This window comes from Pagrus pagrus, assembly GCF_965226575.1.
Source record: "Pagrus pagrus genome assembly, chromosome: 19".
Lineage (NCBI taxonomy): Eukaryota > Metazoa > Chordata > Actinopteri > Spariformes > Sparidae > Pagrus > Pagrus pagrus.
In genome coordinates this window covers 10,968,470-11,545,185 of record NC_140203.1, presented here as the reverse complement: position 1 = coordinate 11,545,185, position 576,716 = coordinate 10,968,470, and the positions used below count along the sequence as shown (strand labels likewise).

Genomic DNA, 576,716 nt, shown 5'->3' with positions numbered 1-576,716 from the left:
AATTAGTGAGAGGAAGAAAGTGAAGACAGAGGGAGTGGCAAAGAGGAAGGGAGGAGAAAACATGTCCCTTTGTTTGGCAGTGGAATATATGTTAAACAGCATTGCTAATTGAGTTGAGCTTTGATTTATGGATGCAGAAGGTGGATGTGGCAGGGGTAATGGTGGAGACATTAAACCATTAATATTAAACTAAGTAGGATGAGGCAGGGCTAGACTTTTAATGCTCTTTAATGTAACGTCTTACTTAAAAACAACCAGGGCACAGGAAATTAAATGGAGAAAAGGGAAAGGAGGAAAGCGATGGAAAGAGATAAAGATGAAGGATGGCACCTTGAAATTGAGACTGGGGAGGGGTCGGGGGAAACTATGATGACAGAGTTCAGAGGTACATCTTCTGCTTTTGGAGAATGCAGAGCACAGCTGCTCCCCCGGGATGGGGCTGTCACTGCCATGGTAACTGTGGGACAGAGTTCACATCATTGTCCCTGTCCACCAGTGTCTCTCTCTCTGTGTGTGTGTATGTGTGTGTGTGTGTGCTGTATCTTATCTTCATGAGAAGATTTTGATATTTGTGAGAAAACATCTTTTTGAAAATGTAGGTCATTGTTGTCAATCTTCATTTCTTCAGAGATATTTTGGAAACAGGACTCACCTGGTCTGTTCTAGGTTTCCATTCCATCGCGGTCCACACAGTTATACCAAGTATGAGTCATAAATGTAATTTGGCAGGTGTCACTGGACGGTGTCACTCCTTAACAGATGGTGTTAAAAACATAGGGTATGGATTTTAAAAAATATGCCAGTTGGACTAGGATCATTTAACAGTTGAGTGCATGCACAACATAATTACTTTTCCCCATTCCGTCAATGCTAGGTGCAAGTACACACATAAATACAACTTGTATATTGTGAAATAAAACAGGATGTCGTGTTCTAAATTTCTGGATACAGTTTCTAAACACTTGACTATTCAAAGTGCAGGAAATTAGTTCATTTTTACTTCAAAATGTCCTAGTTTGGAACTTTTCAGGCTGTACAGTATCAGTTTCAAAGTTTGTGTATTTACAAACTATAATTTCCTTTTTGTTAGACTTTTTGGTCATTTCTATCTAACGAGCTTTTAGATTTTGGACCTAAGCCTAACTGAGCGACCCAAATCTAGGAAATGTGAAACTTCACCATCTGCTAGTACCTCTAGTTCATTCTGAACCCACATGGTGTGCATGTGTCTGTTACCTTCTCCAGCTGTTAACGGAGACATTATGAAGACCATGTAGCTGCTTTGTGAGGCTGTAATACTCATAGGAAAGAGAACCAAACAGTTAGAGTGATGAAAGTTGAAGTCCAAATTTTGTTTCCGTAATTAGCAATAATTGTTATAATTGGCCAAAAAGTGATGTTAGAATATAGGCAGCAAAAATGTTACTTGTGAAATTTTATGATAACATGGCAATGCGCAGCAAATATGTGAAAAATATAAGAAAAACAGTATTTTCTGAGCATTTCTGAAATTTTTTTTATTTTACCAGGAAAGAAGTCTTATTGAGATTAATGATCTCTTTTTCAAGAGAGGCCTGGCCAAGAGGCATCAGCACAGTTATACCAATCAGATAAAAAATGTTGAGTCATTTATAAAATGTATGACACTTGATGTCATGGTAGTCTCTAAAGTTTAGAGATGATCAGCATTTTCATGAATGCAAAGTAGACCTCAAAACAATGGAAAGTTATTCAGTTAAAGTTTGAGTAACACTGGCACCAAGACCATGAATGTCTGCATCAAACTGCATGGGAGTCCATTCAACAACTGTTGAGACGTCCACTCTGAACCACAACGTATAACCTGCTGGTGACGCTAGTCAGGAAAGTCAGGGGGCCAACGAAGTCCTCTTGGGACCATGAATGACAATGTGCAAAAATGCGTGTCCAGTTGGTTGGTTCGTCAGCAGGATGAAACACAACTATTGAACGGATCTTTACCAAAACTTGGATGGAGTTTGGTTCTTCGTCTGACCTAAGTCGTGGATTGACTGACCTTGCCATCCATATAGCCTACTTATGTGGCTAAAACCCTTGCGTTTTCTAGTGCTAGTAAGGAGAAAAGAGAGATGGGGTATGTTTCCTGCACACTGCACACAAAGAATCTTATGAATTGAACATGACCAAAAGTGAAATTCACTGAGGCTTGCAAACTCGTGGTGGGAAAATGTCAGTAGCCACTGTGGCTGCCTCATGGCCTTGAACACAATGTGCGTAATCTCTAACATGATGAAGTTTCAGCTCATCGAACACATAGAGTTGCTGGCCAACAATGCATTAAATCAGATCCTCTCAGTGAGGTGAAACCAATCTTTTGCTGTTTGATCCTTCACCAATAAGATGAACAAAATGCGTCCACTTCTAAAATTGGAAATGTATATGTGCACAATTCCAATTATCATTGTTGATAGCTTATTTTAATGGGCTGTGGCTGTTTGTAATTAAGAGTAATGTTGCCTGGAAGGGGTTAGTGTTAAGTGGCTATTCGCTAGTTGGAACAGTAATGCTGGTCATGGTCTATCTACCAAGATGGATGTTTTCCAAGATTTAGTCCTCTCTCCTCTCCTGCTTTATGTCTCTCCCTCTGCCCTCTTCCACTTACTCATCTCATTTCTGTGTCATTACCATTCTCTGACTCCCCTCCTCCCTTCTGCTTGTCTTATCCACTTTGTCTTCTCCATCTATTCACTCTCCAACCCTGCATCCCACTCTCCCTGCCTTTTAGTGCTGGTTTTGTTTCCTCGCTTAATTGAGGCAACGCCAGAGATTGTATTGTGTTGAATCATTGATGACTTTGAACCACGTTTCAGTGCACGTGTTTTGTACCTGCGTGTATACTTGGACGTGTATGTGCACACAAACAATATCTTAAGATCGGACATGAGGCCAGGCTTGAAAGACACAAGGGGTTAACATGATTTTGTGTGTGTCTCCGTGTGTGTGGAGACTGTGAGAAGGAACAAGTGTATCTGACAGGACAGGTGGCTCCATTGTGTCTCAAGCCATATCTTCAGCAGTCAGGGGTTTGTGTGTGTAGGACAGGGATAGAAATATGGGGTGTCAGCGAGGATGAGAGGGGGAAAGAGAATCTGTCTGTGTAGATCTCAGGTCTAAATACATGACGGTTAGAGAAATAAATGTTTACATGCCTTATAAAACAATCAAAAGTCATGATTTTTCTGACAGTGGCTCGCTATTCTAACTTGCACCACCATGAACAAAGAAAGAACAGGAAAAGGAGGGGCAGAAAGGGATAAATACAGAGGCTTTACTTCCACTTTCCTCCATGGTTGCTTTTATGAAAGTGCATTTCATTCTAAAAATACCCCTCATACACCCAGTGCGTTGGTAAGAAGCCTTGATGCCTTAGTTATAACACTACTGTGAACCATTTAGATAGGCTCACTGGGAGGTTAAGAGGGAGTTAGAAGGCAAAATGAGAGGTCTGGATCACCTTGAGGCGTTTGTATATATCTGTGAAAATCTAAACCAGTCAAGTTTATGTTTGTAGCCCCGAGTCTCAGAGGGCTTCACATTGGCCACATTCGGAAATTGGGAAATGAAAACAGCATAATCAAAACAACCAGGAGTATTTCAAGATCTGATAAACCTTGTAATACTCAGAGAAAGATCTCTTACTTGAATAATAAGGCATCCTGAGAAGTAAAATAGAGCAGGGTTAGCATTTAGGATCAGCTTTTCTTGGAAATAGCTACAATTATAACTTTGTTTGATGTTTAAATTCCTCCATCCATCCATCCATTTACTGTTGCTCATGAGAAATATAATCCCTCCAGAGTGTTCTGGGTCTACCCAGGGGGTCTCCTAGCATTTGAACATTCCCAGAAAGACTCCAAAAGAAGGAGTGCAGGATGCATGCTTATCATATACCCAAAGTACCTCAGCTGGCTCTTTTTAATGCAAAGGAGCAGCAGCTCTTCTAACTCCCTTCTGGTGTCTGAACTCCTTATCCTGTAAGGCTGAGCCTAGCCACCCTACGGAAGACACTGATTTTTGATTTATTCTTTCGGTCCCAACCCAAAACTCTTGACCATAGGTGTGGACTGGAATGTAGGTTGGCCTAAATTGAGAGCTGAGCCTGAAGGCAAAGCTCTCTCTTCACCACAGTCTGGTACAACGCCTGCATTTCTGATGATTCCGCACTAATCTGCCTGTCGAGTGTACACTTACTTTTACCTTCACACTTAAACAAGGACATAAGACTGATCTCCCTCACCTGGAGCAGCGAATCACACCCAACATGGAGGGAGCAATCCACCGTTTCTTGGCCTCCTGCTGTCATTTTGACGGCTTGAGTGTCTGCTGAAGTTCCTGGTCTGACGAGCCAACATAACCACATCATCTGCAAAGAGCAGAGGGGCGATGTGAGGTCCCCGAACTGGAAACTCCAACTGCTTGAGTCTTGAGATTCGGTCCATGAAGATCACAAACAATCAGTGACAAGCGACAACTGTGGCAGACCCAATTGATGAAGTACTCTATTGCAAGTCACACCTTTGGCCAGTATATTGAATAATATCATTACGTTATAGCTGTTATGGACCAATTGGATGTTATGTGTAAGAAAGTCTGTCTGCAGCCAAAGTCAGTACCTCTACTCCCCAATAAATGATATAAATATAAGGATAAAAATAAAGTTTCTATCAGAAGAACAGTGAAAAATAGTCATGTAAGAGTGTGTTTATCATGCTTTTAAAGGCCAATACCAACAGCTGTGTCATTGTTGCAACTGAACTGTTGCTGTCAGAAAACAATACAATCTGTGTCATCATTACTTTTGGTTGTGAGGCACAAATGTCTTTTTGTTAACAAATGGGAATCAGGAATCAAATTTGTGTTTGAATTAGGTTTATTTTTCCATCCGGTATTCATCTAGTACTTTGCTTGGCTTAATTTCAGCACCATACTGGAGTGTTTATTACCAGATGGTAAAATAATGTAATTTGATTGGGATTTAATTTGGCTTGATATATGTTCGTGTTCCATCCACACTAGACTTCTGAGGCCTGCCTAAAACTATTGGCCAGCATGGGGAAATGTCAGATTTTACTAGTCCTCTACAATAATATAATAAACACAACAAACACATATAAGCCATGGTGTAATATCTGAGTCTAGAGGAAGAAATCAAAAAAAAGTTTGCAAGGGGTTATTGGGTTGATGGGATGAGGTGAGACAGATTTGCAGATAGCCTCAGTAAGTGATAGTAGGTGTACACAAAGCAAAGAAAGTTGAGGCTTTCCACTGCGCACATCACAAAAATATGTGTTATATTGTTGCAGGAGACACAGTGACCCTAATTTCTGTCCTGTATCCAGACACACCGTATCCAGATTGTGGCTATATTCACACAGATCATATTTTACACCCTTCAATATACAAATAACCACATACATTACTTCTTCTAAACTAAAAAACACAAACAATAAAGACTAATTTCTATTTTTGCACACTCTTATATAGTATTTATATGAGCTATATATTAGGACAATATAGCTAACATTAGTAAGGATTGTTGAGTTGATCTTGAATGAAAGTCCTAAAAGCCCTTTGCAGAGTTGATGAATACGGGTTGAAAGTTTAGAGGCGAGTACAACCAGGTCAAGAGAATCTGGGGAAACTAATTAAAGATGCAAAAGTAAACAGCTTGTGAAATATCATGAGAGCTGTTTGAGAGGAGGCTACATTATCTGCAATTAGAGCAGAGCGTCTTGTGACTGCAGCTTGTCATCATGGGTTAACTTAACCAGCACAATGAGGCCCTTCACAAGACTTTGGGCAATGTTATCTAAGAGTTTTTGCCGTTTGGTGCCCCAGCAGTTTTGCAAGTTCATTTATACTTTGGTAAAAGGGACATTTGTACACATTTGTTTGTTATGATTACATAACTGATGATCAAAAACTAGTGACTCTACGACATTGCTTACACAGCCAAACATCAAACAAGTGCAACAACAGAAGACACAGCAAACCAGATCATATTACTTACTAGTCTAGTCTAGATTGTACCAACCCATCCAAGTTACATACATGCAGATTGGGAACGAAGAGGTACCCTTCCCCTTATTACAAGTCAGTGTACCATTAAAATGATTTTGAGGCTGTTATTTCATGGTGAAGTTACATATCATTACTTTAAAGAAGTCAAATTGATGTTGTTGTAAAGCTTAATTAAAGTCATAAACATGCTTATTTTGGGGGAAAAAACCTCCAGCGTCATTACGTGAAATGGAAAAAGAAAACTTCCGTGCATAAAATCAAAGAAAACAAGATCTTAAGTCGAATTAAACAATACAGTTATGTGGTTTTGAATGATGTTGGCCCACTCAAAATGCATTTGTAATGATCCTCCCACTGAAGGCTTTGTGAGCTGGATGAGGTTACAGCAACGTTCAAAACCGGCAGATTTTGGGAAGGAGGTAATGCGGATAAGATGCCAAAAGCAGGAAAGGCAGTTTACTTTTTGTGTATGTGTACACTAAACACACATATTCAGATAAGTGTGTGAGGGGGGTATTGTGTTTGGCCCTGGGAAGTGGAGGGCTTGTACATGTGTGGACATATACAGTATGCTGAAATGATACAAACATGAAAAGATGGATGCGTGAACAGATGGGCAGCGGGTGGTAACACTTTGTAGCAGTAATCTCGTCAATTTCTGCACGAGGTTTGGCTTGTTATTTTATTTCACAGTGCCTGAGGGCATAGTAATAGTTAGTTTGACTGAATCAGTGGAGCAAGCACGTGTAGTACTGTAACTATAGCAGCACCCGTGAGCAAAGCAGCAGTGTATCACAATATGAACTCACTGGCACTCACAACAGTACAATTTGTTGTTTTATCCTGCGTAGCTGAATACCACCCACAATGGAAACACTGCACGTTCTATTCCTTACACTGTCATCCACTTAGTTTGACAGTATCAGTGACAGTATCAGCCTCGTGAGGTTGCAGACATTCCTCATCCAGGAAGTCTATCTCTGGCCAGGTCATTAAAAACTGTATGCTATGCTCAGTCAGGGTTCAGTATGTGGTCCGCCTCTTGGGCAAGTCACAGCTGGACTATCATCACTTACTCTGACATTGTGACCTTCTCAAAAGACATAAGCGTCATCCTGTCTGATCCTTGCATTACGGCTCAGTCACACCAACATCCAGCCTGACAGAGATATTTCAAGTCCAAATTCAATAACTGCTAATGGAACAGCTGTGATAAGTGGGTTTGCTCATGGCAGCAAAGTAAATCTCAATCATGTCAAGTTAGATTTATGTTTATAGACAGTGCATTAATTGTCCAAACAGATTCAACTAATTACTCTCTGTCTCTGTCTTTCTCTCGTTCCTTTTTCCAGATGCTGGAGCCTAAGGTGGATGCCCCTTCATGTGAGCTGGGCGGAGTAGGAGGGGATCGAGGAGGCGTGTGCCTCCATCTGCCCCCCCGCAACTCAGAAGGTGAGGAAAGCAGCCTGTACCCCTCCAGTCCCTCAGAGCCCCCAACTCTGGGTAGTCCTCACCCCTCAGAGCCTCTCACCCCTTTGGATGACATCTACATGCCCCTTGGAGGTCTGGTGGGATCCGGAGAGCGACATAAGGTGCCTCCAACACCACCTCCTTCCACCGAGGGTGAGGACTGCAAGAGTATTGAGGAGATGGAGATCTGGAGAGAGGAGAAGGATGAAGACAGCAGGAGAGAGGAAGGTTTTGTTGATGATGAGGAGGATGAATATAAGGCCTGCAGAAAGAGTCCAGGAAGTGAGGGGGAAGAGAAAGAAGAAGGGGAAGAGGAGGATGGAGAGCGGAATGAAGAGGAAGTCAACCTCAACCTGGTGGTATCAAACACAGATGAAGACAACGCCTCGGAGCCACCTGACACCAATGCTCCACCTTCCTCCTCCTCATCCTCATTTGTCATCCCCGAGTTGCGTCTCGATCGCTCCTTCAGCGCCGACGCCCTCTCCTCACCCAACACTGATGAAGAAGAGTACGACGAAGATGAAGACGATGAGTCCGAAGAGGAGGAGGATGACGAAGACGACAGTGACGATGCCTACCTGCAGCGTAGCGACAGCAAGCGCCGCAGCATGGTGGAGGGCGCCACCTGTGAGAAGCACGGAGGAGGCAAGCTCAGTGTGCAGAATTCCCTCCGCAGGCGCACCCACAGTGAAGGGAGCCTGCTTCAGGACCCCCGCACGCCATGTTTCACCTCCGACAACGCCATCAACTGCCTGGAGGCGGGGGGAGCGCACCACAAGGGCGGCTGGACACTGCCATCACCTAAAACCCTGAAGAAAGAGCTGACCAAGAACGGAGGCTCCATGCATCAGCTGTGTATGCTGTTCTCTGGGAGGAAGGTAAGAGGCTTCACACTGAAATGATAACCGATACAGAGTCATGCAGGAATAGGGTTAGAAATACAAAGCATGGAAATTATGCAAATTTTTCTTAGAAAACATTGAAGGGCTAAAGATATTATGATAGACACAAATACTGGGATTTGGTCTGTTATAGTACTCAGAATATTTACATTTTTCAACTGACCTCATTTACAGAGTGGAATATATAAACCTGCCCTCTGCCTGTGTGTCCCCTAACTATTGCATCAGTGAGTGATACCCAGGACGAAGTTTCAGTTCACTGGTTTCTGTTAAAAGGGCGACATCAAGTGGGAAAATAGAGCAAGTGCGGGGTTTTATTTAATTTGAACAAAAATTTCTGTCTGAAAAGGTTATCTGCTACAAAATGCCACAATAGACTTATACATATACAACAGCAGGTATATCGTGAGTGTATTGCAACTAGAGAGTCTTGTGTTTGAATATACAGTATATTAAGCTACCTAACTTGAGTTCAAGTTGCAAAACATTGTATAAAAACGAACTTGTCTCAGACCGTTCTTAACCAAGCTCACATTCTCTATTAGCGAGTAAAACATTGGGAATTCTGCTTTAGTCTCATTTGCATTTATATAATCTCTCTGTTGAAGTCATAAAAGCAATTTTCTGATTCTGTGCTTCCACCACACAGCACAGTTTCCTCGTGTAAGAAACGTTATTAAACCTAAAACAAATACATACATGGTTAAGTTATTCAACAAGAGGGGTAGGGAACTTAATCTCAAACCTCTTCAGCAAGGTTGCAGTTTTTAAGCTCCTTTACAGACTCACACTGTAAACCAGACATCCCAGAACATGATACTGAACAAATCAGAGACGCTATTCACCAAATAAATAAAACCAGCTAGTAACACCGATTTACATCTCTTCATAAGAAAGTACAAATAAATTAATGTTAAAACACAGGCAGCACTGTCATTTCGTGTACAAAATGCAGATCAGTAAACTAAAAAATAAATAACAAAAGTTATACAAATAAGATACTTTTTTTATATAGCTCCTTTCTTAGCAAAGTAACAAAGTGCTTAAGAATAGAAACAAAACCACACAAGGCAGATAAAATAACAATAAAATGAAGATCAGCTGAATAGAAATCAAAACAATATAAACTAAGGCATACATCAAACATTTGTAAAGTGTTGCGCAAAGGGGACTGTTTTAGAAAAGGGATTTAAAGGAGGCTAGGGACATAGTGTGTCTGAGTTCAATATGCAGAGAAAACATGCAATATGTAAAATGCTTGATGACTGTGTGCCACCTGGAAGTAAATATCAGTGCATATTCTCATATATGACATCATATGTTTTATAATAAGAGTGCTTCATTTTAAGAAACTCTAGGACACTAATCACTGGGAGTCACAAGAAAAAGAGTATAATGTAATACAAAATGTATTTAATATTTCTATATTTGGATCTTAAATAATAACTTTTCAGCTTCTATTTGAGAAGGATTCGTGCAGCCAGTATGCCATTAATTCAAGTGCAGGTTGTAGTTGCTCTAGTTTTCCACCAGAGGGAAGCATGCATCACAACCTGTTCGCTAAGCAGCCTCACATAAGTGCATCATATCTTTCCTCTCATCACTTTGGTCAAGGTTGCATAATACGACATTATCTGAGAAATCTCAGAGTGACTCTAATATGTTTTCTTGCTCACTATTAAGTAATACGTTTTCTAGCTTCTCAAGAATTATTCCACTTTGGAATGCAGGCAGACAGTGATTCCTCCCTGTATTAATCGCAGTTCGAACAGTGCACCTGCACACCTACACCACATCATCAGTATGCATTTGGCAATGACTCTTTCTCAAAAAGACAAAGGGAGAGAAAATCTAAGAGTGACAGATCATGACAGTGATGACAGAGCTGCTCAGATATCCCATAGACTTAATGATACACAAATGACAAAGGTGATCAAGTGCACACTCTGTCATTGCAGAATATCAGAAGCGCCGCTCCTTTTTATCTGCTTCTCTTTCCACGAGTCTGTCAGCACACTCGGTAGCCTTAAATGGCAGTGTGTGTTGAGCTGTGCAGAGGAGGAATGCAGCAGACAGAGCTGCAGCCTATTTGTCTTGGCAGATTCAAGGGTAATTTTACTACCTATTGGCGTCATGGACACAGCCCCTTTGAGGCTTGTGTTTCCATTATTTAAAATAATCTGTCACCCCCCCTCCTTTAATTCATAAATCATGTGACATCTCAAGGCGCAGAATGAGAGTATGTCTTTATTTCATGGCATCTTCAAAGTTTTCAAAGCTCATTTTCAGTATTCCAGTCTGGAAAATGAAGGTTAAATGACAATTAGCTGTAAATTCATTGATGTCCATTCTTAAAAGATGGTTTTAAGGCTTTTTGAAAATTTGACACAATTCCTTTTTTTTTTTTTATTGTGCTTTTATGGATGTTTTATTGATAATAAAGTAAGCCATAGTTTCCATGCAAAAATACAACAAACTATATGCCAAATTAACATCACATTTGCAAAAAACACAGCAATTTACATGTATGCTTGCATTAAAGGATAAGTTCACTCAAAAATGAAATTTTAGTCACCCCCATGCTGATGGAAAGTCAGGTGAGGTCTCATAGTCCACAAAACATTTCTGGAGTGTTGCAGCATTCTCCTAAACAACTGAAGTGGATGGGGACTTGTTATAAAATGTAAATTAACAACTGAAAAAAACCCCATAAAATTTCTCCATACAGCTCGTTTGGTGTAATCCGTGTCTCTCTAAGCCCTGAGATCGAAAATTGATTTGAAAAGAAGGAATTTAAATCCATTTTTTATCATTTTTACTGTAGTGCCTGAACGTGTTAACGCGCACCCTGTTTGAAGTGCGTGCAAGAGCTCGACCGAGAGTTTAAATATTGTCTTTTTAAATAAAGTCGGAATCTCTGGCCTCCTGGAGACTTGTATTACACTGTATTAGCTGTATGGAGCCGTTTTAATTTTTAATTTTTGTTGCTTTTTTATGTCTCAAAAGAAGTCCCCATCTATTTCAGTTCTTTAGGAGAATGCTGCAACACTGTTTTGCTAAAAAGCTCCAGAAATGTTTTGTGGACAACGAAACCTCAACTGACTTTCTATCAGCATAAGGGTGAGTAGATAACGACTGAACTTTCATTTTAAGGTGAACTTATATATAGCACGGGCATGTTTTCCTTTGTTTTAGAAGTATTTTGGACTCTTGGATTGTGTGCTCAAAGGTTTGACATTGTTTTCACTTCAAATCCATACAACATCTGTTACTATGAAATATGAGACATTTTACGGACACGTGTGTTCACTTAAAGCTTTTCGCTGAAAATGATACAGTACAGTGGGGAATCAAGGCTGATCATAGAGTTTCACAGTACTGTTTGTGTGGTGCATACAGTACACGAGTAAGCGCGTTAAAGAGAGAAGGGAACAAGACACAGTAAGAATCTACTGCTTTTCATTTCACAATGTGAAGCCCCTGCACCACTCTTCCCTGTCTCTCTCTTTCTGTCACCTCTCTCTTCTCCTGCCAAGCGGTGTTTACTTGCCCTTTAACGAGCACCGACTCTGGTCCTGTCTTTCTTTCCGCTCTGCACCTTTTCCTCTCACTTGATGTCTTTAGTGGCCCTGTCATCAACGCGAGGAGAACCAGAGACAGCCAGAGAGCAGGTCAAGAGAAATAATGTCAGTTTGTCTGACTAAGAGATTTTTTCTTGACTACCTCTTAAGAGACGCTGTGTTAGTCCTTCCTGTCCAAACCTGCTGATTCAAATCTGGTTTATGTGTCACTTTCCAAAACAAAGTCCTAAAGTGATTCCTTAACCAAAGAAAAGTTAAGTTAACTAAAAATGAGAGCAAGACACACAGTCAAATGAGAAAATTAGTTTGATGTGTCTGCACTGTCCAATATCTGTTATATCAGTTTTTTACTAACCACAAAAGTACCTTTAGAAAAAACAACATTAAGAGATATGACTTATAGGTTTTGTTATTGCATTGCACATATTGTTTGGGACCTAGAGGGAGGTTAAAAGAGAGTTGGTCCAAGAATTATTCTTGTGGTACACCACATGGATATTTAGCCTAATGGAACAGACAGTCAGCAATTCACATAGGAAACTTTCTATTAGTCAAGTTTGACTAGACCCAGTTAGTTTTAGCTGACACTAGGCTCAGTCCGATTCGGAAGCGCAGGCTACTCATCAAATGGTGACGAAACACAGAGCTCTCAGGTGCACTGACATTCAACAGGATATCATTTGCCACCTTGTTGAAGAGCTGCTTTTAATGGTCTGTGTAAAACCTCATCCAAATAATAGAGAACATCAGTAGTTAAAGAAGAAATGAGCTATAGAGCTGTGGCTTGACTATAAAGGTCAACAAAGAACTATGTGCATAATAGTACCATTAAAATATTTAGTTAGTATCAAGAATGGAAATTTGGAATGAGAGAAGTAACTCCACTGGTCTGTTACAGTCTGTAGCCTCATTGAACTTCAGAGACTGAAAAATCTTCATCACAAGGCGATGACAGACATGCCATAAACACCCATATAAGACGAAACCGCTGTATGTTCTTTCCAATCAGACCGTTAAATTAAAGTCTCATCTCGCTGTCCAAGCCCTCAAATCCGCCCTGTTTTTCCAGACATTGCACTATCCATCATCTCGTTTCAGTTTGTGAATGTGTTGCATCCACTCACATGCTGTTGCAACACACACGTGTGGCTCTGACCCAAGTGCTTTTGGCTTCAGCAGGCCAAACATTTTGTTTATGGGGTCTGCATGTTTGTTTGAAATCTGGATAAATATCAGCTGTCTTTCTAGACGTTGGGGGGGGAAACAATTTGAATGTGTTTACTGATGGCTGTGTGATGGCTTACATTCCTGCGTTGTGTCAAGGATACACATGGGTGCCTAGAGCAGAATTAAAATAGGTTAGCATGCATTTGTACTGGAAAACAGGTGTGCTGACAGGGGGGTGATGCCTGTACATACGCAAACACACACACAAACACAAATAGACATACTCAGGAAGATAGTTAGAGTTGGTACGTTGGAACGAACGCCCACAAGATGAGTAAGAATGGTTGCGAAAACGGGCGGGGGGTACTCTCAACAAGGTACATTTCTGAAGACTGACGTGCACTTCTGAAGAAGGGAGTTTCGGGAAGTTTTGTTGCAGACCAAAACCAAATTGTTCCGACAGAGGATTTGCTTTTACCACTAATTACTTTTACATTAAACTCCTCTATCCCTTCTATGATACAATATAGAAGTAAGACATTAAATATTATCAAATAGGTTGTTTTACCTTGAAATATGGCCTGATGTCCCTCCAGATTTTCACTATACATCATCTTATCAGTTGCTGATCAATTGGGAAATAGTGAAATTATAACACTTTGTCCGATTCCCTATGTTTATACGGACTTGCAACGTAGAAAACAGCAGCAGAACATCATCCCAGCATCCCAACCTTCCCACCCTGAGCGAGATGTCAGGGTAAAATGGTTGCCATGTGAATAAGATCTATGGTTCATAAAGTTCTTATATTTAACAAGATGGAGGAAAAAATCTGTTTTGCTCGAACAGCATTCAAAATTCAACACAAGCAATTTCCATTTAATGTTGGTGCACTCGCGTACACAATCAGCCCATCTGATGTCTGACTGAAACAGACCTGTAGGCTACTGCACAACCAAATTAATGTTCTAATGTAAATTAAATATTGCTGCTTCAGTCTGGTCATAAAAAAGAGTAATGTAGAGGAAAGCTCAATCAGACTTCTGTGAGAACTACAGGAAAACACTGCAAATGATGCTGTATTGTTAAAAATTAAACAGGCTGATCTCATACTTGGCAAACAGTACATGCAGCTTTATCTAATCTAAGTGATCACGTTTGTCCTCTAGGTTAAATCCATAAGATCAGATATCAAATAGAACCCACATTACTACAAACAATATGTTGTCACGTGTCTACTGACATTTAGATTGGACTGACTTGAAGGACTGTTTTAGTGAAGATACCATTTATAATAGTATGCTAAAGACAACAAAATGAGTTTAGAACAACATGTTTGGAGTCTTGTACCTTCAGAGTATAAAGTGTCTTCAATTTCCTGGAACTCCACTAAAATGTCCGCTGCACTGTGATAAGCTGGATAAACAGTTAGAGGAACCTAAACATCCTATTTTGGGCCCACGCAGCAAAATATTTGTAAACTTTGTGTACTGTTAAGTCATCTTCAAGAACCTCAGCTGCATGTCTAGACTCTCAGCGGTCATCCAAGACAAAGCTATTAGTGCTGACCTCTCATCAGTCCCCAGGCCCTAATGTGCATGTGCTTAGTTTAGCTAACCTCAGCTGAAAGGTTATGGTGTGAAAGAGGCACAGCACTTGTTGATATCAAGACTGGGATGTGTACCTCACATGGGTCAGTGCGTGTGACCAGAGCTAATAATAGTATGTTTTTACTGAATTAACTGAACAAGAGGTTCATGGAAATTATTTAAAAATAAAGACGAGAGCCAGTCTCATCCTTTCAAGTGTTGTTTTGTCCAAATATGACACAAAATGGATTCCACAAATTTGCCTTAAGGGCCAAAGTGTGCATCAGAATCAGTAGGTATTCTGTGACAGCACAGTGACACACTGAATGTGATTGTATAGAAGACAAACTGTTTGACTGTACAGTAGGTGGTCTGGAACGGACACGAGGTCTGCCAGGGTTCAAACCTATGTGAGACGCAGGCAGGCTCAATATGTCCAGCGAAATGCTGAATGAGTAACGTGTAAATATTTACTGAGCAGACGGAACAAGCTTTCAGGACAGTCAACAAACTGTCCAGCCAGCTAAGCATCTATTGACAAAAATGTGAATGAACTGAGTGTTTTGGGTTTTTTTTACAGTTTACAATATAATTGCAATATATCCATCGATCTATCTATCCATCCATCTATGCATCTACACATATCCTTAGTAAATCTCTGACATAACCGAGACACATTACACAACCACATGGTCGTCTCACATTTCCTTTCCATGATTCCACCCAACTCTCCTCCATTCTTGTTATTTACAACCCTGGCTCCATGTCGTGACACATTATAAAAAGTAATGGCACTATTAAACCACACAGACACACACAACACACACACACATTGTCCGACTTATTGCCATAAATCGACATTGTGAGATAAATCAAAGAAATTGACCCTTAAACAATTTATTTGCAGTTTGATTAAAGCGGGCATCTAATTCCTCACCAACAATTTCCAGCTGTTTGGCTGAAATGTTAGTGGTCACTGGCAGATCATTATCAGCTGTAGCTAGTTAGATATAGCATTAGCCAATTAGCATATGTTTACACTGTGAATTGGTGGGTAACGCCATCTTGAATTGACTTTTTAATGTTTCCAAATCACTTTTTTTCTAAACCACATAGGCTAATATTATTCTTAAAGACTGAGGCTAAAGCTTTAAGTCAGAATCCTCACCAGTTAATGTTCCATGTAGAAGACGTGGAAATAAAAGTACAGCATTATTCTTTCATTGCCGGATAGATCCTGTTAGCCCTGGTATTATATTAAAATCATAGATTAACACATGACCAAAGATGCTACATTTATAGCTAAAAACAGTGTGCTTTGGACCGTCTTCCTCTGAGGATGGCTCGTTATTCAGTTGTGGAAATGTATTAAATAAATGAATAAATATCTGAGTTTGTGTTAAATTTGTATTTTGTCAAATACTGACGCTTTGGGATTGCACCATCATCAAGCGTCAGTATTTAAAAAGTTGAGGATTCTTACAAATTGGACCTTCAATATAACCTTATCAAAAATAGTAATATTAGTTTGAATTTCTTTTCCAAAACTACATAGTGCACCTTTGATACATTTAGACACTTACTATAGATATTCATACTTGGAAAAAGGCATGCACATGCTAGATTTGTGCTTTGTTTGTTTCACTTTTACAAGAGAAAAAGACTTTGAGGATGAGGACAAACGTTTGACAACGTATCACTATGTCAGGTAATGTGTTTTGTCTGGAGTTGCACATGAAGACAAGACAGACGAACTTCACACCCTGAAAGTTCCTGTCTACAATCCAACAAAATAATGATGATGGTACATTATGTTCTCCTTAGCTTTGGAAAAAAATACTACGCCAGGCTATAAAAATGGGAGAGGCTATAAAAAAGAGACAACCCTTCAAACTCCTCTGATATAAAGTGTCGTTCTTACTCAAGCTCCATGCTCAACGCGTCAACATGTGGTGAATTCCAAAGCTCAACAGGCCTGTCGTGCCTACTTACGCTTGCTATTGGAAAATAATTGTACAGGGAAGGCGTTTAGCAACAGTTGTGTTTTTGTTTTCATCCTGTTTACTAAATATACACATCTTTCTGGGATGGGATGGAGTATTCTGACAAACTGAGACAAGTACATTAGATATTCTGGCTTCATAGATAGCCAACCACAATGACAGGAAGGGGAAAATCTATTGCTAGTTGTGTAACTGTGATAAGACATAATCCTCTTTTGGGAGGAGTTCTCACTTCCACTCAGTCCAGATAGAGACATTTTAATATGACGTTGACTGTCAGATAAAATATCTTCTTCTTAATATTATTATATAAAGCCGAAACACTGCCAAAACAAAGTGTGAAGTCAAATGTGGGAGCATGTGTTAGCAATTAGCTATTATGCAATCTTTTGCTTAATATATAGTCTTGTACTGCCATCCTTGTATTTAAATTTATTTAAAGTAATATGAAGTAAATTGAATTAAACCTTTAATGTTTATCCATAGTGTAATTACAGGGTTGAAAACTTTAACTGCCCATATAGGTTATGAGTCAAACATTTGCAGTGATACACTTGCTATTTTCTCTCTTGAAAGCTATTTGTCTTACTGAACTTAGTATCTTCTTGTGACCTCATGAGAGTTCACAGCTTCCCACGCTAATCCTTCTTCACCAAGACAGCTCCCGCATGGCCAAAAAACAGGGCCTGTATACCAGTTTTCTCTCTCTCACACTCTTAAAACACTCAGTAGCTCCATGTGGACTTTTACCCTTTCACTAATGAGCTACCTGGATAGTTGCTGCTGTGAACTGTGTTTGAAGGAGTGTGGGAACATGCTGTTTCCATCCATTAACTCTGATAGTGCTTTAATACATTGGAATCAGGGATATGAAACTTCCTTTGAAACTGATTCTAAAAAAGATTATTTGCTCCCATTTGAACAGACGAAGTCGAGCAAAATAGAACAAGTCAAACATTGAATGTCAGCACACAGAGGTCTCTGGCTCAGTTACTTTAACCATGTGGTGAGACATTGCTTGTATGCGTGACACTTGCTGACAGTACTGACAAAATTAGCGACAAGGTAACAGCAGGGGTTGTTCCTCACGAATGATCTACATATAGGAGGACAATGTATCATAAATGCCTTACAATACAATCCAGCCAGCCAAAGCCTGGGCATTGTTTAATTTAGGATCAGCTGGTTTGACTGAGCAATGAACATGACTAATACAATAACACACATCACATGCAACGTAGGATAATGGGAAACCAACCTGGAGAAATATACAACAGTTACCATAAGCAAGCTGTTTAGGGCTTTGACGATGTCTTACTTTCATTAGACGTGATGGCCTGATGTCATGGCACTGAGTCACTGGGCCCATGTCAGCTTTCCACCCACCTTAGTGCCCTACAGTGTGCGCAGTTATATCATTAAGCGACAGGACTTTAGAAGCTGTCAGTGGTACAACAAAGCCCCCTCCTGACGTGCAACTAATCCAAGAGAGGATCCAGAAGGCCCCTTGTTTTATAATTGTGTCTCATGTGTGTTTGAATGGAGGTGTTTAAAGCGCTGGTTGCCATAGCAGCATTTTGGCTGAATCGGGAATCAGTTTCGTAAATGTCAATAGATGGTTTCTCGTATCTACATTCACATGCACACACTCCTCTGTTGTTTTATCACAAAGTGTTCAAAGTTAGGGCGTAAAGATGACAAAAAATGATGCACTTTGAGCTCCATACTCCTGACTAGTTTTATTAAATGAGCATGTGGGCATGAAATGAATGATACTTTTAATATATAAATACGATCACAAAGGTCAAGTCAATGTTATTTATATGGCCCAATATCAATCAATATAGCACCTTTCAAACAAATCAAAAAGTGCTTGAAAAAAACATAGGATATACTAAAGGTGCTGTAACTTTTTCAAGGCCTTTAAACAGAGGCGGAGGTCCCAAAGTTAAAGAATACAGAACTGTAACCAAAGTTAGGACAACAGAATAGATAATAAATCATAAATCTATTCTTAGACCCTCAAAAAATGCCCCCAAAACATCTTTCATATGGGCGGAACAGGAGAGATCCCTTTCCCAGAGTAGACTGATATGCAATGAGATTCGAAACAATTGGCAATACTTAGTGGAAATTGTTTTGACCATCATAATGTTCTTGAACAAAAGAGAATTGTCTTATGTTGAGGTTTGATTAGATAACTATCTATTTCCACCATGACCAAAGACTGTCATCCACCTCAAACACGGTTTTAGTATCATTTATGCCAAAACTGTGCAAACACATAGAGATATTTGGAATGCAGAGACTGATGTGACGAATCCTGACCTGAATTCTTGCTCTTAATGAAGCTTTTGCTTTGCTGAGGAGGTCAGACAGATACACGAGTGTCCACTTTGTTATCTTTTCTTTCACAACACTAAATTATGTCACTCAATATCTCCATGTTCTAACTCAGTAATACAAGTGTTAGAATAAAATGTTTATTATATGATATAGCACTAATGTTCTTTGCAATAATTGTAAAAACAGTTCAAATGTTGTCCTCTTTAACAGAGGACCTGCTCTTGATAGTCACTCAAGATGAAAATTTGATGAAAATATCTTTCTGTCCTAGTGCCGGTGTGTTCTGTCCCTGGCATTAAAACGGTACATACAGTGAGATAACAAGAACTTGGTGTACTTTATCTGCATGCCAGCTATTTGATCCACATCAGTACGCAACCCTTGCAAGGTTTGAAGCCTAGACACATGCACAAACAAGACACACACAATCACACACACGCTCCACAGGAGGCAGGAGGCAGGGTGAACGCTGGTGGGATGATGGGAGCACACATGCTGTCCTCGAAGGATCAGAACAGAGTCAAGGAAACAATCAGCGCTGGAGGTACTGGAGGCAAATTCACTCCATGGTGTTAGAATAAGGTGTGCATTATTAAAGATGGCTGTCAAATAGATGTTTTTTTCAGCGTCAGTATTTGACGACTTGGGATTGAGACTCAAAAATCAACTATCTCACCAAGAGGGCGTTTAAATAAAACATTTAATTGACCTTTTTCTGCAGGACACTGAAGTTTGCTGTCATCCACCAGCCATTAGGTGTTTCGGCAATAAAGCCGGAAAAATTACAGTTTAAAAAGATCAAAATATCGCAAAATTTTAATCAGCCACTGGCCACTGCATCTGCATGTGTTGTCATTGCCAAAGTCGACAACATCAGACAGGAAAAACACTTTTTTTTTAATGCTTTTGAGACACTTTATCTTCAAAATCTAATTTCTGGAGTTCTGGTTTTTGATCCAGTGTGAGCAACTGAACTTTGAATCTTTTTGTTTGGGACATTTAATTCACTTAACAACTGATAATAAAACAAGCACACAAGCCCATTTTTTGTCAGGAAACTGAAATTATATATTAGAAAACATAAAAATACACCAGGAGAAGGACTTTTGGGTTTAACTCCACCACAGCAGTTCATAATTTATAAGCACTGATGTGTATAATTCGCTTTCAGCCATCTTTTTATTTATGCATCAGTATACTTTTTAATGGATTCTACGCCCATGGAAATGAATGACGCCATGACAACAAAATGTACCTTTTCAAAAACGCTGAGAACTAATGGCTTTGCATTATATAACAAATTCAATGAGCCTTGTAACTTGGACTCCAGCTTCACTTCGAAGAAAAAGGCACAGGCAACAGATGCTTTAATCTTGTCTGTCACTCCACAGATAGAGGCCAACAGTAAAGTCACATATTCCATGACTGCTATCTGTTGTTTACTTCCACTGGAAGGTGAAGCATGGCCTTTACATGAGTGTGTGTGTGTGTGTGTGTGTGTGTGTGTGTGTGTGTGTGTGTGTGTGTGTACGTCTGTGTGTGTGTGCGTGACCCACACTGTTCCCCGGCTGCCAGGGTTGGAATCTCATTTGCAGCATTCCTCCCTTCCCTCCCGCCTGCAATACATCTCATCCTGACATGCTGCTTTCCTTGAAATCATTTTTGCTCGAGTGGAAACCAGATCTTCATTTTGGCCTTGAATAGAATACCCACAGCTGATAATTGGCACCTAGTAGCACTCGCACATGGCAGCGCCTTACCTCTGAAAGTAGATATTAGAATTATCTTTCTCAAGGTGTTACTGAGTACTGTGCTGTAGATCTACTGGAGTGGAATTTGTAGAGGGATTGGCATCCAGCTCCTTGTTGCGACATCAAGATAGTGTGACAGTGTGATGTGTGACGTCACTCACGTAAATGTTCAAAAGCAGTGCTGACATTAAGCATTTGCAGTGATGCAGTGCTCATTTTGCATTATGAGAATAATGAGCAGTTGACCAGAGGTACAACTAAGGCTCAATCCCATTTCCAGTTTTTACCCCTACACCTCGTATTTCGAGTGCCCCCTTGCCCGTCAGAACAAAGTTACAAGGGGTAGTAGTTGAACGTTCCCCCTATGAAACCCCCTATTTATGTAAACAGGCGCTTGAAATACATCAAAATAATTTGTCATGCACAAGTCAGCAACAACAATGTAGCGTTAGCTAGCTAGCCAGTTAGCTACCGAGACATAATCAAACCAGTAGCAATTATTTTATGCTTGTTATAAAGAAAAGGATATTATACATTGAAACGATCAATAATTCACTCGTAACATTCGGTCGGAAGGGTGCCTCTTAAAAACAGCCATTTGGAGGCCCTAACACTTCACCCTACCCCTCCATCCTGACAAGAATTGGGACATCCAACCCCTAAATGTGAACATGCATAATTGAGGGGAAGGGCTAAGTTGTAGCGTCAACGAGTGTATTGGGATTGGGCCTAAGTAACAAAACGTAATGACCTGTGGATAGAAAATAGTGAACTGCGTCATGTCTGCATAACAGCAAAATACAAAAGAACACACTTTGACGGCAAATTAAATCCAGCTTGACCACTGTAATAGTTCTTTCTTCTAAGACAGAGATGCATTACAGTAATTAGTGTGTGAACAATGGCTGTGCAGCTGTTATAAAGACAACATTCAGATTCTGAAATAATAACTCCCAACCTAATCTCTCAACTGTCTCAACCGTACAAGGGCAGCATACCTTTGTTCTCATCTGTTTACCTATTAGACACTGTAGCAAGAGGGATGGAGGCATGATAAGATGGGTTATCATGCACCTGGAGTTCATAAAGTGGTCTGATATTTAGAAATAACAACTTTCATGTAGAAACTGACCCGAGGAGCATGTCTTACTAATATTTTGTTACTGTTTCTGCCTCAAATCCATCATCTTTTCTAATAGCCTCGTGCGAATGGGAAGCTTCAGAGTCCAGCTGCAGCAGAAAAAATTCAGCTACTAAAAACAAATAATATAATTTATGTAGCCAATGTAGCATAATAACATAATATACATTCATGGTTCGCCTCATTGTGGCTTCAGCCAATTGGTAATCATTGGCCCATCGGTGCTCCTGACGGACAATCTGTGCATAACTGCCAGCTTTGGAAAGAACTGTGAGGCTGCAGCCATTAAAATTCCAAGCAGAAAGGTCACCCGCTGGTCAGAAAATGTCAATAACGATTTTAATAGATCGCACCAGTTCTAGGACCGTGTAACCTGACAGCTTTTCAGAGTCAGCTCCGAGAAGTGACGTCGTAACGAGCATTGTTCATTAACATCCTGTGACATGGGAAGTACTTATGCAGGAAGCAGCCATCTCCTGAGTAGTGCTGAATAACAGGAGGCGCACACACACACACACACACACACACACACACACACACACACACACACACACACACACACAGACACACAAACGTGCAGACAATGCACCATTTGTATCTGCTTTCATTATGTAGTTTAAGTAGGAATGACTCAGTATCCTGTCTGTCTGTCACTGAGTTCAGATATTACTGAGCATTGTGGTTGGGCCATTGTACTTGATGTGTGTGTTTTGTGTGAGTGTGTGTTAGTAGCTGCCATCCAATTACACAAGCTCCCTTTCTCTCTCTCACACACACACACACACACACACAACCATCACACTCCCTCAGCCACGACCGCAAGTTTATTTTAGCCAAAAATTTCCTTCTATTTGTATAGGAAGTTGGACAAATATTTCCTGTGACATAAATTGAAACAATGAAGAAGAAAGCCTAACAAAACATGACATTAAGGCAGTTATGTAATTACACATCAAAGAGAATTATAGAGGCAAAACATGTCAGGAATGTTTTCGCGAGACTTTTATAAAACAGAGGAAGAGCTGTCAAAGAAAAATACTGAATGTTTATTTTTATTAAAACACTTTGTGAACCCTTATCAGAGCCTCATTAAAAATTCAGTAGACATTAGCTCCATATATGGATTACATCCCTTGATGCTCCTTCAAACTCCCCCACTGAGTTCAGCATTTGGTTTTGTGATGTGTCTCCCATGCCTCTATGTTTAAACATCAGTTTGTGCCTTTATTAAATCTTCTTTCTGTAGATCTTATATTCTGTATTTTTGCCTATTATAAAGGCTCCATTGTTCCTTAAATCCCCCCTTTAGAGAGAGAGCGAGAGAGAAAACCCAGTCTCTCTTGCCAGATCTTCAAGGAAGTACAGACACATATCAGAGGCCAGAGATGACTAAGATTATCATCATGAAAGCAAGCTGTGTTCAGTTATTTGCTTGGTTTACTTTTGCAGTGCATTAAAAATTGGCATGTTTTTGCCCAGATTGAAGAACTACAACTAAACTGTTCTGGAACCATGTGTTTTTGGGATCACTTTCCCACAGGGCCTGTATTTATCTTAATCTCACTCCTGGGAAGTAAAACTAAGATTAAAAATACTTCTGCTTCAGAGTACGTCTTGAGCTTTAGCTTTACTTTTGTTTATAGGATAAAGGTTCAGATTTCAGTGTTATTGACAACACTCATCGCTGTGAAATTGAATGAATTTTATTTTTAATTTCTCTTCTTAGTTACAACACATCCTCATACCGACAGAATAGGTCGATTGTCAGCATCTCCCAAACAAGGCTTATATGATTGTTCCCAAAACAACATGGGTGTGCATTGTAACAGCGACACCCGTACCGGACCTTTATCGTACAGTTGCTGTTTGGTTAATTTTAGGCATAAAAAAACTACTTGGTTAGGTTTAGGAAAACATACATACCTCCATAACCTACACTACATTTTGTATGTGACATAACTTCACTCAGTTTGTAGGTTTAAAGAACTCGCTGTTGACTTTGGGTTTCACACTGGAAAAGCCATTATCTAATGTCAATATAAGAAGGCCACTTGTTAGGAGCTTATTAGGACAGCCCTACAGCTCTCGTGAGTCCTAGAGTAGATAAGAATAATTTTCTGTTTCATGAAATTTGTGTTGTCAAAATACTGGAATTTGAAAAATATCTAATTTTGATACCCTGTTCGATACCACGGGGAGATTTGACACAATATATCAAGGTTTCTGAACAACAGCATCCATATTAATTTACTCCTGGAGGAGGTGGGGCTTTGTGGGCACTGAAGCTGTACATGTGTCAACTGTCTGTTTGGGAGGAGAGCAAAAAAACTCAGCCAGTACTGCTGTATCGATGCTGCAAAAAATTAGTATTGAAGCCGTTTCAAATATTCAGAGTTAAATGCAAATACCAAAAATTGACACACATCACTGACAGTTCTGGGCCAGTTAGGACTGAGTCGATCCTCTGAGAAGCGTAACAAACACAGCCCTAATATGGATTCTCTTTCATCTTTTAGTTGTTATATAAAACAGTCTGCTCTGTTGGATGCTGCCGTCTAATAAGCTGCTAACGTGTCTCACACTCTCACGCAAAACTGCGAGTGATAACTGACTGTGACTGTGATTCGCATCTCATCCCGGGCCAAACTAATCTATTGTTGTTTAGCGCGTGTTCATTGTCAGATTATTGAGGATTGAGAAGAAGGTTGACGGTAAACAGAATTCCAAATAGCGTATGACCCACTTTCCTTTGAATTCCAGATTTCATCCAGTGATTTAAGATAGTGCAGTCTGTTTGGTAGGTCACATGGAGACAATCATGGGAACAATTTCCTCTTCTATTTGCACACTTTACAGATTCCACATCCTGATAAACATCAGATTTTGGTTAAGTCTGTCGTGCACTCAATTTCCTTCCTTTTGTAATAGAAAGTGAAAGAAGATACAAGCAGAAAAGCCTTGGCCAACAAATGTTTCTCTCTGCTTTCTCACATTTTTTAATTTCTTTTTTATTTCTCAAAACATAAGGGTTAAATCACATTCATCATCATTAGTCCTAGTTCTTAGGTCTTTTATTTTCTTTGATTAGTGACTGCATGACCAATAGATGCAACCACTCTCATTCAGCCAAAGTTAAAGTATCGATTGAGATTTAGAAGGCTACAACAGTCTAAGAATACTGTAATATTTCAGTAGCTGTATAGTAATTCTGTGGTTACTGTTAAAACCTGTGGTCATTTCAAAGCTTATCAGCATCAAAACTGCCTGAAATCAAAGGCAGGAGTAGGGTCATGATGCCCTAAAATGGGTATGACACACACACACACTGCAACAGAGCCACACAATGTCAGGAAACAAGAGTCTAATGTAGCACCAATCCAAGGCTGTACTAAATGGAGAGGGATATTGTCTGGGTCCCCATGACATTGTTCAGACGCCAGCTTGTCGATTTGTTTTTAAATAAAAGAAGAAATGAAAAGGAAGGAAGCAGCCGGGAGGAGGTCTGATGAAGAAAAGCAGCAGGGGTTGAACTGGTGGGAAGAAGTATAAATACACAAAGACCAAGATTCATTTCTCCACCTCTGGGGTTTTAGGTTGCTGGAGGATTTGGGAGTCTGGGTTGATTGGGTCAAGAATGTTTCAGAGACGTGTTGAGAATATTGTTCCTGCAATGTGTTTGTTAGTGCAGAGCACAATTAAAGAATGTGCAGTTTATTGAGACAAAGACAGACAGATTTGCCGTGTCCTATCAGGGAAAAACAGCCACTTGGTGTTCCAGGCTTTCTTCCCAGACTTTGACTAAACATACATGTTCCCAGGCCATGTGCATGTGTCATTAAATGTTTCCATTAATGTTACTTTAAATACAGAAACGTGTTTGCCCATACGTTTACCTTCACACGTGCATGCATGTAAAGATGCATACTGTAGGGCTATAGGACTGGCTATAAAGACACGTGCAGGACACACATGCAGCAAGGTTAAACCTTTATCTGTGCATCTGCACAGCCATCCTGCAACCGTTAACAGCGTGTCAGCATCTGTATCCCATGCCTCAGGGGGCGATAGTGTCGTGTGGTCTTTGGCAGATTCTGTGTTTTCTTACTGTCTTCAGTGAGGCATGTGTGCAGTCTACATAAGCTTGCGCACGCACACGCACACCAGGGTTATTTTTAGAAAAGACTAAGACTTTTTTATGCCTCACTGGCCATTGCCAGGCAATCTGAGTGTGTGTGTTTGTACGTGTGTGTGTCTAAGTCTCTTTTGTGTGTGGGGGCCCGGGTGGGGTCTTGCTGCCAGAAAGAACAGAGAAAAATTGAAACAGATACCTGAGAATAATGCTGTAAAGCTGTAAGATTTTGTTATTTTAATTCAAAACTACTCAACTGTACATACAGTCCTTACTATAAAATGTAGTGTAAGTCAAAAAACTCTAAGTAATCAGTTAGTCATGTAGAAATAGATCCTTGAAAGTAAGATTAATGTGACACAAAATGATTCTTCTGGCCTTACCGCATGGTACTGCGAGGCTCGACTCTGCTTGACTGGCTCTTTTTGGATTTTCCATTGTCAAAAGTTGTGGATAGTACCTGGTGCTTGGTACCTTTTTTGGTATCACCTCTGGCAAGGTTCCAAACAAGCTGAGCTGATACTACACTTGGTGGTTGGGTGAAAACACTCAAAAACACTGATTGGTCCAAGAGAATGGCCACTACAATAGTCACTTATGCAACACAGACATCCTGCAAACTGACTGCAAATTGTGGCTACAAAGTGCAGACATTCCTGTGTTTGACTGCCAATTAGGATCTCAAAAGAAAAGGATATCCTCCACTGGTCATATGTGTTGGTGTCACATAGAAGATGATGTAATGACAGTTTCAGCCGGTGTGATATGACGATCAGTGAAAGCATCCTACCTACATTGAAGTGGTACTATCTGCAAAAGTGAGTCGATTCGAGTCGAGCAGAGCCGTACAGTGCAGTGGAAACAAAACTTTAGTGTCCTGAAAATATGGTCTTTTTGGCAGGAAGTAATTTGTTGAAGTCCATAATGACCCATCTTACATAGAATCAATGTTCCCTTTAGAGTTTACCCTTTTATAAATCGGAATTAAATGGAAGATGGAAGGCCATTTTGATTCTGGATGAAATCATGGTGCTTTTTTTCAATGTGAATCTCATTCAGCTGGAGCATTGCAGTCTCATGTGAATGTGCATCCAGCCCTTACATGCAGACAGCTCCTTGAACAAATGCTGACCCATCAAGTGGAAAATCCACCTCTGATCTGCAATCACTGCACGCCATGATTTGTTCTCCTGATACCCCTGAATAATTCCATCCTAGGGGACTACTTCAGGACAAATGCCTCTGGCGAGGGCAAAGTGTGCGTCGTTTTCCAGTTGTTTTCGGTGGTTTCTGGGGAAAGCCTGGCTGACAGCTCCACAGAGACTGGGACTCCCCTGTTGTGCTGTTCCCTCTCAGATTACTGATTAGATGTTTAGTCTTTCATGACCTGTGTTTGCAGCTGTTTATAGAAGGGTGATTTAGGATGGATAAATATCAAATATTTTATTGTGGCCTGAGAATATATAAACTCTATAATCTAGGTTTAAGAGGATCAGATGCAGTTTTCTAATTTTAAAGTCTATTAATGATTTAATTCCAACTAATAATCATCGCCAAATATAACCAGAACATCACTAACCTTTAAAAATGTCAAGTATTTTCTACAAAATATTAGCATTTTTGTGCAAATACACACACACAAACTGTACAGTTCTACAGGACTTTGTACCCATCAAACAGCAGCTCTTCAAAATATTTTGTTCCTGCTCTTAGCCCTCACTTATTTTTAGACAGCTCTTACAAAACACACGCTCAATCACCTTTCACAATCAACTGTGAGTTTAGTCAGACAGCGTTGAGTGCATCAGTGTACACTTCCTATAATGGCAATATGAGTCTCAGTTGGAGAGAGGAGTTATGAAAGAGAAGGATGTGTGCAGAGAGTTTTAAAAATCTAATTTTAGATGATCATTTTTAAGAATTGTAATGACAGCCGCGTCCAAAACCTTTAAGCAGAAGGTAGTTTAAAAATTGCTTTGTACTATATGCTGCGGGTAGGATAATGACTGCCAAGCTTTTTAGTAAGGAGTTGGTTTCCATAAGTCAAATGGTATTGATCTGTTCCTTCATCCTCCAGTGACTTGAAAATGGTGTCAGCATTTGAGAAGGCAGCAGGTGAAGCATGGTCATAAACACGGTCAATATTTTATTTAATACAAATAATGAATGATGAAAGAATACACAACCAAGACAGAATTGCAGTAATGTTTTACAATTTATGTCTCATAGAGCAATTTCATCTAATGGCTAAACATATTACCCCTCCTGTTTTTCTGTGTTCTTTGCAGTTGTTGGTCACTTAAAAAAATGCTTAACATGGGTGATGTGTTGACCAGGTTCAGTAAAAATAAAAAAGCTAAAGTTAAGTCGGGCAGCTTGTATATGTAGTGTGGCTCAACGTAGATGGATGCATGGTGAGGGGAAATGTTTGCTCATGGGGCTAAATGTTGTTGTTTAAATAGAGTAATAGTCCCAGGAACACAATGCCAGAGTTAGCTTTAAGCTAATTTGCATCTGTAGTCCCTGGGCAGGACAAAGAGACAATTTTTCTGTAAAGAAAATTAACACTACACTAAAGTAAAAAAAACACTATACAACATCAGTAATACCACCAACAACAATAAGATTTCAAAACATAAACAACGCTACATTAATAACAACCACATCTCATCCTAGATGTCCTCCCATTATCGGATCCCAGTGATATGAACTCTTCTAATGGGGGAGGAGCTACACCATTGATTACTTCTTACACTAAACAAGCATCAGCAAGACACACACTGTTTACAAACTGTAGAAGGTTATACCTAAAATGTCAAGCTATTTCTTTAAAAGGGCACTTAACCTTTTGACCCAACGCTCACACCCGCAGTGGGCCTGCTTGAAGGGTAACTGTAAAACGTTTGTTGTTTCCTCACTGATGGAGAACAACAGCTGTGGTCAGCTTGAAGTCAGGCTGTCACTGTGGATTCCAGCGGTAAAACGTGTTTATGGCAGAAGAAAAGAAAGTAAATATGGATTATGTTACTACTGGCAGAAGCTGAGACCTTTGGGCTTTTGGGGGTTTGTTGAGATATTTGATAGAAATTCAAGCTGCTGTTCTCCCTCAGTGAGAAAACTACAAACTATACAGCCAACTTTAACTTCAGTGTTTTGGGGTAGAGTGTCACTTTAACCTCAAAACAGCACCTTGAAGAAGTGAAGGCCAGCCAGAAATGTCCGCAAGTTGCCAAAAGCGTCCTCGCTCTGAAGGTCGAAAAACTCAAATCGGGTCCCACGAAGATAGAAAACACACACCATGTGTTACCAGCTGTGGCCAGTATCTAGCTCAGATTTAACTGTGGGTTCCTGTAATACAATGGCTCATTATTTAGAGCCTCCCTCACGCACACACACACACACAATGGGGCAGCTTCAAGCCATCAGATTAGTGGAGATTGACCCCTTCCCCACCCTGAGGCAACTTCCCTTTTCCTCTGAGCCAATCAAAGTGGAGGGTTGGCAGAAAGTGTAATGTGAAACCGGGGGTCTTGGCTCAACACTTCAAACCTAGGGCACAGTTGGAGGCCAACAGAAACAACAGTCGTAGTCTTTCACGCTCTCTCACTCTCACAGAGTCTCCTCACTTTGTTATACCTAGACACATATTGTTTACAAACACCATCTACTGCATACATACAATCACATACACTCACATACACAGACACACACCTCTGAGAGCGTTCTTTGCCTTAAGGGATTTACACCGTGGACTGCAGTTATGGATTAATCACTTTGTGGACTGGCTTATTCTCAGTCTAGCCTAACTGGACACACCGAGGACTCACTAGCTGACTAGCCAACTTAGCCAGTTGGTGCTAGTAACAGCTAGCTTCAGTGTCTGCATGAGGCCACAAGGCCCTCTTTCCTTGTGGATGGTGGATGATGCAGTGTGTGCTCTCCTTCATCTCCCCTCAGCTGAGCTCCGGATCCCCCTGTAGCTGCGAGGTCGGACCCGAAGGAACAAAGAAGAAGAAATCCAAGAACCTGTAAGTACTTCAGATGAAACAGCTTGTTACGTTTGCTTTCTGTGGTTATTTTCACCATCACCGTATGCTCTTTTTGAACGTTGTGAACAAGGAATGGCATGGTTTTTTACTCCAGGATAACAAGATAATTCATTATTTGTGTGTGATACGGAGGAGGAATGGCAAGGAGAGACGACCCAACAGAGGTTCTCAATGTGTTTTCAGTGTTTAGTCATCAGCTCTTCCTTTATTTTCATGCTAATTTAATCAAAGTCAAAGGGTTAGATTTCACACCCTGCTTTAACATCCATTATTTTAAACAGATGTCTTTCCTTGTGTCCAAACTAACAGTGACTGACCTGTTTCAGGACATGAGGGGTTATCTGAGACTTATTCTGACAATGTGTTAGTATGGATGTGATTAGATTATTTATGACATATATTTAAAAACGTTCCTCTCTATTTTGGGTAATTTCATTTATGGAAATTAATGCTTTAACGTTACAAACAGTTTTTCCCTTTTTGGCCATTTTCAAATTTTTTGCGATACCTGCACGTTGACAGATGTATTTTAAGATGACAGTGAAAGTTAACACTAATCATTTAACGCTGATCATCACCTACTTAATTAAGTTGTAAATTATGTGTGTGCCGCTCAGGGGGATACCATATGTGTGTCTCACAAACTCAGCGGTGTGAGAAGTAAAGTGTGTGTGTGTGCTTGGGTGTGTTTTGTGCGTGTCAGATGTGTGTGTCGACGCCTCGGTGATTCATCAGCTGTTGATTGAGCTTTATTCACGCTCCCGTTCATCAAGATGAAAGCACATTTCACGCCGCGAGGCAAATAAAACCACTCACACTGGTTGTCCCTCGACCTTATAGCCGGCCATTCTTCTGCACAAGCTGTGTTTTTATGCTGTTTAGTTAACCAGCAGATTAAGTGATTAAGATTCCACAGTCTAGAGTGTGTTGCCTTTCTTGTCAGCTGTTGCAGACAGCTTCAGACTCGCTTTATTGCTTTCATAAAACAGACACATTGCTTTTTAGGGATGAGAAATGTTTTCTTTCTTTCCTTCTAGTGTAGTTTTAAATCTTGAATTTGTCACTGTTTGTAGAAACTGACAAATAATGGCATATTTCCAAAGAAGTGATTGATTTGTGATCAGTGTTGGACTGAATCCTTTTTTAAAAGTGCGCTATGTAGTTTTTGGGAAGAAATTTTAATCTTCATTAATGTAGGTTTTCATGGCTGAATAAACTCAATTAACAAACTGTCCTCAAAGGACAACACAATTTAATTATGTTTGACTTTGTTTATATTTGGAGGACACTTCTAAGGAGCCACTTTCTAGCTTGAAACTGTGTGCTGGTGACCTTCTTCCCCTCTGAGGACGGCTTGTTTATTATATCAACAATAAATATCTTAGATAAATGAATATATATATGAGTTTGTATTAATACTACCTTGTTAATAGTGTAAATATTTCCTTTCTGTGCACCTCTAAACACTGTATTCATTATAGTAACATCAAACATAAATTCAGGGATTCATTACATATCATAGCACTTTAAAGCACTTTAAAGAACAAATATTCATTACTATTAAATGGTAAAGCTATTGTTGATTAAACCTCAGGTAATAGTTCTACCACGGCTAAACAATGAAATGTTTTATAAGCCATTCATTAAGCATTCTTTTATTAGTAAGGAGCAAATTATGTTCATAACACTTTGTGTAATTGTCTAATTGTTAAGAAGTATTGTGTAGTTCATCTATAAACATTATTTTGATGGCCATTATAAAGTTGCCACTGTTTATAAACCTTCACAATTGCTTAATAAATGGTCAAATAACATGCGCAATTTCTCCTACGGGAATCAAAAAAGAAATTACTGATTTTGATTTTGATTTTGAAGTTTAATTAACTATAAATTCACCATTAACTAATAGTTATTATAAAGTGTCACCGTATCATTTGATTCTATGAACCTTGATACACAGAAAAAAAAGTAGAAATGACTCACTGTGTATTGTGTACCTGAGTTTGGTCATGGCCACAAATAGCAACTCAGCTGGACAGCATTGGTTGACATAGGTCATAGATAGCAAACAGTGATTTGCCAACTAACAGTAGGTCAACAAACATGTATCATAATGTTAGCTCATCTCATATTATGCACCACTCTGTCCCTGTGGAGCATTCTTAGAAGATAAAATAAAATAGATAGATCAGGATCCAGGTGTTACAGCAACACAAGGGCAGGGAGAAAAAACAAGTAAACAGAGAATGTTACTTCAAATACGTAATTTGAAGTATAGAAAGTAAAAATGAGAATATAAGAGAACAGAAATAGAACGATAGAAGAGCAGTTAAGTTACAAGATGAGCAGTATTCATACTGTACGCACTACCAGAGTTGTACTGTAAAATAAAAGTGCAATACTGTTCTAAGCAAAGTGACAAAGTGATGTGGTTAGGAGCAGCGAAGTTTTGTATATGCAGCGTCATAAAACAACATTAATTAAAGGTGTCTGAGAATTGGCATCATGTTGAATACATACTCAAAACAAATAGGGGGCACCATTTTACCTGAACAACTAAATGCTGCTAACTGTAACTACCTTTAGCTAGTTAGCTCAGTTAGCCATGCAGCTAGCAGAATGTTCAGAGTACCAGGGAAGTGTTTGTGGTTAGCATGCTAGCTTCAGTAGATAACTAAAATTCTTACATAGTGCACCTCTCAATATCTCGTACATAGTATATATCATATGAGTATTTTTTTTCCTTTTCCACTGCTAGATGTTGATAGGTTGCTTTGTATCTCGCCATCTGTTCATATAGCTGTGACACTGATGAAGGCTGCATGGAAAAAAACGTTTTGTCTTCCTGTCATTTAGAGCAGCCCTTTTCTGTCATCATTAGTCAATATAACGAGGATAACGAGGCTCACGAAGCTGTCCGAGCAGAGTGGAAACATGTTTACGTACTTGTCTTCTGTCTTTACAGCCTTTGTTTCCTTTATACTCTCAAGCGTCATGAGCCTGTTATCACTTATGAAGATTTTTTTCATCATCCAGTATTTGAGACCCATTTTCAGCCAGTTTTCATTATTCCACACTGTAAACCAATACCAGGGGCAATAATCTACTCAATCATATTAAGCCACACCAATAAACACACCCTCAGTACAATATCTTTCCATGTAACTCAGAGGAATACAAATGCAATATGTTGCTGCTATAGATAGAAATCTCTGGCTTTTCCATATAACCTTGCATGACGGAAATTAAATTATTTCTCCCAGATGCCAAAGACTAATAAATAACATATAGAGAGAGCCTTCGGAGCAAGTAGATCAACATCAGTGGCCAACAGTATCAGACTTGATTAAATCATGGTGCCATTAGGCAATTTGAGAAGGTACTCTCATTCTTCGGTGGGATAGTCTCTTGCCTCAATCACCATAATCATCATTAGTCTTGAATGAAGTGAGATCTCAATACAAAACAAAAGTATCCATTGAAACTTTAGTACTTTTTAACATTTTCTTACCTCCTATTCCTGCTTTCTTTTTTGCACATTTTGCTCCCTGTGTCTACTTTTTCTGCATCCTGCACAGCTGTTTGCCTGAAATTGTTCACATGATCTCCTCCTTCTCCCCCCCCTCCATTATCACCTTTTGTTTTTACTCAGTCCAGGTGTTCTGCTTCCCCAAGCAGAGGATCCTTGCACAGCTACATTCCCTTTGTTCCCATCTGGTGGCTTCCAGCAAGTAGCAATAAAGCAGTAAACCTACGGCACATTGACTTCTACACAGTATTGAATGACAGTGATATGTGCAGAAACATGAGCTAGTTGAGGGATTGAACGGTTTATATAAATGATGCATAACCAGAGGCTAAGCTTTGTGTTAACTTGTACATACAGACACCAAAACCTCAAGAAATACAGACAGATGGAGAGGGCAAAACTTAGAGTTCCTGTGAAGTGTTTATTACAAACAACACAGATGAACATCCATGTGCTTGACATATGCGTGACTGTACTTTTCATAATGTATGTAGTATATACTGAAGACGTATTTTCTCAGTTAAATCACCTGTTTTTCTGCCAGCAAGTATGTACGGTTCTTTATGTGTTCTGTGGAAGTTGGCCAAAGTGAATATTGGTTCTGTAGTAGACATGATGTCCTCTGACCATGTCGTAGAATCAATGTTGAGATAAGTAGATCTGTTCGTGTAGGAGTAGCTTCGGCTGTCCAGGTTAGAGATAGATATGCAGAAGTACTAAATCACTGTTTACTGGACTTTCTGGAACTAGAATCTTTCATCACCTGGTTAAGTGTATATAACAAAGACCAAGAAAAAAACAGTTGGACCTCAAGTGTGGACTGGGACCCACGGAAATCATTGTACGTGATCTGGCAACATGTGCTTCATGGAGACCTAAAATAAAGGATAATTATCCAGTGCCCACAGTGCCTACAATGCAACTTCACCACAGATAGTTTGGTCATAGTTTTGGGATGTCTCACAGTCAAGCAGAAATGAGAATTAGGCTACAGAGGTCTGGAAACCTTGCTTCTTTTCCAACTCCACATTGCCAAACTCGTAGTCTTTAGCCCCAACTGCTAAATTGCCTCAAGTTACATCAACCAAGGCCGTTATTTAGACTTTGTGCAGCTCTCTGCAGAGATGCAAAATACTTTACACTACTTTTTTCAAAGAAGGTAAGCATTAGTACTCCCCAAGACCTCTAAACAGACTTTGACATGTAAAATCAGTGGATTTGTCCTTTAATTATACTCCCCACAGCCACTGTGTTTACATTCTTTAATTCACCATGTTATCTGCATGTTTCCTGGGGATGTCATTGGGGAGGTTACTGGGGAAACAATTATGGGTGATACTTATGGTGTCTGCCAAAACTAGCGTAAGTAGCAAAGAGTCATAATAACACTTGCACTGGCGGCAGCGTTAGCTACGTGGACTAAGCAGTAATAATAGTGTTAGTAGAATTAATACGATAAAGTTGCTAAACCAGATGTACAGGATTTAATAATATGTCGTACCAATCGCTCTAAGAAAGATGTTAAGGTGATATAGTGTCGATTTGGTTACAGGATGTGCCAGAACAACAATGACCTAGAACATAGCACTAAAATTACATCCGGGTTACTTATAACATTATTTTGCCTCGTCTCATTACTCAAAAATGAGACTACTGCCTACCAATAGCCGAGTTTGCATTCATTCATTCATAGAGAGCAGTGATCGCTGTGAGCAGGTTTGCATCGTAAAAATGGATTTGCTAGATTTTTAGATTGAAAGGGAGAGGACTACTGAGTCTTTCCTCATTTTCCTCAATGTTGTTGTCATGGTCAGCTGTCTCTACTGGCATTGGAAAGTTCCTGAAGAAAACACAAGCAGCCCATACTGCCCAATCTGACTTCCTACAGTCCGCATAGATATTTCTGTATCTGCCATGGCCCTGATGTGTAATTATATTTTCAAGGAAGTGCACTTCAGTTACGCTGCAGCCCACTGTGGCGTGTCGTTAGGCTCAGTAGCTATACCATAACCTTAACACAAAACCATAAATCAAGCAGTATTACTTCTAGTTAAGTATTGTAAGTCATTGCATCCTGTTATAAAAAATGACTAAAGTCAAACAGATATTGTATTTAAAAGCATAAGAGCCATTTTGAGCTCCTCATTGTGCACATTGGATTGTGTTAGGACACCTTTAGAGAGTTCTCCCACAGCTTGTCATCTTGGGTGGATGAACAGATTATTAGTCATCAGTCACAGACAAATGTCATCTCAACTTACTAACCCATAAAACTAAAAACTTATCCAGGCCCCAGTGGAAGGAATCTGTCCTCTCTAAACACTGCGTGGTGATTGGGTGAGCCCAGGGTCCGCCTTCTCCAGACCCCCAGGACTATATAAAGCTCCAGCAGAGCCTCTCAGGGGTTAGAGGAATGTGATTGTCAAACAAACCCCTGGACCCCGAGCACCGACACGCCTGACACACGCTTACATGCAGTCAAATTTCCACACACACCAAGAAAACCTGCGTACAGGCCGGCACCCATGTTTCACACTATGGTTGATTTCTCTGAGAAGTACCTTGAAAGGTAAGAGCAAGGCAGTGGTTGTGTGCGTGTGTGTGTGTGTATGTGTTCATCTGCACTATGATTTTCATTATCAAGATTTAGAAACATCAGTAGGGAGGGTGAGGAAAGAGTGGATGGGGGCTGTTTTGCCTCCCACGTGAATCATTGCTCTCAAGCTGGCAGGAAGCTATCTGACCTCTACGTGGATCTCATTTGACAGTCGCAGTGAGGGAGAAGAAAACCCCCGTGAGGGTGAAGCGCTCAAACTATTTTGGAGGAAGCTGCTTTAACTTCTAACTTGAGGCTGCCCCTTTTTCTTATTATAAGCAGCCTGGATTTCAGGAATAGGATTGCTCATGTGGTCTTTGTGGCTAGGAAGGTGAGTTTGCTCAGAAATAGAGCTCCTTTTTTTGGACTTGATTGAGGTAGACGGTGAATGAGATGGTGTTATATTTATGGACAGAATTTAGGACAATTCCCTTTTTCGTTCATCTTCGAGGAATATTGCAATGACTTTCTTTTTGTTATGATTAGCCTTTCTCTTTCTTACGGTGTGTGTTTTATGTGTTTTGGATACATCCCATTTCAGGGCTGTTCTGCCTGTGAAGAAAGTACAAGACAGACTCTCATAATTTGTGTCCACATCTTTCTAATATAGTCAAAACAGTGTAATGTTGTGTTCCAGACATACTGACACAACCCTTGACCCATTACTCTCACACAGACACAGATGCACAAACAGACTCACGAGCTTGCACAGCCTTATTTGCGTGTCGTGCCCTGTACTCACTTCACAGGCACACAGCCTTCTATAAATACAATGTGGCAGAGGGAATGAAAACATGTGTGAATGTGGCTCACCTTGGACTGCTGTTTTCACAGTTATTTCAATTCCTCCTCTGTACTCATTGGTCTTACCCAGATCTCACCGGTCAAGCCTTGCAAAGGGTCAATTAAACCTAACCACAGCATACTAGACTAGTTTGAAACTTGGTATATGGTGAGATCATGTATGGTCAATGTGCAAAAATGTGTTTCACTTCATAACCAAATGTTTGATTTGAAAGATAACTTAAAATGAAGCAAATTACAGTCAGTAATAGTAAATGGGAGAGTTTATCTTTCCGTATTCATGGTAATTTTATTGATTTATTGCAAAATCACATAAGTTATCTCAAGGCACTTTTCAAATAGAGTTGGTTTAGATTGTAGACCTATTCTTTAGTTTACAGAGACCAAACATTCAGCCATGAGCAAGCACTCAGTGACAGCGGTGAGGAAAATTTCCCCTTTAATGGGAACAAACCTCCAGCAGAACTAAATGTCTCCACCACTCTGTTTTTTTCAGTGTATTTACCGCATATTTATGCCACGATAAAAAAGCTAACAGCTTGACAAGGCGCCTAGCATCTATTCTGGGCTGAGCGCTGCAAGTTTGGCATTTCCACAGGATCCGTCAATTCTGCACCTATTATTCATTGTCTATGTAAGGGTTAGCTGTGCAATGCATTCTGGTAGCATGGCGTTGCTTTTGGAAAGACGGGGCATCGTGTTGCCTGCTACTCATTTGCATGACGTTGAAAGGGCTGTCCAGTATGACGTGCCGCAGCAGGAAGTTTGCAAAAAACAAAAATGAACAGTTGACGAATTAAAATAAAGACAGATACAGCAACAGCATGGCTTATTTCTGCATGCAATAAAAACAGAAATTCATTTTGGTGAAATAAGAAGTTTCCAAATGAGCCGCCATGTTGAACGGGTTTGAAATCCAGGAATAAACAGCCCACGAGTGACGTTTGTCCAATCAGGTGCTGCAAGTATGTGTTTGCGTTGTTGTCGGAGGGTGCAGCCTCTTTTTGGTCGAGCATCTAATGCTTGGAAGTGTTGCATGCATTGACGTCAAACAACACCCCTGTGGACACGTACCCATAGATGGCTAAAGTTTTCGTATCATATACATATCCGACGATGTTTCTGCACCCCCACAAGAGTAAAAAAACAGTCATAGACTATTGGGTCCCTCCTTTCTTCCTAATGTAATGATGATGTAATAGAAAACTGTTCGCACTGATTAATTCTGAAATAGCACTGGCTATTGGGAAAAGTCCACCAGTGGGCTGGCAGTACCAATGGGGTAACTTCGTCACTCAGCTACTCAGTCATGGACAACCGCATTTGTTGGTTTGAGCCTACCACTGGGGTCCAGCCAAAAAGTGGAATGAAGTGGGGCGGTGGATTTGCTTGTGTGAAACATGGTGATCTGCAGTATGTCTGTATGCAGCTCTCCCCCATGTGCTCCCAGAGCCTTTCCCTGGGAGTGCGGCCTACTTATCAGAACACCAGGAATAGCCAGCGGGGTGCTATTAGTACGTCTAATGTGAGCCAAGCATAGAGGGAATAAAGAGTACGGAAACCTGCGGATAATTGCGGAGCTAAAGACCTCTCGCTCTTTCACTCAAGCACATAAAGCTCTCTCTCTCTCTCTCTCCCTCTCTCTGGCACACACACTCAGGTGTGAGTACACATGATGCCAGTTGTTAATGCCAGCGTGGACATGCTGTTTTTAGTGTGCTCGAGGGGCAGTGGAGCATACATTTCTGGGTGGCAGCATGTTAGATCAAAGATCATCCTAATTTGATAATCCCCTACAGAGCATGTGTCAGTCTTTTAGCAGATTAGGTTAAGTGTAGGGAACATGGGATGTAATAAATCCGAGGGAGTGCGATTGCTAATTGTTTTAGTGCTGGGGAGCCATTAGCAGGCTCGGCTGGAGAGATACAGTAAAGTATCATCTTTAAATACAGAGGTGGTCAAAGTGAGAGAAGTGCCGGCACGTATAGAGCAAAGGTCAATTATAAAAGCAGATTTGTTATTAAGTGACATTAGACATTTTCATGTCAAAAATAGCTGGCCTTGTCGGCAGGATGAGTGCTTCCTCTCTGCGGATGCATGTAAGTCTTAGTTAAGGCTTTAGACTTTCACCTAAGGAGGTTTTACTCTGCATGCTGATAGTGTTTAAGTGATTATTTATTCTTAGGTAGCTGAGTTTGCAAATCTCTGGTGTTATAAAAATCACTAGGTCTGGAGGGCACAGACATGTCTGCATTCCTCTGCATGACACTGTTCGAAAAATGAAGAATGTGTCTGCCCTCACCGAGGGAGCTGTTGACTCCCATTGAGCTGATAATCACACAGGCAGTTGCATTTGTGGCTCTGTCAGTGAATTTCCATGCAGGAAGAAGCTGTGAGAAAAATCTCACAACTCCTGCAGAAAAAAAGTGTTACAGCAGTGAGCGTTTAGTGGTTCAAAGGAGGCGGCTACATGACATGCAATATGTGTCATTTGTTTTCAAGAGTCTGTGCTGTGTTTGAGTTTCTAAAAAAAGTGAAAGATAAATCATGGGATGATGTGAGCTCAAGTTGTTGTGAGTGTTGACACCAACATTTCCCAGTAGAAGAATATCTCACAAGCAATCTGTGCTGTTCAGCTGGGCTGAGAACATTGACATTTGCAATATCCATTGACACCCACATGGTGGCAGGATAGAAACATACATGTGCCTCTTAGTGGCTGTTGTTATGACATCATTGTCACTGTTCACATGCAGCCTCAGCTTGTATAAAACCCAGACTTAAATAATAAAGTGTTCTTTTGTCAGGCCAACAAAATATTTTCCAGCCCTTGTAAAAGAAAAGTTTCTCCTCTCCCTTCACAAGACAGAGGCTCTTTTTTGCTAACACATGCACAGCTCAAGACCTAATTGCCTTGAGCTCAACCTAAAAATAGAGCAATCTAATGAATCCTGCTCTGATGTTATGAGTTTATTTAACAGCAAGAGAGTGTTTTATTTGGGTAAAAATTCCCTTCAGGCTGTGAGCTGGAGCACCCTGTTGTTTCAAAGAAAAAGAGAGGCCTGAATTGTGTTCAGTAGTTCAGCATCTGGTTTGGGCCTGCTTCATTTTCACTTGCGTTATTTCGATCAATGGATGAGTCATCTCTCCAGCAGTCATGCTGCGTGGACCTTTAGGTAATTCTCAGTTTAAAGTGAATTTTCTGGTTCCTCCTAAGAGTCTTTCAATCTCTTTCCATCTTTTATCTATTTTTGTCCTCATATCGATTTCCCCTACCTTACCCGAGAGAAGAAAAATGCTTTCACAAAGCTTTTACCAAATGCCAAACCAATGCATGCCTTTACTTCCTTAACATATCGATAGGTCATTCTCAGCCACTTATTTTGCATTTCTTCTTTCCTGAACGTCACACACTCTTTCCAAAAAGAAAGGCCCCTTGTGGTTCTCTAAAGCAATCTGCAGCGGCTGAACCTCCCAAAACCCAAACACGGGCAAATCAGTACAGCCACAAAGTCACACTCATCCGGATTTTAAAGGAGCTATTCAGCTGCTGCTTCCAACAGCTCATGCACTCATGTTGTATCATGCATATGGGCTTGTTTCTACCTTTCCTTCTAGTGCAGCAGTTGGAAAAACTCACATCAGACGGCTGACTGTGTTCTCTGTCCAGTTCGGCAGCAAATTTATACGTGTGCATAAATTATCCCACTTCCCTTCACACACACATGCACAGGCTGGTGGAGACGGGGAGTTTTCCAACACCTGTGACTGGCATGAAAGCCCCAGTGAAGTGGGCATGAGTTGGCACAGGTGTAAGGGGGGGTGGTTTTCTTTGAAAAGCTTGCATGGCCGTCCTTTCATCCCCAGCCGGGTGTATTCACGTTCAGTATTTGTGGTCTCCCAGCCCACCCTGTGTGTGCATATCTGAATGATAAGTGTCTCTAACTGGAAGCCCTGTTTCTTAATTTGGGGTGTACATGCTCTCCTGGGGGCTTTGGGTTGGCAGTGGGACAGCTTGCAGTGATTAGGGCCGGCAAGCGCACACACTTCCGCGCTGCATTATTAGCAGGCCAGCCAATCCACAGTGGAAATCAAAAGCAGGGACTCAGGAAATGGGTGTTGAGTGAGGTCACATCCCAATGAGGCAGCACGTGCTCCAGGTCGGGAAAAGCCAGGACACGTACCATGGGATTATGGGAATGCGCAGGATTCTGAAGAATCCCACAGGGGCTGAGGGTTGGTGGGAGATTTAAGGTGGCGCATGTGCAGCGCTGTGCGTGAAGGTGAAACACCGGAGGTGGGCGGTCAGGGGGACTTTGGATGCTGCTGATGGAGGGAAGCGGCACAGGGGTGAGGAGGTCACTGTGCCCTGTTGCCTCGGCCCTGGGTCAGCTCCCTCTCAGCAACCCCTGTGGGCACGCTGAGAATGGCGTGATGAAACAGAGGAGTGAGGTTTGAGTCTCTCTCCTCCTTCTCTGTCACATTCGCTCAGTCCCTGCCGAGGAACCTGCCAGGGACGCATCTATAGGAAAGACTGTCAGAGATAATAGATTGACAGGAGAGACGCTGAGGAGAAGCGAAGGAGAGGGAGCTTGATATCCGCCTTTTGGAAAGATTCTGTACTTTCATACCAACATACCTGGCTGAAGACTAAAATGTACATCTATTTTCATATTTTCTGGCTTTTGTGGGTTTCATGTGGATTGGATTTACAGTGCTGAAGAACTTAATTGGTGACCGCCATGCCTTGGATTGTTTTAATTGTGGACTTTTGGACTTGGACTCAACACACTTTCTTCCCATGTCTCTTTTTTTCTTCATCCTTCCTTTCATTTTTCTCCTTCTCCTCTCTCAACTTTCCCCTGCTTTCGCCTCCTTCTGTATCCATAAATCTTTCTTCTCTCTCCCTCATCTATCTTTCTTTCACTCAGGGCCAAAGACATGAAGAACCGGCTGGCTTTCCTGCGGAGGAGGAATGAATCCCCAGGAAGCAACCCAGCCAGCAAGTTAGACAAATCCATGAAGTCAGTCAAGTAAGTGGCCACTTCCTGACGGCATGTTGCATGTGGGTGTGCGTGAGGCCGTTTTCCGGGTCTCGCCACAACTGGTGATGACCTGGCCTTGGAAGACAGACATGTGGGCAGTAGCAAGTGAAGGGAGTGTTTATGGGATGCGTGGCTGCAATAAAAGCAAAGATGGAAACAAGTGAAGTGTCTGGATGCAGGCTTTTAAATTATTTTGACAATATGTTTACAAAATCGAATGAATTCATACCAATATCAGAGATTAATGTGATATTTTAGTTTGATGTCGTTTCCATGATTCTGTTCCTGTTCTGTGGCGATTGCAATAGACTTCATAGGATGCTAAGAAAATGTTAAAGGGTGTAAGATGAGCATTCATTCTATATTTGCTTTTTATATCTTAATATCCGTTTGGCCCCAAACTACCTCGATAAATGTTCCCAGAACACTGTTTGAAGCTAGAGAGGTGGCAGGGTCCGCCAAATATAAACAAAGTAAAACAGTGTGAAAGTGTGTTGTCCTTTGAGGTCAGTTTATCAGTTTAACAGAGTTTGCTTATTTAGTTTGTTTAGGCATAAAAAAATCAGTCAATGGAGATCTTTCTCTTCTCATTAAAATTTCTTCCACAAAACTACATAGTGTACCTTTAAGAAGCTAAGCAGCGTCTTCAACACATAAGTTCAATATTTGTTTGTACTTGTTCTAAAAGACACAACAGGTAGGAGAAATACGTTAATTAGATGGCAAAGTGTCTGCTTACTTAAATCGATTATCAAAAGGCACAGAAAAATGTCCAAATTGACGTTCTTCTGTGTCAAATAAAGCCTCAGATGAGGATAACAGTGAGCGTGAGATAAGCACTGTGAAGAGCCATGCTTTATGGCGGAGCACAGAAAGGATGAGAGGCAGCAGGGGGCAGACAGACACTGGTGGCGGGAGGAGGTCTCTAAACCCGACAGCACATCCCCCATTGGCCGGCTGGAGCCCCTCCCCTCCCGCCTTCCAACTTGCATTCAGTGGGAATATAAAAGCCTTCCCCCCACCAGGGTGAAGCAGATAGACTCTCAGTATTGTAGGCATTCATGAGGCAGAGCCGCATGTGTGGGGGAAGACAAGTAGACACAGACTAGAGTGGAAGGAAGCAAAAGGAGGGAGAGGAATTACCCACTTCCACGTTTCCACTCATCTATCCGGCATCTAGACGAAGAAGTTCTGCGGATGGGTCACACAATGAGAAACCTGGCAGAGATGGGCTTGTTAAAGAATCGCTCTGCTTTTATCTGCAGGCCTACCCCGGAGGAAGCGCTGAAATGGGGGGACTCACTTGACAAACTGCTGGCACACAAATGTAAGTTACTTTTGAATCATTTTACTCTTTATTTTAAATGAAATCTTCTTGGGAATCATCAGTCTTTTGTCTGGATGTTTTTTAAGATATGATTTAGCGCAATGTGTGTGGTGAATAAAGACATACAGTTCTGGCATGAGGTGGTGGAGCGCAGGAAATATGTGTGGACCAACATATGGATTACACAAACACACTGCTGCAGTGCATTGCAGCAAGTTTCCCTAATCCCCCACGGACACGGGTCCATGCGTTAGGCAGAGAGAAAGAGAGAGGCGACCTGCCAGCGTGTTGCTATTTTGGTTCCCCACAATTCATCTTCCACAGCACAAGCTGCACGCTGACACAACGCCAGCGCTACATCTGTTTCTCATTCAGCTTTTGTTCTCCCCTCTTCTAATTTCCTCTCTTTCACCTCTTACTTCACTCCCGCTTTACCAGAGTGAGGTAAGAGATGACCGCCTGCGTTGGCTCTGCTTATCAGCGTGGGTGACTCATGGGAACGGAAAGGTGCAAACGGGAGTCGTGGGTGGACGCCGCTTCCTGCTATTCTTTCTTCTGGATGCCTTCTTCCTCAAATCATTAACCACAGTGAAACTCAAAAAGCCCAAAGTGCCAGATTTAGTCCTTTCAGCCCTCACACCAAAACAGTCATGTCTTTGTTCATTCACAGCGTGTTTATAGGGGAATGCATGAAGCCAGGCTGAATAGTGGGGAAGGATTGGGTCAGCGGGTTGATGTCACTTAAAAGACTTGAATATGCAGTGTTGCGAGCGTTTTTTTTATGTCTCACTTTATGCCAAGCACATGACTCAAAAAGGCCGTCAGAGAGCTATTTCAGGCGCTGAAACTCCAAGGAGCACTTCAACTGTGAGGTTGCCATGGCACTCGAGTCAACTCTCCTCTTGTTTATTCTCCTCCCTCCCCTGCTCTCCCTCAGATGGTCTGGCAGCCTTCAGAGCTTTCCTGCGCACAGAGTTCAGCGAGGAGAATCTGGAATTCTGGCTAGCATGTGAGGAATACAAGAAGATCAAGTCGCAGTCCAAGATGGCCTCAAAAGCCAAGAAAATCTTTGCGGAATACATCGCCATCCAGTCGTGTAAAGAGGTGAGTGGGAGCGTACACATCTCGTATGGATGCTGGGGGAAAATGGCACCAAAGCACGCTTTTTCCCTGCTTGCACTTTGCTGACTTGTTTTCTCTCTTCCTCTGCAGGTTAATCTGGATTCGTACACCAGAGATCACACTAAGGACAACCTGCAGAATGTGACACGCTCCTGCTTTGACCTAGCGCAGCGACGGATATACGGGCTGATGGAGAAGGACTCATACCCACGCTTCCTGCGCTCAGAACTCTACTCGGACTTAATCAACCAAAAAAAGCCCAGCTCCACTCCGACTTCATCATCATCATAAGAGACCAGAAACAGATATGAAGAGAAGAGGAAGATGATGACGAGAGAAGAAAAAAAAAGGGGGGCAGACTTGAAGTAGCGTGGGTGGGCGGGATGTGAGGTTCTCTGTTTGCCTTTTTTTTTGTGTGTGTGTGTCTGTCATCCTGTCCACTATGATTTTTTCTGTTGTTGTTGTTGTTATGGTGTGAGAGGACGCGGCAAAGCTATTGGCACTGCAAAGGAATGTAGTTTACACAGTTAACAGGTGGATGGATGGATGAATGGACCGATGAGTGGATGGATGGATGTTACTAAAAAATGCAGAAGCCCACGAGCGAGGGCTGGAGCAGCAGCTGGACGCTTGTCTGATCACTGTCTCTCTGGTTTTTTTTTTTGGTGTCAGTCTTTTTAAGTTCTTGTCCAGTTGTACTGGAGAAAAGGAGGGGTTGCTCAGAAAATCCCGCAGACATGAAGACAGTCCGGTACTGTTTTGTCACTTTTTTTTTTTTCCTTTTAAAACGTTTAAACTCCCCTCCTTTCCTCCACCTCGTTCTCTGTGAAGCCACTTCAAAGCTGTCGGTACGACACAAAGTCCTTCTTCTTCATGTTTTTTTTTTTTTTTATCAGGCTCTAACTGTATCACGGAGGGAGAAGAAAAAAAACAAGATGATGTCTGAATGAAAGCTAGCACTCTGTCTCAGTTTCGCACGCATCTCTGTCAAACACCTACACCCCCTCTCAGAGCTTCTTTAAACAGCTTTCACCTTATTCAGCTCATCACAAGACTGTGGAAAGATACTGTGAGCGTTCAACAGCGACAAAGATGGAGACAGCAGTGGGCAAAGAATACAAATGTATAAAATAATGGACGCACCGGAGCTGAGATGAAACACAGCGATGTGTCACTCTCACATTAAAAGACGTTAAAAAGTCACATTCAAAGCCAGTAATGGAAAGGAAAAAAAAAAAAAAGACGACTTGCTTCCTGTCTCCAAAGACTGTTTACAACGAGGAGCGAAAACTCAAGAAGAACCAGAAAAAAAATATTCCGCGCAGCCAAACGACATTTCCTTCAACATTGTAGCTCATTCTGGACTAACCGAGGAAGCATTCTCAGGACATTGCTATGACAGTTTCCGGCTTGGTTTATCTTCTGTTTTTCTACACACTCACTGTTTTTTTTATATGCTTTAGGGTTCCAACCTGCACTCCCTAGTTCTTCCGAGCAATACAACAAGAGGTTGCTCATGTCATAGTCAGAGGAAGAAAAAAAAAAAAAGCTTCATGTTGTACAAAAGTTTGCCTATTTATTTAGATTAACTCGCTGGATGCTTCTTCAGACACCCTCACCTCCTTCAAAGCACTCAGCTAAAAGCTCACACTTTCCTCTTTAACCACCAAACAGGTCCAATGCTGTCCTGAACTTTAAGTGCAATATTTCTTTTTTTTTTATTTTTTATTTTATTTTATTATTATGTTCATTTATTTGGATAATTTTGAATTTTTATGGGGGAAAAGACGAACGGCTTGAGCTCTGTATTAACTTTATTTGTTAAGAGAAGAAAAAAAAAAACTTTAGAGCTATAAGGTTGACTTACAACGCAAAACTTTCAAGAAACATAAGTAGTTTAACGAATTTTAAGCAAGTGATTCTAACTGTGTGTTAACCCCCGGCAGCAGGCAGCTGGGGCGCGTTATGGTTGTAAATATAATTCTTTAAGAAAACTATGTGATAACACATTAAAAACAAACAAAAACAAAAAGCCAATAGGTCTCTGCTGGTGAAGAATGTGGGACCCAGCTGTATCTATGTAAATATGAGAGACTCAAAACTATAAGATGACATGTATTGTTAAAAAAATAAAATAAAATAGGTGAGCAAGAGCAGGCACAATCTGCTCTTTTCCCTGGTCATACACTGCTTGTAAGGAGTTTTCTGAAATGCATTTTATCATTTTCACTGTTTACAATTCAAAATGCATCTCCTATGATAGCAAGTGAAAACAGTAGAGTACATTTGGTGTCATTGCTAATGATAAATAAACCAACCAACTGATGAAGTAACATGTGTTGTCTCTTGATTTTTCTTATTTTGTGCTTTTGCCTCTGCATACTGGTCACATGCTAAGACTGATGCACAACCAAGTCGTACATGAGCTCCTGTGGACCGATTAAAAGCAACAGACAGTAGTATGAAGTTGCCCTCAAGGAATAGTTTGAAGAGCTCTGATTTGCAGTTTCACCTATCTGATACCACTCTCCTGTGTGTACATTCAATGTGAAGCTACAGCCACTTAGCTTAACTTAGCATTAAGACTTGCAAAAGCGAGCCTATGTGTCCAACGTTGCCTTCCAGAACTCCTAAAGCTCACTAATTAACACATCATTCAACATATACTGATTGTTTAATTCATACAAGAACTGTAAAACCGTCAAAACACTAAAAGTTGTGATTTTATGGGTACTATAACGTAACGACAACTCCCATAAAACCACAACTTGCCACTTTTACACTTCAGTTTTTATGGATTAGACACAGATATATTGGTTAATTAGTGAGCTTGGCTAATCGCATTAGCTTCATATTTAGTGCAAAGACGTGAGCGTAGAATTGAACTTTATACCTAATTCTCAACAAGATAGCAAAGAAGTGAATTTCTTAAAATGACACATTTTTCCTTTAAATAACAAAAACAAGATCCCATCTTAGGAATTCTGGTTCCGTATAAAGTAACTGTTACTTTCATAGTTTTAGCTATCGTTCCTGTTGGTAATAAAGCTATTATAGTCGCCGAGTACATTTCTGGGATTTCAGAATATAACAAAAGCAGGCAGACAAACATATAGTTCACAGATGACAGGTTCAACTCGACCTGTCGTATAGTTTTCCTGTGCAATGAGGAAGTTATTCCATCTTAGTTGTTCTTAATTTTGGTAAACATGGCTAAATTGATTGTCTGATCCCAGGGTTTCATTTCAACAACCCCACCCCCCAAACATAATATAGAGCATTACACGCTTCATTTCCTGCATTGTGGTGATTCTTTACACACCAAGGAAAACACAAATTCTACCTCCATGCAGGTGAGAATTACAAATCTAACAGAATATAATGCAGTAAGGCTCTCAGGCAAGTTACAATAAAGGTCCATGGCAGCTTTCATGTTTTTACAGGGGTGAACAAATGCACATGATTGAAATATCAAGGGGGACCAGTCCCCTCCACCCCCCGAACTCTGCGCCTTTGATCTGAACGCCTGTGTAACTGGCTGCGTCACACTTCATCCTAGCATTGCTGCTGTGTTCCCGGATCCCACTGAGTATAATGTTATTACCGCAACCAATAAAGATGATGATCAGAACTACAAAAGGAAGGTCCAAGCTGTTTAAATAAAAGGACTGAGAAAATATGTTTATGTCTGTGTGGACTGTCAATCCAAAATTGTTGGGGATGGAGTGGATTGAGAAGTGACGCAGGACATCAAGAATCATCCTGACCCCCAGCTGTTTTGCTGTTCTGGAAAGAAGAGCATGTGAGTGACACAGGTCGAGCGTTGGCCCGGTTGTTGGGGTGGGATGAGAGGAAGCAGTTGAAATACTGTGTGTGTTTGTCTGTGTTTGGGGGGGTTGATCAGTCTGAAGTGGTGTTGGAAACAGTAGTAACAGCTCCTAATCTTCTTAACCAGCTGCCATCTGTTTTGACAGACGCAGCTTCTTTTTCCAAAAGGAATTGTCATCAACCTCTCTATCGCCTCTCTGGGCCTGTTTCCTCTCCGTCTCGCTCCTTGTTGACTGTCTCTTTGTCTTTGGTGTCTTTTTTTTTGGTACGCTCATCTTGTATGCCATACAATGGAGGCCCTGCTCTTGAGCTGGAGTCCTTTGCCAAATCCTTTTGTTCAAGTTTCCTTCCTTTCTGTAATCTGTGTAAACCATATCACAGTGTCTGTCATTGTTTTTTAAATTCAGCTGTCGCGTGAGTCCCACGACACGCCAGCTCGCATTTCCTGCTCCGGTCTCTTGTGTCCTGCTACCAAATATGGCCGCCAATGTTCCCTCGGATGTGACAGCCTAGTATTGTACTTTGTCGCCCGGATATAGAATGAGGAGTGTTATTATCTTTATTAACAGCAGCGTTTCAATGTTGTGCAACACTATAAAGGTACACGTCTTGTCTGCTTGGCTACGGGGAAATAAGCTTCGAATACCTTTTTCTTTATTGCTCCGGCAGTACAGCAGAACTCATAGTACACGTGATGTGAAACTAAAATTAAAAAGCTAAAGCCTGGTATGCATCTTGTTTATCTTGTTATTTCACAGTTCTGGCATAAAATAGGTAACAGATAGAAAAGAAACAGACATTTTGCTTTTTTTCTGGGAGTTAAAGGTGCAATATGAATTGGCCACCTGTTGAACTCCAAACCAATAGGGGGCAGCATATCACCAGAGTAACTGCTAACAGCTGCTAACTGTTTTCCATACGTACATGACTGTAGCCATTAGCTCAGTTAGCTGTGCAGCAAGCTGGAGTACTGGGGGATTCTTGTTTACACTGCTAGCACAGGGGGAGAGGTTTTCAGGCCTGGGGCTAGCTGGTTAGCATGCTAACGTCCCTACATATCGATTGTTATTAATTTTTTTTCACACTGTGTTGATGATTTTAATACATTTAAAAATGTTTTTTTTTAAAAAGCTTTAAAGGTGACAATATATTCCACTTACATATCTATCGAATAAACATCAGGCTAGAGTCGATTAGCGTAACTTAGCATAAAGACCAGGAGCACAGGGACACACTGCATAGCCGATCAATTAATCAAACAAGATAGTGTCAGTTAGTGAGTTTTGGAGGTGCTTTTAAGCAAAATTTAAACTTTGAAGTGAGCGGTTTTCCCTAAGCTAAGCTAAGCTAAGCTAAGCTAAGCTAATCACCCTCTGGCTTTAGCGTCATAATTATTGAACAGATATGAGATCTGTATTGATCTTCTCATCTATTTTTCAGCAAGAAAGCTAAAGAGCATATTTCCCAAAGCAAGCAATTCATTTGAGTGTCAGTTACAGGCCATAAAGCTTTCATACAACTATTTTAATTGCACTAAAGCAGACATCCACACTTAAATATGTTGCTAACACAGTTTCCCTCAAACTGTCTCAGACCACCCTTGATTTTAGAAAGAGGTCAACAACAGCTGCACAGAAATGTTTTCTTTTTTGTCTTTGAGAACAGCACATTTTTTAACATTTACTTTATATATGGATTAATTATTCAACCCTTTTAATAGTAAGTAAGTAAAAAGGATCATTCCTGCATTATCCCTGGATTGGAATTCAATAGGCTATTTATTTTTCACCTCCTGAGTTGTGCCGTGCACATACACAAGAACTTGAAGAGTAGTACAAAGCCCCATTCAAATAAAGACACACAACTATGCAGACTCAGATTCCAGTTTCTTTACGCCTCCATCAGATGACCTCACATAAATAACTCAAACTCAAGCTGTTAAATAGTGTTTTTGATTTCTGTTTTTAGCAGCACGAACTCATAAGACTCAGTCATGCTGAATTCAGGGGGACTTCCCTTCTTGTCTCTCATCTATTTGTGCAGCAGTCAAGGGGCTTAAGCCTCGATTAATCCTTAATTCTCAGATCAGCCTATGCTTTCAACTCTTGGCAGGTCTACAAAAGAAACATCACGTCTGCGTAGCTGCCCTCGCTGACTCAGTGGATCCCTCGATCCTGTCTGTTTGTTTGTTTGTTTGTTGTCTACTCTGCTGACTGTACGCTTGAAAAGAGTCTTTTATTTCCACCCCAGCAGCCCATCGTGTCTCATCCACAAGGTTTAGCACGATGCGTGTGAAAAGCGTATCAGTTTCATTGCAGAGACTTCCATGTAATGTTGCTGCTACGCGCATAACATGTACTGACCTGCTGTATGAGGTAATGTCATCATGAACGTCAAGATATGTTTATTTTCTTGCACCCTTGTAACTGTAGCTACCATCTGTTAACGCACGTGTTTCCCAGAAATCTGTGAAGATAGGTTCTGGGTCGAAGGAGCCAGGGGGCCCTAACGACGCTGAGCTCACCTTTATTGTGGAACATTTCGAATACGTCACACTGCCTGCTTCATGCTTATACAGTTTTCCATCATAAGCATGTGGCCCGGTAACTTTAGAGGATGTCATCATTGCTGGCGGTAGACAGGGACTTTAAAAACAGCAGCAGACAGAGGAAGAGTGAGTGGAAGGAAGCATAATATAATAGTCTAATCCCAGTGATCTAATCAGAAAAGGTTGGCTTTATATATAGATGGCCTTTAGAGAAATAGATAGATTTATAGGAGTGTTTTTTATTTAGTTTTATATGAGAAGATTAATTCAACTCTCATGTTTGTGTGTAAATACGAAACTACCACCGGCAGCCAGTTAGCTTTGCTTTGTACAGTGGAAACAGGGGGAAACATATCCAGGCTAGTTGTTTCTCCATGTTTCTAGGCCGTGTGCTAAGCTAAATTAGCTAGCTAGTTACTTTACTGGACAGATCCAGGCTAGTTGTTTCTCCATGTTTCTAGGCCCTATGCTAAGCTAAATTAGCTAGCTAGTTACCTTACTGGACAGATTGAGGCTAGTCGTTTCTCTATGTTTCTAGCTCTATGCTAAGCTAAGTTAGCTAGCTCATTCTGTTTCCTTACTGGACAGATTCAACACACATGAGAGTGGTATCAATCTTCTCATCTAAATTTTGGCAAGAACGCTACGAAAATGTTGAACCTTTCCTTTAAAGAACCACATCTGTAAGTTTACATGTTACATTAACTACAAAACATGCACGCTTCGCATGTATGCTGACACTTTTCTAAAGCATCCTGTTCTTTCCAAGCAGGTTTTGGTTACACTGTGCGAGACTCGGTAGCCTACATGATAGAAATAGGAAGTGTTTCACCCAGTGAACCTTTTATGGGTAAATGTGGTTTACTACATTTTATCTATGGCTTAATCAAAATTAAGTTTCCATTGTGACATAACTCGGAGGAAGAGATGACATTTCATTACTCATAACTGGCAGTGTAACGTCATTATACAACCAACCTCCCACATTAAACACATCAAATCCAAACCCTTACATCTCATCTTGATAAAAACCTTAACTAATCACTTAAGTAATGCCAAGTTGGACATTTCTGTAACAAGCAACCATAGGCACATAGAAATGAGATGGGAAAAGGTCTGTATACATGTTTATGTGAGAACATACCTCAGGAGAAGCTCCTCCAATTATTCTTGTAACATGACCAAATTCTGCAAGAGAGTCAGGCAGGCCCAGCTGGACTGAGAGGATGCAGCTGTGGACCTCACAATTAGACACACTGGACACACAAAAACAACAGACACACACACACACACACACACACACACACACACACACACACACACACACACACACACACACACCATAGCTAAAATGTAGTTGTTCAAGCAACATGAGAAGCTTATAACTGTCAGAGGAAAGCCCTCATTTCAGAATATCATTCTCATTTCTCTTTATTGAAAATGGTAATGGTTTGTTATTCACATTTTTTATCTCTTTGCTCATTCTGTACAAAAGAGTGTTTGTCAACCCAATCACCAGAATAAATATTGGCAATGTACATTTCTGCAAACTACACATATTGTGAAATTTCACTCTTCTTTGTGGCGCAACTTGACGTTTCTTCAAGTCCAATTTTTTTCTTCAACGTTATGACAACACTATATTTATGTCTGGTGAGGTTTAGTCACAAAAAAACACTTGGTGAGGATTCGGAAAAGATCATTTTTTTTGACTTAACATATCTGTTTTTGTCACCAAAACACGTCTGGAGATGTCCCGAGGTCTTCTTAAAAGTATACAGTGGTTTCACAATTACATATGCAAAAAATGCTGCCGTCACTCATTAAAAAAAATAAGTCCAGTTCTTTCATGCTTACAAATGTTGAAACACAGTCTCAAACGATGGCCACTGGCTTGGGACTCCACCACCATCCCCTCAGCCACCTCATGTGAAAGTCCGTGTCACATCACATTCACATTTCATGTTTTTGACCTGAGGTCAATATGGTATGTATGACAGGTACAGATGTGAAACTATTTCTGTGTAACCTCACAGTGACAACAAGACAGGAAGTCACTGGCAAGAAGTTTACTCATAACACATAACTCCCTATAAAACCAAAAATTGTGCTTTGGGGAGCTTTAAAGGTGCTATTTCAAAAAATATCAAAACATTTCTTAAAAATGATGTAAGCTCTCGTAAACATTATTGTGTTGAAGTGCATTTGAAACTCGTACAAGCTCCAGTGTTTTCACCGTCTTGCTGTGAACTCGACTGTGCTGAAGTGGGAGTGGGAGAAGTCGTGAGCAGCACGATGCAATTTTGTTGTCACGGATCGGAAGATTGCTCACTCCTGCAATCAAACTGTTCCTGTTCCTAACTGCTGGTTCTGTTAAACTCCTCAGCTAATATCACGAAACCATCAATTACATTACATAATAGTTTTTTAAGTTTGTTTTTCTGGGACCACCCTAAGCCAATAAGTTGTCCTTTTGTCTCTTCCAAAGTTGTTTTAAGGTTCCACACAGTCTCTTCTGCTGCTTCTGAGGTTCAAGGACGCAGCTTTCTTCCCAGGAGAGGCGGTGAAAACCCCACTCCAGATGGTTCCCCCCTAATGAAACAGCATTTAATCAACACCATGCAACAGTTTATTTTAAGCTGAGCTGTAAAATTAAAGTAACCCCCTGCAAGGTCAAAGAGAGAGAGGGAGAGAGGAAGTTTTTCCTGGCTACAGTTCAGTTTTTACGCCCACTTTAAACCATCTGATGTGTGACAGATATTTCCACTTTTGCATTTCATTTCGCTGCAGATGGTTCAGACTTTATATGTCACTTCATAGACATGAGAACGGTATCGTTACTGCCTTTTTGCTCTCATGTTTGCATGTCTCGCTATCTGATTACATCCTCTGGAATCAAGATTTTTAGATTACATTGACCCATTGTTTTGACCTTTAAATGTATATTTCCAGATTTTTCTTACACATCTCAGGTCCAGCACCATCACTGCCCTTACTCTTCTAAATAACACGCATGCCCCTATTGTGCATAGGCAAACTAGCTTTTCCATTGCATCCTGCACGTTTTCAGTTTTTTCTCTTAAACTCTCTGTCTCGCTGAGCTGTTTTGACATGAACCCCGCTGGATGCATGTGGGCACTTCCACAACAAAACACTTTAAATGATGAATGTTGTAAGTACAGTAACACTAAGCTTCAATAATGCACTAATAGGATTGTGATCAACTGAAAACCCGCTGACCTCATCAGATTACCCTGCTAGCCAATAAAATCCTATAGGGTAATTTCCTAAACCTGCCTCTTCTTCAGAATAAAAGACGACTCAGTTCATGCAACGGTTTTCTTCTTTCCTCTTGGTGCAAGAACTTACTAACAGGCATTTTTAGCCATTCTAGCATCCTGGCTTTTTGGGGCTGACAAAGTGGCTTCAGACTGACATATCTTAGCAGGTATGGCTTGCCATGACATTTGGTATACAGTATATAATCATGGACTTCAGAGGATGAAGCCGACTGACTTTGCTAACACCAGGACTAGAGCATGGATACCGGCCGGAAATGTAGAAGTGATGTCAGATTCAGGTCGGGTTTGGTGATGTCATTTGACATGGTGCTTTTAAGTTCTTTTAGTAAAACCAGCAATTCCTACTTATTTCCACCCTACGAACAGTTATCAGAGCCCTACTTATTTTTAGACCAACTTATTTTAAAGGGTTTGTTTAAAGCTAGAAAGGTGGCAGGGTCCGCCAAATACAAACAAAGTAAAACAGTATGAAACTGTGTTGTCCTTTAAGGTCGGTTTGTTTATTCAGTCATGAAAACAAAGATAATTTGTTCATTTAGGCGTAAAGAATCAGTCAATGAAGATCTTTCTCTTCCGATTGAAATTTCTTCCTCAAAACTACATATTGCTCCTTTAAGTCTTACTACCCTGGCAGATAATTTGACTTGTTTTTAGTCTGTATCTTTCTCAGATCAAACCTTTATTTCTTATGTTCGGTCATTAAGTTTTGCAGTGTAGCTCTGACTATTCCCTGCAGCTCCACCACGAAGTTGACATTTTAGTTTTTTAGCGCCACCAGCGAAGGTTAAAAATGTGTGGGACAGAACACAGTGTCTTGACAGCTGTTGGATAGATAACAATGCAATTTAGTGCTGACATTAATTTGCTGACCCCCTGATGTTTTTCATCGAGCGCCACCATCGAGCCAAAATCTAAAGTCATCTGATTAACAGCTATGGATTTCTCTACAACGAGCATCGCTAGCGCAGCTGTAGACTCTTCAGTCTTGTTTTTCTTCATCCCCTTCTGGAGTAAGAACTTGGTAGAATAGAAAACACTTGTGTGGTTTTTAAAAATGCACTGATAAAAGCAGTATTTAGTTGCTCACTAAAACCAAATCCAAGCCAGTGCATTTATATTTCCATCCAAGCTAATTCAACAAAACCTGCATCTGTGATTTCAATTTCTTTTGGGAACATTTTTTCCCCCTGTGTGAAGCGTTCCAGGCCCCTCGGTGCTGATGGCAGCAACAGACGTGCGCTCTGTGCCAGCTATGATACTGTTTCCTCCCCCCCCGTGCTCTGCCCTGTCGATTGTGTGCCTCGATTCATGTTAATGGGCCGCTTGACGACGTGGTGATCTGGCATGAATGAGTGTGTGTGATTCAAAGTGGGGATGTGAAACAACGGAAGTGAATCAAGCTAATGATGTCACCCTGGCACGTCTTGACTCATGCTTCTGGTTAATGCGTCTGATCGCAGGTATTATGAAGTAGCCAGTACAGAGGCATGCACAATGATCACAGTAGTCAAAGACAACAATGATTTCAACACCCACACAGAAGTAATAACTCAGTTTTTCATTATTTCCTCTCGCTGACTAGATTTTTATGTGGCTACAGAGCTACTCTGGAGACATGTGATATTCTTCAACTAAATATAAACTGAGCAGAAATGTGTTTAGAGGCACGGTTTCCCCTTTTATATGGAAAAATCTCAGCGGAGATGAAAAACTGGAAATAAAAATGAGAGGCATAATCACAGGCATGATGATCCATGACTGTGAACGGATGACGCTCGCACATCATTTCATGTGACCGTGAACTTTGCTGGAGCCGAGCGGCGTCTCCCTTTTGAAGCGCAGGAGACGCCGAGGATTTTCTCCTCAGTTAGCTGATTTCACGCGCTGGCGAAAAATAGAAACAACAATCCTCGACGTCAACGCCTCGTCACCTGAGTGAGCCAGTGGGAGCGATCATGGGGGCCCACATTCTTTGCATTTAAATGCACGTCATCAATAATGTCAGAAAGCCGTTGGCAAGTCAGGCTCATAAATTATTTCTGGTTAAATATAGACCAATGCTTGTGCTAGGAAACAGATTGAGGTTTGTGTAGTAGATCTGATGTGACAATGATGTCTTGCAGCTCCGTTTATGCACTCACAGGACATGGAAACACAGTTTCATGCATGGAAAACTCAAGAGTGGACAGAAAATAAATGGACATGCATCATGAATCTGTCTTTTCTCTGTTTCTCTTGTCCTGATCACCAGATACACAGCAAATCTGGAGCTCTAGAAGCTATTGCTGTTGTGACTGAAATGAGCTGTATTTCGTAGGCCTAATGATGCCTTATCCTCCGAGCGCACTTTAATGTACTTGAATCACACGTGTCCTATTGTTCCTTCTTCCGTGGACTAAAATAAAAAGGCAGAGAAAAAGAGATTTTTGTGTTGTCATGTCATTATAGGCTACATTATAGAAGGTATAGGTCTATTGTGTTTCATATGACTGAGCCTACAATTAAAGATAATTATTCCTATCTCATAATATATCAGACTTTGATCCTCTGTCCGCCTGCTCATCCCTGTGTCCAAGGCCATTCGTTTATTTAAAAAGATCTCTGCAATTTAATTGTTCTACTGTATATCGAGTAGAGTAATTGGTCATTTATTATTCTTTGCAGACAGTAATATTGTAATGTAATATATTACTCTCAAATGAAGGTAACTTGTCATATTTAATATATTGCATTTTTAAAGTAACTTGCCCAACACATGAGACAAATTATCTTGTTCACGTCAATGCAGCTGTAATGTGAGGAAACATCAACATCAGTCGCCTCTATAGCACCATTTGACCCGGCTTTGTTCGCCAATGTACAATACAGCCAGTGCCGGGACACCTCTTAACCTTGCCAGATAAGGTCAAACTACTCATCTATCCTCTGCTGCCATGTGGCTCCGGATTATCTTAAGGCCACGGCTTGGAACGTACAGAGAGGCTGGGACAGAATGGAGGGAAGCTCGAGGCAGAAGGATTTTTCAACTCCAGTAGTGAAAAGAGTTCAGATGGAAACTTGAACGAAGATTTCGTCCCGTCATTGTGGTTTACAAGAGTCCAGGAACAGCTTGTTTAAAAATAGCTGCCCTTAAATGGAGATCAAAGTGTAGATTCAGGCCTAATATGAAGTTATTAAAGCAACACAAATCAGCTGATCGTCAGCCGACTTCCCCGAGGAGACTAATTCACTTTGGAGAGCAGGGGAAACAAACCATGTACATTTTCAGCCTTTACCCACAATTCCCTCTTAATCTGATTGATTTTATCACTTACTTTTATAAAGCACCATGGATGTGCAAATCTATATTTATCACAACTTGAGTCCTTCTTTCCCAGCTTGGCCAGCCTACTTATGATTAATAATAACACTGCACTCGTCAAGTCAACTGCATATCACCAGAGTAATTGCTAACCGAGGTGATGTTAGCTGGTTAGCAATGTTATCAGCAGATCAAGTCTTTAAAATCAAATATCGGCATCTAAGTTAATTGTAACGCAATTATGCAAATGTGACGCGAACCAGCAACCCATACATTTTTTTATTTTGGCCATGTGTACATTTTGAAAAACATGGTATGTCTGCATCTGGTGGAGGGGATGGTGGTCGAGTTAGAGGCGAGAAGGCTGCCAAGCCAGTGACCACAGTTCAAGACTGTGTTACAACATTTGTAAGTGTGAAACCACTGGATATTTTTTAATGAGACTTTGAGACAATTTCCAGCCGTGTGTTTTTAACAAGACCTCGAGACAAATCCAGCTGTGTTTCTGGGGACAAAAGAGCCAACACATGATCTGTTCCTAACCCTAACCAAGCAGTACTTGTGCATGAACCTAACCAGACCATGAGCACAGCATTATCACTACATAAGAACAGAAAATTGAACCGAAAGACATAAAGTTTCAACGTATCCATGGTTTGCAGAGACATACATCGCCAACAATCATTCAGATGATTGAGCTGTCTTTAAAAGTCTGGTCCCTGCAGAGCCGGAGAATGGCTACAACATGTGTTCATTCTCTGCAGTTATAATAAAACAGTCATTTCCTTGTTTCACAGTGCATTACGAGCACACAAAATTGGTTTAAAAAGATTATGAAAGGAGCTCTCGAGACACCAGGGCATCCAAAACCCCCTCATGTTCTAAAAAGCTATTTTCGTGTCAACAATTCATTATTCAGAGGCAGCACACAGGAGATGGAAAGCATTAGTACTTCAGAAATCAATGTGGCTGCACACACAAACATAAATACACTGCGTTTAATGAGGCATATACACAAAGACACACGCTCACACAACACTTTATGTCCCATACATCGCCTACACGGACTAATCAATACATGGTTTACACATGGATTAGGTGTACTGAGCTGCATCTGCAGGTGTCTGCCACAGCTGAATGATTTATCCATTTTCCATTTCTCTGTCACAGTGGTTTGGTTATGCAACAATCTAACACTAACCAGACAGTCTTTCAGCTTGTCTTGCTTTCCATTTCTCGACTTGTCATTCTGTCCTTTACGTGCTGCAAATACATTAAGGAACACGTCTGTGTGTCCTTTTCTGCTTAAAGATAAAATAGATTGTGTGTGTGTCCACTAACAACCAGAAAACGATGAATCGAAGTAGTAATAAGCTTTGTTCTAAGCTGTTTATTTCGCGTGATTTCGCTGATTACATAATATTCATGGAGGTGTATCCGGTGCATACGAGTCATGCAACTGAGCCTGTTTGCAGTTACAATGATAAAACTGCTGTTTTACTTTAGGAGTCTGAACTGCACCCAAATGGTATTTTTGTTACTCCTTACAGACAAACAAAAATAACAGCTTTAAAAAATATAGCAAAATCATTGGGCCTGGCGGGTGGAAACGAAAACAAAATAATTATTGGTTCTGAGCAGAAACATGATCAAAACACAAGTGAATGTAAGATACATTTGGCAAAGAGCAGAAACCACTAATACAAAAACCTCCTGGGCAGCGTCAATCTGAACTCAGTTGTATAAAGTTTATCTTCCATCACTAAGAATGTGGTGACTGATGGTATTGGATGAGCTAAAGGGGTTTTCAGCGGTTTCTATCTTGGCAGTGAGTCATACATCTGCAAACTGGATCTCCCTGTGGATTTATGTGCCAGCCAAGTCTGAGCAAGTTAATGCGGAAGGCAGAAAAGGAAAGCTGGGCCCCAAGTATGTAAGTACACTGCATTTATGTGGAACTGTAAAAAGTAGAGTTAAGATGTGGTTGTCAATTTATGTTGTTGTGTTGTGTTATATGTCAGAATCAATAGGTCCATGTGTAAAAAAAAAGAAAGAAACTAATCTAATTAACTTTTTGAGTTATACAAATTATCTTGATTTGTTTGTTGTTAAAAAACAAATCAAAACACCCCCTCTCATGTGCTCAAGTTAGCAATAATGAATATGCAACGTTCAAAATAAAGGGACCAAAACCACTTGGTTAGGTTTAGGAAAAGATTATGGTTTTGCTAAATATAATATGTGTGAATTCTGCAATAAAATGTCTAAAAATGACCAGACCTGTCATATATTTTGTTGAGTTGTGTAACTAGGTCATTCCCAATGTTTCCAACAATGCTCAAAAAAGGAGACATCCACGAGTTTATCAAGATAACAGGGCATTTTATTTGGTGGCCTCTTGTTACATCCGGGACAGGTTAAGGGGCAAACTTAATGTGAAGAAACTTTAAAGTACCCATATCAGTGAACACTTGTGCCTCATGTCACATACACGTGACTAGACGAGGAATACCACACATCGACAGTGTGTGTCTATGTGCTCAAACTCAGGTCAACTCTCACTCATTTCAGCAATCACCAGAGACTCCGGTTCTCTCTCTTCGTTACCCCTCTACTCTCTTTAATGTTGTTCGTGTAATAAAAGACATTTCCCCTCCAGTCAAAATGACAGTAACTTTCAGAAACATGCAACAATGGGGGTCACCTCCACAGATCGCTGCTGCAGTCAGGTAAATAAACAGGAATGAAGATAAATCCACTTATTAAACCCAAAAGTTAAAAACTTAACCTAAACTAAACTTAACTAAGCTCTCCTCCCATCTGTAAACAAATATGAAGCAGAATCTGAGCTGACTCCGGGTGTTTACTCCACCAGAATGAATGGCTTTGCACTACTCTGACCCGACATCTAGCTCTTTATACTAAGTTCATCCTTTCATTATTGCTCCTTGCTGGTGCTACATCTTCATAGGTGTACGTTACTCTTGTTAGTCAACAATTGCAAGTCAAAAGTCATTTTACTAATCACCCCATGGATGTTCGACCCATGTTAACTCTCCTTTTAGTTTTTGGTGTCCATCAACTCCTATCTGGCTCTTTAGCTGCTAAAGGCTGTTTGATGCTGCAGTAGGGAGTTCATTAGAGTTTGTTTTGGGGGGAAAACAGTTGCCTGCCTGTTTTATTTATACCTGCTCAAATACTCTTACTCAACAGTTAAAGACATCCATGCATTTCTTAGAAGAATATTTCCTAGAAGTATGTACTGAAAAGCAATTATTGGCTCATACCATGTGTTTAAGCATGGCATGAGGATGGAAAAACGAACAGTAGGAGCTTCGCCACAGCTTATAGCTGCATTAAATAATTCCTGACTGCCAGAGCGCTGACTCCGAAACACATTCACAGCAACTGTCCTTGAAATGGGAAACTTTATTACCATTTTAGATTTTTATGGTGAACATGTTAGCAAGTATTTCCGTGTGGCAACTACATGTCTGTAAGAGCCAAACAAAGGCAAAGGAGGGGTCTAACCTCTGCATGGTAACACCCAGTGGGAGCAGTTGTGGCTTTGTTGAGGCAGGTTACTGTCTGACATGTAGATGACTTGTTTCCTCTCCTCTTCCTGTTTGCCTCATCACTCAGGCTGGGGCGTGGGCTCGGTGGAGGAGTGGCGCTGTCATATAGGATCAGAGGGCTGACACGTCAACAGCTGTTCACTGTTGGCTTTTGGCCACATTCTGTGATTGCAGACCACTAATTCGTTAATGGTGCATTTATAGGCTGCCGGATAAAAATTGATTGTATGCTTGGTGTAAAAATAGACACAGAAAGGAGGGGTTGGGTGTCAAAAGAGGAAGGGCAGAAGTATAACATCAGTATGCAAGGTTGGGATAGAATGGGTCAGGATAGGACACAGTACAACATAGTCCACATATAGTACATTATGGATTAGTATACTCATGAGTAATCTTTAAGTGGAAGTGATTCCCACATGTCCACAAAGTCCCCTTTAAAATGTTGTATGACAGCTACAGATGAATCCGCCAACTGAATCGTGGGTTTGTGTCACAGTTTAAGAAAAAGAGACCCAAACACAAGACTCACAGAGCTAAACAGCTGATATCCAAAGTCCAAAAAATACAAAATCAGGCATAGGAAAGTCCAAGGAAAAAAATAAAACAAAATACAAAACTGAGGAAAAATTAGAAGCCAGAGACACAGAGGACACTCAAGGACCGGGGGAGCAGGCATAGGAACACAGGAGATGCAGGGGACACAGGACGAAAACATAAGGACCAACAAAGAGGCTAATGAACAAATGAAACACAGGTGTGCTCAGAAAAAAGGCGGGAAAACAGACAAAGACAGGAAATGGAAAATAAAACATGGCACATGGGGATATAATCTACAAAATAAAACAAGAAACAGCTAACTAAAAACATAACTGTCATCTAGCAGCACCGCTATTACTGCAGTGGCTAGCAACATGGGTTGTTGGATTAACGATATTAGACGGTGGTCCCCAGTTACTGCTGACGGTATCTTGTATGGATGGCAATCATAGCATTGTCTGGTTTTACTTATGAGACATTGGTGGTGACAATATTAACGTTACCTACGTTAACTACCAATATCTATTGAAAATGAGTGTCTGCGAGTCCGATTCCCTATGCGTATAGGATTTGCAACCTGTCACTCGTGGTATGATATTTTAGCTTACCCTCGACTGCCCTCCCGCTTCCTCTTTGCGCCCGTCCTGTTGCAGGACACTTCCACTAATCTGGTAAACACATTACGATCCACTAACTCTTACCTGGTGTTGCAAGGGTGAACTTACATAAGGACGGATCTTTTCTGTGCCCTGGTTCCAGGATAACAAATGTTATCCAGAGTGTCATTGAATAACACAATCACAAGCAGCCATCTGAGGCCAGTGCGTTCAATTTTGTCATCATTGTTGTCCAACAATCCTGGAATTTATTCTGTAAAAAGTCAGATATTCCAGCTAATGATGGGGTGCAGCTTTTCCGACTTGTTTATTCTTCAGCCCATTTGTGTATCCTTTGTTGATTGCTGCTCCTTCAGGCTGAAATCTACTCTCTGTACTCACTTTGGTTACATCACCACCAGCAAACACATGTGGATGGGTGACACTGGATGTTTTTTTTGGGAAAAAACAGCAGTGCTGTTTTGTTCTCCTAGCAGCTCTGCTTCCTTGAGTTTGTTCTTGTCTTTAATAAACATCTCTCCCATGTTAAAAAGGGACTTTAAAAAGTTTATTTGGTCGGTGGTTGGACAATGGCAGAATAACTGGCTGTGAATCTACAACAGTAGCCACAGAAGCCTGGTAAAAAAACGTAGTGATGACAAATGAGCTTTTTCCACTGTGTGACGACTTTCACTTCCTTTGGATCTATTCTTGTCTCAGACACTGTGGCCCACATGCTTACACTGTAACTGGTGGTTTGAGAAATTGCAGGTACACAAGGTTTCGCAGCCGTGTCAGATCTCACAGTCTTTTCTGTGAATATCTTACATATAGCAGGGCAGAAATTTATTCACTGTTGATCAAGAAAAAATCTTGGATTATATAAAAGCTTTTGCAATCTGGAAGCAAAAATTCCAGAGGTCAAGTGAGGAGAACCATTTTCAGTCTGACAAACAGCTGAGAGCACCTTCATTATGAAGTTTTGCACACTAGTAACATGAAATTCACCTAACGAACAGCATTCCTACTTAAAGTCGCCAAAGTTTAGCGTGTTACTGGCACCATGACTGTATTTAGCATGTTTTTCTCCCCTGGAACAGACGTTTCTTTCAGTGACTTCTGTTTTAACTGCACAGTGAAGCTTTTTTGCAAATGGCACAGTGCTAGCTTGTTTGCCAAAATGCCTCATTATGAGCCTGTGCATATATACACATAAATCAATCTGTCACAGTTTGCCCCTTTTTTTGTGCATGTTCATTATGTCGGTTCTTGTACATGTGTTCTTGCATCCTAGTCGCCAGAATCAAATGTAGGCATTGTAGGTACCTGCAAAACACTGATAAGTAAATTTGTATGTTTCATACACGTTTTGTCAACATGTCATATCACATTCAGAATACATCTTTATGAGTAGACTTTCATGCCAGGAGGAGGGTAGGATGTTGGAGCGTGACAGCTACATGATTTTCAACATTTGTAAGCCAAGACAAGAAATCGTGACTATTTGAATCCTAAAAACAGGTATTCTGTCACGCTGGGAACCCAAATGGAGGAGATAGTAGGAGGCCAGATCAGTTTTTTTCAGAATAAACAGCAGGAACAGGCAAACACGACAGATGACGCTACACAGACGAACAGATGAACTTGTGACTGGACTTAAATACATGCAAACTTCCAACATATCTGTGGTCAGCAGAAAAACATACACTGCCAACATTTATTTAGGTGACTGGTTTTTGGTTTTCAAGGCTATTACCTAAACAATTATCTTACATAATCATCTTTCTCGATACATTAATTTTATTTCACCATTTCTGTGGTCCTGATGTGTTCAGAGAAAGATACATAAATGGCTGTCTCGCCAGAGCAGCTGTAACACACACCCTGTCTCTCTCTCTTTCATTGAAAATGTCAAGGAAAGACCTCATTTCAGATTCACTTAATCATGCTAAACCTAACAGGAACACATGTCCTCCCCCTCGCCCACAGACGTGTTACCTAATACCACAGTGGTTAATGTCAGCTTGTACTGCCAGGTTTTGAATGTGGGACCTAAATTTACCGAGTCTGGGCGGACAGAAATAAACACTTGAGCAAATGTTCATCAGGCTTAAGGTGAGGTGACAAATGAAGTTGTGATGCGCAATGCCTGTTGCATAGATAAGAGGGATTAGTCATTTTTTTCTCCCCTTAACGCAAACAGAGTGATCACTATATTATAGAGCAGAGTTATATCAACAATTTCTGCTTTATACACTATCTGTGTAGTTGACCAGCTCAATGACAGAAATGTATTCTTTCACTGTTAAAGATTCAGTACGATCATGTGTGTGAAAAGTGCAGTGGAAATGGTACGGTACAGGGTGAATACTGGGCTGAGACCCATCCTCCATCCAAGTTTCATGGAAATCCACTTAGTAGTTTTTGCGTAATCCCGCTGACAAACCAACCAACTAACCAACCAACAAACAAACAAACGGATACGGATGACAGCCAAGCCTCCTTGGCGTAGGTAGTGAAAGCTTCACGATGATCTTGTACAGTTTCCATTGTCTAAGTTATAACTACAGTAAAAGTCTGTCGGGCTGCACATGATGGTTATTTTCTTGGAGTCTTGTCTTCATTATGAAATTGCCTAACAACTCCAGAAAGTAACCACACCCGGCCAAAAAATAGTTCTGGCATGTATAATTAGAACATGTAACGACCTGTAAAAACCAGCAGTTGTCCTTTATACATTTCTGTTTTTTGTGTAGACTAAACGAGATATAACATAAACAATATTTTTAACATTTGGCCAACTAGCTGCTTGCTGTCATTGCTTAATCTTCACCGTATGGACATGAGAGTGGTTTCAATCTTCTCATCTAACTCTTGACAAGCGCATAAGCTTATTTCACAAAACGTTGAACTTTCATATGTTAGCACCACCTATTATTTTTGCTTGAAGGATGACTTTAATGAAAACAACTGTTGATAATTTCCTGTCAATCATTGAATCATTAAACCTGCAGTTTGGGTCTTTTACATATAAATTAACACACTGGTGGACAAAACATAGTGGCTTTCTGTGCACTGGTGCCCCACCACATACGTCTGGTGTCCTTTTTATTTTATTTTTTCACCCCTGGCCCTCAAACATCCTCAGTCCGCCACAGAATGAACATATTTTCGCAGTATACCTTTCAAGTTTTTATATCTTGAGTCTGTGGCAACTTTCCCACATTCGCGCACTTATATCAGGGATTAAAATGACACAGGTAATCTTGACCTACGGTTGGAATTTTACTTTTATTTACATGATTTTGAGATAATGCCGCTTGATTCATAGACCCCTAAACTACCTTTTCACGGCATTGGTGGTGTCCAAAACTTGTTTTCTATCCATGAAGTAATCCTGCATGATTACAGCCTCACCGTAGTGGCGTCAATAGGGCATTAATAGCACTGGGAGGACCAAGTGATGCGTAAAAAATGCTGCTAACCTAGTCATCTCATTTCTCCGCTCTGTGACACATAATCAAAGGCTCGCGGCACAGATGTGGACGCACAATCCCACAAGCATTATGTCACTAGAAGGAGGTAGAATAAACTCGTTAAAGTTCCTGAGGGACTTTTGCAACTGTATAAACTGCACTAGTAAAAATATTAACTGTTGCTCGACGACAGAGTTGTTACTGGACTGTAATCCTTCAGGGTCTAATTCTGAGTCAGGTTTTGAAATTAAATTCCTCTTACGATTTTTTTAGTGGAGCAGTGATCAATAAAATTGAGTCAAGAATGAGCTTGGAATGAGGATTCATTGAATAACGTGCTGTACACGCACATAAGGAGAAGTGATTATGCTTATTATTTCTTCCATAGTGATGTAGTTTTATTTCTCTCACTCATACGCTCATTTTTCCCTGGTCAGTGACTCACTCCTGTCATTCCTGTAGCTCCTGACTTTCCATTAGTCTCTTAGCAACCGGGGCTTGATCCCTCAGGACGCAGTCAGGAAACTCCTCATCTCCTTTTTTCTGATGTAAAATTAGAAAACAGGAACCAGGGACTGGCAACATAATCCCTCATTCTACTCCCTACTGGCTTGACAACTGGCTGGAGTGTAACACAAGTCAACAGATTGTAACATAGTGCCGTAATAAAGCTGCTAAACGGTCACATCAATCATTAGATTATTAGAGAGTGGCAAAGTGGCGACAGTATTCGTTTTTAACTCTAATTTAATAATTTTGATTGATTCATGAAAGCGTTTGGAGAGTAAGATCTCATATATCTCAGTATTTCCTATTTTTAGTTTCTTAAAAATGCAGTAGATCGAGAGGGGATTATGGGGAGTTTAAGAAAGGTAAAGTCTGATATCTGAGACAGACTTTAAATAAAAGATCTTTTTCTAATATCCGTTTCCCTTTCCTGAAATACTCAACAAAAAAAACCACATCAGTCAAAGCTTTCGAGTGGGTGCAGGTTCAGTGCCGACAGACTGTGAGACGGGACGGTCCGAATGTTTCCAATTTAATTTCAATTACACAACCTGTTACCCGGAATGTGGCTTCTCAGTTAAAGCCTTCAGGTGTTTTTTTTCTTCCCCTCCATATGCGAATATAGCCAGCAATAATATTTTAACAGGCAATCTTCCTCCTCCTCGTCAGCATGGGAAGGATGATAAAACACAATCCGCAGTACTGTCTGCGACTAAAAATAGCTAATGAAATTACAGCGGTGGAGGCTCTACCAGGAAGGCCACCTCACCCCGTACTCCTTACATACACAAAATCTCTAAATAGCCTTCAATGTAACATTCATGCCTCAATTGGAATATTAAATCATTTCATTTACTTCCCTTGTCCCTCGTGCTCCTCCAGCCTGATCTCACCACGTGGCATATACATAACACGCTAATCTGTTTAGTTACTTGAAGTTATCAAAACACGTTTTTTGCTTTTCACGTGTCATATTCATGAATATCATAGAGAGAAAAAAATGGTGGTGAGATAGTGTAAAAATTGAGAAAGGGGGCTGGGGTGGATGGATAGGTCAGACAAACACACGACTTGGAGAGACACCAAATTTAACGTTGACTGATTTTTAACATCCTACTTAAAGGTACAATATGTAATAAATGGCGTACTGTTGAGTTCATACTCAAAACAAATCAGGGACCGCATATCACCAGATTACAGCTAACTGCTCCTAACTGTAGCTGCCTTTGCCTACTTAGCTCAGTTAGCAATGTTGCTAGCAGTCCATACAGCGACCTCGGATTACCGCCGGGGGTGTGAAAGTGTGGGCCGGAGCTAGCTGGTTAGCGTGCTAACTTCAGTAGATATCTCTGCAACACAATATATGAGATGTCAACATGTAATAACACTTTTTTCTTACTTTTTAAACATTCATCATGTACTGTACGTAATGCACGTAAATGCACGTAAAGTTATTTTTTGACCTAGACCACAATCATTTCCTAAACCTAACCAAGTACTTTTGATGCCTAAAATTGAGATTATCTCACGTTAACCATGTGTTATTGTTCCCATGACGATGAAGGTCACTTGACTATGACAGCAAAGCTCACATGCTGAATGACTCCTGACTGTCCTTTAGTGCAGGTTTACAACTAAATACATTCTCTGTTAAATGACACACAAAAAGCTTAAAATGCGTGACATGACACGCAAAATGTTCTTAAAGTGGCGTGCTATTTACACGACATCACATGAGATCACATTGTCCAACCCAATTGGCAGAATAATTGCTTGCAAAGTACATTTAGTTTTACGTTTCTTTAGGTTCAGTTGTCTACTAGGTTGGAGTTGGGAAAATATCAGACACCGGCCTGGCAGCTTGTAACTCCACCGCCGTCCCCTCCACGTCCTAATTTGAAAGACAGGTGATAAACATGTGATGTGAACGTGATATCGCTTGTGTCAAATCATACTGTAAATCAAATAACTGACGCAATAAATTATTTTTCCTACAAAACGTAGAGTTACTCAGAGGCACTGTTGGAGTCCCAAGCTTTTAGTTCTCATTAGGGGTAGGTACTGAGTCAGGAAAACAGGAAACAGCTAATAAATACCAGGTGAGAAACACTGAGTAACCAGCTGCCACACTGTTTATAAGGTGTTACAACTCTCATCTTATACGTGTGTTTAAATATCAGTGGATCAGTGGATGTTACGACAGAGAATGTCTGACTGTGCCACTTAAACCAACTCCCACTTACAAACAAAGGATGAGTCGATGGGTGGTGCGTAGGAGTAGATGGGTATCATGTAAACAGAGCATTAAATTCATTGAGAGAAATGTCAGAGTTAGAAATGAATGAGTCAACACAGGAAGAGAATGAGGAAGAATGCGGTTAGTTTTTGCCCTGAGTTGAGTGCACACGAAGACACCACGTTGCAGTAATTATTCCAAGCTCATAACTCTATCAGTGCAGTAAGGATGACGCATGATTTACATCGCACTGTGACTAACTGGATTATGCAGCTGTTTAAAGAGGGTTTTGAGAATGAAAGACAAAAATACTGTCGGTGGAGAGGTAAAACATTTCACTGTATACGACCTCCTTGCAACCATACTGTACGTGCTTCAATAGAGTGTGACGAAACACCGTGGCCACCAGTGACGCCACTCCTGACTCCCCCCTCAGAAGAATAATGAGACATAGTGAAGGGTAAACATATAGCAAGTCTTTTTCTTGTCATGGTGGATAAGTCAGCATGTCCACCCCCAGAAAAGGACGGTCATGAGGTAAAAAGATACAATTTTCCCAGAAAAACTCTATTTCTGGTGCTTTTCAGGGATGCAAACTTGACTGTCTCGCCACATGAGGTTGTCTCCAGGCCTGAAGTATGCAGTTAAGACTTCCCACAGCAAAAGGTTGTCTGTTACCTTCAAAAGAAGGTCAAGGTCTGGTTGTAAAGGCCACCGTGATACTGTAGTCTGATCTCACCAGTGATAATTTTAGTATCTGACGAGTTTTAGTCATATTGACTCTCTTTAAGTCGTATATACTGTCTACTTTTAGTCCCAGTGCTGAATGTTTGTTTGGTTTGAAACAAAGCAATGACCAGAATAAATGTTGGCAAAGAATGTTTCGTGCAAAACTACCGATAAGTTAAAACTTTATGTTGCAACTTCACGTTTCTGTTCAACTTATATTTTTTTCTTGTCTCAACACTGTACATATGCTCTGGTTAGGTTTAGGCACAAAAACCATTTGGTTAGGCTTTTTTGTTGCCACAAACGCGGCTGAAGATGGCCCGACTTCTTGTCAAAAATATGTTTTTTGTCGCCACAAAAATGGCTGGAAATAGCCTGACTTCTCGTAAAACATATCATTTTTTTGTCACCAGAAACACGACAGGAAGAAGAAATAACATAGACGCACTTAAACTCCCTGACTTGTGGAAGGAATGTAGGTGCAAAGAGGAGCTTCTGTAAATGCCAAAGCACAAGACCAAGAGAAACAGAGGAGTATTTGGTCAAATCTAAATAAATACTCTCACACTCTCATTCATTCACAAGTAAAACTGTAACTTGAAGCCTGGCAAAAGCATCTAGGTCACCGAGGAGCTCCATTCCTGCTCATGCCTCAGAAAAGAGATAGAAGCTGTCGGAAACTCATCCAGATTAGAGCTCACGTTTGGTTTAGCATAATCCTTTAGCATCATCAGCAAAGCGTTATGATTGGAAATGATGCACAAACAAAAGTGCACATTCACATCTGTGTGTGTGTGTGTGTGTGTGTGTGTGTCTTCGTGCTTGTATACAAAGCTGGATTTGTAGCTCCCGACGTCATAGGATGAGGACTCATCCATTAAGGTTATTTGATGTCTATTTTTAGCTGCTTGTATGAAAACAAAACAAAAAGATGAATGACATCACGATAATACTCACAAATATGCAGACAGAAAACTGTGCGGCTTGTTATGTTGTATTTACATTTTAAAGGGCAAATCTTGGTTCGAGAAATCACCAGAGCGATAATCCCATAGCTGAAAGAATATTCATAACTTGCTACATCAAGTTGTGGATCAGATTTGAAATTTCTGTTAACATTTCTCTCAGTTCCAGTGGAGCGGAAGAGGAGGACAGAAAATGCACCAGTGCTTTTACTTTGTATGAAAACCACTGGCTGAACAACAAGAAAATGAAAGGAAGGGAACAGCTTATTCCTCCTGCTCTCCGTGTCCATCATACCTGTAGGTCAATTATGTAATTTCCCACAATTGGAGCATGTGCTTGAGCGGCTCCATTTCTGCTGCATGTAAAGACAGAAAAAGGACTGACACAGTCCCCAAAGGGGAGTGAGGAAGGACAGAGCAGAAGAGGAGTACATGGATGACAAAAAGCACGAGTGCACTGCAGCACTGCACTGATAACTTCATAAACCTATCTCAGGTTTGAACGTGTGTCCCCGAATTAGTTTTCAAGAGGAATAAATTTAGACGACTGCACCCACACAAACAAACATAAGCTCCAGCCTCGTTTGTCGAAGTCTGTGATGTAATAGTTTCGTCTCTCTTTACCTTCTGTCCTGTTTTTGAATTTTTGTTTTTAAATTTATGCTGAACTCCTACTCAGTTTACTGTGCACTGTGTGCACTGCCTAACAAAGAAGGAGGCAAAACAGTACAATTACACAACCCAGTTGGCATAAAAGTATGTCTCTGCAAATCCACAGATAGGCAAAGGCTGTTTGCCACAAACACAGCTAAAGCCTCATTTATACTCTATGTTTGATATGCATCCTGACATGGACGGAGCCTTCTGTACGTCCGTATGTCAGCATGTTTTCTTAAAGTTGAGTAGTAGTCTTAATGTTACTTCACCCAGGCACAGAGACAAACAGATGGGAACGACGGTCACTGTCTATGGTACATAGCCGATGACATGTACACATTTGGACGTACAGTATCTGTTGTTTGCAGAAACGTTAACACTTTATTGCGAACATTTTATCTTGCCAACTGGGCTGAATTACAATTACAATGAGGTACAATGTACATTTAAAATTAGAGTAATGGAACTCACTTTTTAAATACATAAAACCTTTATCCTGAATGCAAGAGTAACAAACACCAAGGCCATTTCAGGATCAGGTGCACAGTCAGTCTTTGTCCTTGCTATGTATACACTGAGCAGTTTGAGTGCAGGTGGGTATAATAACCAGTACTTTGGCTATTCAGCCCTGGAGCTGCTCTATGTGGGAGCAATCAGGACATGAAAGAGGACCAGTAATCCACCTTAGGCAGTAAATTATAGTATGTGAAGCAGCTGACATGGAAAATGGACTTCAGCTCTGCTTTCACTCATTGTCAGCATCAGAAAGCCTCTGTGTGATGTAATCTCCCCAAATCAGCAGGAGCACTGGCTGCTGCAGAGTGTAACGATGAACATATTCATCACCACAGTCTGCAAACAGCTCAATCCTACTCATGTGAATGACTCATTTAGCATCATTATTAACAAGCAATTTATGAATCAATCCATTCACTGTAGGTGTCTGTATACTGTATACTGTACACTGTACACGCGCAGGTACTGATGAAAGTAGGGCAGCACTATGAATAACAAGTGCTGCAGTGTTTTGTAACAGGCTGCAGAGTCCCATTCTCAATCACTTACTCTTCATTCACAAGAGAGAAAGTAACGACAGAGACTGAGGGAGGGGATAGAGGACCCGGGGGGAGGACAGTGATGAGATTAAAGTGGAAACTTTCGCTTGTCTTTTTGATGTGAGAGACATAGAACAGGACGGAGGACAACATAAAGGTAATGCTCAGAAAGGAGAGCAAGAGGGAGAACACGCTCAAAATAGCAGCGGTTGGGTCATGAGACACATTTTAAAGAGGAATGAAACAAATGCCAAGTACAGAAAAGAGTTCATGTTTTTCCTCCACAGGCCAGAGCTAGAGCTATAAAATGTCCTCCACCTACTTAGAAATTAAGATTAATTAAGCAGAATCTTTGTAGTCTCCATGTGGTTACATTTATCTTCAGTTGCTTGTCATGCAACATTCAGGACAAAGGAGACAAAACCAAGCTGCACAAGAGGTTCCTGAGTGCAGATTACACAGAGGGTGATGAATATGGAAAACGAAAAAAGGCTCTTCACATTAGAACAGTGGCTTCAAAGAGCTGAAAAACACAGCTCTCGGTGGGCACTGAAGGGACAAACATTACCTAACCTGCGATGAGATAAATGGCCAGGAATATAGCAGGGAAAGGGAAGGACAATTGGCAGACATTTTACGTACTTTTGCATTAACTAGACCCACGTGTGCTCAGTTAATTATTTAAAGAAAATCTAAACTCATCTACAAGAGCTACTAATAGAGGGGAGTTTAAAATTCCATCGAAAACTACCGTCTTCAACCTACATTTTCAACTCTTTCTGTAAGTCTATAAAACAGTGGAGCTCAATACGCAACTTATCTGCTTCATCCGGACTGTGTGGACAAGATTTGACCAGATTGTTCAACAATCACCTTTTTCCAACTGGTCCCAACCCCTGAGAAAAGCAGAGAAGCTAATGTGAATTAAACACAAGCTTTTGGTAGAAAATTGTGTGATTATGTGATTGAGAAAATAGGTTGTCAGGGTCTTTAAGATCTTGTATCCTGTGTGACGCAGCCTTGGCAGTAACTCAAGCGTGTTCAAGGTGGCAGTGAAATCTAAAGAAAACATCTACAATGTACAGTCTGAAGATAGGGCATGTCCTTCGCAGATCTACCTTCAACTCTCAGATGCATTTGAATAGTGATGCAGGATACAAGTCAGCCTTCTGCCTTTTCTTAAAAAAAACTCTATCGAGGTGAGGAGAGACAAGCTGCCCCAAGTAGAAGACTTCTGGTAACTCAGGGTCATACTCACAAATGAGGGTAAGACACGTCATGAGAATGACTGCGGGTTATTTGGCTGCACTGATGGGCTTTGTATTGAATGGAGATGATGAAGCAAGAGGCGAACCACTGTGCCAAAAAGCAGCTAATCCTCACCCTCTGTTTGCTCACGGCTGATTGGAGGTTTGTTTAGATCCACCTTGAAGGCCATCTTTGTCAAGCACAGTGTCAAGTTTAAGTTTTTACTCAAATAAAAGGCAGTTATGTAACTGCAACTGTATGCATATGGGTCAAGAGGAACCCCAACATAAATTACTGGACTAATGAATCAGGAAAGCAAGACTTCTCAAGGTATTCGTAAATTACATTTATCCATTAGGAATGTGCTCCTTTGAGACTCCGATATGGAGATGCATGTGTGTGTGTGTTGGCTTGACCTGAGCACTGACATCATATAAATGAACAGTCTATAAATGGAAGCTCATTAGTGGGCTGCTATAATAGAGACAGGGCATCTCAAGGACCCCGGGGGGCTTTAAATTCTGCCAGTGATGCAACAGTAAGAGACGTCTTATTGGCTCTTCCACAAAAGAGTTCATGTCTGAGTTCTTGCCTGGTATCACCTTTAAAAATATTATACTCCGGTGTGCCACAGATTGTGAGGCAAATAAAAAAAAAAAATCATTCTATATTTAGTTTCTGACGAACACAGATTTTGTTAGTCACCAGTGTCCCTTGCCAATATTGATTGATGGCTTTCCCCTGATTTTGTTCCTTCCAGCAGGAGGCTTTACAGTGAGTCATATGTAACATTTGCTGAACAGCAGCCACTGTCGCTCCAACTCATTAAATTTCTCTTGATTTCACTAGTTTCTCCTGTGTCAGTTGTTCTAAGCCAGTAATAACCTTTTGCTCACTTGGGGACATTGCAAAATTGTTAATAACATATTTACACATACAACAGATACCATACAACAGATACCAGACAACGTCAGCGTTCATTTGGAATAATGTTTCTATTGACCTGATGGGTGCAAGTCCAGTTCACTCAGCTTTTAGCTCTGTTTTGCTCCCGACCAAATCCTCAGAAAAATATTTGTATTTATTCGCTTAATGGTCCACTTTGCTCACCTGACTTTGTCTGTTGTTTGGGGCCAGGCAGGTCAGCTAGCTTACAGTAGGTTTATCAGGGCCTTTTCATTGAAAATGCTTGCGACTGATAAAGAGGTTGATGGAAGTGCTGAGAATGAAATATAACAGTAAAGCCAACCAAAACCAAAACAATGAGCTGAAAGAGACATAAAAACCAAACAAACTGACTCAGTCTGCTACACACCAACATCTAACTTGTTTGCTAATACAAGCCATCATAAGTCACCACACTTAAGTATACATTTTAGCTAACTGTAGCCTTCTTTACGCAGTACAGTACTTCGATTTTGTGCTGCTTTATCTTTATGTTTATTTTATTTGAGAAGGGGCAGTGAACATTTACTAATGAGGAATACCTAAAAATGTTGTAGTTTAGTTGCTTATCAAGTCATATGAGCAGCTAACTGCTGCTAACTGTAGCTTAGCTACTTAGCTTTGTTAGCCGTGCTTTGTTAGCCGTGCAGCTAGTGGTTTGGATTGGGAGCTCGGGACCAGGGGACTGTGGACCTGGACGGGCTGGGGCTAGCTGCTTAGCATGCTAACTTCAGTAGATATCTCAGCAACACAATACATAGACATCATAATGTCAAAACTGCTATTAATTCACATTCTATTAATCATTTTATTTTATTGTTTTCAATTAAAATGATTGCATATTGCCTCTTTAAGGACAACTGCTCATAAGCCTTTTCAAACCCACAAAGACATGAAGACCCCTCTTCTAGTAGAATCAACATAACCAAGTACTTTGAGCAAACTTTTCATGGGCTAAAAACATGTTAAGCCACACAAGCGGATCTACATTTAACAGATGAATGCATTCTGCCACAATATACAACTATTTTAGCAGCAACTAACCAGAGAAAGCAGATTTTTGTTTTATTGTGCATCAAGTATGGAGTTTTCCCAATGGTATTTCTACTGGCGTATGTGTTTCATCAGCTGTCCCCACATTTTCCGTCTGTCTGGTCGGATGTCAGACCGCCCGTCTCATGTCAACTGTCACAACCTCTGCTCTGGGTCAGGGCAAAGGTCAGCTTTGAGACGATGTGCGTACCACATGGTGCCAAACTTAGAAACTCTTCCAGACTGCCAAAAACAATCCCTCATTGTGTTCACAGGCCGTTTAATAAGTACTGGTGGTACTTTTTGATTCTGCTGAATTTGTTTTATATTGGAGCGTTCTTGAAACGACATATGTCTGAAAACATATTTCAACAGGAATTTTCACTCATAAACATTTAAACAAAGGGTCATTTATTGTACAGTTGTGTTTTCCTTCAACTTCATGAGGGGCCATCTGTGCTTTTTGTTAAATTTTGTCACCATCTGTAAATTCTGGCAAGTGTACTCCTCCATGTGCAGATGGAAAAACCTTTTTTGTTTTCCTTCATACTTGGGCTGCCTTGTAATCAGATGTCGCTCTCACTTGGCCTGCTTCCTGGGTTTGTTCTCCAGAAAGTTATGACAGATGGCGCATTTAGGTCATTGTCACTGTTTTCAACACACCAAACTCAATTTATTTATCAGTGTGCATTTTTAAATTAGCTGAACTCAGCGACCCTGGAGAATGTGGAGAGGGGAGTAAGCAGAGAAACGGCTGTGGGGAGCGTCATGTTCTGTGCATCAGTGTGCAAGATACTTCAGAAACCGTGGGTTTTATGTCTTCGGTGAACCTATTTCGACTTTAAATCACAAGTGGTGATCAGATGTGCTCGTCTGGAGACGTTCATTTTTCATTTTTATCTTCCACCTGAGAGACAAAAGCACGAATGTTTTCTGGAGAACAGCCAAATCGCCAGAGAATGACTCTGACACAGAAAGCAGAGGAGGAAAAACAGGAATAAAATGACAGATAAAGAATGGAACAGGATGACCTGGCTTCATATTTATAATTTTTAACTCGCACTGAGCTGGAAATAGTGCAGTGAGGGCTGGAACCACTTGTGTGATACTGTCAAGTGAAGCTGATAAACAAAGAGCACTGTTTGCTCAGTGCATAAAGAATTTGATCCTTGGAGCAAATATGAACAATAATGTTTTTGTATTTTTGTAGTTTAAAATAAAGCTTGTCAGAAAAAAATATCTGTGAAAACAAGACTAATGACTGCTACGTGTTAGTTGGTGGTTAAGAGGCTGTTTTGAGTTCACCGGCCTGCTCCGTGAAGAAGATGATTTTGGAGGTTATTTAAAGTGTTACTTCTAATTGGGGGAGACATGAATGGAATGAGCTGTTCACCTTGGCCTTAGTGTGAGCTGCTGTGGGGTTTGTTTGAAAGAGTTTTTTATTTCAATGCCAACACTAAGCAATGGATTCTAAATATAAAGAAGTGGGAATGTGTTTAACAGGAAAAAGTAAGATACAGATTAAAATGTACTAGTAACTAGTATTTACATTTAAAAACTATATTGATTCGGAGCATACTGAAAAAATATGTTGTTGTTTTTAGCGAATGCTAGCAGCGCCGTTGGTCAGTCCACCCTTTGGTGCTGATGCAAGACAGGTGTAGAGGGAAATCAGGTAGGAACACAAGAGCACAAGAACACAGAAGGGGAAAAAAAAGAAAACAGATGAAGCACAAATAAAATGAGAGAGAAATGACAGGACAATAAGTCTTAGGTTATTTCCCTGACTTTTCAACGAGTGCCACCATCAGCTCAAAGTTTCAATCTTCGTCTGATACTTTGGTTTAACATCACATGCCTGCAAAACTGCCGACATTTCCATCAGACTCACTTCTACTTTATTTTTACCGATAATTAGCATATGTTGGCATGCTAAAACGCTAATCTAGGATGGTGAACATGGTAAACTTTATACCTGCTAAACATTAACTTATTGGCATTGTCATTGTGAGCATGTTAGCATGCCACCATTAGCACAGAGAGGCGAAGTCACGCCCCATCCGAAAGACCTCCATGGAGCTTCATTTCAGATAAAATATGTATGATACCTTCTTAATACTTTTCCTGTGCTGCAGTGACAGCCATGTTGGTGTTGGTGACATATACTGAGAGAGCCGATGTATTTTACTTTGCAGTTTTACACCAAACTAGATGGTAATTTACTATCTTTGTGACAAACTGTGACCTTCTTTACTTGCAAAATCATCTTTTAAATTGAGAAACAACATATGAGCAATTCATGGCACAATTCAAATGGGATCAAACAATAATTTAACTCTTGCCATTGACTACTGTAGAATTTTTTTTCCCAAAATAATGTCCCATGGGGCACACAGGAAAAGAGCAGAACTCTGTATTTAGCTGGCTTGGCTGTAGACTCCTCCTGTTTTAATCTGGTCACTGTACTTTAGGATGAGCTGTATCAACTTTAAAATGCTGTTAATCTTTCTCCATTGTTCCTTACAGTCAGTTGAAGGTGATGAGCCACTGCAAAAGACGACAACAAAGGAGAATGTGGGGAACTCTCAACTTTCAAAATACATCTTTATCGTTTCAGTGTGAGACTGACATGACATCATTTTCACGAAGCAAAACCACGTGTGGCTTTCATTTCCAAGGCTGGAAATACCACAACAGTCGTTGTTTATAATAACGACCAAGCTAATTCAAAAGAAAATAAGTCAAAAGTATTTAGTTGCGCACTAATTTTAAGTTTGATGTAGAAATATAAATACATCAAATGCAAACTCTGATGTTTTCAGTTCCTTGATGATGATTTTAGGTTCTGGCCTCGACGCTACAGTGACCATCATAAAAACAACATCCAAGTAGAAAACTATAATTAGTTTTGGAAAGGGCACTGCTGTAATCAGATGCATTTTGTCATTGCGGGCAGCAGAGGTTTGCTGCACAATCACTGTAAGTTTTATTCTTAGCTTCTTCTTTCACTTCTCATGCATATGAAAGCAGAGGAGGTTCAGTCAGTTCATACTACCCTGTCATAACTATAATTACATTACTCACTTCTCTTTCCCTAATCAGGTGCTCACAATGTAAGTGTAGAGGTGGCGTTAAAGCAATTATGGGCTTTTTCATCCATGTGCTCTTGTCACGGTTTTGCAATGATGTGAGGGACAAAACAACCAGAAGCCTTTGATTACCTGCAGACGGAGGATGATCACTGGTCTCGAAATAGACAGAGTGCTACACGTGCGTTGTGAAATGTGTTTTTGTTCGAGCGAAACAGGTTAAAGGTTACACTTCCACGTACATATCATAGAAGAATAACATCTTTCAAACACTGTTGTACTTCTTAATTTGTGTGCTACGTCAGTGAGAAGGGTATAATTGGACAGAGGGTGAAGCCAGCACAATCAGATAAAAAGTCACAAGTGCAACTGAAAGTATACAGCGCACAGGTGAGAGTTTAAAATACTTTTATGGTGTTTATTTTTCATTGTCTCCTGGATTGTATGATCCTGTAGACAGGTTACCTTTAACCAAGACATTCAATTCTACAATCAAGAGTTAGCAAAGTTAAAGTTGACTGTTTTTGGAGTTAATCTCAGATCTCAGATTCTCATTTAGGGAAGAAAAAAAAAAAAAAGTACTAAATAGTACTAAAATAGTCATTAAAGATTTTGTATATTTAGGAAAACCATTCACCAAAGTAAAGTAATGTTGCGTGTGTGACGTTCTGGTTATAGGTTTTGGTGGATGTGTCAAATCACGTATTTTTACAGTCATAAAATTAATTAATTTCACGACAAACTGCGTCATTCTCAGGTTGAAAATGATCATTTAAATTGACAATCTTGCCATTCACTCTCATACATATTTTCTATGAAACAAGGTCCTGTGGTGGACCACCAGAAAGGGGCGTGACTTCGCCTCTCTATATATACTGGAAGCCCTTTCAATCTTTGTGCTATGCTTAGCTAAACATGCTCACAACTGAGTAAACTCAAACAACTTGAAGGCTCTGGAATAGCTAGTAAGTGGACCTCGAATCAATTTTTTTGGGTCGCTCGGTTATTTAATGGTACAAAGCAAAAGATGAAAGTAGTGTGGGATCAAGGGAGTTGTTGTCTTTCAACGTTGGTGATGAATATCTATTATCTACATGACTCAGGCGGAAATGCTCACGGACGAGGAAATGCATTAAAGTTTTGTTATGTGTAGTCACGTTTGTCGACTTCTGTCCTCACTTTCTGATTCTCTCCCACAAGTTACAACGACAGGCAACCAAATGAAACTCACTGTTACCTTCAGGTTAACAGACTTCTCTCTGTTGAATATTGTTGCAAACATTTGGGATATTAAAAAGGTCCCGTTGTTTTTAATTCTGAAATATTACATATCATATCTTTAAGCTACACACATCTGAAAACGACTTCATGTCTGTATACTGGAGTTAAGTGAAATATTGTTTACCCTCTAATCTGACTATTGGCAAACAAGTATGTTTTTCAGAACATCTAGCTGTTTCTTTAAATATGTTAAGCCTTAAGTCCACACTAGCTTGTTTTTAAATCAGACACATAGGAGAAAAACAAAAATATTCTATTTTTGGGTTTGGGGTCAGTGTTGAACAGGTTCCCTGATCCTAAATAACACACTGCACATGGGTACGAGAGGCCTTTGATTAGCCTTTGACAAAAACCGGCAATTACCAGTGGCAACGTAGGAGTCCTACCGGCTGTCACTTGTCTTTGGTCGGACAATAACTGCTGTTTTCTTGTACTAACAACACATATTTGGTAACAGATTAACTTGGACAACAGAGAAAGCATCATTCTGTTTACTGATCGGGGATAGTGTTAACTGTTGTCTAACTCAACACTGTCATCATGCAGTGCTGTACATTAAATGAGGCCATCTGCTGTATTTGTGTTGGGATGTCAACATATCCTCACAACATCATGTCTTCATGATTCGTGTGTAAATTAGAGCACAAACGGTAAACAGTGTTTTCATTCCAGGCCTGTGTATTAAGAAAACCATGTTGATCTTCGAGGTCTTACCGCTTGTTACCATGAACATTTTGAAGAAACTTTTAATCTTTCACTGAAGACGTACATGGACATAAAGGAGCCATTCATGTTTTTTAACATGTAGTCTGCTGTGGAAAAAAGGATTATTGCAACCAAAGACAGGTAATGATTAGACTTATTCAGTATACATGGGATTCAACTGCTGAACCATCACTTACAGGAATAAAAGATGGATTTAAAGAATTAAGGCCCCAATAAAGTCCCAGGGCAATGATTGTGGTTGCACACATTCCACCTGTTGTTCACAGGTTGATTTTGCTCAAAACATTCATAAAACAGTCCTCCAGTCCTGCAGGTGTATCCTTATGCCCTGTTTATCCAATATGGAAATTGTGTCTGAAATTATTGACATGGCCAGATCTTTGCAAGAGAGTCTATGTCCTTAAAATGAGTCTGAACTATGAACTTTTGCCGAACAGCGCCTCCCGTGGCGACTGAAATGTTTACTGTAGCAGTTTGCAAAGATTACCGAACTTAAGCCGTCATACGCTGCTGGCCATACCATACCAGGTAAGGTTTTTGCTGCAAAATGGCTATCTGCATTGAATTAAATATGTGTATTTGATTTTCTCCTCTCAAAAGTCGCATAATCTTGCTTTAAGAGTCACACAAAGCTTTAAGTGAATGTAACTTTAAATATCTGAAGATGAAGAGAACACAACTCACACACACAAACAAAAAAAAGGTAAATTTAAGTTTCCTTTATTGTGAAGTATTTGATTGACTGTTGGAGCGTACAGCTTGTGCCAAAACAGCAGCAGCTTATTGTTTGGTTCTGAATATTTCTGGAATTCTTTCTGGGCGCAAAAGCACCTTTTCTGTCAGTTTTTGTTCTGTTTCTGCCTTTTAATTTTTGTCAGATTTTGGAAGACCTACATTGTGCGAACAGCAGTGTTGGAGAACTGCTTCCTAATTTATGCCGAGCTCTTGAGCATGCAGCAAAGGTCTGGCGGCTCTCGAGCCCAAGTAGGTCACCGAGAAAAAATAGTATCCTTGTTGTCAGCTCCACTCACCTGTTGGTTCTTCTGCCACTTGAAGGAATACTTCTGAAAAAGTAGGCTGAGAGGAGGTCAGGCTAACCTTGAGCTGTGAAAATTGAGTAAGATGGAGTGTGTTTTGTAGTATTAAGGACAATGCGGTTGCAAGTTTTTATCCCAAATTTATGAGCTGTTAGTTGTTTCAGCTGGAGTCAGAAACTCCTTTTCTCAGTATGAGTCAGTGGATTCAATTTGTTCTCAGCTGCTGTTAAAAACTGTCTCGTGTATTCCTTGCTTCCTGAAATAACCCTCAGTCTTGGACTCTTGTCTTTTTTGCATATCAGACCTCAGAGTTGAGTGTCTTTCCTGTCATCACTGTGGAAAAAGTAGAAAAGCTCTTAAAGCAACACGGAGTGATTTAAAACACAGCTATGATATCGCCAGGAACTCTTGGACACAAATAGTGAGTTATTGCACTGGCTTCAGAGTTCAGTGTTGTCAATCACATTCTGTCCTCCAACAAAGCATACACAGGCTATCAGCAGCATCACCTTCTATCATATCAGGAGTATCTCTAGAATTAAATTTCTTTATATGAAAGTAATGCACGTAAAACACTTGCCTTTATGAACATTAGAATAAATAACTGAAATGTCTGCTTCTACCACATTTCAACTTCAGAAGCCATGTAATGGTTCTAATTCAAAATGCAGCTACTTGTTATGGAAGCCCAGAGGGGACTTTATAAAATGATCACGTAAACTTGAAAATTAAAATGTAATTCCACAGTAGCATAGTAATTTTCCACATATGTATGGTAAATGGACTTGCATTTCTATAGCGCTTTTTCCAGTCTGCTGACAGCTGAAAGTGCTTTACACTACTTGTCACATTGACCCATTCACACACTGATGGCAGAGGCTGCCATGCAAGGTGCTCAAGGGGGCTTCCACATGGAGCCGGGGGAGCCGGGGATTCAAACCAGCGACCTTCCGATACTGGACGACCCAGTCTACCTCCTGAGCTACAGCCGCCCCATGTATCCATTCCTTGAGAAAAATCAAAATGAAAATGCAATAATCCAATTTGCATTTTTATTGTTAATCAAGTCCCCTACGGGCCTCCATAACCTGTTCCTTGATCAGGACCAAAATATGCGCTCATATCACTCTGATTCTTTAACAGCTCCACTTTCTAACTGTCCATTACAGAACTGACTGTGATTGAGTTTGACTTCGCTCCTATTCTACAAAGCACTTAATTGTCTGTATCCTTTCCATCAAAACTCTGTGTTCAACACTACGACAGAGCATTCATTGCTTTTGCTCCTTTGGAACAGTCTGTCCACTGATTTTAGTTTTACACCTACACTATTTTCTTTTAAGAATAAGCTCAAGAAAGTTTAGTTGAGCTTCTAATTAATTGTGCGTGTCTGCCATCTGTCTGTATACACACTCGAAGAAAAAATGCTGCCCATAAAACACTGACTTTATGTATTTCAATCCCACATAAAATTTCCATCTAATTAAATGACATAAGTTCTACATAAAGTATATAATTTGATGCAAAGTAATTCTATCATGTTGAGTCAGTATGTGAATAAATGAATTGATAAAATCAATGAATAAATAAAAGTAATGCATTATGTGAATTAGTTTTATGTATAACACCTAAAAAAGTATATTAACTTAATTTAAGTAGCAAGTTATTGAATTTATTCACATTAAATCAACATGATGGAGGTTCATTACGTTGAACTTATTGAATTAGATGGAAATTGCATGTGTGATTGAAATAAATAATGTCAGTGTTTTAGGGAAAGTACATGTTCTTTCTTATTTTCAACTGCTTTATAACACTGTTAATCAATTTGAATTGTACAAGACTGAGGTCTACAAATAAACTTGAACCATCAAAACAAACCTGTATCATCCTGTATTATTCTACCACATATAAAGATTTGAATTCCTGCAGACCTGAGGCATTGAAAACCTCTCAAAGGTAAGTGTCATCCTGTCTCAGTGTCTCAAACACCTCGCTGCATATCTGAGAGGTTAACCGATCAAAGTGATGACGTCAAGAGGGGATTATGCTTCTCCTGAAATACCTGGAATCTCCTAGCTGCAACATGCAGACAGAGGATGAATGCAAATTGCTGCATCTCAGGTATGCTGATGTTTACTTAACATCCCCAGCTAAAAATCACCACAATACTTGGATGAATGATGAACTTTCTTGCATGCAAAACATGCCTGATCCCATGAGGGAACTTTCCTTGAATGTTTCAGGTGCCGAACCCACTTCGCTGTTGAACATCACATTATCTGGGAAGTCAAAAAAATAGACTCCAGGAACAGTTAAGTGACGAATTGGATCAAAAGTCCGAGCAGCAGAGGGAGACAGAGAGCAAAAAGTGAGCAGGTTGTAATGTACAGATGCAGTGTAGTGAGTGGCCGCTGCATAGGTGCACAGGGAGGGACTATTTATTGGTGTGTTGGTGCTCTCTGCTGGACAGAAATGATAAATACATCAAGAGGGAGCAGGGTTCATTCTGTCCAAAAGTCAAAACAAAAGATTGGCACTGAGTGCAGATCATAAACACTTCATTGTATGTGAAATATGCAATAAATCTCATCAGCAATAAATAATTTTCAAGCGCATCTATTTCAAAACAACTCTGTCCAGCTGATGAAAACAATAACGTCCACATGAGAGGAAAGTATGTCGGAAAAATTTACGAGCACTTTGAAAAGTATTAATGGAAGTGTAACTGGAACTATTTGGTCCTCCCTGATTCACTGTTTCATCATTTGACTTTTCTTTAAATAAAAGAAGATGAATGACCTTATTAGTATGTGTCTGTATTGTAAATATTCATGAAACGGGTAATAATTCCTTTGTTGAGCAGTTGTCAAAGCAGAAATCATCATATATTTATACCCAACTTTGTTTCTGTGCCATAATGTGCCTATTGAAGACAAAAGGAAATAAATTATCCAGCTTCATTTGGTATTAAAGGTAAAATAAATCATGCTACACCCATGAGGAACTTAAAATTAATTGTCATAATTGGTACAGTGCCGCCCTGCCTGCAGATGTTTCCTGTGCTGTTTCACAACAATAAATCATTGAATCAGTGGGTGTAACTGGGATTTTGACACTGACAACAATAAATAGTGTCAAAGTGAAAGCTACAAATTGATTTTAGTACAAATAAATGATTTCATAGATATTCATATCTTTCCAGTTCTTCTTGGCGCTTTTCCTTTGTCAGCAATGATCGCCTTTTCATCTGGACACACTGCTATTTCCCCTCATTCTTCTTTGTAAAATTGCACAAGGAAAAGAGCACAAGGACCAGAAGTTGGCAAATTACAAGTCCTGCCACAGAGGACAGAGACGGACTCCGCCACTACAGGACATAAACATTGTTGTATTTCAGTCAATCCTGTGTAGCTGTTGGTTCATGTTAAGAATTGTTGTCCAAAGTTGCTGCAGCAGCAAACTTTCCTCCACGATTTCCCCGGATTTTTGCTGCATTAATTTGACCCCAGCTCTACCCTCGCAAGTCCTCCAGGGCCTGCTGCAGAGAAGCATCAGCACGATGCAGCCTCCACCAGGAATGTTGTGTTTCTGCTGATGTGTGGGGTGTTCAGAATGATGCCCAAAAATATATTTGAAAAAAACAGATGTCAGATTTTCAAAACTTACTTTCGCTGTGCCACCGTGTGAAGCACCCGAACATGCCGCTCATTCAGAGCTCTTTTGGTGGCCTCCCTCAGTGCCCTTCTCGTGAGACTTGCAGTTATGCATTAACTTTAATTGACCTCACTGTTCTCTGAGGGATATTTGACGCCTTGAAACTTTTCTTGTACCCTTCCCCTGATTAGTGCTTTTCGATATCTTTGTCACAGATCTGTTTGGAGCCAAATACTTAATGCCTCTTCAAAAATACAAACTATTTATTGTTATTATATTTGTAATTGACTTAATTATTTTCCCTTTGAGGTTAAACAGTCTTTTTTCTGTCATGAATGCCAAAGCTTTCCAAAAAATACTGCATACTAAACCAACTCAAGACAAAAAAAACACAAAAACATTGTGTAAAACGGACTACAATCACTGTGTTGTAATGTAAAATTGAGAAAATAATGAAACCTTTATAAATTAATCCTTCTGAGAGCCGAGTTGATACAATACTGAATGAATGTAGGCCCATTACATATTTGTAGATGTGCTGCTCTTTTAGCAGCTTATAGATTTAAGTGTCAATTACAGTGGCTATAACTTAATGTGGACTTTACCTTCTTTCTTATAAGTAGGCCTATAGTGACCTTTAATCACTAACTCGCCAGCTAACTAATTACAAATTAATTAATTGATCAGTCAACTGGATACATTAAAGGTTGATTAAATAATTAATTATGTAATTAATTAATCTATTAATTCTTCAGATGACTGAACATCCCTCATGAGAGGTTTTCCATTCAGTCGACTAAATTAATAAGGATTCACTGAAGAACAAAAGGCTTGAAAAAGCACAAAGTGCACTTATGCAGTTAGTATTTACTATATTCTTGTTTCTATCATATATATTGCATCTGAGATGGTGTAACAGCACATAATGTATTATTGTATCATTGTGGTTGTTGTTGTTATTACTGTATGACTACATTATTGTCAAGTCTAATTAATTAAACCCACATTTACAGCCCAAACTTGTACAATAAACACAATAGAAATACTTCACATTTTTTGCTTTCGAGCCACAGCTGCTCATTTGAACTTTCCAGTTTGAAAACTTTATCCTAGAAACAAAAACTAAACTATTTTGAAAGAGAAAAAAAAGATTGCTAATTCTCAGAGTGAGGTTTTGAAATCCAAATTTGTTGGCCGACCAAAACCTTTCCCGGGACGAGTCACCTTAAAAACTGCAAAGTGGAGAGACTGCTGCAGTGAACACGAGTGGACTGAGTGAATGTGCCGTGTGTGATTCACTGCGCGTAGTGAGCAAATCAGACAACAGCAATTTGTCTTTTTTGTGTTTCATTTTCTGTTAAAATGAGCAACAGTGAAAACATTTGGAAAGTGAAACTTAGAGTGTATAATAGTTTAACACAGACAGTTTATATCTGTCAATGAGCATTGATATGAACCTGATCAGAAGCTGTTATCTTAATAATAAACAGCTCCACGTCTGAGCCTGATTTTATCTCCTCACTTCACATGACAATATTTTTTTTCGTCCCCTGCGTAATTTCCAGTCTCCCCCCCCCTCTTCCTCCCCGTGTAACTTTATAGTCGGCCAACCTTTTTTCCCCCTCTCTCTTCTTCCCAGACTTTTTTCCTTTTTCTTTCTTTTTTTTTCATGTAGGCTAATATACAGGCCGGCGCTGCAATTTCGGAATCTGCCCTTGTATATGGCGGACGAAATTTCCACAGGAGGAACCGCAACACAATCCCCCCCGCCTGTGTCAAGGCAGAAAAACGGGGGAGCTTGCACGGACTGGAGTTAAAAAACCTTCGGCAAATTCATGATTCATTACGCCATTACTCTTTCTAAAATGTAACGTAGCGTGTCGCGGAGGGGGAGAGAGAGAGAAAAGAGAGGCGGCTGTGGTGGAAATTTTAACATTTGGAATTTCTCATAACTAATTCACAATTTTTTTTTTGGGAGGAAGCAGTTGTGCAGTCACCTCTGGTCGGGGAGGGAAGATTTCTGGAGCGAGGGGAGCCTGTTTTCGCATGAGCTGCATCGTTTTTGGAGGTATGTCACAACGCTGTTTGGCTTTTTTTTTCTGATTTAGAAATCCTTCAATTTTTTTTTTTTTTTTTTCTCTTTCAGAAATTTCACTTAAGCGGGTGTTAAGTTTCAGTCCTCTCTTTCTGAACAGACGAGACCTGGCGGTGTTTTCCTTGCACTACTGCCTTGCACACTCAAAAAAAAAACCCAGGTGCAGGCTTTTTGAAGCCATCCGAAATAGACCTAATCTGTTGATGTGTTTTTTTTTTTGTGGGGCTGAATTTTTGTAATGAAGTTTTCCGTGTAACTGCTGACTAGTCGTCTGTGCACCTAGTATAAGCCCGCGTATACGCCACCCAAGCCCGGGTTTAAAAACACTGTGTGCCGATGGAGCGAGGGGGGGACCAGGCGATAGTGGCAACATGAAGGACGGCGAGGGGAGGAACAATCTGAAACACAAAAACCTCCTGCAGCCATGTTTTGTGAATTTTCCAGCAAATTTGAGCAGAGCTCCGGAGTTGCTTTCCTCTGAAACTCACGCAACATCGGCGTCACTTTTGCTGGCATTTGACGGCTCGCTGTTCAGCGCAGAGAGCCGAGAAAAGCCACTAAAGTGTCGTCATGTCAAAATACAGTTGGAATTTTATTTTTAGGAAGATGGGGGGGGGATTTTAAAACTGCGTGTCATTGGCGCCACCTGTAGGCAGTCATTTTGACAAATTAAAAAAAAAAATGAGACTAGTAATGAGACTAGTTTTTTTTTAATTGAATGTTAGTTTGTGTGAATGGAGATGCATTTTTCATTAAAAAAAAAAAAAAAGCTTTTATAAGGAGTGGACGCCAATCCGGAAGTGGTTGCCACAAATTAGAAATGAAAAGGATCTGATGCTTTCATTAATGCTAATTAATGCAAAATGACCTTTTTTAGAAAAAAAAAAAAAAAAAACACTGTGCAAGTTAATTAAATAATTCATTGGTTTTTATTCATGATGGGTATTCTGGGCTTGAGTTGAAGCATTTATTAAAAAATTGTTTGCCATTTGAGAAATCTTTTTGATGTGCCTGGGAGATAAAGATAAAAACACCCAAATCCACCCTGGACCTTTTCAGCACAACATACACATCGGCTGTAATGTTCCTGTTTGTCCTTGCTTGTTCTGCCGTGAGTGTGTATTTGTGTGTTTTTTGCTGGGAATGCAGATATAATTTACTGCTCGGTAAACATGGAACAATTTGTGACTTTTATTTCTAGAGATTGGAAATGTGTGAGCGGAAAATAACTATCCAAAGTGAAGTGAACAGCACTGGAAGAAGAAAAGAGACCATGTCAGCATAATTTGAGGGCAGGAAAAACAATCACAACCAGTGCCTCTACTGTTTATATTAATCCTGCAGACGCCAAACAGTTTCCCATCTTGCATGGCTTGCTTTTATTTTAATGTTAGGGAAAACTGCGGAGGCCATTTTGCTGTGGGTAATTTTAATGCTGACCTTCAAATCTGTATAAATTCAAAGAGCTGGTGGAAATAGTATGGTTGGTATGCAAAATCTGGGTGTAAATTCTGACCTTTGCTTTGGAAAATCTAATCAAAATGCAGGAGTTTGAGTTGGTGAAGAGAGGCAACCAGTGTCATGAGTTTAATAGGGTTGGATCACTCTGTGAGTGAAGGGAATGTGTATATTCAGAATACCCGAAGGACCAAGTAATATGTTATAAAGCCCTAAGAAGTAATGCTGCAGTGTTGAAATGAAAAACACCTTAAACCCTGATATGGTTAATGGGCACTGTATTCTGTGAGTGTTCTCGTTTTAAGTTGGGTAAGAGGAATGCTGCTCTGTCTGTGCTTTAATGAACAAAAGCTTTGTTTCACTGAGGATATTTGGAGCAAATAGTTTGGATGGAGAGGTGAAACTTGTCCCCCTCAGGCACTGATAAACACAAGATGGTGAGGGATCATATCGCAGCCTGTGGGTTTCACTGTTTGAAACATAGTTGCTGCCCTGATTGTCATTAAGTTAGTACAGAGGTTTTGTTTTCTATTTGAAGGGTAAGTGATGTTACACAAACAGTTGCTTTCTTTGATGCCATGCCAGTGCTTTTTTTGTAAATGCACAAGTACAGCTTCATGATTTGTGCTTAGATGTGTCTGAGCAAACATACATCCTTTCTTAAACGTAGCGAGCATCTTATTGTTCTGCTATTGGCATGTTGAAAATGTCTGAAAATGGCTTCACTTAAATTAGTCTCCAGGGAATGGCTTTTCAGGGGTTGAGGCTGCTGCATTAAAAAAAAAAATTCTGTGCATTCTGCACATATTTTTCCTGCCTCCTCCTTTTTAAAAATGAACCTTATTGGTTTCATGAATAATGCATAAGGACGTTCAATTGCTGCAGCAATGAAAATTAGGCCTGTTTACGTGCAGTGGTTATGTACACAGAGGCTGCTTTTTTTTGCCTTGACCATTTTCTGAAGGTAGAGCAGAGCCTGAGTAGCTTTTCTGAAAATACAAATTTTCAGCAAAGCAAATCTCATTTCTTTGAGTGAAAGGGGAGGGGTGAAACTCCCGCGGGTTTAATGAATCCATAAATCACAATAGTGCCAGGTTTGCTGCGCCTGCGTCAGTGTGCAGTGTAATTTTGATTTTCATCAAAAATTTAATCTGCCAGCCTACAAGGGTTTAACAGCAGACCGGATGCCGCCCTGAATTTCTAATTTTAGGGGCCTGATCTTTCAGGATTTATTTTTGTATAATTCAAGTCTGCTTTTCAATATCTCTTGTTATTAAATTTTAATTCGTGGCATTAACATATAGATTGAAAAGGTTTTTATGGGGGTTTTGAGTGTATGCTGATGGAATTTTACTAGACGACACAGTTTCTTTTTCCAGAGCATCCCGTGTGTGTGTGTGTGTGTGTGTGTGTGTGTGTGTGTGTGTGTGTGTGTGAGTGTGAGTGTGTGAGGTGAAGGGGAGGGGGGGGATTTATCCATTTCTCTGCATTATTGCTTTTTGAAATCATTGGTCATACACCATCTTGGAAGACATTTATTACAGAGGACAGAGAAATGTGCATTTGATTAAAGAAACAGGGAAAGCAAAGCATTTAGTGTGAAACAGGTTTTGGTCAACCCTTGCTCCTAGTCACTGACTCTGCTCTGGATAATACAAACATGCAGTGAAAGCAGCAGTGATTGAAGTGACCCCCCTCCACCCCCCATTTTAGCTGATTCCTATTTTTAATCCCTCCAGAGTGGAAACATTTTCCTGAGCCTTAAACAAATTTGTATTTTATATTTGGAATCTTCACTCCAGTCTGCTTAACATGCAGAGCACAGAGAGTTTTTTGGCAATGTAAGGTACAATTCAAAGTAAGAAAATCTCCCCTAAGTTCGAAGCACACGATTATTATTTTTTGCTTTAACCAAGCACAGTGATTGATTTACTTCATTATTGTGCAGAGGCAGATACAGTGCTGCCCAAATATAGGCCAATTATTTTAAGTACCTCTACTAAGCTCTGAATTCTGAGCAGAGGTATGTCCTAGAGATGTTTTTCTTGTATGCCTAACCTCCTTATTCTTTAACCCTAGATACATTTATTGTGGTTCTTAAATATGTTTTTGTTAATATGCATCCAGTGACATTTTAAAGCACATCGCAAAGAGAAAACTAGTTTAATGAATTGACATAAATGACAAAGCCACCTACACCTCTTTTCTTAAATGCCAATTAGACTGTACTGTTTATAGATTCTTAATATGCATATTTATTATTTAACTATGTTTCCCGGTCTTGTGGTATTTATCTCCATTGACCTTTTGTTTTAGTTGGTTTAGGTTGTCCTTTATTTGTGAGGAACATCACGCAAACGTACATCTGTTTTAGATTTCCCTTCTGCGTGGTGCTGTAGGTTACAGTATATCAGAAGGCTTAGACTATGAAAGAACAGAAGGCCAGATGGCTAATTTTGCATTTTGACTTTAATTAGAGGAAAACAGGCCACAACAGGCATTTCATGTATTTAGGGTATGCATTCAAAATGTTGCACAGGAAATATTAAATGGATGACTTGAGGGAGCTCTTTTGATTATAGATGATAAAAGTCAGTTCATGTTTGTTTAAGAAGGCAGTAAGATGCATTGCTTTGTTCCCCCCACAGTGGGTGTACGCCGATCAATCAGGATCAATATCAGACCATGTCCATTACAAATTACTCAACTGGCGGTCTTAAAAGTACCTGATCAAAAGGAAAAAAAAAAAACAGTCATAAAATAGGTGGAGCATAGAATACTCAGTCCGACATTGATTTCACTGCTCGGTCCATCATGGCTGCTCGATCTCCTTCTCCTAGCTGTCGGTGGCTAGCTTTCTTTAACCACACACAGACTTGAGCTGGCCTTGTTGACCAGCACAGGAGTGAGTCCATGTGGGACTCCAATCTACCAACTCTCTCCTCCTTAGCTATAGAAAAGCTGGTAGCGCTCAGGGAGCACTGGGGACCTTTTGTCCTAGTAAAAGTAAAAGCAGAATTTAGGTATTGAAAGTAAAAGTACTACAAATGTTCTCTGTGACTGATCTATATGACATTTTTAGATTGTAGATAGTAATGCAATAGAGTGAAAGCAGAATTGTATTGTTCTAGCAGGTTGAGGTGGAGCTAGTTTATCTACTTTAGACTGTTTGGTACTTTCAAGACAGTTTTTTCCCACCTAGGCGTAAAGCCTCTCGCATGGGTCTTAAGGTAAATGTTTTTCGGGCTTTAATCTTTGCTTTTTTTGGCTTCAAATGAGGGCTGGCTCACTTATCCTGCCTCCGTTTGGATCATCGGTTGTTCATGTCATCATCAATTAACACTACGCGTATGCAAGATGCAATATGCACATGCACGGTAGGAGCAGTGTAGCACCTCTACGGGGATGTGACAGGGTCAGGTGTCAGTTAGCACGTCAACATCGGACAACAAGCTTACGTGTACCATCTATTAGTATCCTCTGCTAACACGTGTAGTATATAGGCAAGTATGTGAACAACTGCATTCACCACGCAGCCCGTTGTCTACGCGAGTGTGTGGCTCGACAGCAAGTATGTCTCCGGCCTAACAGTCACTTTTGCATGATTTCTTAGGGCACACATAACGCGAATGCAGGCTAATGTCGATTGTCTACCAGTGCTGACTGTGGGCTGTGCAGGAAGTGAGGCACACGGAGCTCATTTAGCTGGTTTGTAGTCCATTAAAGGCTCAGCCAGTCAAAGTCCACCAAAGTTAAAGTCTCAAAGCCATGATGCGGAATTTGCTTTGCCACCAGATGCAAACATTTTATTTGCCCCTTCGCTTGCATAGAATGGGTTTAAACTGTGCCATGTGACTGTACCCTTAGGTTGGATCGTTCTGTAAAACTTAAGGAATAACAGGAACCAGTCGCTGATTAAACATCCTAAGGAAGTTAAATTGCTGGTTGTTACCGGTCCAATATGACCTTTACTCAACAGCTTTGAAGAACTTAATACAAATGGGTTCAATCCTAAAGCATGTGACATGATCAATGCATCCCCTTTAGTGTTAATAATTTATAGAGACATAATAAATGCATCAACGATAAGAGTCACTATAGTTGTGCTGTCTTTATTTGTTTTGGCTGGAATTTAAGCTGACGGAAGGCCTTTACTCGATCATTCATAAAACAACAATGATGACACATTGCTTTTTGTATGCGTGGGGGATTAGAGTTGTCACGGTGCAAAATTTTCATACCAGTGTAAGTTCTGCCAGAACACTGCCAAATACTGGTGTTGTCGACTTTGAAATTGCTTCCCTTGGGCTACGTTTTGAAAAACGGCTGAGACAGAGAGGTCTGGCTTTACTGTATTTTTCCTGACACGCTGTTAAATTTTCACAGAAACACTCTTTTCACACAGCATTTTCAGCAAGAGGAAGATTATAAAAACATTGCCAGTTACCTTCATATTGCTTTTTTTTTAATATATATGTATAAAAAAAGGCAACCCACATACCATAATTAAGCCTTTTTAGGTCCCCTCTGCAGTAAAAATGGAAAACGGGCCTCACAAAATTTAAATTTCCTGTATACCATGAACAAACTTGCCTGCAGAGAGAAGCTGGCTCGAGGCTGAACCTAAACTACTGCCATATTGGAGCTGTTTATTTTGGCGAAAAAATTACTCCCATAATTTCTCTGCAGTTACATCATTTTTTTCTCCATGAGTCAGAAAATGTTAAAACTGAATCCTTTTCACTCACGGGTGCTTTTTTATTTTTGTTTTCACAGTTGTAATCATATAAGGTAGTGCATGTCTGCCGCAAGGTTCATTGAATTAAGAGTTTTACGGAAAATGACATGACAGTTTGCACGTTTAAAATTGCACTGATGTAATATTGTGGTCTGTATACCAATGGTAATACTGCTCTTTGCACCAAGCCTTGTAATGATCATTTTCGAGAGATATTTTTAGAGACAAACACCATGAAAGCTGAGCTGTTATTATAGGTGTGTTCTGTAATACAAGGCTTCAATGATATTTGTTAAAACGGAGATAACAGAGAGACATAAATGTACTAGAAACAAAAAATGTTCTCGCCTTTACTCCTCAATTGATATGAATATGAAAATTGTTGTTCCCTGAGCAGCAACATTGGAGGTTTCCTCAAGAAAGGCACTTAAATAAGAATGTGAAAAGAATTCAGTTCTACCCAAGACAGTTAAATCCTGAAGCCAGAAAATAGAGAGCTGACCATTTAGTTTATGGTGTCACTGGGATGTAAAATTTGGCACTGCTGCGTAGACAATAAATGGGCCACTGACTTTGCTGACCCAAAATATTTTTGTAGGCGTTCCAATTTCAAGGCGCTTCTCTGATTTCTAGCTTTCTATAAAGAGAATGATGGCTTATCTGAATCACTGACTTAACATTAACTCTTCAAACCGGCAGTTTAAACCTGCTGCTCTGGTATGGACATCCAGAGTGGTAAATATTGAATAAATGCACAAAGACAATATGAATAAATATAATATATATCATGTGTTTGGTTGATGCTTTGGTCGATAAATAGGCTGCATATTTTGGTTTTGTAATTCAAGTTTAACATGTTTTGTTTTACAGTATTTTATTTTAGTTATGATTCTGCTGATTAATGTCTTCAGTAATTGTTTGAACAAAAAAAAAATACACTTACACACTTGTACAATCGAATACATTCCAGTATCATATAAATGCAGCGCTTTTGTTTTCACTCCTGGTTGAAGTAAAGCTCTAGGACTATTCTGTGCACACAAAAACTTATTTCTCTCACATTTTCAGTCGCTGAGCACTTCTCTTTTGCCAGGATAATCCATCCACCTGACAAGTGTGGCATATCAAGATGCTGATTAAGCAGCATGATTATTACACAGGTGTCCCGTGGGCTGGCCACTCTGAAATGTGCTATATTTATTTGTTGTTTTTATCACACAGTGCGACAGATGTCAGTGTGCCATTGGAATGTCTACTAGAGCTGTTGCCAGTTAAATGTTCATTACACCACGCCCCTCCACAACCCAAATTCTCTGAAACAACACTGGAGACAACTTATGGTTGTAAATTGAACATTTTATCAGTTTACAGGCAACAGCTCTGGTGAACAGTCCTGCAGCCACAACAGCAATGATCATGCTGTTTAATCAGCATCTTGATATGCAACACCTGTCCGGTGGATGGATTGTTTTAGCAAAGGAGCAGTGCTCACTAACACTGATTTAACAAATTTGTGAACAGAATTGGAGAGAAGTAAGCTTTTTGTGTGCACAGAAAGAAAATCGTCAATCTTTAACTGTAATTTGTTGCATTTGTGTTTATTTTTAATTATAAGTATGCATGGTATTTGCTGATGTATTGAATTCACACATTTATGACAATGTTAACTAGATCTGATCATTTAGACTTCATAGTAGAGCTGTTGTGTTGCACTGCTATATAATATAATCTGCTTACAAAAATGACTTTGAATGTTTTTATTGTGGAAAAAGAATGAAATAATGTCAAAGTAATTTACATTACTTTTAATTTTACTTCTAGAGTCATCATAATCTGGTCATCATTAAACATGAGTGTTAAGTCCTCCTCAGAAATGGGTTTTCCCAAGTGCTTCCCAAAGGCAACAGTGAACGAAGTCTTTGACACAGAGGAGCTTGGCTTCACACTTGTAATGCAGATGGATGCATTACACATTAAAATTTAAAGATCTGTGGCTTATATTTGTAGTTAGGAGCCTTTGAATAAAGCTGTACGAACTGGGCTTATATATATGTCATTGAGCAGCAGTCTGGTTTATTCTGTAGTAAAGTGCAAAGACATCTTCCCTCTTCAACAACAGTATTTTTTTTTATTCAGTGGTATAAAAATGCACAACAAGGTCCCATAGATAACCTGTGAATATAAACACAGCTGGTCTGCTAATTTCTGCTCACACTTACAGTCCATTGCAGTGTGGGTAAAAGCACACAGGTGCACACGGTTGCTCTACAGCTTCTGTCACTGGTGAAACAAGACACTGGGGGATGGAAATGTATAAAATAAATGCTTAAGAAATACTCAGTCCCGTTGGAACACCCAACTGATTTTAGGTTTTCCTGAAGATTTTGGAGATAATCCTCCTTCCTCATTATTCTATTTACTTTCTTGAGAGCACCAGATCCACTGGCAGCAAAACAGCCCCATAGCATATTACTACGAACACCATGCTTTACAGTAGGTATGGTGTTCTTGGGGTTAAAGGCCTCACCTTTTCACCTCTAAACATATTGCTGCGCTCAATTTTTATTTCATCTGCAGAACTTTCCTCTAGAAGGCTTTTTCTTTTTCCATATGATCAGCAGCAAACTTCAGTGGAGCCTTAATTTGCCATGTCTGGAGCGAGGGCTTCTTTCTTGCATGGCAGCCTCTCAGCCCATGTTGACGTAATACACGCTTGACTGTGGACACTGTGACCTGTCTTCCAGCAGCTTCTAATTCATCGCAGACTTGCTTTTTGTTTGACTCTTGACCATCCCGACCAATTTTCTCTCAGCAGCAGGTGATACTTTGCGTTTTCTTCCTGATCGTGGCAGTGACACAACTAGGCCATGCACTTTATACTAACAAACAGTTGTTTGCACAGTTGATCTTGTGACTTGTAACTGCTTTGAAATGGCTCCAACAGACTTTCCTGACTTGTTCAAATCAATAATGCGCTTTTCCAGATAAATGCTGAGCTCCTTACACTTTCCCATTGTAGTGTTTGTGGCTGAGTCTAGTGGGTGTATCAGGCAAGTCCTATTAAAATGGGCCCAGAAAAGTGACCAGCTGTTATCAATCATAATCACTTAGAAGAAGTTAAAAGATTTGATTAACATAACTTTCTACATTGATGGTCATTTGATTTGTTGTGTATATATTTTGGACCCAGCAGATTTGGTCACATTTTCATAGAAAGTAAATGGAATAATGAATAAGGAAGATTATCTCCAAATTCTTCAGGAAAACCTAAAATAATCAGCCAGATGATTGGGTCTTGGGCACAGTTGGTTGTTCCAAGAAGGCAATGATCCCAAACACGTATCAGAAGTGGTAAAGGAATGGCTAAATCAGGCTAGAATTGAGGTTTTGGAATGGTCTTCCCAAAGTCCTGACTTGAACCCCATCGAGAACATGTGGACTGTGCTGAAGAAACAAGTCAGCGCCAGGAAGCTAACACATTTAGTTGAACTTCACGGATTCTGTCAAGAGGAGTGGTTAAAAATTCAACCAGAGGCCTGCCAGAAGCTTGTGGATGGCTATCAAAAGTGCCTAATGGAGGTGACAGCAGATTTGGTCACATGTTCCACTCATTCCATCACAGAAAAACGAGAGCTGTAGAAATCATTGGAAGTGAACACTACCATGATACACATTGTCTTTACAAGTGTATGTAAACTTTTGACTGGGACTGCATTTGGCCACAGAAGATGAATCATGGCTGTGTTAAGCCCTTTCCTGAAGCACCAACAGGAGGTCAAATGTCCCTTTGCCATAACGAACAAAATTGTAGGTCACACAGAAGTTACAGTTGTTGATTAAATCTATCCTAAAATCTTTAAACGCATGGTTGAGCTTTCATATAAAAGTTGCAAAAGATATTAGGAAATCAAGAAAACACACAACTTGCACAACTTTCAGGCCTGTTAAGTGTTGCAAAAACTGGAAGATTGAGCTAACAGTACTTTTTTTTTTTTTTTTAAGATGAAGTTTAGCAATTTCAATTGAAACCGTAAATATTTTGTCAACATTATCCAGTTCACCGGCCTGTGTGAGGAGGCTTCTTGGTCATGTGTCATATCCAAAGAAAGGTGTATTTCGGCTATGAAAAGGCTTGTTGTTGCTGTATTGGTGTGCTATTATTAGAGGACCAATTTTCCCTCTTTCCATAATATCAGTCATCCTGGCATAACTCTGTTTTGCTTGGTTGCCTTTCGAGCACATTCTCTTGACAAGGCCTTTTATAGCCCTGTGCTGAAGTGGCAAGTTGTGTAATTTGGATATTTCTGAAATTAGAGCACTTGGGTGTCACAAAGCTGTGGAATTTATGTCATCAAAGGTCACTCATGAACAGTTAAGCCAGTCTGTTCTCCATGGTTAACAAGACAATTTTGCCTTCATATTTACACTATCACAGATAGTACCAATGGTGGATCCTGTGCTGTTTGAGCTCACACACTCTCTTACGTATTTAGAAAAAGAGGGCTGGTTGTCTCACAATTTGGATTACTCTAAGTGTAGGCAGTCATGTAGGTGCAAACCAAAGCTGATACTATATGCTGGGCAAGAAGTCAAGCCTCAATCAAGACTGTATATTGTTACAGGAGATAAAGCTTTGTCTTTTTCTGTCTCTCTGCTGTTTATTCCCCTGGTACAGAAGCACAGGCTCAGAGGAGGTGGAGTCATGAGTGCACAAGAGGCACCCAATCCTGGGAAGGAGCAGGCGGACGGTGGGAATGCAGCCACAGATGGCCCCTCACCATCCGTAGCCCCAAAATCAACGAGTCCACCACCTGTCACAATAAAGAAAGAGCCTGGGACCTCGGAGACAAGTAACGGGAAAGTGGGCGATGCCAACCCTGCTGAGATCTGTGTTGTCATTGGAGGAAATGATGGAGGAGCAACCGGTGGCGGATCCCGTAGAGCTCAGTCCGAGGGTATGTTTGCCCTTGGTACTCCTCCTCCAACGAAGAGCACAGACTCATGCATAGGTGTGTGAACATACATATGCATATATATATATATGCGTTCCCTGACTGCTATCTTGTCTGGTGTCTCTTGACCCTGACCTTGCTTCCTGACTGAAAGAAAAAATGTCCTGGTTACTCAGGATAATCCACAGACCTTGCTGTAGGCACTTTTTATTGGGACTACTTTCCACAGAAGAAATGGCCCCTTTTGAAAAGCCTGTTGTTGCTGTTGAATTTTTAAAAATGCAATTTTCCAATCCTGTGAGCACAATTGAAATTCCATTTACCTCCATTTTATGGAGTTTTTAGTATTTGTGCAGCAGCTGAAATCTTAAAGTCAAATAACACCAAGACTATCTGCATGGCTAGAGACCGTACCATCAGGGGCAAATGAGAAAATAGGATTTTTTTTGTAATTTAGGTGAATGATTTGCACAAATACACAAATGTGCTGTATGTGCATTCAGTTTTGAGTTTATTATGGACACGTAATGCTGCAATAGGTCACCCCTGCAATAATCCCAATATTAAAAAAGTTTTAATGTTTCTAATATGTAGTGTGTTCTCATTTATATAAAACAGCAGGGGAAAATATTAGAAAGACCTCCACTGTAATGCAATATAATTCAACAGCACCACTTATTACAGCCTCCAATATAACCACCCTAACAGGTAAAAATAAACCTTATAGCCTAGACATTGGTTTTAGCTAGGTACATCCAATAAACAAGCATTTGATCACAATTATGTAGGAGTGTCAAGTTGGACCTATTCATTTGTAGGTTTTGCACTATATAGCATGCCTATAATGCCTATAATGCCTATAATGCCTTTATATTATCGCTGACACCAATCTTGGCTCCTTGTATGTTATTTGAATCAAATAATCAGATTTGTTGTAATTCTCCCCTATTATGCAGCAAAAGCCAAGAAAAGACCTCAGAATCTTAGTATTCAGAAAGCATTTAATGTGTACATAATGTGGAAAATTATGTTTACTTCAGGCTTAGAACTTGAACTGATTATTGTTAATCTTTTGTTTATGCTCAAAGAAGTAATTGGGAGATAGATATGCACTGTAGTTATGATAGGGATTAGTAAGAATACAAGAGAGAAGTAAGATCTCAACTTTTGTGTCAGTCAAATATGCTGTATGCAGGAAATGTTGATGATACTGTCACTTTGTTTTTATGACACTGTTTTGAATTCTCATGCAGGTTCCTATGTATGTGGCGTATGTGGGAAGAAGTACAAGTATTATAACTGCTTTCAGACACACGTCAGGGCACACAGAGGTAAGACATTTTTGTTCATGTATGTATTTTATCACAATGAAAAAGCTTGCCTTGTTTTTCCTCTCTGGACAGTCTGGTCCTAAAATGATTCACTTCCTCTACATGAGTCATGCACGTCCCGTTTTGCCCAGGAATTGTATTTAATAAATTACTTTTTTTTTTTTTTTTGGCCTCTGAATTGTTTTAGTGTGAGTTGGAAGCCAGGAGCAGATGTGAGCACACATTGATCTCCTTGCAGATTTCTTTAAGGCTGACTTATTTTTCCCCTATAGAATCAGAGAGCATGGTTGGAGACGGTCTACCCCCGACACCTAACAGTGAGTACACTTCTGCACACTCGTCTAGTGAACACACTCAAGTTTATTAGCATGCCAGCACAAGCTGCTTCTTTCATACTTGGCTCATTTAACAGATATTATGTTGTTTTTACTTGATAATTCTAAGATCTTTCATGAAGCTGACTTAAAAACAATCCAATGCAACTTATAACTGAAGATGAACAATATCTTTTTCTCTGTGTTACTTAGCAGGCTCAAAGCCGTATTATTTACCCTCTCCTTTTCTCCCATCAGCCTTGTCTCTTCTCTTCTGTAGCCGCCTTCCCATAGGTGAATATCAAGCACTTGTCAGGCAACATCCAATCTAACCTCAGCATTTCTGGCACAGTTATGTCTTATGTGGACACAATGTTCTTATTATCACAATTATGCTTTGCTGATGCAATTAGTTTAGTTCAAGTTTAACTGAATGATCTCACTGGAACAGATTTAAGACCATGTCCTCACAGCCAAAAGCTACACACTGGACCCTCTTTGTCTGACAACAACAATTCCTGTGTTTTAAAAGAGGTAAAGCAGTAACTACGCTAAACAGAAATAAAAAAATTTGACCCCAGTTTTCACAAGTAAAAAGTGAAAGATGTCAAACTTTTTCTATGCACACAAAAGGCTACTTTCTCTTAAATTTTGATCACATTTTTTTATTTAAATCCATGTTAGTGAGCGCTGCTTCTTTGCCAAGAAAATCTATTCATCTAACAGGTGTTTCATATCAAGATGCTGATTAGACAGGTTTATTATTGCACAGGTGTGCCTTGAAAAATACATTTATTATGCATTCAACTCCGGATTTCACTTTACTAGGGCTAGAGATGAGCATTTTTTTGGAGGGGGTCAATGAAACCAGTCAGTATCTAGCATGACCGCCATTTGCCTCTTACAGTGCAACACATTACCTTCGTAAAGTTGATAAGGTTGTTCCATGTGGCCTGTTGGATGTTGGTCCGCTCCTCTTGAATGGCTGCGTGAAGTTGCTGGATATTGAAAGGATTTGGAACGTCGTACACATCAGTCCAGAGCGTCCTAAACATGCTCAATGGCTGACATCTCTGAGTGCGAAGGCCATGGAATGTTTTCCTTCCATAAATTGTACAGATCCTTGCAACATGTGGCTGTGCATTATCATGCTTGCGACTTGAGGTGATTTTGGAGGTCACTGAAGTGCATGAAGGGTGCGACAATGGGCCTCGTGATCTTGTCACAGTATCTCTGTGCATTCAGATCGCTGTTAATAAAAGGGGTTAGTTGTCTGTAGCTCATGCCTGCTAATACCATAACCCCGCTGCCACCATGGGGCACTCTGTTCACAACTTTCCCTGCAGAGATCACTTCTAAAGTACCAGATGCCATTGAAGGTGAGCATTTGCCCACTCAAGTCGGTTCCGATGACCAACTGCAGTCAGGTCAAGATGACTGACAATAAATTAACTAGCAGATGAGATTCTTTGGCTTTGCAAACCAACTGTTGCATCAGCTGTTTGGTTGACTCAAACAATCTCGCAGGTGAAGAAGCCGGATGTGGAGATCCTGGGCTGATGTGGGTTGCACCTGGTCTGCGGATGTATTGCCAAATTCTTGGAAACAAGATCGGATATGGCTTGTGGTAGTGAAATAAACATTCAATTCACGGGCGACAGCTCTGGTGGACATTCATGCAATCAGCATGCCAACTCCACACTCCCTCAAAACTTGGGACATCTGTGGCATTGTGTTGTGTGATAAAACTGCACATGTTTGAGTGGCCTGTCATCCTGACTAGTCCAAGGAACACCTGTGCAATAATCACGCTTAATCAGCATCTTGATTTGCCACACCTGTCAGGTGGATGGATTATCTTGACAAAGGAGGAGTGCTCAGTGAGACAGATTTTAACAGATTTGTGAACAAAGGCGAGAGAAAGTAGCCTTTTGTGTGCACATAAAAAGTCTTGCATCCTTTTTATTTTGACTCATGAAAAATGGGAGCAAAAACAAAAGTGTTGCGTTTATATTTTTGTACTCATAAAAGTATGCATGAGTGGGGATGTTGCTCTTTAATTGCATTGTATATCCGCTGCCAGGGCCTGCATTTATCAGGCATCTTAAAAATCACTCCCAGGAATCACGGTGAAAGTTTGATTAGGACTAAAAATACTCCTACTCCTCCTTAGTGTAGTACTTGAGTTATTTATAAAGCTTCCTACACACACACACTCAGCAATCATTACATGAATGTGCACATCGCTGAAAGGCAACACTATCAACATGGCAGGGAGAAAAGGAAAAAGCAATCATCTGCAGACAGAACAACAGTCATTTATTTTATAGCTGCACGAGGAGTATAGGCAGAGTGTAACCAAAAGGTCTGTGACAGTGTTAATAAGTAGGCCAGAGAGGCTGATTTGCAAAAAAAAAAGAAAAAGCGCTGATAGATTAAATTCTTAAGAGGATGGAACATCCTGTAAAGCATTTTGGTCGACGCCACATATTTAGACTTTAAACTTGATAATGACTGGCATGCCAATTTATAAGTGTATTTTAAATATAACTTTCTTCATCGAGGCGTCCAAGTGATCCCAAAAGAACGTGGCAGCAAGTAAAGATTAAACAAGCTGAGGCCAGTTATAACCTGTTTTAAATGCAGTTAATTTGATACAGATAGATAAAAAGTCACAGCCTGAGGAAGATGGAAACTGGTCAGTGATCCAAAGAAGTTTGAAGCTCAGGTTTAGGGCAGAAAAGGGAGGATGTGGAAGTACTGTGACCTTGGTTTTTTAGCCTGCTTAACACCAGACTTGTTCTTGGTGCAGAAGACAACACAGGCTTTAGTGTTGTGGAGGAGTTCTTGGAGTTGAAGAGTATTTCAGGAACCCAGCTAGGACAAACTTTCTGCAGCTCTGACTAAGTGGGCGTTCAGACCGAAAAACAGCCCTGCGTTTAAAAAAAAAAATGAAAGCAGGCGTTGGTGGGGGTGTGTTGCTTCAGGTACCAGTGAGATCCAGGAAGTCTGATAGATCATGTATCTATTTAAATCATTAGAAGCCAAAACACTGCAGAGTTTTATAATACTCATACTACGAGACAGAAATGTTTTCACACTGACAAGATTTTAAAGTAATAAACCAGGAATATGCAGTTTCATGTATTTGATTGGCTAGTGCAGCCTTGCCAGAAGACATTTCATTGTGGCAAAAGTTGAGCCAGGTTCAACTTGTTTGCTGTATGAATTTTTTTTTTGCTTGATCCCCTGAGTCAGTTACCCTGATGCATCCACTGAGTGGTCCCATTCAGTTGGTGCAGTAATGTGAGGAGTCTTTAAAAAACCTGGCTCCATATTTATTAAGCATCTCAGAATATCTCTTTGGAATCACGCTGAAAGTTAGATGAAGACTAAAAATACACAAGAGCACAGCATGAGAGGTAGAAATGAGGCCTTCTAAACACACACAGACACGCAAACACACAGTCAAAATTAAAATGAGTAGTAGTAGTAGTAGTAATAGTGGACACTTTTCCTATTGATTGTGAAATCAAATGGAAAATGTTTATTTTATTTCCAGTTCTGTTCAATCGGCAGACAGTGTACAACCTTAACTTGAAATCACGCTGTACTTTGGCATTTATCGGCCAAACATCAGTATCGGCCGATATTCGCCTCGTTGACTGCTATTGGCCCATGAGAAAGCAAGATGACCTTCACCAATAGGAGAAGCTGATGTTTACATGATGTGTCACATCAGTTTCATGCAGGCACATTCATGAACTGCATGATCCCAACCATCAGTTTGTGAGGCAATGTATATACTGAAAAATGATTCTCATTGAGTAGGTAGCTGTATAGCAGGCCTTTTGAAGCAGTAACATTTGAGAAGAAAAATCTTCCATGTGAATGAAGGTTATATTAAAGGTTGTTTCATAAATTTGTACCATAAAATCTGTGCTCTTTAAAAGAGTAATGAAGGTCAGACTGACTTTAAAACAGGACTTTTTTAATAATAGAGATTTCATTGTTTCCACGGCACAAAAGAGGAAAAAAATAACAGCAAAAAAACACAACACATTGATACCTGCATCAGCTATTGGCCAAATTATTACTTAAAAGGGACAGTTCACCCCAAAATCTCAAAAAAATGTCACAATCAGTGCATCCTTAGAAATATGTGATGGCTTTTAGTGCTCACCAAGTGAAAATGAAATGCCGGTTTCCATTTTTATTTGACTGACAGCAGGATTTTCCCCAGTTTTGTTTTCTGAAATACTTAATCCGTCAAAATCAGTGGGCAGGATATAACATCCAATTTCTTGAGCTATTATTGAAACTCTCAAATCAGAGTCTGTTCAAGGTTGTCAGATCTTTTTCTTTTAGAGGCACTTGAAAATAGGGACTTGTCTCGCCTGCCCTCGCAACCTGCAAGGATCATGCAAACATAACCAGTGGTTTATGTTGTTACTGTGTTATTGGTTTACTCCACATGTCCTCACCTATGCTGGGAGCAATGATGTAATGTGAGCCTTAATCACACTGACAAATGCCAGGAACCCACAAATTTGTGGTAAATAGTTTTAATCACGTTAATTGGTGGGGAAATTATAGAATATGCATGGTACTGGAGCCTTGAGGTGTTATAAATGCAATTACAGTTAGGCACCCTAATAATCGCTTTTGTAGCTGTACTTCCTTGTTCCCAATTTAGCATAATCGCATGGACCCTTTCACTGTGAAGTGGAGAAACTGGTTGTTTTAAATGAACTGTACTGGCTTTTCTCTTTTCCCCCGGTATCACATTTCTCGGACAGCCATTTTCTCTGTTTCCAAAATATGGAAAATTCTATTTTGACAAACGTTATCTCACTTTTAAAAGCAGAAGTAGAAATTATGAAGAAATGTTTTCAGAACACAAAATCATTCCAGAGAGGCATATTTTCATGCAGCTGATTGAGTTAACAGAGTCAGAACGGACTGGAGAAAACGTGGAAGTTGTCGCCTTGCTGCTAAATGATAAAACATTTGTCACATGGGTGTGTAAGGTGAGAGGTGATCTGCAGGGGCAGCATCAGTCAGACATATTAATATGGAGAGAAGACTAAACCTGAACCAGCTGGAGAAAGGAGGTTAGAATTTGACTTGGTCTTACGGTTCCTCGGTGCCACGCTATTTATGCAACAGATTGCCTTCAGACAGGGTTTCACTGTAGTGTGCCAAGAGGCACTTCAGGTATTCTTGTCAACAGCCACCTGGCTGCACGATGCTTCCCACTGCAACAAAATCAGAAAGAATGGAACAAGTAATCTGCATTCTTCGTCCTTTGTCTGAGAAGCAATATTATTAAATTTATTAGCAAATTTAAAATCTAGTTTTGTATGTTTGGGTCATAACAAAAATTCAATTCAATGTGACAGTTCACATAATCCGGTTTGACTCATTACAAGTATGTAAAATCTGAGAAAATCCTAGCAGAACAGAAGGACAAATGTCTTTTCTCTCTGAAAAACTCTACTTTTTATTGTACTTTCTAACACTATTTTTAATTCAATCAACTGATTGACTCAGGAATTTGATTAGCATGCATATTTTTATAGCTTTGTTTGTATAGAGATGTTTCTCTTAAAAATAATCAAATCATTATTAACTTTTCTCTTACTTTTCCCTCAGGGATTCATCCGCCTATTTGTCTTGTTTATCTAATCTCATTTAGCCCCCCTCTCTCTGTCTGTCCCAATGCAATCAAATCCTTGGCTGTGTGTGTTTGAATCTTTCTTCATTTATCCATTTTTCTATTGCAGAATGACTTAAAGCAGGACTCCTGAAATAGCCCTCTGAAATACTTACAGTAATTGGAACACCTTTGGGTACAAGGTGCACTGTAAACTATGCACCAAAGCAAAGTTTAAAAAGTCATTATAAGGTTATTATCTGCCCAGTTTGCAGTTTTGGATTCATCCATCCCCAGAATCCTGGTTGTCTGTGCCAGTCCTATCCAGTGTCTGCCTGCCTATGTGTCAGTCACGTAAAAACAATGCTGCTCTCTCTCTCTTATCTGTTTATCTGCAGGCAGCTTCCGTTACTCCTGTGACATCTGTGGCAAGAAGTATAAATACTACAGCTGCTTCCAGGAGCACCGTGACCTGCATGCAGTTGATGGTAACTATGAGTTTTTTGGAATATTTGCATGACAATTCTTTTTTTTCTTTTCTTTAACACTTTCAAAACTTCAACCGGAAAACCACTCACAAGGGAACTTTTCATTTCACTGCCCCCTCACTTCAGAATCCCTTCTTCCTGCAGCAGCAACGAAATCTGAGTAGCACGTTAAAGAGGAGTAGAGCAGGAAGAAAAAAAAAAGTATTTAAAACGGACTAGTTATCATTTCAGTGGGGTTTTATAAAGCAGAGTAAATAAATCAAATGGTAAAATATTTTATAACAGTAAAACAGGTCTAGGCTAGTCCCACCTGACCAGGTTTAAATGGATTATTGCAACATACCCAGACCTATATAAAAGTCATAAATCATAATTTATTTGATCCTGAAGCAGTTTGATGTGATAGTGAGATCATGGAGCCCTGCTGTATAAGCAAAAGCTCAGAAGAAGCAGCCAACCGTCACAAGACAGCTCACACTAAAAGAAGAGTTGATCTTTCAAGTTTGGTCAAGTTGATGATGTTGGAAAGCAGTTGGAAGAGTTTGAAATTGCAAACTCATGAATGTGTATTGAGCTAAGGAACGAAGATTAAAATTGTGTCCAGACACACGGACCAATCATTATTTAGTAAGAAACAAACCAGGCCTTTACAAGCTTTGAACCCAGTGAAAACAGGGTCACATTAGGATTGAAAACCTTGAAATCAACACAGGTACATGGTACAAGTATCTACCTATGCAAATAAAGCTACTGAATGTAATATTAAAGCCGGTGAAAAGTCTTAAAAATGATCTGTTTTCAAAAAATGTAAAGGGATGGAGTAATATGACGTCTTTGTTAATATATATGCAATGAATATTAATGCACCCCCCTACATTTTCTAGGAAATTAAAATAATCTTTCTTGGGAAATGATACAGTCAAAGGTTTTCAGCTCTGAAGCTAAATTTAGCAAGATCTGTGAGACTCAATTTTTTATGCAGGGCCAAATAACTTCTGGGTGTGATATAACTGTAATAACACTACACGGAAGCATAAATTGGTTGCAGGAAAGTAAAAACTAGTGGCAGATATTATTTTTCTGAAAGTGTAAAGATTCTTCATTTGTATAAAAAAATAAATTGTTTGTATCAAGTTGATTACTATAAAACATTCTGTAACAAGTATTCAAATAAATTACTTTGTTAATTATCCTTAGGGCTTCTTGGATGTTCAGTACAAATTTCAACCCAATCCAGTGAAAAATAAGCGATTTCTGAGGCTTACATTACACATACAAGGCATGCCAAAAATGATGAAATTTAGCCCAGAGGCCCAAACTTCAAACATTCATAACTAAAAAAGTATTTGGAGTAGAGCTACAGGATTTTGCAAGGTCCCATGAATTTAATAAAAGTTTTTTACATGAATTTTCCTCGAGAAAATCCATGAAATGAACTGGGAAAAGTTCTGAATTCTGGACGAGTTGGCATGGAATGACCCATATAAAAGTTAACAGTGGGACATTACAACTCTCCGCCTTACAGTAGAAAAACATAGATGTTGTGGTTGCTGAACTTTGTAGTTGAACTATGTGTTATATTTATAAATGGTTTGCTTAAATACAATGATAAAGGGAAGAGCAAAGAGGATGTAGCACATTCAAACTAACATTTTACATAGAAGCAAGATGAGATCAATGTACAATCATGAAGTGAAGTATTTTCCTTTTTGTTCCTCATCTCTCTCAGATCCGTATGAACAGGTAGTGTTACCTGTGGATGGCCTTAAAGAGGAGGAGCCAGTTGAACCCTACCAGAAAATTGGACCAAGTAAGACTGTTTGATGTACTTTTTTCAGTTAGTACCACAGACATACAATGGCAGAACAAGATTATGAAATATACTATAAACCCTGTAGCTTACGCAGCAAATTATACCCTCTAGAAGAAGTAGATTATATTAGGACCATTTGTCACTGTAACCCATTTCGTTTCATATGTTTCCTGTTTTATGACAATGACAGTGATTTAGGGGGAAAATCAGAAACCTGACTCAAGGCATATTGTCTTATGTGGCATAAAAACTCCAAATAGATTTAAGGTGCATCCATCATTCCTTTTGATTGTTCTTTGACAGCTTTAAGTCCACCTGTGTCCAGTTCAGTGCATTGGACACAGTTTGTAATGGCCTAAGTCATGGTGATGATCCATACTAGAAAAGTAACAGTAAGCAATATGAGCTAACTCCACACTGGAAAGGTTTCAGAACATGAGTCCAAAAGTCCTCCTTCGCAGGGGAAAAAGCACTCGCCCACCTCCGCAGAGACCGCGGGTTCAACCGACGGCAGCGGGTGTCCCTTCAAACACAATTGGCAGTGTTCGCAGGTGGGAAGCCTGCACTTGTCACTGCACTAATGACTCCTACTGATTGGGGGGTGGGGAGGGGCAGCGTGAACCTCTATGCACATTGCAGGGACACCCTCTGTGTATTTTACTTTCTCTAATATTGAGGTTTTGCTAAATGTAAACTTGCAGATGGGAATTTTCAGTCGGGAAAAGATCTGATCAGATTCACCAGCTCCTTCCTCTTCTCCACTCTGTTACGACCTCCTGTTTTCTGCTTCTCCCTATTGAAATAAGACTTGATTAACAAAATGATTCTGTCCCCACTTCTTTTTAATTGAACACAACTAATCCAACAAACTGGATCTTAAATGATATGATAAAGGTTTTAGCAGTGACACGGATTTTGATGAAAACAAAGGTTTTAATTGTGTGTTTTCTTGCCTGCAGAAACTGGGAGCTATGTTTGCGAGTTCTGTGGGAAGCAGTACAAGTATTTCAACCCCTACCAGGAACATGTTGCTCTTCACACACCAATGGGTGAGCCTGTTTAGTTTCTCCTTCAAGCCTTTTTGTGTAGGCTTTGATGTAAAGGTTGTGACGTCAGTGTTTCCCAACACATAGACTTTACTTTACTTTTTTAGCATTTTATGTTAAATTTATGCTTCATAACAGCGGCCCACTTGCTGCTATGACAATGGAATTGCAGGTGAACAAAACAGAAAGGTGAGAGAAACAGAAAGGTGAGGCAAGCCAGTGTGCTCGCATTAAGGTGGACAATTAAAGCACCGCTATGTAATGTTGGTTAAAGTTGATTGTTGAGTCTCATTCTCAGGTCGTCAAATACTGACGCCCCCCGCCACAAGTACACAGCCATTCTGTGGGAAACACTGGATGTCGTGCTTACAACAACAGTCATTTCCGGGTAGACGACTGGTGATTGCAGGACATTTGTGAAACTGGAAAACTTGTTTACTTCCATTGTCATTTTCAGCCCTAACTGTAGGGCTGTGGCCCAACAGATAAGTTAGGTCTCCAGCCTAATGTTAGTGAAAGTTTTATAAAAGCATCAAACATACATTTAATTAGAAAGAGATGTTTACACTTTGAAATAATATCATGAAAAATAAAACTGAATGTTAGCCACGTGGAAGAGATTTTCTGCCCGGAAGTAACTGAGAAACAGTTAATTTCTTCTATTTTAGTCATTTGTTTGTTTGTATAAATATTTGTAAAATGTAGGCTCCTATGGATAAAAAGTGACGTCATCTTGAATATTGTTTTTATATTGAGCTACAACTGACTCTGAGAATCTTATCTCTATGTAGCCTCCTTTGATTTGAAGGCATCACGGGTACAGGAATGTGGTAGCATGGATATGACCAAATATGGCCATAGCACAACTGGTAAGATAAAAAGTAAGCAACCTTTTATTACAATTCTACATTTTTTCATTAGTTTTCTTGATTAATAGTATTTCCTGAACAAAGTTTGCATGCCTCATGACCTCGACACACACATACCATAGTTCTGCCTGCCAATTTGAATAAAAACATCAATCCTAGGTATTATTCACCTTGATAGCAGCACAAAGAGCCCCAGAGCAGGTTGTTTTCTCTTTCCCTTTTATTATTTTTATGTATTCATTTAATTTTTACCATTTACCTGGAACCAAATATGATATTTACTCATCATATACATTATATTTTTCATTGGTGATGTAGAACTCGAATGCTTTGTAATTGACTGAGGGTGTTGGAAATGTGTCAGGTTAAAATTGAGCAGACATTGATGTTAGAAAATGAGAAAACAACCCAGTGAACATGATTGGAAACCAAACACCGATTGGCTTTCCTGTTGAATAATGTCTTTTTGAAATAGCAGCCAGTCGGTTTACTATGATATTGGCATGACTGGGTTTGAGGGCAGGGACCGTCACAGTAATATCACAGTCCTGCTGTGAGGGCATAGTAGAAATTCATAAGAGCATACCTCACTCTGGCTAAAGTGTGTTACAGTCAGCCAGTGGAAACAGGATTTAAGAGAACCCGAAGAGATTGAATATAAGGTTCTGGGTCACCTTGCCACTGTATTTGTGGCAACCCTGCTGGAAACTATTAACCTTTAGTGAATGGTTAATTGCACAATTTAAGTGATGATACATTTAACACTTTTTTTCTTGTTATGAATCTTTCTCTAATTGCCTCCAGCACCTAAACACATTAAAGTTTTGATTAAAAACATTAAAATGAAATTTAACACAGACTGTGTAGGTTCTCCAATTTCTTTTCAAATGTTGGTCTCATTAAAGCTGTTGTATTTTTTTTCCCAGGCAGATTCATAAACGCAATAAGTAAAATTAATACAAAAATTAGACTGCTTTTCGCAGACAATTTTAGATCATGTTTCCCAGCTGCATTGCTTCACCAAAATGTTTATCCAGCTGTCATAAATCGTTGATTCTTCTCCCAACTGGTTCTGTATTTTGTGGTACATGACCCCGCCCCCCTCCCCCCCTCCATCTTTCTGCTAAGAAGCGCTCTGCCATAAAGAACTATTTAAAGCATGGCACACACTCGCATCTTAGAAGTGGGTCAAAAAGATGGAATGAAGACGAGGAATTAAACCCATATTTAAATGTAATATGAACATTTGGATCCTTTTATCGGGGCTGTTAGCGTGATTGATTTGCATGCAGCAAACTAAAATTAAGATTATCTTTGACTTTGCTCCATCTTAACTAATGTGTGGGTTCATAGATTATCGACGTTATTTAGTGTGGGCATGTCACTCATTGTCTCTCCCGTGTTTTCACTTACAGACAGTCCATTCAGGCGGAAACTGGAAAGTGCAATTCAGTCTAGTCTGGTTGACACAAACAGCTCGCAAAATTCAAGCGGTGAGCGCCGAGTATCTTATTTTATGTGGATGTGTGTGTATTTGTGTGGAAATGTATCATTTCTGCTTGAACGGTGGAACGTATTTTCAGTTCAGCTGGCCTGAAAATTGAGATGGGGTGGCAGAGGATGTAAAGAGGTTTGTCTGACCTACCTTGCAACAATTGTTACTATATAAAACTCAACTGTAAAAGGTCTAATAATATTATTCTTCCCCATAGTCAGACCATGAAAATACAGACCCTGTTGAATACCTTGTTGGATCAACTTTGGCTGATAGCAGCTGGCAGTGGGGCTGGGCAATGTATTGATATTTTATACTTAATGTGATATGAGACTAGATAGTGTCTTAGATATTAGATATTAATGATATGTGTCTTTTTCTGGTTTTAAAGGCTGCATTACAGTAAAGCAAACTCATTGTGTTAGTACCAAAATTGTGGCAATGTCAATATTGAGGTATTTGGGGGAAAAATATAATATTTGATTTTGTCGCCTGGTCCTAGCATTTATGAAGACGTATATTATGTATTGTAACGAAGCCAAAAGTATCATAACAAAATTTTAAGACCATATCGCCCAGCCCTACATGGCAGTGATCTTAAAATAGACTTGTAATTAAAGTCCCAGAAAACTTACTTTCTTAATCAGCCTCTCACTGTGAGCAATGCTGGCCTACATGAACGCAAAATTGTCTGCAAAAGTTACAAAAGTTTTGGTAGTTTCTCATCACAGACAGTTTTCTGTCAGTGCTGTTTTCTCTGTACTTCTCTCACTGTTTTTAAGTGGTTTGGCCGGTGATGTCACATACATCTGTGCACCGGTAATATATGAATCAGAATCTGATGACGGTGTGTCATTTGTGTGCTTATTTTGCCAGGCCACTGTCAATGAAACCTGACCGAACCACACCCACTAAAAACACAATATACCTAAAGGATGATTGTATTTTTCAGACTTGACCTTTGATACTCATTTAGCAATGAATATTTAATGTGATATTAAAAATTAAGATTTTAAACTACCATGGGTATAACTAAAAGCTGGCTGTATTTATATCAGTGCTTCACTTAACTACTAATAGTTAATGTGTGCTCCTCTCTGTCGATGCTGCAAGTCTGCTGTTATACACTTAACCAGCAAACATGTGACATCAGTTGTCATACCCCACAAGCATTTCATGATAACTGTTACTTGGTACTTGTCACATCTCTCTTGCTTAATTTCTCTAGATAAACTACTACCTGGCAAGCAATTTTCTTTAAAAAAGGAAAAAAAGAAACTCCACAGTGTTGATCAGTCTCAAACTAGCCCTTTTGGCATGCAAGATGAAGGACTTGTCTTTCAAGTTTAGTAGGTTGCACTTCTAGCTTTCCTCAGTAAATGTGGCGTTGCTTTTGTGTGCTTCTTTTTTGATGAAGTGAACTACACAGAAAAAGGAATAGGCTGTACACTTTTTCTCTACGGGTGTGGTTCTGATGTGTGTATACGGTGCATGTGGTGACTTGTTAATAAAAGATTTTTTTTTGTAATGGGCCTTAATCTTTTTAACACCCATCCGACACTTTGGAAGAGAAAGTTGTTTGCCTGTAATACATGCAGCGTATGAAATTGATTGTATAGTCACAGTAATAGTCTGTATCAAAACATAGAAATATACAGTAAATGCTCTTTGATTGGAAATGATGCTTTCCTTTTAAATTAACACTTAAGGCAGTGACTAAATAAAGAAGGGAAAAGACAGAGAGGAAGGCCCACCTTGTTTAGTTTTAACTCCCTCTCTTACCTCTTGTCCACAGGAACTGCGAGCCCTCTGGTGGCCACCTCCTTCTCTACAACCCAGAGTAAGTCCAACCCCACCTTCCTGCTCATAAAGGAAAATATGCACGCTCCCTCCTTCTCATTTCACCTTTTTTTTCTCGTCTGCTTCAGTTTTTGTTAATCTGTCACTGTTTGGTGCAATAATCCATTGTGATTATACAGATTTTCTGCATTTAGCTTCATTATCACTGGGGAATGTCTGATCAGGATTGTTAACATTGGTCTTAACGTACATTTGCATTGTGTTTAGACTTAGTCGTGTCTTGTAATGATCAAATACTAAGCTGTCTCATACTGTTGCAAGGAACAAAGATTGTTGGAAAAGCAGTTACATTTTTAAAAATGTTTTTATTTAAAGATGTAGACGTTTTGTTATTATGTTTCTTTTTATCTGATATGATACAGTAGGAACAGACAGAAATGTGAGGAGAGATAACGAGGTGGAAAGACATGCAACAAAGGCCTCTGGTTGATTCAAATATAGGGACATTGTGATTAAACCCCACAAGGACGCCCCAACACACAACTTTTAAACATTGCTGCAATTATTTGCGAAGTAACGAAGAAAATGCATCACAGTTTTTCAGAAATGCTGCAGCAAATTGAGTCACTTCGTCCACAAAAAGTACTTGGTGGAACTGACTTTAATAGCTGCTGATTTGGTATAGATAAGGGACCATAAAGGCTATAGAGGCTAGTAGATGGACAGATGCACAGTGTATTTATTTTGTACTCTGGCAAAGAGTCAACGCTCTTCTGGGCCTTGTGATTTTTTAGAACCCTACACTTGTGGTGCCTGTGGCATCCAGTTCCAGTTCTACAACAACCTGCTGGAGCACATGCAGTCCCACGCTGGTGAGTCCACGACTACAGATGCATGTTGAGTTCAACAGAGAAACAAATACAGAATGTGAACACACCCTTGGTGGCTGCAGTGCATGTCAAAGTCCGTATGATCCCACGTAATATTTAATTTTTTTACTGAGGTGCAGCCTTTAAATTTATTGCACACAAGTTGAAACGCAAAGAATATATAAGGGTTGTTGGAGATCTGGTTCTGAGGCTGCTGGATACAGTTTTTATGTTTTGTTGCAACAGCAGTAGAGGCATAGTATTATTGTTTTTATCATAATTAATCATTAACCAATTCAATGTCCGAAAGAAAGACCAATTCCAATCTAAATCAACCACAGCTGAAAGTCATAACAAAATGATGTCGTCTTGCCAACAAAAATATAAATTTTACAATAGTACGAAAAGGAGAATGGCAAGCAAAAACCCATGTGAGAAGCTGTAACCACCTAATATATGGTATTTCTACTTGACAAATGACTTCAGTGCAGTTTATCCTCTTATGCATGAATCATGTTGCCTGTCCCTGCATGCAGTTAAAATTAAACATTTATTATTTGGACAGTCTTAAAATACTGTTATCCAGGCTTGACTATGAAAACAAAAACTATTTACATTAGTTGATAATTTATGATAATGTTTTTCTATCTGGCGAATGCTGGGAGACTAACTTCATTTAATGACACACCCTGCAAGATTAGTGGCTGATCTTTTGACTCAGAAAATTTGTTTTGTAAGCTTGCATAGCTGGTTTTAAAGGCACACTCTGTTAATGACAGAATCACTGATGTATTTTTGTCTTTTCTTTTGCTGCCAGTGATTGTTTGTTTTAATTTTGTGTCATAATTTTATACTTTACTTTTCTCTCCGCTGGAAACGCCTAACAGACACTATCCATTGAAACCCTACAATGTTTTCGCTGCTACCTGATGTTCCATCTCTGTTTCTCCTCAGCGGACAACGAGAACCACACCAAAGGGGACTCTCCCAAAACCTCCTCAGCCTCCGGTCCTCAAGAGCAGCTTTGGAGAGGTTCTCAGGCTCAGGCTCAAGCTCAGGCCCAGGTCCAGGCCCAAGCCCAGGCCCAGGCCCAGGCCCAGGCTCTTTCCTCAGTTAAACTACAAATCCAGCCTCAAAATATCTCCCAGAGAAACCACACTCTCAGCCGTAAGTACTGCTATCTGTATTGCCATCAACTTTATTTCACATTTTTACTCAGTATACAGAGCTATTTAAACGTTCATATGCCATTTGAGTCTATGTATACTGCATTAGATAATAGTTCAAATGGAAAAATATTCTACATAGCCGATGATTTTTCCTTAAATTCAAAGTCTGATCTGTAGACATCTCTATGATTCCTTATTTCCATTTTCCTTCTTAGATACTGTGTGTTTTCCACCAATATGTCAAATTAAAAAAACATTAACACTAATTATCTTTATGTTTTGCTCTGCCTTCCTACCCATCCATCTGCTGTCTGTGCTGGCAGAGAGTAATGGACTACCTGAGAAGGAGCGACAGCAGGTGGCTGAGCGCCTCTTACGGGTAATGTGTTCAGATCTGAGCATGCTAAATGTGCTCAACAGCAAGGACTTCCTGAAGTTGGCACAGACCCTAGTGGATACCGGTGCTCGTCACGGAGCCTACTCCACCCGCGATGCTTTTGGCAACATGAGTGCCTTGGCAATGCGCCAGCTGCCCCGCATGTACAACCAAGTCAAAGTCAAAGTCACGTGCGCTCTGGGCTCCAATGCTTCACTTGGCATCGCCGTCACCTGCCACTCCCAGTCAGCAGGCCCAGATGCTTGCTACGTTCTAACAGCCTACCAGGTGGAGGGCTCGAGACTGAAGCGCTACGTGCTTGGTGTGAGGGAGGCGGAGCTGAGGGAAGGGCCTGAGCAGATTCACCACTGGGTGCAGAATGTGCTGTCTGAGTTTGTGATGTCAGACATCCGCACTGTGTATGTCTCAGAGCCCAGAGTTTGGGCAGCAGGATTTTCAGGATCACCTCTCGGTGGTGGCGCCGGCCGGGGCAGGATATGCTTGCGATGCGCAGGGTGTTCACTCGGTGCAGTTGTCCAGGCAGTTCTTGGGAAGCGCAGCCTCCAAGCACGAGGTCTTCATGAGTTGGCTGAGCTTCTCTCAACATGCAGGGAAATCGCCTCCTCCTCAACGCTGGCACTTCGTGAGGACCAGTGTACCAACACGTCCGCAAGCACAACCGAGGAAGGTACACAGGGCAGCGCTGCACAATGCCCCACCCCTCCATGCTGGGATCGTATGGCTGAATCTCTTCTGCAGGTCCATGCCCACTTTGAACAGATTTGTGAGGCCTATGGACGCAGCAAGTCCACAGCTCCAGTCCTCCAGGGTCTCAACAAGCATCTGCTGGGGACGCTGGCTTGTCTGCTGGCACCTCTACGCCTGGCAGCGCTGGAGCTGAGCAGCCAGAGGAGACCAACCTTACAGCAGGTGCTGCCAGTCTACCTACGCTTAGAGAAGTTCTTCACGTCCAAAGCTGGAGAGGCTGGAACCGGCACGGCTAGCAAACTCTGCCACTACTTCCTTGAAGCACTCAAGGAAAACTTCAAGGTACTGAGCTGGTACAGCTTTTATTAAGTTATTTAAATGAACATTTAGCTGTCAGAGTCATAGGATCAATTGAAATAGGATTCAATTGTTTGTTCAAAACAAACAATTGAACATTTGATGCCAATTTTCAATACCTGACAGTTGGTCACAGGTATTGTAGTTCAATACCCAGCCCAGTTAAGAGATATTTGATATGCGATGGATGCATGGTTTTAGGAAGAAGTGACAGTCATTGCAATGTTCTTGTTTGTAGGTTGAACGAGCCCACCAGGTAGCCATGGTCCTGGACCCACAGCTCAAGCTGCGTTCAGTGCCAGCCTACCAGCATGAAGACATAATCTCTCGTGCATGCGAAATGGCCGCCGACTCCAGGGATGGAGGCATGACTGGTGGTGGAGGTTCAGGTGGCGACGACCGGGACACCGACGGCCCACCAACCCCTAAAATAAGCCGCATAGAGGGAGGGGGAAACAACGGCAGCACCTCAAGGGGGACCAACACAGTGTCAGGTAACGACGACAGTCAGAGCCAAGTCAGACAAGAGATTTTTCAGTACTTGGCTGAGCCTCTTCTTCAAGGCACACCTGACCTCTTCCAGTACTGGAGCTCAGCAGTGAGCGATAAGTTTCCCAAGCTCGCTCGCCTGGCACTGTGGCTGCTCGCTGTGCCTGCTGTGGGCATACGCAGCGAGTGTGTGACTGTGTGTGAGCAGAGCCTGGCTATGAAGAGGAAGCAGCAGGTCACCGCTGAGGAGATGAACAAACTCATTTTCCTTCGCGCCAACATGGGCTAGGAGAGAAACCTAATCAACCCTAACCAACCAAACCTTCACCTCCAACCAATGACTTAAGACTATTATTTATATACTGTAGGTTTAGACCAACTGTAAACTTAAATGTGTATGGACATTAAATACTTCTCAAGACAAATATTTACAGGAAACTCACATTGTACAGGTTGCAAACACCCATAAAACAATACGGCTTATTACATATTTTATACAGAGAAAGGACTGTTGTAAAGTACTGTGGACAACATGTAGGGGTGGAACGGTAACTCTCAAAAGATTGTCCTGTTTGGTACGCCACCCTCGGTATGGGCTGCACACTTAAACAGGACGAGTCTCAGTCTTATCACGGCCAGTGATTTGAATTAATCCAGCCTAATGACTAAACTGCTCAAAGGCTACAATGCTGTTATTCTCACTGGACGGCAACATTTTCAGGTAAAGTCAGCTTTCACTGCTTGAAACTACTGTCACAGACCTCTGAAAAGAATCCCACTAGATTATCCAAGATGTCCGAGAGAAAGATTTCATTTCACTTAATTGTTATTATACAGGAACAAATTAGAAGTAACATGAAACAGGTGGCTGTTAAAGCAGTCAGTAGCATGTACAGTATGTCGGAAGTTGATCACTTCCATTGGTGTGTGACAAGAAATTCAAGTGGTGAATCCTCACTGCCATTGCACCTCTGACAATTAAGTGTAGTAGGTTTATGATTTGCTTTCCTGCATAGCTGAAATTTATATTTTGCAGCATAATCAGCCACAGGAGACAGTCAGGTTAACTGAGCGTAAAATCATTGCAGCCAAATCGACGGCTGCTTCAGTGGCCTAAAAAAAAGTGTAGCTGTGGATCATTTGCTTGCACTGAGCTGCATGCATATTTCATTTAAAAGGGTGAAAAACAGCTGATGAAACATTAATGACGATACGATGCTTTCCTCTTTGTTTATGTTAAAATTTGTGGAAAAAAAAGGTCATCCAATGGTTTATCTTTCCAAATGTAACTCAATGGGTCTCGATGCTAGAAATGCAAGTCAAATGGTTAGACTTGCACAGAAGGGCCAGTATCATGAGGTTCATTTGGGGAGAGAAAAAAAAAAATCAAGCTTTTGGTTGAGCTTTGTTAACAAATTTGTTTTTCCTTCCACATACAAAGAGGACAGCCTCATATCTAGTATCCTCGATTTCATTCAGCCTTACTATACCACAGCTGGATTGCACCACCAGGAAATTAAACAACATGCTGGATAAATACATCCTGCGTTATCCTTTAATACCTGATGGTACAACCCAGCTTGTAGGTCAGTAACAACACAATAATGAAATCTAGAGGCCATTTTGTCTGCTAGTTTCCAGTGCTGGTAATTCAGGAAAGTCACATCAGTCAGCTCTGTGAAAGGAGACACCTACAGTCGGCTATAAGTTGCCCTCAGATAAGCAGCAGTAATGTTATTAGCCATCAGTTTGGTAAGCTCATAGGCAAGGATTTAATTCATATTGCATAAATCCTTGTGTGGTTGCCCACTAAGAGTGTGTGTGTATGTGTGTGTATTATTTTTTTTTAGAGCTTATTTAGTAAAGACTCGTTCATAGGAAAGTTATTATTATTTTATTTATTCTTCTTTCCTCATTTATCATTCTAATATAACCATTGTCTTCCTTGTGTAAGCTACAAATTTCCATTTTCAAGGCAATAAGCTTTATCTTAGGGCATAGTTTCCAACTCTCTCTGCTACAAAATGACTGTTCCCATGACGCTTCTACACTTAATTATTGATAATAAATTATTTTCTGTTTGTGAAATCAACGGGATTTTCTCAGGAATGAGTGCACCCGCGCAGGCACCGCCACTTTTCTCCTCACTGTACCGAAACACACACCAAACTGTGACCTCAATGCCGAGGTATGTGCTGAACCGTGACTTTTGTGAAACGTTCCACCCCGAGCACAGTTAGTGCCATTTGCAACAAACGAAAGAAAAAAGAAAAAAAAATGGATCACTGAGGGTTTATTTTTTTCAGGATGAAGCGAATTCTGCCAGTACATTCACTAAAGTCGACACATACATGCATACTAATGAAGTCAAGTTATTTATTTTTTTATGAATTCTACTATACATTTACTCAAGCTGATACCTCCTCAAATGACTTGGATGAATGGAAGTTATACTGTAAATTTGTTTGTTGCCTTTGGTACTAATTAGTCAAGTACTAGTTTGTCATCTCTGTTTTTGGGCCTTAAGTCTCTTTCATGCGACCACCTTAAACCCTACAGAAAGAACCAACATCATGCCTTTCTTTGCTGTTAAATGGCCTTCTTTTCACCATCTTTTTCTAAAGCTTGTAGTTTTTTTCTTTCTTTTCTCTCTCACTCAAATAGACTCAAAGGGACTTATGGCTGATGGTCGGAAACACTGTCCTCTAGTGGACTGTTTAATGTCATGGAAAACTGTGTTATTTGACAAGTAGCTTTATTCCAAAGTTCCCACTTTTTTTAGAAAGGTTGAGTTGAACACATATGCTTTTTGGAATCACCCCTTGTTTTCTATAACAAGTCAGGAATAATTTAACAATAACACACCCAAGCACAAGTTCCACTGTATAAACTTATACTGAATAGACTCAGTAGTAGATTACAAACCACATTAGCAGGGTCATGCCAGAGCAGGTAGATATACTATTACTCATAATGTGGTATGAGACTCTCATTTGTATTTCTTTTATTGTAATATTTGTGATGCAGTTTAAATATATATTGTCTTTTGATCCTAAATGGTGCAGTACAATACACATGAAACAACAGGGAATGTCTCTACCTGCTTGGCCAGAACTATCAGTTTTCATTTTTTGCCAGAGGCTGCATCATCTACTCCGTATTCAAATATCAAACACCAACAGTTATAATTGAAATACCTAATCCCACTATCAACAGTCTAACAAACCATTTCTATCTCTTTATGCCATGTTTTCCAGCTTTAACCCCCAGTACAAGTTAAGGTACGGTCACATTAGACTTCTGCCCGACCCACATTCACTCCGTCTCTGATTAATCTCTACCGAAGCCTGTATGTTTCAGTGTGATTTTCATGGGTCAGAGTTCACCTATTGTTCAACTTTGACCTCACAGATTTGCCTGGATAACCTACAGGAACACTGATTGAACTGTACTTGGAAATGTAGATCTCACTGTTGTAGCCCTGTGGCAATGTAGTTTAAAGGTGCAGTTTGTAAAGATCGGCCCACCTGTCAAATGTTGCTCCAAGCAAACGGGGCAGCATATCACCAGATAACCAGCTGCTGCTCACTACACTCTTTGCTGTTAACTAGCAGTATGGATGTGTCATGATTATGGAATATTCAAATAATCGTTTAATTGGAAAAATTCTAATGGTTCGTTTAGCCCTGGTTGTCCATTGTTTTTCCTTTGTCTTCGGCTGGTAATAACACGGTACTACCAGGTATTGCGTCGTTATAGGCCTTGTAGAATCGTTTTATTATTACCAGGCTCTGGTAAAGCGTGTGTAGCGCTGCCTTTTCCACACGAGGTCAGTATATATGCTACAGTACATACAAACAGTCGATCTTTGAATAATGGAATAATTGCCAAATAGTTCTGTTGACTATTGGATAGCATTTTTGCCTGAAACAACCGTCCCAACTAGTTAGCTCTGTAAGCTGTGCAGCTTGTTGTACGGTTGTATGTTCTGTTAAACAAGAAAAAAATAGGTGTTGAAAGGAAACGTGCTTTCTTCACATTTTGTGAGTCTATTTTGTTTATTAATCAGACTAATTAGACTAAAAAAAGCTAAGAGAGCTTGTGAACAGAGCAAACTTGCCGCATACATCTCCCAGCTGAAACTACATTGGGCTATACTACCAGACTATAACCTTTTGAGGTGGTGATGGGGCTAGCTGGTTAGCATGCTAACTCTAGTAGACATCTCTGCAGCACAATACATACTAAACATAAACATTTCTTCAAAGTCTGTTGCTATTGTAAGTTCATTTTATGAATCTAACTATAATGTTGGCCGTACCTTACACATTGCACCTTTAACACGAGGCTAATGTGACTGTACCTTTTTTAAGGTTGCAAGGACACAGGAAGTAAGAAGACAGTAAACTGCACGTGGGAAATTATAGGGCATCTCAGTGAATGGTCTCAAGTGTCATGGTCTCACTAGGATGAGAATCTTTTTAAGTCTACCTGAACGCAGTCGAGTCAACTTTTATTTTCAAAGCGTTAATTGTCTCCGTCAGTTAAAAGTGAATGGCTCTGCATTGCAAACTGTATAACGTGTTGTAATAGACTCCTTACCTCCAGTAACCTCCAGCTTTGACTTTTTCGTACACGCTTTTCTCTCCTTGAAGAGTAGCTTAACACCAGGCTGAAAAGCACAGCTGCTGCCCTCTCAGACTGCTGGGTGTGGTGCAACAGAGCAGTTGTGCTTCGTTGTACCTGTATCCACACCCAACAGTGATGTCATGGGGTCTTTCAATACACCTGTAAGTCATGCAGCCAGGTGGAAATCCGCAAATTTAACATTTTCAGAGGGTGTTAAGTTATAATGTATTGGGTTCTTTTTTTCATTAACGTTCTTGAAAGGATTTATTTTGTTTGGGTTCGTTTTGTTATCCAACTGTTTTAATAGTTTGTCTGTTTTCCCTCTGTAAGACTTGGGGAGAGTGACTTGACTCAGTGTAAGCAAGACAGACGTTTTTTTTTTTTTGCATTGTGATGATTTGCATTCCTGAAATCAATATGTATACTGCTGTTTCAAACTGATTTATGTCACACATTTATATTTTGGTAACCAGAAAAGAAAAGAAATTGCTGTAAAATATATTTTAAATTTAATTTTCTAAGCACCAATCTAATGTTTTACCTCAGTACTCAGAAGGTAATGTTGTAATTTAAAAAAAATTGGGAAATGAGCTGAGCATACAACAGTTAGCTTTGATCAAGATATAGTCAAATTACTGTACATTGGTTATGTGGTTTTAGAGGCGATCCCCGACTGAAACTGATGAAGGGATTTTTCTTACAGTTTTTAAATAAGTATTTTAACTAGAATACGCTCTGGGACAAAATGCCATTGTTGACGTAATGATGTCAACTTGATTTTACATAGAAATAGCATTCTTTTTGTTGATTTAAATGAGAATTATATCTAAGATATGCATGCTTTTAATAAGAGTACTGATATATAAAGTTAGAGCCAACATGATTCACTTGCATCTGTTGACAAACACTGGCTTACGAGTAGACGTTACCTTAAGACACTCTATCAAGAGTCAGATGAGCAACCTGGACTGAGTCTGAACCTTTCGAGGTGGGAGTAGCGATGCTGATCATGGGTTGGTGTTTATGGGTTGACATCATCCATTTTCAGAGGATGTATTATGTAAATACAAGAGAACTGCTGTTTTTATGCCACAAGGGGGAGCCTTCATTTCAGAGATACAGTAGGGAACACCAATAACATTATACCTCTATTTTCTACAGTAGCATTTCAAAAGGTTTTGATATAATAGAAAACTCAACTTAGATACTGGTATTAGAAAATTGAACTCAGCTGTAAGTTTTATTTTGTTTCAGGATTTTAACTTATTCAGATAATAATTGTAAAATATGGTATAAGAATGCTAACATGGAGCTCTGTTCTGTTTTAACTATGGATTATAGTCTGTATTATCAATTCAGGTTAAGAAACTAGTGTTGCTTTCATCCTATTTTACAGGCATTACTTCCTTTTATACTCTGCTAAAATGCAAAAAAAAAAAAAAACGTGTTTGATTCTATTCTTTTTTATCGCACTTTGGCAGCAGATTCCTGTGTAGCTTCAGATCTGAGTTGTCTTATTAGTAAGCCTAATTTATACTTTTGTAGCAACACTATTTTTATATAATGGCAAAGAAAGGGTTCAGTGTCTTTTTTTTTTTTTTTTTTGGTTTGTTTTTTTTCCTGTGTCATATGTGGCAGCGCTGTTCAATGTTTCTTGAATACATTACCCACTGTAGTATGTGATGTGTGAATAAACTCCAAATCTGTCAAACTGTGGTGTTTGATTGCTGTCTGTGGATGTGTGTGAGGAGGACTGAGAGCGACCGGGGAAGTATTTTAATGCTGTAAAGTACAGTTTTATCCCTGCTGAGTAGTGCTCAAGGGTTAGACTGAAACTCCCTTTGCCCTAATTTCAGATGAAAGATGGAAAAAAGTTTATTTTTAAGTCGAAGGGAGAAAAAAAACATTTAGAAAACCTGCCTCTGAAGTCAGTGATGGAATGTAACTAAGTACATTTGCTCAAGTACTGTACCACTCCACTACAACTATTGTACTTTTTACTCTACTACTTATTTGCTCATTTTAGTTACTAGTTACTTTGCACGCTGCATCAGAGCCAAAGCAGAACATTTTTGAATTAATTTATCTTCAGTCGGACTTAAAAAAAACCCCCAAAAGATTCTGATAATCAGAAAAATGCTGAATATCAGATCTGATAATTGGCCTGATCAATAACACCAAGTCAACACTGAGTATACAGTTTGTACATACATGTTAATGAATGTTGCACTTTCAATACTTAAGTACAGTTATTGCCAGAAAGTTACTTTAAATACTTAAGTACATGTAATACCAGATACTTTAAGACTTTTACTCAGTTGTACCAAAGTAATATTCAAACACCATTTCTTTACTTTTACTCAAACATGACTTTTGGGTATTTTTTACTACACTGTCTGAATTTATGAATCAAGAGAGCCTGGGAAATATTTGACTGTCTTCCTGTAGAAACGAGGCTGGTTGCTTATTTTCAGTATGAATGAGGACTCCCACCCCCAGAGAAATGAGGCAGAGCTTTCCACAGTGGCTGAGAGGGAGAGACGGAGGGCCTCAAACACATGTAGAGGGGGAAAGAGGCCCTATATAAGGGCAGAGCGATTGAAGACTCGCACATGGGCAGCGGCTACACAGAGGCTGCTCAGAGGTGCGTGCAAGGGTTCCCCAGGGGCTACGGATAGGGCAAAAGAGCGAGGGAGTGAGACAGAAAAGAGGGGAAAGAGCGAGCAAGTGTTCATCACAGCCTGCTGTCTGTCTTTCTCCCCTCCTTTCGCACCCGGGTCAGTCGGCCCCCAAGGTGCAGCAGTCTGCAGCCATGCAGAAAACACCCGCACTCTTGTCTCCTCCGCTGCTCCTAAGCACAGGGGCTGCCTACCAAAGCCTAATTTGCAGCACATGCGTCCAAGTTTGCCCCACCACCACCACCACCAACAACAACCCCCTCACACACACACACACACACACACACACACACACACACACACACACACACACACACACACACACACACACACACAATACGACCTCTTCCCTTCCTCCACACCCCACTGCTGAAGGTGACGTTTTTCCACAGGCTATTACTACAGTGACATGCTAAGTTTGTTTTTGCTTACGGCACAGAGTGTTTGCGTGTTGGCCGGCCCCTGGTTTTTTTTTTTTGGTGGGCTAATTTAGAAAAGCAAAATGTGGGGAAAACAAGCCGCCAATTGCTTCCGTTTCAAGGAAAAGTTGCAGATCAGCTCTTTTCTCAAGGAAAGTAAGGAGGAGTGTGTGGGACTGAAGAGTCTGGAAGCAGAAAACATGCAGCTGTTTCTTTGTACTGGAAGACATTGTTCAAGTTTTAAAATTATGATTTTGGGCCTTTGGCTGCATTGGAAGAGTGAGAAATGCAGCAGCAGCTGAATATAAAGGGGGGTTCCCTCTGTGTACTCGTATCTGACCACTAGGTGGCAGTATCTGGCTTTTTATCAGCTACAGTGTGTACACAGTAAGTGCACCACTACAGAATAATAGAAATAATAGCGACACTACAGAAGTGAACGTAGATTGAGGACCAAAAATCAGACATTAGGTAATTTATGATTGCATTATATTGCACTGACGTAGCGTTTAAACACAGACATGCTGTCGAGCTCCAGGTAACCCAGGTAAGACCAAGACAGAAGCCCATACAATGATTTGCTTTTAATGCTCGTGTTTATGAGGTTATTCAATAAATTTACTACAGTTAGACAGTCATCCAACTCCACCTCAAAAATGAAAGAAGGGAGATAAGTTTGAGCTAATTTGGGATGTTTTTTTCAGGCATTTTGGAAAGCACTGCTGAATAGGGACTACAGTATGAGAGAAAGGGGGCATGACATGCAGCAAAGGGGCACGAGTTAGCTTTGAACCCTGGCTCGCTCAGGTGAGGACACAGCCTCTGTACACAGACTGCATGCTTTACCAACTGAGCTACTGGGTCACCTCACACTTGAGCTTTTTGATCTGGAGGATTTGTGTGTTTTTGGACAGAGAGGAATCAAGTGCACCTAATGAAATTCTCTGACTGCAAAAAAACAGACACAGAGTCAAGTTGATTGCCATAAATCAATGAGCTACTATACACCTACGCAGTTCACCTCCCTTCAGGTTCACCATCTGCACCGTTACACGTCAACTGTTTTTTTCTCATGCCGACCCATTCAAAAAGGATTCAGATCCTATAGCTGATTGTTTTTGCTTTTCCCAGTAAGACACATGTCGCCGTCCAGCTACATTTACAGTAACTGAGAAAGTTCTGCAGACTTCCCTCTGCCCTTGGCTGTTACACAACCAAAAGAGAGGCATCCAGGTTTCCTTTTCCAAGCCCAAATTGGGCGGTGCCATGTAGCCTTGCTCCCACCTCTGGCATTGACAAGGTTGGCACCTTCACCCCTGCCCAACCAATGGCCATCACAGCTGTCCCGACTTGTCTGCTCAGTGAGCACTGTAGGGACACGGAAGGACAGGCGGAAGGAAGTGTTCACATCCTCCTCTCCCTGTCCTGTATGGAGGACCCGGTGGCACCGGCACTGTAGTTTCTCCTGCTCAGCAGGTGCTGACTTTTATCAGTAGTGACATGAATGTACAGAACTGCCAAGGCGCATCCTCCCAGTTGCTGTCAGGTGTCGTTCCCGCTAACACTCCACCTAGCCCCTGACCTCACAGGCACCCGGTGTGCCTGTCTGTTCGCCTGCCTCTGCTCCTTCTGCACACCTGCGCATATGTACGCACACACGCACATCATACACTGACTCAGATTAAAATCTGTTCCCACAGTAGGCCTAAAAGATTGACTTTACCTCTCATGCACCTCTCAGAGTACCTGGCTCTGCCCAAAGCCACCTATGATACAACATGATGTAAAGCATACAATGACGCCTTCGCTCACACACATGATGATTGTCCAGGTGTTTTTTGCACACCTCACATGTTCCAGCTCACAGGTGCCGGCAACATCCTCCCTGAAACAAAGAGCACACAGTCTGCGAGGCTCGCGATGAGGAATTTCACTGGCCATTACAGTAGGCAGAGCAGCATTTGAATATTTCATATCTAAGTCAGAGTTATGAGATGACGCAGAAGTGTGAAAATATGATGTTTGACTCTTGGCTTGAGAAAGGCAAGTGTGGTCACTGTGAAAAAGGAGGTCAAGGTTAAATTTGCTCTGTGGATATAAATAGCCCTTCAGTGATGTCCCCCTGATCTCACCGTTATTATTTATTCATCGTCGTCATGATCTGGGGAGCACATCCAGCCCTCACCATGCAATTTCAGACAGCTGAAGACAATGACAAGAGGAGGACACATATCCAAACCTGAATTTTAGACGTTTACATGAAGCCCATTTATTCTGGGGTTCAGTGAAACAGGCCTATTTCTTATGTGCAAAAAACGTAATTGCCCTTTCGTTAAACTGCCACAGTCAGGACTGCTGACGCTGGTCTTTACAAACACCGTTGTTTGCCAGGGCATATCACTGTTTCTGTTACCGACCCGACTCTGCCTTTTGTTAAGTATTTTTTTTCCTCTACATAATTTCTGTATTCGACAATTACTTCGCACCAAGAGAACCGAAGGCTTGACAAGTAACATTGCACATAGCAGTGAAATTGTGTTATTTGGCTGGGAAATTATTACAAAATGTCACAAGTTGAAAGTAATCAACTCCTCTGTCTTGGCTTATTATACAATCTGTTCCTTCTGCTGCTGTTTTTTTTTTAATTTTCTTTTTTGCTCCCCTGGTTTGTCTCTCCTATGTAGCGTCTGCACAGTTTTCAGCTGCTCGATCAGTTCACCATCTGCTGCACCTTTTCAAACTTCTTTCCCTGAAAATGAGTTGTTAGACACGTCCCTCGGGCTGTGTTGACAGCTCACTAGAGTAAAACATTTAACATGTCGAGAGTTAAACGAGAGGATTGATACCACTCTCATGTGTGTCGATTACATATAAGGCCAGGTCCAGCAGTCTTTAGCTTATTTTAGCTTAGCTTAGCTTAGCATACAGACTGGATGTATGGGGAAGAAGCTAGCCTGGCTCCAAATCTAAAAAATAAAAAGATGTCAGTTTTTGTTTTGTTTTTTTAATGTTTGGTCAGAGCTACGCCAGCTATTTCCTCCCACTACAAGTCTTTGCGCTAAACTAAGCTAAGCTAAGCTAAGCTAAGCTACACTTAGCTGTCATTTAAGATCCAGCCTTATATTTGACATACAGATGTGATATCAAACATCTCATCTAACTGTCTTACTTGTTATTTCCGCTGTGTGTCAACTGGCTGGATTTTATGATTCGTGATTGTATGGTTCACTCTCATATGTCTTTAAAATTTGAAGCTAGGACCAGCAGTCTTTTAGCCTAGCTTAGCATACGGATTGGAAGCAGGGGTAAGCAGTTAGCTCCAAAGCTCACAGATTAGCATGTTATATCTCTTTTGTTTTATCTGTACAAAAGCAGAAGTATGTACATGACAATTTGCAGTTTCACGGATAGTTATCTTACAAAACTTTTTCTCGGTTGAGCGCAGCGCAGAGTCCAGGGAAAGTCACCGCCTCCGGCAAAGAAATAGTCACATAGCACCCGCCCATTTAGAGGCAATGGTAGGAAGATTCCCCTGCTTGAAGTCTTTATGCTGAGCTAAGCTAACTTTCTCCTAGATGTAGCTTTGTATTTAGCATACAGGCTTGAAATTGGTATTAAATACCCACATTGTTTCAACTGGCAGTATTTTATGATTCATGATTTGATGTTTCATGTCTTGTTTGTATTTATTTTATTTTAAATCTCGAAACGTGAATGAATCAGGTAAAATAGAGGACTTAAATAGAGCAGATAAAGAGTCTGGTGGTCCATTCACATTTCAATTTAAAGTTAATTTTAATTTTGATACGGTTGGTTGATATGTTTAACGTTTTTATCTTTTCTAATGAATCATAATTGAAGCATTTGTGTTATTTGATCTGGAGCTAATAGAGTAGTGAGGTGAAAGTAGTTTTGTGAGTTCCTCCTTCTGGCAGTGGCAACATCATCGTTAACGTACACTGTCCCGCCTGATTTTAGAGCATTCAAATTGTATTACAAACCTTTTAAATCTGTTTTATCGCTGCATGTCATGACCATGTTGTTAGGATATTGCCCATAGTTTTAAAGGAATTATCTTTTACCACAGACCAGCCCAGGCCGCCTCGCTCTTTATGCTTGGCTGTCCGCCAACTAATGTCATGTGAGGCGTCGCTCCGGAGCTGAGGTAAAGAAAGTACATTTTTAATGATTTAGCATCAGCAGCGCCTTTCTATTCTATATTCCATCATCTCATTTCCATGATTTGTAACTACTTGGTGGCTGGAATGATTCCTTGGGGAAAATAATTCCTTGGCACAGAAGCAGACACTCAATTGAAAATACACACTGGGCAATTTTAATTTGAGAGGATACTGAAAAATGACCCATTTATTAAGCCTGTTTGATAATCAAAGCTAATGGATCATTTCAATTTTCTTAACTCTGCATCTGCTAAAAGGAAATGAGAAGAGACTGCCTGTGTCTGGTAATTTGGATGTATGGAATAAGGTGATTTATAATTAAATGGAAGTGTGCGTTTTGTAATCGTAAAGCTTAATTGTTTGAGTTATTTTGTAGAAAGCAGGGTTTTTTTCCACTGTAGGGATTTGAGATGAACATATATTAACCCCCTTTTTTTAAATTATTGCTACCACTAAAGCACTAAAGAAGACAAAGATGACCAGTGTAAATGTATGTGTGTGTGTTATTGCCATGAGGAACTGATCACCATGCAGCCACACATCTAAATCTCCCACAAGGTGTCTCAGATGTGGAGCAAACACAGAGGGACCCCAGGGGCATTACAGGTGCATCATGATGACGCACACCACTCATCAATGTCCTAGTCCTTGACAATGTCATTCTTAAACTGAGAAAAAAAAAAAAAAAGCAGCTTCTGGGATTTGTTCAGCGAGGCAGGCTGGTTTACATTCTCCCTTTCTCTTACTCCTCCTAATTCTTTCTGGCATTCTTGTCCCTCTCACTCCTTTGTTTTGACGGAAGCCGGCATCTTATTGGTGGAGGCGGAAAGACAAGTTGATTGATCAGGCCGGGGGGTATTGATCAAGCTGATCCTCTGCCGTGACCCTTGACCTTCTGATTGACAGCAGCGCCTATAATGAGGCCTCAGGACAGAGAGCATAGGATAGGGGGTTTTGGGGAAGGGCATCTGTGGGGAAAAAAGAAACCCAAGGGGATGGGTAGCGTACGCACACACACAGCCCGGCTCAATCAACTTGGTGCCATTGTTACATCGCGGTGCCCTCGATAACCCCAATTTGCATAATCGGCTTTTGCATTGTTTGGCCCAGACACATTAAGGTGCGGCATTGCATTGTTGACTGCGAATCAGCACGTGCTCATTGTTTGCTCATCTCAGTGTAGCATTATGCATTGTTTACTTATGCTGCAGCATGTGTTTTCCTGCTTACTGACTAAACGCATTATGTTTCCTTTCCCGGCCCGAGTAAAACATACATTACGTCTTACGCGACACAGTGTGTCTACAACAAGCACAAACCGCGCTGTTTACGCACCCCGCGAGCCTCTTCGAATTATTTACGACACACCCAAACAGAACAAGGTATATGTGTTCCTTACAAAGGCTACTGCACTTCGTTAATGTTGTTTACCAACGCATTCTAGACATTCCTGACATTTTTCTCTTGGTTATAGTCACCTAAAGACTCTTTGAGACATTCACATTTTGGTTTCAAAATGTCTTTCCACGTCTGCTCTCAGGTAAAAACACGCCTCCATCCGCTGTGAGCAATCCGCTCTTACAGGTAAACACAAGCGTGCGCGCTCGTTCACATAGCACAGTTCAGTACAGAGCCGTGACCCTGGCGCCGCTCTATGAGTCCTATTCTTCATAAGCATTCAGCTCATACTGTAGTTTTGCTTTGATTGTTCGCATGAGTGCAAACATGGCGTGCCAGCGAAAACACACAACCTCAAAGACGTTGAGCAACCGAGGCTTGGTTGTATTAATAAAGAGAAAACTTTAATAGGTGTGAAGCTTTGATATGTGCTCACAAAGGATGCTTGAGAGAATGTTGACTTTGTTGAACTTGTGTAGGGCTACTCCAACTCTTGACGGCCGTTGATTTAGTTTGAGTCATTTTTGCCCCTATTGCAACTATTACTTTCTGCTTCCCATATATTGCAGACGGAACAGCAAACCAGCAGGACATCCTGTGCTCTCTCTGATGATTCCCTTCTGTTTGTCACTATATTAGGTCACCGTGCACGATGCGATGACCTCCTGACCTCCATGTTGCAGGTGTTTTGTTTGGATGAATCGTATTGTGCCGTGGCAAGCTCCGCAGAAGTTTCAAACCAGTTAAACTGCAGTGACAGTTGTTATCTGCATATCTTTCATCTGTAATGTTTGAGGTTTTTCTCCCCTTCGTGCTTCACAGCGTTGCCGCTGCTCTGTGGTCACCGCTGTCAAATTTGATTCATCCCCCAAGAGCCTCATGTGCAGCCTTGTGCAGTCAGTGTGCAAGTGCACACAGTAATTTGATGAAGTTTTCAGATCGTTGAAAATGATCTAATAGTTGGACATCAAAAATTAAAGTCTTTTCTTGAATTTTTTACGACCATTCTTACAACCGCTAACTCCAGATTTGACATAATCTGTTAAAGCTATTAGTCTTTGTGCTCAAAAAGAGAGTAAGTTGAAGTAAGTTCAGTATTCACTCTCCTTTAACCAACTCCTGAGGGAAATCAAAGACCTTATGCCTCTTTAACTTGCTAAATGCTCCAATAAGTTCACGAGCTAGTTGCTAACAGTATCTGTCTGTCTTGTGCTGGGTAGGAAGCATGCAGTGGGCTTATCAGAGCTTTTTTGTGGGGCTTAAACCCCCAAAAATAAGTAGAAAGACCAAATGGCAACCTCCAGAAGTGCAGAAAACTGCAGTTCCTTGAATGGCCACCTGAAGGTTGCTCCACAAGCGAGTCGATCCCCATAACAGCCCAGCAGAAATAAACATCTTGAAAGCCTGGTACAAAAAACTGTTTCACTCTCTGTATGTTATTTTCCCTGTTCGTGACAACTGCAGATTCAAAGATAATCACAACTAAGGGAATGGCCATTTTGAGTGACAGCTAACCGCAGGCTAGCTCGGCTTGGCTTCACCTCAGCTAATTCCAGTCACTGAACTCGGACTCTCGGTCGTGTTTGTGGTGTTGGTGCCTCTTTGGTGAATTTTTCATGCAAATATCAGACAAATATTATGGCATACTGCGCGGTCAATTGTACCAACGGACCGTCCAAGAAGTCTGTGGGAGCCAGTCGATGCCAAGATGGAGGCTACGTCCATGTTTTGTACTGTCTATGAGAAAGACCCTATAAACCTCGTGTAGCTGAGGGGGTAAGTTTGTCTCTACAATGCACACAGTCGTTTCATTAGTTGTTAATGTAAAACTTGATCAATCACATGATTTGACTCAGATTGGGATAAGGTTTAAGACACGTTTTACTTACATTGATATAAAAAATGTGGCAGTATCTTCAAGGGGTGCAATTTTTCTAGCAAATCTAAAGGAAACAGTGACTTTCCTTTTTGCACAATTAAGTAAAAATTTCCCCATGGTGTCAGGTTCCCTAATTAGCCTAAATCAAGCCTATGTACATATATTTGACTGTGCAGTAGGTGTTGAAAAGGCATAAGGTGCTTTAATCTGCAGCGCTCCATAAGTCAAAAGGGGTCAGATATACCATAAATAATCATTTTTATGGGTGTATTTTACAATGTGAAAGCCAACACATATAAACTTTGTTTTATGTGCAAGTAAAGGAAGGAGGAGTTTTAGTTCAATGAGTTCAACGTGTGAACGTAATGCTGAAAATTCAGTAGTGACAAACTGGGAATGGCTGCCGCATGAATTTGGTCTTTGCACTCTCTTCCTCAAATCTTTCTTTGCCCTAAAGCAATCCTTTTGGTCACCCTAAATGTTTTTTAATAAGACCGAGCCATTTTTTCTTCCAGTGGGCCATCCGTTCACCTTACCAGACATTTTTCCACTCTTCCTCACCCAGTGGATCAGACTACCTCATGCAAAAACATCCAAAACTCTTCCAAGAAATAATTTCTGTCCTTATTCCTTTCTTGGAAAGCGTGCAATTTCAGCCATCGTTTGGTGAACTGGAGGCCTGCGCCAAATTGTTGTCAGTCCTGGGGGCTTGATGCTTCAACCTGGTTAATACCACTGCAGAAACCACTCTACTTTGTGTTTTTATGGACAAGCGTCACTGCAACTGTATTTCAAGTAGGCCGGCTAATGAGCTTTTTAACCATCTCCATATGGACGTGCTCTAACGTCTAGACGGAGGGGCAGTAGTGGTGGCAAGCGGTGGTGTGCTGACTGTGCCGTACTCTGCTCCCCTGCACACATAATTCTTCCCCACAAGCAGCAGAGTTAAACCGAGGGCAAGCCTTGGTTGCCGTTGGGGACCCATAATGGGTTATTGTTTACCACACAGCTCACAACAGCCGCTAAAATCCAGGATGTGAGGATGATGAGGAACACACTCCTCATGCACATTTACATATATAGACAATGATGTGATGTACAGTGTGGTTCTGTATTTCCTGAGGTGTCTGACTGAAAAATGTAGCTTTAACTTTGGGAGTTAGACTCAGTATTCCTGTTAAACTACTTCATGTACTCGAATTGTACTTTCTAAGGGTGCAATATTTAAGAATTGGGCATTTTTTCATACTCAAAAACAAAATAGGGGGCCCCTATAGAGGGGCTCTATGTAACAATTTGTAGCACTTAACATGCATTAATCACTTTTTTACTGGCGATATGTGAGCGGATTGTAACTTAAGATGAAAAATGAGTCTTTCCCCGTCTCTTGTTTGCCTACAAGCCTGGGGACGGTTTGTCGAAGCTGTCAGAGAGTCTCGACAGTGCAGACATTTGGCATGTAAGGAGGCAACTTTATGTTTCATTAATGTACTGAATAATTTATATAATTTAGCCATTCTTAACCTGGTGCGGCGATAAAATGTGTGGATACATTGACATTCCTTTTATTATTTTGTCATGGCGCCCAAAAACTGACAAATGTGAAAGAGTTGCATTGGAGTAAAGCTTTTAAAAACATGGCCACAGCCAAAGCCTCGGACTCTCTTATGCATGTATTTATTTCATAGTAGTCCGACGAGAGTAACAACAAGACACGGTGACGATCACAGACAAAGCAAGCTGCAACACAATTGAGCTTTCCCAGCTAAGGCTAAGCGAGGACATCGGCAGCTCAGTTTGTCAAATTGATCTACTCATTCACCCACACAGTGTAGTATATGCTGGCAGTAAAGTACATGGCATTGTTTTTTCAACCAACATTTAACTTAAGTACAATGAAGACAAAAAAAAAAAGCTAATGATCTAAAAACCAAATGCAGACAGAGAACTATAGAGAAATTGCGTGTTTCTCTGTCTTCATGGGAATGATTTATATCTGACTGCATGAAATGATACTGTATATGTTGCCTTGGTTAGCCTTGGTGTGCTGTTATATAACTGAATCAGTTGCTGTGTGGTTAAGCATATAGCCAGTCATGCGTATTACTGAAGAAAGTGGTTCCTTTGTGGTACAAGATGCCAAAAGTGAACTAAGGTGATGCTATATCTTGAAGCTACGAATAATCTCAGAGTTTGGTCTCATAAGGGGAAGAAAACCACCTTTTGCTCTGAGGAACAGTTGTAATTTGACAACGAAAATCTGCCTCACAGGTGCAGATAAGTGGACAGATGTAGTCTGACTGGGGTATAGGAAGACAGGATTCTCTGTGGTGAGAAAAGCTCGAGGCAGAGATACAACAGTCACATCCTCTTTCTGTTGCTCCTGTACAGCTGGAAGCTATGACTAATAAATGATGTAGCACTTGGATAAGGGAAGAAGTTTGGGTGGTGGGATAAGGGTGACATGTATAAAAAAAAACAAAGACTAGAATGTAATGTATCTACAGACGGTGATACAAATGCACTTAAGAGAGATGATTCAATCACAGACGTAAAAGTAGGATGCAAGCATGCGCTTGAGTCAACTTCTCCCTGTCCCCTGTGATCTACAAACATCCCTTCTATCTGATTTAAGGTGATTCATTTTGCTACTAAATTGAAGAGTAGACTTCACTAATTCCTCCTGAATAAGATGTAATAACAGACAATTCAGTTTTCATCAACAAAATATGTCATTTTTATCGATTGTACGCATCACAGCAGACAGTAATCTGACTTCTCTCTGCTAGGAATATTTCACGTTTTCTGCCAATACTCTGATTTTGTTTTGATTATCAAACCACAACACATTCTCTATTTTCCAGTGTTCCCATATAGCAGCACGGCCCCGTGTGCAGCTGAACTGGCTGCCCTTCCATGCTAAGCGCATATAAATGACAGCTGTCATACGCATTAGAAAAGATTAAACCCGATTTGCGAACGTATATACATTTTCTGTAATCTTTGCGATATTCTGTTTAAAAGTAACAAACAACACCTCCATCTCATTTAGCGCACGTTGGGAAGTGGTTTCTTTTTTCCTTTTTTTTTTTTTTTTCTTTTTACCAGAAACTGCCTTCATGACAGTTTTCATGGAACCACTAAAAATTCGACCTGGTATGAGTTTGTAGGTAGCACGGGATTATACTCTTAAGGGCTTTAATGGCTATTCTGTAACGGCATTATATTTAGAAAGAGTCCCGTCCACTATTATTAAAATCTATTGTCACTACTGCTTTTATTTTCCTTCCACGTCAAAATTCCCCCATATTTACTGTAAACCTAATCTGCATTATTCTTTAACGTGTCGACATTGTTGACAATTGAGTGTATATCATTTTACTCCACAGATCATCCACACACACGCACACACACACACACACAAAAAATTAAGGCAAAAGCATTTAGGTTTGCACTTTAGAACAGCCACAGTCACAGATTAAGCCGGGTGCATTAATGGATTATAGGACAATGTTTTTTTCCTATTTGACTCGCGCTGCTCCACAGTCACTCGGATGACGTAGTGGGATTATTGTACAATGCTGCAACCACTTTTCTCTAAACAGGAGTGATAGGGAGACATAGCGATGGCAGCATCACCCACGGGAGATAAAGTTTGAGGATGGGCCGCATGCTATTAGAGAAACTTAATATTGTCTCTCTCTTTTTTTTTTTTTACTAAAACATTTTAAGAGCCATCAAATGCCCACATTCTCCTGTTGAATACCAACTTCCTGAGCTCTGAGATCACATAGAGCCATATCAACAAGCTGTTTATTTTTGGACAGCGCAGATGTAATCTCTCTGGGTCAAAAGTGAGTGGCAAGAGAGAGAAAAGCCCAAAAATTGTTTGCATGCATTCAGATAATGAATGGGGATAATCCCGACAGTGTCATCTACTGTTGGAAGTCTATATATTACTCCGTATAAAAGCCACGCGGCTTTTATTTGACATCTAATGGAACGATAGACGTTTGGACATTAGAGGCAATCGTGTGACAGAAAGGTCGGATAACGTGACTCAAATAATTGGTAGTCTCCTGCATTTTCATCTGGGTTACAAAAGAGATTATTGTCATGATTTGTACCGATCACATTGGACGGTGTCAAAGGTCTGCGTTCGTCCAGTGCTGTCTTATTCACTGCTGACCCCTGACTGATCTTGGCGTCATGCCCCTCTGAAAGCGGCGGTTCTACTTTACGGTCTGACTCAGATTTGCAGTGGGATTTGCAGAATTGCACAGGGGCTCCGTGACACGAACCATCACGGGTCATTGGGTTAAGATGGGATGTTGTCTTCCTGGACCATCAAATCCAGGAACAACTGGGAATCAGCCTGTTTAGAAAAAAAAGGAAGAGATATTGTGACGCTCTCCCACCGGCAAATAGTCGAGTCGGGGAGGCACACGGTTTGAACTTTGTGCATGTTGATTGGTCTGTGCCCGGAGGGGTTGGGTGGTGGGTGCAAGGCTATATTAAAACAATTCAGCTCAATCTCCTTGCATAACGGAGGGATGGTGGGTGACCTTTATGTGAACATGTTTCAGAGGGTTTTGTCCCCCCCCCCCTTCAGTCTGCACATAGTGTACCAACCTGAACGGATGCTGACTGCAAGACATTAGGTCATCTTTTCTATCTCCAGCAGCACTCATGTTCCTTTACAGAGAGAGAGAGTGACAGTCTGATCTTAGGTGAAGAATGTAATTACAGGCCTGGAGAAGTCTTCCACCTTCTGTCATGATACTTTGGCACCTTGGGTGGGTTTGCATTTCCATTTTCCTTCAGGTTTGATATCAAGTATCCACTTGTAGTACATTGCTTTACAAGTCCGTGACCTGTTCTGGCTGAAAAAATATGGGTCAACTGAAGAAAAAAAGCATGCATTTTACCACAAAGTGTGCGCTGAACACAAGCAATCTCGTCTGAATCAGGGATCTTTAAGAGAAGGACCTAAACAGAGAGATGGAGGTGTTGCTACACAACCAGATCTGAAAGGAGAATGCGCGTTAACAACCTGTCATGTGAAGGTTCGGACACGCAAAGTTATCCGCCGTCTCCTCCAACAAGATTTAAACGTGTGCCCCATGTGAAACTGTGCTCCCAGCAACTCTCAAGGTCAAACACCTCGCAATCTGTCATTTTCCCCCGGCTCAAGACACAAAAGAAAATATGCGACCCAAAGTCGCAACACCGTATGAAAAAAGAAAGCAAATATTGAATGTTTGTTCTCTCTTCCCTTTATGGTAGGTGGCAAGTTTTTGGCTGTCTAAACACACATTTACAACAAACAACCGTGGGAGAACAGAGAGGAAACACTGACATTCCAGCTGACTGTCTCTATGGAAAGCCATTAAAGGTAGAGTCACTGTCTTCCCCATGTCGAAATGTTCCCTGAGTAACATTGACCAAGGGATCGTTTCCTTTCACTCACCAGCTCGGGCTGACGAAGGCTTCGTCAGCGGTCTCGCAGGCTTATAAACTTGAGTCGGGATTGTGGTTTTGAAACTCACATCCATCTCAGGAGACGGGTCGGTAAACATTAGGATGTGTGAGTCAACCGTAAACTTCTTTTTCTCAAATCCTTCTGACAAAAATCTGTGCGATAACAGTAAATTTGGATAAGCTCAGTTTGTCAATGAAGTGTGAGGCAGAATAAGAGAAAACACAAGTGCACTTACTGCCATTTGGTGATTAAAACCATCAAACTTCGGCTTTGAAACGGAAAGAAGAAAGGACACATGATCCATCAAATTAAGTTAAGTAAAGACGGGACAAGAATTGCTATGCCGTTGTCATTGTTCTCCCATTACCTCTGTGATCTACTGCTTACTTTATTTTGAAATGGGAAACATGACTTTGACGGGACAGTTAGGTCTACCTTGATAGAGCACATCACACTTTACTTCAGATGAAATGGAGAACTTTCTTGAAAGTCTGTGAGTAGAGTTTAATAGTAGTTTATATTACATAAAACACGTTTTATATATATATTTGTTTAGATAACAAAATAAAAGCCTTGCTCTCTAATTAAAGGGCCACTATGTAGTACTTATATTTACAGTATAATTAAGGTCATAATACAAACTCAGAAATATATATATATTCCCATAACTGAATAATCAAGCTGCTCTCTGAGGAAAATAATGTTTGAAGCTAGAAAGGTGGCAGGGTCCGCCAAATATAAACAAAGTAAAACAGTATGAAATGATGTCATCCTTTAAAGTCAGTTTGTTTATTCAGTGTATTCAGTCATGAAAACAAAGAGTTTGTTTATTTATTTTGTTAAGACTTAAAAAAAAAAATCAGTCAATGAAAATCTTTCTCTTCTAATTAAAATTCCTTCCTCAAAATTACATACTGCCCCTTTAAAGGGGGCACTAGCTAGATTTTGGAGAAGAAATTCAAACTCAGAATTTTAATACTTACAACCTTAATGAGGTGATAATACAAACTACATAAGTGAATAAACAAGCTCTTCTCAGATGAAAATTTGTTTGAAGCTAGAAAGGTGGCAGGGTCCGCCACATATAAACAAAGTCAAACAGTATGAAACTGGGTGGTCCTTTAAGGTCAGCTTGTTTGTTCAGTCATGAAAATCAATCACTGAAGATTTCCCTCTTCTGATTGAAGTTTATTCCTCAAAATCATATAGTGCACCTTTAAAGTGGCACGTCCTTCATTTTATATTCCACTTTTTCGAGTCAGGGACCACTAAACTGACACAAATTAGACCAGGGACCCCAAGCAATGTGCTTTTAGATGTTTTATAACAGACAATGCATGAAACCCCTGACCAAAACAGTCATATATTATTAAATTGTGGCACTTTAAGGTGAAGCTAGAAAGGTGGCAGGGTCCGCCACATATAAACAAAGTCAAACAGTATGAAACTGGGTGGTCCTTTAAGGTCAGTCTGTTTGTTCAGTCATGAAAATCAATCTATGAAGATTTTTCTCTTCTGATTGAAATTCCTCAAAATCACATAGTGCACCTTTAAAGTGGCACAACCTTTATTTTGTTGATGAAGGTTCTCAGTCATCCAGGTCATGATAAATCTAGGTGCTGTATCGCAGGCAACCTTTATTTCATATTCCACTTTTTCACGTCAGGGACCACTAAACTGACACAAATTAGACCAGGGACCCCAGTAAATGTGTTTTTATCACAGAAAATGCATGAAACCCCTGACCAACACAGTCATATATTATGTAATTGTGGTACTTTTGTGGTAATAACTCAACTTTTTCTTTTGCTGGGGGGGTGTCTGGGGGGGTGGGGTCCCTGGACCGTCGCTTTGAGGGCCACTAGTTGTGAATTTGAAACATTTACACTGAGGTGCAGTTTTTGTGCCCGAATCTACGACTCAAGGGGAAAAGCAGAGGTCTCTCCGGGTAGATTTCAGCACAGAACAACCAGCATTGTAAACCGACTCTCTCCTGCTCCCAGTCCGCCCGGTTGTGCTCCTGTGTTGAGGACTCTCGGTGGAAGTGTTGGATTGTTTAAATTGTAACCGCTAGAGGGATACATATACGCCTTTCAAACTCCGTAAACACCATCCTATCACTATGTGCCATGGAGAGAATTACCGTCAGTGAGAGTTGCCTACCTGTGTGACTTCCCACTTTGAAAAAAACACACACACACACACATACACATACACACACTCATACACACACACACACACACAGCCCCGGAACATTTGAAACACGAGTTGTTCTTAAAAAGACTTAGAGAAAGAAAACTGGCTCTAAAGCGGACGACGAGCTCCGACTCCTCCAAGTGTATCTGCTCCAGGCAATCAATGAGGACCGCGATGCTTACTTCTGCAGCTCTCTGCCCCTCTTTCTCTCACTCGCCTTACCACCAGATATTATAGTGCATTTCAACTTTTTCTTTTTTCTTTCTTTTTTTTTTTCTTTCTTTTCTTATTTATTTTTATTTATTTTTTTTGCACAGGCACACGCGCAAAAAGGGAAGTTTGGATTCCATTTTTCTTTTTCATTTTTTAATTTTTTTTTCAATTTTTTTTTTTTTTTAAATCTCTCATCACAATTCAACCTCTTGTTTTCCTTGTAATAAATATGAGAGGTCGGTTTGTTGTCACTTTTCTTTGGGATTTAATATGTGCCATTTCTTGTGCTGTTTTACGGGTAGGATAAGGAAACAACAAAAAGGTGTGACAAGAGCTTGGCGGACAACTGTGGATTTCTGCGAGTAACTCCTACCGTCCAAAGGGGATGAGGGGGGCATCGGCCGGACCCCCCTCTTGATTGATTACTTATTAGTCATCCCTTTGGCTAAATGAGACCCATTGAAAAGGCACCGTGGAACACATACATGAATCAAATATTCCTGTGTCCCCTGAATGTCTCCAGAGTAGTTTTGCTTAAGAGAGGGGGTCGTGGCTTAGCATTATAAAGAGGGAAAAACAGCATAGCTTTATGGGTTTATTTAGACAGTTTCTACGCTTTGACATTCTACCGCTGTAAAAAAAGAGAGAAGGGAAAACTCGAGAGGATTCCAAAGAGGAGAACATTGTGGACATACATTTTTTTCTAGTTATCCCGTTGTTTCTTTTATTTTTTTCCTCTTATTTTAAATATTTTTTTGCCATTTCCTCTCCCGAAAAATGAAACTTTGGACATCTCCCTGGGTGTCTTGCCTGGTGATTCTCATCTTGTGTTTTGGATCAGAGTGCGGGACAGTCCGGAGAAAGGGGAGATCCAAGAGGGAGTTGGTGCGCATTAGGGAGGCGAAAGCCACCATCCCAGGGGCTTGTGCCACACGTCTGCCCCGGGGCAAACGGTCTTTGCCCGGCTTGGAGCGACGGGTGCTTCGCCAGCGTCGGCGCTCCTCTCAGGCGGAGGAAAACTCTCCAGACCGGGGGAAAGCCGTCTACTTCACCGGCAGAGGAGATCAGCTGCGGCTGAAGCCCGGCGTGGAGATACCCAGAGGAAATTTCACTCTGGAGATGTGGATCAAACCGGAGGGAGGTCAACGATCACCCACAGTGATTGCAGGTAGGATAGCCTACACATCCATCCAGCTGTCAGCCCTTTTTATAAGTGAAAAAATCCACAGCGAGCTACAGTGAAAAACGAGAACTAAAACATGCACATGTGCAGCATTTTTTTCCCCATCCCCGTAGTGTATCACAGAAAGCAACATGCAGTTTCAGCGAGTTGAAAATGAGTTCATCTATCAGACCAGACAATGATGTAATGCTCAGAAAAGTAAAGGGGATGCGTTGGGGTAGTGCGAGCACAGGGTCACCGAAGATGTTGATCACGTTTATCGCCTCACGGGGAGAAAATCGCTGCCATATAATCTGATTTGACAAATTCACTTCCCTCTCGTTTTTCTGTTGGATGATTTATGCGCGTTTGTGATCGTATAAAACCCTAAGTGAGGCGCACGGGCAAAGCAGATAGAAGCTACTGCATCACTTGACCGCCAGCTGATGTCACTGTGCGTAAAAATGTAATTTCTCTGAACCGACTTGGCTATTTTAAAACTATGATGTAATGGCCAAAACTTTGTGAGCGAGCACGTCACGTCGGGCACAAAGCGGGAGAGATGTGCTGTGCGTGTTGTGCGTATATGTGTGTGTGTGTGCGTGTGCGTGTGTGTATAGACGCTCCATGCACGCAGCTCAAGCCGCAAAGCTTGAGTGTGTGTGTCCCCCCCCGATACACACACAAAAAATCGACACCTTTGGATTGGCTACCGGAGTTACGGGACAGGACTTGAGGGCTCCAGGGTCCCCCCCCCCCACACCCCCTGCCCCCGGAAAATGTCCCGCATGTGTTTGTGCTTTCATGGTGCCCGTGCACGGTCTCTCCAAAAACGCTACTGTGCGGATTCTTGGGTTATTCGGCTGAGTTTCTAATTTAAGGTACAATCAGATAGTGATGATGCGTCTCTTGTTCACTGACTGCGCAGAGGAGGACGCGCAGACACTTGCAGGGTGAACGCTTGTGACACTTGTGCGCACTCCTCTCCGTCCTGCAGCCGTGCGTAAAAGGAGCACCAGAAAGGTGTCAAAAACTGTTCTGCATCATATGTATTGACCAATAGCGCTTTTGTGCATTACAGTACAGGACAGCGTTTCTTTTTTTCCCTTTCTTCCTTTTTTTTTTTTTTTTTCGGTGCTTTTCTTTGCCGATAGGGAGCGTTGCATACACAACTCATTGCCTGCTGTAGTACTCGTGCAGATGGCTGCCTTTGAACCGAACTGAACTGAACTGAACTCAGCCTCCTGTATGCCAGTCTGCACATTTGGGGACTTTGCCGAGCCATATGAGTAAATTTACACGGTCCTTTATTTTCTATCTGTCTGGCTACCCTTCCTCCCTCCACACACACATGCATAAATAAATCACTTATGTCTGTGTGTGTGTGTGTGTGTGTGTGTGTGTGTGTGTGTGTGTTGAGATACAGTACACTTCGAGGTAGTGCTAGCCAGTTGGCAGGGACACGCTCTGCAAAACCAATCCCTTGTAAGAGTCTGAAACTGAAGGAGAGGAGGGGGTGAGAGGGTCTGTCGTGACCTGAGTGACCCTTAGATTTACAGGGGGTGGACACAATAACAGGAACATCTGTATGGTGTAATGCAGCGCAAACAACAACCTACACGTAGGGTTGAATAAACTAGCCTCTTGCACACAATCGTCATAGAAAAATGATTTTGTACAGGTGTTGTTGTTGTGCCCCGTCCCCCTCGCCCCGTACCGCTTCTGCCCCATAGAGATTACTATCCATGTTTAATCTCATGCGTTCATTTTTTAAGATCTACTCCCATCATGCTCACATCAGCGTTGCCAGAGAGGCGACCTAAAGAGGAGCAAATAGGAATCATAGGATGACCAAACAAATTCAATAAAGCCTAATCTTTTAAATCCAATTCAGGCCTCAAAAATCCCAGTGCCTCTGCAAAATACTTGTTTTGATGCCAGCACAGTGTTGTTCGCAGCAGCAGGAGCTGTTTTTCTTTATAAATGCGTTGTTTTGACCACCACCGCTTCTTCCCCTCTTCCTCCCTCTCGTCTGTTCTTTGCTTTCCTTCCCTCCACATTTCAATTTACCGTTTTGTTACATGTTGACTTATGTTGCTGTTTTTCTGTGCAATTGCTGGTGAATCATCAGACAGTGAGCGCGGTCTCTGCTTGAAACAAATGAAATCTGGAAGCCCTGGAGAGGTCCGGTGCTTTTGCATCCTTGACCAGCTCCAGTGACTCAATCTCGTCAATGTTTTTTGAGTTCTGTCTTGCACATACACACACACGCACACACACACACACACACACACACACACACACACACACACACACACACACACACACACACACACTGTTCCTATAACTCAGTGGAATAACTTCATTTGGTAACAATGGATAAGAGAAATGAACAAGAAACTTCAAGTTAAAGACCTTTAAAGTTGCATAATATGCTTTCTCTGGTTTGATTATATGATCAACTCAGTGAAAGTAACCACTTTTTTTTAGAAGAAGTCCTTGGGGAGGTAGCGCAGGACCACCTTTGGGTGAAAAACAAGCGTTCAGGGATCAATAGCTGTTCTCTCCACGGATGACTTGTCAAACCCGTCATCAAACATAAGTGTGGATCGTTTTGTGCCCTTTAAAGGGGCTCTGTGGGACTTTGTGTTATGCTGGAAGCCGGTCCCCAGATAGCACACACGCGTCTTGCAGACGTCAGCCCAATGAGTAGAAGTTACGCGGAAAAGATGTAGTACGGTTAGCGTTTGCTAATTGGGAAGACGTTGGCGAGATGTCAACCAAATGCCGACATCTCGCCAATTAGCAAATGCTCCTCATACTATGTCTTTCCAGCTTCAAGAGGTGACGGTTGGATAGTAAACAACACCAACACTATCCCAGTGCTCCGAGCTCCCGTCCCGGGCAGAGTAAGCTAATAGGACTACTAGCTGCATGGTTAACTGAGCTTACTAGCTAACGTAAGATACAGTTAGCAGCAGTTAGCGGTTACTCTGGCGATATGCTTCCCCCTATTTGTTTTGAGCAGGAAAAAACACAGAAAGAAAGCTTTTTGCATGCTGTCCTATGCCGCTGAGTGTGACAGTTCCATGTGGTCAGGATTGATCCCAGGTTTAAAAGTATTTGAAGCGTTGTAAGAGTTAACACACACACACACACACACACACACACACAGACACACACACACACATCCTTGTACATGTGCCCACCCACCCATCCACACGCACGCACACAACCCCACAATCAGAACATCAAGTTCTATGTCCTAATGTTATGCAAACTCTGTTGTGCCCTATTAGCCCTTGTATCCGGGTCATGTTGGGTTGTCCCGCATCAAAGGAAGAGGAAAATAAATCACACAAGAGGAACGGTGGCTCTCTTCCATGACCTGCTGGGGACAATTATTTGCAGACGTTGGCAGATAATCACTGTGATAACAGATATATTTTGGTGCTGTCCTCTCGTGAGATGATAAGCACAAAAATTTGCTCAAAAAAACAAATTTGGCCTGTTGAGGACAAGTTTAAACTGTATCCTCTTCCTGTTTCATCTTAATCAAATGGAACTGGGATACTTAAAGAAAGATGAATGATCTGGAAATCATGACTTAATTACCTGGCAAGTGGTTGGAGTTTGAAGAGGGGTTGAGTGTAACAGTTATCCCCAGCAATCATCACCTCAACTAGAAACATCTTCACGGTCATCTCATTAGTTTGAATCATTATCATGATGATGATATCATAGAGCCTCACTGTGCCTTCATGGGTGTTATGAATTATGTCAATTTATGTCATCCGACATTGAAAAACATGTTAAAAGGGTTAGTTCACCCAAAAATAAAAATGCAATCATTATCTACTCAGGTGAAGTTTCGTAGTCTATTTCTGCAGCTTCTCAGCAAAACAGCGTCGCAGCGTTCTCCGAAAAGACTGAAGTAGATGGAGACTTGTTTTAAAACAACCAAATAAAAAATATGATGGCTCCATAAATGATATGTATGGTGTAATTCAAGTCTCTGGAAGCTCTGAGATCCCACGTCTATTTGAAAAGACGTTATTTACACCCTCGATGCCAGGTTGAGCTTATGTACGACTTTAGATGGGGTGTGCACTGACGCTTTAAGCTTAGCATCGGAGCAAGATTTCGGCTTTAAAAAGGTTGTAAATAACATCTTTTCAAATCGGCTTGAGATTTTAGGGCTTATGGAGACTTGGATTACGCCGGATGTGACCATACAGCTCATATGGAGCCATTTTATTTATTGTTTTTTTCATTTTTTAAAACAAGTCCCCATCTACTTAAGTTATTTAGGAGAGCGCTAAAATGCTGTTTCGCTGTTTAGCTCCAGAAATGTTTTGTGGACCACGAAACTTCACCTGACTGAATTTTCATTTTGGGTGAACTGTTCCTTTAAGTGCAACTATTGGTAGATCATTTATGACTCAGTTGATATAATTCAGAGTGTAACTTGACAGTCAAGTCAAATGTTTATAGTCCAGTGTTTTCAAGTGCCGTGATGACATTTTTACAATCAATATCCTTGTTATGTTCATTAAGTTTGTTTTTGACATATCAATGGAATTTTCCATTGTCTCCTCGGGGAAATTGCTGCGGCGGTCACTTTGGTATATGACTATGAAAAGTGCCTTTCTTTGACCTTTCAGAGCCAGAACAGCTCAAAAAGTAAACTAAGTCTTCATTGTTCCCTTCCTCCCTGCTTTTTATCAAGTCCTTGTGACATTTTTCTTTGTGTGTGTATGTGTGTATTTTTTTTTTTTTTTACTTTTTTCTTTTTTCCTGAGTGTGTTTTTCTTGGAAGAAGACAAATGGCAAGTGTGCGGGGAAGGTTGCCTTTGAACCTGACAGGAACAGCTCTCTACCGTAGTGTGTGCACATGCAAATCCCTTCGTGCAAGTGTGTGTGTGTGTGTGTGTGTGTGTGTGTCTCTGAGAGGACACAAATGTGCACTTCAGCATTTCAATTTGTCCGTGCGTATGGGAGGGTGTGTGTTTGCCCATGAGCGTGTATATATGCATGTCTGCATAAGTATGTGCATATGTGTGTGTAGGTGTATTGGTGTGAGCCAGAGGAGGCGCAGTGCAGGGTCTGGAAAAGTGTAGTGTGTTAGATTAATTGAGCATGGCAGAATTATGACAGCTGTTTACGCTAGGAGCCCTACGAGCATTTTAGCACACCTTTTAGCCTTGAGTGCACTAGCTGACAGATGGAAGGCTTTTTTCTTCCAGTGTAGTGGAAAGCCTGAAAACGTCATCCACCAAAGGACTGACCTTGACGCTGAACCCAACCCTCACTCTTTGAACATTAGTCCATTGAAATACCAAGTTAATGAATGCATACTGGCGTGTGCATCTAATTAGAAACGGGTCAAAGTTAGCAAGATGTCCGTGCAATCACCATTAGCCAGCCACTTATTGCAGGCTCAGGTAGCCTAATCGATGGGGAACAAAGGCATCTGAGTGGACAAGAACATTGAGGCAAAGATGTGATCACCACTATAATTATCAGCTTATAATTTCAGACCATACTAAAAGCAGCAGAGGCAAATATGAAGGGTATTTACAGGCATGTGATGCACAGATCCTGGACGCAGCTGCAAAGGACACTCCATACTTAAATGGGCTTGGTGTGCAGGTCACAGATTGAGTGTCTCTTTATGGAGAGATTTAATGGTTAGAAGTGCTACCCTGACATCAAATCCCAGGAATGTATTCTTGTGACAAGAGTAAAGTCCTGCTCCAGAATCACCTGTGAACACACAGACTTTGAAATGCAGAGACGGACCTTGTGAGGCACGTCAAGGTGCTTTGGAATCTTTGCACACTTTGACTGGACCGTATGGATATATGCACATAGTCACGAACATGCAGTAACACACACACACACACACACACACACACACACACACACACACACACACACACACACACACACACACACAGACATGAACTTGTGTGCCTGCACACACGTACCTCAACAAGCGCTAAACAAAAAAAACAGTTAACATTCAGAGATCCCCTAAGAAGTGAAAACACATTACCATGCTGAAGCTGACATGCACGGTCCAAGTGAAACAGGAAAAAGGTGTTTTGGTGCCTCTACAAAAACAAGACTTTAGCAGAAACTAGCCTTTTCTGGCTACCCCACTGGCAAGGGACATTTACACGAACAGCTTTAAATGCGCTCAGTGTTCACGAGAAGCCTATACAAAGAGATTTCCATGGGGTCTCCCTTAGCTAAACATGCACTTCCACCCAATTTCCAGGGCAGCACCGACTTAGATATAAAAGAAATATATCATAGTAATACATTTGAGCCCTAATCTTAAATACATTTTCAGGCTCCCTCTGAAAAACACACCTTTTAGTATATATATATAACATAGAGTGTTAAAATACCATGGAAATGCACAGAATGTATTTCCAGTGCATTTGTTCAAATGCACAGAAATCTAATCGGCATGTTGGACAACAAATGCCGAAATAAATAAGCATTAAGGATCGTATGCACGTGACTTCTGAACATCTCAAAAAGTTTTATAATCTAAAAGAGAGTCATCAGTAAAGTGGCAGCTGTTAGGTTCATTTTTCTCCACATTCACACCTGGAAAATAAAGGCTGCCATGTATTAATTGACTCGTTTTCATTCTCTCTACAGGACTATACGACAAATGTTTCTACGCCTCCAGTGACCGAGGCTGGCTGCTTGGCATCCAGGCGGTTAGTGAACACGGGAATCGTGACCCCCGCTTCTTCTTCTCCCTTAAAACTGACCGTGCCCACAAAGTGACCTCCATCCACTCCAACACTCGCTACGTACCCAACCAATGGGTGCATGTGGCGGTCACATATGATGGCGTGTACATGAAGCTCTTTGTGAATGGCGCCCAAGTGGGCGTCAGTCGGGAGCAGTCGGGCGATGTCTTCAGCCATTTGACCAAAAAGTGCAAGGTGCTGATGATTGGGGGGAATGCACTGAATCATAATTACAGGGGGGCAGTGGAGAGGGTGGGTCTATGGAGGCAGGCCCGAGGGCAGAGGCAGATTATCAGGGATATGCAGGGCCACGAGGACCCCCAAGATCTACCTCAGCTGGTCATTCGTGAAACATTCGAGCACCCAGGCCGGAAGTGGCTTACTGTAAAAGATGGTAGCTTTCCTCAGCCTGAGCAGGGAGGAGGTGGACGATTAGGTTTTCTGGGTGGTGGTGGCGTTGGAAATTCGGAGGGATTATTGGACACAACGCTAGAGCCTCCAACTTGCGGTCAAACTGTCTGCGACAATGTTGAAGTCATCAAAAACTACAACCACCTTTGGACCTTCCGTCGTCCCAAGAAAGTACGATATCGTGTCATAAATGTTTGGGACGATGCACGGATGAGGCCGACTGTCTCCGACCACCAGATCAGCCTGCAGCACCAGCAGCTAAATGATGCCTTTAGCCCGTACAACATCACCTGGGAGCTCAGCATTCACAATGTGACCAATTCCTCCCTTCGAAACCGCTTGATTCTAGCTAACTGTGATATCAGCAAAGTCGGTGATGATGCATGCGACCCAGAATGCAACCATCCGCTGACGGGGTTCGACGCAGGTGACTGCATGTCCGGTCATCGGAGCCGTTGCCCTGACCACAAGCAGGGGAATGGTATATGTGACCCTGAATGTAACTGGGAAAACTTCTTCTACGATCTTGGCGACTGCTGTAACCCCAATGTGACGGACGTGACCAAGACATGCTTCAACCGCTCTTCTCCACACAAGTAAGATCACTTTCTCCACATTTTGCATGTTAACATGTTTTCAGCATCGGTAATCCTCTTAAGTAGCTGCTTGATAAACATGAGACTTAAATTAACCAAAAGGCTTTAACCAACCGCAGCATTCCTTGCTTAATTTGTTACATTTTTTGGTTGACATGATTGAATCATTTTGGTAAACCAACCCCACACCATGGCCTCACATGCCCAGAGCAAATCAAACAACAAATCTTTCCATACATGCGTCCCTGAAGAGAGATTTTGATGTCTAGTCCTACTGTTTCCTGACCATTTGGGCTGAGGCTGAGTGTAACTTAACTCCCAGCCTGTGTGGCCTGGGAAACCCTCTGGGAGCAGCTAGTCCAATCTAGCCTTGGCCTGGTTCAATCAGTGTTCCACACTTAAGAAGGGCAAAACAAACGCAACCGGATGACTTTCCTGGTAGTAAACGCGTAGGCCAGACCGCTCATTTTTTTATCAATTTTTCAACAGCTCTCCCCACCTTCTTCTACTCACTTATACCCAGTGGTCCTAATTAAGCTGCCGTGATTGGACAAGGGAGTTGGTTTGGAAAAAGTGACATTCTAAACAGAGTGTAAGGGCAATTAGAGGTCAGAAAAGAGAGTTCACTATGGCTTTTGCTTGTAGCGATGGAAAGTAATTTCAAAGACATACCACTCTCTCTCCAGGAAACCAGTGAAAGACATGTTTCCTGGGGAGGCAGGTATGGGTCCCTTAACGTGGGTGCCTGAAAGAATTTTCCAGGAAAAACAGTGAATAAAGTTCACTTCACTTGCACGGCAATACCAGATTTACAGAGTCTCTACATCTCCTAGGTGTACTGTACATCAAGCAAGAGATTTTGTGGTTTCATACATCTACTTTAGGAGAATACAGAGCCCTTTATAAATCTATGCGATTTTTTGTTTTTGTGGTGTCCTCATTGCGGCTTGTAGATGATGAGTAAAAGCTGGCAGGGAGAATAAATCTCAGGAATCCGCTGTAATAAGGTTTGTGCCAGACCTCCAATAGCAGGATTGTTTGTTTCTTGGTACAGTGAAACTCAACACAGTAGACTGAGACATTTTTGTGGACAGTGCAGGGGGTCTTTATGGTTACACCAGATAAAGAGACAAAAATGAGCGAAATTCCGATGTTTTGCAGTATTTCTTGCCACTGTCAAGCGGGGACGCGCGAGAAGGGAGGAAAACTAGTAGACTTAGTGTGTGGGATTGTTTGGGTCCTCCTGATAGCAGGAATCAAGGAAAGCAGACTGTTTTCAATCACAGTGAAGCTGGAAGCGTTGTCTGTTTGGCACTACTCTGTTGTTTAGAACGACCGCTAAATAGCTAAATAATGACATCTAATTAACAACATCAGAGGGGAAAAGCAGGTGGGTTTGCCGTTACTTCCATCTCTGGATTCCCACCACATCCCTCGCAGCTTAGTCATCATTAGAAGCTCATTCATCAAGTGGCAGGCAAACTACTTCATTTAGACATCAGCCATTGGCAAAACGCTTGCCGTTGCAGCGTTCGAGCCGCTGAAGGATGGTCTTGTGAACGGAGGGTTACCAGCAAGACAGAGAAAGAGGACAAGAGAATTTTCAGTCCAAAGAAATAGATATAATCTCCTCAAGTGGTTGCTTATTTTGCTTTGATTATGGTATGTCTGGGGAGCTGCACTACAAACAGTTCGACATTCCTCCTTAATTATGGAATTCTGGATGAACAATGCACTGCGAAGCGGGGGAACAATGGTTGTGAGGTCCTGCATTTGTTTTTGCAGCGTTTGCGCCTGTTACCACTTACATGTAGCCTAGTGTTTGCAAAAATCTGGCTAGCACAGGACACAGGCAGCTCTGTGGTCCTGCAACAGTCTCTCCTCTGAAAATACCATTGATAATAATCCCCCCCTTCCCCTCCCTCCATCCACATTTGGCTGAGGGAAATATTTTGCATTGTTTTCACAGCCCTCCGTTTTGACACTTCTTCTGGTTTTGATGGTATTCGATTTTATCTGACAGTACGTATTGTAAGGCTGAGCATTCTTATGTCTTGAGTTAGGGACGGCTGTAATTTGTTCAATGTGAATTTACATTGTTTTGTTGCAGAAAGGCAGAAAAACAAATGGCACTCTCAATAAGTTGTTTGAGAAGCTGATGTGTTTGTTTGACTGTCAGTGAGAGATGAATGTATTATCCGGGCAACTGGACAGAAGATCAGTCAGAGTCAGGGGATTTTTGGGAGCCCCCCAAATTAAAATGCTTCCAAAACTAAAGCAAGATGGATGCACAACCTTCACAAAGTGGATATTAGGGCCATTTCGGCCTCAATGTGTTTTTGGGAAATGAAGTCCTGGTCAGGCTAATAGGTCATCTGTTTTCCCTTGGCCTCTGTCTCTCTCTATCCTCCTGAGTCAATACCTCTTGCTGTGGCAGGTTAATGGATGGACCACTCTTTCTCTTTCCTTCACTCCCTCTCCCTGCTGTATTCGAGCTCAGAGCTAATCCCCAGGGCCCTTGACTTGGGTGTTTTACAGTTGGTCGTCTAAACCTTAAGCCCCCGTCCCATAAAACATAATGGAGTGCTTGGGCGTAAATACCAGGACTTTGCACTTCCCCTTTAAAGCCATAGCACACTTATAAAAGCACCTGTTGTCGAGGTTTCACCTGTGCTCATGTGGGGGCTGATTCCTGATTCACTGGGGGGCTATGGGGAAAGTGGAATGAGGAGGGGCTTTACTTGGGCCCCTTGGCGGGTAGGGCATCTGTCGATGTTGGGACAGTATGTTGCCAGATACTGTTGGAGGTCTTTTAAATATATGACACACTGGGGAATTCAGTTGAGAATGCCTTGGCAATGTCATTGTGGTTCAGAAGTCAAGGAAGGCGGTGATGAAGAGATTTACATCCTTTGCCAGGATTGAGACCCAGTATTCAATTAAAAGCTACGACTTCAGATGAAACTGGAGAAATGGGGAACATTTCCACCGGGTTAGGGTCCATGTCACACGTCTCCAAATCCTCCTTTGCAAACTCGAGCAGTGGCGGCAGGATCTCTGGAATCTGAGCGTTGACACAGTTCCTGTGCACGTGTCTTCCTTGGAGGGGAACAAAATAATCAGACGAGTAAGTTGGAAGGTTAAAGAGGAGCGTGCAAGTATAGTAATAAAGACAGAGATGAATGATGGGTTTAGGGGCTGTGGTGTTGACCGACTTGATGACAGGGGAGCTGAGGGCCCCCTCCAATTTCAAAAGTGTTCTTGGCCGTGAGACGGTCATTGCATTGCCAGCTCACCCCAGCTTTCACACTATGCTGCCCCAGACATACGTATACAAGGCAAATTTATGGGCTTATATGAATTATATATGGGTGTAAATGGATGAAGTCATAATCCCCCATTTAATATGTATCAGATACAAAAGCATTAACACGGCAGTTTGAGCTGCACCCCTGGATCTCCCCACAACAGATGCCCTGCAGTGATGTACGAATATAGGCAAGCTTTTTCTGCACTCACCTTACCTTTCTGTCTCTCCTGCCCTCAGTTTTCTCTCTCTCATTCTCTTTCTTTGTAAGTTTTTAAAGTTGTTTTTTTTTTCTTTCTTTTTTCCCAGGATATGTCTGAAAAGTGGTGTGGTTAAATGCATGGAAAATCCTGTCTTTCCCTAGTGGCTCATCTCGGCTGAAAAAAAATGTATGATGAGAGGCAAGAGAGGGGAACAGGGGCTATGGGATGGGGAAATAGTTGAGGGGTGTGTGTGTGTGTGTGTGTGTGTGTGTGTGTGTGTGTGTATGTGTGTGTGAGAGAGAGAGAGAGAGAGAGAACACCAGGGGCGGGGTAAAGGGTTACTGGCAAGGAGGTTAGAGTAAGATAACGTGTTTGAAAGGCCTGAACTGACTACAAACACCCTCACAATAACTACATTTACATGCTAATATTCTTACTTTGATATGGGTTATGTAAACAGCACACCTTGCGAGGCAGTCAGATTTTCCAGAGATCACGTGATTACGTGTTCTCGCAGATCCATCTCGGCAGCTACGGATGCGGTTAGTCGTAGGTACTGCTATAGCATCGGTTATATCAAAACTGGAGAGTGTATTTCATTAAAGGAGCAAAGAACGAAGCTGAAGCGCTCCCTTCCCTTTCATTCAGAAAATACCTGTTAAATGAGGCTTTTGCGACACACAGCCATACACAGCCAACAGTTTGCAAGGCTGGTGTAGAGATGCATGCACAGACGAAAAACCCAATTTCTGGTCAGAAAGAGAAACACATGTACTTTAACATTACGGAGACCAGAATATCAAGAGGGTTTTGGATATGCATGAGTATCGCAACTCCAACTTTTTCAGAAAGATGGTTGAATGACCGAAAGAGGAAGTTTGAGTTGTTTAATCGAACCATGCACGGCTGCAGGTAAACAGGAACATTGGTGGAATAATCATTTCCATTAGCCATTTAAACAGCTTGTGCATATAAATGTAGTCAGCCGTCCCTAACTCAGTCAGATGAAGTCAGTGGGTACCAACTTCCTACAGTCGCTGCTGACCAAAGCCTCTACCAAATCTGTGATCATAGGACTGTATGAAATCAAAAACATGCAGACACACATGCACGTGCAGACACACAAAGGGCATTCTTTCCCCCCAAATTGATTACATTAAAACTGTTTACTTTTGCTTTGAAACATCCCCTGCGCATCAATCCAGCATGTGATGCACATTTTTGGAACAGGGCCAAGGGCGCTAGAGTAACTGAACTCAGACTAGTTAGGTTCTGACCCTACAGTAGAACTGTTGCTCTAACTCGTTGCTGACTCAATCATTTCAGCATCAAACCCCTCTGACCCCCTTCCCCCCTCATGCATGTCCAAAAACTCTGGACAAATATTTTCTAAGGAAATAATGAAATTCCTGAAATTATTAGGAAGAGGGACCTTATATCATCTGTTCTCTCTCTCTCTCTCTTTCTCCTCAGACCTGGCCCCAGTGAGTCCCCCCAGTTGCTCTCACACAGGCTTGCAGAAAGCATTTGCTACACTGAACACTTTATTTAAAACGTCTGTTCTGAGGGAACACTGCATCTTCACTAAGCGTCTTCTTATTCAGCTTGTGATTTGAGGCAGAGAGACTTGTCCAACCAAAGTTGTAGAGATGTTATGAAACATTTCGTGTAGCTGCATATGAAATGTGCATTGGTGGTAACCTTAGCAGGCTTGTCGCAGTGGGAGAATTATCTCAGTGGTGTAAATTCTTCCAGAACACTGCCAAGCACCAGTGTTACTGACTTTTAAATTGCTTCCTTTAGGCTACATTGAACATACGCTATGAGACAGCTCGAGTTCACACTCAACTTTTAATATTTTATGCAGACATTTGCTTTTCCAACATAGAAGCATTAACCAAAAAAAGATGAAGGAGCACACTGCCGCAGCTGGACACATTTTAAGAAAATACTACACGTTTAAAATAGATTCTTTTTCAACTTTTGAGTCTCAAAACCACATAAAATGGTCTAAAATAATATAGTGCCTTATAGCATTTAACATTTCTTTTATGCATTGAATGAAAACTGTTCTATAAGGGGCTGAAACCTCATGATCCCCTCTACATTGAGCTGTGTTATCATGAGGTCATTAATCATAAACTGCGATGCAGGTCAGTCGGTCTTGCTGAGTGCGATTTTTCAGAAAACTTTGCAGGCTATACTCTCAGCGATAACCTCACCCACTTCGCTCGCACGCAAAGGACCTCAAAACAAACCGAGCGCCTGCGTCCAGTGAAACCGTCCACTACCACATAACTTTACAGCAACTCAAACAAAGTGTAAATATCCTTTATTTCTAGTCAGCTGTTGAGTGGGAGAGTAAATATAAATAGCACACTCCAGGATTATGCACTTCACAAAGGTTTGAGCGTTTGAAATTTTTGCTTTTATCCTCGTATTTATTCACTTGAGGGAAGAAAAAAAACTAAAGAAAGGTATGACGTTTGCTCTTGCAAAATTAAATAGCAAAAAATTTACATGTACATATATTTTAAAGGTTTGGTAGATCCAGATCTTTTGTGCTTATGATATATAGAACTGATATGCAGGATAAGTGCAAAGCTACCCAGATAGGATCAGTCACTCGCTATTATTTGCAAAGTACACAGAGTGATGCCTATTTCCAATCTCATTTAAACAATGTCAGAGTTTTTAACGTGCTGCATGATTCATGTTTTCATCCATCTATCACCCCTTTCATTATTTATGTTCAGGGGCCCCATTTCACTTTCACCTAAATCCTTCACAAATCCATTTTTTGGCCAGTGCATGCAAAAGTAGATGGTACGACACAGGGCACCACGCACAAAAGAGTACCAACCGCATAGAGTTAATGTGTTCCAGCGAGAGATTACACAGTGTGTTATTAACATTTAACCACAAATGAGGATCAGTGAAATCTCCCTTTAGCTGGAAACCCTCCCTGCTGTATATGGCCAGGTACACTAAAAACATGCTGTTCCAGGCTTGATGTTATTGCATTTAATCTTAAGATCTAAGAGGTTACAAAATATGAGTACAAAATATAAGTCGGGCAATTGGGTCACGCAAACTAGGTCAAAACATCCGAACAGGATCTAATTTGTGATAGTAAGGGCCTGTTTTGTCATGTTTTGTTTCTGATAAACTCCCGTTTTCGTATCCATTGCGAATCTCTTTCCAAAGCCTGTCAAAGCCAAAGGAAAGGAATAAACTATCACTTCTGCATATGCAACAGATTATTGACTCTTCCAAGAGATGACTGAGCTTGTGGATGCTGTTTGCCAAGACCACCAGCCAAGCTCATAGAGAAAAATGTGTTTGATGTGTTCATAAAATGAATGACAGTTTCACTGCTGGAAAGATATCTCATTGTGTTGAATGATTGCGGTCGTTAGTGCTACCGTTAGTGTTCCCAGGGCCAAGAAAAAACATTATTTCATGGACACGGAGACATCAGAATATCTGAACAATTAATCCAAGTCACAGGCTGACTCGAATGTGTCAGGCTGATCAGGAAAAAATGTGAAAACACATTTTGCAACCTAAACAAAGACAAACAGAACCAGCGTCTCTGCACAGACACGTATTTCACGGCTATGTGAGCACCTCCTCATATACTGTTTAATACATAATTCAGTATATTTAGTGCTAGTGGGAAGATAGATTGAATACATAACATCCCAAGATACATTGGTTAGACAGTGACAGTGACTCCAAAACTTTGCCGTTATTTTTTTAATACATTTTTTAGCAAACTCCAATTCTAAGCTAACGTTAGCTACTCTTTCCTCACTGAGACAAGGCACCCGAGAACGTGCAGAGTCACGTCCTTTGGATTGTTTCGTAGAATCTGACCCGAGTCCTTCACATAGAAATCCACAGTCCAGTGGCATTAAACAACTTAAACAAGTCAGCCCGTTCATGGTAACATTATATTCGAACGTGACTATGAAGAGCGTCCGCTTGATGGCCAACTTCCATTTTTGAACTATTTTTTATTCAATTGGATGTTCAAACAACATTTCACGTCTCAGCGTTTGCTCTGATCGATGTGAGATAGATAGATAGATAAACTTTATTTCGGTGTCACTCCACAACACACATTAAAAATACATATGTGTGTATGACAGCCGAGCAGGAGTCATTCACTCGTTCAGTCGTTGGTTTATTTCACTCAGTCCATTCAAAATAAAAATGCAACTGTGTCATTTAATTGCAGTGCAGCCCTATAAGACCATGACAAAAAAAACAAAACATTAAGCAATGTCACTACATTACAATGTTTATTATGATTACTATACAGTAAAGTGGATTTATTCCCATCAGCACCTGTTCTCAACTTCTCCGGCTTGCCATGACATCTGTTACTGTGTGTCAGAATGAAGAAGGACCACACTGGAGGATGCTGTCGCAAACAGTCAAAATAATAATAAAAAAACAAGTTTTATTGTGCTGGTTATAGTATGATTCACTGTCTGCCGACATAAAACATCCGGCATCATCTTGCACATGAAAACATTGCGGCTTGGCATTTCGTGTCTCCACCAGCAACAGTTCATTGTAAACACACTTTACACCCATAGCTGCATATTTGGGGTATTCTACTGTTTATTTTCTTTCTGCACTTCGTAGACAACATGGACAACATGGTCTGTAATCTCCCTTCCATTACGCAAGTGTAAGTGAGAAAGTGGGACTGCTTTGAAATAGTGGAATAGACAGAAATTGTTTGACTATTGACTTTCAAAAAATATCAAGGTATCCGGTCAAAAATAACATTTTGTCACCGAGTCCTAGCATTTATGAAGTGCATTTGAGGAGATTTCAAAATATCAAGGCATACATATCATGTATCATAATATTAATTTGAGGCTGTATCGCCCAGCACTGGGATTATCAAACTGAAAGCCGGCTTGTAGCGAGGCCAACATTCACTCTGCTTACAGAATGGAAAAGGTACTTCAGGCAGAGCAAGGAGAGAAGTTGTTAAGTCTTTATTTATTTGGGCGTATTGGTTAAAACGCCAACCGGTTCCAACCTCACAGGGTCAATTATCCCTATTCAGCCTTCATTCTGTTGGTGTAAGGGCGATTGCAATTGCCAAAACACTTTAACAAAATATTTAAATTCAACAGGGACCTAATTCTGAGCTGTTTTCCTGAAAGATAACACTACATAAACTCTTTCTGGCCGGGAACACTGTTGTTATTTGTCAGACTTTGCCTTGGTGAAATCTGCATTCTCGAGGAAGAGACTATCCTCATTGCAGAGCAATTAACTTAATGTGATATCCTCTTTCTTCCTTTTATTTTCCAGAGCCTATTTGGACGTGAAAGAGCTGAAAGAGGTTCTGCAGTTGGATGGCTCGACTCACCTGAATGTCTTCTTTGCCAATTCCTCTGATGAAGATCTGGCGGGGGTTGCCACTTGGCCCTGGGACAAAGAGGCCCTCACACATTTGGGTAGAAGACAAATAAACACACATACATGCCTGCACGCATGAACGCTCACATGCACACAGCTCTTCTTTGGCAGCCCGGATTGTTGATTCTGAGTAATTACAGTTCAAGCCTCAAGCAGTTTCTGCCTTCATCATCACAGCTCTAACAGGGAAGAAGGTGATAATGAAGCTGAGGAGGCCCATTAATAATGCATTGCCTGAATCTTACTACAGTTCCACGATTACTTTACGCTACACTCGTAAAAGGCTTTTGTGCTGTGTGCACGCTGCAGTTTACATGATGTATCTCCTTCTGTTTTTTTTTTCTCAGGCGGGATTGTGCTGAACCCCTCCTTCTACGGCACCTTTGGCCACACTGACACAATGGTCCACGAGATCGGTCACAGTCTTGGGCTTTACCACGTGTTTCGAGGTATATCAGAGATCGAGTCCTGCAATGATGCGTGTTTGGAGACCGAGCCGTCGATGGAGACTGGAGATCTGTGTGCGGACACCAACCCCACGCCCAAATACAAAGGCTGCCACGATCCAGAACCGGGCAACGAAACCTGTGGCTGTCGGCAGTTCACACACACGCCATTTAACAACTACATGAGTTATGCAGGTGAGACGGCGCTTACCTGGGCAAAACATTGCAGTCATGCCTCTCACGGAGGAATTTGTTGAGTCCGTGTGCATCCTGAGACAGGTGTGGAATTTAGCAGGGACTCAGCGGGGGGCACGTCCTTTCATGTCACTCATCTTGTGGAAAAGTTAAACATTTTTTGTTGTCCACTTTGTAAGGAAGATGATTTTTGAGTCTCATTCTGTGTCAGTTCAGAACGAGACTCAAAAATCAACTTTATACCAAGTGGAGCTTTAAATGTAACTGGTGCTTTATTTTATTTATGGGATCTTGACCTGTGGAATGATTTGTTACCTCTTTTTCCTGCCACTGATTAATCCAAAGTCCAATCCCCACTCCTCCAACTACCTTTGTTACCTGCAGATGATGCCTGCACAGACTCTTTCACACTGAACCAGGTGGCCAGGATGCACTGCTACCTAGATCTCATCTACCAGACCTGGCAACCTGCCTCCAAACCGCCTCCGGTGCCAATGGCACCCCAAGTGGTCGAGCAGCATCATAATTCCATCACCCTGGAGTGGTTTCCACCGATTTCCGGACACTTTTACGACAGGTGAAATGAGCTACATAGGTTGCCAACAGATGTGGGTGTGTGCGGTGATAAAGTTGATAGAGATTTATGACATTATTGATCATCGTTTGAGTTAATATAACGAGAGTGTAATTAAATGACTAAAACACCTCAATGTGAGCCAAATAATTTGAATCACCATCATCAACATTTTTAAAATCTCATAATTTGTCACATAATTTAACATTACTGTCATTACAGTGTCTTTATACGCCGTGTAAATGATGTGTATTTGGCCTGTATCTAAGTTGGTTGCTGTGCCTGTCTGTTGGTTTCCTAGAGAATTGGGATCAGTGTGTGATAAATGCACTGAGGGGAGAGTTCTACTGCAGTACGCCTCCAATTCCTCTTCCCCACGCCCGTGTGCACCTTCTGGACACTGGTCCCCACGAGAGGCTGAAGGTACAGTGAGATACTTACTAACACATGGCATTGAATGCTGTCATTGTAAGGTGGTTTTGTGTGTCTATTTTTTGTGGCGCAAGTGTAATCTCACTAATGCTTATTATAATAAATGTAAATGTTTCCCTCCTCATCCTTCACTCCACATGGGATCTCAGTCTTTTGTCAGTTTCTTGATTATAATGAGCTGTTTCTACTCAAAGCAAATTTAATGGAGGCCTAAAAGCAAAGCCAGAAACCACCTTTCGTCTGCAGTTTACAGTATGATATCATGATTTCGAGGTCGGCCTACTGTTGATTTTCTGACTTAATACCCTGACATGCAAAGCATTTTGGTGACTGACTCAACCTCAAAACATGCAAATGACTCACTGGATTCATGTCACTTAGGCCGTGGGACAACATGGAAGGACCAAGGAGGTCGCTTCCCAATGGATGGTGCTGTATGGTACCACAGCCCATATTAGGGCTGAGGCCAAAAACCAAGGTTAAAGATCATGTCTTTGCTGTGATTCCCCACTTTTTTAAATTAGGGGTTTTTTAGTGCATTGAATGCTAAAATTAGTAGAATTGTAGAATAAAAAAAGAAGTTTCCTCTCATGTTTTTCTATTTTTGGCCCTCTGGTGAATACATATTACAACAGCTATACTGGGACAGGCATTAGGAATGAGGTAATTAAGTTATAAAAATAGTTTCGTTGTCCCATCTGTGCACCTCTGATTACTCTGTGGTTCTGGCAGTGGCAGCGTCGAGCATACTCTGGATGTTATGCATGTGGCTTTGTGCAGCTATGTGCACATGATGGTGATATTTTAATCAATGTGTTTTGGTATTTTTTAAAGTCCAAGTCAAACGTCCCAGGTGCAGCAGTGTTTCCTACTTGTATTTGTTTGTAGCCTTAATGATGCTAGGCTAGCAACTCTATCCCTGTGTGTGTACAATGGTACAAGTGGCACCAGGTTTTGAAAATGACAGGGACTAAAAAAACACACTGGAGGAATGCCACACAAAGGTGAGAACAATGCTTTGTCAAAAACTAGCTATGTTTAACTTTGATGAGAAAATGCTTCAGTGGTAGGGAATAACATGTAAACCTTTGGTAAACCCTCCTAACTCGTAATGTTAAAGAGCGGGGAAAAAAAATGGCTACCTAAACCCTGCTATGTTAGCTAGGTAGTGGTACAAGTTAGCTAGCTTATCACTAGCTAGCTTATTATTCAGTTAAATGCCCGAAAAATAAGGTGCTCAGAGAATTTTCACGTTTTGTTCTACGACATAAGCTATGACAGGTGATACTCCACATTTGAAATTCAACGAGTTTATGTGGCTTACAAAAGGCAGTTGCTAAAAAGTGACGAAATGAGACTGCGGAGTGATACGGAGACGCAGCTCCGTTTGATTGCAAACTGTTAACTCTAACTTTTTTTAACTTGTAGATTAATCAATCTATAGTCAAGTGTGTATAGTGTAGTGTAGTAAGACGTTAAATGGGGGCGCAATCAAGACATGCGACCGCGATGTAGTTCATTTACAGACGAACGTTAGCTTTTTACCACTGGCATTTAAAAAAAGAAAATATTTATGCTTCGGAAATGATAAAAGTGGTGTTTATCTGTGAAGATTATCTTGCTGAACAAAACATGTAAGTATCGTAAACTTCTATCAGCTTTTTGTCGAGGGAGGCGATGTTAACTTCTGGGCTAGCCTACAAAAATACATCAGCTCTAATGCGCAACTGAATGCAAGCTAGTCAATGGTCCAATATATGAGTGCATGTAGACTACTTCTTTTTGACTTTAAAGACAAAATAGTGGTAAAATCCCCACCCAGTCAAAGCATGTTTTTCACTAGAGGCCACGATAATGAATTGGCAGCTGTAAGATTAGCTAACACTGAACATGTGCAGACCACTTGTGGAGCGGCTGCTTCCGCTGGTTTCACTCGACCTCACCTGACACTTGTGAGTGTGTAATAAGCAGTGGCAGTATATTGTTCTTTAAGTTAAAATGTATTTTAACCAGGGAGTGAGATTTGGCACCACTGAAGTAGGGATCCTGGGACATAACCCACCGCAGAGGTGGTGGTCCAAATAAGCATGTCATTAATCATGGTGGATAATGAATACGTTTGGTTGATCAGCATACCTGCCAACCTCTAGACATCATAACCTAAATCTGGAAACCAAACCTACGACTGGGAATGGCATGTAAGTCTCCCACTGTCACCCCTGCCTGCCTCCAAGGTAGTGCAGAGGGAGAGACACTGCGCTCGTACCATAATTTTATTGAAAGTTTTGTTACTTGGTTTTGAAATTAAAGCAGCAGAGTAATGAGTCACCAATCAGTGTGTAGATAGTGGATGGAAGCAATCATAAACACCAATAATCATAACAAATGCAGAACCATTGAATTTAAAGCATTATTTGTGTCTCTATTTCTGATTGTGTCACTCGTGGTTGTGTGTGTGTGTGTGTGTGTGGATGCTCTATAGATTTTAAAGTCACTGAACCTTGCCTTCACACAGGCTATAGTGTGTGTACCAGAGGCAAGTCTGGGCTTGTCTAACCTGCTGTGTGTGTAAACTGTACTCTATTTTCCCTCTTGGAAGGGGTCCCTGTTTGTGGCAGCTCCCCATTCCCTGTTAACTCTGCTTGGACCGGCTTCTCACTGGATACCACAGCTGCCGTTTCCTGCTGCGATGCTGCATATGTGTCCAGCACTTATTAACTTCCAATAGACATTCTGGCAACCGCCGACAACGTTCACACTGTAAGCCTCAGTGCTCAATTCGGATTTATTGCTGAGATCAGATTTTTTTTTTTTGTTGTTTGGCTGTTCACGTTCAATATTAAATGTGGCCAATATCAGATTCCAGTGTGAACTGTTCACGGTCCTGAACTGACCTGCAAGCGCAAAAGAACAGGAACAAAAATGTCTCACAGCATGCTGTCGCATTGAATTCTGTAAACACGGAGGCTACCGAAGTTAAAAAAAAAACTTTATGTTGGAAGGCAGCAAATTTTTTGAGCAAACGAAGATGATGAGGAGAAAGCGATCCAAATTTTGAATTATGGCTTTTTGTGGAGCAATTGCTGCTACATCTGTATGGAGGTGTTTGTGGTTCCAGAGCTGAAGCCAGGAGTGGTGGGATTGTGATGTGAATGGCTTCATTGAAACAGACTGAATCCAAAATGTCAGGATTTCAAGGGTTACTTTTCAGCATTTTTCTATTCACTAGCACAGAATTGTGACGAATGTCAGTGTAGAGTGACATGATAGTTGCAAGAATTTGGATATGACTGTTCAGACTGAGATGGCATTGCAAAAAATGGTCACACGGTTATGAAAATACAAAAAAACAGATTTTGAGCGAAAACATCCTTATATCTGAAGATAAGCACATTAACATATGCACTTGTGTGACTGCATATTTGTCTACATGTGTTCATCAGCCTTCATTTATACACATGGCACCTGTTATCGAACGACTTGTAGGCCGTGCCCTTGCACTATTTGAAGAGGAGAAAGCGCTGGCGTGGTCAGAGAAAGCCAGGATACCTCTCATAAATCTTTAGTACTCTATGCCCGGGAGAAAAATGGCTGGAGGAAAAAAACCATGAAAAAAAAAAAAAAAAGGCAAAAACACACATGGATATGGATTCACGGAGGGGGTAAGAGAGGTTGGGTGGGGTGGAAACCACCCAAGATAGTTAGGAGAATTGCATGTGGTTAGTGACATTCACAAGGGAGGATCCTGGGTTGATTGAAAACAGCAGTGTGCATGAATGGAAGTGAAAGGTCCAGGATGTGTATGTTTGGCTTCATACAGTACATATGTGGGAATGTGTTTGTGTAGCTCTAAGCAAATTCCTGTTATTTCGTTTGTGCACGTGGGGGTGCACGAACAAATCAATGCTCTTCATATGCATTTGCGAACTACAGGATTTACCAAATGTTTGCTTGTGTGGGAATATGGATTTACTCTACTAGTAAATCTTAACAGCAAGCACATGTGTGTATGTATAGGTCAAAGACATTATTGGAAGTATAGAGGAAATACTTTATAGTGTCAAGCCCGGCTGGTTTGTGTGATGCCACGCAGAGTTCTGTGTCTGCTCCACATTATTCGAGAACAGAGGGCTCAATTCATGCAATGCTGGTGATCTACGGTTCAAACGAGGACAGCTTGGATTGGATTGGAACAAAAAGAAATTCTCATCCTCAATTGCTATATAATGTGAGATGAAGAATTTGGAGTAAAATCTTTCTAGATACACTTCTAGATACAGCCAGACAACCCTGTCACTGCAGCAAATATGCCAAAGCACATTAGTTTTTACAGCGATAATGACATCATTTTACTTGGTAATTCCTGTGTAGTAGTAGTATTTTTACCTAATCTAGAGTTTCATTAATGAGCCAATGCCTTCTCATATCCTGCATAACGGTCATACCCCAGTAAAGAGTCTGTGTGCCAAAGTAAGATACGCTCACTTTCTGTCCCTTGGTCTTGAACAGATAAAACTGGGGCAGAAAAAAGGAAAGAAGGGAATGAGTACGAGTACTGAGAATAGTCCTCCTTGTTATCTTGATGGGATCTCTGTGTTTAACGTATCACTCATTGTACTGTTATCCATTGGTATAACACGAACAAGTGAAGAGAGAGAAAGAGCGTTTTCTTATTACCTGCCAAGGAATGCTGCTGTAGGCAACCACAGAAAATCTTGATCGAAATGAATTCTACTTATCCTTCAACCTATTGTTTGGACGATGGGGAAGAAAATTAGCATTTTATCTCTAGGTTAAGCAGAAATACGCTATTGCGCTGCTCCGATGTTTGACCGGAGAAACACCAGCCAGAATTGGGTCGTATAAGAGCGTGTTGACCAACCAATCGACCTAGCAAGATCACAACTGGCCATGCTTGAGACGTTGGTCTAATGTCTGATGTAGCTGAGACTCATCAGACTCCGGACACCTCACCATCCTCATCCTCCTCGACCTCACAGCTGCATTTGATACCATAAACCACTCCATCCTGCTCTCCCGTCTGGAATCCTCTCTCCACATCACCGGCACAGCACTCTCCTGGTTTCGCTCCTACCTCACAAACCGACAACAGTTCATCAGCATAAACAACTGCACCTCCCCCACTGCTCCCCTGTCACAAGGTGTCCCCCAGGGGTCGGTGCTTGGTCCCCTCCTCTTCATTCTCTACATCCTCCCCCTTGGCCAGATCATCCGTCAACACGACCTTCAGTTTCACTGTTATGCCGATGACATCCAACTGTACATATCCACCAAAGCCATCACCAACACCACCCACTCCACACTCAGCAACTGTCTCACCGAAATTAAATCATGGATGCAAACAAACTATCTTCAACTAAACAGTGACAAATCGGATATAATCATCATTGACCCTGCCTCCCGCACCAAAGCCAGTCACAACTTCTCCCTCACCTTCGATAACTGCACTCTATCACCCTCATCACACACCCGCAACCTAGGAATCATCTTTGACAGTAAACTACGGTTTGACCTCCACATCAACCATATTACCAGGACCGCCTTCTTCCACCTGAAAAACATCGCCCGTCTCCGCCCCTCACTCACCTTCTCTGCTGCAGAAACCCTCATACATGCATTTGTCACATCCAGACTGGACTACTGTAACAGCATCCTCCATGGCTCACCATCTAAACTTCTCAAGAAACTGCAATACATCCAGAACTCAGCCGCACGCCTGCTCACCCATACCCGCTCCAGAGACCACATCACCCCCGTCCTCCGTGACCTACACTGGCTGCCCATCACTCACCGCATACAGTTCAAAATCATCCTCCTCACTCACAAAGCACTTAATAACCTAGCCCCCCCTTACCTCACTGACCTACTTCATAACCACACCCCCTCCCGCGACCTCCGCTCATCCGAAGGAAACATCCTCTCCCCACCTACACGGACCAAGCACCGAACCTGGGGAGACAGAGCCTTCTCCATCGCTGCCCCCTCCCTCTGGAACTCACTCCCCATACCTATCCGTACCTGCACACACCTCCCAACATTTAAAACCATGCTCAAAACGCACCTTTTTAAATTAGCTTTTAATTTATAATCTTGATGTGCTTGTTTTATACTGTTCTCTGTGTTTTTACTGTATCTTACTGTTTTTAACTGTATATTTCATGATTTTTTTTTTAAAAGTGTAAAGTGTCTTTGAGCATCTGTAAAAGCGCTTATAAATAAAATGTATTATTATTATTATTATTATTTAATCTCACAACATTTACACTGCCACCGAACAGTTCCTGTTTTTGTACATTTCTGTATCAGTCAAATCAGTACCCAATAGTAGCACGTGTGTCAACTGCTCCATGTGATAAAAACAAACCCTGGCTGACAACAGCTATGACGGATTAACCTCTGAAGTACCCTGAACGCAACGTGATGTGACATTGGTTCCCAAGCCGTTGAGTGTCTATTGCCTTCATGAAGCGTGTCTGTGAAGTGTCTCTCTGTTTGTGTGTGTGTCAGGGCAAAAGCGTTGGAGGGGGTTGATGTCTGCCTTCTGAGTGAGGAAGTGTGTAGCAGTGTGTGACAGTGAGTCATCGATAGTGAGAGCCAGAGCCAGACACTTCTTAGAAAGCATAAAGCGTGCATGCCCGGACATATCCCTGTCTGTTTATTCATCCGGCTCCCTGCACTTTTTGTGGATCAGTATGATACTCCAGAGCAGAAGGATTTTGACTGGATAGTGGGCAGGCACCAGCGTCTATCATGTTATACTTTGCCAACGAGCCATTCTTTAGCTGAAATTTCTAAGTTGTATCAAACATTGATAATCCTTGCTTTAGAAAAATATATCTGTATATTTTCTTTATGTGCATAACAAAGAAAGAAAGTTGCTGACTGTGGAATTCCCACTTCTGTGATGGTGCCCCATTATCAGATAACTGAATAAACACATAATTGTTGGTTGGAGGTGAATTTAGTACAGTACTGTTGTTGAGTTATTATGGGATGTTAGGCTTAACTTTTCTGCAATGCAATTAAATGTCATTCAGCAGGCACTACCAGTCAAATACATGCAGTGTATGTAAGTAGATGGACCCATTAGTTGCCTCAAGTTTGGCATTATGAGGGTGACCTTGGTAGATCTGGTTGAGAATCCAAGAGCACACAGTGGTAGCTACTTGTCAATCACAAGGTAGCCACGCCTCCAAATGGGGCCATAATTTACAAAATGAACATCATGCGGTATTGAAGAAGGACTTGAAACTACCAAATTGAGACCATAAACTCATTAAGAAACTGTTTACTTGGGTAATAATTCATGTAGGGCCATTTTATCATAGGCTTACATACAATCTGACTTCTTGCAACCTCCGGAGTTACCCTGTGCTGGTCATTTGGTTTAAGGCCCCTCTGCTTCGGCTTCACTTTTCCGACCTGGAAGCTTCAGTCTGTGTTACAGGCACGCAGTTGTGGTAGATTACTTGATGACATGAACACCTTGTTTTATCTGTTTTCCCAGCCGTCATCACAATGAATGATAAGACTTTCACAATATTTTACATAGCTGTGAGATCCTGTCCCTGTCCAATGCATCATAAGCTGCTGTCCAGTCTGATAAGCCATAAAAACCAATGGATCTATTACTCAAGCCAGACTTCCTGGATCATAATTCATCTTTTCTTTGGCGTCTGAAACAACAAGACCCTGGCCAATGTCAAAGGGCTGTTTCTGGTCTGAACACCATTTCCCAAACCATCAGGAACAATGCTGTGTTGTGCCCTCAAACACAACCATTATCATCAGTTCTGAAGTCGTTATTAGAATATAAAACTTTTCTAATAAGGGATTTTGTAATTGATTCATTTTTTTTCCCCAACCACCTCGATTTAGTGTATAATGGAGGCCCATCATCCACCTGGCTTTTACATGTAATCTCTGTACTCTAGGAGGCAATTGTGACCTTACTTTCCATTAAAGATACCAATGCTGATCCCCTAAGTTCCAGTGAGATGCAGCCTTTTCAATTTCAGTCACATTTGTCATGCGTTCATTGGGTAGTGAAGAACTTTAAAGGTCCAATTTGTAAGATATTTGATTGTTGAGTCTCATTAACAGCTCATCATGAGACTCAGCAATCAACTATGTTACAAATTTAACCAATTTGACCTTTAAGAGTACGGGAAAAATGGCTTACATTGTATCTAATGCTAATTACTCTGCGGTGATGCCTTATGTATTCCACTCAGTTTTTCCTAGAATGGATGTTTTCGAAGACAGACTTATGCCCACATGGGATCAGCATATCAACAGAGAATGAATGGCTCATATTCAAAGCTTAGGTTTGGTTGGTTCAGTCACCTTGAGGCCCCCCTCGCCCTGCTATAAGGGAATTATAGGTCAAACACTTCAGAGCTGGGCTGTTTATGTAGCGGTAGGCATGTGATGTGCATTTTCGGGAGGCCTGTATTCTGCGGTGAAGTTTGGAGGACTGAGACATGCATATGAAATTTTGATTCCCTGTTGCAAACAGCTGCTCTGTCTACAATTAAGCAGATAATAATGTTGGATTTCAAACTGTTTTCTGTGCACAGCTTGTACTGCCAATCATAGATACATCTCTGCATCTTTGAAATACAGTTTACATTGCCTTAGGTTACATAGTGGATGACACCCTTATTCTGTCTCCTCTTAAATCTCCAACCACATTAGCAACAGCGCCAGACCAGGAGTAGGGCCCATCATAACAGCTGACATTACAAAATATTTTCAGTGGCTACAGCTCCTTTCCTTGCAAACTCAATGAAAACCTACCCAGAAAGCCAGGACTACATGAGCCGAGCTCCCCCCCTTCTCTTTCTCTCTCCCTCTCGTTCTCTCCGTCTCTCTTTCTCGTTTTCTTTAATTCACCTCCACTCTGGCCACACACACACTTACAGTACAATAATAAATGTGTTGAGATAATGTGGCTTGGAAACCGTATTCAGTCCTCACTTGATTAAACACTGGAATTTTGCACGGTGCCCAGAAATGAGGTTAGCAAATGGCTTCGTTGGTTGCCAGCTTGGAAATGCACAAAAGGAAATCGAGGGAGAACATAGTGTCTGCTGCTTGCTGGCTTCTAAAAGTGCTTGATGAATGTTAGTGTACGTCACTTGGGATAATGCGAGTTAGCTGTGTGTGGACTCCAAATATGGCTGGAGTGTGACTGTTAGAGGTTGTAATGACTGTGCTGAAGTGAGAACCCTGCACAGGCCCCTCTCAGAAGGTACACACCTCAGCTCTGCCTTTCCTCTGCAGATGGACTCACAATGAACTCTCAGTTTCACCTCTACCTTGATGTAGCAAGAAGTGCAGATGCACTAAAATGATCACTGATGCAAATTATCCATCTGTCAGCTCTCATAAAAATGCTATTAGCTTTATGGATAATATTAAATACAAATTTTAAATTATTACCTGCATGATTTACTTTACCAAGGAGCTGTAGCATATAAATTCAAGAATCATTCATTATAACAGCCAGGTTGCTTTTGCGTATTTGTGATTTATATTTACTGTGAATTATTTGAGGTCTATTTATTATTTTATGTGTGTGACACTGTGTCTTTATTTATAATTTATCCCACAGGTCCTCCAGATGTGGAGCAGGCTTGTGAGCCAAGTGTGCGCACTTGGAGCCCCAATGCAGGGATCGAGCAAGGTGTTGTCGGCCTGTCCGAATGCCCTCTCCAGGGCTGCATGCTTCAACTGGAGTTCCCCTACCCGCTGGTCCCGGACTCCTTGACTGTGTGGGTCACCTTCTTCAGCCCTGAGGAAACGGCACTACCAGCTATCCACAACATCTTGCTACTGACTGTCAGTGGGAACAACATTTCATTGGGCCCCAGTAATGTCTTCTGTGACACCCCACTGACTCTGAAGCTGGACATAGAGGAAGAGGTGTACGGGGTACAGTTTTTCACGATGGAGCAACACCTAGAGATTGATGCCACTCTCTTGGCGTCCAAGCCGGACTGCACGCTTTGTAGGCATTGCCAACCACTACGTTACCGCCTGTTGCGCCAGCCACCCTTCACCCATGCACCCCACGGTCTGATGTTGAATGAACCCACCCGCCGATATACAGACAGGTGAGTGACCTGGTAGGTGGAAATTTCTGTATGAGTGCACAAAGTTCTACATCTGTCTCACTCACTGGCTATGTCAGGAAACGACCCAAAACTCAGTTCTCATGTTCTCCCTGACATTCCTGAGTTGAGAAAACTCTAGATAACATATAGAATAAAAGTCTGGTTTTTGTCATGGTTTGAGAAAGACCGACATTTCCCCCTAATAGTTGAAGAAAGCCAGACAAAAGATTTGACATGCTTTGGTTAGAAACAATTGTTTTTAACCCAAAGTATTTTCTTTTATAAGTTGAGAATTGCTGATTCTCTGATTGTTTAGCTTCCTGCTTAAGTATGATGTAATTAGGGGTTTTTGGACAAGCCAGTAAGAAGATGTTTATCGTCTGTGGAAACTATCCACAAAAATATGTTCTTGTAATACCAGATATCCTTTTCAATACCCCCAGGAGCACTAGCAAGCCACCACTGCTTCTGCAGTTTCAAATCTGCAGCCCAACATTTGTTTCCTAAGTCACAGGTCAATCGTTGCCCACATTTGTTTTTTCCCATGTTCCATGAAGCAAAGGCAAACAGATGGCTTGTTAAAGGTATTATCTGCACACTGTGGTGAGAGTTTAGTGCTTTGCTTTCATGGAATGTGCTGACTCAATAAAGATTGTGCTATACATGGCACTGCTGCGTGTTATGCCATCTCACTATCGTGCTGTCAGCGTGGTTCACATGAGAAGGAAAGTGCTTGATAAGAGGCGAAAGGGTGAGTATGCATGTTATGCAAGATGGAGTGATGATACCTTAGTTCCATGTCCGTACACAACTTCCTGGTTGAATAGCAGTGTCTGTGGTATGCTGTCTGCAGTAGGGATGTATTTATTTGGGGGGTTTGGCACACTTCAGTGATTATTGATGTACTGTAGGTAGTTTCGTAGCTGTGGTATATTTCACTAGCTGTGGTTGCATTCCAGTGGTAGTGGTCAGTGGCACTGGCTGAGCATTTTCTGTTGTGAGAGCATATGGGATCTTGTCTCCGTTGGATGGTCAGAGACATTTTACAGCAAGTAAGTATGTGTGTTCCACTCAGCAAGTGTTACAACACACAAAAAAGGTTTTGTTTTTTTTAAAAAAGCATTTTCCATAAAACATACTAGCTGTGTTTCCATCAACACTCATTTTTATTTTTATTTTGAAGAATTTCATTAAAAAAAGTTATTGAAAATCAATGGCATAATTTGAAAAAACAAAACAAAATAGTTTTTTGACTCGCATGTGGTTGTTAATGCCTATTTTGAAAAAAGAGTTAAAGTCCTTAATGCGAGATGAAAACACCTTTTCCTGAAATGTTCTGGAGGTGTGCACTATCAGCATTTTTCCTGAGTATTCCTGTTAGATTCCTATTCCCGGATTAATCTCCAGATTCCGTCGTAAACTGTGTTTTTTTTCTTCTTCTTCTTTGAGGTTTATTGGCAATTGGCAAGCAACTGGTTTCCAGTCTACAACCTCTGCTTCTTCTACTCTGTTTATTAAAGCTTTACATGATGTAGCCTATACCACCATCTTCTTTAACTAAGCTTTGCGTAGCCTTGTTTGGTTGCTCCAAAACAGTTGATGGAAATGCACCATTTCAAAAGGTCCCTTCAAAGTCGCTTGACAAGATAGATGGAAACGCAGCTAATGAGAAGATTAAAAAAGCACTAGAGAAAACATGCTGAAGGGAAAGCTTTCCCCCCCAATGTTTTAAGCTACTCTCAGTTATTGATCAATGCATGAACATGAACTTTCATATGTAACTTATGACGCTGATGCAGGAGAAGCAGCGTATGAGTGTATTATTATGCCGTTGGGTCTGTTTGCATGGCACTACTCAAACCACATACGTGAAGTGCATACTGGTTCCAGTGTGTAGTCAACAGATGTATCCAACAGGAGAACCACAAGTCAAAGATGTTATATTTTTTGATGTGAGTTTGATGGCTAAGATAATGCCCCCTCACACTCACTGTGTCATAACAAACATAGCCTTTGACATGGTGGAGCAAAGAGCAAAGTTCACTCAGATGTTTTGGCATGCCACAAATCCAATGTGAAGTGCTCTGTTTGATCACTTTGGTCCAGCTGCCAAAATGCTTTGTTGACCACACATTAGGCTGTGTCTTCTTGCAACATGTTTCCATGGGGTTGGATAGAGTGATGGAGGTCTTGATGAGGAGGGGGTGATTGACCTCCCACTGTCAGGCCACTGGCCTTCAACTGAGCCGGGGCAAACAGAGCAAGAGGACAACTGACATCTTGGCTTCATCCATGGGTGGTGGTTTGTTTGGAATGACTAGGGGCTGGGAGGTCAGGGTGACAGAGTAAATTATGGTGGGGAGTAAGAAGGGTGAAGCGAAGAGGAGACGCAGGGGTTGAAGGTTGGACCAGTTGGGGGTAAATCATTGCTATGCTCAAGGGGGCCAATAGGTGAAGTAGGAGAACATTAGGGGGTCGAGAAAGTATGAAGAGAGAGCGTAGGAGGATTGGGCTAGTTTGACCCCATCCCTCTGAGGTACCCCAGCCCATGGGCTAATCCTCTTCCTGACGTAGGCTTCAGAGCTGTCATTCAGTCAAAACCTATCACGGAGCTGATGTGAAGAGACCTCCCACCCAAAAGAAGCTTCCAGCAGCATCAGTGCTGCCCCACACCCCCTCTGTAATCTGACTCTACCCTGGTTCAGCTGCCTTATATCCCCCCCATCCATCCCTTAGCTACTCTGCTGACAAGTCTGCTTCTGCTTGAGAACTCCGCCATGTTTCCTCTTAAAAGGAGATTCAAGATCTGCTGATGTTTTTTGTCCTCCACACTTTCTAGATGATTGTGAAATGGGGCTGCACGATTAATCAAAATATTATCAAAATCTCAATATGGCCAAGAGTAATATCCAAATCGTAGGAGGTTCAGTTTTTTGTTAAAAGGTGGAATATGTGACAAAACAGCATTATAATGAAGTACTGTAGTGCTGCAGATATTCCCTGGCCTACAAATCTTGTTCTGCAGACGTCAAGTTAAGATCTGACCTCAGACAGTGATGCAAAAAATATCCTCCCACTGATTGTGAATCTAATCGAACTCACAATACTTCTGAAAATGATCTCAATATATATATTTGATTTTTTTTACCATATCGTGCAGCCCTATTGTGAAAAGTAGCTCTGCACTCAGGTAGTCAACACAGTGAGGACCATCTGTATGTACCAGAAAAGGCACCAGTATACTCTGACACTGCTTTGCCTTTTGGGAGGTATCTTTCGAATATGACAATAAAAAAAAAAAAAGTGTTTCCTGAGACAATTTTGGTTCATTGGAAATTTTAAGATCATTATTTTCAATTTGATATTAGTAGACTAAGTTTTAGTGTTGTGTCAATATTTTAAACCATGAAGGTTTTGGCAACATATTCTATTGACCCATAAAATTTAATTCCCTCTCTCTGCTCATTGATTTTACATCTTTTACCAACAATTTCTTCTTTTCATATCACCCCCCACTCCCCCCATCCGCTCCCTATAGGATGTTGGCCTTGCGTAATCTTCCTAATATGAACCATTCATGAGTTGCAGACAGAGTGAATAGTGTAGTCCTCATAGGGAGTCATGGGATGTCTGGTGCACTCACTAGAATTTCTCTGCCACTCAGTTTTATGTTTGATACTCAGTATCAAACATAAAAGAATGATTTGGGACTTATCTGACAGAATGGATTTCAGAATTGGGTTTGCATGCATGGCTTAGCTGCAATTTATAGATTCTGACATCTAGCGGCTTATCAGCAGTAGTGCAATGTTAACAACATACTTCACCTTTGTAAAATTTGGTATGACAACTCAGAGCTTGTTGTTAGCTAGATGCTCATTAGCTTAGCATCCTAAAGTGCCTGCTGGAAACATCTTAGCTCATTTCTTGTAGAATGAACCACTAGGAAAGTGTTGGAGGGCAAACATTATAGAAGTTCCTTGCTTGAAGTGCTTTACAAAGTTGTATTTGTATATGGTTATCCAGAAAATGATCTAATCCATGACTCAGAACCGCAATACATCTGAACCCTATTGAGCATTGAGCATTGTGATCCGTTGCACCTCTAATATGTTGGCGCATGCACAGGACATGAACCATGGTACAAGTAAAGTTTCGGGGGTAAATTGGATGCAATGAAGCTGTGATTCAGGTAAGTGTTCAGGGGTCAGGGAGGCTTGTTATATAAATGTTACTACTTCAGTTTAGTTTCACTGATGATGTATCAGCATCATGAAAATGTGGCTGTTTATGTGAGCTGACTGTAGCAACACAGACATCTGCTACAAATACATGCATTTGCTTTTAAAATGATCTCCTCTCCCTTTCAAAGTACCTCCTTTAGGTCACACAATGTTGCATTTGTTTGCTCAACAATGCTGTAGGTGTAAACTGAATAGCAGTAAAACCTCAAATGCATGTCAGCTGCTGCGCTAACGAAAGGAGTATTGCTCTGTTTGTTGTTCTTGCAGGCTCAATCTAAGATATTTTCTCTACTTCCTTAAATTTATCTGCTTTTCTCATCTGGGATCTCTCAGCCAAGAACAACAAGCAGCTACAGAACGGAAACACATCCATATGCATGCTCACACATAAGCCTTGCACACACATAAGTGAAGGAGGGAACACACACAGACACACGCCAACGCTCCTCTTGCTCTCAGTGGCAGGCACATACATTAGCACATGCTTCCATGTGTAATCACCTGGTGGTATCATAACACCTTTGAAAGGCATATTACAGTGCCTTGTGCCTGACTTTGAGCGCGAGCCAAGATAAAACCTCTCTTCCTACAGGGGTCTTGAGAAGAATGTCTGGATGCACAAAGAGGCACCAGTGATGAAATCTTATCACGTGACACCTTGTCTGCGACTCAAGTAAAGTCCTTTGTAGTATCAATTGCATGTGAGATCAGTTACATATCATATCTAATCAGCTACAGATGAAAGTGTGGTGTTATGATGTCTGGATGGCCGCCAGAAGTCATGTCTATCACTGGATATTATCCATCACATACTGTACACACACGTATGAAATTATTGCACCACATCAAGTGAGACCTACACATGATGCTGGCCATAACCGCTTTCAAAAAATATGCTGTTTATTAATGTCCCTGTCATTCTTAATGTTCATATATATCCCACTCACTAAGTTCTAAGTGATGGGGCAATCATATATCTGGGTAACATCTGCACCATGTGTTCTGTTTGATCCTTCTGTGCACAACACAGCATAGCAATTAGTCGTGAGGTCAGAAAGAATCAAGCATGCACCTAATTGGGAACAGGGCGAAAACCATGTTTAAACTGTTATCACACTATGATGAGTGGCCCGATTTAACCTATAGAACCAAAGGATTCATTATGACACAAAGGTAACATATGTTTCTGAGCAGCATACTTTACCCCTGAGTTTAGTGCAGGATGTGGAAACATCAATGGTGGGTAGATCCTGGATATATCACTCAATCTGTATATGAAGTAACCTCTACAATCTGTTTCGGGACACTTCTATTGACCTGTGTATGACCTGGTAATATAAAAAGCCTTGCGTTACTCGCGTGGGTTTGACTGCAGGATCATTTGTTTTTAGTAGCGTCACCGGCAGGAGTGTTTGTTCACATAGCCAGAACACTGTACCATACATTAGCCGTAAGCAAGCGAGCACCGGCATGCACTCAGAGTATGTTTAAATTCAGTTGAGCCTCTCAATGAGCTCAGCACTCACCAGACACTCTCTTGTTCTCTCTTTTCCCCCCCACTCCTTGGTACATTCATAACATAAAGTACATTCTCCCTTTAGCTCCAGTCAGCTGCAGTCAACACAGTATATAAAAGCCTGACACTGGAGGTCACGTCTGCAAAAATGCTGTCAGGTAGATAAATGGGAGTGAAGATCAGTCCACTTTTTAAATCCAAAAGTTATATAAAGTAATCTCTGACTTCTCCTGCTGGGAAGGGGCTCCGGATCAGGGCAGAATCACTGTCAATAGTTTTCAACCTGGGTGAATACATGAATTAGGCATTGCCCATCTTTGCATGGACTTGGTCTGTTATCTCGATAATCGCTTCCCTTTTCTGTGGGAACACACCGAAAGAAGGTTTCTCATCTTCCATTGTCAGATCAGAAGACTGTAGAGCCCTCTGACTGAGACCTAAACAATTAGATTAGGGAATTTCTGTCATGTCCTTATGAAGCCATGTGCCCTAGAAAGGTGTAGACCTAGATACCTTAGTTGTAGGCTTGCTGTGCTGCAGAACTTAACCTTTTATCTAGGACCACAGAGAAAGGCCATATTGCCCTTTGTGCGACAGTGCAAAGGAGTCTTCAATCAAGGCCTGCAGGTGCTTTGATAGGGTGATGAAGGTGCCCATGTGGGTAGCAGGTCATGTCACAATGGCATTTGAGTTCTAAGTGTAGTCTGGATAAATATTTTAGGATGGTATGAGTCCAGTACAGTGATTGGGTGTTTTGAATTTAATTAATGAGCTTGAAAGTTAAGGAAAGTGCAAACACTTCTGAAGCTGCTCCATCGAGACCTAAGGATTTAACAGCTTTTTTAGTGAAGTTGTGAGGTCTTGTTCAAAAAGTGTTTGCAGTAGCTGGCTGTTGACACTGGTTTGCAGTTTTTAGCCTAGATAGACTTGCAAAAGAAAATCAACGTTGACTCTGTACACAAATCACAACCTGTGATTCAAAGTGCCATGGTTGTGCGCTGAGTCATCCACCTTGACTTTCTCCCTGAGACTTTTTTGGGGCTGCACACTAACATCACAAAATGTAAACATGCCTACAATGCTGTCTTCTTGCAGGTGTCTTTGGTCTTTAAATCATCAGTGGCTACAATATTAGTAACTAGTCAGCTGGACTTGAGTCGGATCTTGTCTTGCAACTTGTCTCTTTGTTTTTGCTTGTTCTTGCGTGACCATGCCTCTCAGTATGGCCTGATCAAGAAGTGCAATTACTTTTCTGTGCATTGGATTACCTAAGGTATAATAGCCAGAATCTACAAAAAGGAAATTCATGCGCTGCCTCGCTGCAAAGCAATATCTGTTTCTCTCTTCTTTCCATCTATTCTGTGTATTTGCTCTCCTCAAAGATAAAGTCTCCCACAGCTTGACTTTTCCAGGGGCTAAACTAATTCAATTAGAGGGGGCATGTTTGAGTGTAGCCTGGAGTTGCACCAGCATGAGCCAACATTGCAGAACAGGACATAGTGTAATATAAAAGAGAGTCTGTCAGGTCAAACACTCTGTGTTGATAATAATCAAGCCAACATAAATATATCATCCAAGTCAAAAAAAAAGCACACATTTTGCTGTGTGGAAATTCATTTTGTTACTTGATCTTAAGGTCCATCATTTTTTTATATTTGGGACGGGACAGCTAACTTGTCTGCTTTCGTCTGCACGGAATGTGATGAGCAAGCACAAGAGAACTGGAGAAATAAAGAGAAAAACACAAAAGCCAGGGACCATATTCAGAAATGTGCCGAAGAAAAAAATATTTGCTGTTGTAAATCTTAAGTTTTATTTTATTTTTATTTTTATTCAGCATGAATCACTAGAGCAGAGCATGAGACCATGTATTCATACAAGCAAAGACAAACACACACTTGTACACCTCTAATGCAATGCAGTGCAATTTATTTTGTCTCTAATTTGTTTGTACATGTGGATGCTGAATACCTGCCTCTATCATTAAACGTTTCCTTAAGAACATTCTGGTGTTCTTGGACTGCACTCAAATGGTAAATGGACTGCACTTATATAGCACTTTTCCAATGAACAAAGCACTTGGCAATTCGCATCTCATTCACTCATTTACACACTCTCAGAACTTAAGATTCAGTGTCTTGCCCAACGACACTTGACGAAGGGCTCAGGCACTCACTCGCTCAGAACACACCGCAAAGACAACAGAAGCAAAAAGTGATGAAAAGGTAAAAGGTAAAAACAGAAAAATAAGGAGAAGCCGCACTAAATGGGTGCAGCGACATGTTGATTCCCTTCACCAATCAGAGTTATTTCTCTCAATGATGGTCTCCTCCGTGCTCAATCGGCCAAATAGCTGCTGACGAGGGCCAACCAATGCCAACGGTGCGGGACATATTGCTACAACTAAGGCCATAGACGCTTATGTCGACTATCGGCCTGTTGTGTCGGGGCTCTTAGAACTCAGCAAAGGTTATGGCTTCCGTGCGCACACTTAAACACTCTCTTGGTTTGATGCTGACTTTAGGTTTGGCCTTGGGTGAAACCTTTGTGGTACCAGAGCAATGTTTGCTGCTGGTGTTGCACTGCACTCTCACTGGGGACTATATGGCAGCAGTGGGAATAGTGGTTCATGCCTGTGCACTCTTGTTTAAGTTTAAAGCTGTTTGGGCAGTGTGTTACTAGTAGCGACGGTACTGTGTATGTGAGGCAGCATGTATGCGTATGTGCATGCATGTGTGTGTGAGTTGCTTTGTGTAATTGGCACATGCCCTGGTACACATGTAAGCAGTCCAGTATCCCTGCATGCTCGTTGTTGCATTTACAGCATTGCAGAGGGCATTACAAAATTAGGTCTATGATACTTGATGGTCCACATGAAATGATCTATGGCTAATCTATCGGCTCTATTTACCCTCATTTACTTCACTTTTTCTTCATATGATTTTTGCCATTTATTTAACCGACACATCATGATTATACACAAAAAACATGCATTCCTTTGGCTTTCCAATGCGTTACGCTCATTTTCCCTAAAGTGTCGTCATAGTCATGCGTACCAAATATGAAAATGCAGGGATTTTTTGAACTGCATACTCTTTCTTTTTAATAATCTTTAGTTCCATATACTATTTGCATTCAATTAAATTAGATTGTTAAAGATTTGCCAGAAGCTCTTTGTAAATAATTATTTGTTTCTGTAGTGTTTTTGAACAGTTCTCAGAACAGTCCACCAGTCTAAATACATTTTTCAGCATGAGCAAATGTCATATGAGCACATCATGTCCTTAGAAATATTACTGTAATAAAGATAGCCAACTGGATAAAATACATACATAAATGCAGTCCATTCATCACGTGACATTCAAGCAAAATGCAACCACACAATACATGATAATAAATGGAAACTCTGGTGTGTGCAGGACAAGCTTTAGTCAACAGTTACTCCACTTAACGTTGAATTTACAAAATAACACAGAACATTTACAGTTTATCGCATAACTTAATAGAATCATGACATGTCACAAAATCAGAATCGAAAGAAATGTCTTAACCGTGGTTTTCTGTCTTTGCGCACACACTCTCAAACACACATGCGCACACACACTCACGCATTTTAGCGTCAAACTCTGAAAGCCAAAAAAGAAAACCCATAAAGGAGAAACCATGCCCATAAGCTACAAATCAAAACTAGAAGTGAGAAACCAAAACTATAAGCAAAATGGAAAAAAAAGAAGAAAAGAAATGAACGGTAAGAAAACTGTAAAGAAACAGTTGCAAATGAGAGTGCTGATATGAAAATCAGTTATCCTGTTTTATAGTTTATAAAAGTCAAAATAGATGAATAAGTACTTAAATTCAAATTCTTTGCTTGCCTTTACATGTTTTTTGTTTTAACCTTTGTTCTGGTTGCTATATAGAAAGTCTTAACGTGAAACAAAACGTAATGAGAATTCTTAAAACAGCTCCATTTTTTTTCTCAATCGGAGCAACTAAAGCAGATTTTTTGAGTCAGAGTCTGAAGAGAGTCGTCATGTGTGTCATTTATTTTATCCGTGGATTCGGAACCAGTAAACCTGCCAATAGTTTAGGCAGGGCCAGACTCTGACCGAAATTATTAAACTTCTTGGTAACTTGGTAATATAAGTAACATGTAAAGGCAACCAGATCAGAAAGAAAAGGTAGTAAAAGTAACTTAAAACAGGACAACTAATGTCACGACAGCACCCTCACTTGCACTTTTGTTGTTTCTCAGTTACAGTTTTCTTCCCTCAAGTTTTGTTTTGTTGCTTTGCTTATGGCTTTGGTTTCTCATTTATGGCTTTGATTTTTTTTTTTTGGTTTATGGTTTTGGTTTTCTCATTTATGTTTTTTTTTTCCTTTCAGACTTTTATTTCAGACTTCCTTATCATGGTGACTCAAGAAACCATCATGGCGACTTACACCGGCAAAGTGAGTAGTCCCCCAATATTTCTCCTGTCCATTGTGTATTCATCATGATGGTTCCTTAAATCACTATGATAAGGAAAAAAAACAAAGCTGGACCCAAAGCGGGTAAACGCAATCATATCAGCGTGTGATAGGTAGATGTGTGGAAGTGTGTCCTGAGACAGATGTTTTTATTTGTGTTGGCTAGTGGTACTTTAGTTCCTAAAAGATTGCTATCGATCCCCTCTCCACCGGTTTGATCCATGTCTCTTTTCTCAGTGTACGGAATTTTCTTCAAGGCTTCACATTATCCCAACATACTTGACTAATGTCATTTTGCCTCTCTCTGTGCAGGGATGTCTTGCCACATGTTGTGTACACCTACCAGGTCCAAACCATCTCCGGCCGCAGTGAGAGCGAGCCCTCCCCAGCGTTGGTGCATGAACTGGGGGCCCACTACTGCGGGGATGGACGCATCCAGAGGTAAAAGTCACGTTCACATGATAAACGTTTAAGTGTTAATCAGCTCTGCAGTGTGTATGTGGATGTTTTCTGAGTAATGCCTCCTGCTGTTTTAGTTCCAAAGGGGAGGAATGTGATGATATGAACTCTATGAATGGGGATGGCTGCTCGAGTCAGTGCAAGAAAGAGCCCTTCTTCAACTGTATTGGTAAGTCTTATATCGTCAAAGGTATAATCGGAACGTTTCTCACATTTTATTTCTCTGGAGGAAAATACTGGAAATAGAAGAGCGTTTAATCTGCTCTATTGCTATTAGTAGAAGAATGTGGCTATAGTACGTAATGGTAACTGTGTGCCAGAATAAATGTTGGCATTGTACATTTTTGCAAACCACGGATATGTTGAAATTTTACACCTCTATATGTTGCAGTGTTGGTAGTGTCACATGTCGCAAGGCATTGCTGGTGTAGTAAATGTATCCAGGGCCAATACGCTTTGGAAAAGTAGAACAGAACGCTCCTCTAATGAAAGGTTGTTTTAGTGTAACTGAATTCTTGTGAAATGAAATGATGAGAAAGAATTACTATACTAACCACGATTAATAATGTTGAGTGATTAACATCATTGAATGGCCAAAAATTTGATTAAATTTCATCAGAATTTAAGGTCTGTGTTCTCCTGTGCCATGACATCATTGTCTGTTTCAATTTGCTGACTTTGTTTAATCGAATAAAAAATAGAAAGGCTGCAAAGCTGTTGATGAGACCCACGGGCTAACTTTGTGAATGAACAGATTTGACATCTGGGCGTTTTATCCGAGTACTTTCTGCCTTTCTCAAAGGAATAAAAATGGCATTAGATATCATAATCACTTTGACCTCCTGTTAAAAACAATCTGGAAATCATTATTCAAAAGGGTGAGTCATGGTATTTTACATAGTTGAGTGACTGGCATCTCCTATGTAGTTTTTTTTTTCTTTATGAATAGATGGATGGTTTCCTGTCCAGTTCTCCTGCTGTCTGACATTCATTTGCCCCCCTGTTGTTATTGTGTGTGTGTGTGTGTGTGTGTGTGTGTGTGTGTGTGTGTTTGTGCATGTACAGTACATGCATGCATGCACACACATGTGTGAGCCTCTGTGAAGTGGCCACTTAATCCCTGTCAGATTGCTGGATGACTGCGTTGGCTGTGCTGTTTTTCCACCAACTGCAGTGCTCAGGGGTGTGCGCAAGTGTGTGTGTGTGTGTTTGTCCAACACTGTCTGACATAGTTGTAGTTTTGCACTGAAATCTGACACTATAATGATGGGACCTTCTGTCCATCTGTCTGTATGTGTGTGTGAGAGAGTGCCTGCTTGTCAGTCTGTTGGATAGTAAAAGAGAGAGTTGGATGAAGAATTGACACTAAGTATACAACAGGGCCAGGGCTCTACAGTCTGGATGAGCCTTAATAGGCTATTCACACGATTGAGCCTAATTATATCTGGGATTGGCGAAATCCGACAAGTTCTTTTCATATGACCCCACCTGCTGTTACAATCCCAATGGCCTTGACTCAAAAAGGCTCCAAGCCACAGTCAACACAGGTGCTGATTAAGCATAAAAGAAATGCTGTCTCATTTCAGCCATATTCACATTTTCACGCAATCACCCCCCAGGTATAGTTTGTTTTGACAGCCTCTCTGTTCATCTCATTGCTCTGTTTCTTTATCCAACTGTAGGGCTCTTTCTTTTTGCTCTTGAACTCAATCACCTTTCCACTTTTTTCCGTTATCTGTTTATTCTATCCCTGTCCAAATTCAAATACTGTAGCTTCCTTTTCCATCCTTTCTCTCCTCTTCTCTTTGTAGCTCACGCCTCACCTATTACTTCTGCAGCTTTCACAAGCCACTGTTTGAGCTTCCTCCCGTCTCAGCCTCGCTCCTTCTCCTTCTTCCTTGCCTCTGTTCCCGCTGAGTGAGTGGCGGGAGCGTATTCCGTATGCCCCCTCAGTAGCCCCTCGTTTCACCATTGCCAGAGCACAGAACTGACTTGAGTTTTTGGCTGTGCTGGAGAAGGCTGGAATTTCGAGGAGGAGGCCCCGGCCAACTTGGCACAGAATGCCGCCTTTCCCCCTAACTGGAACCCCACCGGCTGACACTGCTTTAGCTGAGAGCTGAGAGCAATGAGGCCCAGGCAACCTCCTTGCTCTGCTCCCCTCTCCTCCAGTCTATAAGCTTCCAGATCCAGACCTTAACTCTGGGTGGGACGTCTGTAAAAATTACGGCTGTATCTTTCTTTACCTCTTGACTTTGTCTGGTTCCCCCGCTATGCCCCCTCCTCTCTCTGTGTAAGTCTCTCTTGCTCTCATTTTATCGCTCCCTGTCTTTCATTATTTCTTTTTCTTTCTTCTTTCTTGATGTTAACATATTCTCTCATCTCTGTTTGTAGCTCCTCAGACACTCAAGAATTTATCCCCCTTTGTCCATGCACCTTTTATCCCTTACCCTTCTTTATCTGGTACGCTCCCTTGTCACCTTCCAAAAGTAGAATAGCACTCAGTAGAGTGCATACCTCTGCCAGGCCCAGACAGTGCACCAGATCCATGCATTGTTCCCTGAGAAGCGAAAATGCCCCAAAACGCCCTTACAATGTAAACAAAAGTGAGAAAAATATTCCTGGATCCGTCCCTTTATCTGGATCTGCACCAAAAGTTAATGGCGTCTATTCTGGGCCGAGACCTATCCTCCATCCAAATTTTGTGTTATTGTGTAGCAGATTTTATGTAATCGTGCTGACAAGCCAACCAACCAACCAACCAACAAATAAACAAACAGAAATAATCGCAAATGAATTGATGATGAAGGTAATCATTAGTAGCAGCCCAATTTGTCCAACTTATACTTTGGCTGTACTGAACCCTCACTTTACTGAAAATGTTACTATTATATAAAACAAACAGAACTTCCAACTTTTTCTCTGTTGTTTCTTCACCTGCAGAGGAGCCAAGCATGTGTTACTACTATGATGGTGACGGAGTGTGTGAGGACTTTGAGCGAGAGACAGGCGTGAGAGACTGTGGCCTCTACACTCCCAATGGTTTCCTTGACCAGTGGGCCTCCACTGTCGAAGTTTCCCATGAGGCGAAGCCCTACTGCTCTGGGGAGGTGGCTGCCGGATACCCTGCTGTCACAAAGGTAAGGCAATACACAGTTTGGCCTGTACAATATACTGTACATGTATACGTTGTGGAATGTGCTCTGTAGTTTCGGTAATACTATGCTTGTAAATGCACGTTAAAATAGAGATGTATAAGCGCAACGGCCACACGTTTGTGTGTGGCCTTCGTGGTCAGTGGAGCAGTTTCACTTGATGAAAATGGATTAGATCCACTGTGGGCATGCTGCACCAGATGTGCCGTTTCGTGTCTGTGTCCCATATATTTCGACCATTACGTTGATCTGCGTAAAGATCTTGGTAATCGATACATTGGATCATAATTGGTAACTTAAAACAGGCATTCTCCTTCATTCCTTAATTGTTTCGGGTATGGTCTCTAATTTAATCACGATTTTGGGCAACAGCTTTCTCAACCACAAATCAATTACATATCGATGATAGTGAAACTTCAATTTTTGCGAGACACAAAACAACTTCTTTAGCTTGTTTGCCAGTTAAGTAATTTCAGAGATTGGGACATTTAATTAGATGTCTCCCAGTGTGGGTGCAGAAGTTTGCTGCTCTCATTAAAGTAATGCTTACTGAAGAGAAAGAAGAAGCCATTGATTCCAACTAAGCCCGATGGAGGCATTGATCTGCAGAAAGGAACTGATTGCCCAAAACATTAGGGTGAGGCATACATTCATGTACACACACGCAAAGCTTCGGACACATAGAAGTGCAAATAGACTTGATCTGATTTAATCCCCGTCCCTAATATAAAAAGTCAAAGCGAAGGCATGTTGTCGAAGTGTACTTTCTCCTTTAAAGTCCTTTTTATTTTACATCCATTATTGTCTGGTTCTTTAACAGCTTTCAGGGTATTTGTTGATCAAATAAAATGTTAAAATGCTTTGAGTGACATCAATATCAGTGTTAAATTGCATGCTTACAACCCTACAAGGGAGAGACAATGTGTTAAAATTGAAAGCGGCACACCTCTACACGGACAGCTCTCTCTCCTCAGAGGCATGTGTGTGATGTTGGAAATGTCTGATGTTGGCTGTAAAGCTTGTTCTCACTGCTGATGATGCATTTTACAAGGCCAGTGAACTAGGCATTCTTGAACAGCTGTGGTCAGGTGCCTTGCTCAAGAACACTTTGGCAAGGGTTTACAAAAAACAGGGTAGGCTAGTAACCGACACCATTTAATGCATTTGATATTTATATGGCACCGCATCTGTCTGAGAGAAAAACAGAGCGCGTTCCAACCAAGAAGATTGCAGATGGTTTATTCTCTGAGAGGAATGAGACACCAGTGGAACGTGTCCATATAGCCATAAAGAAAGGATTTCTGCTGTGAAGGACACATTGTTCATACAAAAAGCACTTTTACTGTGGAGAACACACTGTTCCCCAAGGGTCGTATCTGGTGAGATCACCTCATTACAAGGCCACTGACTGTATACTCTATGTGGACACAGAAGTGCATGTGCACGTGTGGAAAGTATGCAAACGCAGGTTATCAAAACACAGCGGTCTTGTCACTATCTCTCTCTCTGCCTCTGCGTCACTTTCTGTAAGTTCTCACGTACCTGACCCTGGCCCATAAACTTGAGCTTGTTAGTGTTCCTAGTGTTCATGTGCACAAAAAAAAAAAAAAACCTGCTTGCACACTTGTTTGCTTATGGTAGCCCCCTTGGAAAACAAAGATAACATAACAAGGCCTCAAATTACTAATTTCAGATTCTCGTCTATGTAGTCCTTCTAAGCAATATTGCAATAGCATGCATGGGGCGATGGTCGTCCTGGAGGCTTATGCCACAGATCTCATATGCGGAGTGGATCTAAAGATGAAGACCAGGCAGTAGGCTTGCCTTTTGTTCATGGATCCAGTTTAAATGGCCACTTTAGAACACCAATACCAGTGGCTGATCGATAGCAAAACAAAGTTATTAAAGATGTTACCTATTTTAAAGGAGCTTTTGGTGATGCCTTGCAGCTGGTATTTTATTTTTTTGTATTTTTTTTGCCAACAATCAGTCATGATGACAACCTGGAATCAGCCATAGAGTGAAGAGTCATTTTTCAGGCATCTGGATCATATTCACCGTCTAGGATACTTCGTTGTAGTTCTCTCAGTTTGTAGGTGATTGTTTTACATAAGAAAAGTGATGCAAAATGCATTTGATGCAATTAAAAAGTCCAAGCCTCAGAACTGTAAAGGTACTTATGATGCTCTGCAATCTTTGTTGAGATGTTGATGTAATTTTTTTCTGAGCGATGTAGTCTTCCAAATGTGGCTTTGCAGATCCAGACCCACATATTGCTCTTGACAGGGAGTTAGAAAGCTGTTGGTGCAGTTAAATTGTTTGGCAAAATTTAGATGACTGTCATCAGTATACAATTTGCGAGGATTGAGTAATGGTAACAACTGCTGGGGTACAGAGCTTATTTTCTGTATTCAAGGGAGCTGACATTGAATACATTACTTCTGAGAAACTTAATATGAACTCAACTCATGAAGTCACCTTATTTGCGGCTTGAATATGTTACAAACCTCAGATTTGGTGAGAACTTGCAGCACCCTGACATTGAGTTGACTCATGTTTTGATGGAACATAGTTGGATGTTTCTATGTGAAGAGAGAAGTGTGCCTTCTGTGGGTAACTGATCATTGATTACTGGAAATAATTGTAGTTTGCATAGTTTTCCACAGATTTCTTCAACCATTTCAAATACTGACCTTATCAGTGATGCTTGTTGGAAGAACTTGGCACCTGCTTCTTAAAGCAATAGAAAGTAGATAAATCCATGCTTTCCTTTTGTAGATGGTAACAAGATCTATTTTGCACTTAAGCACGCAAAATTGCTGGCAATGTCAACAATTTCCTCACAGTGTCAGTGGATGGTTCATTGTTACAGAATTCCTTGCCACGTCAAGGCAAACTAGGCTGTTGGAAGACGTCAGGCAATGTCGTCATTTGCATGACGCATTCATGAATAAATTGAATCTGCAGGCTTGAAAAGGTTAATTGTACAATGACTATACTTAATCTTTTAAATAATGTCATTCACATACTTGATGACACCAAGGTATAAATGCGGGGCATGTTGCGAAATAGTACCTTTTCTCAAGAAACAAGTGTTGAGAGCGCTGAGTGACCATGCATAAATAAGCCTAAGGGTGACCCTGTCAGAAACTAAGCTGCTGATGGAAATGTTCTTGGGTTACATAGCACGCACATTGCGGTTACAACACACTCATTCTCTCTTTGTCACTCATATTTCTTGTATACTAAACTCACAGTAAGAAAAGTTACAACAACCATGAGTACAGCAGTTTCTTACACTTGACAGGATCAAAAATAGAGATACAGTCATTTCTTGTTGGGATCTTGGCACATTGAGTAACCTTTTGATCTCAGCTAACCACACCCCAGAGACAATGTCATTACCACGGCAAAAGAGCCAAAATGACTGTAAAGTTCCTTTCCGGAGTTATTGTCTGGTTAACCACGAGAATCCATAATCCACAATCCACAAAATGTCTCATCATTGTCCTTCTAGTGGTTTTGTGAAGAGAAAAAGACAGAGATGTATAAAGGGAGAGAGGCCCAGAAATGGGATAGAAGTGCCAAGTGAGTGTACAAATAAACCCAACATAAAGTGTCTTTGCAAGGTGTTGGGTCACCGCAAGCCACCAAGACAGCGTCAATGCTCCTTGACTTCTGCAAATCTCTGGATCCTTACTGGAGGGATGAGTACCATTCTTCCATAAGATGTCTGCAAATTTTAAGTCTGAGAATAAAAACTGAATTATGAAACAGCCACATTCTATGTAATATTTATTGATTAATATATAGTGAATATACAAATGCCAAATGCAGTTGCTTCCATTTTCATACCTGTTGATTTTTGCATTAAATTCAACTCAATGGAAAAGACAACAAAAACAGCACAACCAGTCATTCAGTAAAAAAAACACTGCCCACTTCCCATTTTGGACTGAAAGCCAACAATGGTTTCTTTTAACCATGACCATTAACTATAACCAATACCAAGACATTTATGCTCCTGAACCAGATCAGAAAATGGTTTTAGTTTTGGGTAATCGTTTTCTAAAGCACTTAAAAATGATTCATCCTACTGATAGGAGCATCAGATTAGATAATACTTGCAGGGCTCGTTAATGGCAACCACTTTTCAACATCAAAACTAGGTAGCATGAAACTATACATGTATGAATTGCTTCCTTCTAAACCTTGCTACTTTGCTAACTTTTCCCGCAAAAATTAAGGTCGGATTGCGACGCAAAGGAAGTATGTCTGCCATTGCGCAACCCAAACAGGAAGAGACATAAGACAAAAAGTGTGGAAACAAAAGCTGACGGAGAAGTGAGTGGAGGGCCATTCACTCGATGGAGGGTGCCGGTGTTGTGTCAAAGTCTGTTCCCTTGTTGATATGTGTGTCCCCTTACCACTGGGAACAAAACCGGCATTCACTCTACTAGATCACTAAGTAACAAAACCTGCATAGTTATTAATACAACCAGGTGTTTTACTCTGTCTTTTAGGAGCACTGAAGTCAAATTGGGATTCTTAAAATTGTTTTTTGCTTTGGACTGTAGCCATGTTGCTAATGCTGTCTTTAGCTACTTTCACAAACTTTGCCTCAGTACCATGACGCAAAGCAGAAAGCAAAAACTGCCTGAGTCTGTGTTATTTGTAGTTGTTTTAGTTTTATCAGAAACCAACAGCACATTGTCCTGCCTTGTTGAAGTAATAGCTTACTTCATCCTTTGTGGTTTCATTTAATCATGTTTCCATGTTCATGGCTCACAGCTCTTTGGTAGAGTTGGGCTAAAGATGTGCTCGCCTGATACAAGACAATGCTAGTGTAACAAACTCCCTGTGTTTGTGGGTGTTTTTTGTCCTGAATGAGTGTGTTGGGGGTAGGGAATGGAGAATGGATAGTAAATCATTTCCTTCTGATCTAGTAAACAAGTCCTGCATTTGAATTGTGTATCAGTTCTGTTTGATGTCTACAGAAAGTCTTGATTCTGCGTGTGTGTCTGCATGTGTGTCTTTGTGTCTGAGAGAGAGCGAGAGGCGGGCAGCAGCGATAGGGATCTTTGCGGATGCAAGACAGCAACAACAGCACAAGAAGGCACTTGAGGAGAAAGAGAGATCGTGTATCTGCACGAAATCTGAAGTGCTATGTACTTGTGTGTGTAAGGAGTATAGACAGAAATATACTTCTACTGTAAAAGACAGATACAGAGGGATGCAGAGATACACATCCTTTAAATGCCACAGTGGATAATAATCTGAATATACAGCATTTGAGCTCAACTTTTTTCTGAATCTTCATACACCAAAGCAAAGCCAAGGAGAAGGATGGGTGAACGATCCCACATTAATCCACTGCTGAGGCAGGGTTCAGCAATATAAGAATAAATGTTGCATACAGCCATAAATACATACTGCCCTTTTGCACACAATAGCTCAGTAGCCTGCAGTCTACCTTGACAGAATGTTAATGTGTGCTAGATGTCTGTTAGAATGACACACATTCATTTTTGGGTCATACACTGTGAATCAAAGCACAGACTTGCTTTGGCAAGGTTTTTGTAGTCCCCTATATGCAAATGCAAAAAAATGTGTCACTACACATATAACGTATGTATTACTTACTATTATTTTAATATGTGTACATATACACATTTTACTATGTGTATTTCATATGTTATGTATGTTGTAATAATAAATAAATAAATATATATATGTATATATATATATATATATATATATATATATGTTATAAACCTACTGTATATGTTTATATAAATGAATTACATATTATTAATATGTATGGCTGACTTATGAAAAAAATGTAAGGAATCAGAAATACAGATACAGATGGATGAACAGATTAGTGGTTGTAACTGAAGGTAAAAAAAAAAAAATCTGCAAATTAGTTTGACTGACAGTCTTTCTACATTTAAAAGAAAATACATCATTCAATAAAAATGATTGTGAAAGTAGAAAATGGTCCAAAACCACTGTTATTGGCCATTCCCACATTAGAATGTCCTCAAATGAGCAGTTTGATCCAATCAAAATACCATATGGACACCAGAGAATGTATGAAGTTAATAAAGTTGAAACACATTAATGATCAGAAAAAAAGGCCTAACTGCCAATAAACAATCTAGCCAGGTTTAATAGCTATATTGTTTTGATTTGTTGACCCTTTCGGTTCCCTCTTTCTATGTCAGACCCATCATGAAATGTTGTAGGAGACCAACGGTTAGAATACAGTAAGGTGGCTCCAGCTTACTTAAATGATTCTCCTTACACACAGGTACACAGTCAGACAGAGACTCACACCAGGCAAACACACACACTCACAGCTCCGACTCCATGCAGGATTATAGGGCAGGTCCATAGGGGACGGAAATGTACTACTGCTGTCTTTGTGGAGCAGAACATAATGTTCCCCCACTACCACACCATGGAATATGGTGAGCCAGCTCAACTTGCTCTAGGGGGATTGAATTGGAGAACTGGCCCTAGCAACTAACCTGTGTGAGTGTGTGTGTGTGCCCATGTACGTGTGCAGACTTTCACGTACATGTATGTAGATGAGTTTGGGTTAGCAGTGTGTGTGTGTGCGTTCGAACAGCAAGCCAGGTGATTTCTCCAGAGAGGGCTGCTGCCCAGGCAATCTCTGACGCAACCTCTGGGCACCCCTGGAGAACACTCCCCTTAATTATACATAAGCAACAGAAGGGATAACATTTTAGTCCTCTCACGCTGCAAGAAATTGCCTATATATAAAGTTCACCCATCTTCGGATGTAAAACAAACATATGTGCATGAGGTCTGAATTAAATAACACCTAACACGTTCATCTCCAGGCAAGTAATGCTTCAGATGGAAAGGAGAGGGAGAGGAGAGGCACTGTAGAAATTCTAAGATGATTCTAGCTGGTAAAAACAAGGAAACAACAATTGGCCCAGTTCTGTCCCAGGTCCCAAAAAATCAGACAATGCGTGTTAAGTTAAGGATACATACAAACTGTATATAGGCTACTGCAGAGTGTACATTTTCCTACATGCAAACAACAGGCAAACTTGCACATACAGTCGCCCATGCTGAAACACACAAACACACACGCACGTAACATGCCCACAAAAACAAAAGCTCATACAGTAGCCGAGCCGTTGCTTTCAGCAGCGCAGGAAGGCCAGCTCCTCTGGCACTGTCTCTCTCACCAACATTCCCCCAAAACCACACAGCCCTCTTCAGGCTCAGTGCCAGTGACATAAGCGTGTGGTAACATAAAAAAGAAACCTCTGGGATGGCGTTCCTTTTTCCCTTTTACTTTTCCCGTTTCAATTATTATTGTGGTTTCTGCCATGTGGAAACCTCATTGTGACTGGTGTATTTTTTCATGGCACTGATGACCCCCGTATAACATTTTCAAGCTGTTAATATGCAGGGTTTTTGCCCTGTTTTATTGAGCATAGGGGACCACTGACTGAGGGACATTTATATTCTCTGCAGACGCATCTGTTTTCAACTTGCTGGCATTGTACGCACACCAATCCCTATACATTAGTTTGTGGTCCATGGTCCCTGCCACCCAGTCACTACTCACGTCTGCCCTGATGAAAGTGGGATAGGTAAACTGCGTAATTGCAGCCACTCACTAACTTTTACAACCCCATTCTCAGTAGGCCATGGAAGTGGCCCATCATTAGGCCCGAACCAATGAGACGGTGAGCTTCAGTGGGTATGGGTGGGGCTGGGTGACAGGACATTACCTCACACACCAGGCGCTCACCAGCATTCCAGTAAACCATGGGATGGTGCTTGGAAACTCATACTAGTTTCTCTCTGTTGCTCTTTCTCTCCACAAATGCCTCACAGATGCTCACTCACTGCGTCCCATGCTCAGGGTTCAAATTCGTATATATATGTGCCTTTGACAAAGAGAGCGGGAGGAATGGAAAAGAAGAAGAAGAAATACCTTGTGATGGAAATAAACATGTTTTTAGGAGGTGCTGTGACAGAATAAATATTCTCTTAGGAAATTTTGTTCATTTGCACGTGTCCAAAATTTCCACAAATCCAGAAGAAAAGTCAAACTAGGTCGAAGCCTGACCTCACAGAGTCATAAAGCAGGATATGAAACAAACAATAAACTCAGCAGGTATGCTCTCATATCGACTCCTGGTGCAGCTCTCACACTGAGTCGATGGATGTTGGAGTTGATCATCGCATCACGCGAAATGAATGAACGACTTAGATGTGGTACTGATTATACTTACTGCTAAAGTGACTGAATGGAGGCAAAAACCAAGCACAGGATATGAAGACTTAAGACAATTGGGTTGGAATCATTTAGGGGAATGGGAACTTGTAAATTGGTGTAGACAAGGGGAATTGTGGGAAAGCTGGTTGACAGAGATAAATTCTAACAGCACAACAGAAATGCTCTTACAAGCCAAGCCACTGATAATATCTACCAGCATTTTTTTTTTTTTTGTTGCTTTCTTCCACATAGCACATAGTATGTGAGACATTACGTTATCGTGATGGCGTCCTCATGTCTGTCAAGATGTATACTGTAAATGCCATACGTTCCCATGATCGCCACTTCACATCTCGACAGTACAAAACCAAAGCCTCATTCTTACACAGTTCAGCATTGTATGTTTCTGCAAACCACAGATGTGTTAAATATGTATGTTTTATATGTATCATATCAACATTTCTACAATACGTGTCATTTCATGTTCAGATACAGCATCGTCGCCAGAATGTAATGTTAGCAGTTACAACGCTGCAAACCACAGATACCTCCAATGTTGACATTTGTACCAACTGTGGCATATCGCGTTCACATTTATGCTTATTAGCCACCTTTCACATCAGCTAGGTGGAGGGGATGGTGGTTGCGTTGCTTCAAACCACCAAGCCTGCCAAAAGGGCCAACCGCAGTTCGGGTCACACCAATCAATATTTCGAGACACCTTGGGACGTTTCCAGCTGTTTTTGTGCGACAGAACCGGGTGTTTTTTAAGTAGACCTGCAGAAATAGAAAATGCAACCGAAACAATTGTTTTAACTTATCTGGTGTTTAGCAGAAACACACTTAGCTAACATTTATTCAGGCGATTAGGTTGTCAGCTTCCAAGTATATGAGTTGACTTTCTTATCAAGAGGAGAAGGGGGTGGTGACAGCTAGTTAGCTAGCTGACAAAAACAGGTATCTTGCGAGATTTCCCAGCTGTGTTTGTGTCGACCAAACCAGATATTTTACGTGGTCACAACATAAAATTGAAAATGGAAATGCAAGTTTCAATACTTAAATTGTTAGTAGGAACGTGCAATGCCAGCATTTAATGTACTGTAAAATTGTACTAAGCTCTGGCACAACAATTTCCTTTGGGATTAATAATGTTCTATCTTATCTTGATGATTTTAAGTCTGAGTTCATACATTCATACCATAAGAAATTTGTCAAGACAATGACACAGGAATATTTGCTTGTTAATGTATTATAGCATCAAGTTTCATTATTGACCCTTGTAGGTGTGGCATGGCTCTATAACGAGGGGGCATGCCAATTTGAAAAATTACATCTACTGTTTGTGTTGTAAGTAAAGAAACCTGAGTACAGTGAAGAGTCCTGAGTCGAGTTAAGATCTCCGTCAAGCTCCTCAAGTGTTTGGAGGATACAGGAAGGACCTTTGCGGGGCCTCCTAAATGTCTGAGGGCCTCAATAATCTTCCAAGAACACATGGCCCATGTTTGCGTGTGTGTCTGTTTGGTTTATCGATTTGAATCCAAGATAGGACGTTTTGACAATCCCGAAGCTTCAACATCAGCATACAAGCCAAGGCGGGTGTAGCATATGTGTATGTTTGTATCTGAGTCTGTGTATGTGTTTGTACACGGATATGTGCAGAGGTGATCTCAGTTCACCCTGGCGCCAAATCTCCATCACAAGGGGAAAGGCTGTTGTTGAGGTACATTATGCTTATTAAAGCCATTACTATTGTCATTACTCTGTCTTTACTAACAGCGCCACTCTCTGTTTCCCCCTCTCCAAGTTTATGTTTTTCTTTATGCACTCAATGAACGTTTTTACAGTGCAGACGTATTTTCAGGGTAATGAGGCTGACAGTGGCATTCTCTCTTTCTGCTCACCTTTATCTCCTTTGGTTTCCCCTTGGCTCAAGACACTAAGCTTTCCTTTTATCTGAAGTGGTGATTTACAAACAGCAGTTTGTGTCTACAGACCAGGGATTGGCTGTTGTCTGCCAGTCCGACTATCCAGCTGGTATAAATTAAGACCATGTGTGTAACTGCGTGTTATTGTGTGAGTGTGTGTGTTTTTGGGTTAAGACCTTGAACTCATCTCTTGTGTCGCTGTTACTGTTTCCCAATGAAGGCGAGAAGTTGTTTTGTTCCAAAGAGACATCTTAGCATTCGACTTATTTACCTTAAATTTGGTTGTGGTTATGTTATGAATCAGAGTTAAGGAAATGTGTGTTTAATTTTACAGTAACAGCTTCCACTCTGGGGCAAACCCCTTTAAAACAGGAGCATTGCAAAATTAGCTTTTCCCGTCATTTGTAACAGTTTCAATCATCCATTTTGACCTCACAATCAACAGATTTTCCATATCTTCCCCTTCACCTTTTTTCCAACTGAGAGACTTCTTTTGACTGTCTTTTGTCAACAGTTCATGCTGCGATATTTTAGTTGTAATCAAGCAATCCATTTGAAGGTCTGCTGGCAGGTGGTATATTTTAAAGGCATAACACATTGAAGGCAAACAAAAACAAGTCTTGAGATGCATATGTGCTTGATTTCTATTTTTTGTTTTTGCCTCCCCTGTACGATGTATTTAAACCCAGATCCAGAGTTTAACGTTCACCTCGAGTGTTGTTTATGACTTCTGCGTCACGTCTCTGTTGGGGACATTAATGGAGTTATTCAATGCTTTTAAAATCCTTTGGAAACACACAGATAAGGTATCTATTGTCACGATTATATTGCTCTTCCATTGCAGACATACAAACACATGCAAAATGTTTTATTGTCTTTAGTATCACAGTAAATCTCTGTGTGCAACAGGGCTGGCTCAGAATACCTCATCTTACAATACTACAGTAAATAATGTGTTTGACACCATGACTCTTTTCTCCAAATCTCTTTAAAAGTGATTTAATATTCCTAATATTAGCGGCGGGCTGATTCATCAGGGCTTGCAGTGTGTCTGCGATAGAGGAAATCTGTTTTTTATTTGATCTCATTGGAGATCTCAGCTGATGTATTAGCCATAAAAAGTTTATTTTAAAAATCGTACTGTCTGAGACACATTATAAAAAAGAGGCCAGAAAAAAGGGAATCAGAGGCTTAGAGAGAAGTTGACTTGTGTTTTTCAATAACAGGTACATCCAGGATAAATTCATGTAATGATAATAATTTCTGCACATGTCACCGTTACAGTGCTTACGCTGCTTCTTTGGTTGCTAAATTTGTTGATGTAGCCTTTGTATATTGATAATTGTCGCCATATGCTACAAATTCTGCAAAGTTGCAAATTCTGTGTAAAATTATCAGCTTTTGTTACTTAATCTTTGATAAAGTGAGCGCTGCAATTGTTTCTGGGCTCCCATCACTCTCTCCTCCGTGCATTAATCAATTCACGTGCCTTTTACCATCCTTTGGGACTTACTGTTGAGAATGCAGTTACCTCAGTCCTTAATTAACACCTGATCATAGTACAAATGAGATCCTGTGCAGGAATTTTTTTTCCAGATCTCCAGCAGTCTGAATTTTGTTTTCAAGTAGAGGAGAGCCTGCCACTTCCTAGTTTAAAGGACTGGCTGGATGTGTACCAGGGTTTTAACGCAATTTGCAACACAAAAGCGTTCAGATCAAACTTTCTATGCTAATATTTGTGTATTTTAATACTGGAATTTTTTCACTCTAGGTAGGAAAGGCGTTTATGGAGAAAGATCATTGATTGTTGAGTCTAATTCCCAGGTCGTCGAAAAACTGACGCTTTGGGGTGAGAATCAACTATCTTTCTCCAGAATCACCTTGCCTACCTTTCAAGTCTTTACTGATAGGTTGCAGATTTGTCAACCTTGTCAAAAAAGTATTTTGTTCAATTAATGATAAGTCATTGTACTGTAAGCCCATTGACTTCTTTACTTTAAATTTCAAAAACAGCAACAACAATAGCATGGAAAAAAGCCTTTTTCAAAAGTTTGTTTGCTTGAACATGAAGGAAGGTGAATTAACCCAATTACAAAGTCCAAAACTGTTAAAGGTTAAGCCTTTATTTGTACTCGGGTGTCCTTCAGGTTGCATTTAGAAGAAGGAGCATTGCTAAAGATCTAATTCAAAAAGTTATACTGTAGGTTCAACATTGTAAAAAAGGGTCAGTGTTTGGGAACATGAACCTGAGCCGGCAGATTAATGTTGACAACTTAGATAGCAGTGTGACAGAAATCTGGGTGCCGAGGTAGCCATATTTGTTGATTGCATTTGAAAACACTTCTCAAAACAGACCTCAACTGCTGACACAGGACCTTTTCAAAGAGGCTGTCAAGAGAGAAAAGTGGTTTGCCTTCAGACTGTAACATTGTGCTATAATAAAGCAAAATATAAAGGAGAAGATAATAGGAAGAGAGAGGCAGCTCTGTTTTTCTTTCCTGGATGTCGACCATGTTGTGTGAAACATCCCCCGTCAACAGTTTCTGAGGCATGCTTGACCAAAAAATTCAAAATAGTTTTGTGGTTTATCAACACTTGTGTTTTAGATTGAGCTTCAATAAGGAGAGATTAAAACTGACAAAGTAATCTGCAGAGTTTCGAGAGAGTTTTATAGAAAATAGAATTTGGCAGTGGCAGCATCATGGCGCCGGGTTTAGCCATGTTGACTCACAAGGTCTCGGGTTGTGATCCAAAGCTTGTCGGCCAGGGCTTCTCAAGTTTGCTTGTTCCTTGCGTGGGTTTTCGCCGAGTACTGCAATTTCCTCCTCCATTCCAAGACATGCAGGTTAGGTTAATTGGCAACCCTAATTAGCAAGTGTTAAAGTGAGTGAGAATGATCCGTCTGTCTCTCAGTGTGTCAGCCCTGTGACAGATTGCCAGTGTGCTCAGGGTGTACCCAGTCTCTCACCCAAAGTGTGCTGGGATAATAAGTGGATATTTATGAACGGATTAATTGATAAAAATTTGAATATGTGGAACTAAAAGGTGCCGTTTGAAAGTGTTTGAGTGCTGAATGGGTTCAGAAGCGTCCCACCATCACCACCTTTACCCTCTCTTTTTGTGACTAAATGCCACTGCATTGGGAAGAGGTTGGAGGAAGTGTGATGAGCCTTGGGAGACTTGTGAATTGCATCCTACTGGTGTGATGCTTTACAGAGGAGGGGGTGTATTTGCTTGAGTGCAGGGGCTTTGGCATGCCAAGTAGTTTGTCTGTCTCGAACAGCGGGTCGTTAGAAAAACACACAACAAGATGAGAGGAGGAGGGGTGTGGGAGAAGGTGTAGCTAGTGCCACCTGTGTTCACATGAACAAGTCATCCGTTTGCACATGGAAAGGTTTTTTGTCACCTGTCAGAAAACAAGGGTAACAATGGAAACCAGCCCCACTTCAGTTCGTTCGCAGCGGACTGTCCCTTTAAATCCTATTGGTTAGTTAGGTCATGCAGTCATGGAGAGTGACAGAGTGTTGTGGGTTTTTATGGGTCAAGCCCAGACCAAAATCAGAGTTGGGCTAGGAAGCAATGTTGGACTCTGGGAAGCCCTGCACTTGCCAGAGTGAAATCACCCCTGGTTTCAATTTAGTTACTGTATTTATTTCATTCCCATTTAGAAAATGACTATGTTTTCCGGTAAATACAAAATGGAGATCCACGGAGCTGCACTGAAGCGGGGCCAAAGTCTCATGGCAACTGATCTCAGGTGTTTGTCACCTGCATTTTCCATTTCTGCCTCTTCAGCTCTGAGCAGAAAGGTCACGTCAACAGATCCAGGGGACAGATATATAGACAGATAGCTGGTCTGGCCAGTTTTCCACGGTGGCAGGATCTTACAGTAGCCTCTCTAGCAAAACTCTCATGTTACTGGTGTCTCATTTCACTAGCTCAGGGCAGCGGGCGAAACTCACCGTCCTTGGGTATGTGCCCTCTCTCCCCTTTGTCTGTTATGTTTTGCTCTATAGTCTTGTACTAATGTGTCCACCCATCACTTTCTTCCTGTCATTTTTCCTTCTTTTTAACCATGACTCTTTGCATCATCTCAGCCCTGTTTTCTCCACATACTTCCTGTCTATGTTCCTTGCCGCACGTCATCCTAATGTAGCTAATGAGGCGATAATGTGTGGAACACAAATCCTGAAGGAGGTCCTTTGATCTTTAGTATGTCAGCAAAGCTACAGTAATGAGGTGACTTTGTCAATGTAGAATTTATGATGACTGGATACTGGCAACTGCATTCCTGGTCCTTTAAGAGCTCTGCTCTACCATTAACGCTGCTTCTGATAGGATGACATAGTGGTAAAGTGTAAAGGTCAAGCCAGTAACCAATCACCATGTACGTGTGTACAGGTGGCTTGCCAGAGCAGTCAGTAAAAATGGATGAAAAGTATCAGTTGCTCTTTTAAAAAGCTGTTTGGTTAAAGGGGGTCTGTGGAACTTCTTTGTTGTGCTGGAAGCCTGTCGTTAGTTTATGCTAGCAGACTCTATTTCTTAACTAATATCAGCTACTGCTCTCTGTTAAGCACTCAAGAATGTGCATAAAGTCACATCCTTTTGTCTGTCGCGGAAAGTCCTTAACAAAGTAATCCACAGTCCAGCAACATTAAACAACTGAAACAAATCGTCCACAGGCTTGTGTAGGCAACTGAGAGAGTCTCGCTTTCAAAGTGCAGCATTTCAGTCAAATGCTGCTGATCTTTATTTCCACAATTGAAATATTGACCTTTATTTCATTGTGTCAAAAAAATCTGTATCTGAAAGAATCTGTTTTATTGTGTATCTGTACTTCGTAGCAACTTGTAGACACAACAATAATGGTTTATAAACACATTAGTTACTTTGCCTGTTACCAGACAGACACATTTTAATTATCATTGAGAGATTAGTTGAAAATCCATGCAACAAGTGAGTATGGCTCAGGGGGGAACTCCCACGTATGCTACACCTAATGAGGAAATACGGTACAGCTGTGTGACACAGGTGACTAATTCAGGTCCTGCTTGGAACCATGAAAACTCTCTGAGGGCTTCTAGTGGGCAGGTGTGGCATGACAGGGTTAAAAAAAAAAAACAGACTAGTACAAAGGAGGAGACAGAAGCAGAGGAGAGGGATGTGGGGCGTGCAACACATGACAGGGTGCAGGGTTTGTTGACAAGAAACAAACAGTGCAGCACAGAATGGACGTCAGCTGCACGTCAGCCCAAGTAGCAGACAAACAGAGAGAGAGTTGTGGAAAAACAGGGATCACTGCGTTTAGACAGTAACCCAACCTCCATTCATGTCGTCTTCTTTACATGCAAAGCCTACAAAATGGAAACAAAAACAGGTTTTGGTTAAAAGGATGCATATGAAACTACCCAATTTCCTTCTTTTTCACTTATGTTTCTCTAGACATGTCAGTCCAAGGTGTTTGATCTGTCGGATGGAGTGTCCCAGTATGCGTGGTTCCCCTGCCGTGAGGCCCATGTCACAACCTGGGGATATCCGAGCTACTGGCTCAAGGTAAGACCGATCTAAAAATAATTATTTTTCAGTACCTGTTTAAAAAAAGCCCAGAATAACCTGGCGTTTTATTGCTTTGTAAAGTGGTTTGCATGATTAATGAACCTCTAGTTTTCTGGTCAGGATGATTTATTCTATAGGAAGCTTGATTGTACTTCATAGTTATTGGTATTCATAGGAATGCTATCAATATGGTGGCTGAGAGAGTGAAACACTGCATCTTAAAAACACAAATTAAGAAAAATTACGGGCCAGTTTGTAAACTTATTTGATATGACCATGGTGGTGTTGTTCCTACAACATCACAACTAATGTCGCTCCATGAACAAAAAGTCTGTATTGGGAGCAGGTTGTGGTGGGTGAATGGGTCAAGTACTGGACTTTCACCCAAGAGCCTTGTTTTTGTCCAAAGCGGAACTTGATTTTAGAATGAATGAATTTTTTAGTTTTCTGTTGCAGTTTGGTTAGGATTAGGAAAAGCCCATGGTTTAGGCTAACAGTTAGGGTTAGGGTGAGGGTTAGTAAGGCTAACTTTGAGTCGCAAAGCCATGGCCTTGATCAGTTGCAGTAATCATCCTGGAGCAACATCAATTATGATGTAGGAACAACACTAACATGGCAATATCAGATTGTGTAACAAACAACACATATGGTGCATGAAACATTGAATTAAATGAGGGAATAACACATCCAACTTCAACAGTTCAGAGAGTCGATGCAGTAGTTTCCAGTTATTGAAATATTGTACCTGACTTTATACTTTCATGTTGTTCAGGCCCACTTTTCTCATCCCATGGTGGCGGCAGCAGTGATTATCCACCTTGCTGCTGATGGTACTAACTACGTTGACCAGACTCAGTGCAACATTACTGTTCAGCTGGTGGACACCAAGGAGGGCATCCACAGTCTAGGTGAGTACTGCCTCCTGTACTTTTAAACCCACTTGATTCACGTTCGGTGTCAGGATGCTAAAAATATGACTCACAGGGAAGCTCAGCTTTAAAGTAGCTTTACCTACTGTAACTAACAAGAGCTTTTTAAAGTTGAGAAGGCATCAAACACTCTTCCAACACCAGCATGCTATTTATCCATTTTCCTCTCACCTAATTCACCATCAAGGTGAGATCAACACTTGCCACCCCGACTCTGTTCTCTGCTTCTTTCCCCCTACTTTCCTCACCCCGATTTTTATCCTCTCCATCTCTGATATCTCCTCCACAGGCGAGTGGCGTCTCAGCTGCCGTACCAACCCTCTGGTGATCCCAGTGAGCCACGACCTGTCGGTGGCCTTCTACCACACCAAGGCTATCCTGGTCATGTTTGCCTCCCGCCTCGTGGCCATCTCCGGCGTAGGCCTGCGCTCCTTCCAGTCCTTCGACCCCATCACGATAAGCGGTTGCCAGAGCAATGAGATCTACAACCCAACGGGCCAGAGGTGAGGTTGAGAAATAGGGAAGGGAAATGGAGGATTGGTGAACATGAGGCCTACATATGTTACACACACAACCAAACCAGAGACATGCACATGAAATCCTAAGATTATGTGAATGCACACACACACACACAACTTGCACAATCTTTTGCCTTAAAGTTACAGGAAAATTGAATTGGATTCATCTTTTTCCAAATACACATAATACAGTTAATTATAACCATAATTTGTTCTTACACTTCTCATGGAAGTTGATAAACCAGGATAGAAGGGCCTGATTTAGTAGTTTCTTTAGGCCTTTATTCTGTAACAATATCCAACATGGATAAAGAAAACTCCTCAAAAAAAGGCGCATTAAGAGAAGATGTCGAATGACTTCCAGGTGCCGCTGAGCGCTGGCAAGACCTCCATCACAAAATGTCTTCTCTACTTCAACTACACGTACACACAAACATGCAAGTGATTGATATCATTCACACAAAACAACAAGAGACAAAAGATGCTCAGAAGAGTGTTTGCGTGTGCGTATTTGAGCCAGAGAGAGGGAGAGGCATGCGTTAATTACTGTTGCCAACAAGCTGTTTAATGTTAGACGTCTGCCCAAAGCTATGGCTCAAACAATAAAACGTTCTAGCTAACAAATATAATATCAGTGGAAATTTACAATTAATTTGGACCTGTTGCTGAGCGCCACAAATTTCCAACAACAGAGCAGCCGAAACCCGCCTCCAGCACTAAATCTTGTTTACCACCCCAGTTTGTTTTGTGTTGAGTTCGGATGAAGTGCACACTGCATACAGATAATCTTTTTCCCTCCCAAAGTCCTGCCGAAGTGGACATGATTCTCCTGAAATCAGTTTTGCACTGTTCAGCACTACATTGAAGTTGTCAGCTGCCAGTTAATTAAATAAATGACCTGTCAATCTGGCATCCAAAGTGCTGCCCAGAGCAGAGCGGTATTCCATGTCTTGACATTTCCCTGCGTGTGATGAAACAATTCGTTACCACCCAGAATCTGAACCAGGACATAAAGATGTTCCAGTTGAAGTGATTGTTTTTCCCCCAAAGATCTGTTGTTAACACCAATTTAGCTGCAAATTCACATTTTTTGAGTCTCCACCTCCTTTAATTGTAACTCCTCGACCATATGATGTCACATCACTCCTCGCAAACATAGCTAAAACCAGACCACACATGCACAAGGAGTCACAATTTACCAATTTCCACACCGCCGTCATGCATGAGACAATTCATACTGATGATGCTCCCGCAAACCCTTTCAACAAGAAATGCACCAATAAACACCGCAATACACAAAGAATGGATGGTCGGGGGGTCTGTGCAGAGAGATAGAGCTGTTTGTGGCTTTTGTTGTGTGCCAGTGAGACATCCAAGAGCACCTAAATAGATTAAAACTGCTGTGTGTCTGCATCAGCCAGGAAATTGTTTGTTACCGCACACGCACACAGACGAGTTGCTTTCTCCAAGAGTTCTCGCTGACTTTTCTTTCTTTCATATTCTCTCCACTTCATCAAATTTCCAATGGCTCTTGAAAACTAATGTTTTTTTTAACGATGGCAAGTCCAGTTTTTTATTGAGCACACCAAAATCTGAAATTTGTAGTATTATTATCAGTTATTATTTACCAGTCTCTCCTCTCCTCTCCTCTCCTTATGTCATTGATCTGTTTCTTCTCTTTAATCCACTCCAATTCATCATATACATTCTACCCCCGCTTTCCAAATGTTCTTGTCTCTCCATTTTTACCTCACACCGTCTTCACTTCCTCCATATTACCATTCCCTCTCCCTGCTTTTCCACATCTCCCCTCCATCATATGCTGTCTTCTCATCCGTCACTTTCACGTCATCCTCCTTTCCCTCGAACTGTTTGCCATCTCCTCTCCTCAATTCTCCCCTTTCTGTGCCTCCTGCTCCCGCTTTCACTCTCTCATTCTCCTGGGCTGAGCAGCAGCACATTTCCCGTAATACTTATGCCTCCACGAAACACCACATCCCCTTTTCCCTGAGTTGTTAACAACAGGAGCTATTAACATGACTCAGTTTTATGTTCCATGCTTGTCTGCAAACGCATGCACATGTATGTTTTCCCTTTTCTCGCAGTTTTTTCACACCCTTTTCTCTCTCACTTTAATGCTTTTGCTCAATCTCTGTGCTCGTCACCTCTTTTTTTTATTGTTCTGTTCTCCCTTTCTACCCTTTGTTGGACATACTATTGTGCTGTGCTGTATACTGTACTCATTTGCAGGGGAGGAGGATAGTTTTCCAGGTAGTTAGATTCCAGAGTGACTAGCAGAAAACCACAAAGAGATTTTGTTCCAAGTGAAAATGTGTCCACAGGAGAGGCTTCGAGGCTAGTTTGTCTTGCAACTCTTATGCTTTACAAACAGTCTTCACCTGCTTAGCTTATCTTTTCAACATGAGCATTTTTTATTATTATTAAAAAGCTCTGAATTTGAAAGAAGAAGCAAAGAAAAGTCAAAGATAATGTCTGCAACAGATGTGGAAGACAAAGGGATGAAAAGAGCAAAAAAGAGAGTTTAACAATGTTTCTCCAGACCTGTATTGTTGTACATCCTCTCCCTGTCTCTTTCTCCGTCAGCTTCATAAGGGAACCCTATACCGTCGAATGTGGACTGTTGTAAAAAGGTGCCTTGGGCATCCGAGCATTGCAAGAGCCTTAAATGCCTTCTTCACCAGGCTACCAACACAGAGCTGCAGCCAAACTCTGCCATTGTAGCCTGCACATATAATGTCCTGTCGCTCTCAATTCACATAGTAGACTCTGGCATGTGCACACAGACACCCCTCTCATGCGCATAGCAAATATGGCAATCTTTTCTCCATGTGGTTTATTGATTTGATATGTTAAGCAGTCATTGATGGATGGATGTGGTCGACTCAGTGCATAGCTTTTCTGTTTGTGAGCAAATGTGTGACTGCTCCCACGTTTGAGTGTCTTGCAGTATTATTTTATACACTGAATTTATGTCGGTTGTAACTTTAAATGTGATTTTTAGTTTCTTTCTCTCTATCTCTCTCCCTCTCTCACTCTTTTACCAACGACCCCCACCCCCCTGCTCGCTCGTAGTTGTGTACATTATTCGTGCGAAGCCATTGACTGCCAGGAACCCTTAATCCGCAATGCAGAGCTCAAGTGCAGTAGCCCTGGCCGCCACTTCTTCAATGGAGACCGCTGCACCATCTCCTGCAACTCCGGATACGTCCTGCAAATCCACCAGGATGATGACATCATCAAGAGCCAGGTAAACACACATGTTTAAACACACACACACACACAGACACTCACACAGGCAGAGCTCAGTGCACACGGATGCATGAATGCGCACATGCGAACACTTAACGTGCAAAAGCGTTTTTTACAGCATATGGGGAACATGCGTGCAAACATGGAGAAGCACTGATGCAAACTCAAGCACATAAATGGCCACGAGAGGAGAGCGCGAACACGCTTTTCTCTCTGCTCTCGTCTCCATCTCTGCATTTATTTTGTCACCTGCAAAAACTAGGCTTGGCACGGCAAGCCTCCAGGGAGAATGACATCATGAACATCCAGGTAGATGAGTGCTGCACTGAGGAGTGGAGACGCCCCAGTCTCCTCCTCCTGCTGGCTCGCTGCACATATACAAACACACACACACACACACACAGAAAGGCACGCACGCACACCCGAACAAACACACACACACGCGCACACCACCCATTTTCTGTACAAGCACAGACATAATAGTGTTTAGTCTCTTGCTGAGCATGCTGCACCATCACCTCAAACAGTCACTTTGTATCGCTACTCCACCGGGACGATGACATCATCGCATAGTGTCTGCTCCCTCTCCCTCCCTCGCTCGTTCGCTCCATCCCTGCTCATTTTCGCACACATTCAAGTCTCTGTTAAAGGGCAGAGATTCGCTACCGCTCTCTCTCTCGCAGCAGCAGCAGCAGCAGCAGCAGCAGTAGCACACAGTGAGTGCTTCCACGTAGATACCAGCACACATACAGTAAAGTACAGACAATCTCCTGCACAAACAGGACACAGATGTGAACGGATACAGTATACACACAGATGCATGCATGCCACAAGTAAACAAACAAACAGGGTAGTTGACACCGCATCGTAAACCTTCTGGATTGTGGCCAAGCTGCTGTAAAGGCCATATAAACGCTTTATCCTTCTCCACGGCTCTGTAAAGGAGTCTGCAAGACAATCTATTAATGCTCCCTCAGAGAGATGGGAGTTTCAGAGAACAAGGTAAATTTAGTTTTTATGTGTATTTCAGTCTGGAACTGTAGGTGAGGCAGAGAGAGGAGTTTTACAGAGTAGCAGAGAGGGGAAAATGATGACATTTTTTGCTATTTGGTCAGGATTCTGACCCGAACAACGCTTTCTCTATACCATCCTTCGCATGGCTGTTGCCGGAATCTCTAACTCGTCATAATTGGAGTGTTTCTAGAACCGCAAAGTCGTTCAGCTGTCCCCCAGCCTTCCACTCAATTGCTGTATTCACACATGTGCACACTGTAAACTGTATCTACACACCAAAGTAAGCACACGCGTGTATGTACACATGCACAGAATCACATACACATCCGTACATACTGTATGTACAAACACCGTTAGAATAGTTCTCCATTGAGTCGGCACAGACTTCTAATTGTATTAGATTTTGATTGACAGTGCACTATGTGGCTATTCATCAATGTCAATTCATTTAGTGATGAATTATGCTTTTCAGAGAGGGAGAGGCAGGAAAGCACAGAGAATGCGGGGGACAGGAGAGAAAAGAAAGGAAAGTAGGGCTGAGCCAAATATCTTTTTTTTTTTGTTGGACTTGGAAGGGTTGCCACAAATGATGACTGACAGTTCAAAGGTATTTAGAGGACCTGGTATTTATGAAGAACTTTTTGGCATCCCTTTACTCCACTAAAAGGCATCTGGTCTGTTTTGTTGGTCCGATATCAAATTAGCATTTTGCAGTTCATTTTCATAAATAATGCTCTGCAAAATTGGATACATATCTTGTAAAATCTGGACTTTGTAATCGTACTTGTCAGATGTGTGGCCTCTTGTAAAATCAAATGTGTTCTATGACCTAATCTTTGCAAAATGTCCCGTATAGTGCTAGATAATAACTTTCTTCAACTTTTTGGAATTATAAGTTGTGTATGGATGTTGCTATAACGTCCTCAGATAATTAAAATGATGAAATATGTCATTCGTAACTCATACTTTGGCTCTTCCTGCATACATAAGCATTCAGCAGGATCGACGGAGAGCAATACGCCAGAGTCCTCTCCCTTTGTTCCGAAATCATTTAAGGCTCAGCCATGTAATGTCAGCAAGGGCAAGTAAATCACTGTGCTCAGCTGACATGCCACCACTAAAAAAACTGATGCTGCAAACTAGATGTGCGGATGAATGATGTTTATAATTACGATAACAGAATCCAATCTCCTTTTAACTCACCCTGTCTGCCGTAGCAGGAGTGCCTTCTATTACTTGCTTGTTGATCCATTTCAAGTCCAGTCTTTTATCCTCAAAGACTGAAACAATTCTGCGGGAAATGATTTCACCAGTTGCGCATCCCTCCAGGGGTAGTGGAAGTCTCCTCCTGAAAGTCTTTGGAAGTTTTAACTCAGAAACAGTCGCACACATGGGCACCATTCAGTGTAAAAATAAAGTTGTTTTGTTGTCCAGTCACTGAAAACCATCATTTTCACATCTACTTTTCTTTGTTTTGAGAGAAGAACACAACATTTTGAAGCAGGTTTTGTTGTTGGCAGCAGTATGTTGTTTCTTTGACTGCAACAGCAGCACAGCTGTGGAGTGACTGAACTCTGTGACTGCAGGACAAATTAATGCTCTCATCTCCCCCTCAGTTGGGGTGACAGTTGGAAAGGTAAAGTGAATAGTGAAACATAATAAAATAGAAAACAACTTCTCCTCAGATTTTCCTTATCCCCTCAGTGTACATCTCTCAATCCATGTATTTCCTTTTTTTTCACCCTACACACCTCCATACTAAGGTTGAAAAGTACAGTGTGAAGCACAATCTTGTCTCCTTTCATTAGCCAATTACACTCTTGTTCTGGGAACACCATGTTCTTAGATAATGCTATCTTCTGAAAAAATCTGTTTCCCTCACTTGCTTGATTTGTATATGTGTGCTTCATTGCTGTCTGTTTTCCAGATCTCTCTTTCTCTTTGAAGTGGTTAAGGAACACAGACTGCTGGCACTGAAAAGGCCTGTTTTATTTTAAGTCGACTTTACCTTTAACAGTCTCTTTATGCTTTACCACTGTCAACCATAGATTGTAGCCAAGTCCATCAAATCCTGATTGTCTGCCCACTATATGATATCTATCCACTTTCTTTAAAGACCCTCTTCAGGTCTCAACAAAGTTGCGACAAAAATTTTACACACATTTATATCGTCCATATTTGTTTTTATCGACATATTATTTCCCTCGTATTCATAAGAGTGGGCAGTCAGCCAGTTCAGTCGAACAAAGGCTTTTATGTGCATGTTTTATGGGCACCCGAATATGGATGTCTAAAGATGTTTTCAGTATTCATGCCCAGTGAGCAACTTTGATTGGAATTATTGGGCACCATCTTGAAACACTGAAGCCAGTCTTCATTTGAACGATGATGTGGATGTCTGGATGTTCTCATGCATTGTGCTTCTGTAGGTGCTCCAGTTTTCTCCCACAAACAAAGGATACCCATGTAAGGCATTGTATTAAAAATACTCAGTTGGACCTGATCCAGAGGTGCTGTGCCATAGTGGGTATTAAGGATGGGTCTAATGTAGAGGACAATTATCACCTTGGTAAGTGATACAATATCACTTAGATACATTAAAAGACCCTATTCCACCGAGCCAACCGAGTAACCCCGATGTGTTGGTGGGTGGTTTTCTGCTTTGGTACTGCTTTGGTACTAACTTGTGAAGGCCAAGTTAAACCAACTGGATGTAGCCAAACGATAATGTTAGCTAGGAAATGGCTGAATGCTAACTTTAGCTAATGGATTATCAAATATGTTGGTTTACATTGAAATATGGCCCAGTGTCCCTCAAGATTTTCACCATTGTTGATCAATCTGGATGCAGTTAAATGATAACCATCTGTCAGATTTCCCAGGTTTATACTAATTGCAACGTGGAGCACAGCAGCATTACATTATCCCTACATTTGAGCGTCACACCCTGAGTCAGAAGAAAATAACCACTGTGTGAATACTATCTATAGTCCATCAAATCTGTTCAAACAGTGCCCACACAGTTCTGGTAAAGCAGATAACTTGAGTGTTTGACTGTCAAACTCTTAATAAATAATACCTAAAGATGTTTCCTTATGAATTTAAACATAACTGCTGCTCATTTAGTGAAGGCTTTGCAATGTAATCCTAGTTTTTGTCAGCCTGTTGCTCCTCAAGTTGCAGACTTTGTGCATGCTGAGTTAGAACTTGACACTTGTATGGCTAGTACCAGGTATTTAGCATTGCTCCTGATTGAAGGAATTGAATAAAAATTCCAATATGTGTAGAACAGCCAGATCTAAAGAGGCCATTACCTGTGTTTCCATGTCTGCTGACAGAAAGCCTGTGCGACCCCTCAGTTGCGCTCACAATGGGAAAAGAGCTGCTCTGTTTTTGGACAATTTTCCCACAATATAAACTCATAATTCTTCCACCCATAATAAAGCAGTCACTTAGTGGTTTTTAACAGAAGCTAGTTTGAAATCCATTCAGTTCAGGCTAACATGGTTATCGTTTAGAAGAACTAACCCTCCCAGAATTTTATTTACTTAGAAGCAGAGAGGTTTTTTCTTCACTGGAAGCTGACAAGCTTCTAAGTAAAGCGGATTATTTTCTCCAAAACGGTTTCATAAGGGCTTTTCCATGAGGACTAGACAATGATAAATTACACTTAATTCCACTACTAAGCAATACTGTAATAACAGTGTCTATCAATGTGCAACTGTGTGTTAGGACTATACTTTATTTGCGCTTATGCGTTTGTGTGCCATATGAGACAAGGCAACCCCCTGAGCTGAAGGAAGACAATGTCAGTCCGTCGATTAATTTGTCTGTTAGTCTGTCTGGCTTGCATTAGGCAGAGTAGCCAAAGGTTGTAAAAATCGCTTTTGGAAGAGAAATAGTCAGCTGTAAATTTTTTAAAGGAAGGAAAATTCCCACACATTTGCTTAGACACAATACTCACACACTTGGTTGATTGGATGTAAAAAACAACACACACAAATACATAATTTCGCAATTGTACGCACATACCTGTACTTACAGTCAGTGGATTAACACTAAATAGATCCTTCCACATTTCTTCTACGCACACTTTTCCTCACAACCTCCCATCACTGTTGAGTCATTCAACCCCAGACCCAGTTATTTTTCAGCAGGCATTCACATGTGATGCATATGCTACTTTGCTGGATATCCAAATATGAAAGGAGCTTATTTATTTTGAGAGAATCTGATACTGTTATGCAGTATCATATAATGGGATCAAGATGAAAGATAGAAAATACATGAGAAGAGGGAGAAGGTTATGAAGCAATAGATATGTAATGCTAACTGAGTCCAGCTTGTGTGGCCTTAAAGTTTGGCTGCTCTTTAGAAAGATGTGTGTAATTAGAGTTAGCCCAAACAGGGGTAAAAAAGTTACTTGTGGTCAAACACAGGTTTCCCTTCTTTTTGTTCTGTGGAGGAAGAGTCAAAATGATTGAGCTCTCACAGCTTTGTTGTGAGATTTCTTGGCATGGCTATCAATTTAAGCATTCTTGTTGTGTTACATGGTGCTATTTAATGGAAGAGGATGAAAACGGTTGAGGTTTGGACGAGGTAGCGGCTCCTCATTTTGGTCTCATCTTTGCAAATATCGTACCACAAGCCAAATAATTTACAGGAATCAGAGCTATTTCTAATAGGAAATAGACTTACGATCAGGAAATTCTTCTGCTGGAAAAGGAGAAAAAAGAGATTACCATTTCGAAGCGTAATGTTTTGGAAACATTCTGGTTACCATCGCTGTTCTGGGAACTCATATAGCAGCACATGCCGGGTCCTTCTTGCTGTATTCTCTGCACAATCTTCTCATCACTCTTGATCAGGAATGGTTGGGTGTATAAACATGAGTTCATACATAAACACACATGTGCACACAGGCAATTATTGCATGACATGAGGCAAGTCTCAGTCAGGCCTTGCTAGGTCATGGCTCCTTCAGCAGGAACCTGAATGGCTGCTGTTTCTAATCAAGGACTGCTCTCTATGATATGTCCATAATGGGACTGGAAGGAATGTTAATCTATGATACAAGTTCTTATATCATGCTGTAAGACTTGAGCTTGTCTTTGTTTGTCATAGTAGAGTGGTCTACTGTTGGGTTTGAATCCTGGCCTGAGTCCGTTTCTTGTGGATTTTTCATGTTCTCCCCATGTGTGGATTTCCTCTGGGTTCTCCAGTTTCCTCCCACATTCCAACAACATGTAAGGGTCCACTCGCACAGGATTCCATCTGTAGGCCTGATAATGTGAGGCAGTCTGCCTTAATTGTGAGAAGCTTCCACTGAAAAAGGCACTTTTTCTGTCGACATGCAATGCATATACAACTACTTTCTTACATATTGCACATTTGAAGGCGGTACTATTTCTTCATCTTTTCCTGTTGGCCTGGACACTACGGTGACTCACTATTGCACCTTGAGATACGAAGTGTTACGAGACAGAACGGCCTGTTGCTAGCTGGCTAGCATGCTAACATCAGTGTACATCTCTGCAACACAATACAAACACGTCTTTCCGTACATCCTGGAGATAATTTTGCATTATTTTCTGAATGTTTTAAACTACATCTTTTTTTCATATAGTTGCTTTAATGACATTAGCTAACTTAACACTGCTGTAAGCGTTGTTGTTTTAGCTAACTTCCTGCCTGTTTTGCAGTGAGAAAAATACTCTGGCAATTACCACTATTGTAATTGCCAGACGTAGCAGCAACAGGGGGTCATGCTCTCTGCACAGACAAAAAGTAGATCTCTTTATGGAGATCTCTATGCTGATTGGATAAAGTGGGCAGGGATACCAGAACATTTCTTTCCTCTTTTACTGCATGAGAGGGGGGAGGAAAAACATGGGTTACTGACCAAACCTTCTTTAACTGATTTACTGTAGAGCTATTTTAATTAAGAAATATATCACTGACAGCAGTTTTAACAACAATAAACTTCTCTCATGACAACAACTTGTCTGCAAAGTCAGTGTGCCTTATTTTAGTTTGTGCAAGAGCCACCAATCCACTTTTCTCTTCATTCTGCTGTTTCCCAACAGCAAAATTTATTGCATGGCATTAACTGACCATAATTTCTGCTGGGAGAAAAAGGGAGTTCTCAAAATTTAAACTTTTCAGTGAATACAACTGCTTTCTTAGTGTCATGATACACAGAAACTCAGAAGAAGAATAGTCCACAGTTTCTGGTATTCCACTAGGTGGTCCAGATTCCCTGCCTGTGTGTGTGTGTGCTTCTCAGAAGTTTTCACACTTCAACCAAAGTCAATCTGTTTTGTGTTAAGGCTGATTGTGCAGTTGTCGGATATCAGTTGTCTGAGTGGCATGACTTGACCTTACAAACGCTATCAGCAGTTACTTGAGCTGCTGGGTACCCTGCGAGGCTTACTGACATACAGTAAACCAAGCCTGATCGAGCTTTGTTAGGTTACACTCTGATTAGAGAGTGAGTGCTGAATCGCTGTAGGCATTTTTAGTGAGGTAAACATTTATAGGATGTGTGCGGGACATCAATTTGTCATACCAATGCACAAATAAATGCTTGTGTCAATGCACACTTAAGCATTAAACTGACTTCAGGACAGGCTTGTAATCCGTATATCTGTCTCTATCTGGCACTCACTTGATATCTTTTCTTATTTTCCAGTCTGACTCTTCAGTCACCATAACATGTGCGAATGGGAAGTGGAACAAACAGGTTTCATGTGAGCCTGTGGACTGTGGTCTGCCAGACAAATACCATGTTCATCCGGCCCATTTCAGCTTCCCTGAGGGCACCACCTACGGCAAGAAGAGCACCTTTCAGTGTCGTGAACCTGCCCAGCTCGTAGGTGAGATGCTTAGCGGAGCGTGCTGATGTGCATGCACAGATACATATTTTTCAGGCCTTTATCTCAAGACTCCATGAGATCAGATGAGTACATGTTACTGTTTAAGGTTTTGGCCTGAGGTTAAGTTCATTTCTTTTTCTCTTCTTCAATCAACACAGTTTCTTTTTTTATCTGATCTCATGTCAAATTCAGTGACAAACACTTGTTTTTCTTCTGTCGTCTATCCCTTTCTCCCTCTTCTCCTCCTCAGGTACAAACAACACTCTTACTTGCCTGGAGGACGGTCTGTGGTCTTTCCCGGAGGCTCTTTGTGAGCTTCGCTGCCCAGCCCCTCCTCCTGTACCCAACGCTGTGCTTCAGACCAAGCGCTGCAATGAGACAGGCCTCAAAGTGGGCACTCTGTGCAAGTACAAGTGCAAGCCAGGCTACCATGTCACCAACAAACCTAAAAGGTAAATAATTATCTGGATTTAGTTCCATTTAAATACTCTGAGTACAGTATATAAACCTCACTAAGGTTACACAAAACCCACAAGTCTTAATGTTAATCATCTCTTTCTAGGCGTGCGTTTAAGCGCCAGTGCACGGAGGATGGCAGCTGGCTCGAGGGGGCATGCGAGCCAGTGACTTGTGATCCCCCACCTCCCATCTTCCACGGCTCCTATCACTGTACCGACGGCTTCCGCTTTGACAGCGTCTGCAGACTCAACTGCTCTGATCCTGCCGGTAATACTGCTATCGCCGCCGCAGGAGGCTCTGCCCATACGGTGAGGCTGCTGCACGCTCCATGCAAGCAGGTCTGTCCATCTCTTTCCTCTCTTTCTATTCTTGCTTTACCTATATGTTTGTCTTCTTTTTGTCACGTGTATAAAGAGTAGGCATTCTCTCTTTTTCTCCCCTCTTTGTGTCCTTACTGTTTATACTTTTTAGGTTCAACACGGCATAGAAGTAGTGAATTTTATAATCAAATTAGAAGGTTAGAATTAGTTTGTATATGTTGGATATTTAGCACCCGGACCCTCCAAAATGCAGTATTTGTCTACTTCAGACTGACATATTCTCATCTGATACCATTTAGGTATAATTTACTCTTAATAGATGATGATAAGATGCAGAATTAATGAGTAAAAAAACATATTTTGACAAAAACACTCACTATCCTCACTGTCTTTTATCTGATACATATTACACTGCCCCCACCATCTGAACGCTTCTTTCTCACTGCCTGTCTCTCTCCCTGTCTCCCTTAGCCCTACTCAATTTGACGCCATGCTAATTAGATTGCTATTGATTTCCAGAATAGTCCTGCTGCCACAGACTTTTGAAATGTATACACCTTTTAATCTGTTCTGCCTCTCAGGCGTTGTGGGTTGGATGCCTGATAAAAATTGGATCGTATTTCCCCCTTTGCAACGGGATGCCATCTCAATGTCCTTGGCCTGCGAGTGTTTGTGTGTTGGTGTGTGTGTGTGTATATAATTGTTTGTTAGTCAATATATGTGTTATTTTCAGGGCACGGGGTCCAATGTGATCCGCTGTAGGAAGGATGGGAACTGGACAGGGTCGTTCCGCCTATGCCCACACAGCAAAGGCCAGTGTTCTCTACCTCAAAACCTCCATTTTAGCCTACAGTACTCATGCAAGCGAGGACACGGCATAGGTATGTATATGTACATTTGCTGGTTTATGTTTTACTGCTGATGTCATCTTTAATTTTTTGTATTACTAGCAGCTTAAGTGAGCTATTGTTCTTCATTGTATGCATTGCTCATTCTTTTCCAGTTTGCACTGTCATTTTAATCTGTTCTTAAAGGAGCTCTGTGCAACTTTGGTTGCACATTAAACTAATGTTAGCTACTGTTGCTCTCTGTGGAGTGGAGAGAGGTAGTGAGAAGAGGCACTCGAGAATGTGCATGAAGTCCCATACTTTGGACTGTCCGAGTCCTGAGTCCTTCACAACACACAGTCCAGCAGTATTAAAGGAGACATATTATGCTCATTTACAGGTTCATAATTTTACTTTGGGTTACCACTAGAATAGGTGTGCATGCTCTAATGCTAAAAAAACACATCAGATTTTCTGCCGCACTGTATTCCCCCTCTGTCTGAAACGCTCTGTTTGAGCTCCTGTCTCTTTAAAGCCCCCCCTCCTGAGTACCCAGCCAGCTCTGGTTGGTCAGCTCGCACACACCTGAGCCAGCACAGCTAACAACAACAGGGCAGCTGTGCTAAATTAATACTTGCATGATAAACTAGCCGCTAGGCATAAATTATGCAAATGTGTGACATGGTGACGTAGTGTGATGTCACAAAGTCACAGAATTAAAGGCAGGACTACTGACTTTCTGTGAGATAGAGAAGATTCTGCTGGTGCGGACTTTGAGCTTGTGAACTTTCAAGACCTTTTATAAGCATAAGAACCTATGAAACACTGAAAGATAGGGAAAAAACACAAAAGTATAATAGATGTCCTCTAAACAACTTTAACACATACACACACAGGCTTGTATAGGTATAGGAAGGTCTCATTTTTCATGTCATGTTACAATCTACTCACCTACGGCCAATGAAAAGCAGATTAATACATCTAAATTGCTGCAAATTGTTACAAAGAGCCCATACAATTGTGTGAAACTTTGACTATCGCACAATATCATTATCTCTGAAGAGTGAAGGGGTGAAGGGGTGAGGATATGACATTTTGTCTTTGGTCTCAGTTTGTGCATACCGTACTTTCATTGTTTTCTGTTTCTCTCTCGTTCACACATACACACAGGTGAGGAGTGTGAGCTGACATGCAGAGAGAGTAACAACGACGTGGTGATCCTCCCTAGCAACATGACAGTAGAAAGTGTACTTAAAGAGCACTGGAGGAACCCGCACAAAGTCAAGGTAAGTTCGTCCGTGTGTTTGTGTCCACCTCACAGCTCTGACAGACGCACTTCACAAAGTTCTGCGATCCACATCTCTCCTGTAAGGAATTTCACGCATAGCGTCAACATCCTGGCTCCATCACACATAATGCAAAATGACGACTTGTGCCTTTCTTTTGTGGCCAATGCCGTGCAAATGTTTGTCTTCGAAGCATGGCAACCCTTAAATATTTTTATTCTATTTTTGAGTTGCAAGTGTGAAAATGTGCTGCTGCCCCCTCACATCCCTGTCCTCAATATGATTTTTTGGGGGGGAAATAAGTGTTGTCCTCACACTGAGAAACAAGTAATTGCATCTTTTGCAGCATTCAATTTCCCATGTACTTGTCTTCACCAGAAATAAGCCACAATGTAAAAACAAAACAAAGCAAGAAAAAAAAGCCTCCTGCAGAATTATTGTAAAGCAAGTGGCCTCCGCTTCCACTGTGGCCAAGTTGTAAAGCCTTATCAAAAGGGCTAGTCATCAGTAATCACTGTAATTTTCTGAAATAAACCTATGACTCTGACTGGGTAATGACCTCATTTGATTTAGATATACCTCACAGCTACAGACTGTACTGATTAAGTGCTGTTTGCTTAAACTGGCAGATAGCAAAACACAGAGGTTAGAGGTGATCGTGGGGGAGGTCATTACACACACAACTGTACACCTTGTCCCTGTGGGAGTGCCACTCACACTTGAGTGGCACCCCACCCCCCGTGGTGTCATTTGGGACTTTTATGGCCCTTGTGGGTGGGGTCAAGAGGACGGGATAGGGCTATGGTGTGTGTATGTGAATGTGTATGTGTGTGCACAGTAGGTATAAAGTACTAAACTACACCTACTCTTCCAATTTTACTCCCCCCATTTAACTTGATTAATGCCAATAATGTGCAATTTGTTTAAAGTGTTTTTGTCAGCTTAATGCCCTCTTAGCTGTGCAGTCAGAGAACGATCCTACTGAGAAGCATCAAGTTTTGTAACGGGAGAAGGAGAAAAGAGAAGCGACAGCCAAGTAAAGGAACACATTGTATTTCTCACTGTATTTTTTCCCCCTACAACTCCTTTTGTTTTTGTTTCGGAGTCACACTGAGTCAGCAGCTTTTTGTGGTGGATGTCGAGGGGAGAGGGGTGGCTCGGGCCACGTGGACATGAAATGATCTGTTTTTCATGGATTTGTGTAACTGATATGATTTTTGCTCAGTGGTAATTGAGACCAGTAGCCATACTGTTTAGGGGGCAGTGTATATAGCATAAGAGAAGTCACAAAGGTGAGGGGGTAGAGGTGAGATCTCAGAGGGGGTAGTGTATTAGAATGGAGGATTTAGGTGGTAGTGTGACCTGAAGCATGTGCCATTTCCGTTCCTCTGCCACTACCTGTCCCCCGATAGATTCAAAGATTGATTTTTCCAGAGTGTCTGTGTCGATATTCGTAATGCAAGGACAGTCAGTTTCATCACAAACATACACATATATGGGCCAGCACATACACTACACCTTTCACATTGGACCATATTCACACGGCGCAGCCATCTTCCCCTGACACCATGCTCAGGGTGGGAAGCTCAAATGTTGTATTCCTATGTTCCAGGCTGCAAGTCCAATAAACGTACGTAATCTGACATATTTTATCATTTCAACGCTTCCTGATCGATAGCAACTGAAAAGACAATGAATAGTGACAATCTGGTGCGATATTTGGCCATATTTCAAGGTAAAACAACATATTTGATGACCCTTTAGCTTCTGTTAGAAGACAATATTAATCACTTTTTATGTTGATTTATTTTTGGAAAGGGAAAAATATATAGGATCCCTAAATATCATTATTTTCTATAATCTGAACAGGAAGTCAGTCAGTCCAGGGAATTTTGGCAGCTATGCAAGTCCTGAGAGGCAAGTGAAAAAAAAATTAAGGAACTTTGAAAGATTACCCTGGCAAAGCATTTTAAGTCACAAACACAGGAGAGCAAACACAGATCAGACTTAATAGATAATAGAAAATAGATAACCAGTTTTTTTTTTTCACTTGTCTCTCAGGGCTTCCTTACAGTACCATTTTGCATCTTGACATAATAAGTGTTTGCTTTTGACCCATGGTCCACCATTAAGTTTGAGTTTTGGCCCACCAAGAGAAAAGGTTTCGGCACCGCAGGTCTTTTATGGTCCACCTCGAGAATGCTGGCAATTTAATTCTAGCGGGAGAAAAACAGATGCAACAGGAGAAATAAGGGGCTAAGCAGAACTGACACATGTGGTTGAAATGTATGATAGAAGAAATGCGCAAGGTAGTCACAAAATGGTTTTAAGAAACAAGAACAGGAGTGGACTGCTGTGCTGGAAAAAGAAATCAATCATGACAATGGCTAGCAGTTGTAGTAACAGCAGGAGTGTAGTAAGTAGGAGTGGACACCACAGCATACTTCTCCCCTTGGCTGGGATTCTTTGTACAGTATCTAAAAGAGAATTCATGTCCCCATATACACTTTCTAGTTCTACTTTGCTGAGTTGGAGGGTAATGTTTCCCAACTTAATAAGTGATGTTGATTTATTGCCTTTAAACTAGTTGTATTTCCGTTCTTAGTGTGACCCACTTAGAATTCTCTCCTGCTCTCCTACCTCCACCTCCTCCTCTTCTCTTTCCTGTCCCTCTATCTCTAACGATTCTGTGCCCCCAGCACCCTCCTCCCCCTTTATCAGCAAAATTACCCTGTCGGGCTTGCTGTGGAATTAGTCATTTTCTACATGACATGACCTCGTCTATGGTGGCGCTGAGATAGGGATCTATTTTTATGTGGTATCAGCGCCCCGGGGAGGCTTCAGAGGGTGAGGATCCTATACGAAGTGAGGGGTGAGGCCAGGCCACAATCATGGATTATCATGATTTACGGCCTTGCTGAGAGAGGAGAAAAAAAAGAGTGAGAGAGAGAGAGAAAATGAGAGAGAGGGGAAGAGAAGGAGTTTCTGGATGACATCATCATAGCAGAGCATGGGAAAAGGAGAATAAAAGTACAGAAGTTGCAAAAAGTTTCACCTCTAAGACAAAAAATGTGCTTAATCTTCCACCATACAGGCGCTAACCATCTTGGCAGGCGCTGAACACACATGCGTACACACACCACAGACGTGCCTGCATTCTGCTCTGCAGTAGTACATCGCAGTAGTAGAACAGTTACTCCCGCCAGCTCTCAGTTGTCCTCAGATGCTATGTTGTTCTTTCTCTCCACCTGCAACCCCCCATCTTTCTTGTTTGCATTGATTTGCTGACAGCACTGAAATGAAAAATACCTTAGTTTGCGGCAACAAAAGAAAAGCACGTCAACTTTGTGCGATATTGGGACACTGGGGGTCTGAGCAATGGCCCATCTAAGGTCAGCCAGTCTTTTGCTGTGGATGGCACTTTTGATCATATGCGCTACTATCTTAGTCTGGGGTCACACTCGTGCTGTAAACAAAACCCCTTCTCCACCTGCTGGCTGGAGTAGACTCATATATACAACATTACCTACACCTAACACACAGTCACACAGCACAGGGTACACATGCTCAAACAGAGTCATGTGAACATGTGCAGTCTCATGTACCTCGCATTTGCCCATGCAGGCACAAAAAGCTGCCCACCTCCCCTGAGCACAAATGTTTTCTGTTGCATTTCAATGAAAAGCACAGTGGGGGAACAGGATGGGATTCCACACATTCTGCAAAGATATTTGAGAACCTCTATGTCTCTCTCTCTCTCTCTCTCTCTCAAACTCTCTTGCTCTCAGCTCTTTGCCCTCCTGGGGCCACGACTTATGTTATGAAAAAACACAATTTTTATCAAGTTCTATCCTGTCAAAATCAACTTATTCAGCTTTGTTCTGAGGTGGGAAAAGGTCAGTGTAAATCAAAGAAGGATTCACTATGAAAGCCTCTATTGTAGCACCTGAACCTTTTTGATAACTCCCATGTTTCTTGTGTTAGGTGTGTATGTAGGTGTGTGTGTCTGTGTTTGTGTCTGCTTTGACTTGTCAGGGTTTGCGTCATGTGGAATGAAATGCATCTAAAAAGGACACCGTCTTGGCAATGCTGTTCACATGCTGCACAAACAGGAAGTCAAACCATTGATAGCACCAGCATTTCTTAATTAAGTAAAATTGTGTTTTATCTTTCAGAGTATAGTCTGTACAATGGGACTGAAATGGTATCCACACCCAGAATTGCTCCACTGCATCAAAGGATGTGAGGTAAGGGCTCAACCCAGTACACAATACAACGGTATGCTCCACTTTCATAGTGTTAACATGTTCATACAAGCATGAACACAACACAAATCATACACACGCACACGCTCATCTCATACAAAGAAACAGGCAGCTTTAAGTCACATGAATCTCAGGCTAAGTAACCTTCAACTGTAGCTGTAAAATTTTATTTGTTGTGTTTGGCCAATGAAACGAGACAGACAATTGATTGGCAGATGCTTGAACAGTAAAACAGTCAGGCCAGCCTGCATTGTAGGTAAAAACTGATTCTCCTGTCAGAATATTTGGATTTATACGTCTAAACATATTTCCAGTCAAGGCTGAGATTGGAAGCTATTTTTCCAAAGGCTAGCAGATGTGGGAATGAAGTTAGAAATATAGTAGTATTTTACAGCTTTTAAAGGAGCATTTAGGCATTTGTAAACCAGTTGAAAATGCAGCTGCTCCATGGATATCTGGTATCAGACTAATTACTTTGGACTGTTGCCACTTTACACCAAAATATGCACCAATATGTGGGTTTATTAAACGTGGATGAACCTGCTAAAAATAGGCGATTGACCCCCTTGTCATTGCAAGTGGACGAGGTTGCATTTCTGGGTTTTTTTCTGGTGCTTAAAATTCGACGTCACCATCGTACCAGAAAAAACTGGCATGGAGGCCAGTGACAATCGATGGATACCTTTTTTATCTGTTACTTAAGTCTCTCTCTCAAACTCAATGCTCATCAAATGCTATTTGAGCTTTGCTTGAATGGAGACGGATAGAAAACTATTTATGCGCCAGCCTCCTCATCATCAACCCGTGTCATAGCTTTGCACCGGGTAAGCAGCAAAAATTTGCTTGTCCACCCAGGCGTCGGGTTTCCATCACTGTTGATTGGAGCTGTAGCCAATAATCACCCGTGACTAAGCAGAGTCTTTTGACCCGGGAGTGATTGCTGATTTCTGTCCGAACGAAGACAAAAGCCAGTAGGCGTATCAAGGAGTATCATTAACTTTTTGTAATCTAACATATTTACTCATGTATTACTGCTTCCAGTAATCTTAACATACGCTATCATGTGGTCACAATCTGGACTTGTGGACCTCTAAAAATGGTGCATTCGCACGTGAGAGGATTCCATTTCACTTCATGGAAGGATGATATCATCTACTTGGTTTAGGCCAGTTGGATAACCTTATTGGTAACCTAAGTGCAGAGGGTAGGGCCAGCCCAATAAATCACCTTATTGGAGTGTTTTGTGCAGTGAATAGTTTATGGTGTCCTCAGTTTGATTTACGGGTCAGGCCCACTAAGGGCTTAAAAAGTCACATTGAAAGATGAGGGAAATTTAATGTAATCAGATTCATCAGCAAATTTATCCAGAGACCACTGAGGGGCCCTGAAATGCTCCAGAAGAAACTACCACTACAACAAAATGCTTCTTTGTCAACCAAATTGACGCACTGTCTTTCTGGTACAGCCATTCATGGGAGACAACTACTGTGATGCGGTCAACAATAGAGCCTTCTGTAACTACGATGGAGGAGACTGCTGCCAATCCACTGTCAAGACCAAGAAGGTTAGTGGCATGCTTGTACTTCAGAATAAACCTCACGCTTAAGACAAAGAGATGATGTTGGATTTGGTCCTGGCCACAATGATCAACAGTCGGTATTTGTTCCTCAACTCTGGAGTCACACATAGCTTAGGAATAAATCCCACATCCCACATGTGAACGTTTTTTCTTTTCCCTGTGCTTATCTTTACTTTCACACTGCCATGCAACCAGTGGAGGTTAGATGCTGACTTTATCAAGCTTTGACATTTATATGATCAGTTCTATCAAGACAAGGTAAGTTTAGTGGAAACCAAAATACTGTCAAAGACTGCTGTATTTCACCTCTTGGAACATCTTAAAACAAATTCTTCCTTCCTTTGCCTTGTGTCCAACTTTAGATTACTGGTAGACAGATTACTGATTCCACATCCAAGAGAGTGGGAGTTTTCAGACTTCATCAATAGTCTTTTTTTTCTGTGGTATTCAGTTCCCTAATGTGTAAAACGTCTATATTTGTCTCTGTATGCCTGTCTATGCCTTTTAAATGGAGTAGCAAAGGTTACTATAGGAACCTGGAATATCATTTGCTTGTTCGTCTTTAAATGAATAAAAACTCATCATCAATCATTTTTTTGATCTGTCAACACTCAATCAGTTTGTTGTATTTAAGTATTAAGCTGAGCATGACAAAAAGTTTGGTCATCATCGTGGTAGCAGCTCTCTTAATTCAGGGAGGTACTTTGTCTGGCTCTTTCCAGCCAGCTGCTGGCAAGGGATCTGATTGGAAGTGTATTGTAGCTTCTGTGCTGCAGCATCTGCTTCTCTGGCCTGGCCTGTTTCTGTGAATCTGGCGAGGGACTTTAGTTGTACTCCTGGCATATCCATCTGTATGTCTGGCTGGATTTATATTGCAGTCTATGTGTCTCACTGGCTGTGTTAGTGTGTTTGACTGAAGAGCCTCTTCATTTCCTCTTTTGGGAAAGAGGACATACAAGGGACATCTCACAATCTTCCACAGTACAATCAAAGGTCCCATGATTGCTTCGGATCCACCATCACACAATCGTGCATGGGCATCGTGCACGCCATAAGGATAGAAATTCTTTCCTGGGCAACAGCATTTCTTCAGAAATCCTCTTTTGTTCCTTATTTGACCAGGGCATGGCCTTCGCTATCGGAACATCGTCTTCAAATAGCACTGTTGCATCATTTTTAAATGGTCACGTCCACATTGGTTTCACGCAGAGTACCTTCAAGTGCTCTAGAGAAGAGGTAGTATGACACAATAACAATACCATTAGGTATGCAGAACATGGTAGAGCTAATTTTAATACAGCCATTCAAATCTTGCATAAAGCTGTAATGTCATTGTCAATGTCAGAGCAGACGGTCACACTGAGCCAGACAGCAGCCTGCTACACAAGAACCACAGACTCTGAACAACAATTAGCTTTCCTGCCAAAGTCTCTTTCTTATCTAACAAACACTTCTTGTCCTGCCCCTTAACTTGTTGAACAATCACCAGACACACATTAAACAGAGAAACGTGCTATGCAGCACATTTAACATGCATGTATATGTACCTCAATGTAACTTCTGTCCAGTTCAATGCTGGCATGGTCTTTCAATACCATTTACAACACAATACCTGCCCATGACATGTCAGCTATGGCGCAAGTTTCTTTACTTTGTTTCTCATTCCCTGCGGGGTAACAGGGACACTCTTGTAGCCTGCCAGCTGATGTCAATCAAATACAGACACCAAGGCACACCTCATGTCATCTGAGACAAGACAAGAGCATTTATGATATTTCCCAAAACCTATTTTCACAACGCAATGACTAAATGTGAGTTCGGTTTTAGTATCCCAAAGGATACTAAAAAGCAGATTCTTTCCTCAGGCTGTAAAACTCCACACTCTGCCATAGAAAATAGCTTTTCTTGTGTAGCATAAAGAGACTACAACTTAAGTTTTGTTGTTCATCCCTGTGTTGTAAACAAACCTTGAACCTTGAACTATAATCACAAGGGCTGTGTTTATACTATTTATTCATACAGTACATGATTAAAGAAGTTTAAAGTACTGCTCACAGGCCAACAGTTGCTTTTGAAGTGGCTAGCCGATTTGTTGATTGTCAATTTGTATATAGGCTAGCAGAGAAATACTGCAAATTACGAGCCACAATGTCTAATAGGCAGTTTCAAGTGGAGTTTGCATTATCCCTTACCAATACGTGTTTATAAATATACAAAAATAAGACAATATTACTCCATATGTTGGAAATTTGACTGGTAATTTTCTAGTGCAAGTTATTATTATCGACCTTGCAGCATCAAAAATGTACTAGCTGTCTTGCAAAACTAATTCTGGGCAAATGTTTAAGAGGTCAAACAACTACCCTTCATATATTTGATTGCACTGTGCTACTCAGCTATGAACATGAATAACCCACTAGTAAGTTTTTGTCCTTTATTCAAAACTTCAGTATCATATGTAAGGTATTGGTTCAAGTTCAATAGCAGCAGGGAAGTCGGTGAGCAGCCCGCTGGGAAGTGACCTCACTCTTGAAGTGGTTTCGCTGCTGCTGATTGGCGCTATCTCATCTCCACATCTTCTGGCCCCCATCCAGTGCAGGGGCTCAGCCAGAACTTGCATAACTCACTTTTACTGACAGACCCCAATGGGAGGATAGACTCCATTGAATTACTGCGGCAAGAGGTTGAGCTTGGTGAGAGGAGAACACGCCATGGGTCCTGTAAGAGATGCGATTTGTCATGTCATCAAAGGGGGCCATGGTCAGTTGAACATCTTAAATTTGGGTTTCAAGTGAGAAATCTATAGTTTCCACTTCCCAAAAGTGGTAAGGACTAGTATAAGACTGAAGACCAGTTTCAATGAAAATATATTTTTTCTTCCATGCGGCACATACAGACCCCCTGAATAAACGAGCTGAAAATATAACAAATGCAGACACTTCCATATACTGCCACATACTGACATGGCTTGGTTCCACTTTTCCTCTTAGAGGGAAGGGAAGGGTCATCGCAAAGTTGCTGTGAGTGATCACCTTTGCCCAAAGATGAACAATTTTTCTTATGATGAGAGAGGTCTCTTCCAGGATGACAATGCCCCTATCTATAGTGACCCGAGGGCTAACTGAATAGTTTTGTGAGTTTGAGATGGTGTGAGTCATATGCTATGGCCTTCATAGTCACCAGATCTCAATCAAGTTGAACACTTATGGGAGATTTGAAACTGACATGTTAGATAGCATTCTCCGCCAATATCATCAAAACAACCATTAAGGGAATATCTTTAGGACAAATGGTGTAGGGTTCCAAAGACTTGTAGAATCAATGCCAAGATCCATTGAAGCTGTTCTGGTATGTAATGGCCCAACACCTTACTAAGACACTTCGTGTTGTTTTTTCCTTTATTTCGACACCCTTCTGTGTCTTATGTAAATCACATGTCATGTGTTCTCATTCTCCCAGAAACCAAAAGGTTTACATGGAGAACTTGTTTCCATACAGCCAAGGACATCACTTCATACTTTTTGAATGAGAAACATTCACCAGTGAAAAGTGCACTGCTGACATCAATTTGTGAGCTACGTAGCTACGTGATTAGCTGGTCAGCTGCAGCAAAGCAAACATACCTGCAAATGTCACTTTGTTCTGTTCGGATGCTGGCTTGGTCCTTACTCTTCAGTGCCACTGCTTTCACAAAACTGTCTGCACTCGGCTTGCACACTACAGTGAAAATTTGTTTGATTTGACTCCCACTCCCCTGCTGGGGCTCAGCCTGCTAGCAGCTGTCAATTGAAGTTGGACACACCCCTTCAGTGAATTAGACTTTTTCTTTCTTCTTTTTAATGAAACAACTTGGAAATGTTGACAGTATTAAGGTATAACTACATGTGATTTCAGTTTGATCTGGCGCATGTTTACTGCTGCAGTATTTCTGAGCCAAGGATGCTACATGCCGATGGTCAATAGTAGTGTCTGCAAAACAGGTGTTACCAGTTCACTGAGATAATAACTATGTGCAAATGGCGATCAAATTACCTACTTGGACCAAACTTCACATCAGCTAAGACAAATTGGGTGAAAAGCAGATCTATTCCAACTACTGAATCATTGTTATTTCAGTGGGCCGCTACAGTATGATACAGTAAGTGGATTACCTGGACGGAAAAAACTCCAGGCTGCAGTCTGAATTCTTCTTGAATGCATTTTGACCTGGCATTCTTTTGAGGAAAACAGTCTGGCTGGTGTTTTTCACGAGTAGGTCCCCTGGAAACTATTCGGAAAGATACGAAAAATTCCTCTGAAATAACCAATCATAATTTGATTCATCGGCTGCCAGGAGCAGAAGGCGAGGAAGGTTACTGTGGGTGAGAAACAAAAAGGAAACACTAAGGAATGAAGCTGATATGTGAAATTGATACGGGAACAGAGGAAAGCCAGATGTTTGATATAATCCCTTTTGCTTGTTAGTTGCCCATTGCCTAATTGATGCCGCTAGCTTGCATACACATGTTGTTTGATGGCTCGGCCAGTGTAAACATGCCTTATTTGCATGACAAATTAGCCACAATAGCAGTTTTAAATTAGTGGCAGGACAGCCATTCTGACAACTTCGTCTTGTTGTTTTATGACTTTGATGTTTTTTCATCCACATTTAGACTTCTTCTGTATTTATTATCATAACGGTACTCGTGTATAGTTCGGCATTTGGATTTATTTGTTTATTCCTCTCAGGCAAAGCTTATCCTCATAGTCATCCCTATTTGATCAACACAAGTCAAAACAGAAACAGGGCATTTTGCACCTGATTCTGATTTTCTCCAAACTGAACACATGCGTGGCAGGCGACCAAGGCCGGAGTTACATAAAAACTTTGAAAAAACCAAAACAAAATGACACAATATATGACAAAAAGGAATCTGTAACTCATTTATGACAGGCTCTCTCATCTGAGCTGCTGAATAACACACTTGCTGTGTGACAAAGACAGGCAGTGTTTTTCCTCTGTTGCGGGAAATCAATGTTCTTCTCCAGACCACAAGTGAAGAGTTTGTCCCAACTTGTTTAATTGTTCCTGAACACACACATGTTGTTGTAGATTGCTTTGTCTGTGTCACAGTGGAGGTCATTTGATGTCAATGATGAATTACTCTGCCATTTATTAAATACAAAGACAAATTGTGTTCTTACTTTGTTTTGTATTGATCTACTTCACCAAAGTAAAAATAGATTTATGAAGAATTGCAAATAATACATTCAGTTATTCGCTTGCTTTGGATTCAGAAGGGACCCCTCGAAAATCTAAAGGAGTTTAATATGGGGCAGGTTTGATATGTTGGTTTCAAATACAGTAAATGGCTTGATACAGTGTTCTGGGGATTTGAGCACAAGTAGGAGGTTTCTGTTGTGTATAGGAGGCTAACAACAACCCTGTTGCTTAATTTTCACTCATGTAAGATCTCAAAGGCCTAATTTAAGAGTTTCTTCCTACTTCTGTAAGTGGGGGCACTACTGTACTGCCGGTGTTTAGCCAGTGACCACGCAAAATGGTGATCCCTGCACTGCCCTGTCTTAACAGTTGTATTTGTAAGTTGACAACATTATAACAATGCCAATATAAAGAAAGCAGCAGGCTGTGATGGACGCTGCTCTTCTTTTTTTATTACGTTAGTCGTAAACTACGATTCAGTGGAAGCCAACAAGCTTACATTCCATCTCTGCTTTGAGCTGTGCATGTGGCTCAGCACTACGTCACATGTGTCGTTGCTCTTATTCGTTATGGGTCGATACGATATGTCCAGAGGCAGTTTGTCTCTGTGTTGATAACACAGATCAATAAAATCAAAAATGAACTGAGAGGTCCCAGACTGATTAAACATTTGCAAATTGGTCTGACGATGCGAGGCTCCAATGAGTCAGTGTTGTGTCTCTAAATGATAGAGACAGTTAAGTCTGGAGATATAACTAAATACTGTAAAATACAAATAAATGTGTTTTAACCCCATCTACGTTTTTAGATTTGCATTTTCAGTCAGAAACCCTCACCATATAATGTATTACCATGACTGTGGTGCCATTTATTCTGTTATTTAACCACCCTCGTTGATGAAAATGAAGTGGACAAAATAATAGAAACATCTGGCAGCATAATGCACCACAAACACAATCATCCAAAATGACAAAAACTGAACATTAAAAACTTGAAGATGAGAGGATTTATTACAGGACTGTTGTATTGGACTGTTCGGTGTACCTAAAAAATTGAAAACTGAGTGTGTACCATGTGTCACAATATGTGCACCCCCCCACCCTCTCATTCACACTATCCTTCTCATTCAGTCTTTCTCCTACTCACTCACATGCAGACACTCATTCACATTCTCTCACTCAGTGTGTCTCTCTCGCTCTCTTTCTACCCCACACACATACACATGCCGCGCACACAGACACACCAGCCATCAGTTGTTATGCACGAGAGGTCTGTTGACTCAGTGGGAATCAAGCTCAGTGTTGTTGTCCCCGATGTGTTGTGACACAGCACATTAGAACAATGATATGACCCGTCTCATACAACCACACACACCCACACCTCTTATTTGTTCCTCTGCCAAAACCTTTTACATGCACTGTTTCCCTCTGATTTGATCAGGACAAAATGCATTTTTACAACAGGCTTCAAGCGGGTCATATATCTTTTTCTCCTTGTAGTCCATCCAAAGAGTGCAAAGTTTACAAATAACCCTCATCGCCTGCACGTCTTTAATCTTAAACCAAATGTTCTTACCAGTATTATGTCTTCAATCCACTGATGAAAACATCTGTTTACCCCTCCTTAGCAGTAGATGCGTAAGGGACTTCCTTACAGCATTATGTTTATTATCCTGTGCCCCAAAAGTCATGCCTCTTAAATCTGAAATGATTCACTGGAAATTATAATTTGTGGTGCGTAATATAATTTTTTCCAGATATAACAATCAGTCAGTTTCTTCTCACACAAACATGCTTACATGTTGTTGTAGGAATTATTAGCAATAATTAAAGCTTTCCAGTTTCCTCTTGCACCTCCTCTTCTGTTTCTCCTCCTCAACTCAAAGATTCTTCCTGATAAGAGCTGAATAACCGATGGAGGAGAAAAACCTAGAAAAAGGAGCAGTACTGTGAAAAGCAATGGAACCCGGCTGCTCATTTGCTTTTACTCCACCTTCCCAGCATATGTTTCCCCCGTCTTTTATTTTGGTAGAGATTTGTGTATTAAGGAGTTCTGGATGACTTGCTGTGTATTATTCCACCCCAGGAGCTTTGAAGGTGCAAGGACTGGCTGCACGTAAGGTCACCACAGGATCTCCCCTTAATAGTTGCAAGCTGTTGGCTGGATTTGGAGAGGCAGGGAGGAGAGGAGGCAAGGGTATATAGAGTATGCCTTTCTGAGGGTTGCCTGTGCAAGACCCTTTTTTTTGGTGCCCCCCTCCCCACTTCCCCCTAGTTTGGAAGGAATTCCTTTCTTGGATGCTGGAAGCAGTACGCAGAGGGCACCGATTATATAGTTATACGGCTTGGCCTCTCTAAAACAACGTGCCTGTAGGTTTTTCTGTCTGCGTTGGTGGTGGGGTCTTGGCTAAGTGCTGGGCTCCCTCAGTTCTGTTTACAACTTTCAGTCTGGCACAAGTTTGCTCAATACGTGACTTGCTATGTGTCACGACTGATGTTTGTGTCTAAGCTGATGGTCCGTGATAGTCACCATAGCCACAGCTGACCACTTAACCCCTCTGTTTCAGTTGGTAATTTATGAGACCAAACCCTTTCAAAATAAGATTCTTCTTATTCATCTTCTCTGGTCTTTTGGCCTTTACTTTTTCCTGTCTGATCCACACAAATACATTTTAACAGATAACTTTTAGGGCCAATACAGATAGATGATATTGATCCTTTCCCTAAACTTCTGTTGAGAGCACATCCATAGTCACGCAACCTTTATCATCACTGAAACAACAATAAACAAGTCATGCTTTGCTAAGGTGTAGGGCAACAAAACGTCTTGGTTAGGTTGAGGAAACGAGGACGTTACATCCGTCAACTTGCAGACAGGAGATAAAACAAGTCAGTGTGGATTTTTGGTTTTACAGAGGACATGAACCCCTGGGTGAAAGTGTGGTTTTTAAACCACAAGTCGTTGAGGTACCAGGATGTGTTGTATTTGGATTGGTGTATCACCTGGAAGCAATGCTGCATGTAGTGCTTGCAATTTCATGGGGTATAATAGTGGGGTATAATAAGATTTTTCCCTCATTTTCTGCCTTAACATGTTCTACATCAGCAGCTAAGGTGACTATATATCCCAGTTGCCAAGGCTTTGCCAGGACATAAAGGGCAGGAAGGGTCTAAGGCACACATACGAGCTACTGTACATATAGTAGAGGGAATTCTTATTGATGGTATCAAGAGTTGCCTTTTTACCTTACGCACTCTTTTTTGTCAAGCTACTGCTACTACTACTGTGGAGGGAGGAGCAGGGCTTTTCTACACAGCTGAGTAAAGGGAGTTACACAGAGGGTGGGGGTGGGAGGGCACACACTCCCACAGTTTTTAGGAGTTTGGACTGTTTGCTAATGCCAAGTACTACTTATTTTGTTAAACTCAGTTAACTTTACGCTCTCTCCATTAAAACCCTCTTCACTGTCGTTCTGCCTCACTCATTCAGATATTAATTTATGTTTTGTAGATAGACTTTTTTTTTTGTCATACTTGGCTTAAAGGTCCAAGTGATTAGAACTTTGCACTGTAGGTTCATGAGTTGGTCGACTAGATGGACATCCATACATTAAAGCAAAGTTGCACTGCATCCCCAGGATGGTTGTTAATATATTTTGAAGACAGAAAGAAGTGTTGCTAGTTATAACTCACTCCAATAGCAACTGTTACTTGCTAAGTGCGTTATACATCCCTACACCAGCCAGTTCCCCTTTCCCCTTGCACACCTTCTTCCCTGTAAGCACAGGCTGACAGGCACACAGTGCTCACAAAGAAATGAGAGGAACTCTGTGTTATTTTGACCTGTTCCTGAGATCGAAGGATGGGGCTCTGACAAGGTCTGCGTTCTTCAGAAGGGCTTTCATGTTGCTGTTAGTGGGTGTCCTCCCCCAGCCCTCCTCCAGCCCTGGGATGTGGGGCAGCACGAGGGCCCCCAGGCCCACAAGGCCAGCCAGTCCCATTTCCCAGCCACCCTGCGAGAACCTCAAGTCAGGGCCAGATGTGGCAGCTGGGCCAGCCACCCTTGAGGTCAAGGTCAAAGGAAACCATGTCAAATTTGCCACCCACCATCATTTTCTAGATAGAGAGATAAACAGGAATGGCCTTGAAAGGGGAAGTGAGGTGTAGAACGGGAGTGGTAGGGGTAGGATGTGTGCTGCAAGAGAGAGGAGTAATAAAGCAAGGTAATGTAAGGAAGAGACTCTAAAGGAGACATGGTGAAAGTGTGAAACTGAGATAGTGAGAGAGATAGTGTAATTAAACTGAGAGAGTGTCAGGTGGGAGCGAGGAGCCCTGTGTTCTTGGCTCCAAAATGCCACAGAGGAAACACTGCTCATGCAGTTGACAGCTGTTTCTGAAGTGTGTCCGGCTCTGGGCTTGTAAAGTCGTCACATGCAGACCTTATTTTCTCAGAGGAGTCTGGGCACTGCCCACCTGGCCCTCGCATTAGGAACACCCCCCGACACAAACAACTTTCTTTATACTCCATTTCAAAGGGGAGCCTGCGTCACTGCTCCTCAGTGACTAGCATGCTCCCCCGTGTCATTCCACAGACCTGCTGTCTACAAATCACCGACTCTCGCAAACTGTTACTGGTGTTTCCTGTGTTTTGCATTTACCACCAACTATAACATTTTACTACGGCTTTACACTGATTTGAACTATAATGTGAGACTAATATCTGCATCATCACTTTTCGTAAACTTATGGAAAGTGGTAAGTTGTGAAACGGGCTCATTATTTATTTTTATTTTCTAAAAATCCTGGTGAAAATTCAATGTTGAGTAGATAAATATATCCCCGTTGACTGGTTCTCTTTACTTTTCTACTATTGGAAGATTTTCTGAGCTGACAAACTTGTTGAATTGTGGTCAAAATCTTCTTGTAGTGCAAAACACAACAACCGTCAGGCACGTGGGAAGGTTAATCTAGGTTTAAAGGGATCTGCTCCTTTTAAGAAATTTGTGTAAAAACGAGAAAAGTTAGCCTCAATGGTAAACAACCTGACCTCACAATGAGGTTTCCATTAAAAGCTATCATAACAAGATGAATTTGGATTACATGTTTAGTCAGTTTGGGACTTTGAAGCCGACTCATGAAATCTTCAAAGCCCCGAACTTTGATGCTGATGTTGCGCAATGGACACTATTGTTATGAATGCATATTTTAGTGGATGAGAAATTCTAATTTCTTTCTCATTCTTTGCAAATGCATTCAGTAATTACCTGACTAACCCTCCCAGACAGTATTAGCTCACAGTGCAATTTGTTTGATGGCATTACAGTAGTAGTCTGAGTGATTATACAGCAGCTACTCCATATTCAGATAATAGCGCCATGACTCTCCCCTAGAAACGACTCCTCCCATAGCAGCCAGACAGCTTTCACTAATAGCATTGAACTACTAGCTGCCTTTGGCATCTGTATCTGTGTTGTATCTGTGTTGCTTACGGTGGCCTGTATTGTTGTTACATTTACATTGTGTACAGAGATCCATTGTGCAAAAAGGCAACAGCACTCAGCCCTAACAAGAAAAGGCGACACCGGCCGCAGGCCCCCACAGATTGTTCTGATAAGCCACCAGGACACAAAAGCAGACATGCCCTTGGTCTGCTGCCTGCCTTCCATGACTAGGACCACATGTGTTCCTTGTTTAGCCTGGAGAAGGGGGACACATTTTGTGTTCCCAAACAGCTGAAGCAGGCCCCCCGAGAAGCAAGCAGACAAGGCAGCAGCAGCTGGTGCTGGTGACGCATTGCCAACGTTATCAAGTGACGTCAAACGCCGGGGGCAATGGCCACTGATCTTCCGGTTCTATTTTCACCTTCACTTTGACATCAGACCATCAGAGATACTAGGATATCAATTTATCTGATGTTCGGAGATTAAGATATATTACGGGCCTATGTGAACGCCGGATGCACCAACCATTCCTTCTAGGCTTCAAGTACACTTACAGTCTTCAGAAAACATTTTTTTCATAACTCATAATAGTGTTACATTCCTAACACGACAAAAATTATCACTTCTCATTGGCTTGCAGGTGTCCCTTGTGTTCCTGTAACTGCACTCCTCCCAATGAACTGTTGAAATAACACTGTGAACAGTTTAGCTCTGAGTTTAGGTACACTTTGTACCCATTACAAAATGGTCTAATGAGAAACACACCAATTTCATTTCAAACCTGTTTGATATTTGCAAGAATCTGGTCTACATCAACTATGAGAAGAAGGAAGTGAGTGAGCGAGTATGTGTGTGTGTGTGGGGAGGTTAAATCTGATAAAGAGAGAAATGGGGATGCTAGGTGATATGAATGCTCCTCCACTGGAAATATTATATAGTTACAGATATAGTGACATCATGAGAAAATAAGTGATGTTAAAAAACAATGAATACATTTTAAAATATTTTGACCATATGGCAGTTTGTTCCATTGAGACATCTGATCGAGCAGTTTTTCTTGCTTTGCGTTGCGTAGGTATGTGAAATCGGCAAACTTATTTCTTTCTGTGTTCATTTCCAGCCCTAACTGTGACGATTTATGTAGTAAACTGCAGCGGTCCGACCTATCTGATGTTTCTGTGTGCTTATTTCACTTACTGCTTTCATAGTCCAAGATGTCTCTGTTGGGTAGATGTCAAAGACACTAACTGCTAGATCTGGTTGAACTCGAGCCGTCAGTTTCTTTAGTCTGTGACCCATCAGGTCTTCAAACTAACGTTAGTGTGTCGTTAATGAGATATGAAAGCATCAAACATGCATTTTAGATGAATTGGATGTATACACTTTGAAATAATATAATGAAAAATGGGCAATGAAATTGTATGTAAGCTAATATGTGACACGAGTCCACAGAGGGAGGAAGTCGGGGTGGATTGTTCATTACATTAACATTGTTTTTTTAACCAAGTGGTCATTATTATAACCATGATGACATGAATGAAGTAGTCATTTTAACCCAAATCATGATCCTCCCTTAACCCTAACTAGTTGTTTTTGTGACTAAACGTGGCCAAACCTTAAACACAGCATTGAGTGGAAAACTGTTAATTTTGTAAACTACCATGTTGTATTATTATAGGTGCTGTAAGATCTGGAAATTCTGTCTTTCTTCAGGCAGTGACCAACAATGTTTTTTTTTATCTTTCCCTGGAATTCAGCATGACATGTCGGATGTTTTTTGAAACTAAAAATCTTGACTGGAATTTGTAATCATTGCTTTCGGTCTGAGTCAATGAGCCGTTGGGTTGTAGGGGCTATTTTTAACTATCTCAATGTACCTTTTTCTCTCCCACCCAGGTGATTCCGTTCCCCATGTCCTGTGACATACGGGATGAGTGCTCCTGTCGGGATCCCAACGCTATAGAGAACAGAAAGGACGAACACGTCCATTCCCTGGGGTGACCAACCTGAGCAGGGACCTCTGTTAAACGTCCCAGGACCCTTGCTCCAACACAACACAGCCAGAGTGGCCGAGGCAGTACCCTCCTTCATCCTCCTCTCGGCCTCCAATTTCCTGCACATGCTGCTTAACAGGCATACCTCTTCATCCATACTGCAACCCCGACCAGCTGAAAATGCCTCCGCCTCCACATCACAGAAAGTTCTAGAATAGAGGCTGGGACTCATGAGACTCCACAGAAAACTTCATTTCTCAGCTAAAAGGAAAGTAACCCTGCAATATCATCATTAAAAAAAAACATATATAGCAAGGAGAAAAAAATAAATAACAAGAAACAGACTTTTTTTTTTTTTGAAAGAATAAGAAAACAAACAAATGAAAAAAAAACCTAAACAAAAACATAACCAAGCCTAGGTAGCATGCCTTTCGTTCAGTTTTGTGCTGGCTTTAGTGTCTATTTTAGTGACCTTGCTCTACAATCACATGATTGAACCAAAGGTAAATCAAAATGTGCAAGCGGGGGGATTGTGTCGGTGTCGGCTCTGTGTTTTGCAAATATGAAGGAAACCAAGACAAATGTTAAAAATAATCCTCAGACACTTTGAAGGCATGTTAAACACCTTTTTTCGGAGGGGCTAGAAGTTTGTGCTTATATCATTCCTGGTTTCAAAACGGTCAGACATTCTGTATCTCTACGTCCTTTTCAGTAAAGTGTTTCTCCATAGGCACATCAGAGGCTATAGAGGTTACTCCTAGCTTGGTGGGGAATGAGACAGCCATATTGTTAAGTTTCAAGCCACAGATTCAACACAAAAGCCAAAATAAGATGCACAAACACACACAAAAAATGTCAACTAATCGTTGACTAACCACAGACACAACTTCCTAAGACAATTTTATACTTCGAGCTAAATCCTGAATGCATAATTAAAACATTTTTAGCATGGCTTCTGCTACTGTGTTTGCTGCTACTTGCCATCTTCACGTCATAATATCTAATAGGGTTAGACAGCTTTTGTCTGCCTTGCTGCTTACAGTACCTCTTAAAAGCATTAATTCACGCTTGCATGTTAGTTCATAATACCTTCAGAGAATACATGTTGACAATACCACGTATGAAATGCACTAAGAACTTAAAAAAAACAAACAAAAAAACAGAACCTCACTTGTCTTTCCCCGCCCAAGAAAAATAGTGCATACATTGACCACGACTTAAAGAATGTCATCGATAACACCTCACTTCGGGTTGGGGGTGATTTTAGTTTCAGTTTGAACGCTTGATAAGAACTTTGTTACCTCAAGCAAAAAAAAAAAAAACGTTTAAACTGAAAGTAAAATGATCCCAGCCCTGTTCAGAATGTAGTCAATGCTTGTCGGGAGTCTGTCCGCACAGTTTTGCATAGCACAGTCACATAAGAGTACAGAAATAAAGGGCTGGATATAGGCCACGGCTCTTGGCGAGAATGAGTATAGATGGAAGGCGACCACATCTGACACACACGAACGAAGGCGTACACGTATATCTCTCATTCTCCCCCCTCCGAGTAGTATTAGACTCTAAGCGTTGTGCATGGAAATGACATTTGGATGTATATGTCAACACAGCATTTGCAGTCGCAATATGATCAAAGGTCCCTAAGATTCTCTGCTGGGTCTGGTGTTTAAGTAATTAATTTAAACGTTTGTCTCTGCAATAAAAAGTGCACTTGGTTGTTCTGATCAGCACTTTTCAGTATTGTGAACTTGGGTGTCCGTCCCCACCAATTAACTTCTTTAGATGATATGGCTGCTACAATAGCTTTGTATTTTGTTACTCTTCATTCCAGACAGACACACACACACACACACACACACACACACGCACACACACTAGTTTGTTTCTCCTGCACATTTGATAATGAAGGCTGCTTGGAATATTGGTCCAAATTTTGCTGCTCTTATTTGGCTGCAACCATAGTCATGGTTACAATCAGCATGATTATGCCTTTTTCATTTCATTTGGGCCAATGGCACAGTCCCTCTGACTCATATTTGGCTGCTATAGCATTCCAGATCATTCTCATGAATCGCCACACAAGTGGCAACGTCAGACCAATTTTATGTCATTTTAAAACCAATGTTAGTGAAGAACCAAGACAATACCACGACATGCAGAGAAAGTGAGAAGGTATTATTTTCCACCAAATACAAAGAAAAAAAATCAAAAAATATTCTGTAAATATTACTATATGTTCTTGATGGACAGGAGCGTTGAAAAATGTTTTTAGTTTTTTTTTTGTTTGTTTTTTTAGTTTTCATGTATTTTCATTTTTACAAAATGTCATATTTAATCAGTGTTTGTATTATTGACCTCAGTTACTGCACTTTTTAGTTTCCATGTTAGAAGAAAAAAGTATATCTTTCAAAAATGTTTAGAAGCTGCTATTGTCAGAATGGTGATCTGAAACAAACTGTATGATATTCGGTCGTTTGACTCCCTGTGTTGCTATTAGCTTTCCTGTTATTCCTTTTATTTGTATCTGGCCGTAGATACTCCTCTCCAACCTAAAATGACTTTGCATTCGATGTTACCAACGATGTAGGGAGGTATTGTCACCATGAACCACATGTCCATCCATCCATCATCCGTACAGGCCCTAAAACCCCTAAAATAGGGTACACATCAAAACATTATGTTTCAAAATATCGTCACATATTTAAGGTGTGTGTTAAACATCATCTTAGGTTAAAGATGTACATTTTGGCAGAGAAACCGAGAGATGTTTAAGGGGAAGGAGAGGCTTAAATGAAGGAATTCCCATTTACAAAGGGACTCTTTGTAACTTTTATGAAATATGAAACTTTGTAAGGATGTTGTAAAAGCTACATCATCTTCAAAGATCACATTTAACACTTTATATGAAAAATATATAGCCCTGGTTAAAAAAAAAAAAAGACTTGTATTATGTTGATATTATCAAATTATATGTAATATTAGTACTCCAGATACTGCTGCTTTACATAGAACTGTTACCAGTGGGGAGAGACTGACCTGCAATCACTACACTATGCCAACGACATGCAGTACTGTGGTTCATCATCCGCCATTGAGCTCACTGGAAAGCCATTGAATGGACGAATCTGAATTTCTGTCTTTGGATCCTTCCTTTCATTCTAGTTAACATAGCCTGTCGTTGCTTCCACATACTTTGACTAATTAGATCAGTTTGCTTTGTACAGAAAAGGATTAGGGCAACTGTAAAAAACAATTTTGGGTCTGACTTTTTTTTTTGTATTCTGATTTTCTTCTCAGAATTATGAGTTTAAAGTCCGAAGTCTGAGAAAAAAAGGTCAGAAGTCAATTTGTTTTGTTTTTTTTACAATGGCTCTAATACTCTTCGGTAGTTTTAGTATCCAGACATTGGCTGATGATACATGAAAATTGTTGTGACTGCACATCAACTTGAAAAATTTTGATATTGGAGAAAGTACCCATAAGCCATAGCTTACAAAGATATTCACGGAAGGAAGTATAAGATTACGCATTGGATGAGGACATCACCTCTCTACTGTAGTCATCACAGGATCCCTTGCTGTACCTCATGCCTGTAATGTTTGCTGCTTCTATATTTTTGGTATTTTAGTGACATTTTTGCGTCTCATAACAATGATGTAAATAGTAGAACTATTTATTGAGAGTGTTATACTTTTTTAAGTTATATTTAATGTCCATGTAAGTTATTTTTTACATTGTTCTTATAAACAAAAAAAAAACATTATTGGTTGTGAGTCAAAACTGTCATTTTGTCCCTGTCGTCACGCTCTGTTGTGATCGGTGCAGTCGAGCATTGGTCGGACGTACAGGCCCACAACCACACAAGAACTTGTCTCATTGATCGTTAAGTGTAGATGGACACTGCTTGCATCCAATGAGGATTCACCACATGTTCAAATGTTACTGAGTGCAGTGTATCTTTTCTTTTCCTTTTCAAACCAGAATGTAAAGTTTATTTTTTTTCTTTATTTGCTTATTTTTTTTTAAATGCACACATTAGCCATACGTACAAGGAGTTGTGAAAAGAGAACCAAGTATATAACGGTCAAGTACATGCATCCATAATATAGCAAATAATGTTTTGAGAGGCCAGTGTAAGGCACACAGAATATATGTACACAGCCAGCTGAGGGCTAGTGGCAAAGAGAGGGATCAAAAATGAAGGAAAAGAAGGACTGGGGGTCAGAAGGCAGCTGATGGTGCCCCAGATAGAGTGCTCTTGGATGGTGAGGGGGGAGTAGAAGGTGGGTAGGGAAGAGAGGTAGGGATGGGTGGGCTGCTTTTCCTGGCCTGTCTCGGTATTTGTCCAGGTGTGAAAATGTGTACTCACAGAGGCTGCCCCTGGGCCAGGGGGTGGCCAGCGCTGACTGGCAACAAGCCGAGGCCAATGAGTCAGAGTTTCTCCCGGGGGTGGCAGCCATCCCTCTCTAGGACTCCCCCACCACCCCCTCCCCTCACCCCTCCCACCTCCTCGACACACTGCCTCATCTGTCACTGTCAGGTATGCCTGCGCGGGGCTGCCAGGGTCAATCTGGCCCTGTGAAAATGAGAGAGGATGTTTGCCCAGCTTACAGAGCCTTTTGAAGTTAGGCTAAAGGAACACAGCTCTCCTCACCTGGAGCCTGCGCTTATCACATAATATGATTTGTATAGCAGTCGTTTTTTGACAGGCTTTGATACCTCTCCACATCTTCCACCAACAGTCGCTCCTTTGTTTCTAATTTAACACCTGGTTGTTGTATTGCTTTTCTAAAAATGGCAGAAACTTTGTAGTGTCGAGCTCATTACAAAGCGACGTGGAGCGTAGGAAAGAGTGTCTGAAGCCCTAATATTTTTTGCTCGGATCATTGTGGAGAAAAATACTGATGTGCCATCTTGTTGTAAGACATTTTCTTTTTGTATTGTAACACATGAAGTACCTCTCACAGGCCTCTGGTTATAGAATGGTCCACTTATGTCTGTTTCCTAATCCCTCAACGAATAAAAAAAAAGGTGAATTGTCCTTTTTTTCTAAGTGGGAAGTACAAAAAAAAGTGTATTTACATATTATATGGATATCTAGTGGTATTACTGCGATGTTTCGTACCCGATTGCTCAACAAATATATTTTAAGATGTAAATAATAATATTATATGATGATTGTATTTGCAAACCATGTACTAACTGTTTGGGAGTAGCTCTTGGATTGATTTTTATCATAACTATTATACAAAGAGATGAACCGTGAATATGTTGTGCATTGTGTCAAAGTATCACCTGCAAGACAGAAAAAAAAGGAAAAAAAAAAAAAAAAAAGACCTGTGATGCTTTACCACACCACTCGCTGTCAGCATTTATTTGTTCATAATGGCTTAGTACAAGCACTGTTGTCAGTTGTCTAAACCATGAATTTATCCATTGAGTCATAAATTATTTATTTGTTGTCAAGATGAATAAAATCATAATCATTTCTGGGTCTTAGGAGTCTGTTGAAATCGATCCTCATAATCAAACTTGACTGATCTTGAAGAAGTTCATTTCTGAACTCGACTGGCACCAACAAACCGTTTTTATTTTCTCCCCCTCCCCCCTCACTCCATACTGTATATTGTTGAGTCTTATCCCAACGCCTTTGTGTTTGCTGAGAATTTCACCAACACTGTAAAGGTAGCCATCAGACTCAGTAGTCCCTCCCTCCCTCTGATGGCCTTCTCTCTCTTTTGGTTCTTACACAGTATGCACTTTTTCAGGCACATATACAACAGATTGGACTTTTATGTTTCAGTTGATGTTTCTCTCTGTTTTCACAGTTGCAATTATATATATTTTTGGTGCTCTGGTACATGGCAAAACATGTCTGATGTGTACTATATTTTCATAAGGAAGTCATAAAGATGAGTATCATGTTCATTTTGCTGTCATTTATTGTGTAGAAATAAAACACTGGTTAAAGTGAACAGAAGCTGGACGTGTGTGTCTTTGAAAGTTCTTCTTCTTTTCGTCTTTGCTGAAAACATCACGTTAAAGCGTGTCCAGGGTCGCTTTGGAGCTGCTCTAACTTTTCAAGAAGTCATGAGAGTGAACCTTTTCAAAACAAAAAAAAAGGGCTGAGGTGGTAATAAAAGAGGAAACTCATTCTTAAGGCTTCATTGATACATTGGCATCAAAATGCGAGCGCTGTTCCTGGCACACCGGTGACGTTAATGGCCTAATTTGTGAGAATGAACATCAAGCTACTGATTTTTAAAGTGCAGTTAATGTTGCATGACTGGAAAGAAACTGGATCTGAGCTTAAAGGAATAGTTTGTTGAGGGAGATGGAAAAAGAAAATGCTTCCCAGCAGCTCACATGCAGAGAGGCATAGCCACCTTCAGTTAATGATATAAATTAGAGTAATTCATAGGGGATAGCTGTCTGTTAGCTCAGTGACTGATTTCCACCCTTTCCAGCTCAATGTAAATATTTTTCAGCTGAATCATGTGGTTAATTGGGCTAAACCTGGGAAATAACAGCTTTGCACTGCAATCTACAATTGCAAAAGTTAAAATCTGATTACAGTTAATTTCACCTCATTTCACAATTTTATCATCATGCTAACTAATTCTGTTCCAAATATTGTGATATTGTGCAACTTTGATTTTGTGGTTTGTATCCCAGGGGCTTTTCTCCACTGAGGTCTGTGTCAGTTTCGGGCAGGACACGAGTCATGTGCACCACAGCAGCTTATTAAAAGCACATCAGATTAAGTCTGACCTTTTAACAAGTCACATCATTGACGTCAACACTACAATATCCTCTATGATGCTACATATTGATGGCCTGAGTAGCTATGTTAACAATGTTAAACTATAAACACTTAACAAGTGCAATTTATTGACAATGTATGACTTATACCAGACATGCATATTAGAATTAAAGGGTAACTCCACCAATTTTACACATTAAAGTGTGCTTACAGGTATTGGGGAGTACTATTTATGTGAAAAAAGTAGTATTAAGCCTTTTGTGGCTCCAGAGGAAGCTGCATGTCAGCTGATACATTGCCTCCAGTGCTGTCACTCAGTGGCTGAGTTGCATTGTGTGTGTGTTTTTTTTGCCAGTCCATCAAATAGTTGGATTATTGAACTATTGGATCCATCCAACTAAAATGGCACTGAGTAGAGTGCAACCCCTCTGCCAACAGTCCCCATTTGAACTCACTCATAGATACCAGCCATCGAAATACGCCTGACTTTTTTCATCAAGATCTATGCATTATTTCCTGGGAAGTTAACAAAAAATTTTGAAAAATGGCTCGCAATGTTAAAGAAAGTGAGAAAAAAATTCCTGGATCCATCCCTCTGTCCTCACCAGAAGATAATGGGTCTGTTCTGGACCAAGACTTCATCCAAATTTTGTGGAAATATTGGAAAGTAGGTTTTATGTAATCCTGCTGACAAGCCAACCAACCAACCAAGAAACCAACAGACGAACACAGGAAACATAACCTCCTTGGTGGAGGTAAATAAAAAAAAAAATCTGTCAGACCCATTTTGGTGCTTGATGAAAAATCAAGTGAAACCCAAAATCAGTGGCTTCGTGGAGAGCATTTTGATGGCAATCCCACCAATTGATGTTGATTTTAGTCAAAATGGTGGAACACATCACCAACAGACCAACAAAGCCACCTCTGGAGCCATTAGCATGGCTAGACCTGGACATGGAAAAACAATTAATTTGTAGTTTGAGTTTGTTTGTTTTTTGCTCACACAATCTAACAAGATAAACATACGACAACCATGTAGTCAAAATACAAAAAAGGTATAAAAAGTATAACATGTAAGAAGATTTAGCAACATTCAGTATTTTTTTTACACCAATTATCATCCGCTGACAGTTAACATTGTAGAATAACAGGTATCACACACTTCATTTATTAAAAAGCATTTGTTTTGATGTATTTATCAAAAGTTAACAGTATGTGCAGCATTTTATATTGATTTTGAAGTCATGAACACAATTGGTTCTGGATGTGGGTGTTCCAACATGTGTTAACACTTTCAAGTTGTGGCAACAACATCTCATTCTTCGGTTTCTTCTGATATGACGCAAACACACCACAGGACGAGCAGTCAAGATTAAACAAGGAAGTGTGGGAGTATCGAGTATCAGATGGGCTATTAACTCACACACTGTGACAATTATTCAGACAGTGTGAGTGTCAATGTGTTGAAGAGTCGCTTTTGGGTGCAGACTGAGGTTTTCAGAATTTAAGATGATTTCAATATGTTGAAACACTGTTACATGATTTAACTACCAGGAACCAGACCTCATAATGACATTTTCTTTATTTATACAACAGTTGTGCAACATGATATTGTTCTAAACATGTAAATACAGTTCACGAAAACTTTCGCTTTCATGTAGGGAAATGAAATCAAGTCTACTCATCAACATTTCTAACAAGTAAATGACAGTATGTCAAATTAAAATGTACAAAATATTTACTAACAAAAGGGTTTCATGTGCCTTGGTCTATATAATTAAAACAAAGACATAAAGGGAAATATAATATCACGGCATGTCTTGCAAATTAAAGAGTCAGTGAAATGCAATATCTCAACAATAATTGTTCTTGTATTTGTTGAAGTTGTTCCTTTTCTTCCTACTGTTCTCAGCCTCTGTGAATTGCTGAAAGGCAGCTGAGATATCTTTTTGTGTTGCAAGGCAGCCCTAAGAAGATAAAATGTAAATACAGATTTTAAGATGAATGAACAAAAAAATGCCCCGAATAAAAAGACAAATAATGAAACCACATATATATGTTGAAAGTCCAACGGAGTGACTTGCATCTGTCCAATTTGTGTTTGTACTTGCACTTGTACTTTTTTACAATATAGAATAGAATAGAATAGAATAGTATGTAGAGTATGGGGAGTAGAGTATGGGGACTTGTCACCCCCAGGACACCTTTGCACACAATCTTGCGGGTTGTGGCGGACCACAAGGTGTGGTACTGGCCTCAGATGGATTCTGGCTTCCTTACAAAAACATAAAATTGTGATTATACAAAATAAAAAGACTTTGCAATGAAGGCAATCATTTGCAGAAACTATTCACAATACAGTATTATCACTTAACATTCTTTCACTTACCATTGTGAAATAAGCCTGGTGCAAGTTATGTAAGAAGCTCCCAGCATTCTCAAAGGAGGTGAGATTGCACAGCTTAAATTATACTGTTGAGAAAAGAATCCCACAAAATGTTTCCCTTCAACTGAAGTGATGGTGATTAAATGTTTTGTTTCTTATTTGAAGGACAAACTACCCTGATGAACCCTTTATGTCCTTTAGATAGACGACCATCCATTTGTATCTCATAGTTTATCACATAATAATACAATTATAAGAATTTACATAAATTACTGCTTCTAGTTTGACCACAGGTATATTATAGCTGTCTGCTGTAAGTTTGATTTCAAGGGTTTTACAACAGATTTGCTGCAAACCTAGCAAACGCACCACTTTTCACCTAATTTTGCAGCATGTGAGATGGTATGTTGAACCAACTTGGTGTTAAGTGGAAGGCTGGTATTTGCCATTCACAGAGAAAATTAGTTTAGATTTCATTATCAAGCTAATGGTTATCTGTAGCCTAATGCTAATGTTAGCTAATGTTAGCAAGTACGACCACATTACAATAGGTAATTTAGGTAACCATTTATATTACAAATAATGGTAATAACTGATATTAACATTTGTAATTAACAAATGTTTTGATATATTTTATATTCTGTTTAAGTTTATTGTTTTAAGCTAAGCAAACTTGCCAATACAATGTCGCTGTGAGTTGATCTAGTGTTTCTTCAATTAAAAATTCATAACGTACCTCCTTTTTCTCTCCCCCATCTTGACCATTTCCCTCCAAAAGCGACTCTTAGATGTTTTTTCCCTGTAACCTGTACATTATTTTGATTTCTTTGTCATCTAAACCAAAAAGGTTGCATGGAAGTGTCTTATTAAAAACAAGCCCTTGAAATGGTTGTTTCCCAGTTCTCATTTTGAACAAATGTTGGGAATACTGTCATGAGGCACAAAAAGAAAATATTGATTAAATGTTAGTACAATGTTGATTCACTAGAATGTTTCAACAAATCAACTGTGACTGCTCTAAAAATGCTGATTTAGAGTTGATTTTTCAACCTTTCTGTCAATAACTCAATGGTGAATTAGCAACTTACTCTATAGGGGCAGGAAAATAGCCAATAATATTCAGGACAACTGTAAAGCTTCACAGAAAATCATTCGGAAATACATGCCGCTTGCGTTGTTGAAGTCAGGTTCATTTTTAAACCTAAACTTTTCCACACAACTGTTCCACTGTCGTGATGAAAGAAAAGCCTTTGATTTTATATACATTTTTAATATTTCACATTCTTCAGAAAAAGACAATCAAAGCCACATAATAATACATATGTCTTCTTTTCTTTTTTTTTTTTTTACAATTTAAAATTTACAATATAATAATTTATTATTACAATTCATATAACATGAGATGAAAGTATTAAAAAAAAGGCATTGTTTATCATCATTGAAACAATATCCATGGCTTTAAAGATATGACATTGGACTTATGAGGCTTAAAAAGGACCACGGGGATCCCTAAAATCACTGATTCTTCACATTTCTGTGGACAGTACCACATGTTTACAGCTGGTTCAACACAAACTGTTTGGGCACCAGAAACTGTTCCTCAAAATTATCCTGCCATATTTTCCAAAAACTTCTATTGTGGGGGAAGAACTTATGAAAGATCCTCTCGGCATGTTGAGTTTTAGCTCGGATTTTCGGTCACTGGTTTAACCGTATTGTTGCCATATTGTGAGTTATGTCACATCTAATACTGCGCCTCTTATTCAACTATTTCAGCAGATTGCTTTTTAATTTGCAGAACTTGTCAACCGATGACATCTGATGACAAAAGTCACATTCCACAGGCAAGTTGTAATTTATTAGATTACAAGCATATAAAGTGGTCTTGCCAAAATCATTAAATCTAGCTAGAACATTTGATTTCTTATTTCCACCAGTATCAGCATGTTGTTCTGTTAAGTCACATACCAAAACCCAACAAATTAAGTATTTACTTTGGACTTCAGTGTGGCAAAAGCATTGTATTTAATTTTTTTTTTTGCATAATTTACTGTGTGAGGGTCTGAGTCCTTGTCCTTGAAATTAGCTAATTTTCCAATTGTATTTATTTTGTAGTATTAAAAAGAGGGACGATGATAAAGGACCCCTAGATTTCAGCAGTGGAATCAGTGCTGAATCTAAAGTCTATGAATGAATATGACGTATGAATGCGACCCACTCTTTGCATAATTTCAACAGGCCTATTTGTCAATCCTGTTACCACACTAAGCCTTTGCAATTCCAACTGCATTTATCAAATGTAATACAAGACTAACTACATGGTTTCTCACTTACTGATTTTAATTCATGAAGCAAAGCTTTAATTCTCTAAGCAATGTGAATTAGAAAACAATAAAAATGATTTTCAGATGGCTTTAACACATTTCAATATCTCCTTTCAAATGAAGGTAGTAAAGGCAAATAAGTTATGCGATTAGTTTTTCCTTTTTTTCCTCTCTTTTAAGTGTTCCAGGTAAGCTTCGGAGCACCGAAAAGGAGCTACAATATTACATTCAAAAGTATTTAAGCCAGCCGGTTTTTCTCTTGGCTGAATGATAATTTACATGTTCACTCTGCAGTTTCTTGTTGATATGTGCAATCACTGGCATTTTGCAGTTGAGAAATATGTTCGCTCCAAGTTTTTTTTTTCTTCTTTTCTCCGTCTTCTCTCTTATATTAAAAGTAGGCCACACAAAAATATGTTTTTTTCGGTAGCTTGAACACAACGTCCAGTGAATTCTGAGGTTTTTTAGGCTCTCCTGGTTTTTAAAATGCCACCGGTCGCTCGAGAGACGCTTGCTGCAGAGAGGGTGACCGACCAGGTACATCAATCACTGATGTCATTTTGCAGGACAGGAAAAAAAAGAGAGCAACACTCGTCTCCAAACTCCTGTCTCATCGGAGTTTGGTGTTGCTGTATGTGTTACGCTGTACAGAAATGAGCTTTTCCATGCAGGTGGTGCGACTTTCGTGTAAAGAGCCATATGTTTTACTGGTGGGTCGACCCTCTTCGCTCCGGCAGTAGACGTACGCCATGGTGTCGGTGCGACTCTGGATGTGGGTGCTGCGCAGGAGGGACCGGCAGTAGTGGCTAATTTTCTCCACCCTGTGTAGTATCAGATTGGCTTTTCTAGTGGAGGAGAAGACAAGAATAAACTTCATCAGACAAATTCAGTTAAATTAAACCCATCATCAGTAATAAACACATTCAGAAGCAGGAACAGATTAAAGGATAAATTCACCCAAAACTCATTATCTACTCAACTGAACTAGATGGGGACTCAAAACATGAAATGGTTCCATACAGCTCATCCAGCGTAAGCCTCCAGAGGCCCTTGGATTTCAAATGTATTTTAAAAAAACAGTTATTTACTCAGTTTTTAAGTCAAAATCTTTACTGTAGCTGCTGGGCTAAAAGTGCTAGCCTGCACCCCGCCTGCAGTGGGTCAATGAGTTCAACTGCGCCTCAACGGTCAAAATATTGTCTTTTCAAATCAATTCGGGATCTTCCCCAGCCCCCAGCCACTCTTTACTGCTTTAGGAGAACGATGTAACACTGCTTTGTTGTGAAGTTACAGAAATGTTTTGTCGACTATTAAACTTCAAGGGGGTGAGTAGGTAACTGAGCTTTGGGGGAACTTACCCTTTTAAAGGCTCTACTTCCCACAAAATGAATGAAAATACAAATGAAAGCACAAAGTTGGGGCACACATGGATGCAGTAAAATGATTTTAATTGTTTTGGTGACCATGGACACAATCAATATTGTCCAATCTCTAAAAGGCTTTGAGCAAGATGATTCATTCTGTAATGAATTGAAGATGCACACTTCTGGACCTGTGTGTTACTGAGCACAATGCATTTCAGAACCACTGCGGATTGATGACAGGTTAGTCCTGCTGCTGAATGTTGACAACTCAAAACCGAACAAACCCTTGTACAACCCACAAGCACCCACAAAATATTGTTATAAATGATCTAGTTATCAAGTAGGTTAAAAAAAAACATTTGAGCTTCCCAACCTGAGCGTGATGCCAGAGGAAAACAGCCGCCGCATAAAATATGGTCTTTGAGAGAGAGGCAGAAGGTCACATTTGGCCAATAAAAAAGTGTTTCATTCATGTAAATGGTTACAAATTGTTACATAGAGCCTCTTTATTGATTCAGATATGCACTGGGCGATCAGTCACAGTACTTTATGAAACTTTGGAGAGGTGAGTTCTGGTTTGTGTGTCTGTGTGTTGCACAACAGCACTCAAAGTGTCTGCTGCTGCCAAAAAAAAAGCAACAACAACAGCAAAAAAAATAAAAATAAAAAGCCTGTTCATAATTAAACATGTTTTGGACTGATGGAAAAAAAAAAATTACCAAAGAGGGCACCCTAAAATTCACTGAGGCACCTGATCTTCATAAACACAACCTCAGATGCACCCACTTTGATACAAGGGGGGTATTTTTTGCCACAAAGTCAACAAATAAGAAAAAGAAAAGAAAGAAAAACAGACAAATGTGGCATTGTGACCTCACTTCCACCGCCACCGGCTTCGTGTCTGGACAAAAGCTCAGCTTTAAATGTTACCAGAATTGAAAGAATTGCAACTGTGTCCCTCCTGTCACTCTGATGGGACTGCCAGTGTGGGTCAACACCGCCGTATGAAATTGCATTTTGAACTGTCGGATACTGATTCTGTTGAACACTACACCAGAGGCAGCTGTCTAGAGTGAGTGAAACTAAGAATTTTGTCTCCGGGTCCGGAGTCTGTAGCTGCTGTTTACGACATGAAGGAGCCATATGTCAGGTCACCTTTAATTTAGAAAAGATGCCTCACACACACGCACACCTCTTCTGTACTTGCAAAACAGAAGCACACCTACAGAATACTCCTACAGTATGAGCATTCAAGGTTGTTAAGCTCATATGGGTACTAAAATGAGGAAAACACACGCGGCGAAGGGCAAAATTCCATTTGTTTTGAAAAGCAGTGTCTGCTGAGCATCAACATCTGTCTTTAGTTAAGCAAGGAGTACAGACATCCTTTTCACTTATTTGCTGAAAGAGGGGGGGAAACATTTTCTCATTTCCCTTAAATTCTTACGTCTGAAACAACAGAATACCAAACACATAATCAAGGGAGGCTTGCGAGCATGTTAGCGAGGCACAAATTAAACACATTAAATGTGATTCATAATGACAAACAAGGAAACTACTAAAAAAAAAAGAGAGGACACATTTCAAATATTATTTCTGCGTAACCTTTCATTTTGCAGCTGCTCAGTCAAAGATTTGGCTTGGTGAGATTTAAGCAACTGCACCCTGAGTAATTGATTATGACACAAACACGGCGTCAAGGGAATACAGCCCAGAACTAAAAACAACATCAAATCAAAGAGACTGCTGTGTGGAAATAGAAAAAGTACACTGCAGTACAAGATAATAGTTGTGTTTACAGAAAAGGTTTAAAAAAAAAAAAAAAAAAAGCCATGTATCACAGCATTTCCAGAGAACAATACAATTATGAAAGAAGCCAGTGTTGAGCTGTAACAATGCTGGTGGACGTCTGGGGGCTCCTGGGATTCTCGGCTCCTGGGGGAGTGCTGACTGTGCTTACGTTTCACTTGGCCATTCTGTTACCTTTTAAAAGGCACCACCAATAGAGCCTGCTTGTAAATTACCCCAACGAGGCTCAACCCTGCCAACTTCAGGCAGTAAATAATCCATGCTCGCTCATCCAACCCCCCACCACCACCACATCCCCACCTCCACACGCACACACAGCTGCCCACACACAAACTCACCATCCGACCACCCCAATCCCCCTATATTAAGTCCCAATGGCCAACCCGTGCCTCCCACCCCCCTCTTCACCAATCAGAGACAAGCACAATCTTCCTACAGACCAAAGTTATTCCACCGTTATTATATTATTTATGGCTTTAAAGGAGTGCTTCCAGGCAGTGGGGGTGGACAAACCAAAACATTGGGCCGTAACTTAAGATCTCGTGTTGCTATCATCAGCTCTCGTCCGGCTGCCTCGTCAGACTCTCATACATGAATGTTTCTGTTCTTTTAAAAAAGTATTGTTTGCACTTCCTCCCACGCAGCTTTTTTAGGCCCCTTTGTCCCCATGCTGTCGTAATGTCTCAGTGTCTGTTCACACAGTAAACTATCAATGGGGGTGTCCCCGTTAAGAGGGTCATGGGTGAGGGGATGTCGGGGTGGCATGTTGTGGACGCCGAGTAGCTCTTTTTTTTTTTTTTTTATGAGAGAGAAGAGGAAATGGAGTTGGAAGTCGAGTTAGTGTTAGCTGACTATCAAATTTAGTGTTTGGCTTGGCTGTCAAACACTGTTTTGGCATCACCATGGTAATGCGAGGAGCGACTGTAACCCCAGAGTTTTCACGGTGACCTTGCCCACTTGCTTTCCAGTAGAAGCACTTTGGAAACAGGCGGGAGGGGGGGGGGAAAGGAGTTGTGCAATGGTGCTCCTGCTCAGAGGGGGTGCAGACAATGCCATGAGAAATGACTGCATGGTCTGAATCTGGCAGCACCGGCTCAGGCAGCTTTGGCTTTTTGTTATGTAAGAAACCTCAGGATGACTGTAATTGATCCTCAACAGCGTCATCAAACAAGATGGCACGGACACTTGGGATAAATAGTGGCAGACTGGAAACGGATGAGGACAATTCGAGACAAGAAAACAACCGTCTGAGACAACAATTAGAAATATTCGAGGCATCTTCTAAGCCCGCAATGAGAAAAACTGCTATTGTCTGGGTCCTCTCACCTGGGGCCCAGCTCGTCCTCGCTCCGCCAGACAAAGTCTCCAAACTTCTCGTAGTGGGAATTGTAGTGGTGCTGGACTCTGTAGAGCAACGGAGGAGGGATCTCCATCAGTGTGTTGTAGGCCATCTGCTGCTCCTTGCCACTCGTGTAGCCATTGTACAAGTTGTACACCTTGTCTGCTATCTCTGTAAGACAGGCGGGAGAGAGATACACGGATGGACAGATGGTGAAAATCAAGCTCCAAATACACTGGGTCCTACGCTTCCCACAATGCAACTCAACGCGGTCTGTCGTCAGACCCTCCCTGACTCGCAAAGTCCCCATGATTACTTGATTGAATTCGACATGCGACATTGGTGGAGTGCCCTTTTGCATTTTGCCGCAGCTTGTTCAAATAACCACAATATGTCATCAAGTATGGGCACACTGTGAGACTTATTACGTGTTGTGATCAAACAGAACTGAATGTGAATCCCGGCCAAGATTAGCTGAAACATGATAATAAAAGGGAACTGTTGTGTTCATATTTCTTTATGTAATTGAAAAAAAAAAACGGCATCTGTGAGTTCGATGAGCGCAATGCCAAAAAATGTACATGTACAGGGTTCTGTACAAGTTCAAGCGATATATGAACTCAGTGGGTGCGTAACCATTTAGGTAAAATGTGATTATGTGAATGGATGTAAGAGATGGAAATAAAAGAAGTGGGACAAAGTCAAAGAGGTGCAAGTACCTTCAGCTCGGCTGTCATCCACCATTGGACAAGATGTCCGTACTGAGACAAAGCTCGTCTCGGAGTGGCTGCCGCGGCTATCCAGTGCGTAGAGAGTAAACCTGAAAATGACAACAGAACAGAAGCACGTTCATTATTTGTGAACATCCCAAAACCAGGTAACTTAAAGTGAGGGGTTACTACTAGAATAGGTTTACATGCTATAATGCTCAAAAAACACATCTGTTTTCTCATACTGTCCAGTGCTGCAGATCTGTATTCCCCGTGTCTCAAACTCTGTTAGAGCTCCTGTCTCTTTAAGGTTGCCGTACCAAATATCTGCTCTGATTGGTCAGCTCACACAGGCCTGAGCCAGCACCACATTTTCTTCATCTTCAAGTTAGCTTAATTTCTATCCTGAATATAGGCATAAATTATGCAAATGTGTGACACGGTGACGCAGTGTGATGACAAGAAGTCACGGAATTGAAAGCGGGACTGCTGAAGAGGCATTTTCAGGCACTTCAGGCGCAGTGTTTTCCGTGGGAGAGAAGAGCTCCCGTTGGCGCGAACTGTGGGCTTTTTAACTTTCAAGACCTTTTACATGCACAAGAAACTATAAAACTCACTGAAGGAAAGGAAAAATACAAAGAAGCATAATAGGTCCACTTTAAAACTCCAACTGCACAAATGATTGGCGTAACAAGACTTTGGATATGCTGACACAGCCTTTCTAATGGCTTTGATTTTGTAACCCTCTTCCCAACGAAAAAATACCGATCCAAGAGGAAGCTGAGAGAAAGGGGGCAACAAATATTTTAAATATATTTCATTTTCTGTGCTCTCAGTAGGACTTGAGTGCATATTAACAGTTCATGACTGTATGTTTGCTCAAGAGATCCTCTGTCCTTTGTATCTCACATTGTTACTTTTAATAATTGCCACAGTCTCGGATACGAGACGTAAAGTTTTTGAACCTCTTGAAGAAAGAACGAACATGTAAGAGTCTGTTCACTCTTGATTAAAGCTCTATTTTCGCTCTCATTTCAGAGTACACCATGTGAAATTGCTTTTCTCTGGCTCACTTATTTCACCGACTCGTCTCCTCGTGTGTGTATGTATATTTATCTCAATCCCTGACTGGAATGGCGCAATGCACAAATCTGATTGGCTGAGTGGCTACACGTAGAATGATTTATAATGGATGCAACTGCTCTGTGAATTTCTTGGGCTGCTAGTGACGTAAAGGCTAGAAATGCTGTGCTGGTTCGCGATCAGAATTTGGAAAGTCAGCCTTTTTTTCTTTAGTGCCCCAAACTCTTGGAATGATCTACAACACACACTAAAAAATCAATCACTAACCTTTCGACTAACCTCGGTTAGTCCCATTTTTGTCCTATTTTTAACTTGTTTGTAACTCAACATCATTGGAAATGAGGGAAAGCTCAGTGGTTCATCGAGTTTAAATAAAGGTTTGCATTGAATGTAATTGAAAAATGGCTCCAATTGTCAATAATTTATTGCTTATAGGTTTTGGTACGGATAATATGGACTCCCAGTCCAGACCTTGACTGTGGGTGGCCAATTATAGAAATCAGGGGAGTTCGAGAGAAGTGGAAGGTTAACAAGGGGGTTGGCATCCTCTCTAATCTCCCCTCATATCACCTATACCAGCTAAGGCATCTTGGTTATTTGGCAAATAAAACCTAAATAGTGTATATCTCAATGGGCTCGATAAGATGGAGGTCTTGCTAGTTGAGATTATATCTGATAATATATAACCATACACTGACATCATACGTTTTCAGAAAATGTCTTGTTGACGAGGAGCCAAGGTTTGTGGGATTTTATTATGTCTGAAAATGAGTGCAGCCACTACCACAAAGGCAGAGGAGAGAGGAGTAAAGGGGAGTCTGGCCTGACTCCAAGCACTCCATAAGGACAAAAGTTCCTCTCTCTGAAAATGTCAGGCATCAGAATTTTTTGGGCTCCATGACAGCTTTCCAGACCACTCAGTACCCCGATACGATACGACGGCGAACAGTTCAAGACATTGCAACAGGAGATGAGACACACTGGGAAAATGTAATGCATCTCAAGTAATGTAGGGCCACACGACTGGGAACAGACAACAAATGACCTTTACATGTCCTTTTCAAAATGCCAATCTGCGTATTTCTGAATAAAAAGAGGTACAAGGAGGAACTGGCCATACTGAAACTGAAAAAGGATCAAGGGTGGCACAGATTAAGACACCAATATCCTTTCAGTGGTAGGGAGAGAGGGGACGCGCACAGCTTTTTGCCTCCGCCGTCCTGATGATGAGTGAACTTTTAACTTGTCGCTGCGGCTCTCTATGGAAAAACACCAAGGAAAAAAAAACACAGGTTCCTTTTGCTGCTCTCCTGAATTAGCCTATAGACATCTTATCTGAGCAGCAGACATCAATCAATGTCAATTTGAAAAGGGGTCTTGGAGTAACATTAGCTTTGATGTTTGCTTAGCTAAACCTGCTACATAAATTGTATCACATTGCTTACCATTTTCTCTGTAACACTTTCTATATAAATTGTTCCTTGTCACAGGTGCTACCTAATAGATGATAAGGCCTAGGTATATTTTAGTAAGTGCATCATTAACTGCCAATAAATATATAAAAAGTACATGTTAAACCTAATAAAGCAACAAGAAAGGCGTAGTCGGCTATAGGTTTAACAATGACATAATAGGTTAGTTAAACTTAATAAATGTGTTCATGATCATACAATTATCAGAAACTTGATAGCTTAGCTTACTACAAAGACTGGAAACAGGGGAAGCGGCTTGTCTGTCTCTTTCCCACACTAACAAAACATAACCCCAGCACATTTTACCTGAAATATCAAAGTGTTGTTTTTATCTTGGTTTTTATATGTTTAAACAAGATATAGCTAGCTAGCGCTCCATGTTTCCAGTATTGGTGCTAAGGTGAGCAAGCTAGCTTTTGGCTACAGCTCATATTACTAACAAACTATCTGCTGTGTATTTCCAAAACTGTGTAACTATTCTTTTAAGACAGACAACACAAATAATATCTGAGAAAGCTTACACTATGTTAGCCAAATACAGAAACTAGCTAAAGTGCGCAACCGACAAAAAAACTCAGGGAAAACACTTAACCTTTACTTTGTTACTAGTAATAATTACAATCCCGGTAACAAAATATCACAGGGCCTGCACAACCCTGGTAAATCATAGTGATTTTAATTATTTTGTCTAATTACACCTAAGTTCTATGGCATTTATGCACAATGGTGCTGATCTAGAGTTGTTTTTTCAGTGAAAAAAAAGTCATCCTTTGGTCCACACGCACTGTTTTTCTTACAGCAGGGGAAGTTTTGAAAAAGTGAATCTATTATTGAGAAATGTTTGTAACTAGTTATGAAAAACTGTAAGCTTTCAGCAGTATTTCCACAGAGTTACCACTGTAAAAACAACAGAATGACAAAAAGGAAACCACAAAACACAGCGAGACAAAAATGAACAACTGAGATGGCATTCCACTGCTAAACACTTCTCAAAATACATGACAACGAAAAAAAATTAGGATATTATTGTTTTTACAAAAGTTGCTTTTCTTCCTAAACCCATTTGCCTCATGTCTTCTGAGAGTTGTCCCAATGCTGTCAAGTGATTGTTTTGTTTGTAACATGACCTGTTTGGACATTGCTCACATAGTTTGTCTGCTCTTGTTATTCAGCAGGGTGGATGCGGTATTCCCCAAGAACCTCACCAAAGACGCACGGGCCTCACTGGCTCCTCTGCCCAGCAAAACAATGCCGGCATGTAACAGTCACACTGTTTAAATTATGTGGCCACATAACGTGCAGATGGATACAATAAGGTGGGAGAGGGGGGAGGGGAGCAGGATGACGACGAGGCAGGAGTTTTATCAAGGCAATTTGTTAAAAGTTTTGTTTGGGACCCAGGATGTGAGCATGCCAGCCTTTTATTGCCGTTTTTAGGCTGTTTTAATGGTTGGCATCAATGACAGGTACTGTTTCCCCTTACACAGCCCCTACAGCAATTACAAGATTGTTATGTACTGTAATAAAGCTGTTTCTGCCAGGAGATCGAGCCTCTCAGAGAGTTGGGGATCTGCACTTTATTTGGGTAAAAGCGGGATAAAATGGTCATTTGTGCAATATTACAGAAAGATTTTAACAACATTTTGATCGTAGTCATGCAAACGAGCCTTCGGCAGATGTCCGTCTGCATTTACATGCACAAAATATCCAGCATTTTATTCCATTTAAGAAAATATTGATTCTAAGCCATTTGCATGTCTATGAAAATGAAGTTTCCACCAGTGTGCCCTAACATATTGTTTATTATGTCAAAATATGGAAAAGTGGAATGGTTGGAGCCACGTGCACCACTGGAGGTGGACTTGTCAGACCGTGCAAACACAGCCTCCCCCTTTCATTCCTTCAACAATCTCCTTGAAAAGGTCGGCGTTGTGATATTTGTGCGTATCCAAAAACCTGTTGATATTCAAGTCTTTCATAACGATCAGAGGTGGCAAAAATCCACACATTTACTCAAGTACAACTACAGACTGCTAAAAGTAGAAGTAGTGATTCAACTTAGTCAAGTGAAAGCAAGAAGGTACAGGCTCTGAAATGTACTTAAATGAGGAATGTCTTGCTTCTCAGAATCTGCTCCGGCGTCGTCAGCAGTGTTCAGTTTCATCCATGTCACTGCCTTTGCAACACCTATTCTCCCCATTCCAGTCTCCGTCTCTGTCTGTTTCCATCTTGTTACGACTCTAACGCACAATAAAAATAATCGCCCTCAAATGCATTCGAACTAAAGTAACGAGCCTGTATTTAAAATGTAAGGATGAGGAAGTACAGATATTCGTGTTGAAATGTAGGGGGTAGATAGTAAAATATTGCGTACAGTAACAAAGTATGTGTACTTTAATGATTAAAAGCACATTTATTTCTCCCCCCTGTCCAAAGAAGCTTCTAAAACTCGATTTATACTGGTATATCCTACATGTCTTTTGGAATAACACCTCATTTGTACTATGTAAATGGAAGAACCTGTTTACACGATGCCTGTAAAATTCAGAATATTAGTGGAATATTTGTGTGCATGTAAACATAGCCATTGTTAGGATCTCATTCACGGACACAGATAATAGCGGTAAAGGGGTCTTGATGGACGGACTGTGGTGTCGGAGCTCAGTAAAGGCACTCAGTGATGATAAAGATCGCCTGGGAGAACAAAGGAGCCCGCCGCAGTCTGGCCTGCCACGAGAATGTCAAAACATCAAGTAACAGGATTGGCAAGACGCACACACAACCACCCCGGCCACCCACCCACACACACACGGATACACTTTCCTTTGTCTCTCTATTTCTCTATCTACATTGCTTGCATATAGCTCAGCTCTGTCTATCCCTCTCTCTAATTCCTCGTCTCTCACATCTATTCCAAGGCTGTCTGGCCGCACATGGCTCCTTTGGAAGCGGCTCGGTTTTGTTTGCGTGCCATAGTTTTGAAAGCTCAGCAAACAATGAAGTGGACAAATGGCAGATTAGTGTTTGTGTAAATTAACAATGTTGCCATTAAAGTAACCATTGTCCTCTAATTTAATGAGACAGCGGAGAGATGGCTGAACAAGAGATGACAAGACAGAGTGCTGCGGAGACAGACGGGGCAAGAGGGAAGGAATGAGAGAAAGTGAGAGTGAGGGAGGATCAATTAGGGCAGTATTTTTGGCATGCTGAGAGAAGCCAGGGCAGTAGGGGATGCCTTTTCCATGACGTCAGCGTTTGGACACACATCAGTTGAGCCGGTCCGCAAATCAATCAAGGCCACGTAGGATCGTTTCTCGCTGCCTGAAGAATTTATGGCAGCTTACAGTATCTCATGACTTTGAAATCCACAGATCTGAGTGGCACTGCACTGGTGCAACATCCCTAAATAATACTGCTTTTGCCTTTTGCTTTCATTGTAAATTAGAAAAGCTATCTGTGCTCGGGATGATCTCACTTGCAGATCAGCAAGGCTCACAGTCTAAATGAATGTAATGATGACATCACCCCATTAGAAGTAATTCAGTTTTTAAATCTGTGCACAGGCTATTTATAGAAAATCTAAATGACCATTGTTCCAGCAATACATTTTACAAAATAAAAGGTGATGTCCTCATGTCGGTTGAACCAGTAAAAGGATGTAAAGCCATGACAGCCCTTTTTCAATCACATGAAGCGACTACATAACATACAAATGGGTTCCATCAAGTTTTGGGGGGGGTTTTGGTGTGCAGCACTGGACTCGCTTCCTCGCAACAAACATTTCCACAGCACAGAACAGTTTTACTGTGATAAACAAAGAGCCTGATATTCGTCAAACATGTGCCAAAAGGGATAAAATATACAATGAGGAAGATAAATGAATGATGTAGCATCTCTTTTGCGCACGTCGCACGGCCATTCTGGTTAAATTTGTTGTTAAAAATCAACACCAGACCTGATTGATCCAATCCCTCGTAAACAATTGACCTGAAATCTTCCATCTGAATGAAGAAATACTGTCTAACTCACAGTTAACTGACATGAATTTGTCATCAGGATTTGTTGAGTAACCACCTCCTCTAAGCAACGCTATAAAAAACAAACAAAAAAAAAGGTAGTTGCTGCCTATGTGCACATGATGGATCCATTTGTGAAAACATGTCTTGAATCATTCTTGCAGTTTTTTTGCCGGAACACTGCCGGGGTAAAGACTGATATGTGTTCTGGCTTGTGACTGATGATCACTGGCTAATGTTATACCTTACAAAAGAAGACAGTCAGGATATGAGTCTTCATCGGCAAAAGGCTGCTGGCAAACCAATGACAGGAGGGAAAAAAAATCTAATAAAGCATGAACTCAGAAGGAAAACAGACAATCTAAGTGTCTGGAGACACTGCCTTAAGTAGTCTAGATCAATTAGAAGCAGCTGAGGAACAATCAGGAAGATGCAGGGCAGCTGGGATTGAGACAATTCAGGGAAGATTCAGGGTCTGTCAAGTGAAGCCGATAGCCAAGGCGTGATTGTTGTATTGCATACGGCATAACAAACTGTTATTAAAAACATGAAGGATTCAATCGAATCTGTTACTCACTGTGAAGGCAACAGGGTGGCCCCCGGGTTTAACTTCTTCTAGCTGCTAAATGGTTTGACAACTGTGACGTTGGTGTTGATCTGTGTACTTGTGCAATCTTGTTGTTTCCATTCACTGCTATACTGTTATGTATTTATTATTCATTCACTGCTGTCTGTAAGCCAAATTGCTCCTCAGGGACACTGAAGCTTTACTCAGCATTGTACTCAACAGACAATCAGAGAGTGAAGACACATATTTAATTACCCCACTTATGTGTCATGACGCACAAACTCAACACTATCCTATAAGTTTGCGGTTAGTGAATGGTGCATAAAGTCTGAAAGTCATACAAGTATATCAATATGTAGCCTGACGTTGAATTCTGACCTGACACATGTTGCTTTTTGGTGCTTGATTTACACTTTTTGCCACTAAGGTTTTTGGCACAAAACACAGTTGTATCCTTGATTTTTTTCTAAAAACACAGCTTTTGAAATGAGGTGTGCAACTTTTCATAGAACAAACAGCATTTAAGTTTTGGAGGGAATCGTGAGGGCCAAAGCAGCCTTGGTAATGATCAAGTGTAAAGCCGATACCAGGAGAGGTCTTATCAGGCTCTTGATTAAGACAAGCGCAGCTGGCTGCAAACAGATGTGCCCTCAGACGTAGTTCCGACGTAAATTCTGCTCTTATCAGAGAGAATAACACTGTGGAGAATGCCTAAACAAAGATAACACTGCTACAAAGTTGGAAATTAGGCTCTTGTTGCAGGTTTTTGTTAGTGGAAGCCTGATTTCTAGAGATTAAACGAATGGTCATTCCCACACTATTCTTCATCCACTGTCAGAGGTTGTAGTAAACTCAAAATTGTGAATTTTTTTTATCTATATAGATGGTTATTATGTTGTTGGCACAGCTTTTATAAAATGTCGCTGACTGCTGACCTCTTTCAAGCTCTTTTATTGGAAGTATTTTATCATCTTTATTTCCTTGTGAACAGTCACACTACCTGCTACCTTTTATGTGAAACATCTAGTGACCGCTTACTCTAATGTTAATGTCAAAAAAAAAAAAAAAATCACACGGTGTATATTTTAATTTTGAATAATTTATATCTTTAACATGAAACAGTTTATTGGCATTGCTTCATTAATCCATCCAACACCTTTCCTCTGGAGTAAACACACACACATCCACACAAACTACAACATTATGGCCTTTTTAAGCAATGTAGCTTCATTCTCTGACCTGTATCCCTGCTCTGTTAGTGTTTGAAACAACTAAATAAACTTTCCTTTAGGTCACTTGTCAGCTTAAATGTGGCCACGGTGCTCTGCTGTATAATCATCTCAGGTTATTAAAGCACATTAGAAGGGTAAGGGTTAGTAACCTAGACTGGTAAAGCACATGTATACCTACATAATTTGGATCAGGTTTCCCATAGCTTTAAAACCTGGCTTCTTCTTTAAAAGGGGCATTTGCTGTCTCTGTAGTTCCCAAAACAAACCAAGGCCACCAAACAGTAAGAGGATTATAAACATAAGACACTTAACACAACCTGAGAAGACGGTCCAAAGCTGAAAAAACAGGCGAAAGCTGAAAAGACGGTGTGTTTCATGTGTCCAGTGACAGCCACAACAACATCTGGGTCCTGTCTGGTTCACCCATTATTGCTGCTCTTGCAGCTTTGCTTCAAGATGTGAAGGGAAGGGAAGAGAGCTCATAGGAAATGCACATCACAGCAATACTGGGAAAAAAAGAAATTTGAAGACAAATATACTGTATTTCTAGCCTGAAATGTCCTTCTAAATAGCCTAAAATGGCTTAAGAGATTGTAGTGCAATCCTATAAACCATCCAGTGATCAATCAAAATAACTTTTTAATTGTTTTTGACATTGATTGGTTGTTATGATCATGTTTGAGGTTGTACTTTATGGTGCTGTTGGACGGCACCGTGTTGTAGTGTGCTTTTTGTTCCTCCAGGTCTCAATTTAATTCAGTCCAGTGTGGCACCACTCCACCATGCAGTTAATTAAACAATGTTTGTAGTCCTGTGACCAACTCTAGTGACAGATGAGGTAATCCATCAGATAGACTTGGCTGTTCATTTTCACACATTCACAGTTTGATTTACTGTGGGTGTAAATACATGATGTTTAAGGGTGATGGCTCTAAATGCATTAAATGACCTCAAGCAGGGTCTGTCTGTTCGCTAAATGTGTAATAAATGAGCAGTCAATTTGTTCCTTGAGTTTAACAAATACTGCCTCTTGTCAGATATCCTCGTGCATTCACTAAACCCTTCTTTTTCTCTGACCTAAGAGAACATAAAAGAACGGAAGCATACACCACTCCCACCACGTTGAGACTAAGTACGCTTCCCCAGTTAACTCGACCCAGCTGTTGTTCAGGAGTAGGTAACAAAATTCACCCCCTGAAACAAAATAACATTTGCAGTGGGAATTGCAGACACCCAGGGGAGGATGTGGGATTGCTGATAATTCCTCAGACATCGTTGTTTGGGAAAGATGCAAACATGGCCATGACATAATGTTTAATGAAAGGTCTTTGTATGTTAATGGGAAACAATGAACTCATAAAAATGTGGTCAGAGAAAGGATCAAGTCAACTGGGTTGCAATAAATTGCAAACTGAGGCCAGGAGCAATGTCGTAGAATAGTGTAGGTGAGTCTGGACGGACTTGTGGAGCCTTGGTAAAGGCATGCACTCTTTGGTGGGAACCCCTGCCCTTCTCTGCTAGTTAACAGACACATTCTCTGACCTTCACATGAAACTAATGGGATGTAACAACCAAGACGGCCAAATCATAGATTGAGCCATCAGAATTTCAGGGAAAATCTCAACCACCCCTGCCATCTTGCCACTGCTGAATTTTTTTGCCTACCTTCACCAAAGACAGGAACAATACTTTCTCTGAATCCTTGGTAGCGTCATGTTCAGGAGTTCCACAAAGCCAAGGTCAGCAGTTCTTCTCTGCTCAAACAGACTTGGTTGACACGCCAAACCCCTGCCACACAATTACTTCTGACACCCACAGAAGTTGCAGTATTTCAGGCTTCCTAAAACCTGAGGACTGACTAAGGAGTCAACATGACTAACCAAGTTTGATAGTCTCCTTATTGAGCTTGACAGCTATGAGTAAATATCCACCAACAGGATCTTCCCACCACAATTGCCTTGAGACCACGTCTTTTTTGGGAAAGGGTGTTCTTGTACCAGGTACACTTATACCCAGCAGTGCAATTCCTGGATATGGTTGTTTATTATAGAGAGTTCATGACTAGCTCAAAACTCCAATGAAGAAACACTGCATTGTTCAGATCAGGCAGAGTGTAACTGCCATTCAACCCCCTCTGGGTTTCTCGGTCACCTGGACACATCCAAGGAAACTGAATACTCCTAACTGCTGTTCAGCGATAGGCACAACTGTGTGTCTTCCTTGCCGTAACAAACGATCACAATTGGAGCTTTTCCATTGGCACTTTTGGCCATGCCGAGTCAAACCGTGTTGTGCTGATTTGCTTTTCCATCACTAGTTTTACCAGGCCGAGTTGAGCTATGCCACGGCCGAGATGGACCTTCCCCGGAGTGCGCCCACAACGCCTCCAAGTAGCCAGCCATGGCGCCTTGACTGTAGCCAAACCATGGCAACCTCCTTTCTCCCCCTAAAAGCAAACCTGTCTTGAGATAATCAACTCATGTCTGTGCAGGAAACCTGAGAGAGAGTGTTTTAACTGTGTCCAACTAATTTTGTAGCTTCTATCTGAATCTCTTTGGTTTAAAGTTCTTCAGTGTCCCTGATTGTTCTTTCAGACACCTGCTGTGTTTTACTGGTTCATCGTGTTAATTTTCAGCTGTTGAATGACTAAATAACAGGGAACTTTCATTGTAAAGATTTTATAAGAAATAAAACATGTTTACAACAAATTGTTAGTTGTTATCTTTTTTTCCCCATGCAGCGGGAAGGAAGAGTATTTACAGCCGCTCCTTTGATCGCTACTCGAGACGAATGCGTAATCAGTTAAAGACGCACCTTCAAGCAGGCATCCCTGTTGGGATGAAAATGCAAATCCTTGCCACGCAGGGCTAACGTGCTGTGTCAAACCAAGTTTTTTTTTATATCTCCTTAAATTATACAATATGTAGTTAGCCAGCACTTGCTTTTCTTACCTTCTGCACCAGAAGGGTTAAGATCCAATTATTGTACCGAATGGTCAGCACAATTAAACCCCCAAATGTGCTCCTGTTAGACCAGCAATGCACCAGAGCCCTACCTGGAACATTACGGATCGTGGTCCCCTTGTTCTTTCTTCCGGCTACTGAGGCCACCAAGCATTTATGTAAAAGCTCTCCTGGCTAAAGGTTCAGGCTAGGTTTGTTTCACTATTCCAGGTCTGGATGCGCTAATTTTCAAAGATGTGTACTATACAGACATTGAAAGTACAGACCATCACTTCACTTTGGACCAGCGTGCCTTGGTACACTCTACTTGGAGCTCCATAACACACCTCAAGGGGTCACAAGGAAAACAAACCCCATACTATAATCAGACGACAATTCTCTTCCAGTTTTTAATATATTGTATATCGTTTCATCAACACACAAAAACATGTTTTTCCCGTAAGTTTAATATCCATTTTCTGTGTATTTTTACACCCATTCCGATCTGGAAATAATTAGGGACTTTCCATACTTCACAATCCTGCGCAGAAACCTTGAAACTAGATCTGCACTAACTACAACAAAACACAATTTATGACTCATGTTTATGCATATGATGAAGAAAAAACCAGCCACAATATATCAGTTACTCAAGTGACTTGGAAAACTTGGCAAAAGGCATCGGCCGACTTACTTGTAGAGACTGTCGGGTTCCAGGCACTTGAAGACCACTGAATATAGCACAGAGTGAGGATGGTCTCCAGTCCTCTTCCCAGCGACAACGCAGGATGAACCCAGACCAGAGAACAGATCATCCATCAAGCTCAGAACCTCACCTGGGAGACAGATGAAATTAAAAGGAAAGACGAAAGGAAGCAAGGATGAATTCAAGACAGAAAGAAACAAAAAGAAAAGCTTTCGAAAAAGATCACATTGCAAATGTTTTACCATCTATCATACTTTTATCTTTCAACATTACGTTTCATCCATTGTTCTTATTGAAACAAAAGAATGCCACATGTTTTGGTTCCACTCCATGTTTAAACACAGGAAAAACAATGATACACAACATGAACTTAGTCATGAATTAATTCCTGCGTTTAAGAGAGCAACTCTTTCTTTATCAATGACTCTGGTTTTGCGAGTTTCACCTCTGCCTGGTCTGATGGGAGCCATTTCACCAGCACCAAGCCCAAGGCTAAATTAAATATAACCTTTCACTGGCAGCAAGCCATACACACTACATTATAGAACTGTAGGAAAACAGGATTTCTTTCTTTTATGGGCACATGGTCCTGTTACAATGATATCTCAATGTGCACCCCAGCGACTCACAAAAACACTACTTCACAAGTTGTGAAATATCTTTCATGTCAGCTTTCGGGAAAGGCAAGCGACGCACAGTTGTTCATTTAGACACACACATGCACGACGGCAGTTTCCAGTGCTCATGGGGGTGATGGAAAAAAGAGGGAGCTGTCAAAATAGTTTAAAAGCTCTCAAACGGTTGGATTTCCAACTATTTCTACACAAGGTAAAGGGCAGCTTAGTTTTAGCTTATGATACATGGGCCAACTTATAAACACAGGGAGTGAGTCTGGCTGGTAGGGCACAAGGGGATGGTAAGAAAAGATTGCAGAAGAGAGGAAAAAGAACTGCACGAATGAATGATTTGACCTTTTCGCAGAAAGAGCTCTGTGTATAGGAGGTTTCCCCCAAACACATTCCTGCACTGCTGCAGGATTGAATGTTTTACCTTTTTAAAACATGAATCTAAAACTGGATTAGTCTATTCTGTTGCTAAAATTGGCTTCGGGCTACAGAAGAAGATGTAAATATACATATCAGTATGTCTAAATTTGCAATTTTAATGTTTTTGTCAAAACCATGGATGTTGATGAAGGACTGCGTTTGACCAATACATTTCAAGCTGGAATTCTCATTTGTTACCTTTTACTTTAAACAACTTACATCATCACAAACCTTCATTTTTCAACTTTCTTAAACCTCAAGACCACCTACATACAGTGTTTGTAAATGTTCTGATAATCTTCCTTTTACTCAAAGTGAAAACAGACAGATTATGGTTTGGTTTGTCAACAGGAAATTAAGAGGCCAGACGTTTCACATAAAGACAGCTTTCAGTACAAATGTCAATTATATTTTATAACACATTAACAAAGCCCATATTGTTCCACTATTGATACTATTAAACTTGAACAATAGAACCCGTGCACTGTCTTCCAATTCAGTGCTGTTATTCAAACACTTAACATCAATGCATTCGTTTGCATTATTATTTATGAAGCAGATCTGCACTTGATTTTGTTGCTTTCCAAATGTTTTCTTTGTTCTTTTTGACATTAGCTTTGATCAATTCAAATAAGTCTGTCTTTGAGTGAGGCCATCTGGTTTGTGTTAGCTATCAACAGGAGTGAGAATGAAGATTTACAAGTTTGTAGCTGGCTAATTTTATGATTGTATATACAATGGGTACAGTATTTACAACAATGTCTGACACTACCATCTTGCAAGAGCAAATTTGCTTCAGCAGAAACGTAATGCTGCCTCTGTAACAACACATAATGAGGGAACATTTTTGAATGGACGTATCTGCAAAGATGTAAAATGGTCACTTAACTTATCTGAACATTTAATAAAATATTGTTTTTATGGTTTTGTTTAGGCAACTCAAAGAACATGACTTGGGGTAAGGTTGTGGCGCTGGTTAAATATGAAAATAGGAATTGTAGTGTTATTTTGATTGTTCACAAACACTGTGTTACTTTGATATATGAAAGGTGCTAGGGCAACATGTAATGTATGTGCCAGCCAGTTACCCAACCTGCCAGCACAGATGAGTATCACAAATCTTATTTTACCATTTGATCCTCACAAGCTTGGAGGTGATCCAAACCTCACACATATAACATTCCTCACATATCATACAGCAGCACTGACAATACCATTTCCCAATACACCATGAGCTTGGTGTAATTTTTTACAACATTGAGGGCACAATCATCTGCAAAGAGAAGAACAGTTTTTCTGACCTTGGTCAACTGTTGTGAAACTTTCCTTCTGTCCTGTTTTTGACAAGACTTTCCTCCTTGCTAATTAAAACAGATTTATTGCTAAGATGGTATTGGGTCCAGTTTTTTCCCATTACATTGAATCATCTAGGAGTTGTGCAATCAGGTGTTTGATTTGTCGGGACGCTCAGAATGGCCACGCTGAACTTAAAACTGTTAAGGCGTGATAAAAATTCATGATATCAGCAGCTTACGGCTGGTACTGATTCAGAATTGAGAGCCAACCTTTTGTACCATGTTCACTTCTTTAATGTTTTTAATTGCGCCGTCTAAATAACAAGAGCAGAGGTGCTCAATTCTCTCACTTATCAGAGTTTATTTAGTAGGGCGTTTATGTTAACAGAACAAAATTTGGTGGAACAATAAATTATCCCTAGCAGACCACTTAATCTCTCACAGATATAATTGGTAATGATCTATTTTACTGTTGACCCGAATCGGTCTGCGTCCATTACGCCTTTCAAGTCTGTCCCCCCATTTTTTATTGAGAGCAACCACGAGAGGAATGCCAACTGAACGCCAGATTTCTGCTACTTCACAAAGGCTAAAAGTAGAAAGAGACAGCGCCAAATACAATGTGGATTAAAGTGCAGTAAAAGGAGGGAAGGAACAAGGAAAAAAATCAGGAGAGAAAGAGACAAACAATGTGAGAGGAACGAAAAAAGGCCGGTCAGTGCTCTGATGTTTTATGATTTTGGATGTGGTCGCGGAGAGGAATGATGATGTCAATGGATGTTTTGACAATCAGAATAAATCAAGTAGCTGATGCGTGAATACAGTAGAGCTCAGGAGCAACCACTTGTGAGTTATTTAGGGGTAAGTTGATGTGATTATAACACAGGATTGTGCTCACCAATGGCAGCGCTTTTATTTTCTCTGGCATGAGGCTAGATGTTGATCATTGTTGGGTCAAGTGCTTCTTTTTGTTTCTTTTTTACAGCCACATTGAAAATGTAGCCTGTAGACAATAGATACACATTGAGAGAACAGAGCACATGTTTTCCCTGAAGACTTTTGACAAAAAAGGGGCAGCGTTGGCCTAAAGGTTACAGAAACTAGCTTGCGACCGGAGGTTCAAATCTCTGGACCGGCAGGATAAATTTGGGTGGGTAAAGTAAAAGGCAGTGCTTGCTCCACCCTCATTACCCCCACTGAGGTGCTCTTGAGCAAGGCCTAAATTTCCCATGAATGCATAAATAATTTCTGATTTATCAGAATGAAAGTGTTTTTTATTCGAAGTGTTGATGAAAGTGTTTGTACACTGTTCTTTGACACATTGGGCCCTGAATCGCTACTTCAAACAAACTTGGCGTGACAATATCCATGTGTACTAAAACAATTAGAAATACGTAATGTCTCCCATCTGCATATGGGCAGGGCAGCATGAGCTTAGCTTTGCTTAACGACAGGAGGCAACGTGTCATAATTGGACATTACATGTACAGTGTTAAATATACCACTGACAGCACGAGGAAGTGCTTAAGTATCTTTGATCCATCTGGAAGACTAAACAAAAGACAAATGTCTTCGGTCTGGTCTTTGGTGGCTCTTGAGTGGCTTACTGTATAATTATCAATTTAAGGACTCAGCAGGAGAACACAGTGTGTGTTTTAGTTCTTTTAACAATCATATACTCTTATCCAGCAAAGCCACACACATTCCATGGGTCAAAACCTCTTTAAACAGAGCCATCTGAAAGCTATAAACTGTTATGCAATTACATAAATATAAGACCCGTATGCAGGCTTAGTGGGGGTACACAATGTACCATCATTTGCACACAGTAAAAAGGGCTGATATTAGCCTTTTCTATATGTAAAACAATTGTAAGATATGAAAATTAAATACTGAAACAATCTAAACCTATGAAAGCTGAGAACGGCTATTCTTGCTCTCAAGCTCCAGCAGGTAGTGTCTCTGGCAACTTACAATATATGATGAAAATGTCGAATTTATGTGTGGAAATGTCGCTGTCACCCGACTGTCCTCCTGACTCTTCATCACACTTCCGCACAGTAAACAGCGTCTGTCCTTTAACTTTAACATACAATGTCTTTGTTTCCTTCCACTATTGTGTTGTTGTAGTTACTGTCTTGGCAGCTTATATAGAAAATAAAATCACCAGTCATAATGTGGAAAAGGTCAACCCTCCCTAGTCTTGCGGAATCTCTGTTTAAAAACGGCTTTATTTAAATGCTGTCATCTTGAGATTTCAAATTAATTATTTCGTTATCTACAAAAACAAACTTTATCTTCAGATAATGAGCTTATCAACCCAACAAAGTGGTGTTTGTACTGTACGTCATCGCTCCTTCTTATGATTATAAAGTCGTTCTGTCTTATCTCCTGTAGTTTTTCTCATGACAGCGAGACAAATTAACCTGTTATGAAGAGAAAACTAGATTTGCCATCTCGAGATAAAAAATAAACATGATCTTGAGATAAAACCATTAAAAAAATGTTGTAACATAACACGGTCATCTTGGCTTCCGTATGAACCTACATCATAGAGAAAAGGGCAGTTGTTAAAAGAGAATTTATATAAAATGTCATTATACAACAAAAAGGGAGGCAAATGACAGCATGTGAAATGCAGCGTATATAACATTAATTCCACCAGATAGCAAATAAATAGTTAAATGAATGGCCCTGCCTTCTCTCCCTCCTGATTTAAGAGACATCAAATACAAGGTTAAACCACCTGAAATTGCAAACTGATCCTACATAAGAACACTGACAGACAGTGCTGGCCCTGTGAGAGTGGTGAAAGGCATCTAGAAATAATATTCACTGCATATAACCATTACCAAGCAAAGCAAACATTATTTATGAGCATTCATTTTTGAGTCAAGGGGAAGCAGTCAAACTGAAAGACAGACAGATTTTTTATTTTTTTTTTATGTCTGACAGAACCAAGCACGCAAGCCCGGATTCATTCTCAAGGCTTGAACTACAACTACGTGTTAATCTCTTCAAACTTGGCTTGAAGCTTTAAACATATGGCAGCAGTCTCGCTCTATATCGCTCCTAATCAAGCTGCTGCTTGATTCAAAGGAGAGAAAAGGAAATACCAGCAACACTCATTGTAACAATTTATGAATCAGCAGCACATGTTCTTAAACCCTGACAGAGGCAATATGTAAAAACAGTGATCTTTTCTAATAAATATTGTTTTTCTTGTTTCCCTGCGTTAATAATTCATCACTCATTGTCTCGAAACATATATCTCTGATTTGGTTCACTTTAACATACTCGCTTTTTTAACACCTTACCCCTCCTGCTCACTACAGCCTTCTGTTTTAGAAAGTACAGAAGAAGAAGAAGAGGAGGAGGAGCATATCTGCTTTCATTCAGTATCACAGAAGAGGAGAGGTGAGGAAGATGGGTGGCGTGCGTGTGTGTGTGGAGGGAGTGTAGACTGGGTTGAGGAAATGACACGCCGCGATGAATCGAAAGTGGAGGGTTCACACATGCAAATGATGGTATGACTCAACTGCTAAACTGGAAGTGTTTTTACAAACCACTGGCACACATGTGTGGCTATTGCTGTGGAAGTCTGCTCATTTCTATGGAGGACTTTCAATCATCTACTGCCTCCAAGGTGGTAGCTTTTAAGTGCTTGCATACCAATCTAGAATGAGTTAATAATACTTAAAATTGAACCCATTTAGTGCAAAACAAGATATTTCAACCCACCCAGAAGCAACATTTATGGTTCTACCCTTCTGAGGGGTTCCTCATGGGTAGGCCTGTGGTCCGTCAACATTTCTGTCAATACCAAAGCCAAAACAGCACACAGCTGGCAAAAATTAAGGCCCCCGAAATTCTATTACGGTAAAAGCCATTTTGCGTGTTCTCCAGCTTACATGGCGATTAAAACCTCATGGTAAATGCCAGGTGACCTTTTTAGTAAGCAGGGAGGGGAACAAATAATAGCAAATCATGGGAACATGACGAGACAGGCTGATGGAGAGCGTACTAAGAGAACCGCTCCGATTCAAACACACACACACACACAGAGGCCTCGTAACTATGATGTAGTTGCAAACAAGGCTATGTTTATTTGCACACACCAGTGTCATATACGGCGTCTCAAAGGGCTTTGCTGGCCCGCAACAGCAACAACAGTTCCTGACCCAGAATCACTTAGAATTCTCTAAGAAGATGAGGAAAACCCCTCTCAAAAAAACATTGGTACATAACAAAACACAAAAAAAGTGAGTGGGAGAGGGCAGAAGACGGGGAAGTTCAAGAGAGATCCTTCGTCTGCGGGCAGCACGGGGTGAAAAGTAGCTGTAGGCGGGGAAAGGCCAATAACAAAAAGTGAACATGAACGTTGCAACAGTAGAGAAATGGAAACCCAACAGTGGAATTGTGCATACACAATGAACGTGCATACAGTTTACAAAGCACTGTATGCACACCTACAGTACTTGAGGGCAAGCACAACACACGTTGACCTGATTTGTCCCCCTGTGGCTGGACATGCAGACAGGTGAGTACACAGTGGCATTTCGACTGATGTGGGAAGCCAGACTTACTTTGCTGTTATCCTTCACATATCATTACAATTACACTACTGAATTCAGGCAGTGTAATTGCCTGAGCCATTAGCTGTGTGTGTGTGTGTGTGTGAGTGAGAGAATTAGAGAGAGAGTGTATGTGTAAATCCTCAAGGTCAGTTGGTTCACGCATTAGGAGGGTTTTTTTTCAGCTCAAAGTGGAAATTTGAGGGAAAGCAGCAGAGGAAAAAACACTAGTAAAGCACTGTTCATTCACTTTCTTAGCCACAAGGTCAATTTAGTATAGATGATGTATAAATGTACATGTCCAATGCATGTACATGATTTACTGACATGATTTAAAAGAGGTAACTTGTTTATGTTAGATTAATGATATTTTCCTGTCACAATTGTTATCTTGAGGTAATATCGTAAACCATTTGCCAGAGAATATTGTTACTCATGTCACTTTCATGTTTTCAGGTGGCCATATATACTACAGGGTAGCTTGTGAATTTCACCCAAGGGATCATCTTATCATATCCATAATATTTCATCTTTATTTATTTGTTTATCAAGATTCAAGCAATGACGGATGAGGCCATAGGCAAGATTGTAATGCTAATTATTCATATTTTATTAAATGAATTGCATTTTTAAGGACCTATACATGCTCAAAATCTCATGAAACGTTATGGATCTTGGCGTGGGTGAGGCAAAATGGCTCGCTAGCACCCCCTAGAGAGCAGCCCTCATGACAAGTTTCACCTCGATGGGCGAAATTCAGTATGATGTGTATCATACCTACATCTACACAAAAGCCCTGTGGTGCTATGACCTTAACTAACACAAAGTCAGCCATTTTGAATTGTGTACACATTTTTTGCAATTTACAGGCACTGAACTTTAATGTGCTTCTCCTCAAAGATGTAAAATTGTTTCCCTTCAGGTTTTCAATGAATTGCAGTTATTGCAGTGTGACAAATTTCAATGTTTCTTCAGGACACAGGAAGTTGTTGTAACCCTAAGCCTGGCAACAGGACGTAGGCCTTGTTTGACAATGATCAATTGATTTCTATCACATTTTCATGGTACTGTCCATACTGGAAGACTAAATAAACTCCTTAATGTAGTGTCCAAGACGTATGACAATTCAGGTCCATATTGTCCACTTATTGTCCGGTAACAAGGCTAAAGCTGCTGCATGCCTCAACAGGCACAAGGGTGCAAGGGCCCGATCAACACTGCTTGCAACGTACTTGGTTACTTTCCACTGCTGGCAATCAGTAGCACAAACTGGACATTGAAATGATGTAAAAAGTTCACATTTACATTTACACATATTGGAATAATAGTACAATATGTATTGCTTGGATGTATCAACATCTACTACAATATGTGCTGGTCTCTATTTTTCTCACATGTGAAGTGTTTTTTCTTTTCATCCCTTATTCTCTTTCTCAGATTACACTTCTGTTTGTCCTCAAACAACCCCCTTTCTCCCGTCTGTTTCACTGTGTGTCCCTCTCTCTATGTGGACCTACTAGCAGTCCTTGCAACTGCACAGTGCACTCTTTTTAAACAAACAAAACACAAGCTTTACGTTAACAAACAAATCACAAGCTTTATATTTCCTGTGGGCTGCCAAACCTGCTCGGGGCCTCTCCTGTTAAACTGTCAGCACTCAACGTTCCACTCCCCACACCGAGCCTACACGTCACCTTCCTCCCTTCCTCTCTCTCTCTCTCACACACACAGCAGACATTGCACAGGTATACACAAGCTGTCACAAGGAACCTAATGCCACCTATGGCAGGAAATTCAGGGTACAAAAAAAGGAAAAAGAAACAAGACACACATTTAAGTGTGCTTATGTGTGGGAGGGGGTTGCAAGTGAGTTGCGGTGATTAACTAATGGCACCCAAGGCAGATATTTAGAGGCAGGAACAAAGTAATGTGGGAAATAGATTTCTCCGAGCGGGTTGAGTTGCACATAATTGTCCAAGTTTCTCTAATCAGGTAGAGGGACATCCCTTTGGACAACCCTGCTGAGGCATTGTGCTGGCAGAAAGATACATCATTTATTCATGAAAACAGTTTTTTCATGGTTTGAGAGGGAAGGCTAAAATAGACTAGAAAGAAATTATGTGCATGTTCTTTGATGCAGAATCATACAGTGTATTCTGTATGCCCTTATGCACACATAAACTCAATTTCAAATGTCCTTGTGGCATTATAATGTAAGTGTTGTGTAACAAACTATGACCTGATACTACTGTATCAGGTCATGGAGACCTCCTGTTTTGGTCAAGATGAAGGCTCAAGAGGGCAATGTGTATTCGCTGATACATATTGTTGGTCCCAGCTGCTCCTTTTCACCTGGCAACAAGGAGAGACATCTGCATGCTGCAATCATCTCAGTGGTAATCATATGTAAATAAATGAATAAATATGACAAAACAACAACGATGCAAAAAGAAAAAAGTCAAATCCTTGAGACAAGAATTAAAGGATCGTACTGCTCTTAAAGTCATTCCAAATTGCTGTTAAAACGCCGTTATGCTAAACTTTCTTTCTTAATTTTGCATACCATCTGCTGATCATCATCAACTATAGTACATGTTAAAAACATTTCATTTCAGTTCATGTTTTTCTTTTTACTTCTGCAGTATATTTGACAGGTACAACAGCATGTCATCAGCATAACAACAGATCAAGGCAGCCCTGTACTTGTTCTCTGATTCTGTGAGGCAGAATTAGACTAGCATATACTTGAACAAGATTAAGAATATGTAGCTCTGTTAGTAGCTACATGTAGGCACAGTGGTGCTTTGAGTTAATGCTAAAATGAATATGTTAACGTGCTCACAATGACATGGCTAACATGCTGATGTTTGGCAGGTGTAATGTCTACCATATCCATCATCTTAGGTTAGTGTGTTAGCATGCTAACATTTTCTAAGCAGCACTAAATGTGCCAGTATTTGGTCGTAAACCAGACTGTTACATAAATCAAAGATTTGATGTGATGATGGGGAAAGATGAAAAGTTAAGGTATCACCAAAGCTATTACAAGCAACCTGGATAGAACATGAATGTCTGCACCAAATTTCATGGCAACCATCGTTTGTTCTTCCATACATATTAAAATATCAGTCTCATGGTGGCCACAAAGAAAACATCATGGGAACAACAAAGTCAGGGGGCTGTATTGTCTGGGGATCAGTGTGTCAGTGAGTGTCTGTACAATATATCATGACAATCCATCCAGTAGTTGATGAGTATTAATCAAAGTGGCGAACCAACAGAAGACCCTAACCCTACCTCCCTAACCCTTGCCTAGACATGATGTTTTCCTACAGTTAACCAAGTAGTTTTCTTGCCTAAACCCAATCAAACTGTGACCACACGCAGGTCCGGTACACCTGTTGCTGGTACGGTACATTTCCAGGGTTAATCTTGTTTTGCGTACTTCCCCAAAGTGAATAAACACTGCACCTACACTTGTTAGCTGTTTCTTTTACTAATTTATTCAAAAAATATGTTCACTATAACATTTCCTGAATGTCTTGCCTGATGGGATTAGATGTTGATGAGCAGCAAGTAATACAATGGACAGTTTGGCGGGACTCTTACATCTTGATAACATTTGCAAGAGTAAAGAATATTACATCAGAGCCTTACAGTTATCTTAAATTAATCAACCTTCCTCCAGCCAATTTTAATTGAGTTTTCATGCAGGTCATGTAATAATCAAAGATAAGAAGTGATATTAGTATTTAAAGTAACATATGAGTCTGAATGAATGATTTAATGGCAAAAACTGAATTATTTGATCATCCTTTAGGACAAATTGGACATTTAATTTCACTTTCAACCAGTCAATCACACAGTGCAATGATATTTCTGCAGCTCTATGGACTGATGATATTACAGACATAACATCAACTGAGGTCATAATTGAACAGCAGCCACCACAAATGGCGAATATGCAATTGTATAATGCAAACCAGGCTTAACTTTTTTCCTCATGAAATGTAAATGTACTAAATAATTCTCCACATTCAGCAGCCCCATCTTACTTCTGTTACTAGACGCATGGCCGTTGCCCTGCCTGTTGGTCGGGTTTGTTGCGTTAGACCTTCTTAGGTTCCTAGATCCGCAGGGAACACTGGCTGAGAATGGCATGCTGTTTGACAATAGGCTGGCCCCTGCCCCTTCTGCATAGCAAGAAATTGAGATGTGTGTGGTGGTTCATCACGGACTAATGGCCCGCTGGGTCCATGTCTACCATTTTGATTTGACCCGTGTGTGGTCTGTTTTTATTGCCCCCAGCTCCTTTTACTGTGGCTCTATCTCCCCCTGGTTCTGTACTTAGCACTAAGAATAGACGTGTGGGTGTTGACAGGCTGTTGGCTTGTGTCTTACTGTGATGCTGCACTGTATTGACTGGTTGATGAGCAGTGCCATCCTCCACCTGCTGTACCACTAGACTGGTGGGCTCTGGTGACTTCAGTAGACTTGTGAAGGGTGAGCAATTGTTGCTCATGCCCCCTGACTCTCTTAGTATACTTAGCTAGTACATGCATAAACTAGCAAAGCTTATGTAAAGTAAGTTACCCTCTCCACAGTGCTGTGTCAGCGCTGGAGAAAAGTCTGGTTGCACCAATTCTGATTCTGGTGTCCGGGAAAAAAATGCTCAGGATTGTTTGTATTTCTTTCAACCAATCACAATTGTCTGGGTGGGACTAAACCCAGGATGCAGCAAGGGTGCCCCTGCAAAATTACGTCAGAGTTTGTTTTGCATGTGGGGAGTTGACAGCCGGCATTAAAATGGCTAAATAAAAAGTAAGAACTGCTAGCTTGTTCGTTTTGTTAGCAACAAGATTAGGGTTAGGGGACTCAACTTGTAGATTGCTAGCTCGGAGGTTGTCGCTGTTGGGACATCAAGTCAGTTGTACCAGGCCCTTGGACATTGGTCACAATTACTTTACTCTAACATCTTTAATTCTGGAGAAAAATGTTGTATTTAACAGGTCTCAGTCTTGGAACCCACCAACTGATGTCTGACGGCATCGACCAACGTCTCAGGCCCTATGGTATGGCCAACAGATCTGGATAATGGATATCCTGGCCAAAACTTCCTCATCTGTGTCATGTGTCTGTGACTCAGACAACAACTAATCGAAAGCAAAATTATTAGCTAGCACCAAATTTCTGCATTTATATGCAGATTCATCTAGATTAAACAGATGTAGGAGAGAATATACTGGCTGAGAAAATAAATACAATCAGATGATCATTAGTTAAGGATTTGGGACATCTACAACTCATGTTTATGTTGTATATTGTGGCCAACGTGGACACAAATACTCAGCAGCAAATGTGTCTAGGCAATGATTATAATAGCTTAATAAATCTACGTGGGTCTGCGCGTCCCTTCCTGTTCATTAATGCAGAGAGCCGTTCCATCATGACAAAATATTTACTTCTACCACTTTAAGTGTTTGCAATGCCCTGAATTGTAAAGTGAGACTAATCAATCCCAATAATGCTTAAATGCATTTTAAATCGATATTTAGCGAACACCAAATTCAACAAAGTTCAAGTCCAGACCACCATAAGTTGGGTCATTGCTTCAAAACACACAAACATCTCATTAGTATCATTATGACTGATGGGGACAGAATACCCCTAAACACACAATGATGAATGAAAATTAAGGCACTGAAGGGCGGCATCCTTATCTTGTTGTAACTACAGTTCCATCAAGGATCCATTCATGTGAGTTAGAGGTGCCATGAACACACATACAGTGTACATCTATAAGGGGGAACTGAGTGTAATGGTTATTGAGAGAGATGGATCGACAAAAAATGAAATCAGGAAAGTCTAGACCTATGGCGAAGAGAGAGAAAGAGAGAGAGAGAGAGAGAGAGGAGAGAGAGAGTGTGAGAGAGACAAACAATGTGTGTGCAAAGAGGCAAAATGGGAAAGGAAGCAAAAAGGGAAAGGGAATGCAGAAAGCCCTTGGCCCCCTGCCTGCAATCTGCAATCTGCTGATGGCGAGGCTCGTGACGAGGAGGTGCACAGCGTCCATTTTTAGCGATGAGGTCATCTTTAATTAACAAAACAAAGAGAGTCAGCTGTGTCACTCCAATCTGTTATCTGCACCCATGCTCAAGGACACCGTTTATCTCCATATAATTCAATCTCTTTGAATGAGGGCTTATCGACGCATCAGGGGGCATTCTTGGTCTCAACCAATAATGGAGCTGTTACATAAACTGGGGAGGGGGATACCACTGACCCTGATCGCAGAGGAAAGAAAGGGGGACATGAGGAGAGTGGAGAGGTATGTGACAGAAGAGGAGAGCAAAGCAGAGGAAGATCCACATGTCATGTATCCCAATAAGCTGGCTGCATGAGCTGGGAGGAGGAAACTGGAACTAAAATAAGGGCAAAGATCAAATGGCTAATCTGTTTCTCAGTCCAACAGTGCCAGCATGAGGTGACATCATTGCTGTGTAACCCTCAGTGCTGCTGCTGTCTGCGTCCCTCTTCCACTCCCCTACGAGGTGGTCTCCCTTTCTTCTTTTTTATTTTCTGCCCATTTTCTTCTATTATCTCTCCACAATCTTTCCTCACTTCGTCGTTCCTGATGATTCTTCTAGTTTTGCCACTCTGCCCTGCCCTCAGTTGTTCTTGCCATGCCACGGAATCAGGTGTCTTACGCCGGTGACGCAACACATCGAGAGTCGCAGGTTTTTAATTAGCGTCAAGTGTGTGCATTTGTGTGAGAGTTGTGGGAAGCACAGTGCTACGCTGATGAGCGCATTCACAAAAAAGTGTCACCTCAGCATAAGGACAAGCCACCCAAATTAGCAGCTGACGAGACAATAGAGGGATTGTAAAAATGTGATAATGGAACCCAGAAGCTTTTTGAATTCAGCCAATGAGGGATACTTTTGGTTAAGCCTTTTATTAGGCTAATTTCATAACATTTTTGGCACCTTTGTTTTTTTCTGGGAACTCCCAGTAGATTGACAGGAAACAGAGCTGAATGACGTCTGACGCTATAGGGTAGGTAAGCCACTAATTATTCCCATGCTGCCAAAATACACTCTTGCATCCTTTTGCAAAACAACGTGGAGTATAAGGTGTTCACTCATTTTAAAAAGTAGCTGTTTGTTTTAATGGTAGCGGTTGATGATTTAACTTTAAATGAAACCAGGTGAGTTCCTTATTGCTGACGTAGTTGCAAATGCCAAATCAAAATATCCTTACAGGGTTGTTTATGTGATTTGATTGACGGTAAAAAAAGGACATGCTCTGATGTACATTATCATTCACACAACGCACAGCTGCTTAATACTTGCTGCATCTCATTTTTTGGCAGATATAGGTATCAAAGCTACCTCTATAGAGATTTCCTAGCATTGTCCATTCGAATGCTTTTATCAAATTTCTTAATATCATCTGTGATCCCTGATATCTTCTTACATATCGCAGCTGGTTTGACCTATTGCTGTAGAGGAATGCTGAGCCCCACACTAATACATCAGCACTGCCTTTCTTTCAGGCGTCTCTCTGAACGCTGTCTCTGCCTTGGTGTGCCATCTAGAGGCCTGTGTGAGGCCCAGTGAAGTGGATCACTCATGTTCATCACTGATGCGACTTAAATGAGAGGACGAGGAGAGGCTTGTAAAAGAAACTACATGAGGGTCCGAGGCCCTTTGAGTAGGAATGAGTAGTGTGATAGAACAGATACAGCATTACACAAACAACATAAAGTAAAGGAGAGACTAAGCTACATTAATGGAGACAGCAGACCTCTCTGATAAGTGTACTGGGGTGCGTACAATGCAGTCATTAAATAAACCATGAATCCTTTTACCTGCTTCTCCAAATGTTCCCATTATCACTTTTCTATAGATTCAGCTGTATCTGAATCAGACACAACACTATTAAATAATGTTTACAGATAGCGTTTCAAGAATATGATGCTCTCCCCTATACTGTTGGTCACTTAGTTGACTCATATTTGCAGGCAGACAAACCACAAGCAGGGCTTCATTTGACTGGAAACATGAGAGGTAAGAAGACAATGAGTGCGATGACAAAGAGGTATGTTTTGGTAAGGAATTAAAATGCTATTCATGATCAGGGTTTCCTTTAATTATAGCTATATTTTACACAGTCAGTGCCCTTTCACAGGGTCTACAAGTTTAATCACTCTCTTCTGCGTTGCAGGCCACCAAAATTTACATTTGAATTTCCAAGCCAACCTGGATGAGTTATCTTGTTTGGAGACTGTGTAAGGCCATTAAAACTCACCCCTGCATCTGCTTTTTTTCCAGCGCTTACTTGAATGCGCCCCGTTGAGACGATTAAATGCAATCTGGGATGATCTCATCTTCACCTATGCTTCATCTCAGTGAGTCACTGTCCCTCTTGCCTCACTGGCCTTGTAGGAACAGGTGATCCCTCTCTGTCTGCTCCATCTGTACATCTGGCACTCGCAGTGTTGGGTCTTCTTCTATGCTATGCCGCAGGACCTGATCTTTGTAGTTATGACAGTGTCTGCGGCACTCTCCTCCTCCTCGCTGTTGGTTTTCGTGACGAGGGCAGGGTGGATGTTGTGAATAAGACACCCTCCTCTGACGCCATGGTAGAAGCCCCTGCTTTGCCTGTTCTCACCTCCCTGCGTCTCTTGCGTCAGCTTCGGTAAGCTAACAGCAGGTGTCTGTGTGCCGTGGTGACAGAGTTCTTGGGAACTCCCTACCTTGCGATTGTGTCTCACAAGCAGGACACTCTTCTTTCCATTCAGGCACACTCCAAAATGGTATTTTCTTCTACTCTGTGGAACACTGTGTAGACTGTTTGCATGGCTGCTTCTCGGTCTACTGCACATGGCTGTGCAGGGATCCCGGAGCAATAACTTGCCCGAAGTAGATGATGGCTTCATTGCACTCTCGTTCAGTGGTTTCGTTTTATCTATTCAGGAGAGCGTTTAATGTCACAGTGCCCCCACCTTCAACTTTGCTGCAAGGTTGGGTCGATTGTTCTGGGCTGAGATGATCGCAGCCTCTCTATGAAGTGAGCCTTGGATGTGTGTTGTCTGCCATATTGTTGGGGTGTCCTACTGGGTGATACCATGAGACTTTTTTGCAGTCTGGCCTGACCCTCATTACAAACAAAGCTTGTTGAGGTATTGATGACTGTATGCCAGGTATGGATTGGATGCATTAACAGATAAGTGTGGAACAACGCTCAAGTTATTTTGCTGCCTAAACCTAACCAAGCTGTGACTGTTACATATTCATTTTTGACTACGAATGTCAATCGACTATAGATAATGATGATGGCAAAATTGTGCTTCAACTGCATGCAATTTTATAGTATAAAGTTGTGTTATTTATATGCAGCTTGATGAAACTGCGTTGGTCAACAATATGCTGGAGCCTGTTAATACTGTGTATGCAGTGTAAGTTTTACTATTTGGCAGTACCTTGAAAGAGCAAAAGGGATTTTTTTGTTGGTCTCAGGGTTTCCTGTCAGGTCAAGCTGTCACATGTTACCAACAGGTAACTTTTTAATTTAAAAAGTTTAAGACAGACTAGAAATTGCATTTCCTGCTGGAGTGGATGCTGAAATGCCCATTGCTGGAAATGCAGAAATGACCTCACACTGTCTTACTAAGAGTCAGGATTCAAAACAGGTGAACTTGCAGTCCAGTGCATGGACATGAACCTCTTGGCCACTGAGCCAGACAGCAATGTGTGTATAAAAGTCATAATGTATGAGGCATGTGGGATATTTTTTTTGAGGAATCGAAACATTAACCATGTGATCATGACCCATGCACTTTACCTCCTCTGCCATGGAGCATGTAGTCTGCTTTAAATGCATATATGGGTCCAGACCTGGATGGTGGTGGGGGTACTGAGGGCTGCTGGTGGAGCATCATGTCCATATAAATAACAAGATGTATGTACTACGGGCTCAGCTGTTCTCCTTGCACATCAAAGCAGCAGGTCTATCTTCCAGTCACAGTTGACCTCAGAGGGAAGATTTGTTTGTGACTAGAGAGGAGCCTTCGAGAAAAGATTACTTCTTTTGTAAACAACACTGATAAGTGGGATTATCTAAAGAAATTGAAGACAGGGGCCTTGTTGCTGATGGTTTGTACAGATGTGAAAGGAACAGGGTGATGCTACATGACAACCTGATCCCTCTTAAGCCTATGTAATAAGATGCAGACAAGGTAATGGTAAGCCATGTGAGTGGAAACGGTTGAAAAGAAGATCACTTTTTGATTATCTTACTTTATTTTGCTTCCTGCTTTTACTTTTAGCTGATTTTAGCTCAAATCAAGGTGTATATGGGCATGATGTTGTCCTTTTCTGTGTTTAGTGCCAAGTGCGTGGCTATCTTTGGTCCAGACTTATGCCTGCAAAAAAAAATGACTCTGATGTAATGAATGATGATACATTTGTGTTAAGAGTCAGACGTAAGCCACAGTACACCGAGCGAGAAATTGACAAATTGCAGAGAGGCCTAGGCAGCATTAAAAACAGTCAGTGAGCTGACACGGTTGATCCTTAGACCACCCACCATAATGACGGAGGGTTTATAACTAAAGAAGACACCTCCAAACAGCACACTCAAACTCTGACATGACTTTTCCACTCAGCGATGATGCCCACTGCAAGAAAATGTTATGAGCAGAGGCGTCAGATCATTTCTGTAATTTACATCAAGCGAGAGGGAGTCACATTAGCAACATTTATGGATATTAGCTTAGAAGAAGATACCATTCACTGTCAAGATTCTCAAGGACTCCATGATTGCATCCATTCATGCAGGAAGCTGTTGCGGATGAAAAACCCCAGCCAAAAGGGGTGGCATATGACATCATTTGAATCAGCTTATTAACATGGATAAAACTGTCAGCCAGCTTGTGGAGGAACTCACTGCATTCCCAAACAGATACATCTGCAGTGATAACTGGAGTAATGATGGGGGATTTGGAGGTTTTTAAAAAACATCTTATCCCTACACATTGCCACTCAGGTGATGACATTTGTGAATGGCTTCAACTCTGCTGATCCTGGGGAGTTTTAAAGGTGTACAACAATCGAAGAAACAGAGATACATCACACGTATATACCCATTACCCTAAAATGAAATGGCTAAACTTACTAATTTGGGTGCCACTAGACTAGAGTCTTTTTGGTTCAGTATGTCTGAATAAATTGGGAATTTAAAATATGTTCACACAACTTCAACTGATATCACATTACCAGATGAAGTTTACGTGCGATCCATTTCCAAAAAAGGGGACTTGGATGGCCCTGAAAAACTGGATGAATCAGGTTGCACAGACTGTTTTCCCATTGAGATGAATCATATAATCAAGTCCGTCTTGCAATTAGAATCCAAACCTGTGGAAACCTTCAAGCCAAAAAATCAGTACCTATTTCCTCTCAAATGACTGACCTTAACATATCTATCTCAGGAGGGATACAGTATCTTCTCCTATCCTCGTCTAGACGGCACTGACATAGAAACACGGCTTTGGGAACCCAATGAGAGCTGCATCCAAGTGTCTACATCTCCACACTCACTCTCTGTCTGCCATCTGTATGAGTGTGCACATGGCTGAATGTGTGTGCTCTTGAGTGTGTGACTCATGCTCAGCATGGCTGAGTGTCTGTGTGTGGCTGTCTGTTTATCTTTCCTCTCTCTCAGACACCAGCCCCAAGCAGTGTTTCGACTTGGCAATGGATGTGGATGCAGCCTCGGCTCCTGTGAATGCCGGCGCCGGCTGAATCTCATCCGCTGGACGCAGGTGCTGCCCTTACTACTGACGATGTCGGCGGTGGTCAATCCATACCATGTTCACCTGTGCCTCATCTGTCTCCTGATTTCTATGTCACTGTCCATGCAATTGCCATTTGTACTTTTTTGTCATTGGGCATCTATTTTGATTTGATATTTTCTACTTTCCTTCTCGGCTAGGCTACCATCTGTCAAGTGCTCCATATCCAGCTGCCCAATCCCTTACCTGACGTCAATCTGTGAGGCAGTTCAGATTGGTGCAATTTGATCGCATAAAAACCTGTTGAAAAAGTGAGGAGCACCAACTTTGTGCCTCACTTGCACTTAACATATGTAACTATAACCTCTTGTTTTGCACAACATTCTCTCTTCAACGCTTTAAAATTGAATATGATTGACCTTACTCCGCTCTATATTGGCAAGTACAAACCCCGGCTAAGCTTTGGATCAGGAGTTTTCCCTACGATTGTGTAGATTGTCAAATAGGGTTTACTGTAAATCAACCGAGTAATCCTTTAGTGTACCCACCCTCAGAGGTTGGGAGAAGCTCGCCGGTTCAAATCATCGTGCAGTCTTGGAAAATATGAACAGGGAAAATGAAGGAGAAACACTTGCTTTCCAGAAAACCACCAAGATGCCCTCGAGCAAAGTATTTATCCAAGTATTTATCCCCAAACTGCTCCATTAGGGCTGCTCAGTGGCCAACAGTAGACGACTGGTTGCACGAGCAGCTTCAACAAGCAGAGCAATGCTGAGAAAAAGCATCCAAGATCGAGATGAGTTTGTTACTTTGTGACCAAAAGGTGAGCTAGTGGAAAAGAAAAACTGGATTTCTTATTTATCACTGGTTTTACTATAAAGACTTCCATTTTTCTGGATGCTCCTTAAAAGGCTTGCAGTGTGTGCAGCGAGTACAAATCCAATAATTCCAAAATATGTCAGAGTAAGTGTGAGAAAATGATGCTTCTCAGACACTATGGTTTTTTATTTGCTGAGTCCAGAGAACAGGATCTCATCATTTTAAGAGGCCCCTATTATTTCATAAATCGACCCCTGCAGTGGCTTCCAAGTTTGTATCAGCAATCTTGATCCCCACCCCCTGTTTTGAAGAACAATGAAGGTTTTGTGTAGCTAAAATCTGCAGTATTAGCAGTGCAAGCAGGAGCGACCCCAGATGCGTACCTGCACAGTTCATAATACTTGATGTTTCCACTGATGGAGAGCCTATATTCCTACAGTTTCCTGCCAATTAAAATTACGTACTCCTCTCTGAGAGGGTTCATATGCCGAACACGCACATTATCAATGCACTCAACTAAGTTTGCTTTGTTGTTTACTCACCAAAGTTATCTTTCAAGTTGGTCCAGACACTTAAAGAAAGTTGAAAGTAAACAAAAGAGACATGACTAACAGTTAGAGATAAAGAGTGACGGGCATAAGGGGAAGAGAAAAAGACAAAAGACCAAGACAATGACTTCTAATCTCTATTATAGTGTCTGTTACGACATGATTTATAGTGGTGACTGGCACATAGCAGAGTGAGTCACCCACACCATCTGCCCCTTCCTACCTCACCTCTGCCAGCATGCCTGTGTCTAGCTGTCTGTACCCTCTCTTCATTCGCTTGTGCCCACGCTTCATCAGCACTCCTCCCAGGGGTGATGGATGGCCTGTCCATACTTCCCAATGACTACAGCCAGCTTCTTCCAGACCACCTCATTTCTCCAATATTATTAAATTCCTTCCTATCACCCTTCCTCTGACTCACACCAGCCCCTCGTCACAACCATGACCACTTACTTCCCCAGCCCCACGGCACAATGGTCAGCACCATTTATGGCAATTGATAAATTGCCCTACGTCATCTTCTCTCATCCTCAGTCTAAGCGCCTTCTGTTCTGTTTCCAGACCGAAACTTTAACCTCTTTCCCTGCAATTGTAACTTTCACTACTTCTATCAACTAATCGGACATCTTTATTCTTTTTTCCTTATCAGTGGCATTGAACTGTCCTTTCCACTCTCATTATTTTTTCCGTCTTCATATTTTCATCACCACTTTGAAAGCATACTTTTGCGAGGAGAAAATGCAAACGAGGTTAGACAAGGCTGAAAGAGAACTTAGTTCTGACTCCAGTTTGACCTCCGGCGCGGCTCATCATCGATTTCCCAGCAATACATCACCTTATGTAGGCAATTAGTTTTCCTTTTGTGAAAAATTCAATGATTCACTTAGTTTTGCTGCAATCAAGCTCCAATCTCAGTTGCCCCAATACAAAGTTATTGACCTCTGTAACTTTTCACAACCGACAACCGATTCGAGTTTTAGACCTTGGGAGTGACAGTTTAGAAAAGTGACTCTTTCGTACACCTGAGGGTTAAGACTTGATTTTAGGGTACGGGTAAGAATTAGGTTTAGGTTAAGGTAAGGCCCTCAGGGTAAGGGGCAAGGGAATGCATTGTTTCAATGAGGTTTCCTCACAAGGATAGCTGTACAAATGTGAGCGTGTGTTTGTGTGTGTACAACAATACCGATTGCTGAAACAATAAAGACATACATCAAAGGTGAAATTTGTCAAATACAGATGCTTTGGGGTGGTAGGTAAAGCCAGCCACCAACCGATAGCATCGGTATTTGACAAGTTGGGAATAAGACTCAACAATCAGCTACCATACATATTTAACCATTAAGTAAAGCTACATTTAAAAACTGTAAAGATTTAACCAACACAAGAGATCATACATTATATTGTTCTATAGGCAAAATAACTATACAGTTTCAAAAAGTCAACCAACTCTTGGAGTATAGTTTTTCTACCTGTGTAGACCTCTGCCTCCAAGGGATCCTCCACTCGTTTATGCTGGATGATGTAGTCAGAGACTTTGCAGCCAATCAGAGGCTCCACATCCATCCACTCCAGGGCCACCATTGTGCTTGAGGGTTCCAGGTAAGGGGCTAGGCGCAAACTAATAAATCAAAATAGAAAAGACAAGGTTTAACATATAGAAATACGATAAATATCAACAATAACATCAAAAGGCTACCACAACTGTATGTTGCCCTCATTTGTAATTTTACTATTAAACTTTGTGTGTTTATGTGCCCAATGCCTAAGGATAGGTAGGAATCCCATGTGGCCATTGTTGTGTCTGTCGCACCTCTGCCTACATCTCATTGCACAACAAGACGGCAAACAGCTGCTTTCAACAAAACAACATTCCGATGCCACCTGTTCTCCAGCAGTGTTCCCTGTGCAGTTTTTCCTCTTTAATCCCTCAAAAGAGATAAAAGAACAATATTTCCATTTTGCCTGCCCTCCAGCTGTGTCTGTGAAAATGACTGAAGAGGTAGGTTATCCCTCTTTCACAGAAAGCATGCAACTCGGTTTCATCCTCATGTTCAATAATAATAAGTACTGCAGGTTTTCGTGGGCCTTACACTCCGGCACTGGCCATGCAGGGTTGGAGATTTGGCTGCTGTAGCGGCTCTTCACTGGCCCTTTCGTGCCAGCAGGCATGGGCCCAGGGAAAGCCTGACCAAACCTCTGGTTGTGGCAACACGCCATTCCTCTCCAATTCCACAACCACAATCCACAAACAAACAATAACAAAACCACCGAAAGCATCTTAAACCACTTGTGCAATACTTGTGCAGCATAATCTAAGTCTCAAGTATCATTGCATGTGTCCCAAATACCAGTATTTCTGGTAAAGTATTGCTGAAACAAGAGACATATCTCATCATCAGTTTATGAAGTAACTGTTTTAGAATGTTTGGTCGTATCACATGATGTTTATCGGCAGATGGACCAATTTTTGACTAATTGTAGATGTTAAAATGTCCATTTAGTCAGAGCACTTTTGATTTTTGACCATGGACACAGAGTGGTGGTTGGTTGCTGTGAGATGTTTTTGACATAGTAGCCACAGTCATTATTGGACGATAACCTGACGCACACCATGGAGACCTTTCCCCTGCACATCATTTCAAAAGAACAGCTGTAAAACAAGAAATACATTTTTGTCACAAACACCTTAACATGACAATCAGAATTTGATCAAATCTGTCAAATAAAACTTTAAAATTAACAAAGAGCTGAATTAGTAAATTATTTTCATACCATCCATGTGTGCCATAGGCTAGGAGGGAATCAGCCAGATCATTCAGAAATAGTGATTATGCTGATTATACTGGATGATTATTCAGTCTAATTCCCAACTCGTCAAATACTGACACTTTCGGTTGGTTGGTTGGGTCGGCCAGCAACCCAAAGTGTCAGAATTTGATGAGTTGGGAATGAGACTCAATAATCCATCTTACAAATTGGACCCACAAAGTTATTCATAATAATACACACTTATTATATCAACCTGTCTGTTGGAGTGTGACCAATTGATGGGCCACACCTATCCAAAAGACAATGCCATTGCCATCTAACCTTGCAAGTAAAATTTGTGTTGATGTCAGCTTATTGTTGGGCAATGACATCATCACTATACTATTATATCAACAAGGTGAAATAAGTTCCAATACACTTCATCATTGGGGTTGTTTGAATGCAGACAAAAGAAGAGATTTAAAAGTAATTGGTTTGGCATCAGCAATTCTGAAAAAATTGGAGTGCATTGGCTTGAGATATATGTTAAAATCTTTTACAGCGTTACCACAAATTGTATGGAATTCGTGAAATGTAGAGAACAAGAATAATACAAAGCTATAAATGTAGTTATAATTGAAAATGTGGGCAGAATCTTTGAAAAAAAAACCTCATCACATTAGTCGCAGTTTTATCCTTGTTCAGCTTTTATTGTTATTCTCAAGTAATGCCAATAAATGTTTTTTTTTTTATTAAATGCTGTCATTGTAGCCTTGTTCTCTGAAACCGTGCCCTTTCAACTTCCTGTTTCTTTTTTTAAGTTCTCAGGGCAACAATAGCTGCGGCAGATGACTCACAAAAACCTTAAGAGTATTATTAGGACACCTTGAATGAGAGCATGTTCTTTTCAGAAGGGTGTAAGGGCCGACTGACAGCTATTAGAACTTTGGGGACTGTGCTTGTGTCTACAACTTTTTCCAGTTCCCCCTAGGAGTCAGCAGAGACAGGTAGGTGTGTATGTGTGTGAGTGTCCATGTGCATATGTGAGTGTGCCTGTGGTGCATCAGTGCATGCATCCATGAAATCTCCCTCGTGCATGAATTCCTGGGTGTCATGGTGTCACCTCACACTTACATTGGCTGCCTGAGGGGGCTGCAGTTAGGCAGGCCATCTTTGCTGAAGGCACTCAGGTCGCAGCGACACCAGTTATCAATGACATCGCCCTTTCCAGCACACCAGTATGAGCTCATTGTGGCGCTCTTGAAGGCCTGTAAAGGGTAACAGGTGAGAGAAATGCAATTATCTCTTGGAACATGCGCTCCCTGTCCATCTATGCTTACCCCACCCCCATCTCAGTGTCCTCCATATCCCAGAACACACACAGGCACACATCCTTGCACTTCTGTCCATGTAATGACTCTCCATTGAATATATTATTTTCCTTTTTTTCCCTATCCCCTAAAATTAGCCATCAACACTATCATATCAAACCTTAGCCTTAATAGCCCTTTGACGAAGTGAGGACTGGCCAAAATGTCCTCACTTTGCAAAATGTCCTATCTATGAAGGTCTAGAACTCACAATGGGTCTCACAAAGACAGAAGTGCAGGTACACACCCACCAACCCACACACACACACACACACACACACACACACACACACACACACACACACACACACAGAGTGACCTTTTCATACCCACCGTTCCCAATTACTGGAAGGCAGGAACATCTCACTAACATCGACAAGCTTACACTGTGATATCATAGATGCACTGTGACTTTTATGATGGAGGTGTGAAAGCTGTGACACTCCCCACCTCCTCCATTCTATGCGTATGTTTGTGTGTGTGTGTGCGTGTGGATCTGTCGGTGGTGCTGTCGGTCTGTCTGCGAAAGGGATGGAGGGGGGGAGGATGTTAGGAGATGATGTCATCTCCTAACATCTCCTTGTGCTGCTTCATTAACGGGCGAAAGAAAAATCAAAGGCAGAAGCTCAGTCATCCTCTAAAAGGCAGCAAAATGCCAATATAACCGTCAAAGCAATAAAGTATAATGTCAGGGCTTTCCCTAAAGCCACAGGCATGATAGAGAGTGAGTTCAAGGGAGTTCGCAAGCACTCTGGCTCCCCCTGTCACACTATGGATCAATGGAGCACTCAGTTATTTATGTGCTCTAACTGGTTGGCAGTACTGCCTCATGCAGACAACTTTGGAGATGTACTTGATCATGGTCACAAAAATAGGACACTGGAACCATGCGGAAACATTATCACTGGGTACCAGGCATCCAACAAAAAGCAGAGAGAAGCCACTCCTTTGTTCCAATGCACCATGACATTCACTTATCCGAAGGCAAAGGAACTGATGAGACCACACACATCTTTAAGACGACGGCGCACATGCGGCGTGCACACGTGGGCACATTGCAAACACGCATACAGAAGCGCACTCTCCAATTAAAGATTGATTTCCACAGTTGGTCGTTTCATTTCATTGGAGAAATGCCAAGGAAGATTTCTGCAGTGTGTTGATTAGTGAAAGTGACATTTGAGATGACTTTGGGCATAGTCCTGACCAGAGAGGCGGGCGGCTTGGCCAAAAAAAGAGTCAGGGTATGCACTCAGAAGCTGATGTTAGCATTTCCACAACACTGCATTGTTAGCTGTAAAGGAGGCTCAACAGCCTTTCATGGGAACTGACTTCTTCCAATACCACTTGCTTTCACTCAAGGCACTGAATCTTGAGAGTGAAAGTGACCTAAATGGGCAGCAGAGTAAGAAAGAGTGAAGAAAGAGAACAAGACTGGATAGACCGAAGGAAATAGGACAGTAAAAAAACCAACAAGATGAACAAGGAGGCAAAAAAAGGAGACTCCCAAGGCTGAAAGAATTCCCCACCTTACTGTGGGACAGGATCAGGATCATTCAGTAGTCAAGGCTTTCCCATTATTTATCCTCCAATACAAGACCCTCCAAATGAGCATGCTGAATGAGCAGTTATTATAGGGGGCAGGCAAGCACTGTAATCCATGGCCATATAATAACCCCCTGGAAAACCAAAAAGGGGAAAAAGGTAATTACATTTCTCCCCCCTTGCCCGAACCCATGTGGCTAACTGCTGCCAGAAAACAACAGCAGCAGGGGTCTTGCCACCTCATGTCAATGGGAAGCAGGCCACAGACAAAGGCAACAAGAGAAACCTGGACTCAAGGTCTATGCACGCACACAGACTAGACAAATATGAGAAATGAGAAATGACCTCCGCTGCTAGGGGCAAAAGAGAAAAAGACCACAGGACCGCCATGCGTTTACCACCACCAGATTCCTAGAAAAACCCCATATGGGTCTGTGCGCTTGATTGCATGGCTGCACATGTGAAAAATAGACAAAGCGATTACCGCCGTGTTTATGTTTGAAGAGTAATGCAAGCCAGTCTCCGCTGGGTAAACAGGGAATCTAATTGTGGTTTAGAGAATGAGGTGGGGGGGTGGGGGGGTGGTGGCTTTTGTTCGGGGGGCACAGGAGGTAAAACAGAGATGAGGATTTAGCAAGAAATAGTGATTGTTAGCCAAGGCATGTAAAGTGATAATATGTCAAGTGTGTGGCAGTGAAGACAGCAATATGTCCTGCTGGTGCAAAAGCTCTGGTCAGTAAGGAAAATCCTTTAGCGCGATGAACAGACACATTGAAATTGAGTACTTCTGCATTCAGCGCAGTTACAAGATACCCTATACTGTATTGATTAACCACACATCATGCATTTCCCAGAACACTATAGATCCATATACATTCTGTCTTGGCCACATGGGGTGAGAAACAGACCTTATCCATTGTGCCTCAAATTAGAAAAGCAAGTGTTTTGACAAAGACACTCCTATCTGAGCATTGACTGTAACAGTGTAAGACACATTCTGTATAGTCATGACAGATTTGCTTTCAGGAGCTGGTGATGCCTCCATGGTTACAATAACACATGGTTCTACCGTTTCACAAATATGCCACGATTCATCTCCATTGACCTTATCGATACTGAACAAATTGAGCTGAAATGTAATCACCCCCTGCTTTGGACAAGGGAGACAAGATCAGTGAGCAGCAAAGCCACTGAGCATCAGCAACAACTCCGGCTGCAAATTCCAAGCCTTGACATCATTCAGACACTGCAGACTCACTGGCACCAAAACACTATTTGGACCTTTCACTTTCGTCAAAGCTTGTCGTGACTTCCAAGAAGGCAACGGAGGCCATTGTGACCTCTTTAATGTATTAATCTGTTTGTCTAGTCTAAGCTGACCATATTACTGTCCTTCTTCAGAGGCTAATACACGAAAACACTGGCCAGCTGGCCCACAGTATTGATTTATAAGATGATCACCAGTGGTGGTAAAGAGTCTAAGTCAGCACACACAGGACACCATCAATAGTGACCTAAGTGTGTAGGTCTGTGTGTGTGTGTGTACGCACACACAAATGCACTTATGTATCCTTTCCAATCATTCAGGGCTAATGGTGTTAACAAAGGTACCAATGGGCTGGTTCTAGGAACCTCGTCACAAGTAGTACTTCCAGGAAATTGGACACTGGGGGCAGCTGGAGGCTTGGTTCACCTAGAGGTTGATGGGGGGTTGCCATGTCATTGGAGAACCCTCAAACAGCAGGTATTGGTTTTTAGGTGTTCCAGCTCAGTCTGACAATGTTCTAAGCTAATCTGACCTTTTTAACAAAGTAAATTGACTTATTTGTAAGTCTGTTATCTTGTTATGTGTTGACATTTGTTAACAGTGTGAGCCAAAAGAAAAGCCACAGAGAAAGGGATTAAAAGAAAATATAAACCAAGGACCCCTCACTATACTGTAAAACCCCAATAAGTATATTGTAAAAAAGTCTGGTGCATATTTAACTGGGCATTCAATAACATGTAGAGTTGCCTATAGTACCACGTATAAACAAGTCGGCAGCAGTTGTAGCATGGCTAATGCTATGCATGTTAGCCTCACTCTCTCCAATCTCTCCAGTGGTTTCCTCTTGCTCAATAAGTTTGTGTATTATGTGAATTAAATGTCTTTATTTTGTATGTATTTTTGCAAATAATATTTTTTTCACATTTAAACACATTTAAATTTATGAAAAATAAGAATTTTAAAAATGTTATTTCAATGGAAACTAACAAGAAGACTTAGTCTGCTGGATACAACGCTCTATAAGGCCAATGGATTAATTATCGATGCTGCCTCTGAACCCCTAGCTCTTTCTTTGGGATAGGAAACAGGGATTAACTGTCAGTGTGGTCAGTTTGGATGCTAAACTCTTTTGTCTAGAGCATAACGGACAAGTATGTACTACTGCTGATGTAATTAATGCTTTATGGACCAAAAACTACAACAGCCTTGTGATAAATCCGACCTTTATGAAGATGGAGGATGCAGTTTGTGGTGCTGTACATTGAACGGTGTTACATTGTCAGGTCTTTCTGTTATTTTGTCCCCCTCATCTATATCAATCAGAGTAGGCTAATTAACAGAACAGCTCTCTGTTTAATGCAATGCAGTTCAACAGCACCACAATCAACACGTGAATCAACACCTCTCTTAAACAGTTGAACATTACAACCTCTGTATTGGTAGGATTTCTTGCAGGGCTGTTGTATTAGACTGCATTAGTTTTAGCTAGGTGTACCTAACAAACAGGGAGCAGAGAAACACTGGCCACACAGTGTTTAAATGAATCTTTTTAATGATCCATATGAGCGTGCGCTCTCCTTGGTACTGAAGTGATGATGACCCTGAGATCTGAGATTTTTTTTCTTTTATGTGTGGGTTATGTCACCTACCGGATTGAGCTCTGTGGCAGACTATTGCCTAGAGTTGGCAGCAACATTCAGGGTGAGTTGCTTTTTCAGATGTGCACAGCTTTGTGCAGGAAACTGCCGGAAGTTTTTAACAGGGGAATGTGCAAAAGTTCACAGTATGCAAGAATATTTGAAATGTGCAAGATAGTAATCCAAAAATGTAACTCAGTGAGTCAGACTCCTCCACCTTTTTGTGAAAGTATGTTGCTGCTCCTTGCCTCTTTTCCCCCTCCTGCCCCCACTGAAAATGTTCAAGGCACGCCCCTGCGAAGGTCTGCAGCGGAGAGCATGACAGCGGCCACTCGGCAAGATATAGAGCATTCTGGGCCATTAGACTCACAACCAATTTGTTCGAAAGGTTTGCCATAATTCAGTCACAGCAACACAGGACATAGGACCACTGGCAAGCACCACAGGCGTTAGCTTATTTATTTATCCACTGAGGTATTTTTCTCTGGCACTAAAACAGGGAAGTATCTGTGTGCGTGTGTGTTTGCGTGCACACACCAGGGCCTGTAAGCAAGACCACCTTAGTCGTGTCCAAGCCAATTCCAAGACCGGTTCCAGTCGAATTCAAGTCAAGAACAGGTTTAAAGCAAGCCAAGCCCGAGACCAGAGCAACTTGAGAATACCAAGACAAAGGGGCAGTAAACCTCAAACCTTTGTTTCCAAATTCAAAACATAATCATTGTGTTTCTTAGAGATGAGCGAATGTAATAAAGTATCGACAAATTTTACAACTGGTGAATGCAAAAGTAAGTTTTGGGGCAATCATCTGCACAGGTTTTGTACAGGTGAAATTCCTCTCAATTGCTTGGGAGATAATGAATCAAGAATATCCATTTGTTATTCAGTGTGTCAAAAGGTCAGTTCACCCACCAGAAAGAGATTAAAGCATTCAGATGGTTCAGGTTTTATTTGCTTGAGTTTTAAGATAAGATACCAATAAACAAAAATACAATGGAGGTGAATGTGATTCTTTTGCAATGTTTACACAAATTACTCTTTAGAACTATCCCGATTACTTTGGAGAATCCCCTGTAAGAAGTTTTCATTGGGACATACTCCCACACAAAGCAACAGTTGGTCAGTAAGGACTGGAGATAACCCAGAGGGGCCACTGTTTCTCGAAAGGGATGCTTTTTTGAGTAATTTCAATCATTGCATAGGCTTAGAGGCTAATACTGTATATCAGGGTCAGGGACACTTCAAACCAAACTACCAGCATGGAAATATACCACAACAGGTAAGTGAGACAATATGTCTTCTCTATTTTGGGACACCATCCCGACCCTCACCCTAAAACCAACCCCAACCCTAATCCTTTAACATATATTAGGGAATAACTCAGGTAACTCTCCATTACTGACTGAGAGGATCAGTCTTACATGTATCACTTACCCCACATTCTTAACTAGTCATTGGTGATGTCATAACTGGACACATGAACAAAGAAATACTTTATCCATATTCTCCTCTTTGAAAGAGCCACACAGAGCAAGCTAAGAAGAAGGGAGTTACGCCGGTCAACCATTTAATTCTGTTTCTTTTCAGTGGTGGTAGTGGTCCTTTCAAAGAAGAGGTAATTTCATATTGTAACAAAATCCCCCCCTGGCTTAATAATGAGGAGATTTATGTGAAAGGGACATGACATGTTCTGTCAAACAGTCGGGCAGTCAGGGAGAGGCCAATGAAAGATGTAGCTTGCCGAGAAAGGAAGGAGGAAGGGAGTCAAAGAAATGGGGACAAGTCCGTGTAAACCTGATATGTGCATACAAATATGTATACACATATATGGGTATGACCTCAGTCCACCGATTCGTAAGCGGGACAACTAAGCCTCTTTTTTGATTGCTTCAGGTAACAAAAAGGTAACCTCATCTCTGAGGAAGCTATTGCAACATGGCATCTGTCTTTCCCCATATACCCAGCAAAGTAGAAAGATAGTCTTAAGCAAAAGAGTGTGTGAGAAACATACACGCACAAAGCCAGAGAGAGAGAGAGAGAGAGAGAGAGAGAGAGAGAGAGAGAGAGAGAGAGAGAATGAGCATGTGTGTATGGAGTGGCAGGTTGTTGTGTCGCTCGTCGCTAATGTAATATACGTATGTGCCTCTCAGACTAGCGGCTGCCGTTGCGGCCAAGAGAAGAAGGGGAAAGATAGGGGAAAAAAAGAGGAGCGGAGTGATGGACTCCCCTCCCTCCCAAGAGGTCGATGACATCAATAAGAAGCTAATAATCCTGCCTCAAGCTACCTCAGAAGGGCTTGCCAGAGCGATCCACTGCAGTCTACCCCTTCTCCTCCTCCTCATACATCTCACTCTCTACATCCCCAGAAGACCACGGGTTGGGTAGGGGGAGAGAGAAGGATGGATAGCGAGGTGTTTGGAGGAAAGGGAAAAGAGACATTTTGCTCTTCCTCACGTTTAGCTATCGATGAGGCCCACTAGGGATCGTCTGCTATTGATTGTGCCTTCTTTTCTTTGGGGCTGTGGTGCTTGTTATGGGCGGCACGTACAGGGGGCTTTGTTGTGTGTGTGTGTGTGTGTGTGTGTGTGTGTTTGTGAGTGCATATATATTTATGTGTGTGTGTTTTTGCCTCTGGTATTGTTGTTGCCTGCAGTAATTTCAGAAGGTAAGGTAATTAGATGCTTGATTGGGAGGAGCGCGAGCCAGTCTGCTCCCTATGGCGCGTGCATGCCTGTGTGTTGGGTGTGAGTCACCTGCAAACAGCTCTGCGTTGGTTAACACACACACACACACACACACACACACACACACACACACACACACACACGGAAGACATGTGCCGGATATTAGGTAGCAAGACAATGTCATGATGAAGCCCAAACAGAGCAGAATGTGGTAAACAAAATGTCAAGTGAAGCCAGAGCCCCCCTCCTCAATTACCTTATGGAAAAGAAATCTGATATGATTAACTTCCACTGCACAGAGATCCAAAGACTTTTCATACAGGATGAATCATAAACACAACATGCAGCCATTAAGCTGATATTACATTCAGCTGCGTGTGCTTGTTTAGACACATACACACACATATATCTCACACATATACACATCGACTTTCCCACAAGAGGAGAAAACCATGATGTCATCTTTTTTATGCCCTCTGTATTACAGTGCTCATTTCCAGTGGTCAAAGTTAACCAACTCATGCCACCTAGAGGTGATTTGTTGCAACTGCATCGGTTCAGCTCTTTAGAGGACAATGGATCTGTACAGTATAAAAAGGGTTACGCCATCACCACATGGCACGAGGTTGTATATAAGTAGAATGTAGTGAATAATAAGGAAAAGCCTCCTTTATTTTTCAACAGATTGCAGCTTTTGTCAAAGGGAGGCACAACATACAGTATACGTGCTAATTTGCCTCACATTTACAATACATTTCTGTTGCAGAAATGGCATAATCACATGCTAGCTTCAATGCAAAACTTAAAAAAAATAAGTTCATACAGTTTTAGATTATATAGGTGAATAAATCACAAAATGTTAGAATTTAAAGGCGCAATATGCAAGAATTGAACACCTGTCAAACATTCATACTAACCAGAGTTACTGCTAACTGTAGATGTCGTTAGCTAGTTATCTCAGTTAGCCATGCAGCTAGCGGTCTGGGCTAAGAGCTCAGAGCAACGGGAAAGTGTTGGTGTTGTTTACGCCGCACAGGAACTTTGAACCCGGATGAGCTGAGGCTAGCTGGTTAGCATGCTAACTTTCTTTCTTTGACATAACGTCAACACTGTTGTTTCTTTACATTCTTTTGATTATTTAAGTTAAAAAAAAAAAAGTTAAACAATTTTTAGATTTTCATTCCTTTCATTCATTCAAAAATACTTGGGGTTAGGGTTAGAATAAACTGATGAAAGACCATTCCTGGAAGTGAATGTTTTTTTTATATTTTTTTCTTCCAACTCCAGCGGGTAATTTGATGCCACACATCTCTCGTCTTGATTCTCTTTTATGGCCACTTTCTCAGCCTCTCCTACACACACATGCAAGTGCACACAAGCATGCCCACAGACAGACTTCCTACCCCCCGCACTGCTTTCTCACCTCTTTGGTGACATTGTCTTGGACCAGGCTGTAGAGGGGCACCACGCGGCTGACTTCCAGCAGGACGGGGATGGGGGAAGGCTGCTCTCCGCTCCTGCTGTTACCAGTGCGGCCTCTCCCCGACACTCCTCCCATCACGGCCTGGTGATGGCACAGGTGGCAGCCAGCTGGACAGCTGCCTTTCTCCTCACAGCGGATCTCTACGCCGTTCACCATGTCATCAGTCAACAGCTGGCTTTTCTGCAGTGCCGACAGGTAGCTGATGAAGGGAACCGACTTCAGCTCTCGCCGCCCACCTCCGCCAACCCCCTGGTCTGTTGCCTCTGGAGGGGTAAGCAGGAGTGGAGGGGAAGGTATAGGTAGGAGGGGGAAAAACAAAGTGAACAGTGATAAGTATTTACATGCATTTTAGGAAGAGGGAGGCAAACCACCAACAATCTCTAAACTCTCTCTAATCTTTATTTCCATAAAACAATTTATTAATCTTCCCTTGGAGTAGCATTCACAGTCCCCCAGTTGCGCAGAAAGTCCGCATCTGGATTTACTTTTACTTGCTGCCAAGGAAAAGAAGAAAAAACAACAACTAATCCCTTACTGTCATCAGCTTTCATGGACAAAGGATGAATGGGAGGGCGGAGAAGTGTCACTGGCTTCTTATCCTAAGCGTCAATTACCTCTATTTGATGTTCTCATTTGAGTTGGGGGTTTCTTTCTCATCATTTCCTCTCTGGCTGAGAAAACAACACACCATGCAGAAAGAAGTGGAGGCACAAGCAACACAAGCAGGGGAGGAGTAAAAAACAGGAGAGAATGCTACTTGGGTGTTGAGTGTTTCACTTGGAGGACACATCAGGCCACATGTTACAGTGGAGCACATCTGCCATCTGTGTTGATGAAGCAGATGTGCTTTTTGTGTCTCGCTTTACAAGGACAGGGGATTTAAGTTTTCCCAGTGAGCGGAAAAAGGCTTCTTTCTAGTAATAAAAAGGTGCATTAAGATTGGAATTACCAGCTTATGATGTAGCTTTGAGACATGAGGGACCATCAGTCAGTCCAAATGTATGTCTGGAAATGTACGATTACCCTCATCGAACCCTCGATATTGCAGTTACGTGACCAGAGTAAAGAGCAATAAAGCTTTTTTTGTACGTGAGAATAAACATACAGAATGTGTAAATGTTTAAGTTAGGATCACAAACCCGCACTCACACACACAGAGGCACATGATGGATCGATAAGATCGCGAATGCATACACTATTACATAAGAGTACATGTATACACAGAGACCAAGAGAAAAAAAAAAGTGAAACCCTAAACCTGAGAGAAGTGGGCAAGACAGCTGAGAAAGCCCTTGACGTTAATAAAGGTGGGGAAACTGGGATGAATAAGAGTTAACATTTTAAATGACTTCTGTCCTGGTAAAAAGTTTTAAGGACAGTGACCTCAAACATCCTTCAAACTATTGTCAGTGGCCAAAAAGGCAAGAAACCGTGCGTGAACTCAAATGTGTTTATGTGAGAAAGAGAGAGAAAAGCAAGTCTAAATGTGTCTAGTGTGCAATTTCACTTCTGAGTCCTGTAGTGTCAGCAATGTTAAATAAGTTAACCCAAGACACGAAAAGGGTGTGTTAACTTTCAAAAATTCATTTCTCAAACGCAAACACATGCCAACAGATGTGAGGCATTTAACAGCTCTGAGAAAAACACAGCACAGGAGGGGATGTTTTTCAAGGACCGTTGTCTCACTGATATTGTTTGCACGGAGAGAATCACAAAGTAATAGAGAGCAGAAGGCCTTGGTGTGACTTAAAGCTGCAAAAAGTTTTGTTTTTTCTTAGGTCTCTGAAATCACAAAAGTAAAATGTCCTTATTGTTAATAATAAACATGTTCACATGAAGTCCCAACATCTGTTATTTTTTACGCTTTAGCAAAAATAAAAAGAATATTCAAAGGTGCAATGTCGAGTCTAACCGTTATAACCTGGCGTCGCTGTATTCTGTTGCAGTGTTTAGCATGCTAACCAGCTAGCATCGGCTCATCATCTGGGTTCAAAGTTCCTGTGCTATAGCGGTGTAAACAACACCAGCACTTTGACAGTGCTCTCAGCTCCCCACCGGACCGCCAGCTGCATGGCTAACCGAGCTAACTGACGGAAAGCAGCAGTTAGCGGTGACTATGGTGATATGTTGTCCCCTATTTGTTAGTATGAGTATGAACTCAACAAGTGGCAAGGTCTTATATATTGCACCTCTAACAGTAAAAGTAACTTAGCAGTAACTGAGTGTTTTTTGGTTATCCATAAAAATGATATGTATATGTATATGTATATGTGTATGTATAGGTAATTGGCAAGACCGAACAAGCTGTAGCTATAATTCACTTCCAAAGACAGAAAATATGATGAATGCTGAAATGCTGTAGACAATTTTGTGGGAGGACCACTTGGTTCATGTGTCCAGTGAAGATTCTGGTAAGGGAAAATAACATATTTATCTAACAAATCTAAAATGTATACAAATCAGCTTTAAAAATCATCAAACTTCTAAATCCTCAGTAAAAACACTCTCATGTCCTCAAATGCAGCTCTGACTCCGGTGTGTCTGTTTGTGTGCCAGAGAGAATCAGGTCCGGACATACATCTTTTTCTGTATGTCTTTGTGGCTTTCTCCCTGTTCACGTCTGTGAGACACTGGCAAACAGTTGAAAAGGTGGGTGGTAACTTCATGTGCAACAGTATGTAAACAGGCTCAAGGGGTGGCCCGAGAGCCCAATTACATGCACCTCTTGAGGCAACGCAGACACAGAAAAGAACTGTCGAAAAAGAGCTCTCACAATAAATCTCTGTAGCTCAGGTTGGCTGTGGCCAGTCGGTCTTATTCACTCTCACTGCCTTTAACTCAGTTCACCCCAGAGGACAATTATTTACATCTTTATATGCACACATAAGAATTGTATTAAAGGTTTGGCGCTGTCAAGTATTCATGGGTAAAAAAAAAAACGCAGGAAAGGTAAGGTGATTGTCAGAGCTGGATGACATGAATAGTGTACTTACAGTGGTGGCAAGTAACTAAGCAAATATACTTAAATACTATACTTAAAGATCCGATAGTAAGAAGGTCGTGTCATTTCCAGCGTGTTGAATACTGCCGCTTTGGGGAATGAGACTCAAAAATCTTTTGATGTCTTTTGATCTGAGAAATTCTTCCACCATGAACAAAGTCTTTCTTCCTTTCCATCCACTATTTTTTCTTTCACAACTTCCTTCCTTTTCTCAAAACTTGTTTTGAGACCAGTAGCAAACACATAATTCATCTTCATCATCTGGGATCACTTTGTCTGTTTATTGAGTGTCTGTTTATTTGTGTTTGTGCATTGTACATTTTCACTGACTATTGTCCGACGGCGACACCCTTCACAAGGACAAATTAAACTGGACCACATGTATTTTGGTGCACTTAAAGGAGCGGCCCGTCATTTAATCTTTTTCCATATACAGACATCTCTTTGCTCATGCAACGTTTGCCTGTCATCAAACATAGTGAGGAGATAAATGGAGAGCATTTCCTTGCCATTGATCTTGCACTGCCGTTGTTAATTAAAATGTCTTTGTAGACAGGTTGCAGTATAATTACTCATCAGGGACACATCGCCTCTGGCCAGGGTTATGTTGCCCGGGCAACAACAGCAAAGGTGTCAGATTTCTTCCATAGCAATTTGGTTAGGTATAGGCTAGTTGCTGTTGACATTATTGTTTTTGCTATATTGAAACAGCTACAGTATGAACCACAGACTGATTTGAACAGATTTCTCTTATCTACAGTGTACAGTCTTAAGTTATGCTGACACAGCAGTACAAACACATCAACTGATCCAATTAAACCTTGCTTTATCTATCTTTAATTATTATTATTACAGCATTTACTCTATAATAACAGTGGGAAAAAAGTGGTAACATTTCTGAAATATGCTAAATAACTAAGGATTGTTATATTATATTTTCCACATTTCCATAGAACCTATTTGTTTTAGAAGTGGTTGACCAAAGAAAAGAAGATCCTAGCTCCCAATTCCCATATTTACTTGTATTCACTTTGGGTGCAGAGGTGTTGCATGGGCATCTTCTAGAAGACCTATCCTGACATCTAGTGGTCTCCTTTTGTAATAACTAGCTCACATCTAAAACCTGAAACAAGTCACCACATCTGGATGTTTTCAGAATAAACTGTAGCATGTGGGCAGTACTTTAATTTCCCTCTATGAGACTTATTTTCTCAGTTACACATTGGTTTAAACTTTGAAATTCAAGTTAACTAATCTTATTATTAACTTTAGTTAACCTTAAAACCTTTGGAGTCATTTTGGATAAGTTTCTCATCTGCATTATTATTATTATTATTATTATTATTATTATTATTATTGTTGTTGTTGTTGTTTTTATTGTTGTTGTTATTATAATTTATTTATACACCACTCACAATTAGTTAGGGATATTGGGATATTTAAGTGTTTCGCTTGATTGTTTATTCTGTGACATATCTGAATTTTTATTTTGTGTTTTGTGAATATTTTTGGCCCCCCCCCAAAAATGCAACACATTTCATTTGACTTTCAATGCATATCCATGCGCATGCATACATGCACCAATATCCCAATATCCCTAAACACACACACATATATACATTCATACACAGATACATATATATACATATGTATATACATATATGTATATATATATACATACATATATACATAGATACATATATATGTATATAAACACATACATACATATGTGCGTATAAACATGTTTTACACCTTGTTGCTGATTTAAAGCACTTTGTAACCTGTGTTTAGAAAGGTGCTTTATAAATAACGTTTTTTAATTATTATTATTATTATTATTATTATTGTTATTGTTATTATTGTTATTATTATCTTATGTTTATTCTTAAAAATATGTGCTGACTGAACACTAAAAGGACCACTGTTAAGTTACAGTTATTAAATGAGAAATTACAGTCTTGCTGGGAGAGTATTTAGACTAGGTACAGTGCATGGAAATTGATACAATGCATTTTGCCTGACAGACTCTCTCGCCCACTGTTCTGTGTGAATATGAGCATGCGATGAATAAAAACAAAAGACAGTAAAATACCTTCGGTTTTCTGCTCATGCTGATAATCATAATATCAGTAAAATCCCATGAACTGCATCAGGACCATGAATATCTCATCAGGACACTGGCGTGCCCTTGTACAAGCTGACACAGCAGCCAATCAGAAACAACCGTCAGACTCAAGAGCGTGTGCGTATGGCGTAACAGCCCCGGCGCTGCGTAAGTGACGTCAGACGTCAACACTGCAGTCTGAGTAGCAGCTGCAGTAGCAGAAACACAGCACGCCCATCACAACCTCTGTGCTTCCAAACCAGCTAACACTGAGGAAAAGGTAATGTTTTAAAGCAGGGATGTCAGAAGGGAGACGTTACGATGAGCCGCATATGTTTTTAAATGCACGTTCATCAGAAGCAGCCCAATGAGGATGTGAAATGACATTGTCGCGTTGTGTCAGGGGGCAGCAGCGTTAACGTTTGTTGTTTTGTCGAGAGGCCTCCGACTTTCTCGTTTAAAATGACTGAATTGTGACCATTACTCGTTTGACAGTCTGGTCTGCAAGGTCAATCTGTTGTTAAGCATCAAGAGAGCGCCATGGTGACTTTAGATACAACGTAGTTAGCTTGCTAGCTTGTTTAGCACATTGCTTGTCATCATTGCGTGGGACAAACCAATTAGCTCACTTATAAACAACAACAATTAGTTTATTAGCTAGCTCGTCTGCCATTATCATTAATGCCTTAATGTGGTGTCTTATTTACTTTGCTTTCAAGAGGACGTTGTGCGTTGTAACTAGCTAACGTTCATGTTAGCATTGCATTCTGTCAACTAGTTGCTGTCAGTGATGTTGCCTTGTTAACTGGTCACATGATAACTACTTTGTGTTTGCTCATTTCAGCTAACGTGAAACTGCAGCAAATAGCTACTTTGAAACAGAAGAGAGCTAGCTTGTTGTGCTAGCTATAGCTTGGCATGTATACTTACTTTTTTGCACAGCTGCAAACTGGCCTACTAACATTAGGTGTATGTTTAGGACAGTACATTAGATGAGGGTCAGATATTGAGATGAGCTTGAACATGATGATCACATAGTTATCTCCTCGCCTGAGTTAAATGGCATGGTGATTTGTTCTCAGTAGATTTTCACACAGATTGGTACAATCTTACAAAACGTTATCTCTTTTTTTTTTTCCCTCACTCAAGGAAAGGAACATAATGGCGGCAGCATCTCCCCCCCTGGACCCAGATCTAATGAGGGAGGTCCTTGAATGCCCCATCTGCCTGGAGACCTACAATCAGGATCAAATGAGACCCAAACTCCTGCAGTGTGGTCACACAGTGTGTCGCCAGTGTCTAGAGAAGCTGTTGGCTAATACCATCAATGGTGTGCGCTGTCCCTTCTGTAGCAAGGTCTCACGTATGAGCAGTATCTCCCAGCTGGCTGATAATCTCACTGTGCTCAAGATCCTAGATTGTGCTATATCCTGCAGTGCTGCTGCTGCCGCCCTCATGTGCAAGTCCTGCTGCAACCGCCTACCCCGACAGTACTGCCATGACTGTGCCACAGTCCTCTGTGAGCTCTGCAAAGGGGAAGGCCACCTACATCAAGGTCATTCAGTCCAGCCTATTAGGGTGGCTGCTGAGCAGCGTCGTAAAGAACTGGGAGGCAAGCTGACCGCTCTACGTGATGTTATGGGAGAAATTCAGAAGAAAAAGACAGCTATTGAGAACATCAACAAGTCCTTGAGACTAAAATACCAGACAGTGCAGCAGGACTATGCCACAGCTGAGCTGCGTCTTCAAGAGGAGCTCAAGAGGTCTCGAAGGACATTTACAGCTTCAATGGCAGATGTTGACAAGCTTAATGGGCAGGTCCTGGAGGAGCAGACATATCTCCTTAACATTGCAGAGGTAAAAGTGGTGTCCCGCTGTGATTATCTGACAATGCTGGTGAGACAGAGTGATATAGCTTTGCTCAAGGATGATGGCGGAGGAATTGATGATGAAGAGCTGGATCTGAGGAGCAGCTTGCCCACTATGTTTCAGCTGCAAGAGCCACAGCTGGTCAGAACAGAGCACTCCAAACCTGTCGAAGTGGGCCAGGTGAACACAAATACTTACAGCGTCAATACAGAAGATGAGGAGTTGGAGGTTGCACTCGAGGGTGATTTAGAGAGTGTAGCGGGGGTAGCAGGGGCTATGGGTGGTGCAACAGGTGCTCCAGTGGATCTTTACCGAGATATCGACATGGTCACAGCTGTAGAAGAGGCAGTGTGTGGTTCACCAGCCAGCTTTAAGTCAAAGTCCATGGATGCAGGTGGGGGATCACCTGGAGGAGCTGGAGCGAGCGCAGGGCCCCCAGTCTGCCAGTTTGTGAAGAAGATGGGCAGCAAGGGAAGTCTACCTGGCATGTTCAATTTACCAGTCAGCATCTGTGTGACACAACAAGGTGAGGTCCTGGTGGCTGACCGTGGCAACTACCGCATCCAGATCTTTAACCGCAAAGGCTTCCAGCGTGAAATCCGCCGCAATGCCAGCAGCATCGACAACTTTGTCCTGAGCTTCCTTGGGGCTGATCTGCCTAATCTCATCCCCTTATCTATCGCTGTCACTCCTCAAGGCCTGATTGGGGTCACTGACAACTACGATAACTCAGTTAAAGTCTACACTATGGATGGACACTGTGTGGCCTGCCATAAGAACCAACTGATAAAGCCCTGGGGCATTACTGCCATGCCATCAGGGCAATTTGTGGTGTCAGATGTGGAAGGTGGCAAACTGTGGTGCCTAGCAGTGGACCGCAATGTAGGTGTGGTCAGCTACAACCGACTGTGCTCTGCTGTGCGGCCAAAGTTTGTGACATGCGATGCAGCTGGAACGGTCTACTTCACCCAAGGCCTGGCCCTGAACTTTGAGAAGCGCCACAATGAGCCCCACCTGGAGGGCGGCTTCTCTATCGGCTCAGTGGATACCGACGGCCAGCTAGGCAAGCAGCTCAGCCATTTCTTCTCGGAGACAGAGGACTTCCGTTGTATCACTGGCATGTGTGTCGATGCCAATGGGGATTTGCTGGTAACAGACAGTGGCAGGAAAGAAATACTCCAGTTTCCCAAAGAGGGTGGATTCAAGATTCTCATCCAGGAAGGGTTGACCTGCCCTGTGGGAGTGGCCACCACCCAGAAAGGACAGCTGCTAGTGCTGGATTGTTGGGACCACTGTGTCAAAGTCTACACATACATCCAGAGGAGGCACTCCTCCACCTCTTAAAGGGACAATCCGGTCCACATGAGCATTGAGAGGTTAAGTGGGTACATGTTGGTTGGTGTGTATGGAGGTTTGAAAAAGGTAGAAACACACTGTTATCTGTCACTTTAGTTTGGCTGCCCTCCAAACACTTCTCACTACAGCTTTCATTGGGTTATTAAATGAATGTTCTAGTCTCACTTTGGTTCAGTTTGAAGCCTACTGGATTTTATTTTAATACCTCAAATTAAAAGTCAGCCACTTGAGCAGCCTCCTAGCTGATTATTGTAACAGATCACAACACTAAAATACACACTTTTCACATCAAAGAATACCGGCACAAGTTGTCACATTACAATAAGCAAAAGAAGCCATTGATGTCGAAGCCAATGCAGGCAAAAAGTACAGATGATTTTCCTTCCTCTATTGTTGACGGCTATATCCATCATTCAGCCTGACTGTGAGTGTGACGCATGGCTTTCACTGATTTGGCTCAGCTTTGCGGGAGAAAAACGTGAGGAAGAGGAGCTGAAAATGAACACGTATTTACATATGAAATAAAGCATACCAAGGCTTTTGGCCTGTGAAGCACTTTATTATTGACAAGACACTGTTTCCTAGGGTTAGGTTTTAGTAGCACAGACTAAAATTGATGTTGCTGAATGCAGCCGGCAGCTTTAAAGTTTACGGTGCAGTTAACTTATGGCAAAACAGGAACCAAGTATCAGCATACATTGAATTGCATTCAGTAACGTTCAGGGAACATTAAGTGTAGAATATTGAGTTACCTACAGGAAAGTGAGCAATGGGGAAATGTCATTTAGTATACTGTGGGTTTGCACCTTTTGTGTCAGCTTATAATGGTAAAAAAAAAAAAAGATGACACCCTCATCTGTTAAAATTATTTTTGGTCAAAGCTTCTTTTAGGGTAACCGAGTTGATGCGATCATAATTTGTCATTTTCATCATTTTTCCACTAATGATACTGCCTAGCTAGTCGATGTACATCAGCCACACAACCTGAGCAATCAGTTGTAACATTTTGGTGCAGTGTCAGCTTAAAGAACATCTACTATCTGATCTACAAACTCTATACTCTCCATATGTTCTTTGATTCAACCTTCTTATAGTGGCTTCCCAGTCACAGCCTCACTTGCGTCACTAGGGGGCAGGTTGAGGTAACCGTCTGCAAGATAAAATTCATCTGCTCCAGATCATTTTCAAGCTGTTCCGCTCAGTCATACTTTGCACAATTTTAAGCCGAGTCTCTACATCCCCTTTGTGCTTGGTTTTTAAGGCGTAAAAACTGACTAATGGGGACGAAAAGTTTTGGAATTCCTCAGCCAACAGCAGCCATGACACGGGTTGCAATGGTTGCAACATAATCCATGATGGAAACTTGGACCATCAAAATAAGTCGACTAAAAGTTCTTGTTTTTGCCACTGACAGGCTGAGCTTGTTATTCACAGTGTCTGACAACATTTAAGAAAGGATCCCTACAGATATATAACCTATGGTTAAAGAGTGAAATCCTTTTTGTTTAAACATCTGCTATATTGCTCGAGCCAAAGCCACCAAACTCCATTTCAAAAAACAGTAATTTTATCATCATAAATCACCCTTCTTTAAAAAATTTGACAAAAACAAAATCAAATTCACATAGGTTTACAAAAAACGGAATCCCCCTTGAAGTGCAAGGGTACAGCAGACATCTACACCCTGCTTAATGTGTACAAACTTTATTCAAATCTGACATTTATTCCAGAAAACTTGTTCCATGCCATTGTTTCCTCTCGCCTGGCTTATGGTAACAAGGTCTTTGTGGGGATCAGTTGCAGGAGTGTTCGGAATAGCACCGCTAGGATAATGATGAGTGAAACTTCCAGCATCACACGCCAAACCTGGCTTTGTTGCACTGGGATCTTGGTTTCATGTTGCTGTGTCTCTCCCTCAGGTTTTTTAGTCAACACTAGACAACTTGCAGCCTGAGTTCTCCAGTGTTGGTAAATATGGTAAAGACAACACAGCCATATGCAGTGTTTTTCTAGTTGGTGCTAGTATTAGTCACCGTTAATTCGTCTGTATCTGCATGGATTTATTATTTCATCGAGTAGATTTATTGAATTTTTGAGTCCATATGAAGCATTAGAAAGATGATGCTTTCAGGTCAAACAACAATAAAAGACACCTTTAATCAAAATATTTAGTGGCCTAAATATGGGGAATCAAGTTAATCATTGAAACCCGCCAATCAATATTGTACGTATCGTATTCTATGTCTATAAAGTCGTAAATAGCAAATACGCCTGCTCTGAGGCCATACGTATCTTCCAGTCCAGGTTTGCTCAATAGAGCATATTGCATACTGACTCAGTTTCAGCCTTAAAAATGAATAATTTCACTAAACTGACCTTAACTCTGCACCTGGAGCCCTATTAAACAGCAACATACAAATATACATATCTGAGAATCAAACTGTAAACAATACGTATTTTTTTCTACATAAAGAGATACAGATAAAAAAAAAAAAAGAACTGAATTTACGTATCAAGTGAAGTTCGTCATAGTCATGTTCTTGTGACTTTTTTTGATTTTACGTGATGCATTCATTTTTTTGTCAGGCCATGTTATGCCTCACCACAAAACTCAATAGATTTTTAAACCAAGCTAGTTTCAGCTGCATGTCAACATTGCCATCACAACTGAGTTTTTCTTTCAGTGCTTACACCTCATTAAAGTGGTCACTAGAAGTAGTCGTCGCTAGAGAGAAATCAAATTTCAACAGAAAAATGCATAAAATGCTAGAAAATTCAAGTGTCCTTGTGTCAGTGTGCTGAACTTCAAAGTGTCTCACATCACCTGAATATGTTTTCTTAAGTGTTCTTGGGAAGAATTAATTCACTTGCATACTTCAGTTTACTGATTTACACTGTTTGTAATACTGCAATATGTCCCACGAACCGCACTCCCATGTGTTTGAGGTGTTTTGTCCTTTACAGGCTGTGAATTTTACAATGTGTTGAACACATTTCTGACATCTCCGTGTAGTCAAATTCATGTTTGTATTCTTGATTATCTGAGTGCAATAAACATTTATGAAACAACAGAAATATCAGCTGCAGTTTTTGTTCGTAACATCCAAACATTTTTATAGCCTCGTCATGTCTATGAAGTATTCTGATACTGTCGTATTTTTAAAGCCATTAATATGTAACATGCAAGGTAACTGGCTACTATAGCTGTCAAATTGATGTAGTGGAGTAGAATTAAACCACAAAAATGGAGATAATCAAGTAAAATACAAGTACCTCCAAATTGTACTTGAGCAAATGTGTTCAGGTACTTTGCCCTGCTACTTGACGTGTAATACCAAACTACTTTCTTTCAAGTTTTATGTACGTTATTAGCACAACTTCCCTTTCTATTGCTTGGGTCTATCATGCTAGGATAGGCATAATGTGTCATGGATGGTCAAGAGTCAGATATATGCATGTTTTCATTCCAGTCAGTGGTACATTTCAGTCTAAACGAATGCTCAGCTTTAAAAACAAACAACATTTAGTGCAGCGTTCCGCTGAGACGAAATCTGAAACCTGCCCCTGCAATAAAACAGATCTGTTACATAACAGGGTGTGGGTGTTCAATCCTGGCCCTTTTTGACCTCTAATCTGTTTTTGTCTTTTTTTCCTACAAGGTGAGCAAGTATGTAATAGTATTTATTATGAAACCCAGGTGGCAATCAATAAGCACTTCTCTCCGGATCATGGATAAACAGGATTAAAAACAGCTTTTTAAATGGAACAGTGCTCCAAGATGCTTTTGGGATGCTGTAAAGTCACACTGCTGTTTAATTCAATTCATGCAGCTTATGCTTCCTTTTAACCAGGAGGCGAATTAAGGAAGGATGAAGTCTTTAAACATAACCCAGTTTAGTTTACAGTCTGAAAAAGTATAAGCCCCCCCTTCTCCTATTAAATTATAGTAAATCTTGCCCTACTTCTGTTCAGTGTGTTTGTGAAAGGTTGCTTGCTTTGATTTAGAAACAGTTACGTCGTCCTGATGACATTTGATAGCCGCCCCATCACTCCTACTGTAACCACTATTTCACTCTTCCTCAAAACACAGCCGGCTCTCCTCCACACAGACTTGTTAAAATTCGAAATGATACGTTACATAAATCTCTCTCAGAAAAAATCAATATGTGAGGATGGCACCTCCATTCACTCCTTTAGAATTCGGCATTTATGGCCTTCCTTCCTTCCCGTCTGTCTGTCAGCACGCTCACCTTTCTGATACTGCAGCCAGAGCTGCTGCTGGGCCTTCTTGCTGGGGAAGTAGATGCTGCAGCTGAGCTCGGAGCCGTACAGGGCCTCGGACACGTAGTGGCTGCCGTATTGTTGGAGAAAAGCCAGCAGCTCCTCGCGAGTGCTGTCAGCTGACAGTGTCTTCAGCACCTTAGAAAAGCCTGGCCAGGTCAAGAAGGAGATGGGAATTGGGAGTTTGTATGCGGAAGGGTGGGATGGATGGACTGGATATCCAAATTAGGCTTACGTCTGCTGTTATTAATGTTCAATTAAAGGAACAGTTCAATAAAAAAAATACATTTCCTCATATCTGTAGTGCTTTTTATCCATCAATAAGTTTTGCAGATATCAACCATGGAAATGTGTGCCTTCTCTTGAATATAATGGAATTAGGTTATCATTTTAGCATTGGGTTAGCATTTCCCAGTTACTCAAGATAATCCACAACTGCTACGTTATTATGAAGGAACTATAGTTTTCCTCTACAGCAAGGACAAGAGGCTGGCTAACTTTATAACTCAGCTAATGAGGACGCAGTTGATGTAGATATACAGCTAGTGGGTGCAGTTCAGTAGAAAACTATAGGAACTATTTTCTTTCTACTAAACTTAACCTGCCAACTTTATCACCATGCAGAAGGAAGCGTATATTCACTCACGGACGGGGGGCTGGTGCTCATGACAGCGCTGCACGTAAACATTAATGGCGGGGACGTTAGCTAGCTTAGCTTAGTCAGCGAGCTTAGTTACTTCTGTGTGGTCATATTGTAGTTTGGTTTTCAATTACTATGTAGTTCCATTATATTCAGTAGAGGACACACATTTCTACGTTTGGTATCTCTAAACCTCGGCAACTCTTGAAACAATTCAGATGGATAAATAGTTCTACAAGTTAGCATGTTAGCTAGCTCAGTTAGCTAGCCCGTCATCCTTCTGTGTGGTTATATTGTTGGCGGGGGTAGCGTCGATTATCTTGAGTAACCGGGTCATGATTACTGGAAAGAGACAACGCTGTTGAGATTTTTCAAATGTATTTTCTTGGCAGCTCACAACAAAACAAACCTAGGTGGATAAATAGTACTACAGGTAAAATGAAAACAATGTATAGACATGCACTATGCAGATTGTATAGACTTGTAGAAGACAGTACATTCTACTGTAAGTAGATGTTAAGTGATGTTAAAAAATCAGGACAAATTGTTCAGACACTGACCTGTAGATAATGTGATGGAGCTGAGTTTTACTTTGTAGAGATTGCTGCGCACTCTCCACTGTTGAACCATAGGATAGCCCACTGCCTCACTAAATTGGGCATCCCCTAATTAAGACAGAAATAAAGGGTACAAGGACACAAATTCACAAAGATATAAGAAAGACAACAAGTACAACAATTTAGAAAGAACTTACAAAATACAAATTCACAGGGAGCACCTGAGATTCGAAACGAATGAATATATAAACAAAATCAATCATTTCATTTGAACGGTTTATTGCAGGTCTGTTGTTATCCATTATTGCCTTAACATCATTTATTATCGCAGCCCATATCCCAGATGCTCACGGATCAATGGTAGATATATAGTGCAACTTGAACTCCAATTGGATTGCTGACATTAGAAGTGGAGCAATCTCGCCTTTCTCTGCAATTCAATTACCAAACTTTCACACCAGTTTAGAACTAAAGCCACAAAAGTGAAGAGCAAAGGGGGGAAGAAAAAAAAAAAAAAAAAAAAACAGCTTACGGGAACCTTGATCCTGAGCCTCTGGAAAGCGTTTTCCACCTGAGACATTCATGCACGTTGAAAAAGGCCAATTTAGTTTCTGTGTGTGTGTATGTGTGTGTCCAATTCTGGTGAAAGCAGAACCCAAGTAAAAATCTCTGGGGTCAATGTGGACCGAATGCCAATTTAGCTAATGGAGGGATTAGGGAGCAGAGGTGGAGGTTTCAAGCCAAATGTCTAAGTGACTCTGTGCCCCACAAGATGGGGTGGAACAGTCAAGAAAAGGATAAAAGGATGAAACGGGGAGGTTAAGTGTCAGAGTTTACAAGGTCTACTGCACGTGTATGTGTGTGGGCATGTGTATGCATAATACTTTGTATTTATGAGAGCGTTTGGAGATGGTGTTTGGGTTTCAGCGCCACAATTCATGTCTTTTTAAATGATTTTGCACTCTGGATTTCACAAAACAGAGGACACGTATCAGCAAAAAGAACACACTGACTTTTTGTATAAAGCGTGTTCTCATTTCTCTCTCAGGCCCAAACAAATGTTGAAATGTGCTCAGCCTGAAAAGCCTCAAAACCAAGATATTGCTGGAGATTTTCAAAGACATGTCATTGTTAAATATCAACATGTGTGATGTGTTTTTCTCTTCTTCAGAGAGTTGTATCAGCTCTAGTCAGTTCTGAGTCACAGAAGGATATCAACGCTGTGTCTGAAATATTTGATCAATTATATCTATTGGAAAAAAAACACACACGCACACACTCACCTGTGAGGAGCTGCAGGTTAGGAAGAGGCTCAGACAACACCCCTCGACATTGTTCCTCAACCGGTAAAGGGATGACCATGAGACCATCGGCAAGCTGGGGAAAGTCCTTTATGAAGTTGTTATCCCTGAGAAAGAAAGAAAGAAAGGAAGAAAGAAAGAAAGAAAGAAAGAAAGAAAGAAAGAAAGAAAGAAAGAAAGAAAGAAAGAAATTATTTGATCGATTGGTTTCTAAAAATTCAGTGATAAATACCATTACAATTAACCAGAGCTCAAAAGTGACAACTTCACAGTGTTTGTTTTGTCCAACCAACAATATATACCTCAAAATTAATAAATACATTATAAATAATTAAGATAAATAAAGGAAAAGGAGCAAATTCTCACATTTGTATGACATATATATTTACATACTGTATATATATATATATAAAAAAAGTTGATTTTGATTTACTGTCAGTGTAAGCCATAACAACACACATTTTCACAAATAAAAAACTAGTAACTAAAGCTCTCAAATAAATGTAGTAAAGTAAAAAACCCTACTAAATTGTAATGGAATAGAAATATAAAGTTGCATAAAAAAAGAACAAGTATGTCATATTTGTTCTTTACAAGTTGCAATATCTAAGAATTGACCACCTGTTTAACTCACACTTAAACCATAGTAACAACTCTGCCAATTGTAGCTGCGCTTAGCTAGTTAGCTCAATTAGCCGTGCAGCTAGCGGTCCAGACTGGGACCTTAGAGCACCGGGGAAGTGTTGGTGTTCCTAGCTTGTTGCTACAAGCACAGGAGCTTTGGACTGGAATAGTCCAGGGATAGCTGGTTAGCATGCTAAACACACTTTTCAACACAAGAAGTCATAATGTCGAAAGTGTTATTACCTACACCTTTAAATACAGTTCATTAACATATTTACTGAGCTACACCCCACCATTGTATGCACATGTGTTTTGGTCCATGAAGACATGGCATACTAACATCTATAATAATTGCCATGTATTTACCAGGTAATTATCCAATCATTGTTTTCACCAAAAGTTAACAACCTCTAGTGACTACAAAATACCACGCCTCTACCTTTACCTCTATCTCTACCTCTAAAGGTTGTGTTTAACAGTCAGGGCTGCAGCCGTAGATTCAGAACTCCATGAAAACAACTCGACAAAAACAGATCACAATAAATATCAACAATCCTGACGTGTCCGTCCAGCAGCTGGCCTCCTGAATCATTCAGAGACGCATAGATTTGGAGATTGTTTTTCCCCGTCTGGCAAGTTTTTCTATGATAATGTTTCATACACTTGCATTTCTCTGCCTCACAGAGGTAAGAAAGACGGTGCGTGGTTCATCGGCTGCTTATAATTATTGAGGAAATGGTAAACCTTTGAACACATCGGGGTAGACCGAGTGATTTGTTCATTCACGAGTAACATAATTAAAGGATTCCGCTCGCACGGGCACAAGGCCAAAACCTGTGAGTATGTGTGTGATGGCCTAATAAAGAAACCAGTGTGAGTGTTATGTCCCCCAGTTTGAGAGCTGTAGCCAAAGATGAGACGGACCCCCTGCAATCTCCCTCTTTCTCTCTGCTGGAGATGATAAGTACAAGAAAGGATGGTAATGAGAGAAGAAGTGTGAGTTGTGGGATAGAAGAGTAGAAGAAGAAGAAGACCCCCGTACTGTATAGTGAGAGGTAACAAAGACAACCCATAAATGTGTACAGAGCTGATACATTTGAATAGATTATCGGCTCTCGACATGTTTTCAGTCTTTTTCGTCTGTTCGCACCTCCGTGCAATAACACAGTGGATGAATCGCTTCCAAAAGAAATAGCTGCAGTCCTACAAGCAGCGAGATACTGAACGCTCACATCCGTTTTTTTTCTTCAGCGGAAAGACTGTTTCTGGTTGAACCGAAGCAGCTGCAGTTCATTTCCTGTCAAAAAAGATGAGTTGTCTTGCTGCATTCTGAGAGCATGGCAAGCGGCAGCAATTCCCATAATCCACTTTTATGGGACCAAGTCTCAGAGCACAGACCTTGTGCCATGGAGACTGGAGGGGGGGGGGGGCTTCACTCTTCCTGATATCAATTTTTCACTCTGTTCCTCTCTTTCTGTCTCTCTCTTTGCTTCCCCTAACCACAAAAGCCTGTTAGACGCAATCACAGCCTCCGAGTTACAATGGAGGGGTGGAAGGATTGACTCAAGGGCAGAGGATGAGAGGAGAGAGGGAGAGAAGAGGTGCTGTAAAAAGATTACCGTGGCTTATGCTCACAGAAAACATATCGATTGCTAAATTAAATCAGCCGGCTTCACGCTGAGGCTCGGAGAACCTTTGGAGGCGTGTGTGGACCGAGACGATATGTAGCTTTATGGATTTTCAAAGCCCAGATGTGGACTGTCCTTGACACCGCGCTCACTTTACTCGCAACACCTATTCGCATTCGAGACTTGAAAGACATTTAGGTAGAGGCGGATGATGAATCTCGGAGTTCACTGCAAACTTGTTTAAAAAGCTGAAAGCTGAAAACTGACTCTATTTGGAGGATGAAAAAAAAATTCAAGACTAGTGCCTCAGGCCTTCGCAGTACCTGACCTCCTCCTTCTTCTTCTACCCTTGAGGAAAAAAGCATTTTTTAAGGCATGCGGAGATTGCTGTGTCCCTTATCGCAGAGGTTAAGTGGTGAGGCAGCATATTCAGAACCGTCAAGGTGTCGATCCAGAAGAGTTCTGTTTACATGCTTTTACAGTTCTTTGGACTGTGTATCTGCGTATGTGGCAGGAAGGGAGCTTGAAGCATCTATTTTGCTGACAGCTCATTAGAGGAGCAGACATTTGTCTATACCGCTACAACCCAAACATGCAGATGCGGTTAACAAGATGTACAGGTCTTTCGTGAGAGATAATTTTCATCTTACACAAATGGTAATGGCGTGGTGTAGCTGTAAGCTGGTCATGGCCAATTTATCCCACCTTGGAGCGTCAAAATGGTATTTCCTAAACTGACAAGATTGATTTTGCCACTTGAGCTTAAACTTAATGAGCAACGGACCTGGAAATAGAATTAATGTATGTGCTCGCTCGCTAATGCTGTCTGGAAGTTAAATGCTATAGAGCCGTCATTATTTATCATTATTAGTTGCACCTGTGCTTTTCTGCAACAATAAGCCAAAATGTCTGCTGTGAGTAAAGAACTAAAGAAGATCAGCTACCGGTGTGGATTTGCTAAGCCAGCTGGATTTATCGTACGCCGTATTAAATTAGTTGAGCTGAATTAATTGTCTACGTGAGAAAACATTTGCTGAACTTGCCACTTGTTTTCGCCCATAACGTACAATTTGTTTCCACTAATAGGCAATTTTCAGCAACGATATTTTGTCATGACTGAAATCCATTCAGCTGCTCTGGTTTTGGGGTTCTGGTGTTGTGTATTCCAACTCACCGTCATAACGTCATGGCTTACAGAGCCATTTTTATTGTTGGCCGGCGTGTGCTATTCCTACTAGGACAAGTCAGAATATCTTCACAATCATCACAAATTGCAAGATTTCGGACTGATAGGGTCCATGGCTGTCCATTTAATATGAAGCTTGTTAGCTTAACTTAGTCAAAAGAATGAAAAAAAAGGGGAAACACCTTATATCTTGTTTGGTTGATAGGTACAATAACATTTTTTCTTCTTCTCTCGGTTGCAAGTCAGACAGCAGAGAGCAGGAAGGAGCTGGTAGGCTTATTTTACTAGCTGTTTCCTCCTGTTTTCCAGGCTTTATGCTAAGCAAGGCTGACCACCTGCAGCCTGTAGCTCCACATTTACCCTACAGACCCTAAGAGTGGCATCAATCCTCTCATCTAGGCTGAACTCTCTGCAAAAAAAAGTATGTCAAACTAAACTTACCTTTAAATAATTAATCCCAGTGTCCCTGTCAGCCATGTAAGCCTGCAAAACTGTGAATATTTTTTTTTTTTTGACAGCCCCAACCCTCGTTTTACCATCATAATTTGATCCACTCGGTCCGTAACATTTGGAAAGTCTAGAGGAGCAGCGAGATTAAATCATTTTTATCCCCATTCAAGTGAGCCGGGGGCTAAATCGGATGTTAGCCGGCTAGTCGAGCATTTTTGGCTAAATGCATCCCTAAGCAGCTCTCATCGGAATGCTCAGGGCTCTGCCTCTGAATCCAGATTTTCCCTTATTTCATCCATGTGAAACACTCTACTCCTAACATTGCATGTTAAAATATCTGCCCTGAGAAGAACTCTGTTCAAAATGTCAATCCCCTTTAAACTTGCCTTTTGTAGAGATATAAGGTGCACGTTTGTGGGCTTTTTGAGATCTGTTCTGGCTCTCATAAGCAGCTTAAGACGGTTATGATACATACCATGCTACTAATGAGGACTAACGCAGGTGGCTGAAATTCATAACGAAGTTACTTTATACAGGATTAAGACCTTCTGCTGGTTCAATCTATACTCTCTCCAGGTATCCAGCCCATTACTTCCCCAACAAAACTTGTTTAGGAATCCCTCTTACACACGCAGTCGTGCCACACTTAACAACCTCCCCTACACCAGACCACATGTGATTCTGGACCTCTCTGGCCAACTTGTGTATTTACTCATGTTTCATTCAGTACCCATGTGTGTTCATTAAGGGCAGTGGACACTGGGCTCCCTCCTGGCCAAACAGGCCTCCTATCCTACTTGAGTCTACAAGTGGAAAACTCTTCCTATTTGAATGAGCGTCTCCCAAAACACAAGCTTTACAAATTATTTCTGGCGGGATGAATACAAATATTGAAGACCAGTCCATGCATATATATTAAAGCTCTGTCTTACTTTTCCTCGCTCCCTCTTCTCATTCTCCATGTTTCTTCCTGTCCTCTGTGTGCACTATTTCAATTCAAACACAGATACATCTGATTCTTGATGCATACTGTAGGTCAGGTCTTGCATGCTAATTGTTTTTTTTATTGAGGTTCATTGCCAGGCATCATTGTCAGTATTTCCCTAATAACTGTTCGCTGTATGCTGGCCAAGTAACCCTCTGCATCCCTTATTCCTTCCATCACATATTCACTTCCCCAGCTACACCTGCTCAAATCACAGGCATTCTGGTGTTAGGCACAGATGAGTCAACAAATCAATTTAGGAAAATTGTGCTTCTGTGAGTGTTTGTGTTTCTGTCAGTCTGAGTTTGTAACAGGGATGAAGCCTACAAGTCACTTGTGAGAGAACAGGTGTTCACGCATTTGTTTGAGTAAGTGTATTTATCTGAGTTTGTGACTGTAGCCGATATCGAGAGGCACTTATGGAAACATTGCCTGAGGTAATTGGTTCTTGTGCTGCTTTGTCCGTGTAGAAACACTGTCCTCACATTGCACTGATCAAACAAATTAAACCATACTTGGTACATCTTAACTGCACATTTCAAAGCATCTCAGTTCATTTTCCACAACTTCAAGACTCATCTCAACACCAATACAGTGCTTTTTCAATAGTGGCTATTGGACAATCACATCCACCACTGGGCTCCTTCACATTTATTCCATCACATTTTCCTTCACCCTGTTAAAAAATTCTGACTCATCTGCTGAAAAGGTTAACTTACCTGCCAGGCACTAAAAATATCAATAATAAGCATTTGGCTTTCAGCTTTGGAAAGCTGAAAGCGTAGTTATAAAAGCAGTACATAGACCATTTCAGAGGGCAAACTGCAGAGTATACTGAATATTGGTTCATAGGTTCATCCCACTTGTTATTGAAATTTACATTTTAAAATGGTAAGAAACGAGTTCTCAGACTTTGCAGACTTCATCCACAATACAGTATGTTGACTCCATAGTTAATAATCGTATCAAAAGACCAGAAACTCATTGTAGGCATGCTCTACAGGTTTGAAAAGCACACTCTGCATTTATAAATTCAATTTTAGAAAAACAATTGTGGGACAGCCGACCCATCAGTTCAGAAAAATAAATTGTACATACTGTGCAGCCATAGTTCCCAGAGATGACTGAGCATCCTGGGTTTGAAGAAACTAACTGTTTCAGCAAACTGTAAGCCCTGCGGGATGCTCTTTTTTCACTCATTTAGAAGCTGCCTTTGAGGACTGATGCAAGCACTAACAAAGACTCCCTAAATCCCCTGAGGAAATGAGTATTGAATATACATACAAATCCTTGAGTGCAAAGCTTACAAAGGCTATATTCTGATTATCAGAGTCACTGCTCTGCTGTTCTGCTAATTGAGCATGAGTAACCCTCTTAGGTCAAAGCTGAACAAGGTGAGGCAGCTGCTCAGAAAATAATAGACGTTTACAGAAGACAGCTTGAATGATAATTTGCTGTTCATTTGTCTTGACTTCTAAGCAAGCGAGTTTACAGTAGATCATGGCGCCGAATTTGTGTGTAATGCCTCATGAAATCTGCTGCAAAGCTGTTTTATGATGAGTCCACATAACGCCGTATCTCGGCAATTAAGATTGAAAGTAAGATCTTCTTGCAAATTACAGGAATGATAGCCAGACTCCTAAAAATATGAGAAAAGAGACCAAACTATACAGAACCATGAAGTGCTAAACGAGAGAAAGGTAGACATAAGGTTTAGGTTGAGGGGGCAGTTCCGTGCTATATATCTATATGTATATATATACATACATATATATATATATATATTTTTTTTTTCCTCATTTGATTTTTGATGCCATGCTCCGTTTACACAATGATGTCAAATGATCCAGCACCGATCTGCCTCCTGAAACACGTTAATGACCCATTAAAGAATACCATCGGCGTGCAGAAGTTATGATTCTGTGAGCGTCCGTGAAATCATAGAGTCTGCACTTTCCTGTAATGATGAATAAATAACTAACTGAACAGTAGGGGAAGGAGAAAAAGCTCAGTCACCGTCTTCACCACTAGAGGCTGCTCTTTATCTGTGCCAGAGGAAAGACGACTGGTGTCAGGATCACTCAAGGAACATCAGTATTTCTGTGTGCCTATGTTGCTGCACTTTATGTGGAGGGTTGTCTTGTTTTTGCTCTATCAGACTCAGGAGAAAGGAAAACACATTTTTTGATGTGGGACAGCAGAAAATGGTATAAATCACAGTTTGCTGGATAGTCCAGAGTGTGAAAAGAAAATGTTACACCATCAACTGCTGGAAATGTTGATCCGTCAGCAATTATGCTCAGTGAAAAAACAGGTGCATGTTTGAAAATACACTATACTTATTATATATATACATTATTTACTTTTTTATACTATACATATCAAGAACAACAAATGTCTAGCTGTTGTGCATGTTTGTGTGTCAGACACACAGGATATGAGTCAAGGTTGGGCACAGAGCTGGAGTTCAGAGGTGAGCTGGACGCAGAGGAGCGAGTTCTCCGATATTGTCAGACAGGAAGTGATTGCAGTTGGGTCTCAGGTGGAATGATTACTTTGCTACCAGGGCGCCAGAGGGGAGATGAGTCCAAGTCGAGGCAGGGTCGAAGAGTGAGGACAGGGCAGGGCGGTGAGCAGTTTACCACAGAGAAGGGAGGGACGGTGAGGAAGAAGCCGAGCGTGAGACTGCAGGGTTGAATCATGATCTGGAGATACAGGGGTGCTGTGCCCTCGGTAACCTTGGAGGCTAACAACAGTGTTTGTGAACTGTGTGTGAGCAGCCACTGGGTGCCAGTGCAGCGCAGATGGGGAGGGGGTTATTTTGAAGAGTTTACGGAGGCTGAAGCATTCTGGGTAAGCTGAAAGGGCGTCAGAGTGGATGCACAAAGACCAGGAGGGGAAGAGAAAAATACTTTTGCTGGAAATATGGAGGGAGATAATGTATTTCTGGCTCGACAAAAGAAACATTTTTCTGAGCAATGTCCATCTTCTATGGGCAAAAAAAATCTAAGTGCACTTGACCGGATTTTTTTTCTGACTGGAAGTAGAAGAAAACAACCAAATATAACAGTGGAAATATGCCGACTTGTCGACACAATGACAAAATATGGGAAGAGCAATCTCCAACGCTACATCCTCCAAATGTTAACCCACCACCCACCCGCTGTTCCCCCAAGATTTCTTAAAATATTTTTATTACACAGCTGCAAAGGAAAACACATGTCATGGTCATATGGTCAGTTTCACCGGTGCATCAGTGATCTCCTCCCAATCCTCTCCTTCCACAGACAAAGAGTGCCAGAAAATTACCAACAGAAAATTTGACATCCAGCGTGACACAGCTTGTTTGTAATTTCTATGGCTGCCATGCTGTTTGGATTCATCCCTAACTGGGATAATTACCCAGCATTTGAAAGAGAAGCGTGCAACAAAGGACAGCACAGACAAAGGAAAAAGGGCCTTGTTTCGAACAGTTGTCTCTCTACCACGAAATATACATAATATCCAAAAATGGCCACAGCTCAGTCAAGCTGAAAATAGAGATGAGAATGTTCACTTCAACTTCGAATCCAAGTTATTATTGCTAGGCCAACTGGCAGCGTGGAATACACAAGCTGTGTAGCAACGTCAACATCTCAAAATGTTGCCTCAATTGTATCGCCAGCTGCTGCAGTACAGTACACCTCATATTACTCAATTATTTAAACTTTTGGTTCACCAACAAACATCATTTTCTGTACCTCAAGTGGTATCCACACAGCTTTTTTACATTTATAGCCAAGGTTTTTAGACATCAATCTCTGAGATTTCTGTCTACATTACAACCCAAACACCATCAAGATGAACTAAATTGTATTTGTGTCTTTCCAGGAACAATATTCAGTTTACTCTAGAGGACTTGGTGGACTGGAAAAGTAGTCCCTGGCAAACGCAAGTTGGGTGAACCAATTCTTCAATGGTAAAAGGAAGAGGGACACAATTTCAAATGTAAGTCATTTACATTCATAATGAAATGAATACAGCTGAATCATAGTCATCATCAAGTGATATAATCATGAATTAAAGATTTAATGTTTCCTACCACATTATCAATCAATCCTGGCAACTCTCTGCTGGTTGCTTTCCTAACGTTGCTTTGAAAGTCTTGCCACACTTGCCCTTGAGAGCTATCCACCAATTTGTTGGACTGCACAATCAAAGATTTATGAGAGCTGGGGTGTGTAGCCGATCCAATTGCATGTAATATGCTTAATAGCTGTAATATCTGTTATTTGAATAAACGCTTGGTGCGAGTGGGCCCCGTTGGATGAGTCATAACAAAGATAAAGCACCCGGTGTCACGCAGGGCACAGGCACCCAGATGATGGATTAAATAGTTATTAAAGGACAGCATCCGAAAACAGGCTAATTCCTGGCGTAATAAAACAATCAGGGATGTTTACCTTGAGACTCGTGTTACGATCTCTTATCATAGCTGCGGCCCCACTCGGCTGATGAATGATTCCACTGAGAGGAGGAGATCTGGTGACTTTTCATGGCCAATATTGATTAGGCTTGGGAGGCGATGCTGTCAGTGAAACAGCCTCTGATGGAGAGTACACTGTGGAGTTTGTGTTTGTGTACAAGAGTGAGTGTGTGCATGCATATTTGTGTTTGCATGCGAGCTTCACGGTAGACAATGGACTAATACATAAATAGCAGGACGCTGCCCAGCCAAAATGAAATCAATGGTCATTAACGTGGTGACTGTCAGATGCCAAGTGTAAACCCAGATGAATGTCACCCGTTGGTTTGTGTGCACACCGTGGTAGTGTCCTGTCAATCACAAGCTAGCCACACCCTAAAGCATAACCTGATTTATTGTCCATTTTACTCTAAATGGGACAATAATTTACAAACTCAACATCATGTTGTATTAAAGAAGACTTACAAAACTAGTGACTGAGACGATAAACTCGTTAAGACTGTTTACTACGGTAATAAATTGAGTAAGTAGTGGGGTCATTTTTTTCATAGGCTTACATACAATGGCACTCCTTTTTGAAACCAATTAGAGTAGCCCCCTGCTGACCAGCCGACGGCATGCACTGGTTTGCCAATCAAGGTAAGCAAATAGTTCAGTTTCTTGAGATTCCGTTCATGCAACCATTTCAAGACAAAACCACATCAGGCAGGTACGATCAACAAACAATAAAACAAACTATTCGACAAACAAGCACGTATAATGGCAACTCACTAATGATGAGTCTGGTTGTTTAAGTAAAAAATCCAACGTAAGCTGTCTTCTCTTTTTCCTAAAATGTCCAGTAGATCTATTTAAGTAAATGTTTTGTCCAATAAAGACAATATTCTATGCATAAATGGCTACGAAAAAGCGCCGAACTGTGTTTGCAGATTATTTATTATGCTTTAATCTGTCAAAATCACTATTTGAAAGCAAAATGCCATTAAACTTCAATACAGAGTTACCTTATGATGGCTGCCAACCTCTGGCCTATTGATTGACACTTAATTTGACCAGTGAGGAGCTTATATGCCCGACATGTGGCCTGCAACAGCCAACGAGTGATTTCATAGACAGGAGACCCCCTCCTTGCTTCATATCTTCTCTCCTGAGCCACTTAACATGCCAGTCCCCGAATGACTGACACAGAGATTAATGACAGAAGCACTTACAGAGCCAGACTGTAATCTTTTTAAAAAAGCCCAAAACCATGTCTGTACGCCAAATGGTTCAACAACAGCTTCGAATTTACTTTGGGCTAGACTGGGATGGACTTTCTAAGATAGCTTTAAATATATTTGCAGGAATGTTAGCAGGTTTAAGGCACTCCTGCCTTGGCTTTACATTTCAGACCTGGAAGCTTTGTCCACTATTCAAACAGTCTATGTCAGATACCATAGAATCCAATTTAACCAGTTAAAACTAGGGTTTAAAATATTCCTCTGTGCAGGGATACAGAGACGTGTTGAGTAGGATGAAATGACAAGTGTTACAAGTGCGATTCTTCTTGTACAATATTACATTACTCGTTGTTTTTGTCACTCTCCCTCCCCTTTAGACACTCACACACACGCACAAAAACCACTCAACCTCACTTTTATTCCCCTGGGTCGTGCGTACAATTGAAATACAACATGAGTGTACACGGACCTTTTTTTTTTGTACACTGATATCTCTGTTGGCCTGCCTTAGGAAATTGTGGAAATGAGCTCTGGTGGCCGGGAGCATTACCATAGAGATGAAGCTTGGTAATGCAGAGTGAGGGAGCATGCAGGCCAGCTAGTTGTGGAACTGATTAGAGCCACTGCTTTTCGACTTTTTATTATTCCACTTGCACCTCCTTCCACTTTCTCTAAACCCGCCCCCCCAATTGTGTCTATCCGTCCGAATAAACTTCTGTCTTTCTCTGTCTCACTCTTTTTCTTACTCACTCACACACAGACAGCACAAGCGGTGAAAACTCCTGACATGTTCTCACGTCATCACCATAAAACCGGAGCAGCACTTCACGAGAATATGATAGAGGACAAAGGGGAGGTTATCGTTCCTTACTTGGTGCAACCATTGATCATCCTCTATTCTGACAAACAGGCAGTCGAAGGAGACACTGAATAATTTGTTTTTGTGTATTTTTGATGAAGACAAAAAGAATATGCTGCATCTTCAGATTTCACCGTGCAATAAAACTGGCAAAGAAGAAGCAGCAGCTCTGAAACCCTGGTAGGAGACCTTGACGCACACATGTATTTACTTGCGTGGGTTTACTTAAGCAAGTGTGTGAGTGTGCGCGTCCATCACTTAAGCCGACATCTTTTATCTTCTCAAAGAGGGACAGCTTTCTATCAAGGCCTGGCATATTTTCTGCCATCTTGATACTGAAAAGATACACAAAGGACGTTTGGGAGTCTCGTCAGAAATATTCCCCGCCGCTGTCGTCTTGTTTTTGATCGTCGGTAATGGGCGAAGACAGAGAGGCGGTCTTTGTGTTCTTTTATTTTACAGTGTAATTACAGAGCGGTATGACTGACATGAAGGCGTGATTAAGTGTTATTATGTTATCTTGTATTCTGTCTGCCAAAGTGATATGACTAACTGAAGCAGAGGTGTTTTTTTTGTAGTCCTATCTTGAAAGGCGGGCTCTGGAAATCACATCACAGGAGTGGTAATTAGCTGCTTTATAGTATGGCCTTGCGAGAGGTGAGTGTGGGCGAATGCTCAGCGTGGCAAACTTCTTACACTTGAATAAAACTGAAAATGGCTCGGAGCTGCCATCTATTTACGAATTGATATATATGAATTATTTATGGGCGGTAAATTTACAGCATAAGGCAACAATCTCGGGAAAGCAGGGCAAAAGAGAGATGGGGAGAGAAGAGAGGGATGAGGGAGGGGAAGAGTTAAGACAGATAGGAGTCGAGAAGGGGATACAAAATTACAAGTCCTGCCGCCCCGCAGTTCACAGCTGCAGCAGTAGTTCATTAATCAATACTAAAAACATCAAGCCACTAATTCGGGATTTAGCCCTGCTCCACAAATTACTCCATGCGGGTTTTCCTTCAATGAAAGTGTGAGGCGGCTGAAGCCATTTTGGAGAGCTGGCATTGTTAGCTTCCCCCCCGCGAGGCAACTCCATCACCTTCTGAGGCTGAGGGATGCATATTCTCATTTTTCACCCTCCAGTCAACTATTGATTCGCTGGCTGCCGCACGTGCAAGTGATTTTATCAGTCCAGCACGAGTGCACAGCGGCATCACCGGCTTTGCTAATTAAATATACAGCATCATTGTCCTTGTCTCCCGAAAGCATAATTTATGTGAAACAGAAATGTAGAACTTAAGGTAAAGGTTTCAGAGAGAGGCTTGGAAGGGATTTGCTGAAGAAAACATGCACAAGATAAATTGAATACGGCGTCAAATTTTTCTGGGTAATTGCAAAGTCTCTACGTGAAGAGGTTGTTAAGTCAAAAAAAAACCGAAGAAAAAAAAAACCTTTCATTTTAAAGATGAATTATAGCCCTTTCTTTGAACAAGACGATGTGGAAGTACTTCAGGACCACAGGTGGCAAACGCTGTCACGGAAAAAAAGAGGTTCAGAAAGCACTTTAGAGAACACCTCTGCTCTGTACTGGGAGTAATACAATGGTGATAAAGTTGCACTGTGTTCAGAACTCACTCACTCCAATTGCTTTTCAGGATGAAGGCCAGAAAGGAGCCACAAGGACAATGGGGTGTCTCTGACTTTACAACATTTTACCTTTTTGTTCTGGAACAACAGCATCTGGTTTAACAAATGGCAATGATGTCCCAAGAATTTGCGCAGGAGAGAAGAGTGATGCCTTTCTCAAAATCAGGTGGGTCATCTAGAAATCAATAAAAAAAACTAAAAAAAAACTAAAAACATGACATACAAAATAATCTGTCGATGTGGCTTTATTGAAAGAAGATGGAAAGATTGTGGCTGACCCCAACCACCCCAGACAGGAGACTGAGGTCCATCAAGAGAAAAAAAACCTCACTCCACAATAACAGCTTCTTTCCATCAGATGCCCTCAAGAGACAAGGCCTCCGACCCTCACTAGCACTGACTCTCATTCTGCACTCTGGAGTCTACATGTTACTTTAAAGTCTCCATATCCAACCTGACACATTACACCAACACGAATCTTCAGTGCACATATTCTTATATTATTTGTACCGTGACCATTTGAACCATCCATCCTCTTCATTTTAAACACTTTACAACTCTGTCAGCTTTTATGCAAGTACATTTTACATTTTTTGTTGTCAATTTTCTAGTTTCTTTAAGATTCTTAAAGCAACTGTATGTAGAAATTGGGGTTTTGTGTGATTTGGCGCCCCGCACAGTTTCTGAGTGAAACACCACAGTCGTACTTACAAACTCCAGGTCTGTAGGTGCTAACTACAAACAAAACTCATCGCGTTATAACAATATTTTGCATCTTGAAGTAAACATGTATGTAATGCTGTGATCCTACCCTCTCACTGAAGTTACATAGTGCAGAAACAAGTGATAGGGGGGTGGAGTGGCTGAGACAGAGACACCATTCACCCTATGACAAGACACTGTACCATCAACATGATTTTGAAGCTGTTATTTTCAGGTAAACAAAGTTACATAGTGTGGCCTTAACCTACTCTACCTGTTTACCTTTTATTTTTCTCACTTGTTTGCTGCGGCCATAATGCACCGATATACCAAGGCAAACTTGCTTGGCAACAAACATCATTCTGATTGACAGAAAGCTTTTTTTCAGATGTATGAGATAGAATGAGCTTGCGTGTCAATAAGGGCATCTACCAGTCTTCTTAGCAGGATCCTCGCCTTGTCTTGATATCGTAATATCTACAAATGTTATTTCTTTAAAAGGGCGCTATGTAGTTTCGGAGGAGGAAATCAAATTGAAGAAAAAATATTAAATGAGGTAATGATACAAAATATTTATCTTTTCCATAACTGAATAAACAAGCTGTTCTGAGAGGAAAATAAGGTCCCCAGAACACTGTTTGAAGCTAGAAAGGTGGCAGGGTCTGCCACATATAAACAAAGTAAAAACAGAATTAAACAGTGTCGTCCTTTAAGGTCAGTTTGTTTATCGGTTTATTCAGTTATGAAAACAAATAGAGTTTGCAAAAAAACAGTCAATACAGATCTTTCTCCATCATGGATATAATTCATAGCTCAAATAATTATGAAATTATAGATAGACAGTAAAGAAACAAGGACTTATCTCCATGTGCAGTCTCTTTAAGTGGGATTTTAAGATCATTAGTACCACAGTGCCTGGGTGCTTACAGTAGCTACTACGATCAACAAAGAGAACCGCACTTTTATGGCCACGTGTACTTTGGTTGACTGGTTAAATGCAGTTTTTACACTGAAAATACATACTTCTAATGCCAGCAGACATCATGAGGGAAAATAATATTTGCTGTCAATATATAGTAAACTTTAAGGGTTAACACAGAATGGTACTTGTTTGACTCCTTGGCTTGCATCCATCGACTCTCCTGCATGGTTGAACAGCACCTGTGTGCACAGTTCAGTACACTTCAAAAAGCATCATTCGGTGCCGATCTTCTATCTGTTCCTTTCCTCTTTTGCTTTTCCCTTGCACTTGCTCTTTCCTAGTGTCTTGCTCACCACCCCTTTTCTCCACATTACTCTTTTGATTGAGCTTTTTCTCTTTCTATTTAGTTCCCTATTCATTTTCCGTCTCAACCCTTATCGCTGCCTCCGCCAATCCGCCTCTCTCTCATCCTTCCTCTCTCCCTATCTCTCTCTCTCTTTCTCGCTCTCTCCAGTCAAACAGCAGGTAGTCAGCTCTAAGCCTTTCTGACATTAGCTGATATTAGGCTAGGGTCTATTAGGTCCTGCCTTGGCTTGTGAGTTATTGGGCAGAGTGTGGCTGCCTCAGGAATGATCACGCTTCACGTATGCATGTGCGCTGACTCACACCGGCAAACACGAACCCACACAAAGGTAAACACGAGCCCACTCAAACGTCTGAGCACACACACATGCAAAGCCTCCGCAATCTCCCCAACGTGCTCACCTTATGTCTACTAAGTCGCCAAGATGTAGGAATCACCGAGGCTTTCAGAGCCCCCTTTTACACGTGCATCCTATTTGCTAAATTCTGCAAAGGCGTCAGTTTGTGAACAAGGGCCAAACTTTCCAGGAAGTCAACTGCTGCAGTAAGAAAAGACACATTTTTCTTTGTTACAAGTTTGCTGTTAACATGTGAGCACCGAGTCTGTAAATTAATTAATCAAATATGCGAGAGTTAACTAATTTCCACTTATAATTATTCATTTGGCAGATGCTGCTGTTTAAAACGACGTACTAACAAGGTACAATCCAACCCGCGGTAGATCAAGGAGAAGCCTCAACGCTCAGTTATTGCTCCACCTGACACAAGGCTTGCCGGTGCATGAAGTAACACATGTAAAACAAGCAACGCAAGTGTTGCATTTTCCAAAGAAATTAAGCCAACCAAGCGAGGACGTCTCTTTGTGTTGAAAAGTGGTGGGAACAGAGAAGCTCGGATGGAAAAAACAAAAGAATTAAACGGCCTTCGACATATGAAGTTTAGGGCAATGTCATGGGAAGACTGTGTGTGTCAATGTAGATAGTAACAGTCTGGATATGTGATATTATGTATGTTGATATAACAGTATGCTGAGCACATTTATTATCCAATGAATAATAACTGTTTTCCTGCAACTTTCCACGTTACATCCTGGGTTAGAATTTCATCACGTTTTCCATTAGAAGCAGCAGCAGCCAGTTTTAACAGCAGGTGCTCATGGAGAGCAAAGTGTTCTTATTTGTTTGTTAACATTTCATGGTGCAACACTAGTCATCAGAACATTTTTTAAAAAGTGATGGGAACATGTCTCAAGCTTTCCCAGTGTAAATGAGACTTATGCAGCTGAGGAAGCCACCATCAAAGGAAATCAAGACCCCCGTTGGCAAGTGTTAGGACTCGATGCCTTGATTTCTTTGGATAGTGTGCGTGTTTAAAAAAACGTAGAAGGGATAAAAACATACTCGGTAGAAAAATGAAAATAGAATAATAAAGCGATTTAATATTGCACTCCAATTTAGTTATAAAGTTAGGGACTCGTGTCATGATACTGATATTTGAACTTCAACACGACACCTTGAAAAATATCAGTATTGGATGCCGCTGGGAAACACTGACGCAACATTGAGGGCATACATTTTTTACATTTCCTTTTTTTAATTAAAAGATAAATATAACAAGTCAGAGGAGTGTGAGGAGGCGGGCCTATGTGGACACTGCAGCGATGTGACTCACAGTTGGAGAGAAACTGTTCAAATATTCAACATCGATATTTATAGATACTATAGATACTATATACAATACTATTAGAGACTACCAAACACTTGGAAGCGGAAGCTAATGGGCAAGAGCCAGATGGAAAAAAAATAAAAATAAAGACTTGACAATAATGATTAACAGAGGCTGAGATAACCTGAATTTTAGACCTTGGTTACATACATTGGTATTGGGTGTATGTTACTGTATCTTCACAATGACATCTGATCATGAGGTCATTGTTAATGAATTTACATGTTGGTCTTGAAGGGGATCTGTTGAACTTTGTTTTTATGTTGCTCTCTGTCAGCGGAGCGGAGAGAGGGGCACTGAGACGAGGCACTCGAGAACGATCCAGAATCCACAGTCCAGCAGCAATAAACAAATCATCCACAGGCTTGTATAGGCAACCGAGAGAGACGGGGAAGGTCTCATTTTTCATGTCACAATGTTACAATTCGCTCACATATGGCCAATAAAAAATTAATTAATGCACGTAGATTGCTACAAATTGTTACATAGAGCCCCTTTAATAAGCTTTCTTATGATGTACTTCTGCTCTCTTGGAAGGAATTACCTGTAGCTTTTTCTGCGGTTGGCTGTAGATAATGCTAAGAGGCTATCTAGGATGTGTAGATAGCAAACTGTGTAGATTGGATATTAGACCCGACCACCTCCAGATGCGTTCCCACTGCAATACACTCTGCACGCTTTTACAGCTGCATTAAGAGGCCTTTCTCTCTCCAGATTGCAGGTTTAACTACACTTCCCATACTGCAACTTGATAGCATCTTTTTAATAGATCCTCCCAGCCTAGTAAACAGCCCGTTTTTCAGATGTCACGAACCCACTTTGTAACGCAGGCTTTCTATAAAAAAAAGTATAGACTCCAAGTCTAAGATAAAACCGATGACACTATTAGGGGTTAACTCAGCTGAAGAAAACTCGAGACCCTCCAGACGATTATACTATACAACAGCTTGAGTGGTATTAGTAGAGTGACCTTCATGCATAAAAATGGTGGAGTGACCCTTTAATCTATGCCCACTGCGATGAATTAGCAAGTAGGCATAATGTCCTTGTTGTCAGTGTTGCAGCCTGGAGTAGCAGTAATTTGTTGTGTCAACAAGCCAAACACATTAAGTATCCATACATAATCTATAAAAAAGCCACCACTCTCGTGTGTTTGGCATTTAGTTGATTATGAATTTACATATGCAATATTATTAGCCGAGTATCTGATGTGAAAGTCTTTGCAAAGACATACTGTAGGTCTGCCCCACACACCCACACACACATTCACAGGAAGCAATAAAAAGGTAAACGCTAAATTAAATACCCGGAGCTTTGAAAAAAAAAAAAGAGCAAGCACACGACTTATTTTAGGGAGAGGATTACGAAGAGTTCTCATCAACCTTGAGCAGCTTAACCCTTCACCTCACCAGTCTGGGCTCGCCGTCTCATGGCTACTCATTATGTGGAAAGAAATTGCCTTATAATGTTTGTTGACTCAACTACCTAGTCGAAGCTACCGCGTGTGCACCAAGGAGATAATTACTGAAAATTACAGAGGAACATGGAAATGTGGCTATGTTTATGCCTGCGAGCCTTGTGGGCTGCCAGACTCACAAATTATTCATGTTGTGGTGTCTTCTTCGTTTGCGAGGTGAGCGGCGACGAGGAGTGTGCCTATCAAAAGCGGTTTTGTCTCGTTTTTCTTTCTTACTGTATCTTTTCCTTTTTGTGAAAAGCGTCGCTCGGCACCAGAGTGACAAAGCGGTTGAAACGTCTTTTTTTCTTCTCTTCTTCAACCACGGCTTCTCATTTGTCTCAAGCCAAACTTCTAGTTGCTGCTCGCTGTGGTTCACTCTTGCAGTTTAATTGTTTGGTGAGAAGGGGAATAATAAGGGCAGTGTGGCTGTCGATCAAAAGATGAACACATGATTCATGAAGGACTCTGGAGTGCTGTGTGTGATAAAATATTTATCTGGAGCGACGTTATAAAAACAAACAGTAAGAGGCTTGTTCGTCCTTATGGCATTTCAGTAAATAGTAATGTAATTGTATTAGATAGCAAAAGCAATTATAATTATATGATTTGGGTAGGGTTCTCTTCTGCAGCCGGTCTCAGTATGTCAAATAACCAAGTGGATCCATGAGGACACAATGAGCTCTGATCAAGTGGAGAGTGTAGGAAGAGTACTTTTTTCTGGTCTCAGAAATGAAAAAAAACATTTTTTCTGTGTTATCCTGATTTTTTTTTTTTTTTCATTTTTGTTGCACTACATAAACTATACTAAATACAAAATGAAAATCAAAACTTTTTTTTGTATTTCGCTCATCCCATTTCGATAATGAAAGAGAAAGATTTTTAATAATATAACTATTATTTTTGTATTAAAAAAAAAATCAAAAATCAAAACCACCATTGTTTTTTGCTTTTTAATACTTGTTTCTGAAAAGAAAATCAAATGTCCAAAAGATACACACACTTTTGTCCTCAGGTCCTTTTTGTTCTAAAACTAATAACTGTAATGCACGTCTGCTTCAGGCGGATTTTCCAAGGGGACTATTTCTGATTGGGCTCTGTCACCTTTACTGTGGGCAGGCCAGCAGTTCAAATTTGCCTGACCTTGGAGGAACCAGTCTTTTGTAATTGTTCCTCCACTGTGTGCTACTCAGTGCATCAGCTTGTCAGTGTATACTGTGTGTACATGTGTGGTTACTTGTGTCTCTCAGGTATAATGAGCATTACCGTTGGAATGTTGGCTGTGTGCTTTTTCTGCATTTTCACTTTAAATCCTCATATCAGGGATTATATACTGTATGTGCATACACTGTGTGTGTGTGTGTGTGTGTGTGTGTGTGTGTGTGTGTGTGTGTGTGTGTACGTGCGTGTCTCAGATGGATGTGGTGATTCATGTGACAGGGGCCAAAAATGTACTCTTCAGGACTGATAGATGGCCATCATCACTGCCCCAGCACCCCACATCCTCTTCTCTTCAACCATAGTCATTTGGTTTGTGCAGTCCGTAGTGTGTGTGTGTGTGTGTGTGTGCACGTCCATGAGTGGCAAGATGTTATTACTGTATATACTGAAGCAAAAAAGACTAAATTGAACGTAGACTATAAATACAAGGGACGGGGCCGTGGGAGAAATAAGTGTTTTTCGTCATCTGATTTGAAAATTGGATGGAGAGCATTTAAATATCTGAGGGATATAAAGTGCTTTTTAAAAAAAAAAAAAAAAGCTTGTAATTAGCCTGCATCTGCTGTCCGTTCACTGAAAGAAAATGTTTAAATGGAAACCAGATAACTACATTTACATCATCTGTTGGTTGGATTCTGTTTTCATATCTACACGTAGCAACACCGCAATCACATTATAATGGGATTGTTCTCAGCCGTAACGTTCACATCAACACATGTAGCTTTATAACGTGAATGCGTGCTTGCGTGACATTGTATTATCTGTAATTTCATGACGGCAATTTGCAAGATTCATTCCCCATGTCCACTTGGAGTTTGGCTGAGCAAAGTGAGATCAATTTAAAGCAAAATGTATGCTAAGTAGTCATAAATCACAGGCAATATTATATATTAAAACACTACCTGCCGTGCTGTGACTCAAATCATACAATTCATCTCAATCATTTGATATTTCACTTTGAGCCTCCGATGTAAAGGGAGCAGGTTGGCGTGAGAGGCAGAGAGGGAATCAGTAGAAACAGAGGTGTGCGGGGCTGTGGGATGAAACTCACATCTGCATATCAAAGCTGTCACGAAGGAACGTGGAGAAAATGAGGAGAATACAAACTGTTACATATCGCCATATATATATATATATATATATATATATATATATATATATAGAGAGAGAGAGAGAGAGAGTGCATGTACCGAGTGTGAAGTAGAATCTTATGGGAGCGAGTCAATCAGAAGACAAAGCGATTGTTCTTTTGACAAAAGACACAAGAGGATTTGAGAGGCAGAATGAGCACTTTGGTGAGATGACATGCAGTAATACACATGTTTAATTAGAGGCACGGGGAGTCAAGTCTAATACTCCTGTGTGCTTAGCTTGTCTGACTTAGAATGAAGAAAAGCTCAAGACTTTCAAAATGTTAACCGGAGTAAAGTTGATCAAGCCCATAATAGGAGGAAACACCTCGTTGGCGCATACTATCCAAAATCCCTACAAGGAAACAATAAACAAAGCCGTTTTTTCCGCTAATCTGGTCTTCAGTTCAATCAAGGATTCAGAGAGTAACTTCTTTCTTTCTTTACTTCAACTCTCCGATCGCTGCTCGGCTACATGCAGATAGGTCGGTTTGCATAAATGCTCTTTGCGCTTCGTTGCAGGCACCCTCTGCACCCGGGGACACATGTGTTATTTATCCAAAGAGGCACGTCATTCTGGAAGTGCACTTTGCCTGTCATCTGCGTGTAATCAGTCAAGTGTGCCACTAACTGCGGGGAACGTGATAAGTGCGGCTGAGACTGCATCTCGCAATTAGCATGGAAATTTTTCTAGCTTCCAGGAGCAGGTGCAAATTGAACAGGTGTAATAAAACGACGGTTGAGGTGGGGGAGAGAACGTTTAGCTGGACTGTATTTTGCAGAAAAGTCTCTCAAGGTGTAAGTGTACCACAAAGAGAAAACACATCCTGTAGTTACGTGATCATTAAACCTCAACCTAGCGTGCAGTAAGAGAAGATGTGCCTTTTTGATAAAAGGTTTAAAGAGTGCATTTCACTGCAGTTACCTTGAGATTGTGGATAAAGTCCAGCTTTTGCAAATCTCGCTATGAAGGTTATAAGCACTGTTGCAATTTTTACGTGAAGTCTAGCACACAAATAAATGCTCTCAGACACAGCTGTATTCCAGCCAAAGTAAATCTATTGAAATCTTTGTAGTGCACAATAACAGCATTCTTATGCACTCTTTTGATTGGTGACCTCAGACAAATCCAACAAGTATCTTTTCAGTTGTGATGTAAGTAAAGTGAAGTTGAGTGCAACGTTCTTCTGGGAAACTTTGGGTGCTGGCATTCATGTGGGCAATCTGTGCAAACAGGGTAAGGGTTAGTCAAGCACGATTGGGCCAAGGTAGTGCCACTGCTATGAGGGAATATACTTGATCTGCAACAGTGTTTGGGTGGGTGGTGCTACCATTCAAGTGGCAACCACGCAAATTCCAGGACCCAAGGTTTCCCAAAAGAATCGTTAGTTTCTGAGGATGTGCACAACCAACGCTGCAAATGGCACAGGGTATGCAAGCTAGTCCTTATGTGTACCTGAACGTGTCGTTAAAAGCAAGTTTGTCTTCAACCGAAGAGTGGACGGATCAAAAAGATTCTTTCTTCGTCTGGATCCGATGAAACCTCGCTAAATGCTCCTAGGCTAGACCAAAGTTTGATGACCAACCGAAATGGATATGTAAGGCACTTCTGAGTTTTTCCCCACTGTTTTCACTGGCTGATATACACTTATTTTTTTCGTGACAACTTTTTCATGTTGAAAACAGCTGGAGCACAAACATATCTGTGAATAAACGCTTCAATAAACTAAACAGATTTGGGATCTTTTTCCCCAAGTGGCCTTGCACTCTATGCACTTGTACCCTTTATAAAGATATTCTCAGATCTTTCATTGCTTGTCTAGTGCGTCTCAGGGGCTGCCAAGGTATTTGACTGGTTTAAACCTGTCGTATGTATAACCCCACCGCAGCCCTGCTGGCTTGTGAGCAAATCCCTTTACTGGCCATAGCTTGATGTAACCCAGTGTGTAGAGTCTGGAGGCAAGAGACCCACTGTGCTCTCCACTGCTTCGGGGCGAATGGATCAAGACTGTCTGCTTCCCCTGGTTTTAAAAATCCTCAACCTGTGCCTTTGTTTTATCTGTCAAACTGTGCCATGTCTGGTGCATTAAAGGGTAGTCCCCAAGTGGTTTAGCTTTGGGAACATGGGGGTCTTAGTCCATAAAAAGGCTGTGGATGTGTCAGTCATTCCGACAAAAACTCTTACGATGGATTTTAAACTCCCTTTAGCTCGTAGCTCTTTAGGTGATCGAAGTTGGTAATCCCCCTCTAAATACTACAGCTCTTTATTTAAGTCACAGCTCCGACATGTCTTCCCTAACAATGTGGAGTTCCCATGCAAACCCATGCAAAGACTAGTCAGATATGTTAAACAGCATTCTCAAGTGGTTGAAATCTATCTAATGCATGAAAAAACACATTTATACCAGCGTTCCCTTCTTATGCAAATAACACCTTATTTTTACAGTATGAGGATGATTATCAGCCATCTTTTAACAACAACTTGCAGCAGCCAGATGCCTCCTACGTGGGTAGTTTCGGGCGTCCACATCCCAAAGGCATCATCAAGGACAGACGAAGACACAATTGTGGACTGTTCAATCTCAAATACACTCGTCTGAATGTCATTTAGAACTACTTCATCTGAAAGATGGAGATTGAGAATAAAATAACACTGAGGCAGAAGTGCCTTTTCATACACTTTTCATACACCGCGCTGTGGATTATGAACGTTCAACGCTGACGACTTTGAGAAATATGTGGAATTACAGTCTGTTATTTCTGAGAGAGAGGACTTCACAAAGGCAGCTTTCAAATGGATTCAAAGAGCGATCTTACATCACTCGCATTACATTTTTTGTGGCTCCTTTGATTCGAAAATGCGGACTTCCTCATGACAAAAGCATTGGTGCAGCACTTTCGAAAAAACACATACCAATCCCCTTTGTGGGAGATCTCTATAGTGTATAATTTAATTACATCCGCATTCAAATCAATTCTGAGCTTCCCAAATGATTTTAACGTTCATTAATGCAAATAATTTCAGGGAAAAAATCGTTTACTTGTTCTCTCATGAATGTGCTAAGTATGCTACAGGAATCAGAACAATACACCACCCTCAGAACCTAGGCAGATAATGTGGCTGTGTGTAACCGAGCGGGACTATCGTGACCTATAGGGCAGAACAGATGAAAAGCATTTCATGGTTACTAGATAAGTGGTCGATGAATTGTGTGTGTGTGTGTGTGTGTGTGTGTGTGTGTGTGTGTGTGTGTGATTGAGTAAATAAAAGGCCTGCACAGAGAAAGTGAGATATAGGCTGTTTTTCTGTTTGTACTGTATTTGTGCATAGATAGACCCCCATCATCTCTCTGTGATTACAGGAGCATTTCACCACAAACAGCATGTGACTTATCAGAGTGAGCCAGGTTTTTCGGAGGGCTGACAGTTTAGGGAGAACTGCCATGGGATAAGTCTCAATCCTCACTCAGCCATCAGTCTCTCATCCCTCTCTCTCTCTCTCTCTCCTCCTCACACACACACACACACACACACACACACACACACACACACACACACACACACACACACATCTGTGCAAACACAGATGCAGCAACAAGACGGCAAAAACCCTGACTGCTGGTTCTCAGAGCTGCTCCACTGAGATCTCAAGCCTGTCTATCTCTCCCGCACCCCCCGACTGATAAAAGACGACCGCTGCTCCTGATGATGCGTCTCCAGCGACGCAGAAAAATCTTAACAGTTGAGGTGCAGATCAGGTCTCAAAGCGAGGTTGTTAGTGTAATATACACCAGCAGATGGACATGCTAAAATACAACTTCTTGAAAAAGAGACAAAAATGATCTAACAATAAGAACATATGCTTTTCATTTTTTGATTTCAATCATTTCTGAATGCGTGCAAGTGTAAGTGCAAACGTGTGTGATTGTACACTATTTACCGGAAGGTCATTTGGAATATCTGTCCCAAGTTGACTTGCTGGGTTTTGTTGTTGTATCCATGCAGCATCTCACCAAACAGGGTGTCATTGAAGTGGACATCCTGCCTTGGGCATTTTGGCCCCTCACAGTTGTCTGACTGCAGGAGGCAGGAGCGGCCATCTCCTGCCAGTTTGTACTCCTGCACACACCTGGAGAGGAGAAAATAGCTGTCAATATAATGTATAATATATATCGTCTGTGAAGCTTTTTCACTGCTGGGGTGGATAAAACATTTGTAGAGTTGCTGGCACAAACATTAGGAGAGTAAAAAAAATCTAGATGACTGACACTGTGGAGAGACATACGAACCCAAACAAAATGGGCTTTTACTACCTTAATCAACGTATTACTAATGCATAAACCGACAACATATCTTAGCCCTCCTCTATGCCATTTCTACCATCTGTCTGTCACTGTTAATTTCATGACCAAAAAAGGTTTGTCAACAACCTTTTTTTCATGACTAAGATGAGACAACGACGAGCTAAAATTGATCTTTGATAATAAAAACAATGACAAAATGTTTTATATTCATTGACGAGACAAGGCGGGACTAAAATGTTCATGGTGGGCGATCAGACATTCAAAAAATGAATGACTTTTTCCAACAATTGTGTCTCGTCTGTCCGTCAAACTATGAACAATACAGCCCTGGCATTGATTGACATGTGCAGATTCCCAGAATCCCAGGTGAGGCTGTCCCAAACTGACAGCGAGTTAGTGACAACAACATAATGGCTGTTGGACGGCAAACAGGGCTAGATCTGTGGACACATTTTGCCAAAAAGGAAAACAAAATGCAGTCAGAGACCACCTGCGGCTGCAGGCTAAGTGGGGAGAATACAAACAGGCTGAAGAGACACTTGAAGTCGTACCACTCTGCTACTCACGCCACGGTGAGTTCGCGAACTTAACTCTACAGTAAGTCCTAATGCTAACTAACGTTAAGCATATACACTGTGTATTTGCACTATAGTATTTTTGCATTACAGTATTTTTGGGAGCCTCTGCCATCAGAGGGCCCTGGATGAACTGGCGTCTCATCCAGGGGTGTACCCTGGCCTTCGCCCGGTGAGAGCTGGATTTGGCCCCAGTAGCCCCGCAAACCCCCGAAAGGGGGGATAAAAGCGGCAACACCCCGCGACCCCAATAGGGAAAATAGCGGAAAGAAAATGAGATGAGATGAGATGAGATGAGTATTTTTGGGAGAAAAATTCAATCAGAAGAGAAACATCTAGATTAATTGTTTTCATGACTGAAGAAACTGAATAAACAGACTGTCATCACATTTCAGTTTTACTTTGTTTATATTTGCAGGACCCTTCTGAGAAGCCACCATTGCACGGTCAACCAACGTTATGGAGACCTTATTACCAACTGACGAACTTGTTAATTTAGATATGGAAATACTGTAAATACAAATAAATATTTCTGAGTTTGTATTATTGCCTTGGTAATATTGTAAATGTTACCTTTCTCAGTTGGAATTTCTTTTCCAAAGTTACATGGTGCGCCTTTAAGACAGTGTTACTGGGAAGTTGGCTGTGTGGCAAATTTGGTAGCAAATCACGCTGGCTCAGCCTGGCTCATTGCTAAAAAATGTTTCAGTTTGCTGTCACAAAATGATAAATGAATGGCTTCAAAGATAAAGTTTGCTGTGTCAACGTGTCAGCTAACATCAGTTTGCGAGCTTCAAAGCCTGTGAGTGAAACATGCAAGGCTTTACGATCAACATTACAACTCGTCTGGGACAATTTAACAGTCGGGTTGGCCAAATGAATTCCTAAAGGTGTCTCTAAATGTGCATCATGCGTTACTGCTGTAAGGTTTATTTATATATTTGACCAAGCACCTTGTAATTATGCTCGATCCGTTTTCACTTGTCGAAATGGCAGCGCCGTACATGGCAGTGCAGTTACTATCTAGTCAAAGTGTGACACATCAACGTATTTGGAAGATATTTGCGTGTGATTTCTTCGCTCTAAGGCCAGGTAGGCATATTAAGCAATTGCTTGAGCAGTAAAATGACTAAAATGTGATTAAATCTAATATGCATTTTCGTCTAATGACTAAACATAAAACAACCACTTACAATGTCTCTATGGACACCACCCACCCTGCTAAATAAAAACACCAGAATTTATCCTGGCTTTGTAAAAGTAACAACGCAAGGGTGGTAGTTTAAAATTCTTATCTTTTCGTACAATCTGGCTCTCATTGTTGCAGCTTTGGCCAAAGTGTCTTTTGCACTAGAGAAGCAGTTCACTTGTCATTGTCGAGATTGTGGACACAAGCGCTCTGCTGGAAACAGATACCAGTGGTGCAGAATTCAGCAGACCGTTCAGCCTGTCACAATTATCCTATCTCCTTTATCTATCTGAACAATCCTCCCTTACTGAGAGGGTTGATATCTGCTGCTGTTGGCTGGCATTGAGGTTTGGGCTCATGCGGCTGATCAGGTCTCAGCACCTCAGTGGGAAGGAGGACACTGGCATTGTTGGCAATGCTGTTCTGAAAATTGAGCAGACCTGGTGGAGCAGTGTGGCATGAAGGCGAAATCATTTCCTTTCTGCACACGGACTGTTTACTCCACCACAGAACAAGGCCAGCCATGACAGTCAACAGTATGCTGCTTTAATGTCATCTATTTATTTTCGGCATCCAATTTTTACAGATATTTGCAACCCCAAACAGGAGTAATCAATCAAAGAAAGAATCAATTATCGTTGGTATGCACAAGTCGTCGGATGCTGCAAGTATATTAATATTTTCTTTGCGTCGGTCAGCAATCTCAGATGGATTAACCAACTTTCAGCTTGGCATGCTTAAATTTACTAGATCAGCATCTGCTCACTAGATCAGTATCTCCAACTCTGCCAAGCTCTTAGACTTTTTTACACTGCAGCCTTGAAGTAGAAATACCCACTGTCACGACGACTGCCTCAGTTGTTTTTATTTTATTCTATGTCCCTCACTGCCTCTGTCTCCAGACACTTCTCACTTCCCCAGAGCATTTATTAGGAACACTCCAGACTCGCCAGCCTCTATCCATCCGCCAGATGCCCCTGAGACCCTAGACAGCATAAATTGTGGACCGAGTGTCCGAGTCTGAAAAGTGAAGCCAGTGCAGCAGTGCCTTAAAGATGCAGTCTGGGCGACTCCATTGGTTGCAAAAAAAACAAAAAACAATGGTATGTAAGCGCATGAGGAAATGAGCCAACTTCACACAGTACTGTAAGTAAACAGTGCCATCCCCAATAACCTCTGAATCTCAGTTTCTTCAGTTTGGACCTGCTACCCATGCGAGCCTGTGTATGATCATTTTCTCATTCAAATCACTGAACTGTTGCGGTCCTTTCCCCTGCTGCGTGGTACACACCTGCTTGACACCCGCGAAGACGACAGATGTTAGAAGAAAAAAGAAAGTGTGTTGCAGTGGTGTTAGGAACAAGCAGGCGGTGCAGATGGCACGTATGAAGACGATGCCTGGTCCTTGATTTCTGCTGTGAAACACTGCTGACAGACATGACACAACAAGAGCCTGAAACAATTGATCTATCCTACGTGGTGAATCGGGGCTAAAAGATAGTGTTGGTTTAGCGGTGTGGAGCATGATTGAGAGCAAATCATTTGGTCCATTATGAGAGAAAACAAAAGAAAACTTACGGTTACTCTTTTCAAATGAACTCCTTAGAGATTTTTATGCCATGTACACAATGTAGTTCTAGGAAAGGTGCTCAGAAAGATTCCACAGTCACCATACAGTGCAGCAGCAGCTCAAGGGAACGTGTGGGTTGAGGAAAAGGGCAGCCATAGAGTGAATGTGTAGCATTATAATGTGCTGGAAGGAAAGTCAGCATGGTCCAGGTTTCATGTTTAATCCCTGAAGTCACGGTTTTGGGATTTAGTTTAGTTGCTTCCTGTTTGATTTTGAAGATAATATCCTTGTGTGTCAGGTTTTACCCTCCACTTCTTGTCTTTGTCTTTTTTCTCCGCCCTTTTGCCATTACTTAATCAGTTCCTGTGTATTTGAGCCTGTGTTTTTCCCTCAATCTTTGTTGGTTTGTCTATGTCTCCTGTATCCCTGATACCGTGTTTAAACCTGCTCTGGTTTGTTCTTACTGTTTAGTTTTTCTTGGACTCTCTTTAACCTGGTTTTGTTCCCTGCCCTTTTGTTGCCAGTTTTTGGTCCCCCGCTGTTTGGTTGCCTGCATTTTGATATTTTGGATTAAAGCTTTGTGAATAAAGTTTGCCTTTAGCTTTTTCACTTGCCTGCCTGTGTCTTGCTTTTGGGTCCCTGACTCAGCTTTTAATTAGCTTTATTAAAAAGTTCAAGCTTCTATGCAGACAAATGTGATACCCTGGGTTATTATAGTTTTGTATTTTTCAGTACTTTTCATTTTCGTTTCATTCATATTTGTTTTGAAATCCGTTTAGTTTCGGTGAGTTTCCACAGCGAGCTTATTAGTTTAAGGTCATTTTTTATTTTATTTTAAATGTTTACTCAGTTTAATAGTAGCTGCACTATTTAAACTATATGCAGGTATATGTGAGAGAATTTATATCAGCTTACCCTCAGAGTTGGGCAGAAAATACTGCACAATTGTGACTGGAGGACTAGATGATATTGTAAAACATCTCTGGATAGGATACATTTATTTTAAACAATCGTTTTTGGTAACACTTTATATTAGGGAACACACATCGACCAATATGTAGTTGCTTATTAGCATGCATATTAGTAACATATGGGCTCTCTACTAATCATAATAAAGCACTTATTAATGCCTTATTCCAGATGACCACATTCTACAACTACTAGGCCTCTTAAATAAGAGTTTTCCCTCAATAATCTCCTCATTACTGCTTATTAGGTAAGTAAATTAATTAAAATCTTAATGCGCTCTGCTCATGGGCCTTTTAAGGTGGTAGTTGCACAAGAATAGTCATTCTCCCTTAATATCACTTCATTAATATGGTCTATTCTTATATAACCGTGTCCAAATAACTCTAAACTAAGTCTTTCTAACTCAAAATATGTTCCCCATTTCTAAAGTGAGGTCTTTCTCATAACTTATTCACAAGTAGAACCTGTGTGGGTTAATAAGTGTCAAACTACGAGTGAATTAGTTATGAGCAAGACCTCAATTTAGGATGGAGAAAAATAAGTGCTTTATAATGACCGATCTAGAACCAGTATGCTACTAATATGCATGCTAATAAGCAACGAGTTAATGGTAACTATGGGTACCCTAACAGAGAGGTTACAATGCTTTTTTAATATGTAATCTTGATGTCTTTTCATCCAGATGTGATTCGGTGATTGTGAAGCTGTGCTGGTTATTTCCTATGTGCATATCTCATTTCCTTCATGTGAGTATTTGCCTGAGGAAGAAAGTCTTATTTGAATATCACTCATGAAGCTTATTTCGCGAGGAAGCATTATTTCCTGCCCGCAGACACCCTTCAAATCTTTCACAGAGTTATTCTCACCCGCAAAACATGAGCACGTTGCTGGAACTGGGGTCATCTTCGAGGGGCACGAGCTGCTGGAGACACAGCTGTTCGCAGCCTCCATTGAAGCCATCCGTGCAGTCAATGCCCCTGGAGTAGTCATAGCAACCTGAGCCATCCTTCATTGGCCTCAGCCCCTCAGGACACTGCAAGAAAGGAGAGAGGGAGAGAGAAGGGGAGGTGGTGGGAGAGAGATGAAGAGAGAGGGTGAGGAGGAAGGCATAAATTAGGGAGAGGGAAGCAGAGAGTCAGGCGCAGAGGTCAGCATGTGCATTTTAATCAGGATCAGTCATTTCTGAGGAGACAAAGATAGTAATATGGCAAAGATGAGAGTGGAGCAGTGGGCAGTGGGATTTTGAGAACATTGAGAGAGAGAGAGACTCAAAGAAAGAAGAATAAAAGATGGCAATTATCTTGTTTGATAGGGTTCAGAAAACATGGAGGGCTTTAAGAAATCAAACAGGAGCAAGAATATCAATTTCACTCTCAGAGCCTTGAAATGACATTTGAGAGCACTCGAACTTGGTCAAGAGAGTGGTAAAGGTTGGATTGATTAAAAGTTAGGTCTGTGACCCGGCAGTAAGTCACTGATATCACAAGCTTTTAATAAAGGGAAACATTTAGACTTTCAGTTACAGTCTGTCATCAGCTCAGAACCTCCGCAAAAAAACAAATCATTCACCTGAGCACACACATCCTGCACAGGCGTCTGAGTGGGAACACTAGGTCCAATGACTTCAGATTGGCTAATTTACAGTACAGCGTTTAATTTATGAAGTGTATATTTTTTTAATGAATTATATTTCCTCTAGCATAAGGAATACTAATTAGGCATGAATGCAACAACAGCAGATGGATTTTATGACAAAGTTGGACTCCATTAAAAAATAAATTTTACTTTAATAACTTGTAGAGTTAATAGCCTACTGTTCATGATTTGGGCTGCATTATCCAACTTGGATGTAAACAAAAGACCGTTACACAACTAAACCGAGGAGGTTACACTTGATGATGATGATGATGATGATGATGATGAACTTCTCTGCTGGCTCAGCTTAGCAATAAAGAATGCTGATGGGGAAACATTATCAACATTTATTTTCAAGTTCAATAATTTCTAATTATAAACAATGCTAAGATTTCTATATTCTTTTAGATCGGGTTTAGTGACTTACAGAATTATAAATGGTTGTCAACCACACGCGGTGTTATTGACTTGTCATCTTGCTAGCGTAATGTTAGCTTTCTGGCTAATAGTTAAACCAAAGGACTCTTTTAGCCACTAAATCTGGCGTTCCATCTCCCGGCTACCATTGAATTCATGTCACAGCACAGCTGTTGTTCGAATCACCTGCGGTTGCCAGTTTGTGGCACAACCTCATATTGCTACTGCTAGCTGGCTAACGTTAATGTTGGTAAAGACAGCTAGCTAATGTTAATGTTGCTAACACAAACGAATGTTAAACCTCAAGTTTCCATTTTTTTTGGCAAGTGACCAAGGAATAAGTGGGATAATGCCCTTCAAGGTGTCCATTACCCGGATCTAATGGACGATGTGGAGGCCAGAACCATTGGAGACGGGCATTATACCTTACATATGTATGTTCACATGTTTTAAATACTTTATTGCTGTGTTGTTTCATTGTTTTATTTAGTATCATGTTTACACCCCATGACTTTTTCTACTTTCTTTATGTTATCATATCAGGTACTGACAAAGAATGACATAATTCTGAAAGGAAAGTGTGTACTGGAGGCCTCGAGATGACAGCAACTGAAACATGAACATTAATAAGTAGGAATAAATTAAAACTGTAGATAAACCACGTGTTTATGGCACAGACACACTAACCCTGTAAAAATACGAACAAGGATATTTTATTGGCACTGACTAGAGCATGTTGACGCTTCATCAGACTCATCTAGCTAGTTTAAATGTATATATTATATACACATCATATCTACCATACTAATGATGTGTGTTTACCACCATAAAAATAGAGGCCTGAGTGTCAAAGAATGATATCAAGATGCTATTTCGATGCTGTCTTAGATAAAATAAAGAAGGGATGAGAACTGCGTGTGCCACATACTCATCTGAGTTTAAGAGGTTTTGTCACCACTGTGCCTGTAATGTTAAATATTGTATCCAACTGAGCGAGACATTAGATGGTGGAAAACAGCGGTTATTTACTATTCCCTTGAATGGTAGAGATGGGTGCATATACAGTAATTGATACCATGAACAGTTGATTGTCATTATGGAAAAATGCTCATCTTTGAATATTTAATGGGTTTTGTCTGCTGGGGCTGTAATCCAACAATTAATTAACACACTCAGGCATCAGCCACATGCTGAAAATGTGTCGCCTTTAACAACCAACACATCACTTTTCTCCGAGCTGTAATTTCTTCTTTGTGGGTATTGACGTAACGGTTCTGTTGGTTTAAAATGAGCGCTGTAAGAGAGATTATTTCACAGTTTGTGGAGCAGTGTTCACCACTTCCACTGACAGCTCCTCTTAGTCATATGCGATTCCTTACAGTATGTACGGTGTGGGTGTGTGAGGTCTGATAATGTGTAGTACAAAACGGTCGTATGTAGGTGCTGATGTATTTATGATATGTGTAAAAATAGAAACAGGCCCACTGTTGCTCAAAGTTCAGACGGTTAAACTTTATTATTTTCTCTACAAAATAGATAGGTGACATAAATGTTAGAATATGTGTTTCCCCTGCTGACAGTGGTCAAACACATCCAGACATATTGAGAATAGGTTAGCCTGTGTCTTGCTATTTATGAAAACCTGACTTACTGACATACAGACCAAAGACTTCCCATTTTCAGCCCTATTTACTGGATTGGGTAAGATCAGTAGAACGGGAGTATGTTCTTGCAGGTTCAGTAACATAACTGTAAGTGAACTTCTCTGCCTCCTGGACATAGAGGCGTTGAGCATCTCCCTTTAATCTCCCACAGCCATTTATCACTTTAAAGTATAGATGGTGCACACACCCTAAAGCCAACAGTTAATCTGCTGCTGGCTTCGTATTTGCAGATTGTCAACATCTGCAGTCCATCTCATCATACCCCCGAGCATTTTACTTTGTGACGGGGTCAGTGATTAATAGTACACACATCATATCTCACATGTCATGTACACCATCAAAATAAAGGCTCAGGAGTGGAACCTCCACTCACACTAATGACAATGTTATTTTTACACAGACTGTGCTGGAGGGTAAAAACATGGAAAAATATCTGGGTGAAAATTGTTTTTCTCGCCCTTCAGCACCGTTTTGACTGGACAGTGTTGAAACCCTCCTCTAAAAGTATAACCCAGCTAACTGATCCTGAATGTCAGAACATTGTGTTCTGCAAGGTCCCTGAGATCAGCAGTAAACAAACCAAGATCCTTTGGAACAAACCTTCGGGCACAAAAGCAATTAAAGGCCTCATTTGGTGGTTTTCAATAAAGGTTATGTAATGCAGGATGGGGAAATTAGGGAGAGAAATCATGTCAGGGATAAAACGAGCCAAACTGAGATACAACGAGAGGATTGAGACGGAGCTCAACGATGTTTAGAAGAGCGTGAGACTGTTAACAGAAGCCAGGGCAAGAGAAATAGGGATGGTAGCCTAGATTTTAGTTCCAGTATAAATCCAGCTCTTTGAGCCAATAACTTTAAAGTTACAGCAGCGAAGGAAAAAAAAACCCACAACTTTACAACCTTTTAAATCAACACGTTCTCACTCCCAGTCAAATTCGGCAGCTTGGTCAGTGGCCTTTACCTTCAAACTGCTAGGTGCTTCACACCTACCCTGTTTGGAACATGAATAGCTCCATGGTCATCAACATCTGGTTAGATTTTCAAAATAAAGGTCCTACAATCATTTAGCAACAATACCTAATATATAACCCCCGATTGGACTTTCAAAATAACAGTAACCCTGCTCTCCAGTGGGAAAGTTCTGTGAATGACCCACCCAACCACCCAGCCATCCCCCGACTCAGACTTTCTAGCTCTTTATGCTACTGCACTAAAGGGGCGCTTCAAGAAGTGACGTTAGAGGGTTACCTACAGTGTCAATCTTAGAAACACAGGGCTACTCACCAGGCTGCAGTATTCGATGCACTGGCAGTGAGGACGGCCTGTTTAAATACTGTGAAACAGCTTTTCGGAAAGATAAATTATACAAACTCTGGTGTCAGTGAAATTTCTTTGAGGATGGGTGCTCAAAACTTGTGTCGAGCATGTTGTCTTATGCTTTCTCCATTTATTTTGGGAACGTCTCATCAGCAATAAAATGTGAAACTGGAAAGCACACCACTGCGTCTGAAAACATCCAAAGCTTCGGATGCTCTCATGCAGCCAAGAAAACAAGCTGGAGAGTGAAGAAGAGGTAGATGAGCTCAGGATGCCACCTTAAGCTTAATAAATTATGTGTGTCGACTTTTGGAAGACCCTCACGCTCATCTCAGACTTTAATTTTCACCTCAAGGATGTTTATACACAAACAAATGTCAAAGCAATTAAGGAAATATATGTATGCTGTCTTGGATGTTGTCAAAGGAGGGGTGAAAGGTCAAGGGGCCTATCTGATGTACAGCTGGTTAGTTGATAAATTGATTACTGCCATATATTTTGTTACCATATTAATTTTTCGGGCAAAAATGTCAAACATTTGTTTCATTTAGAACAGCATGATTTTCAATCCACCACCAGCACTGACTCAACTAACAGTAATCAACTTGTTCTTTTCTACTAATTATGAGATTTCTTTCTCATAATTAGCCTTCTCCTAATGGCAGGATCACGATACCATATTAAGATCACTATCTCATGAGATTGAACGAATGCAGTTTTCACACAAAGGATCCAAATGAATCCAGAAATGAGTTTACGTCAGCTCTCTCTGGGACGTAGACGTTTTTCAAGCCCCACAAAACAAATTGAGCGATAGCCTTTTTGATCTCTCTTTTGGAGAAACTGCTGCCAAACACTGAAAAAGGATAAATGTGCAATCAGCGCTGTGCATTGTTCACACGTGCGGTCTGGACAGAGTCCCATATGTTCAACATTCAATGGGAAGCTGTCTAGTATCAGATCCATTTACTGTATCTCATGAATGTAACGCTTACTTCCTCACCAGAATGAGATTGGGGCCATTCATCACGCTGTGGCGGAGCTGTGGGAATAGGTGTCTGTAATTCAGAATTGTCATTCAGCAGTCCACGGTTGAATTAAAGGACTTAAGGTTAGCCATTAGCGCTGCCCACCAGCTACTTGCTCTTTCTGCTCGGACAACTCTCCAGAGACAAAAGAGCCGGGAAGGGGTTGAATTTGCATTTCAGATAAACGCTTTCAGTCAGTTCCTCTGCAGTGACTCTGCGAGTGAGCCATATAGCCTAACACTTCGAGAAACACAGGGCAACTTTATTGACTGCAGTGTTGCTGTTATAATTACAGCTTGGCAGCTGATCACTAATTACAAATACCTTCAGAAACACAAGACAAATGAGTTATAACATATAATTGAATATATTAAATATTTAAAAAGAAGTGAGAAAACGAGCACATTCTCTGTGCCTGCAAATGTGCAAGTCCATTCAAATATAATGAATACCTTGAACTGTTACATTAAATATGATGGATTGGCTGTTTACATGTTATCATTTCTCTCTTTCACACCTGCGTGTCTGCTGTATCTCTAAGTTTAGGCATATGACAGCAGCATAAAACTCCGATGGCTGACTGTGTATTCTCAGGGGCCAATTACAAATGAGAATTTTATGACACCATTAAGTGCCAGAGAGATTGTATTTCACTCCTCTATGTACTTGAGTGATTAAAAATACCACGTAAGCAGGTTTAAAGAAATCAAAGACAAATGAAAAAAAACCTAAGTATGCATGATAACTGCACATACATCCCCCTACACATTATACATGTATACTGCCCCTGCGAATTAAAGCTCACCCGCTCTGAATGACTGCTATTCATTTTCCTAATTGGCCATTAGTGTCCTCACTTTAATCAGGAACTGAGCATAATCTATTGAGAACTCTGCCTCTTAATGATCTTGTCAAAATTAGGATGCCAGATGTTCGCACATCACACATTTCAGAGGGAAAAAAAAGAGATGGTGAGAAAAGTGTCAACAGTCAGTGATCAAGGATTTATACACAGTCCCAGAGAGACCTTTGGAATTAACAGCAGCAAAGAGTAGAGAGACGCGTTTCAGTGGAAAAATATATGGAAAAAACATCTCGTCTCATACAGCGTACCAAAAAAGTATTTGAAACAGCACGGCTCTTAATCACCCTGACAGGTGCGGGGAGGAAAAAAAATCAAATACTCTAAAAGCATATTTGACAGCCTAATCTGGTTTGGAGGTGGCAGAGATGCATGCCCTGCAGCTCCACTGCCGCTCAGATGGGTTGAATTAGGCACAACAGTTTTATTGCTGCAAGAGCAAAAAAACATGCGAGGGTGCAATCCAGTCCCCGGTGAGAAATACCAAGTCTCCACCCAGCTGTTTGTTCCTCATATTCATGCGAATTCATACTTCATCTTCGCAGTCATCTCTTCGCTGTGGGGAACGGTGTCGCCCAAACGCAAAAAATAGACGCTATTTAAGATTGATTCAGTTTGTCAGTTTTGATCGTGATCCTCTTATTTTTTGTGCAGATGGTTCATGCAAACATACAGAATGCTGCATATGGATGGATAGAAACATTGCGCCTTGTTCCATGTCACACCGGCTCCAGTTTCTAACAGGATGATTCCATCTTGAGTGTTCATCTTCTCATCTCGACACAGTGAGAATCAAATCTGCATTTATGTGCTCAGCAAATCCATTCAAGTCCATTTAACGCTACAGTAACGGCCATGTTGTCTCCATTTCTCCTCCACCTTCTATATTGGTGACAATACAATAGATGACTGTAAGTGTGAAGCATAGCTTTGCCCAGAGACTCCACAAGACTCTGCTGCCAGAGGCATTTAAGAGCTGCTGTTATTTTCCTTTTCTCTGATGATGAAGGCCATGAGCGCCGTTTATTTATGTCAGGAAAGAAAACATAGCACATAACACTTTTACTGGACAAATGCTTAGTTTTAGTAGCGTTGTCTGTAACGCCGGAGCAGAGAAGGTGAACCCAAATGCAACACACTCAGAAGGCAGGCAGGTGGAGAAGAATGAAAGGTGAGCTTCAAACACAAAGCTGGAGTTCAGACCAGAATCCAAAACAAGAAGCAGGCAGGGGCAAATCACAGGACTAAAGAAGTGCAAAAATACTAAATCTAAATCAAGTACAAACCCAAGAAGCACTGGGTAGACAGGCAGGAACACGAGGAACACAGGACTGATGTTGGGAAACAGAACACATAAACTGAGAGACAGGGACTTAAACACACAGGGAGTGATAACTAAGTTAACACAGGTGAGGAGGGAACATGGCGGGAAAACAGACAAAGAGAGGAGGGAATTATTGGACCAAAGACACAGGAGGATAATCAGGGACAAGTGAAACTAATCAGGACAATCACAAGGGAGGGAAAACAACACAACACGACACATGAGGATAAAATAAAACAGGAAACAATAACTAAACCAAAAACCCAAACCATGACATTGTCAAAATTAACATATTGAGTCATATATATACAGTTTATATATGTAGAGAGAGAGAGAGGTTATTACAAAAATAGCAACGATATACGACAGTTTACTGTAACAGGTGAGCAATAAATATTTTCTGCTCCTCTTCATATCTCAGTCTTGCCACAAAGAAAAAAAACAGATACCATCTATCCACCTATGTTTATTAAATTACAAGAAGGGAAAGGAAATTGAAAAGCTAATCTTTCGCTGGGTATCTAACCTGTTAGTTGGAAATGATTTAATAATCTTTCTTAATCCGTTCTATGTTTGCTCGGGTTTGGACCGGTGCCATGTTGAATTAACTAAAATGGTTCAAATTCAAAAACTTATCTTGTCAAATAACATTTGAAATATTGAACCCAGTATGACTGCGAGTGTTCTGTTTAACTAGTAGATTCTGATGCATTTATGCACAGCATTTATGGTATAAAACCAAAGCACTGCTGCAGATGTCAGCTTACTGCTTCAGTGATAGTGCATATTAGACTAGATAAAGTGAACGTATAAAAATGATGTGTCTGAGTTTTACTATTATGCTGCACACACTTGCTAATATTTCCCCCTAAAGGCCCTACTGAACTGTATTCCATTGTGCACAGCTCTTAACTTCCACCCCTGGCTTCAGCAGTGTTATTGGGATCTCTGCGGTACACTAAATGACACACTTGATCCGGCATTTAACCAACAGTGCCACACTGTAAGGATGAAAGAATTATTAGAATTTGCTTTAAACCATGCAGCATTGAAATTCAATGGTAATGAGGTAAACTGAGCTGTGCTGCGCAGCAGAGCAAAGGGAGTCATAATGCTCAGTTCTTAGGAACACACCACTGTGGGGACATCCAGTGGATTGTGGGTAGAGGGATTAGGGGATGTGGGTTTGCACAAAACTTTTGTTTGGGTGGAGTTTTCATTTTTTCCTCCCTGCTGACTCTTTATGCAAACCAGAGGCAACCAAGCAGAAATCTGGCTCCACACTGACAACTCATCATTTAATTCCTGACTTTTGGAGTGTGTCACACATTTTAATAAACTCTTGAATTTTGAGAGAGTGTGCAAGCGCCTTAAAATGAGATTGGAGACAACAGTATCTGTCTTCGCTAAACGGTTATAAACTACCGGAGTTTGACGGGCCAAATTTAAACTTTCGGATTGGTGGCCAACGTTAAAACATACATCTCTGCCAATGCTGCGTTCAAGCAACTTTACCAGAGATGTCCCGAAAGGAACATCAACTGATGAACGATATTCCAGTAATATCCCACCATCTGCTCAGCCTCTGAGTACTTCCATTAGGAAGACGGATACTGGAGCAGGATACAACAACATGCCATAAAGACAAACATTACACCATTCCCTAACAGCACAAAAACAACAGTGTGCTACAGTTGTCAAACTTAAGCTTTAAAAAACTGCGAGCTACCAGAAAAACCCATGTTTACAGAGTTTTGAACTTCACCAAGCAGCCCCAGGAGAATTTGCCGAGTGCATCAGTAATACCCCCTTCTCACACAAACACAGTGGATGACACGGCACATTGACCACAGGTTCAACGAGAAATTTGACCATTCATTCCGCACCGCTGGGTGAATGCTAGAGTGTTGCTGTTCAGACAACCCACATCTGCCCGATGCACTTCTCCACACTTCTCTGCTGTCGTGTTGCAACATAGTTAAAAGTGGCCTCTGAATTTCTGTTCTGGCAATTTACATTCAACACGACAGACAGGGACCTTGTGTGACTTCAGAGAGTTTTTCGTGGTCATATGAAGAAGAGAGATTCATGGAAGAAAGATATACTGTACAAACTATGGTAAATTACTTGCAAGTTTTTTTCTGCTTGAGCTTGAGATACAAAAATGGAAAGCAAAGGAGCCTCCTGATAAGATGCATATCGTGTTCCCAGCATTTTGATCTTTATAGTATTTATAGTATCTCTTCTGCTTTATGTAACAGTACGGCTCTACTTGTCTCATTGCCTCTGTCCTCTGACCATGTCTAGGCTTGCCATTAAAATACGTCAGGGCACAGAACTCGAATTTTTAATTTAGTGGTACGGCATGTTTTAAAATGCTAATCACGAATGGAAGAGTAACAACAAAATGAAATCAGTTACTCCACTTTGAGACATTTAACATAATTATCTGACATTCTCAGTGAGACTTCCTGATGAAAGTAACAAGATACCCGACTCCGCAATAACTTTTTATTTAAGTGTTATATGGTATTCTGTCCATAACAGTAAGCATTTAAAAAGTATTAAAAAAGTAGTTACAACATTATTTAGTAATTGTCATTTTGTGTGATTTGCCAATAGAGTTTTCCCTAACTGTATAAAACAGTATCATCTGCATACAAAATGTAAATTACATGTATTGATGGATGTGCAGATTTTATTAATATACAATGTTAAATAATAAGGGGACCTAAGATGAAACCATGAGGAATGCCCTTAGTCACTGGATTAAACTCAGATGTAACATCACCCACTTTTAGGCACTGTTGTCTGCTTGAGAGCTAATTGCTAAACCACCAAGTGTTTGAGTACATGCTCATTTGCGCTGTCACTGGATGAAGATGACAACGCGTTTTATTTCCAACTGTTTCAACCCTCCATTTTGTCGCATTAGAGTCAGACACAAAAACTACCCCATGTGCAGTGCTAGTTCCTAGACCGGTTCAATAATTTTGCCCAGAATGCGAAATAGCAAAAAAAATAAGTCTTGAGCTGGAGCTCTACCCTCTCTCCCTCTCCAGATATTGCATGTCCCTGTTGTCCCCAATATGTAGAGTGGTAACATAAGTTGATAATCATTGACATAATAATCATGTCGTCATGTAATTGACATTTTAGTCCATCATAAGACTACATTTAAAGTTTTCGAACTTTTGGATGAGGGGAAAAAAAAAACACAAGGGAGATGTCACTCATGATCTGCCACACCTACAGTCTTGAGAAATGGTCTAAACAGCTAAATGAGCTGTTTTTTGAAGTAGCTTTATTTATTTTCACACAGTTTTACTGTTTTACAGTTTTATCTAGCGCATTGCGACTGTAATGTATAACATGAGCAACTGGTGTTTGATGAGCCCAGCGGTGAAAAAGGAAGGCGACGGCACAAAAACATTACCTGTCTAAAACTGCTAACCTGCACTTACAACAGCTGTTGTTATAAGCTGAGGTTAGCGAGCGCAAGAATAAACCACCTGTCATCCTCTGTGGCTCAGCAGCAGCAGAAAGGGAACAAAGGCAAAAAAATTGAATAAGCAATGTATCCAAAACTTCAGCACCGACTCTGACTGGAATTTATTTCTTTGCAAAATGCATTTCAACTGTCTTAAGAGCAGAAGACAGCCTTGAGAGACTGACTCTGATAATGGATTTTAAGCCTGCCATGTGGCATGTCGCCGCTCCATGTTAGCACCCACTCTGACAAGGGTGGTTAAAATAACACCAACCCAAAAGAGTCAAAAGAGAAAAATAATACAACTGTCTGTGATCCTCGGAGTTAATCTTTGAAGACTAGGAGGCTTTGTCAGTCTCTTTGTTGTCGTATTAATCAGCTGCACACGGAGGCGTAAGACTGTTCTGGATCATTTTCGCTAATATTTTATAAAACACTCATACTTTCTGAAAATAGGAGTTGAACATGAGTGTGTGCGTTCTCTTACATTTCTTTTCTTATGGTGCTAATTTAGCGGGGTTTTTTGATATGGTTCTTCCTGCCACGATGGTCAGCTGTTGGCTGAAGAAAAGACACTGTATTTGTGTGTTTGCCCCTGGGGGCTTGATGTGGGAAAGAATTTGACATACAATCCAAACCTTATTAGCACAGACTCATTCATATTTTATACATGCTCTCTCCACTGTCTACTACTGTTCACCTTTGGGTTTAATAAGGATACATCTCAGTATAGGTTTAACATGGGAAGCTGCCTGTTCAAGTTTAGTCTCGAGCCTCGTATAGGTTGCAAATTCAAACACGGAAATACATGAAACATGGTTGGAATTGTAAAATTGCTTATTGTTATCAGCTATTCTAATACAACAATGCCCCACGTGAAAGCTTTTTGCTTAAATATATGCAAATATACTGAAAATAAAAAATGTCTAATTAGCCACAATTCTTAAATGATAGCATAAAAAGTGGAAGCACGAACTGAATAAAATTTAATTAAATATCCCAGCATTTATACATCTTAATGTTGTATTTATTAGAAAGTTAAATTCTGTCCCTAATGTTATTCTTTATTTGGAGAATGAATTCCTGCTTTGCAGCCGTTAAATGTCACAAAACAGACAGAAAGAGGCATGAGATGCATAAAATACGAGGATTCAGTGGAGGCCATGTTAAATTGTGCAATGCAGGAGAGAGTGACACAGTGCACCATCGTCGTTATGCATATTTTTTAACAAAATCATCCATATTGCTCGTGCTTGGATGGCACAGCAGAAGAACGAGTGCAGAGACCTAGGGTTGTTATAGGGTGTAGTCATATCATCAGCAACAAAATGATGAAAACATACTGTCAACACGTTTAGGGCAAAATGCAATTAGCACTATATGTAAACTAAAAAACACATCTTAGACATAAAAAACAGCCACGAGCTACTAAATATGTCAAGGGTGGAAATTGTCTTGGTTCTGATGAATGATGGGGAATATGACTCAGGTTTATTAATATGGAGCCATCGTCATGGTAACACAGCAGGAGGTAAATCGCGGGGGATGAGTTGCAGAGGGCAAAATAAACTTTATCTATTTATAAAAACTGAGATTAAAAGGCGTCTTGGTGAAAATGTAACAAGCACTACATAGGGGCCCTATAAAGTCAATCACTGGAGGTGTCAATTGTCACTCGACAACAGTGTCAGAAATGTTATTCATCAGTTGTGAACAGATGGATTTATGATAAGGGTCTACAGAAACGTAAGACCAGATTCACTCAGAGGGTTTTCAGGAATATAGCAAATAGAGATTTCTGTTAAGAGTGGAATAAATCCTTTCTTTGCTTCCAGGCAGATAAGGAGAAAGAAAGAAAACAAGAAAACTGCCGTGTCAGTGTTTGTCTTTGGACGACACAAACAGCGAAAAGACCAGTCGATTTATAGCCCCGTCCGAGCTCTTAATGACTCGCCAAACCGTCCTCCAGCAATTGAGATGCCTCATCAATTTAATTACTTTACAACCCAGGCCCGCCCCATGCTGTCAAAAGCCTGGCACTGGAAGCCTCCAGTAACCCTGTACTTGTAAATATGCCAGGAGAAAACCGCTTTTGCACTGAAGTTTACATCTAAATATGATTCACAGAGGGATGTAAATAAGTGTGTTAAATATATAATTTGTTATACATTTTCTACACATAATAGTGGCATCCAGATGAGTAAAACAAGTGTATTCCAAATGCTATCAGTAGCACAACTAGTCGTTGTCACTGGACTTGTGATATCCCAAGTTGTGAATCTTTTTCTAAAGGCAAGTCCTGTTAATTCTAAGTGCTGTATCAATCAAGGCAATTGGACGTGGTTTAGGACATTACTTATCGCCTACCTACAATGCAGTACTAAGTTCCCTCCCCAGACAGCTTAACAACCATTCACACCTGGGCTCACCTAGGCCTAGCAACCCACATGAAGGCCGATTAAGTCAACAACCCACAAGTGCCCCTAACGACTGAAACACCGAGCTCACACGTGTCTTTAACGACTCTGTAAGTACACTCCCACACAGAGTATAAACGCCTGCAGCTCCTCTCCAGATAGTTGGAACTGAATAAGCCTCTTGGATGAGAGGTGGAACACCTTCAAGAAACTGAAACACATCCAGTTGCCTACGATACGGCACTTAGAATTATCAATTTGCGATAAGGCTATCCATTCACATACAAGCCAATGAAAACCCTGACATACGGACACAAAACACAAAACACTGCTGCAGGCGCAGATTTGGAGAGGTGATCATGACCACTGAACAGAACAGTATTGAATTCGGGAGACATTTAGACTGAAGATTTGGCGGAACAGAAACCGCTTTGATTGAATACCTGCTATTGATAATGCATAAAATATAAACAGTTAAAAAGTAACTAATACTCTGAGTGTATAGTGTTTGAGAAGAATACTGTGTAGTTTTACTTGGATATGCAATATGTAACCATTTTAGTTCAAAACATTCAAATATTAACACACATTATCAACAGAATGTAAAGAAATAATAACTATGTATTGCGTTGAACACATATCTACTGAAGTTAGCATCCTAACCAGCTAGCCCCGAGCCTGAAAACCTCTTTCTCCCAGTGGTCCAAAGCTCTTGTGCGAGCAGAATAGACAACAACCCTCCCCTTGTAGTCTGGCTAGTTGCATGGCTAACTGAGCTAACAAGCTAACAGTAGCTACAGCCATGGATTGATGAAAAGTTAACAGCATGTATTGCACCTTTAGGCATTATTTTAATACCCATAGTTTTACTTGTAATTGAGTAATATTGCGGTAATGTAACTGTACTTGTTCTTGAGTAGAGATTTCTAGCACTCTTTCCACCACTGCAAATAACTGTAAGTCTGTGTACAGTGAATACAGAGGTACTACACAGCACTTCAAACTACAACGGGGTGAGTCATCCCTCTAACTATAGGCACCACAGTATGCAGGGCATACAGTAACATAAAAGTAAAGTCAGTCTGACGTTTACAGCACATAAAATAATATAGATTGCTTGGAAATATCACACAAGCCATGATGGCAAACAGTGGCATTATCTTTGGGAAGAAACATTAAAAAGAGGTGATTATGTAAATGAAGGAACTTAACAACATATATCAGGTTTCACTTCAGTACTCAATCAGTCTTTTAGCTGCAAAGTCCTGCAAGCGCAGCTAATTGATATTTTATTTCTTGTTTATTTCATTAACAGTTTTGAAGCAATAATTGTTTGTCACTCTTGTTGTTTTCCAACGTGCCCGAAACCAAATAGGAAATTTAAGGCTCAAAGTTGTGGTTAAAATACATGGAACATGACAAGCTCAAATGCTAGCATGCCCAGACAGCTTATATCTGTAGCTCTTGTGTGTTTTGCCAGACTAACGGCTTGAATCCAGCATTAAGAGTAGTCTGCTGCCCCTCTGAAAACGGTTGTCAACACCCTCTGAGCTCTGATAGCTAGTTAGCTACAGTTCAGCGACAGTTCAGCTGACAGCCTGGATGAAACGTGTACTGCCTTTTTTTCAGGAGGTCTATCACTGGCAAGCACATCTCTCACACATACACACATTCACACAGCCCCTTACTCCCAACAAAAATGTATTTACTGTAAACTTTATTAATGATGCATCTAAACCAACCGATCATTAAATGGCATGTAAATATTTTACCCAAGACTTTTATTAGGACCGATGAATGTATGGCAGGTGGTTCACACTTACCATGCAGCCGGAGGAGTCTAACTGTCTGTCAGAAACACACTTGAAGTTCTTCTTGCAGCCACCGTTATCTTTGGAGCAGTCACGGACGGGCCCAAAAGATGCCAGTAGGTCCTCAACTGTCTCAAAATAAGTGGACATCATGGCCTCTTCCCTGGTATGGAAGAAAAAAGTGTTACAAAGAAGAAAATACAGAGCCTTTGCATGTGTTTTCACAGTGCAAATAGAGACATTATACCAGTACAAGTAATGAAAAGTAAAAAATAAAGCTTGAGCAGCTGAACAAAATCCCCCGCCACCTGGAAAGCCACCTTGCTGCTTCTACTGCAATTAAGAAGCTATTCAAACGCGCACATTATGTTACAAAATTGCAGTGGTTTGGTGGCTTTTACCCTACCACCTGCAATTAATGACGATGATGTTTTTTGCTTCATAAAAGGGTATAACAGTCAGCTTAGTGCCTAAAATATTCATAAAATGTAAATTCAGCACATGAACGCTCACAATAACAGACCTTTAATTGAATATTTTTGTTTCCTGATATGGTAGGTTTCCTTTGTGATCTTTAGCGTCATTTTGTGACTGACAGTGCAAAGGCAAAAGCGAATAAATCTGATACAACAGTAGTTTAAAATGGCTCTACCTCTAGGGCTTACGTTGTGCTGTAGCGTTATAAATTATTATTTTAAAAGTTCCAGTGGAGTGTCGCGTGCAGAGGTTAATTCTGGTTCATGGTGAGTCATGGGGCTAACTGGCTCATTAGCATTGATTGGACATGTTTGTCACAGTGTGTTGATTGAGTGCTGAGGGAATCGGTATTCTCCATCCATACACTCTCAGGACTGATCCAAGGCTGAGGCCATCCAAGCATGCCCAAGGTGGCAGAAGAGCAAAAAACAAAGAAAAATGCATGAATACACACTCAAAGACAAAACATGCAGTTATTTGTTATTATATTTGACTTGGACGGTACATATAGGCATTGTTACATTTAAATAAGATGTGTGTCTGTATAAAGTGCTTCTTCGGGTCTTCAGTCTTTGGTTAGGATTTTAAGGCGTGAAACGCATACAACAGATGCTTACAAGGTAAAGTGGGGTTAAGCATCTTGCTCAAGGATACTTCGACGTGCAGCTGGGGGATCCAGGGAATCGAAGGAGTCGAACGAGTGACCTTCTGATTACTGGATGACCTGCTCTGCCTCCTGAGCTACGACTGCCTCCCCATGATAATTTTCATTCATGAAACTATGTAATTAGATCTGCATAAAAATAAAACTTTATCCAAATCATATTTTTTGTTAATCTATACAGAAATTACATCTTTTTTCGTGAAGCTCTGTCACAACACTCCCTCGTCCCACCCCACCACAACATCTACCTGACCACAATGCAGTAACTTAATTATATGCATATTTTCTATAGGTTATATTATCTGTGACATGCGATGCTGCTACGATATAAAATGCTGCCGAACAAAGTTTCAGTAGGCTTCATCCTTTGGGGACCATGAATGTCTATCCTAGATTTCATGACAAACTGCTATGGCAATAGCGTGGAGTGAGATATTAGTCTACACCAAAATGGCGGACGGACCAACAAATGACTGTCAAAGACATTGACAGACAACCAGTCCCTATGAACAAACGAGGAATCTATCATTTCAAATCTTCATGCTTTCCTCTGAGAAATGTCAGCTTGACCATTGCTGTATGGCTCAGCTGCTGTGCTCACTTCAGCATGCTCAGTCATGCCCATACACTGAGCTCTGCATGCCCGCTGTCAGAGAGAACGAAGGGGTAAGCAACCCCTGTGTTTTTCTTTCCAAAGAAACAAAAGCACTGTCTCTTGCAATGGGACCACAGGGATTCTAGTGTGTTGTGAGGGTGACTTGACTCTACAAACAGCAACAAGATCTCGAATGATGGCAAGACAGACGCCCTGCTGAGCAAGGAGGATTTTGGAGTACAGTCACTGTCATTGTTTGTGTGTGTCTTTGTTTATGTGTACTAAGGTGCTTACGCGACAATGTCATTTCAAAGAAGAAAGTGAAAATAGCACCACTGAACTAATTATATACATATTTGATGAAAGTGCCAAAGTAACCTCTCTTCAAAGGGGTTATAAACTTTTTTTTATACATTTTCTTCAGTGGGGAATATGGCAAAGGGAATTTGTATTGACTGAGTATTCACTGTTTAAAAAAAAAATATGAAAAGAATTGTTTATTGTGACCTTGTCAATGGCTTCAGGCAAAGATGCAAGGCAAAGCATTAAAATTAATCAAAGAGGCAGGAATGCTCCTTGCACAATATTGACAAAAATCCCTTCGAAATTCAAACTTATTAATATAAGCAGGGTGGATTGTGCAGACACCCTCTACTTACCTTTTAAATTACAAAATAGTATTTTTTTCCCCTTCTTCATAGCTTCTGCCCACATGTGATCAGCATTTGGAATGCTGTGCGACACCTCACGTTGTTTTTTATCAAGGGATGCTTCATTTTAAATATTTGGTTTTCATGGTAGATTTATGGCACATCTGCCCATAATTGGCACGTCTTCCTTGTGTGAGTGGTGAAGTATTACCTTTCACTGACAGCACATTGGAACTGTTCCCTTTGCAAACCTTTCCCTGACACATTGCTGTGCTGGTAGAAAATCACTCACTGTCACTAATTCTGAATATAAAAAAACTGTCCATCGAAAGACCACAGAAAGTAACACATCAGTCCAAAATGTTGATATTCTTCCATTTTAATGAGGGATTCAGATGTTCGTATTTTTTTAGTTTGTTTTTTAGTGTCATCTTGTTAAGTTTATTTGTGGTTTGCAATTAATGGCCAACTCATTAACTATGCCTCCATCTGATTTGAGCATTCATTAAAAGGCGCAATATGTACGATTTAGCCAGCTGTCTACTTCATATTCCAAACAAATAGGGGGCAGCATTTTACCAGAGTCACCACTAACTGCTGCTAGCTGTAGCTCCTGTTTGCTAGTCCGCTCAGTTAGCCATGCAGCTAGCGGTCCGGACTGGGAGCTCGGAGCACAGGGGACGTGTTGGTGTTTACACCACTAGCACAGGAGTTTGGTACAGAGCGTTCTGTTGATCATTTTATTTGTAAATGTTTTTTTTTTTTTTTTTTTACGACAAATCTTACATATTGCACCTTTAAAATGTGGATATGAATGACATCAACTTAACAGAATGGTTTGAGTCCGTTGAGCAGAAGATGGAGCATGAATCAACAATATTTTAATCACCTTAGACAACAAACTCTTTGTTTAAACAACACTATTGGACTAAAACATTTTAAGATAATTAAAATGTCACCTTCTGTTTGCAGTGAAGAAATGTTTTATGGTCCCAGATAGAAACTGTTGATTATGTGATTATGGCAGACCCATTATGCATTAGTAGTATTGATGTCACCCAGTAATTCCCAGTACTCAAGATCGATGCACTAATGCACCCCTGCAAACACACCCTTCTTTTATCTGGCTATATATTACAGTTTATTGTTTTGCCGGCCACATAAGCAGCTGGGATGTAGTTGAGCATTTTGGAAGATGTATGCCTTTCTTGGGGCAAAATAAACAGTATTTGTACACAGGGTGGGAAATTAACCTTTTGATCAGGCAGCTGCAGTCGCTGGAGGATATTTCAAACTCATGTATTAAACTGTATTTATTCAGCTTTGTTTCTGTTAGTATTTCTAGGATAGCCGTGTGATATGTGAACTGAACTCTCTAAATATAGAACATAAAAATTCCCCCAGAACTGCTACAAAGTTCACATTTGTTTGTTCTTCCATATTTACTTAAAATGTTGAGTTAAAATGAGTTTTCCAGGCAAGAGGTGGCAGAGAAGTCTAGTAATGTCAAGATCCTTTTCTGGAGCAACTCTGCCCACCTCTACTCTGTGAATAAGAGGGCTCCCACACAAGCTGACAAACGAGGTCATCCTGGGTCGACCACAAGATCTGGTCTCCAATTACAGACACACCGAAGGGTCTTTCTTAATATGGTAGATTCCTGAACCACCACGAGTTGTCTCAATGTAGAGGAGAAGGAGCCTGAAACCAAGATATTTTTTGATTTATCCTATATTGCAGAGTGAGGCCAGCCACTTTGTGGAAGACCCAATGTAGCCTTACCCTAACCCTAACCCTGCCTACATTCTCAGTCTGATTCTTTTGGTCACGAACCAATGGTTTTGAAGAAAGCCTTAATGGAAAATCAAGATCTTTGCCTCATGACTCCACTCTCTTTTCACAATTGTGCTCTGATACGACGCTTGTGGTAAGCCCCAAGAAATTTGAAGTCTGCTACTTGAGACTACTGATCTGTCCTCGTGGGCGCTTCAGGCACATGGCCAATGACCCTTATACTTGGGGATATCGATGTGTCACTTTGTCACACTCAGCTGCTCTCTCTAATGCACATCAGAGATCACTGACCAGTGGAACCAGCAAAGCAAGCATCATCTGAATACAGAGAGAATTCTGCACCATCACTGAACTGGACGGTCTCAAGGGCTCAGATGAACCTCGATGAATATCAAAAAAACAGCAGAGAGGACAGAGTGCACTCTTGTCAGAGTCTGATGCCACAATGTGCTTGACTTAATGACAGAAAGGGAAACACATCTCCCTATTGTATTTGAACTGAATGGCTCACAACAAAGACTCACTGGATACTATTAATGCACACCCCAAATGAAACTTCGAGGAACACCGGCCTTTTCCCCACCAAACAAGTCATAGAACCAAGAAAAGCAAATTACAGACTACCTGATTATCTGTTTTTCAGCAAACAAGCTACTAAACTGTTCAAGAGCCAAGGACACTGCAGGTCAAAAGGTAGAGATCAGTACGACACCTATTGGGTAAAGGCTAGGGGCGGAAAGGATTAAGTCATCGTGGACTTCGGCAATGAAACATTGCCCTCAGAACACTGAATGTAATAATTTTTTGGGGAAGGTGCCTGATTTGGTGTGTGGAGGTGAGAGGTACCAACAAAATACAGTTGGGCTCACCTCTATGCACAGCTTTGGCTCTTGAACCAAACTCCTTGATAGATGGTGGACTCTCTCCTACTCAGGCATTGTCCATGGTGAGACGTGCCAGGCGGTTGTGGGACTACTGACAAATCACCGGCTGGCTGCTGCACAGCTGGACTTTCTCCCGGTGGATGAGAGGGTCACCATCATGTGGCTGCGTAATGCAGAGAGAAAAACTATTACTGTTGTTTGCGCATTTGCGCTTGTTTTTTTGTTGCTCGGCAACAATGGCTGGTAAGCTGTCACTCACAGCTGCCCAGGTCACAGAAAAATCCCACAGCTACACAAACTCTGCGCCTGAATTTGAGCCATGGGAGCTCAACACAAGGTGACAGAAGCTGAATTGCACGTTTATTTAAAAAAGTGTGCAGATTTATTCTGAGTGTTGATGAAGGATAAATGTATATTAGAAGTGGGACAAGCTTTACGCTTTTTGCACCAAATCCATTCTGCAATTTCTGACTCATGCTTGACTTTGGGACAGCTTGATGAAATAGTTAATATGGATCTAGAGTGTCATGAAGCGATGCGTCACATAAAATGAGGACACTCTTGCTGACTAAGCCCATTATCTACTTGGACCGATTTGTCACTATACTGTCTAAAATCTTGTGAGGACAAGCGCCATAACAATTGTGTTTAATACAGGTCTGCCCGAAAACTGACCCCTGTCCACTACACCCAATACACTCACTGGAGGGCATTCAGGGGAGGATAACAAACAGCTATGGTGCATTCTGGACGCTCCACCGGGAGAAAGCCTCAGTCGCTATGAATACTAAATGTTGCCTGATTGTATAACTGTTGTTACTGCATATGTATTGTTAAAATGCAAATATATAGCATTCCTTACACAATCAACATGTACTATACAGTAGTATAGTAGATGGTTTTAATTAGTAGACGTAATAAAAGGCAATGATGATTCCTTTAACTTGACCTGATTAGATTTTAAGGTAGTGTAAGGAAAGTGTAGCTATCGGTTTATTCATCTCATAGCAAGACATTCCTTACATGTTTATGATGATTGCTTCATTATCCAGGAGGCGCGCTCCTGGTCAGAGGTAGTGGATAATACCTGCAGTTGAAGGACTCTATTGCCCACTTTTCTTCAGAGCTGTCAGGTCGCAATTAAGACTTATATTGATTGTAAAAACTCCTTTTTGTTTCTTTGTTTTTGGACTTCAAGCCTGCTCGCTATGGTTCAGTCACTGCCTCTTGGTTGTGCCCTTGGTGAGCACTGTCACAAAGGGATATTGCAATGTTGTTTTTATTGTACCAAAACCAAAAAAAAAAAAAAAAAAAAACCTAAAAAAACAAAACAAAGGAAAAATTGCTGTCTCTCACATTCTCTCGGGCTCCCTTGTCTTATTTTTCTTCTCTTTATTTGGCAACTCAATTTTTTTGAATTAGACAGACAACACATGGCATTCTGTGCATCAGTTCTTCCTGGCAGGCACTCAAAGCATTGACAAATGACTCCTTAATTCAGAGGAAAACAGAGGGTGGGGAAGGTGAGGCAGACAAAAATAATGGGTTGCCTCAGCTGTGAGGTGCATGCTAACTGGCTCTCCTTCTGGGTAGAGGGAATAGTGAGTTGAAGATGAAAAAACAATCAATTCCAAGATGGCCATTGCAAGACAGTCCAGAAGGAGGAGAACTGGGAAAACAAATGCAGAAGAAACCTCTCAGTAAAACCATTGGCCATTTTCTCAAAATGTTGCAACATATTAAATCATGGCAGAGAGTGCGGAAAGTATTCAGCAATGTTGGCCTGGCACTGTTTCATTAACAGGAAGCTGAAAACGGATCCATATAGGTGTATAAAAGAGTAAAGCACACCATAAATCGGTCTACAAAGATACTTAAACTGCACTTTATTCCATTAGAATTCGTAAATCATTTGTTACCAAATCTTCATCAGACTCCTAATAGTGTTTCTTCCCCAAATCCTTAGCTAATCAAAATCATCTCTTTTGGCACTGGGACTCCGTTGCTTGACCCAGAAGCACATTGGTAGCATCTAAACACTGACTAATGTACTTGTTATTAATCTCCCTCCCTGCCTCTTGCTTTTCCAGATGATGAATGACCAGGCGACGCAGCCCAAAGTTAGAGCGCTGCTCCAGCATGATTACAGAGCCCGTTATTGGTCTGCCCCTGCACTTGATTAATGCTCTTGTTCCAGCTTCCCACAAATATGCTGACTCTCATCAAGCACTTTCGTCATTGAATAGAGCGCATTTTCTTTAAGCTTGCGGTGATCACTGAGGAAAACTCTGGTGAGTGAAAAAAGCAGGTAAACCTTAGTGATAAAATATAGATTGATACATCAACTCGTGTTTAAGAGCAGAGTTGTAAAACATTTTTGATGGAGCTTTGGGGTAAAGGTAAGGGGGTTTAAATACTGATTTTTCGTTTTCCTAGTGTCAACTTCCTGAAGTTGCATTGGGTTATTGGTAATGGCACATTTGGATGGTTCACTTTATCACAGTGAGTGAGGTCATTAATCACCAGTGTGGGGTGTCAGCCGCTGCAGTGTTATTAACAGTCCCTTATTGACAAAAAAAGCTAGCCTTTGAACACAGTTGAGAGTGCTTGAATCCATAGGCGGAAATCATGACCCCACTCCCTTCCAGGGGAAACAGCCTATATTATTGAAAACATATAATTTTTTGATTATATGATAACCGGATTGGAAGTTGTGCTGATTACAACACAAAACAATATGTTTTTAATGATTGTTTTTTAAAGACTGGTTCCCCCCTTCATATGCCTCACATTAGTTTGGTCCACTGCAAATCAATTTGCACCTCAAACACACATTAGCGCTCACGCTAACATGCTGGGACAACCCTGATGTTATTTACCTTCCATTGTCCAGTGTAGTTTTATAGTATGCCTAGTTATCACCGTCTCCTCTTATACAATTAGTATTACAATACTTTTGGTGGAACCTTTGGTGTCCACTTCAGAAACTGCTCTTGACCATTTTTATTCTTTATTGTCACTCCCCCAACAGTGAAGTGAAATATCCACCCTTGCTTGAATTATTGTATATATATATATATATATATATATATATATATATATATATATACACACACACACACACAATAATAGATGAGATGAAATTGGAAAGTTCAACAAAGCTAAATTTCTCCACTCTCCCAATTGTACACAGAAACACACCAGTGCAACATAAACGTAATCTCATGTATATTAATAATGGCTTGGAGGTACTGCATATACAGTGGCTCCTTGTTTCTCACCACTACCAAGATAACAAAAAAACCTCAGCCTGAATTCAAATACTCACACATTTATTGATCAGTTACCCTGATCGAGCACTGAACACAGCATAACAGTACAACATATTCTAAATATTTTATGCTTTGCGGTCGGCACAGGGTCCTGATGTTAAATGAAAACTTTACCAAGAGCTTGGATGTTTACTTTGAACAAAGTGTTCTGTCAAGGCTAGTCTTTACAGGAGGTTAAATTCACAAAACATGAGGTCATTTGTGCGAACACTTGACTTTATGACCTTGAAATAACCACCCAAAGAAAGAGACAAAAATGAAATTGGTTAATGAATGAAGTGTGATTTCAAATGTGGTATGTACAGAATGTAGTGAATGACTCAATTCTCAAATAATCCCTTTCATACAAGCCATAATAAACCAAGCTAGGGCAAAAGCAGAGGCTCTGATCGGTTTCATCCCTTTAATGTTTCCTGTATTTTAATAGGCCTTACTGTATGGCAAGGACCTTCACAGGCATGAATCTTCCTCCACAGTGTCTGGCTATTCAGCTAAAGTAATTTAAGTGTAAATATAATGGAAACAAAGGAAATCTTTGCGCTATCCTGACCACTTTACATAGTTTGTGCTTCTAATAATGGCTGAATTTTAATTAGTCTTTGAAAGGTAAATTGTTCAACAAGCTACTTCTTGGTAACCTTTAAGTCAAGCAGGTTAATGCTGTATGTCAGGAGGGCATTACCAAGAGGGTGCGCAGTCAGATCGAAATCGGGCAGACACTTTACTCTATTTGTCACGTCTTACCCTTCAGTAGGCTCTGCACACTCACACCAGCGGAGCTGGGCGTTGAAAATTGCATGCACTGGTTAAGCCAATCAGGATAGACGCAGCAAATGTTCCTGTATTTCAAATGTTGCATCTTAAACAATGAATTATTTGCTTTCTGAGAATGAAAGAGTAAGCGGAAAAATACATGACTGCCTGTGGTCAAGGTTGGACTTGACTCAGCTTATCTTTTTGTTCCCCAACACGCGTCTCACATCAGTCTTGTAGCACTGCCCTGTGCCAAGCGCCACCTGCACCTCAACCCCTTTCTAAGTTTAGTTTGTATTTAAGCCTGTTCCCTAATTCTTATTTGGTTCGTCTCCTCTGTTTCCCCACAACGGTCCCATGTCTCCTCATATTCCTGGTGTTCCTGGTGCTCCTAGTGTTCCCTGTGATGCCGTGTTCCTCGTGTTCCTGCCTTTGTATTTCTCCTTAGTTTGTGGATTTGCTCCTGCCTGTTTTTGTTAGTTTTGTTGCCTTTAAGATTTTTGGTTTCTGTTTGTCTGCATTTGGGTCCAGTTTTTGTCAAACTTGACAGTAGATATATAAATTCCCAATTTAAATCCGACAGGCGAATGAAACTAAACTGACCAGCAAGACTAGATTCAACTACTGGAAAATCTGAAATGTGTTATGTGTGATTTTGGTGAAATGTTGTAGGCTATTTAAAAAAAAGAACAAATATGGGGCCTTTTTTTCTGACAGTATACCACTTGCTTGAAAATGGAAAAAAACCCAACATATTTTAGCTTCTAAAACAAGCTTATTTAAAAGGCGCACTGAAAAAGACTAATCAACGTGATGCTGGGTCATGTCGATATCGAGAGATAAAACATTTGGAGTTAAAAGCGGAGCTTAGTTAAACCGACACTTACCTTGACACTTACTTATCTTTTTCATGTAGAATACATTTGCCAACAGGCAGAAGTGAAATGAGGATGCATCCTTTTCAATGCCACAGCTGCAGCGCATCCCACCACTTCACCGCATCGACATGTCTATCATGACTGCCTGAATACATCACCGTCTGCATAAACACTTTGGGAAAGTGTATCAGCCAGAGACTCCGCAAGGTCCCACGGGACTATGTTCCACAAAAATGCTTTGGATAATGAGTTGTCTGCATTATTCATGACAATCTGACGGATCCTCCTATGTTACAGGAACTAATCATTAACCAAATGCACAACATTAACTTACTATTCCAAGTGAAGTGGGCTTTTAATCAGTCGTACAATGTGTATTTCCTCCTTCATGCTTGGTCATATTTCCTGGTGTGTTTGGGAGTGATTAATCTTTCAGTGGTTCAATAGTCAGGAAGGAAATATGCCTTTGTTTTCCAACTATTACAATGTTTCATGTTGCCATAAAGTGTCAGATGTAATATCTCACTTGAAGTTAAAAATACTGAATAAAATATTCTAAATGTGAGTCTCTAAATGGAGCTCATACAGTGTGGCAGAAGAAGTGCTTTCTAAAATATAATTCCAGGAAGTGACAACAGCGGCTCACACATCCATGACAGCACGTCCTTCCACTGACGAACAGCTTAACTTGCTTTAACCCAAATTGAGCTCCTCTGCTACGAAGTAAACAAAAGCCAAGTTCCTGCTCTCTGCTGAAAGGCTCAATTTGTACCTGCAGCTGTGATGTTACCCCTGCAAGGTCTATTCATCATGCAAAGACTGCGGCACTTGAGTGAAAGTCAAGACAAAGAGAATGTAAAAAAGAAGTAATTGCTTTGAAATAATTGCTTTACCGCCTGTGTAAGTGGAGAAACTGTAATCTTTCATGATGTCAGACAGAAAATATTCAGGATCCGATCAGATCGACATGTAGCAGATGCAAAGCTGCTGTTCTGAAACATGTCCTCATTTCTTAGCTTCCCTCACTGATAAAGCCTTTTTCAAAATAAGTGACATACCTTGGCTAATTAATGGAGAGGGATGCACAAATCCCATTTACGTTCGCATTAGCAGATGCTAACACAATTGCCTTGGGAGTTCTTTTTGAGCTTGAGGCAATTTTCATAAAGTAAAAAGTTAGAATTTTTGCAGTGGCGGAGAAACGGCAATTTGCAACAACAACTTATATGATACACATTAGACACTGACTACTGTGATTTAGGCTGATTGAATTTCAAATTAGTTTATTTAAGTTTTGGTATCAAAAACACCCAAGAGTGCTGGGAGCAGAGACAATTCTGACAAATATACCGGTTAGGTAAAGTGAGCATGTTCCACATTTGTGTTTTAATACATTTTCAGAGCAGCCTTTGACATGCGGGGACAGTGAGACATCTTGTACAGGGTTACAAAGGGTATTTAGGCACAGTTATCATGTTAATAGCTATGCCATTAACATCTCCTTTGCTGTGAGGTGCTCGGTGCTGAATCTTGCTCTGCTCCAATATACAAGAGGTTCTTGTCAAGGTACCTTGTCATGGGCAATGAAACTACCTCGGCTACAGTATGTTTACCGGGTCTCCAATCAGTAGGGCTCAGCTGCACGTCACAGTCATGCCAACATTTCCCCTTAGCTGTCTTAACCGTGAGCTGTCTGAAAGGGGGCATCTCAGAGTCCTGACCAAGTTTTTGGGCACGCTCACTCGGCTGTTTCTGTGTGCGCGTTCTCAAATAGTCTGTGGTGTGAAGGTAGCAATGTGTCACTGTCAGAGATTACAAAGAACAGGGAAATTGATCAAAGAGAACAGAGACTTCTTGAGTGAATAATACTGGCCGGTGCAAAAGACCAAAGAAATTTTTTGGCTCAACAAATCATCGTATTATTGAGAATCAGACAGCACTTCCTTTGTGTGCTAGAGCGATCATGTATTTTGTGAATCGTTTCAGAGGCATTACAAATGCTCTTTTCGTATCACTCTGAGGAATCTGCAGATACGTGCATTTTATTTTCTTCCTTTCACTGTTATGTCCCGGTGTTAGGGGGACTTAGGAATGCGATTCCTTGTCATTCGGAAAAATATTTGATTATCATTTGCTCGCGGTAATTGGTGACAAATTCATGAAATTTTTGTCCCATTAAAAATGTATGCATTTTAGTGTGCTGACATTTCTCAGAAGGACCCCGACTGTTTCCCCATGTGCTTGTTTGCACTACTGATGTGGCTGGCTGTACCCCAGTGTGTACTGCACAGCCACTACATACAGAGCATCAGTAAAGATTTTTCTCCAATCAGTACTTTATTAAAGATTGCATCACTACATCAGTTTTACAGTCACACGTGTGCATAATGTTCTACCATGATTGCTGATGGTTACTGTTGAAAGATGGAGTCAACAACAACGTGTTTCAGAACATGTTTTTTGTGCAGCGATGGAAGACGATTTGCTTTACAAATGAAATGTCGCTTCCCAGGCTGGTATCAGTTGGATTCCATAGATGGGTGATTGTTTTAATCTTCAGCTGATGCATGACGTGCCTGACGTGTTTTGTGATGTTCAGCAGCACTGATGCATGCCAGTGCCTACTGGCTGGCTGGATGAGGAAAAAACACACGTCTTGTGTTGCCAATATTTTGTTATTGCACTGTGGGATTGCCAAATCCATAACCTTGTTGACACTACTTTCCAGTGAGGATTTGTTTGTTAGATCACTATTTGCATAACCAAAAGTTTTGTAATGCTTTTCCTGCCACTTTAGTCCTCTAAATCTTTGAAAACCTTCTGTGGATTTAATTAGCTGATTCAATGATTAATGGGTATTTGCCTTTTATTTAATTTGAGCCTTGTACTGTTTATTATTTAAAGCAAAGTAAGCAAATTGCTTTTTTATGTTTGTGAGGGCCTTTTGAGTCACTTAAACTCAAACTTTCCATGCATGTACAAACAATACACTAACGCTAACCTGTTTACTGTTAAATAAACCAAATAACGGTTGCCAGCATTATTATACAGATGAAGCAGTACGAAGGCAGCCATGACACAACAAATTATGAAGTAGCACTGTGAAATTTTTTTAATGCCTGTTATGTAGTCATATGGGAATGTCATATGTAATGAATGTCGGTGCAAAAGTCAGAATATAGGATCAATGCTAACGCTGGTGTCACTGAAACAGCTAACAAATGAAGTAAAGACGTAAATTCTTTTGACTTGTACACTCCATGAAACGAGGGATTGTTGCTCAAGCTGCACAGCCGGGTTTTAGAATTCCACAAAAACTGATTCAAGTGTATCTGTCGAGACCGTCCCAAATAAAAAATGCATGTCCGGAAGTGGAGTAAGTGGTGGAGCTCGGAGCTGAGTCAGACTGACCTGACCTCCCCTGGATCTTCGGTAACCAACACATCCGTCTTACAGCTGGCGATGGGGTTGATTGACAGCTCCACCGGTGGCACCACAAAGCTCTTGCTGACTGGCAGCCACAGCCCTTGGCCCAGACTGTAGAATGATCTGTGTTGGCACAATCATAAGACATAAACGTCAATCAAACTGCTTTCACATCATTTAACGTTTTTGTTATTACACACATCAGTATGTACATACAGCAGATGAGCATGGGTTGGTACTGTACTGCAGAAAATAAGCAAAATGAAATGTGTAGGCTTAAAAGCGTCAGCACATGGGCGGTGAGGTCCCGACAGAGAGAGAGCTAAATTCTTTCACTGCTGGTATATTGCATAAATTAATCCAACGATGCTGATATATATAATGGGCACTATGATCGTTCAGGTACAGTTTTCATTCCTTGCATTTAATGAGAAAGTCCAGATAAGGCAATGTGATATTGATTCAGGGAAAGTCTGATGAGAAAGTCTACCTAATGTGTGATATTCAAGATTGAAATCGATATACAAATATGTTCCTGAGTTCACTTTAAAGTGAGCATTGCACGATCCTAAAGGGTTTTTATTAAAGGAGAAGTTCACCCAAAAATGAGAAATTGAATCATTATCTACTTACCCTCAAGTTGATGGAAGGTCAGGTGAAGATTCGTGGTCCTCAAAGCATGTCTGGAGCTTCACAAGAAAACAAGCATTGCGGCAACAACTAAAGTAGGTGGGGACTTGTTTTAAAAATGTGGTCCATAAAGAGTCCATACAGCTCCTTTGGAAAAAAAGTCTTCGGAAGCTTAGAGTTGCCAGTTTGATTTGAAAATAAGTTATTTACACCCTTTTTAAAGCAAAGTCTTCACTAAGCTACGAGTGTTAGCGTGCACCCCCTCTGTAGTGGGTGCTCGAGCTTGACTGTGCATCAAGGGTGTAAATAATGTATTTTCAAATCAATCTGGCATCTTGAAGCTTGCAGAGATTACCATAAACTGTCTTATTTCGGTTGTTTTTTAACGTTTCAAAACAAATCCCCCTCTACTTTAGTTGTTAGGAGAATGATGCAATGCTGTTCTGCTGTGAAGCTCCACTAATATCTCGTGGACTAAGGAACTTCACCTGACTTTCTATCGGCATGAGGTTAGATAAATAATGACTGAACTCATTCTTTAATATCTTGAGCATGCTGCAACAAAAGCAGAACTTCATTCGTTAGGAAAATAAACTCAAAGCCAATACTCTTTCATACTATTAGCTATGAAAACCAGATCTAAACAACACTTGAGGAAAGTTGATTAGCCTTCAAGTAAATGATTGCCGGCTTGTGATGTCAATCCTGCATGGCGACTTATTTAATTGGTATTCACATGTGGTGCATTCATAGCACAGTTGGAAGTAGAATTGGACTTGGGGAAATAATTAGTAGCTGTGGTGGCCTGGCTTTTTTTATTACCGATTCGAAGAAACAATTCCCCTTCACTTCAAATGTAATGTGCTGTGTTGACTGTTGTTCAAGATGGTGAAGAAAATAATTTGGTCTGGCGAGAGACGCTTCTCCCGAGCAAAGATCAAAATTCTCAGGAGGAATCCACGCAGCGGGCCTCGACTTGTCGCTTGGGAATAACAACACCTGGCAAAGCCTCGCAAACGGCACAGAAAGTGGCTGTGCTTTGCATCGTGTGCTTTTAAAGTTTCTGAGCAGGAGGGCCACAAGACGACAAATTCCTAGAAACCTGCTATTCGAGCGTGCGTGGCTTTGATTGTCTAAATCTCGGCTTTAAATTGAATCAAACTCTCTCCTTAGACTCCCACATAAAACACATCAAAAAGCGCATTTTATTCACCTTTGCAACATATCGTTTGTATTTTATTCACTGTTTGATATTGCTGACATCCGACTTGATTACTGAAACGGCGTGTTTTTTGAGCTGTCATACCTCGGCATTAAAAACGCTGCTGCCAGTATTTTAATTAGCGTCAGTGAATCAGAATGCATTGCACTCACTCTGACCTCTCCCCACTATCTGACGACGCAAACGAAATTTGACTTTAACGTGTTTATTATTAGCATTTAAAGCGTTTCGTTTAATCCGTTGCATTTTCATCTGACTATTCTCTATGCAACCCTCATGCCTTCAGATCACAAGTTGCTCATTTTCTCATTTGTCTACAGCGTGAAGACTAAAGCGAGAGGCAGCACTGGTTTCCCACAAAGCTCCCCAACTGTGAAACCAATCCCTGTTACCATTAAGCTCCTCCTTTCACTGCCACGGGACTCACTCTAGTCTTTTCTCCAACCACCCCCCCAACACGCACACACACATAGCGCTGATACAGAAACCCTTCCAAAGGGAACCCAGTGAGTGTTTCCACTTGGTTGCTGCACCTTTGCTCACTTTGTCTGCTATCTGTATGAGTGTGTACATGGCTGAAAGTGTTTGTGCTCTGCAGCCTTGTGCGTGTGTGTGTGTGCTTATGCAGTTGTCATTTCATCTTTCAAACTCAGAACCGACACAGTGCTTCAACCAAGCAGTAGATTCGGTTGCTGCCTCGTGCGTGTGTGTGTGTGTGTGTGCTGGTGGTGGACAGCTGAAAAATGGAATGTGTACTTGTGCAGACAAAAAAAAAAAGAAATTGTGGACCTCATCTCTTAGAGTGGACTCACGCTGAGAAGCTAACTGCAAGGTCAGTGTTAAGAGGAGTGACTGTGACAAAGAACTCTTCGTACCTACATTCTGGATGGGAAGTGAACTCGAAGGCTATCCTTTAACTCACTTAAAACCACAGTATGTAATTTATGCCACTAAAGGCGTCTCAATCAAAATCATGAAAACAAAAGACGTGGTTTGATGACGTTGTGAAGTGGGCGTGGGGCCGTGGAAGTTGGAAATGACTTCAATAAAGTTTCCGAGCTGTCTGGGTTTGGACATTGCTGGAAAAGTTTGGGATAATGCAAGTAACAAAGGTTGAGTTGTTTTTAGACATTTTTTGGGGAGGACATTTTAATCAGGAGAGAAAGACTTGTTTTTATGCCTAAACAAACTAGGTTTGGCAGACCCTGCCACCTTTCTAGCTTCAAACAGTGTTCTGGGGACCTTATTTTCCTCTGAGAACTGCTTGTTTATTCAGTTATGGAGAAAATATATTTTTTTTATTATTGTTAGAGTTTTTATTACCTCATTAATATTGTAAATGTTAAAATTCTGCGTTTGAATTTCTTCTTCTTCTAAATGTAATGGGGTTCTTCTTTGCTACACCCTTCCACCATATTTCATGAAAATCTAGCCAGTAGTTTTTCCATAATCCTGCTGACCAACAGACAAACAAACCAACAAACGAACCAGATGACATGAAAAATAAGAGGGCATCATCAAAGCTTTTCAGCATCACAGCCGGGCCATACCTGACGCGTCCTTTGAGCCTCGCGCGATCTTTGAAAAATGTCAGACACAATGACCCCATCAAGAATGAAGTGTACGAAAAATGGCAGTAAAAGCATTTGGAAGGAGTTCATCCAGGACTGCCCCTTGGGCGATTTCTCCACATAAGAGCCCATGGGTAACACTTCACCTCAGCACGGGCTGTATATGTGTGTGTCCATCCAACTGTGTCAGTGTGTATCTGCCGGCTGCCCATGTGCATGCTCCGTCACAGACGCGCACACACATGCAAAGAACACCACCGTCGTCACATTGTGTGTCCTCATAGGCACAGATGGCCAGCAGAAGTCGTGCACTCGGGAGACGCACCAGAAGTGAAGAACTCACCTGAAGATCCTCTCTGGGGCCTGCTGTCCTGTAACTAGGTCATAGCCTTTCTCCAAGTTAGCGTACGGCCAGGGACTAGAGGAAAGAGAGGAGGGAACATTAGATTACAGAGAGATATGAAAATTCTATTTGAAAATAATGTCATGTACAACTTTCGCCATTACATTCAAATTAAAACGTGCTAATGCATTCTGAGTTAAGATCTTGGATAATGTTTTTAAATGACACATTTAACACACAGAATGTAAATTCTACTGTCAGGGTTTCTCTCAATCCAAACAAAATAATAGACTTAAGCAGTGTGGGATCATGGGAGTCGTTCACTGCTGAACATTCACGCAGATGTGTCCAAGGAGTGAGAAATGTTTTCAGGTTTTATTCACATTATGATCAGTTGCGTTTATTGACTTCCTTCCTCACTCTCCGACTCTCTCCCAGAAGTTATAGTGACAGGCGATGAATGAAACGCACCACTAACTTGAATAAAATTACAGATTTCGCTCGGTTTGAACATAGTTGGAAACATTTGGCATGACATATGTACGCATTTTAACAAATACAAAAGTACAAAAGTCTTTTATACTGTAGCACATTATCACATTCTATCTTTGAATTCTCACAATATACCAAAGAACATTGAAATGCAAGGCCAAAACTAGAACTCGCTCATCCAAAGAGGTGTTTTCACAGGATAAGATTACCCTCTGTCAGCTGCGATTCTGACAAAACTGTGAGAGGATATTTGATCTGTGACTGGACTGAATCCAGCAGATGACAGGTGGAGTTGAATGACAATGTGGGACCTTTAAATTGAATCAATGATTGGGCGAGCCAGCTAATTGTCAAACAAGGTCAGAGTCAGATACAGTGCTCATTTGACTTCCTCTTCTATACCTTTAATGTCATTTTCTACTATCAGTCTTTCATTTTTGTTTTGCTCTCTATTTATCTGTCTCTTTTACACTCTGGCCTTCCCCTGCTGTTCTGTTTCATTTCACACTATAACATCCCTCCTACCTCTTCCTCCTATATGTACTTCTGATTACCTCTTCAAAGTCTACTTCCTTAAGTTAAAAGACCATACAGGTACATTTGCATGTTTTGGCCCATTAACTATAAATGGCTTATATTCTACATTACCGCTGACCATTTTTGAAAGCGCACAGTAAGTTATGAGATTTGATTTTCTACCTTCGTTTCCATTCATTTTAATTCTCTGAGGATCAACAACTCACAGAGACTTGAAACTTACTCCGGATAGCTAATCCATCACACAGAACAATTCACCTTTATTTTATGTAAAGTTAATATCATGCGCTGATGCAGTTGGGAGTAGGCTTCAAATCATCCGTGAGGTCATTTACGTACGAGTGAGTTTTCAAACATAAGTGGATAGCGCAGACGGGACTTACCCTTCATTTCGACCCCAGTCGCTGCGAACGCAGAGGTGTTTATGGACAGGGTCGGGGGAGTAACCCTCATGGCAGCTGCATTCTCCTGCGTCAGAGAGAACAAGAGGGGGCAGAGTGGCAGATATTTATTTATCTTTCCTCAGTAGCTGAATAAATTACCATGTAAGTGACCCTGGCTTGCTCATTCATTAGAGATTTATCAAATAAGCAGCTGCCACGCTTACTTATTTCCCAGCTAATTCCTTCCAACGAACATAACACTTACAATGACACCAGTACCATTAGCTGGGCGATTTTTTTTTTAATATTTTATGAAACATAATAGAAATCATTTTCTAGGACCTGTCGTCTTTAAGCCACAGGGATGAAGTTGCATTTTTCCACTATTGATTTTTCTGCCGGAATATAAGCTCCATTAGTTAAGTAAAGGATCTGTTAGATAACACTCTAAACTTCATGACGGCATGCATCCTGCCCTGCGTATGTTAAACCACACAGCTCCAAGGTCACCGTCAGTGAGCGCTCGAATAGGAGTGACATAAACATTTGCTTATTTGTTGGCCAGAGTCTGACAAAAGGTGACTGAGTTTCAGTTCGCTCCCAGTATCACTGTAAGTCCTTATCATCCTTACAAGGGTATTTCTGCCCTTGACAGTTTTGTGTCTCAGTACAAGATCTCCGCTCAGTTCTCCACACTTGGCCGGACAGCTCCTACTGCAGAATGAGCAGAGATGTTCAGACAGCAGCACGGCAGCTTTGTTTTGGGAGAGGTGGCTGCCAATCATGCACCTCTCTGGCTACTAGTGGTGCCTCACAAGCTACCCATCAAATCACCCGGGGCTAGCTGGTTAGCATGCTAAGTTCAGAAGAGATCTCTGCAACACCATACATAGACATCATAATGTCAAAACTTATATTGATTTCATGTTGATTTATGAATGTTTCCAACTAAAATTCGTACATATTGCCCCCTTAAGTAAAAAACAAACACAAAAAAAACAAACACACACATTGTTGACATACAGGTCAATGGTCAGCAATGTCACAATACATACTTTGACTGATTGACTGGTTATTAACAGAGCCTAATGGGTAGTTTCTTAAAAAATGTAATGTATTTCTTCCTCTGATATGCAGCTTTAAGTGAAACACTTACCCACTGAAGCAACAGAAGCACATTTTAAAAGCATGGTGGATCTTATTCCTATATTTTTAGGAATATAGGTATAGGTGCAGCATGTAACCATACATGGAAAACATATTGCTAAAAAGCAATCACAATAATAAAAATACGAAAATAAAATTAGTATGCACTCAATTTAATGTGATCCTAAAACAAACAGAAATTGTCCAGATAATATTTATCTTTCTTTCTCACTACATGCGTCAACAGTATTGCTCTTTTCATCGAACTATAAATAATGAAAAACAAAATCAACAACAACCTCACCCTTGCTGTATCTGCACACACAATGTTTTTGCTCTCCTGTATCGTATCTCAGATAATACCAAACAAACCAAAGGATATGTATTTAGTTTATTGTATGTGGGCCAATTCTAGCAGTTTCATAAAGACAGAATTGTCTTATAGTGTCCATGGATGGGAAATAAAATATTAACAATACACAGCATGTGCAATGCCTTTTAACGTGGATGGATGGATGTATTTGTGAAATCTAAAGTCAGTGACAGCTTTCACAACTTTTCTATTAGCCGTGTTCCTAAAATAAATGCTGCTGACTGCTTTCTGTTGACCTATATGGAGGCATAACACTGGAAAAATGCGTAATGGCCATCCAGGCAACACCATTCACATTTTATCACCAAGTGTTTAATAATTTATTGGCTGAGTTTAAAGCCTTAAGACTCACTCATGGGGTGATGCACCGCCAGAATTCGGTCTGAGACAAGCAACAAATGTTTTTATTTGCTCGTGGCTATTTCATGTGCCCTCACTAAATGAAGAGCAAGAGCTCTTGAAATGGCTGCACTTTCAAATGTCAATGCAAGTAAACATAGACAAAATTCAAAAAGCCATTCCGAATACAAGATGACTGGAGATTTTAGAGAGTTTAGGATAATAGTAGCACTCATGATGACAGCTTTTTTTTTTATCATTTGATCACATAATGTTCATTTCCTTTCTCTTAATAACAGCACATTTTCTAAAAGCTTGAGACTTAGTCCTCCAAATTCCCTCTTTCATCAGGATGGCATTGTTTGTAAGTACTTTCCAGGTCAACAACTCACTCTTTTCTGATCTTGTACCAGTATGTTAAGATTTAGTCAGACTAGGGAAAGATTGTAGTTTAGGTTAAAATGACTTCTTTCTTAAAAGAGCAGTGGGCGACTCAGGAGAAGGATAATTGACTGTGAAGTCTCATACCCCAGCTGTCAAATGCTACACTTTGGTTTCATCCAAAGTGTAGCATCAAAAATAGGACACAAATTTAGACAAACAGGCAGGTAGTATAACAACAAGTAAGCTGTAATGAGCTTATTGTCCAATCCAAAATGCAAAAGTGCAAACAATAAAAAGCAGACGACAAAAACTGGCAACAAAAGGCTGGCAGAGGAAAACACCAAAGTGAAACAAAAACTAAAGACAAACCAGAAAACTGCGATGAACAAATCAGGAACACCAGAGGCACACAAGGATGGGGGAACAGGCACAGGAGGACAGGAGATACATGGACGAAAACAGGATGACGTGATGACGACAACACGACGAGGCTTGAATAGAAACTAAACTGACGAGCGGATGAGGTGCAGGTAGAGAGACACTGGGAACAGGGCAGTGCTGATAAGAGACAGATCTGGGGGAGCATGTCCAAGTGTCCTTGGGCAAGATACTGAACCCCAAAACTGCTCCACTGCCCACCTTGCATGGCAGCCACCACCATCAGTGTATGTATGAATTACTGTAAGTCGCTTTGGACAAAAGTGTCTGCTAAATGCCCTAAGTGTAAATGATTAGGCTGGGGAGGAGCACAGGAACACAGGAGGGAAACGGAACACTAGGAACACATGTGAGAAGGAAGTAGAAAGTAACAACAAGAGGATATAACTACAAAATACAACAGGAAATCAAAAAAACAAACCATGTTAACTTCTTTCCCACAGAAAGAGAGAAAAGTATAGTTACTAGTGTGTGATTTAACTGAAACCATAGTGTATTTTTTCTTTGAAGACAGTCACCTCTGTTTTCACACTCCTACGCCCTTGAACATGTATCCTGTTCATGTTGCAAACACACATATGCACACATACATATACCCACACCTCCCCAATGCTAATCTTTACAAACACATTTAACCTCATTATATTTCATTCTTCCTGACTGCCCAGGGCAGTAGGCCACTTAACAGAATCCATCTAACACATGTGTAGTCAGGTCACATGTTACCAGTCACATGCTCAAGAGGTAGGGAGAAAATTACAATAAAGCCCTGCTTTTTACATTGTTTTGCTCTTTTGTTTCCCTCTTCAGGCTACCAGAGCCTGGAATTGGCATTTTCATTAGTAGTCTGTTAGCGAGTAGGCTAACAATAGTGCTCCGACTTGAGAGTTTTTTGTCTTACATATGCAATGGAAGAGATTTATATAGCAAAGTCTGATTTGCTGGTGAAAATGCCTGACTGCACCTCTGACTGATTGGAGACGAGAGACGCAGGCTGCATCCACGAGCACCGGTGACAAGATTGTCCCTGCTGCCGACAACTGTTACGCTCAGCTTGTGCCTGGTTCAAGAAGAAACATTTAATAGGACAAGGCCGACATTCTGTTTTTGGATTTCATACGCAGCAAACAAAAAAGGGAAATCAATACCTCAATTACCAGTCGTTCTTTGCTGAATGAACTCCAAAGCAAAACTGAGATCAAGTGGTAGAGCTGAATGTTTCGCTTGCATTCTTTCATGTAATAGATTTCCTCAATGTCACAAACACCTGCTGGTATTTGGACGTATTACTGGATGTTTTTAATTCATAATAATTCCAACAAAAAATAAAGTAATGCTTAGTCTGGGTCCTCATATGATGAAATGACCATACCTCAGCATGTGATGGGTTTTTTTTCATACCTACAGAAAGTAGATGTTAAGAATGTATACTAATATGAATAACATCACGGTTATATTTCCTATCACATGCCCATAATGGAGCCTTACCCAAATTATAACTGTTAAACATAATAACATATCTGAAACAACAGAATTAAAGGTTACTCTTACGTTATTCAGCCTAACTTAAACAACTGGTTTGCAGTAAACATATAGTTATTTTGGATCAGCCTATTCCTCCTGTTGTAGGCCTGCCCCAAGGCGATGTTGCAAAAAGTTATAATATGCACAGAGGCAGAGTCCTCGCTTTTAGGGCCAAAGGTGAAGCATTTTGTTTCAGCAGATCAATCAAATGTTGTTCACTTCTAGATTCTTCAAAATACACATACCACCCCAGATAACAAACTTGTACCAGACACCCTCATCTGGCCCTCATATTGCGTGGAACGATGGCACTTGCTCTTTGGCTGACGTGTCTAAGATCTGGCAAATAGGAGCAGACCACCCAAGTGCCATCATTCCATGTGGTATGTGGGCCAGATGAGGGTATCTGGTATGGGCCAGCAACATTTTTTCTCTCTGGGGCACAGACATTTTTTGGTGAAGGTCATGTCTATAATGCATTACAAACACATTCACAAGAGATTTGAATGCATTTATGAGGCTTTAAAAACTCTTTATAAATGTTTAAAATCCTGCAGCACGACAACAGGAAGAATCTGAGTCCTGGGTCGGACAGCACATTGCAGCTACCTGTTAATTATGTTGTGCTGTGTGACCCAGGACTCTGATTACTATTTTAAAGAATGTTGCATTATGGATGCTAAACTAATAATGTCCACCACCTATAATACTCTCTATAAGGCTTGTTACAAGTTGTCATTAGCATTTTTACAAGCTGTTATAAATGCATTTATAATGTCTTAGGAATCTGCTTAAAAAGCATTAGAGAAAATCAAATCACAGAAAGTTAAATCAGCAAAAATGTTTCTGAGCTTATTTGGATGGACTTTGGCGACGTATTACGGTGAGCAATTGAGCCAGTTAATAATTAAGTGCATCTCTTAAAGGTGCAATATGAAACATTCAAACTGTAACTAAATTATCAACAGAATTTGAAGAAATAACAGTTCGACATCATTATGCATATGTATTGTGTTGCGGAGGTATCTACTGAAGTTAGCATGCTAAACAGCTTACCCCATCCTGGTCCAACGCTCTTGTACCAGCAGTGTAAAAAAACAACACTCCCCTGGTGCACCAAGCTCAAAGTCTGGACCACTTAATGCACGGCTAACAGAGCTAACTAGCTAACAGCAGCTACAGTTTGATTTGCTTCTAGTGGTTTTTTTGAATGAGGTGCTAATGTAACAGCAGGAAACTCGTACTGGCTCATGTGTTGCAGCAGTGTCAAAATAAAAACGAATATTAAAGTATCCCAATACTAATAACCAAATGCACCTTTGCAAAATAGAACCAGCCTCATATTCATAGAGACATAGTGCCTTCATCACCTGAATAAGATATAAGAGAAGCTGGTCTTGCGAGGAGTGTCCACATAATGTGATAAACAACACAAAAATAGGCAGAACAGAGTGATAATACTCCAATTAAGCTCGGATAATTGATTTTGATATAAAGATTGCGTAGATACACAATGCAGTCTAGCTGCGCAGTCAGAAAAGATACATGTATCGTATTGGCCATATGTGTGTGGGGCCCGGAGGCTGCAGACTGAGACATTTACTAAGTCTTTTCCACCTCGTCTCAGATGAGATCCACCAACCCGACAGCACAGAGTTCCTGTAATCTGAGACACACCTTGCAAGTAATCAGTGAAATGCGGCTCTTTCCTTTATGCAAATGTGCTTAAGGGAGGATCAAGCAATTAACAGGAAGAGATATGCCCGGTTGATTACAAATTCCGCTGGATTAAGTAACCGTTACACAACTTGCGAGAATCAGCTTTGTGTGGCAGTTTGTCTGTCTCTAAAGACCCGGTTCAGATATAGTGCAGGCAGGAAGGCTGCGGTTGAGAAGAGAAACTTAAACTGGCTGTAGATATTCTTTAGAAGGCTCAATGACAGCAGCGAAAGGTGAAGGTACTACAGGAAGAGGAGTTGCGCTGAATGAGATCATAAAAAAAGTGCTGCCTTAAAAGATAAAGCCAGCAGTAAAAACAGCACACGGGGAGGGGATGGGGGAGTTACGATTGTGTGGTCATTAAACTTGAACTTCATTGAGCTGCTAATGCACTATGGCAACTGCACTCCTTTTACGTTTACAGTGTACATTTGAGTGAAGTTAACTTGGGATTGTAGGGAGACGTAAGCTATATCACTGCCTTCCATCTGCTATCTTATGAGTTTGGACCGCTTGCTGATGTGGTGGATTGATTTTTCCTTTTTTTTTTTCATAAGTACGATTTTCTTGAATGTGTGCTTCTATCAGTCTATTTTTAGATATCTTGGAATTCAATTTTATGGCTCCAATTGCACTGGTATTGCTGACTTGATGCTGTGATCATGACGATGAGCAAAGGATGCCATATCCTGTTTTAACCCGGCAGGGTTACATTTCTTCCAGGTTCCGTTTTCTACTTTATGTTGTGACGACGCTGTGCTTATGATCCAGTCAACCACACTACAGGTTGTGCTTTGGCTGAAAATACCCTTTTCAGTTTGCCACAAACGCGGATGGAGAGGCCCTGAGGTCTCGTCGGTAAACACCCAGGAATCTCCCAAAAAATATCCAGTGGTTTCTCAATTACAAATGTTGAAACGTAGTCTCCAAACTGTGGCTTGGCAGACTTCTCGCCTGTAACTCCACCACGATCCCCTCAGACTCCCAATGTGACAGGTCATAAACATGTAATGTGAATGTGATATGACACGTACAGATGTAAACCATCAGTGGTTTGCAGAAACTGTCAACATTTCATCCTGGCAACATAGGCTGCCTTTCTCCACTACTCAGGACTAAGCACCGGAACCTGAGGTGAACCATCTCCATAACTGCTACCACATTTTGGACGTCTCTCTCCAAACCGCACCCATCTGTCCATGTTTAAATCACTAATGAAACTAACCTTTTCAGAACTACTTTTTCCCCCTACATTTTCAGTGTGCTGTTTTCCTCGTAATTATGGTAAGTGTCTTTGAGTACCATGAAAATGACGACATGAAATGTATTATTTTCTGCTCTTGCTTGTTAAAGCACCATTATGTAACTTTTTTTTACCTTAAAATAACAGCTTCAAAATCATTTGATGTCTTCAGTGAGAGGGTAGTATCACAGCGTTACATACGTTTTTGTCGTTTTTGTAGTCCTGACCTGGGATTTGTATTTATGACAAATGTGTTGGACTGTGTGGAGAGCACCAAATCGCGCAAATTGCCGGTTTCTACATAATGTTGCTTTAAAAATCTTATCACTAACCTGTGTTCTGTGAGCTATTCTTATCACCTTATGCTGCCTTAATAAATCAGATGTTTGTTTTAGGCAGATTGCAAGAGCAAATTGAATGTTTAAATCAAGGACATCGATCAGAGTCAGGGGATGCTGAGAGAAATTCAGTCTGAATAAGGATGTCACATTAAATGCTGTCTGACTCGTACATGAAGCTAACACAGCAACAACATAAGCATGATCTACTTTCTGTGTTTCATAACATCTGTGTCGTCTAACTGGTTCCTGCAGCTCTCACATCCTAGATTGTGAAGTGTGCAACACTGGTCTGCCATATTCTTTCCAATCAATACATCTCCGGCTTTCAGACTGATAATGAGACTCTAATAAGCCCTGTTTGTGGATGGCTGTGGGTGAGAGTCTATAATTACTGGCTGAATGTTTCACAGAGTTGATTAATTTGTTAAGAGATTAAAAAAAAATTATTCAAGTGAACATTTTCAGTAGTTTTCTTGTCCATGACTCATATTCCAAGGGAAAGGGACCTGTGTCAAAGATTTAAATTGGTATGATAGTGAGATTTCATGTGAAGTCTGTAGGTGTACCCCACATTTTGGATGGATTTGGACGTTAGGCTCATGATCAGAAGCTGGTTTCAGAGATAAAGTGAGATGTTTTTGGAAGAGAAGAGACATTTGAATGTCTGCAACTGAAAAAAACAGTATGTTCTCCAATTATGCAGAATAAAAAAATACACAGCATCTTTTCATTTCCAATAGTCAGATAAGTAATATGGATTTTTAATTGTCTTCTAAGGAGCCAAATAAGTACGAGATTGGAGGGGATGACTTAAGGGGATCTAGTATTTCCCAGCAGACTGCACCTGCTCCTGCTCCTGCCTGCTTGTATTGATGCATCAATTCATGCATTTGGCACTTCACTGCCTCACCAGTGAACACCTCTATATTTCTACTGTGTGTACAAGACTGACAGCACAAATTCATGAGAGAATGAGAGATACATCTGTGAAATTCAAACTTTATAAGCAGACCATCAACAGTATTTGTACAAAGAAATGTGCAGCGCAATTATTTATTTATAACTATCTGATTGAAGTCATCCGAGGCCAAGTGAGGGAAGTGTTTTTTGGAGGGTGGGTGTGAATCAAAAATATTGGAAAACACATCAGGTGGAGCTGGGTTGCTTGCATTCAGACTTCGGGCAATATAGAACCAGTAACAACCTGCCTGACTGCCTACTCAGTGCAGAATTTGAGCGGGGAAGTCGGCCTGTGTGTAATCCTATCGGCAAAATCGGAGTCACCTTCCTGGCTGGGTAACCATTTCCTCCATTTCTTCCTTCACATTATCTCCGCACGAAGATCTCCTGGGCGGCCCAGGGCAGGATCAAGTGCAGCAGACTCAGTAGTGTAACAGTAGTCCTGATCTTCGTGATCTACATCCATTCGGGGATCCTTATTTTGGGTTGAGCCTGGAATTGGTCATCCCGTTGCCAATTAACCCCATACTGTGGGGCAGGCAGGATGAAATGTATTCACTTGAAAAAAACAAAGACAGCACCATCTCTTAGATGTATACAGGAGGGATCACAAAGTCCACTTGTCAAAATATTTTCATTATTAATAATGACATCAGCTTTACAATTACATTTAAAAAAACACCTTTGAGTTTCTCTTTCTTGCAAAGCCTTCAGGCGTGTAAGAGAAAAGATTAAACTTTTCCCTCAATAAAAAAGAGTGATATCTAAGAATTTCAGTTGATAACACGGAGAAAATAACTTAAAAGTATCAACAGAACGTAAATAAATAACAGTTTTGACATTATGACATCCGTGTATTGCTTTGCAGGGATACCTTCAGAAGTTAGCATGCTAACCAGCTAGCCACAGCGCATCCAGTCCAAAGCTCCTGTTTTAGCAGTGTGAACGCCAACACACTCCCAGTAATCTGAGCCCCATGTATGAACTGCGAGCTTCACTGCTAACTGAGCTAACTAGCTACCGTTAGCAGCAGTTGGTGGCTATTCTGGTGATATGCTGCCCCATATTTGTTTTGAGTATAAATTCTTACATATTGCACCCTTAAGCTGATATCATTTGTAATGAAAACAAAAACATTACAATAGAAACAAAAGCAAAAAAGAATATTTTGACTGGTGGTCTGAGACCTTTGGACCCTCCTGTATGTCCGACTGGTGTTAGAAGCTCGATCACGTCCATCAACTGAAAGTGTCCGCTGCAGAATCAAGTTATCTCGTTGGATATCAGTTGTTTAACCACCTCTTCTGCAGTTCTTTGTCCCTGGGAAATGTGTGGAAACTGAGAATGGGGTTGAACCAAGCAGCAGCTGTAGACAGCGGGACAAAGCTTGTACTCCTGGCCTCTCATATTTGAAATAAGACTATTGTCAGATGTTATGAGCTCATGGCTCAGTGTAGCACAAATGATATTTTTATAGCTCGGCATGATTAACGTTATTATACCACCATAGAGCTGTACGCTCAGCTTAAGTTGTCAAGCAGACTGAGATTCTGACTCTGCCGTGTATTTTGCCTCTTCAGTGGAGCCAAAAGTTATGGTTGAGTGATTAGAACATGTTGTCGGCCTAATTTGCAGCTAATCACCTGTGATTGGAAATGGCCATTTGATGACAACAATTATCTGAGTGTCTAACTGCGTTGTCCCCCCTCGTCCCCTTTCCTGTTACATCTCAGCCAGGTTTCTACACAGACACAACACTGGATACTGCAAATGGGGATAGTACTATCCACTATAAACACCGATACTGGATTGACAATACAGTTCGTAACCATCATTCTCAGCCTCTTTTCTTTGCTCTCTCAATAATAATGAGAGAGCAATAATGTTAAACAGTTCAAGTGGCAATTACTTGAAGCAACAAATAATTTCTCTTTAACCACATGTTACAAATAGGTGGTGGAGTGTTTCATTATAATGATTTCTAGTATCTCACTGTGCCCTGATACGTCAAGGTCTATGGTATGAAGACAGAGAAGAGTTATTGTTGTCCTGATGCAAATATATGCTTGTTATAAAAGTACCAAGAAAAAAAGCCATTTTGCTCAAGGTCTTTGTGCAGAAAAGTTTTGTAGATCCAATGTAAATGTTTTCTCGTGGGAGTATGTGTGTGTGGGTCCACATGCAAGTGTGCCTTGAATGGAAGGATAAAGCAAGGCTATATGTTAACACTCCTGCAGTTTCAGTTCCAATTAGGTGAGGCTGGAGGAGCCAGGGACACATAATTTCAAAATGAGAAAAACAAAAGCAGTCAAGGAGGTTCACAGGTCTTTATGAGGTTAGTTATGATGATAGATGAAAGGGTACCGGTGGCAATCTATTCCTCCTTAGTAGGGCGCACAACTGTGTGAGATAGGAAGGGTTGGCTAATAATGTAATAACTCAAGTTGTACTCCAAATCTTAACCATATTCATATTATGTTACATTTACCTGTCATACAGTATAGTCATGATGTTATTACATGTAACATTTTGTATATTTATGGGTGGATGGTTTTCAACCTTTTTACAGTGACATTGTATTACATTCTCAGCATCAAGCTGTTCAAATGATCAGTTGTCAGTAGTCAGCTCGATTCCAAGCAGCTATCAGGCAATGGGAACAGTCGCACCATGCCATACATCCACCAACCTCCATGCAGGGAGTGAAGGTGAAGGCAGAGAGGATTGATTATCCAGGCAGCATGACTGGTAGTCAACACAGTCAACCAGCATGACATTGAGGCAGGGTGGAGGCACAGGATAGAGATGCTGTGAGGAAACTTGCCTGCATGTGATCAAAGAACAACACGTTCTCACTCTCGACTCGTCAATGCTCTACCTACCCCTCTAGTGTCAGTTTTGGACGTGAAGGGCTCCACAGTCAAGTTAACAATAATATGCTATATACCATGTCTGGCTTGACTTTCAAAATAGAGCTTGCTGACAAAGAGTTTACATAATATGACATATTAGGACTGCTATTAATGTTTTTCAGTTGTGGCTTGGTTAGGTTCAGGCACACAAATACTGGGTTAGGTTGAGGCACAAACCTACTTGGTTAGGTTTAGGAAAAGATGATACTTTGGGTTAAAATAACTACATTCAGTCTTGTAACATAAGTGACATACGTGATGTAACTCACATCACTCATATTTCATAAGTGGCGTAAGTTGGGTCATTTATATACCTGAATTTACTTATGTAAAACCACCCCAATTGCCCCCTGACCCCTTGGACTTTTCTCGCTCTTCATACTACTACACTAGAGGGGTGCTTCAAGAAGTGACAATAGAGTGCTACCTACAGCATCGAACCTAGAAGTGTTGGGCTGCTGATCGGGCTGATATATTTTATGTGTTAGGAGAGAGAATGGGCTGCTGAGGAACATAACAAAAAAGTGCGACCGCTGGTGTGTTTTTGTACATGGGTCATGGATTTAATACAGTATATTTCCACATGACACGTATCTTGTGTACAGCAGAAGAACTTGAATTTAGTATCACGTTCAAAAACCTACAGACGACACTACGTCTCCATTTCCTGGGCCAGCTTTTATTTGAATGACACAAACCAACAGGAGGTAGTGTCACAGCACCCTAACACCCAGGCAGATGATGTATGATGATGATGTGTTCAGAGATGGCAATCAATGCAGTCCATGCACAGCATGAACCCACATGACACAAGGGGGGTATTTTCTTTTCAGGCTCCAGTATGTACACAAGCTTCCGAAAGCATATCTGTATTCTGAACATTTTTCCAGTGGCTAAACTGGACATTTCATTTGGAGCCGTGTGGCAATTGGACAAAATTCAAAGTTGTCAAACCAAATCCAGCAGCTAGTTACATTTAAGCAGCACCAGCCCACATGTTTGTATGTCTCTGGCTGGGTTTCTGTGTTTTCCATGTTTAAATAAGGCTTACCCCAGCAGGTGTTTTCCTGTAACCTGTCAGTAGGCAAAATACCCACTTTGAAACTTTTTTGACATTTCTTATTGTTGTGACCAGCATGCTCGAAAGTCTCAGTGCACGCAGAACAGTACGAGTGCACTTTTCTTTCCTATGCGATTCACCCTTTAACATCGAGCAACCAGTGGTTCACTCTATTGTCGGAACTGCAATAACTGCGGCTGGATGAAAGAGTTTGTTTCAGGTGAAACTGCACAGTGGTGTATCTGTGCGTATCATTGCTGAGTGCTATTGTGTGGGTGCTATAGTGTATGGTTTAGTACAGTGATGGAAATAGAAAGCTCTTTTGAAGAAAACCTTTAATTTTGGTGCTGGATTGATGTGGGTGCCCTTAGAAGATACAGCATGCTTCAGGGCAATTACCAATCAAATAATGTTGCTGCTGAAAAGGACAGATGAAAAGAGGAATAAATGGAGACGGGGAAAGACAGAAGTACTAATAAAGTGAGAATGCTGAGTCCTGGAAGGCTAAATGACTCCAACATTAAATTACAACCATTACTGATCTCACAACACATAAACGGGCAGTGTCTGATCCGAGCAAGCATCCAATATGTGTTCGCACACAATTTGAATCCATAAACACATATGTGCCAGCTCCATCTCTGGCATCTTCATGTGTACCGACCAAGTTGAGTGGCTGGTGCTCTAATGCATTATGCATCAGCCCTCAACGTGCCCTTGACTAGGGTGACATAAATTTCACATACATTACAGATGTAATCCATTCTAATGAGCTTAGACGTTATCTAGTTGGGCACGAAATACACAAGGGACTTACGCCACTCAGGGGGAGATAAATATCATCACGCTGCACACTCAGCTTTATTTGTTATACTTTTAATGTCAGCACAAATAGGTGCAAAATTGTTCCAAGTTGATTGTGTACATACTGCAGTGGAGGCTGGTGATTATTTACCTGAACGTTGGGACAGGCACTGAGGGCTTCTGCTTACACACTAACAATGTTGTTTACCGGCTTGTACTCCAACTATAGAAGACATTTACTCGACAACTGAATAATGAAAAACACACACCCTCCAAAAGTTCAGCCTGGCGACTTACTGCACTGTAAGTGTATCTTTTCTCACTGAGCAAAAAGATCCTCTGCAAAAAATAAACAAGTAAATAAATGAAAGTCAACATCCCAAACGTACAGTCATTCCTGTTTTTCCATTAATGCTTAAACACCCACTGATTCTGTGATATTTACAGTGATAACAATATGCAGTGGTGCATATAAAAGGTTTAGCCTGACATGACATCTTGCTATTCACTGTTTCTTTTTGGTGATTTCGCTGCCGTCTGACTGGACCAGCAGAACTGACAATGGCTAATAATTGTCGTATTTAACAAGTTTATTTCTTTAACAAGTAGAAAAGAGTGATGTAAATACTGTTACACTTACTCATACTGTAAGAATTAAAACACAGGGACAGTCTCCCTCATGTGAGCTCACTCATGAATCCCATTGTTTTAGTGGTTTTTCGGCCGGTTCAGAAGGAAGCTAGTGTTGTATTAGTGGGTATTGCATGGCTGGGACAGAGCCCATCAACCCAATACGGAGTTTCCAAGAGCTCTAACAAGACAAATAATTACCTGACAACCTTATTATGTACAATCTGGCACATGCTTACAATTTCATTATCAGTGTAATGCATGCAGTAGAAAGCCCTCTTTTCTGAATTCAAGATGGCTGCCCCCTTGTTGCACTGAGACACACATGACTTGCCAAGCTCGTCATATTGCTATTTCGGAGAAAGTTGTGGCAGGAATTGTACTTTTACCAATACTTTAAAGGGGCTCTATATAACAATTTGTCGCAATTCACTTATTTATTGGCCATATATGAGCAGATTTTAATGTGATATGAAAAATGAGACCTTCAGCGTCTCTCTCGGTGGCCTATAAAAGCCTGTGGCCTTGAATGCTTCTGGACTGTGGATTTCTTTGTGAGTCCAAAGTGATTTGATTTAATGCACATTCTCCTCCCGAGTGCCTCGTGTCAGTGCCACTCTCTGCTCTGCTAACAGAGAGCAACACTAGCTAGGGTTAGTTTAGAAATGGAGTCTGCTAAAGATAAGAAAATAAACGAATGAACAGCTTCCAGCACAACACAGAAGTTACACAGAGACCCTTTAAGATACTTTTAAAAAAATCATCATTGTAGGAGCATATAATTAACAAAAAATGTGCAGTTTATTATATTGTAATTCATTTTGAAAAGCGTGTATCAAGTACGATATCATTTTTTATTTAATTCTCTATTCATCTTTATTTCATACTATTTCAATTGTTTGAATGTCAAACCATTTTTTTTAATGATTTAAACTAATTAAAATGAAAATTGCATCGTTATAAGAAATTAAGAGAGTCAGTAAAAAACACAAGTTCCTTTTTTTGCCTTTTATCTCATACCGTGTAGCATCACATGAAATAATATCAAAAGGCTTTAAAGTAAAAACTAATTAATTTTCTCACTTCAAATATTTATTAATAATCTACTAAGCCGAATGAGTCCAAATTAAGCTTTGAGGCTGATGGTAACAACCACACCAATCCGACTTTCAATACTACATGACTACTACATGAATATTAAAATTCAATACTGACAGCATTTTTATCACTCTTGCATTCCTGCCATTTCATTTGCTCTCATGTGTTGGTGGATGTGTATGAAGGAGTTCCTTCAGGCTCCTTCAATTAGATCAACAGACGTACATGCAAACAGCAGTCGAGCGTGTGACTTTGAGATCTTACTATAATGCCCCCTATGTTATTATTTTATTTTTTTTACTCAACAAATAGACCTCAGTGTGTAGACATGTGGTCTTACCTGTGTCCTGATCACAAATCTGCTCGCAGGGCTCGGTGGCCCTCTGGCCGCAGTAGTCCTGGACCCACTGTGTGGACGAGTTGGTCTGATAGTAGAGGGTTAGCTTGGCTGGGTTTAGCCAATTAGAAACATCCAGGAAGCTGCCCATGCTGACCACAAAACTGCTTCCTGAAAAAGAAAGAAAACAAGACTAAATTACTGTACTTTGCTTGTAAAAACAAAATTATAAAAAAGCTAGAAAAAAACCACGAGTTGATTGTTTCGGATTTTTTAAAGCTCCTTTGCTGGTTTTATTGCAAAATCAATTGGAAAGAAGCTAATTCTTTTGTTTTCACTGTAATTTCAATTCCCCTCCTGACCAGGCTGAATTTAAATGAGAAAATTAAGACCTATAATGTGTGTATTGATGGGATTTCCTTCGTAATTGCAGGAGAGGGGCTGAAAGAGTTCCACGAGTCAATCACTAAATGCTATGCTCATTGACGCCGACTTACCTTTCTTTCTTACTGCTCCCAGACCAATCGTTAAACTCTGATCACTGAACAAGATTATCCCTAATTGATGCCAATGACTTTTACTTCCAAAGGGAGCTGTGAGGAGATTGCGCTTTAGCTCTCTGGTGAACACAAAGATTCTTATACAGCTTTATTGTGTGCATGCTGCCGGCTTGTGGAAGGTGAATTTGAAGCCGCAGTTGCATGAAGTGTACGTCAAAGTGAATTTAAAACCTATTTCAAAAGCCAGGCTAGGACATAAATAGAGCAATTATGAGATTAAAAAGGATTCACGCATTTATTCTGTTTTAAGACGTGAAACCTTGCGATATCGGTCTGCGGGCTGTTTTTTTGTTTTTTTTTCAAACAGAGGATTAATGCAGATAGGAAAGCCTGCAAAGCCAGCAATCAAATCTGAGTCACAGGAAAAGTTACAGGGCCGATGCCCCGCAGTAAAATACACAACTAAGAGGAAAAATACCCCACAAAGAATGTTTTGCAGTTAGACTGTGTTACAGATAAAGCAACAATATCCCAAGCCTCGTCTACTCTTTGTTTTTTTTCTTTCTTAACACTTTAGTTGTTCCAAATTCCTAATAGAATACAGTAGCATTCGCCTCCTCCTACACGCGTGAAGTCACCAGCTGCTTCTTTTTATCCGACAGAAAGCGCTGCAGTGGGACAGCCACAGTATTTTGTAAGAGCCTTAAAAAAACACTTAAGTGTCAGAGTTTTATTTTCTGACTAACCGACAAACGTGACTAGAGACCGTCAATAATAGGCCTCCTGTGCTGCTTCTGAGTAAATATCAAATTGCTTTTAGCCACTATTCTGCTGTATCTATGCATGGACTGAAGGAAAGCCTAAGTGTGTCTCCATGAGATAGTGAGGTCAGGTAGGAATTATCTGTATGATGTATGTAGGTCTGTATAGGCTCATATATGAACAATAAAAGCTCTTGTATCACTCCAGAAATTCAGACTCCACAAAGCAGCTTCCTGCTTGAGGTGGCTAGTATGAAGGAAATCATGTTTTCTTGCAATTACATGTAATAGGCACAAATTGAATCAATAATTGAGATTTGTAAAATCAGCAAACACTGACCAATCCCTGAGCAACAAGAGTTGTTGGTGCAGCTCTTGAAGAGGAATTATCTATCACCCACCAAAAAGGCCATAATACACGCCTAATTCAGCAGATGGGACCCTTAAAAGCATCTCCCAGGCCAGGCAGACCAAAGGTGAGGACAACAAGGGCATTTCCTGTTGCACTGCAGCCCAGTGAACAGAACTGCCAGTAGCTCTCATTTGCTGCGAGAGTGGAGAAATCTAATGGCTTCAGCTCATGCAGGGAGGAGGCAATTGTTAGATTATAGGTTGGCTTCTAAAAGACCTGTGCAGAAACCCCTCCTGAGCAGTAAGAACACCGCTGATTGCTGGCAATTTTGCTGTGCATGTTGTGCGGAAGCCTGGGGAAAAATTATTTTGTTAGATTGAATCCCCTTTCAACTGTTTTGGGAACAGAGGTGAAATAGAAGGCATCTGTGTCATGGCGACAGTGACAATCAAAGCAACCTTGTTGTTATCTTTCTCTCAAACAACTGCCCCCTCAAAAACCTGACATAAGTTGACACACTACTATTATTATGCATTTATTTTTATGTTTTTTTCATTATTTATGCCTCTGCTGTTGCTTCTCTCCTTCTATTCAACATGATTGTGTTTTGTGTTATCTTTGGAAAGTATGCATTTAGCAATTAAGATATAGCCTGGCATTGCCAGACTAATTTGCAAATGCTTATTAGTCTGGTCCCTCTCAATTAATAGAGGGCGGTTCTTGGTCTGATTTCAACAGGGAAAAAAATGGTGGCCTGGTTACAAACAATCACATATTACTTGGCCTCCTCACCAGAAACGCAATATTAAGGTAGACTGTGACTGCAACTTATTATGACCTATGACAACTAGTGGCTGTAGTAATTATTATGGCAGTAAAGGACGAACTCAGGTGAAGCAGTTATATTAAGAGCAAAAAGTCTGCATAGGGAGGAGGTCGGAGATGGATGGCTGGGTCAAACAAGCACAGGACTTTCACCGTGGAGACAACTGTTCATGTCCAGTGGAAAGCAAAAGTCAACGGTGGGTTGTTTTAACAATGTGGTTAGGTTACTTATGTACATTATGTATATTTGAAACTGAAGTTACATAAGTAACGTAATCATTTTCAGCCAAACCATGATGTTTTCCTAAACCTAACTGAGTAGTTTTACTGTCTAAACCTAACCAAGTAGTTTTACTGCCTGAACCTGACCAAATTGTGATCGACCACAAAGATCTCCTATACCTGTTGCTGGTAAGCAATGGTAATTTTGTTTTAGTAAAGGTGGTATATGATGTTTTGGGAGTCATCGGAAATTGACCTATTCAGTTGTTAAGGTATTAGAATGTGTTGTGTATCACAGTACACTACAAGTGTCTGAAAACATTTGAGGTGAGAAATATGACTATACAGTGATATAATCTCGATTCATATTTGATCAACACAGCCTCCTTTGACAGTTTAATCTGAATTTTCTGAGCTATGTGTACAACTGGGTGGACCTGCAGACTGCACACTATTGGATAGGCCTACAACCAATCAGGTTGATAGACTTTTCAGATCTGGACCAGTAACACTGGACCAGTTTCATCATATGAAACCCACCACATATTAGAGAAACTGTTATGATTAGCCCGACATGTATCACAACGGACGAGCCGTTGATGAGCCTGGGAGATTTGTCTGGCTGAGAGACATGATTAGAAACATAAATAAATGACAGATTTTTCCCTATCATGTCTTTATAAAGTATGAATGTGTCTATTTGCTAGATGTTATTACCACCTTTGGACTTTCATTTTATTTATCTATAATTACCTCTGAGTGTCTCATCTGTTGTAAAATAAAAAAAAAATACAAAACTATCCTTCCTAGACTTAATTAAAACAAATAATAATGAATACATAGAAAAAGGTCTATGGTATGCACATTAATCTTATTAATATAAGAGATATCATCAGTTCCACCCAGTTTGTCATGGTGTTGACTAAACAGACCTGCTTTTCTGCACCCTGTCTCCAGTTATTGCTTCTACCTACCCACCTACATATTGCCTTTCGTGTTGTGTTGTTTGTTTACCATCTCCTGTCATGTCTCACCTGTCTAGTCACCTTATTGAGTTTACAGCTCACACTGATACCTGACCTCATCACTTTCCTGCTCCTCTGCCTCCTATCACTCATTATTTCCGCACCATACAGTGAGTTGTGTAAAGAGGTCAGCACACGTCTTGCGTAACCGATCAAATGTGTCGCCTTGTAGCCATGCTGTCACGTTATAGCCCCTCTTCCGTGCCTGCCTGTTCCTGTCCTGACCTAACTTTTATTTATACGTGGCCTGCCAGTTTGGATCTGCCTTGTTTGTTTATCTGTTGGATTTTGTTTGTTTGTTTGCTCTGACTGCCTGCCTGCTGCCGACTGTACGCCTGCCAGACCAATGGCTTAAGCCGCCTTTTATCACATCTGCTCCGCCTCAGGTGTCTGTTTTTCTGAGGCCAATTCCAGAATACACAAGTTTGCAGAGGAACAACAGAACTAAAAGTCAAAAGCAGCTCATAGCTCCTTCAGGGTGAAGCTGTGAAATGTTCACACAACAATATAAAATGTTGTATGACACAAACAAAATACTGATAATTTTCTTATTCTTAGAGCCTTATCTGTAGCCTGGCTACAATGTAAAGTTTGCCCTGAGGGTCGTACTGAAGGAAAGGCCACGGGGTCATCAAAATTAAAATGATTTATTCCCTGTTGGACATGGTTGTCCACGAAAAAGCTTCATCAAAATTCTAACCATTAGTTTTTGACATCTTATGCTAGAAAGTTGAGAACAGAACACAGGGTCAGAGGTCAGTTGTAGAGATATCTTGTCAGGGACTACAGTGTATTAAAGACCAGTGTTGTAAAAGGTACCCAAAAGTCATACTTGAGTAAAAGTTAAGATATCCTGTTAAAAATATTACTTTGGTAAGAGGTGAAAGTCACTCATACTTGAATAAAAGCCTTAAAGGATCTGACATTAAATGTACTTATTAAAAGTAATCATCTGGCAATAAATGTACTTAAGTATGAAAAGTACAAGTTAAAGTAAATCAAATATACATTAACATGTATGTGTGAACTGTATACTTGACATTAACTTGGCATTATCAACCTGGTAATTATCCAATCTGATATTCAACATTTTTCTGAATGTCAGAATCCGTGGAATATCAGGTCCATGGAGTAAAAAGTACTACATTTGCCTCCAAATGTACCTCGAAGTTGTACTTAAGTACAGTACTTGAGTAAATGTACTTACAGAGTGAATGTTACACTCCATTACTGTTAGGGACAAACTAAGAAGCTGAGCGTTTTGGATACTCAATGGGGCTAATGCAAGAACATTTTCACATTCTTACCCTAAACCTCTTGACTTTTTTCTGGGAGGTGTGTCCGAGTTGGATTCACCAAACTGTCTGAACTGCACAAACTTGTCAAAAAAAGCCAAATGTTCACTAGGAGGTGCACATTTGTGAAATTTCACTATTCGATCAGCACTGCCATGTCAGCGTGCATACATGGCATCTTAACAAGTGTAGCAACTGATTTAAGCTGAAAATTTCAAATTAGGGAGTACCCATTATTAATGGCAAAATTTTTTAAAAAGTTTGTGTGGTTTGCTTTGAAACTCCGAAAACCCACCCCACAGAGCAGAGTGCATGTAATGGTCCACTCATATTTATCTTATTAAGTCATTTTCTCATGAACAACATTTGTTATGTTGTTCATGACATGACATACACAAGGTTTGTTTGCTCGGGACCTAGAGAAAATGATCTTGTTATCTCTGGAAAACAACACTTGTTATTCCGTCATAATGATATAAATAACTTGTGAGCTTGAGAAAACAAATACAATTTTTACTTGTTATCAAGGGAAAACAGAAAAACTAATATGTTCGACCCGTGACCGTTGAGCTCAGTAGTGGTAAAAAAAACAATTGAAACAATTGATGCTGCAGTATATTAGTTGTACAGCTGTGCCCTCAGAGCAGTGACTGGTGAGAGGGAACAGTTAGTAGTTGGATAACATCTTCTAAAAGCAAAGTGGTCCATGAGTAATATAAGAGGTGGTCAGGGGGACGTGACAGTTAGGGAGATACATTAGCTGAGAAAATATTCTAACCTACAGTAGGTGATGTCACACTGTAACGTGTTATGGGAGACCTGCATAAAGAACCCGAGGCTGCTGAGTGCAGAGTGAAAGAATTCATCTGTATCATATTTAATCTCCTTATTCATTCGGATTAAGGGATTATAATTCATAAATCAAATCAGTGTTTTTGGCCCTGTGGAGAAAGGTAGATTATCTGTTGGCCTGCATGACTCATACGCACATTTCTTACCCAAGGGGAAAATTCGAAGTGAAGAGAAAAACGGTAAATACCACAGATTTCCTTCAATCACTGGTACGTGCCACAAATCTGTTTGTAGTCCCGATGAGGCTGGATGTCGTTATGACTTGTCTCTCAGAAATATATATCCATTCATGCTGCTGTGTTCAAGGTTTAATGTAATTTGCAAGTCTGGCAAACACTGGTGGGAGTAAAGTAAAGTTACAACAACACCTCACAATACAATTCAACCGAGCACAAAAAACCTCAAAAGACATTAAAAGCTAATGTCTAACAATATTTTACATGATATTCTTTTGTACATGTGGCTCCACAATACACAGTAGAAGCTGAGGTTTTGTGTACTGCTCCATTTCTATTGTGTGTCCATGCGCACACATAATGCGGGTGTGTGGGCGGACTGGAAATGAGGCCCCGGTGGCAAGTGCACCTGATCGACTGATATGTGAATGCAGAGCTTTCAGAGATATGGCAATCATTAGTTAAATTGCCTCAGCTCCTCACTCCCTCTTACTTCACCTAACTCCTTGCAGATTTTCTATATTCACCTTTCTTACCTCCCAGTGAGTTTTATGCTGTGAGTATCTTGCCAATACACGGGTTCAAATTTACAATTATCCCGTTGCCAACGAGGAATTTAAAACAGACTCAGTGGGACGACCCTTGAAGCAGCTGCCTGGGCAGCCGTGCTTACATATTTGATTATCCTGAATTTACATTTATTCTGCAAATATTTTGTGTACTGTCTCCTCGCCAGAAAACAGCATCAACAAAAGATGAATACCAGGTACTCTCCTGATAACACTTTGACTTTGGAGCATATAGCTTGTTTGAATGCCATGCAAACAGCTTGTTACGGTATATGGCGTGAATAAAACAGGAAAAGTGCTGGGAAGGTTACTTTAAAATGTAATATGTTACAGATTACTGTTAAGTAATGTACCTATTTCAATTACTTTATCAAAGTAAAGTAAGTTATTACACTTAATGACCCTTTAAGCCAAATTAGATCTTAAACACACTTAAATATCAATGAAATCAACCAATCAATCCAATGCAGGCAATGCCCATTGATTTGATTGGTAGACGAGAGGCGGTGCAAATTCAAACAAGAGAACCAATCGAAAACTATGTCTCGCCCTTTTATGCTTGAATAACTGAATGATAAACGATTAATGATTTTTTACTGTTTGTTTTAACCTTGAAATGAAGCCGATAACTTCATTTTTTCATGTACATCTTCTCTGTGACTGAAAATACATCCGTCCACTCCAGTGGATGTTATGAATCAATTCTACCCATCGGGCATATATCTATATAGAATCTGAAGACTATTTATTGTTGCTTTTAAATAAAACTATCCAAGTGTAAATTATATCAGAATTTTAAATAAGAAATAAGGCGGAATCTAAACAGACAGAATATACCCTTGGGCATGTAACATTCACTGGAGTGGACGGATGTATTTTCAGCCAAAGGAGAAAAATATTTTTACAATCTGACTAAAAGTATTTCTATCACCTTATTTAGTTGAAACATGTTTTTTTTTTCCCTGTCTGGTTTTCTGAGAATAAAAGGATTTAGCATTTACTCCAAAGGTACTTGGAGTCTCTCCTCTTCCCTCCGTCATTCTGAATTTATAAAACTATATCTCAAAACGACAAAGATATATAAAGATTGCAATAAGATGGAATTGTGGACAATTCTTTGGGGGTCTGCTTATTGGTGGATGGGACAGAGTACTCCTTCCTAGTACTGCTTCCAAATATCTGTCTCCGGTTTCAGACACCATGCATGAAAGGACTAGACGTACAGGCAGCTCCTTTTGTGCCAGCCTTGATGCTGTTGCACTCAAATTTGAAGGAGTGAAAGCAAATGAAGGACTTTCTACCTGGCAAAAAGATGTAACCCCTTTGTATTCACCAACATGTTGATTAGTAACTGTAATTTGATTACCTGTAGATATATCATCTCGGAAACTGTAACTGGTCACACTTAACATTCATTTTGTAATTGAACTACATGTAACTAGTTCATTCTAGCTAGTAACTCCCGAGCACTAGTCACGGCAACTAAAAAAAGTGCCAACCTTAGAGTACTTAGAGTACTTTAGTCGTCCAATCTACTTTATGCAGCCACATGCAATAAAGTCTGCACACTGAAAGCACCCAGTGCGCAAACAAAGAAAAAAGAACAATCATGTTTTGAGCACACTGCTCTTCATCAGCGTGATGGCTCAAAATGTCATTCAGCTGTTGTGGTGGTAATAAATAGACTTTTTCATAGGGAGCTTTCAGTGTGTGGGCTTTATTGTCCTGATTTTTGTTCATCCTTTGGTTCCAGCAAAATGATTTACTTTTTGTTGGATGAATGTGCGTCTTTTGTACTTCATCAGTCGTGGAGAGGGTGCACTGACACTGAAAAGCACCGAAATTGAAAACCACAATTCGCGGTTGAGGGGGGTCGAGATTTTCCTGAAGGCCATTTGTAAATAGAAAAACGGGAAGCGTTCTGGAGCTGTCCCTGGTTCATTAGGTGTTCCTCTTCACAACAAAAAACTATACATTACATAAGTTTTTCCACCACTCGAATACGTGTCCTCTTTTCAGCTGACACAAAACTCGACATTACCCAAGGCTACAGTTGCTGTGGGTGCCACATAAACAACATGTTTCATTCCGACTGAATTGTAGGAGGTTTAAATTGTTTATTTGAAATGGGTTTATGTCAACTGGGCAGAGGTTCTTTAATTTTTTGGGTTTTGCAAATCATGTGGTTTAAATTAAAATAAGAGTGCGGAAACACAACAGTGTAATAAAGACAAACAATATATGATGTGAGTGAGTGAGTATAACTCATAATTCTTTGGACATTCTGTTGAAATATTCTGCCAAGGTTTAATCAATGTGCTGTACTTACCATCCGCGACAAAATGCTCCGGCACATGGAGGGTAACCTTGACAGTGAGAGGGCAGGAATCCTGCGTAGCATAGACAATGGCAATGACACAAGTGCTGATGGTGATCAACGTCAGGGTGACCTTATTTAGAGGGCTGTGTGGGTGGCCTGGAGGTAGAGAAAGAGAGAAAAGTAAAGGTGAACAGCTTGACAGGAGGCCTTTTGTTTTCATCAGGGTCTCAAACAGATAACTACCTGAACAACCTGCGTGAGAGGTGACAGGTTTCCTGGTAACATAAACCACACAGACACACAACACAAACCTTAAACTAAATCATCCACTTTAGCACCATTCTTTGATGAAAGTAGAGCCTCTACGCCTCCCTCGATCCTTGAAAATGCATTAAATTGTACTGCTGATTTATGAATTTAACCCAGGTTCAAGTTCCACCTGAGTAAGTAAATGACTTAGAAGGCCCGAGCTTCTGCGGAACAGTCCAGAATCATTTGCAGGGGTGATATATGATCTTATTCCCACTGACAGGGTTATAGATTGGTTGTTTTGGTTGCCCTTTGGCTCTGTCAGAGCTCCCATTTCCAAGCCAGGTTATAGGGAATGAAATTAGCCGCTTAACCTCTGTCTACTGATATTTATCAAGAGAGAGCGGCAGCATTTTCAAAGGTGGAGTACTGGGATGTGTTAGCTATAGCACTGGTTCTAGATTTGAACTGTTGAACATATTGAACATGTACTCTCGCAAGAACCATGTAGGATTTGTTGCAAATGTTTTTAAATTAATAGGCCTGTTCTTGTTTCCCTGTTCCCAGCAATTAAACTTGAGTTAACTCAGGTGGTAGCAAATTCTTAAAGGGAGGGGGGATACAGTGCTGCAGCACTGTAGCAGCAGTGTTTTTTGAGCATGTAAATCTATTCCAGTGGTAGCCCAAAATAAAATGATGAACCTGAAAATGAGCATAATATGTCTCCTGTAGTAGATCAGATGTTTGATATTTTCATCTAAAGGGCAACTTTCCAACTAAAGTGTTAAAGTGTGACTGTATCAATCACCAGTGCAAATGTTCAGTTCAATGTCAGACTGAACTGATACAACATACCATGACAGAAATGTTTATACAACTCCTGAGAATACAACAATGTATCAGTTAAATGATAAAACTATTATTCCAGCTTCTTAAATGTCAACTGTTTCTGATTTTCTTTCTCCTCTATGACAGTAAACCAAATATCTTTGGGTTGTGGACAAAACATGACATTGCAGGACCTCATCTTGGGCTTTGGGAAACACTGATTGACATTTTTCACCATTTTCTGACATTTTATAGGCCAAACAAGCAATTAATCAAGAAAATAATTGATACTTTAATCAACAAAGACAATAATCTGGATCCCATCAGAAATTTTTGACGTAGTGACACGCTGCTCAAGGTCGAAACTAGGGCGACTTGTCTTGGATCACATGTCCCGATATTGTGAAGGGACAGGAACATCGACTATCTGCAGCAAAAGTGGCAGAGCAGCTAATCCCTTTGGGGTGTGGGTGATGTCACTGGGCTTGTGAAGGGGTCGCTCAATTACTATAAAAGCCTACTGAGTAGACAAAAGCATGTACACTCACGATAGCAAACACTTACTTTATGGCCACAATTCAAACACCTTGTTCAAACATTCATACACACACAGAGAAACACTCGCAACAGACAGACAAATACAGAGAAAAACCCTAAAGCCCCAAATAAAATTCTTCATTTTATTTATGTCCCTCTGGCCGTCTGCTAGAGATAGCACAACCTTTTTACACGGGCTGTAACTTTTACGCAGATCACAGCCATGAGTTTTATGTGTTCCCCAGTCGTGAGCCCATGTGCCTTTCTAGTAAAGTATAAAAGAACGCCGACAGTTTGATCGAGAACCCTTTCATTTTGTGAAACAGTTTTCTGTGATTAATTGTATATTTAAAATGTATAATTCCACAACAGATACAGAGATAATCATCATGCTTGTATGTATACACATTCAGAACTAAATTAATCCTATAAAGACAATTTAAGTCGAGCCACGACTGTGTTCATAAATCTCAGCTTACAATCCTTACCCCCATTCCACAAAAGGTGGCATTATAACTATGAGATAAACTTACATAACCAACATTTGTGTAATACCTACAAGACCATGTACCTTCTATAACAATGTCCAATTGAATGGTCTTGAACAGGGCTGCTCAAAGTGGGGCCCGCAGGCAATACTTGGCCTGGCATAAGTTTTGGATTTTCCCCTCCAGACGTTTTCAGCAAAAGCAAGCAAACGAACAACAACAAAAAAAAATATCCAAAAACTTAACATTCTTTAATTATGTAGGATTGATATTTATTATTTCATAATCTGTGCATGGCTGGCAGAGGGACACTGTTGATTGAGGAGATTTTGGATCTAGTACCGTTTTGCATCTCAATAATACAATTCCATAGGTGTTTGCTTTTGGCCCCAGGCCAACCATTAAATTTCAGTTTTGGCCCTCGATGGGAAAAACTTGAACTTGAATATAATTTAGAATTGAAAATCAATACACCTGCGAGTAGTGTAGGAAGAAGAAGAAGAAGAAGAAGAAATAGAAGAAGAAGAAGAAGATTAATATGTGCATGACTTTTCCTCCTTCACTGACTCGGTGCTATGGGATAATGAACTGTAGGCATGGTAAATAATAGGAATGCATTGATTTCCATTATTTTTCAATCACTATATGGACACCCAAGTGGACACACACAGACTAATTCTGTTTCAATTTCTTCAGGTCACTTACTCACATACATACTTATGCAAAACCCACACACAGTCTTCACTATCACATATCACTATGTGGTAAGGGAAGTTAAAATCATGCTTCCCATCAAAGTAATTTGACTCAGCTTTGCTCATCACTGAGTCTCCATTTACATCAGCTCATATATCTGCTTTGAGTGTCATTGAGCTCTGCCACGGAACAGCACTTTAAAGCCCACCGGGAATGTGCATGACTCCTTCCTACTTCCAGCTTGGCTGACAATTCCAGAAATGTCTAGCCTCATTTCACTCGGCTATAGGTTACCCTACAATCACTCCACCTTGTATTCACCCAGTGCAAGTTTGGAATTCATTTGTTTTCAAAATATTCTGTTGGATTTTATTCCCCTTTTTTCTTTATTACTTTCTCAGCAGTACGCAGTGGATAAGAGGGCTCCCCCCTGCGCAAGGTAATGTCTTTAAAATGTAACACATTTATAACAATATACAAAGAAGCACTCCTGCATTCCCTCTCACCCTTGCTGCGCCTTCGTCCTCTGTGCTCTGTGTAAAACTTCATTTGGCTGTCATCTTCAGGCTCTGACCCTGATTCTCCTTGAGGACCAAACACACCTCCAGTTGCTGGCAATGAGGAGATAAGAGGAAGAAAGTGGAAAGAAATCCAAGAAGAATCAATCAATCAATAGTTCTGGTGCTTAAGGGCACAATTATGCTGCAAAAAAGATGGCAACTGTTAACCAGTAAATTTCTCAGGTAATCAACACTCTCCATTAAACAAAACAGACAGACAAAATGTCTTATTAAATGTGTTCGAACTATATGAACACAACTGTATGAAAGTCATTCAGGTTAGTCACGAACATTATGATAATGGTACTGCAAAAGGACAAAAGGATACAATTTCAACTCAGGTCCATTTGAATCTACATTCTATTCAAAGTCGATTCAATTCAAATGCTAACCATGAAGGGTACTTACTTCATTCTGTAGAAATAAAATCACCTATATGCAGAACATTCTCATTACTTTATATCTGTTGTATAGATTTCGCTAATGGGTTTAAAGGTCTAGTATGTAAGAATTGGCCACCTGTCGAACTGGAATACAATAAGGTGCAGCATATCACCCGAGTAACTACTAACCGCTGCTAACAGTAGCCGCCTTTATCTTGTAAGCTCAGTGGGCAGCTAGCTGTCATAGTAGCTTGACTATGCCCGGACTCTGACTATCACCTTTTGAAGCACAATGTGGCTAAAGGCTAGCTGGTTAGCATGTCATCTTTAATGGACATCCCTGAAACACAATACACAGGTCTAAATAACATTATAACTGTTACTTCCTCACATTCTGTCGACAATTATAAATAATTTTGACTATTTTAAAGTAAGATTCATAAATATTGCACAAGAAATACAGTATCCATTTCACACGACAAATTGATCTCATTTAGGTATCGCTATATATAAAACTAAATCTAGAATTGAAAATATCTGTCCCCTGAAGGGTCTATATCTTAGAATAGGATATTAACCAGTATATTATATGTGTTACTTAACTGAATTGAAACAATTGATTGCAGTATTTTTAATTCTGGGTTATCATCATTATGAATTCTGATTACATCCATTCTCATCTGTCCAAGCTGCTCTATGGTGTTACCCAGGAACGCTTTCTACTTGGGATACATTATACATAAACATATAATTTTTTTCGACAGATATTCTGATGATGCTCTGTTTTATGTTCTATTGGAATGCAGACACAAAAAATAGCCTCAAATGTTAGCCCGTGTATTGGACTTTATTTGAAAACACTATTATTTTTAGCAAATATGATTCTGAGCTTGTTTATTTTTTTGTGTTTGTTTTGTTATGTTTTGCTTTCTTTATTTGACCTTTTCTTTGACAGCAATGCATTAGAATTAGGAACAAACAAAAAAAATGTTTTTTGTTCAAATTATGCTAAAGTTAGGGTGTGGGAATGAGTAGTGACTTTAATATATGAACTGTCTTATTTGTAATGTCCATAATGTTGTTTTGTAGGCCTGAAACAAACAACAACAAAAAAACACGTGGTTTTATTCAAATCCTTTTAAGGAAGTATCAGGAACCACTCCCTCCTTGTCTGATTTGTTTGCCACTATTGGTTATTTGTCCATTGTTACTAGGTCTCCGGAGCTCGATTTGCTAATCAAATTGGGTCAAATCCCCAGAGTGTGTGCATGTGTGCCTGTGTTCCTGTGTGTGCATGTCTGTGTTTAAGTCAGTGTGAGAGCAAGAGCGAGGCTGTGGGAGCTAAGAGGCTTTGTTTGCACTGCCTTGCCACTCTGACATCAAAACCCATAACCGTGCTAAACGCGCAGGGACTGCTACAAAGTGATAATTGCCAAGGATTTGCAAAGTGTTGAGACAGAAATGGATAAATAAGTAATCTAAAATAACATAACACATCTGGATGGCTTTGAATAACATTCTAAAATTGATATGAAATGTCCACCAGAGAGTTTATGTTTAAAAAATGGTTATAACTGTAAAACGCATCACACATTTTCAGCTTTCTTTTAACAAAGTAATTGAGCCTAAGTCACGCCCTAAAGAAATGACTTTATGCTAATAACATCCATCTTATTTCCTCATGGTTGTACATATGTTTTGCTTGTATAATCCCTAGGATCACAGTGATTACACTTCCTAATCTCCCAGAGTGGAAGGGGGATAACGGACAGAAAGAAAATCAATGCGTTTCTCTTGGCTATGAAAGAGCATCTGAGAGGAGATGCTTCACCTGTTGACAGCAAATTAAAAAAAAAAAGCATGGAAAAAGAAACCGTACAATAGGGTTGATGTGTCAAGAAAGTGATCCATACGATGTGTGGGGACAGCTGATAATGGCTCAAACATTTACTCTTCTGTAAGAGGCAAATGGGTAACCCCCACACGGATAATGATAGGTCCTGGCTGCACTGTTAAGTGCTGTCACTTGAAAGGATTTTGGTAACTGTGTCTTTCGTGATTATAAAACTGCAGCGCAATTGAGAAGAAAGGAGTACTAAGGGAAAAATATTGTTTTTGGACTCAAGCCACATATGGTGATGAATTTCTCCTTGCAGTGTTTCTCACAGTACTTGCACATTTTAGAATAAAAGCTGTACATCACGTTATTTATGATTCGAAAAATAATCTCAGATGAGAATATACCATATTAGACATGCATTGGAGCCACTGTACAATCACTCCTTCAACATGAAGGGAGAGGGTAGTTTTAGCCTATTAACTGCATATGGCACATACTGAACATTTGATAGGATGTTACACCACGTTTCACAACAAGAATAACGCTTACATTGACTTTTGTTTGCAATTACTCATGCACATATTTTCATTGTTTACACTTGTCATTTTTGGAGCCTAATTAATTCTCCTTGAAATGTTTTTTCTCTAATATACCTCTTATCCGAGCAGCAGAATTTCCATTCCTCCTTCAGCTTGCTATTCTTTTTTGTTTCCATTCGAGACAGTTTCCAACCATTTCATCACGACTTAAATATGTATATATATAAAATAGATTGCTGTTTAAAATGTTAATTGTCATTGGAGATAACAAGTATGGACACACAAAATTAAGGTGTTTATTTAACAAATGTATATAAGAATAGAAAATATGGCAGGGATAGGGTAAATGATAGATTAATGATATGTGATTAGTGGGGAGTTGCTCTAAAACACACTACACTACACTGTGTGTAGAGGGGTCAGTATATCAGAACTTTAACACTCACCCTTAATACACCCTTTTACAGCCCTTCCTAACAAAAGCATGTAACAATGAACTTTCAAGTCCAATTAGTCACAAATTGTAGACACTGGGGGTGGATGGTAGAGCACACTCACAGCATTAAAGCAATTGATCGACGCTATATAACCTTGAGTGAAAACTAGCTTGAAGGAGAGCTCAGTCATTGAATGTTCGACAATATTCACTCAAAGTTAAATGTGAGCAAAACCAAAGAATATCAAAGACCTTTAAAAGTCAAAAAAATGAAACCAGGCAAGCTGGTACAGAAGGCAAGGATTTTTTGGTTCTTTTCAAGCCAAGCTGTTGCAACTCGTAGGTGGAAAAAAAAAATATTACAAAAGGCAAGACCAATACAAGACCAACTGGTCACAATGCTGTAGACAGGAAAATATGAAGATGCACATCACAATAAATTATCCTAATAAACTGCTGTAATTATGCTTTTGCCATGCATTGGGGGTAATCATTTGGGATATCTCTGAATTTGAATTTAAGTGGTATTCTGAAGTAACCATAAAAAAGGAACAACTGTATATTCCAAGGAAATAGTGTAATTGGGGTACAATACCACACAGTAATTGAGCAATACAATATTGTAGTTTTATAACAAGGTACGAATGCTAATATGCTAAAAGGCTTACAAGCAACATGTATGGATTTACATGAAAACACAGTACTTTCCTGTTATATTACTGTAAATGTACTGTAAATGTGTATATTTACAATAACTACAAATGCTTTTTGGTAAAATATTAATAATAATTGGTATAATAATATAACTTTACATCAAATTACTGCATTTCCAATGTAGAATTGTGTCTGGGTTACTGTAAAATAATTACAATATACTACTGTGAATTTACTGCAATTATTAGCCAGTGATTTATTGTAAAATTACAGTACTACTTTTCACAGGCAATTCGATAAATAACAAAAAAGGTCATTCTTATGTTGTAACAAAGGACTCTGACAGTAAGGTATAGGGATCCTGAGAGAAGCTCCGTCAGCCTGTTCCTTTCCTCTGAACCTTATACCTTCCTTATTAACAGTATTTTATTGCCAACGATACAGCAACATATTTTCTCCACTTGTTCATTGGACACAGCCATAATTTCTGGGCGAATGCAGAGCAATGCAGGTACAATTCCCTCTTTTACTCACTTCATAAACCTTATGTCATAACTCATGAAAATTTGCCTGCACCATAAAGATTTTAGACATGATTAAAAGTTCTATTAAATCTGTGTAAAAAAGTGCGTGCAGAAAGCTGTAGTCATTCTTTCGGTCTGGTGCCCTTAAACAGTTTGAGAGTCGAGTTGGATGCAGAGTGTGAGAGTCTGGCGCTATTTGGAGAGTGAAGCCAAGGCAATGTGGTGTAAAATTGGTTCTGAATTTATGCATCGTGTTAGAACATGCCCGAGAGGTGGCGGACGGAGACAAAGACAGACTGAGGAGGAGAGACAGAAACAGAGAGTCGAGGAAATATATTGAAAAAGCAGCACAATGACAGCTTTGCAGGCTCAAAGTGTTAGTCGAACACGTTGTTGAAAATAGGTGTTACTTTTAACATTCCATGAAGAGCACGCTCCATGTATTCAAACACTGTAACACATTTGTTGTCAATATGTTCTCACAGAGCTGTTTCTGAAAATAAGTGTGAAAAACCTTGATAGTCAAGAGTACCTGGTAGGATGAAAAACCCTACTTCATCAAATGATATATGCATGGAATTCATCAAAGTTCTGTCCACGATTGTAAGCACAATTTCATTTAACTAGTAAAATAAAATTCTAATGACATTTAGTGCTATATATTAATTCTCTGCAGCACGGTCATCACGCACATCATTCAGAAAGTCAAACATATTAAAGTCAGTAAGAGATGGTTGTGTTTTCAGTCCTTGAGTTCATATAGAGGTACATACTTGACAACTTTGAATGCAGCCTGAATTAAATAAACTAACAAGAACCATCAAGGCGTCTTGTGCAGTCTGAACAGTAACAACTTATTTGGACCTCGAACAACTTTGAGAGAGCGGATAAGTGCTCTTTGATTAGATAAATAAATGAATGCCTCGCATTCCAAATGTAATTTAAAGTCTCTTTATGTTCAATACCTCACTTGACAGAGCCCGAAGATGACATAATCTGCTTCTTATATAAGTAAAACCTAAGGTTTCCGTCATAATGTCAGTTGAGGTGAGGCTTAATTGTGTTCAATGACACGGCTCAACAGAGTTGGGGGACACAGATGTGTAGCACTCTTCATAGTTGTAAGTTCTATGACAAAGTGCTTAAAAATGTAAAGTAAAAAAAGCAAGGTTCAAAGATAAAAGGCCTCATAAAGAGAATCTTTAAATACTAGATGGAGAGAAAAAAATCTATAAATGAGAGGGAAATATAACAGGAAGAAAGTTTTAGAAGGTGTGAAGCCAGTCTTTGGGAAGGTACTTTGAAAGCTTTGCAAGATACCAATTACCTACCGTGGCAGAAGTTAAACTTACTGCAAAGCTACCCTGGGGAGAACTAGGTTTGGTTAACTAAAGCTACTGAGAAAAAGTAGTTCAAACTACTCTGTATAAAAATAAATAAATAAATAAAATAAAATAAAAAAATAATAATAATAATAAAAATTAAAATTGTAAATTTGTGTTACGAAAATATCTCAAAATATAATACAGTCACATGCCATCAGGAAATGGCACTCAGTTAAAGGTGCACGATGAAGTTTTGGAAGATAAATCCAAACACAGAAAGGTAATGTTCACAATACTAGTAAGGTAATTATCCAAACAAATACAAATAAACAGGATGTGCTCAGAGGGAAGTATAGTCCTCAGAATACTGTGTGATGTTTCTCTATTCTGATTGAAATAATGATAATAATAATATATAAACCTTAATAGAAAAAAAATACATTAAATACATAAATTAATAAATGTCAGCTTTGGTTTGTATACAAAGTCCATCATTGCACCAACAACTTAGCAAATTCATTGCTAAAATAGCATGCAGCAACTATTCTTAACATTAAACAGCAATAATCAACAGTTATGACTTATTACACCTGAAAATTATACCTTTAAGTGTAGTTATGAAAATTCAAATTCAAAACACAAAAAACTACAGGCAAATATTTTCCACATTTGATCTGACAATCCAGCCTCATTTCATCACTATGCAAATCTGAATATAGTTGGATAGCAAAGTATAATAACTATCATTAATAATGGGCAAACTTATAGCTTGTAAAACCTAAGTTAACAGTTCACTGTTACAGTAATAAACAATAAAATGATTAATAAACAACTGATGATAATAAAACTTGTAAATGGTAAATAAATACTATGTAGGTCATCCATATACATTATGTGGACTGCGATTAGAAAGTTGCAACTGATGTATATAAACATTAACAACTGCTTAATAAATGTTTATAAAGCATTTCATTGTTTAACAGTAGAATAACTAGTAAGTAGAGTTTTATTTACTATAAATCAATCATTTATTAATGTGGGTTTTTAAGTGTTAACTTTGGTTGAAAATATCAGCAAGCTGCTGCAAAATGTAGTGAAACTACTCATACTCTCTAATCCCCAACACTGCGTGAAGCTCCAACTGTGTTAGCATGCCTTAGATTCACAGTTTTAAAGTCTTATTAACCCTGTCACCCTGAGTAACAACAGATGTGTTTCAAAAAGGGCCCCACTTGATCATCTGAGGCTGCACTTAAGTTTATGGGGGAGCGGCATGTCTGAGGTATAACCGGGGCCATTTAAGGCTGTGAAAGTTATCATAAAAAATCCATCATAAACCTGTAGCTTTCCGAGAGAGGCAAGGATGTACTGTGCCTTTTTAGTCTGGCAAACAGGACAAATGACTTACTTTTGGCTATGTTCCTCAACCCTAACCCTAAAAAAGCCCCTTGATGAAATGAGGTCCGGCCAAAGTGTCCTTGCTTTGCAAAAACATCCTCTCCTCTAAAGGTCCTGAGCACATTAAGGTTGCCACCAAAATAGAAGTACACTACGTTAATACACACACACAATAGATGCATGCAGGTCATGTGCCATTAACGCTCTGGAACAGACTTACACACACACACACACGAAAGCACAGCACAAATTAGCCATCCATTAAATTTGCACTTGCAACCTGCGTCAGATTAGCATCTGATTTACCAAGGCATGAGCTAATTACAGAAGCAGAGACTCGGACTGCTTTTTAGCTGCTTTCAAGGAATGATCATATTGGAGTGATGCTGCGAACAAAATTTACTCATTAATGAAGTGAGATATCTAAAAAGATTTCTAGGTGCAATTTCAAAGCCTAGAAATAATATTCATCTGTAAAAGATTTGCACAGTCGGTGCAGTTGTAATCAATACAAGAACTTCTTTGGTAAGGGGAATGAGTTTGAGCGACAAAAAAGGACGTACTAAAAAAGAAACATCCACCAAAATGTGAATGAATTATCAAACGAGAGCAATTGCCACGGTGCATTAGCAGCTCAGTGAACATCAAAATCAATTTCAAGTTTAATAACTACACAGTCATAACTCTGTACCCTATTTGTGAGCACTTGTGTTAGTGCGGCTCCCTTGCACATTTTCTGTGAAGTATTCACCTTTTGTCTGCCATCACTGAGATTTGAACAGAACGCTGGCGAGTTACATTTTCCATAGTCCCATTAAAACATTCCTTTAATAGGCCCTTGAAAATTTGCATATTTTCATTAGTTGCAGACATACCAAGAAATTGCACGAAGCTAGTTAAATCCGTGGGACTGTAGAGTCAACAACACTCACATATGGTATTTGCATGATCCTCCCTCACATACATATGCATAAAGGATAGAGTAACATTTCACTGTTCACACAAAAGGTGTGCTGACAGACACTGTGCGCCCGCGTTATGACAGGTGAATTGTGCTTCCAGGCAAGGGCACAGCTTTGATAAATAACACACATAAGAATACATCTGAAACAAGGTGCAAAAGTCTGTGGAAATCTGGCCCAGAGTCGTTTCTATTTCACAGCCTCTCTTCCTTTTTTCACCGTGTCAGTTCATTTTCTCTTGTCTCGATCTTGCTTTTTTTCTCCCCTCAGCTGTAATACCTTCAAAACCGAGTCCCATAAAAAACATCAACTCCCAGAACACTGAGGCTAAACTGCAGCGTGTCGCCACTACAAATTTCAATTACTGGGCATACCCATCTCACTTTTACAGTGTCTTTCACACTCCTGAAGTCCATTAGATAATTTCAGAGTCCTCTGGGTCTTTTTTCACATTCTCATCCATCAATCTGCTGTCCTTCCGTCTGTGTTTTGCCCTCCATCTCTTCTGTGCATACAACCAACTCACTTATTCCAATCCTCAAAAGGCAATCCAAGTTAAATATAAAAGTGTGATTACTACTCCATTACTGTCAATCAACACTTTGGAATGGTGCAATACTTTTTGTTGAAGCGATACATTATTCATGCAGTCTCCTCCCAGTCACCTGTATTGACATCCTCGGTTTGATAAGGCAAAGGCACCTGCTGCCGTCATTAACATTCTTCCAACAACAGCTTGTTTTTTCTAGGCAAAAATTCATATGCTCTCAGCCTATAAATCTACATCTCACCTCATGGTGTTGTGCTGGATGCAAATGACAAATGCAGACAAAAAGGAAGGCGTATCGGTTAGTCACAGACAGGATTGGATCCAGTTCTTATTGTGCCGTAATGTGGAGAAACAAGCATTTGTCATTTTAATCCGGGATGCGAAAAATAAGAAAATTAAGCGGAAATACAAAATAAACAAAGGAAATGAATACATGAGAGCGAAAATAATTTATTATTTGATTTTTTTCTTTGCTAGTCTTCTGTTTGCAGACAATCATGAATTAAAAGAAAAATCAGGAATTTGATCATGTATATTTCTTGGACATAATTAAAGGGGCAGTATGGAGTTTTGGAGAAGAAATTCAAATATTCAATATTAATGAGGTAATAATACAAACTGAGAAATATTCATTTTTCCCACAACTGAATAAACAAACGGTTCTCAGAGGAAAATACGGTTCACAGAAAACTGCTTGAAGGTAGAGAGGTGGCAGGGTCTGCCAAATATAAACACAATAAAACAGTATGAAATTGTGTTGTCTTTTAAGGTCAGTTTGTTTATTCAGTCCTGAAAACAAAGAGAGTTTGTTTATTTAGTTTGTTTAGGCATAAACAACAATCAGCCACTGAAGATCTTTCTCTACTAATTAAAGTTTCTTCCCCACAGCTACATAGTGCACCTTTAAGTGTGAGATAGTTTTAACGAATGACCACTTGACACTATTTCTGAAATTCATTAAGCTTTGAGCAAGCTCAAATTTTCACCCACTGACCCTCTGCAGGATAAGCGGGAACGGTTAATGGACGGATGGATGATTATTATGTTAATGTGTAAGTTGATTAACAGAGAAATACGCCCGCAGAGAACGTATACATTAAATGTTAGAGGGAGCACATGAATTAAGAATAAGACAAGAACAGAGAGACAGAAACGGAGTAACGAGCTATAAACAAAAGCTCTGCGGGCAGAAAGAGAATGAGATGTCACAATTATACGCTGAAGCAAGAATGATGTGATTTGGTGTTAAAAGGGTTTAAAGGAGGAAGTAAGACAGAGAGTGTTACTGGCGGCTGTTGACTGTTATACAGGGAAAGAACACATTCGCAGGAGAGAGATGGGACTTCTCCTCCAATCCTTCCTGTAATGAGAATGATTAATGATTATGGTGAAGCAGGGAGGTGAGGTGATGAGTTCAAACTGAATAGTAAAAGCTAATCATCTTCTGCATAGGAGGAGCGCACACGGCTGTGGTAGAACTGTGATATACTGTACTGTACACCAGCACAAGAATATCAGCTCGCACCAGCAAACCTAATGGACCTTATCAACCCCAGTGACAATTATTGAGTAAGATTGAGAGAGTGCAAAGATTTCTTTTAAACTCCAATAATATTCACTTTACCATGAATTTCATACTACTCTGTGAGTAATAATACATGTTTCATGATTTACTAAAGTCCCTGATTTCTGCTGTATCTAATCTGAGAGCCTCAGTGTGGGGGGAAGCTTTGAAAACGTTGAAATCATAGCTTTGCAAGCTACCATTTACGTTACACTGGAAGGCTTTGAATACACAAATGCTACACCTGGGAGAAATCCAGGGTTAAGAGCGGTGATGGACTCAGGTTTGGAGGGCAGGGGCGAAAAGGGCACCAGCTGTGTGCAGCGGGGGGCCAACGTGCAGAAAGCCGTGATATATTTTTAGCGAAGAGACATTTTGTCCACTGGCAGGGCACCCTAGAGGGCACTTTAGTATGTTTTGTGTAGCGTGTACTGCAACTACTTCGTACAAAATGATCAAATTGATAATAGCCATGTCACTTCTAACAAAATATAACACAAAAAATGTCACATCCCAAAAAACAAACAAACAAACAAAAAAAAAACAACCTCTTTTTGGCAAAATACCAACGTGTTTACATGTCATAACGCCAAAAATTAAAATACCCCACTAATCATGGCAAAGTGCGAGGAATGTCAGCTCTGGTTTGTATACAAGTCCATCACCCAGACACCTGCCTTCTAGAAACTAGAGTCCAGGTAGCTTCCAGGTAATTTCTAAAATAGCATGCAACACCTTCTCTAAAGATTTGTTAATAAAAAGCAATAATCAAAACTAATGGATAATAGACAAGTGCAGTCGGAATGAAAGAAAAAGTGGGTAGCTCGTCAATGATTCAATTACAGAAGAGAATCAACAGTAAAAATCATTTCTTTCCTTTTATGGCCCAAAATTGTTTGTGGTTTCAGTAGTTAACTACACAAAATATGGGAATGAGGTAATTAACCTGCTTAAATCACAATGCAAATATGAACTTCCACCAACGTGCTGCAAAATGTAGTCATAAAATTATTTTAATTACATGTAGTAACAACACTCGAGAGCCAGATGGTGTGGCTTCCAAGATGGACGGGACAATAATTATTGCATTTGGATAAACTCTGGCTCAACAACTATTAACAAAACCAACACAATTATGGTGAGTGGAAGTAATGAACCTATCATCAAGGTAATCAACAAATACTAGTCAAGCTTGTCCTCACGCATACAAAAAATGTCCAGCTGTTAAAGCCTACTTGTATGCAGTGCCAACCGAATTGGGGTAAATTATTATACAGACAAATACAAGGCCAAACAGACATACGTGCAATAGCTATATACGCAGAAGGTGAATTATGCACCTGAGTAGTTAGTAACTCTGCAGGAGTGCCAGAATCTATGACAGTACAAAGACGGCTGAAATTAATAGTGTATGGATTGTACAATAAATTATATATTGTATAGAGGTTAGCTACAGAACAGAACTCATTGAGCTGAGCTGCCAGGACACACAGTGCTCCTCAATAACACTTCAGCTGGCCAGATGTTTGTCGACACACGATGCCTGAACCTGCATTGCCCGTTTGAAGGGCAGCCCAGTGACTCGTTATGTATAATGTATATACAGTACGTCACGCGTTGCATTTTATAGCGCCTTTATGAATTCTGCTCATTGGACTGACTTCATTTGGACCTGCTGAAGAATATTTCTAAACTTGAAATGAAAAGGCTGCGTGCAGCTTTGCCAGAATAACACACGTGACGTGAGTCAGGAAAGATCTTTGACAGGTGAGGCTGCACATGTCTGTATTTGTGTGAATAAAAGACAACATGGGAGGAAATAAATAAAGAGAATGACTGATTTTGAGTGTGCCAGTGTGTATGTTGACAGGTGGCTCGTGCATTAGAACGCTCTCGCGCTCATAAATAGTGTATATGCATGACTCTGTCTCTCTCTCATTTGCTGCATACATATGTGTGCATGTGACTCTAGCGGCTCTTATGACTTCAATATGACCTCAATAGCTTATGTGACTCCGAGCAGGACGAACTGCCCCGACTTACGGCTTCTGGGCTCACAGCTAAACGTCAGCTCGCGTCTGCATACCGCGCGGGGTGCATGCTTTTGTATGTGCACACTCATGCCCTGTGTGGCTGGGTACATGTGTCTGTGACAATGTGTTTGCGGGTAAATTAAGCTGACAGCAACACCAGTCCCCACATGGCTCAGCAACTGGTAATCACATTAAGGCACAGCTGCATTGAGCAGTCGGGCTTTCTGACAGCAGCAAGCAAAATATTTTCAACTCAAACTCAATGCACACTGACACTTACATTCATACAAAAGTGAGAGTATGCAAATTTGCCATTTATAATGCACAAGACAGCATCAGAGAGGCTGCGAGCGCAAATTTGAAAAGTCGTACTCATTGAGTTGTATTTGCTGAAAAAAAATATATTAAAAATGTATGTGGGCAGATGTGAATAAAATTTAGATCCAGATTATTGAGAACAATTAAGTAAATTCCACTCTTGCAAGTTTGATGTGTGTTAGAGTCTGAGAGATATATTGTGGTGAAAGTTGAAGCAAGCACAAACACATGCGCAGGCTGGAGGGGTCAGGATCAGGAAGGAAAGCCTGAGGTGTTCCGTCTAGCTGTGCTGCACCCAGCGAAGAGGATTCAACACTATAAACCGGGATATAAAAAGAAATAGCAGGAAATCTGAGAGGCAAAACCTGTGGTTTACTTGCTGGTTTCTGTCTCTCCCTGTCTGTCTATTTTTTAAGCACAAACTGCATATTGGTCAGCAGGTGTGTCACGTTGGTCCGGCTCTCCTTGCCTCTGACCGTCTCTCTCTACTCATGTCTCAGTCTCCCACTGCTCATGTCTGCCTATCCAAAATAATCCTAATCAATACGGCTCTACTCTGCCGATGTACTTATTTTTAAGAGCCCTGTGCACGCGCGCACACACACAGAATCTGATTATACATAAACAAGCTAGGGAGGCTGAAAAGTTATTACACAGGGCATCACAATATAAGCCCCGCCGACACATTTTACAACCAAAATTTATGAGTTGCTACCTGCTCTACGGAAGAGAAAGGACTTGAAAAGGTGGGAGGCTTAACAAGGCAGCACTTGGCTCTTGTACTCAAGTGAGCTCAGTGTTTGTGCACTCACCCCTATATATTTTTTATTGTGTCTCTCCTGCTTTGAGAACATACTCGCCAGTTTGGAGCTAATAAGCAAATGGTAAAATGCGCAGGGACCACTCGGGGATTTTAGATATGCGATTGCTGAAAAGGTGTGACAGGCTGTTAAGGGTAATTTCAGATGCAGTGGCCCTTGGCACCCGGCTGTATGTTGTTTTCTCACCTTCTATCAACTGGCCTGTGTAGTGGTGGAGTCGCGGAGGGTGGCAAAGGCTGGCGGCTGTCACCCAAAACAGTGTTGCCTTGCAAAATGGAGTGTGAAAAAAAACACGGAAGGCCCCATTTTCACCAGTTATTTGTTAATCAGCACATTTAGTATCAGCAACATTTGCATCTTTTTTCATTTTAGGTTTATTTAGTTTAACAGCCTTTCAATCATTGTAGAGTGATTCAGTACTGCCCAGCAGGACTTTAAAAAAAAACACATGCACAGGCTGGTGCTCTCAGGCGACACGCCTACTCTGCAACACGACAATGTTGAAAAGGAGAAAACTGGAAGGTCATATTTCCAACTCCTTGAGGTGAAGCTTGATTTTACAGTTTGTACAGGGTATGCATTTTAAGTCCAAAACATCTGTCCTTCAGGCTCCTCAGTTACTTTGCTTCATATTTTAGACAGTTGAAAAGATAGTGGATCTTGCTATAGGGCAGTCTGGTACTGTCCACCTCACAGGGAGTTAAAAGGTCAGGCTAATGTAGCCCCAGCAACGGATAATTCATGCTGTGGCCTGATACAACAAAATCTTCGAAGCAACCCTAAAATTAAAAGCCAACCACTGCAGGGAGGCTGAGACTAGGCTGGCACTGTCAATATCTCCAGCAGTGGAAAAAATCCCTTTGGCGACAGTATGAATATCTTTTGAGTGATATACAGACAAAGGTCTCTATGATTCCAATAATCCACCAAAAAAGAGGAAATAATATGTCAAAGACCTCCAAATAAGTTGAACAGTTCAGTGGCTCCAGTTTTCTAAAGTTATTCTCGATGCAAAAGTGTGAAAGGTCAAACTGGAATTATTGAACATTTATGGTTTCTCAGCAAAAAATTATCTAGAAAGTGTAAAACCCTGGCTAATGTTAGACATTGACCTACAACTCTCACCCCTACTGAGGGAGCTGGCCTGAAAGTCTAAGCTGCAAGTAAAGATATGACTCCATTCAGAATGTGCGTACGAGTGGGTTTTGTAAGGTTCCACATGACAGCCTCATTATCAAGCAGCACATAATATTTGCATATAGATGGCAATAACTTTTGTGGATATAGCCATCAGTCAATTTAACATTGTTTTGAAGTTAAGGTCATTTGTGTTACTACTTTTTATGCATGCAGTGTGTCATTCATTTTCTGGTTGAATTAAAAACAAACTGTATTCTAGTAAGGCATGCGTGCACACATGTAACAATGAAAGCCTCTTACCACTTTTTTCTCTCAATTGCATATAATAAAGAGGAAGCTCTCGACCCAAAATCTCCGGCCACCTGAATATCAACGTTACCGCTGTAGGCAACATCAAAGACAATCCCCAGACTCTTTGACTCCAAGTATCAAAGAGGCTAGTTAGAGCTGAGCAACAGGATCAACAGATCTGACTCAAAGGTGGGCTGTAAAGAACCACTCTGACTTTGCTTTTGGCAAATCTAAACGCTTGAACGGTTGCTGTTTTTGCTCGGAATCAAAAAGGACTCGAACATGACCTGCATCTGATTTATGAGGGGCAGTCACACATACAGTCAAAACAGTAAGGATCACTGTGGTTGTGTTGCAGAAAGACCAGAAGTATGTGCAGAAAACATCCCTTTCACTTAGATACATTGTGCTGACAAAGGCTGGCTGGATTATGATCACAGGCAAGGTTTTTTGAATGAATAAAGCACTGAATTTGAATACTTCACCCAGGTCACAAAGAGGTGGTTGGGGTGGATGATTGGGCATACAAAGTGCAGGACTTTGACTCAAGAGTCTGGGGTTGGCTCATGATCTGTGCTTAGCTTTAGGCAACAAAAGAACTTTGGTTAAGGTTAGCAAGAGATTGTGATCTTTGTTTGAATGTTGACAATCATGTTGTGTTTCATAATCAATCTTCTGTGGACTTTCTCTGTCTGAGACTAAGACCTTTCCCAAACCATAACCAAGTCCTTCCAGTGCCTAAACATAACCACAAAAAGATGAATAATGCAGTAGTCACTATAAATAGATACTGCAGTGCAAATTGTAAATTTCTTTGACAGAAAACAAATATATGTATACCCTCTCTATGAACATTTCACTGCTACATTCAATATCACCTTAAAGCAACGTTATGTAGAAATCGCCATTTTTTGCGATTTAGCGCCCCGCTCAGTTTCGGGTCTGCAACAGCTGAAAACTTGAAGTAAACATGTATGTATCGCTGTGATCCTACACTAGTGAAGTGATAGGGGGGCCGAGTGGCTGAGATAGATACATTGTTCACCCTGTTTCAACTGTACCATCAAAATGACTTTTGTAGCTTTAAGGTAAAAGAGTTGCATAATGTTCTATGAACATAATCTCCTCATTATGTTCACAGAAAAAAAAAATCCAGGTGGCATTACATTTCCTTAGCCTACTAGCAGACAGGGTTGACAGAAAATGACCAAACAGCAGTTGTATGTACATTGAAAATAAAATGAAATCCAACCTTCTCCAGCTCAAGCCCAGCCAGCCTCTACATCATCAAAACAACCTTTTAGCGATGAGGACCAAAGGGCCACTTCACCAGCTGCTTCTGGAGCTCTTCTCAGCCAGACAGGAGTGGCATGGCTGCCTGTGACAGGGGATAACCCCCACCACCCCGCTGCATGCTGTTTTCTCTATGTCCCTTCCACGTGTCAACAGAAGTTACATTCCCAGCCTCTGCCACACGTCTCTGAATAAACTCATAAATATTGTTCCTCAACATTAACCTAGCACAATGACTGCACTCTCCACTGAGCGCCAACCATGTTCCTTGGGAAGACAGCTTAAGTACAACAGACAGCCTCTCCACACAGCCATCAAGACTAGCTAATTCAGTTACGGAAACTGGCGGGCACATTCCCATACTTGTCGCCTGTGCAGCCCATATTTAACTGGAGTGTGCACATGTCCGGAAATCATGCAAGAGGCCGTGGCAGTGATATGATCCTAAGATTCCCAGACTTGAATATGGAGAAATATAGGGCAGGCATCATATTATGTTTCTGAGAAGTAAGACGGTTCACAGAGCAGGATCAATGCTTTGGATTAGAGAAAAGCTATATCCCGATATTGATTTGAAATACTTTTAATTCAGTTTTAATTAATTTTGGGAGTATTGAAGAGGAATTTCAGGCTTGGAAGTATGATTCGTGATGCATATTGATGGCAGGATTAGGATGACTCACAAGACATCTTGTCACTATTTAAATTAGGAGCGGTGTAGATTTTCTATATGTTCACTAGAATGAGATGTCTGTAGTGTAAGATGTCCAATTAATTGTGTTGTGTATCTTACTCAACTAAGCAAATTCAGCCCCAAAGCTAATTTATGACTGCTGAAATACTGCACATTTCCTTATATCTCGTGTTTTCGTTTTAAAAATCAGAATCTAAATCATGGGCAACATGAAGACAGAAAGGGAGATGCCGAATAATATACTAAAAAAGAGGGAGAGAAAGAAATGGATGGAATGAAGAGGTAAAGAATGAACAAGTGGACTAAACAAAAAGGGATGAAGGGTGTAAACGCAGGGAGGAGCTCTAGCAGTATTTATTATCGTTAATCTTTTAACTGTTACTATAGTGCTACCATTACATTAAATATGTGACCTGGGGCACTTCCTCTGGATGAAATTACAAAATGTAGGCCTAAAGAAATGGTACATATTTTGGTTAAAAGGGTGACAATAAATGTTTTAAGAACCAGTAGTATAAATCATAAGCATTTTCTGTGCTGCCCTCGTTAAAGGAGGACATCATTTTGTGGTTTGCTGTCAACTGTGGTGATCAGTGATTTCTTGGAAACTAAAGAAAAATCTGGGAGAAAACTGGTTAAGATTTTTGCAGGGAAATGAGAAAAGTAAAAATGACTCAACAGTAATGAGGCTTTTGCATTATGTAGTAAGTAACATAACAGGCAGTTACTAAATCATCAGCCATGTAAGAAACAGAGGAAATATTGATCAATAGACAGTTGTGTGATCTCGCTTTGTCATTTCGTCTGTGTCTCTCTCAGTCTTTCACACATAAAACATACAAAATCTGAACCACACACTGCTCTGACTTGGCAGTCGATCAGCTGCATGGCCTGTTGTAGTGAAGCCCAAGGGCTCCAGACCCACAGCTGTAATCACTGTGTTTTGTCGGCAGCGAAGATTGAGGACTGCTGAAAGTGCAGTGAGCACGAAATGAATTCAAGCACCGTGGAACACGCACACACACACACACACACGCAGACACACACACACACACACACACACACACACACACACACGCACGCACGCACGCACAGACACACACACACACACACAAACAAGACAGCACAGAACTACTTTCATGTGCTACTTCAAAGCATCAATTAAACAGGAGAAAGGCTGGATAATAACCATAAGGTTATCCTCATCGTAATGAGCCAAAGTATTCGTTGTGACACATCAAAACACTACCACAGCTTCTAGCCAGCACATGGAAATGCATTAACACCACAGCGGGGAATAGCACACGCAGAGGTGCATGCAAATAAGGGAGTAACTTTTTTTTTTTTTTTTTTCGGATAAATCTTAATATTTGACTAAATCACAATGTGTTAGACTTCGCTGGCTACAACAGAACAATGACAGTTACATCTTGCTTTATCAACACAGACCTTCTAAAGGGGCTCTATATGCGCAGGCTTTTTAGAGAATTTTATGAAATGCATATATTTTTTATTCGTGTTTGAGGCTAGAGAAGGGAAGGTCCTTCAATGCCAAGACATTGTTGGTGCATTTTCATATATGAAACCTCCACATACCAAACTAATACATCATTGTCTTAATATGGGACACTGCACACGTTTTTTCATAGTCAAACCTGAGTGGGTTTTTTCCTTTCCTTTTTTTATTTTTTACTTGTTCCAAGCAGTGATTTCTGCGCTGTTGCTTGACAGAAATACACACAAAATAGCCACTTAATCCACACTCTTTGATGTGTACAGAACAATAAGCAAGGACACTGTCCACTCCAGGTCATAATTGAGCAACACTCCGCACCTCGCATCGAGCATAATGTGTGGGAGAGAGCACCGCTACAGCAAACGCCGGGAAAGGAAAGAAAAGCATCTATAGACAATCAACTTACCAATATACAATGCCTTGTAGAATCCGATAGGGGAAATAAGGACACATACACAGGTCAAATTAGAGCACTGAAAGAGGAACCAGATACATTAAAAAGTTTAGGATGAACTGCTACCCCTGATCAAACTTCAGAGAGAAGGGGGACAGCAGTGCACAGCATGCCGACTCCAGATCATTAGAAACAGTGTTCACAGAGCTGGAAAAAAGCATATCCAGGGGGTGGCAGGACTACAAAAGAAAGGGCTTCAGAGGCGTCTCATTCTAATGGATTATTCCACGTGGAACAAAACATGAAAACTAACCATTCTCCAAACTGCACATGGCATGGAAAAACGACTGACTCGCAGGCTTTGACAGCATAATGCATCAATTTCTTTGAGGGAAGATAGGGCTCACTGATTGGCCAGTTCGGCGACATCAGAGTGACTGGCCCCACTCATGCAAATCATTTTGTGAACCTTAAATCAAAAATGTATACTGTCGCACCATGTCTTCATCTTCACGAGGCAGATAAGAATGTGTCCTGATTTCCCAAAGCAAATCTTGGTGGGACGCACTTCAGTCAAGACAGTGGGAGGGTTGCCAAACTTCCATAATTTTAAACTTCTATGTTTACCCCTTTGCATCTAAGGCGGTTCATGTGTCGGTTTGCAGTGTCCACTCTGGAACCAGTTCTTTGCATTTCAAAAGCCAAAAGAATAGCCAGGAAAACTGGTTCCAGAGTGGCACCAACACTTTGCCGGTCTAGAACAAAGAACTGCTTACATCAGTGGCTGGGGTTAAAGTTATTGTGACCAAGGACCAATTTAAACCGCCTATGACCGCCATTTTTAAAAACCAGAGCTAGTGTAACGTGGTTTGACTCTGACTAGGGATACCCTATCAAAACAACATGACCGAGGATAGGTCATGTTTGGATGCCAATGTAGGCATGTAAAGCAATGCTGTATGCTGTATACAGTGACTGAATGATGTGACTCTACAGTGCCTCTAATGCCCGTAGAAAAGCAAACCTGTTCACAACACTTCCTACACGAACCACTCCAAAGGTCCATTGCTAGTAACTGCCAGAATGACATATATCACCATTACCAAAACAACCTGACGGTTGCAGCGTAACAGTGACATGACTTCACTCCATTAGTAAGTAAAAATAACTCACTGTATACATTTGGACTCCCACCGCACATGATCGGTGGCCTCCTGTGTGAAAGTCCTGTGCTTGTTTGACCCGACCATCTGTCCTCTAACCCCCCATGCAGACGCGTCGCTCTACATGGTACTTCACCTGACTTCCATCATTACTGCCGTGATAACAACTATGGCCACCACAGGTCGCCACCTTACAAGGAACATGGGTCACAATAAGCTGCTATCACAGTCGACCTATATGGTTGTTTTTCTGATGAGAAATAGGTAAGTTTACACCTTTTCAACATCAGGCCAGGAGGTGTCCTATGTTGATAACCACCTCCAAAGCTGGTGTGAGTGATGACATTGCAATTTGTATCTAATCTATCGTGGCAACATATGGCTTGACTTCAACTTCGCTTTTTTTTTTTTTTTTTATCATCATGCAAGTAGCTTATCTGCCCAAGACACATGAAGTTACCGAATGTGAATGCGTAACTGATCGGGGATGCAATATGGGATTGCAGGACAGGCTGATTTACAACCTCTTAATTATAACTTAAAATTGCTTTCAAATCGTGCATAATTGTATATCTGATTTGAATGCTTATAGAAATTTTAAATCTGGTGATCTGTCTGTTCATGCTTGGTGAAGTATTCTCAAGTAAGGTCCTGAGTGTTGCTGCTGAGGAGGGAAAATTGGAAAGTGGAGGTAGTGACTGCGGGTAGAAAATCGGTGCATGAGCTAACATTTTCTGAGAGTCCAGGTATAACATTGTGCTTACAAGAAACTAGGGCAATGCATGCTGACAGGGAAGTGAGGAATGTTGCTACGAAGCAAAATTGCAATATGCGGGTTTGTGGACACCAGGAGAAGAGTAGATGAACAGCTGCAGGGTTTAGCTGAGTAGACACAACCGCTACTGTAGTTTTCCAGCTGACTATATTTAGGTGTTTTTTCATTAACGAAAATGTGAATCAGGTTAACTAAGGTACTTTGGCTTGTAAACCACTGGCAGTTATACTTGACAACCAGGTGCTAGTATAATATGTTTCTATACAGCTGCTTTATTTGCTCTTGTTCCTCCTACGCAGATTTGGGAAAAAGCTCAGATCCAGACAGCCCTCAGGCGCACAGATTGGCCATTAGTGGCATGCTCTCTCCCCTATATCTCAGGCTTCAAGGAAAGAAATGTGCATTTCCTGGAAATGATTGTGTGTGCTGCTGGGTGCAGACCTGCCACACATCATGTCCTTACAGCACCAACTGTTCGTCCTTCCAGTCAGATGTCTTGAACAACAACTTGTGAAGACTAGCCAGCTGTCTGCACATCAACAGTGGCTTTTTACCTCCTTGTCCATTATGTTGCACATCAAAGCTCCTCTTTTGTTAAGCATGAATTTCGGAGACACATACTGGATCCTCCCTCCCTTGATGAGGAGCCCAGAGTCAATTTCCCACAGGTATCTTAAATAAGTAATGACTTTAGCACATAGATTTAAAATGGGACTAAAACTGTCTCAGCTTTAAAAAGCTTTTAGAAACCAACCCCCAGGTTTTGTTTGTCATGATTGAGAGGTGTGTGTCTTACCATTTTCTTTTAAGAATCACTGTGTAACCCCCTTCAGGCAGGTTGGAAAGACAAGAAGATTATTTGAAGTTGCTCATTTCTCTACAATGTCATTTAAAAGGCATACATTTATTTCCAGGAAAGGAAACTTTTAATTTGACATTGACCGTTTCCAAGTAAGATGAGTCTCTTAAAAGTGGTTAAAGTGTGTGGTTTTGAAATACATACAAAAAAAGGGAAGACCTCCTGGTCCCCCTCGTGACCACCTGTGCTTCATGTCCTGTCCTGTCATGTCATGTCACTGACATTACTCTCAGCCTAAGCACTTCATGTCACTTCTTGTAAACTGCACGGATGATGTGTTCCCCTCCACCTGTCTGTGCTGCTTGGTTAAATCTGAGTGTCATGGATGCCTGTGTTGTCTTACTCGGCCATGCTGTCCATAATATGGCTCTTGGATCATACTGGCCAAAGTAATGAATTATTTACACTGCCAAAAATATACACCCATCAGCCAGAACAAGGCGAAGTGAATAATAATGAACATTTTGTTACAATGCAATGTACTGCTGGGAACCTTGGGTCCTGGCATTCATTCGGATGCCACTTGACACAAACCACCCACTCAAACACCGTTGCAGACCAAGTACTCCCAATCCAGTCGAGCATCTGGGACGTTCTAGAAGAAGTCTGCTCTACTGAGGCCCCACCTCACAGCCTCCAGAATCTGCCGCAACCACTGTGGTGCCAGACACCTCAGGAAGACCCCAGAGGTCCTGTGTCCATGCCTTGACGGGTCAGAGCCAAGTCTGATCCACCATTGGACCTCCGTGGAGCAGACTAATTTCAGGGATGTCTCAATGTTTAATCGGATCGGGATCTGGGAGTTTGGAAAACAGGTCAACGCCTTGAGCTTTCTGTCACATTCCTCAGGCCATTCCTGAGCAGTTTTTGCATTGTGGCAGGGAGTGTTGTTGTCCTGCTGGTGGAACCACTGCCATCAGTGAGTGCTGATGCCATGAGGGTGGGGTTACTTGGTCTCTAATGATGATTGGGTGGGTAAGTTTAATGCATGTCAGGTGGCATCCTGTTTGTGGTTTTAATGTTGTGTCTGATGTGTGTTTATTTTGTAAGAATTGCAGAATTGCCATGAAACCTTAACCTGATCTAGTTTATAGCCACCATAGACACATATCTAAGATTAAATGAAGGAGAAATATAGCTGTTGCACAGCATACAAAGGTCTGTCAAGAACCAACATGAAAAAGAAAAGCATCTGTCCAACCATAATCCACTTTACTCTTGGCTTTCGCCTGGTGCACCTCTGAAGGAATATGGCAATGCATTCATTTCATTTATGCAGCACTAACCTTCTGGGTCACACCAATTAACTTTCTCCTTTAACTTCACTCCAACTAATAGAGTTTCCTCCTCAGTTTAAGTGTTTGTCCCATTATCATGTTTGTAGTATTGGCCTGCGCTTTTTTCTCACCCCTAATTATTGGCCCATAAAGGAAGCTCTTTTACCACTGACCTCAGAGAGGACACCTCTCAGCAGTGTCCTTCAAAGAGTTTTGAGGGAGCTCGACCTGCACGGATTTAATTTAAGAGGCATGATTTGCTTGGAGAGTTGACACAAGATATGTTTTAATACTACAGAGATAAATCCTCAACAGCAAATAAGACAAGCAGCACAAGCCAAGCTCAAGTGTTCTAGATAGTCGGGAATATAAAGTCTCTTAACAGCCGGCTATGTGACTGGAATGAATAATAAGCCCAACAGAAGTAGGTAGGCAAATATGAAAAATTGTTCAGCGTTGTATTTTGCATCTACTGTAGGTGACAGTGATCAAGGGGGTGCTAAGTTATTCTGTCAAGGGTAGGTGAACTCGTCATGGTTAATGTCTAATTTTCAATGTTAATGTCTCAGTAGTCATAACAGTATGACCAATGGCACAGACTGCATTTATTTTTTACAACATGTCTGATTAAAATGATTGGGGATTTCGCTGGTAATGAGCTGAATTTATTGCAGTGGCAGAGGCTGGTGTCACCCGCGTGTCCCGTCTCAAAATTGCACCGGGCATATTTTTTACACGCGTGTGAAACTGTGCTCCCATTTGATGTTTAATGAAACAGAAAGCCAACAGAGTAAGCTGGCAGCAATTATAATACAGTAAAACACACACACACTAAATTGCAAAGGTTAGAATGGTGTACAGGGGCTCCTTAAACAAAAAGTCTTCTGTCTATTCTAAAGAAAATCAAATAATTATTTTGAAGATGAATTCAATTGATGCTCTTATTATGCATTGCCCCTGGGCAGGCGAAGGAAAGCCTATACAGTAAGTCAGGTGGTCTCTATGCAAATGATAACCTGAATGATGAATATGGGAATATGATGGATATGTTCACAGGCAAATTATGAATCCATGGTATTACTCATGTGCCACAATTTTAAAAAGAAAGGTACATATTCAAAAATTCACATCAAATGAGGTACGGAATGTTAAGTCACAAATACTTGAAGAAAATGAATTGTGAATTGAACTGTGAGTCTTCAAAGCGGTTTAGTAATTCTCCAGCACAGCATGGTTGCTCAGTGGTTAAATGGTCATAGATTTGAAAGTTTGTGTGGAGTTTTCTTAGTTTCTGCTGTGTTTGCATGTGTTTCCTCCCTTATTCCAAAATTAGGCTGGTAAAGAAAAATGAAGCGTTCGAATTGCCTTAAATAGATGTGTGTTATCTATCATACTGAAACGAGTGCATTAAAATAAAATGAATCCAATTCCCACCTGGACAGTTTAATATTCTTTGGATAATATTTGGCAGTAATGCAAAGAATATGTAACTTGGCATGCCAGTGTGCTTTTTTTTTTTATAAAAGGCATCACATAAAGTGATTTTCAGTAGACAAGCTGTCACATCCTAAAAGGCTTCCAAGTGAAATTAATTGTTAATTGCTGCTCGGAAAGGATGAAAAGAAAACGCACATCTAAATTTACACATTCCGTGAAGCAGAGTGGAAACAGCTCGAATGTGGGGCCTCATTCTTATTGTACACTGGCCCATAAATCTATTAAAAGGTATTTTCAAAGACAAATATCCCTGGCTAAAACCATCAAATTAGTACCACAGATGCGCACAAAGTCAGCTGACAGTCCAGTATGCACAGCAAAATTAAAGAGAACATGCAAATATTACAAATCATCTCCTGTGCAAAGTCTGTGACATTCTGCCCACAAAACCTTGAACCCTCTGAATGACTTTTTGTCTTACCTCTGGTGTGGCTGGGGACCCTCCGGCGGCCTGTCGATGAGCTGTGCATCACATGCTGGTAGTGAGACATGTCAGTTGGCGTGTTGGGAACACGGAAACTGTCCTGGAACCTCTGCATCAAATCCTCCACCGACTCCGTGTTTGGGTCAATGGCTGGGAAAAAGAGATCCAAAGTGAAAATGGCAGGCATGTCACAAGGCTTTTAAGGTGAAAATCATTTTGCAAATAGACACACAGTAAAAATTCAAACATTCACAGATGCATAGCGGACAAAAATAGCTTGCTTTATTTTTATCTTTTCTTTTCTTTGAAATATAAGAGATTAGACTATGATATGCATCATGAGCCACTAGGCTGTCCCATTTAGACACTGTAAAAAAGCAGCACAGTGTTATTTCTTCTTTCCATTTTTTTTGCCTGGCCTTTAAATGATTCCATCAATTCAATATTGCTTCATCTCTACAGGGATCCTGCCAACGCTTCCCCCTGATGGCTCAGTCTCACTCTTCCTGATGAATGACTCCAAACAACTGGCTGTGCGAAAAGAAGGCAAAGGAGAGAGAGGGGGCGTTTGCTTGCCTTTTCTTATAATAAAGAATTAGAAAAGCAAAGGACAGGAAATTCCTATGACCTGACGAGATATTTTCTGGCTAATTCATGCCACCAAATAGAGACTACTTATGAGTAGAGAATATTATACCCCTGTATTATCTACGAATACAAAAAGGTTGAAACATGTATAGAACAGGTGATGGAATTCAACTACATGTAAATCTACAGCCCTTTGCTAAGAAACAATGCCTTATTTCATAAAATGTGGAAAGTATTTGTACAATTCCAGTGAGATAGTTAGAACTTAAAGGGTAACTCCAGCAAATCTACACATTAAAGTGTGTTTACAAGTCTTGGGGAATACTACTGCATCACGAAAAAAAAAAAAAAAAAATATATATATATATATTTTAGAGGCTATGTATGGTTCCAGAGTAAGCTGCGTGTTATCTGATAAATTGCCTCCGGTGATGTCACTCAGTGGCAAGATGCGCTGTGGGTAATGTAGGCACCATGTTTTGAAAAGGGAGATGAACATTATTTTACTTATTTGTAGCCCAAATGGGGTTGATGCTACCTATTTCCCTTAGCACCTATGATGATGCACTGAAGGCTATTCGTCAGTGTGATGAGTTATTGCAAAACTGTGACCTTGTTTAAAGTAATCATCTGTACCACAGGGCAAGAAAACAAAGCTGTATGCTCAAACCAGATAGTGGGAATTTTGCTTTTGACAATGCTGGCAATTTTAAACAAAAACGCCTCAATTTTGTCTCATGCGTGTCTCAATGGGGTATCAAATGAAAATAAATTAGGCCTTATTATTTGGTGTAGTTAGATGGACTCAAAACTATTCCATTTAGGCAATGTAGTTATTTAATTTTAGCTGAATTGATAAAAATGAGTTGGACTTATTCAATTCTATTATATTGCATGGACGTACTTATTTTGAATTGGGGCTAAATATATTTATTGGATTGAAATCCTGCCCGCAATTCAACTGAGTTCATCCAATGAATCATTTTTTCTTGAGTGTATAAAAAGGTGATTTCTCTGGTTCTGCTGTACTGTTCATTTATCTGTCCATAGTCCAGTAGTTTTGTAGGGGGGGGTATGGCTAAACCAGTGGACTGCTTTTATAAACCTGGCTCCTACATTACCCATAATGCAACTCAGCCACTGAGTGATATCACTGGAGGCAATGTATCAGATTACTGTTCATACAACATCCTTTAGAGCAATGTTTTTTTACACATATGTAGTGGTACTCCAGAAGACCTGTAAACACATCTCAATGTGTGAAACTGGTGGAGTTACCCTTGAAGGAGAACCGCTTTGTCTATACTATGCTTATTATATCTGCAAATACCCTATAGGCATAGAAAACTGTGGAGCAAAACAAACATCCGCTTGAAAAACTGTGAAAAGTGCTCTGTCCCCAAACTTCCAGCAGTATAGCCATCTCCAAAAAGATGGGGTCATTTATCACCCCAACCACCACTCCCCCCACCTATCATCAACATCTTTTGATCTGTCAGTCTGGCTCTGAGGTGTACTCTTTCCATGAATAATGGTGATGTGTTGCTCCCAGTGGAGGCTCATCATGCATGCCAATGAGCGTGCAAAAGCAGGGGAAGAGGGAGATGAAGAGGACGAGGGTGAAAGTGAAGAGGCAGAAGTATTCACGTTGTTTTTGATATCATAAATGGAAAGCTAACAATAGCAAAGGCGCTGCAGCCTCAGAACAAATATCATCCTTGGAGTGATACATGGTTGTTCTGATTCACTTGTCATTAAATTAAGCTCATGTTTTGTCAAGCAGCGAATTGCTGTCGGTACGTCTATGGTAATGGTCCCACCGCAACCAGATGCAAGAGATGATGCAAAGTGACCATGGCCTCATTTGGGAGACAGATGTTGGCTTGTGCCCTCCGGCTTCCAAGTTAGCAAAGTTTTCATAACAATTTTCAATATTAATAAAAGACCTTAATGTTTCTTGATCCAGGACCCTCAGAGACTCATGCGTTTCCTGTCTTCAAGCCAACAAGCAAACTGCAGAGCCTTGCATTATTAAACACCAAGAATTATGTGTTATAAGCAGACAAGCAATGTAGTGGTGTGTATTCTAATACTAATGTTGCCAGTGTGTGGTCATGTGCTTGCATGTGCATGTTTGATTCTGATTGTACCTGCCTGTTGAGTTCAGTTCATTTCATAGAAATTAGGCACCGTCTGCTTTCCTCCAGAAATTCTGGCTCAATATTAACATTGGAGCTTGACACAGCGTTGGTGGTGCTCTTGTTGCTTGAAAGCGTATACAGCCAAAAGTATAAGTCTGTTTGCTTCCATAGTTACATGCTTATGACCAGCACAAACTGTACTTTTGGTCTGATGTATAAATGATGTGTTTGGAGTGAAAATTGTTGGATCTTAATCGAGATTAAGAGAACCCATTATATACACATACACACCCATTATAACATCTGAAACAGACAGAACTTTTCCCGAAATGTAAACTGCAATTGCTTGTAAACCGTTCAAGCGATCAAAATGACCACTAGGACCTGTGAAGTCCCACCTCTGGTGAACAATTTACACTTCGAATCACTTTTCTGTGTTTAGGTATGGCGAGGCAGCAAAGCCACAAAGAGGCCTGGGTTTGAGCTCATTTCACAACGATTTCCCACTATCTTTTTGGGAACATTTGTCGCATTTTTTGCAAATAACAGTTTGGTTAATCACTGCCAAAAGACATAGTCCCAATCATTTTGCATGTTTTGTGTGGTTTTTTTTTTTGTGCATGTGTGGGAAATGCTGTGGGACTAGTAGTCCACCAAAATATCATATGGAATAACCTCATATGGAATAATAGTGAGGCACACTAAATGATGCTTTCAAACAGGTTAGAATTATTTTTAGATGTGCTACTATTCGGTGTATTTGTGTATTTAAAGCAAAACCAGCTAGCTATCCCCTTAAACTGTTTTTGCTTGTAACATATGTACTGGTCACTTCTCTTAACAGTTACAACAATTGAGTAAAACCCTTGTGTGAAAGGCACTGGCTACAACACGATCTGAAACTTCTGTATGGGTGTTTGTTAAGTAAGTCATCCACTTATACTTAAATGTTAGGAAAACAACAGCACAGCTATGGCATTCACATCTATGTGACCCATTTTTAACCACCAATAAGCAATGAACAAAAAATGTAACACTAAGGCCTTTTGTCCATTGTTTAGTTTTCTACTTGGATACAATATCTGCTGATTGCATTTCTGTATAAGACTCAATGCTGGTCAAAGGATTCATACATGACTGAAGAGACAGAAAGCCAAACAATGTTCGATCAGTAGGCTTCTGTACAGCCAGAGGGCTGCATTTCTACTTTCTGGAGATATTTTCATTAGTCTGTTCAAATTTTGAATCCCTATGTTATCATTCCATACATTGATCCAGGATGCCCTGAAGGCAGACAGAATTCTAAATGGGAGTCAAGCACACTCAAGTAGCTGAACCACATGGTTCAGTGAGCAAACAAGCACTACAATCAAAAATGTACTCAATGTAGTATAATGAAAAACAGCAGTAGTTTCAGATGATAACAGCTGGAAGTGAGTAAGACGGCATGATTACACATCCGTTCATAAGAGATGAGATGAGTAGCGGTCATACGTTCTTTCAATGTGTTATTTATGGATGATTTATGGAAATCTGAACCCTCTCAAGGACCCCTGACCCCCACTTTGAGGACCATTGGTTTGGATAAACATCTTGAACTTCAGTTAGGCTAGTAGCTGACAAATGCATTCAGACAGAACATGACGCCATCTAACAACTAATCCAATGACCCTTTTAATGTTATGTTTCCAGTTTAATTTCCTGTTTCAGTTTGTAAATATGGCTCACGTAAATTAAACTTGGCTCCAAGTACTTTTCTAGCACCACAATTCTGGTGAAATGGTCTTTAATTTGTTTTTATGGAGAACAGAACTTCCAGATATTTGCATTTAATACAATTCATAATATAATATTGCTTAATGAAAATAAGAAAGTAATATATTTTGTGTTAGTGTGCTATGTGTGTGTTTGTCTAATTGACACTCTGGCTTATACCCCATACACTGTAATTGCTGCTAAGTGGCCAGTGTCTACAGCACAGCCTTCGTCCATAATATTCTCAATTACAGATACTACTGCTGCTTGCTGCTTCTAGCCTCTGTTGTTGATAACTGATTTAATTACTACCCAGCAGTCTTCCATGTAGTTCAAACTGCATAGATATCAAAATATTTGACTTCAAGCTAACTAACCGTCTACAGCACTGCTCCCCAAAGCGGGCAGTCGGCTCGCCATGAAGTTTAATTTGGCCCTCCTGATGTGTCTGGAGACAAATATAAAACATTAATTACATTTTTTTTCTAATAATTTCCATGCTGTTTTATTTTTGTGAAGTAAAATGCTCTTTAAAAAGGTAGGATCCCTCATTCTCAATTATTTTTCATGATTTGAGCACGTCTGGCAGAGTGACACTCGCAGGTCAGTCAATTAAGAGAAACGGGCTCCGTTTTGCATCTTAATACTCAAATGCATTACAATACAAAAGCTGCTTGCTCGTGGCCTGAGGTCCACCATTAAGTGTCACTTTTGGCTCACCAAGGGAAAAAAGTTTGGGCATTCTTCTACTATGTTGTAATATGTGCAGATATTTACTAAACACCAATGTCTGGCTATGTCAGTTATTTCCCTTGTATCTTTCTCCCTGCCTTACAAGAGAAGGAATTCCTGTTGGGCAGGAAATCATCTCTGAAAAGAACCATCATGCTGAAGTTATTGTATTCCCCATTAAAAGTACAATAAAGGGTAACACAATGTTTCGACTGAAATAACCCTATTTCCAGGTCGCACACTGGCTTTTGATGCTGAAGCAGCTACTGTAGCTGTTGCTTCCGGCAGTATTGTTGTAAACTGAAGTGTGTGCACACCAACCCTTGGCTGTGAGTGGGATCTGCCTTGTGCTGAAGGAATTCTTTTGAACACATGACACAGAAACTAAAACAGAGTTCACGACATTGTCTGGCACCAACTTGCAAAGGATTTCCCATCCTCGCTCATTACTTCAAACCAACCAAGCCCAAGTTAGTTTTTCACACAACTTAAAGCTGCAAACAAGTGTGTAGGATGGTGTGCAGAAATGCAAAGCTCTCTTCTCTTCTGTGTTTAATACATACTTTTACACACAACACAGGACATGGATTAAAGTATTCCTTACATATTGCACCTTTAAACTATCCTTGTCAACAAATCCAACCCAATTATAATGAACAGATTTGTAAAGGACTGGTAGGCATTACTCTAATACTCTAATTAAGTTTGACAAAAACATTGCATTCAGTTAATGTAAAGAACATCTGGTGAAATGTAAAGAAATGCCTTGGTGGGTTGTCAGTGTCCAGCTGCACAATATAATTATTTTTTGGATCAAAATACTCCATAATTTGACAATTACATCACTGTCTGTCCATTAATTAAGTGTGGAGCTATGCATCAGCTATATAGCAGGTGGATTACTCAATAACTTTTCTTTTGTATTGCACGGTGGTAGAAAAAAAATACCTATTACCTCCTCGTTATGTGCATCAATGCAGTGTGAATGTTCTTGGAAAAATAAATCGCATTTGCGATATCACATAACTCATTTTGTTGAATTTCAGTTACAATGCTTGAAATGATCTTGTAAAACAACACTATTTCTTTGTATGTAAAAATTCTATTGAGAGAATAAAGAGAAAAATGTAATTATCACCTCGCCCTAGCTGGCACCGTTTAAATTATACAGTTTAATATCATCCACACATTTTCTGTTAATACCTACTTGAAGCCAAGAATAACAACAAGGAGTAAGGACACAAGTTTACCCAGGGTGGAACAAAACACTCATGTTGAGTGTTGAATCCAAGAGGCCTTCACGTCGCCTGTAGTGTCAATACACCGGGCTAAAACGGTAACCTTGAAAGGAAAGCGAGTAGTCAAAAAACAGAGTTCCCTCAGGCCATTCAAGGTAGCGCTAGGCTAATTCAGGTATTTGAGGGTTAGCAAACAAACAAGAAGGGATGGAGCGGGTGGCACTTAAGCTTTGACCTGCCTTGAGTGAGAGGAGTGTGTGACAGCATGTTTGAGGTTAACTGCTCGCATACATATTTCATAGCCTCCTGGAACTCTCTTTATCTCTCTTTCTTTGTTCCGTTTCGAGGAAAGAAGAGATTCTAGGCCAAACCCAAGTGCCTAGACTCACAGTCTTCTCGGAACAAATGTAATTTGTCTCTAAATGTTGCCACAACCCTACAATGTTGTTTTTATCCTTGTCCTCCCCACTACCGCACACATCTTAAATCTCAACCATCTTAAAATACTAAAACATCATGATGGAAAGCTGTTTGCGGCACAGAGTGCGCTTAATCAGGTAAAACCGAAGCCTGTATTAAAACAGAGCAATCAGTTGACTGAATTACTGACAAGATGGCCCTCCATGTTATCCATGATCCACCACAAGACCTCACACGTGCGTCTGCATTCGTCATGAATATAATATTTCTTTTGCACTTTTCTTTCTCCTGTAGGTCCCCCACTATTTTTGCTGGTATGCCCCATTTCTCACATCTGTCAGAAGCTGCTATACCAAGATATTTTATTCTGACATTTGTTTTTCCCTAGACCCCAAGTCCACACCGGCTGCTCATTTTGAGTTCAATGTCAGCCAAAGCTCTGGTGCCTTTATATTCCGCTTTTCATCTCCCTTATCTGCAGTTACTCCCTTATCAGTGCTGAGTGTGTGTTAACAGTGTCTCATAAGCAGTGGATGTCAACAGCATGCTGCCTCAGTCAACTTATTCCTGGTGGTCTCACAGTGCCCAATGCGAGATGATAACCATACTCAATTTTCTGTAGCTCGTGCTTGTTTGTGTAGGCTTTCGTTAACAGTGTCTATGTATATGTGTGTGCGTGTGTGTGTGTGTGTGTGTGTGTGTGTCTATGTGAATGTAAATGTTTACCCATTTCTCAACTCCTGTCCTGCTTTTATTCCCCTGTTCCTGGGCATGGAGTATATTGCTTTCACAGCTGTGTGGAAGGCATAGAAATTTAAGTGGACTCCAGATCCCATTATCATGTTTTCATGGACATTACCAGTATGAAAATGGCCATCAAAACCAACAGTTCCACAGCACATAACATTGTCAGAGAACATAATTATATTCTTTCTATACCTTTGCATCCAATTTTAAGGTCAGGGAACATTGAAGTTCTGTAAAAAGATGCTGCTGTCCACTCCAAACATAAAACAACTTATCTTCTTTTCCCTCCTCTGTCGTTTTCTGCATCTCTCACAGTCCAACCTCCCCCGGGACCTCATTGGTGAGCAGGCTCATGCAGAGAATGGGTAAATATGCTAACATTCACTTTCTGATGGACATGTACAATACTCAGTGCTCTTATTAGGGGGCCGCTGAGGTGACAGGAAAAGCCTCACCAGTCAGGCAAAACACAAAAAGGGTTAGCACTAACAAGCTACTCACTGCCAGAGTAGTTAACTACTAAGTTGTGTTGTTTTTACATTGGGAATAGGTTATTATGGATCGACACATGCACCAACAAAAAAGCCAAAGAATTCAGTTGTCTGTCTTTGTATTTACGTTTGTAAGAAACTCAATCGAAACCAAACTTATTGGTAACCTTTAATACTCAAAATTTTAATTGGTATTGCTGTTCATGTATGATGGCCAAAGCAATCATTTCAGGAAAGGACCTGAATAGAAGAACTGCATTATTATTATTTTTTTTGAATAAATAATACCATTACTGAGGTAGATCCAGTTAATAAAACAGAATCTAACAGTATTGGCTCTATATAGCGAGACACCACCAAGTATATGATGTTGTAATTTTTGTTTAAAGGTGCACTATTTGGTTTTGGAAAAGAAACTCCGAAACTCACGTAGGTAATATTTAAATATATATACGGTAATAATACAACTAATCAATATTTATTATTTCCATAACTGGATAAACAAGCCATCCTCAAAGGGGAATAAGGTCCCCGAAAACACTGTTTGAAACTAGAATGGTGGCAGGGTCCGCCAAATAGTATGCAATTGTGTTGTCCTTTCAGGTCAGTTTGTTTATTCAGTTTACTCTTATTTAGTTTGTTTAAGCATGAAAATCAGTCAATGAAGATTTTTCTCTTCTTATTAAAATGTCATCCAAAAACAACATAGTGCACCTTTAAATGGGGGGAATTATTTAATAATAAAAGTAAAAACAAACAAACAAAAACCAGATAATGTGGATGGCACAATATGGCTTAAATTGTCATAGCACAGTTGGGTGTTGGCGATTGATTTACCTAAAGTAATTGCAGTATACAGTATACACACAGTGTTACCATCAAATCAGTTTGATTTGTTAGTCATACTTGCAGACACTACCATTGCTCATACATCTGCTGTTGACAACAAACAATAAAAACAGTAGTAATACATGCAGATGGTTTGATATCACTTATTATAATCATCAGATGAGGTAGGACTAGATCATTGTACACATACATGTTTCCAATAGGAAGATTCACTTCCAAACCACTAATTTGCAGAGACGGAGGTTTCTAAAAATACACTGCACAACAAAGTCTGATTCAATGATGCCTGTATCTGATGCCTGTACCTTTACAGAAAATGATACCCAGCACCAGGAAGGGCAACAGTTGTTCTGTCAGCAAATCGTACACTGAAGGACTAGCTACTCCAAAAAAGCAAAACGAACAAGACTAGGCCGGCTCCCACGAAATCGCTGAGACAGCCTTTGGGAATTACTGTCTGTCAGAAACTGAAACCTTTGACCATGACTCTCTGTCCATAAATAGTGCTTGACCCTTCTTTCTCTTTAGGCTCAAGAAGATATTTCCTCTCTACTGAAAGTCAGTGAGACACATGGCAACACTTTCAGGCACTTGTGCCCTGAAGCAGGTGGTGATACAGCTTGCAATGCAGCTTGGGAGATGGATTAGAGTGCTCTGAATCTACACACATATATGGTAGTTGTCAGCAATGGAATGTAACTAAGTACTCATGTACTCATGAACTGTTCTTAAGTACAACTTTGAGGTACTTGTACTTTACTTTAGTATTTAGATTACGCTACTTTATACTTCCTCTCCACTACATTTGGAGGCAAATGTTGTACTTTTTACCCTGTTACATTTATTTGATAACTTTAGTTACTAGTTACTTTGCAGATGCAGTACATTTTTAAAGTATTGTATTTCTCCAGATAATTGGATAAAAAAACATTCATGTTTTAATAACTGGTAGTCAGTTATGGACTTATTTTTCAAAGCCATCCCGCCTGGCTGCCTGACACCATTCGTATTCACGGAAGCAGATGTAGCCACAAGGGAATGATGGGAACATTTCTGAAGATCTTTGGACCCTACAAACCCCTGCTGTTTCAATTTGGAGCAAATCTGCAGGAGGAAAAGAAAAAGAGAGCCCAAGAAATTAAATTCTGACAGATTTCTCTTTTTTTTTTTAAATTACATTTCCATTTATCACTCCCAAGCTCACATCTTTTCTTCTCCTCAGCACATGCCAACACACACACATACACACATGGTCGAATCCCTGTTCCCTTGTTTTTTCTCCTCCCCTTCACGGCTTGGGGAGCAAATGAGTGCAGAGGAGATCAATGGAGAGGAAATGGGGGCTCACCCCAGCTCTGATTCCCTCGGTGATTTATTAAATTTGCCATTGTTTCAATAGAAGCAGTCCAGCCTAGCTCTCTGGGAAAGCTTTGACAGCGCTGCTTCTGGAAGTGTGACAGGTACATGAGAAGAGAGTAAGAGGTTAGACAGATACAAAGAAAAAGACAAAAGTGTCAGAGAAGACAAGGCATCCAGTGTCGGAGAAGACGGTGGATGCAGATATGAATGGAGAAAGAGGTGAGTGGGAAAGAAAGCCAGCCGGGAGGGATGAAGGGTAGAGGGTGAAGGGTTCGATAGCAGCAGTAGTAATAGGTTTCTCTCCATATAATCAGATTTCGTATAACATAATTATATAATTTTGTATTTTATATAATAACATACAGTAATCAGACCAAATAGGGAGCAGCATATCAGCAGAGTAGCTCCTGCTACCAACTGAAGCTGCCGTTAGCTCAGTTAGCCGTGCAGGTAGCAATCCCGACTGTAAGCTTGAAGCACCGGGAAAGTGTTGGTGTTTACACTGCAAGCACAGGAGTTTTGGACCAGGGTGGGGCTAGCTGCTTAGCATGCTAACATATTAGTGTTAGCATGCTAAGTTTTCAACTATAATTCTTACATATTGCACCTTTAACATCAAACTTATCAGAAAAAAGTAACACTTTTAAGAGTGATAAGAACTAGGCACAGGGGCGATCAAGGTGTTTTGGCTTAACTTTAGAACATTGCGATAATCGACAACATTTATTCTGTCAATATTGCTGAACACGAATCACCCAAATATTTTGCGTACTTAAAATGGTATAGGCGAGTATAATGCCACAATGATTGCTCCCTCTCACATTTGAAAAGAAAAGGCCTTAAAACAAAATCGGGGACAGATCTCTATTCCCAGACCAACTGAGATGCATACCAAAGGGACCGTGTTGAAGGCATTGTCAAAGTTAAAGTCATAGTGCACAATCCATGGCATTGTAGAAGAAATCAATAAACAGTGGCTGAGTTGGAGGCAGCAAAGTTTAAAAAGCTTTGACAGGCTATCAAACAAAACAAAACAAAAAGAGAGACATTGCTAGAGTGACGATTTCTCTCTCTTTACATCGTAGGAAGAAAGGCATGCGTGGCATTGCTTTTTCCTCCTATGGCGCTTGCCAAGACAGTACAAAATGAATACATGTTCTCAACTGACGACACTTTAAGACATCTGGAGGACTGAGAAAAACACCAAGAACAGGCCGATACTCCCCCCTGTCCCACTGTCTTTTCTCTGCAGGATTTTAACATTTACTGTCTCATGCCTTGACATTCCCAGCCACTTCAAACCATGTAATGTCCCGTCTTTAGTCAGACACTTTTGCCTTTGCTTCTACTTTTATATTTTAAGGCCTCTGCTGTTTGCAGAGGAGCAAGAATAAAGTGCTATCTATAGCTCGGCTCTTGCCATGGGCCAGAATAAAATATGTATGTGTCTCCCCATGCTGCGCCAGCTGAACGTCGCAGGCCAAGCTCTGACCTCCAGCTGCTCCCGACAGGATGAAGCTCCTGACTGACAATCACAAATAAGCCCAGGCCATGAGATTTAAGAACAAGATCCAAATAGTAAGAATATTTCAAATACATCTTTAATTAGTGACATAATGGAAGACATGTGGCCTAAATGTGTATGCATGAATTATTCTGTGCCTAAATTTTTAATGAGTAACAATGCCACAGTGACGCACAGCCTATTCTTGGCAGGAAACACCTGTAAACACATCTTGTGAAGACAGATCAGTGGCCTGAGGTAAATGTTCATGGCAACTCTTCAACCAACCCTTTCTTTAATATTTCAACACAACTTTTCCACAATTTAAAAAATGGGAGAAACAGTGGGCGGTGTTATGCACGAGGCATGATTTCTTTTTGTTTTCAATCAGATATCTAAAATCTGTGTGAGTTAAGTGGCTTTATAAACGATCCAGTGCAAACAGTTCTGATCACGACCACGTTTCCTGTCTCAGGGAAGAGATTAACTCAGGAACCTATCAAATGTGAGACTTTTACAAACCTGGGTTCTTAAGCAGGCTGCTTTTAGGGATTGTGAACGTCTTGGCGTGTACATTTGGCGTCCTTTAGCCCAACCTTTTGGCCAACATTTTTTTTAACTCAGACGCCGCCAAAAGTATCAAGACTTGCTCAACAGGCTCCCGGCGATGCCTCCTGGCTGAAGACTCACACCACTTGCTTCGCTTGGGCCAGGACATTACCTGGCTCTCCTGAGCCATGGCACTAAATTTCATGAGCTGCTCACACACGATGAGCACCAAGATTGTTTTCCATATTCTTGGGTGAGTCATGAAAATCATACCTACAGGTGAGTCACCCACATAACACATTTCACAGAGCTCATTCAGCGGGCCTCTGACCTAATTGGCTCAGCGCTATTGGCAAAATTCCAGCTGAGCTCTGGGGAAGCGGTCTGTATGTAAGTAGAAGGTACTTATCCTATTTCGTTTCTGTTTTGGAAGCAAATTTGTTCAGTGATTCATTTGAATTTGCTTTCAGTGCACCAACTCAGACAAATGTAGGATATATTTTTGTGTATACCTGGCTGGAACTCCCAGCGTGACTGCAGCTGTTGCTTAACTATTACCTCTTTCAAAAGGGTAGACTTCCTTTTAACTGGTAGAGTAGCAATTTGGGTGAAAAACACTTCTGCTCCTTGATTGTGACCTCCTCTGCCTGTTTTCTGTCTCTCTCCATGTGCAGCTGCAGGAAGTTCTCAGCCAAAGAAAATCTTAGCCAAGGTGACTTGACTGGACTTTGCAGACAAGTACCGTTGATCCCTCTTCTACAGCACCTTCAATGGCACCTGTCTCCATTCTGTCTGACAGGGATTTCTGAGAGACATTCTTCGATTTCTCTTCACTTCAGAAGTGGCATTTGTCATCACACAATAAACAGTTTTTTTTTTGTTCAATATATAAAAACATATCATATATTATTTGTTCCTGCTAATGCACAAACTTTTAGCTATAATTTAGATCAGAGGTGCATAAACGTGTTTGTGTTTTGACAGCCAAGGGACTGACTCTCGGCCAGGAAAACTGGTTCCAGAGTGGCACCAACACTTTGCTGGGCTAGAAGAAATTACTTATGTCAGGGGCTGAGGGCAGGGTTATTCTTAACAAGGATCAAGTAAACCTGCTTATGACCAACCAGAGCTAGTGTTGCTTGTTCTGACATATCCATGGGAGAATAAACAAAAGATTGTCACTATGGACATCAAATCGAAACAACAGTGGTCCAAGAACAGGTCATGTTTGGATGCCAACGTAGGCATTCAAAGCCAGGAGCAACACTTGTAAAGAGTCGAAAGTAGGCCACCGTAGTTGTTTTAGGCAATGCTGAGAAACTGGAGACGTATACAGTGATTGAATGATGCAACACTACAGTGGCTCTCATGCCCGTGGAAAAACAAACCTGTTCTCAAAAGGTCCACGGGTTGAACCAATGCCGAACCAGCATTAGCACCAGCCCACAACCAGCATTGTTTTGCTTTGGTCGAAAAAGGGGATCTTTTTAGAGCACGGTTATTAAAGCCAAATGAAGGAGTGGTGCTGTCCAGCTAAACATATAAGGCAACAACTCTATTCCATGCAATTTATGGGATAAAATTACTGAGATTGTTCATGCTAATGTGTACATGGCCACTATGCAACCTATTTTTAAAGGCTCCAGGGTATCCCAGTTACACTGCCTATTATCATTTCATAGTGCACCTGGGATCTTCTCAAAAGTACTGTGGATTCTGTTGGAGTCAGTCTATTCCTTTGAATTATTATCACCTTACATGTGCCTCCAACAGACCAAAATGATCTGGAATGTTAGATAAAAATATTGTATTTGTTTGTTGTGGGGCTCTGTTTGAAAGTGACATCTTTTCTTTGACATTTGAAACTTATTTACATGTCTTGTTATCATTAACTTTGGATATGTTAAATTGCTGTCTGACTGGGATATTCTTTTAAGGTTCAAGGTTGATTTAATTGTCGTTTTATAACACAAGGTTGTACAACGAAATGTAAATTATGGTGGGGTGTTGAAGATGATCCAGATTATTAATGACACTTTACGACTCGTCTGAGTTTTAAACGGTTATTACGCAACGAGACACTGATAAATGTCTTCATGGTAAAACTATGTTTAACTTTTGACAGATTCCAAAGACAACAAAAAAATATTCATTATTTCTAGATCTTGCTACAGTGTTGCTGGTAAAATTTCCGGCACATGTAGGAGCGGAAATGAAGCAGAAAAGACATTATGCAAATATAATTACGATGGGGTGCCAATTTATCACACACCGAGATAATTCATCACACCCAGAAACAATTCAGTTAATTTAATACGCTGCAAGCAACAGTATTATTCCTACAATTGAATATTGACCAAGGGCAGGCTGGGGAAAACAGCTGCACTTTGGGGATTCTCACGTGAGTATTCATTTGCACGGTGGCTCGGACAGAGGCCCCTGCATAATTCAAGACGTGCATGTCTTCCAATCTGCAAGATTTAAATTGTTATATTTGAGGTGGCTGTGAATAACTCTAAATACAAACATCAGAGTTTGTTTTTTCATTAATCAGAGAAAGACACTTCTTATTTAGTGGTCCAAGTGATCCATGAAGTTGCGTGCCCACTAGTCTATTTTTATTAAATGTTCGACTGACTCTTCTCCGGTAGCTTTTTTTCTATTTTCTTCCCCAAATGACCTGCATTCAAGTCTTCAAAGACACTGTCTATGTGAGCAGTTTAAATAAGCAGCATAATAACTTTAATGAACTAAAAAGTCTTTGAAATACTGGGAGCACAGGAACAGAGTGGGATATATTGACCATTACCATGTGGGTGAGCAGCCGAAACCACATTTCAAAACAGCCTGATAAAGATGGCTCATGAGTTGGCATGCAATCGACCCACATGTATTGATCCGCCATGGTGTCGGTGCTTACAAACCCATTTCTACTGGCATGTCTTGTTGGGTTTTTTCCACATCCGTCTCTGACAGAGGCTTCACATTGGATCAGATCACTAAGGCCTCATTTCTCAGTGAGTTATACCAGGACTAGTTCTTTTATTTCTCCATTATTTTGTTCTCGTCTTTTCTGCCGTAAATCATCTCTTCGGCTTCTATACTGTGCATCGAGGGGTTTGCTCTTTTTGCGCTCCTTTGAAACGTCCTGACAAACATATTGCACTTGAGATTGCAGAAGCTGTGATTGATGGAACTGACGCTGGCTGTTTTTTTTACACTGTATTGGACAAGAAAGACTGCGATTTTATGATGAGCTGCCTAAAAAGAAATGCCAATTCAGTCCACATTTATTGGATTTATTGCCTTCGAAAAATTATTCCAACATACGGCCTGCATGCTCGATCTTGATCATGCAGTGATGTTTGTGCGCACTTGAACAGATGCTATGCATGTGTATCTTTATGTCATAGTATTCATCTCACTAAATTGCCATAAATGACACAGAGCCTCAATGCTTTCCAAAGATTGGACAAAAGGAAGAATGGGAAGTCTTTGTAATTAACTCGCTTTCTATTTATCACGGCGAACGATGACAAGACTGTTTGAGTATTAATCAAAACATTACCCTGAGCTACTTTGAGTGTGCCAAGCTGGCAGCCATTTCTCATCAATGATGTCACATTAGTGATCTGAAGCTTGACACTGGATTATTACTCTCCAGTCTTGAGTTCAATTAGAGCGCAGTAAACACTTGATAAGCTTGCTAATGACAGTGGTCTGGTGGGTGATGAAACAATCGTTTTATTTTCTTGGATGTCGTTTAATTTCTCTTGAGAGCGAACCTTCCGTAATGAAATACATGAAAAACAGGCGAAGCAGAGACTGTTATCATCGAACATCTAAAGAAGCCTACATTTTTTTTTTTTTGGCCAGGTTTTTCCCACAGATATGACTCCAAAAGTATAGAGAGCTAGTTAACCAGATGACTCATCCCTGCCTCTGAGACAGAGGTCATGGCATAAGAAATCGGTATCACCACCGACTGGCAAAATCATTGCTCTGGTATTGATGTTCTGAATAATAAATTGAGGCAAAGTTATATTATTTGCTCATTTGGTCCCTCTCCTGTGCTTTATTTGGAGAAAAACTGAGGGAAAAAAAGAAACAAACAACATGCAGATTCATTGTAGTTCTTTCATTCAGCAGGGAAATGTATGCTTTTTGTTCAGCTTGTGTGTGGGGACTCGCTACTAGCTGGGGATCTTTGTCAAACTCCATGTCTCTCTTTTGTCTATTTTTAAGCAATATTTAGTTACACATTTAGTCCCTCAAAGTTAAAATACATGTATCTTTCAGCAGATTCTCAGCGGGCTAGCTACATGTGGCGCCCAAGGCTTTATCTGTGTTTACAATGTAAAATAAATACCCGGTAATTGAATTCAGCAGTCTTTACAAACAACATCATTTCAATGAAAGGATAAGAGGCACAACAGGAAGGCCTTGTGGGATGTTAAAATGCCTAACTATTGAAGAAACTAACTTACTGAATCACAGTGATGTAATGATGTCTTTGGTCATTTGTTGGATCAGTTAATTCAGCTCCTTGTTCAGTAAAGAGCTGTTCAGGGAAAACATCAGATACCATTCAAAGCTCTGACCAAACTATAGGGTTAAAATGCACTTGTTGTACTTGACTAACTGGACAACAGAACAATATAAATTAAGACTTTTCAGAAATTACATTAAAAATGTTACCATTGTAAGTGTGTTTCTCAGTCCAAAAGCACCAGGTCGCTTGCACATTTATAACTTGAGTGAAAGTGCAACAGACAGCAGTGACGTTCTGGTCACAGTACAGATAATGTGCAAATGAAAGAACTATAATTTGATTATTTTCTTCCAGTTAGTGCATTCAATCAGACCATAATGTCACTCTGGATTCTGCTGCGATCACTTATTATAATTAAGCAAGAAAGAGCAGGAGAAATAAGCATTAATGTCAGTATTGTCATAGATGAACTCAAGCAGCTTAACGTGTTGTGCTGCCGACCCCAACTGTCAGACAGTTCTGATGAGGGCCATTCTGCATGGGAATTTGATGGATTGCTTGTTATTATTGTGAGGACCAGTTCAATGGCCCCAGTCAAGACACTCTCAGCACTGTATTGGCAGAGCAGTGGTGCGAAGTGCTCACCCAATCAAGTCTGAAGTAGTTGTTCAGCTGTATGGACTGGCATAATGTTTGGCTGTGCTATGAGAAAATAATTTTTCTGATTCTAAATCCACAGTCGAGTTTGGGCTCTGGAGGGAAGGACTAGATAGAAAATAATAGTAAGAAAAATACAACTGGAGACAATCTTGTAATGGGATCACACCAGCCAGGAAGCCCCTCAACATGTTCATGTAATGACCCGTTAACTACTCAGGAGCCATTACTACATTATTACATGAGACCACGTCCATCTTCGAACTCAGCCTTCATTTTCTACCAGCCTGTAGACAGACATATACACTTCTGACAAAGCACTAAAAAAACAAGTACTTCAAAATTGTACTGAAGTACAGTATTTGAGTAAATGTACTTTGCTACATTCCATCACTGACTATTGATACCTACTCTGTAAACTAGTCACATGGTGAATAAATTCTGTATGCTTTTACACTTGACATAATGAACCATGTTGTTGACCATCAAGAACAACAGGATAGCTGCATTTAATGCACATTACATTCTGCTCTTTGCTATGATCGCAGCCAGTGTGATTATGTCTGCAGTTTCCGGGACAACCTTTGATTTATTTATTTTTTTTTTTTTTTCATTTAATTAAACAAATAAATTAAGACTTTTGCATTTCTCACATTTTTTGGAGTTAGCAAAGTTATTGATAAGGTTATAATACAAACTCAGAATTATTTATTTTTTCTGTGACTAAATAAACAAGCTGTGCTCTGAGGAAAACAACATCCCCAGAACACTGTTTGAAGCTAGAAACTAGGAGACGCTAGAGCCTCTGCAGTATACAAACCAAACTATACGCATGGTCAATCTCAACATTATTATTGACATTGTTGTTTTTGTTGATATTAATTTAGACAATAATTTATGGAGCAACTGTGAAGATTTCAGCTTTTAATTTTTGCACATAGTCATCAATCCCCTTTAATTTTTATTAAAGAAAACAACCAACAGAACAAGAGGGCAGTTAACTAGTAAGTGGGTCAACGCTTGATTACTACTCACCATGGAGAAACTTTGTTTGTAGTTGTGGCTGACACTAAAATAGCAGCAAAATGTTCCCATTCTTTGAGTCTATAAGCTAGAAGCAGCGTTCTGTGCTGTTAAAACAGGAGCGCGGTCTCTGGTGAGTATTGCAGTAATCTCAATTTGATAAGATAAAAGCCAGGAAGCATTTCTCAAGGACTGCGAGGATGAAAAGCACCTCATTTTTAAAAATACTTCATGACGGCAGGACAAAACAAAGAGAAAGAATACAGAATTACTCCTTGACTCGATTATGCAAAGTGGTGACAACCTGAACTCTGCATATTCTGTGTTCACTCACCTAAAATGACTTTTACAGGGCATAGGACAAGTACTGGGACAACAATAGTGTGCTGACAGTTGCTGTGGAAGGGGTCATATTCTATTGATCTTCTGGCTTCAGTTTTAGAATTAAGCTCAAAACAGATTGTGGCTTGCAGTTCAAATGTACCTCTTTTAAATGTTCTATAAATATATTTCAAATGTACAAATACTCTGTGCAAGAAGTGGCAATGTCATGGCTGCAGCTGAAGTGCATATGGCTCTTTTCTCAAAGCATTGCGAATGATAAGATACATTATGGATTATATTCAGAGGCTCTACTGAATCACAATTGGTGTTTGTTACTAGGTTACTGTTTGTTTTGTGTAATATCTGAATAATTGCTTATTTGAAGTATAGGGCACAGTACTCCAAGAGGACCCTGAGACCTCTACAAAGAGCTCTTGAGAGTTAATTATACAACTATACCTGCATCTCAGAGCTGCATTTGAACTGTATGACTCCAGGCGCATGATATGTATGATTTGCCTTTCTACCGACACAAGATAGCTACACATGAAGGTTATCGGCGGGAGATGCAGCTCGCTGTCATACATTGTAAACTGAGTCGCGGAGGTGTGTGTGATGATGGCAGTCTGATGGTGATAACTGCTCCCTGAGCCCTCCTCATGGAACAAGATTCAGCATGCCTCTAAGGTTTTTCCGCACCTGATTTACACTTTCCAAGCTGCCTGACACATTCCCAAAGCTGTGGAAATATTGCTGAATAATGAAATTGACAGGCCTCATTTGTTTGGTTGTCTGTGTAACAAAAGCCAATGCCATGCACAACCCTGCGAGGCATAGCCATAATCCCTGGGGATAATACTATTGAGTTCAGTTGAATGGGGTTATCTGTCAGCAAGGACAGACAGATAAAGGATGACTGGTATTTGGAGACTTTTGCCGCGTAGCACAGAACAGGTGGGACAGGAGTTAATCGCCCCTGTGTTCAAATGTCGCCGCTTTATGCAGAGTACAGATGGAGAGGCATGCAGAGGCATCAAATGAAATGGTTTGTGTGCTATCTTTCGGAAAAGGCCAGATTGTTTATGAGACTAGAAGGATGTGTCAGGAACTGTATATGAAAGAATAAAAAAAAAAAACAGAACCGGCCACATGGATTATCCACTTTCATACAGAGTAATGGTGTATTCAGGGATGTGTTTACGGTGACAAAGCTACAGGCTACAAGTCGTTTTCAATGGGAGCCTGCGATATGAAGCTGGTAAGTGAGGCACTTGTCACTCTGTTACGGGCAGGGTGAGCTACAAATCAAAGTTGAGCTAGCCTCAACTTTGATTGGTGATAATGTAGCTAAACACGCTTGGCCGTTTTGCAACTTTTTTCACTTGTGCTGTGAATGTAACTTATGAGTCCTAGTGAAATACTGTGCATTCGGCTTCATATTGCCCACAACAAATAAAATCTGACCTCACAAATAGCTTGCTCTCATTTTAAGGAATAGAGCTGGATGACTTTTATTGAGGATCAGAATCCCTTTCCAGTAAACTCTAAGATATCACACAATATTGCTACTATATGATGGTACAATCACTCTTTGTTTTGCACCATTACCATCACTGTTAGCTAAGATGCTATAAACTCGGTTATTACGTTGTTATACTGCCTCATACATGTTTGTTGTGTTAGATCTTGAATTAAACTTAACTTTATTTTTGTCATTTTAATATCCTTCATGTTTGGCACAGAGTCAATTAACTCAATATGGATCAAAACTATATCCCTTGTTGTTCTTTATTAAGGCTTTGAAATACGGTGTGCGGCATGAAATTCACCATTTCTCCTCCTACTTGCACATTAGGGTAGATTACTAAATCATAACCATAATGTATTCTATGTTACACATGGTGTCACTTTAGATAAATCTTTGTATGTGCTGAACGTTAGTAAAAGTAAATGCAGTGGTCCATTTATTGCTGGTAATTAAGTGGCTGATGTATCTGTTTGTGTCTGCCTGGTTCTTTTTCTCTCTTTGGGCTATTTTTCACCTTTTGTTCTCCCGTAATAATGGCATCATTTGGTGATTAGCCCAATAGACAGGCTACAAGAGTCTTGACCTCTCTGCTCTGTCCCACCATTCTGCCTTTCCCCTTGGGAATGAAGTAGAAATTAACCTCTATGCCTTCACCGCGTTGCATAATGTTCTGTTTCCTTTTTTAAGTAAGTGCTGCTTAGTCCGTAACAGTGATTCAACACTGGGCTGAGGACTTTAAGTGCATATATATCTATATATAAATGTGTGTGTGTAATTGTTTTTTTTTCACATGAAGACATAATTTATCTTTTAAGGTCAGTGTAAATGAGGGAGGTCATTGCATGCACTTGTCAATGTACAGTAATGAAGAAGCTTGCATATTTGACCGAGAAAATCCAGGAAATCCGCAGATAGAACGACAGACACATGAAGGGAACCTTTAAACTTGAACCAGATATATCTATACCTTCAGTTTTTATCATAGTTGAAATGCAAGTTTGAATTTTAGAATTCTTATCAACTACGTTTGACGAGGGACTCAGAAAGCTATGTCAACTTAAAGTCTGGGTAAAACTTTACTGTATAATTACCATCATTAATAAATGATACTTTAATAGTTATCATTTCATAATGAAATGATTTATACACCATTTATTAAGCAATTGTTTATTGTAAAGTTGCAACTGATGTATATAAACATTTACAATTGCTTAATACATGTTTGTAGAGCATTTCATTGTTTGTTAACAGTTAAATAACTATTAACTAATGTTTAATTACCTATCAATTTATTAGTGAGATTATAATCAAGTGTTGCCAACATGAGCATCACAGCCTTTACTTAGAAAATCGACTTTTTAAAATGATTAGTTTTGTCTCCCCCGACTTTAACCACGTTGAAAATGTGTGGGTCTATCCGCTCGGTGCTCTTTGCAGAGCTCTGTGTTTGTGCTTCATTAGCTACTCAATCCATTCTGCTTGCTCGTTGAGAGAATGCCCAAATTCACTGCTACATTGCACCGAGGCAGATTGACACACAGATTGACACAGAGTGCGCGCACACATGCACGAATGCACCGCAAACGTTAACTAGTCATTGAAGTGCGGATGCCAGACAGCTGAGTTAAGGTGGGTCAGACACTGTCACCGCAAAAAAAGCCTGGAACAAAGAGAGTATGCGAGGTGGTTAGAAGTGAAACATGACAGGAAAGAGGAAAAGGAGACTTAAACAGGGGGAGAGAAAGAAAGGGTGAAATGAAGAGGTAAAGATGGAACAAGTTTCACTAAATGAAAAGGGATGAAGGGTATAACAGCAGGGAGGAGCTCTAGCAGTGAGCTATTATTTTTTATTATCATCTTCAAAGCTTTGAACTGTGACTCCAGTGCAACCTTTACAATAGATGATACAACTGGGCAACTTAATTAACAACACAATAATTAAGATATATTTCATGAGATTTTTTGTCGAATACGTTATTTTCTGTTTAAAATGTTAGCAAATATTCATATTCTTTAGCCAAAAAGGTACAGTATATCATGAGCCTGTGCCACAAAGCTATGATAAATTAATGATTGAATCAATTTACATATCTTTAGCTTTTTAATATCTTCAAATATGTGATCTGGGGCACTTCCTCTGGATGAAAGTGAAAAATATAGGCCTATCGATAATTTAATTTAATTTCACCTCAATTTTTCACCCCCTGTTAAAAGGCACTGGAATACATGATTTGACATCTACTCTATTAAAAAAATTTCATATCTTCTCATCTGTATTATTTGATCAAATTTTAAGAAAATTAAAATGTAAGTTCACTGTGTCAAACATGGATCAGCAATGTAATTAAAATAAATTAAATGTTTTCAGTGGTTTGGCCTTTTTTCTGCCTCTTTCAAGTAAGCAATGTACACAGTGAGCTGCAAAGAGCTCGTGCAAATACACTTATGTAGAGCGATACGTACTATGGGAGCGAGAGGGCATTTCCACAAACTTGGCTCGTGCATAATTCAGTATAACATGAATAACCAGGGCACCCTCCAACTCCGTCAGCACCCTTCAATTATTCAAGTCCAACTTTGCAGAGGAGTTCAACAGGATATTATATCAACAAATGCTACATGGCCTGTGATTACAACGTCATTTGGAATAGTTTGAATGAGTTAGTTATGGCCAGATAGCCTTGTAACCCTCACTTGTGAAGTGCGGCCCCCTGACTGTGTTCAACAAGGGTCAACAGGCTGACCCTCTGACAAACCTCAACAACTTATCGACCAGGCTGATGGCCTCTGTCACTTGACCTTTACACTTTACATTAAATTACATGACACTGCATTACATTACTGCTCGACACACGGGGTCGGTTGCCATGTCAACCGCAAAGGGCCGGTGAGTATGGAAATACAGTTTGTACTTGATGCTGTAATATAACTCATGGAATACGATATTCCTCTCTCATAACCAGGAGGATGTGATGACATGAGTCATACAAAACTGCCTATTTTTTGATGAAACGTAAGCAGTACATGCTGTGCTATCGAGAACATGGGTGGGCCGGCCAGAGCCAAAGTGAACTGTCCAGGCTGGTCCATCTGGGGAGCTGGCACTGAGAGCCTCCGCGGATGTACAAATTATGCCTGCAATAGCAGGACAACTACCACTGAGCACAGCAGATTTTCTATGACAACAAGTGCATGCTGCTCGTCGTGGAATGATAGAGACAAAAACCAGCATCATGCTGTTAATCTTGCTGCTATCAGATAATTAATCTAAATTGTATGCATGCAGCGATCATATTTCCATTATACCAAATTGTTTTGAAGGGAAATGAATTTAGACAAGCAAACCTACCTCGTTTTTCAAAATTATGCTTAACCTCGTTATCCTTGCACATCATGTCTGTGTGTCCAATGTTTACTCCGTAGTCCTCCTGGATCTTCCCGTCGCTCAGCTTGTTGTGGAGCTGGTTGGGCGTGGAGTTATGCGAGTGTCCGCCCGGGTCCTCCTCGTCGCAGTCGTAGTCGTCAAGAATGGGGGTCTCGCGGATGGGCATGCCGATGACAGAGCTCCCGTGCTGGTGTGCGTTTCGGGAGCCCCGGTAGCTGTCCCGGCCCTGGGGTCCGAGCAGAACTGAGGGAATGTAGTGGATCTCATGGGTGGCCTCGGTGCTCGCACTCTTCTGGGGGATGCGGCGACGCTTGCACCACCGGTGGCGCGTATACAGGACGAGGGTGAAGAGGAGAATTAGGAGGAGGAGGGCGATGAGGCCGCCCTGGAGACAAAACAAGAGGAAAGAGAGAAGGAGAATGTGAGAGGAGCACACAAGGTCAACGATTTGGATGTTCACAGTTAGCTGGTAATGGTACACAACAAATAAAAAACTACATAATGGAAAAAGAATTCCACCTCAAACAATAGCAATTACAATCACTGCTTCAGTGCCAGTTATATTAGGTTGGGTGCCAATGATAACAATTCGCCAGCTATTGAAGAGATCTGGCAATCAGCACTTCAATATGTGAGTTCTAAAAACAACATGAGGCAGCTAACAGGGTCCGAAAGAGACTACATGAATTGTGCCCAAACAACAGACAGGTACGCTGGCAAAAATATCTGGACAATTTAATGTTAAAAGGGAGAAGTCTTGAAAATAATAACCTCACAGATGCATCCTGATACAGCACGAGTTTTGTCATTGTGCCCCCTCCCCGAATACAAACACCCCATATTCCTTTGTGTCACTCCCCCAGGCTGAATTTTAAACTTTTGACTTTTTGGTGTATATTTTCATAGGTTTTAATCACTCTGTTAATATAAGCATGTGAATGGATCAAGAAGAGTATGAAAGGTTATATTGATAACATTTTAATGTAGAACAAGTAGTCTTTTAAGAATAATACATCGTATTAGACGTGCAGAATAAAAGTATATATTTTCCTTAAACTGTGAATTAATAATTTTAAAATGTTTGTCGATTGTTTTGTTTATCTCTGTGTAAGCGTATAACAAGGTTTGTAAGCCAATAGTATAACAGCGCTGGTATCACGTGGTTTTTAGCATCAGGAGTCTTGGTAGTTGCCAGTTTGAGGAAAAAACGTAAAAATGGCTGATTTCTAATTTATGCGTCCAGCTCCATTTGCTAGCTAGCATTAGCAACATTAACATAAGATAGCTAGCATTAGCATTTTCTGCCTGTTTTCTCATGTTATTTTAAAATATTTTTAATTGCCCCAAGAATACTTAATTTTTGCCCTCAGAAACGTTTCCTTTCATTTTTTTGCTCCGTGTGACCTATGTCCAGCACTTCAAATCTGCCTTTGAGAGTGATAGGAATAAAGTAAATATTATTACTAGTTATTATGTTGGTGTTACATTAGTGAGTTCAAGAAATATGATGCTGCCACATACAAAAGGGACATTCATGGCAAATGGGAACAATTAAACGTGTGCCAAAATAGCTATTAGCAGTTCCCGTTTGCAATGTATCCTTGTATGGGTAAACAATTATCACTGAATAGCTTCAGGACTCACTAAAAACATTAGAACTTGAATTAGTGTCCTTTGTTTCCATGATTTCTGGATGTTTATTCGAAGAAAGATATCCACTGAAGGTCATACTTCATCAAAACACCTGTGTGTTCAGGAAGATTTAACTCAGAGAAAGAGAAAGAGTTCTCACACGCTGTGTTGGTGAGTCACCCAAATTACAAGCATTGACAGTCATTTTCAGAACGCCAGGATGCACCTGTGCCTTTCACCTCACGCAGCATCTTCGCTTACGTCTCTCCCTCCGTCAGCTATCTTGCGGAAACATCTGCCATATAGAGGAATGGCAGTCACAAATTGACACTAATCAACAAGCATATGTCAGACATATACGGTTTCTAGGGGCTTGATGAATACTAATTGATCATTAAGCTTGATTGAAGTGAATGTGACTTAAAGATATTCAATCACTGACAAGTTGTAGTCAGCCCCCGCTGTGTGTTAATGAAAGAAGTACCAACATGCAAGGTCGGGGTTTCGCGAGGCCTTAAAAAAAACAAAAAAACGCTTGCATAAAGTTAAATTTAGGCTGTAAGCCTGAGAGGGTTTTAGCCAGCGATTTAGTTGCTGAAAAGGTGAAGTCGTTTTTTCCATTTGGTGTTCACAGTATTTTGTCTCTCCCCCTTAATTAAGACAAAGGAAGCTGAAGTATTTTTGGACTTATTTAGGGAAAAGACAGAAGAATTAAACACAGGACAACCCTGTAGCAATGATGACATTAGCAAGTAATTAGAAGGTAGGAAGGACACGGACACACGCTACATCTCTCACACACACAAGCACAAATTGCTGCACAGCACATTACAGATTGTTTTAGCTCAAAATCAGCACTTTGTTAGCACATTGTGCACTTTCTGCATTCAGACATTCAGCTGGCACCTGCATACATTCACATACATAAACAGACGTGAACATCATAAACTACAATGGTAAAAATTGCCATCGGGTTCATCAGGCACCTCTCAATAATAATTTGACACCATAAGATTCACAAATGAGGAATTCACTGCGCAGCTAACAGGGATTGTATTTTACTGCGCTCCTTTTACTGTGTCAATTTCCTGTATTTATAATAGCTCCAGGACATATACACAGACATCATGCAGGAATTATTTCCTTTGTAGCGGTGTCGCATCTGGACTCCTATCTTTAGAATGTCACATACACCGATGCCCCAGGGTTGTTAGCCTGTTTTGCCCTCCCATTCTACTCTAAGCATTTACCGCGGTCCTGCAAATTCACCAAGGAGCATCACATTTCTCCACGGTTCATCCAATATCTCACCATCACAGAAACATCAAACACCCTGCCACACATGCTGGGGCTGGATGATGAAGTAAATCCATATGCGCAGACAGAGTGGTGGAGCGGAAGCGGGGAGCATGACTTATTCTTTGATTTTTCACAATGACATTCAATAGGTGAGACGTGCTATTTGCTTCAGCAAGACGTGGCGACCTAAAGGTGATATATTTGTGATGTCAGAAGGAAACCGCAGCGGCAGCACTTTCGCAGGCACATATTTAAAAAATGCAGTGAAATTCACAAAACGACACACATATGCATATATGCATAAACTTCAGGAACAGGGAACACGAGCGCACATGTGCTCACACAAATGCAAACTAAACCACGACAGAATCATAAATAAAAATCCACAAGGCGTCATTCATCACAGCATTTAAAATTCCATCTTCATGAGGAAAAACAAACCCCTTTGAAATTATAACTCATGCACTGCTGGGTGTCCATAAATCACACTACGCTGAGAGGAGAGGCGGCACAGAGAGGACTAGTACCCCGGACAAACTTGTTCATTAATCTCCAATAGGATGGCAGCTTTGTATAAAACGCAGTCCCGCTAACTCCCCTTAGCCTGCACTTCTACATTAATTCCCGCTGAAGAATAGCAAAAACATATGAAGGCTTATGTTTCATTTCAGCAGCAGGGTGATAATGGAGTGACACTGTACTGCTCTGAAGCACCACTGAAAAATGGTGATGTGAAACTGCAGCTAAAGGGTTGAAGTCTCGCTTTGAAATAATCTTCCTTTTAGCAGCTTCACATGAGACAGGAAAAGTTTATGTAGCTTAGTGATGTCATTATTCATATCAACGCTGCTGTAACAAGTGAGTTGCTTGACAGTGGCAAGTAGGCGATTTGAAGTAATCGCACCTTTTAACAGTTACACCGAGACGTATTTGAAATATCGAACGAGAAGGTCGTCTTTACTGTCATTACGGGCATTTTTACAACGATGAGGTAAGGACAGAGGTGCTTCAGTGCAAGTGTTTGTGTAAGCAATTAAACAACAGTTACCAACAAAATAAAAAAATACAATCAAAATACATTCACACTGCGGAGCAATTCTGCCTCCCTCTCGAGAAATAACTACATGGAATCTGACTAATGACTGCAAAAACAATTAGTCAAGTCAGCAAGCCAACTTCAGCTAATGCTGACACTAGCTGAAGACCACGGGATTTCCCAAACTGACTACATACTGTAGCACGCATAAACACAAAACTGCCTGGCTAGCTGAGTCTTGTTGTAACTGAGATATTTGCTGCTAACTTCTCGTGTATTCTGAAGCTAGCAGCGCCGTGTCGTAGAAATGGCGGAGTAGTATTTTTAGTGTTGAGCTTGGTGTGCTGCCATACCGATTTCTTCACGTTCCTAATGTCTTAAATCGGGTTGCTTGGTTGCAACTGCGTGTATAATCGACATTTAAACCTTAATTAGCCTCCCCACATTTCAATTTACAGCGGTTAATTTGACTCTGTCACATCGGTGCCCTGAGGATTCTCTCCGATTTCCTTTCCCGTATCATCTCACAATGTTTTCCCTCACGCTTCCCACCGTTCCTGCTTTTTTGTTCTCTCCCCGTTTCGATTACACTGTGTCTCTCAGTCTCCATTCCCCTTCATGTTTGATCACATCTGTCTTCCACTCTTCAGTACAACAGCCATATAAATTTGCAGTGGCAGATGTAGCCATGAGGGAAAATGGGATTTCTGTTCATCTTCAGTACCTACAAATCCCCGCTGCTTTAGTCCTAAGTGACTTCATGGGGAGGAGAGTGGCTGGAAGCCCCATAATTCCATTCTTTTCTGTAGTATAGGTTTACCTCAGTCTGTGATTATTTTCCTCACTTTGAATTCCTTTTTCCCAATAATGTTCCCTCTTACAATTTGCAGCAGCTTGCATGTTTCTTTCCTCTTGCCTTTTGTTCCTCTCTCTGCACCATTAGCCTCCTCCTGTAAATTTCCCTGTTGTCCCTGCTTTTTACCTTTCATTTCCTACCCTCCAATTTCCCCTTTTTCCCCTCTCCCGTGCATCATCTTGCCTCTTTTCTTTCATCATTCCCTGCCGGGCTCCTCGCTACCTTTTCATCCCTTCTCACTTACTTTCTATCCTCGTTCTTTCACAGATTGAATGTAGAATTTGGCTACAAACACCAGCACTGAATTATTCAACACTTTTGCTAACCTTTTCTCAACCGACATAATACCAGCAAATCTCTTAGATTAAACTATTACCCCATGTTTGGCCACGGCAGTCATCTTCAATCTACAGAAGAGAAAGGACAGCAGCAGGTTTGTACTTCCTGTCAATGCATATAAAAGCAGCCAGTCAATGCCAGAAAGATACTCAGAGAGAATCTAAAAGTGGTGGATGAAGCCATGAAAGTTGGAATCATAAGGGACATTTTTCATTTTCAAAAAAACTAAATAACCCTAACGCTAACCCTAACCCACTGGGTCATGTTCACTATGTTTTACTCTACACTATTCTTGTGTTTATTGTATTTTATAAATCGCTGCATGAGAATAAAACCGTCTGATTCTGTTGTGCGCTTCATGAGAAATAAAATCACTACCATACATTAGAAAATATGAGCCTAATACAAGATTTGGGCAAGATACTGAACCCAAACTGCTCCTGATGTGCTGGTCGGCACCTTGCATGGCAGCCACCGCCATCAATGTATGTATGAATTACTGTAAGTCGCTTCGGACAAAAGCGTTTGCTAAATGCCCTAAATGTAAATTTAAATGTAAGTAATTCTGTTTTCCCTCACATTTGAAACATACTGCACTAAAATTTCCATCACAATGTGAAAAAAATGAACATGGTTTGTTTTGATCATCTTGGACAAAGATGCAATGTAATTAACAAGGAAGTAACATTTGTTTTTCCTGGCTGTTTCAGAAATGTATTTGTTCAAATAAATCATGATAGTTCCAGCAAAATGGAATATGTGCTGACATTTACATGTGTAATTACAGTGTGTGAGGAATACAAAACCGTCGGACTCTTCACTGTTGTTAGGACAGGTAGTGGAGGATCAGAGTAAAATGGAAAAATAAGATTTAATCCAAAATTCTTTCAACGCTTTAACCAAATTCATGCCAACTGAAATCCAAACACACATCAGCCACAGTAGTAGGACAACATTCTGCTAGCTGCACACTGTAGCTAACGGTCAAAAACATTTTCATACGATGGGCAAGGCTAGCTCGCAACCCCACATTTTTGTCAACATTTCCGAGATAAAGAAAGAAAAAGAGAAGAAAGGAGAGAGGATAGGGTTTGAACTTGGAAAATGCACTCTCCTTTTTTAATGTGTCTGAAATGACTGTAACAAAAGTTGGAAGAAATTTAACTTCAAAGGTTCCATGAGGTCAAATCACTTACAACTTTTTTACAAAAAAAATGAAAGAAAGAAAGATAAAAATCATTGAGTTACAGTGCAGCTCTTAGCCCTCAGAGTCACAATACAGAACTACGATTGCCCAACTGTGCAAGTGTACGTGGGCAGTTGAATGTGGCACCATAGATACATGCTTTAAGTCAATGTCATTGCTTTAAGAAGGACAGAGTTAGTTAAAGAAGTACTTCATCACTGAAAAGATGGTCTTTACATAAGACTGGGCTGTTACTGTAGCTAAGACGCTCGTTCATTTGAAAACTTGCACTTTTTCGTATTACAACCGAACAGTACACTACATTTACATCGACAGCAAGAAATTTGCCACGCAGTACCATGCGTATATCTTGATTCATATTTGATGAGCGCTACCTAGTTTCGACAGCTGGACCTGAATTTTGTGTCATCCCTCTCTCAATCCGACTTCTGGGAATACAAAATGTGTGGAAGCACAACCTGGAGTGCGAAAAATGGCAACACAGTGGCAGACTTTTGCCGGTAAATGAGCTGGGAGCTCTGAATACAGGCAACATGGAGGGAAGATGAACAGTGTTCATTCACATACACTCCTCACATTGTAGAACTACAATACAATAGCAACAAATCTGGGCCACATCTGGTTGAAAATCCGCATTGTTTCCCTTTTAGAAAGCTAAAGCAAAAAAAGGAATTGAATTTGATCATTACGCTTGATTCAAGTGGATGTGAATTAAAGACAGTCAATCACTGATTAATTGTAGACAGCCCCTTGTGTGTCTTAGAGAAAGAACCTGCAAGGTTGGGCTTTTGTTAGGCTTTAAAACAAGCTATACACTGCTGGCATAAATTAACTTTTGTTCAATTCCAGCTATCAGTCTGTTTAAGATTTATAATAGAATCAGAGGCTTACACTTGTTTAACTTAGATTATTTGCATAAGCCATTTCCAGTGCAGTTTCCTGATCAGCATTTAACATTGTTTTTTTTATGAAGCACATGTACAGTTCTCATAATAGAGCATGTCTTTCTCCGGTTGGGTTGTCTTGCGAGGTACACGGTCAACATTTACTTTAGCAACTTCTTGTAAACATGCAGCAACATCTTGAGTGTGTTTGCGTAGGTGTTTTGCTGTGATATTCTTTATGCATATTGATGCTGTTGCATCTAATCTCTGCAATGTGACTCTCATTTTGATGGCATTTCTTCTGTTGAGGACAGAAATAGCACTGTCACCATGGATCCCTCAGATGTGTCACCTCTCTTTGGCCCATTCACAGACAAAAGGAGCCCACAGTAGCAGATGTGGAGGCAGATACTTTGCTAGATGTTGTTATCAGAACAAAAGAGAGAGGCATGAAGTCAATAAAAACAGCAATTATTGTAAATATCTATCTTTACCAACAGTCTAACTAGATATATTATCTAGAAAGTAAGTATGGTGCAGAGCAATTGGAAACAAGTCTAAATGAGAAATTGTTTGGGGAGATGGACAATTCGTAAGTTGTCTGTTCTTAAGCGAGACCTGTAGGAGAGGTCAGTTTTTATATCTGTCAACAGAAGTATCCTAGCTAACTTGAATGGCTCGTATGTTTACTATTGCTTGGCAGCATTGTCAGCTGCCCCCGGGATGGTTGGAAAAAATGGTTGTAATCGTCCAGATTTTAAATTCTAAATATTGATATTCATCAGGGTGGCCCCACGAGTCGGCGAGCAGTTCCAGAGGTTAAAGAATTGGATCTGGATCTAATAAACCCCTCACAGTAGTGATTAACATGGTTAAGTTATTGCTTCCGGTTTATTTTGTAAGGTTCGTCCTCATGTGTCACGTCGTGTTATTTCCTGCCCTCTGTCTTGTTTTCCCTCCCCCGTGATTGTCCTGATTATCCTCCTGTGTATTTGGTCCATGACTTTTCCTCTTCTATTTATCTGTTTTCCCGCCCTTTTCCTTGGTCACCTGTGTTCAATTAGTTGTCACTCCTCGTGTATTTAAGTCATTCCCTTCCCCTCTGTTATGTTTTCTGCACTTTAGTCCTGTGTTCCTGCCTGTGTTCCCAGTGCTTCTTTGGTTTTAACTTTATTTCATTTTTTTGTATCATATACTTCTTTAGTTCTTCTGTCCGCCCCTGCCTGCTTCTTTGTTTTTTTTGCTGCCTGCCTGCTCCTTCCTATTTTGGGCTTTGGACTTATCAATGACACCTTACTTTATTAAAGCTTGCCTTTTGTTCCTAACCTGCCTGCCATCATGTCTGCATTTGGGTCCAACACAGGGTTGTGACAATATTGTGCTGAAAAAAATCTGTCCACATTAAGACAGTTCTCAAAACTGCATCTGTTGTAGATTCTCTGTCTTCGTGAACCACATTTTGCCATGACGACACACACCCACACATTTGTGTATTAATTTTACCCAAGAAGGAAGGAATGAAAATGTTTTTTTTTTCCTCTTTGGTCATAAGCTTAAAATATATGGTAGGTTTTCTATTCACTACAAATCATCTGAAATAAGTTATCTAAAAAATAATGTAGTCATCTAAAATTGTGTTTATAGTGATGTTTATATTGTTAACTAAAATATCCTTGACCAGCTTTTCTCTTTCTCCTTTCTTACAGATTTCATGAGAGAAAAGCAGTGTCAGTATGTGCTTGAGAGGCAACTGGTTATAAGGAAGCAAACAGAAGCAAACTGCATACACTTAATAAATGAAAATCAATGGAACCCTCAAACCACATCATACTCTCTAACCGCTAGGAAGTTTGACAATCAATTATATTGATCCACGCTTCAATCTTGGTTCAATAGCTCCTGTGGAGCATCAGGATGACGCAAAACTGGACTTTTATGTGTACTCTGGCACAACTATGAGTCCCTTATGATCCTAATAAGCTTCTTATGCAGCGAAACAACACGACTCTGAGCCAGCACATCCAACACATGCTCTGTGGTTTAGCCACCATCTGTGCACAGTGGAGGCCACGGCTCACTGATCCCTAGTAGCCATCCACCTCCTGCTCTGAACGAAGTGTGAGTGGACTAACAATCTTTCGTGTAATTCTTTAGAGCCACTGTGCAATAGTCGCATGCTGCATTCAGACAGTCAAAGAAAACTAAATGTAGCAGATCATGTGCATTTATTAACATAAAAAAAAAGCCTCAGATGACACGCCTGGAAGCATTGGATACTCTTGCGAGCTATCACAGCCAAATACACACAAGCACAGGTGTGCGCACAGTCATATGAATGTTCTGCCTTTCTACGAAAAACAAGCACACCTTTAATGGCTTGCTGCTGCGTTCATGCCAAAGACCTCAAAGACAGAACATTCTCCACCCCTCCTTGGAAACTTTTTTGTTTTTCTGTCACCATCCTTTATTTGTCAACCTTCCACTCTTTCTTACCTCACCCCCTCTCCCGGAGTTGTATCTCTTCCTCCTATCACTCTCTCCCAGCAGGAAGTTAAAGTGGCATGTGCCCTAGCATCTGCTCTCCATTCTCCCTGTCCAACTAGAAGTCTCAGCGTGAATGACAGGATTTGGCTCTCTGGTTAATGTTTCCGCTAGGCCGATTCACCTTGGAGAAAGAATCCCTGTCCATTACCTGGGCTAATGGAGGAAGAATTACTAGTTTCAGACGAATGACACAGACAGTATAGCCAGGCTGATATAAGCTTTTCCACGATCTGGGTTTTATTATTTCTCTATTTATCAAGTATGTCGCATAGAACGATGCCACACACCACTGCATTTATAACCAAAGTTATTTGCAATCCCCAGCCCCAAATGGGGCATTAAAATACATAAAACTGGACATCAGATACACAAGAGACAATACATAACAAAAACTCAACAATAATACGCAAAGAAAACAAAAATACAGAGTTCAAGACACAAATTCTAATACAATAAAGCGCCATAAAACAAGAAGCACCAGATCATGGCTACACGACTGGTCCTCAAAACCCAGTTCAGTTTGAGTTTAAAATGATCCCAGTGAGGATCCAGTTAGTCAGGAATTCCCAATGTTGATCCCCTGAACAGAAAAAATCATGTTCAAATGAGGATTTATGCAAATGTACTATACAGTTCCTGCTGCTGGATGCTACGTGTTACAGAGAATGGATCAGAGTGATCACTGATCACCTGAGGAGCCTGGTGTGAAGGCATCTACGGCTTAAAAATGACAACAGCGTAACATACTTTATTTTTTCACAACATCGTGATGCATGTGATGTGATCGTATCAGCTCCCTGTCCAAAATTTTAATTACTCAATTATATATCATCACTAGGGGGCTCGAATAGGCTACACAATCATCTAAATGTGAAAAGATCAGAGTGCATGAAACTATATGCAACATGAAATGTTCGGCACTTTCCAGTCTACATGTGTGCGACTGTTTGCCACCTTTTAAAATAGGGTAGAATGGAAGATTTTTGGCACAAATTTGGCCTCATACTGTTTTGAATTTATGTAGAAAACAGGTTTAGCTGTGTGTCTCATTCATTAATCCATTCTGACTAGCTGACTCACTCACTTACTTAGAGAGTCTTAGTGGCAGGTTGGATGTACAACAACAACAACAACCCCAAACACACTAAATCAGACTTATTTGTCACCTCCTCTCCAATGAGTGTGTAGGTGGCAACACTGTTTCCTCTTGTTAGAACAGGCTTTGTTCAGTTCTCAAAAAATTTTATATAAACAAGGACCCAATTTCAAAAGGCCTACGCAAAATATATGGTATATCTCCAGTGACAAGGTAAAGTATTTGATGCCAGTGAAATAATGTATCCTAAAGTAGGCTAACTGAAAATAATTTAAAAAGTCCACAGCCCTGGCTATGCAAATCACTAGAGAAATTACACTGACCAAAAGCCCGTACCTAATCATGAAATCTGATTACACTGTGATTGAAAACTGAAAGAAAATCTCCCACAGCTTAACTGGAAAGCACCAGGTCGACCTTTCCATTTCGTCCCTCTTGCCATGGGAACTAATACATGTTTCAATCATCCACTCTCCATCCCCTTTTCAATCGCTGAGTCCTATACCTCATTACTCCACCTCTCTATCCTTCACTTTTACATGCTATGATGCACTATCCCACACAGGGAACAGATTTGAGGGAAGATAATGCTGTCTTGAGCCCTGGCCTTTTGAATTATAACAGAGAATTAGGACTGATTTGCTTGTGTGCTGCTCACGCCCACCCAATACCTCTCTTCCTGACTTTTCTAGCTTTAGCCCATGCCCTACACCCACCACTTTCTTCTCTTAGCAAGCCTAACAATAAGTCAAGGTCTCCAGCTCGGGGCCTGTACAGAAAGATGAAGTCTGCATCCACACCATAGATTACAGAGATAAATGACCTCTCAGCTATGAAAGGGGAGTTCTTTATACATATGCAACACTTGCAGAGCAAAGTCATTTTTTAAAAAGGAAATGTACTGTAAGTAAAGTTTGTCTTTGCAAAAAATATATTCCTTTCTCCATTTAGCCATGCCAAACAACAAAGAGAGCAGCATGAATACCATGAATGAATTTGTACAATGTAGTATAGTGTATACCCACAATGCAATTGTCTTAATCGTAAAAAGGAAAACACTAGTTTTCAACACGTGTTTGCATCTTACCTTTTTTTGTCTGCATGTGTGAACATTTTGCTAACACCCAACATTGTAACTGTGTCTTGTCTTGCAAGCTCAAAGTTCATGTATTCATCATTTTAACAACACAAGGGTTGCAGAGTCATTTTATGCTACATTAAAGAGACAACAAAAACAAAACAAACTATTTAAGACTTAGTTTAAGAAAAGTTCTCTGTGATGTTGATTCCCTGGAATCTAAAACTGTTCACCCGCTCCACCTCAGCTCCACTGATGTACACAGGGGTGTGTGTTTGTGTGTGTGCATCCTTTTTTTCTAAAATCAACAATCAGCTCCTTGATTTGGCTGACGTTGAGCAGTAGATTGTTCTCTGTGCATCACTCTGCAAAAGATTTCCTTTCCAGTATGAACTCATCTTTGTTTACAATGCACCAGACGATGTTGGTGTCTTCTACATTCATCATAATAAAGTTCTCTTGATGTCTGGAGTGCAGTTGTGGGTGCAAACTGTGAACAGGAGGGGGCCGAGTACACAGCCCTGGGAGGCTCCTGTGTTGAGTACTAATGTAGAGGAGGTGTAACCGCCGAACTGTCTGGGGTCTGTTTGTGAGGAAGTCCAATATCCAATTGCAGTGTGTGGTACTCAAGCCCAGAGTGTGACATTTTCCACTCAGCTTCATGGGAGAGATCCTGTAGAATGCTGAGCTTAAGTCAACAAACGGCATTTGGATGTAGTTGTTCTTATTCTACATGTGGAGACTGAGGGAAGGGCAGTAGATATGACACAGAACATATTCCTCACTAAAAATCATTTGTATTGATTTGTAAAAAAAATTATCCTTCAACATTCAGCCCTCTGTAGTCTAATTTATACTTAGATGTTACAATTACACACTTCGTAAAACAACAGTAACAGTGTGTTCTGACAGAATAACAACAATTAAACGTGTTCTTTTCCATAATAGAGGAAGTGGAGCCTCTGCATTGTGCTTCATGCAGCGATGGGCCAGCACAACTGATAGATAAAATCAGTATTTACAAAAATCTACGGGGGCATTCTGTTAAACATTTTCCATTATACCACCCAATGGGCATTTCAAAGTATAATCATACATAAATTTGCTTTGGCCTTCCCTATGAATAAAATCAGTTATCTTTGTTTTCAGTTCACCCAGTTTGAGTTTGATTGTTTTTCTGGATGCATACAGCTCCAGGTAAATTAGGTGTTCCCATATTTTTTTGTATTTACTGTATTAGATGATGGTCTTTGACTTGTATTTTTTGAACATTACAAGCAAAACAATTAGAGAACAGAGCATACGGAGCCCCTCCATGAGTTTCATTTGATGTAATTACCCTTTGTGAATAGTGGAAAAAAATAACTCAATAAAAGGGCAGCGGAAAAAATAAATAAATGACTGAATATATCAGTTTGCTACCCATGAGGTCATCCCTTGAGGAAAGACAGTTTGCATTTCAAAATCACCCACAAAAAGAAGCCTGCACTGAGATGATGGCCAGCGTTTGTTTTATTCTCTCCCATTGTAATAGAGCCCCGGTATATTTCTCAGTATAATGACATCCCATGATGCTCACTGTTTGCATGGTAACCAAATATAATTGCCTGATGACCATGCACCGCTGCTTGCTCATTACTGTGGCAAATTAGTACTGCTGGAAAAGAAGAGACTGCAATGCCCTCACAGTCTAACGCCACCCCACCCACCCACAGTACATTATGGCTCTTTCATTTGCTTTTAGAGGAGATAAATGATATCTTCACACTGAGGCAGTGCCAACTGTAAGTACACATGCCCGCCTCGGTGACATTTCAGAGGAAGAAATGTGATTAGAAACGTAATGCCAATATTTGCAGTGGTGTCACAAGGGGCCAATACAGGCTTGCTACAGCTGTTGATAACAAGGCAATGAGAGGGTCTGCACAATGAGGCCCTTGGGGTGACTTTGATTGAGAAAGAGGAAGGGCTGAGGAGTGAAAGGGGAAGGGAATGGATTTTTGCTTTTGTAAAGATACAGGCATCAGACTGTGGACAATGGCGCGTACTTGTAAAGAGCAACATGTGGTAAAAAAAACAGTGGACACACAAAGTCATTTAGTTTTCCCATTTTGCTTGGAGGGCCATATTTGAAAAAAAATATAATGTTTTTCAAGGCTTACAAGGATTATTCAGATTGTGTAGTATTTAACAGAATGAATAAACGCAAGACTAAAAATGTGAAATGAATGACTTTGCTCTCTGCTAGAGAATGAAATATCCTCGCTGTGAAAGCTGGCGGGCGCAATAGAGCTATGTGTGATTATAGGTGTTCTTATGTGTTAGCGTGCGCTCATGCCCGTGTACCTCCATCAGAGGCAGCTGGGGCTTCAGCTCTTGTTATATTCCCTGTCGTTGAGCTGGAAGTGAGGCCTTTATTTGTATCTGCAGCTGTCGGCCAAGTGTTACCACAACAGCTTGTGAGAGTAGACCTGTCAGCGAGCGCCAGCAGCTGAAGGCAAAGGTAGTCTTTGTCCATTCGTGTCAGATGCAATCAAAAACTCACTTTCAGTCTCTCTCGTGCTCTACCCCTCAAACCCCCCCTTTCTGGTCTCTCAAATCACAGCAGTTCTTCACAGCTCCACACCACATATTTCATGTTATATACAGTATAGAGTGTTTCGACACTTGCCTTCACCAAGGCATGGGTTTAAAACAGGGGCATTTAGTGAGCACCTCTTTTTTTGTTTGTCTTTCATTCTGGCTTGAAAGGAGGGGGAAAGAAAATACACCTTCCTGCAAAGACAACATCTAATGGATTCAGCTCGCTCTGAAAATGCTAATAGATACCACAGGTCTGAATAACACTTTCAAGCCCAATTCAAATAGCACAGATGTTCCCAATTGGTGCTTGAGTCATTAATGGCTGCTAGCAAAAAACATCTGCTATCATTAGCACTAAGGGGAGGGAAAACAAGCAGTTCAAATATACATTAATGGGAAATTTCCCCAAGACTTTAATCACTGTGCTTCAAGGGGCCATTAAAAGAACAGCGAGTATTGCGATGAATCAATAGTGAGATATAGTGGCAGATGAGGGGATAAAAAAAGCCACTTGTCTGGCAGCTTAAGGTGGCTAGTATGGCGGAGCTTGGTGTCGTTATCTTTCAAGTTCGTAGAGGTTAATGAGATATGCAGTGAGGATGGCCTAATTCCCAACAGTAAACATCTTTTTTCAGAAGCATCTCAACAGAACACACTCGATTGCTGTCTTGAGTATCCCCTTGTTTCATCCTGAAGAACGCTTGCATAGTTTCAACCACATAAGTGCACAAAAATGGCCAAACAATATAGGAAAGTAAAAATGAAACTAAATACCAGAAAATATATGCAAAGTATATGATGATGTTGTTGTTGTTGTTGTTGTTGTTGTTGTTATTTCCCTGGCTCCTTCTCTAGAACTGTTCCAAGAGTTGAGCTGTGAACATACTAGTTTAATAACAAAGAAAAATGCGACAAAAAGAGAGATAATTATCACATTGCCACCCAAAACATCTCCAACTGAGTGTCACAATATAGAAAAAAATGATATCTTATTATGAATACTGAGCTAGACTGATAAGAAGTCAGGTCAGGTCAATTTCAGATCGGTATCTGGCTAATTGTTTGTGTTTAAAGCGGCAATTTGTAAAAATTGTCTACCACTGGAATTCATTCTCCGAACTAAAGGGGGCAGAATATTACTAGAACAACCACTAACTGCTACTTACTGTAGCTGCTGTTAGCCAGTTACCTCACTTAGCTGGGAGCAAGCTAACTGGGCAAGGGCTAGTCGATTAGCATGCTAACATCAGTCAATAACTCTGCAGCACAATACATTGACATCCGTGTCATGACATTAAAACACTTATTTTTTTACATTCCACCGATAATTATAGTACATTTTTGAGTTAACTTTTGAATTTTAAACTTAAAAATCACACAAAGCACCTTTTTTTGAAGGTGCAACCTAATTTCCGTTCAATTACAGGCAGAGAGACAGGTTTGCTGTTTACATATGTATAAAGTTCCTGTAGGCTCCAAATATTAGTGGTTGTTACACCTAATGGTGCTCAAATCTACAGTTTCCATGAATTGTTTCATTTTCCCAGAAAAATGCATCGATTAAGCAGGCTTTCATGAAGATCCACCCGCCCACACAGAGAGAGATTTTAACAAAAAAAACAAAAAGTGTAAGCCATTTCACATATAGTGTGTAGGCATAATTCTGCACCAACATGGATGTACTATTTTATAAATGATCTACATCCCCTCCACACACTTAACACCACCAATCATGCCTGTGTGCCCATTAGCTCTCTGGACTATATGCAGTCATATCAATCGAGCATCTACACACACATAAGCAAGCAGTCAAAAGCGCATGCATGAACACAGTTATTCAATAATCCTCTCCCTTCAGCACCAGACTTTTCTTTTGTTCCCCGAACTCCTGGTCTCCATCGGTAACTGTTACCCAGGCAACAGAGAGGAGGGGAGTGAATGGGCAGAAGAAAAAGGGAAAAGAAAAAAAAAAAAGAAGAAAAAAAAAAACAAAGCTGGGGAGATGCAGCTACTTCTACCTGAGTTCTGTCTCTATTAATAGTATCCTCCCTCTTTGACTTGCAGAGCGACCAGAGGTCTGAAGAGAGCTAATTTGCTTTGGTCATGACACTTGCCCGGCCAAACAAGTGCTCTATTACAACGGTTTGTGTTTTCAAGCATGCACGTGCAGTGTGTGTGGAAGAGGGACAGCCAGATTGCATATGGGGTGAAACATCAGTGTGTCTGCACACGTTTGTGTCAGGGGATGTTCTCCGAATAGATATTTGAAATTGAATTGTTAAGAGAACTATCGTATCACAATACAAGTAAAATATATATATACACATACACACACATACAGGACATTAAATTTAATGCAGTTCATGCATATAGGGCATATGACCTCCTCACATATGCAACTCAAAAACTCCCACATACAGCTGAGCACAGTATGAATGTTTAAGGTGGCTGTGAGCTGTTGTATAGAAGCAGTCCTGTATGTTTTTAACCAGAGAATTCAATCTAAATACAATTCAACTCAAGAGAGTCAAAAGTTCAAATCAACTGAGCACATAAGGCCAATCAGTCTAGACTTTCTGTTTCCAATGTCTGCATGCAAACGATAGTTGGGAAACTTGGATTGCCCATAGGCGTGAATGTGTGTGCAATTTGTGTTTGTCTGTCTTTGGATGTCAGCTCAGTAAAAAATTGGCAACCTGTCCAGTGGTTGGTGTGTAAGGCTCCCGCCCCCTGTGACCATTCACACAACAAGCGGTTCACAAAATGGATGGACTGGATGGAACAACATGACTGTTAAAACTCTTAAAAGGGGTGAGCGAACCAAAATAATCATGCTGGAGGGGAGAGGCCCCCACCCAAGCATGTACACCCACATTTACTGTAAAGTTCAACTGCACGTAACATAGCGCCAGCACATTAATGTGCATTCACACATGATATTAAGCTTAACAACACAACAATAAAAGCCGATATTAGACATTATCGAATATTGAAATATTTGCCACCATGAGGGATATCTATAACCATATCGAATATCAAACAGCTGTATGATTCTTCACCTGATAGGAATTTCTCTGACTGTATTTTAATATATGACAGTGTTATTTCTCACCTGGCTGGCCCTCTAGAGTTCAGAGGGAAGGGGCCCAGCGACAGACTCGCTGCACTTAATATATTATACTATCACACTTACTATATATGTAATTCAAAATTTCCTGATAAATATTATTCTTTATTTAAAAGTGTTGTATGTGTTGCTGCAAAGGGAGAGATAAAGAAGTGAACAGCTTATTCACCTGTCAGTCCTTTATTCATTATACTATTTATACTTCTAATCAGCATAAAATAAAAAATAAATAAAATCAAATAAAAAAATAAATAAAAAAAACATTATTACATATTGTAAGAAAAATTCTACCCCCACCCCAATGATGGTAATATTGTGTACTGCGGTATTTAGGCAGGATAATATGATATAAAACATTGGATATCGCCCAGGCCTACTTTAAGATTCCTTGCGTCGGGCTTCAGACTAATTATTCACATTGGTTGCACGAGTGCAGCACAAGTTTTTAGGGTGCGCCAACATATAATTTAAATGCCCGCTATAATACATTTGAACTTAATTACTTGACACATCATGTAAATGATTGCAAACTGAAAAAATAAACTAACATGTTACATTACTTGTTACAAAAAAAAAAAAATCTCAGTACTATAATGCATTACTTATAACACATACTGTAATACCCAACACTGGTTATGCCTGTAATATCCAACAGCAGAACCCCAGTTGCAGTTTCCGACCTCAGGTTCTGACTACATAATTTCTTTTCTTTAAGGTGGCGCAGGTTGGCATGTGTAGAACTGTTGTGACCATGTCTGAACAGCTCTCCTTGTGGAGAATATGCACCCTGATAAATATGAATGAGTGTCTGTGCAAATTGAGAAACAAACCAGTTTCATGACATGTTGTGCATTTGAAATGTAGATGGCTATGAATCATTGTGCACTGGGTTAACCCTAACCCTAAATGATACGCAAATAGCACCTTAGCAACTTCCATTGAGATATCTTAGACAAAAAACCTGAGTATAAATGTATAAAGATACTGTATATGTATGCAGATAATTCTGTGGAGGTATGTCCAATTTACTTCATATGGTATATAATAATTTACTAAAAAGCCAAAGACAAAAAAAACGGCCCCTTCTCTGCCACATTCATGTCACAACCAAAGCCTGGACCCAAGCCATCATGACAGTGGCACAGTCCTCGAAGCAGCACCACAGCACCTGACCATGTGTTTAGTGCCCTGCTAAAATCTGGGAACAGAGCAGCCATGAATGAGAACATGTGGGAACCGTGCCAGGAAGCTTCCGTGAAGAGCTGCTTGTACCATTCTCTCCCCTATGGATACAAATAAAAGCCAGAGCCAGGCCCGAAGAAAACGCATCAAGAAAACCTTGACCTACTGTAGGATATCGCATATGGTGTCACTTGCTGTAGAAGATTACAGTGAATAGTGGTCTGTAACAAGGCTCATGCCCTCCTTATGGACTAATTAAAGGAAATTAGACTTTTTACACTTGCCCCAAGTGTACTACTGACCTCATATCCGTGCTGGGCGTGATGGGAAAATACCTGCATAGCCAGATTGTAGTGTAGTTCCATAAGAAATGTGATTCATATATGATGAAAAGTGCATATACTCACAGCTTACTCCAGATCACTGATCAGCAGAGTCATCTTCTTTGTAATTTTAAAAAGGTTACTATAATTAGAATTTCCTGAGGAAACAGCATTTACTCCTGGCTGATTTTCAGACATTTGCAAGAGATATCACATAATTTGCAAGATGATGATAAATCCAGCGGACACTGGTTACTCAAGAACAGCAGACATGGAAGTTATAAAGAGACAATTATTGAACACCATGTTCCTTGTTTCCTAATTAAATCAAGAGTATAATCTCCTACAGTATGTCATAGCACTAATGGCTCTGGTTAAGAACAATTAGCAAGGCGGTGAGGCAGGTCGATTATCAACTTGATGGACAAGGGGGGAAGGTGCAGACTAACGTGTTTGTCTGACACAAAAGCAGTCAACATCAGGGTGTGAGTAACAGGGAAATAATGGCTTTTCTCAAATAACTGTATTATTCACTGTTAACACTGCACTGTACTATCTGAGCAGTGTTGATGAGGACTGGATCCCCTATGGGCAGTCTAGCCTATTTTTGTTGGTATTTAGTACAACGGTCATGTATGTGTGTGTTGTTAAAGGCTGGTTTGTTTAAGTGAGACCATCGCATTTGACATCTTTAAGATATCAAGAAATTATTGTGCTCATCTGTAGTCCCTATTGATGGGTACCTTTAACTGTTGTTGATGAGAATTAGATCCCTCGTAGGCAGCCTGGCATGCTCTGTTTTTAATTTAATGTGAATACATTTGTGTTGTTTGCTATTTGCTCTGTTGTCTCCTTTGTGCCGATAAACTACAGAATATACTGTATACATCACTCTGCAGAGAGTACTGTGCCCTGCTGTAGTAGGCCATATTGGATTAATCCCCCTGTATTGGGTAATCAAGAGCAATTTCTGAAGGGTAGGGCAAAAGTGCTGCCAAAAGTACTGTTGTATTAAATGTATGTAGAAGAAATGCTGATGAATACCGTTGAACTGATAATTGAGAAGTAAATAACTTTAGGGTTCAGGTCTTGACGACACACAAGATCCAACCGTGAGGAAATGGACCGAACAAAACGCTAGTTATTAGCACAAGTTCTTCTAAAGCATGTCATTATATCATTTAAAATGATATGTTTCTAATAACGGCAATTGAGCGGGACAGCTTTCTGTTTTTCCGAGGAAGGGGGGGAAGTGGTCCAGAATAAGAAACCAAGAATGGCAATTAAATCACGTATGTGAAGTACAAACCATCTCTCTTGACATTTTGTCTTACCCCAGTGCTCACCTTAACGGGGCCACGCAAGGTAAAACAGTTCCAGTTAAAGGACAAACAGTCTTTCAAAAAGACTCCGATGACTTCCACCAAGAACCGATGCGAACCATGCCCAGAATAGGAACACCAAGGCCCACTCCTGCAACTAGGCACATTTAGAGAGTCCCAGTGGATGAGAGGGTCACTCCAATGAGACTGCATGTTGCAGAAGAGGGGAGAACACCAACTGTTTCTTTTAACCGAGTACCTAATGGCAGGACGAAGCACATCGACTTCCTGGAGAACGGTAAGCCACTTGTCAAGGACCCATCTTAGAAATCTATAGTAGCACTAGAAAACATAAATGGCCACATCAGTGACTCTGATGTCTGGAGGGGTATTATTAGAAGGGATATCTTCTCTATTAAGCATGCATGTGGTGAGTTGTTATTGAACATCTGTGCTCTTCATGGATTGTATATACTAAACACCATGCAAGGACGCCAGAGCAGTGGCATAGATGGAAATAAAAGAACATGGAAACACGTGGCCTGCTGTGGAACTCCTCGGAGCTATCATCAATAGTTATCACAGACATCATCAAATGTTCATCTCTCCCAAGACTTGTATCTTATCTCCAATAGATTGTTGGAACGATCTAATACACGTATTGCAATGCAATATGCGTGCGGTGTAGCTTATAGCTTATACTGGAACACAGTGCAACTGCTAGCTCAAGTGCTAGTGAAAATGACAAGAGACACATTTATTCTAAAAAAGGTCCCAACGAAACTTTAACTTGAGGAATTATTATTCATCACTAGTTGTAGATCACTGAAAGACTGTATTTGCAGCAGAGAATGCTTATGTGTAGAATGGGAAGGCTGACTTTGAGAAGACCTCAATTGTCAGAAGGGGTACGGAGAACACTGGGGAACCCCCTTAAACTAATAAATAAGCCCTCAGGACTGAAGGCAAGAAATTCATCATCAGAGGGAGCTCAAGGCTGCTCCCCCTGGCAGCATTCACTGGGTTAGTCGAAGAGCTTTAAGGGAAAGCTGAAGGCCCAGGATATTGTTAGGTTGTCACGGATTAAAATGTCTCGTCAATGGAGAGTGAACTTTGGAACAGCGCTGTGCACTTGTCTCGGCAGACTGCAGCTGTTAAATAGCCGAAGACGATTCTGACAGCTCCACGTCTGCCAGTCTACAGTGCCATATTGGTTCAATGCCAATATGGCCAATCTTCCAAGCCCAATACTTGAGACGAAATATTTTTACTGACTGGTGAGAGTAACCCAATGTCTAGACCCAAGACTCCTGGTATATTTCTTTCATCAATACTGATGCATGATTGCATGATTTTACAAGAGTAGTGTTGCTCGTAGAGAGCATGTGGTTAAGTGACAAAGAAAAAGAGAGCAAGACAATGGCTGCATTCAAACAATGTTGGTGATCAGAGCACGAGGAAAAGGCTGGCAGTGAAGTAGTAAACAGTTTGCCCATGAATAAACACTGCAGCTCCTCCCTAAGAAGTTCCAAGGTCTTGCTTCCCAGCTGCTGGGCAAAAGTGAAGTGAGAGTCTAACTAACAGCAGCACACTCTGCTCCGCCTAGGTTGCAAAATCTAGATAAATATATTTATCCCGGGCCTTTAATTGGGCACTAACCTTCTGTTGTCATGTGTGTTAGGTAATAAAATACACTTGAAAGCATAAATGAATGTGTCAGGTCACACTTATGCCCATGAGACAGAGCATGAGAAAGAGCTCTGTTCAAGCCTGCACAGAGCTGGTGCGGACAGCTGCATGGATTAAAATGAGATTGTGATACAGTCGCCGGAGCCGATCGCAGGGGTTCTAGACAATACTCCTGTTTCCACTGGCTGTGCCACAGCACATTTTATCAGCATCCAAGAAGCGGCTCTCCGTTCTGCTCTGCGGAGAATACGAGTCTGATTTTGAGGGAAGTGGAGCGCGGCTGCATCTATTGGCACAGACACTGAATCAGCATAGTGCAGCCACTCAATTTTCAAATTAAACACCCAGTGCAGACTAAAGATCTGTGGCACAAAAAAGTCTGAAATATTAACAATAGAGACACTTAAAACTGACAAATAACAAGACGATTTAACTACGCAGCCCACTCAACCACAGTAGAAGCACAATAATCAATGAAAAATGCAGAAAGAAACACAATCCGAGCAAGTCAAAAATATCAGGCAGGCATGACGTTCCACTCGCAGTGGGATATGAAGCCACGTGGAGGACAGGTCAAAACAGCGTTTCACACAGCAGTTAACAGGGAGGTGCCCAGTGGAATCAAGGGGTGGGACTTGGTCTTTGTCTGAGGTGTTGAGCAAGAGACCGTGCCACACGTCTTTTCATTAGCTCGGTGAAGTGTGTTGGACCACGGTGGCAAAAGTGTCCCCTAGGCTCATGAAAACGGACATTGAATGAACAAAACTGAGTTTGAGTGAGGAAAATTCCTTTGAAAGGAATTAATATCAAATTCACTATTTATTTTCAGGACATTAAATACCTTTCAAAGTGGTTCCTTGCAAATTAAGTTCTGAATTATCAAATTAGTCTGGCTGTGCCCTGAAACTATGTTTGACGGTCAGTCTGCCCTAAAACTTCCAAGACTTTTACTTTGCATGTGAAATTGTGGGACACAATGTCTGAAATCATATCTGAAACAGACACGCTCCCTTGATTTGGCACATCTTGGCATCTTTTTGAGACCATTGATGGGATGTCTATCTCTTCAGACTTTTGGCTGTCACACTGGACAAGGGGAAGCTTGCTGTGGAGTAAAGCAGATAAAAAAAATCCACACAGCCCACAGTCAAGGTTTTATGATGTAATATATATATGTTTTTTTTTTAAAAAGACAACCTGTGGTGAGATTGTTCTTTACGGGTGAGAAATCAAGTGACATAACACACTAAGGACTGGCAATCCATGTTTTACTTGAAACCATGCTGAAGCATGACTGATGTGTGCTGGGGGCATCAGATGATAAGTGTCATATGACATGCTGCTGCGCTGCAGTGGCTATGTGTTATAGACTTCAGGCATCACTTTAAGTCTGGGTCAGTGGGTCAACCACAGGTTTTTCTTCACCTGGAATCAAGAGTTATTCTTTAGAGTGATTCAGTTTTTCACTGAAATGGCCTCAGTTATACCACAAGTTATACATTAAAAAATTGTATTTAAATAATCAAACTGGGAGAGTATAAACACTGCAATTCTCATGTAGTCTCTGGTGGCACTAATGTCTTATTACAGAGAGCTTCTAACATTCAACATTATTTGTTTTCTAATTATTCTTTATCACAAGATTTTTTAATAAATAACCCAAGCCTGTTAGAATAATATAATTATATAATAATTAAAAAATGATATATATTTTCAGTTCGCTTTTTTTTTAATACTTTGCTTTTTATTTCAATGTTCTCTTGACATTTTTGTCAACATGTCATAGTGCTCTGAGCAGAAAAAAAGAAAGAAAATCAGACGTTCAAATCAGACGAGGTCAAAGTCCTTCGAAAAGCCAGATTAATTAGTTGACAGTTGTGGGCTGATGTTTGATTGGCTTGTGCAGACAGACAGCAGAAAGCCGAAGGCCACGCTCACCAGGGAATCATTAAAACATTCCACTGTAGTCATGTAGTTTTACAAGAGGACCAAAAATGTATTTTTAAATCATGTTACCATGACTTAGGTATCCTCAATATAATGCAGGAGAACCCGGATTCAAAGGAATTAACATCTTCGCACAGTAAAATGGTAAAGTAAGCCTATTAAAGACACATTAAAAACCCAATAAATGGCAAAAACCCAAAGGAGCACAATAAACATTACACTAATTAGGTGATCACCAGTACAAAGATTCTGATGATGCTGAAGCTGGGAGAATACTATAGATGCTCTGCTTTCAATTAATGCAGTGCACATGCAGAGTATTCTCAAAGAGAAAATTAAATCAAAAAGCACACGATACACAATTTCTTTTTGAGAGTGCTCTCCACTTGACATTCGAATGGCCGTGAACACTTTACAGTGCTGATTACAATTCTAATGGAAAAATAACAATAATGAATCCTTTCAAATTCAAATTACTCAAAAAAAAAAAACAGTCATCTTTTAGAATCCAAATGAGATATAAGCTAAGATCACTGACATTTGCATTCAGCCAACACTTGTCTTTCCACAGTGCCCACTTCAATGTTAGTGATTTATTTTCCATCATAATGTCAGAGTAGAGCATCCTTCCCTCTATTGATGCATACAACTGATACATAATCTCTTACGTAAACCCATCTATTTTGGGTTATGTAACGCTAAAACAATCAATCATTTTACATGAAAAATTGTTAAATGTGAAGGGTTTCACTCGTGGCGGTAGAAGAGTTGTCATCCGACTCAGCAGTTCCCTTCAGCCATTTGAACGTCAGCTTATTTCATCTCACCAATTTTGGTTTCGCGGTCCGCAACTACACTGTTACGACTCAGTCTCACTGCTCTCATCAGCTTTGTTTCCACTTGAGAAACACGGTTGTTTCGCCTTAAAACACCATGGTACACTATCTGCTCAGCCCCAAAAGGTATTAACGAGCCAGTTATTTTTCAGGAGCTGTGGAGACCAAAACAGAGCAAAAAGGAGTCTAAATATCAGAATTATATTCATTAGGTTTCATTATTCCAAATGACTAAATGTTGCTCTGTATCTTCTGAATATGAGAAAGAGCAACTGTTTGCTAACATGATTGCAATAACACCTTTATAAGGCTATAATAGGTCAATTTTGTGTTTATAGCTGGTTGTGCTGTGCCCATGTTGTGTGGAAAAAAGAAAATAGTCTGCAGACAACCGCACTAATTTAATTTCAAAAGCTTTTGTTATTTGTGCAGAGGCTGCAGAGATTGAAGGACAGTTATAGTGGAAAAGCAAGTGAAAATCTGGTCAAAACCTCTATGTGCACAAAACTCATCTGAACTAAAACATTTGAGCTAAAACTGCTGTGGCACTGTTGCTGACATCACCTACAGTTAATAACTGGCATTTGAGAAAGTGTGTCAGAGATTATACTGTCTCAGTAGCGCCAGCATAACGGAATAAACCTCAGCGAGTTCATCGAGTTTGTAAATGGTTATCAACAGAAATAGATCAAATGACTTTTGTGCATCTGAAAATCCTCCACAAGCCAAAGCCATTACACAGTGGTGTAAACTATCCTGCTTTGGGCGGGGTGAGGGGGTGGGAGAGAGCATGCCACAGATATGTTCAAATTCGCACTTATCATACGTATGATTGTACACCATATGTCATATACCTTCACAATACATGTATATGAGCTGACTTTCTGGGCGAGACAACTGTCTCAAGTGAGAGACCACTATTTGAGGCAATGTTTTCACATTTAAACTGTGGAACCAGTGATATGTGATTATGCCCTGCATAATTTAGAGGCTGCTATCACGAGAATGTTTTCAACAACAACAAAAAAAACGGTAAACTATCGTTGCGTTTTGGCCGTTCGTCCAAATGTCAGTGTGTCAATAAATTAGCAATACTGTGAAAACTGTGACGTCACGGCTGCGCATGCGTAATACGTTCACAGTCAAATAGCCATGCGCGAGTAAGAGGACAACAATAACAACAATGGTGGACCGCTGAGCTGTGTTTCGTGTTTATGCCCAGTTACACTGCCAACTACTGGCCTGGCATGCATACTACAGCGTTTATGGTCGTTTTTGCTGAGGCATATGCATGGGGATCATCTTCAAAAGGATTTCATCTGAATGCAGAACTTTTTTTAAAACGCAAAGGAACAAAGTTGCCGTTTTTAGCGAGACCTATGTCATGTTACCGGACCAAAGATGTTTCCCTGCCCCAGCACGCCTGATTCAAATGATCAGCTCATCATGAAGCTCTGCTGAAGCCTGATAACGAACCATTTTATTTGAATCAGGTGGTTTATCAGAAATGCAGATTGCAACACCTATTCTGGCCAGTGGACTGGTATTTTTCTTAAATCAGATACATGCACCGCAACATTGATTACATTTGATCTGATCTGTCTTTGAAAGCGGTAGGAAAAGAATGACAACACACACAAGAATGTTCCTCTCAATATTCTTTAGAACAATTACTTTTATTGTGGTATAAATGCTCAAAAAGCTGGCAAATAAGCATATTAAGCCTGAGACTTGATATTAAAACATTCATGTGATGTAGAATTTAATTTAAGGGGATACAAATTCAGCCGTGATGACGCAGAGGACCTTTATTATTGGCACAGAAGAACAATTAGCTCCTTTAGCAAATCACACTTCTCATAATTTGTAATTCTAGAAGCTTCATGTCCGTCTCTTAAGCTGCTGGCAACCAGCAATTTTAATTAGCACTGATTTTGCATTCACGGCACAATAACACGCGTGTGTAAAATCATCCAAACTGAAAGGTGACTGAAACAATTAAAGCTTGAAGCAATTAAAGAGTAACTCACTTGGACTTTAATGTAATAATTGAAAAATGTCCTCACCCAACAGCAGCACTATGCCTGCCTGTGCCGGTGCATGGTGAAAATTAATTTCCAGTAGCCCCTGATTCCACAGGAGCCACAATCGCCTCAAATGCCTCGATGACCCATCGCACTGATGATCATATATCACCAGTGACTGCTTAATTATAAGGACGCCATTTCAACCGTGTAGGGTGCACTGTATCTTCATGCATATCTATCAGGACAGAGATAAGAATAGTAGTCCCCCTTTCACATTGGGTGAGTTTGGGAATATTAAATCAACCCCGGGCATATGCTCAATTATAAGAAATGAGCCAGACTGAATTAAAAACGAAATGTTTTCTATTCATGTTGGTTTTTCAGTCATTTATTTTGTTGTGGTGGCTGGCTAACTGGTGTATTCAGCATAATGTCCAGATAGTCAGTGAAACATGTTTAATTTCCATTTTCTGTTGTCCTACTGACACTCAGTTCTCAGGCAATAGATGATTATGTTCTGTAACGTGGCATATGAAAGGCTCTGAAATGCCAGCCTTTATTGCATCTCATTTCTGTAAAATACTACCTGTCCTCCCTGTGAACTCAAACATGCCATTTGTTTGAAAAATTCTCAACAGTACCACACACAATATGACTGATTGCAGTTTCCTCTGAACTCCATATTCAAATTCCCTTTGCATTATATCATTCCCAGTACTGATGAGAATGGAATGCAATTATATCTCACCTATAATTCTTTTCTTCCCCCAAAAACTTTTTACATTGCATTGGGCATTGTGCATCATGGATGGTTTCTGGTGTAGAGGTTGCGCTGAGAGGAGAAAATTGCTTTTTCTCTGTGATCTGTCTTAGCTGTGGGATGGGGCTTTGTTTAAGGGCTGCTTCAGTACATCTCAGAGGTCTGATCAAACCACCACTGTGACTCCTTTCTGGAGGCAAACTGCCTGGTGTTAGATGTTAATAATTCCATGAATCACATTATTTCTTTTTTTTCTTTTCTCCGATTCTTTCTACAGAGCTGTAAAAGTTCTTTCTGAAATGGTTTAAATTCTATCAATCATCTTTACCTCCGATAGTAATAGATTTATTACTCTGCGTGAGTGTGTCTGAGAGTATAGGTTTCATATTTCCTAGAACACGGCCTCTAATGTTCCCATTTTTGCAAATGAATGATGAAGAAAAGATAGCAGCACAAGTACTACGTTTTACTTATCGACACAGAGTCTGAGGCTGCGGTTAGACAGTGACAGACGGCAGTGAACTGCAATGAAGTACTTTGCTGATACTGAAATATAGAATACTTCCTTTCCAATGATTTACAATTACAGCTCGGCTCCTGCCAGAACATCCCTCAAAAGGTACAAATCAAAAAGGGCAGAGCAGAGACTAAAAGCGGCTTGGCAAACAGCCAGAGACAACAAAATAAAATCCTTGCAATAGTTTCTAAAGAGCGAGTGTGATCATTTTGTTGACACAATGCAAATCAACCTTTTCAGATGAAAGCCTCAAGGCAGGGAGCAGTACATTCTGTAAGGCTAAATTTCAGCAAAATCTTGCAACAGTATTGCTAGGTTAGATCACGAAGGAGGCATGACTCCATTATAGACCATGGCATAGAGTGAGCCATACAAAGAAAACAAGGGTAATTTGGTCAAAGGGATACAGTGCCAATTACTCTGTAAACCTAGATTCACTTTTTGATTTGTAAAATATGACCAAACTGGAACAAAATTCATATTTCTTTCTATTATAGGTACCCCGGGTAGTTTTGGAAATGAAATTTGAACTCAGAAATGTAATATTTACAATATTAACAAGGAAATAATCGAAACTCAGAAATATGTTTTTTTCCATTACTGAATAAAGGAGCTGTCCTCAGAGTGTAATAAGGTCCAGAACACAGTTTGAAGTTGGAAAAGTGTCAGGGTCCGCCAAATATATACAAAGTAAAAAAGTATGAAATTGTGTTGTCCTTTGAGGTCAGTTTGTTCATTCAGTTTATTCAGTCATGAAAACGAAGACTTTACTTTCTGTTTAAGCGTGAAAAATGAAACTTTTGCCCCAAAGCTAGTGCACCTTTAGAGGTTCCATATTGGGGAAAGTAAGATTTCCATGTCTTTTTGCATTATAAAGCAGGTGTAGGCGCTACACAAATACTATGAAAGTATCAAAATGCTCAATCTACGATGAAAAACACACAGCCCATATCCAGAAACTGTGCCTTCAAACAAGCCACCTGGACTTCTGTATGGTTTTGAGGTGACAACAACACGGTCCCCACCGTAAGCCACACCCGTTGCACGGCTGTCATTGCAAAAACACCAGCAGAACTGATGTGGAAACATGTTATGCAGGTGACTGCTCAGGCCTGTGAGAGCTAAACAATCAGAGCAGGGGGAAGGGACCTTAAAGAGGGTGAATAGAGGTGCTGCAGCAATGGACAGTATGAGAAAAATAATGCCTTCATTAGGATGTATTGTAGTGCACGCTATACAAGCCTGTGCAGACTACTTGAGGCATTAAATGAAACGTGTCCACATTACCATTGCTAAATATAATTATCAACCAAAGTGTAAAATAACATATCAGATGAAGTGTAAAATAACATGCCTTGCTCTTAAGTGTCATAACTCTTCAACACGCCTTACAATCAAACCATTAAACTGCATGTGACATATAGTAAGAGCCTATGTGTACTAATACAATCACCCAAACTCCTATGAGTTTTTTCTTCTTTCAAAGGCAGTTTCTGAAGTATGTTAATGTATTATACAAAAGCTGTTAATTAAAACTCATTTTCTAACTGTCAGAAACCAGATGTGTCACGAAGGTGTCTTGAAAAGGGATAATCAGGGTATAAAGCTTTGAGATGTAAGGTATGTGTGATCACTTGTGAAGAACGGATTGCGGGGAATTCAATCTAAATTTAGGCATTTATAATTGTCACAGTAACATCACAGTGTCAAAAATATTATGCATCACCAGGAGGATGCAGTCATGAATACATCTAACTGCTGTATATTTAGAATAGTAGACCATGTCATGTTTTAATACTAATATAGACATATATTTCATTTAAAGCAATTTGAAAATAATAAAAAAACACTGTCTGTGTTAACTCATTTGAACTTTTACACAAACAACTTCATGGTGAAGGCCTTGATTTAGGCATTTAAAAATAAAATTGCAAGGACAGTGGATGGCCATGGAATGTGTGAAATAAATGCTTCCTTTTGGGGAGTAAACATGTAAAATCTACAGTGCAATCATTGTCAAGACTGATGTGTTGCTTCCAAATGTCAACTTCACTTCTGTTGTTGCCTTGACACCTTGACCCTCATATACATATGTGTGTGTGTATATATACTATATATATATATACACACACACACACACACATATGTATATGAGGGTATATATATACATATATGTATGTATGTATGTATGTATGTATGTATGTATGTATGTATGTGGCTTTGTTATAGCAGGTGTACTGCACAATAACACCGGTTGCCAACCCCCATACAACAGACAAAGAAGAAGCAAAAGCTGCAGGAACAGTTAACAGTTAACTACCTAGTGTGCGGCACAGATCTGTTGTGTGGCTGTATTCATTGATTTACTACTGCTGTTCAAAATCAGATCGAAACAACAGACATTTATGGTAACATGGACTCTCTCTCCACTTCCCTACACTGGTATAAAAAATGTTACTCATTTGACAAAAAAACGACAAAACACACAATAGACAAATTAAGGATGAATTTGACTGACTTTAACTTTCTATATGTGTACCGCAAAAGGATAGTTATCATGAATTTTTTTGCCAACATTAATCATCAATCAATGAAAATCTGATATCGTGGCATCCCTAAAATACACATACACTGTAAGAATAACATTTCTTACATTGAAACAGACATTGTCAAATTTATATACAGTCAAACACACACACACACACACACACACACACACACACACACATATATATATATACATACACACACACAGTATATATATGGTATAAAATTGTCAAATTGTCATTTTTACATTGTGTTAAAAATGATGTGACTGTGTCATGTGACGGAGAGACAGTGAAGGGGAAGGACAGCGAAAAGCAGGGAGAGTTGGCAAAATGATTGCTTGAGTGAGTGAGAAACTGACAGCTCAATGCCAGAAGAATAGAGTGCTCACACTTCAGTCTGGGCCAGAACTGACAGCATCAGACGTTGTGATGTTCACTCAAAGAGCCATGAGACACCTCGGGGCCACGAGGCCAAACCAGCACACCTTCTGTCCCGATCCGACTGCCTCGATATGCTTACCCTCTGCTTTCCCTCCTTCTTTGCATTTTATACACTCATGTCTATTTTCACGAGATAAAATAAAGACAACTCCGTACAAACACGGTCATACAGTTGCTGTGCACCTGCATGAATGTATAGAACTATGGTTAAATCAGCTTTAATCAATATTGTAATCAAACAATAGTAAATGACCAGTTGCATATCAAAGCAATGTGTTCAAAATGATGAAGGTTGAGTTTTAAATGTGATACACAGTTGGCCACATCTTGAGCCTACCATGTTCATGCAGCAACATAAGTGGAGTGGTTCTTTGTTGTAATTTTAAAAGGTAGCTTGTGGGACAGTCCCGTTTTTTTTTTTTGCACTTTACTAGCTGACACACAAAGAGGCTGAGGTGTCTTTCATCAAAGATACTGGTTGAAGATGAGAGTGTTAGGAGCAGAAAGGAGATATCAGTGTCCAATTATAAAGACATAAGAGAATGTAGAGCTGAGGACAGTGAGACGCAAGCAGGAAAGGGAGAAAGAGGACAGCAAAATTGTTATTTATTACAGTAAATATAATAACATCATAGTTAAGTAATCCAATAGCAAACACAACAAAGTGAAAATCGATCTTGTTTGTGAGCCAGAGGTTTGGGTTTATCTCAGCATCGAGTCTAAGCTGAGCTTCATGTCTTTGGAACGACAACAAAAGACACAATTTCAAGAGATGGAAAAAAATGAACAACAATAAAATGGAAACAATAAAACAAGAACACACCGTAGAAATATATTAGAATATAAATATCAAAAAAAAAATAGTAATAAAATAAATTAAATACAATGCAACCAGCATAAAAACTCTGAGAGATAACATAGAGAATGGAGACTGGATTTCTTCCACACGGTTGATCTATAGATCAGATCAATATATCTATATATCTATATATCTATATATATATATATATATATATATATAAATAAAGGTTCAATTGAGTAAAAACCTTAAATTGAAAGCTTAGAAACATGTTTAAGGGCCCATTGTTTAGGTGCAATAGCAGTTAATTAAATTGGACACAGTCAAGTTTTTCACTTAAATGTATCATTAAGAAGTGAATGTTGGTTGCACAATGTGGTGGCTATGGAATAATAACACCATCGGCATTTAGATTGCTTCCCTTTAAACCTCACTTTCACCATGCAATTCTGCTTGCCACCAGTCACGAAATCTCCCAGGAAAATAAAAGCTGACTGGCGATTCCGTGAGGCTGGCAGCCTGTCACCATTTCTATCTGCTTTCACGTTTCCATTATAAACTAAATGAATGAGTAAACTTATGGTTTGTCCTGAAGTGTTGGTAGTTGGGACTCTAAAGAAAACAGAAACTATTCATTTCACTTTGCGACAGTAGCACCACCAACAATACGACTTGGAAATGCTAAGGGGGAATAAATTCAATTATATTTATGTACTAGTGCGTCAGTGTTGAGAAACCAAGTTTGCAGTTTCATTCCTTTTTTTTTTTCCTTTTGCATTTTAGACCAGTTTAAGTGGCAGGCATGAGTGTGAGTGACTGTTTGAAAGTTTTGAATTATGGAAATACTTTTAATCTGAAAGAAATTTGCACAGACTATTTGCAAATTAAAATGAATAGGCCTTTTTCACTGAGGACATTTTGACATGCCGCATTAACAAAAAGCAATCAAGTCATAGGTCTGCTTTGAAAAAAAGGCCTATCTAAAAAAATGTCATTGCCAGTGGAATTCATACAATTCATACCAGGTAATACACTGATAGAAAAGGTTATGATTTTGAACATAACGCTTCTCACAAACCCATCGTTTGCACCTTTTTCAGTGAAAGGAGGGTCATGGGGTCAAGAGTGAAAGTAAACTGGTTGTAAAAGAATGAAAATAGAAAAGGTGCATGAATCATGGAAACAGATATGAACCTAAGTTCAGCTGAAAGTTTAGAACAATTAGTATTGCCTATTGCTTTTGTCTCATCACTTTCAGTGAAAAGTTGATCCGGGATTCTCAGTTAAGATACCTTGACATTGGGGACACAGCCTGTCACAAATATTTCTTGGCAGGCTTAATTGCTTTTTAATGACAGTGTGTCAGATGAATTTGAGAGTAAATTTGGGAATACACTATTTAGAGAAACACATTTTTTAAAGGTGCCATATGAAGAATTGGCGATTTGTTGAATTGATACTCAAACCGGCACAGCAGCATATCACCAGAGAAACAATTCTAGCTTGCTCCTATGAGCTAATTAGCTCAGTTAGCCCTGCAGCCAGGTGGACTGTTGGTGTTAACACTGCTCAGAAGATTTGGACCGGGACGAACTGTGGCTAGCTGGTTAGCATGCTATTTCAGATTTCAAACTTCAATGTCAATTTTGCACCGAAAGAGATATAAACCAAAAACCAAAAATAAAAATGTACAAAACAACGGTGATTTTCATTCATAATTTTTACTTAATCTTTATATGGTTCTACGGCATACCAATGAAAGTGTCTTGCACAACCCTTCAAATAAAGTGTCACAAAAATTGTTTTGAGGATGTGCAAGGAGAAGTTGGGGCTGCAAGCCAGAGCGCAGAGGGGATTCGAAGGAACACGGAGGTGGATAGAACGAGGAGATGGTTCACGGAGATGAGGGGAGAGACAGAAATAGACAAGGTGGTGGGATGTGCTAGGAGAGGTGAGGCAGGAAAAGTCAGTCAGCAACAGAATAGGTGTGAAGCCTGAGACTTGACGACTGAAAAGTTGGAATTCAGGGAGAAAGTTGAGGGGTGAAGTGACGACAACAGAGACTGGGAGAGGAGGACAGAGCTGTAAGAACGCAGCCAGGAGTATTCACAATAAGTTAACAAGAGGAGGTGCAAAATTTGACAACCATGAAGGTGAGATGATGTTACCGAATACATTCTTTTCTTTTTTTAAACGCAAGCAGAGAAAGAGGATAGTCAATTGAAGCCCACACAGAACACAAATATATAGGTAAGTTATCAGATGTAGAGTTTAACCATCAGTTTCAAAGCGATGGCAAATCACTATATACCATAAAAACTGGATTTAGAAAGGACCCAGCTTTCCAACCGATCACTGCCTGACCAGCTTTCTACTCCACCTGCTAACAGTAAGTAATTGCATGCTTTGAAAATATTGACACTCCTCACAGCATCCCATCAGCAAGAACTACTGTTATAAACCAAGAGGCACGTCAATATGTTAGCTGTGCAGCTGGAGCGCTGCCTTCGCCAGACTGGCGTGACATTTGAAGATCATGACCTCCAAACCAGACTTCTTGTCTGAAAAGTCTTTACTCTCTCAGTCACTGCATCAGTACAAGTAGCTCCAAGGCTTCCTGTGAAAAAGCCTTTGATCAGATGGGTGGACAAACACTATGAGAGAACACCACACGGGATAGACAGATTATCTGGCCAGCAAACAGCCTTTTTCTGATTATCGGTATTGGTGATTTTTACCTGCCCACGACACAGATTTGTATTTTTTACTGCAAATGTATATCGCTTCCAAATATTGTTTTTTAGTCTCCCTGATCACTAATAACCACTATCAGTATCAGTTGATCCCTAATGAGTGAGTCCATGCTTATCTAAAGTGTATTTTCACACCAAGGGGTCTTAACATACAGTACGTAACAACAAAATAAGATTAACAAGAGCATCAGACCATTAAACTCTAACAGACTGGTCATCAGGTTTGCCAGCCATAAGTGGTGGAATGCCACTTTAAAGACAGAGGGAAAGGCCCGGTCATACTGCTGTTTTAAATGGCAGAACTCTGTGGTGAAATCCACTCATTTTGATGGAAATGCTCTGGCTATTGGATTTGCTTGAGAGGGTAAAATAGGTACATGGACATTTGTCGCAACCATGTTCAACATAGGGTAACTCTGAAACACAATTTCACGCTGTTGACCAATAGCGAGTCGTCTTCAAAGTGTTGACCTTTGGGAAACGGAAAGCCGGTGTGACCAAAATGGAGGAAGCTATCGAAGCGAACTGCTCTTCAAAAGAGGAATAGTTTGCGGTCGTGAGAGCGAAGTCCAGGGTTCAAATACAAAGCTTTGTTTCTTTCTCCTTGAACTATCTACAACCCCGAGAAAAAAATGCCAGTGGGGAGTAAATGCCACTTTACATTTACAGAACAGTAGAAACATGTGAGTATTCCCTCTGTCACCAAGAATCATGGATTACATTTGCTGTGCCACTTTCTGGTGTGACCTTAACTAATCTCAACAAAAATTCATATGACAATCACCAAAGATCTATAAATGTTCCACAAATGTTCTACACTATCCAGCTGCGACACTACAATGTAGGACACTTCTTGCTTCTTGTGTCAAACTGTTGTTATGACAGTCAATGCAAAGGCCACACGTTATACTGCGAAAGACCACACAGTGGTCGTCATGCTTACCTGCAAAAGAATGTCACAAACACTGTGTTCCTATACGCATTTGCCATGCATTCACATGTGCTTCCTTGTACATACACAACCTTGTTTCTTAGGTTCAGGTGTTCATAACTTACCATTACTGAGATGTGCAGCAGATGCATGTGTTCATGTAGGACATGAGCAGGCTCCCGGGCTGTGGGTTGTGTTGTCTGGGCTAAAAGCTCAGACTCAGTCATGGACACATGGAAATACAGCGTCCCATTTTCCAGCCACTGTTGCTTCCAATGCACCTGAGAAATATCTTCTCCCGTACCCGACATCTCTGAAGAGTACAAAGAGAGAGAAAAAGAGAAACAGTTTGTGAGATCAACATGTAATCCCTGAGAAAATTACATTTAAACTGTGTATGAAGTGCACACTTTTCCACACCTTGTTATGTGAAGATTTTAAGGGGGAAAAAACAGAAGATATATACTAGAGTTCGCATCTGACTGTTGGGTTATGCATTAGTATTTGAGTGCAGTGCTCTCGCAAAAAACAACACTGTGCTGCAACGAGAGGCCCTGAACTCTTGAATAGCTGGACACACATCTTAGGCTGTCATAATGTTATGCATTTGTGCAGCGGGCTCGGTTAAGAATTACTGTCAAGCTATTGCAATGCCTAGCTGCTTTGATGAAATCTTTATGTTGACAACTTTTTCACCCACGGCATTAGTCAGAGATTTGTCGAAATTCGAAATTAATAAGTGACAAGCATCACAAATGTTCCAGCCATCGCAATCAATACAGCACTTCAATTATAGACAAAGTGAGTCACAGATGGGAAAGACTTATTTCTGCTAATGATACATTTATTTACGCTCCTCTCTTCTGTCTGGCAAGAAACACGGACACAAAAAGTCTACAATTGGAAAGACAATGGATTCATGAAACTCGATTAAGTTCACGTGTCCAACGCAGTTGTAGAAATGCTGTCTCGCAATTCAATGGCCTCCTATTATCTGCATAAATCGTCCTACATTTTCTACCAATATAAAACCATTAGCTCCAGGCCAGCACTGGCATTAAGTATCAAACATCAAAGGAAAGCTGCAAACATTTAAAAGCAAAGGAGAGAGCAAAAATGTGCAAAACGAGAAAAAATATATAAAAAAACAAACTCAATTGCAATTTATGGGGCAATGGGGAAAAGGAGATGGAAAAAGAGCAGTGGGATCACCAGTTTATCTCGATATGGATCAAAGCACAAGAATCTAATACTATCAAGTGGGAGTGGTTGCTCAGTAGAGGAGTACTGAGAAGCCTCAGGGAGCCTCAGATTGCGAGGCTTGATACTGTATTTGTCATGTGGCTGGGTGACAAGGCCATAGACATCTGCTGACATCCCCTATCAGCGGCAGGTAGCAAATGACAAATGGCTTTCGGTGCAGCTGGTTATTAACCCACTGACTCTGGGTCAGAGGACATGGACAGCAGGGGAGGGTTATGTGAGCGATGCTCAAAAGTGCCATGGCCCCTCGGATGCAGAGAGGGAGCATGCAGACCAAACAGACAGAACTCATTAGGTAAGCTATATAGGCTTCATATCATATAGGTCTATTAACGAGTAGGTACCATTACTTTAATATGGGCAATGTAGGGATGCACAAAATGTTTTTTATGCTGATTAACTTTTTAAAGCAACATTATGTAGAAATTGGTATTTGTGCAATTTGGCATCCAACATTTTCTAAGGACAACACCACTGTCGTGTGAAGAAATCCCAGGTTTCTCTAACAGTATTAGCAGATGTTATGTTAGAAGAGATAACTAGCTACCCCCAGCTACAGTTAGCAGCAGTTAGCGGTTATTTTAGCAACGAGCAAAGCTATCCGTCAATCAGGAAACTCTCACACAGAGTTGAGGTGGAGCAACCGAAAGACATCAGAGGGAATACCAGAAAACATTTTCTCTGTAAAATATGATCCAGTTTCAGCGACATAGTCGATGGTGTGTGACATAGTGCCATAAAGCGTGAAACGCCTCTCCGGGGAGATCCTACCTGCCAACCCAAGTTACATAGTGCAAGTACAAGCGATCTGGACGCAGAGTGGGACAGAGTGAGACAGACACCATTCACCGTAGTGCAAGTCAGTGTACCATCAACATTACTTTGAAGCTGTTATTTTAAGGTAAAAATAGTTATATAATGGTGCTTTAATTAATCTATTAATTAGGCTGTAAATTCCAAAATAATGAAAAAGTCCATGGGGGCGTCTTCAAATTGTCTGTCCAACAGTCCCAAAGTCAAAGACATTAAATTTACAACTGATATAAAATAGAGGTTCTGTCGGTCTTTCTGTTAGTAGACAAAAATGTCACCACCCTTTGGCAGCCACAGTTTTCGGGGAGTAGGTGCTGATTATATGATTAATCAATACTTTTTTTGATTATCAAATCATTGATTATTTCAGCATTAAGACACAAGTTCACATTTAGTTAAATCTAACAATACACCCTCTGAAAGTAAACTTGAAACACCCTCCCTCCCGCACAGTCATAGTGTTCTACTTTTGCTGACCGCAGCTTATGATAAAATTTTGTGGAGTGTGAAATTCTTAAATGCCATAACTGCTGGCTATTCAACTCTTTATGTTTAATCCGCGGGCTGAAGACACAGTGCTTGACCTTTCACCTTGACGAGAGCTAGAGCTTTGTCTGCTGGGCCAACAGTGAGGTGCCTGCCGCCATCTGTTACTGTTTTAAACACAGCTTATCAGGCTCCTGTCAAATTTTACCTTGGAACTTTGCTCGCATGCTTTGTGTGCATTTCAGACGGCTTTAAATAACTCCGATTATGCACAACACTGACACTTAGTTCTGATCCAAATTAAAAGTGATCTTCATGTGAGGAACTGAGAGGTGGTTGTCGCAATAATAGAAGAAATCACATGCAGGATGGATGGACAGTAATAGAGTTTCTAGGGCTGTTGCCTACCTTTTGTGCAATTGTTATGTAGATGAGGAAGCTCAGTAAGCATGCTATTTAAAGACAAAAGGATTGAGCGTGAGTGTGTGTGTGTGTGTGTGTGTGTGTGTCCTTGTCTTTTGTGCTATGAGGCTTGTCATTGGGCACCTAGCCAGACGTTACTGGGATATAGGTGTATGGCCTCAAGGTCTGCTTGTAATTCATTAGGAGGAACATTATTAATGTGTATATGCGCATGACTGTGAGTGTACGTGTCTACTGTATGTGTGTGACTAAAGCCAGTATGCTCCCAGCAAGGGTGTCAGCACCACAGTGTCAAGGACAACCCAAAGGAACGCCATAGCGAACAGTTCATAGACCCAGGAAAAATGTCTCCATTAAGCGTATTGATCACAGACGAATGGTGACACATTGTGATGCTTGGATCCTTACCGGGTATAACGGCTCATTTGAAGCACTTGTCTTTTTCTTCTGCGTTATCAGCATTGTGAAGCTCAGCGGACATTATGATGTTATGACAAAGACATTAGTGTCATGATGAGTTGCTGTGTGGGTTTTTTTCTGTGCTTGGTGTGTTTTTTCTTTGCCTGTGTGTTTCAGAGGTGCATTTCAGAGGCTGCCCATGGTTTTCCTGGAGGGCTGGAGCTCCTGTATCTAATCAGCAGCTCGAGCTTAAATACCCTGGCCGGCTCTACTCTTGTTGCCTGATTGCTTTTCTACTCAAAACGTGGTAGATGGCTGAATCGCTTGTGTCTTCTGCCTACTTGTGTTTTTGTTTCTTCTAGACCTCTCCAGTGTTGGTTACCTCCGAGCCTCGTCTCCACAAACCACCCAGCTTCCCGCACCCCTGTCACCAGCCTCGACTATGCCTTGGACCTTCAGTGTCTTCCCCCGCCAGCGTCCTCTCTCCTATCACAGCTGACGTCGCGATGAGCTCCACTGCTACCCCAGCTAACCCACAGCCTGTGTCTACCCCCTCAAGTTTTTCCCAGCAAGCCACTACTCTCTCTGCTGTCAGCCTCTCCCCTCCACCTGTGATCCACAGCCTGAGCCAGTGACTGCACTCTACACTACAGCTGCTCAATACATTCCTTTAAACCTGTCCCAGTCTGGTTGTCCACTCTTGGGTCTGCAACAAACATCCATTAATCATAACAATTACGACTGTCACATTATTAAAGTGGGAGACAGGCTTTGCCAAATCATCCATGTTTCTGAATCTATAAGGAACCATGATGCTGGACACATTGTTTGGGCTCACAAATAAAAAAATATGGTGTACGCTTTGTATTACTGCTGAACATTTTCTATGCAGAATAGACATTTTAAATTCATGTTCTACCTAGCAAGCAGCCATTGATGATAGGACAGCTCTTGGCAGTAGCCATTTTCCAAAAAAAACAACAACTTCTCAGTGTTACATTTCATCTGCTGAACATCAGAAGGATGCGCTTTAAGCAAACCGGCATGTCAGGAAACGAATCAACTCCATTGCTACAGAGAAACAGGCTGGACAATCTCTCGCTGATCACAACTATCATTGTTTAGTTATTGTTTCCTGTTTTATTTTATCCTCATGTGTCATGTTGTCTTGTTTTCCCTCCCTTGTGATTGTCCAGATTAGTTTCACCTGTCCCTGATTATCCTCCTGTGTATTTGGTCCATGTGATTTCCTCTTCTCTTTGTATGTTTTCTCGCCATGTTCCCTCCTCACCTGAGTTCTATTAGTTATCAGGCCCTGTGTATTTAAGTCCCTGTCTTCCTCGCTTTCTTTGTCAGTTTGTCTGTTATGTTTTTCCCACCTCAGTCCCTGTGTTCCTTGTGCTTTCTTTAGTTTTTGTTCTTCGATCTTCCCCTTCCTGCTTCTTGTGGGGTTTTTTTATCCCCCGTGCCTTTTTGTTTCTTGCATTTTGGCTTTTTGGATTTTGTGCTCGGACTCCAGCTTTGTTATTGAAGCTCGCCTTTTGTTCTTTTCAACCAACTGCATCCTGTCTTGTATTTGGGTTCACCTTCTCTGCTCCAGCGTGACAAGTGCATGCAACACACTTCATTATCAGCCTGCACAAGTTTCTTTTCATACCTAAAAAGAAATTAACTGAAGCAGACTGCTGTACTAACTGAAGGAATGGACAAAAAATTCATGATAACCTTTTGATGATAGGTGTCTGCTGCCAGACAAGCACAAATGTAAAGTATCCAGAGTGTAATCTACTGTAATGGAGCTTGAAGGCAAAATTGTAAAAGTATAAGTTCAAACAGGGACGATAAACTACATCCTTAGGAATTCCTGCTGAATGTGCGCACATTTCAAATATCTCTCCTAGTTGTGCTTCCTTGGCAAGTTGTGAAAGCTTCTTTATTGAGTGAGTGAATGGTTAAACTTTGCTAACATTCAGCGTGGTAGTGAAGCAGCAAACTCAAAGGAGTGCGCTGCACCATTCCAATTTCATCACTCTTCTCCATTCTCGTTTCCATTTCACTTAGCTTTGTGGTCAGGTCATTTTGAGACAAGACTCAACAAGAGGAACGGGAACAGGTTCACTTTTTGCTGTGCTGTTATCCCGCATTGCTCTGTCTACAGTGACGCAGCTGAAAAGAGGTGCAGTGATTCACACTGAAAAACGGATGATTGAAATCATCGACGTTTCGGGAGCAGCCCCATCATTTTCTATTAGTTAGTGGATGAGTTAAGGATAAAACTGAGGTAGAAAAGTTCTAACAACAAAAGGGAAATTTTGGTTTACTGCCCTGTCACTTTTCATAAACAGTCAGGACAGAGATATTAAAAGGTTGGCCCAACTCCTTGATAAAGCCTTCGTTCTCTACGGGTGCTGAAGATATGAGTGAAATCTATTAAACGCTCAATATCAGCAGAACTTTCATTACAAGCGCTCACTGTGTGTCTTATAACGTTTATCTTTATCCGTTTTCTTTAATCTGCCTGTCCAGTGTTTCTCATACATAGGCTCTACTTGGGTGGCTTCCCAGGTAAATTGAGTCCCGCCCAGGACGATAAAATCCAAATTCCATTTTTTATCCCAATCAACGTTTTAATTTTACAGACCATCTGCCCTCCAGCCCCACCCACCTCGTCACACGAGGATCACACAGCATGCATCAGCTCTGGCATCAGCGATTTACTTTACTGAGAAAGAAGACGGCTGGCCTCATCGTCAAGATCAAGTGCCAGGCCTCGAAGCCAGTTTTTGTAGTGGCCAAGCCGTGTAATTGCATCGTCACGTGATGCACTGGGGACCAAAAAGACTTTTTCCCATAAGCTAACACTGTGAAAGAAGCGTCTGTAAAAGAGTGGATAATTGTCTTTGAGCCTCACAGCGCCCCGCAAAATCACTCGTTTTACTGTCAGAATCAGTCCAATAAAATTTGGAAAGTCTAGGAGAGCCGCCCTGTTAAATTATTTTATCCCATTCAAGTTAGCTGGGCGCTAAGCTAGAAGTTAGCCGGCTCGGTCAACGGAAGTCTTGAGTGCACACGCTCTATGGCACCCCCGCCTGACAGCCACCGCCACAATTATAGTCTGATTCTGTGGGAAACACTGCTGTCCTTTACAATTTCTCATATTTTCTTAATCGTTTGCAAGGTCTGGCTAGAAGTACTAAGTTCAATTTTCAATTCTCAATGTCTTTTTCACATTCTTTATATTCCACCTTGAGCAAGAGTGATTTCCACTTAGCAAAGTCTGTCAGAGCTGGATATTTGATGAGACAAGGTTGCCAACAACAGAGTAGGAACACAAAGGCCCACACAGAGGAGACAACCCTCACCCTTTACTCCTTGCATCCTAAATTCAGAATGGAACTGCACAAAAGATTTTACTCAAAAACAGCTGTGTGCATCAATTCAGGAATTTTTCATTGACATTCAATCAGCTGCAGGGTAAGATCAGAAGGGTAACACAGATCTGTTGGTGGCTTTAACAGATAAATGATGACAAAATGCTGTTTTCAAAATGCAGTGTGCCACCTCTATCAAACCCAAATTACACCTAGTAATTTTAGCAGCTGCATGCTGCACACTAAAATTAAACACAGACTACCCTCATTAGCAACGCATTGTTCACTGAGCTCAGCAAACTGTTGCACTAGTCACCAAACCAATGATCAACACTTGCATTTGCAAATAAAGTGACACTCTTCAGTCCCAAACCAGGTGTTTGTTTGCTTCCTTTTGTGCAGATATCCATCACTGTATTTAATTTCAGCTTGCAGAGCAGATCTGTTCCAATTGCCGTCTTGCTATTGTTTCTTTTCGCAGAAGAAAGCCTTTTTTTAGCACCAAAATAATCAGTTGCTGGTTGTACAGATCAGTAGATTCCTTCCTTAGCGACCTCTGTCACTAGCAGGCCTAGCGCCTGAATTACAGCTACTGTTTAACTTGCTCCCATTGCTCTCCCTTATGCAAGAAGCATATATTGACATGTAGTTAATATAAGTATAATGTTACATATCAAAAATACATTTCATATACAAAAGGAGCCCACATATTTGACAATACATGCCACTATATTGTCATTTTGATTTTACAGATTTTATCTATTACTGAAAATTTATTTTGGATACATTCCTAGATTTATTTTACGAAAATAAATAGTTATAATTTTTACAACATTGGAAAAAAAACTGCAATAATTGGTTGCAATATACTTTATCATGGTCCTGAGCTGTAGTTTTGTGATTTCCTGTCTCTGTCTGTATTCCCGCCCTTTATTCCTGCTCAGCTGTGTCCCATTAGTTAGTCATTCCCTGTGCCTGTGTTTTCCCCTCACTCTTTGTTAATTCACCTGTCGTCATCCCGCATCTCTGCCTTCCTGTGTTTCTTGTGTGTTCCCCTGCTTCTGTCTTCCTGTCATGTTTTACCTGCGTTTTCTGCCTGTGCTATACCGGTCGGTACTTTGTTTCTTGGATTGAACTAAGTTTATTTTTTTGCTTGTGGATTACTCCTGTTTTTGTTTGTTTGTGTATATTATTCGACATATGTGATCTACATATATGGAAAAAAACATTTCCCTTGCATAAGGCTTGCCCTTACACAGGCCCCTGTTTTATCACTGAAGCCTTTCAACTTGCAAAAGGGAGGTTTGTGGCTTGACCAGATTTTTGAGTATGGTTGATAATTGGCTTATTGCTGTTCGTTGAGTCAATTGGGGGAAAATAACCACATCAACTGCACTTCTCAGTAATGACTATTATTATAATTATCGTGCACATATGGCAGGGGTCGAGGGTGGGTTTTCTGGTCACAGAGTGCAGAAAGGAGTTGTTGGAATTGTGCAGAAAAAGACCAAACTGGGTGAAATCACTCGACTTTACCACACATCAAATTCATTGTACACCGCTCATTCGCTCATTTAAAGTAAAATCCACCCAAGCACAGAAGACACATTTTCTGTTCCAGCATTTCAGCATTTGAGTTAGTAGAGATTAGTACTTCCTTACACTGGAAGAGGGAAAAGACTGGTAATGATGTCATCCAGAGACAAATCCTAGAGCTGCTCCACTGATCATGAACAACTGAAAAAAGAATTCCTCTCACTCTGCCCATTGTGATTTTACTGGGATATGGGAACATTTTCTGAATCACAGCTGGAACTCATTTGAATAGAATGTCTCCAAAATTCTGAGCCCACAGAGTCAAAATCTAATCCTGTGTCAATGGACCATCTCCAAAACGTATTACCTGAATACATCTTCAATTCAATCCCCAATGCTCTTATTCCCAGCTAGGGAGATGGTAGTCTGTGTTTGGCGATACTTAGTTTTTGTTCAGAGGGGGATTTTATGATTTTATGAAACTAGATACTTAACATCATAACTTCAAATTACAGCATCATCAGGCTGTGTGTTGATGATGATGGTTAATGTCAAGGTTGTGCTGCCTCAGTCTGAAAGACATCAGTCCCAAATCGTACAAATTCCTGCATTTTAATACACTGTCCAGGAGCTGCCAAACATACTGTATGCATGCATATACATTCTGCCCACCCACACAGCAAGACATGTTCCCAAAAGGTTGACATTCATCAGTTTTAAAGGTGATCATAGCCGTGCAGAGTCAGTGATTGTGCGTGCCTGACAGCTCCATGACAGTTTGTCAGCTCGGCAACAAGCCCGTGTCATCAACATTTACTATGATGAAAGCTGGCACCCTAAAGGCACTTTGCCGCCTGTCATTACATACGTTGCATAATGCCACCGTCTTCGACTGACTGCACGCCACGTCTCATTGCTCAGACTTCCTATAGCGTGGATGACTCGTGACGACACAATAGGCAGATGAATATTCAATAATTCATATGAGAGAATAGGGATGGATTCATTGGTTTCGAGTGTCTCCGCCCAAACCGAAAGCAAGGACAGAAAAGGAGAGGCGAGTATGTAAAAGAGAGAGACAAGCAGACAGAGAAGGAGAGGCAGAAAGGGGAGGAGGATTTATCAGTCTGACACTCATCAAAAGTGTTCAAGAATATTAGCATACCTCCTAGACATTTAAACTCTTCCTCAAAACGTCTCTTGTCAGCTGTGACAATGGCAAATTTAACATGTTTTCACTTTTGAACTTCACACAACCGTCGGATCTCGACAGATCCTGTTTATCAGCAGCAAAACAAACCGGTTGGAGAAAATGCATCCTTCATTAGATGCTAAATGGTCCTGACGTCACACCCTCCCATTTTCAAAAGGCTAATTGTTCCATTGCCATTCATAATGACCTGATATCTATGACCCGATAGCTATGGAATATTTAGACAAATACAGGATGAGCTGAGGCATCCAGGCTTTTCCTTTTCCATTTCAAGACCTGTGCAACTAAATGGCACCCTAATGTCTCATCACTAATTAAATAGCTGGCATTGACATTAAGATCAATTAAAATTAACGCAATTAAAAATACCTCAAGACCTCATTTTCGAAATTATGAGTCTTATCTCTGTGTGTGCATTTCTGCTGATAGGACCCGCTCCACTATCACATAAGGTGGTTGATGTTGTCAGTTGAGACGCACATTATTTGGGCAAAATTGGTGGATTTTCTTGCTGTGCATTCCAAGTAAAACTGAAATGTTATTACCTGAACTCAGAGAACACACATCCAATTTGATCCCATGAGGTTCAAGAAAATATTATACAAAAAGAAATGTTCTGCACTTAAGGCTTCTCTTCAGTTTGGTTAGAAATGCTAGCATTAGCTGATTCTAGGGCATCATTACAATATCAGCAGACATAAAAAAAAAATGCATAGCAGTAAATGCTTAGACCAACTTTCTACCTTTCGAAAAAAAAAATTGTGTGGTTACAATTTGCTGTCTGACTACAGTCCATTGTGAAGCTTAGCCCTACGTTTTTGTGTAGTTTTAGGTATTTTTGATCAACAAGGTAATCAACAAGAGGAAAGGAGCAGCATGATTCTTCTGTGATTATTATAAATTTTCCAAACTGGTACAAAATAACCTAACAAGTGCTGACATCAAGCATATAAAAAGTCTGGCTTTTGTTTTCCACTTTCAGCCGGCACATATAACATGATTGTATCCATTGTCAAGCAAGATTGAAATTGTGATTTTTCTCTACAACATTATTTCAATTCAACAGCTGTCGGCAAACTCGAGGCCTTTCCACATCCAAAACTCAGAACCATGGTTCCTGTTTTTTTTGTTATATTGCATAGACTTGATTGTGATAGTGTTGGTTTCACATGCGAGCACACTAAAGAACTACACATGACATGCCTATGGCCTATCGTCATCGCCAACTTGAGCTGTGTGTCCCTGATCGGTGTGTAGACAGACGTGCATCTGATGTTTGCGTGGTGTCAGTTCAATTCGAGTTCTCTTCATGATATCTTAATAGCCGTCACATCAATGTCAATCAAAAGTATTTGGTCATCCCCCCTGTCCATTTGCTACTGCGGCTCATTTTGTTTTGTTGCACACTTTCCTTTGTCTGGTTCTAATGATTGACTTTAAAAGGTCCCATATTATGAAAAACACGTTTTCTCTGGTCTCTACACACACATATATATATATATATATATATATATATATAGTCCTGCATGGTCTCTGCAGCCCACCCACTGGTAAAACGGGTCTCCTACAGGCTGTTCAGATTCAGCTCCTTTCGTTATGTAACGACGAGTGATTTTCACAGGCCGGGCTCCTCTGCACGGAAACACTCCCCCCTCTCCCCGGAGATATCCGAGAGGGGGGCGTTCATCCCCGAGGTGAAGGTCGGTGTGTCGAGCGGTAAGCTAGCAGTGTTTCACAATGTCGTCGCTCAGAGCTAGACACGCAAATTGCTCTGTTGTTGGTTGTAAAAGTCAACATAAGTGCCTATATTCTGTTCCAGCTACAGAAGAACACTAACGACAACGTGCCGGCTACGGTTCGTGTAAGTCTGTCTGTGCTAACCACTTCACACCGGACTGCTTCAGTAAGAGGGTCAGTACAAAGCTGGCTTTGCCTCGACACTGACCCTCGTAAAAGGATCGGTCCCAACCATACGGGACCCAGCAACTGCACCTGAGCCACAGGTAAGTGTCGCCACGTGTTGACTGTATTTACAGTTGCCTATGAGTATGGTGAAGTCAGCTTGAAATTGGCTAACTAGTTAGCTCCGCTTCGGTCCGCTATGCAACGGCGTTTGAAGCGAGTTTAATGTTAATAATATTACGAGGGAGCTTGGTTGTCACAGTAAAAAGTCTGGAAACATGTGCAGACTGGAGACAGAAACTATGCGAACAGTGTCCAAGAGTTTGGAGACTGTGTTGGAGACAAACACAGCTTTCGCTAGCTGTTTTCAGATGTTACCTGTTGCAGGTCAGTGGGGGATGGGAGCCGGGTGGTTGTGTTGGGGAGTCCTGCTGCAGCCGCAGAGTCTATATTTCTTCAGGAGCCTCTCCTTCTGGGTCCGATTCTGGGTCAAACTGGTATGGTTGAATGACAGCATCTCAGCGAGCCATAGCGATACACCCACCGTAAACATTAGCGCATGCTACCGCTACCGTAAGCGGCATCCTCTCCCTGAGAGACGCGTGTAGCAGGCAAGCCACGCGCTGACAGACGGAGCTCATTAGCATTAAAGGTGCAGGCACAGAAACGGCTGCTCTCAGCAGAGCTCACTTGAGCGACTTTTAGACAGCTGAAATTCAGGACCAGGATGGGTTTGGGGCAACACATTTCGAATACAGTGTTGTTGGACCTCTGAGAGCTGTGTCAAATTGATGAAAAACAGTATAATCCGACCGTGTTTATAAGAACTGAACATCAAATACTGGGAATTCTGTAGAACATTAACAAAATAAGCAAAGAAAAGATAACGCTCTCAGTATTTTTCTCCTCCATTAAGACTTTAGATATTACTGTAGATTACCGTCATTACACTTCCTATCTCAAACAGCCCTGTAGGATCCAATTCTGTTGATTCAACACCTGTTTGGCGAGATGACCTGTTTTTTCCCCTAACTTGTCGAAAGTGCTCCCTACTCTAAAAGTGACTAAGGTGGCCTTAGTCACTTTTACTGGGCACTAAACTACAGCAGTTCATGAATGAGACTAATTTGATTCACAAGATTTAGTTTTTTACCATGTTCTGTGATGAATAAATGTGGCTGCTACAACAGCACCAACTTCATGGACCTGTCATCTAAATCTGCTACTGAATTAGTCACTGACAGACTGTCCTGTACAGTGATTAATGCAGTGTATTCTAAATGTGTATGATTGCTGCTCAGCATACAATATGTGACAAAGCACGCAGTCACTGTAGTTAATATCAGTGGAGCAGGATGAATAGATGTGGGACTGTGAGGACAACTCTGTCCTTTGAGTTCTTAGTTGGGTCCTCTGAAAGATTTCCTGCTAACGAGAGGCCCTGCCAGTGCCACTCAGGCCTTATCACTGATGTCCACACCCACGCTAGCTCCCACCGTGCTCAATCACAGCGGCAGCTGTTGGACTGCGCACTGACCACCTCCTACAGAAAACCAATCATATTTTCAGAGGCACAGCCAGTGAGCCTCCCAGCATGAAGGAGAAGGTGACTTATGACTTCAGAGCACACAACTAAGGCGTGGCAGTAACACTATTAGGCAGTCACAGTGAGTGTTTTAAAGAAAGCAGATATTTCATCCTTTTTCCCCCCACAATAAACATCCCAGAAGTTAAGTCCAAGTCACAGCCATAAACTGAATTTTGCTTCTGCAGAAACAGGGGAAAAAAATAAAAAATCACAACAGTTATCCACAATTATCATCTTCTTACATATTCTCCAACAACAACAACAAATGCAAAGGAAGCAATGAATTACAGGATAGCATTTGTTTTATAGATGGACTAACAGACCTCTGGGAACCTGTCGTGTAAATAGAATAAACAAATAGCCGCATGCCGCTGGTCCCACTGTGGCACAGTGGGATGGATTATCTCTCATTAGCAGTGAACACATTCTGTTGTGGGTGTCATTGTTCATGTGTCAGTGTGTGTATTTGCATGTGCACATGAGCGCATGTACTGTGTGCCTCCATTGTGGCTCAAGGTCAACTGAATTTTAAATCATTTGAATCAATATTTGGAAAAAAATAAACTACACCCTTGCAGATTTAATTGTGCAATTAAGTCAAAATATAATTTCGTATCATTTACCCACTAAAAAAACAGTTAAAGTGTAATTTATGTGAGGATCCATAAATGCTTTGTCCCTTGTGCTCTTCAGGATTAGTGAGGCAGAGTGCCAAAAAAAAAGAAAATCAGGAGCCCTCCCACTCCTAATGTATTTAAAGTGACACATTAACAGGATAAACAGTCCCCTTATCTGCTGAGTGCATAGGCTTCTTCTAAAACACTACAATCCCATTAACAAGACCTATTCTGATTTCACATCTCTCTGACTATAATATAAGGCTTGTCCACCGATGGGGGTTGTCTGCCTGTGCCAAAGTGGGTGGCTCGGGTGCAATCGTACACACATTAAGATTTACTAATCCTTTGTTTTGGCCTTTTCAATTGAGACCTTGGTCAAATAAGAAGGGTAGAATGCATCAACACAGTGGGTTTAAACTACATTAGAGCATTCATGGCAACCTTGGGCCAAGGGAAGTAAAAATACAAGATGCATCTGCAAAGATGTAGATAATGCTACAAACAAACAAGGCCCATGCCCTCAATATGTTATTTAGAATCTTTCTGTTAAAGAGGCCATATTATGTTGTCTGGGCTTTTTGACTTTATTGTGTAATATGATAATATTTTGTGCACTAAAAACATCTGCCAACTTACAAGCCCAACGTCAATGCCAAAGAAAGTTATATTCGCCAAGAAAAAAAAAAATGCTGAACTGCCTGAAATACTTGGTTTGAAGTCCAGCCTTTACTTTCTAACTTATCTATGTCACTAAGTACCACAGCACCACTTCCAGCTAGCAGAGAGTGAAACGTCCTGCTCACCTCTGCCACTGTTATTTGAAGACGAGGATAGTACAAGCAAAGAAGACAGCTTTTGTTTGAAATTTTCAATTTACAATATCTGATATACAGTAGCTGGTAGTCTGCTTTATACGATGTACCATCTTGGTCATCTCAGTTGCTAGATATTTCTGCGATCACCCTGTTTGGGTCCTAGTTCAGGGCCAGCAGAAATGGCCTTCACCAACACTAATGGCCTTGTAACAGCAGACAACAATAGCCTTGCAACAACAGACGATGATGTATTAAGTGTACCCACCTGGAAACAGACTGTTCAAGAATTTATAGTGGGAATTCAAGTGGGACTCTTCTGTGTGGTTGGGGAGGAGGAGAAAATAGCTTGGTCAAGGATTTGATACATAATGGGTCATGCCTGTCAGGGATCGCCACATGGGATGTTTCCGTCCACAGCCAGCTTCCACTTGGTTCAGGCTCCTTTCCCATTCTCTTGCGAGACTTAACCCGTTGGTCATTAACCTCTCCCTGAAATAGCTTCTGGATTAGAAATTAAATCCTCCTTTAGTAATTGCGCATACCATCACTTGTTCTGAGGTAAAGTTTTGACTCAGCTGGCTCTGTTACTTTCACTGTGCTGTATCTTAATTACTTGCCTTTTCAACCTCTCTGTGCCGTTTTGTTGTTTCTATTATACTGCATCCTAATACGTGTAACTACAACCTCCTTTTCCAAGGTCTTGAAGTTGCACCTTTGCTTGTTCTTGTCCTCATAGAGGGTAAGTGGGTGATGCTTCATAAGTGTGTTTGGCAATCTCAACCCCTTACAGTGATACCATTCTTCACTGCTAAGATGAGTGCTTTGTGGACACGGCAGGCGATGAGCAGATCTGGGTCCATGCTGGCATAACCATACCTTAAACTTTCAGCAAAGTCCTTAAATGATGACATGTCTCAGCCAGCCATTCAGGTTTTGGCATGAGCCTTGGAATGCTGCTGTGTCCCCCAGGCTATTCTCTTGCCCCATAATGAATTTTGTCACAGTACTGGCACTGGAAACTTTGCAACGGTAAAGAGAAATCAGTTTGTGACTATTTTCTTCCTAAGAGGAATTGATCTAGCTTGACATGATGAGCTTGACACCTCGCCAGCTGCTTGCAGGATCCATCTTCTGCCTGGCACAGACTTGGTGTTGACATACATGAAAATCTTAATCAGTTTCAGCCAGGAGGCAGATCATGAGATACTACTCTCTGGCTCTGTAGCCTGTACCAGCATGGTCACCACAAAACTGCATATTTTAATGATTTCAATGTCGAGCCTGTGACAAAGCATAGGATAGGGAGACATCATTACGGATCTAATATGCACAATACACAAAAATCAGCACTCCATCATGGGTAAACTTTTTAAAAAGATGGGCCTGCATTGAATGCTTGGCAGCATTTTTGGTTCACTGCTGTGCTTTTTGTGCTGAAGCAACATTTTCTTTTTTCAGAACAAAATCACCAAATGGAGGGAAGATCTTCTGTTCATTCCTGCGAGAGCTGTAAATATCAGCTATTTAGAGACGTCCCTCTGGAAAGTGGGTAGGCATGGGCAAAATCATATTCCAAAATTACAAATTAATGAGGGTAGTTTGAACAAATTATGAAATTTACACAAATTTAAAACAGATGTAAACACAGCTAATGTGTTGACAAAGATTATCATCGAGAATTGATTTTGTTTTGCTTTTAGATCCATATGGAATGTCATCATCACAGTATATGATTCAATGGTACTTTTGGTGACTAGCATTCTGCATTCTGAGAAAAATGTTTACTGAACCTGTGGAGATTACCATTCTGCCCGACACAGCAGTAAAAACCTAATAATTATTTGCAGCTCTCCCATTATTGTGCAGTTTTTTTTTATTGGCATGTTTCAGCAATCTTTGCCACAACTTTCATGATGTGTAGTCATTGCTGGCTACTATGTCTTCCTTGGCTGCTGGCCTCTGCAGCCATCCGTAATCCTGCAGTTGATTGATTCATTTCTTTTCAGATGTCTCCTTGAAATATTTAAAGGCACCGTGAGGCTTGGAATTGTGCATTTCATTCTCAATCACTAAATTTTGTGGCGTCAAACATTTACTCGTTCATGTTAACCTTGGATCTGGAGGCTTTTTGTGACCAGTGTGCTCATCCCTCTTATCCCCTCCTACTCCCCCAGGGGCATGTTTGTTCTCAGTATGTAGCTCAGTGTGGGTTTCCTTTTCTGAGAAAATGTATTTTGCTCCAGCTGCCCTGTCCTTATCTCTCCAGTCATCGATACTTTTCTTTTGTCAACTGAGCAACTACCAGCCATGAACTGTGTAGCTGTATTACTGCATAAAAAGACATAATTCATCCATCATTATACTCTATTAACAAAAAAAAAACCTTCTCATGAACCAATCCCGTTCTCACAGAATTTCTCCCACACATGTGCATGCTCAACTGGAATGGCAATTTTTAATGTCCATATGCAGTAAATATAGTCGATAAAGCAGTTTTATGAACACACTCAAATATTCTCCACTGAGGTTCCAATTTATCTTGACAGAGATGCACTTAACATGATGAAATACTAATGCACTTTTGGTCTTTTAGATGACAGAATATATATAATTATAAATCTGTATTTATCCTTTGCTGACTTGGAAAAAATATACACCGAAATAGTATAATATATGAAAATATATCACCACTCTCCAATCAAAGCAAAAGTGAAAATAACATTGCTATATTTTTTTCATTATTTCATTGACTTCACAGGGTAGTGTTCAGCAAGTAAATGGTATGAGGAAAAAAAAGAAGCAAAACAACTGGCAGCATTCAGGCCTTGGCCCCTGGGGGCTACATGTGGTTCAAGAAGGACTTAACCACTGGATTTGGCTGGGCACACAATATGACCAAGACTGGCGCTGACTGTGGATAGCCACTCCAGGACATTACACTAAACCCTTTTTCAAGTCCTTAAAACAGTAGCAATTCCTTCCAAAAACAGAATATCTGAGCAGGAAACAATTGTCCCGATGATTTGAAATGGGATCTGGCAATCAACTTTGATCAACAGCATTTTACCGGCTACTACAGAGTCATGGCTAAGGGCCAGCAAGTGGAGCCACCTCTCTCTCTTAAAAGTAAGTGGTGCCATTTCATGAGGTCTTGTGTTCGGCACTCATCCCTGACATGGACAGACGTTAAGGAGTGTGTTCTAAGCTGCTAAAACTGTTCATCTGGAGCGCTGACAGCTATTCAAAGCTTAAAATTCCTTCAGTAATTAAAATCAGTGGAAGACACTATATTGGCACGACTGTCTTGGAAAGCCCTGTTTTCTTTTCTTTTTTTCCCCCACTTTCTGTTACTGTCTCAACAGTCCTCATCTTTCTTTCTCTCCTTACACATGAATTTCCCTCTTCATCTATGAATGTGGTTTCATATGGTGCACAGAGACATGCACAACCCTGCGATAAATTAGCCACTATGAATAATGAGCCAATGCCGTTTTTTAAAAGTTAATTAATTTCCTGTGGCCATGGCAGTGTCTCGCCTGATTAATGATGGTAATGCCATTGGCATGCTGAGTTGGGTGCCCTATCGCTGGATATAAATCAGTGGTGCACTGTAAGGCGTCATGCCCCAGCTGTGTCCAACGTGTTCACTTTAACTGGCTTTCTGACCTACGACACAATAAGTGGGTGACTGGATGTACATGGTCATAAGGCAAGTACTCTGTTACTCATGAGACAGGGACACATGGAAACTGACAAATGTGCATGGTGTATTCCTGTGAATCCTGAGATACAAGGCATGGATTGATCGTTGAGACGTTTTATCGGTAAGGCCCAACCTCTTTTCCAAGCTTTACCCATATCCCGTGTTTTCGAGGGGACTTCGTTGAACCCTTGCCCCTCAGAAGAAAGTTACAAGGGGTAGTGTTTGAAATCTCTCTCTGTGAAATGGGACAACCCCTGGAGATCCTCATACATCATCAGTTGACGTTGATGGTGTTTATGTAACAACCAGTCATTTCCAACATAGCGTCTTCTGCTGTTGTGGTGGATCTAACTCCCATCACAATGCTACTTGCCTTTTATCTGATGGCGTTGTGATGCAACTTGTGCCTCCAAAAAACCTCCATTTGATGGGCAATGTAGCCATAACACTTCACCCTACCCCTCTATCCCAACAAGTATTGGCATACCCTACTGCTAGACGTGAACGCGCCCAATGGAGGGCTAAGACTGAGTGGTAGCGGCATGGGATGTATTAGGATTGGGCCTTAGACTACCAGAGCCAGATTAACAGTCTATTAATGCTCATCTTATTCATTTCCTTGCAAACTTAAAAAATACAAATGTTCTGAGCCCCATTACTGCCAAGCAGAGCACCTGGTACAAAGAGCACACAAATCTGGGACTAGACCATACAAATATTAGGTCATGTCCTTTGGGTTTGTGTGGAGCCTTAGGGAAAAGGTCCTGCAGTGTTTCACATAAATTAATTCTGAGTCAGACATTACCTGCCAAGTATCTGAAGTAATAATTCCCATTTTGGGGGATGCTGTATGTGGCGATTCACGACATGTTGCCCACATTATGGATAGTATCACAATACAGCAATTATGCAGTAATCAATACATTGCAAGACAACCCATGTCCATGTGTGCAATCATTTTAAATGCAAGGAGTAAAAATGTTAAAAAGGAAGGCTACAACTATGCCTCGCTAAAATCTGCATGAATTCAATCTGTGAAAATTAAGTTCACAGAATTTTAAACCACAATGAGTTGTTACTCTGGTTAGTCAAGTTGTCAGGAAAATCTGTTTAAAGCACATTCCATGTTTTAATAGAAATCTCGATTTTTGGCACCAGTGTGTGGATAATCATATACTAAGAAGCAATACGATATATTCCGATGTTGCTATCCTGTCTCACTCCTATAATCTACATCAAAGACCAATATTTACTAGCAATGTCGGAAGTAGCTTTGTCTTAAGCCCATGGCACACCAATCAACCATTCTACAACAAACACAGAAAAACACAGATGTGTGTTCAGTGTGCCATGGTTGTCAGTCAACATGTTGAATCTGGCCAAACATCTCCAAACAAATCCAAACAAGGACAGTTTGTCTATGTTTGATGAAGTTTGGACAGGTCGCCATGCTTTCAAATGGACAGTTACCCAGACAGATGGTAGGTGGTATGTATATCCATAGCAACACAGCTCGCAAATGCCCAGTAATAGTGGTAAAGTCATTCATATTGCCTACATGCCAATGTTTTTCACAATTAGACTGTGACCTGATTAGGGCTACACAACTAATCAGTCAACTAATCATATTATTTATTTAATTATTTATTTTACCATATCATGCAGCCCTAGAACCGATTAATTGGCACTCACTTGTTGACAAAACATGGATCTACTGTAACTGACTTTTAAGTCTACGCCCTACCTCAGACAAAAAACTGATCAACAATCAACAATTTGCCTTAAAATCAATTAGTTATCTAGTTTCAGTTGTAAAACCTCCATCAACCTCTAACCTCAACCCAGAATACCATATTGTCCATGCAGAGATATTGTAGGAAAATAATTCTCAATGTGAGCACATTCAAAAATATTGAACATTACCTCTCCGTCCAACTGAATATGTAGATGTTTCAGATGATGGAACTTCATTTTAGGGTGGGAAAAGTGAGACATTGTAAGTCTCTTAAGTGGTGGAGCTGTACAATAAGACATATGTGAAATCACACATTTATACACAGAGATATTGGTATCACAAAGTGTTCTTTTAAACTTGATTAAGAATTCAACAGAGTATAGCCCATCTTCAATGAACTGTGCATGGCCATAGAGGAGAAACAAATACTCTTTACAGATATCCAAGCCAAACGTGGAGGTGGAACACATATTCTATATGTCCGTTACAGATATACTGTTGTCACACAGCAGAGTGTTTACTATGGTGAGTGAATTGAGGACAGAACTTATTCTCTCCTTTTTTACTCAATGCCTTTAAACATTTGTAAAATATCCAGACTTCACTGAAACTCAAACTTTCATGATTTAGAGGGCATCAGCCCAGCCTATAAATGTGTCCCAGTGTTACAGGGAAATGATTGAATTGGAAATGACTGTCATGGTAACTGAATCAGACCAGCTGTGTAGGTGACAACTTTGATTGTCAAACTGTTTAACCTCCAGTTGTGAAAATGGCAAACAAAAAGTGGATTTAAAATCTGCATACACAGAATTGTGTATTTTTCTATTTCAAAAGTCAACAAAAACAAGTATTCACTGGTGAAATATAGTAGAAAATGAAACAAACATAGCTGTGTTGGAGCCATGATAGCGCTAAGCCATGCTCAGTATAAATTTGGGCCTTCTTCTGCTAAGGAGACTGAGATGCTATATCCGACTAGTAATGGCACATTGGAGCCAAATGTAGTCATGTGACATTATGTTTGGTAATGTCTGCGTGTCAGTTGTACAGTCATTCATTGCCTCCAGAGGACGTATCCTCATGACTTTTGCACTCGCACCACCATGAGGTTTTCATTTGTGATTTTGAGTGAAATTTCTGAACAATAACATGAATTAATGAATATTAATTACTAAACCCTTAACCTTCCATCTAGATCCATCAATCTGGTCAAAATATGTCTTCCTCTAATACTTAATTTTATGATTTATGTCAAAATACCTAAATACCTGCTAAAATGAGATGGTAAACATGGCAAACATTACACCCGTTTAACATTTGCATGTTATCATTGCAACAATGATAGCAGGCTGGCCTTACCATTTGGCTAGAAAATTAAAAGTAAGTAAAGCCTCATAGAGCTCATAGCATGGCTCAAGACTCTTGGCCTTGTTGGATAAATTAAAAAAAACAACGATCACCTACAGCAATGGGCAAAAACAAATAAACGGCGGCATTTATCTTTAAGAACGGGTTCCTTCAAATACCAAACAATTATAATTTGTGATACACAATGAAAAATCTAAAACCCTCAAAGCATGACTTAACCAAACTAATTAACAGTGTAATTATATAAATACTTGAACACTGACAGTGGCAATAAATGATATGCTGCTAATATTCTGTAACGCTTCTAAAACAGATTAATCCATAACAAATCATCCAAATGTAGATGGTTTCCAACCATCCCTAATGTCCTCAGCACCCTGTCCACCTCCTCGTGAAATATATAAAAAAAACTCAAAAGACCTTAATCCCACCTAATTCCTTTCTTTTGTTTTCCCCTCCTTTCTAGATAAATAAATAAGTGGCGAATCTCAGTCAACTTGGCATGGTATACTTTATTAGCGTAAGAGGCTTATCGTCAGCATATGAACCCAGTTCCAGTATTACTCTGTACTGTATAAGCTTTCAGCTCTGGATACTGACGACACTGACAATGAAAATCAAAAGTAAAAGAAGATTAGGAAAAGCTGCAGAGGACCATGGAGACTTCTGTGGCATGGTTGATAGAAAGTGACAGACACGTCACGAAAACTTCATGCAACAAGTACAATGAAAGAGGCTCCTCTTGGCAGTCTTTGCTGCTATGGATATTCACACTGAGTTATGTTGTGCGGGAGGAACTGGGAAAATATCTATCACATATTAACTGCAGGCAATGAATCAAGGATTATTCTTGTCCCATGCCAACCCCCTTCATTACAGCTGATAGTAAATAATTGGTACAGTTAGGAAAGATTAATTCATATCTATTCATCAAGCTTCCTTTTGGGGCCAAAGGAAAGTAATGCTTCACAATCTCATGGTCATTTGATGTCAACTCCTCTTTAAATCCAGCCTGTCTTTGCCTCTTGATTGCTTATGCAATCAGCCACTTTTCACTTGTTGTATCGATCTTAATTCATCATGTACCTTAAGCCAGTGAACCTCCTATAAAAGCAATTCATCCAGTTCAGTTGTTTTGTGGTAGTTTAAAAGATATGCATGTGAAATACTTGTACTGCAGAGTAGCTGGGCAATATGGCCTTGATATAATATTGCAATTTTAAGCTGTATGTCAGTACACAGAATATAGCTTGATATATTGAAATCTCTTCAAAAGCACTTAATAAATGCTAGGACTGGACAACAAATATCACAATATGTTTGACCAAATATCTTTATCAATATTGTACTTTCACAAAATATTAACACATAATACTAAATCAAAAATCTGCAACATTATAGTCTCGATCACCATAAAATAAACTGTATGTCATATATATTGCCCAGTCATACTGCAGAGGAAGGCTGCTAATACAACCATATCACAGTGCCATGTTTCAGAGCAGGCTGCCGTATTTGCTTTGATGCAGAAGAAACAAACTGAATTGAATAAAAAAAAACAGTCTAAACGTCCACAGCAATACTAGCACTCTGTGAGGCTCTTCACCTAGCCTACCAGATCAAAAATAGCTTGATGGATGAAAATATATGTACTCTTACAGTACCTTTTAACATTAGAGACACAAATTATATATAATGTGGCCTGGTTGGGAGAAAGAGGAATGACCATAATCAAACTGCTGGGCTTAATGGACTTTCTAGAACATAGCTCCGGTTTTGATGTGTACTCAATCTTTAGCTACACTGAGGCAAGGCTAAATGCTATCATGCAGATAGCATATAAAGTTAGTAAGGTAGTATTTAGAAGGTTAAAGTGATAATCTCCAAGAAATTTCATTTAAATAAATGTCTGTTAAGTGAACATCTATTGCCGTATGAGATTATACAATGGCAAGTGGGTCCATGGACCACTTAAAGTATTGCAATACTTTAATATTTGCAGTATTACAAACTGGTTTTTAGTTTCATATATCAAGTTACTGCTAATGCAAATGGAACATTTCCTACTACTTCAGCTTCACATTAAAAGCATTTAACTGGTGAAACACAAATTGTAGTTATAGGAAATGCATTGCCTTTGTCAGAGAGCTTAACTGCTATTCTTTATCAAAAATGCATCTACAAAATGACACAATGGTCATTTTTGGCATTGTTTGTCAGTGCAACAGTTTTGCAGGGAGTAATTAATAAAAAAAAAAAGCAGCCCTAGTGAGGTGTTAGATGAAAAGCTGCAGGTGAGACTTTCAACATCTCAGCAAGGTATAACCAACTCCCTTCACCGAAGAAGAATATTTATTTATCACAGTGCAACATAGTAACCCATCCCAGAGGAGCAGTGGGTAGCCACTGTATGGCACCCAAGGACCAAGTCCAGATCTAAGCCAGTGACTTGGTCAAAGACACTGACAGGAAAAGTCACCTAATATACATGTTTTGATGGTAGGTGAAACCAGAGCAACACGAGTAACCAACACAAGTAGGAGAACAAACCCCACACAGATATGCCCTGTCCCAGTCCAGGAGGGGGCCCAGGAACCTCTTGCTGTGAAGCAGCAGGGCTAACCACAGAGTCGTCTTGTTGCCCTGCTGTTCGCAGACCCATGCAGTGTGCAGGGTATACTCAGATCATGGTTGTTCACAGAATGATGGAAAAAATGATTGCATGACTTCTTTATTAAAACAGCAACAGTTTGAGTTGCTACCACCGGAATTCTGTTGGCACCAGTAACTACAGGTGTTGCTGCTTTAACGTGAGCATTTTAGCATGCCATTTCTTCCGTTAATTTCAAAGCACAGCTTAAGATGATGGGAATTCAGTCATCAGTTTTGGTAGTGTCCTGTTTAACTTAAAGTGGGAATAATGAGAGGAATAAGACACATTAGGGTTTAGCAACACAGAAAATACTCATTAGGATATTAATAGTTTTGGTCTATGAATAATTAATGTGGAACCAATTTCGATGGCAATCAATTGAGTTGTTACAGTAATTTCATATTTTGCTTTAGAGCGTTGGATTGACCAACTGACCAGCAGTCCCTGGAGCAACATAAGTGAAGTATTTTCTATAAGCAGTGCAGAAACTAGAACTGGTTCTCGGTGGTTCTCACTATTTTATCAGTGCGAAAACATACATTTCCCCCTCAGCTCGCCCACATAACTACACACACCTTTTACAGTAGGTTACCAATTTTTGACAGGTTGTACTCCGACCCATGCACACCACTGGGGGGCTGTCACATGGACAGCACAGGAGGGTGAAATTTTTGACAGCTTGCTCCATTTCCCAGAAAGGAGAAAAATGCGTGTCTTTATGATAATTATGCACCTAAAGCCTTGCTGACGCAGAGAGACAGCCTGCCTGCAGACTGCAATGGATAGACATTCATATTAAATGTGCTGACTTACATTGACAATTTTGCCTCAAGAAATGGGTTGCAGACAGTGGCCTCAGAGTGGAGTGGTATAATGGCAATTCAACATTGATTCGAGATGAATGAGTATTTCGAGCAGGTAGCCTAGGAAATCACTGAGATATCCTCCACAGATTCCCAGAAATGCATGTGTGTAAATGTTCTGTGAGTTGTGCATACAAAGCAAATTGTGCATGTGCTTTAGAGGTGAAGTGCAATTATGGAATGTCTTTATACATCAAGGTGAGAACTTTTGGTGGTGTCACTGCCAAATCACAAGGACACAACTCCATCATTTCACCTGTCCCTCACTCACTTCAAAAAAGCATTTTTCAAAAGGAGAGAGGCTGGATCACCCAGTCAACAGTGCTATATTCTATAATTGACGTTTCAAGGTGTCGGTCTGTTTGTAACATGCCAGAGATCATCTTTTGTCGATCTGTGTGGCTTTCTCAAGAGAAAAGAAAAGAATAAGTGGCAGAGAATAACTTTCCGCCTATAGTGAGTCACTCAGCCACAATAGGAAATCTTATTAAGGTGTCAATTATTTGTCTGGCCTATGTCTCTACCATCCCACTCTGGCCTGCTATTACAGCATGATATCAATTATTTTCTATGGCCAACGGTCTCCTAGAGAGGTCTCCAGCAGGCAACAGGCCCCACCTGCAACTTGAACAAGCCTGGTTCTAGGCTATGAAGTCAGTGCCATACTTAGAATGAAGCATTATGTATTGCATTTTTCAGAAACCTACCAAGTTCTGTGCTGTGCTGCAACATATTGTTTTTTATAGTTTTTTTTTTTTTCTTGTAGCAACATAATCGCACATGTTTTACAATGGATGTACTGTGCCTTTAGAGCGCAGTTAAGTAAATCCAAACAGAGCCAAAAGATGTTAAAGGAGACATTTATAACCCTTCATGTAGTGATCACATCAAAACAGTTGCCCTGGTGTGCTATCCTGCCAAGCACCTCATTGCACAAAATCACATTTGATGGCTTAATATCTTGGGTGAAATCTTTTATATAACAGTATCTATTAGACGTTCAAACAGGTCTGCCGGTGAACAGTATATAATCACTGTTGCTTTCTGTCTTTGAAAATCAATTTTTTTGCTACACCCACGCAAACCTGACGCACCACGTGTATCAGTCAGCCAGCCACACATAGATCACCAGCACCACTCATCTAACCTAGACCACATACTTGCCTCTGTCAGTCTGTGTTAGCTCTCTGAATTCATCCCCATGTGTTCTTTCCTGAGCACCACTAGCACCTCCCACGGAGAAGCCTGCAGAGTCTGAGATGTAATCTCCGCTGCTTTCCCTTCCACACTTGTCCCCCATTGTGCCATGGCCCTGTGTTTTTGAAGCTAAGGTAAACCTGCCTCCGTGCGGTTTGATTGTGATCAGAGGTCTGTAAGTGGATTTCTATCTCACCTGGATTCACTTGACTGGTACATTGATTCGTATCTGAGCCAAAGCAGTTTTAGATGAGGAGATGTAGGCGTATGTGATTGATGGGTGGATGAAACACTGTCCCTGCCCAATGCGAGTGTTTTTGTATGTATTTGTGCGTATCCAATGAAGCATAATGATTCAATGTGACGGCTTGATCCTTCGATTTTGCTTGCATGGTCTGAGACTTATTATCATGTGAAGTGAAATTTGTACTCGCACATTCCTGTTTTAGATACAAGCATAAGTCTTCGATGTCCTCGTACACAAAAACCCACTGGTGTCTTGTCTGCTTACATTCAAACTCTTTCATTCTCTCTTCCATTTCCTGCGACTTTCACATGAGAGGAGCTGTTGTGTCTACAGTCGATGAGTCACATATCTCACACTCTCATATCTACCATTTCAGACCAGAAAAAAAATATTTGAAGTTGAAACAGCAAACACTACGCTGTCTGTTTTCCTGTTCTTGAGGGAATGCAGGAAATGCCTGCTTTGAGCACATTAATCTTTTTTTTACCCTCTCACATTTGAGTTTATACTGTGTTTCATGATATAGAATAGAGCTATTATTAAGACATTTGTCTAAATAACTTTTGCTCGACTTTCTGTCACACAATAGAAGTGCCGTCAGATCATTTTTTATGCAATATCATTACCCACGATGGTCCAATACAGCCAGAAATGTAAAAGACATACTATAAATACACTGGTAAATTCAAATTTTCCAAATTCTAAACTTTTCCAAACTCAAATTTCCAGTTTTTCTGTTAAAATTTTCAGAACATGTTTAACATCTGAGTTCAAATAGCTAAATGTTACAGATGTAAATTATTGCTTAACATTTTATGCTAACCATCATTAAAACATTATACATTTAGTTAATAGGACTTTAGTTATTAGTCATTTCACCACTGACAAAGATGAAATGCTTTATAAACCATTTACTGAGCATTATTGTTAATTGTAAAGTTCATACAAATAAGATATTTATTTTTACTAACAGTGAAATAACTATTAACTACAGTTCAGTGAAATTTAAAATGTATTAATGATTGTTATTATAAAGTGTTGCCAAATATGAGTTTCAATGGTTATATGTATGGGATTGTGAACATCAATATAGCAGCAAATAACTATTTGCTATATAAATATATAATGGAGTAATGGCATCCTGACAAGAGAATAAAGTCACACTTACTATCTGTGTGTTGTGCTCCAAGCTTCTCAGTTGTTTGTTTTGGTCGCTGTGTGTGATTGTTAGTGCACTTAAGTTACGTGCTACAAGCTGCTAAAGGGCCTCAACTTGACTCTCAGTTGTTTTTTCCTCTTCTTGATGCAAAAGTAACTCGTTGGGTGCATAAATTAACAGGCTAGAGCAGGCATGGTAGTTTATTAGCTGTTAACAATATTATGAATTTGTTTTGCAAATAGTGAAATTGCTAGATGTCGCTGAATGTTGTATATTGCACCTTTACTGTCCAACTGTTAACATTTATATTACACTCTGACTATGTATGCTATTATTTTACAAAATAATTGCCAGACTGTAGCTTATTGTAGCAAGGCACTCTACTTCTAACTTTTCGACACGTTGGAGATTTCTAACAATTTAGTACGTTTGTTTTTGCCTGTGTAGCCATGTTATTTCCTGTGTCAATGGAACTAGTGATTGCAGCCATAGTGTAATGGTTTCCTTATGCAGAAAAGAAAGTCTGTTTACTTTTCTGATAACTACATCACTGCATAAGTCCTAAATGTTCAGACAGGATTATCATTTGATGAAACATTTATGATACATTTTCTTTCAAATTAATTTGGTCACAAATTGGTACAGTTCTAAGAGCTGTTTTGCAGGCTGTGACATACAGGCGTAGAGGCAGCTCTGCGTAGGTGTGTGTGAGATGGGTCTCACTCCATACTTCTAGCCTTGTTTTCGACAACATCAAGCTCGGTCTGGCCCGCACAGGGGTAAACATTGTGTTTGCTCAGAAGGCTATGAAAAACACTCTGCCTGAATGATCAATTTATTTGTAGAAATCATACATTTTTTAAATAAAAAACGGGCAGGTCTGGAAACAAAAATATTTTTCATACTCTTTTCTTTCTAATTACTCATCCAGACCTGGAAATTACAAAAAAAAAATCAAATACAATACTTTTCAGTTCTGTATATGAACCCTGTATAGTGGCCAGTCTTCTATTTCTGGCATGGATTCATGGTCAGACCACATCTCTTAAGAGGGCCTATGCTGCTCTGAGACAGTATCACATGACCATAACAGACGGCCTCTGTCAGATGTCATTAGCTATCAACTTTGTTTCCTTTAGACAGCAGACTCTGTTAAGACGCACATACTGCAAGGGAAGACACACAGACACCAGAAGCCACAAGCTCACGGAATAAATGCATGTATAAATACTCACATATGCAGCTTTTTTTCTTGCCAAAAAACAAGCGCCTCGCACAGCAGGATCAATGAGTTTGAATAACTGCAGAGTGAAACCTGGAAACCTCTTTTACATCATTCCACATCCTGATTTGAGGAAGGAAGGGCTTTTACTCAGAAAAGTTATGCAGCTACCTGCTTTGTGTGACGGGCCCCAGGTGTCTGAGACATAAAAACACACACAGGCTTAACCCAGCCAATGACACAGATTCATTTTTCCATCTCTATGATAAATGCCTCCAAGGTACGCCTTTGGAAATAGCTCAAGGTAAGATAAATGTGTGCCTGAAAGTATTTCTTACAGCGATGAAAAATATCTTCGGACATAGTTAACAACTTTTTTAATTGGTTATAGCATTTATACTGTATGAGTAATGCCGATTTAAAAATGCATGCAAAAACACTGTGCTGCTGCATTTTGTCAAGTTCCAAGCAGCCTACTTAAGCGGATGTTGACCACTTGGATTATCCTCCCCTTGGCTCTAGTGATTTTTTGGCTGTGTCCCCTTCTCCTTCTGCTCTGCACTCCATGCTGCTCCAAGATCCCTCCACATTGAAAACTAAATATTTTCATCAGTTGACATCCAAAAGGACTGCATACAAGTTCCTCAACACCACATTGTCTCATGGAGGACTTTTCCCTGAATGGATCTGAACCTTTGACACAGTGCTGGATTCGACACCATCACTTCCTGCATTATCCAGCAAATCTAGTTTGTTGTTAAGACCAAAGAAGATTAAAAATACATTCAGCCAAAAGAGTTCTCTTTAATAGAAGCTGGAGATACACGCACAAGTGCACACAGGGTTAAACTGCTTCCTTGATAACGCAGACTGTAGGTAATGAATGTGCCAAGTCAGGTCCACTAACAGTCTGGAAACCAATTCAGTGCGTAATGTATGCTCCTTCTATCGCATATCCAAAGCCCTACAGTACACTGGGAGCTGCAGATGTCTTCCTGATGCAGGCCTAGAGCTTCTGCATTCTAATAATCACCAAATGCATCAGATAAACAGTGTAGGATATGAAAGTTGTAATGGTTTAAACATGCAATTCCCCAAACAAATCTCTCAAAAGCATGTCCACAATTAACGATTCATAATGTTTCCTGCTGCTAATGTGCCAATTTATTGCAGAATCATCATAGACATTACTAGTCTGCACAGAGTGGGCTGAAAAAAAAAAAAAAAAGATAAAATCTGCATTAGCGTTAATAGATGTTCAGTGTTTTCCAGATGCTCCACATGATGAAGGTCTCCGTCATTAGATAATCTGTCTTTTGAGCAATTGTTTTTACAGTCAAATTAGACTGCCAAAATCACTGCGGATAACGCAAGACCACTCCACGGTACTGACAAGTACTACATCCAATGCATTAACTGTATCATGTATTGGACAGTGTGAGAAGCAGTAAACTAAGTGAACAAAATCAATGTTGACATGAAACAAATGGTAATTGAAGCACACTTACAGAAAAAAACAGAAAATCAGCATAATCAGTATTCAGAATTTCGTACGACTTGAAAAACCTAACCTAACTCCACACCTCCCAGGCATGCTCACTTTGTCTCCCTAAATGCAAAAAAGGTCACAAACATACAGCTAATGCAAAACAATTTTATATACAGTATAGGCGTATGTGTGTGTGAATGAGAGTGAGAGAATGAAAGAGAGAGAGATAAAATAATAAAACCATGACATAGTAAATAGTCCATGGCTTGTAGGCAAAACATTATCTATTGTCCATTTAAGTGGCCGTGATTGCTTTTGTATTTTTGTATCACAGAGAAATTAAATATTGACATTAAAGTTAATGTATCAACTTTTGAAGAAACAAAGAAAGTGTGTTTAGAAAACAAACTTCCGTTTGGTTTAAGAGCGGGTACAGAAAGCTTCACTGAAGTATATGGAAGCCTGCTTTTTTACAGGTAGTCCCCTCTTGGCAAAAAACACATTTGAAATATTATTATGGAAAAAAGGACTTCAAAAGTCAATTTTCCATCTTATATTTGTTTTTTTTGTTTCAAAATGACCAGAAACAGATGTCCACACTTCGTTGGTGTAGAATGAGAGTCCACTGCTGGCAATGTAGGGGTTTATATGTGTGTGTGAGTGAGAGAGCGTAAGAGACAGAAAAAGAGAGATAATATACTAAAACCATGACACAGTAAATAGTCCATGGCCCATTTTCATGATGGGAGGGACAAAGAAACCAAGGTTTTAAATAAACCTGAGAAAAGGCAAATGCATAACCGAAATCCTCTGAGTAGGAACAGCTTAAAGGGTCAGTTGACCTAAATCACAAAAAAAACATATTTACTCATTCAGTGGCATCAAGTCATGCTGATTGTTTTATTTGGAAAAACTTGTGCCGGTACCAAAAACAACTGAGGTGAGGGGGATTTATTTGAGCTGCTCAACAAATTGAAAAAGTACAAAAAAAATAGTAATTTAAAGGATTTTTCACAGAAACCAATGTCAGTGGTTTTCATTTGAACATTTTCTTTGGTAGCCCTCGTGAAAACTTTACTTTTTAAAAAAAATAATGTTGAACAAGGCAAAAGGAAAAAAAGCCTTCACTGTAGTCTGGTAGTGGAATATTTCATAACTGGGAAAATAAAAAGGAAAAAAACTAACACTAAATTGGTTTTAAGCGAGAAACAATGTTTTTTTGTGATTTAGGGCGACCAAGCATTATGCATGGTTATTTCTATATGTGAAAGACCCACAGTCTTTTGAAGCACTCCGTTTCTACATGAGAACCACTGTAAATCTCATAATATTAGCTGCATAGCCTTGTATCATCTGAGAGGCAAGAATGAAAAGTAAAGTTCCATTTCCATTTTATTCTTCTTGGGGTTGTCTGTTCCTCCTGATAATCATATTGCAAGGTGAAACATGAGCTGTTCAGTCAAAAGTGCTGACTTTGAATGATTTCTGTTTCCTTTTTCTCTAGGCAGGGCAAGGCAAGTTTATTTGTACAGTACTTTTTGACAACAAGGCAATTCAAAGTGTTATACATAAGGCACAAAGGGTTTATGAAAGAGCAAAAAATAAATAAATAAATAAAAATAAGCCATAATAGAATAGGACAACCAGTAGAATAAACATACAATGCAAGTTTTGAGCGATGATTTAAAAAGAGCTGAGGGTTGGAGAAGACCTCTAGCAGCAGCGTACTGAATTAGCTGCAGCAGTTTAAACAACTTTTAAGAGATCTTTAAAGACAGTGTTACAGTAGTTAGGCTACTGAAAATAAACACTTTTCTAAATTGTGCTAAGACATAAGTCCTTTAATTCTGGTTATATTCTTAATGTGATAGTAGCATGATGAGGTGAGCATGCACCTTTAATCATTCTTCTTTAAGTACAGGACAGTTATTTCTGCTGTGTATCTCTGTTGAAGTGAAAGAAATGATTTTTCTTTTTAATGATTATTGATGTTGACAGCTTTTACTCAGTGTTTTTGTCATTGTATAAATTTGTATGTCATCATTTGTACTGTTATGGTCAGATATTTCTTGTTTTCCTAGTATGTAGATGTTAAACGTAAGAGGCCCGATAATAGAGCCTTGGGGAACTCCATGTGTTATTTTTGTACGTAGTCCCTCTCCTTCAAATAAGATTCAACCTTGTTTAGAACTGTGCCTGGAGGTCAACTCAGTTTTTTAGTCTGTCAACAAATATGTTGTTATGCAGCGCTGAGATCTAATGATACTTGTGGCATGATAGATATCCTTTAAAACATCGAAACAACAAGGGCCAAGAGGTTGTTAAGATGCTGAAAAACAGCCTTTGCAGCCATTTTCCTTTAAAAGGGGAGGTTTGATATGGGCCTGTAGCTGTTCATTAGTGAATGTCTAGATTATTCTTTTTAAAGAGCAGCTTAAATAACTGCCGTTTTCAGGGCCTGTGGGAAATTGAGAGCGGAGAAGTGCAGTGAAGGAGCTCTCCAGAGCTGAAACTGCATCTACTGGAGAGTGTTAGAAAACTCCCGTGTTTGAATGCTTTGAGACAGTACAGCTTAGCAGAGCTGAAACGAAATGTGTTGGCAGAACTGTCAATGCTGAGAAAATATGGTTCTTGAGTTGCCAGTGCTAAATAGATGTCCTAACATTACTGTAAGAAGCCATGGCTATTTCATTTTGTTTGCATATTTGAGAAGAGGCCAGATTTGTTTTCAACTTGCAATTGCTCCAACAAAGGAAAGTCCTTGAAGGATCTTTTCAGAAAGCTTGAGTTGAATTAACACATTATAGGAAGAAAATGCTCCTCTGGGAGGCATTTATATCTCCAGGGGAGAAAAAGTAAAAGGACCCGTACAGAATCACATTTTTATTTTTTTCTGAGTCTTTGTTGGATGTCATCAATCATCTTTTTGAAGATGTGAATTGTTAAGGAACAAAGTCGAAGGCTCCCAAAGGCCACACAAATATGAAGAAAACTAAGAGTATAATAAATGCTCTGTGTCACAACTTGGACGAGGTCACCACTCCAGACCGCTAAATTATGCAATAGCCCTAGAGCCATGTAGAGTGTGAAAGAAAAGCTGTTACATACACAAAATCTGGCATTACAAATGTAGATGTGGGGGCTTGGCAGTCTCTTTTACTTACTTGGAACCAAAAGCAGTCTCATATGTAGGCAGAACAGAGCCTAACAATACAGACACTTTTCGCCTCTTTTTGCATTCAAAATTTATAAGGGAAAGAATACAGGCATATGAAAGGATTAGGAATACCTGAGCCGGAAGAAATTGCTGATAAATACACAAATTAGCTCAGAGGTAAATTATCACAAAAAAAGCTTTTGTTTTCAGCCATCAACATCATCACTGAAATGGTGTAGCGCTACACTGGCATTAATTTGGAATCTATACAGTGTCATGTATTGCATTGTGTGACTGAGCATAAAGTAGTGTATGTGCCACGGACGCTACCTGTTTTGTTCTGCGGTGGGAATTTGTGCAGTAATTACCTTCCGAATTGACACTCAAATAAAATGGCGTACAATGAATAAAGTACCCACACACACAAAAAAAAAAACAATATAAACACATAATATTGTTTGTGCCTTTTCATTTTTTATGAGTTAAAATGCCCTTTAACTATGAAGGATCCCTAATTCTTATTTATGTTTTCATAACCAAGTTAAGGGGACTTGGGATCCTAATACATTTTACATATTAATAATACAGTAGGTATTTCTGGAAGCACATTTCAGCCAGTTAAAGATTACGTAAAAAAGATGAAAACTAAGCTTGATGAAAACATTTCATAAATGTAAAATATGCCCATAATAACTCATAATTAAGAGATAAAGTCATAATTATTAGATTAAAAAAAGCCAAAATTGAGATAAAATTCATATTTGTAAGATCACATGTCGAAAAGGATGAAATAAGTAGATAAAATCGAAAATTATGAGATTAAAAAATCGATTGGTAAGTATAAAGTCATAATTATGACATAAATATGACTTTTATATACCTTTTGACTTTTTAATGTAAGATAATTTTTTTTCATTAACTGGCAGAATTGTGCCTTCATATGCTTGCTTTTGGCCTGTGGCCCACTATTAAGTTACAGTTTTGTCCCTCTTAGGAAAAAAGTTCGGGCAACCCCTGCTATAGGGAGTGATAACAGAGACAGCCCAAGTAAACAAGCAGGTATAGCTGTGATACAAGTAAGATCAGTACCTCAGCAATCACTGATAAAGGCTGGTTTGATGGAACTTACTCTTGGCTTTGGATGCGCTTTTCCGTCCCACAAAACAACCACAGAGTGGGCAAAACATTCAACTCTAAATCACAGCAATATCATCAAATATATAATAAAAGCTGGCAAAACATTCCCTGAATTCTACTCTAAATGCAGACCCATTTAATGTATGTAAAACGTCCTCTCTTTAATACATTATGTGCTGTTCTGAACTCTGTAATTTATGAGTAAAGTGATTTTTAGAGTTAGTTATTAAAAATAATAAATGAAGGTCTCAGGTACTCCAATCAAAGCTTTTAACCATGAAGAGACACTAAAAATTAGACCCTACCAGACAGCAAGTCACCATTAGGCTATAGTATAGCTTTCCCTGTGGGAATACCTGTTCCCCTTGTATTTGCTTTAACACAGGGGTTAGGGTTAGGGTTAGAGTTAGGGTTCCCTTAAGGGAACCCAACATATGAGTAGAAATAGAAAAAAAGGGACTTATACAGCGCCAAGGTATTAACATTTGCAACATTTGCAACAATCAGCTGTGAGTGGAGCTCATTTAAGTAATATAACAGTAAATACATTCACTGTTGTACAAATATAACCTGCAAACAGTCTCACAAATTTTCTTGAGATGAGTTCAACATCCCACACTGAAGGTAGCACATCCATCAAGGAAATTTGGAACCAAAATCAGCTCTAAATGCCACATGCCTCAGGCTAATGGTGATGTCGTCATGACAACAAAGACTCACTTAAAAGCAGTCAACTGGTGTACTGGGACTGAAAATATGACAACAAGGTCTGTTTTGTCATATGGACATAAACACCATGAGGCAGATAGAGAGTAATTACACACATAGCACGCTTAACAAACAGGGAGCGTAGCCCTTTTGTGTCCATTCAGAAATATGGATCAGAAGTGACAACATCGAGTGTCAGCGAACTAGATCCTGACAGTCGTGTAGTGGCTTGCACATAAATGTCAATTACAGAATGTGAGACATACTGCATTTCAGTTTTAATGTCTGTATTTCAACATTTGAAATGGCAGGCGCGCAACTTCATTTCAGCCCCCTGCTAAATTTTGACCTCATTTTGGTGGATTTTATTTTATTTCACGAATGGAAATACAGAGGAAGTACATACAATATCTAGTCATGGCACTGAATATTAAAATTTCATCCTACAGTATGCCATCTATCTACCTCAAAAACAGGAAGCTGGTACTCCGCTGGATGGGAGATCATTGAGCAGACAGCAGCACATGACTCACCAGCTAATTTGACTGATGTTTTCAAATGAGAGCCAATCAACATGAGTGAGAAATTAGCTTAACAAATCAAAGACATCAACATAAACAGAATTGTGATTTAAACAAGGCCTCGGGAACTTCAGTGCGTATGTATTATCAAGCAGCCAACCCTGAAAAGTCCAAGAAAATGAATAAAAGCCCCTCTGGCATACTCAGTCCTGTCACATAGTAAAAGGGTTTTTTGGACTACAATGTCTTATGACAGCAAATGTAGAACTGTCAGAAGTAAGCAACATTTTAATTTCTGGTTTTACAAGTCGATCCAGTAGCCCATGCTATGCCCGTAAGGTATTTCCAATCCATTTTCACAAGCTTATTTGACTTGAGAGGGTTAATTATTTGCCAGCTAAACAAGCTGCCATGAAATGTCATGATCGTGACATGATTGAGGCACTTTCACCTCCAAGTCTGGAGAATACATGGACATTTACGAGTGGCTTCTAATGGGCGACTCTGCCTCAGTGACAGCTTATTACAGTAGCCTATCCAATACTCATGGGAACACTCCATAAAACCACACAACACATCATTAGAAATCAGCCTGACCTTAGCAGGAATATGGCCTCGCGACTAATCAAGTGGCTTCTGTCACTCATACAGGCTAAGGGCCATAACAGCAATGTAACCATGAACAAGCCATTTTGAAAGGCACAATGGCATACTGAGGGATTAAAACTAGACAGGGGGTGCAGAGGTGTGTGATTAGTAACCTTGAATTATAGTTCAGGATTCAGATAACAGAATTCACTGCAAAAGATTTCATTGTTTCATGATTAAGTGCATAACTCCTTGGATCAAATTTGTTTCATATGTCTCTCAGACTGTCTGAAGAATGCTTCAGTTTCTCACAATAACCCTCTCATCAAATCATCATTACACTTGTGAATGTATGTGGTATCTCATTGTTAGCTCGCTATAACTGAAAATTACTTGAAAATCTTTCCTGTTTATTGTTCAGTCTGGGAGGCATTACTGCAGTGAAAAAAAAATCAATACACTAAAAATGTGTTTGTTTTGATCCCTGTATATTAGATGTTGACTTTCTTAAGCCATGTAACCTTTAACAGTCACCGGATCGATAGGTTGAAAACTAAGAAGCCTGTTCAAATCTACTGACAAATAGCATTAAGTAGTCAAAGGCAGCGACGGTTTTCATGGAGACACCAGAAAAAACAGCACTTGAGTTGCAGTTGCAGCATCGGGAGAGGAAAACATTGGCTCAAACTCGATTAGGTTAAGGAGGAGAGAGCCAGCCTGCAAGCAGCTATCATCCATTAGGAGACTGTAATAATGACATATAAATGCAATTAATATGACTGATGAGTGGTAACATCCTGACAATCATTTGCCTACTTCATCATAATAGTCAGTCTGGAAAATCCCATTAGATCAGTGGATGTAATAGCGAAGGAGCTAAGGAATAAATCCATCATTGGGTTGTCGGAGAGTTTATTAATGTTGCGTCGTCTGGCTTTGACAGTATCCACCGATTCCAAACAAAAGTGTAAATGCAACTACAAAATAAAAAATAAGTGTTTGGGTTAGAGGGAAGAATGTTTTATTAGCAACTGTTTTCAGCTAAACATTAGATCTACATTAGTTGACCAGACATCATTGACCTGATGTTAATTTAAAAGTGGTGAATAATACAAAAGCAAAGTAGGGCTTTAATCTTTTAATTAGTTTCATTATGTATGTTCATATACATTGTTGGCTCAAGCCTTCATCTTTGACATAGATTGTGTATATTTATTACAGCAATTATGACAGTAATCAGGATGTACGCACTTGACTTCAGTCTAATTATACGTACACAAACATCAACTTTTCATGGTGAGACGTGATACTTTCCATACCTGATGTTACAGTTATAGTACAAATTTCATCATCTAATTTTGTTTATTGCGTGAGGGCTCAACAGATTTCTAACCAACACCATGACTTTAAATTAGGGATGGGCGTATGGCCTTTAAATAATAGTGTTATATTTTTAAGCTTGATCGCAATACTCAATATATATCTCAATATTTTAAAATCTCCCCGAAAGTACTTCATAAATGCTAAGACTGGGCTACAACATCAAATATCATGACATTTTTGACCAAATGCCTCAATATCGACATTGCGACAATATTATTTGGATGAGGACTGGTACTTTCACAAAATATTAACAAAATGAGATTAATAAAATTAAGTAATCATCAGCAATGTCTGATAAGTTCAGAAAATTACATCCCTTTACTGTTATGCATATAACACTTATGCCATACACAATATAACAATATACAAAATCTAAGACAATATACTGTCTTTAATTTTGAGAACAATATATATTCTATATATTCTCCAGTCCTACCTTAAAGTCAAACAGTATTATTCAATTTAAAAATGAAGAACAATATATATAATGACAATTGTAAATGTCATAATATGTGTGTTTTTAGTTATTATTATAATAATTAATTTTAGTATTTGTAGGGGACGATATTATGTCCGATATTAGGCAGAAACGTTGCCATACTTTTTGCCATATGATGTATCGTTCCAGAGTTGGCTAAAAGCTCGTAACAAATGTTCAGCTCCCCTAGCACGACACTTGTTTGCATGCAAACTTTGCGAAAAGCACTGAAACAAATAGAGATGTAACACTAAAACATATAGTACTACAATTGAGGTGAGAAAGTTGCCAGTATTTACTGTGAAAGCTAAGCGTGGGATCACACAATGTACAACAACTTCTTGAGAGCGGAGACAGGCAGCCGTGGTGGGTTCCTAGTACAATGAGTTCAGTAGGTTTTTTTGTTTTGTTTCGTTTTTTTTAATGTCCTCTCATCGGGACAGAAGGGTTCAGGTTGCAAATCAGCAAAGAGGCTCTTTGATAATTAAGGTCCCTTGATAAGATTTGTACATTAAGGGACTGAGATTCATTATACTATGCAACAGACTACTACTGTTTCCAAACGTTTGGGTTTTAGGCCAACATTTCACAATTGAGACCAATTTTCTGTTGCCCAGTTGGCAGAATTTACAGAATAATTTTATAATTCACAAGTCAAAGTTTGAGTGTGTGTTGCAAAGTTGCCTGGAAGTTAGAAACAACAAAATCAATCTACATGCGTCGCCTCCTCACTTTTGCGCAGGCACGGCATTCTCCCGCATTCTGACAGCCATAGTTACAAGCCTAACTAAGTGTTGATTGCTGGAGAGTGCCATTTTGAATGGACCCATTAATTCTGTTTGTTGAGCTGTCTCATTACAGAGTTAATAGTGCATTTGTCCTGATTGCGGTCATGTTACGGAACAGTGATCACACTGTTGCACTAATGGGTGGAAGGCACACCGCACACACAGTACATAGGATGGTCTGTCGTGTTTCCTCTTCCCCAAAATGTCTGTATACTTTCATCAAACTATCTGTAACAACAGTATAAAATCAATTTGGAAATGGTTCTAAATCGTGTTTGTTTGTAATCTGATATATTTGTCTAGTGGAGGAGACACAACAAAGTAAAACAGGTATGAATGGTCCAATCCACACCACAAAAATATCCTCTATTTTCAGTTCAGTACGCTTAAAATTGTACATTTACATAGAATCTCCACTACATAGATCATGCATCACATGTACAATGCCAATAACGTATAAATAAATGATAGGCTTTATCCAAGCAGTAATTACATGTTACTGTGTGCTAGAGGATTGAGGCGGGCCACGCCACTGGTAATCATGTGTGCTGCCTCCTGCTCCAAATTACCGTAACAGGTTCTAATCAATGATCATAGACTGGGGCATTAATTACAATAATTACAGATTCAGATTAAGTTAAAAGATCCGTAAAGTGATGTCTTTATGTCTGTCCAGTGAGTTGCACACATTATTTAACGAGTAGCAACAACTCCTAGGTAGACATTTTGTAATGATATGGAATAAACACTGACAAAACATTTATTTATTTATTTATTTATTCATTTTCCATTTTATTAGATATTTTATTATATCAATGGATATCATTTATAGTGCTGTTAGATTGCTGTGAGAATACCCCGTTAATGCAGCTGCCAACTCCCTCGTGTGCAGCAAACCGGGAACAGAATAAGTGTTGTGATTTCTTTTCAATTAATTTGGACTTTTGGACTATACAGTTCTCTGGAGTTATTGGAAATGTTGGGATCAAAGTGAAACGCTCCCAAATCCTCCATTAGCTGTGCTGGTGAGTCAGTGACACAGCACTACTAGCTCAATACATGATCAGTGATCAATCCAAGTTTGCAGATGTACTGTAATATCTAAAGCTGTCCGTGGAAAAAAAACCTTTCTACCAATATCTTAGCAACAACACTACTGAGCTAGCGGGGCAGTTTTGTGATTATATTTGTGGTATTAATGCAGTTTGCGAAATCACACAATCTTTCGAGGGCTTTAGCATTAGCTCAGGCTTGGGAAATCATCTGTGTTGCTAAATTGTTAAACAAGGGTTGGTCTACTTGCTGGAGCATTATATGTTTCATTACATATAGAAGTCCACTGACGTGACTGATTGTTTTCCAGGTATTAGTCAGACCTCGTGTTTTTGCAGTGAAATGGTGAAAACAGTTATTTTTGTTTTGACAGCTAATTGCCCCACAACATTAAAGCATAAAGGTGTGTAATTGCAATATTACACTCAAGGGTGAGCCTTACCATTATTAGTGGCACAACAGTGATGCAGTCCCTAAGCATCACTAAATTACACCCTCTTGTGTAATATTGCTTAATTGTTTCTTGTATCATTTTACGGTGATGCCAAAAAAATACAACACGGGATATAAAGTTCCTAACTAACAGACTAGCTAACTAACTTGGAGGAGTAGTTTTGAGAGGAACTGGAGAATTAACTTTGTAAAAATGACATAACTAAGTTCATACACGTGAAAAAAAAAAAAGAAAGAATCTACCGTTTAACCCCAACTGTCCGTAAAGGTAATCATCAAAGTTGTGACTTCAAAGCTTTTGAGCAGAAATAGATAGAGTAGATAGAGTACACAGCGATGACACAAGTAGTGTCAGTTTATCATCTTTACCCTCTGGCCATGGTTATCAGACGCAAATCAGGCCGTCACACACGGATGCGTTGCTGCCTTTGGGGATCTTGTACACACAGAGATGTGAAAACATTTTCTCAAAAGAGCAGGTAGTCACACAGCTTTGTCCCTCAACACGTTTTCTATAAAAAACAAAAGCAGAAGTTGTTGGCTTCTTAATGTCAACCGAGGGACTGCAATAAATGATTGTTTTCATTCCCGATTAATGTGTAGTTTATCATTTTTTGTCAAATTGTGAAGATTAATACATGCCATTGTGAAAAAAAAAAACACCTAGTATTTACTTCACACACATCTTCCATCCTTTTGACTGCAGCTTCTGTGTTGCCTCCACTACAGATCTCACTGTTTCTCCCAGTGTGCTTGATGTGTGATTATTTATTTAGGAGAGGTGACACTGAAAAGAGACATGTTACATGTGTTTTTCATTCTCCCTCTGAATGTGTAATCCTGTGAAACAGATGGTAGGAGGATATGTCTACATATCTATCTGTGTAAGCCACCAACACCTGTTTTATCACCATTGAGTCTATGCATGGCTGCATTACTTAAATGGTATTAGTGGAATCTAAATCAAATCAGCTTGAATTTTTACAGCTCTGCAAACAGTCCACTTCCCGCACAAAATGACAAAGATGCACAATCCCTTAAACGCAATCCCTTATCCCTTAAACGTACCAAGATTTTATACATAGGCAACCACAAATCCGCAACAAAATAAAGGGCTGCAAATCTAAGCGTGCCCATTGCTCACCTTGACAATGCTCTTAACCAGTCCGAAGACACATAACCTACCAGTGACCTCGGGAGAGCATGCTATGCTGTGTTACACTTCCAAGGGTAATTGCTGTTAGATCAGAGCTAATCCAGAGCCAGACAAAATACCTGAAAAAAGTAGTCGCTGTGTGCTGTGCCTCTGAATGGAGGAGAGGTGGATACAGCCATGACATACCAATGAGCTTCCCCTGGATAAGCATACAATGTGTGAGGCCAAATGCCCATTTTCCCCTAAGGCTTATCATAAGTGCATAGAACATCCCTTTTCAGTTTCATTGATGCTGTACCAAAGAAAAAGATTACATTTTGACTTATTCGAGAAAAAAAAAAAAAAAAAGGAAAAAAAAAAGAAAGTGTGGAGTTTGACAATGATGACATGAAAATAGGGGTGGGTGAAAAATATGACTCACATAAGAATCTCGATTCTTATCTCCTGCGATTCAAAATCAATTCACAAATGTCAAAAATCTGTATTCTAAATGTTAATTCACAACTTGACGTTGACAGAGAGAACAAGGCAATAGTTGTCTTGTAATTCATCTTTCAGATAGGCAGCGGTTGCAATCACTTCTTTTATTTGATGACTAAATAATTAGCCTTGCGAGACGGACCTGAAGTTAAGGCTGCTTTGCACACCGTTACTCAGAGACTAACGTAAGCGAAGCAGAGGAGCAATCAACAAAAACAAATTGGCTGACCACACACACAGTGTAGCAATACACAACTTCAATCAAGACTAAGGTTAAGAAAGTAAGTCTGTCTTCATTCTTTTTCACCTCAAAAACCCAGCGTCTTGGACAGAGATGGCTTTCCCTGGAGCCAACGGTGCAGCAGAGAGGTTCTGCACTGCCTTCACTGCTCGACATAAAACACAGTAGAGCACAACCCCTCACCTTGTTATTCTCATACAGGCATTAGGGTCGGGCTGATAGACAATGCCGTCGTCCATTACTGATGGCTGACAGTCCTCTGCAAAGCCTTGTACCATCGTAATGTTGTGATTTAAAAGGCCCTCCAGAAGAGAGCACAAAATGCTCAGTTACATTGGTGTTTCTTTTCCAAGGGCTGCTGTCAGTGTGTTTCGTTCAGTCGTGCTGTTGTTAATTGCCTTTCCTTAGCTTAACATCCTCAGTATAGCTAGCCGGCTAACTTTGTTGCAAGCTTCTGACGCTGAAGACGGCAAAGTAAAGTACATTTGCTGCAAAATGACTTTTAAACCTGGACAGACCCTCAGCGGGCAGGGATGTGGGGATTTGGATAGGCTGTCGTCCATCATCAGAACCAAATCGTGAGATTGCCAAAGGCGCACATCTCTTTTTTTTTTTTTGGAATACTTTATTTTGAAGTTTTTCAAATATGCAAACATAATACAACTTATTCCCATAGCAAAATAGGACAAACAAACAGGTAAATAAATAATAATAAAATAAAATGGTTAGGAAATAAAATGAATACATGAAAAATAAGTAAAATAATAATAATAGAAAGAAAACAAAACAAACAATCAAACAAAAAACAATTATTACATTGTGACACATATGTCACTAAGACATCTTAAACATTGTACCTGGACATTAATGTTAATTTACAATTGAACCAGTTTAAGGGTTACAGAGAGTCCACAGCTGTTGTTTCTATATAATCAATAAAAGGTTGCCAGATCTTTAAAAAGGTGTCATATCTATTTCTCATGACATATGTGATCTTCTCTAAGGGTAAACAGGTCATCATTTCTGATATCCATTTCGATATAGAGAGGGAGGAATCTGATTTCCAGGTTAATGCAACACATTTTCTAGAAACAGTAAAAGCTATGTCAATGAGTTTCCTGGAGCTCTGACTTAATTTCAAGTTTGTTGCATTACCTAAAAGACAGAGTCCCGGATCTAGTGGAATTGGTGTAGCCGTGATTTTAGTTAGCGTGTCACATATATCATACCAAAATGTAGTTACTTTAGTGCATTGCCATGTGCAATGTATCATGGTACCCTCAGCAATACCACATCTGAAACAGATATTTGAAATTGAGGGATTATACCGGTGTAATTTTTGAGGGGTGAGGTAAAGTTGGTGAAGGAAATTGTAGTTGACCAGTTTGAATCTGGCATTTATAGTGGCAAATAAGCTGTTCTGACAGAGGTCAGACCACAGGTCCTCATGTATTGTAATGCCCAGGTCAGATTCCCACCTCTCTCTTGATCGGTGTATGTTTTGTTTAGGATACTCTTCCATTATTGTTAGATACACCTCTCTAATAAAATGCTTTGGACCTTTGCTATTATGAAATATTTTCTCCACCTTTGTCAGGTCAGGCAATGTCATTTGATCCCCCCAGCTTTTTTTAAGGAATGTTCTCAGCTGTAAATAACAAAAGAAGTGTTTGTTGGACAAGTCATATTTTGTTTTTAGTTGTTCAAAGGACATCAAAGTCCCATTACTGTAGCATTGTTCAAAGTACAATATCCCTCTATCATGCCAGAGTTTGAAAATTTTGTTATCAGAGAACATTGGAATGAGTTTATTTTTCCATAAGGGTGTTTTGGGTGATAGATCAGCCTTCGCCCCAATAATTTTATGAACCTCATACCATGATCTGACCAGGTGGATAGTGAGTGGGTTTTTGGTATTACTAAGAATATTTTTGGGATTCCATTTATAAATAAAATCACTTTTCACCTCTTCATCAAGGTCATACATTTCAATTTGTGTCCAAGAGGGGGCAGAGTCTCTTTCAAACAATGGCAAGAGAAATCTCATTTGTGCTGCCCAATAGTAGAATTTAAAGTTGGGGAGTCTGAGGCCACCCATTTTATAATCCCATGATAATTTCTCGAGACTCACTCTAGGTACTTTATGATTCCAGACAAATTCACTTATGCTTTTATTAAGGGTTTTAAAGATGCTATTGGGGACTGGGATAGGGAGTGACTGAAACAAATACAATATCTTGGGTAGAATACTCATCTTTATACAGCTGACTCTACCATAAAGGGTGAGGGGTAAGTCTGTCCATCTGTTGAGGTCTCTTTCTATTTTTTGGATCAATGCAGGGTAGTTTAGTTTAAACAGGTTTTTTAAGTTGTTATCCACCTGGATACCCAAATATGTAAACCCATTTGGAGCCCATTTAAAAGGGTTTGTTTGGGGTAAATCACTCTGGTCAATTTTAGTTAGAGGGAGTATTTCACTTTTTTCATAGTTTACCTTGTAGCCTGATATCATGCTATAACTGTTTAGAAGAGCTTGAAGCTTGGTGAGAGATTGGGTTGGGTCTGTGAGAAATAAGATTACATCATCAGCAAATAGACTAATTTTGTGAGTTTGTTGACCAACTTGGACACCCTTTATGTCTGGGTCTTGTCTCACTGCTTGTGCCAGTGGCTCTAATGCTAAGACAAAAAGTCCAGCTGAGAGCGGGCAACCCTGTCTGCTGCTTCTTTGTAATGTAATTGGAGTTGAAGTTATACCATTTGTGGCTATCTTTGCTTGTGGCTTGTGATATAGGGTTTTCACCCAATTAATAAAGGACGCGCCAAACCCAAAACTGTCAAGGACCTTTAGGAGATATGGCCATTCAAGGCGGTCAAAGGCCTTTTCGGCGTCTAGTGATAGTGCAATAGTGGGGTCACTTCTGGTGTTAGCTAAATGAATAATGTTGAAGAGTCTACGAAGATTATCGGTTGCAAGTCGTTTGTTTATAAAACCTGTTTGGTTTATATTGATAAGTTTGGGGAGGAATCTACTTAGTCTATTGGTCAAAGCCTTAGAAATAATCTTAAAATCTGCATTTAAAAGGCTAATTGGCCTATAAGATGAGCATTTTTTGGGGTTCTTGTTTTTCTTATGAATAACTGTTATTAAGGCCATTGAGAAGGAATCGGGCAGGGTTTGAGTTTCAGTTGCCAAATTTATCACATCCATAAAAAGGGGGACGAGCAGGTCTTTAAATTCCTTATAAAATTCAGGAGGAAAACCGTCTTCACCAGGCGATTTATTAGAATTTAAGGAGGAGATGGCTTTTTCGATTTCTTTTTGTGTGAGGGGGGAACTTATCTCTTCCTGTTCCTCCTCGGTTAATCTTGGCAGGTCTATGTTTGATAAAAATGAATCAATCATGCTAAGATCATCTGGGGATTCCGATGTATATAATGTGGAATAATAGTTCTTAAAACAGTCATTAATTTCTTTTGGGTTTCCTGTCACATTCCCATTTTCGGTTTCTATGGAATTGATAGCTCTTGAGGCCTCCTCTGCCTTCAACTGCCATGCCAGAACTTTTTGTGCCTTCTCTCCTAATTCATAATATCTCTGTTTGGTTCTAAGGATATTTTTTTCTATTCTGTAGGTGTTCAACAGATTGTATTGGAGCTTTTTGTTTACTAATGATTGATATATGTCTCTGGAGTGTGACATTTGATGTTCCTTCTCTAAATGTGAAATTTCCCTCTCCAGGTCATTAATTTCAGCCATGTGTTTTTTCTTTAAGCCAATGGTGTAAGAAATTATCTGTCCTCTTAAGAAGGCTTTCATCGTGTCCCATATTATAAAGCTATTGGAGGTGGAGGGACAGTTTGTTTCGCAAAAGAACTTAATTTGGTTCCTAATAAACTGACAAAAATCAGGCTTCTTGAGCAGAGTTGGGTTTAGCCGCCATCTATATGGTCCCTGTATTTTCTCTGGTATTGACAACGAAAGCGTCAGTGGAGAGTGGTCTGAGATGATCCTAGGTAGATATTCTGATTCCAGGAGCCTATGGTTTAATTGGTTAGATGTAAGAAAAAAATCTATCCTTGTATGGGAATTATGTGGGCATGAGTAAAAGGAGTAATCCCTAGTTGTGGGATGAAGGTGTCTCCAGGCCTCACAAAGATTTAGGTCCTTCATAAAGGCCAGTGTGGATCTGGCTGATTTGGTCCTCGTCACTACAGTGTTTGAAGACCTATCTAGTACTGGGTCAAGGCAGAAGTTGAAATCTCCTCCTATCAATATGTTTCCAGAACATTCAGACACTTTAAGAAATAATTCTTGAATAAAGGAGTGATCGTCATAATTTGGAGCGTATACATTTAAGAGTGTCCAAGTTTCGGAGTACATGTTGCCTTGAATCAATACGTATCGCCCAGCTGGATCAGAAATATCTTTTTCTATAGAAAAGGGTAGATTCTTGTGTAATAGTATCACAGCTCCTCTTGCTTTTGAATTAAATGAAGATGCATATACTTGCCCTACCCATTCTCTCTTTAATTTTGGATGCTCAGTTTTAGTTAGGTGGCTTTCCTGTATAAATGCTATCTCAGTCTTCAGTTTTTTCAAATAATCCAACACTCTTTTCCTTTTAACTGGTCCATTCAGCCCATTTACATTAAATGATGTGAATTTCACTACCTTAGCCATGTTGTTACTTTATAGTGAAACTTGGTAAATTGCTGTTAGCTTAGGCCTGGATGTGTTCATAAAGTAGATATTTTGGCTGAAGTATTCAAATAGTGTGCCAGGTAATACAATGATAATAGTCAAAGCAAGAAAACAGAAAAAAACAAAAGGTAAGGCCCATCCCACAGAAAACAGAACAATGTTAATTCCCACCCATAACAGCACTGATATTGAACAAAAACAGTGCAAGTCCCTTTCCGTGTAGAGTTGCGTGGTTGATATTACCAAGTGTAGGTCCAGCACTCCCATAGCTACGTCAACAAACACCCAGTTCAGGGATTAACACCATCACTCTTTCTGTAAAGTTGGCTGACGGCCTGTTATAATAACATGGTTTTAATCGAAAATAAGGTAATACTCTTATAACTCACTGCTAATGATTTAAAGTAGAATTAGACCAGATGCAAAAATAGAGTTGAGAACAGTGGGAACAAATGTTAGAACAATGGTCCAATACAAGCAGTATTGTAGTAAAATAAGATGAGTCAGGTTAAATTAAATAACAGCATTTATGTTATTGGCTGTTGTAACCAAGATACTCTCAATGACTATGGTGAAACGAGAGTATAAGCGGGGGTATAGGTTACACTGACCAATTAAGGATGTCCAGTGAAGTTTAAACGTCCCATGAGTCAGTGAACGCATCACCCGCAGTCAACTTTTACTCCGGTGTATCCTCACCTTCAGGATGCAGCTTCTGAATGAATGACATGGCTTCTTTGGGTGTTTTGAAGAATCTTCGTCGGCCGTCATGGAGAATTCTCAGCGTTGCAGGATGGAGAAGTGCAAACTGTATCTTCCTGGCTGCGAGCTCTTTCTTCACCTCCTCGTATTCCTTTCGGCGTCTGGCGACAGCAGGGCTCATGTCAGGAAAAAGCATGACAGGGGTGCCATCATGTTGAATGGTGTTTCTCTGTTTTGAAGCAGCGGCGCGCAGGACCCTCTCTCTGTCTTGATATTTCAGAAATCTGATTATGACGGGTCTCGGTTTCTTATCGGGGGGTGGTCTGGGGAAGAGTGCCCTGTGCGCCCGCTCGATGATGATGGGGTCGGGGAAGCTGTCAGAGCCCAGAGTGGAGGGGAGCCAGTCAGTGAAAAACTTAACTGGGTTCGTGCCTTCACAACCCTCCGGTAGATTAATGACTCGGATGTTGTTACGCCTGCTGTAATTTTCGAGTTGATCAACTTTTTCAAGCAGGTATTCATTCTGCTTACGTAGTTGAAGCACTGTTCTGTCCAGACCCACGAGCGTATCCTCTGCGTCGCTGATGCGGTTTTCTGCCTCTGTAACTCTCGTGACCAGGCCGTTTATTGTTTTATCCAGATTCGTGATGGCATTGTTGACCTCCGTCAGCTTGAAATCAAGTTGGGTAGCGAGTCTTTGGTTTCCTTCCCGTATCTCTCTTAGAATGTGAGCCGAGTTCTCATCTGGGTTTCCTTTTCCGTCGCCATGCTCGTCGTGTTGCATGCTAGCATGCAGGTGGCTAGAGCTAGCATTAGCATCGCTCGTATCCATCATGATTGCCGTACCAGGGAGGTAATTTTGTTTTCCTTTGGATCTGGTGTTCATGAACTTACTTGAAGTCGACTTTAGTTCAGAGTTTTGGTGGAATAAGATAGTTAAAGGATAATTTTAACTGGGTGTTGTCGAGAGCTCTCGGCGGCACGTCCGTCTACCCTCGTTGCATCACGTGACTCCAAAGGCGCACATCTCTACATGAAAACACACTGCACTTTATCAATTTAAAAACCTCACGGGCACCCATCCTTCAATATATACAATGATTGCACAACATGTCTTTTATGGATTTGAAAGCACTGACAACAAAAGAATAATTTCAAGCAGACGTAGTTCCCCTAAAACCTGCACAATGCCGCCATTATCTAACAAACCAACAATGACTCATTATAACTTAATCTACACTACATGAGGTAATAAACAGCGTTTGGTCACATCTTACTAACTACTCAGAGAGGAGAAAATGTCTATGTTTTGTTCGAAATCAATGTGCCGATATTATCCACACTGACAACTGGAGAAAGAAGACTTTAGAACATGTGTCCCTGTGCAGATAAAGCAAACTCCAGCAGGAACTTGGACAGATGTGCATGATGGAGCATTAAAAGAAATTGCGGGAGGGAAACCATCAGTCGAGGGGAGATTAATGACGCACATTTCTTTATCTGGAAGGAAATCTCAGACTGTACAGCTTGGAGGGAATGCAAATAGGTACAAACACACCAGCATAGATAAAAGGTTTAAAATCTTTTGTAGGAACCGTGGGGATGTGACAGTAGCGAGCTGTGCAGCACTGGCACGTTTCCAAGGTGCAGAGCAAATTCTGGTGGGAATCAAATTTTATGGGTCTTAAACATCATTGTGACCAGCTTATATGAACAATGACTCTCCCTTTCCTCTTTGAAACGCACACACACTGCTTGTCATGTCGGCAAAATAAGACCCTTATGTTATTTCAATAATTCCATTAACTAGGTTAGTCAAGACTATTTAGCTACATTGCCACCATGATAATGAACTAATATCCACTTAGTGGTACTAGAAACACAGGCCATAATCTCCTGAGTGTACAGTAAGACTGCTGAAAAATAGAATCTTGTATGAACAATAGAAAAACAGACTTTGCTCTATGTTCAGAGAATTCTAGGATTCGAGGTCGTCAAGAAAATCCAACAAAGTCTACTGTTGGCAGAAAGAAGACAGTAACAGAGTGTGAAAAGTTCAGTATAAAAGCAGAGGTTGGTGAACAACACAGGGTGTGCATCAGGAGGCAAGGACAACAGGGAGAGAGAGCAACTGGAGCCCAAACAAACTGGGCTTTTATCCTGCCTATGATCTGAAAGTCTAACCTGTCAACCAGTAGGAGGACATTTAGGAGGCAGTTTGGTCCGTTTGAAGCCGGAGAGGGGCTGCGAGAGAATTCCAGTGAGCCACGGGCTATCGGTAAACCGTACAATCTACTGACAGTTTGATGCGTTCGTCTTACACCTCACAGGTTTTAATTTGTGCGGTAGTGTTTTGCAGATGGCAGTTTGATGGACCCTCCCATGAACTTGCTTGCTTGACAAAGAATAAATACAATTTGGAAAAACTAAATTTCCTTTTAGCTAAACAGGAAACTTTGTGACATCAAAATCACCCACTCAAAAGAATAACTTCTAATTGGAAAAAAAAATCTGATAATTAAACACTGCTAAAGTAGAAAAGAATGGACAAATGAAGCTACGAATACACTTTACAGCCTATTTTTGACAAAGCACTGTTTTCTATTTCACATTATTTCCTTTTTATCCAGACAGATTACACTGGTCTTTGTTGGCGTTTCTGTTACTGGCAAGAAGTGAATGCCACAGAGGAAAAAAAAAGACTTTGAAAATAAATTGCTTGTGCTGATGACTGACTGATCCTTTGATTTGCACTAAATTAATTATGCATAAAGTGGCACAAAATCGCTAAAAAGCTAGCAGATCCATAAACGGTCTACAAAAAAATGAAGGCTTCAGCAAGGACTCTATAAGATGTACTCAGTACTGCCACTGCTTTGGCATGGAGCAGTCTGCCACCGACTGGCTGAGTATCAGCAGGTACGTATGCAGCATTTCCATTACAGCTCTCCCAAGATAAGTTAGAACTTGCACATAAGTATGAGCACTGCCCGAGCAAAGGAAATTCCACCTGCTCTTGAGCACCCCGGATAGCTCTCACATGAGGATGAACTTCACGGTTTAGAGCAATGCCGCAGCTTCCAAGCAGAATTGTACCACCTCAGGGAGCAAACGATGTCCATTCCATATCCAAAATGACTCTGTCTGGGGCCCAGGCTTGTTTCTTGGCTTCAGCCAGATCAGGCTAAAGATATTTAGCAGAGTAGTTATAGTGCTGGCTTTCTCTTTCCATGTTTACCTGTGTGCAAATATTTTTACTGGAAATTTGGAAAAGCAGACCCCAAGGATTTAATGAAGGAATACTACCTCAACTTATCAGAGTTAATCAAATACCAATCAACTGAATTCAATAAACAAACAAAACAGTCCCCACTAATTGCTCCATGTTAATTTCACTGCTCACTAATTGTGTTCTCTGCCTTTGTGTTGCTACATTTTAGTTTTCAATTTTAGCCCCAAATGCAAATGAACTTTGATTAAATATAAAGCAGTCAGCAAGACACATGAAAATAACAATTTCATGAAAAGGATTGATTCAGGCAGGCATCAGGATCAATCAGCCCGACATTAGTGGTGAAAAACCAGGAGAAAAAACATCACAAACAGAAACTCAGTTTGCCGGACTCACCGTGAACTTGACAAAACCAGTCAAATAAAATCACAGAAGAATAGCAATGGAGTTTATTCAACCTTTTCAAACACTGCTTGCACTTTTATTTGCAGGTTCCTGTTAAATCCAAATGACCGCGTGCTAAGGAGTCACAGATATTCAATCTGCTTAGAAGCCTGATGAAAACCTCAATTTCACCCTTTTCAGAGTTGGACTCAATGCTGACTTTATCCAATTAACCTTTGATGCGAATCTGCCCTCCTATGTCCTGTCTTGCATTCAATCAAATCAGAGCTTTGTTTGAAAGGTTACGTGTGCTCCCCCTGCAGTACACTAAAGTCTTTATTGTCCCTCGATGATGACCTCACCGATCTGTACATAAATTTGAACTTTGTAAAATATTCAACATGCCTGACATATCATGCTCGGGTTTTAGAGATTTTGTGCGAGTTGATGGATTTCGCCCGAACTCCCTGTGCCCCAAATGTCTGGCTCGCATTATAAGAAAGTATTTCACTAAGAGAGCAAATACATTACACAGTTTCTGTCACATGGGGCCTTCTATTATGTGGTGGGGGACACACCAGAGGAGCCCAAGGAGCAAAAAGAGCAGCTAAATGGAATTGCTTTTTTAAATCAGTGTCACATTATGCATTCAGTGCACAGACTAGAAAGCCCCTCTACAGTACACAAGCAGAAAGTTTATGAATCTTTTGGGAATCCACTTGCGAGACGCTCTCTTGTGAGATATACCATCCAGGCTGTTTTTTTTGATGCTCGTCCAGCTTTACACATCAAGATAAGTTGTGTTGGACTTAGGTACAGCCACATAAAACAATGCTCAAAAAGACTTACAATATAAGTTTACAAAGATTACGCGGCAGCTTTATGTGGTGGCAAAAAGCTCGGCAGAAATCCATCAAAGAGGCAGAGTGTCACAATCAAACTCTTCCAGGCGGATCGACTGATGAAGACATTTAGGTCACCTTTAATTTTTTTATGCTAATGTATAAATAAAAGCAGGCCTCTGGTTTCAGTTTACATGAAAAGAGACGTGATAGCCCTGGTGAGAGTCCCTGGGCTTGTCACTGAACCGAAGAAAGCTTTCAAAGCCAAAGCGGAGGCCCTGTTTTAAAATGCTAATGGATGAAATGGCTGTCAGGTTGGTAACAGAAGTTGTATACACTACATATAAATAAGTACTCAACAAGCAGCATGCTCAGCTCCGATTTCTAAATATCAGATTCAACCGTTACATTTCATAGAGCTACAGCAATTACATCTATAAGCAGACAACCCAATTTGTTTGATACATAAGCAAACATAGCCCACATCTCATGTTTATGTATAAAGAAGGGTAAACACTTTATCAGGATCTACCCGTTTCTTTATTCGTGCTGCTACAGTAAATCACCCCAAACGATTGCATCTTAGCAGACTCATTTTAAGCATACAATATATGACAAACAAAAACAAACCTGAACAAAACAAACAGCTATTGCCTCTCCCTCATTTGCCAAACATTATCTTTGATCTTCTTTGCCAATTAATAAAAAGGGGATAAAATGTATGAACAACTGTGCATGCTGTTGCTTTGCATAAATCAGAGAAAAGCAGCGATAAAACTGAGCTTGTGCATTCATTAGGGGTATTTACATAAACTTCTTTGTTCAGTCCGTCAAAGATAACTCCAATGCGGCTCTCAGCAATGGTAATGATCAAACGATTATCTTGAGATCAAAGCTGGCCACCACTGCCGCGAGGCAAAGGCCAGAGACTCGTGTGGTAAAACAAAGAATTACAAAATCAAGTTCCTGCAAAGGAAAGGGCCGACCAGCGCGGGTCACTGACCACGAGTCATTCATCCTTTCAGAGCTATCACTTAAGCCTGTAACCATTAAGATAAATGAGCGTGATTCGTTGCTCTCTGCCTGTCAATTGAGTTCCCATGAGGTGAAGTCAAACAACCTCACAATCTGTTGTTTGTTTTTGGGAAAGCAATTTCTTGCATAGGAAAAAAGTATGTCTCTCTCTCTGTGTACACACACTACAAACAAAGCAGAACTGAGGGTATCTGGACTACAATCAGCTTGGTGCTGCAAGCAAATATCAGTACGCTCTTTATGACAGCAGGGGGGCATTGCACAAAAAACTATGCAGGTGAAGAACTAAAGCCGTATATGTACAAAAGCCAGAATCTATAAATGCGCCTTCCGCATCAAACTTCTAAAGTTGGGCATAGCCATGTTTCTGTTTAAATCTAAGCCATTGAAAACCTGTGCACACACCTGAGTTCAAAAGTGCTTCTCAATCAACTGTTTGGATATTTATAGGGCCCTGTGATCGATACGACCAAAGTCTTTTATCCCAGTATCTGTCATCTCATATCCAGATAACAATACATATCATGATCGATCACATTTACTGTAAATTCAATGGAATGGAGCAGGATGTCCTTTGGGGGGATGGTGTCCATCGCTCAAGCAGAGTTTCAGAGACTTGTTCTAGTGGCTCATTATGGCCCAACACCTTCCTGAGACACATGGTAGCCCCATTCACACTGCCGTTTGCATGCAGGGATCCTGCACCAATTCTCCGCATCCGCCTCTGTGTGAAAGTTTCAGATGCGGCGAGGGGTGTAATTTCCCTCCACCTCTGATGCGCCTTCAGAGGTAGCATCAGAGGCGCATTATTGGTGAACCGAACCAGTGTGAACGGATAAGCCGGTGGCGCAGAGCAGGGGCGTGTAGATCTGATGGTGTTCACTGTCTGATAACTAGACATGTCCATCACTCAACAAAATATAGATAAATGTCCCACAAAGCAATGTTTCACGACCAAACAACAGTAACGTAGTAACTGGTTGTGTCTTTGACAACTTATATGAGGAAAAAAATACCGCAGTTATACATGGAGAAGTGTCTGTCAGCCTGTCGGTCCTACAGACTCTTCATCACATTTCTGCCCAAAAACAGCGTCTGTCCCCGGCAAAAACTTTAACTCACCAACTGTTTGTCGAGATGAAAAAAACCACAGCGACAGTCAGCCCTCCACCAAGACTTCAGTGAACTTTCCCCCCAGAAAACAGCCTCCCTCCCCGCGAGTGAAAGAGTCGGACAGTCTCCTGTTTACTGATGGTGATTATGTAATTATGTAATTCAGATAAAAACTTAACTTTGTCACTTTCCAGGATGTTTGGTGGGTCAGGATCTCAATCACAACACATTATAACAGCATCCATATGATTCTAAACAGTCAGTGTGTACATGTTTAGGTTAACAGGTTAACACCGGGGAAACGCGTTGAAAAAAAACGTTGTCACCATGACGCGCCGGCTTGCTGTGTGAATTATACTCTGTTTCGTCTTTTACACCGGAGCTGCTCGGATCTGTGTGAGCGACCTACGGCGGAGAATTGGCGAACCGGCGCTGCGGCGATAATGCGGCGTCTCTGTGTGAAAAGGGCTGTTGTTTTTTTCTCTTTGATTTTTCACACATCTTGTGTCGCATTGGCATAGCTGTCCAACAACGTCAGAAGTGCCACCCTTAAGCACACCTACTACACAAGGCTGTGGCTTTGTGTTTTACACTGACAGTCATCAATCCTTCACTCATGCAAGTGTAACCCATCATCAGCAGTGCTTTCTCAAATCAAACCTCAAAAGTATCTCATTTTTAAACTTGGACTTAACAACCCAACAAGAACAATGCTGCTTTTTAGATTCTGTCTTTCATGATATATTTAACTTTCCCTTCCACCATAGCACACTGAACTGGAGCTAGTAAACTGTGTGTATACATGGTCTGAGGTATTAAATCGTTAATTCTGAATGCACCTTTTTAAAACAATTCATGTGTGAGAAATGCTTGTTTTTGTTAGCAATAATTAGGGCTGAACAATAAGCAAAAAACAAAACAAAAGAACATGGCAATTATTTTGGCAGATATTGCGAAAGGAGTCACAATTTAGTGGAAATGGTACTTTTGCATTTTCATTTTCAATAAAGAAAATGTGATTTTTGCTGGGTACTGTACCAAACCCTTCCCTTATGTCTGGAGAATACAAATTGTAGGATGGAGGCATCTCTGTAGCACCTCAATCCTTCATTTAAAATGGTATGTTCTAGTGCTGGTGTAGCACTGTAGATATTAACAGATAGCTAGGACTAGACTCTAGGATCGGAAGAGCAGTTTTAAGACTAGTACTCAAGTATAAAAGACCACAGACCATGAGGTAAGTTTGAAGTGCCAGCGTATTTATATAATTTCCAAAAATGGTAGTAGACAATACATAGAGTTGTACTCAAATCCCTTAAACAACAAAATAAAACCCAAATCTCAGGAAAATATAATTTCTCCCCATGTTGTCTCTTTGAGTTTATCTTAACCCTATTTGAGTTAATAGATCATGTTTCAACTGGGATCCTTTAAGTTATTATCTTAATTCTAGTTTTTCGTTTCTTTGAGTTGACTCAGTTCTAGGTACATTAGTCCTTATAGCAACACAACAGTTTGCATTACCAATTTGGCACAAAATAGATGAAAACATAAAATAAAACTTAATACAAGATCAAAACAGAATTTTCAGATCGATATCGATCAATAAACTCAAATTTCCCCAACTCAGTGTGTATAATCAGTCCTTTGATAGGTCCTTTTAAAAGAAAGAAAAGTCCAAATGAACCCACTGCCTGTTACAGCAGTCTACTGAGGGTTTAGTCCTACCAAGATTCAGGTGTTTGAATCAGTGTCCTTATCCCTCCAGTGTAGGTTGGCTCACAGACGGACTCATCTGCTCCATTTCTCCATTGGGTAGCTCGCCATCTTCTTTTCCACGCTGCCGGTGGGCAAACACCAAGTGATCATCTCAACTAGGGGTAAAAACCTGGCCTGTTGTACAGCCGTACAACAGGGCAACATACATAAACATATTTAGCCTTGAATATTTCTTAACAAAAAGGTACACTTGAGCTGAACAAGCACGTAAATAAATCTTAATTGTCAATTCAGTCTGGACCGCATAACAACATGGCGGCGGCCGTCCTCCTCACTTTATTAGAGAGGCTAAACTTGACCATGCGTCTGCATGTAGCTTCCTAACTCGCTCTATACAAATAAAAACCCATAAAATACAAAACATAAAGTAGTTCACACTTATCTTAGCTTAACTATTGGCATTTTCCATTACACATTTAGCTTAAAAACACGAGATAATACGTTAATTAACACAGAAAAAGATCTTTTTTTTTTTAACTCACCAAATCCTCATTGGAAAGAAATAAAACATAGCATCCAGCAATGTACACGGAAGGTGAACACCAAATCCTCCAAAATTAGAAAAACTCGCTTCTTTATACTTATTTTTTTCTGTGTCTCCTCCCTCCTTAGCTTCTCCTCCTTAGGTTGCTTGTGTAGCTATCTGCGCTTTCTCAAATTCAAATTCAAAGGGGCTTTATTGGCATGAAAGTTTGACAACAATGTTGCCAAAGCATCTGTCCGAACACTCGGACATAACATAACAAATAACAACACAAACACAACACCAAGATTGATTTACATTAATTATATATATATACAGTATATACAGTTTGTAATTACTAATTTGCTCATTGTATTTAATAATTATGTAACCTGTCACCTATTCATTGGTTTAAGGCCAGCCAATATATACTATATATCGTTAAGTCATACCGTTGAGTCTTATTTTGGATGTCGTTATATTGCGATATGGCATTAATGTTGTCTTTTCCTGGTTTTAAAGGTAATAGGTAAGTTAGGGTTAGGTAATAGGTAAGGTTTTAAAGGTAAGTAATGCAATTTTCGGAATTTACCAGTCTGTTCTACTTGTTCTAATACATAGATCCTCATTACTGATGAGAATTTATCAAATATCTTATTGGGTTAATGTTTTGTACCAGTAGTCATCCCTACAATATTATAGCAATATCAACGTTAAGGTATTTGGTCAAGAATATTGTGATATTTAATTGCGTCGCCCAATCCTAGCTATTATGAAATGTGTTGGAAGAGATTTCAAAATACTGAGACTTATATCGTGTATTCTGATGAAGCCTAAATTTTGATTGTGTTATTACTTTAAGGCCATATCGCCCAGCCCTTTTATGTCGTGACACATTTTACCTTTATCTACAGCTTCTGCAATTTGGATATCGTGCTTGATTCAAAAAACATTTTCATTTTCTCTGCAGCCACAGCGCTTTTCTGACAGAGTGACCACTCAAAGTGCTTTACAACACTTGCCACTTGCAACCATTAACATCGCCCTCACAAGCTGAAGGCAGAGGTACCATACAAGATGCTGACCTGCTGGATTGGAGGGTTCCAACGTTCCCTACCAAGGCAGCCACAATATATCTAAATACACACACATAGAACAGCCATTAGGAGCTATTTGGGGTTCGGCTCCTGAGATGTAGCCAGAGCTGGGTGGACACTCCACTTTGCCTCCCAATCAGTGGACGACCTGCTCCACCTCTTGTGCCACAGTCCCTGCAAATGAATCCCGGTCGTTTAATTCCATCCATAACTGAAGAAGTAGCTGACAAATCACGGTGAAAGCAGACACAGCTATTGTGTGGGTTTGACAACAAGTCGTAAGACATAAAATGTAATAAAAATAGAACAAGCTTTTGGCCCAGCAGTGATCAAAAACAGAGTGCACAGCTTCTTTTCTGTGGTAGTTCAGCCATTATGCTTTATGTGAACAGAGGAGGTGAGAGTGAAAAACACTGTGGCCGGGGCCATACTGCACATGTATAAAGTGTGGTTAGGAACAAAATTCACACTTCAAATGAGACTGCCTGTAGTAAAGTGTTATCTTAAACACACAACCTGCTATATGGATGATAAACAGACCTAAGAAAGCTCCAGCATGTACCATATTCTAAGGTCATTTAACAGCTTCTGTTTATCAGTTACATGAGCATGTTTGTGGTAATCCTAGCCACAGTCCATTCAAAACGGCACTAAATTACATGCTATGCAAAAAAAATGTGAAGTCTTCACAAAAACTCACACCTCTATTTCAGCTCCACACACTTGTAATAACTCCCATCTCTCCTCTTGACCTTTTTCCCCTTCTTCGCGCTTGTCCTGCAGTGCTGAGCTTCAACCCCTGACAAAAGATTGAGATGTAGTGCAGTGTGTACATGTTCTGTGCCACGGGGAACAGAGCGCTCCAGTGCAGGCAGGCATTCTTTTTTTTTTTTTCACTTTACCACCGTTGCTTTTAATCTCCCATCTCTAAGCAAGCAGGGTTTGCTGTAACTCCTGCTTAGAGAGATACAGCGAGGCAGAGAGGGAGAGAGAGTGGAAAAGGCTGCTTGACATGCCCGAGCTCGATAAGATGCGCGAGAAAAGATGCGGTGGAAAATGAAAAAGTGTAAAGGTTTAGTGCAGGACTGTGGACATGGACGATAAAGGACGGGGGAGACGTTTGAATGTTTTCGACCCGGTGGGTTAAGTGCCTGAAGGTTTTCAAAAAGGTGAACTCCTAATGAGGTGTTTACCGAGTCAGCCATGTTGCTAAACGTATTGATTTCCACCCAGTCCCACAACATCACTTAAAACGAGCAGAGAAAATTATCCTGTGTGACAAAGCGTAACGGCGTAGCAATTCACTCTGGAGAATTTCAAAGTACGATGCTACAAAGTTGCCTTACCGACATATTTTACACATTGCACAGTGAACGTTAAAAATTGGCAATGACAGTCACATTTTTTAAAGTGAAATGATGGTGCAACAGTAGAATTTAATGCGTAGCGCTCGGTCGGAGAAGGAAAAGCCCCGAAGCAAAAAAGTTAAACACTTAAATTGAATGTGGCTTGAATACAAAGCCTTTTTTTATTCCAACGTGCTAGTATGCACCCACACACAAACCATTAAAACACAGCAAGTATATATCATTGAATACATTGCTTTCTCTCACTACTTGCTTTATTCTAAAACACATAAGGAAAGGGCTAAGAAAACAAAACAAGAAGGGGGGAGGGGAAAGAGCCCTGTACATTTCCCCTGCACTGCCCTTTCTGCTCATCCATTCTCCGTGACACTTGAGGTAATAAATCAAAGCTGAGCAGGCAGGTCACAGTGGGAAGGGGACTTGCTGTCCTTTTCCACCCCCCTTCCCTAACCTCTGAAGCTGCTTGCACGAAACGATCGGACATCTGACAGTATTGGAGAAGCAGACGCAAGGCCATGCTCATTATGTGTTTGGGTGGCATTTGGCTAATAAGGAGATCTCTGTGGCGCCGTTCTACAAAAAAAAAAAAAAAAACGCAAGTGAAAGGCGAGGGAAAGTAATGTAACACATGGTTTGCTCCTTTACACGTCAGTCAAGTGTAGCACAGCACTGAACACTGGATGAGGAGCCACTCGTAGTACACGTTAAAGGTGCACTGTGTAGTCCCGGGGAAGAAATTTTAATCAGAAGGGAAAAGCTTCCTTCTCATTTTTTTTTTCCTCACCCCTGGCCCTTATACTCTAACGTAATTTTGCTTTAAAGGGGCCCTAAATGAACAAACTGCCTTCGTTGTCAGGGCTGAATAAACTGAATAAACAAAATGACCTTAAAGGACAACACAATTTCATACTTCCTTTCATATTTTACAAACAGCTTGGTTAGTCATATGACTACACAAGCTGTTTATAAAATTATGAAATTAGGTATATACATATTTATATAGATAGAGATAGTTGTGTATATATATATATATATATATATAGATATATGTATATAGAGATATATGTATGACTAAACAAGCTGTTTATAAGTATTAAATTGTGTTGTCAGGTCATTTTGCTTATCCGGTTTATTCAGTCCTGACAACCAAGACAGTTTGTTCATTTAGTGCCCCATTAAAGCAAAATAACCAAATAATATTAGGGCCAGGGGTGAGGAAAAAAAATTGAGAAGAAGACGTTTTTTTTTTTTTCATTATGCACCTCAATAAAAAAGTCAAAAATGTCAAGGATAAAGTTGATATACAATTTTGTGAATAAAATAAAAATGTCGAGAATAAAGTTGACATTGCAAGATTAAAGTCGACCTTTTGAGACTACATCCAACAGAGCATATGACTAGCCTCAACAAAATGCCTTGTGTAGAAGAAACTTTGTGAAACTGTACTTCAGAATCGTCTGAACTGTCTTTTAGCTCATAGTCGACTTTGAAGAGATTGTAACATTACACACAGAGCTTTACACTCCAGGCAGCTCACATAGCTGTCTTTCGCTCCCTTAACTGGATTTGATGAGCCAGAAGAGTTTACTTTATTGTCGACAATCCAACTTTATTCACGAAACTGTATTTCAGCTTTATTCTCGACATTTCAACTTTTTTCTTGGCATGCAAAATGAAAAAAAGAAACCTTCCTCCTCTCGTTTTTTTTTCTGACCCATGGCCCTAATACAAAACGGTGGGCACACGTGGGAGAAAAGAAGTCTGTTACTCTGTTTCTGAAAAAAATTCTGTTATTTTAAGCACGAGAGGTCAAAATGTCCTTCACTACGTAAAGAAAAAAAAAAGATCAAGCAGGTGCCTCCATTAAAATGAGTCGCCGACAACAACTTTCAAGATTCTCTGAACCGGTGAGAAAATGTTAGATTTAATTTCCTGTTACTCAAAGACTTGAAATATTTTTACTATGAGCTGTTTACATCATTTGCAACAATTTTCCGTTCCTTAGTTCAGATTACATTATTGGAGGCAGCGTTTGCTGTGTTGTTATGATTGTTAGTCTGTTTTGTCACAGGCACTGATGTTAACAGCTTTCTGAAAGCTTCACAACAACAGACAATAGACGGACTGAATGGAATGTTGGAGGCTGGTTGCCTCAGTCCAATACAGTCAGCACACTATACTCCTATATAATGTTTAGTGGGTATGAGAACATAAAATGAAAAAAAAGGGAATAAATAAAAAATGACAATGCCTCAGCCCACACAATGCGTGTGTGTTTGTGTGTGTGTGCATGTGTATTTGGTGAGGATTAAGCTTTTGTGGCATCCTGGAGCGTCAGAATTCATGATTTTAATAGGAGAGAGAAAATGATAAGGTAGCATATTGATGCAACGAATGCAAGTCTGATAATAAAAATTCACTGTCTGTGTAATTCAATTTGCTCATTTGGTTCAGCAAAATCATAGCCCTGTGTAGTGTCATGATGTCGAGGACAGCGACTCACAAGCAGGACTCCGCCACTAATACATCTATCGAGAGAAAAGCTGTTGAGATGGCCGAATAAATTACGGTGTCGAGACAAGGAAGAGACAGGTGACACCAAAATGTCTACGTCTGTCTTTGACGGTGCCACGATCTTGACCCCATTATAATATCATGAGGATTTTCACATCATTGTTAGCTCGCGGTGTGCGGTAGTGTCACAGAGTACCCAGCAAGTGTCACAGAGTACCCAGCAAGTGTTTTGAAAAAATTGTTTTGTTCATTTTGGAATATCACATTCATGCAATTTAATGAAAACATCAGTGAACTATCAGTGTTTCCCCTAAATTCATTCAGGAGCGGCAGACCACCAAGATAATGACATTACCACTGCAGCTGGACAAAATGAGAAAATGAACATTTTAATCGAGATAACAAATCAAAACAAAACAAAAAAATCCCCCACACAAACGAGCAGAAGGCCTGGTGCACAGAACAATCCCTCTAACCATGCTCGAATAATAAAAATATGAACAATATTAGTGCTGCAGTCACTCATTGCTCTTAGTTTTGGTTGTGGTGACATATGTATGGACGTGGAACAAACACAAAAAAGAAGCTAATGCTACCGGTTTAGGGCTGCAACTACAGATTGTTCTGTTATTGATTAATCTTGTGCTTTTGACAGCCTGACTGATATATTGATCAGCTGATATTATAGGCCTATATTCAGATATATCGGTATTGGCGTATATGTTGTCCGATATGTGGCAATGTGATAACTTTTTTTTCTGTTTGAATGCAAACAAGATGCTTTGGGTAATTTAGAATAATTGAAGTCCAAGTGAGGGTTACCGTTTCAGTGCACTGATGTCATATCCTGCCTCTGTTAAGTACATGTCTTTGTCACAAGTGTTTGATAACCACAATAGACGGATCACTGAAAAAACGTGTGTTAATGCGCTGTATGTATTCTATGTGTAAAAGGATTAGGGCTGCGCAATTAATCGAAATATAATCAAAATCCCAATAGAACCAAGTTCAATACTCAAAATCGCAAGAGGCTGCAATTTTGTGATAAAAGTCATCATTATAATGAAGACCTGTAGTCCTGCAGAGATGCCCTGGCCTGCGATTTTTGTTCTGCTGATGTAAGGAAACATATCTGATAGCAGGGTTAGGGTTAGTATAATCCAATATGACTTTTTGACTATTTTGCAGCTCTTATAAGAATATTGGCCAATATATCTACATCAGAGTTTTCGTACTTCCTATTATCGGTAGACATCAACCCCAAAAATCCAGCATCCGTAGGGCCCTGGTGATTATTTTCATGATTAATCGTTTAGTCTGTAAAATATCAGAAAAATGTGAAACATGATGATTATTATTTCCCACAGGCCAGACTGATGCCTTGGCTTCTTTTTTTCTTCCCCCAAACAACTGTCCAAATCCCCAAAACTCTTCATTTGTTATCCTAAGTGACAACGAATGGCAGCAAATCTTTACACTCAAGAAACTGGAACCCGCAAATTTGTATCACTGTTGCTTGAAACACATCTGAAATGATGAATCCATCATCAAAATAGTTAGAAATTAATTTAGTTTGACAGGCTAATCACTGCAGCTTTATACTGGAGTTCTTCCCGACAATGTGAATACCCGTTTGAACGTCATAAGATGCTTCGCTCTGTCGTGAGAAAATCGTGCATCATCCTGGCTACAACTGCTCGCGAGTGGTTATTTCCTTTTCACAATGTGGTCAACGGCGTGGGCGAACACGCTCGCCTTAAAAACTGTTAGAGCCCTTTTCTCCTCCTCCTCCTCCTCCTCCCTCCACAGCATGCAGTCATGCACTGGAAGGGTGAAGCAGCAAATTTGCTAGCTGGCTGACTGGGAGGACAGAGAGGCCTTTCTCGCCAGTCAACGGCTGTCCTTAATGAGAATAGAAAGTGATTTACTAGCTTAATGCTCCAGCCCTCAGCCTGCCTGCCCGCCTTCGCTTCGCACAGCCAGTTTACTCGGCACTCTTCATACGGAGAAGGAAACTGAGACCAGGGAAGAAAAAAAAAAAAGAAGAAGAAGAACAAGAAGATAGCGAGCCACAGTCCGAAAAACTGTAGTAATGAGACATAGATTCTCTCAGTACCCACATCACTGACCTCCACGGAGTCTTGCATCTCTGTTTATGCCATATAACAGGCTTTCTATCGCGCTGAGCCAATACAGTCGCCCTGAACAGATTGGGAACTGGAAAACATACAGCCCTTTTTTGCAATCATGGTCCACCTTGTGTGGCTTTATTGCATTTAACAAACATTACTGTGTGCCACACACACACACACACACACTCTACACATCGACCAGGCACAGGAACAGTTGCTTTGGCTCACACACCAAAGGGACACCAAGTGTAAGAACATCCATCTTTCACATAACTCTGTGACACAAGTGAGAAAATATGGAGAATGCAAGGTAAGCAAGTTCCCTTCATGCATAGTGTGCCGCTCCTCTCAGGAGGCAGATATGTTTCGCGGTTGGCGTAAAGCAGGAGTACTCTCCCACTATTATGTCGCCTATGATTATCCAATCAGTGATGCTATTCCCAGGGCTTTCACAGAGAACTTCAGATGACCTGTTTAAAAAAAAACAACAGTTACACAACAAGGGGGGGGGGCTCTCTCAAAACCTGCCCAGGCCAAACGTCGCCAACGATCGCAAACTCCAACCTCCTTCAGCTAAAACCCACACCAAGTGAAAAATAAAATACCAATTTCATGCGTATTTGCGGGGCCAAATTGCATTCCCTGATTGGGGCACCGTACTTAGGGTGCGCGTGAAATTCCAAGTCATAATCACGTTTAACCACAAAATAGGGAAAGCCAGAGGGAAAGAGAGGCGGGGTAAATGAGGAGAGGAGGAATTAAAGAGTGTCACCTAAAAAACCCAAAGTGCCACTTTGTGGTAGTTTGCATTCCCAAAACAGAAGCAGCATGGATCCTGGATTGTAAACCTGGATTATTAGTTGCACACCTCACAGCATGACAGCCACCATGGAGGTAATGGAAACCAGGACAGGTGCTTTGAACGCTAGGGAGTAGGGGATGATTTGGGAATGGAGCTCAGCCTACCAGTGTTCACGGTCCCCTATGCGCACAGAAAACAACCCCGTGCAGCTGGCTGGTTATCACCGTGGAGGTGGTGGGTGTGGGGGGGGAGCAGAGTACCAAAGCAGTTCTTACCCAGAGTGAAGTAGGGGAGAGCTGTGTTGTCAAGATCATCCATTACGGAGATTCGCCCAGGTAGGTCGGTCCTAACGAATAGCAGGAGTCGGGATTCCCCCCCTCCTCCTGCTCCTCCTCCTCCTCCAGTTCCTCCTCCAGGTCCTCCTCCACCAGCGCCACCTGCTCCAGCAGCGGCACCCCCTCCTCCTCCTCCTCCTCCTCCGACCACGTTCCCCGAGGCTCCGCCGGTGAAGCTGAACTCGTTCTCCCGGAGTACGGGCAGGGTAGAGACGGTAACGGTTTTCACCTCACACGGCGTCTCCGCGTCGCCCTCTTTGTCCCTCTCCTCGTCGGGCGATGTCACCCCTCTGTTCGCCCGGGCCGTCCGGCTTTGCGTCAGCAGGAGCGCGGCGAGAAGGACGCGGAGGTGCAGCAGCGGTATCCTCGCCATCCCGCTCCGTGTGCGTGGTTCCCTCGCTTTGAGTGGGGCTCATAAGCTGTCCGTTCACTTATAGTACAGTCGCTGCAAAGGAGTCGCGTCCGTCCAGGAGGCGGCAGCACAGGTGTAGTGAGAATGACATCTCTCAGCTCCTCGCACGCATCCATCTGCGCTCAGCACTGTGGGAGAACACATCACCGGAGCACGGGCATTTAAAAAAACTCACAGATATGAGGTGGCGTCACTGTGTGGGCTTTTCTTTTCTTATTTGCTTCCAAAAAAGCTTTGATTCAGATCACTGCTTTCCATGAGAGGGAGAGGAAAAGTTCAGATGGTTTACCTTATTTGACTAAAAACATGATTCAGGCAATGTAAACAGACATACAAGGGGACAATAATAAACACATTTATGTATGGAAGTGTGCAAAAGTACAGTTTAAAGGTGCCTCTGCTTGACTTAAGTGTTTACATTTTATGCAGATTTATACTTTACTGTATTTCAGAGTAAATAGTAAATATTGTAGCTTTCACTACAGCTTAAGTTCAGATTACAATTCTTCTCACCAGAACCGTGCACCCCCAAATGTGATTGCTCTGAGTTTGAATTCCTCGCTTAACTGGAGGATTAAGTGTTCCTTTGTGTAACTTAATGGGTTGAGGAAATTCTCTGACAAGGTGATATTACTTAAAAAAAAGAAGAAAGAGTCAGAAACCGATTACCGCTAAATGACCGAGTAAAGTAGACTAATTGATTGAAGTTGTTAAAGCTTTTAAAGGTGCGTGAAGGTGAAATATCTTCATTGATTATTATTTTTGTTTGTCTAAACAAACTTAATAAACAAACTCTCTTTGCTTTCATGACTGAATAAACAAACTGACCTTAAAGGACAACACGACATGCTGTTTCGCTTTGTTTATATTTGGCGGACCCTGCCACCGCTCTAGCTTCAAACACATTATTCACTATGATGACTACCTTTACTTTGAAACTTTCAGTAAATTTAACATTACCTCTTTATATTAAACTTTATAATAACCATCGTTAATAAATGGAACACTTATAGGTAATTCAAGTTTAGTAAATGGTTTATAAAGCAGTCCGTTGTGTGTCAGCAGTGAACTAACTAATAACTTATAATACTTACTTTTACTTTAGAATGCAGGTCTGCATCATTTTTTTTCCCCAAACATGTCTTTGCAAGGTTCAGAATTCATACTTGCAAAACAATATCACCTCAAAGTCCATTTATTAGTTGTTCTGGCACTTTTGAAAATATCATCACCCAACAGATGGCGTTAACCAGATGCCGTGAGAAAGTGAGTGATCAAGTTGAGTTTCAAAGTTCATTTTCGAGCTTATTTTCTTCGAACCAGTTAGAGTCAGTAAGTTCAGTGGACAGCCTGAGGCGCTCTCGATGATTCACCAGTAAAACAAGAACTGCTGTGTAACGCACCAAATTAAATAGTGATTAATAATGAATAGTACAAAAACATCGGCGGTTAGTTAATGAGACCTCAGGTCTTCAACCTAACATGCCCTAAAAGACTCGGCAGCAAGTTCTCAGCAGAGGATTTTCATTCATCCACACCCCTCCTGTGAACTTATTCACTATTAAAATTGATCTTCTCAAATAAAGAAGCTAAAGAAGTCTACTGCTTTAACTGAATGTGCAGATTCACCTGAAAGAACCCAGTGTAAACTGAAGTACAGTCCTTCGCCTTTGAATATTTCAATTTTGAATATGTAACCTCGGGTGAAATTAAAGTGAGCAAACTTGTAATAGCAAAATCACAAGAGTTCTACAAAGAAATATAATACCCACATATACAAACAAGTACAAAATAATTCAAAATATTTTTTTTATTGCATCAGCACACCAGCTGGACTCTGAGGACTTGAAACAAGGAGTCTTTGGTACAGCTTGCCTCAGTCTGTTTCCCAAATACTTGAGGATTGATGGAAGGGTTAGGATTAGACTTTTTTTTAAAAATCACACTTATTATTCTTTTTCAAGCTTTTATCTGTATAGCTTGTGTATATTAACATCAACATCGTCAACAATCATCCTCCTTTTGTGAAACCTAGTTAATGTTGCTTGCAATTTTCCAGATCACCCACACTTTACAGCCAATCTGAATTTTTATTTGCCTCTGTCACACTTCCTGTCATGACTGCCTTTAGCCTCTGAGGCAAAGACTGTCATGGTTTGGGTTTTTTGGTTTGTTGATTTCTTGTTTTATTGTGTAGTTATATCCTCTTGTCTTGTTGCTACTTTCTACTTCCTTCCCTCCTGTGCTCCTCCGCAGTCTGACCCCTTTCCCAGACCTGTCTCACATCAGTCTTGTTAAAATGGCCCTGTTCCCAGCGTCCCCTTGTTAGTTTAGATTGCATTCAAGCCTGTGTTGTCCCCTCGCTCTGTGTTGGTTCGTCTGTTGTTGTCATCATGTCATTTCTGTTTTCATCCATGCGTCTCTTGTGCTCCTGTGCTTGTTCCTGGTGTTCCTGGTGTTCCTGGTTTGTCCATAGTTTTTGTTTCACTTTGGTCAGTTCCTTTGCCGTTTTTCTGCTTTTTATTGTTGGTGGTGTAACATTTAAACTTATACAACCAATCACAGTGATGTCTCACTAACAACAACAGTCACTCACGGGTAGACAACTGGCGGATGATTTGCATTGCAGACATATGCGAAATAAGAAAACTTGTTTATATCAGCTGTCATTTTCAGCCGTAACTGTAGTGTTTAAAGATATATAGTTTAACATGTTGGTCCATCCTATCTGATGTTTCTGCTGTGCTTATTTTAGACTGCGTACTGTGATGCATTCCCAGCATCTAAGATATCTACTCTACAGCGACAGCGGGGTAACTGCTAGTGTCATTTCCGTTAGTCTGTGGCCCAACAAATAAATTAGGTCTCCAAGCTAATGTCAGTGAAAGTGCTGTTATTAATGAGGTATGCAAGCATCAAACATGCATTCTAGATGAATGAGATGTATACACTTAATAACATCATAACAGCAGACAATTTAATTTATGTAAGCTAGTGCATGAAGCAGTGGCTTTCTCCCCGGAAGGTATTGTAAACAAACTTTGTGATTGGTTCCTGTGTCCCAATTCCACGTGGTACCATAGTGCCATGTGATTTTCATAGTTTAATGTTTTTGAAGTTGTTACCCCACATACGACTGCAGCCTCCCCTAACGCTGTACTAACAAGAAAAGGAAACAAGATGTGCACCAAACGTCATCAATCATGCATTGACTCTTGAACACAGTTGTCAAACCTGAATAAGAGCGAGCAAAGTGTCTTAACAAATATTTTATACTTTATTATGAGCTTCCTGAAGCTGTCTCACCGGCACGATCAACTTGTTCTCTCAGCTTCATTGTTACCTTTGTGTTTTGTCTTGTGGAACAAGACTGTCCATCTACACTGTGAAAAATAAAAAATAAAAATCTGCTTCACACTCGCATAGTTAAGTACACTTATTATTTGTCACTTCCCCAGTGTGGACATATTGCTTACTCAGAACTTGTTTAGAATTAATATGGAAAAGGGACACAGCGCCAGCCGTGCTCTCAGTTTTTCTCCGTGGTGCTGAAATATTCAAACACACTCACTGTTTCCTCCACAGTGCTGAAGCGTTCAGTCACAGGGGCTGTCCCAGTCACTACTTTTGGAGTCTTGAGTACTTCGGTGCACATTCACATGCCACTTGGAAAGACTGCGCATCTTTCTTCTTCCTGAAAAGGACTAGCCCTGAATTCACAAGCTCCTCGGACGGTCCCCTTTCTTAAATTAATAAGTCATTCTCCCGACTTGGGCGTGTTCATGGACATCTAAGTCGTAAGGCAGAAACAACATGGAAGCCACAAACAATGTGTTGTATTTTAATGCTCAGAGTGTTAAAACAACACATTGACAGCTGTTTGAAGTTGGACGCATTGTATTACAAGGTGATTTTTTCCGACTTTCAAACTAGTGCATTCCTAAAACCACTAGAAAATGCTTTAAATGAGTTGTAATCAGGGTTAATGCTATGAGAGGTGGTTGATTTAATACATTTACTTTTTAATTAAAATAGAATTTTATGGAAAGTAAATACAAGTAAACTTTTGATATAAAATCATGTTTCATCAATTAAATCTATTTAATTTTAAAATACGGTTTCAATTCATGGAAACTAAATGTTATGTACCTTTTTAATATTAAACTATCACGTAAAAATATTCCCAAAAGTGAAGTAAGCGATGAAATGGCATAAAAAAAATAAAAATAAAAACTCCACTGTGGTGCTCATGCCTTAAGTTTTAGTTTTATATTGAAAGTATGTATTTAATGAACATGTATTTAATCATATAATGCTAAAAAAAAACATAAACTAATCTATGTCACTCTACGTGGACAGGAAGTAACTGTTACAGCTTAATACCATATAACAAATTACACATGAGCAAAAAATTGATAAGCAATCTGTAAATTAATAGAAAGTTTATTACCATCAATAAGCTCCTTTTCCCAAATCATGAGTGCAACCCATTGCTAAGAAACAAGTTATTTAGCAATTGTGCAGTTTTCATGTATGAACGTGCCTACTTTCTCCCAATAAGTGAACACAGCTTCGCCTGAGCCACAGTAAGTAGAAAGGACTATATCAAGGAATGTCTGCCTGAAAAGTTATTGTCATGAGCTTTCTTTGGAGAATACACTTAAAAGATTCTTTCAAGTAGCCAAATCTGGCAACAGACTCATAAGTAGCTCTAGAGTAGTTTCAAGTGTGCACCATTCATTTGGTTGCTTTAATGTTGCGCATGTTCATTTCAGAAATGTGTTTTTGGTCAGTTCGTAGTCAGGCACATTCCCTCTCCAAGCCATGAGCCAGTAATAAGGCCAGGAGCCAATACACTCAACCCCCACTTGATGCACACTTACCCTGATACCGGTGTGAAGCTGTAGTTAGAGCTATTGGAGTATATCCCATAATTCATCATGGTCTCCTGCACCAGTGTTAGTGGTGCCTATTAACTGTTTCTCCAACTGATGCAGACACAAATAAATGAAGGTCTTGGAGTTCTTTATATCAGAGAACTGATTATTTTCACACCAACGCATCATGTCGTGTCTTCGTAATATTAGCGAAAATATCAAATATTGGCAGAGCCATGAAAAATATGACTTTCAGTGATTTTTTTAAAAGACCATGATGAGTAACAAAACTTAATAACGATGAATGATTCTTCATTCTGGATGCATGAACTGCCCACAGACCCCCAAAGCACAATACAAAAATAAAAAATCCATTTATCTGGCCTCAGAATTTTTAATTTTGATATTGATCCCAGTGTTCTCTGTTCTGGGTCGCCAGAAGCAATTACACAGCTATTTTATTCAAGCATAAATTTTGGCAGAACCTCAAATGCGCTTATCGCTTACTTTATTGTATTACTCCTTCAGCTGCCCTAAATATGTTTGTTTGTTTTTTTGTCAATTTCGGTTTATTGTTGGGTTGTTCTTGTGTTACTTGTCGTGTTTGTCTGTATATCTATGAAAATCAAGTGAGATTAAAAGAAAATAAAAGCATCTCGAGCTCATACGACTGAGCCAAAATTTGCCTGAGCGGTGGGGAGAGCTCATTAACTGAGTCCCAGTGCGTCTTTAAAATCCACCACACATTTGCACTGAAAATATGTCACACTAGTCGGCACATAACTTGCAAATACTTTACCGCAGATGTGGGAAATGAAACGGTCTGTGTTTGTCTCTATTCTTTCTTAGTGGTTTTGATTTTTTCAACATTTTTCCAGAATCAGTCCTGATTTAACACTCCATTGATTTTTGGCTATTCTTTGAGAGTTGCTTGGCAAACATTTCATCCTTGATTACATTATTTTCATACTCGATTTAGTCATGTCGAGGCAAATCACTGAACAACAGTTGCAGCATTATTATTGTTCAGGCAATGCATCCCATAATCAGCTCAGTCACCAGAACAAATGTTGGCAAAGTACACCTCTGCAAAACAGATAAGTCAAAACTGTACGTTTCTTTATGTTGCAACTTTACGTTTCTTTGGGTTCACTTTTTAATTTCACTCTTGTGCTTAGTTAAAACCACTTAGGAATAGGAAAACATCATGTTTTGGCTTGAAACACCACAATCATGGCTGGAGATTTCCTGAGGTCTCGTAAAAAACACCCAGTTTTGTCGCCACAAACACAGCTGCAAATTTCCCTAACCCTCCAGACTTCACCTGGGCCCGTCTCCGCCGTGTTCTGGACAATGCTTGTGTTTTCACTGTGTCATTGCACATTTTAGCAGTGTCCCGGGAGCGGCTGTCGGCTCTGCTCCGTGGAAATGACTGACCTAGCTACACAACCATCATAATTCGCCAACTTTTCCTAATGACAATGGAAAGGCAGTTGTCCTCATCTGGTCTGTCGTCTTCCCATCTTTTCCTTCCATCTCTTCCATGCATTTTTATGCGAGAGGCACAGGGAAAAGATGAAACTTGTAAAGTAGGATAAACAAAGAGAGGCGAACGAAGACAAATGAGATGAGCCCCATGAGTATTTGCTTGCAAACTCTCTCTCCGTCGCACTGAAACTTTCAAACCCAGCCTGTTTCTCTGTTGAAACCAAACTCGATTCAAAAGGCACACACATCAAATGTTCTGCTTTCATTTTTAAAAAATTCCATCATTTAGAATATCACATAGCCCCGGCCAAACCGTTTCCCTTTTCCTTGCTTCTTTTTTTAGTGCAACACAAACGACTGTTATCATTTCTTTGTGGCCAGTACAGATGCAGATTACTCTCTCGTATCCTTGTGATTTTCTCCAGCCGCCACACAGAATCAACACTATAAGGTTCCTGTCGGAGAGTGCATCCAAATCCAATGTTCCATTGATTTCCATTTTTAACCTTTAGTAACTTTACTACCTCATATAAAAGACCCATTTAAATAACACACTTTTTGCAGAAATGATGTTTTTAATCATACAGACCCCTTTCCTACTCTTAACTTTTAAGTTTCCAGTTGAAATCACAGTCATTTTTGTCAATAAGTGCTTACAGTCCTTGGTGTTCCATCCTATTTATCTTGGCAGCGACACCAAAGGTATGCATGGCCCTGGAAGTTAATTGGCATCCTTAAATTGCCATTTAGATTCTGTGGCTCCAGTGTTTAATCCATACTTTGAAGAGCTAACATCAAAGTGAACCCATCTAAGTCACTGCTGCATCCACCACCAACTACACTAATTTGCATTTGGGCAACTTTCTCCCTTTTCCCCTCTGTGTTAATTTGACATTTTAGTCAGTCTGTCATAATGATTTCCTGATAGAATAGTTGGCAAGATTAGCCTAAAGGGCAAATCTGACAAGCTTTGCTGTCCTCCTGGTGAAACTGCTGACACGGTGGAGAGATCTGGTGTGGGCCCACGGAGCATATGCCATAGTTTTGCAGACATAACCTCTTTGGCTGATAGATTTCATCGAACACTGTCTGTCTTTAATGGGCAAACAGTAACAAGACATCAGATAGGACTGATTGATGCTGTTGTGCTGGGTGAGGTGGCGGAGAGCTGCAAATGGCAGGTGAAACAAGGGTATGGAAAGGAAAACTGCATTGTTATTAGCTGATGGAGAGCTGTGGTTGGTTATATGAGATTTATTGCTCAGGAAATTGCTTCGACCTGAACGCCGTGGTAGCCTCTGACTCTTTCAAAATTGAATTTGATAGACAACAAGCTAACGTCCGTCGCACCTAGACAGAGATGGTTAAACAGATTTCTGTGGCATAATGAGTAAAGGACCTGACCTATTCCCTCGCTGCTTTACTCAGCAAGACTGGGGGAGCGTTTGATGTGAGCACATGATTGAAAAGTCTGTCTGTTCTTTCCCTTGAGTTCGATGTCATTCGACACTAGACATGGGGGTATTTTTTTTTTTTTAACAAGCCCTCACCCAAGGTCTAAATCCACAGACAAGAGAAGCAAATTTGGATTGAGACAGAAAATGAATACTGCTTCCTGCTCCTTCATCCATCTTTAAAAAAATATATAATTCGGTAAGCTCTAAATCTTTAAGTGGACCTGTGCAAAGGCCAGCTTGAGTAGACTGTGGATATAAAGATCAGTCTGTAAATGTCGATACACGAGTGGGTGTGAGGCTCTAACAGCTCAATGACCTATGCATTTGTTGCAAGCAAATCCAACAGCTACTATAGATAAGATAAGAAGGCTGCAATGAGATAAAGATCCCATGGGTGCTACGGGAATAACACAAATGTTGTGAGTCTGGGATATTTTTATTCTAATGTGGGTGGAATCAAATTTCACATAAATATGAGATGCTAGTATGACTGAACTCGACTTTACTTTTCTCATTTTACAGATACAGGTTTGACAACTGCAATGGCAATGAGATCCCACGGGTGACACGGAAATAACACCAACGTTGTGAGTCGGGGACGCTAATGTGGGAGTGATCAAATTGCATACATAAATATGAAAACCTAGTATGACTGAACACAGCTTCATGTTTCTCATTTGTGACACAGCTAACATGCTACCCCAAACAGTTTTGATGCAGTTTTCTTTTTTCTTCAACCTTGATTCAAATATAAACAAGACTAAAAGCCTACAGCCATGTGAGCTGCTCTGTTGAGCTAAATGCTAATGGGATCCAACACGTTCTTACTTGAAACTCATCAAAATGACAGCTCGGTCAGTGACCTTCAGTTTCATAATATGATGCTGACCCTTCTCATGTCAGTCTTGCACATGAGGGGCAGCGCTGTCATGTTAGCAACAATACTTAGTATGCATCGCTTGGTTAGACTTTCAAATAAAGCTCGCTGACAGTTATTGTGACATGTGACTCTTGGAATGATTTTATCGTTGTCAGATCACAGTTCGGTTAGGTTTAGGCATAGAAACCACTTGGTTAGGTTGAGGAAAAGATCATACTAAAAATATTTACGTTAACGACTTATGTGACGTAAGGCTGCTCTATTTGATGTGTTTGGAGTGAGAATGGGCTGTGTGATCACAAAAACAATGCTAATGTGGTGTTTCTAAGGAGGAGTTGTTTTTTTTTTTAACAAAAAACAATGTTTAACAGTTAGCATGGGAACATTCATTAGCTGTATACACAAAGTGATATCATAAGACTATGATAAGAATAGCATTAGTTTTTTATTAATTTGGGCATAAACCAAAATATTGGTGTTGGTTTCTAATGGAAACATTTTAAATATGGATTGACGATGACGACACTGGATAAAATCTTGAGGGATCAGTGATTTCTGCCCCAAATTTTGGGGGAAGGTGGTACTAGAGGAAAATGTCAGAAAAAGATCACCAAGGCCGTTTGGATTGATCCTGAAAAATGGCCTGGGAGGTCGTCTATGCCAGAGGCTTAGTATGACTCATTGACTCATAGTCTTATTAAACCCAACCAAGTAGTTTTGGTGCCTTAACCTAACCACACTGCTACTGTTTCATGTCAACCAAATGAAGGTAAACTTGTCTCTGGTGGTACTCTGCAATGATCATATATGTGCTTTTGGGAGTCATAGGTGATCGCTGTTTTGGATTCCTCTGTGTAAAAAAGAAAAAAAGACACAAATATGATACTCATGGTGGAATTAAGCATAATGTCAGGGGATCACCATACATGTCATGACAATCCATTTAGTATTTGTTTGAATATTTCAATCTGGACCAAAGTGGTGGACTGACCGACAAACAGGCCGCTATTTCCATCCATGGAGCCATGCCGCTCGGATGGCTAAAAAGGCACTATGTCATCAAATCCTAAAATTCAGCAGGCTAACAGTACTGTATACTGTATGTGTAACTAATTCTTGTAGGTTCTTCTTCATGAGTCGAAAACAGTCCTGCAAGCTGTGCTGTACTGGCACATTTTTTCCTGAGCTATCTTTGTTAATTGATTAGTTTTAAGTTATCTGGAGACTGCCCCAGTTCTGCAGGTGTAAACAAAGAGCTCCTCAATTAGAAAGTGGGTTACACCTGGAGGACAAACACACACCCACAAAACACACCGAGCACACAGCGAACGCCATCCAACAAATTGGTTTAGTGGGCGCTGAGCACACATTCCAGCAAATGTGTACAGCAGGCTCCTGATAAGTCTGTTTGGTTCAAAGTACAGAAACTTCAAATCTGTTCCCCTAATTTGGCGAGTGATGTAACACATGTGGGGGCTGGACCTTGATAAATTTCATGGTTTCGACGCTTCCATCAGCACTGGTACATTTTATGAAATCAAGGAAGATAAGTGTGTTGGGATGTAATTATGAGTCTTTCAGTTTAAACTGTGGATTCCATTCACTGAGCGAAAACCTCAGGAAAAATTAGGTTACTGATTTTTTTTTTTTCTTTTTTTCTCGCAGTATCAGCTGCTTTGTTCACCAAAACGACTGTGTTTTTTGTTCTTGTCCTCCACAGAGGACACGAGAATTTACTATTTGTTTCACAATAACAGGGGAGACAGTGCTCTGTCTGAGGCAGAAAAGGCACAGACACAGAATCGGTAGGGGAGCGATGCATGAGTTGACTTATGAGAAGACGAAGACCCATAAGCCTTTTGGAAGAGAGTTTTGTCACATGAAAAAGGAGAGTTCAAAAAGTGTCAGGTCAGAGAGATTTAGAGAAAACTTTAGAACAATGTTCAAATCTCTTTGGTAAGCTTCATGGCTTAAAAGTTAAATTACAAAGGCACATTGGTATCTCAAAGAATAGTGATTTATTAAAAGGTCAGTGTATGAATGTAATGTTTTCTTGACAGCCATTTTGTCATCAATAAATGAAAAATGAAAATATATATATTTACCCTTTATGTTACGCTTATTTAAAGGTCATTTTGATACCATTTTTGTGCAGACAAATCATTTTGAGCATGTAGAAAGGTTCAGAATAAAAGTATCTCTTTTTCTTAAAAACATTCTGATGATTGAACGAGTAATTTTCATAATTTGTCAGGTCCAAAATGATTGTTTTGTTTATCTCTGTGGAAGAATTCTGACAGTTGGTTCCAGCTTCAAACAAGGTTTGTCAGCCGATAGTAATACTATACAGTGGTATACTATTATGGTATACCATTGTTGGTAGAGTCTTGGTAGTTGGCAGTTTGTGGAAAAGAACTTTAAAAAAATGTCTGCAGTGTGTGCCCAGCATACTGGTTTCCCTTACGTTTGCTAGCTAGTGCTAGCAACGTTAATGTTTGCTTGCTAGCTTTGGCAATTTTAGCTATCGCAAAAAACTGGCAACCACTTGAGGGAGCAGATGATTAGAACAGCGATGTTGTGACGTGAAGGGGGCAAATAGGGGGCACCCTAGCATAGCATATCACCAGAGGAACCACTAACTGCTCCTCACTATACTCATTACTTTAGCTATCTGTTGCTGTATCTACTAGCTGCTGTCAGCTAGTTTGCTCAGTTAGCTGTGCAGCTAGCGGCCCTGAGCTGACTCTAGTCTCTGCAGACCAGGAGCTCTGAGCATCTGGTGCTGGCCTGAGCTCCGACCAGAATGAAGAGTGGGTCATCACAAGTGTGAAAAAGCAGCATCTAGAGCAGTGAATAATGGATTTATTTTGACCAGGCAGGAGTTGGTGATGGAACATTGGAAAAACCAAGATGGTTTTGGCGAGTTTTATTTCGAATCTGTCAAGGTTGAATTAAGTTTGCTTCACGATGAGTTAACAAGCCAATTAAGTTTGTCTTAGGCTGGTAGAAGAGAGAAACTCAAATTCAGAAGGTGTATGGTTGTATTTTCTGTTTAATATGAAAATAGATAGAAAAATATGTTCTTTCTTGACATTTTGTTATTTTATCTTGTAAATTAATTGGACTGAAAAAGCTTAGAGAGCTTGTGAAACGTGACAAACTTGTCTCTCTCATACATCTCTCAGCCAAACCTTCCAACAGCTTTTGTGACCACAGCAAAAGACCAGTCCCAGCCTGTGTCTACCGGTACTTTATGCCCTGCTGCAGTGGGACCGTGGAACTGATTCATGTCTCTGCTACACTGGAGCCATGGACTGTTGTCATTCAGGGCCACACCCCACCTCATTGACAGGCCTGTGGCTCTCTGACAGACTCCAAGTGTTGGGAAATCTACCTCTGGATGACCCCACCCCCTGCTCATATCCTCTTCCATCATCCCCGTTGAGAGTTGCCAGGTCAGCTGTCGCCCCTGCTAACCGTCCACAATTCCTGGCCCACTGACTCACCCATCCGTTAGTCCCGCCGGTGACGGACGGTGTAGGTGGGACAGTCAGGCAAGGTCAGAAGTATGGTCTTACTCTCATTACTCCAGCCTTGCTCCCTGCCATTACTTTTACCGCTCCCTCCTCCACCACCACTCCCTGATCCATCTGTCACCAGCATTAAGAGCAGCGCAATATATTCCTCCTACCCCCAGGCATGTTTTATTACAGCATTTAAGCTGTTGCACTTGGAGTCTACTGCAGAAAGTTGTTCTGAGAGTTTAAAGGGAATTTAATTCTCAACCACATAGTTTATTTTTTTAGCCCTTTTTAAAAAAAAAAAACGAAATCAAAACACAGCTTGGTTGCGGACTCAGACTGAATAATTTTATTTGCAAAACAAATACCGAGTGTGGGGCGGTGGACATGAAAGGCTGTTAAATTTATTATAAATATTGAACATTTCGTATTGCAGATAAAGCTTAAAAAGCTTTTGCATTGTCAAAACTAATTTCAATGTTGCTCTGGGTAATTTTTACATTGTTATCATTTGTCCATAGCAGCCTCAGTATCTGTGCTTCCACTTCCTCTCATAACATTTCAGTCTATTCCTGTGCTGATGCAATTTATTGTGCTTATGAAAGAGTGAAGCCCACACAGTCGGACTTATAAAAAGTGTCTGTCTGAAATGTTGGACATCTAAGAGCGTCAACTCTTTTCTCTCAATGCTGATTAAATCACTTGGTTTGTCGAACTGACACTATTGAAAAAGAAAACCGGATGATCTGTCATATTTCACCTTTAATATAGGAATGGAGTTAGACTGCAGCCTCACTTTAAAAAAAAAATCAACTCAATCGAGCATTCTTTCTTGTTTTGAATTATCTGAACTCTGTTTCAAAAATCACGCTTATGTTGCGCTTTTCTTTCTGGAGGAACATCTGTTTTGTCTCCTGAATTGAAAACTGCAGCTCTGTGTTACAGTGTGTTTCTACAGAAAGATGAAGCCAGACTCCAAAGTAGAACAGAGACTATAAAAGATCAATTTCTGCTTCCCTGTTCTGGCCTCCAGCAGATTTATAAGACTCTCATTACAGGGCTGCTTTCCTGGATGAAAGGTGGGCCAGCACAGACGTTTGTGAGGAGAAACTGAAAATTAAATCTAATCCAGGCCAGCTGTATTTGCATACGACAAATTAGGCCACAAAACAGTCGGTAAATGTGTCTAATTTAAAATCCTTTAATGCAGCTGTACTAACAGTCACTTGGTCTTGACAAAGGCCAACGGTGATTTGTAGCCCTACGCCTCATTTGACTGGCAGGGTAGGAGCATGGGTGGCTAATGTTAGCCTATAAAGCACCGCCAGTGGCCAGGTTGTGAAGCAGTGCTCTTTTTTATTTGATGACTTGATTGACAGCACAAAGTTCTAGTCCATGCTCTTCTGTCTCCATCAGATTAACTGCAAATGTCATGGTGATGATACCAGGATTGCCACAGTAACACAAGAGAAACCACCACAGCTGAAGACGGCATATTGGAAGTGTCTGGTACCATCTGTTTATGGTAACGCAATCGCCGACGACCGATGGGTCTTGAACGGTTGTACCATTTCATTGTAGGAGATTTCAACCACTTCCCCTCGTGACTCTGTTCTGAGGGGTAAGGGGGCACTCGAAAACAATGGGTAGTGCGTAAAAATTGCAAATGAGATTGAGCCTAAGGTTACGTTTAGATCCCAACTTTAAGTCTCAATTTTATCAAAATAGATTTCTGCAGTTTTCTTATCCTACTGTACGATCTCTTACTGTATGATTAGCATTGTTGAATATTCATCTTTTGTCCTCATTTATTAAAGGGGCTCTATGTAACAATCTGTAGTAATCAACATGCATTAATCACTTTTTTTATCGGCCATATGTGAGCGGATTGTGACGTTCCCCGTTCTACCTGATGTACAATTTGTTTGATTTTAAGTTTCTCTTATGCTGCTGGACTGTGGATTTCTTTGCAAAGGACTCAGATCGGATTCTCTGCGCTCTGCTAACAGAGCAACAGTAGCTTACATAAGCTTTGTAATGGATTGTTTTTATTACAGTATGACTAAATCACAAAGTTACATCCATTAGGGATGAATTTTAATAGAATGTGTTGCATGTGAATCTTGCAATCAGTCGACAGAGCAGCAGAAAAAAAAACTGATGAATCTTTTCAAATCTTATGATTGCGTGACGAGGTAATCTTTTGGGCAATTAAAGGGATATTGCAGCACAGTACGGGAAATACTAAGACAACTTTTCATTTCAACAGCATGTACCAAACCTGTTATGTTTTACTTGGAGTAGGGGAGATTGCACAAACACAAAACATATTTTGCTCACTTAGAATGGCAATTTCACATTTCAGTGCCAATTCTTTCGCATTGAAAGGTTTTCCTTTCTTTTACAAATATTCCAAAGAGAGAAAAAAAAGTGTTTACCACTTAAAAATATTATCCAGCTGGTGAAGCACATCCCCCTGAGAATTACATTTCATTGCGAACCAAGTTCAGCAGTGCAACAATACATATCACATTGCTTATTTTCAGTGTCCACATCAGCTTATGTAACCGGTCCTCTTGGCCTGATACAGACACAAACTACTGTTCAGGATTTCAAAAGAGAAAGAGGGGAAGGACCTGAGTTACTAATGTTGCAGAGGAGATTATTAAAGCACTACAGTATCTCTTTCATCCAGTCATGGTGTACTCTGTTTTTTATTTCCCAATGCCCCTGGCTCATCAGCAAGACCCCAGACCTAATTTGCAGTTCCTGACATGACCCTCCCACACACTGACTGCTATAAAATCCACGCCTACAAACTAATTAGATGGACACAGCACGCAAGTAGAGCAACTGATAATTAATGCTGTGACTAAATTTATGCCTGGGAGTTTTTTTATTTATTTTTTTTTGGATCACAGCCTCAGTGCAACTTGATCAGATGTAAAAGCTGTTGTGAAAGGTAGAAGAGGAGGAGAATATCCCTTTTTAAAAAATGCATTTTAACAAAAAAAGCCTTAACTTATGCAGACCGGTGATGAATTACTTCAAGGATGAGTTTGCAAGCACACTCAAAAGCAAATTGATTTTAAGATGCTGCTCTGTCACTCCCAATACTAATGTGCTACATTTTGTTTGTTTTTGAAGGATAATTTTGGCAGATTAATTTGTGTTTTTTTTATTTAATTTAATTTATTTTATTTGTGCATAATTATCAGTATTTTCTCCCTTTCCTTTGAGCTAATGATGGAGAAATAAGTAATAGTTTGGCCAGAGGCTGGATGTTCATCCTCTTCGCAGTAGCTCATTTGACAGACAGAATAAACAAGGCAACATCTGCATTACAAATGTGTGCTCTCAGACACAGCGCAGTCATACAGAGAGATGTACTTAAGATGCAAAACATACAAGGTTGCTACAAACCTGTTTAGCAGTCAAGAACAAACACCAGGCAGAATATCAGATTTGATTAATAAACAGAACAAAACCTGATTTGTATAACTGAATAAAAAAAAAGCAACTTAATAAAAAAGTAAAGCCTCTGTCCTGTGCCATTAGAAGCCACACTTCCCCATCGCACATGCTTATTAAAAGCAAGTGTCTGAAAAATGACTACAATAAAAAGTCTGATAGATGTTCAAGAGAAATAAAAGCACTATGAGTTTATGCAAAAATCTACACTAGCTGATTATTTTCTTGAGCACAATTTGCATATAAACCCCAAAATATCACATTTGATCAAGATGTTTGTAGTGGTGTGCTGTAGCACTGTGCATAATGTCGAGCTGTTTTTAAACAAAAGTGAGAGCCGGCAACCTAACTACAGTACAGTATATGAGGCAAAAGTGTGCTGTAGGTTAATTCAGGCTGTATTTTACATCACGCTTACATTGAAAGGAGCAATTTGTAAGATATGATTTCAAAATGAAATGATGATGAGCTATCATTATCAACAGTGTGAAGAAACAACAGCGTTGACGTTAAATCAAATATGTTTGATCTATGTATTGTGTTGTGGAGATGTCTACTGAAGTTAGCATGTTAACCAGCTAGCCCCAGTCCGTTCTGTCTCGTAATACTGCTTTGTACCGGTAAGAGGCAATAGTCAGATTGCCCCATAGTTTCAGCCGGCAGACATACTGTATGCCAGCTGTTTGTGTGATAAATGAACAAAACAACCTCACAAAATGTAAAGAAATTATATACTAACTTCTGCCTTACTGAACAGAATAATACTTCCAACTCCATGTCGCCTCTCTCTCACTGCACGCCTCTCCCATCCATGCCTTCCGTCTCGTCCCTGTGGTCATAATCTGCAATCTGTAAATCGCCTCTGTATTGTATCCCCTGTCTTTAAACTGACCTCGGTCAGTCTTGGAGGCCGTGTTCTGCCTCCCCCACAGTGAGAGGCAGAACAAGGTCCAAGGTCCTGGTCCAGACAAACTTAAGGGCCACTGGCTACAGCCAAGGATAGCTAATAAAGAGCAGCAGTTTTCGGTGATATGATGCCACCTGTATTTTTGGAGCTACTTTTGAATTCTGGCCATATTCTTCAAATTGCACCTTAAATATTCTTGTCTTGTGCACATATACAAAAACCTCAAACCTAGTACATACTGAATGTTTTGCACAAAATCATCTGCACACTGACATCAATTAAATACTTGTACTTTATCTTTTGGACAGATACCTGGTCTAAGATATTCTTTAACACATAACATGAGACTAGGTCAAAATATGATGAGGTGGCTGCAAATAGCAGACACTAAATTAACTGACTGTGTTTATTACTGTCACGGGATGACTGCACCACAATCAACACCAGAATAATGAATCACAATTCTACAATCAACACAGGATCCAGCACGATTAGCTGCACATTAACATTTAACAGTACAGCTTCCGTATAGCTATAACACTTCCTGCGACACCTGACACATGGAGCTAGTGAGGAGCTTCAGGCACAGAGAGGAGACCAGCCACCTTCTTGAAAACACCTATCCGGGCGGTTTGTCTCCTCAAAACACTTGAGTTGTATAGATAATGTATTAATCAATCACTTAATGTGCCACTGGCCACTGTGGTTCGGTGCTAGCTCAAAATAGCACAAGTTAATTTGCATGAACTTTAATGAAGAGAGGCACTACAAATTCCCAGAGCACCACAGCATGATAGGAAAAGCTTTTTTTTTTTACCACTTAGTGAAGGAGACATTTATTTTTTTCTGAGCTTTGGACACAGAATGACAGAAAAAAATCACAGCACGCACAGGGTTAAAATATATACCGACTGTTTTTAATATATGACACGCACAGGCTCACCCACAGTATACACTGTTGTTTGTTTTAATATTGGTTAATGGAAAAGAGTCAGTGGGAAAGAACGCTGGCACAGGCAGTCAATATTTATTCTGAGCACTGTGCATTTGCAAATTTAATTTTGCCTTCCGTTTTATATTCTGTGGAAATGCCAAGTGTCATCAACAAGGCTGTGTTACACTACAAAGCAATAGCATCTTCAGCTTAACCCTTTCGGCAATCTCTTATAAGGTTGTGGTATTACAAGCACCCTTTTGACATGAAGGTGACTTAGTTTCACCACATACAGTAGTTAAATGACATAAAGAAGTATAGTATGATGATAGAAAAATATTACCTCCACCCCTTTTTTCTTTTGTTGGGATGTACAGTATTTCACTCTTCTAACACACATTAGCCCATTGTTTACTGTAGCTACAAGATGCAAAATAAAAGCACTATTTAAATAAAGAGAGAAGGTGATACAAGGTAAAAATACTTTACATTTCCTTTACATTTCATTAAAAATGTTACATTTTCTTGGTGAGAAGGTGTCGAGGGATTGTTCGCTTTTCGCTGCAAAAGCAACTCCCACCACCTGATCAAGGCATTGTGGGTGGTTGACAGTGCGAACATTCACACCTTATGTCACCACTGTAAGGTGAAATAGCAGCAGCTGAATTCATGTGAACTACAGGAGACAACTGATAGTGTACACACCAGGGAACAGGCTTGGGGAGGCAGGGAATATATGTACAGTAACAGGATTACGTTATCAGGATACAGAAACAAAAGGTAACTGTACTCTTGTAAAGTTACATAATTAGATTACAGATACATTCAGTAAAGAAGTCTCACACAACATCGCTCTGGTCCTGAGTGACACCAAATACACCAAAAAAAATAAGTCATCTTATTGATATTTCTTTTCTCTCGTCTGTATTTGCATATATTTGGTGCAAAGGTAATCCAGAAGTTACAGAAATTACATAACTTTAATATTATAATACTTGGATTACGTTAATGACTGAACAGGTAATTAATAACTGTAGCCGAATACATTTTTAAAGTATCCGTCCCAACCCTGCCAGGGAGTTAGCAGCAACAGGAGCTGTAGTGCATATGGAAATGGCTGATCCGGTTTGGGAGACGAAGGGACTGAGTGAAAAGCTAAAAGTTATAAATTAAAAGTAAAAACAAAACAAAAAGTTGATGACCTGAACAAAAACTCAAACTCTAAAGTATAAACTATAAATTTAAAAAAAAAATGTAAAAAAAGAACACTGCTGCTCAACCCATAAAAACCTGTTCAGTGAGAGGGGATTAAATAATATATTACAATATCCATCCTTTTTACAGTTGTGTCATGTTTTGCGATGGTTGTAAGGCTCCAACATCATTGCGGGGTAACTGATGTATTTCATCCTGCAAGTCTGTCCACCAGGAGCAGCAGTTATTAGGTGCGATGACATGACAAAGCAAAGGAAGTGCCAGCATCCTGCAAATATAGTATATATACTGTACTTTTTTCATGCCCACGAAATTGCGGTATCCCTTTGTGAGGTATATTGTGTGTAATTCCCTGAGAAAGCATTGAGGCAAGGTGCCTGCCCTCTTGATAACCCCAATGATTTACCTACACTCACCCACCTGGAAGCCGGAGGTACGACGTGGTGACTGTGTAATTGTACTTGTTCTGTGCTTGCTTAAGATGCAAGGGTATTAATGTGGTACCAATATTATAATAGGTATGTAGACAAGGTCACTAATCAGCTGTAACAACAAAAAGTATGTGACTACAAAGTGGGTAAGTGTGGTCCCAGAATACATATTATATGGCTTGCATCGGTGAGGATTTAAAGGTTATCTCGTGTGCAGCCAACAGGGGGCAATGTTGTTCTGTGATTAAACTGGTCATTTCACTGTGAGACTCCAGTGCTGAAAATTCTATGGAGCATATACAGTCGGAAAGGTTGGAAAAAGAAAAAAATATAGCAAAACAAATGAATAAAACCACCAGAGGAGATAAGTTTTGGCCGGAGCCAAATGACTTCAGGCAGCTTCATTTAAACCTCTAAATCGGATTTTATGCTGAAATTGTTCAATAATTAGGGAATACAGTGAGGCTATCGTAAATGTCACACCAAATATATCAGCACAAGGTATCAGACCCAGGTACAGCAGCACGAAATACAGTGCAAGTCATTCCAGGAGGACCTTTCCTGTGTTTCACCTGACCTCACTAGAAATTCCATCTACAACAAATCTAGTGGAGGCTGGAGGGTAGCAACATGTTTCTTTTTCTCCATTTGTGCTTGTATGTATGCATATGCGTGTTTGTGCAGGACACATGTAGGGCGCTGCAGGTATGCAAAGAAGCAACGCAGCCACCAATGAAAATGCTTTCACTTGCCAAACATATGACAAGCGAATTTTTTTTTTTTGCAAAGCATATTAGAGACACTGCATTCACTTTGAACAAATATGCTATGCCTGAATCTCAGGCCTAATAGAAAGCACTTTGCCTTGTTTGCCTTCTTTTACCACATATTATTCCAGCAAGATCAACACGCCGCTGCGATTAGAACAATGCGGCGGCTCACAAAAGCTGAAGGTGAAACATTCACAAAGAAGCTCTCCTAACTTTGCGCTGGGGCAACAATGACACCCCTTATCTTATGAAAGTGGAGAAGCCTTGAATAAAACATGAGGTCATACTTTTTTTTTTTATAGCCTCTACAATACCTCCTACATGGCTAGAATAGCTAACAATCAAAGAGTCAAGAGATAGGTTCAGTGGGGAGTGACTCTCTTTTGATGTTGTGTCTCCCTGGCCGATCCTGAATTTCTTTGAAAAGAATATAAGGGAATATTGGAGCATAGCATGTTCGTTCCTCAGTGGAATGTGTCTCTTCCTCCTGTATTTATGTATTTGCTTAATGGAAAGTGGACTTCCTCTGTATTCAGCTTAGAGTAAGGAGATAGTGAGGGATGATTTGCACATCAATGCTCTCTCTGAGTGGCTACAGAACAATACGCTTTACATGGTAAAAGCCCACTGATGTGCGTGATTGAAATAACTTTTATCCTTAAGATGTCGCAGTGATGTCAATAATACAGCTTTTGGTTGTAGTTTTGCAAATTGGGGTGTTCCCTGTTGTATGTCTGTTGTTCAAAATAGTCAGTGTAGTGTGAGACATATCCTGTGTTCTACAGGCTTTTTGTGTTGAACACAGCATATGATTTGTGCACAATTCTCCCCTTGTTATCTCACTCTAATCTTTTCTGTATCAATGGCTTGAAGGAAACAAAACAGTGTTCAGGGCTCTTGGGTATGGGTCATAAAGGTCTACCAGTGACCCATATGATGGTATTTCATGGTTTTCATACAGAATTCACAAGCAGAGTGTAACGCAACACTGCCCAAGCTCTTGGGGAGGGAAAAGCTCAACAGGTGACAGAAATCTCATATTAAATTCACAGATGAATTAACACCAGACTCTGACAGGGTGAAACACTAACTCTCAATCTCCAATGGAATTTTTTTTTGAGTGGCACCACGGAACCAAAGGTGCAGTATCGAAAAGTAGTTTTTCATGCCAGAAGAAGTGAAAGATCACCATAGTGCGGTTCAAATCAAGAGCTCTCTTGGTAGGAGATTGCGTCCAAAGAGTGTTGTCCTCGGAATACAAAGGAGGGTGAATATAAGGTTCAGGTTGCAGAGAGTGTGTTCATGGGGTTAAGGGCAGGGAGAGGCAACAGCGTGAGCTCAGAGCACACAGAGACATTCGCAATGGGTCATGGTGAAGAGGATTTTGCAGAAGGGATTTGTGAAGTCAATAAGAGAGTCTGAAATGAAGCCATAGAATGCGCCGTGTTTTCATTATTGCAGGACTCAATTAAAGATGGATTAGAAAAGAGAAAAATGTGGTTGAAAAATCCGCACTCGCATAATTTTATATGAATTTTTCAAGAATCTCATTCATATCCAGTCCAGTATACCTTAAATTACATTCACATGGGACAGCTCTGCAATGCATTGATTTACATCCAGTGCCAACGCTGAATGCCAATTCATAAGAGCAGAGTTAAATAAGTGTTTTTCATTCCAATTACCAACCCCAACGTATCTGCTGTATACACAATCTTCGCCTAACCTTGCCTCCGTTTGGCATTATCAGGTGTAATTCTGAAAATGTTTGCACTGAACATTGAAAGCTTTGTCATTGAACATAATCCAAGGTTTTGCAGAGTTATCTAATATCAACATTCTCTCTGGTAATTATGTTGTTACATCAGGTTGAAAGGGCTGTTGCAAATGTGGCACTGCTATAAGAGGCTGTCTTTTACTTGATGTTAGAGTCCTTCATTATATGGTTTCATAATAAGGAACAACCTGAACAATGGTAGCCTGCAAGTTCATTCTGGATCAGTTTAGTATCGTTACATAAGACCCAGTGCTAAAAGGAACAAGATACCAATCGCCCACGTATTGTCCAGTAAATGTGCAACTCACCCTGCCTAAGGTAAGCAAAAAGGTTGAAGACTAATGAATTGATCATTTCAGATTTTTACCAAGGACTGTTTGGACCTTTCTGGGGACATGTTGGAAAGAACATTATTACCTGACCGCCTGAAGTGCCTTTGTGTGGAAATATTACACTGTTAGCTGGTGATCTGTATCCGGTCATGTTAAGTTAGCCCAAACAGCAAGACCACGATAATTCTTGAAAGTATCTCATTGTTTACATGGTCAGTCTATAGTTTCTCAAGGACATATTATTCTGATTTTATTTCATTCTCTTAATTCGCTATGCGTGTGTGTGTCAGTTGGGCTGTCCACCAATTTGGTTCAGGCTGAACTATCTTAACAATCTTATCTTCTTCATGGTCCTCTTAGGATGAAGACTACTGACTTCAGAGATCCCTAACTTTCACTCTAGTGCCAGCATGAGAATGTAAATTGGGTACTGATGATAACATTGCCCTCAGGATTAATTGCAATACCTTTGATGACTAGCTGATTTTTCATCTCCATCATCTGGTCAAACTTTAAACTTGTCTAATACTTTTGTTATGACATATACCTGCTACAGCTGAAGCCGCTATGACATCAGCTTCAGCTGTACTTTGTTTGTAGCAAATGTTAGCACGCTAATAGGCTTGGGCTTGGGATAATTAGATATTATCAAATATCGCGGTATTATGCGATATTTTTCACGATATCAAATATGGAACAGCTGTGTGATTCTTCTTCAGAGGAACTGCTCTGAACAGCATATCAATCTCTCAGCCCTTTATTTATTCATACTATAATATCATGAAATAAAATGTTTTATTTCGCCCAAGCCTCCACGCTAACATGCTAAATCAAGATGATAGATGATAGACATGGTGGAAACCTGGTATACATCAGCATGTAAGCATTGTCATTTTGATCATGTTAGCATTTAACTGGAAGCATCATTGTGCCTGAGTACAGTCTCATGGAGCAGCAAATGTAGACTCATTGTCTTTGTTTTGTTTTATGCAATCTGTGATTCATTCTTCTCCCCTCCTTCTCAAATGTTAACCACCGGCTTTCTGCAACTGAAGCGACTGCCTGGAAGTGATTTGATTTCCCTCCTTTCATCACGGCCTGAAAATACAACTGACAAGTGCCATTTCACTGGAGGATTTCTGCATATGGCTCATTTCCTGATTGTGTTTTATGCCTACTAGACAAACAAGGATGCTGACAACACAATACCGTGAGCGGCGCTCTGAGTTGGTTGAGATTTGATCTAAAGTCATATTCCCTTTAAGTAACAAACTGAGCTTAGTTAGATACCAGAAACCGTTTCATTGAGCGTTTGACATTCAGATTTATGAGGTTGCACTGCGTTAAAAGCCCTACGATAGTAAAACAACACAATACTGATGACACCACTGGTTCTCTCCAGGTGTTCGCAGGCCCCATGCAAAGGCAAAGCATCATCTTTTATGGCAGAAATGCAAATTACACGGTATCCAAAGGTCTTCACAAGCTGTTAGAAGCCACTGGCCTGATATCATTAAGTTTAACCTCCCTCACTTTTTTGGAAGCGGGGATTATGCATGGTTTTTTTAGAGAGCAGGAATGTCTGTGAGAGATTTACCTCACAAGACACAGCAGCGGGAGTACATCGGTGCACGGCAACCTATAGTGTCAGCTGTTTACTGTCTGGCAGCAGTCAGCCATCTTGCTGTCCTTGCTTTTTTCTTCTACCCAGGGTGAAATGCTGATGTTTGTTCCTTCCTATGCCTTGGAAGCTTAGGATTTAGGAGTAAGAATCTGCAATTCAAATGCAATTATTGCCTTTCCTCTCTCTGTCACTGGCAACTCCATTAGCCAATTAAATTTGCAGTATCTTTATATTGGAATTGCTTGCAAGTGAGGGACAAAATGTCAGTGGTTTCCCAATGATAGATAATTTCATTTTCAAAACATAATTGGACACGAGCATGAGTGTGTTTTTACTGAGTGCTGTTCATGGCACTGAGGAAAAATTGGGAACTTGAAACCCGTGAAAAAAATAATCTACAGCAGCAGCACGAGTAGAGTTTGACTCCTTTTTCTTGAAAAAGAAAAAAAAACCCAGGCAATCCCCCGAAGCTATTCTATTCAATTACATTTTTAACGTTTTACTTTCAATCAATTCAAACAGGTCCAATTGCATTTTGAAAGCTATTCAAGACTGTGAATCTGAAAAACAAATGACCATAAGTGTGTCTTCTTGTTTGACCTCTTGATAGCGAGTCAGATTTATATGAGTCTGTAAGATGTACTCGACCAGGCTCAGTGTCTCAGGCACGGCACTTATATGAGTATTGATCCAGATGCACCTTTGTCTCACAAAGCATGAATCCAGCGCGGCGTCAGATAATAACCCTTTCCATCTCTGTCATAAGGCATGATGACTTAACCTTGCTGCACCGGGGACTGCCAGCAAACTATTTAGCCTGGAGAGAGAGCAACAGATAGGGAGGGAAGTGTATTTCTGTGTGTGGGAGAGAGGTGTGTCTGTCCGTGTGTGTGTGTGTGTGTGTGTGTGTGTGTGTGTGTGTGTGTGTGTGTGTTTAGTGTGGGGGTGGAAAGCTGAAAGAGTGACTGTAGCTTGTGAGCAAGTGTCTGACAGTGAGAAACAGCAAATCAGAGCACAAGTCCTCACTCAACTAGCAGCTATTGATCCAGGTTCAACAGGCCATCCAGAGGACCATTGATCTGAGACACATCCCCCCTCATTGGTCATCATCACAAGAGTCTGTGACACCTTGCAAAAAAAAGGTGTGTCTTAACAAGACATTTAGTCTCCTGTCCTTGTTTTTGGAAAATAAAAAAACAACTAACAGGTTTAATGAGTGTCAATTTCTTGACTAAAAACAGACTAATGCAGACCGAGAAAATTACAGTTGACAGTTTGAGGGGTGGTCAACTCAATCGCGGGGATAAATGTTGGCAATGTATGCTTCTGCAAACCACGAATATGCTGAAACCTCAGGTCCAGTTTTCTATTATGTTGTGACAATGCTGTGCTTATGTTCTGGTTAGGTTAAGGCACAAAAACAAATGAAGCTCAGCGCAAGTTCAATCAGGAAGACTATCTTTTCATTCACCTCTCTCCCTGCTCCCTCTAATTCACCTGACACTCCCTCTCCATTAACCAACCACGAACGCTATCAGCCAATCATGTCTCTGCTGTCAAACTTAAAATCGCTCTTGTCTCGGCTGGCAGCTGTCATTTCAGGCAATCGTGCGACCCACCCCCATCCTCCTCCAGCTCTTCATCCGGTGGCTCGGTTCTATTCACCAAAATCAACTCCCCCAGTCGTCAGATCTCCAGGATCCTCCTTCCTCCATCGCCACCACCAGTGTCTAGACTCCATCGGGGAGGTTTCCTATTCTACACACAGCTTCAGAGTCTAATTGCCAAATACTTTCTCATTCTCTTTGTACACATGGCAATATATCTTCTGAGTCTCTCCTGATTGAACTAGGTTAGGGTTAGTAAAACATCATGTTTTGGCTTAAAATACTCATTTAACTGCGGTCAAAAACACCCAGTTACTAAAATGTTCCAACTCCTCAGAAAAAACATCCGCTTCTCTCCCACCACAATGCTTGAAAGAGGTCTCTTTAAAAATATCCAGTGGTGTCACACCTACAAATGTTGAAATGCAGTCTCAAACTGCTGTCACTGGCTTGGCAGCCTCCTCGCCTGTAATGCCTGTCATTCTGCACAGTGAAAATGATTGACTGAAAATTCAAACTGCAGTTTGTCCACTTGCCTTCCGCATGTATCACTTTAGTTTCCCAAAGTCCCCACATTGTTGCCTACATTTGGCTTTTCTGGCTCCAATTGCTTACAAAGATAGCAGCAGGTTATAAGTTCAACACCAAAATTCAAGCATCCTCTCAGACATTCATGTTTTTTCACAGTCTTTGGGGTCACTGGGAATGTGGTTGACCGTGTGTGAGTGCCAAGTCATTCTTTTAAAATTGCCTGTATGGTTTGTGTGCAAAAACCCATATTAGAGCAGATTTAACACCAATCCCAGACTCGCACCTC

The 576,716-nt window shown here is 40.5% G+C and overlaps 5 protein-coding genes across 31 annotated transcripts in view; 4 read left to right on the top strand and 1 right to left on the bottom strand.

The window, feature by feature from the left end:
• The window catches only part of rgs3a (regulator of G protein signaling 3a), a 154,756-nt gene extending 107,809 nt beyond the window's left edge, over nt 1–46,947 (top strand). For 11 of the 13 annotated variants that reach the window (XM_084383656.1, XM_084383658.1, XM_084383651.1 and 8 more), the window contains 6 exons: nt 7,413–8,411; nt 30,100–30,170; nt 42,052–42,153; nt 43,431–43,492; nt 44,430–44,596; nt 44,705–46,947. In XM_084383656.1, coding sequence (XP_084239782.1) covers nt 7,413–8,411; nt 30,100–30,170; nt 42,052–42,153; nt 43,431–43,492; nt 44,430–44,596; nt 44,705–44,905 — 1,602 coding nt within the window. In that variant the 3' untranslated portion in view covers nt 44,906–46,947. Of the gene's footprint in view, nt 1–7,412; nt 8,412–30,099; nt 30,171–36,147; nt 36,290–41,554; nt 41,778–42,051; nt 42,154–43,430; nt 43,493–44,429; nt 44,597–44,704 lie in introns of those variants that run through there. The other 2 variants (XM_084383654.1, XM_084383655.1) reach the window with 2 other exon arrangements.
• Nucleotides 46,948–86,607: 39,660 nt separating this feature from the next.
• znf618 (zinc finger protein 618) lies at nt 86,608–123,298 on the top strand. 13 transcript variants are annotated; one of them, XM_084383000.1, is made up of 16 exons: nt 86,608–87,009; nt 97,908–98,187; nt 99,438–99,515; nt 99,788–99,832; nt 100,088–100,123; nt 105,884–105,973; nt 107,703–107,783; nt 108,248–108,337; nt 108,746–108,835; nt 109,624–109,713; nt 111,117–111,194; nt 112,992–113,036; nt 113,791–113,868; nt 114,820–115,032; nt 115,358–116,460; nt 116,714–123,298. In XM_084383000.1, exons 2-16 carry the CDS (start codon nt 97,935–97,937, stop codon nt 117,251–117,253), a joined length of 2,910 nt encoding a protein of 969 aa, XP_084239126.1. In that variant the 5' UTR covers nt 86,608–87,009; nt 97,908–97,934; the 3' UTR covers nt 117,254–123,298. The 13 variants fall into 13 exon arrangements, with proteins under 13 accessions (XP_084239126.1, XP_084239124.1, XP_084239119.1 ...); XM_084382998.1 differs by having other exon boundaries at nt 97,908–98,241; nt 109,624–109,701; XM_084382993.1 differs by having other exon boundaries at nt 97,908–98,241.
• A 17,518-nt stretch (nt 123,299–140,816) lies between these two features.
• On the top strand, nt 140,817–239,267 carry pappaa (pregnancy-associated plasma protein A, pappalysin 1a; the record flags this gene model as incomplete). Its single annotated transcript, XM_084383238.1, has 22 exons — nt 140,817–141,207; nt 147,877–148,981; nt 157,832–157,977; nt 158,287–158,580; nt 158,965–159,157; nt 159,456–159,577; nt 169,224–169,725; nt 180,265–180,393; nt 180,489–180,580; nt 183,352–183,548; nt 199,200–199,310; nt 200,086–200,221; nt 200,532–200,745; nt 203,854–204,028; nt 211,736–211,919; nt 212,170–212,371; nt 212,482–212,686; nt 213,432–213,579; nt 214,696–214,811; nt 218,987–219,058; nt 220,542–220,640; nt 233,195–239,267. 22 exons carry the CDS (start codon nt 140,817–140,819, stop codon nt 233,297–233,299), a joined length of 4,938 nt encoding a protein of 1,645 aa, XP_084239364.1. The 3' UTR covers nt 233,300–239,267.
• Nucleotides 239,268–243,730: 4,463 nt separating this feature from the next.
• astn2 (astrotactin 2) lies at nt 243,731–550,723 on the bottom strand. 3 transcript variants are annotated; one of them, XM_084384096.1, is made up of 23 exons: nt 550,137–550,723; nt 485,609–485,796; nt 449,691–450,111; nt 425,942–426,094; nt 401,221–401,325; nt 397,926–398,072; nt 389,023–389,190; nt 373,712–373,796; nt 372,300–372,374; nt 368,519–368,656; nt 355,093–355,243; nt 339,979–340,145; nt 334,446–334,634; nt 309,908–310,032; nt 308,628–308,732; nt 307,397–307,576; nt 294,757–295,079; nt 285,968–286,101; nt 283,555–283,703; nt 261,995–262,136; nt 249,997–250,097; nt 249,265–249,448; nt 243,731–245,610 (listed from the first exon to the last, which is right to left on the bottom strand). In XM_084384096.1, the coding sequence occupies exons 1-23, from the start codon at nt 550,567–550,569 to the stop codon at nt 245,376–245,378; spliced, it is 4,098 nt and encodes a 1,365-aa protein (XP_084240222.1). In that variant the 5' UTR covers nt 550,570–550,723; the 3' UTR covers nt 243,731–245,375. The 3 variants fall into 3 exon arrangements, with proteins under 3 accessions (XP_084240222.1, XP_084240224.1, XP_084240223.1); XM_084384098.1 differs by lacking the exon at nt 550,137–550,723 and adding an exon at nt 497,268–497,377; XM_084384097.1 differs by lacking the exon at nt 401,221–401,325.
• Nucleotides 300,095–303,376, top strand: trim32 (tripartite motif containing 32). Its single transcript, XM_084384099.1, has 2 exons — nt 300,095–300,201; nt 301,071–303,376. Exon 2 carries the CDS (start codon nt 301,083–301,085, stop codon nt 303,132–303,134), a length of 2,052 nt encoding a protein of 683 aa, XP_084240225.1. The 5' UTR covers nt 300,095–300,201; nt 301,071–301,082; the 3' UTR covers nt 303,135–303,376.
• Nucleotides 550,724–576,716: the final 25,993 nt, after the last annotated feature.

Bases quoted from the DNA above. Each gene is read 5' to 3' on its own strand.
- astn2 (XM_084384096.1), bottom strand. From the start codon at position 550,569: ATGGCGAGGATACCGCTGCTGCACCTCCGCGTCCTTCTCGCCGCGCTC. The intron at 355,244-368,518 runs GTCAGTCTGACT...CTTCCATACCAG, and splicing joins GAAGATCCAGGGGAGGTCAG to GGAAGAGGCCATGATGTCCA. The intron at 340,146-355,092 runs GTAAGTGTGAAC...CCTTTCTTGCAG, and splicing joins TAGACTCCTCCGGCTGCATG to TGTCCTGAGGGGCTGAGGCC.
- znf618 (XM_084382993.1), top strand. From the start codon at position 97,935: ATGAGTGCACAAGAGGCACCCAATCCTGGGAAGGAGCAGGCGGACGGT. The intron at 100,124-105,883 runs GTGAATATCAAG...GTTTATCTGCAG, and splicing joins CTGTAGCCGCCTTCCCATAG to GCAGCTTCCGTTACTCCTGT. The intron at 108,338-108,745 runs GTGGGAAGCCTG...TCTTGCCTGCAG, and splicing joins ACAATTGGCAGTGTTCGCAG to AAACTGGGAGCTATGTTTGC.
- trim32 (XM_084384099.1), top strand. From the start codon at position 301,083: ATGGCGGCAGCATCTCCCCCCCTGGACCCAGATCTAATGAGGGAGGTC.